This window comes from Drosophila mojavensis, unplaced genomic scaffold, assembly GCF_018153725.1.
Source record: "Drosophila mojavensis isolate 15081-1352.22 unplaced genomic scaffold, ASM1815372v1 contig_16, whole genome shotgun sequence".
Classification (NCBI taxonomy): Eukaryota; Metazoa; Arthropoda; class Insecta; order Diptera; family Drosophilidae; genus Drosophila; species Drosophila mojavensis.
The window spans coordinates 4,052,436-4,614,798 of NW_025318693.1; the positions used below are offsets into that span (position 1 = coordinate 4,052,436).

Consider the following 562,363-nt stretch of genomic DNA (forward strand, 5'->3'; position numbering starts at 1 on the left):
AAAAGGAAATTTAAGTCTCTGATGATTTCATATGTTGAGTGCAAAGACCATTTGCACTCGAATTTTGCTGTTCACTGGGACCTGAGGAACTCCACTTCGCTGCCATCGCAAAATTACTATTCCATTCTTACGCTATACGTGCAGACGACTTTCCATTGGCAGTGCGGAAATTTACCTGTATATGCTCTATAATAGGCAGTCCCACATCTAATAAAAAGAAAACTGATTGAGGTTTGATTTAAGGAAAAGAAAATAAAATAATAAAAAACATATAAAGCAAAGCGTATAACGCATATTTACTCTCATTGTGTTGATGTGCTTATACTCTTACCAAAATGTCTGCTTGGTAACGCTAGGATGCTGCAAGTCGAGGTATACGTATACTGAAATAAGAAATTTCATTGAGCATCAGTCGGACAGACATATATCGATTCGAGGGCGGTTTTATAGATATTCGACCTAATATACAAAACATAACAAATTTGTAAATATTTTTCTTTACTTCTCGAAATAGTATTCTTTTAGCTCTATGTATTTCAAACCTTACTCAACTCCCTTTGCAAGCGAATCAACTTTGGGTATGAAAGTATTGCAGCTTCGTATATGAAGATTCGAAATAATGAAAAGAATTACAGCCTATAGAATTCATAGCATGAACAGTAAATAAAGGCAGCTGACGTAAGTGTGCATTTAAGTGCACATGCATGTACATACATACATATACGAATGAGTTTTGCTGCAGGCGGCAATAAGCAGCTTACGATGCCATTGTGGCTAAAGATAACCATACTATAAAAGTACAAAGAAATATGTGGGCTTATGGGGTAATGAGCAGCAATTAAAGAGCATTTGCCCATATCTTAAAGGTACGAAATAGATTAGTTGTTCAAATGAAGTTGAATGAAAGCAGACTCGATTTAACACAACTTTGCTTTATAAAGTTGAGTTAGAATTAGCTTTGTTCCAGCTGCCCTTGAATGTGATATGAAAACTTTCCGTAAGTCATATTTATCTGAAAGACCCTTGAAAATATGAGCCAGTCGACCAATTTGGTCAGTTTTTGGTAAGAAATTTATGAGGCGAGTTTATGTACATTGGCTACTATTCTGCTCTTTGTCTTATGGGAGATACCAAATTTTATAGCCTATGTAACGAAGCTATAAATTTAAAAGCGCCACATTTTATTAAGCGAATTTTTTTGGTTTTGCGTTGCTTTAGCTGAGTTGACGTTTTTAAAATTTAAGTGTTTTTTCTCTTGCGGCAAAATGAATGAAGATGTTCCTTAATATTCTTCCTTTGCTTTTCGTAGCTTCAATCCCGATTCCTGGAGTCGATATCTGTTCGATTGACATTTGAGCATTGATATTTGATTAGCTGTGACCAGTCATGACTTGTCGGAATGTCAGTCGAGTGGCTGATATTCCGCTTGAAATAAGAAAGTAGATATACCCAACATATCTTATAATCGACTCTTATAATAATTAAAGTGGAATTTATAATGTCTGCCACGTCCTGGCTATGACGCTGCATCTTGGACAACTAGCCACGTGCTCATAAATAATAATAGCTCATTCGCCTTCCATGTAACTGCGTTCACATAACTAGAGCATCGTACAAGGAATTTAAGGATTAAGCAAATTAATTGAAACTAAGCTGTTGAGTTAACTTTGAAAACTCTTTTGAATGTTTGGGCTTAAGCTTAAAACTTATTTTATAATTTTACTTTACAATTTAATTTAATAATGCTTGGTATATTATTATTCCTATATGTTCATTTATCTATCTATCCGTCCGTAATTCACACGAAGCGAGAAATCTGCGAAAAGTTATTCAATAAATAAGTTTCCATGTGCTATTTGTAAAATAGGCATGAAATTAAAATTTGCTCTTTGGAGCGTGCCTTTACAAAAACGATCTATTATTTTTATATATGTGTATCTTTTTTTTAAATTTTTATTTTAAAAATATGATTCAAATTAACAACACATTTAAATTACATTATATTATTTTCTATTTTCACTTTCATTTCATGAGCGTGACTAATTAATTAAACACCTGCTCTATCAACAAATGTATATAATACAATACAAATATTAAAGGAATATTAAATACAATATTAACTGAAGCATACCTCATGTCACATGAATGATTTCCAAATTCGATCGATGAAATTAAATTTTAATACCTCTTCTTCATAAATTATTGTTGAATGCAGTTTAAATACTATTTATTATTGTTCTTCTGGTTATTGTAAGATTTTTCACATTTACTGCTGCCATGGTCAGGTTCATGGAAATTTCACATTTTAACATGAATATGCTAACAAAAAAGCATTGCATTATATGGAATTGGAAATGCAAATGCAAGCGCTTACCGCTTTTACTGGGCAGAGGCTACTGTAAGCACTGCAGCAGCTCCTTATTATCCGGTTCAGCGAAAATGCGCTTAACACTTAAGCTTACATAACCAAACATACACACACATACACACACACACACATAGAGATCCGTAATAAGCAGCTGATTTTAATAACCTTTTATGACGTATATGACAGAGTTCATTGTTACTTCTACGAATTGAGTAAAATACAGTAAATTAAAATCCGTGCAGAGATATTCAGGTAAGCCAAAGGTTATGCTTGTGTGTGTGTGTGGGAGGAAGTGTGCATCTGAGCGTGTTTGTGTGGGGAGTATAAAAATAAACAGTGACATTTTGCTTTGCTCCATTGTTGTATTCTGCAGGTGTGCTCCCGTTGTCAAGCCGTAATGTAATTTCAAATTTTGGAGAATTCATTTGTGCTCTATTCAGAGAACTTGGAGACATACAGTGAGCTCGTGCCGCTGCTATCCTTATGCAAATGTGGAAGTAGGCGCCTGTGGAGGCCAACGTGAATACAAATGCGAATGTGGCTGCCGAACAGAACATTAATAACAAAACATTAAAATGTATTTACCCCGAGTACTGAGAGTTGGGAATGACAAAAAATAAAGAATACGGTTTGGCTGCATACGTAATATGCTGCATGCATGATCCCAACAATAATTTAGCTGATAGCAGCAGTCCTTTGACATCCCTTTGTATCTGCTGCTGCTATTGTTGTTTTTGTTGTTATTGTTGTTCCTATTTGTTGCCATAGCTGCTGACACTGCGCGTTAAATTAAAAGCCAATATGCGACAGAAAAATCCGCCAACGTAGCAGACTCCTGCAGAGGTTTCATGTGACTGTAAACTCGGAGAAAGAAGGCACACACCCACACACACACACACACACAACAACAACATTTTTGTATCGCAACAATGTGTAACATGCCTGGGTTAGCATGAACTGAAGCAGCAGAAGCAGCAGGAGGGACAGCAGCAGCAGGAGGGGCAGCAGTAGCAGGAGCAGGAGACGTACTACGATTACCATTTCCCACTTGATACGCCAAACAGAGTATTCTTCCTTTGTCGTCCGGCCAAGTGTATGCTATGCTAAAGTTCCCACGGGCTTTTGCCCCTTGTTTACCTATGTATATGTGCCTCCAACATACAGTTATTCCCCCTGCTGATGCTAGTTCAAAGTTCAAAGAAGCTCGCTATCTACACCGGCATAGCTGCTATTGGTGCGACTATCTATGTTTATATATACATATCTAATATTATCTTATTATCAATACATTATGCTGGTATTGTGCGACACTAGTTGCATTGCGATATAAATAAACGTGTCCCTTGTGAGCGCCCGTGCTGCTCCTAGCCAGGGCTATCCAGCTGTCTACGTGTGGCTGAGTTATATTTGCATGTGTATTAAGGTCAGACGTGAGACAATCGAACGTGAATCACATTTACGCGAGCTGTTGAAGCAATATGAATAAACTGAAGGCAAATAAATCTTCTATTTGATTGATCATGCGTGCCTGAAGACACATGAGATGCTGTAATATTTTAGACGTAATCATTCTATATTCTTGACTCAAACACTATTTATAATAAATAAATATAATTAATGTGCTCAAGTGGCATACTTATGCTCTTCTTGATATATTCAATTATGCAATGTTGCTCTAATTTAAATTGAGCGTTACATAATCATTGTGTATATGTTTGTTTGCAAATGGAATAAGTTCAATGCTCTCGATTGCCATTCGTGAATAAATTACTCTGATTACTTACTCTGCACACGTCGCCAAGCCCAATTAGCGCTTTCCATGTAGCGTCAGGTAATTTTCAACACAAAGCGAAAGAGCCTTGAGCACTGTTTCTGTTGGCATAGTTGCAGCCCCAGCAGCCTGCCTGGCAGTCTGAAATTTATGGCCAGGCGTGAGTCAAAGCCAGCGCCAATATGTAGTTGGAGGCATCGCTTGCTGCCTTGCATACCCTAGGGCTTAGCACGATGGGGGCGGGGTTGTTACACACATACATATATTACAAGTAACTTACAGCGTTGAAAATTTTAAAATAATATTATCAATAATACAAAATTAAATAGTTATTTTTTATTGAATTGCGAAGAGTTCCAAGTTTTATATATAGCTGAATTTTATATTTAAATAATTTTATATTTAAAAAATATTATTTTGAGTAAATTCTAAACTTTACTTACTGTATCAGTCATAAATATAATTTTAATTTGTTTTTTATTTTATATGTAACACTTTATTTTTAAATACTTTTTCAACAAGTGTTGTGTTTTACATTTTTTTTATTAAATATAATTTATTTTTGTACTTTAATTCTATCAATTTATTTTATCAAACAATTTCAAGCAGAGTATATGTAGCGCTGCAACAAAATATTTGCTGGGTTTTCAATGCAAAACAAAATTTGAGTAAAATTCTGTAATAGCAGCAGCTGCCTAATACCTTAATGTGCTCTGTGTCATATGCTGCTTTCACGGCGGGATTAATTATAGCTTGCGCCGGCTTCAAAGCGACCTTTAAGACAATGCCACACAATAGACGCTAGCGGTGTTGCATGATTGACAATCGAAGCCACTGCGCTCCATTGTGTGTCAGGCCGTGGAAAGAATGTCAAAGTTGTGCTTTTATTGATTTAGAGAAGTCGTGAATCGTCAACTGCCTTCTGTCTTCGCTTGAGAGCACATTAGTGGAATGCCATCAGACATTTGCATGCGCCTGTCAGCGATAACAGCGAACACAGCAAAGAGGCTTATATATGTGACAGACTGTGTGGGTGGGTGTGTGTGTGTGTGTGGGTGTCTGTGCGTATTCATTTTCATAATTGTGCATGCCAGCACAGACTGCCACATGGTGCAGTTTAACAATCACAGAATGAAATCAATTCACATGGGTTCCCTCTTATGTAAATGTCGCCGCGATGACGTCTACAATATTTCCAAATATGGAAGCTGCCTTGAAGCGAATCCGCTTGCACTCGGACTAAGTTGCAGTTTAAGATGACAGATATGGAAGTCTTAATGCAAATAGCTAGAGGCAATGTAGAGTGGCATGGACTTGGTTCAAATTATTGACTGAAGACAGATTGTAAGTGGATTAAATCAAAATACATTTACGTATCTCGACTAATATTTGAAATACGAAGAGACATTAGCTTGGAACTGAATGGAATTTTGAGTGTATTCCATAAAATACAAAATTCTAAGTTGTATAAAACACACATAATTCTCAGTTTAAATTTATGAGGCAGTTATCGAATAGTTATCGACTTTTTTAAGCAAGCTCGATCTAAGCGTGCTGTACAGCGACTTGTAATTAATATATCAAGCACCAGCAGGTTTTTTTTTTACAGCAAAGCTAGCCAAGTCCACACAACAATTTGACATGCGCTTTAATTTGATTTGATTTTGATTTGTTGTGACAACTGAACTTATTAAAGCGCTAATTGCCTTTGAATAGAAATACAATTGGCATAAACAGCCATATTTATTAAAATATGTCTTTGGGCGTGGCACAAATTCTTGGAATGTAATAGCTTTATTAAAACTTAATGAATAAATAAATCAATATTGCATTTCAAATTTAATAAATACTAATTGTGTATTGTTACGGGTTGCGCCAAGAACAGAGCAGAGAGTGTCCGTATGTGTGTGTGTGTACGTGTGTTGTTTCTTGTGAATGCAGAAAAGCAGCGATGAATTATTGGAATATCAGCTTTTCGAAGGACTCAATATTTTAACGGCGTTTCATTAATTCCTTGAATATAGCTATTGTTGACAATGCGTTAGATCAAATAATACAAATGACTCTATATATATATATATATGACAAAAAAAAAAAAAAATTCATTCAATACTTAGGTTGCGTCTGACAATTAAGGAAAAAGCTTTTTCTATTCATTCACCATGCTACAGTTATTTATCATAGAGGAAGAGATTGGGTGATTGTATTTGTGTGTCAGCCATTGAAATGCAGCATTTAACATAGAAATGCTCTCTCTATTCCATATGCCAATGAAACACAATCGAAATACAGTGTGCCAGAATCTAAGGCACATCTGTGGCTAAACACCAGCGTGACATGCCTGGGACGACTCAGGGTCAGATTGCCATTGTGAAAAGCGAACAGTGAGCAGCGAGCAGCGAGAGAGAAGCCCGTTTTGTGTAAATTATTTTCGGCTCAACTTTAAAGCACACGATCCCATACTAATGCATTTGAAGCACAGCTGCCTCGAGGGTAGCTCGTGTCTGCTAGTGTGTGTGTGTGTGTCTGTTTGTGAGTTTGTGTGGGGTAGCATTTACTATCATATTCAGTTCACTCTTGCGACGCTATTAAGGTCAAGTAGCCATATGAACATGAGTTTGTTATTCGTTTTGGGTATCTTTAAGCAGCTCTTTAAAAAAAAAACACTTTTTACTGTATTACCGCTGCAGACACACACACATAGACATTCAGCTGAACAGCCAGCCAGCCAGACAGTTGTCATTAGCATACTTGAGCAATTGCTGGCAACAAAACAGCGTGCATAAAAACACTTAATTGTGCCTGGCCATCAACGTGCTAGCACTTGATGAAGGCTTGCAGCCAGCCCCATTTATGCGCTGCCCATGCAAACACACACACACACACACACACACACACACAACACACATACACAGACATACCCATTCACACATGCATAAATATAAAATAAGCAAAGCCTGGCACCCACAAGGACACGTACGAGTCGCTTTAAATGTTTCATGGCTCTGCTTAGCAGCCGCAATGGCGAGCTAAACAATGGCCAAGAATTTGCACTAGAGCCGCGTTTAAATTGCAAATTAAATCTTGAAATATGCATGTGGCATGGTCGAGTGGTCAAGCGCTTTAGTCGGGCACAGAATTTTCAATTAATGAAGTTTTTGCACTCGATTGGTTGGCACTGTGGCAAACTTAATGTAGAATGAGTCAAAATTGTTGCCAACTCATTTGAGTTTATTGATTTGCAGTATGTGAATTGAAGTGAAACACTTGCATATACTGAAAAATTCAGAACGCTCAATGAAGCAAACGACTTTTGTATAGTCCGCAACAAACAGTTTCATTTACATAAATCACTCATACGTCAAGGTGTACGTACTACGTACAGCCAGCCCTAAGCGTAGCGAGTGCTGCAAGCAGCTAGCTGTGGCTGCTCCCTGCCAGCAAACACGCAACAGCATGACATGAACTAAATTATGATTTATGAACGCGCAGAATGCGTGAGGCATGTGGCGTGAGGCGTGCAACATCCGAGAATCCCAACTAAATAAGCCAGCAGCTGCTGCCTTTGCAGTTGACTCGCACTGAGGCTGGATTTGAAAGTGAGCAGATGCTGCTCAGCTGCAGCTTGACTACAGTTGATAAGCATCAACAGCAAATCCTCTCCCCTTAACAGGCTTATCAAAATGATGTCATATACGTAGCTAAGCCCCGATCGAACTATTACAGATGCTGTAAATCGATTATTAATATACATTTTCGGGCTATAGGGATACAGCATTCATTTTTATTCACCAATAACAATTAATATAATAGGTCATTTGTGTATCTCACTCGCAGGGCAGCAGCCGGGCTCTGACCCTGTTAACCGACACGTCCTCTGCAGAATTTACAGCTCGCCTCTAATTCGTTGTTCGTTTTCTTTTTTAAGCTGCCGTGAAGGCACGTGACCGGAGCATGGCAGCCGGCGCTAACAGAACCCTACAGGCAAAAAAAAAAAAAAAAAAAAAAAAAAAAAAACAAGCAAAATGCTTGTATATTTACTCAGTTTTTAATATGCTCCAATGCCCATTAAAGAATTTACAGAAAGCTTATCAAAGACAACAATTTGCAGAGCACATTTGAAGTTTATTTCTGTAAAATATGTTGAATTTCTCGATTTGTGTTGGCATCAGCTTTAGTCACATAGGCTGGCAAAACTGGACGGATAGACTAAAGATTAAAAGGAAACTCGGTTCACTTTGTAAATGGCCTATAATGATTGTTTAGAATGCGAGGTAATTTCTGTCTATTTATAGGGTATCTCTTGGCGTGGCACTCTTTTGCAATCCGGAACGTATTCTCATTTTGAGCAGGAGTTGGGGAAAAGTTGTAAGCGACTGCCCGGCGAGGTTAAACCCTGTGTTTGCCGTTGGTCTTGATTCGGGTCGTATAGTGTGCAGTTGGCGCTAGGCCAGAATTATTTTAATGCGAAAACTTTAATGAGTATGTAAATATTTATTGTTGTGCAATTTGTGAGTTGCACGTGTTATGTGGGGCAGGCAACAGGAACGGCTTTTGTGTGCGAGTTGTGTTAGCATTTAATGAAGCCTGCCCGGCCGGGCAATTTGCGTATTTGCCCATTTGCTATTTGCCAATTTGGGCAAGTGTTAATTGTTGACATATAAGTTTGTTTAATGTTTCTGAGTCCACAGCAATTTCAAGATGAAATTTACATGTCAATTGCAAATGGCTCGTACGGCTGATAGCGGGCAGTGCAAGGGCGAACACAAGTTTAAGCAAATGAGAAATGCTACATTTAACAGCCACAAAAGTGCCGTACAGCCGACGAGCATAAAGGACGACAGTTTCGGATTTTGCTTTAGTTGGAATTACAATAAAATGAAGGCTCGCACGCCAGCAACTGTTGGCCAAAGATAAACAACCGGCCGCAAAGAGACCGACAGGCAACTTTCGGCAAAAACAACAAAAGCCACAATCATCAAACAATGGCCAACGGACTGGACAATGGTCAGATGCCGACTTGAACTTGTTGTAGTAACTTATTGTTTAGCACTATCTCACGTTTTGGCCCAGGTAAATATTCGAATTTCTCATGGCCAATACAAAGGACGGCAACCACACACACACACACACACATACACCCACACATCGTCTATTCTGGTCTGTTCGACATTCAATTGCCAACGTTAACGTGCACAGTGTGTGGTAAGCAGTTTGTAATTGAGTGAACCGACACAACTTGTATTCAAGTTGAGTGCCACAGAGCCGAGGCAAGAACATGGCAGCTGCATTTGAATGGCCGCAGTTCAATTTCGATAGAGCAAGGGCTGCTACAAAAGCTTCACAAGTACACTGGGCAACCAGCTGGTTCTAAGTGGTCTCAGAATCTCGATGTTGGCAACAGTTAAATTTGTTTTACCTCTTTTCAGTAGGTGCAACATGTAAACATGCAAACATGTGCGTCTAGATGGCTATCACGATGGGAAAGCATTTATTACCAAGCAGCCAGCTCTTTTCATACCCAGACTGAAGTCATTTTCATACTTACGCATTATCTATTGTGCGTGGTCTCTGGTCTGGCAACAACTTAAGCAATAATTGCTACATGCAAAAGTGAAACTGCAAAAGTCCTTACCGCAGAGAGCTTCATTTGAGCCCATTTAGTTAGCCCCGTTTACACACTCACTTGCCACAACTAGCACTGACAAGCACTTTAAAACTTTTCCGGAAACTGCATAAGCTGACAAACAAGCTATAGTCTGACGCTATTTATGTGCTCTTAGCACTGCATATTCAAAGTTTTCTTTTGGGCTTTTAAGATCTCAATCGAGCTAATGAAAATGAGTTTTAAACGAGCAATAAGTTTAATAATCTGGACCAGGGACCGCAAATAAGAGTTATGAATAAAAAAAAAATTGAAGCTGAAAAGAAGCCCTAAGAGGACAGGGGAAAACACACATAAAAAATCTATTTTAATAATTACAAATATTTCTTTTTTTTTTAATTACTCAAAAAATAATTCTTATTTTTTAATTTTTTGCTATAAAAGTTGTAATCGTTATGGTCCCTGATCTAAATACTCGACAACGAAAAAAATGTGTTTCTGTTCAAGTTATTTCTTAATTTTTTTTCTTAAACCAAAAACAAACAGTTTATATTATTTTAAAACTGAAATTGGCTAACATATAGTTCTACATAATTATAAATTATCTTTTAAAATATTTAGTTTTGTTTATTATTAACTGCAGTTTATAGCTTTATAATTATTATTATTTATCTTATGCTGTGTTATTGCAGTTGCCATTCAAAATAAATTTCTTGGTGAAATATTCCCAATGCCAAAAGGCAGACCACTTTTATTCGTCAAATCGAACTTGACTTTGCAGCTCTGCAGTAATTTTCAAACATTTAATACTATTTACATATAAATGAAAGTGTCCAAATTCGTGGCAATCCTGCTGCGAAAAAACTCTATTAATTTGTTCTGAAATGCGCATTTGGGGAAACCCCCAGTTTACGCTACGAGCTCTATGTCACATTTTTGGTCAGCTAATGGCTTTTGTCAACATGTTATTTAAATACACACGCGTTTTAATACTCATTTGCCAAGCAAAGAGGTTATATTGGTTTAATATTCGTTTGGCCTGTTCTCCGGATGAATATAAAGAAGAGAAATGAATATAGTCATCCCATTATGGCATGACAAAGCTACTTCAGCTTAACCTCTATGTTTTGTAGGTAACTATCATGTTTATCCACTATATAAATTGTTTCTTTAATAAATCTGGCTGGATTCGTAACATGGACCAACTTAATTTTTCCTTATTTTTGCATGCAACATTTGCAGGCCAGCAAATCACATGCATCTACAGATTTACAACTGGCAATTGTGATACACATATCTTGTAATGTGTATGTCCAGATGGAATTTAGCGACGCTCATTGGAAATGGTCCCCAATTACAAATTATGACTGGCGTGACAGTTAGCAAATGCGAAGGCTTTGCCGAATGAGACACGCACCTGTGGGCGGTTATCAAACTCGGTTTATACATACGTGTGCAAAAAGTTGATTACCTGGCGAATGGAATGCAATGAAAGTTTCATCCAAAGTCATAAAACAAAGCGCGAAGCGCTGGAAATCTCGACGCCGCAGCGAATTTCATAATTTATTTGACCCCCAGTTATAAAAGCGCAAAGGGGCATACTTAAACATATTTATAAACTGTGGGCGCACAAAGTTTAACCATGGCATCATAATCGCCAGCTCCATGTCACCAGGCGTAATACGTAATAAAGCTATAGCTCCTTGTGACTTATATGGCACTTGATGCGACTTCTCGCGGTATTACTTTTAGCGCTTAAAGCGTGGCCTCTGCATTTTGGGGAGGGCCGTAACAGGACTGTAAACACAATAAATGTAATTAATATTCGCTAGCACAGAAGAATGCGGCACCCGAAGGACGCACAATTTTCGGAATTGAATGAAAGAAGAAAGTGGGTGAAACAGAAAAGGTTTAAGGGGCATACTCGACTGACAGATACTGTTTATATGCTCATAAAACGAACGAACTGATGTTAATATTTGTAACTAATATTGTTTATTTATTTAATATTCATTTATTAAATAAATATGAGAATTACAGTTTAAAATAAACACAACAATATATATTAAAAGATATCATTAAAAATCCGCTATGAGTAATTTAATATTTTTGAGTATAAAATTCAGTATAACAATAATATTTGTATTGATTTTGCATCACATGATTTCAATTTAATTTTTCGGCACCACACAACAATTATGTTTCGAACATCCTGTGTGGTCCTTGCATAACGCATACATGATTTACATGACATTTGTTTGTGACTTATTGATGCCAACAGAAGTCCAATTACTGTTTATTTTGTAAAATTGCCTGTGCAGCAATATTGGGCCGCAAAATGCATTTGGCCTAACTGATAATAGTCGAAAATTGCCAGCTTTTATTACTGCAAAAATGATTGAATTGTCAATTTAGTTGGAAATTAGGTTGATTCTGTGTGGGCATCAAGCAAGTAATTAGAGATGGACAGACTCGGCTAGGCATTTTCAATTTAATTGTTTCATGAGAGGAGCCTAATTTAATTTGCATTTGATTTTCTGATTGTCCTTTGTGCATGGAATTTGACAATGTTGTGTGGGCTTTAATCAGCAACTCAAATCTAATGAATCACAGTTGCACTCATACCTTTCGCCTAGAGTCACAATTTCAGGGAATTATTCAACCCTCCCATTTCCTCTGGTCCTGACGAAAAATAACTTGAAATTAAAATATGTTGAAGCTTTAAGAATGTACAATGAATAAAAGAGTCGCACTTTAGAGAAATTTAAATCATCAGATATTCATACACAAGCTTATTTATTGCATAATGTGAAGTAAATCTAAATATCAGTTGAATATTTATTCAATTAGATTTGCAGCTTACAATTTAGTTAAGCTCTAGATATAAAAATCAATTTTATTGTCTTTTCATTCCAATTTGTGCTCGATACTCTGCTCACTAAGGCAATGCTAATAGTTACACAGTCAAATCGAACTGTCGATGTAAGCCCGCTGTTATCAGAGTATCAGCTGAAAAGCAAAGAAATAAAAGGAATTGAACGCAAAATGTTCGGCTTTTGGCAACTGCCAGCGAAGGGCAACTGCAAATTTGTCAAGAGAACAAGAAAAAACGCTGGAAAAATGAAGAAAAAAAAAGGAGACAGTGACACAAAAAAGCTGGCTGTGATATGTATAATATATGTACAGATCCACGAGCGCACTCATACATATGTACATGCGCTGATGCCACGGCAACGGTAACTGCCAGCTACCTGTGCTCCACGCTTTTATGCACAAATTACCTGTCACTTGCGCTTATGCATGCGTGTTGTAGTGCAGCGTAAGTGTGTGTGTGTGTGTGTAAGTGGTGTGGTGGTGCACTCTACTGCCCATGCTAGGAAAAGTTTTGAAGGCGCAAAGTGGCAACTCCTACAGAGTCCTACACAGACATGCACATTTTTACCACACGTACAACGACGTAAGAGTGGGAGCTGGCATGTAAGTATGTATGTATGTAAGTCTGGGCAGGTAGCTGGCAGTCGTGCCACAAATCTGCACGAGCTGCGCAGCCAGGTTGGGTCAAGTGAAAATTAATGGCCCACATATGCTGTACCGTGCGCTATTGTGAACTGTCTGCCCGAGCATACAGCATACATACATACATATATGCATCAGTTTAACAGTTCAGATACTCAACTGTTGAACTGTGCGTGCGAGCACTTAATTAACCCACAATCATTAGATTATGAAGGGCACGACTAAGGGCTAAGCAACATCAACTGAAATTCACACAGTTATTTGCCAATTAAGTGGCAAAAATGGCCGAGCATTTGCCTGGTGAATTGAGCTGCCATCAGTCAGCACTCGGTCTTGAATGAGTCTTCTGCAGAGCGCAACCGATGATAAGTTGACCACAATAACTGTTTCTGCTGGCATGGCGTGCCACTTGCCAGGTAGGAATATTCATTAATTAGCTTGTTTCGTTTCGTTATTGTAATGAGAAAAGTTGCCCTTTAAACTAGAGTGAATGAATTGCTGGAGGCGAGCCAGAACTATCTGCTTGATTTTGGTTTTTAATATGAATAATCAAATAGATTTTCAGTAACTTATTAATAAAGCAGAATATTGAGCACATCAAAAAGTTTAAGTTTTTAATATTCCATCTTCACTCATCTGCTTTTTTTATCTTTATATTTTGTCATGTCCCGCAGCTATTGAACTGATGCATTGGAAGGATCTTCAACCCCTATTGGAAAATATGAATTGTAATCGAATTTTGCTTGAAAATAATGAAGAGGCAGAAAGGAGTTGGCCTCTGGGCACACGCTGAGTGTATAAAAGTTGCAACTTTGCATTCAATGCAGTTACACTTAATACGTATATGTATATAATTCAATTAAAAAGTTCACAATGTAAACGAGGGGAACTGTCACAGCAGAATGTCCACACAATTTAATTAAACGTTGCTTATACGCCATGTAGGCAGCATAAGGAAAAAATTCTATTCATGGCACAAAGCCCTGCATAGAACAATTTGCATGTTAATTAAAGTGCATCAAAGTTTGACACATTGCAACAATAAAATATTGTCGAGAATGCCTCAACTTTTCAGCTGTTGCCTGCCGCAGCAGGAGCCACGCCCAGTGCCGCCAGCTGGCGACCACACAATAAATAAACGTATATGAATATTAATGATGGCCCCGACGTGCTTCGGAAAGTGTGTCCCAAATTACATGACCACAACAACTTTGTTTGGCCGACTCTATTTATAAAAATATATGTGCTTTTATGTGCGCCCCAATCGAATCAGGAAATATGACTAAACAAAGCCTTTAGTTATGCCAACAGAAATCTCCCTTGTTCAATTAGTTTATTTTTGTCCTCGCTCTCTTTGAATATATTTCATTTATATCTATGATATATGTGAAAAGTAAAAGGGGGGTTTCCCCAGTCATTTAGGGAAAAGCAAAGCTTAAGAAATTGTTTTTGAAAAAAATCAATGATGGCGTCAAACTTTTTGTAGCAAGCCAAATGAGAATTGTCGACGAATTTTTTCCTCTGACCAATTTCGTTTTTGTCCTTGCAATTGGCATAATGAAATCTTGCTGGAGTGCAGCGGCAGCAAAAATATGTGCAGCCATTGGAAGAAGGCCAAGAATTTGCATTACCCATTGCAAATGTCGAGCTTGGGGTGTCTCAGATTTATTGCGGGGCAACCTGTAAAGGATATTATAAAATGTATTATATACATATACATATATATTGTATAATAATCAGCAGGTGTTTGATCTGGCTCTGTTTGTGTCTGCATTTATTCGTATATATAAGCAATAGCTGAAGAAATGTGATTTTTAGGGTATCTTCCAGTCGGGCAGACGCAACATAACTGCTCGTACTCACATTTCATACCATTTTAGTGGGTAATGACTGCTTTAATTGGACTTTTAAATAATCGAGTTTTGGGTAATGCCGCACGCTACCCGACATTAAATAATAAAATACAAATTAAATAATACACATTAAATAATATAATACAAATTCTATGTAAAACAACATGACTTTATTAAGACGGAAAGTAATGCACAGAAAAATAATGGAAAATAAAAAAACAAGGCATTGCCAAAAGCTTGATGAGTAATTAAAAACTTGTATTGAAATTGTAAATCAGAACCAAAGTACGTCAGTTACTGTCAACTGAGTGAGTGCTCTGAAATGATTTAATAGCAAGGAATAAAAGCATAAGCGTGCAATTGCAGTCAGCCAAATGGCAGGGAAAAGGTTATAGCTAAGTTGTTACCATGGCACTAGGATCTCTACTTGTGGAATGTCTTCTGGCATATAGCAATTTGAGCATGAATTATTTGTGTGCATTCGACTGTCAGTTGGAAAACACATCAGTGACCCGTAGTCAAATGGGATTATAAAATATACGCGCAAACTTTTGCCAAATGGGTAAAAAAGAAATTTATTTTTCTGTGTGGAAAACGGATGCAAATAACGGTAATATTCTAGGTAATAAAACTGTGACATAAAAAAAAAATATGTGAGAGTCTTAAGGAAATTTGATACGTTTAGAGAGAGATGTGACTTGCATACTAAATGGCTTTCAAGCTAAATCTACAATCTTGGTAAATTGCACTTAATTAATTAATACGATACAGGAAGCAATTATAAATGTTCCTCAGTCAAAGTACTGAACGAGCTGTCATCAATGTCAAGGACATTGCTCGGCCCTCGAGAAACACCACATTCTCTTATGATCAGCCGCTTTGATGCCATTTACAGATACCAAAGAGCTGAGCGTATCAATAAAAAAGCAAAGGTTGGCATAAAAAACAAGAGTAAGCGTGAGATTCGGCTATAGTTAACAGCGTGATACCCTATCGGAATACATATGTATATGGCCAATACATAATTTAAAATTTTAAAAATAAATTTTTGCTTCAATTTAAAACGTTGAAATACAAAATGAAATACTAATATTAGTTACTTTGAATTAAAAATGTATTTATTTATTTTTATTTAAATGACACGCAGTTCTATGCCCATAACGGATATAGAGTATACCAAATGTCATGGATAGATAGATAAAAAAGCAAAGCGAGACACATAGAAAACTTTACTTCATATATGTATGTATTATAGCTTGATACAGATGGCAAATTATAACCGTCTGCCAATTCGACAGGCATATCAATTGAATTTCGTAGTCGGCATCGCCTACATTATATTTATTTACTGTGGCTGTCGTTCGCCTTGTGGACATTGAACTTTCACACTTGCCATAACGCCAGACAAACTGGCTGACCCAGGAGTGCGTGTGACGCCAAAATAGGGATAGGCCTGCAAATTGTCGGTATTGTCATTGAGGGGAGTACGATTTGGTTTGCCCAAGCAGTTTGCTGATTGTGGTGCTTGCGCCTACGAAATTGACACAAATGATAGCCCTGAAGAATGTGCTGATTGTCTGCTAATTGAATGGCAAGTATCTTGAGTAGTTATTGTTATGATTTCCGCAGGCATAAACAACTATTTGTGCCCAATCAAATGTCGACGGCTGACTTCTGCGTTAATCAATGATACTTGTCAAGCACGTGCTGCTTAAAATGATTAACTGACTAACGATGGATAATTTATAATGGAAATTGTATCAGCATCATAAATAAATCATTGTTTATGTAAAATTTTAGGGGACACTTATGATGGGTGTATAAGATTTTGATTAGCAAATCAATTTGGCTTAAAAAATTGTCGACAGATTGCAATGGAATTGAAGTCTCTTTGTTCTATGATATCTTGAATAAAATTTTAAAACTATTATATGCGAATAGATGAATTACAGTTTTTAGCTTTAGTTTTGGTTTTGCCTTTAAGTTTTTCGGTTGAATATATATATATATATATATATATATATATAAATTTAGTTAAAATAAATATATAATTTAAATACAAATTGACAGCTAAACCGTTTATCTTTTATTTTACTTATAGTATAGAAATCAAATTTCTAACTAATTTTATATTATCTTTTATATGCCAACATAGCTTATTAATCATACTTTCGGCAAATAGACTTCCTAGTAGTAAAATACTTTGAAGAGAGTTGTTGGCCAAGTCAGCGACTTTTGGCTCTCTTAAATACTGGTTTTCAGTGTTGAAGCTGGGAAATTTCCGACGACTTGTTATTTTTACTACTTTGGAAAATGTACTGCAAGCGATTTAGTTTTATGTCAAGTGTAATCAGTTTCCTCTAATTTTTAAAGAAGAACTAAAACTTTAATTGCTTAAAAAGAGCAATATGGAAAATTAAATGGAATTTAAACTTATGCACTACGTGATTTCCAAGGAGGAAAACTGCGAGGGCAACAAGTTGGTGAGTTATTTGTCGCCTGTCTAATGGGTCGGCTCTCTACAGTCGCTTGCAAATTGCAACGAGTAAAACAAATTCCGTCACGCAGCAGAGCGAAAACTTCAGGAATGACTCGCAAAAGGCGGCGCATGATTCAGTCAAGCCAAAATGTTGGCTTAACTCTCGTCAGCCGTGAGGGAGCATGAATTTGCATTTTTTAGAAAAATAAAAGTGAGTATAAAAATGCTTTTCACTTGTTTGCAAAATAAATGGAAACAAATTGTATTTTTATTTTTTTTATTTTTATTATTATTCCCTTTAAATAAAAGCAAATATAATAATCCATGGTTTTACCAAATTTAATAAATACATTTAACTTAGTTAAATTATGTTGCTTTTTTGTTCTTCTGCCAATTGTCAGCTCAAATTTATTGCTGCTAAAGACTTTACTTATTTAAATTTGTCGCACTTACGTTGATGTGAGAGTGGAACATTAAGGATTGTTGAATTGATGCTGCTGTTATATGTAGTAAATTATTGTGGCCAATGGGACGTGTCGGCATTCAGCTGAAAGTTTTGCACTTGCACCCCTTTACAATAGCCACGCACAACGTGGCGAATGCGCAATTTACGTATACGACATGTTGTTGTCCATGGTTTAGTCTAGAGCAGAAGCTGGACGTGCGCCACGCCATTGTCGGCTGGCCACTTCACACTTATTTCCGGCCTAATAATGGCCAACGTCAACTGTTTCGGACGCTCATAAAAATTCCACATTGCTGATTTTAATATATTCTTAATGGCGGCCATAAAACGAAATGAATGCAACAGCCAAAGCAGACACAATATGAAAGAGTGCGACATGTGGTGCAAGGGCAGTAAATAAGAATTAAATACAGGCCGCACGATGTAAATTAAAATGCAAAGTTTAAATAATTTAGAGTTGATTGAACAGCTGATGCAGTCGAAAGTAATTTTCCAATTTTCTTCAATCTAATGCATTTCCATTAACTTTGAGCAAGGCTGAATTTGAACAGTCAATTAAACAACTAAATTTTTCAGTCAATTAGAGCTTTCTGGGCCGCAAGTAGATAACGAAAATTCTCATTAGCGAAATTTTTGGCATGCACCGTATAAGCATAAGTTTCATTAGAAAACTTTGCCAATCAGAGAGTCGAAAAACTGAAATCAGGAAATACACCTGCTCAAAGCGAGTGGCAGACATTGAGACTTTTTTTTATACAAATCCTTAAAGTGAGCCCGGAATGAATAAGCATTGAGCATCGAAACTTTGTGTATATATATAATATCTATATATGCATATACATATATATACCCACAAAAAGTTACCGTGTTTGGTTTTAAGCCCACAGCATGCTGTTCAAAATGAGTTATGTGCCTGGCATGCAAAGACAATATCAGTGGATATGGGCTAAAGGAAGCTGGCCCAAACTTTGGGACTGGAACAGGATGTGAGAGCGACTGGCTCAATAAGTAGAATCAGGTTCGATTCTCAGCTGTTGCAAGCTTAGCCAACTTTGAGGCTCTAAGCTCTTTCTTTCGGCCAAGGCCCACATATTGCGTGAATCAGGCCATTTAATTGGGCTCGGTTTCTGGCGGCTGTGCAAGCAGAGGTGGTAAACAAATTTCAATTTATTTAAGCGATATCTGCGCCACACCTGTAACCATAGCCACAAAGCAGGAGAACTGCGCTGAACTGCAGGAGCAGTAGCCATTGATCGAATGAAATTTAATCAAGCAGATGGCTGCGATTTTTTCCGCATTGTTTTAAAAGGTATGGCAAAAAAAATTGTGGTCAATCAATGGTGGAAAATTAAGTAGATTCTTAAGCATTTTCAGCCCAGCTGAATAAGTTGCAAACTTTGAGGTCGGTGGTTAACCCGATGCCCTTTAACAACAGCATCCGATTTTTAAAAGGGTTCGTAAAACGTTCCTTTATATAAATTTGGTTTCTCTGCTTTATTGCGTGCCATGCACACAATGTGGGCGGCCACAGCCACGCCCCAGAGAAGAAGTTGTCATATATGTTTGGCAAAATATTTTGCTTGACCTGTGTAAACTTTGTGGGCATTCCTAGGGCTACCGAAAGGTCAGCCAGCTGCTAAAAGGCTTCGTGTCAGAAAGTTAAGCAATAAAATTTACACTGGACAAACGAAAATACAAATTAAGTGAAGTCAAATAAAGGTTTACGGCGCTTACAGAGCTTTGCTCAATACAAATTGTTGACGTAGCTAAGACAGAAAGAGGATTTTCTATTCAAATTTTTTAAATACTGAACATATTGAAAATGGAAAAATTAGGTTATACTGCTTCGGTTAAAATGTAGGTAAGGTGGCGTGGCAGACCCCATAAAGTATATATTCTGGGTTAGTATGACGAGCTGGAACGATTTGTCTGTCAGTCCGTATGTATGAACGCGTCGATCTCTGAGACTTTATTAACTAGAGAATTGTTTTGTGGAAGCTGTAATGCTATCGCTGAAAACCTTTATCAAAAACGATATATTTAATTATAGCAGATATCACAAATATCACATTCTGACAGTCTCCTATAGATGTCCATCCAATGCTTCGACAAATACAGAGAACCTCGTAGTCGAGCAGTCTCGCCTAGAAGACTTTTATTTGCTTGATTTTAAAAGGCGTTGCAAATCGAATATTTCAAATATGTTTACGAGGAAAATTTAATGTGATGAACTGAAACAATGTTAAAGATAAGAGTTGAATATTGGGCAGGTGCTGTGAGGATTATAAAGCCGTGATATTGCTCTGTTTCGATTGTGCACTAAAGGTATGAGTTTTTATGGAGTAAAACGTGAAGATTGGTGGAATGCAATGTGCAGTGAGTGCAGTCTGCTGCCGTTACGCTCACAGACAGTATGTAATTGGATTGAGATAATATGATTCATATACACATCAATTGTAAATATGAAACCCGTATAAAGCAATAAGAAGTCGTTTTTATTATAATTTAAGCAATGGAAAATAACTAGATTACTTACACCATAAATCTGTTATAGTGTGAGTGAAATATAATTTATTTTGTATTATATGCATGTTATATACATACATAAAGTGTATGCCTTCCTAGGAATTATGCACGTTTTAACAGAACTGTACTTTTATGGATGATAAACTTGAAAGGGCGCTGAATCCGCTAAAGCTCTATAAGCTGCCATAAAACGCTGAGCAAGGACACGTTTCTATTGTGAACTAAAAGTTGAACTGTCGCCCCATTTTAAGCTCAAGAGCTTATACAACTTGAAAGCTTCCGCATTTAATATTTTTCCTTGTTCTCAACCACCAGAAACAGTTCAAATATAAGCAACGAATTTATGACATATTATTAATCATAGTTTACGGTCTTAAATTTTGTCACTATTTCAAATTAATTTTTTTATTAATTGTAAAATCGGGACGACTCACTATTGCTCAAGTAATTAGGTAAACGAGTATGGAAGAAATGATATCGAATAGAGTTTGAATAGTCCTAAGCGACAGGAAGGTTAGTTTAAAAGTATAAATATATGATTTACAGCTCTGAATATGCAGGACTTTATCAAAATCAAGTGCTAAACTAAATCCCCAAATATACTAATGGATATCTGTGCATTACCTTTCTTATGTCAGTGCTCAATTTCCATATGAAAAGCTCACGATTTTAATGGCTGACAATGCTCTATTATTACAATAGTCTAGTACTTATATATGTGCTTAACTATCGAAACAATAAATTACCTAATCCTTTGCAAACAAATCTGGGCATAAACAAGGCTTGTCAATACATAAACAAACCAGAACAACAACAACAACAACAAGAATAGCAATGAGGCCAGCCGGCAAATAGCCCAATAACAAAAATCAGCTGTTTGCTTGTCGCTCTCCGAAAGCTCGTCTCGTTTACTTCAAAAGCTGCCGCGCATCCCAACTTAACAAGCGGGTCAACGTTGCGTATGCGTTACATTTCACTTTCGTTGCGAACAGAGCCGACCGTAGGCACGAGGACGCGGAGATGAACGAGGATTGGGGGCAGGAAGGACGATTGGCGGCCGCATGTAAAGCGCTGCCTTTTCAATTTCAATTTCAGTTCCCGTGACAACCTCGACGCGTTCAGTTCTGTGCCAATCGGTGAAAAAATACAGCCACAACGTGCGCAAGTCGCGTGCGGACTTCTGCTAAGGTACTTCTTGTGTTTGTTGTTGGTATCGTTCTCCTACTGGGCGGCCCAGATAAGTACGCAACGCGGCTTCTGCAAGAAACGGTCCAAGTCAACTGCTCGATGTTAAGTGGCAGCCGCAGCCACAACTTAAAGTTTCCCAGCATGTACGTGTGTGTGTGTGCCAGTGTATGAGTGTGTGACTGGGTGAGAGAGTTTATATGTCTGCAGCTTGCGTGTTATTGACTAAGCTTAAGGCTTCAACACTGCACAGCCGAGCAAGCGTAAGATTTTTATGAATGAATTCAAGGCGAAGTCTGTGGCCATTGTGGGATGTGGTCCGAAAGCCAATGGCGTGTCTGGAATATCGATATTGATTCCTCGGTCCGTTTCCGCTCGCATCGACAACGCCGCGGACATCAAGCTCATTGGCATCAGCTGGTGTTTGCCTTAATGAGCCATAATTGCCGCCAAAGAATCCGACGCGCCCCCATCAGCAGCTCAAATGGAGCCTGTGATATTAATGATGACACAAATTCAATTAAATATATTGTTTCTAGGCATAATGAACTATTATAGGAAAGTGAAAAAAAGTATTTTCTTATCCTTATGCTAATGAAACTTCTTTCATCTTTTCACTTGATTTGGGCTCCTTCACAGTTCAAACTTCCCAGAAATTATTTATGCTACCAAGATTTGACATTTTGTCATTTTTCCTACGACATTTTTTGCATTGTTGCTTTGTTCAGCGAAAAATAAATGAAACACCACTAGAAATTTTGTAGTCGGGTGTGCTCGACTAGGAGACACCCTGAACCCCAACTGCTGCAAACATTCCACTTTCACTTCATTGACAAAAATATATATAATCACGCACGTCAGTGGGCGTAAACTTTCTTTCCTTTCTCTCTCATATTATGTTAGTCAAATTTTCAGATCATAACTATGAAAACTCTGAAATTCAATGAAATGAAAACTAAACCATTTTTTGCATGCTTGACAACTTCTTAGATGTCAAATATGTATGACACTTAATAGCAGCAATTTCAATCTGGACTTTGAATTTAATCGACTTGATGTAAGTGACATACTTTTCACAAAGCCTGCTCACCCCATCTCGAACGGGCTCAGGGTATACAAAATTGAGTTTGCAAAGAATGCCACATTCTTAAAATATCTCTGGAGTAAGCCCTTTACTTGACATCTTTAGGATAATATACTTACGAAGTATTTATTACTTAGGTTTCAGTCAGGCTTCACAGCTTTGTCAGCTTTAAAGCATCGTCAGATTGATCTAAGGAAATTGTTACATTACACTGTAAAGAAACCTATACTCATATAGATGGCTGCTGGCTGCCTTGGATTGGCTCCATATATGTAAAAATTGGTATTTAGAGTAAAATTCACAATTTATGCCATTGATCAACAAAAGTAAACAACAACATTCATCAATTGTTGATTATGTTGAAATTTATACAAATGCGAAAATACTATTATTCATTTTATGGAAATGTCGAGTTTGCTAGCTCTTTAGGGCTTAACTGCTAAATTATGCAGAAAAACAGCAGCAAATGCAAAATATTATATATTTATTGCAATTGTAGCAAATGTAATTGGTCCTTTACAAAAATTGCAGCTCATTGGTGATATGAATATCGAATAATGGCAAGAGATTATTATTCACTAATTCAGTTATGCATAGTAAAAGAAGAGAGACAGAGAGAGAGAGAGAGAGAGAAAGAGAGAGAAAAAAAGAGGGAGAAAGAGAGAGTCATTATGAATTCCATTTAAGAATTTGTTGTGGATAAACAAAGGTAGATTTAGCCAACATTGCAACATGTTAAATATCATACATTTCATATAAAGAGCAACTTCTATTGAGATTTTGTTTGCCTGCCTATCATGGAAAACAAAAACCGCAGATATATTACAGATATTAGAGTAGGTAATAGAAGTCAAAGCTTAGAAGAGGCTAAAGCAAAGCCACACATAATCTCAGGCTACAAAAGTGTTGACAATCTAGATGGGAACACGACATGAGTTCCTACCAGCCCAGCAGAGGCCCGCAGCAGAGGCATTAACAAGAATGACATACCTCTGGGCGGTGTTGGGGGGTAGCGCGGGGGCATAGGTTCTGTTGATATGGCTGTCGTGTCGCTGGCAGTGCTGCCGTCGCCATGGCTGCCATTAAAGGCGACACACGCCAGCCAACTGACGCCTGCTTACATTAAGGAATTCCGTTACCAGCATCGCGTATACGCGCCGTGAGCAGACGCCGGGGCGCATCTTAATTGCCGAAATATTTGTGCCGCTGTCGATGTTTAAAATTTTTACAGGCCTATTTCGCAAATTGCAGCGCGCCGTGGAACGCAACGTGCGGGCATTAGGGACTGAAACTCAAACCGTGCCGAACCGAACTGAACCGAACCGAAAATCAAGTAGAGTACCGTTCAAATCATCGCTTCAGCTCAGCTTTCATAGCCAACACGTGTTGGCCTCGCATTAGAAAGCTCATTGCGAAGGGCACTTGACACGAACCGTAAGTCAAACGGTCAAAAGGCCACAGCAAAACGCTTTAATTGCGTCTGGCTAAAGGGATTTACTGCTTACCCTCAAAGGGCTCCGTTTTTGTGCGTTCGAGTAAGCGGTTTAAGTGAATTGTGCGTGTATCACAAGTCGGGCCAGAGACATCACCCAATCGAGCTTTGTGCCAGCAGCGGACTCAGTCGACTGTCTAGCCGACAGACCGAATAGCAAATCACACCTAAAGCAGCGGGCAACTGACCTCCATCTGTGCAGCAATCAACACTATTCCCACTCCACCGTGACAACTCTGGTAAGAGCGCTACACACATACGTTACGTGGCCTCTTGAGCCACAATTTATTCGTTTTCTGCGTACTTCATAAACATTTCGTGAATATGATTTTAAAATTAAAAATTTATGTTAAAAGCATTTAGCATAAAAATATGTATATATATAGAAAATAATAGTAGTAGCCCAAATACAACTCTTGGATTACTTAATACTTATTCACAGCATGGTCTTAAATTAAAGTTATTTTTGCCATTCCCGTTTGCTGCTTTAACCTTTGACTATTTCGACTCAACAACGTTCAAAACCATATCGAAACAAGCATGAGTAGCCTGAGAGTGCACAAATACCCAGAGAGTTCCCAACGAGCTCAGAATGTTTATGCGAATATTTCAGCTTTGCTTTCACAGACACACACACACACACACACACGCAAATATGCACTGGCACTCGTGCCACTTGCTGCACCCACTCTACGGCATTGATTAGCCACAATACTGCAGCAATTGCGTTCTGCAATAATCGCCAGGTATTTATTGTGGAATTTCTATGAAAATTTCGAAATATTTATTGAAAATATTTGCTTATAAATGCCAGAAAGCCATATAAACGGTTGAGCTTTAAATTGGATTTAATAATCCAAAATTAAGCAAATAAATAAATACAAAAATTTAGTCGCTTAAGTCAACTGCGCCAAATTTCCAAATTTTCCAAATTTAAACACTATTATTAACTATAGCTATTTGACAACTCTATCAAGTCAAATGGATAGAAGGAATATTGTATTATATTAATCTACTTGACTGATGCTGCGCACTTGGGAGCGCCTGAATAATACCGTCAATTTAAATATGAAAACACACACATACACACACGCACACGCTCTTTGATTGGACGTTGAAACTTATAAATTGCAAGAATGCTGACACCTGGCGCTGTCATTCCTGTTAGCCAAAGACGTCGCACTTGTTATGACAATCGTGTGCCACCCACACCATTCAACCTCGCACACACAGTGCTCCAAACAGAATCCACTTGATGAGCAAAATAAAACCCAGAGCGCAGAAAAATGAAAGACACGCGCGAGATGGAGACAGAAAGTCACACGAAAGTCGTGCTGACAAATTTCTGAACAAATAACAAATGTGAGTGATCACCCCGACCCCCCGCCAAAAGCCAAGCTCTATATATAAGTCGAATATGTATGTATATACATTGTGAGCGCCTCTGATGAACTTGAACAGCGAAGACCAACACCTACAGACATTTTGTCAACACGCTGTGCGGCGAGCTGCTAAGAATGAGATGGGATAGGAATATATCTGATTTGCATGCTATTTGATACTTAGCATCGGAACTTCCTAGCCTGTCGCCTACGGTGGGCCAGCATTTTAATTAGCTGATGTTCGTAAATTCGAAGCAAATAAATAATCCGACTAGACAGAATGGGTGCGACAACAGCGATATGAAATATGCGTGCATATGCTAACTTTACCTGACTGAAATTTACTAGTTTATTATTCGAGATTCATAAATATATTTGTAATAATAGAAGTGAGATATTTATCCATTACAGCCATAAAATGGATTATTGAGCTGCTTCTCTGGTTATTTAAAAGTTCAGCTTTTATCTATTACGATAATCGATTGCAGCCAAACGGTACCTAAAGCCACTTTAAACCCATAGGTCTTTGGAGGAGTGCCAAGAATTATCTGGCAAAACTTATAAATTAAGTTGTTTCTTTCAACTCTTCAACTCCAATATTTCTAAGTTATCTCTTGGCCTGGCTTTCAGGCCACCATCTCAGCCGCAGTGAATTTAAACAGAACTATGTTTCAGCTGCTTTACGAAACTTTTGCCTTACATACATATATTCCGCTTGGGCTTTTCAACTTGTCACATACAGAGCATAAATCTAACACACACACAGATACAGAGACACACACACACACACACACACACACACACACTATTACGCGGCAATCAGCATGCGACAGCAACAAACTTTTGTTCTATATTTTTTTATTTGCACTTTGGAGTTGAGGCCACAACTAGTTGGCTGCCACGAGGGGCAGGCGGTCAACAAGGCAAGTGAAACATTTGTTTTCGCTGCCGTTTACAACTTCCGGCTCGACTTTAAGCGTTCTCCGTGGCAGTTTTGCATAGTGCCGCCCCAAAGTATGCAACAAAATGCAGAGCTTTAATAAAACACACAGCGGGTAATCCACCGAGGGGCCCTCACAGCTGCCTCAATTTCAGTTTCGACACGGCAAATAAAGTTTGTCGTAGCTCGGGGATATGCTGGCTGGAATGGAAGCGTCAGGGCTTGTAGTCATTAAACTTGAAGATGAGATGTACATGCGTGCATGCCATACAAACGGCAAACCAAACGCCATTGTGATCAGCACAATTCCTCTTCGATTTCCTTTGTCTGTGTCACTGAAAGTGGGCTCCATTTACCTCGCCCGCCCATGCGGCACGAATGGGCTGAAATGTTAATCGAATCACTCATCGGGCAACAGAGAGCCCTACAAACAACAATATGCCAATTCTTTGGCCATTGTTCTAAACTGCAATTGTGCTAAGTGTGATGGATATAGCATAATATGGATACTCAAATAATGCCAAATTGGCAGCAGCTGCTGATTAAATTTTCTTTTCTACTTGGCAGCAAAATAAATATTTGTCATTTACTATTTATCCTAAATCAATTTCACGTTCAAAAAAACACATTGTTTTGTTTCATTTGAAGCAAATATTCAATATTTCGTCAAATTATTTAACATTTATTGCTGAAGTTTTTCTTTTAGCATGGAATATGTTGAAATTCACAATATTTTTCAATGCTGCTATCATCATTGGCAAACGTCTGTCAGCTAGTTTTTTGTTTATATGGACTAGAAACACTCGCTCATAGAATTATTGGGAGAAATATTGGTGGCTGGTCTCTTGAGGGATTTTGCAATAACTCAAATGTAACAATTTTTTGACAAATATTATGTACGAATTGCAACATAGTATGCGCGCCCATATAACTAAAAAAAATAAATAAATAAAAACTAAAAGTGTTCACAGGGTATAAACAAGCTTAATAACCACAGCAAGGCAGTGAGAGTCATAATATTCAAATTGATATACTCTTTTCACTTTTTGTGTGAGTGTAAAAAAACAAAAGCTTAACTTTTTTATGACGCCGAAAATTGTTGTTTGTTTTAAATATTTATTTATTATTTACGCTTGCCATAAATGCATCAATTTTGTGTCAAAAACATTTTATTGTTTTCTTTTGTTAAAACTGAGACCGATTTTTTTATCACGCCCCATATAAGAAATGTAATCAAGCGAGGGAAATAAATTGAAATTAAATTTAACAGCGAGAAACCCAGCAAGTTATGCATAAAGGATATTTTTATATGTACATACATTACACATTAAAGAGATGGTTCCGTACATTAGATTCATGTTAAGCACTGAAAAATAAAGCATGAAAAATAAAAGTTTCCTGAATCAACTTAATAGTTATTGTTGAAGCTTATTAAAAGAAAACAAGCACAGATTAAAAGTCGAAAAATAAAATTCTTAGCAAAAGTCTAAGAAGTTGTTTAATTCCTAACAAAATCAATATCAGATTTTTTATTAAAAATCATAATTTTGTAATTTGGATTTAAAAATTGTGTAAATTAATTATGCTAAGGCTTGTTTACACCTACTGCTACCCAATAGCTTGGTCTAATTGAATGACCAGCACTGTGCTGTTTGTTTACTTCTGGCACACATTGACGCTATCCCACGTGCACACAATGTGACATACACACACACACACACACACACACATACTTCATCGCTCTCAATCTGCTTTAATGCCACATTAAGGCAACTGAATGGAATCGAATACGAAAAAGGCGCAAGCACAGCCTCCCACAGGCACACACACGCACTCTCACACACATGCACAACCTATATGAATACCAGCGCGGGGCGAATGCGTAAACAGCGCGTCGCGTTCATTGACGAGGGAATGCGGTGCGAGCAACGAAAGCCGAACGGAAGCAGAGCAAAATTTTAAAAATAAAATGACGCTGTAAATAGACAAAAGAAAAACACGAAGAGAAATGCCAGGGCTGAGCTAAAAGCACCAGATGACAGGGCACGCAATACAAACACAAACACACACACACACACGCACAAAAACAAAACAAAGGAAAATGAAGAAACAAAATAAAGTGATATGAAATAAAGTAAAAAGAACAACGGAAAACTTGCTGCGCATTTTGAGCAGAGCTTTGCTTGGGTGAGCAAACAAAGTGGGAAATGTTCGGCTGTGTGTGGGTTATTTTTACCGTATTTATGTCTTTTTGAATGTGCCAGTTGCTTTTCATTTCATTTTTACTGCTATTCGCGTGTGCTTGCTGTGTGCTAATTTATCTTGTCGTGTATGATTTAATGGTCCGCCACGCCCGTAGATGCGTATGCACCCCATCCCCCCCCTCCCCTGGCTGAACAATTGTCTGGCTCCATATATTTATGAAGTCACTAACGGGCAGCTACTCTCGATGCACTTCCTTGCGGCAACAAATTATCTCAGCGAAAATTGCAGCACCAGCAACGGCGGCTACAGCATCATCATTTATGCAACGCCCCCTACCCCCCGTCACCCCCTCCCCGAGGGAATTCCAACCGAAGGCCGCCAGCGAGCAACCCAACAATTTTGCAAATTAAAGCAAATTTGTTTTACCAAGTGATAAACGATGCTATTCATTGCATTTGAAATGCACTTACCGATTGCATATGAATTACAAATATCCTCGAAAGCGAAATACTTGAATCAATTACGTTTCTAAACAGACAAATTGGTTCAAGTGAGTCAGTCAGCTCTAATGAAAACAAATCAATTTCAAATTTGTTTACAAATATTTACTTAGCTTTGCATTAAATATTTAATCTTGGCCAAAGTTTATTATTAATTCATTTCAAATTTTGTTTTTTTATTGAGTCCATAGAACTGCATTTTGAAATAAACATGGGATATCTCTTGAATGAGAACTATCGTCTAAAAATAGCTCTAATAATCTATATGTTATTAATGAGATCAGATATATGGAAACACAAAGAAAATTATTAACTTGTTTGTTTTTTAGTTTAACAGAAATATATTTCGAATTTCATTTCTATACTTTGTTGTTTGTCAAAACAGATAAGCAAATAAACATGGTCAGATCGAATCATACATTTCTTATATATATCTATAAAATCACATTTCGAATGAGTTGAGTGCAAGCGCGAAACATTATTTATCTGTTTAAATTGTTTATTATGAAGAGCAAGCAATAAATAAAAATTGTCTATGTTAAACAGTAAATAATAAATTTCATATAATGGCAAATAAAATTCAATGAATTAAATTATACTTAATATTAAATATTAGCAGCTAGGAAACAAATTTAAAATATTTGTAATTAAGCTCCCCAATCAATCAATTCAAATATACGTTTTTAATAGACATACATTTGAAAATTCATATACATTTAATATAGACCTTGCTCTAGCCTCGTGGATATTTTGATAATTTAATTCTTAAAATATACTTAAATACGCCGGTGGCGTATACGTAATGTGCTTCATAATTGCCGCTGACGATTTCGCTTGTTGGCAACTGCAAATATTTAAATTAACTCTCATTTAATTTGCATTTTAAAAAGTCTTCCAAATCGTTCGAGCAGATTAATGCTGTTTATTAAATTTGATGATGTGTGTTTGACTGTGCAAAAGTAGACTTAAAGCTGCCAGAATATCAAATATTTAGATGCCAACATTGCTCAACAGATATAAACAAATTAAATATGTGTTAAATAAATGTCTGACATTGTTTTTAAATATATCAGAAATTAATTTTTAATACATATTGTGATTGCCTTAAAATTTAATTGGTTGCAATAATTTTATGTTTCCTTCAATAAAATTTATTTATACTATATATCTATGTATCCATATATTCAATTTGATTGTCTTTTATTGCAAGTGTACTTCAGTTCCAGCAGTTTAAGTTCTCATTCGTCTCCTATAAAATAGTTTTTATTTATTTATTTATTTATTAACAAGTTACAATTAATATAAAATTAACTCTAACTTAAGACTAAGCAGTGGCAGCAGGCGCCTTCGGCTGGATGGTGTAGTTTTTAATTACTCTAAAGTATACCAAAATAATTGTCATCCTTTTGCTTCTCTGCTGAAAGTTCGTTGTAACTCTCAATGATGAACCTTAATAAATTGAAAGTGAAACTCACCTGTAAAAAAAATATTAGCAATTAACGCAGATTGCTATCTGCAAACATTTTTCTATCAGCGCGAAGTGAATGAGTCTTCCACGATAAAGAGCCGCTGCAATTAGAGACATTCAGAGAAATTAAACTCAGCCAAGGAGCAAATTAATGAGGACAAGTCACTGCAGAGCCAGAGCCGTGATTTATGTGGTTTGCGGCCAGGCGAGCAGTGTGGTGGAGTGAGGTGCGGGGGCCATCGCAGCGGGCTGCATTCGTGAGGCATGGAAACTGTTGATGGCTGGCCGTGGGAATAGCAAGGCGACTATCATTATACTTCTCGATGGTGGTCACTAATTTGTGTCACGGTTTTGTGACCGGGTGTCTCTGTGGCCACGGCAGCCGACTCGACGGGCGTCTCATTAGTCGCTTCTAATTAGCGAATGCCCTCGCTCACAAAATAATCTAACGCTGCAAATTCAAACACATTCTACTAATGCAACATCTTTTTCTTAAGTCTGCAAAGAAATGTGTTTTTAAAATGAAAGAAAGTTATGTCAGAAAGCTCTAACTCAGACTGCTCGACTATGAGATAACCTGAACACTGATTTTCTAACTTAACCCCAATTCCAAATATCAAAATATAACAGACTTACAGAAAGCACTGTATTTTCAGGTCCAATTAGCCACGCTCCCAGCGGGTGAGAACACTTAATTTTTCATCAAATACTCATTTCACTTCGTACACAAGAACAAGAAGAATAATAAAAATTGTATAATACTGTTGGCGAAACCTGAACAGAGCAAGGCTGAAGTCCAAATCAAGACGAGCTAAATCGGGACACAATTTTCCAACAATTACAAGCCGTTGCAAGGCGGAAGGAGGCAAACGGCGAAATCGCCCAATGAATGAAAAACGCAGAAGGAGAAGCAGAATAACGGAAGGAATTTGGGAAAGTCTGTAAATATGGCAGCGCAAGCTGCGTTTTGCCTTATACCCAGCAGCTAGTCGGAAAAATGGTTATTGTTAGGCTTTATAACTTGACATCACATACAACAGAAGCTGCTGATGGCTTTTCATTTATTATGGAATACAATGAATCCATTTCTTAATTTCTTTAGTATCGACTAGCTCAAGTGAAAGCTATAATTTTTATACGAAATGCAATTTCACATAGAAAATATTAGGACACAAAAGTGTAGTTAGGGTAGCCGTTAGTCAACCACTCGCAGCGATGGCTGCATTTGCTTGAATTGATTTTTATGGAAAAAGAAAATTCGTAAGCTTGAGAGATTTGTGTATGCCGGGATACACAGAGGAAGCTGGCAGATTGCTCAGAGAGAACAAACCGTGTTGAAGGCAAAAGGGTTAAGTGGAAGCCGTTGGTGAGGCGATTTGCTGAGTTGCTGTGACAAGGCCAAAACACTTTGGTAGTCAGATAGTTTTCCAAGTGAGGTATTGAGATGAAAGGCGAATGAAAAGCGATCAGAATTGAAAATCGCAAAGCTATATTTGATTATAATGCGTAAGTTGTTTCGTCATGTCTAATTCAAGTGCATTAAACAAAAAGTCTTAAGTTTAGCGTTTGCCTTAATGTTCTCTCTTTGGCTGTAATTAGCGTTCCTCATCTAGCCCGCTTAGATGGCTACATTTAAAGGGCACAAATTGTATGCCCACATAATGTTTATCAGAGTCACGCAAGCAGGTTCAGTGAACTCATTATAATGCTCGGTAAACCGCAAAACTCGGCGCTCGGCGAACGTGAAATTTTAACGGGTGACATCTCATGACATACGACCGAGAAGGCTTTAACCACATACGGACTAATTCGATGTGCCGTCAAAAAGCCATAAACTTGTCACACACTTTGCAATCTACAAATGCTCTCCCACTCTCCTCTTTCCCATTGGCTAGCTGCCATCACGTAGAGCGCGGAGTTGAGCTAGAGTACGGAGCTCGCTAAGGCAGCGGCTCAAGATCTTGGCCAAGACTAACAGTCCACTTGGCCAGCAGCCATCTTGTTAAGCACTCAATTTCCTGGCAATGCGTGTATGTGAATAATTAAAATCGCGTGTAGTTTGTCAATGCTCGAATTAATTCGTTTAGCTCATTAGCACGAACTGACGGACTGACACCTGGACAAAAACACGCGCTGCCTAGATCGAGGCAAACTGTTAATTGGGCGTGCATAATACAAGTTTTCGCACAAAATTTACAACCGGTCGGCAGCCAATGGCCAACGGGCAGAAGGATTATTTCCGCCTTCCACGATGCGCGTTTCGCGCGGCGTAATCCTTTTCAATTTGAATGTAAATGAGTTAACTCAACGGCCACACAGGTGCGAATGTGGCAATTTGTGTGGGCCAAAGACACGTGCCACCGCAGCAGCAGCAGCGATACACTAACATATGCCACTCCTGCGGCAGGACTCTGTGAGTCTGACAGTGTTGCCAGTTAAGCTCGTTTCAGACTAGATCTAGCCAATTTGAAAGAGGTCTACTCTATTTATAATACATTGAAAATGAGTATGGAATGGAATAGCCAGAAATTGAGGCAGATTATGCACAACTTCTAGTCCTTAAGAGAACTATAGAAAAAGAGACTGCTGTCTAAGCCATATACAATTTCTAAACATTAGTGTACATTAGCTATTCAGCATATCAGCATTTAGCCTAATTATTAGTATTCTTAAGCTTAATGAGATTATCCCATTTAACTATGCGTGCTTGTTCGTCTATATAACTGCTCGTATGTTGTCTGTATATCTGACGATCTGAAAGGTCTCTCAATCTGAAGAAAAAGAGACTGCTGTCTAAGCCATATACAATTTCTAAACATTAGTGTACATTAGCTATTCAGCATATCAGCATTTAGCCTAATTATTAGTATTCTTAAGCTTAATGAGATTATCCCATTTAACTATGCGTGCTTGTTCGTCTATATAACTGCTCGTATGTTGTCTGTATATCTGACGATCTGAAAGGTCTCTCAATCTGTCTCTCCACCTGCCTGTCTAATAAGAGCAATTGGCGAAGAAGAACTACAGAAGATCATTTAAGTTGTCTATGTATATGCAGCAGTATTCATTTGGTATTTATATTTGAGTAAAATGAATCTCGAGTGCTTGAAGCAGCAGAGAGTGTTCCCATTGGTCACTTAGAGGTCGACTGCAACGAACCCTACCTGACGTCGGGCTCAACTTGGCCATCCTATATAAAAGGGCAGCAGCTGCAGAATTTCTTCAGTCACCCAGACCTGGTGGGGGTCAGTCGTACAGTGCAGTAAAGTGAAGTGAAGTGTGTAAAAATTTTTAATGATCGTTCAGCTAAGCATTAAAGGCTTAGAGCAACTACTTATCGAAAATACTTAGCAGAAATACTGAGAAGGCAAGATAAATACTTAGAGGAAATACTAAGACAGATCATTGCAAATGATTTATTAAATATATTTGCTAGTTTCGTATGATTTCTCCCCTTCTTCAGCTAGCCAACTATTCCAGTGTTTACATGTTAGCCGGCTTTATACTACTTTCATTCACAATCCAACGTATTTCGGATCTCGAAGGTGCCAGCACTGCTGTCAGCTACCCTGCCTGCTGAGCCATGCATACAAATGCATGCATGCACATCAGCTTAAAGGACTTTTAACTCATGGCAGCCATATATGCGGCATATGCAACCTATAGACTTGTTTCTGTATTTTTTTATTTACAGTGCAAAGTCAAATATGAATGACAAATGATAAATGATCAATATACGGATTACTCTTGTTAAATTTTAACCGTAATAAATTTCAAATCTACATTTTAATTCACTTATAAATTAAAGTTTTGGCTTCTTTTTTTTTTATTCGATGTATCATTGGAAAATCACATATTGTTTATTCCCGCATTTATAAGCATATAATCTGTAAAGCTACTTACCAGTAATAATTAGTGACATAACATTTAAACATCCTTTAGTCTTTAGCTCAGCATTTATGCACAACTTAAAAAAATCAGTGGCAGCGTTAAGTAATCAGACTGAAAATCATTTGCACAGATAATTTTGTTTTTTAATTGGCCATATTAAGGCTATTAGCGTGTATTTTTGTGTTTATGTACATAGAGAATCTCTGCATGTGTGTGTTTATCTCTGTACAAACAGTTTTAGTTCTGTTTGTGCAGCAACTTTTTGCATGAGTTTTACGCATAGTTTCAATTAGAAAAAAAAAAAAACAGTGGCAGCCGCAGAGCCAACACATTTTCTGCTTTTGGCTGGGAATCGTTGCATAGCGGCAGCTTCAAATGATATTTGTTCATTTTGCAGTTCGGGTTGGTAATGCGGCAGAGATAAACAACGGAAATTGTGTCAGCTTAGAAACTAGAAATTGGACAACAATTTCAACTAGGAATAATGCTTAGCCCATGCGAGTTTCGTATTAAAGTCTTGCCATAATTTAATCAATATTAAGTATGAGTATGAAATATGCAAAAGTTTTAACTTCAACAAAATAAAGTTAATTAACACTCTCGAAAATGTATATATTTTTTTGTTATATATGTATATTTTATTTTCACATAATCATTTTGGCCTGGTTATTTTTTATATTTAAGAAAATTGGCAAATACAACCGTAAATAGCAAGCTGTATACTTCACCCCATAATCCGCCTGGTGCCCAAAACTGGGACATGCCGACAATATGGCAACGGACTAGGGCCGAAATAGAATTAGTTGACAGCCAGAATGTCCCCAAGCCGAGCTGAGTTGGTGAAGTGTCTCAGCTGAAGCTGTAGCTGCGGCTGTAGCTCAACTGGAAATTCAATTAACCCAATTGGTGGACTTGAACGACGTCTCCGGTTAGAGCTACCACTCGTCCGCCGTCGCACCTCCCCCAAAAATATGCTCCTCATTATTATGAAAGCCCAGGGAGGGCAACGGCAGCAGCGCGCAAGGTCAAAGCGTATTAAATGGGCTTAGGATAGGCAGAGCCCCAAAAAAAAAGGGTTCTGCTGACCTACCAAAGCTGAGTAAAACAAATTCCTGCAATGCAATAAAAATCGCAGCACAAAACGAGACGAACAAAAAATCAAGTCAAAAAGGGAAAAAAAAATTCACTAGATAATTAAATTTCTGTATATATGTGAGTAGCAACACAAATGCGAGACTATTTGTAAGTTGGCAACCACTGAAATATTATGGAGAATGTTTATGCTGACCCCAAGCAAGCCGCAGAGCCTAAACTGCCCTGGTCAAATTTATGGACGGACTTTGCTCTACAAATTTGTCTGCATACATTTACTAAAGGGAACTCATATCGTATAGTTTTTGTGCTTACTACGGCCGAGCTATGTGTGTGTGTGTGTATTTGTGGTTGTTGTATTATAGAGGTTGTCAGCACATGAGTGTTATATTAGAAGAGTATATACAGATGATACCCAAAACATAAATGTTGATACCCAATGGATAAATCTTGATTTTCATATCTGTTCTCATAGCAAACTAGCCCAAACTTCGATTGGGAATTTGCTACAAATGTCTAACAAAAAGTACTAGGCGATTTTCTCAATTAAAAATATAATAAAAAATATATCATCATTATTTATCAATGGACAGTTCAATTTTAATCTGTTTAATAGCTATAAAAAATAAAAATATATTAATAAATAAAATTAATATTAGATATGATTTTTAAGCCGAATCTACATATGTATATACAACCTAAACTAGTCTTCATAATCTAAAAACTGTGTAAGCCATACCCAAATACATACATAAGCATACATAAGCAAGCAATAGATGCTTTATGCTTAACATGATTGTATGCATATTTCAATAAACATTTCAATAGAAACCAAAGTATCTCCATGCTTTTCTATATAAGCAAACTATTTAACGAGCATACTCTTCTATCTACGCCTATCTTATCCAGTACCCTTACCCTTACCCTTACAATACGATTGTTACATGGAGTGCGTGTACTCTTTTTCAACTGCTATTCATACTTCCTTCAGTCCCCTCTGTCAACTCTAACTACATTGCTCCTCAAGTCAAGTATTTAATATATTTACTCCTTGTCAATGCTAAATATTTCTATTCCCAGAGTCCGCTCGTATTCCATCATTGTGGAATGAGCACTACCTTATTCGCTTTAAAGGACATTAAAGTAAGTAGATTTAGCTTTTACAGTCCAGTTAATCTGATAGCTCTGTTCCCCGAAGCGCGATGTGATATACCCAAATACCAGGCCAAATCACTTGGATTTGTAATGGAAACAAATTGTAAGCCGTGCTAGGCCTCAGGCTTAACATCTGATGGTTGAAATTAGACATCTGTAGGCTATTTCGCCCACGCCACGATGACACTTAATTAATATTTATAACACATACTTCAACATATGTATCTGCACGACATAACACAATTAATGTAATTGGCTGACACAGTGCGCAAATAGTCGTAAATCATTTATCATCACAATCTTTGCTAGAGTGCTGCCAATACATATATTATCATACACACACACTTTTATGTGTGTGTGTGTGTGTGAAGGAGGGGGGGTTGAAGCTATATCGATCTAGATGGAGAGAAGTGAAAGTGGCTCTCGACAAACGAATTTTCTGAGATTTTTGCTTTATTACCCTTACACAACTTAAGTGCTGAACGAATCGTTGGACGCTCAAACGTCTCCAAGTGGGGTAAGCGATACAGCTCCGAGCGCTCAAGCTCAGGTAAAGAAGGCTTTGAGCTCAGCGTAAATCAAATAAAATGCGAATAAAAATGTTAAGTGGAAAGCGCTCAGAATTTTCGTTTGCTCGAATATGTAAATTGCTTTTAGCTCTGATTCTTGCTTCGCATAAAACCTGTGCCCAACGCCGATTTTAATGCAGGTGTATTAGTACATATACGTACGTACTTATAAATAAATATATTATGTACTATATATTTATATATGCGTGCACTTGTATGTATGTATGTATATACCAGCAGAAAGTTCTATACCCGCAAGTGTTTTTCATTAAAATGTCTGAGATTCTCCTTCAAGCAGCGGACAGAATTCATAAACATTTCTATATGCATAAATGTACATACTTACATATATTTATGCATGTATATGTATATGTATGTATTTATATATATATACACTGTTTGGTATAGAAAATATGACATTATGCGCAGATTTTTTACTCGAGTATTTTTCTGCTAGCCGCTGGTTGAGTCTCATCTCTGCTGTTTCTCTTTCTCTGTGTCTCACTCTGTTTCTCTCGCTCTCACTTTCTCGCTCCTACGCTCTACCCCTGCCTATTTAGCTGGTTTGCCCTCTAGTTCTTTAAATCTCTCTCTCTCTCTCTCTCTCTCTTTCTGTCCCTCGCTCCCTCGTTCCCTCTCTCCCATTATATTTTTTTTATTTTCTATATTTTTGGCAGAATTTTAATGATGAATGGGCCTGAAAGTGCGGCTGTTTGTGTGTATATATACATATATGTATGTATATGCTCTTATTTGTGTGTGTGGGTGATGTTTGCAAGTGCTTCAACAAAAATCTGCATAAATTTGCGCAAATATTGTAATGTAAATTATTTTTAAAAATTTTCCATCAGTGCTTTGGGAAATTTAATTACTTAGCATTGCGGCAAGGAAATAAATTTCAGTTAAAGCTGTTACAGCAGAAATTGCTTTATAAATAATGTCACATAATTCTTAATGCTTTGTGGCTTTAGCAGCATTGAGCCCTCTCTTGTAATTTCATAATACCAAAAAATCAAAAATAAAATAAATAATAATAATAAAATAATATAATAATAATAATAATAAAGTAAAATAATAAATACTCGCAAAAGATGCCTATGTATTTATTAATTGTAGCTCAGAGTTTGTTTTTAATTTGGATTGGAGCATGTCTGCTCATAAGATTATAATGTTAGCTATTTGCTTACATTATATACTTTATGAGGTAAACAAAATATGCCTTTTCAAAGGATGAAAATGGCTTCTCTCTTCTTCGAGTTCTGATTGAAAGCAAGGTCAACAGAAAAGTCATTATAGTCAATTGACATTTAAGGCAATCAAATAGCTTAAGCGCAATCACAAAATCGAATTACTCGAAGGCCAATAACAACAATAAGTAACTCAACTGGCAGCAACATCAACAACAGTAGCAACACAACTTAAACAACTACAATAACGACACAAAACTTTTTGAATACAATTACAACAATCAACGGCACATCGGCAACAAAATCAAAGATAACTAGAAAATCAGTTTAGTCTGTATGTACGTACGAATATGAGTACTCTTATGTAGAATGGAAAACTTTCATGCATGCGAGTGTGAGTGTGTGTGTAATCTATGTGTTCATACATATGTACGGAAATTGCACCAACAAATTCAAGTTCATATTGAGTCTTTGCTTTGCTTCCCTCTAATTTGTGCACAAACAAAAAGACGAGGACGATGTTTTCACTCAAAGCCCAAACACACACACACACACACACACACACACACACACACACACACACACACACACACACACACACACACACACACACGCACACACTCGCAAAAAAGCACTCACACACACATAGAGTAAGACATCAACATAACATGGCCAACAGCTGGAACGGTAATAAACAACAAGCAGTTAAGGCAACAACAACAGCAGCAACAGCAACAACAACAAACAAGTGAACCATTGAAAATCCTTCGCTTTGCGTGTGTTGCGCAAGAGATTTTTGTCGCCAAGTGTAGGCGGAGCAGGCGTGATGGAAAAAAGAGTAACACAAAAAGAAAACACAAAGAACGAGCGAAACTTTGTGCGATGCTGCAAGCACTGCACACAAGCACACACCCCAACACTCACACACACATTTACACACATATACTGGGGCTTCTGTTGGTTATCGAGAAAAAGCAAATCACGCGGCGTATACTTATTGCAGCCCACTGTGTCAAGCGTCTGGGTGCCTGGCTGTTGCTGTAAAACATTTTGGGTTTCCTTTATATAATTTTTGCATGCGCAACAAAAGGCACATGCAATCAAAACAATATCACTGCAGTCCACACAATGTGGACCTTTGAGTATGCTTATAGTATATAAAGGCAAAAATCAATTCTATTTTATTGAACAAATACAAGTTTATATTGTTATTAATGTTAACCTTTTCCACTTTACATAAGACTCTGTTTAATTTATTCTGTTTTCAATAGATTGGCCTCTAACAATTTTCTATTCCCCAGCGGAAAATAACTATTTTTTTTGTTCATAACTTTTAACTAGAATTTGTTTAGGCAAAGGCAATTCGAAGTCGAATTGCCAGGAGTTCATTATTCAGCTTTCCATAAATTACAATCTAGCTTGCTGTCGTTGGTGTAGGAAACCTCTGCAAACTCAAACCCAATCCAAATTCCTTGCCGAACCACAGTCAACAAACGAATGCGGGCAACGACAGTGGCTTTATCCAAATACACAAAGTTTGCTCTTGCCACAATTTAAATTGAAATTAGTAAAGGAAGCAGCACAGCAGCTCCCACGTAACTCAACTCCGAGCAGGAGAGCAGCCGTCCAGCTCTTCCATTCGAGATTCGAAAAGCTCGCATAAAGAGCTGCAAATAAAAGCAGAATTAGTTGTTTATTTGCCAATCTTGATAAATACTTCAGGTGCAGCATTTTCTAACGAATTTATTTACATTTACGTCTTAGCTGCCACGCCTTAAGCTGACCTTAGGGATCAAGTTGGCAAATGCTTTAAGTTGAGCTCAATTAGCACGCAGCTGCTTAGCAACCTGTTCCCGTTCCCTTGCCCATGAAAACAACATAAAACAATTTATGCAACAGCATCCAGCGCTGAATAACACAGGTTGAATCATTTGTCTGGGGTAACTAGAGCAACCGCGTAATTGAGTTAATACACCTGCTGCCAATGCCTGCAAATTTCAATAGCGAAATAAGAAGAAGAACTAAAAGTGCTCTAGTTGGGGTGGCTCAGCTAGGAGATACCCTGAACCAAGCAAATCCCTGACTTTTGTGGTTCACAGGATCGATGTCTTAATACATGGCTAGAGCGACTCATCTTGAATATATACATATATAAACTCTATGGGCCTCCCATGCCCTCCTATGCCTGGCATTTACATTGTGATTCTGAAATAGACTTGAGAATGAAATTAACAAAATTATAAATTCATATACATATATGATATAAATAACCCAAAAAAAAAATAATAATAATAATAATAATGTAAATATGGAAATGAAAGACAAATACATTATTTAGCATTTCAGATATAAAATTTGGTTACACTATTTGGCCTATTACACTATTTCATATGTAATAGGCCCTAACATACGGAATTTGCCTAGCTGCAAGCCGCAAGCTTAGACATGTGTGTGTTATTTAGGTTGATAAACTATCAGAAGGGCCTTCAAGATGTTGGACTGAAAGTTAAAGTGCTTACGAAAACCACTCATATTCTTGAGGCATTCAGAGCATATGGTAAATAAAACACACACACGCACAGAGACTCTCGCTCTTGGCAGCTCGGAGAGACACCTAACAGGCACTTGATAAGTGTGGCTATGAGTGGCAGATGCTTTCCCGGCACCGGTCACCACTTACCGCACATTGTTAGTTGTAAAGATGCCGCCGAGCTGAGAGAGCCGAGCCGGGTATGCGAGGCCTCAATCCATATGTATGCGTATTAAAGATGCTCCAGATAGACCAGCAAACACTCACACGCTCGCTAACTGCCATTTGCTGTGTGTGCGTGTGTGTGTGTGTGTGTGTCAATATGTATGTAAATAAGCGGGAGAACAAGTGGTTATAAATTTTCAAGGAAGCTGCCTTTTGCCAACAATATTATGTATACGCCATCGAGGCCGAAAGCCGTCGAGCAAGAGTAAATCCTCACGCATATCTTACTCTTTGTATGGATACAAGCAAGTATTTACTGGAGTCTGTCTGTGTGTGGGTGTGTAGATGTGGGTGGTTGTTTGAGTTGATGTAGGTGCGCCTTACTAATAATGCCCTTAAGAAAGGACACTCTACGCAAACGCACAAATATCAAGAAACATAGAAACATAGAGGCAGCAGCAAAAAATTGAGTTAAATAAAATAAATGAAAGCGAATATGACGGCTTAACTACATAAGAGGAAGGGACGAACGAGATGAGCGTCTACCAAAGGCCGATGAGGTGTGCATAAGTATATGTGAGTGTGGAGCGAGCGGGCTCAAAATATATATACATATATATGTATGTATAACAAGTACACTAAAAATGCTAGAGGCCAGCCCAGTTAACCGCATCGCACCCTACATCACCTATCAAGCAGCTTTCTGTGTATTTGTGTTTTCTTTTTATTATTATTTTTCGCTTTTATTGCTCGCATCCTTGAATGTTTTTAATATGTTTATTTATATCAGCGTGCTAGGACGCGCCGTCAATGTTGTTTATCGCTCCTGTTCCTGCTGCTGCTCGTTTTCCTTTTCCTTGGCGCAATGCAGTCCGCTAGTTACGCGCTTATTATGTTGCTCATAAAATCACATAAAATTAAAAGCTATTTTGCTCTTGAAAACGCTTTTACGTTTCCATTTTGACTAGATGCTCAGGACTACAGTAAACGCCCTTTGGCCTTTGCCCTTTGCCCATGGCATCACATTCCCAGTCATTAAAATGGTGGCTGTATTTAAAAGGGCTTAAGGGTTAGCACTCACTCTATAAGCAGCTTGTCCGTCCAGCTACGTCGGAAATATCGCGACTCTGCTGTAAACAGAATTTGCAATCAGCTTTGGTTTCATTCTCAGAATTAAAGCCAATTCAGGCTGCTTACATTCTCTATCTGTTTACCCTAAAAAATAATACAATTTGTTAATGAAAGCTCGCCAACTCAATTGACCAATGTGGTAGACTTAGTTTCACATTTGAAGCATTTTTAAATTAATTGCGAATCATAAAATCTGCTCAACTCCAACAATTAACAATCCTATTTAGACAGCAAGTTTACATACATATCGCTTAACCTTTGAACAGTTAACCCCACTGCGCCGGAAGACAAAATTTACAAAGCGTCTATAATCAGGGAAATGCTCAATGTGCCACAATGAGCCTTGGGCGGTTGTGGATTATTTATTTAGGCCATTTTTAGGCAATCCAAAGCAGCGATCAATCATTTCCGGGCAATCGAATGAGGATGGCTATGGCTGGCATTGCGAATTGAGGGCATCGGGCGACAGATTGTAGACGATAGGAGGACCAAATTTAATATCATAATGAAAGTTTAGATTGGCGCCATTGCTGATGAATTGAAATATTGCCGCACGAATGCGTTTCGCAGGTAATCAAGCATGAAGTAGGCAGAAGAAAACTGAAGAAGGTCGGGCTGGTGGCAGCTGCAGATCTATGAATAGGCAAAAAACCTGTCTGAACTTTGCGCTTAAAGTTCAAGGTAGTGGGCGTGGCGGTTGTAAAACTATATCAGCAAAATGTAAATGACTTGGATGTATCCTAAAAATGGAGTCGGTCTAGGTCAAAAAGGAAATTTATTCATATTGTCAGACACGTTAAACGTGTCACCTTTCTCTATATTTGCGGACAATGCCTCAAATTTCGTTATACGATTTTTTGTTGAATAGGATTTTGCAGAAACTTTGCATGATTGTTACTAAAAGTAGAATACCCTACGACTCTTGATTGGTGCAGAGCATTGAAATGCAAAGCAATCGAAGCGCAACGAATATAAATAAAGTCAAAGAGTTCACGGAAAAGTACACGCATGCCCCTTCCTCCACCCACCCACACTCGGGTAACAACAACAAAATTATATACAAAATGTTTATTTAGGCCCAATCAATTTTATGGCAATCCGGTTTTTATAGCAACAAAAGAAGGCACGAACCGGAACTGCCAGCCACCAACGCCTCGCGGCCCGAATTCGCGCCACAAATTATGCAGAGCATCGCGTTTCTGTGAAAATTCGCATCTGGGTGTGTGTGTGCGTGGTTTGTGTGTGCATGTGCTTAACTGTTTCCTATGCGAATGTGCGTGGGTGACTGCTTAAACGTGCATGAAAACGCTGCCAGTCAAGTGAAACAAAAACAAGCAAAGTCCTCTGCGGGAGAGCAAGGGAGTGCATGAGAGAGAGAGTGTGTGTGCAGCTCGATTCTATCAGAATTTTTAACTAATTTAAAATTTTAATTTAATTAATTTGTGTGCGGCTTGCTTAATGAAATTATGTATTTGTGCCTGCGCCCTTCAAAGAACTTTAGCAATCCTATTAAACAGCCCATCGACAGACAATGCCGAATCGAATGCTTAAATACCCTTCAATTGCAAAGAACTTCATCCAAACCAACTATCGATTGTGTGAATTAAACTTGAGTTGCTTGCATTTGACAGTTGCATGAAATCTTCGTACAGTATATAAGCTCATTTCATTTTCATTGATTTCCCAGTTTATATAAAGACAACTGCAAATTGCATTTCATTTACTGAATCCGACGTTTTTTCGCGTTTTTTCAGGCAGCTTCAATTTGGAAATCAATGGATTGCAATTATGAGCAAGCTAAGTGAAGCCCGAGAAAAGTTCATTAGCAGCAGCTACAATAACAACAACAACAGCAGCAACAACAGCAGCAGCAACAGCCTCGACATCGACGACAGCCACAATAATCAACAACATCATCGGCAGCAAAATGTAAACGGCTAAAGGAGGACTCGACAGCTGGGTCCGTGAGCTCTGCAGTAGCAAAGTTAAAGACACCATAATAGTGAATACAACAAAAAGTACAGCGAAAACTACAACTACAACAACAACAACAAGAAAAAACAACCACTGCAACAAACAAAATACACAACATAAATGAAGTTAACAATCTGTCAAATTGCTAAATTATTTCTGCTGTTGACAGCCTTCTTCTTTCTTAATTCCCATCACGCCTCCTCCGCCTCAACCACCTTGAATAACACCTCTGGCGCCACCAGCAGCAACGTCCTTTCATCAGGCCAAAATCTTGCCCCACCGACCACAGCGCCAGCTGGCAATGTGCCCAAGACATTGGCAAATGCGACTGCAACAACTGCGGTTACGTCCACGGCAACGGCAACGACAGCGACAGCGACAGCAACAACAACAGCGACAGCAACAGCGACAGCAACAGCGACAACCACTGCGACAACAGCAAGAGCGACAGCGAGGCGGACAACATCAGCAACAACACTTAGCAGCAATTCAATTTTGAGAACCTCAACAGCATCAGCAACAGCAACAACAACACAACAGCAACAACAACAACAACAAAGCAATGTGCATGAATTGGTACGTCAAGCACGTCAACAGCAAGATACCGCAAAACAACAGCAACTGCAACATCCACGAGAGCAACAACAACAACAACTGCAACAACTACAACAACGCCAACGTCGCCAACATCAAAAACAACAAACAACAACGGCTGCAGCTGTCGCAGCTCAGCGTGTAGCCGTTTTAATACCTTCGTCACTGCACATTGATATGATGCAAGTGCAACAGGGCTTCGAGCATTTCGTTGAGTTTTTTCAAGTACATTTATCTAACGCCAGCGTCGATTTTATACAAGATGTCGGTGAGTAAACAACCGCAGCTAGCAAAATCAACGCTAACACCAACAATCACACACACACACACTCGCAATGCGATTTTTTTTAGCCATTTCGATTTCTGTTCTTCTCGTTCCTTTTTTCTGTTTTTGTTTTCCCGTTTGTCGTTGACCCGTAAAATATTTGAAAACAAGTAACAAAGCTCTAATCGAAACTGCTCGACTGCGTGATCTCCAGAACCCTTCGAGGAACTGATATCCGAGCTGTGCTCGATAACTACTCCCATTTATGTGTTATCAGTTAAAAATATTATCGAAAACCATTTATAAAATTTATCTATATATTCAACATCTTTAGAGCTAAAGTCGCCAAATTTCAAATATTGATTCATATGTTTTTTATATGCGATTTATTCTTGAAATATCAGTTCCTCAGAGGATTCTGGGAATCTTATAGTCGAGCAGTCTCGACTAGAGCTTTCTTAATTGTTTTTCTTATTGCACTACGCATTAATATCATTTTATTGTGAGCTGTCATTTTCCTTGTGCACATTTAATTGAATAGTAAAAATGCTTAATGTACTTAGAGTAGAGTGCTCGCTAATCAAAGGCAACTTTGTTATGATAAATGTCAAGAGGTTTCCATTTTTTCTGCAGCTATCTCGTTGCAACTCAGTTAAAAGGACATCTTCTGAGATTCATCCGCGACAAGCATGTCGAGGACCCTCTGCTGTTTCCTGCATAGGAATGGCTCTTATCATTGTAAAGTATTGTCCTCAATGAACACTCAATTTGCATGCATTATGCGCAGACTTTGCTAGGCACTCGGCTATGACTGACTGGGTAATACTCGTTCGATTTGCCACGATTTTAAGAGATGTTACACTTTTGCATAAGAAAAAGTAAGCAGAGTCTGACTGAGGCCATATATGCCCCCATTGGTTTGTGAGCGAGTATAAATGTGAATCTTGTCATGGTATTTAAACTAATTAAAGCGCAACGAGTGCAAGTTTCCGGCCACGTCTTGTGCCTCATGCCTTTGGCGTTTACGATTCATCAAGAAGTAGTACAGTAAAGAAGCTGTTTTTTCTCTCTCTCTCTCTCTCTCTCTCTCTCTATCGCTTTCTCTATGTTTTCCTATGTGCTTACTACTTTAATTGCGTTGCCTTCGACTTAAGGCGCGCATGTCATGCCAAAGGACTGGTATCCTGCACCCGCACCGCCCTCTGCCATATGCCCATCGATGTCATAAATATTTCTGTCCGGCAACTGACAACTTACAATTTCCGCTTGAAATCTTTATAGCTGCATTTGACTTATGAGAATTTTTATACTCCAAGCTCATAGAAAACGAATAAAAAGCGATTTCATTTTTTCTGCAAATGCCTATAACAGGCGAATGTCAGCTTTGAGTCTGCAATAAATTGAAATAGTTGAATTTCTTCAGCGATGGCTTGTTGTTGACACATATAATAGAAATTTTTAATTGAATTTCATTGAACTTCTAAGATTTGTAATGGTTTTTCACTAATACTCTAACATTTTAGGCATGTGCCAGATTTTCGAATTCTCCAAAAGAATTTTGAATCCATAATAAATCAAGTTCACTGCAATTTAATTGAGATAAAAATATTTTAAAAGTTTATTTTACAATTTTCTCCCCCTTAAAATGCAGCCTGAGAAAGAGTATCGATACAATTGTTCTTTTTTATATTATTATTGATTTCTTTTAAAGCTACTTTTAAGCAGATCAAATAAGAAATAAGCAGCTTCCGGCCATTGTCCAAAGTTGCGAGCCAATAAATCACGTAGTTAATAATGCTTTATAGAAAAAAAGTTGGAATTTTCCTTGGACGTATATGGAACTTATGAGTTTGGGAAGACCAAACATGTATTTATGTATACATATATATTTCTTTTCCATACAATCATACCAACTGTAGTTTGGAAAATGTATGAAACAAGTAATGTGTAGGAATTTAATTGAATTTAATGGCTCATAGAATAGCTGCAATAAAAAAGTAACTGAATGAATTCCTAATATAATAATAATCAAATATTTCTTTTGAGGCAAAAGAAAATGAATTTTAAACTGTAGCTAATGGATACTTCATAGCTACTAAATGCGTCGTAAGCATGAAAACTTTTTAGTTCGACAAATTGAATACTTAAGCGCATTTATGTGTGTCATAATGATAAATTCTGCTAATGAATTATCACAAATCGCGATAAGCTGCGGCTTACTCAGCCGAGAGGCGAGCCAAGTCCAAGTTGTTTAGTTTTACTTGCAGACCCAGTGCCTCAGTTGGTCTGCCAAAGTTTTTGCCCAAGTCTCCGCTAGCCTCTCACTTCATCTGGCGATTTGTTTTTATTTTTGCAATTTTCATTCTCTTCGTTAGTTTAAAAGTAAACGTGGTGGAATACACATGAGCGAGAGGAACTCACAGACTGGCTGATGGAAAACTTGCACATTGGCCACTTATTTGGCGCCAAAGTTTTGCCAATTACAGCAAAAGTTTAGATTTGATTTATTTAATGTAAACTAAGCAACGCTAGTTTAGGAGAGCCTGATGACCTGACCTTAAAATTGTAGCAATTCAATTTGAAAAGGTAAATTAATTAAAGCCAAACAAAAGCACAAGAAAGAAATTCAATTTATAAACCAAGCTCGTAACTATGTCTCTTTTTATCGTTTATCTGAGGGCACTTGTCCACATGCAAAATAAATTCTATTTTCCGTAATTTCTTTCCACATTGTGCCAGGTTTTATGCTGCAAAATATTGAAATTGATTTTAGTTGCATATGTTGCAGTAAGTTCTCCCACTATTCTCTCTCTCTCTCTCTCTCTCTGTCTCTCTCTCTTGCATCTACTTCAATTTACGACCCGGCCACATGAGCATAGCTGGACTAAAACCTATTGTCGTGTATTTCCCTGGTCTGGCCTGGCTTGGCCAACAGAATTCATAGTTTATACCCACGCGACTTGGCCAGGATTCTCAGCATTTGCGGTTGCCCAGAAGGCCGGACGAATGTATAAATTGTATTTCCATGGATTGCCTTTTGTGCAGCAAAAACGACAAATTAAAAGGTGGCCACGTTGCCAGGGGAATAATAATAAAGTCAACTTGCCCGACTTGCACATCTGTGCTTAAATTTGCTAACCATGCAGCCTCCTCAACTGCCCTAGACTACATGAATTTCTGCTTTTTATTACAAAAGAAATATTTGCGTACCAAAGTAAATAAAAATAATGACTTGTGCTGAGAATTGGCACAATAAAGCAAAACAGGCCTTCTAAAGGCATAATTATGCGGCCTCACATAATCAAAATTGAAATTTTACATTTATAAAATATTCAAAATAATAAATATAAAATTTAATGAACAAAAATCGTATATTAAACTTAATTTGTATTTATTATTTACTATAAAATATTCAAAATAATAATTATGAAATTTAACGAACAAACAAATCGTATATTAAATTTTATTTGTATTTATTATTAATTTTTTCTTATATAAATTTACTCAACATGTCATCAAAATATTTAGGTTTTTTATAAAGTTTTAATAATATGTTCCATAATTATATATAATTAAATTTTAAAAATAAAATTAATAATATGTATGCGTGACTAAAATTTTGATATTTAACAGTTACACTCATTTTATATTCCCGAATTGTTTTGAGTGAAAATAAAATGATTATTTTGAAAGGCCATTTATACTGAAACATCTAGTATCATTATTATAAAGGACCCTTATATATGCGTAGCTTTCAAATACATGCAGTTTATGGAGCTATGTAACATCATGTAAATTATGACAGTTACGACAACTCACATCAGTTGCGAGCTGGAGAGAATCAGACGCACTCAAACGGAGCTGCAGTTAGACTGTGCAGAATGCTTTCAGTTGACTCGCTTCATCATCCGCTACTTTAACTACACTTCTTAAGCACACACACACAGGAATACACACACACATACAGAGAGAGAATACACGCAGACGACTTAAATATGCAACCATTTTTATATGCTACATAAAATGTTTCTTTCTTTCCTTTCTTTTACTTTTTGCTTTGGCGCTGATGGCGTTGCTGACGCGTAGATTTAAGTGGCTTCATTAAATTACTGGAGCTACCCAAATACACGAGCGTTGTAAAGACTTTAAATGCGGGCATTAATATAGACACCGATGTGGACCTCGATGGCAATGGCGATGGCGATGGCGCTGACCCAACAAAGCAGCCAAGTCAGCAGCGTACCCAAATGAAACAGTTGTCAGCAGACACTTTATCAGCGCCCACAGGGCGGCCAAAGGAACAACAGCAGAAACATCAAAAACAGCAACAAAATGATAAAGCTCAGAAGGAAAAGGAGAGGGAGGAGCAGCAGCAGCAACAGCACTCGGATACCAGCAGCTTGGCCCACTGTCACCAGCTGGCGGAGCAACTGGCTTACGATTACAATAAGAGCGCTCTCTTCTGGCCCTGTCCTCAGATGAAAGTATGTATACAAACTTTTCTATCTTTGTTTCTATTGTTCAATTAATAATAGTTACCAGTGTGGAATAAAGGCAGTTCTTAAGTAGGTGAGGAAGTGAGGTTTCTTATCCCATTCTGCTCCAAAAACTACACTATAAATATTTATAAAATTAATTAGCAAAGTGACTGTAAAAGTTTATTAACGAAAAATCGTTTTTGTATACCCTGAACACATTGGAAATGGGAAATCAGGGTATAATGGTTTTGTTGAAATATATGATATAACACTAGGGACATGAATTTTGTTTTCAAGAGTTCGTATATATAACAGGGATATCGAGTTTATCTCCAAAATAACTCTTCTCGTTAGTTTTGTATTGATTAAAATCATTATCGAAAATTAATTTTATCTCCAATATCTTTAAAGCTAGAGTCGCCAAATTTTATGTGGAAATTCGTATATATGTATTTTATAGAATTTCGATTATTATTATAATTCACCCCCACCCCTATATCTACCCCCTCAACCCCTTATAATCAGAATCTGAAAGTTAAGTTCCCATACTAAGGCGACACTGTAGCCTATGCGTGTTTATGCGTGCGTGCCTCTATGTGTCTGTATGTGTGTATATCTTGTGTAAGCAGAAAGACGCAAAGAATTATTAAAATATCAGTTGCTCGAAGGGTTCAGGGGATCTCGTAGTCGAGCAGTCTCGACTACAGCTTTCTTACTTGTTTATGTTATGTAATTTTAAAGATATGAACTGCAATAAATTCATACCTAGTTTAAATGAACTCCAAAATTGCAAGAGATCTATAGCTGTCTATGAATTCTTTCAGACTGATTTGCCACAGTAATGCTTCACTAAAAAGCATTTGAATCTTAATTAACGCTCTTATAATTATATTTACATTAAGCATGATAAGTGGTCTGGCTCTCCAATGCAAGCATTGAGTGATTCGCATTCAAATGCGCCATTTTTCATGGAATTCAAGGCTAAACCATTCCAAACGTTCACAATTCCCCCTAAGTAAGTTTTGGTGTACAGCAATTTCTGCTTCCAGCTGGGCGCATTTGAGGCGTGGGTTCATTTAACACAAATTGCAGTCATAGCTGCAGCGAAAATCAACCTGAACGCAAATGCTTAACCAACTAACCATCAGGCATCTGGATGCTGAAGTTTTACATTTTTCTGAGCAGGTCCTCCAGAAGCATCAGCTCAGTGAAGTTGAAACTGAAAGGCGGCCCCAGGCGCAGCTGAATACATAATGGAAATAGCAAAGAGACTAAAGTTGAGGCTGCAACTAAGTGGCCAGAACAAGTGGGAGTCTAACCCCAAATATGTTGCAGCAAAATACTTGATAAAAGTCGGAATTAGTCTTTGTAGCAACTCTAAGAGAATTTGCCGTTGCCGTTGTTGTTTTCTTTTTCAACTACCACTATTTGCACTTCATTTAAAGTGCATGACATAGTTGGCAAATTGCAGTACGTAATTTTTAAGCATTTAATGGTTACCATTCCCTCTGGCCAACGGCCATAAATAGCTATATAACCAAAATATCCTTGCGGCAAGTGTGAATGCAAAATAGAGTATATAAGTTCAAGCAATCATTTAGATTTAGATTTATATTATCGGGGCCAGCCCCGATAGCTGTAGAGTATCTTACAATTTGCCTGTTAAGCTTTAGCCTCTTGCTAACTTCATACTTAATGAGCACAAGTTTGAAAGATTGACTGCCAAGAGATTGCAAAGTTGCTGAAATGTCTGGAAAATTATTAATGAAAAATTAAAGTTTGCGAAATGCGATGACAAATTAGGACAGAGCTTCTGACAAGTACGACAGTGCTTAATCTGAGCAATGGATTTTAAATGAGCTGTGTGAACGTGAAGAGAGAAATGCATCCGAGCGCTGCAGCTTAGACAAAAGCCAAAAAGTTGCCAGATAAATAGCATCTGGGAGAGCCAAGCCAAACAAAGCAGACAGACAAAAGAGCCTGGCGATGGCAAAAGCTGAATTGCATATCATTTCCATGCAAATCACCCAATGAGACAGTCAAGCTGAGATAAATGGGTCTGCGTATGGAAATGGAAATGAACTCGGACATGCAGATGTGAAAATGGAGATGGAGACGTGGATGGTGATGTTAATGGATCTGCAATGTGCTCCCATCGCATCGAGCAACAATATTTCACAATGTTAAATCATCATAATTTCAGATTCTTTTGAATGCCAATGGCCGTTAGTCGCCCGTGCATTTAAATCACTCAGTTTACAGAATGACAGGAAAGCACAGCTGAGCCCAATGCTGCACTGTATGCCACCGAAATGAGAATCTGCGGAAAATGCACATATTTCAGATGGCTTCACGGTGTGGCACGTGCCTCTACCTCTGCCTCTCTGTCCCTGCCTCTGCTTTGTTGTTGCCTACAGCTACACGTTTGTTGATCGCTGTTGGCTTTGAGTTTTCTTTTCATTTTTTTTTTCTTTGCCTTTTTTGTTGAGTTAACATAAAAGCTGCACAATCATAAACAAAAACCTTGCTTAGCCTGGCAGCTGTCTGCTTTTTATGGGCTGCGTTTGGCGTCAGTTGTTGAGTTCCGTCCAGTTTATGGAAATGCTGTACACAGGAGCAAATGAAGGACAACGAGTAGAGTTATTAAAAAATATGCAAATGCACATTAAATGCAGCCCCAACACACACATCAAAGTAAGCAAGTCTATAAACACTGTGCGAGCTATTTAGAAATTGTCTGTTGTTTCCTACTAATGAAATGCCTAAGCTGGAGCTTATTAGCTTTAAAATAATGTTCAAGCTAAAAATAATAAGATTAAGTTGAACAATGCAACTTAATCTACTGGAATACTAAAGAGAGAGAGAGAGAGAGAGAGAGAGAGAAAGAGAGAGAGAGAAAGAGAGAGAGAGACAGAGAGTGGCTTGAAGTTTTCTTTTCCCATGCAGTTCCTCAACTCTGATCTGTTTTCTGTTTATATCTTTGATTATATTTGCTCACATCTTCTGTATATTGGCGAAAATCAACAAAAATGAACTATGTAAGCACGTTCAGCAGAATTTAAGCTGGCCTAAGCCTAATGGCCCACATTTTCAGCCAGAGAACTTTTTGTGTATTGTGCCAGAATGGCACATTTTGACTACTCTGCATAAAAACTAAGTCACCTTTTAAATATTTCATTTTTTTTCTAGGAATTGCCACAAAATGTAATGATAGCATCTTTGAATAAGGAATTAAATAAACTTATTTATATAGAATACATTTTGCTGACTAACAACATAGTCTATACTTCTTCTATTTAAAGCTCAGGTGCAAGTAAAAAATATATAGAGATATTTAATAGATAAATTTCAATTAAATAAGACTTTAAAAGTCCGCTCTATCTGGCGGAGACTTCACTATAAATCAGTTTAACGGCAAATAAAAGTAAACTGCACTAAAATAAGCGCACGACTGTGTAGCTATTTAAGTGCTTGCAACGCCCACACATGGGCGAACATTAAACCACAAGCACAACTGCGTTAGCTGAGCTTCTTTTTTTTGCAGAGCAGCGAGCTCAATGTCCAAGCTTCGATGCGGTCCAGTCGACTGGGCGGTGGACTGGCGAAATGGTGTTACGAATAGAAGAGTTTTTTAATTGGCAATACAAAACGCTTGTTGTTAACACTAATGTTGCAAGCCAAGTTCACATGGCGCTCAAAAGTATGCAACGAGCATGGGACAAGAGCGGAGCTGGACTGAAATGATTAAATAAAAATGTTGCAGACTAGATAATAGATTCAGCTTTTCACGAAACAAAAACATTTCAGCATTTCTCCCATTCAGCATGCGATGTAGATATAATATGCTCTTTGTGTACGTTACGAACGAACATGTCCATTAAATCAACAGTATTGAGCAACAAAGTAACAAAGCGTGCAATTAACTGTGATTCTAATGCCCTGGCCAATAGTTATGCAGCGCGTGTCCAATGGCGCACGCCTACAACTACAACGGGAAAAGCAAACAGCAGGGCCCGTGAGCTTCGACCGCGCCCTAAATCAGCGACACGAATAAAATTACATTTTGGCGTTCAGCTCGAATGGGCGGGTTGCAAAACTCGCAAAATGTTGAATTCGCCTTGGGATTGGAAATGAATTCTCCGACAAAGGTTTTTGCATGCATTGAATACTTTAAAGGCAGCATGCGCTTAAAGCGACATTGCGCATACGCCCTGCATGCCAACTGCGCACAGCTCAGGCACTGCCGTAGATAGGTAACTAAAATGGCGCAAAAACCAATTTGCAGACATCCAATTTGCATTCTTCATTGTGTCTCAGTGTTATCGGAATTTCGTATATCTTTTTTTTTTTTTTTTTTCAAAATTACCCATTGAAGTGTCTACAGCAAGTGAAAATTGTTAAGACTACAATGGACTGGGCTGAGGAATATGCTCAACAGAGCAACAGAAATGCAAATTTATTAAGTAGCATATACTATATAACCAGGAATATATTGGAGCTCTTCTTCTTCGTTTTCTTCCTTTTGCAGCTGAAAAAGTTAATATTCAGATTCATATGATATATAGTATAGATACGATATCAATATATGTATTTTAATAAAAACATAATATTTATGTATAATTTTTGGAGTGTACACTGCCTTGAAATGTTCCTTTGTGTAAAATGATATATGAATATGGGATGAAATGATTTTTGAGATTTACCCGAGGTTAATTAGAACTACAAATAGTATTTAAAAATATATAATTTATAATATACATATTTAACTTAATTACATTTGCTCTGCAAACATTTAGCATAAAAATAATATAAAATAAAAAGTAAATTTGTAATTACGTGCATCAGTTTTTATTAACAATTTCAGAAATTCATATCGCAAGCATTTTATGCATTTTTGCACAACTCATAATTGCGCTTGATTGAAATACTCTGTAATGTTTAACTTTTCCATTGTGCAGCTGGGCAAATAAAACAATAATCGCATTTACACAGAGCTCACACTCAATTTATGCAGAATTGTGGACCAAATACAAATAAAATGGGAAAATGGGAAACCCGCATCAAATACATTTTAGTTTTAATTTGGTATTCATTGAATTGGAAGCATCAGGCCAACTAACATCAACTCCAGCTTTACTTTACCACATATGTATGTTTCATATGTTTCATGCAGTTTACTGCATACGCAATATGACGGAAAAAGTTTTGTGGCTTTTTATACTCTTCACCAAAATTCTGTGAATGGATGGAAGGAATGGAATATATTTAAAAGTGAAAAGTTTCTTATTGAAAAAAGAAGTTAATTTATAATAATATAATCTACTGCATATTATGCTATGGACAGCTATTGAAATATACAAAATAATCTTTAAACTAGATCAGTCGTTAAAAAATAATCAAATATTAAATAACTCCTATAGTTTAATTTAAAAAAAAAAAAACCATTTAAATTTCACCTCACTTTGACTCTGTTTGAGTCTTTCAATGCAAGAATATATGGGGTATCACATAGTTGGGTGCACATTTGATGGTCTGTCAGTCACTTAATAGTTGTCGATGTTGGTTTAAAGCGCTCGCATTACTTAATACGGCAAAATGCATTCGATCCCATTAAATGGGATATACATATGTGGGCGTCATTTGAATTCAGTCTGCAAGCAACTGCACTATGCATATCGTCACTTAATCCCACTGAGCACATGCAAACAACTTAATGAAGATTAATGCATTTCACAGTGCAAGCCCCTGAGACAAGTCGAATCACAATAAGATTGTCATTTCCGAATGCACATTTGAATACGTTTGAATGCACCCAAGAGCCAAGTAACATCAACAGCAGCATGCGTCCTATGCGTCCTTCACTCAGTCCGTCAGTCTGTCCGTCTGTCTGTCTGTCTATCTGTCTGTCTGTCTGTCAGTTAGTCCGTCAGTCAGTCAATAAGTCAGTTAGTCAGATTGTAGGCCAGTCAGCCAGTAGAATAGATGCATTGCCATAAAGTGTGGCCATGTATGTGTGAATCGCTCATCTGAGCCGGTCATAGCCGGCATTTCGCCTTCACTCAATCAGTTTGACAAGTGACAATCGCATCGGAAACTCTGAGCTCTCTCTCTGATAACAATGATTCCATTCATTCATTCATTCATTCATTTATTCATTTAATCATTCAACGGCTGTCATTGTTTAGTGAGCTGTGCAACTGCAACAGAGCATAATGTTTACACGCATAACAAACTATAAAATATATCTAATATAATATGATTTATATATTATTATATATTTAGCAGCTTTTATGGGTTTTCATTAATTTAAAAATGAATTGACCTATTAGATACTCTCAAAGTTAATTACCGTTTGTATTTAATCAAGTGTGGCCTTAATAAGCTAAGCCTCAGGCCTCATGTAAATTTTAATTTTAGCTGGAAAAATGCAATTCAATTATCCACAATGCATTTACCGTGTTCATCTCCTGCATATTGCGTGGTTTTTCATTTTGCATGGGCAAACACACATTAGGTACAGCAATGCGGACCTCAAAATATCTAAACGATAAATGTTAGACAATGCTATATAATGGATGATGCAATATTTTTATATTTTCAATTTATATAAGATTTACTTTAAGAATGCTATAGGAAATACCGTATTCATACCATATGTAAGCCAAATTCTTTGTATTATGCCTTACAAATATGGAATTGTTCTTGTCTTCAATCATATCATTTATTAAATCTTGGATAATCTTCAAATGTGCGCTATCTTCAAATGTGTTGAGAGCAGCTTACAGTCGCCTCGCTTGTCGCTTGCTGAGTTGAGTCTGTTGTTGTTGTTTTTGCTTAGTCTCGTTTCAGTTTCATCCTGATTGATTGCTGTTTACGCGCCTTGGCCACGCCCTTCCCTTCCCGCTCTCCGGTACCCAGCGACTGGTTTTTAATTGCAACAGTCTTTTGCGCTGGCATTTTGTAATTCGATTTCACGTTGCTCGCACGCATTCAAATATCGTTGCCGGCCTTATTTTGGCCAATGTCAGGTGGCAGGCAGGCAGCCACCGGGCTCCAATCTCGATTTATTGCAGCAGACATAGCCCAAAACAACATCAGGCTACCCATGGCATTTTAATGAAAATTGCTTCGCTATGAAATACCAGCGCCTATGTGCAGTTGCATAAGCCAGCGTTGGCCGCAGTAGAGAGTGGAATGTGTTTCAATTAGATTAAAAGTAGTACTAGGATACTATTGAAACTTAATTTAATCACTGTTGCAGCTAGTGCTTGTAATGTGCTTGAAATGTTATATGAGTCGTCAAGTATTTTAAATTATTTGCTTTTTTGTTGTTATTTTTCTTTTCACTTTATATTTTATACGCAATATAAATCGTTTTCTCTTGAAAAGTGTGAAGTCAAAAAATTGTGAATACAATTGAAATCTATTTATCTATATATCTCTATCTGTGGAAAATAACAGATTTCTCTAGAAATGTATTATAAAAGAATTTCACAATACATTTTAATTTCAATGAACATAATTTTAAGCGTAATTCAAATAGATATTAATTAACATATATTTCAATTCAAAATATTTCCTTTTCCTGTTCCATTAAATTTGTTCCATTGTTCATTGTTACATTATTTTATTTAAGAAGAGAATTAATTTTTTTTTTTTTTTTTTCACATTTACACATTTTATATTTCAAAATAAATTCTTTTTATAGCTATACACAAATTAATCCTATTTATTGAGCTTTTTGAAATTTGCTGTCATATTCGATTTTTCTTAGATAATCCTGAACTGCTGGCGCATTAGCAGCATCGATCTTTATCAATATTCTTAATCTTCTTAAACTTTTGCTTTCACTTTGGATTCGATGGGGCTACTTGAGCAGTTGATGTTAACCGTGACGCACCAGACACAAACACAATTAAGTGCACTCGTGCGAGCAATGTCCTTTGTCGTTGTGTGGCGTGTGTGTGAGTGTGTGTGCGTGTGTGTACATGTGTGGGTATGTGTGTGCAATAAGTACACTTGCAACGCAGCTGCTTGAATGCCACAATATCGCATATTATCGTTCTCCCACTCTTGGGTTCGCCATCTCCTTTGCTTTGTCGCGTCAAACGCCAGAAAGAAAGAAAAACACATTACGTATACGCAATGCTTTCCAGTAAATGGAATGGTACAGCAAATGGAGCTTTGTTTTGCCAGCAGCAGCTCAACGCTGAAATTGGCTTGTTTATTATGACGCTACGATAAGTTCTTGGGTCATTGCACCCCCCCACCGTCACGCCCATGCGCCAAGGGGTAAACGTTTACCGCAGCTAGCCAAGGCGACTTTAATATTGTTTTCAACAATTTGTTCACACATGTGTAGGTGGAGAGTACAAAATCTCGTTAAGCTTCGCTAGCTTGCAAACTCTCCTTTCACATGTGTTTATTGACTCCGGACTTAAAGCAAATATTTTTACTTTTCTTTGCTTCTAAAAGGTTGAACAGTCTTGCTAATCAATTTAATGTTAATCGATCCACTCGTTATTCTCAATAATTTATCTACTTTAAGAAAGGAATTTAAGAGATATGAATATGAGTAGATTGTATTGGCCCTAACTAAAATAGACAATAATAACAGTTGTAGCTAAAATTTTGAGGCAAATATTTCAAAACTACCTGCTGTGACAGTTCACAAAGTTTCAATGGGCTTTATTTTAATTATGTGTGACAGCGAAAAATACAAATTAAGGCAATTCGGGACTCAACGAAAAGTTGGTGTACAAAATTATATTCATTTGTTGTTTTGGATTAAATGAATGCACAATTAAATATACATTTTATTAAATTATACGTAATTACACGTATATAAATTGTATATTCAAATGAAGAGCAATACATAATCGATGTTTGCTCATTAAAATTAATTTATTAATTATGTAAATATATTATTACAGATTCTCACAAATAAAATAATTTCCGCTTACTACATATTTGCAATAACGAAACTACGTTAGTTAAATATTCGATAATTTAAATAAGGTAGTTAATTAACAATTAGCTAGTTGGTATTAAGATTCCCAACAATAGAATTCATTTGACGCTTGGTAATTCAAATTGTTTTTCGTTGACAAATCCACTTAAGTGTATTTTAAGTGCAAATTGTTGTTCCAGTAATTTAATAGCTGCATTGAATATTCATTAATTGTGATATATGGCACATGAGACGGCGAATGTGAGAATATTTAAAGCGCCTCTGACGGACGCAGCAGCAACCGTGCGTATACGTAATATTTTACTTATTTTTCTCGTGTTTGGAGGCGACAGGCGCATCCTGTGGGAAACAAAAAAAGCAGACAAATGTTTAATTTCATGGAATTTAATTGCTTTCGGTTTTTTTTCGGTTTGCCCTGCAATTGACTTATCGGTCCCTTTAACCAAGGTCTAATCAAATATGCCAATCACGTGAGTCGATCCGAATGAAAATGAAATTGTTCTTAATTTGCGTGACACGCATCGAAAACCAATTCAGGACCACAAATCGGCACACAAACACTTCCACTGACACTGACACTCACCCACACACAAACACCCACAGACACATCAGATCAGACTGTAGATATGTATGTACGGCAGGTGTAAATAAGTCGGCAGCTTGTTAGCCAAGCAGAGCTATCTTTCTGTGGGTGGCATGCATATTTAATGCACCGCCTGCAATAGCCCGGTTGACACACATTTATGTGCACAGCATGTGTTTGGCAAAGTGAAACTGTTTAACAGCTGCCTTACGAGTCTGCATAAGCCATGATATGCTCACACCTCTTTGCGGACAACCCAATACAAATGACCCATTAATTGTGTCATCAAACAATTATACAACGAACGGATATCTACAGTTAGCATACAGCCACAGCTTAATAGCCAACTAGTTAGTCAAGTATAAGAATCAAGCTTAATTATTACTTATTTATTTATTATCATATAAAAATTAAAATTAGTATTTCGATTATTTCTTATTATTATGTATTATTATATTTTATTATTATTATTAAAAATTACTTAAAAATGTAATTTATTTATAATATATGCATACAATATTTTCTTTTAAATATTCTCAAAACATAACATTAATTAATCAAATGTAAATTCAGTATAATTAATAAAATAATTACAAGTTATCTTAGCCTTGAGTTATATATTATTTCGTAGAAAATTCACAGATGCCAAGCATATCATACGACCTCAGACCAAAAAGCTGATCACTGTAAAGGACAGTGACACCTTGAATTCCAGGCAAACCTTCCGGTAATAATAAGCCGAGAAAGCAATCAGTTATATAAGTTTTCGCTTCTGGCGCAGTGCAGCGTCTTTAGAAATCGTAAGCCAAGGCGCGCAGTTGGCAGCTGACTTATCCTCCTTTTGCCTTATGTTGACTTTACAAGCTGACTCCTCTGACAGCTGCGTGTGGTTGTAGCCAAATGTCAAGCTGTCTAGAATTGCAATTAGCGAGAATAAAAAGGAGCCCGTTTTACTAGAATTTTATATTGACATAAAACATTTTTCACATTTCCAGCCAAAGGCTGTTCATCGTCAGCTATACGAGAAACCAGCTATTTGAAGGAATACCCATCCAATTAGCTGCACTTACCAACAAGACCTCTGGGAATGCACGAAAATACTCTACAATGTTCACAACAATAATCATAAATTCAATGATCCTTTTTGTAGCCCTTTTTTGACCTTTTAGCCATGTTAACAAATGAGTAGCCCAAATGGGCACTCACTTAAATGTTCCCCAATTATTTATAAGGAGCTGGAAAAAATAATGGGAAAAACTTAATCAGCGAACTAGTCCAAGGCAGGTTAGCGTTTATGCGGGATGATCTTAAATTTTTGTGATTTTTTTTTAAATTGAAGTATGTAAATACTAGATAAAACAGATTGAGTCTTAATATAGGCAGAAAATCTGTAAATGCAGGAAGATTATTGGTCTGAATATACTGCATACAAACCTAAAATATTTATTTATGTTTTTTAAAACATTTTTTCCGTTAGTTTAGGAACCTATTTTCTATATTTAATATTCACAATTGGATGGAGACCCTTAATAGATTTATAGACATTCAAAATTCATACTAAATAAAAGATGATTACAAGCACATAAACCATTTTTGTATGAAATTGCGCATAAGAACATAATTATGGCCCATTTTAGGTAAGACTTTAATGACATTGAGAGCCTTCTTGAATATATAATAATTTCCTAGGAAACAACAACGTGAGCGCAATGCGCAAATGTTTACACAACTTTTTTCGTTTTGGCATGAAACAGATAGTGTACGAAAAGCCAGAAAGCATACAGTGTTACACAATAGTCGGCCAAAGTAAACAACTCAGGCGACAACTTAAATATATTTTACTTGTCATTCAATATCAGCTTACAGCAGTCAGGACATCGAATAACGGAGCGCCTTTTGCAAAAATGTTGCAGATAATATTGGACTGGACAGCTATGTGGTTTGATGTGTGCATAAATCGTAAATGAGAATTATTAGAGGCCTCAGACAAATATTGGACTGACATTAGGAAAACATTTGGCAAAACACTGAAACACACATCAAACAAACATTTCACCAGTCAAAGCGTTTTCAATTTAAGTCAAGCAAAAGCGGAAAACAGTAATTTACCAAGTGCTTAAGCGAAAGTGAAAACCATTTGGAAATAGCAGCACGTGCGCATTCTATGTGATTTGCATGTGTGTGCATGCATGTATGTGTGTATGTATGGGTGTGATTCAATCTGACAGTCATTTGGTCAGACAACCAGCCGGCAGCCAACTCTGCTGTGTAACTTTATAGCACCTCAGTGTTTGCTGCCACTTTGCCACACAATAAACATAGTTATTTCTCTTATTCTGCATTTCTGGCCAAGCAAATCGGAAAAAAGAGCTGACCAAACTGGGCCGAATGTTAACCGTATTTGTGTGCGGCCTCTACAACTGTCTATGCCAATGCCTTCTCTTACTCTCACTTCCTTTTCTTTCCCTCTCTCTCTCTCTCTCTCTCTCTCTCACCCTCTTTCTATTGTTTAATGTGAGGCAGTGACTGCTGCTGTTGCTGCTGCTGCAGACACATGTTTTGGCCATTTATTTTCAGTTAAATGACAGCAAATTAAGTGTCGGGCACAAGTTTTGCCTTTTATTGTCCTATATTGATAATGATGACTGCATAAAAAGAGTGCGCGCATTAATTTTTATCTGAAAACGACAGCTGCTTGTTATTGGACCTGCCAGAAAATTTCTGAAATATAAAGCATTTCAATATAAAAGTAAAGTGCGGCAGCTCTTAATCAAACATTGCCATTCAAAGCACATAAACTTTTTTTCATTGATAATCATCAAGACTTATGTATTTCCTAAAATAAATATAAAAGGGAAAGGAAACTTTAAAATTCACAAACAAAAAGAGTTTTTATGCATATATTATCAATTTTTTATATAAATATGTATATTGATTACATTTTTTACGTTGTGTGTTTCACGTTTTGAAAGTTTCATGAAGACAGTCTACAAAAGAAGGTATTCAACAAATTAATTCACATGTGTGCATAAAAGAAGGGTGCAGTGTATTTCCTAATTGAACAATCTCAACTTGAGCCTTCTTACTTGTTATACCTATCTCTAGCAAAAGCTTTCACATGTCATATTTTTATTAAGGTCAAGTAAAATGTGATGGTAAAATACATTATTTTATTATTTGTTATTACTTTAAGTCCACTTAATTTGATTAGTCATGTTTATCTGTTAATTAAGTTAATCAATCGACTGCTTCTTCAATTGACAATTAAATATTTGTAGCAAATATATAATAATTGAATAATGAGCCACAATCTGAACTCATTTTATAGCTTTGTAATTAAACCAATGATGTCAAAATTAATTTGATTGAGCTGGCAATACGAATTACGTTTGCTTTTCAGTAAATGCCGAGGGAGATGTTTGAAGCAGTTGAAGAAGATATGTTTGCAAAGTTTTGAATGTTGTGCTCAAGGGATTCAATCACATTCGTATAAATATGTTAAGACCCCTATCTAAATTATGAGCATTGCTTGGCTGTGCAGTAAGGACACTCCCCAAATGGAGGACATGCACAAAATGTTGCTTAAGAATAGGGATGAGCCAAGGCAGGGACCAGGACAAGGGCAAGGACAAGGGCAAGCCAGGTTAGGGCGCGGGCCAACAATCTTGGGAGGCATACAAATGTCAAATATTTGCTGAGCTGTGATTAATGTTGATTCTGCGCTCAGTGCTGGTTCTTTGCATGGGATTTTGGCCGCTTAGCACCGCCTAATGGGCCCATTCACCTGTAACAGCCAGGAAGAAAAGCAACGACTGCGGAAATTCATTTTCTGTACACAAAAAAAAAAAGTAACGAAAAAGAAAAAAAAATTGGTGAAAAAGATCTGCAAAAGGAAAAAATTGAATGCTTCGCATGAATTTGATTTGGCTTGCCCTTTGTATGGCAATTAATTAAATTGATTGAATGTTTAACAATTTATCCAGCAATAAAACAAGGTGCCAGCCGGACACGAGCTGCAAACAATAAGGCCAAAGTACATCCCCTAGATGCCCCAACGGCTCAAGTGCACTTAGCTGCCAGCAAAGTGGTCAAACTGAGCAAGTAAATAGCCAAGTTGCCATGCCTGGTCACGTTGTGTCAATAGACATCCGAAATGCACTTTGATGCCAAGCCTTGCAGCTGTTGCCGCAATTTGCAGACCATTTTTTTATTGAGCTCTCGCACAAGCCCCTCAAGCTGTGCTGCATATTGATGATTGCTAGGGTGAGCTGTGAGTGCTCAAATGATATTTATTTATTGCACGTATCAAGCATAATCAAATACATGAACAACAAAAAATCGATATGAAATTTGCCTCAAAATTTACTTTAAACTTATGCTGCCCGCTCAGTTCAGTTTCAGGAATTGCTAATTAAACTTATACAACTTTAGCTTAAGCAATAAGATATGCAAAACAGAAAAATAAGCAAATAAATTAAAAGTTATAATAACCAAAGTTATAAGACACTTTTCAGCTGAAGCAGTTCAAGTTGGCAATTGTAATTTTCTTTTCAACTACATCGAAGTTTAAACGACGAAGAAGTAGTATAAAAAAGCCAAGCGACAAATTTATAAATATTTAATAATATAAATAAATAAATATTTAATAATAAATATTTATGTATTTAATATAAAATATTTAATATTTAATTTAAAAATAATAAAAATATATTTAATAATAAAAAGAATCTTCTGTTTTGTGTGATGTTATTTTACAAAATAGCCAATTTAGGCAATCGAAATAAAATTTAAAATTAAATATATTACTTACGCTGGTTCACTATGAACAGAATATAAACTCTTAAAAAAAAAATTCCCAAACGATAGAAGGTCAGCAAATTTCTCATCCCTATAAAAATTGTTGCTCAATTCAGTTAAGTATACGCATAGTTGCACAATATGAAAGAGTAATCGCATTCATTGTTTTGTGCTCTTTGTTTATGTGCCAAAATATAATAATAAAAATAAACAAAAAATGCGAAAAATAAAATGGCAAATCATTGCCTAATCAGATCAGCCAGTGGCTCAGTTGATTGCTTCCGTTGTTCCTGGTGCCGAGTTTAAAATTCAATTTTGTAGAAAATTGTGTGTTTCACAATTCAACGTTTTTCAATTTATTTCATCGGCAAACATAAAAAAAAATAAAGAGAACGTGGGGAAGCCAACATAGGGGACCATTTAGCCAGTCGAGTAGCCAAGCCAACCAGCACAGGCAGCTCGGCCAGTTGTCCAGGGCGCAAACTCAAATCAACTCCAAGCAAAATGTGAGAAACAGCCAAAAATACAAAATACAACAACAAATACAAAAACAAAAACAAAAAGGTCAAAAAGGTACCAAACAACTTTAAGCTACGTGCAGGCTCTTGGCCAGCTCCTACTACCATCTGCCCTCATCACGGCCAATACAAAATCGAATATTTTGTCCCTTTCCATTCAATGGCAATAGACGGGGACCTTTTTATGCCTGACTGCGATGATATTTTCGGGTGTGAGGGTTCATTATTGATTGAACTTTGTTGTGCCTCATATGCTTCAAGTATACAAACACACACAAGCACACACACACACATTCATAAATACACATTCGGTTTAATGGTTTGATTAAACCTGATTGAATTGTCTATAGTAATGTGAACAATTTGGCTGTCTGACAAGGCTCGTAAATAACTCTGATCAGACATCAAATAAAGCAGGCAATGGTTAACTGATTAAGTTGGCTAAAAATATAGAAATAAGATTTATTTATACCATATGACAGCGGAATAATTGTTAGATTAATAAGTCTGAAATTTGAATTAGGTTTTTTTTTTTTTTCAATTAAATATTCATATTGGCCGTCCAGCTATTAAGAGTTAGCTAATTATATACTTAGCTCATTTCATTTCCACCAAACCAGACAAAAGCAGAAGAGAAATTTAATCTAGTGTAAGATAAGCAGATAGATGGAGAATGAGATAGCCTGTCAATGACAATGAGTATATACACTTATACCTATATACATAGATATATTTCTTTTCTAGGGTAGGTAATGCTAAAGTGTTTATTTCTTTCTTTTTTTAACATTTTCATATCTTTCCTTACAGATCTCGAGCAATTTTCTGCCATCATTTGAGGCCATTTCCTTGGCTGTGCGAAGCATTGCCAGCAAGTTGAATTGGATGCACGTTGACATCTACGTGGGCGGTAAGTAAACGTTTATTTCCCGATTAAAAGCCAGATAGTTTTAATGATTCGCAGCATCGCAATGTCAGCATTTAATTTGCATGAATCTGAATTCATTTCTTAACGCCCGTCCACATACAATTTACAATCAAATGAAAATTGAAATTGAAATGGAAATTGCAAGTAAAAATTGTGTGCAAACGATTTTGAGTGTATTTATTGAAAGTTTTTACAGACTTTCTTGGCTGTCTGAAAGCAGTTGAAATGCAAAAAATATTTTACTCGGTGTGTGATAGTAGGTGAATAATTATTTAATGAAAGCTGGCAGCTTTAGCCCAGCAAATTAAAAGCTTACATAAGAAAAATAAAATTATTGTATACAAAATATTTATCTACACTAAATTTAAATATAATTTAAATTAAATGGAAAGTTACAGAAACATTTTTATAAAATAGTTTTCATAGACTATCAAGCGTTTCGTTCTTAAAGAATTTTCATATATTTTATATATAGAGAGAAATGCCCACCTTCCGCATTTACTGACCGAGAATTCAAGGATACTAAGCCCGGTTATTATCTCGGCTGGCTACACGGCAGCCAAGGCTGCCCGTATTATGTTAAATATGCGCATGCCATGCACAGCCGTTGCAATGGGTCTCCGATGGACGGCTCACCTAACTCCGAATTATGGTCTAATTATTAAGACAGAATGCGGACAACGGGGAGAGCGCAGCTGACGCAGCTTGTAGCCAAGTCATAGTACACGTGTGCGTATACGCAATGCAATTAGTGGCGACATTATTATGATTAATGCCCAGCTTTGTATCCTGTGGCCCACCAAGCACTTGTGTGTGAGCGTGTGCATGGTCGCAAATGTTGACTGTTGGGTAGTGAAACACAGACGGCTATTATATTGTTACGCTGCTGCATTTGAAATTTAATTAGGTGGCAAAGACTGAGCTCGTGACCAACTGCAGCACCAACAGCAGCAGCAGCATCAGCAGCAGCAGCAGCAGCAGCAGTGGGCAAGGCCAAGGGCTCGTTGCATTGTCTGAGAAGCATCAGATGCTTAATTAATTGAAAACAGGAAAGCCAGCTGCTGCCCCAAGGCACTAATTAAAATTAAAGATCAAGATAAACATGCCAAAGCTCAAACAAACTATATACACATATATATATCTATACATAAGCAGAGATGCACAATTTGTGACTTAATTAATTAATTAGCCAGCAGCTCGAATCGACTCGTAAAATACAATTTTTATTGAGCAAAATCAAACAAATATTGAGAACCAAGCGGCATTTGTGGGTATAGCAGACGAGTTGAAGACGTCATACGTTGTCGCCCACTGAGTCCTGCTCTCTCTCTCTGTGCTTAACATAGGTTGTTGACCCCAACAAACAGTGGAAATTGTGTGACAGCAGTTGAGAAATTGTATGAAAACAAAGTTGTAAAATAAAATATCAACGGCGAGTGGCAGCGACAGCGGCAGCAGCAGCGGCTAGTGCCAAGTAGCACAAATAAACCCAAAATGTGCTCACGGCAATAAAAATAACCAAAGGGAATGCCAGGAAAAATGCAAATTTGCTAGCCAAGCAGGCGAGCAAAAGCAGTGTCCAACAGCGAGACATCAGAGATATATATGATATGTATATCTTTATATATATATATATATATATAATACATGAGCTGTGCATAAAATATGAGTGCCTGGTGTAGCTGACATCCCATTGCCAGCTAATAAAATCAGTCAGGCAGCAGCCAAAGCAGCTACAATCAGGCAAAAAGTGGAATTCTGTTATCAGTTATCAGTGTTAGTTTCTTTAGAGTGAATATATAATATATATAGTATTTTTATCATATATAGTATTTTTATTAACAATATACATATGTATATAAGGGCAGCAATACCAGGACAGAGACTTTGTGAAAGCAAATGAGAAATAAATTTACTTTTGTGAAAATAAAAATAAAAATATCATATTATTAGTAAGGTTTGATTCTTGGCTTTACACTATAAGTGATCCCTATATTTATACGTTTTTAAGCTAACTAACTTGGCTTGATATAGAAATACTCATATTTATTTATTCTCATATCTGTTACATTTCAATGAAAACTTCTCCAGCATAACAAATGTGACTTAAATGCATATTTTTATTTTGCCATTTTTATGTATGCCAAAGAGAAAAAGTTAAGAATTTTGATTACTTGCTGTTTCACAAATATTGTTTTTAGCCACAATTTACATATAATAATACGCATATATTACAACTTTAAGGAAAACATGCACATCAACGTGTCTCTCAACTTAACTCGCAAAACATATTGATGACTTCTTTAACGAACCTCTTTACGTGATTCTGTCAGATGTGAACAGAGCGAAGCACGCACAGCTGTGAAATTAGGCAGCTCTATAGAAGGGAAGCCCTTATGGCCGTTTAGTTGGGTAAACGGAGGCCACACCTACATATCGCTGATTTATACTCACGAATACACCCACATCTAGACGCCCGCACACTCACACACACACACGCACACACACGCACGCACATAAAGAAACTGTTTGTAATAGCAATTCCTTGGGGAATGTTCGTGCGTATTTGGTCAAACATTTTTATGAATAATGAGGCAACATCGTTGCCCATAAATAGACCATAAACGAGACCAAGTCTATAGACTTTGAGCGAGACGTGTGTATGTATATATCTCTCAAGATTTTGCTGTCAGTCTGGCACTGATATTAATCGCGGCTGTTGAACAATTAACAATGACTGCTGGGGCTCAGACTCCTCAATTTGGGCTTACGAAAATCATGTTGAGCTCCTTTTTATGACAGCATAATTAGGTCGAGTTGCTGCCCGATTGCTTGTCATGGCCAAAAGCACATTTTATTTATGATTTGTTTTACGCTAAGTGACAGCTAATGGACTTGGGACCATAAAAGGTGGCCAAGTGCTTGCGATACCAGGGAAGCCATATGCCAGAGTTGATTGCCTCAGTTATGAGCTGATTGGTTTGACATTGAATTTGACTTTGGGGCTGACTTTGAATCACTGACTTTTGATAACATTTGGCTGTCAAGCCATCAATATTCAAATTCCGACAGTCTTAAAATTCAGTCACTTCCGCCCATCACGCTTTTGGTATTCAGCAATTTGCATCGCATATTCAAAGTATAAAATGACAAGTATGACAACATCTTGCAACTCAATCAATCGAGCTGTGAGTTTGATACTATTCCGCAATAGATTCTCTCGCATGCATTATGTAAATTCCAACACAATATGGCGAAGGATGCAATTTCAACTTTAATTGCATTTTCACGGACTCGGAAAACTTTTCCCTTACAATATCGACGACGGGCAACTGCTTCGCCCAAGAACTATTTACATATTTAAGTGGAAAAGGATGTTGCAAGTTCTGTCACCCACTACAAACACACACACACACACACACACACAGACATACAGATACATTTAATCAACTTAATAATCACTTGCATAATTAACTTGAAGCTCGCATGCGGCGTGTCGCCCATTGATAAGAGCCAGGCCCCATAAAGTAGCTAGTTAGTGCATAGTTGAATTAATGAATGAGAAGGCTTCAGCCCAGTGTGGCTTGTGATAAGCACTTGACTAAACAAAAGTATTTGCTAATTTCCCTCTACAGTCACTCTGCTCGGGGCTATCAGCGAGATGTGTGCCATTTATTGCCACAAATAATTAGATTAGAATTGAATTCAATTCATACCATTTTATGACCTCATAAAGGCAGTAAAACTCATCTGCTCAAACACTTTGTGGATGTATTAAGCAATTAGTGCTCGCTAACAAAACTCTAGGGTATTCCCCAAGTTGGGCTCTCTTTGCAATGCCTTGCTCGAGTATGTAGCATATCTTTCGGCGCAGGCCTTCGTGGCGAGCATTTGCGGCGAATTAAATGAATTATAATCTTCACTTCAACTCTCTCGCTTGCGAGTGTGTGCATAAATATTTAATTTAAAATGAAACTTTTACATATTATTGCTGGCATTCCTTTAAGCTCACGTTTAAGGCGCTTATCACAACACAGCAATGAAAATGACAATGAAACCAAACCGAATTGACACTCTACATGCTTTCGTACTTACTATTGCTATTTTACGACAAACTATTTATGTCATACACTCAAGCACAAAGTAAGCTGGGTAACGGAAAACTATACTTAAAGCGTTTTTAAGGATTATCTGACATATAAACTGAAATTGTGCACTGTAATTAACTCTATCTATATTATTTATTGATCGAAAACTATAGCATCAATTATTAGCGTCAATTGAAGTTATCTTTGATTAAACTTTAAGGCTTCACCCTTGTTTTATTAGTCTATTAGCCACAGTTTGTAGTCGAATGGCAATAAATGGTTTAATTTTAGTGCTCGCCCATAAAGTGAGATGAGTTTTGTACAATGTCCGCTTTGTGGTGTGTCTGTCTTTTCGTCTATCTATATATCTATCCGCAGCAATTCAATGCAAGCTAGACACCGTATATAAGATTTCTGAAATATTCTAAGCATTCTACCCAACTCAAATGATCAAATCAACTAAAACCTTCTGATAATTTATTTGTACATTAGAGATTAATATAAAGTAACAACTGACTAGAAAACTAGGCACTGGCAACTGCCGATTTAACTAAACTACATATGATCAATCTTTCAAGCACAATGAGCCACAATAAATGTGTAATTTGGAATTTGTTGAGAATTTGCATTCTTTAATGCTGCCAGCATATGCCGCACATAGCTTACCGCACATCCTTTGTGGCTGCTTGTGTTACTTACCTCAGCTAACACACACATAAACACATTCCCGCATCGCAATGTTGCCAAGGCCAAGGAACGGCGTATTCTATGGCCATCGCGACTGTAAGCATACATACACACATTGTAGAAGAGCTGAGAGCGCATACTTAGCGCCAACTGTCTGCACTTTGCATATGCTTACAGCATGCCCTGTGCACACACACTGAGATAGAGAGAGAGAGAGAGAGATAGATAGAGCGAGTGGTATTATATTATGTGTGTGTGTGCACACATATGTATTTGCATTTGTGCTTTTTCATTTTATGCATTTAAATATTCATGGGCTGCTTAAAATTTAAATTACCGCTGCTGTGTGAGTTAGTTAGGATCAACATCACTAACGTGTGTGTCTGTGTGTGTGTGTGTGAGTGTGAGTTGGCCAACCAAATGCACAAACATTTCATGGAAATGCCTTTTCGGGTTTTGGCCCTGTTCCCTCGCGCTTTTGTACGTTTGTTATTTAGTCTGCGGATTTGGTCAACCAAGTGATGTTGTTTACAATCAGCTCGCGAAAAACAAAAAAAAATGGAAAACAAAATGGAAAACGGAATGAAACAAAAAACATTCCATTGAAAAGTCTTTACCCTAAAATCGAGTGGTAGAAACGGTTATACTAATCTGCCGCGCACATCAAATTTGAAGCGAACGCGCAATAAGTCCGACGTGCTGGGCTATTGCTTGCGTTCGCATAAAAAAGGGGCTTTGCTTGGTCAAATGAACTAAATTCCCTGCCAAAAACAGGAAAAAATTTTCTTTTCTATTTGCATTTTACATTTTTTTTTTTTTTTGCATAGCAGCATAAAATAAATGGGCAGGCAGGTAAATAAATTGGAATGACCACCTGGCCAGTGCTGAAAGTGTAGCACATTGTAAGTGACGAAGGGCACATCTATATACACCAATACACGCACAGAGAATGAGAAAAAGAGAGACAGATAGATAGCGAAAAAATGCAATCAGTGCACATGTCACACGCGGCGTATGCGTTATGGTATTTGCATGAAAATACATTAAGATTCAGTGAGTGTACTTGTGCATGTTTATTGGCTGCAGCACAAATAAATAAGTATGCAAATAGACTTTCATTGCATTTTAGTTACCAACAATCAAAGAACAGAAAGAATAAGAGAAGTTATATAAGAATAATATAAAATTCTAGTTTTAATCAATCATTCATTAAAAGTCAAAGATCTAACTACACTAAAGCCGATGGTTATTGATTTTATTATAAACTTCGAATTCAATTAAAAATGTATGCTCGTAGAGCTGCGTAGTACTAGAACTTTTATAGCTAAGACCGCAGAACAGAAAAACAATTTAGCTTATTGAATTATTAATATGAAAATGGGGAATGTAGTATTCCTCTTTTATATATGTATATATTTTAATAAAGGCTGTAAGGGCTATTCCTGTTCTTGAATTGTAAGCTATCAATACATGTGAGTGGTTGAAAACACACATACTGAAACAATCTTTACATTGAAATTGATACGTTCTGCCAGTGTTAAGTGATTTTTGAATAAATATTTAATATTTTGATCCTATTTTTATTAAAAATTAAATTAGAAATCAGCGAAGAACTAAAATGAGACATAAGAAAATAAAATAAATAATTGAGAATTTATTTAATTTAGAAATGGAATTACCATTCATAGTAGTTGCTATAGCTTATCAATCCTAACCCTATTGGGTGCATTTAGTTTGTACACATAACGGTAACTTAATTTGCATGAAGGCGCAACTACAAAACTTGAGTATGGCCCAAAATGGGCTGGCATAAGTTATGGCATGTGCAAAACGCATGTATCCGAAAATGTGAGCTGTTTGTTGACAGTAAAGCGGCGCTCTGCAGTTGCGTAATGACACAATTTTGCACTTGGGCAAACATACGCTTGCCAATATTTGGGCAGGGCTGGGGAGCTACACTGAGTCGCAGCAGCAGCAGCAGCAGGCGCAGCAGGCGCATCAACAACAACAGGAGCTACAGCAAGTTTGCTACTCGCAACTATGGCAAGAGCAGATGTGTGGCATCTGGCTAAAAGTTGTGCAGCTTTTCATCTCGCATCTGAGTTAATTAGTGTGTCAGTTGCATTGCTAATTGAGTTAAGGGTAACGGTGGCAGCTGAAACAGCAGCAGCAGCAGCGGCAAGTGCCAAATACTTTTTGTAAAGAGAAACAGCCTGAGGAACTAACTCGTATGCCACACAACAGCAAAAATAAAAAAACAAAAAATGAGTAGAATGCAGAAGAGCAACAGAAACCAAAACACAAACAACGAAAGCAGTTTGCGTTGAAGCCGTGAATGCTATAAATATTTGATGCACCTACCCTCAGGGGGTAGGAAAAATATCGAAAGGCAGAGGGACTTAATTCAATTTTTTTCTTTCTTTGCGTACACACAGCAATTGCGTTAAATGGTCTCGGCAACATGACGTATGGGTAATATTGTATTAGCGCTGACTTTTCGCCAGCTCATTGGCAATTAATGTTTAACCATAAAACGCCTGAGCGAATTGCGCTGGTCTCCTTTGCCGCTGCTCATTAATTATGCACCTTTTGTAACCAAGCAATTATGCCATTAAGCATGACAATGCCAGACGAAAAAGACTTCACAATTGCTGGATGAGTCAAATTATGTATAGAGGGCTTACTAAAATACAATTATATAGACTTTTGATAGAGTATGTATAAAGTGTTGGGGTTAAGTATAGGCAGGTGACTTCAATAGTTAATAAAGTCGAACGAGCATTGAAGTTGAGGCTTTCGATCAAAATTTGTGCATGATATTTATTCATTTAGATAGGGGAGCAAAATTTGCATACACAATTTCTGAATGCAACCCAGCGCATGGGGGTTGCCCAATCTACATCTATGTATGTATATCTAATCCAATTTCAGTCAAAATTTTCCAAATGTAAATTCGATTTCTAACAAAATCTAGTTGCCTCTGTGAACTCCGAATGGACTCCATATGAGAATAGCATACAGACGACAAAAATTGACAAACTGATTGTCCTGCGTAGTGATTTATTTCTATTTGTTAAAATTTCATCAAAATGCAGAATCATGGCAGAGGGGATGAACACTTTCAGTTTATGGAACGCACAGACCGCAAGAGTCTACACACGCAAATTGGTCTGCTAGTGGCCAAGGCACAGCAGACGGCGCAGGAGGAGTTGCAGGAGCGCAGCCAGCGCTTGAAGAATATGCTCGACAACGAGGACAAGCAGTATGAGCAGGAGTTTGCCAGCAAGGTCAAGAACCGCCTGGACGACGAGATACGCAACCGCCAGGAGCGACTGAACGAGATCAAGGCGGCAAGAGACAAACGCCACAAGGAATTCTGCGATGCCAAACGTATGCAGCAGGTCATGCTGAATTGCTATGAGCTGCGCGAGGCACTGCGCCAGAAGGATCGCGAGGATACCAGAATCTGCCTGGAGGAGCAGATGCAAGAGAACCTGCGCATGAAGCGCCGCGAATGCGAAAGGGAGAACTATTGGCTGCAACTCGAGAAACGCCGTTGGGAGGAGTACGATCGAGTGGAAGAGTATGAGAGACGCACGCGCGAACAGCTGAAGAGCCAGATAACCAAGGTGCTGGAAGTACAACTGGAGGAGCATGAGGAAAAACGACAGAAGGAGCTCGCAGAGAAACGCCAGGACACCATCAATGCGGACAAGCTGATTGAGGAGCTGCGCCTGGAGGACTTCGACTACAAGCACCGGGAATTGGACAAAAACAAGGAGAAGTATCGCAACGAACTGCTTGAGGAAATACGACGCCGCAAATGCGAAAAGATCGCTCAATGGGAGGCCGAGAAGGCCGAGCACGAGGAGTTCATACGCGAGACGCAACGCCTCGAGGCAGAGGCCAAGGAGCGCATCTGCCGCACGAAGCGCGAATTGGCGCGCGCCACTCACGAATACATTGCATATGTGCGACGCATGCGCAACCTCGAGCTGGGCATTGAGAAGATGATGAACGATCGCACCGACGATCTCTTCCATGTGGACTATTGCTGCAAGAACAACGTGGCGGAGCGAACACGCGCCAAGCGCGAGGAAACCGCACGCTGTCACGCGTATCTCAAGAAGCAGATCTGCGAGGAAATTGAGCGCAAAATGCGCCTGGAAGCTGAGGTGCATGAGAATAAAATGCCCGAAAATCGTTTCGTCCATCCGCCCGTCACAAGGACCATGATACGCTGCCAGCAACGACAGAGGTGCCTCGATTTAAATGCCCAAATTAAGGAGATGAAGCGCATTCAGGCCGAGGAGGAGCGGGCCTTCGAGCAGAAGCTATTGAAAGCCGTCGACGATCCCGAGGTGTGCATTCAGCTAGCTGCACAGTTCCTGCAGGAGCCCACAGACTATCTGCCCGCGCATCCCAATTGGAAAATACACGCCTGTCCCAAAAACAAATACGTTGCCAAGGCGCCCATGAGTCAGCAGCAAATGGATGAGCTGATTGCGAAGACCGGCATAGATAGCTGCCCCTTCCCAAAGGCAGCTCGCAACGACTGCGGCCTGATGGCTCAGGTGTGTGACCGTGCAACGCCAGCAGCGAAGAAACCCGAAGCAGGAGCCGAGCCCGAGGCCGGAGGTGGAGACACTCAGCCGAAGACTCAAAGAGATGCATTCAAGAGCTGCAAATGTGATGTTAAATGAGACATGCCATGAACAAATTTCGTTTTCGTGCCAGCTCAGATAAATACCACAAGTTAAGCGTTCAGTGTTTAGTTCAAGAGAGAATCCCAATAAATTAAGCTGTGCCAAGTTCGAGTGCTCGAATTGTTTTGGCAATAAAAAACTATTTTCTCGTCTACTTCAGAGCTTTAAAAGTTGCTGTGGTGCTTCAGCTTCATTCGCTTGTTTCTCGCTGCCCCGGGTACCTGTCCATCCACTAAGCAGTTGCCTTAGCATCTTCTGCACAAGAAAACTTGTTTTCCTCTTTTCTTTTCCTAGAACTTGTCTGCGCAGCTATTTGCACCTAGGCAGGCCATTTGCGCTTACAGCAACTGCTTTTACTTAGCCATGAAATTAATCTGCCTTGTTGGGCCCATCATTCTCTGTTAAAACTGTTCAACAACAACAACAAAAACAGCATTAATACAATGCCCAGTTGACCTTAGATATTGGGCCATTATCCAGCAAAAGCCTCGCTGCTGGCCTCCCAGCCCTCGGCAACAACATGTCACTGCTTGTCAATAAAATGAGCAGCAACAATGTGCTGGGGCCATTTTCTTTTCCTCTGACACCTGACAATGACAACACTATTACTGACTTGACTTTCACCTTTCCAAATTGGGCACCCAAAGGCGACAAAGGCAATTGTTGCCACACAATTTCTATGAAAGCTTCCCTCTTCCTAGGTAATCAAGCACTGAATCATGGCCATAAGTAGCAACACTGATGAGCAATTGAAGATATACTAATTAGGCTCATAAATTCCCAATAAACCGTAATGTAAGGGACGTAACATCTAGGTATTCTAATGTGTTTAGTAATAATTGATTGATACAGCTGGCAAAGGGATGTCTCAAATTGCACTGAGCCAAAATCTAGTCAAGAGTGGCGTTATCTTAATCCTAGTCGTCAATTCGGCATTCACGCTGGGTATGAGTAGCCTTTTCTCAGGGTGAAGAAACAAGTCAGACACTTCGTCAAGTATAAAGTGGAGTCTGACTGATGAGAAATAGAATACAATTCAGAACTACAAAAACTCAGTTAGAAGATGAATAAATCTGCTTAGTAAGATTGTGAAACATTTTCAACTGCAAGCTTCCATTTAAAGAGTTGTAGAAGAATTTGCATGAGAGGCAATGAATGTGAGCGCAGTGAGAATGGTATCTAGGGAAGGTATTCCTAGCTTAGAAGATAATTTTGTTCTGAAATAAGTTGAATAGCAAGCTGGTAATTATATAGTGTAATTATAGTTTAGTTAAGCCGAAGGCCTCTGTGCATTACTATATAATTTAGTTATAGTTTCACATTATCTCAAACTTCTAAATAAATACATAAATAATTTAGTTTTGTGAGCGGAGCTTAACATTCATTAATTTGTAAAATAAATAACAAACTGAAGTTGCTCGAACTTAAACGCAGAAACTATAATAATAAAGATTATCTACAACTTGCGAACTCCCTAATTTAATGCCTTTAATAATTTAATTTAGTATCAATGCAAATTATAGCTATAGTCGAATAAAAATAATATAATAATTATACAAGTAATAACAAATAATAGTAATAATAATAATTATACATATAATAAAAGAACAACACTTCAAAAATATATAAAATGAGATTCAGAATCCAAAATATTGAACTTTCTTTTCAAAATTGATTAGGAATATACCTGCCCAAATTAGAATTATATTTGCTGCTCAGATAGTGATAAAAATAATATTTAGTAAATAAAATTCAATATGAAGCCATTCGCCTCTATTGAGATTGACATAGAATATTATATTGCTATACAATATTACTATATTGCACATTGCATCGTCTCAAAACAGTTTGCTTAATGCTCGCTTAGCAGCTTCGACTTAAAATTGCCAACACCTAATATAGCACGAAACGAATGAGCGTGTGCTGGCAGTTGGAATCAAGTGGCAGCAACATCGAAATTGGCTGCAACGTGCAGCAAAATACAATTTTGTTTTCAGCGAGAGATGGTGAGGCAACCGCAAAGACTGTCACAGCTGTTGAGCTACCTTGCTGCCCCTCCTCCCAGCCTCTATATTACGCCCTCTTTGACGTTATCTCATGGTCTCTCTCTCTCTCTCTCTCTATCTGTCTACTTGCAGACGACAATTGGGGCCTACCATTGGCCATTGCGGCCAACTTACATATACCTTATCGCATTGAAATTGGCGACACAGTACGTGACCTGCATGAACAGGATAAGCCTGGCCAAGGTATGTATATTGCGTATGTAGCAGCAGCCGATGCCAATGCCAAAGCCGATGCCAATTAAAATGGCTAGTTGAACAGATCGACAACGAAAATCTGCATTTACACTTTCTCCATCTCCTTCTCCTTTCGCTCCCTGCATCTCTGCTTCTCTTTGGCCGCACATTTAATGCGTGAGCTTAGCAATTATTATTACGGCCCCTCTGAACGATGATAGCACGCTGCGCTGGCTACGCAGGGGCAAGTGGACTGACCGGGATCAACAGACGAGAGTATTGCTCATCGATATGGTAGCCAGCTCATTGAATGTCGAGCATCGACTCTACAAATATTTGGCACGCATCAATGCGGCCACTCGCAATGGTAATGGTAATGGCCATAACAGCAGCAACAGCAATGCCAACAACAACAGCAATAGCATCAGCAATGGCAATGACAGTGTCAGTTCCAGTGGAATTGACAATGGGAATAGTAGCAGCATGCCAAAGCTGCCTGGGTCTGGGCTGGTGACCAGCAATCTGTTGGTGCTGACTCTGCTAAGCGATAAGCATCGGCACTATTTGAATGCGGCCGGTATTGGCATGGCGATGGTGCATAATTTTCGTACTCCAGCGTCCGAGCTCTTGTTGAGTGATGCGGAGGCGACCATGGAGGCGCTGGCTCATCAAAATGCCAGTCTCAACAGACTGCGTCCCTTTATGAATCTGTTCTCGCTCTACGATCTGCTGCTGTCGCACATTACCACTGGCAATGCGACGGCTGGCAAACCGAAATACGATTTTCTGGTTCTGGACATTGTTGTGGATGCTGCACTTGGCTCGTACAAATGGCGTCCTCTGCTCATACTTGAGGGTGACAAGGCACTGGGACAATCGGGCAGCTATATAACGCACTCCATTCAGCCGGGCTACGATGAATGGCTCCTGGTCAGCAACGCTCAGATTTGGCACTGTGGCGCCATCTGTTGGACAATTGCGGCAATATGTATTGGCTTGCTAATCATCATTGTGGCGGCCAGCGTTGCTGCCGGCATAGCCGTGAGGTAAGTAAATCACAAACGCCTTCGCCTAATACTAACACATCAAATATTTCCTTAGGCGAGGAATAAATCTAAGTCGAGTGCTTTTTTCTGTTTGATTCAGAAGCGTAGAAGCACCTCGGGCTATGCTTTCAACTTTTAAACACACAAAGTAAGCTGAAGCTTGAATTTGCTTCAAGGTTTTGCTGAGAAGGTTCTCTAGTTTCTTACTATTTGTGCAGTCAGCAATGTTTAACAAATCACAGAAGCCAAGGATTAAAGAATATCTTTGTGTAGCTCAAATTGGTAAACTGAAATCTCTTTGGAATGAATATTCCTAATTTATAATATATGAAAATTCAAATTTCAAAAATCATAACCTTTTTCTGATATATCAGATATTGGCAGCAAGACTTAGCACATCGAATATCTTTAAGGGGAAATACTGATTATTCGTAAATAAAATTTTTCTGAATTAACAAAATATCGAATTCAACTCAGTTTATTAAAGATCCAAAAAATGGCTTTAAGACAAGTCAGCCTCATTATTATTATACAATCAAAAACTCATATGAGGCCTTAATTATTCAAATTGAATTAAATTTAAGCCTTAGATTAATGTGAATTAATGTCGTTAACTTTGATGTGAGCTCTGTAAATGTTGCTTCTTTTTAATCAGCTTATGGCCGGATAATTCGCATTTATGCTTTAATTAAATTCAAAGAGCTTTTATGCTTATATGAGAGATAAATGAGCACAAAAAAAAAAATTTAAAAAAAAAATTAAAATTAAAGAAAATATAATACATATATAATTTTCACCTTTTAATATTTAAATTTAATTCTTAAATAAGATACAAATAAAAAGAAGGACTCACATTATACAACATTATGTAGCTTCAACTGTTTTCGTTTTCTTTAAATAATATTTTAATTTATTTTATGAGCTTCTGGGAGTACAACAAAAGATTGGCATAATCAATTAGGGCACCTAAGAGGTCCGTTTTAGATTTGAAAGCTTCGCCCACGCCATTGGGGTTGGGCGTAAAATATTTGGCGCGTGGCAATTTCCATTTTAATTTGCATCATTAGGATTCTTTGCCGTTGCTCGCGCCTCTCCCCCTCCTTCCCCCCCTCTTCCTCACCCTCTGTTTGAAGTCGTTAATTGCCTGATGCCATTGCATTGAAGTTCTCGGTTTTTGTAAAATGTTAGTTTGGTTTTTGCATAGCATATAATTAGATAGCTTTTAATTTTATTAAGTGCGGCGCACTCACTGAACAAAGTCGTATTTTAGGCATGCGCCAAATGAATAAATTTATTATGAATTTGTTTCGCATTTCATTTCAATTAGTGCTCATAGAAACTGATTTCATGTTCTGAATATCAACGGGCATTTCCGGCACTTGAATTAAATTGCTAAATTGTCTCCTATTTGCCAATTTAATATATTAATTACTTATCACACGAATAAACTCTAAGAATTTAAGGAATTCAAATAACTGCGTGCTTGAATAAGCCAAAATAGCATCAACATTGTTTTGGCCAAAAATAAATTTACGGAAAATCAATTCACAAGCCACAAATAAATTACTTCTAAAGCACAACAGGCAAAGTTATATGTATATATATATGTATGTATATATACAGCTAAATATACAAACCTAAACACTCGCCTCGTCCATTAGGAGAAGCATTAAATTAATTACAATCATTACATTACATTCATCAATGCGTTGCACACTAAACTTGACACAAACACACAAATAAATTGATTTATATAAAAAATTCAGGCAGAAATACGAGTGTGTCAAGTGTGGTTTGACAAATCATTTATTCTTTGACTTATCAGCAACACTTCCCACGAGAGCGGCAATTATATCGGCTACAATTTTATTTTAAAGGTGGGGAGCCTTTAAAGCTGGTTACGCTACATGTCCGAAATTAAAGCCACAACACAGCAATGAAACCAATTTTTTTTATTTATTTATTTATTTTATTATTTATTTTTTTTTTGCCACTACTTGAAATGCAACTCATGAAGTTTTAATTAGCGTGTGCCAAGCAAAACAGGCCTGACAGCAAACAGAAAACGGCCAGGACAAACAAAAACAGGCAATTCAGTGTGAACGACTAGTAGATGCCCTGGAGTGTGTATTGAAAACGCAATAAAAACTTTTTATATCTACTCAAGCTTGAGGGTTTATTTAATATAAAAGTTTAATATTTCTGATCTGGCTGCACTCTAGTAGCGATTTCTTAAATATGATATAGATATTTATTATGATTATTATATAATATTATATTATTATTACATTATATTAAAATATAAGTATTTTTTATATATTTTATATATATTTATTTTTTTATTTTATGACTATTTATATTGATTATTATAAACAATAATGTAAGCCCAGACCACTACAGTTACTATTATCAAAAAATAATTCTTATCAAAACAAAAGTATTTTCTATTATTATTATAATTTTTTTTTTTTTTTATCTTTACCTAAAAACCCACATGACTTTTATAGTTTTCACTTTTTTTAATGCAATAACTCTTTCAAGCTTTCATGCAAAAATGCGCCCAAATCTGTTTAGCAAATCAATAAATTGATAGCACTTACCCGCTTAATCTTTCGGCAACGCCCAAACAGGCTCTGCGAATATGTATTGCCTATGGCATTAGTGAATAGGGTATAGAAAATGATGCACACGCGCAAACTGTTTTTATGCTGAACGATCCGGTTGATTATCAGCCTGGTTAACGCAGAGATAAAAGTTTTCTGTGGTTAAGCCGTAAGCTGTGCCGTAAATAGAAAAACTTTAATGGCTTTGGGGTTGGCTACTTAACAGCCGTTACACGTGTGCCCAAAGACTTTCGACTAGGTTCAGTTAATGCCTCTTAATGCGCATAATACACTTAACCTTACACAACTTGGCCAACTTCTGGCTTAACAATTGTTCCATGAATTTGCAATTTTGCAACAGTGGGCGTGAACTGTCTGCCCCCTCCAGCCAGCCAGGCGGGTGTTCTATTGTATTGTCAACTAACTGCTGCAGGTAACCGCAGGACCCAACAGGAGCCAACGGCCAAGGGCCAATGCCTGACTAAGCTAATAAATACACATTTCACTGTGGATAACACTAACAAACAACAACAAAACTGCAAGTATGAGCTAAGCAGTGCTACGTTCCTATACCCTAAACTTGGATAACAGCTATTTAAATTTGCATATATATTTACATTCTTAAGTATACTCTTATACTAATTAACTTGATTATTTTCTATAGAGAAATTCGAAGAATAAATTGGGAATTTGAATGCCATTCAAATGATAGAGCTATGCAAATGGAATGCATTTAAGAAAAAATATATTATATTTTACATATTTTTAAACTCTTTTGTCTTGCCTAACATTTATGACTGCACTCTAGAATATCCATAGATATTCTGTCTGCATTACTGGTTTCACATAATTATTACACCCTTTATTGCCAACTGTGCAGGGTATGCAAATAGGGGCAGAGCCACCAACCAACAATGAATTTGATTGATTTCATGCTACGATTAATTAAGCTCAGTTTGAAGTAGTTGCAAGCTTTTGTTGCAGTTCCGATAAAACTGCTGCAGGTCATTTTGAGGTGATGGAGAAAAGTAGAAGTAAATGATGAGGAAAGCGTACTAATTTAATTGAGAAATATGGAAAATAAATTAAAAACGAGAAAAGAATTGCACAGTTAACTATATAAATATATAAATGCATATTCTTCAATATCTATACATTTATAAATTTATAATTATTTATTTATTTATTTACTATTTTTCATAACGAATTCCACCATCCAGAAACTACTTTCTGCGCAAAAGACTGTCGAAGGGACCCAACAAGATTGTGCTCTCGGCCAGTGACTTTGTGTTTCCTGTGGACTCGCGTCGGGTAAGGGAACGTTTCTGTATTTGTATTTGAAGCACATATATAATTCAAGCATTTGCAGGTGGACGAGGGCATTGAGGCCATGCTCTGCTGCTGGCTACAGCAGCTGCAGGAATTTGGGGGTCCCGAGGTGGATAAGCCAGATTTGCTGAAGGGTTCGATTGGATCGCTTAAGAATCTGGGCTTTGTGATTCCCGGGGCGACTGCGGGGGGCAACAGTGGTGCGCTAGCTGGAGCTGGTGGCACCGCCACTGGTGGAACGGTTAACGGCAAGAGTGGCACTTCGGCTTCGGGCAGCCTGGCTCGCCATAAGCCAGCCCATCTGGACATGCGCGCTCGCTACAATGGCGATCTGGTGCAGCTCAAGGAGATACCCTTGAATGGCTCGGCCGAGCTGCGATCCAAGGCCATGGATCTACTAGTGATGGCGCATGGGCTGCGACACGAGAATATAAATCCGCTGATTGGCTGGCTGTCGGATCCGAGTCGCACGGCTATGGTCTTCGATTATTGCTCGCGCGGCTCGCTGCAGGATGTGCTTATCATGGATGAGATTAAGCTGGACTGGTCTTTCCGCCTAAGTCTGTTGACTGATCTGGTGCGCGGTATGCGCTACCTACACGCCTCTCCGCTGCGCATTCATGGCGCACTGACCTCCCGAAACTGTGTGGTCGACGCCCGATGGGTTCTCAAGATTACCGACTATGGCCTGAATTCCTTCTACGAAATGCAGGGCCTGGCTCAAGTGCCACGCAGCAACAAGGAGCTGCTGTGGACGGCGCCAGAGCTGCTGCGCACAATGAAAACACAGCCACAGCAACAACACCATCATCATCATCATCATCAGCATGGACGCGTGCAGATGGGCACACAGATGGGCGATGTCTACTCCTTCGGCATCATCATGCAGGAGGTGGTGGTGCGGGGTGAACCCTATTGCATGCTCTCCCTGTCGCCAGATGAGATTATAGCCAAGCTTAAGAAGCCACCGCCCCTAATCAGACCCTCAGTATCCAAGGGAGCGGCACCACCGGAGGCCATCAACATAATGCGACAGTGTTGGGCCGAACAACCAGACATGAGACCCGATTTTAACTCGTAAGTATTGCCAGGGATTTTAACTATCAAACATATTGTTTATGTGAGTTCAATAAACGAGATAATTTAGTTGTAAAAAACAATTAGTAAACCATTACATAAATTATATTGAGCATTAAATGTAATGCCTTTCTATTTTTAAATAAGAAAGTACTCTCGGGGACTTGCTGAGACTGAATCTAAAATTTGAGATATTTCAGCTCGGTGAACCTCTATGTGTAGTTTCAGAATGAAGATATGATAAAATCACCCATAACTATTTTTACCATGCATTCCTTGCACTTTGCTGGGAACAGTCAGCAATATATTCTTGATCAGTTTAGGATAAGAAGATGTCTTAGCTATAACCTGAAACAATTGTTTTTCTCTGCAGCGTTTACGAGCGCTTCAAAATGCTCAATCACGGGCGCAAAGTCAATTTTGTGGACACAATGTTTCAAATGCTGGAGAAATACTCGAACAATCTGGAGGAATTGATACGAGAGCGGACCGATCAGCTGGATATTGAGAGAAAGAAAACTGAGCAGCTGCTGAATCGGATGTTGCCAAGGTAATACTGACCAAAGAATCTTATCCAGAATTTACAGTATTGTCTTCTTCTTTACAGCTCTGTTGCTGAGAAGCTTAAAATGGGCTTGGCCGTTGATCCGGAGGAATTCTCGGATGTCACAATTTATTTCAGCGACATTGTTGGCTTCACAACGATCGCTGCTCACTGCAGTCCAGTGCAGGTGGTAGACCTGCTCAATGATCTCTACACCATATTCGATGCCACCATCAATGCTTACAATGTATACAAGGTGAGTTTTATAGAAATGCTGAAATTGAGATCGTATATATCATTCAGTCCCACTTTCAGGTGGAGACCATTGGAGATGCTTATATGGTCGTCAGTGGGCTGCCTGTGAAGATACCCGATCACGCCGAGCAGATAGCCACCATGGCACTGGATCTGCTCCACCAGAGCGGACGCTTCAATGTGAAGCATCTGCCGGGCGTGCCGCTCCAGCTTCGCATCGGCCTGCACACGGGTCCATGCTGTGCGGGCGTTGTGGGTCTAACAATGCCGCGATATTGCCTATTTGGCGATACGGTGAATACAGCCTCCCGAATGGAATCTACAGGTAATACCCAAAGCATTTACAATTTTACTGGACAGATGGAATTATATTATTGCTAACACAGGGTCCTCTTGGCGCATTCACATGTCGCAAGAGACTCGCGATCGCTTGGAGGCACGCGGCGGATACTCGATAGAGCCTCGCGGCCTAATTGATATCAAGGGCAAAGGCATGATGAACACATTTTGGCTGCTGGGCAAGAAAGGTTTTGAGAAGCCATTGCCGGTGCCACCACCCATTGGGTAAGTCGTCCCTAGGTACATATAAAGATGAAAATATTTTATAAAATCAATCAAATCAATTTATATCTATGTAGATAGATCTTAAGTAAACTTTTTTTGATTTCAAGATCTCACAACTATTGAAATCACTTTTTCTTTTAATACAATAAACAAAAAAAATCTTACAAAATTTTATATTCTAATGATACTTGAACTATGCAAAATAATTGATTAATTATGCACAATAATTTATTTAAATAAATTGCCAAACCTCAGGGAGTCGCATGGGTAGGTGAACTTTATTTATTATTTTATTTACTCTGCTCATTTTAGATAACATAAATCATATATTTCGATCACAGATTGGACGAATCACTAATACGCAACTCGATTACGCAGAAGGCGCAGGCGAACAAATCGAGAACCAGCACGAATCCGTCGTCGTCGCAGAGCTCGTCGCTGGCTGGTGAAACAGTCGAGGTGAAGGTGGAGATAACGCCACCCTCCAACACGGACTTGGGCTCCAGTGTGTTGCCCAACTCCTATTCGCTGGACTCGACCTCAACGAACACCATTAGCCCCAATACGACGCTGTGTCCGGAGTTTCCCAATAAGACGCCCAGCAGCACAAGTCCGCAGTCGCGCAAGTTGTCGGAGCTGACGCCGGATAGTCTGCTGAATCCCAACAGCTTTAATCGTTTGCCCAGTTCTACGGGCGGCTCTAGCTCTCGGTTATACAAGAAGATTGAGGAAATGATGGATCTCAGCTCACCGTATAATCATTACAAGTGTCTCAGTCCCAGCGAGAGCAACCTGACCCAGTTCTATGATGGCAAATATATGTACGGGAATTCAGGTAGCAGCAGTGCGGCGGGAAACAATGGGCCTGGCAGTGGGGGCTGCTCCGTTAGCGGCAGCACCTCCAAGTTTGACAGCAAGCCCGGCTCCAGCCGCCTGCTGCGTCGTCAGTTCAGTCTGGACCGGGACGATCAGCAGTCCAAAGTGGAGCAGCAGCACCAGCACTCCCTGCAGGCAAGCAATTATGCGGCCCTGATGAATGCCAGCAAGAACTCCATGCTCGATATACCGATGCTGCACGACACATCCCGCAGTCCCAAAGGCACTTTGACGCGTGCACACAAACAAAACTCGGCATCCATAGCACAGGACTTGGAGAAGATCGAGGAGATACCGCTGTCGCCGGCCTCCTCCCAGCATCACAGCAGCCTAGATAGCAATCTGAATCGTAGTCCACCCTCTACGCTGGAGGCTCAACCACCCCCGGCGAAAGCTATGCCCGCCTCTGGTGCCCCGCTCAGTCCACCGTTGTCCTCAGCGCCGACCTCGCCGGCGCCGTCGCGCACTCTCAACGGCCTTGATGCGCATAGACGATCGAACAAGAATAACAACAACAACAGCAGCAGCATCAGAAGCGAGAGCGCCGACAGCCCCAATCCGGCGCGGGAGAGCAACATTCCCAGCCCCGAAATAGTTCTGAATGTGGAGCAGCTGCTCAGCAGATAGGACACGATTTAGGCAAATGAGCCGGAGTAACTTAAAAAGCTTTATATCTGAGGTCGTCATCGAGTAAGAGAATATCCGAGAATTTTTAGCGTTGTGATGTGCAAAGTGAAGTACCTCAAAGCATGCAAACTTGGTTCCAGCTGCGAAATGAAAGTACAACTTAGTTGATGATTAGTAATGTCCAACGATCGAATGAATCTATTCGAGCCGGCTTTTCACACTAGTCAGCGTCAATCTTAGCCAATTAACGAGATACTCCCGTCTAGCTTTATTTTCGAATGGTTCGCACAGTGGACTAAAAGTAAAAGGTAGCCTTAACTAGGATTTTACCCAAATTGATACGTGAATTTCAATTTGAATTGAACTGGAATTAAAATGATTAGAAAACAAAGAATATTATTACAACTTAGTGAGATCTGCTATGCCCCCATTTGTATGTGCTTAGTATGTTAAGAGGAATGGGATGATGCCCACGATTAAGTGTTAATCCATTTTTATAAAAACCTAATCAAAATTACAATTAACTGCATGCAACTTCAGAACTGACCACACCTTAATGATCGTAATCTAGATACTATGTATATCTGAGCTAAATTGTTGGGCTGATTCATGCATACATCATACATGTGTTTTCAATTCGAAATGAAGTTCCTTTCATGTATAAATACATATTCTACTATGTAAATACCGTTAATACTGTTTAGCCATTTAAGAATCATTTTGATGGCAAAACCAAATATCAAATAAGTATTATAACTATACGTGAATTTAGTTTTCTAAAGACAATCGTTATTAATTTTATAATAAAAACAAAACAAACAAAAAAAAAATACGAAGACAAAAATTCAGAAGAAACGCAAAATTTTGACAAGTGCAAAATTTTATACCCTTGTAGAAGAAAATCAAGAGCTTTTGCTGATAATTTCCCATATAGAAATAAGCCCCCATTCATCCGGTACTTTGTGTAAAATTGTAGGATATACAAATCCGATGTTGAGGTAACTTTTCTATTGGAACACTAAAACTGAAACATGAAATTAGATAAGAAATATACGAATTATAATTATCAATTGGAGGTATCTGTAAATCGGAATCCAAAACTAAAATAATATCTACAAGGGTATAAACAAAAAATAATAATAACTCTAACAATGCGGAAAGGGTACGCGAAATATATATGGATCCATAAGTTGATCGTATTATATGTATAAGAAATTTGTAGCAGCTATATATGGTAGACTAGTCGGATTGTAAACTACTCCTCCTATGTGTCAAGTATTAATTACCATAAATAAATATCTATATTGAGCAAATGAAGTTTATAAATAAAAAAAAAAAGAAATAAAAATATCAGTTATTGAATGTAAGTCCATAGCTAATTCTACCAGAATATAATTCAACTCGAAATCAAACCCACTAATGCAAACCACTTTTATAAAATATATAGGCTCTAAGATAAAACAAATAAACTATGCGAATTTTATTGTGAATATTTTATTGATTTATTTCTGTTTATAAACCACTTCGTGAATTTTCCATTGAATCCATTTCATATTAACAAAATAAACCCATTGTCAATTATGTCAACGCTTCACAAAGACATTATTAATTTTTCAGCTGATTTAATTCGATTTTCATGTTTTACCCTTTAATTCCATTTCCATTGACTTCGGAATGTTTATTACGTTTGAATCAAGCGAATAATTTTGCGGCTGTGCGCGTTTCATTATTGTTATTAATTATTAAATACTTACCTTTAAAGATGACATAACTATTTATAAACGGTGTAAATCCAAAATAAAATTATATATTAATAAATGGAACGATGATATTGTTTAATTATATTTATGGGAATCCGGATATAAAGCATAAGCCATTTGTCATATGCGAAATCCTAAGTAACTCTATTTCAATCATGTCTTGAGTATCAACTAAATCTACACTTTTTAACGAGCTTACGAAGGTCACTAATATTTGGGTAATTAACATTCCTCATCTAAAGATTCCTTGTTGCATCTTAATACAGATATTAATGTAAGTTTCTGGATAAAAATGAACAGCTGGTTATCATCTATGAAATATCGACCAAAATGTTGAACACATTGAACAAGATTTAAAGCTTAGGTAAGCTAAGTTTATACAAATTTATGATGTTTGATAGAAGTGTTAGTTATACAAACCGAATATAGAGCATGGAGTTCATTGGAACCACAAAACAAGATAATAATGGCCTGGAAAATGTATGGAAAAGTAACATTGTTTTAGGTCCGCGAAAACAATCCTCAATTGATAAAGTATGTTGCTAAGCTGTCCAACGAATATATGATTTTAAGTCGCAGGCTATTCTATATCTGTAGCATCTTAGCAAAAAGATCCTTGCATGACATTGCAGACATATATCCTATACTGCATATTTAAATTATATATATAGCCCTACAAACAAACAAATTTCAACGCCAAAGGAAATTATTATTATGAGCCAACAATTCTGAAAGCGTTTACTAAATTGACATGACAGCTTCACACTTTGCTTAAGTTGTAGGTGTTTATTGGAAGTGATTTCTCTTTTAGCGGTATGGTTTGCATTTTTTTTTTTTTTTTTTTTTTTTTAATTATTTGTTTTGTTTGTGTTTCTTAGTGCGTGGCAGCTCAAGGAGCGGCCTGCTCGTCTTCCATATAGTACCTAAATAAATGCTATTCCTCCTCTTCTTTCTCTTTACGATGTGATTTCTTTTTATCGTTTCGACTGGACGAACCGGAACTTGTGGAGCTGCTTTGTTTGCTGCTGCGCTCGCTGCGATCTTTTTCACGTGATTTGGATTTCCGACGACTGGATTTGTCGCGTGATCGTGAGCGTCCGTCACGTCTTGAGCTTTCTTTTTCCTTGTCCTTGTCCTTATCCTTATCCTTGTCCTTCTCTTTGTCTTTGTCCTTGTCCTTTTCCTTGTCTTTATCCTTATCACGTGAGCGCGCCTTTTCACGATTGCTTCGCTCCCTATCGCGCTCCTTATGCTCACGCTCCTTACGCTTCTCCTCCTTGAGTATGTGCAAATAATCCTCAAAGTACTCCTCGCGATATGCCGAATCCAGTGCCCGGTAACGTGGATCAGCTTCGAATTTTTTCTTAATATCATACCAACGCGTATGACGCTCGATATCGTGCCGCTCACGTAACATGTCCAGAAAATCTTTGCGTAGCTAAAAATAGATAAACACAATTGATTAATACAAGAACAGATAATATCTAACAAATGGATAGTATAGGAGTTAAATGTGTTTTATTTTTTTCAATAGTTAATCAAATCTTACCTGTTCTTTCTTTAGCTGCTTGTCCTTTTCGCGCCGTCGCCTATCACGGTCATCCTCGTAGCCATCCGATCTACGATCTGATGACGATGGCATATTGGTGGTGCTGCCGTTGCCGCCATTCCCTCCCATAGGCATCCTCTGGGAGCCCATGTCTGCAAATAAAGGTGCAATTATAAAATGGGATACGAGGAACGCATCATTGTGAGCACTTACTCAGGTTGGGCGGCATGCGCATTATGCCAGGCGGCGGACCCATACCTGAATTGAGAAGATATGGAAATATATAATTCTTGCATTGAGCTTATGTAGATAAAAGTGCAACGCTTACCCATGTGTGGCATTCGCATGTTGGGTGGCATCATGCCGGGCGGCGCATGCTGTCCTCGTAGCTGTGGTGGCGGTCCGCTCATCTGGGGTGGTGGTACATTCATTTGTGGCGGCATACCCGCTGGCCCGCCCAGTTGGGGCGGCTGCTGTTGCTGCTGAGAGGGATGGTGAGCGGGGCCAGGCGTTAGCTCCTTAATGCCAGTGGGCACCCAGCCGGCATTATCGTTGCCCCACTGTGATTCCTGAGTGGGCTCATAGCCATAGTCGAACGGTTCCGGCTCATGGAAGAAGGGCTCATCGGAAGCACCCGGTGGGGGGAAATTTGGTGCCATCGGTCCTAGACCGCCGCGGGAATACTCACGACATTCTGCCGTCATCACCTGTATCGCATTCTCCTTGACGCCTCCTGTGGTGGATATGGGACGCGGCGGGCGCGCCATCATTCCCATGCCTGGGCGCGGCTGATGCTGCATTATGGGCGGCATGCCTGGCGGCGGCATTTGCATTGGTCCATCACCAAGCGCCACCATGGGCTGGTGATGATGCATGGGTCCGCCCATGCCCATTGGAACGTTCATATTGGCCGTGCTGCCACCTTCCGCCATGGCCATCGACGTGGCACTCTGATTCACATTTTGAGTAAGACTGGCCAGGCCCACGCCGCTCTCGGCCACACGAAACCGTTTCTGGCGCTCACAATACGCACGCCATGTTTCCTCGTTGAAACCATAATTAAAGTAATCGGTAATATCAGCACCGGGTTTACGCCAGGGCTTCTCCTCCAGTGAGTCAATGCTAAACTCATGGACGGCCACGCCGTTAATGGTTCCAGCGCCCTCGAAATCCTCGATGCTAAACTTGCCGGCCTGCGCTGTGGGCTTGGCTTTGTCCGCCGCTGTGGCGCCTGCCAGCAAATTTGGTCGCTGTTTGATATTGTAGGTGCTGGGCGCCGACTTGATGTCGCCAATAACAACATTGATATCATCATCTGAGTCGTCATCGTCATCATCATCGGAGCCAGAGCCATTGCGCTCTTTTCGCGATGCTGGTCCAGATGCACCAGCCGTCAACTCCGTCATATCAGTGTCTTCCCCTTGCGAGCCGGCATCGTCCAAGCTGCTGCTGCTAGGTTCTGCTGCTCGCGCATTGCTAGCCATTGTGTCCGGCAACGCTTCTTCATCTTCTTCCATTTCCTTGGCGGGATCCTCGAAATCGGCATATTCGAGTAGTTCCTCCTTGGGAAAGGCGGGCAATGGGCAACCAGATCCTGGCTTCTCGCCGGTCACTGCGGCAAGTGCCTCGTGCTCCGCAGCCAATGCATCGCTGCCATTTGATACTTCGTTGGTCGTTGAGTCTGTATTCGATGTGCCATACAACCAGCTATCCTCATTAGTGTCATCTGCCATGTTTGTGTTAGGTTTTGAGCGTGGCCACGAGTTTATTTAATTAATAAATGCACCGAAAGCCGAACGCTTAACTCAGGTAAACACTGTTTGATAAACTACAACCACTTATTCAGCATTAAATCGTTTTGCATATTTCGGTCACACTGGCACAGTAAAAACTGGCTGTGTTTCATTTCTCAACGTTGCGCTGTAGAATTAATGAGAATGGAACACATACGAAGCAGCTGTTAATGCCGCGCATAATTTAAAGTAACTAATTTAAGTAATTTCTTTATTAAAAAAATTGTTTTCTTATTAATTTAAGATGAATTGTGAATTCATTATATTTGTATTTTTGCTTCTAATATGGCAATAATTAATAATATAATAGTTATATTTTAGAGTTTAAAGTGTTTTCAATATATCACGAACAACGTTACGGAACATACAAGAGAGGGCACAGTCGTATCGCTGTAGACTTAGTTGACGTAATCCAAGCAGCAGCTGACCAAAGCGCAGCCAGTGGGATCTATGCAGAGTGTAGCGAGCCAAGGAGCAAAGTGCACCATTCGAGTACGTCTCTAAGATCAGCGCATAGTCAGCATTTAAAGCCAATTCTAGAAAGAATATGATTAGGATAAACGGTGGATACTTCTTAGTCTGTAAATCTCGAACACACCTTTACGGCACAAAATTAAAGTTTCCAGAAAGTTTAGCTCCATGAGATCGGCTCGTAATTGTTGGGCCTCCGATAGCATAAACTTGAGCTGCATATCACCACAGCTCTCGATCATGGCACTGATATCCAAGGACCAGTGCGAGGCACGCAATATGAAGCACTCGCTCCAGACCACCTGCAGAATAGCATCCTGCTGGGCGCGTGCCACCAGTCGAAACTGTTCGTTGAGCTTTGCTTGGCGTAGACATGTGACCAGTATCTGGGCGAGAATCTGAAAGTGTACCGTCGGAGCAGGTGGCGACGGCGGCGCTGGAGGCGTCTGAGCCAATAGACGTTGACTGCTCTGCGCCTGTTGACTTCGTGGACCACGCTCCTCCTGCACGGCCGCAATATTCATGCCCACGGCAAGGCAACGCTGAAAGCGGCACGAGGGACACCAGTTACGACGCGCCTTGTCCACTACACAGTTACCCTTAACGGCAATGCAGGCATAGTGACTGCCTTTCCTTACGCTGCGCTTGAAGAAGCAGGAACAGCCGTCGCAGCACGAGACTCCATAATGCTTGCCAGAGCTCTGATCGCCGCACACTTGGCAGGCATTATATAGCGTTACAAGGGACATGGACAAGGCAGCTACTGCGAGTCGACTATGGCAGGTTGGCCATGTTATTGGCAGTTTTATATGGCTGGATATAGTTGGGCGAGCACAAATGATATGCAAATCAAAGACACTTCACTCGAACATGATTCGAGGATTTTTTTTATTTATATTAAGAGACTGCACAGGATAAGCTGGAAGTTCGCATGAAAGGGGGGCGTAACATGTCAAAAGTGACAATCATTGCCACGGACTAACACGGGCGCGTTAACAATTTGTAAACAATTATTGTTGTGCTCTATGATTGGTCAGAAGTGTCATCCAAAGTGCTTTCAACTGACGTTTTGTGTAAATAGACGGACGAGTCCAAAGTCCAAGCCATAACAATTAGGGGTTGTGAACGAATTCGAATTAAAGAAGCAGAGAGTGGGTGATGATCGTATTAAAACATATTAGTCTAACAATTTTTAGTACTTTAATTTACTTATTTCACCCATTTTTCATTATTTATAAAATTATCAAAATACATGAATTATTATTATTATAATTTATAACATCATTGAATTCGTAATTAAATATGTACAATTTTATTTAGTGTAAGACTTTATTGATATATAGTAGACATTTTACCCTGTATCTCTCTCTGCAATTCTCTTAACAATTAAAAAAAAAAAAAAATAGAAGTGCAATGCAATATTTTTTTATTATAATGAAAGTTCAAATTATCAGTTATTATATTATACTTATCGATTGTTGTATGCAATCGATAAAAAAAATTCTTTTAACAGAGCTTCTACAGTTTATGTTAAGTCCGCATACCAGCTGTTTGAACTTGTTTACTTGCGTAGCAAAGCTAATTGGCAACTATTACATTTTAACCATTTACATCACAAGAAGTTTTTCATATTGAATTAAGTTATATTAAAACAAGTATCAGCTATTCTCAAATGTCTTATTTGTTGTTGTTAGCACTATAAAGTATATTAAGGGTTGCTCTTGTATGTTATAAAAGCGTATTTGTATGGGGTATTTTGTCGCCAACTGGTTCCGGTCACACTATTTACATGTGTCATGTTTTTTGTATTTATTACAAGAAACGTTTTTAAAATAAAATGTAAGCTTTTATATTACAAATAAGCGTGAAAGTCGCGCGCATTCAAGTTAAACATATACACGGTCATAAATCACTGCGAGTGCATATAGAATTGTTCGGTCTGGTTTTGCATCGCTTGCAGCCGCTGCGGTATTCTTTGCAGTCGGCCATTTAAATCAAGAAACTACAACTATAAGTGAAAACGAGAAAAAACGCGTCGCGACCTGCTATATAAACGCCCAGCAAATGTGCAATGAAGTGTTGAAGTGAGCTTGAAGACACACAAAAAGAAAAATATATATACATATATATAAGGAGGTACCTGCGTACAATTACAAATAGAGGCCCCAAGCGCTGCACGTTTGGAAAGTGACGTCGCGACGTCGCATACAGGGTGTTGTAATACACAAACCTGTGAGTTTTTGTTATTGCTTTAAGTTTCATTCATTAAAACTGCAAGCGTTGCATCAAATTCCAATATGTGCCGAGCAGCGAACAACATGCAGCTGTTTGGCAACACCTAAACAGGCGCTCACACACACACACACAAACACATGCACACATATGGATTGATTTTTCCAACATTACAATTGCTTCTGTATATGTGCGTGTGTGTCAGGAAAGCTGCTCCAATGTTTTTTTTGGTTTGGATTATATGCGATTAACTGCAGTCGCTGCTGCTGTTCCATTTCTATTTTGGTGTAAAAATAAACTGCATTCATAATGTATGCACCTCTAAAAAAAAAATGTCAACAAGCCTATATACAGGGTGCCGCCAGCACCATCTCCATCTTCCCCAACAACCCCCCACCCCTAATGCACGTGTTGTGAGAAGCGCCAGCAATGCAAACAACTAAAATAACAACGAGAACAAGCAAAACGTGCTAAAGCGCAGCAAATAAAACGACATTTACATGCATGCATTCAAACATTGAAACATACATACAATGCACACATACGTACATATGTATTTATATTTCTATGTAGAAAGACATTTGTATGTAATAATTATATTACTAGACTGGCCACACTTTGCAGTCAATTTAGCATTAAACGGTTAGCGGCCTCTGCGTTAACGGCATATGCCCATAAATATATTTGCTTAGCCCGGCCATGTAAAAGGTAAAACGGAAAACAAACCGCCAACTGGCGACTGAATGGAAGGGGACACAAATGGAAATAGTAGAAGACACATTTCCGTCCGGTAGCGAACAAACCAAAATAGACAACGCACAGTGCTTCCGACTTGTTATCAACCGAACACAAATTAATGTTCATTATTTCAATTTTAAATTCTATTTAGTTTTATAATAATTTATGATTCAGATACAATATATTGTTTTTTTAAGTTAAAATTGCATTACCTATATAAACATTATAATTAGTGAAATTTTTATTTCATTAATAAAACAGCACTATAAACTCCAGCCATCCCTCGCAATGTAGCCAATAATAGCTTAATTAAAGTTCTGTTCGCTTGCTCCACTGTGCATCACTTACGTAGTCGTCTTTGCTGTTGCCATACGCGCCTGTAGATATATGTATGTATGTATGCGTATGTGTTTGTGCTTGTGGCTTCTCTCAGCACTTGGTGGCATGGTACTCAATGCACTTGCAGTTGCTTTTGCTGTTGCTGTTGCCGTTGCTGTTATTTCTTTTTTTTTTATTGCAACATGCACCTAAGTATGTATGTCTGTGTTTGGGCCACTTGACCAGGCGCAGGGAGAATGGGTCGTCTGCCATTCTAAACACTAATCTGAATGCCGCAAGTGTTGCCGAGTTTCCTGTGGCGCTGCCGCTCATTAGGGTATAATTTGCATTAGCTGCAACGCAGCAAAAACCCATCGCCAGACACATACAAGGCCTCGTTCAAGTATGGATAGGTCTATGTGTTTATGTACATATAAATATAACTTATTGATTTTACTTGAACTTCAACTAACTAAAAAATACACCTAACTTTCGAAAAAAAAAAAACCCCGTCTGAAGATACCTTATGTGCAATCTTAAGTGCAAAGTTGATGACATTTGCCTATTGTCTAACGTAGAGCCGTATCGGATATGAGTATTTTCATTCATATACCCTCGTTTCCCATTCAAGAGAGGGCATTAAAGTTCGAAGCACAAGAAAAACACATAAAAGTTAACCCAGTTCTTGGCGCCCACTCACTGCACTCAAGAGGTGTTTGGAGTAGCCGAAACTGTGGGGAAGAAACGAAAACCAATTTTTACCTATCGTCTATGTTCGTCATCAGTGAGCACTTGATATTGGGCAGACAGCCAACAAACATACAAATAGACATATAACAAAAACCAAAAAAAGCAACAAAAACAAAAAAGAAAAATGTTTGCTTATAATTTTCACACCCAGTGCCACATAATGCATGGTTGTTATTGTAGTATTTGCTGTTGCTGCTGCCTGCATTGACTTTTGACGCTTGACGTTGATAAATGAATCATAAAAGCAGCGCAGTCAACGCCACCGGCAAAACGCACAGACATGGAAATAGAGGAAAAATTAAATGAGAGAGAGAGGGATAAAGAAAGAGAGCTTATACGCTCTGTGGTATATGTTTTGTTGCTAGTTTGCTTTGCTAATTATTTATTTATTAACCTCTCTTAAATATTTAAAATTCAGTTGTTGTTTTATTAACGTGTTAATCGATAACAGCTGTGACTCTTGTTATCGCATATTTTGAGTGCAAGTTCGTGTCCAATGTTTCTCCCATGCTGGCGCCCACGATCTTTGGCGCTCTCTCTCTCTCTCTCGCACCCACACACACACTTAAATTCTATGTTTCAGAATTGTAGTTGTAGTTTTCTGCTGTTGCTGCCGCCGCTGCTGCTGCTGGCACTGCTGCCGGGCAGTGGCAGTGACACTCAAAGTGAGTCCGAGCCGCGCAACTGCCAGAGTCAGTTCGTATGTTGGCCCATATTGATATTAATTGTTGTTGTAGTTGTTGTTGTTGCAGCAAATATATAATATACATATATATATATATGTATATGTAAATGTATATATAAATATATTGTGTGGGTGCTCTAACCGCTTTAAAAACAAAAACAATTTTTTTTGTGTGTGCCAAAATGAAAAAAAAAAAAAATGTTTTTTTAATTAAGAACACACAATTTTTAAAGTGATTTTGCAGATAATCATAAAAAGAAGACACAAAAAATTGAATCGAAATAAGTGGAATGTACTGAAACAAGTCGTCATCTATATAATCTTACAATCATACATATATAAATATTCTTATATACGTATGCATATATATTTATATGATATTTAATACACATATTTAGCTAGATTTTTGCCGTGTGTTTTTTTATGGTAAAGCCAAAATAGTATGACGCGACTGCAAAAATAAAGTTGATTTATACATACATACATATGTATAGTATAAGAAACAAAAAAAATATATATAAACGAAGAACTAAAGAAGCAGTAAAAAGTCAAGTTAGATAAGAATTGTTGTAGATAAAGGCCTTGTCCCTGCCCTTGCTCTGACGCATGCTCCAATGACTGAAAAGTATTTGCTGCTACCAGCGATTGCATTTAAGCATTGCCTATCGATTATAATTAATATTAATGTTACTATTATTTTGTTGCAGCTGTTTTGCTATAGCTTGAAACGGAACCCAGGTGTTTGTTTGTTAGCCAGCAGAACGAGCAGTAGAACAGATGTCTAGCGAAGAGGATAAACCACCGGCGCCGCCAGTCCGTCTAACCAGTAATCGTGGCGGCGGCGTTGGCATCGAACGTGTTCCCATTCCCGGCAGTGGAACTGGCGGCATTGGTGGCGTCGGCGATGCGCCTCCAGTTGATATGCGGCCATTGCCAAAAGGTAAGTTAGTTCAGAATGTGGATGCCATTGGTGCGGTCAACAATATATTATTCTTTGCTTTCACTTAAAGAGCCCGACGATGCGGACCGCAAAAAAAAGACACTGAAAAACAAGATAAAAGGCTCCAAGCCGTCGCACATGGATTCCAAACCAAATATCTCGTATCCCACTAACTTCGAGCACACAGTCCACGTGGGCTTCGATGCAGTCACCGGCGAATTTACGGTAAGGCCGTCTACAGCTTCAGCGATTATTCATTTTAAATATTAAAATACTTTCTTGTGGCTTGCATTTTGGCTTCGCAATTATTTTGTTTTCTAGCCAAAGCGATGCGATCCAATCAATTGCCAATAACTTTTGTGTTTTGCCAGTTCCATATGAACACAAATATTTTTAAACACACACTGAAACACATCATATAAATGAAAATAAAATAAACTGAAATCAACCAAGACGATTGAAAATTACCTCAAATTTGGCTTATTCATCTGAATAGTGCACATAGTGGTTTATTAATTATGACTATCTACTGTGTCTACCTTGTAGGATGAAACTATTAGTGTATGAGTACTCAATCTATATTAATCTATTCGATTCTCGTATGAGTGTGTAAAATATTTCAAAGGAGTTTTTCACTCTTGTCAGACTCTTTTCTCATGATCGTTTTGTGATTTCCTTGATATTTCTAAATTCTCAATCAATAATCATTAGGCATTGCTGTTCAAGTTATGTTTACATTAAAAAGAAATAGAAGAATCATTTCGAACAGCTTTGCTTTACTATCGACCTTGCCTCGTTATCCAGAGAAACAGTTTCAATCATTCATATGCGTATGATTTTGTGCATTCATTTTGCTGTTAACCCTTTTTAAATACTCAATTATACACATTATGTTTCTCTCTTTTGTGAGATATGCTCTATACCAATTTTGAATTATTCATTATTATTTCAAGCTGCCAATGAAAGTAAGTAAATATATCGTTCAGGCAACGGAACTTGCCTTCATCAGTTTTCTTAGCGAAATTCCAATCATCTGTTGTTTGTGTCTCCCCATATGTTTGTTTTGAGATCGGCTCTTCCATAGTTCTCATTTAATTACGATTCTTACTGTAAACATGTTCTCTACACTACACTACACCAAATCCAAATACCACACTAAACTTTTACCGATGGCTGAGCTTAATTATTGTAGTATAAATATTTTTAGTCGCCGGCTTCCTATTAATCCCAGACTTCATTGGACAAATATATATATATAATCCAGCTTTCCCCTGCTGCTCTCTCTCTCTTTCTCTCTCTATCTGTGTATGTGCCCATCCTAGCTGGGCCCTTTTTTATTATTCTTATGAAATATATATACTAATCGAAGTTTCTGCATATTACAGGGTATGCCGGAGGCATGGGCGCGACTCCTGATGAACTCCAACATCAGCAAACAGGAGCAGAAAAAGAATCCGCAAGCAGTGCTCGATGTGCTCAAATGGTTCGACAACACAACCAAACAGAGGCCAAGTTCAAAGTACATGACAAATGCTATAACAACGCATTCAGGCAAGTGTTTATAGAGGCTTAAAGAGCATACAATTTTCTAATGACAATTATTTTCCCTTTATACACTGAATTTAGGATCTTCGCTGAGCCGCGTAAGCAGCAGTAGTCCCAGCAGCACGCCAACAGACTCGGAGCTGCATGGCTCGAACAGTGGCGGCAATTTAATTGGCGTGCAGCTGGGTAGCATGACACTGGGTCCCAATGCCAACAATGTGTCTGCAGCGGGTCAATTGGTAAGCAATCACTACCAACAGCAACAGCAGCACTTGCTGCAGCAGCAACAATTGCAGAACCATCAGCAGCAGCACCAGCAACAACACCAGCAGCTACACCAGCATCAGCATCACATTGGCCTAAGTCAATCGCATTCGTATAACTTTACTGGGCACACAGCCTCTACATCCACTTCGCAACATTCATCTGCCAATGAGAACGATATGTACGTTGATATGGGTGTCGCGCCGCAGCAACCACCACCACCGCCTGTGGCTTCTCGGCCGGAGCGCACGAAGTCAATCTATACGCGACCCATCGAGGAACTGCAGCCGGCGCCGTTGCCAGCGGCACCAGCAACGACACCCACAACGCCACTACAAAACCACAAAGCAACTACGGCCACGGTGGCTGCATCGCCCCTCATGCTTAACAATGCCACAACGACGCTGGACAAGAACAAGAACAATGCAAGTGAGTAGCTCGACAAGCGGAATCCTTAGCTGGCTGTTAAATTCAAAGTTTATCAAGCCCTTGCAGTGTCTTAAAATTCGTTACTAACCCGTCTAAAATGGTAGCCTATAAACAATTTCTAAATCGTACCACATTTATTCTGGCATCATTCATACTTAAAAACTGTCCGAAATATCCAAATGTTGTATAACATCTCCATATCGATAGCAAAATATGATAAACTCGGCTGGCAGCTGTTAAATCCTTGGCATTTATTTTATGTTCCATTTAGTTTCAAATGCTTTAATGTGCAGCTTCTGATTTACTGCAAGGGTAACAAGCTGCTTCGATGCAGTTCGAAGATGGTTTCAGTTCTCATGTTGTTGTTTTATTTGAAGTAATCAATGCATTGATGCGTAATGTGTACTGTTTAATGCTAATGTTATTGTCATTTTGTATCGCCTCTTCTGTGTTCTGTTCTGTTCTGTTTTGTTCTGTTTTGACTCTGCTTTGAATTGCTGCTTAACAACCAAACAACTGCAACATCAGCAACAATTGCAACTGCGACGGCAGCGAGCAGCTCCACAGCGGCAACAGTAGCAGCAGAAGCTACACCTACAACAACAACAACAACAACAGCTATAGCAACAGCAGCAGCAACAACAACAACAGATACAGAAGGCATTGAGGCATCAGCAGCAACAACAACAGTTGCTAATGCTCAAATTTTGTCTGTTTCGGCAAACGCTACTAATTGTCCTCCCACTACCACAATAAATGCAGCTGCTAGCAGAGAGGAGCAGCAGCTTATTGAGTGTATTGCTGCTGCAACAGCAGCAGCAGTAACAACCGAAGCTACAGCTACAGCAACAACGACTAATCACCACTCTTCTGCTTCCTCCTTTTCATCACTACCCTCGTTTCATGATGATGCGACGCCGCCGCTTACCGCCAACGCCTTGCCCTCAATACATTGTCCTACACCAACGTCTTCCACACGCAATTCTGGCGCTGTCACCACGACCATACCAACTATTACGATGGTAACACCTGCAACACCTGCCACAGACCTGTACCACGATCCGACGGCCAACAATTTGAATGCTTCGTCTTTGGCAGCTACACCTGCCGCGGGCACTCAAATTGCGGTGCCGCAGCAGGCAGCGGCTGCTACCACGACGACGACTACGACGAGAGCCGCTAACGCCAAGAAGAAGAAAATGTCTGACGAAGAAATACTTGAAAAGCTGCGCACCATTGTCTCTGTGGGCGATCCCAATCGCAAGTACACCAAGATGGAGAAAATTGGCCAAGGTGCATCAGGCACGGTGTACACGGCCATTGAGTCCTCAACGGGCATGGAGGTGGCAATCAAACAGATGAATTTGTCGCAGCAGCCCAAGAAGGAGCTGATTATCAATGAGATTTTAGTAATGCGAGAGAACAAACATCCGAATGTTGTCAACTACTTGGATAGTTATCTGGTATCGGAGGAGCTCTGGGTGGTTATGGAGTATTTGCCTGGCGGCTCCCTCACCGACGTTGTTACCGAGACCTGCATGGATGAGGGCCAAATTGCGGCCGTTTGCCGTGAGGTGTTGCAGGCGCTTGAGTTTCTGCACGCCAATCAGGTAATTCATCGCGATATTAAAAGTGATAACATACTGCTTGGCCTGGATGGTTCCGTCAAGCTGACTGATTTCGGTTTCTGTGCGCAAATCTCGCCGGAACAATCTAAACGCACAACTATGGTTGGCACACCCTATTGGATGGCCCCCGAAGTGGTTACACGCAAGCAGTATGGACCAAAGGTATTGTGTAGCACAATGGTTTAATCGCCAATTAAATACAATAATATATGATTAATATTGCAGGTCGATCTATGGTCGCTAGGCATCATGGCTATTGAAATGGTCGAGGGTGAGCCACCGTATCTGAACGAGAATCCTCTAAAAGCCTTGTACCTCATTGCCACCAATGGCAAGCCGGAGATTAAGGAAAAAGACAAACTAACGGCTGCATTTCAAGATTTTCTAGATCAGTGTCTAGAAGTGGAAGTGGAGCGGCGCGCCAGCGCCATGGATCTGCTAAAGGTTTGACTACCTGACTGATCAATGAGATATGTATATTGAAAATACTAAATCAATTTCAATTTACAGCATCCCTTCCTAAAATTGGCGCGTCCATTGGCTAGTTTGACGCCTCTGATCATGGCCGCCAAGGAAGCGACCAAGGGCAACTGATTGACAACCAAAAAACAGCAACTTATTTAACCATTACTAATGAATTACTGTTACAACAAGCAACAGCAGCAGCGAGAACAACAACAATAGCAACAATTCATGCGTATGATGAACAGATGATAAATTATAAGTGTTTATGATTATTATGATTATTTATATAAACGTATTTATATACAAACACATATATACTTATTATACATATTATTAACTACTCGTAACAAACAAAAATCAATGAGTAATTACAGCACACGTGTAGCCAAGTATGCGTAGTTGAATTCACACGACACTTTGGGTTTCCAGTCTACTGCTGAATTTAACGAACAATTTTATGAAAATTTCGATGATTTTCCAATGAAGAATAAGTTTTGCTAATGATTTGTTATACCAAATTATCGGGCATTTAAAATGCCCTAGAATTTATATTTTAATAATTGGACAAAAATTCATTCAACAAATTATATAAAATTATATTTTATAATTAATTGGCATTTGCATTTAAAATTCATATAAACTATATAATATTGTAATACTTTTTTATTGTATAAAAAAAGAAGAAAATCATTATGAATTCTATATTAGTTTTTCAATAATTTTCTATAAGAAACAACTGAGTAAAAGCAAACACACTTACGAAATTCTTGCGCAAAACGCTGTAACACTAATTTTAAACACTTAAGAGTATTATTTAACTGTTTCGTTTAAAAATTTTAGCTGCATTCAGTCAAAGTTTCAATTAGTTTTCGTAAACTGCTTTATTTAATAAAAACCTAAATATATATTTTTTATACATATGCGCTTGAAGCATATTTTTATTTTCAGGCCTGTTTTTTTTTATGTTTTCCGCTTATATACATGAATTGTTTTTATATATTATTTATACGTTTTCATTTTTAGAAAGGATTTGTCTATGTTGTTACCAAAGATCTTACCATGCTTTGTCCCTCGCTCACCCACAGCAATAACCTTCGTTTTTGTACCATGTCTCTATAAATATGAAATTGTAAATCCAAATGGCAAATTGTAATTGTAAAGTAGTTTCCCATGATATTAGAAGAACCTATATTTTTCAAATACATGACAACACTGCAACATGGTTTATCATGATAACAGATTGTAGCAATTTATTGAATTATGATAGACTTAGCAAATAATAAACGATCCAACAAATTTGAGAGAAACACTCTCAGCTGTTCAAAAAATTGGGTATAGCAACTAAATATAACTAGCAATTAAATAGCGTGTAACCATGAGAAAAAAACAGTTACTTTGTGCCTAACCAATAAATAAAATAGAAAACAAAATGAAACATAACAACAGTACATACATAAGAGCAAACAGCAATTAGTAAGATAAATACTAGTAATTACTATAGTAGATTAACATAGCACGTAGCGTAGGACAGACAACTTAATTACCAGCCACAACTGTAGTTCAGCAACAAAAATGTTATACTTGCTAATTCAGTTCCGAAACTAATCAGCGATAGGCACTGAAATATTGTAACTTCGTTCTGATGCAAGAACTGAAATTTGATTTGAGTTGAATTATTGATTTTGTAATATCAGGATTTTTAATATCTAGTTTACTGCATACCCTCTATACAGAATCATATTAATCGACATCCGTTATTTTCTATTTTATTTGACAACGTTAATTTATATTCATATTTTCATTCTATTTAATTAGCACTCGAAAATAAGAAAGCAAAATTCATTTAAAACGCAATATGTGCTGCATCGGCCTGATTTATTTATTTATTCAAATTCCAACGAAATAATTTCGCCTACATAAAATTCATCTAGTTCAAGGTCGAATGCATGTTTTGAAAATAAAGATCTGTTAGGTATGATATATACATAACTATGCGGATAAGTTGGTTGAAATCTTCGTTAACAGCTCAATAACACCAATAATCACATTCAGTCTATGTGAATAACATTTTGTAAAACTCATACGAAGCGCATTATTTCCGCTATTAGTTCCTAATAGGCACACATACATCTATATTAATATAAATGTGTGTGTGTGTATTGACATTAAATTAAATTCTATGTTTAAAATTGAACGCCAAATAACATGGCGACGACGTTGAAAACGAATATAAATTATGATTATTGTATTTTGTAGTACCTAGAAAACTAATACAAAAATGCAGAACGAATCTGTATAATACAATAATGGTAGCGATGAATTGGAAAACAAGTACATTCGTACGTATATATATAGAAATAGAATTATGAAATTGAAAAAGAAAATCTAATAAATGGTATATATATATACATATATATATGTAAATGAGAACCTCAAATCTAATATAACGTATGATCAATAAAACAAATATATATATACATAGATATGAGTATAAAATTTACAATTTGAGTTGTTTTCAGTTTGCATTTATTATAAAGTACAATCTTGCATGCACTTGAAAGGTTTAAAATATGGGTTTAGGTGCTACATTATTTCACTGCTTAACATAAATGGGGTTTGAGTTCTTTATTATGAATAGTATGTTCGTGGCATTACTTATTTCGACGTGTGGACTCTGAAGCTGTTGGTGGCGGTGGAGGTCCACGTTTGTTCATTTCCTCCAAGAAAGCTGCAAGAATACTACTGCGCTCTTCTTCCAAGTGATCCAACACCAAGTAGCTAAATGAATGGTTTTTGTGATCAATTAATTGATTAAATATGAACCAGTCAAAAGCTTACCGCTTATCGTTTTTGAGAATGTCCTGGATTTCTTTGAGGTGATTGGGATTCTCCTTGATGAGATCGCTGCTCTTGTGTGTAATAAATTTACACTCCTGCAATAGCTCGCGGAAGGCTGTCTTGGCCTGCATGGTTTTATCCTTAATATAATCACGAAACTCGCGCTCGCCTTTATCTGAACTGTATTTCAGATAGCGCGGATCGTCCTTGATTTGCTTCTTAATTTCTTTCCATGTGCTAGTCAATTGAAGTGAGCTAATCTCATCGAGCATTTCGCGGAATTTTTCGCGTTTCTTTTTCATCAGATTGTCAATATGCTCGTTGAAGATTCTGCGCGATAGACAATAATTGAAATAAAATATGCTAATTTAATAACTTGTTCCACGTAGGCTCACCGTTCACGATCATCACGATCAAGTGTCTCGATTAATTCCCAGCGATGATCTTTACGTAGCTGACGCTTCACTTCTTTCCAAGTGAAATCGGGTGTGCGCACCAGATCAGTTAAGAGTGCCGTGAAGTGGCCAATGCACTCGTCACGCTTATGATGCTCCCTCTCCTTATCACGATCGCGCAGATGACCAGCTAGTGTGCGATGTACCTCCTTTTCGCGCTCCCTGATGCTCTGCTCCGCTCGCAACTTACGTTCCCGCTCCTTTAGTTTCTGCTCTGCTTCGGTTTCACGCTGGCGTGCCAATTCGCTATCCTCGCTGCCGGCACGCTCCTCCTGCTCCGAATCATGCTCACCCTCCTCCTAAAAATAAGTTTTATATCATTTTTGCAAATGTAATGTTATTAAATTTATATTACCGGAGTATCCTGCGTCTTGCGATCTTTGCCCTTTTCGTCCCTGTCTCGTGATGATTTGCGATCACGGTCCTTTGAACGGCTGCGGTCCCTGCGACTGTCTTTTCTACTCTTGTCTTTGTCCTTATCCTTGTCCCGACGGTCTGATTTCCGTTCCCGTTGGCGCTCCCTATCGCGCTGTTCCCGTAGCTCGCGATCCCTGCGCTTCTCCTCCTTCATTATGTGCAGGTATTCCTCAAAATACTCCTCTCGGTACATGGACTCCACTGCCCGATACCGCGAATCCGATTCAAACTTCTTCTTGATGTCATACCAACGCGTATGGCGTTCAATGTCATGACGCTCCCGCAGCATGTCCATAAAGTCTTTGCGTATCTAAAGATTTAAAATGGAATTTAACATGACAGCCATGCGGAAGAGAAAAGAAATCGGTTGAAAAAATAAATTAGTTATGCTTCTGGAACTTATGCGAATTCCATTTAAACTAAGACTTAGGGCGCTACCTTAACTTGCCTTAGTAACTAGATAATCTTATAACTTATAAACATAGTTACACGCTTTGCTTTCACTGAAAAAGAATGTTTGGATTAGCTTTGTATTAGACCTAGCTGAAAGAAAAGATAATCAAGTTCTGACCACAAGTCTGGTAGAAAAATACAGTACTCAAGCAGGTCCAAGTCGGGAAACAGACTCAATCGGACCAATCAAACAAGGCAACGAAAATAAACAAAATTGATGTATGAGTTAAGACAATTGGACAATGTAAATATTTTCCAGCATATAATTTGTTTCTGTATAGTGAAAAATATAAAGGAGACCTTTTTGTTTGAGTACAATGCAATTTCTTGACAAGATTGTGGTCGGGCCAAGAGAGGCGCTTCAGCTGGGCCGAAGTGAACGGGTCATAAAACTAAAGTAAACATACCAAATACATAAGCTATAATAAATTAAAGTGTGTCTGAGTGTAAGACAGAGTCTTTCAACGTGCTGAGCCGTTGCCAGAAACCTGTGAGAGCAATGTGAGAAAGGTAGAGAGTGAGAACGGGATGGTCTCTATAGTCAGTTCTTACGTTGCTCTGCACAGGCTTGGATCGGGTGGATTGGTTCTCCTGTTGTGGACGCTGCCAGTTACAAGTTTTGATAAAACAAAAAGAAATATTGGTTTAATTAAATTATGTTATTATTCATACTGTTTGCTCAGCCTCGAAGCCACCTGTACGCGATTTGTTGTTGTTGTTCGCCGTTCTGTAATGGTAGTTGTTGTTGTCGTTGCTGTTCAGTGATGAGTGGCTGCTTCCGCTTCCATTAGCTCAAACATTGATCTTCCAACATCAACATCTCATATTTTATGAACAAATAACGGCAAATAACATCATCATCATCATCATCACCATCATTGATCATCGATAATCATCATCATCATTGGCACAACATCATTCCTAGACGACACGTGCGACGCAGGGCGGGGCGGGAAGTGGAAATCACACCAACGATTATCAGGTAATTTTCAATTTTTGCATACCTTTTGATTTTTAGTGACTGTTTTATATTTTTGTATGGTTTTTGTTTATTCCAAATTTGTTTCTTATTTGCAGAAAAACAAATTTTTTTTGTAATTTTTTTTTGTTTTTGTTTTTAGTTTGAACTCACCACACAGACAGATTAGGCAAGCGTGTGCGTGGTGAACTTGAGCTATCAACTTTGGCCTGGAACTGGCACCATGAAGACAACGAGATGAGGACGACAACGATGACGACAGGATCAACGGCAGTGTGTGAATTTGGTGTTTGCATTTGGTGGGTGCTTTTGTGCTGTAATCTGTTAGCTCTTATCTAAAAATTTGATCGTACCGAACACACAATGCGCAACATGAAATTGCAACCGAACCGGTCAGGGGCAATCGTTCAGATCATGTTTCATGTTGTATTAATTAACAAAAATCAATAATATTATGTAAATATGTTGTATACAAATAATATGGTAAGTCAATAACATATATAAGAATAGATATGCATATATGAATATTAATACGTAAGTGGACAGCGAGTCACACGACGCCAACACATACCTGCTCTTTCCTCAGCTGTTTATCCTCTTTCTCACGGCGACGCACCTCGACGATATACTCATTGAACAAGCTCTCGCGCTCTCGCACCTTCTCTATTGCACGATATCGTTCCTCCTTGGCATTCCGCTGACTAAACTCCGAAAACGATGACCTACACAAGATAGTCGATGTTTTTTTTATTAGTATTGAAACAAATATACGATTTTATTGCCGTACTACTTACTTGCCATGCAGCTTGCATTCCTCCATTAGTTTACGGAAATCGTCGCGTTTCTGTCGCATCTTATTGCGTTTCTCCTTGCGCTCCTCCTCGGCCCGATCCTTCACATACTTTTCAAATACCTGTTTGCGTTCCTTCGATGTCAGCAGCAAATACCGCGGATCGAACACAATCTTGTGCAGTTCTTTCTCCCAGGTGCTGAATGCGGACACATCCTTTTCGCGCAGCATCTCCTTGAACTGAGTGACACGCGTCTCCAGGGGCACCAATGCGCGCTCCTTAGCCGCACGCTGTTCAGCCTCGAGCACAGCATCCTCATTTTTTTTGGTCTTTGTAACTGCAAATTCAAAGATAGTTTAAATTATTTATTTATTTATAGTTTAAAATATTTCGTAATACTTACACGTTCGCACACGTTTTGTGGGTACCTCCTCCACACTAGACTCTGATTCGGTGCGAATTTTGATGACCTCATCATCATCATCATCATCCGGTTCTACACGGTGTACCTGTTGGTGCTGCTGTGTTTGCTGTTGTCCTTGGCTCAGCTTCTCCAGAGCCGAAATATTCTCGGTAGGTTTCTTATCGGCTTCAGCTGATTTCTCTTCAGCAGATTTTAATTGCTCGGGTCGTTCATTTACCGCCTTGTCGACATCTTCGCGATTCATCAAGTCTTCGGGTCTATCCCAAACGGAAGTGCGGGTCGATGGATTATAGAAGAAGACACGCGCGTCGCCGGTCCAAACAACACACCATGGTGTGCCCGCAATGGGAGTGCTGGTCACCGGGCGGGATTTGTCCGTTTGCTTTGCAGTAGCAGCCGCAGCGGCGAGCTTTTTTTGCTCTTCGTCTTTCTTGCGTTTCTCCTCGGCCGCCTTCTTAGCCTCTTTCTCCAGCACTGCCGCTTGAGTAACTTTGCTATTTTCACTATTAGCCTTCATGGCTGCTGCAGCGGCGGCAAATGCCATTTGCGGATCAAATCCTGGTGCTGCACCCGGTGGCATATGCATTAACGGGTTGGGTAGCAAATGAGGCGGCATACCAGCCGGAGGTCCAACTGGAGTCTGTGGAGCTGCACCCGAATGAGCTGCCATGCGAGCCGCTTCCATATCGCGAAGCGCCTGCGGTTTCTCCCACACACTTTCGCCGCGTGCTGCGTGATAATAGTAGGGCCGACCATCAGGCGCACGATGCTCAGACCATTCGGCTGCTCGTGCAATTACTGCCGGGTCAATGACGCCCGGCTTTATGATCAGATTTTTAGCAGGCTTGTCCTGCGACGCTGTGGGTGGTGCATGCTGCATATGCTGCTGCTGCCACGGCGGCACGCCCCAGGGCCCAGCTGGTGCAGCACCGGGGAAACCATAAGCAGGCGGAGGCATACAAAACGGCGATGGCTGACCAAATCCAGGAGGCGGCTGCATGCCGGGTGGCTGCTGAAACATTGGTGGCGGTTGCTGTCTCACATTCGGAGGAGGCTGGCTAAGCAACGGTGCCGCAGCATTCGGCGGTGGCTGGTTCAACAGATGCGGCGGTGGTTGAGAAGTTAAATGTGGATGGCTGGGCACAGCAGCTGCACCAGTTGATATATCAGCATGATCTGTTAGACTCTTTTCGGGTTTGGCAACGGCATTTGACTGTCGTTTGGCCAACTCCTCGACCTCAGTTTGTGTCATAATCTTTATATTTAGACCTTCCGGTCGAGTCCAAGTTGTCTCGCGAGTTACCGCATGATAATAATATGAACGGCCGTCGTCGGCTTTAGTTTCTACCCAAATTTCTGTGGCCTGGGCCACCCCATTGACACCCGACGGTAATTGACTGTTAGCTATATGCGGGACTGCCTGCTGCTGTTGTTGTTGCTGCTGCTGCTGCAGCAGTTGCTGCTGCATTTGCGTGTGCTCACCCATTGGACGGCCGCTGAATGCATTGAATGGCTTGCTCCTATAATCATTCAAAATGATACACAATTATAACGTGACAATACTGAATAGATGCTAAATGTTAAACACTTACCATTGCACTTCACTGGCTTTTGCTTTTTCATTAGCAATTGCCACCCCGTTTATGCCGTCTTGACTACCAATACCGCCGCCAGCAGGTTTCCCATTTATGGCTGGAGAAGTTTTTAATTGGGAGTCTTGCGGACTTGGACTAGCTCTATCTGCATCCATGCTTTCATCCAAACTGGTTTCCATTGCACAATTGTCACACAATAAAGTTTATTCAATTAGCATCTACAAGAGTAAAGAAAATTTTTTCCACAAACTTTTTTTTTGCCGCTATCGATAGGTATAGACCGTTGTCATCGATTCTAGATGGCATCGATTTCAAGCAAAACATTTTGTTGCCCCTAAAAAATACTGAAAATACTATATTGCTAAAACTGCTGCAAGCAATATACATACATAACCGAACATTTTCAAATAAACTATAAGGATGCTATGCACCACTTTTATTGATAAGGCTTTTATTCCAATTCACAGTATGAATAAAGTTTATTGGTGCTCTTTTTTCCGCTATTGAAACTAGAGACTTGTAATTTCAGACTTACTCGCAGACTTGATGGTATCTAAGTCTTCTACAATATTCAAATTTTTTGAATACGAGTTCGAGGGGTGTATTGAATATACATATACTTTGGACCAAAGCCAAATAAACAAAAATAATATATTGTTGATTGAAATATAGGAAATATTGTCTTTATGTATTTAATTATCGTTTCGTTCATCGAGTGCTTAACAAATCTGACAAGAGTCTATATTTCGCAGCTTTAGATCTATAACATTAATATGTGAAAGATAGAGAATCCTTCGATTTGAATCTACTTATTAATAAAAATAATACTAATTTTTATTTATTTTAGTTTTCTATATACTTATGATTAGATGTCCTCTTCTAATTCTAATTCAGTTAATCAGACATTGAATAGCAATGTTAATACATATGCATTTATAGCTTACAGAATCGACATGTTCTCGTAAACTATAGTGAAACGAATCAATAAATAACAAATTAAGCTTAAAATCGAAATTTCATGGATTACTTGAAATTGCAAATAGAAAAACTGATTCAGATACCAACGAAATGAGATCAAATGGAAAAATGTCTTTGTCCAGTGCAATCGTGTGTTTGTGCTGCATAATTTTGACAGCGCAAGCTGCCAAAAAGAATTACTGTAAGCCAGATCTGTGCCATGGCGTTCAACATGTAGCGTGCCTGACGAAACCGCAAGTGAGTAACTGATAATTTAATGTCAGGTATCATAAAATATACATGCAATTTGCTTCGATATGATATAATCGCAGAAACTTTTCAAAGATGAATGTAATTCCGATGCTGAAATTATTAAGCTAAACAAACAAGATAAGGCTTACATAATAAAATCCATAAATAAGATTCGCAATCATGTGGCGAACGGTAGCGTAGAAGGTTTTAACAGCGCTTGCAATATGACGACGGTCAAGTGGGATGCCGAGCTAGCATATATTGCAAAGATGAATGTTCGCGTATGCTCACATCACCGTGATGCCTGCCGCAATACGGACAAACATAAAAATGTTGGACAGACCACGGCTTATGGAGGAGTCAAGGGTAAAAACCGTACCCCAAAGGAATTCATCAAACGACATTTTAAAGCTTGGTTTGCACAGTGGAAATTGGCGACGATGAAAGACATTCTGAGATATGATAGTAAAGAAGAGTAAGAGACTTAAGATGTTTAAATGCGATTCGAAATTGATATTGAAATGTTATTTGTTACAGTATTCCACCACACAACTTTTTACAAATCGTACATGACAAAGTGCAAAAAATTGGCTGCGCCAGTCTGAAACAGTCCAAGAATGGATGGATTCAAAACTTTTTCACCTGTAATTATGATGAGGCGCCAATTAAAGGGCAGGCAGTTTACAAAACTGGTCACCCAGGAGCACAATGCGTTTCAGGCAGAGATCAACACTTTAAATCTCTTTGTAATGTGGTTGATAAAAATGCTGTAGATATGGTTGAGCCTGAAGCTCCTAACAATCAGACCCAGAAACCACAGGTTGACGCTGAAAATAAGCCTGCCAATCACACCCAGAAACCACAGGTTGACGCTCAAAATAAGCCTGCCAATCACACCCAGAAACCACAGGTTGACGCTCAAAATAAGCCTGCCAATCACACCCAGATACCACCGATTGACGCTCAAAATAAACCTGACAATCAGACCCAGAACCCACAGGTTGACGCTCCAAATAAGCCTGACAACCAGACCCAGATACCACCGATTGACGCTCAAAATAAACCTGACAACCAGACCCAGATACCACCGATTGACGCTCAAAATAAACCTGACAGTCAGACCCAGAACCCACAGGCTGACGCTCAAAATAAACTTGACAATCAGGCGCCAAAAATACTAAGTCGAACTATTGTGTCAACGAATGGTGCTATAGAGATAATTAAGCTAAACCCTGGTATAACACCAGTTGAAAACGTTGAACGAAATTTGAAAATTCAAAGAGCCATAGAAAAAGAAGCCAAAGAATGGCGGAAAAGGTTCGCCCGATTTTTGGCCGAGATTGAAAATACTGAGAAAAAAACCAACATTCGGAAAATTCAGATCTTCACCTGGAACCATCAAGTGGATATTTCCTTTAAAAGACCCGAGGAGGACGAATAACACATGAGACCAAGAGGACTCACAGTTGCAAATAGTCCTGGGCTAAATAAATTGTGAATACATATATTATACAATAAAGAATTATTGTTATCATATCGATGTCTTTTTATTAATAATGGTTTTGTAGTCTTTGTTGTAAGAAGTGTACAACCCGTATTTATTATTGTTAACTGTGATTTTGGTAATTGATAGCCAACGCAACACTAATAGATCTCCCTTTGCATTTTCTTCCATATGGTATTGACGCGTAATCGTCCCTCTCGCAAATGTTTGAGCAATGCATCTACTGACAAATCGTCTGTAGAATTTTGGCCCATATTCGACTTGCAAAGCTTTGCATGACGCTCGAAACGCCAAAGTGTTTTGAACGTCTTATTACAATATTTACAAGCGCGTTCTTCATCCGGAGCGTTTATGCGGTGATTGGGTTCAGGACTTTCGCGCTGCTGGACTGTTCGTGGCGGTATCGTCCATTTGGGCTCCGGCTTAATAAGCAATTGGGTTTTGTTCTTTCGATGCAGCTCGTCCTGGTGGTTGTATCGTATGTGATTGTACATCTTGGACATGCTTGTCTTGGTCCGATCACATAAGCTGCACTTCAAATACGAACGATATGGTAAATGCTTAAAACAATGCTTTTGCAGGTAGGAGCGCTTGGTAGTTGGCATCACCTCGTCACATTGTAGGCAAATACTTTGTCGATCCTTGATCTTGAAGCTATTCTCAATAAAATGCTCAAAGTTATGCTTTTTAAAGACGTGAGAACGCCAGTCATCCATTGATTCACTTTCCTTGCCACACTTTGGACACAAATACGAGATGAGCTTGGCAAGTCCATTGGTAGGGACATCTACGTCTCCTTCCGGTCCGGGTGTTTGTGATAAACGTCGACGTTTGGAGGGTGGTGTCCTTTCTGGGTCTGTATCTGGTTCTGGCTTCATTTTCTTCTTTAGCTTATCCACTTCATCCTCGCCAAGTGCATCTATTTCAATGATCACTACTTCCTTATTTTGCTGTGGATGTGCATCAGTTGACTTTACCGCACTAACAGTGTCCTCCAGTCTCTCCTCGAAAAATTCTTGGCACAGTGCATCCAAATCTACTTCGCATTCATCCTTTTGCTTTTCCTTACGCACAATGTCATCGTAGGCATTTAGGCACCGATCTAACGCCTGTTCACTGTCATTAGGTTTGACTTTTCCTGCAGATACTGCTGAAGATGTTGATGCATCCTGATCTTCAGCCTGCAGATCAATGTCCATTAGCGCCTTTTGCAATAAATCATTGCGTTTGCGTGGCTGCTTCGTAGTTTTACTCGTTGAGGAATTTTTATCATCCTGGTTTCGCTTCGATTGCCTTAACTTAGCCTCGTATTTCTCAATCTCCTTCAGATGTGTAGACAATAGGTGTTCGTTCAATGCCCGACGCCGTGTGTAAGCCAGGCGACAGTGAACGCATCGGTATGTTTCTCGATGATCCAGATGCATAAAGTAATGATACTGCAGCAGTGCAATTGTTTTGTGGGCATTTTCCACCCACTTGAAACAAAGCTGGCATTCGTGGAAATTCTCGTCGATTTGAATGAAATTAAAATCCGAATACGTCTTCTTGAGATATTCGTGTTTCTGTTTAAGAGAATACTTGTGTATTAATAATAATAATAATGCTTTCATTTTTGCTGGTCAACACATACCGTGTTCAAATGCTGTCGCCATTCAGCTTGTGTTCGGAACGCCTTCCCACATTCTGGGCATATATAGACCATGTGGGCTTCCAGGCGAGCATTTAGTTTGCTTTGCTCATCAGTCAGTACGCTGTTTCGTGACATTTTAAGTTTGAACTAAATCCAAACAAGCCTGGAATCAAAACTTCATTGAGATAGAGATGAAACTATCGCATGTAACACAAACGTTATATTGTGAATATAAAAATCATCGATATATTCATGTGCTCAAGGAATCATATACGATATTTTAAAACAAAAATATCATTCAGTCGCTACTTGTGCTTCTATTCAGTCAGTAACAAAATATAAAATTTTAATAAAAAAATTTTTTTTTTCCATTTTAAAAATGTCGAATTCTGCAAAATCTACAGTAAGTAGAGCGTTTATTAATTTTTCATAATGGAGCCAATATTATCCGAATTCCAGTCAAGCACCAGTAGTGCCAGTACCACGTCCGCAACTGCAGTAGCGTCCACTTCGGCATCGGGCAGCGGAAACGTGCAGGAGTTTAAGATTCGCGTACCCAAGATGCGCAAGAAGCATCATGTTATGCGTTTCAATGCCACACTCAATGTGGACTTCGCGCAATGGCGAAACGTTAAGCTAGAGCGCGAGAACAACATGAAAGAGTTTAGAGGTATCGACGAGGAGCAACCGAAATTCGGCGCTGGCTCTGAGTACAATCGAGACCAGCGTGAGGAAGCACGTCGCAAGAAATTTGGCATTATTGCTCGTAAATATAGACCAGAGGCTCAGCCGTGGATTCTTAAAGTTGGCGGAAAAACGGGAAAAAAATTTAAGGGTATTCGTGAGGGTGGAGTTGGTGAAAATGCTGCCTTTTATGTGTTTACACACGCTCCCGATGGTGCCATTGAAGCCTATCCCCTCAATGAATGGTACAATTTCCAGCCCATACAGCGCTATAAGTCGCTCTCCGCGGAGGAGGCCGAACAAGAATTTGGACGGCGCAAAAAGGTGATGAATTATTTCTCTCTTATGTTGCGCAAGCGCTTACGAGGCGACGAAGAGGAGGAACAAGATCCCGAAGAAGTCAAATTGTTGAAAGCGGCCACCAAAAAGTCAAAGGAGCTAAAAATAACCGATATGGACGAATGGATTGATTCGGAGGATGAGTCCGATTCTGAAGATGAGGAGGAGAAAAAGAAGAAAGAGCAGGAGGATAGCGACGATGGTAGTGGAAAGAAGGGAAAGGGAAAAAAAGGCTTGGATAAGAAGAAGAAGAAACGCGATTTGGACGATGAGGCCTTTGAGGAGTCCGATGATGGAGACGAAGAGGGACGCGAAATGGACTATGATACAAGTTCCAGTGAAGAGTAAGTTTTTATTTAGCATTTCTTTATAACTTTCTATAATGAAATCGTTTATAGTGAACCTGATCCAGAGTCCAAGCTTGTAAAGGATATGAAAGGCGTGGCCGAAGAAGATGCACTCCGAAAGTTGCTCACTTCGGATGAGGAGGAAGACGAGGAAAAGAAATCAGATGAGTCAGATAAAGAGGAGGGTGATGAGAAAAAGAAAAAAGACAAATCTAAAGATGAAATAACCAAGGAGAAGAAGAAAAAGAAACAATCAAAAGATGAAAAGAAATCTAAATCTCCTGGTAGCGACTCATCATCCGACCTCAGCTCAGACAGCACAGATTCCGAAGACGACCTCAGCAACGGGCCTCTGAAAAAGAAACCATCATCGAACAAAGATAAAGATAAAGACAAGGATAAGGATAAGGAAATGGCTCTCAAGGCAATCGCCAGTGGCAGTAATGCAAATAAATCACGTTCGGCAACGCCTACTCAGCTAAACGATCCCAACAAACGCAAAATGAACAGCCTGCCTAGTGATCTCACAGGATCGGACACCAGTAACAGTCCTAGCAGCACTCCAGCAAAACGTCCCAAAAATGAGTTGACTAACTCTTTACCTTCATCATTCGCAGGTGTTGTGAACAACAAAGTGGAGTGAGTATATACTGTTGGAAAATAAATAAGATTTGTTTTGCTAACTTACGATTTATTTTTGCAGAGATTATGGTATTACCGAGGAAGCTGTTCGTCGATATCTTAAGCGTAAGCCATTGACAGCTACTGAGCTGTTAACTAAATTCAAGAACAAGAAAACAGGCGTCTCCAGCGATCGTTTGGTCGAGACCATGACCAAGATTCTAAAGAAAATCAATCCTGTCAAACATACCATACAAGGAAAAATGTATCTATGGATAAAATAATTTTGCCATATATCTCTCCATATTGAAATATTTTTCATTGTCATGTTTGAAAACGGGCCTATTAAATATTCATTAAAAAATTTGTTTATATTCTACATTCTAATTACATCACAAAATGCTCAAGACTTTAAAATATGAGCCGTTTAAAATATCAATATCAAATGTAGCATGTGATAATTCTTTCTTTATCATTAAATGATTATTTAAAACATACAAAATTGCTTGAAACGTCATAGAATCATTTAAATTTATCCAGTGAAGATTGTGAAAATTGTCCCTTTGCTTTTTTAAATTTAATTTGTTCATAAAGGAAATAATGAAATATTAGTTTGGTTACACGGGAAGTCCATATAAATAAAAAAGTATCGATGCATCGATAGTTAGTTCAAGGAAAACATCGATACTACAATGGTCACATTGGCCAGTCTGAGCCCTGCGCTGAGTTCTAAACCACATTACATCTTAAATAATCAAAGTTAAGGGCATATAAAATGTATAATCAGCTAAATCCCAAGAATCCCCGTCCCATCTGATAATTCCAACAGTTAGTGGTGCGTGTGTAGTGTAATAAAAACCGAATTAACTGCAACGCAATTGTAATGGCGACGAGAAGTCCGAAGAAAAACGAATGCCAATGAGCGAGTGCTAAAAAAAACAGTATAGTGGACCTGCAAACAGTTGCTGCCAAGCTCAATAGAATTATTAAAATAAACAATATAATAAAGTGAGTAGCAGCAATGCAAATTGTATCGATTGGTAAACTTCAGCACCACCAGCTGCTGTCTTAGATAAATTAATTCGCAAACACACACCCAAACACAAACATTCACGCACACACCCATGCGCTTAGTGTCGTCTAAAAGCATAACAAAAGCATACGCAGTTCAAATCAAGCTTATTTATAAATCAATTTGAATTTATTTCAATTATGAATTAGTATTTCTGCGCTGTCCTGCTTTTATCACCTGTTGGAGCGCACTATGTATTTGTCTTTATTTACTGTTGTAAACACCTTGACGCTAGAGTTATGCGTGTGTAAAGTTCAAGGCAGAAAGTATATGTATAACTAGGTGGGTGGTGCTGAAACCAACCTGCGCGTACCTCCTAGCGCTCGCGTGGAGTTGTGTGTGTGTGTGCATGGGAGTAATTTGTATTCGGATAAGCTGAATTTGAAGAGCAATCGAAAGGGAGAAATGTCTATTAAGTGCGGCAGAAAGCATTAGTCATTATTTTTTAGTAGTGTTTGCTTACTTACACAGTGATAAGAGCATCGCATTAGAGAACGGCTAGTACATATGTATGTATGTAATACATACTATGTATACATACATATATATAAATCGACACATCCGGACCAGCAACTTCAATTCGAAACTAAAAGGTGGCCGCTTTTGCGTACACACACTCACGCTCACACATTTGTCAGATGGCTTTGTGTTTATTTATTTATTTATATTAGAATTATATTTCTCTGTTTGCGGATGCAATGAAAACAAAGTCAGGTCCTCATTAATGTCACATTTGTATTGGTTCGATGTATTGAGCACGATGTGTTAATTACATATGACGTTCTTTATTTTTTAATTATGTGTTTAATACAAAAAATAGTGGCATTTTTACGCTAGTCTTACTTGTATGCCAAAAGTATTATCGTATCGGACTATAGCTCATGGCTATTTTCCACGTTCCGTACCACAGGCCATGTGAATTTACGAAAACTGCATTTATACTATTTAATTTTCTACGAATGATATCGTCTGGGTGTACGATGATTCAGTCCGTTTAATTTTACCGGCGAAATTGAAAGCTTTTCACTAGTTTATTTAACCTGCCGCCAATATTTGCAATGCATTTCATTTGAGCTCTGACTTATGTAAACATTATTGAAGCTTGCAACAATATGTCAATTGATACAAATTAGACTCAATCATAACAACCAACGTTCGATTTCAAGTGGGGGTTTTATTGCATTAAAGTTTAATTGTTACATAAAGCGTTGTTCCAATTAAATATTGAATTTCGAAACTATCGGTAAAATATGCCAGCACTAAGGTTCACTCAACAAACATCGAACAGCTGATTGTGTTGACGGGACCAAAGGAAAGAATCACAGAAGAAGAAAAAACAACAAAAAACAAATGACACAAACACTCGCATGCACGCACACATATATTCAAATACACATATACTTATTGAAAACCGTTTATCTTATCAGCAGGCGATGGCGGTGCTCTGGCCGGTGCACTGTTTGTTTGAATATTGAGTTGTACTTGTTTTTAATGGATTTTCATTAATGCACTTGTTTTGCAGGCCACCAAAAACACACGATCAATCACACATCCGCACAGATGAGACATGCGAATAGTGCAAATGATAATAATCATAAGCAGCAGCAGCGGACGCAGCAACAAGAAACTAAAACAATAGTAGTGAAACAACAGTTAAACAACTGCAAGCAACAACAGTTTTTTCAGCTCGTGTGCGATTAGTACTAAACAGCAGCAAGAGCAGCAGCAGCGGCACGAGCAGCAACAGCAGCAGTAGCGTCTGCGGTAGCAGCGGCATACACATCAGCATGGCTAGGAAACATTGTCTCTCATTGGAGCTGGCATTGCTGGGTCTTTGTTTAATATGCCATCCGGCGGCCATTGATGCCCATGTCCTCGTTTACAGACGCACTACCTCACAGGCAAGTCAAGTTGACTACAGTGCTGCTTAATTTACTAATAACACCCTTGTTTCCATGCAGCTGATTGAGGAGTTCAACGATTTGCCAGCTTCATTCGGACCCCCTATTGTGGACAATAATCTTCGGGTATTTGTGGTGCCACATGATCCCAAAGATCCGTATGGTTGTAATAATTTAAGCAATCCACCGCGCTACAGCTATCCAAACGGCGCAAAGTTTGTGGCGATCCTCTCGCGGTAAGCTTTTTTGAACTTGTAGGCAGTTCAAGGTATATTTAATGATATTTTTGTATGCTTACACAGAGGAGGTAACTGCACATTTGAACGAAAGGTTCGCGTAGCTCAGGAGGCAACGTATTCCGCTGTAATTATCTACAACAATGAAGGCGATGAACTGGGTATGACAAGTTATATGAATAACACTCGTGATTCATTGATGAGTGAATTTGTGCATCAGATATTTCTTGTAATTTTCTTTTGATTTTCACCTTTTATTCTATTTATTTGTTTACAATACAATTTTATATAAAAAAAAAAAAAAAAAAAAAAAGCAGGCCATTAATAAGTCAAGAGTTTCCCTTAAGTGCAAATGCCTAACATAATTTTACAATTTTTGTTTTTTAATCTAATTTTAGAACAAATGACCGCCAACAACAAATCAGGCATAAATATACCCTCCGTTTTTGTGGGCATCACGACCGGCAAAACATTATTGTCTTTCTTTACACCAGAAGTGGTGCTGATTATCAACGATGAGCTGCCCTTTAATATCAACACACAACTGATATTGCCGTTTTCCATACTGATTGCATTATGTTTTCTTATTTTGGTATGTAATTAACTTAGTGTTAAATGAGCTATTGCTTAAACCCATGTTATCATTTATATATAGATTGTCTACATGATATATAAATGCATACGGGAGCAGCGCCGTTTGCGTCGACATAGGCTACCCAAGAGCACGCTTAGAAAGATACCAGTGCTGCGATATACAAAGAATAATACCACCATTAAGTACGAAACCTGCGTTATTTGCCTCGAAGACTTTGTTGAGGACGACAAGCTACGCGTGCTGCCCTGCTCGCATCGTAAGTGACTCCAACCAACAGCAGGCTGTAAAACATAATTATAATTAATATTATTATAATATTCTAGCTTATCACAGCCACTGTATTGATCCTTGGCTAACTGAGAACCGTCGCGTCTGCCCCATATGTAAACGGAAGGTTTTTACGAAGGGAGAAACACGTGCGAGTCGGAATCGACAGCCTTCCTTAGATAGCGATGACGATACCACACCGTTGTTGCAGCAGCAACCGCAGTCAGTATCTGCTGCAGGCTCGGCGGCCGGTGGCAGTAACAGCGCCAGCATCAATTCTGCATCATTGGCAGAAGGCACCACAAGACATGGGACATTTAGACGTGGCGATGCAGAACGCACTCTCAACGCCGCACAGGAGAATCAAAGCTCTGACGATGAGAATGGTATGTGTTGCCCATTTTTATTTTCGGATTAAAAGCTGAAAGCTGAAATCTAAATACTCTACTATGTAGTTATGAGCTAAGTTAAATGAGTAAATTAATATAGTTTTTTTTATTATGTTTTTTTATTTATACTTATTTAGTAATCTCAAATTATATGCAATATTGCAAATCTTTGTATTTGAAATTTTTAGGCTTCGACAAATCATATTCTATAAGCTCTGAGAACTCGAAGCATTTGATTTATTTAATTAGAATGTCGTGTCAAATTAATTAATTAATAATTTGCTATCTGTCTCTTACCTTTTAATATCGTACACAGCGCTACTGGATTCCACACCTCAGACTAGTGTATCGTCATCTTTTCAACGACGCGTCAATCCTTTCGATCGGGCAATAAATTTGCCACCACATTTGGCAAATCAACTGAATCAGCCAAGGCCCTCACTTTGGTCGCGCCTTAACTTTAGGTAAGTTTTTCTAAAGTTTGCTATTAGGCGAATATTTACTTTTATACCGTGTTTGCAGCTCCCTATTTCGCCGTGACTCCACAGGTATTAGTGTTGCAGCGCCGCCTTATCTCGATCATGTTGAGGCCGGTACAAGTGAGGTAGCTATTCGGGGTACAACAGAGGCAGCCCAAATTACCGGTATCTCCAATCCTACATCGAACAACATACTGAATCCGAATTTAAGCGGCTCTTTCAAAGATGATGACGATATGCCACCGCATCGTTCAATTTACGAACCTATTGCAATCAGTGCGCCCACAACAGAGCAAGGTGTCTCTACTGGTGCGGCCGCCGTTGCTGACTCGGCGTTTCTACAGACGCCCACGCAGGGCGGCATTGGAGTTGCTGCGCTACCCCATAGCGGCACAGATCGCCAATTTCTAATATGAATAGAGGCGAACAAGAAAGTATAGTAATTTTCTAGGACATAGTTCACACCAAGCAGGCAAATCGACTAAAAGAAATCCCATTTGTGGGAGTAGTAAAGTAGAAGTCGCTTGTAAGTGGCGAAGTTGTGGCTGCCAGCTGCTTTGTTTTAAACAATTAACAAGTGTTTACCCTTTATACACATACTATGTAATTGTAATTGTATTTGTAATCATCATTGTCATGAATCATGGATCATGGATGATTATGGTTTGCATCGCAGTACACATTACACTCACACATACACACATATACAACAAACAAACATAAATATGCGTATACAAATTGTGATTTATTTTATATACCTTATATATTATTAACATTATTGGCTTGTATAACTAAAGTCGAAACAAAACAAAACTAAAATGAAAAGGAAAATACCATTTACCTTCGTATAAGATTGAAATTGTTTACCTGATTCTGATTACGTATTTAAATTTTGTTTGTTTTAACCACTCAACACTCCAAGAAAAATCAAGTCAGAAAACAAAAAAATAATCAAACATGTGTAATTAAACCTATTAATAGCCACTAGTTTTAATGTGCACGTGAAAGTTGTTTTCAGGCCAGGAACTCAAAGCTTTCATCAATCAAAAGCAATCGATTCATTGATTTTGTATGATGTTACCGTATATTTAACTAATTTTAAGTTTTGCTTTGTAATATATATTCAAATTCTCCAAATTCGATTTTTATAAAAATGGCCATACGAATAATGAAAAAAAAGTGTTAAGAACTACGTACTTTGTAGAATTGAAAGTTTCGAAATCATAAGCTTTAAGGTAAGTGCTAGTTTGTGATTATTTTCTTAAAAATAATAAATATAAAAGAATCAACATTAACTGATGAAAACTGTTCACAACTATGAATATAAATATTGTAAAACGGAATCAATTAAATATAAAGACATTATAACAATTGTGTTTCAACGTGTAATCTACAGTTAATTTACAATAAACTAAACGTAATTGATATAAACCAAATGAATAAATGGGTATCGTTAGTAGATCTTAATTTGAAAGCTTAACAATGGGGGACTTGATTAAGAGTTATAATATATTTTATTTATAGCCAACTATTGTGATTTTTAATGATGCTATTGTATTTCAATTACCATTTCAGCTTTAATGCAGAGTCAGAATTATGAGAAATAATGTCCTGTCTACCAGAACAAGCAACAATTAAACAAAGTATTTACAGTTCTACTTTCGCTTATATTTTTAGTCCCTGCCTGAAAGTATGCAACACTCATGTGAACAGACAAAAGCTGAATACTACAACTGACCAACAAATAGATTTCACATAATTCGGTCCCTTAAATAGCGAGGCTGTGGGCAACATCTAAAATCAACAATGTGTAAATTCAAGGCCCATACTATGTAACTTTAATAATTTGTTTTAAGAGCATTTTCTTTAAAGAGTTTAGCCAAAAAATTTCTTATGATTAATACTAACAGCTTTTTTTTAATAGGATTTAGAAAAAACTCGCCAGAATACTCTTATTAATAACGCTAACGACTAAAGACTTCGGCAGGTGTTTCAATCTGTGTTACTTAATTATAATTTTCGCCTGGGAACTACAGCAGCTGTTGAAAGGGCAAGTATACTTGGACTTTATTATTTTTTCTATATTCATACCATCTGGTAAGTAATAGACATGTGGGAAACTCTGTTGAATTATAAAGTCCACATAAATAATTGAGCGAAATATGGCGGGCATGGGCTGTAAAATATAATTAAAAGCAATTAAAGTAAAAAATATACAAATAAATTGGTTTTGTACAAATACAAATGGTTTTAATGTATACGATAACTATAAACAGATATATATATATATATATAGTATTTAGATATACATATTTATTTATAGTATTGAGTAATGCACATAATCTTGTCAGCATTGCAGTTATTAGACTAAGCCATTAGCAGAGTTTTTAAATCGAATTTCGCTAAGTGTATACATTATGTTTTATTTATGTGTGTATGAATGTGTAGATGTGTGCGATATAGTTTTTCACTTGTTTGTACAACTCGTATGCAATTATGCATGTGTATACACATATATTCTTATATATATATATATATATATATATATATATATATATATATATATATATATATATATATATATATATATATATGAAAATGTATATGTGATTCGGTAATGTGATGCGTGTGTTGTCTTGACACTAATTAAATTTTAAACTATTACGTTTTGTGTATTTATAAGTTATATACAAAATATGTACTTTTTAACTTAATACTATTAACATTAAGAAACTAATAGTCGAACATGGAGTCACCGCCGTCTCACTTCACCACCAGCGACTGTTTGAGATACCGCACAAGGCCAGAGCCTATATCCTGCACATCCGGCCATTGGCGTATCACAAAGATTATAAAGCAAATCGTTAAAAATGTGGTCAGCACGCGAAGCCTATAAATACAAAGCAATTGAAAAATTACTAAAGGCTCATTATATATGTATATATATACATTTGCGTATGTAGACCGTGTACTTACCTCGTTTTGAGAAACGGCATAATAATGCCAGCAGCGGTTGCCACCAACAGCAGCACCACTTGCAATATTGTTAAGACCACATTGATGAGTTTCACAACCAGGGCGCGAGCGTTCGAATTGTCAATGCCCTCGACGGTGACATATTGCTGCTGAGACATATGCTCCATTTTCGATATCTATTGGCAATGGATGACATTTTATTGTTTAACATTTTAACAAGCACTTAGGCCAAAGCCAAGTAACAACTTACCCTTGTTTGACAATTCTCGAGCACTTCGTTGACGTCACGTAGTCTTTCATCGCTTTGGTATTGTACTTTCTCTTCCATGTCAGCAATTGTTTGTTTCAGATTCTCGATTTCATTCTGCAAATGAAGGCATTAATTGATATTGTTTCAAGCATTGTAATTACACAATCAATGAAACGCACCTGATGCAATTCCGTCAAGTCATTGATTTGCTCCTCCAGTCCCTCAGCACGGAAGCGTTCACTTTCGAGAGTGGCTGTCAAATTGTTGAACTCCTTTTGGCTAGTCTGAAATTGATAGATTTGATAGTTGGGATTAAATTGGATATACATATTTGTATATTATACTATATTAGTACTTACCTCAAGTCGATCGACTCGCTCTTTAAGCTTCTCGATCTCCGCTTTGCGCTCGGACAATTCAGTGAGCAGGGACTTGAGCACAATGTGGTACTGGCTGGCGCCCGACTGACTCTTGCCAGATCTGTATTCATGTAATGATTTATAGGTATAGTAACGATGCAGTTTGATTTGGCCATAACCATGGCACTTACCCCGCTGGTATGCTTTCGCTGGTTACACTGCTGCACTCACTGCCGTTGTCGCTGTTGAATTTGCCGGTGCCGCTGCCAGTGCCTGCGTTGTTGTTGTTCATGTTGTTGCCGCCGCCGGAGCCCGTCGAGGTGCCAGGGCCGGGTTGATGCAGCAATCGCTCATTGGCCGCTGTCAGAGCGTCCGCATTTGCCGCCTGAATGGCTTGAAGCTCGGCGTCAGCAATCTGATTTATATTGTCCGCACTGCCGAATTTGTTCTTAATGAGATGCGCAAATTCGCGCGGCTTCGACATCACCGAACCGGAGAAGCCCGTAATTCCGTCACGTATATTGCCACCCACATTGCGTAGTCCCTGGCCGACGTCGCGGAGCACCTCGCGTGGTTGCCGGTGCTGGCTCTTGGTTTGAAATTGATGATTCTGCAGATCCTTGGCTCGCTTGGTATAATTGTCCAGTTTTTTTTGCAGCTGCGATATGCTGTGTGCGCTTTTCTGATTCTTCTTCTCGAACACCGCCTGCAATCGGACAACGTCTATAGAATTCGCCACAAACATTGAGTTTCTTTCTTGATTTTTACCTTGATGCGTTGCAATTGCTGTTTATCGGCGCTGGCTGCGAGTTTCAGATACTCGTTCACATTATCTACAAGGATTAGTATTAAAGATTTCAGATATAATTGTCAGTTCCTGAATACGTGATTTAATATTGATGATATAATATTAATGTGGAATGCATCGAATTTTACATTCTCTGAGAAGCCTTATATATTGTATTTAAATTACACTATTAAGTAGTTTGAAATCTCTTTGTCTATGTAAATTGTGTATATTAGTGGGAATCAATAGAATTCCCCTTTTTCAGGATTACTATTTAGTTAGGTTAACACTCCCAATAAGTATGCTATGAAATCGAGTTTGCAGACATTTCAAAGGAATCGTACTCACCATCCCGGGCTGTTTGCTCCTGCCTGATGGATTCCTTGGTGCACTGTATTTTCGTATTCAGACGATCTATGGCCTGCACACTGGAACTGCGCTCATGGCGTCGATGGTGCAGCTTCTTGCTGCTATCGAATTCATCCGATGCCATAGACGCATAGTAGTCCTCATTGCCGGACAGTCGTGAGTCCTCTAGGCCACTGCCGGTGCCGGCGCTGCCACCGCCGCCGCCGTGGCTGAGACTGATGCCAAAGTCTGTCATATCGCCTACCATGCCGCTGTAGGCCAGGAGACCGCCTTGATCGGAGCCATGTGTGCGTCGCTGGCGCTCACGGCTGTGTCGCCGGTGTGTGGGGCTGTGGCTGCGAAAACCGCGCACTGCCACGCCCCCGCTGCTACCCAGGCTGCCGGTCACCGTGTTGCCGCCGCTGTAGACAGCCGCCTGTGCAGCTGCCACTGTGCTGGACGAGGCCGACGAATTGCTGTTGGCTGCCGTCGGTGTGGCCAACGCTCCCGCTCCTCCTCCCCCCGCTGCTGCTGCTGCTGCCGATGGCGTCGTCGTCGTCGTCGCTGTTGCAATTGCAACCGTTGGTGTTGTGGCTGCTGTTCCCGACGACGCTGCTGTCGCTGAGTCGCTGGTGCGCTCCCTGGACACTGTCGAGTTGTTGCGCATAGAAAGTCAGTATGGTACGTATATATGTAGTTTATGGCTTTGGCTCGACTCAAACTTCAATTGTCGAATGGATGAAGGCGAGGCACAGGTGCAGTCGCAGCAAACGATAACATCAAACACAGTGATAAAGCAATAACAAAAACCAAGTCTCAAAATACCACAAAGAAAAAATGTTCAATTTGCTGCTGTTGTTGTTGCTGTTGTTGTGCTTGGTGCTGTTATTGTTGTTGTAAAATATAATTAAAAGCAATTAAAGTAAAAAATATACAAATAAATTGGTTTTGTACAAATACAAATGGTTTTAATGTATACGATAACTATAAACAGATATATATATATATATATAGTATTTAGATATACATATTTATTTATAGTATTGAGTAATGCACATAATCTTGTCAGCATTGCAGTTATTAGACTAAGCCATTAGCAGAGTTTTTAAATCGAATTTCGCTAAGTGTATACATTATGTTTTATTTATGTGTGTATGAATGTGTAGATGTGTGCGATATAGTTTTTCACTTGTTTGTACAACTCGTATGCAATTATGCATGTGTATACACATATATTCTTATATATATATATATATATATATATATATATATATGAAAATGTATATGTGATTCGGTAATGTGATGCGTGTGTTGTCTTGACACTAATTAAATTTTAAACTATTACGTTTTGTGTATTTATAAGTTATATACAAAATATGTACTTTTTAACTTAATACTATTAACATTAAGAAACTAATAGTCGAACATGGAGTCACCGCCGTCTCACTTCACCACCAGCGACTGTTTGAGATACCGCACAAGGCCAGAGCCTATATCCTGCACATCCGGCCATTGGCGTATCACAAAGATTATAAAGCAAATCGTTAAAAATGTGGTCAGCACGCGAAGCCTATAAATACAAAGCAATTGAAAAATTACTAAAGGCTCATTATATATGTATATATATACATTTGCGTATGTAGACCGTGTACTTACCTCGTTTTGAGAAACGGCATAATAATGCCAGCAGCGGTTGCCACCAACAGCAGCACCACTTGCAATATTGTTAAGACCACATTGATGAGTTTCACAACCAGGGCGCGAGCGTTCGAATTGTCAATGCCCTCGACGGTGACATATTGCTGCTGAGACATATGCTCCATTTTCGATATCTATTGGCAATGGATGACATTTTATTGTTTAACATTTTAACAAGCACTTAGGCCAAAGCCAAGTAACAACTTACCCTTGTTTGACAATTCTCGAGCACTTCGTTGACGTCACGTAGTCTTTCATCGCTTTGGTATTGTACTTTCTCTTCCATGTCAGCAATTGTTTGTTTCAGATTCTCGATTTCATTCTGCAAATGAAGGCATTAATTGATATTGTTTCAAGCATTGTAATTACACAATCAATGAAACGCACCTGATGCAATTCCGTCAAGTCATTGATTTGCTCCTCCAGTCCCTCAGCACGGAAGCGTTCACTTTCGAGAGTGGCTGTCAAATTGTTGAACTCCTTTTGGCTAGTCTGAAATTGATAGATTTGATAGTTGGGATTAAATTGGATATACATATTTGTATATTATACTATATTAGTACTTACCTCAAGTCGATCGACTCGCTCTTTAAGCTTCTCGATCTCCGCTTTGCGCTCGGACAATTCAGTGAGCAGGGACTTGAGCACAATGTGGTACTGGCTGGCGCCCGACTGACTCTTGCCAGATCTGTATTCATGTAATGATTTATAGGTATAGTAACGATGCAGTTTGATTTGGCCATAACCATGGCACTTACCCCGCTGGTATGCTTTCGCTGGTTACACTGCTGCACTCACTGCCGTTGTCGCTGTTGAATTTGCCGGTGCCGCTGCCAGTGCCTGCGTTGTTGTTGTTCATGTTGTTGCCGCCGCCGGAGCCCGTCGAGGTGCCAGGGCCGGGTTGATGCAGCAATCGCTCATTGGCCGCTGTCAGAGCGTCCGCATTTGCCGCCTGAATGGCTTGAAGCTCGGCGTCAGCAATCTGATTTATATTGTCCGCACTGCCGAATTTGTTCTTAATGAGATGCGCAAATTCGCGCGGCTTCGACATCACCGAACCGGAGAAGCCCGTAATTCCGTCACGTATATTGCCACCCACATTGCGTAGTCCCTGGCCGACGTCGCGGAGCACCTCGCGTGGTTGCCGGTGCTGGCTCTTGGTTTGAAATTGATGATTCTGCAGATCCTTGGCTCGCTTGGTATAATTGTCCAGTTTTTTTTGCAGCTGCGATATGCTGTGTGCGCTTTTCTGATTCTTCTTCTCGAACACCGCCTGCAATCGGACAACGTCTATAGAATTCGCCACAAACATTGAGTTTCTTTCTTGATTTTTACCTTGATGCGTTGCAATTGCTGTTTATCGGCGCTGGCTGCGAGTTTCAGATACTCGTTCACATTATCTACAAGGATTAGTATTAAAGATTTCAGATATAATTGTCAGTTCCTGAATACGTGATTTAATATTGATGATATAATATTAATGTGGAATGCATCGAATTTTACATTCTCTGAGAAGCCTTATATATTGTATTTAAATTACACTATTAAGTAGTTTGAAATCTCTTTGTCTATGTAAATTGTGTATATTAGTGGGAATCAATAGAATTCCCCTTTTTCAGGATTACTATTTAGTTAGGTTAACACTCCCAATAAGTATGCTATGAAATCGAGTTTGCAGACATTTCAAAGGAATCGTACTCACCATCCCGGGCTGTTTGCTCCTGCCTGATGGATTCCTTGGTGCACTGTATTTTCGTATTCAGACGATCTATGGCCTGCACACTGGAACTGCGCTCATGGCGTCGATGGTGCAGCTTCTTGCTGCTATCGAATTCATCCGATGCCATAGACGCATAGTAGTCCTCATTGCCGGACAGTCGTGAGTCCTCTAGGCCACTGCCGGTGCCGGCGCTGCCACCGCCGCCGCCGTGGCTGAGACTGATGCCAAAGTCTGTCATATCGCCTACCATGCCGCTGTAGGCCAGGAGACCGCCTTGATCGGAGCCATGTGTGCGTCGCTGGCGCTCACGGCTGTGTCGCCGGTGTGTGGGGCTGTGGCTGCGAAAACCGCGCACTGCCACGCCCCCGCTGCTACCCAGGCTGCCGGTCACCGTGTTGCCGCCGCTGTAGACAGCCGCCTGTGCAGCTGCCACTGTGCTGGACGAGGCCGACGAATTGCTGTTGGCTGCCGTCGGTGTGGCCAACGCTCCCGCTCCTCCCTCCCCCCGCTGCTGCTGCTGCTGCCGATGGCGTCGTCGTCGTCGTCGCTGTTGCAATTGCAACCGTTGGTGTTGTGGCTGCTGTTCCCGACGACGCTGCTGTCGCTGAGTCGCTGGTGCGCTCCCTGGACACTGTCGAGTTGTTGCGCATAGAAAGTCAGTATGGTACGTATATATGTAGTTTATGGCTTTGGCTCGACTCAAACTTCAATTGTCGAATGGATGAAGGCGAGGCACAGGTGCAGTCGCAGCAAACGATAACATCAAACACAGTGATAAAGCAATAACAAAAACCAAGTCTCAAAATACCACAAAGAAAAAATGTTCAATTTGCTGCTGTTGTTGTTGCTGTTGTTGTGCTTGGTGCTGTTATTGTTGTTGCGGCTGCGCTTGTAAGCGTATGTGTGCATATGTGTATGTTAATGACAGCCTTACAGACAGCTGTGCGTCAAAAGAGACAGTGAGAGAAAGCACGAGAGACAGAGAGACAGAGAGAGAGAGAAAGACGAACAGTTAAAAAGCAGCAGCAGAAAGTGTTAGCGATTTAATAGCGTTTAAAATCGCGTCTGCGTTGCTGTGAATAGAAAAATGTTGAAAATGCGAGAAATGTGTGAGTGAATACGTATACATGTATGTATGAATGTATGAATGTAGGTATGTATGAATGTTTATGTTTAGTGTTGTGGTACTACAGTTATGTGAGTAATAATAGAAAATACTATTTAATACCATAAAAACTTAATTTTCATTTTATTTAAATCTTGAGATACAAGATGAAAAATAATTATTATATCCATCATATTGGGAATGAGAGAAAACCCTATTTAATATATATTTTAAATATGATTGTTTTTGTTTTATATATACATATTTATATATTTGAGGAATTTATTTTACCATAGTTTCTATTATTTTTCACATACTGTAAGACATATAAGTACGAGTGCTGATTGAAATATATATATATATATATATATATATATATATATATATATATATTTTGTTGTTGCTATTTTTGTACCTTTTTGTATTATATATATATATAAATATGTTTATATATATGTATGTGGGTCTACGTTTGTATGTATATAAGTGCGGTCAACGGTTACAAAGCTGTTTAAAGACACAAAAGAAATAAAAGAGAAACGAGAACAAAAGGATAATCAACACACACAAGTTAAATGCATACAAATAACGATAAGCAAGAACACAAAAGTCACATATAATAAATATATTTTCAACAGCAATAATCAAAATAAACAAATACACATTTATATACATATATATGTATGTATGCAATATAAATGTGCATGTCAACACACAGAGAGCTAATGAAACGCTTAAAAGCGCACAGCACATATTTGCAATTGTGAGCCTTTAAGCCATTTGTGTGCAAATGCTGGGCCACAAAATATCTCTAAAGCATTGCAAAGCAAGAAACGGACGAAAGCAGTAAATAAAGATGAGTCTGAAACAAAGCAGCTTAAGACAATCTCTAATATTCTCGAAATTCAATTTTCTAAAGAAATTCCTATTTGAGTCCATGATTTTGTGACATATAAAAAAGTATTTAGTTGACCATATTCTATATTTTGATTAGAGCTTACAAATGTGTGAAAGGTAAATTAAAAGAAAAAAAAACGTCACTAAAACATGTAAGTTTTTTTTAAATAATATTTTTAGTTGGCCAACATAAAATATACAAGTCCAAAGTCAGAAATTATTCAGAAAAATTATTATTTTTTGCTCACTCATTTTTAAGGATTGTAAAAGCTGCTTTGAAAAGTTTTTAACTATAGAATAATTAAGAATTTAGGAATATCGCATATGATCAGATAAATTTCATAAATCAAATATGAGCAGCCGCGAAAAATTACTATCAACATTTATAAAATAAATTTTAAATGAAATTAAATTTATTTAATTCGGAATTCTTCTACAAATAGCATGTTTGTGAACTAATTTTTAGTTTAATGAAGCGTAGTAAATCTTTAAAGGTTTATTGGCTTTTGCCTAGCGACCAAACCTCTCAACTTAATTATCAGCAACGGAAGTGCTAAGTGAATAAGCTGCAGAGATTCGCTATCATTCACAGACCGAGCCGGAGCTGATAACAGTGTTGATGAGCGTGTCGCATAAAACCAATTATGGGCCAAGTGATTAAGCTATTAGGGCTTGAGCACGACTAACAGGAGTGAGCTTTTGGTGTCTGCTTGCCAAAGATTGGGATGATTATAATTATAATTCGAATTACTTTGCTCACTGCTTCTGGTGGTCGAGGGCGAACGGCTGGCCCGTAAATTGGAGCTGGAACCGCGAGACGAACGCAACGGTTGCAACGGCTGCAGCATTAAATGATCCCGACTCACTGGCGGCAACGAATCCATATTTGCATATTGCTTGCCAAAGATCTCAACAAGTTGCCTTCAATGGCCTGCAAATACACAAACAAACAAAAATAATACGATTATTATTGTGATTAATATTAAATATTGTCATTGAATAAGAGATTGCGTCCAATGCTAGCGCACACAAACAATCGCGAGGCGCGAGTCCAAAGTCAAAAGGTGAATCAACTTCGGCTGCTGATAATCCCATAATCGCAATCGCTGAAAACTGGACCAAATACTCGCCCAGTTGCCAATTTCATATGCCAGTGGGCATTTCATAATATTTCATAGGGAAATAATTCAAGAAATTTTCAAATTCTTCACATATTTGGTCGAGTTTTCAGCGTTTGCCGGCAGATTGAAAACACATGCCAAGGGTATAGCGAGGGTGGTTAATATTGTTTACTGGAATTTATATATTATTTATTGAATGAAAAAGCTGATTCACTTGTTTGATAAATAAAATATTGTTTAAATAATAAGTTTTTTTGGAAACTCATAAATCAAATAAATGAGGAAAATTATTATTGAAAGGTCGAAAAAAATGGTATATTTATGAACTAACTTTGTAATAACTTCATTATTAATTTTATTAATTTATGTTTAAAATAGCTTTTTAAATATTTGCTGTAAATGTATATGCACTTATTATAATTTTTCAAATCATTTTGAAATAACTAGGGACTTCTTTTTTAGTATTTCTTATAGAAATCACAACACATATTTCCATGACATAATAAAATTCTTATGAAATTTAGAAATTTTTTTTTGGTTTATTAATCTCTGCCAAATGAATTAATGAATCTGATAAAGAATAATCAATTCCATTCAAATTCCATTCAAAGTTTGATTCAACCCACTGTACGTGGTACAGCGAGACCTTTGTACTGTATACATATCAAATATAAAGCATATTATAGATTTTGTTTATAAAGAGACTGAGTAAGGTGGCTCGATCAATACCAAATACCAAACACCAAATACCGATTGGCTGACGTTAGGGGACGCTCGACGTTCGATGTTCTATAAATACAATCGATACTGCCGGCACACAGTGCATGTGTACTCATGCACCTGATAAGGATGGGTATTGGTATTGGCTTCTCCAGAGTGTGACACCATATCTATATGTGCTTGCTCTCGACTTCAGGCAAGACGCATTTAGATCGAGACGGGAATACACAACTCAAGTGCCGTGCATTGTATTCCGATGACAGCGCTGCGATGATGGCATACAAAGATAACAATTGTTTATAATTCACTATAAATATTTATATAGCAACGTTCCAGCTTTTCTTCTTTTCCTGTCTCTATATAAAACAGATTATATACATTGCGATGCATGTGCTATAGTTCTCAAAAGTAGCAGGGCCCACTCCATTTCCACCTTCCATAAAAGGGTGCTCAATTTTCATTTTAAATGAAGCTGAACATGTGGTTTTTGCAAAGCTAGAACAACCTTTCCGAGTGCTCCAAGGTTGAAGCTTTATTAATAATTTAGAATTTGTTCTGACTGCTTGCTCACTAACCATATTTACACTTTCGAGCTAATACTGGGCAAACTAATCTCTTCAAATATTTAACAGTAATTCATACAAATGCAATATTTTCCCTCTCTCTTTTTATCGTTTAGTTGTTACAAGTTCATTAGTTCAATCCCTCTTGACATCCGACTTGAACGATAGCTAACAGAGGACATTATTTATTGTCAATTATAAAAATATAAATTCTTAAAATCCCTCTTGAGTAATTATGGTGTTCTACACTGATACGTTGGACTGCGTCATAGATGTGATTAAAATCGGATTGGTTTTATCTTTATTGTTATGTTATCATTATAACCCGAATTCTTAGGTTTATGAGAAAGTGCGGGGGCTTTTTTTGAGCCGACCATGACTTTCAATATAGAAATTGATATAATTCATGATGGGGTAATCTTGGACTAATATCAAGAAATCTCGTATAAAACTCATTCGATGGGAGTGGTTTCACAAATAACTAAACCAATCTGCAGATGAAATAGTGATGTAACTGATTAATTATGTCAGTCTTCTTTATACATAATGCAATTAAATAGATAGCTTTACTTTATATTTTCAAATTAGAAAATAGCTTTTATAATTATATAACAAATTTCAGTATAAGTAAAATAAATACTTGTTTAAGCACACAAGTAATTTAAAGGAAATTGCATTAATGCTTGATATACTTTTAATATAAACAACTAAAACGTAATTGAAAATATAAACAAATGTTAGTAAAGAAAGCAGCACCTGTTATATATGTATATCTATATCTATATATATCTATATCTATATATATCTATATCTATATATACCTATATCTATATATACATATATATGCATTTGAAGCTTAATTTCTTGGAAATCATTTCCACAATGCTTCAATGACTTTTGGGTTAATTTCCCATTTTCATAAAGCGCTTTGACTTAACACAAATTTCTTCAACTGCGCTTTCAACCCAAATGCTCATCCAGCTGCAGGAGAAACTCTTTCTGCCTGCCTTTCAGCCTATTAAGCCAACTCTCTCAGTTACCACATTTTATCATTGATGTGCAGTTGTTGTTGTGTGCCCCTCGCTTCACCTGTGGTCGCTTGAAAACGTTAATCATCGCGTTTTGTAACAATTTTTTTTTTTATTATTTTTATTATTTTATTTTTTTTTTTTTTGCTTTGCCATTTTGCACCTCTCACCTCAGTTGCTTTCTTCGTAATTGTTTTCTTTTTTAAGAAGCAATAAAAAAATAAATGAAAGAAACAACATATTTACAATATCGACAATACGTCTTAAATAACAGTCAATGTATGACTATATATAAATTTTTTTTCTAGAATTTGAAAGAAACAATTTATATGTAAAGAAGGAAATATATATGCATGTATAAAGATCCGACATAAAGCTGTTGCACACTTGCTGATAAAGTTACAAAAGAAAGAAATGTAAACAACAAGAGACGTATATTGAAATCATTTACAAACAAAAACAAAAAACGTGTTCAATCGTGTCTAGGGTTATTGCACTCGGAGACGTCGCCACGAGCGCCGAGGCAGCAGATAGGGTCCGCTGAGGTGTACTATCACGGGCCAATTAGACTTGGTCGCATGATGAGCAGCGTCTCGTCAGCATTTCGAGCGCTACAAATCGATTCAGCTATCAGTCAAAAGCAACGACAACTTCCGCATGACTGGCGGGAAAATTTCTATTTATCAAAGAACTAGTTAGAGATGATAATTGTCTAAGTACACATATTGTGTGTACATAATATATCTACACATATGTATATATATATATATATATATATAATATATGTATGTGTGCTTGTTGATTTGCATTTATTAGATACATCTATGCGCCACAGCGTCACAGCCATTTGCTAATGAGCATCTTCGTCTTGGGTAGCTCGTTGGCCAACCGAGACTTGTTGCCCGCATCAGGTTAGAAGTCTATAAATGTGTATACGTACGTACAGTACATATTATAAGTATGCGTACTCTCAACTGACTATACCACACCACACCACAGCACACCACCCACCGCACCGCACCACAATCTGGTGTGGCCGGCCGCAACAACTATTTGTGAAGGTCACGGCGCGGCTGGCGTCGCCGTGACTATGGCCGGTTTATAAATATATAAAGAACCGCAGTTGCTTCTAAGTAATACATAAAAGATCTAACATTAGAAATACAATGCGGCAATGCGCCGTACACATCAACGACATCAACGAGCGTCAGTCTTATGGTCTGACCTTAGAGCTTACTTTCTAAGGCTGGCATCCTTGACGCCTTCCTTCTGTTCTTGAACAATCAACCGTTTTATGTATAGGCGATAAGTTAGCTGCTTTTCATAAGCTCACTTAGTGAAATCAAGCACACAATTTAGGTCTAATTAATTTGATTATCGGTTTAGTTTGAAGCTTGGCAACACGAGTTGCAAGATGCTCGTTAACGAAGTTTTCTTTTATATAATGTGATTAGACACGTCAGGTTGTTTCAAGTTGATATCAAATGTTCGCCATTAATTAAAGCACTTTGATTATGTAAAACATAATCACAGTTCGCACCGCTGTTGGCCTACAAAAATAACAGCAAAATCAGTTAACAGTTAGCTAGGTCAGTCCTAAAGCCAACCATTGAACTTGCCTGGCACGTACCGGCGCTGCTTGGCCAGCAGATTTGCCCAACAGACTTTAATACATAACTCGATGTTGTTTATGCAAAAATTGTTCAAGCTGCATTTGTTGTTGTCGGTGTTGCCTCAACTTGTACTATTAAATTGCATTATGTGATGTTTACTGTTTGTTGGAGTCGTTTAAAATAAAAACAAATATCAAAGCGACAGGGAAATAATACATATATAGACGTGTTTAAACTTTTATTTCAGAGAAGTGGAAGTGGGAGAACATGAAAGAGAGGCAAAGAGAATAGTTAGAGAGATACAAATATAGAGGAGCAGTTGAAGGCACAGCGAAAATGAGAGAGAGAGAGAGAGAGAGAAAGTGAGAGAGAAAGTGAAAGTAAGAAAGAGAGGGAGAGAGTGTGAGAGAGAGAGAAGATGAGTAAAATAAATATAGAGAGGGTGAGCAAAAGAAAGAGGGAATGATATAGAGAAAGAGAACCAGAGTAAGAAAGAGGGAGAGAATGAATTAGTAAAATACAAAAGTTATAAGGAGAGAGAGGATGAGAGAAAAAGAGACGGAGACGGCGAGAGAGAGAGAGAGAAAGAGTTTGGATGAAAGAGACAAAAGCAGATACGGAGAGGAAATCAAAAGGAAATAGCGAGTGATTGACAAAGTAGAGACGAGAGACAAACATGTGCCTCTTTTATTTATTATACTCTATTCCAGTCGGTATTATAATATCACTCACATTTCAAAAACTAATAACATTATTGAGTATTACTTTTTGCATTATCTAAATTATAGCAAAAACAAAAACTGATTGATATATCATTAAATATTAATAACAGTAAATAATAAACTTCTGCTGCTGCTATATAATCGAGTGTCTGATCTTAATTAACTGGAATTATTTCGGTTTAATCCATTAGGTCAGCACATCGTGATAATTAACATTTCCAATTTCAGCTAATTACACACCTCAATTCGAGGCGGACAGCTGTAGCTTAGGTGATATTTTTTCGCTGGTATGAAACGGGTATGTGATTCACTTAGTATGGGCACTACACAAGCAAGTGCCGCAATTTTATTGTTACTGATTTAGATAAGAACTTAAAACTGTTATAATTGAGTAACTGAAATAGTGTAATTTTGTTGTTGTTTAGCACCTTGGGCTTTTGCATGAGTTTGTTATCGTATCTGAATGAAATGTTTGCCTTTACTTTTATTTCAGTTATACAATATTCCACTTTCTTTCTGTTTGATGAGCTTGCAATTGCTTTTTAATTACAACGATTCTTATCAGTGTCGCATGTCACAGACGGAACGGACAAATAATTAGATTTAGATATTATCTTTTGTATTTATTTTTTCACAATTTGGAATTTTGTTATCTGAACAGTGGCTAAATTAAATTAAATGCGGCACAATTTTTAAAGCTGTTAAAAAAAATGTGTTAACTGATATGCACCTTAATATTAATTCTATACTTAAGATAGCCTACACTAAGCCAGAAATGACGTAGGCACCGCCACGCTGCTTGACTCAGCATGATAGAGAAAAGTTATAGAGTAACTTGTCTGGCAGATAAGTGGATTCCGTGATTAGTCTCTGATTTCTAAAAATGTAATAAAAAGTATAGAGAGAAATAATAAACAAATGGAAGCGCAATGAATTTGCGTTTTCCAAGCAAGTCATTAGGGACAGGTAAAAAAAGTTTCTGTGTGTTCAACTGGCGAAATCTTGGCTAACGGAAATATATTAACAGGTAAAATAAATGATGAGCATCAGAAAGTATTTTGCATTTGGGCTTTAGGTAAAGCGAGACAAATAGATATGAGCTATAGATACAGAGCCATAAAATATGGATAGCTGCGTTCAAGGACTAAATATTATACATATTTGTTGTTTATTGCATTTTTTACCTAAACACACATATCAGCCTGCCTTAAGTCGAATCAATTCAGAAATATCGTAACAAATTGTAAATAAGATTAAAATATATTATTTACAAACTGAAGTTGAGTTCTGATATCAATATTTGTATCCCTTTACTTCAACAATTTGCTACGAAAATTTCTCGGTAATAAAATGATTTATTGATATTCCATATATACAAACATCTGGACAACACCTGGCCTTATTGATTATTTTAGTTTCTTATCTGTTAAGCAATGAGCACCTTATAATCAGGTGCAGATGAGTAAGGTGTATTTCCCTATGCACAGCAACAAATCATAAATACCTTTATGATTGCCCAACTAATTGAGCCCATGCGAATCTGTGACTGATTACACACACACACGCACACACACACCGATAATAAGTTTAAATCATCAGAATGAACTGCATGACGAATAATTTGGTCAGGCTGCTACGTGATATCGTACTTTGTTTGCTACATTATGATTCAGAGTCCCGAGCTCCGTATTTGGATACAGTATTTTTATTTTTTACATTGATTTGGTGTTTTTCGTTTTTTGTTTCGTACCATTGATAATAAAGCAAAAAAAAAAAAAAGAACAATAACAAATACTTCCTGTAAATAGCTGCAATGCAATCAGTAGAAACAATTGTCAATATGTCTCGCAAGCATTTCGGATCCCCTTTCAGTGGTTCTATTGTCTAGAAAATTGCATTAAGTAATGCCCACACAGTCTCGACTGTGGCCACGACGTCTGACCGCCCAGACAATTATCTTAACAAAGGCGGAACTAAAGGGTATCCGCTGTTGCATATTTCATGACATATAAAGTCCATGCGAACATATATGGTATATACATTCTTAATCAACTGCAGCCAATGTAAAGCCTTGGTTGGGGCCAGCACGTAATTGAGTCCAGGTCAATTTACTTCAATTTGTCAATAAACAATTTAAGTTTACTATAATATAAATAACTTATATTTAAGCATATTTAATGCTGAATTTATTGCAGTGCTTGTCCCGCTCGAATAAAAGTGTTAGATATTGACAATAAAAAATGTTGTTTATCAAAAATTTCTTTATCTCCAGCCCATTAATCTAGTTTGCGGATTGATCTCTTTTCCATCTTCTCGATATATGCAAAATTCGTATTGTCATTTAGATAAGCGAATACATATGAAAAACATTTGTAGTTTGGTTATTATCTTAACAAAAAAAAAAAAAAAAAAAATAAAAAAAAATAATAATAACTAGAAAGCTTTGTATCTTCAAATCCGGACCAGTTCGGCAATTATCTCTCTGACAGTTATTCAATACATGAGCTTTGCTGCCAACCGGTTCGCCCAGTTGGTCTATTAGCGCAATTGGTTTGAGCCACATTTTTAGTAAAAAAAAAAAGAAAAAAGAATAAAATGCCAACTGCTGTTGTTCTGCCGGATGATGCTGCAGTTTCTCAGTTTCTTCAGTTGGCCATTGGCTTTTGGCCATTGGTCGTATAACCGATGTCACGTTTTCGATGTTTATGAGTGGGGGCCATTGGCCACTGGTCAAACCATGCGGCCATGCGGGTGTTTTGCTAGTCATCTACTTGGCGATAAATCAGTGTCATAAGCTCGTTTAGGTACGTGCTCTCCTCTAAACCTTGACCTCAGGTAGAAAAGCTCTATTATATACATCTCGAAAAATACGTGAGTATGTCGATAACTGCTCTATGAGCAAAACAGTTGGGCGAGATGCAAGCTGCTCGAATAGAAACACCTACAGAGTACCTAGCTATATGAGCTGAAGACCACAAATGGTCAAGCTCTTTTGAGTGTAGGCATTTGTGTGGGCCGCAGCTCAAATATGGCTAAAAACGAACTTACATATTATAATAGAAACTTCAGTGGATAAGAGAAATTAAACCATGAATTTTGTAATAGAATTGATAATTTTACTTTTTTAAATATATATTTATTACATACAAAAACAATTTGTTTCATTATACTTTTTTTTTTTAATTTAAGATCCAATTGAGAAATGGGGAATATTAAATAGATTATATACAAACTTGAATAGGCAAAGTTAATTTAGACAATTGGAATAATTGGATTCTAGTAAAACCTAATCCATTAACATTATTATTATTATTATTATTATTATTTGCTATCATATATCTAAAACATCAAATTTACCAGATCGTATCCAGCTAGACTCTTCTTTTTGCTGATCTGATTTATTTTATGTTTTTCATGTTCTTAATGAAATTTAATACACTTAGCAAGGTAAACACCAAATGCAGCACATCAAAGCCCATAAAAAAAAGCCTTTTGCCTTTATCTGTTTGTTTAAATATTGCAAATATTTATATATGCATATTTAATAAACAATCAAAGTCGTTTGTAAACAAATCACAAAATTGTTTACCCAGCAGCGTTGCTGAACATTTTCCATTCTATTCTTGGTATTCTCTCTCTCTCTCTCTCTCGCTCTCTATCTATCTTTCTTAGCTTTTACCCTACCTACTATGGCAATTAGGTCCGATTCATTTGGCACGTGGCCTCCAATTGCCCATTACTTAGCGTTTATGGCTAATTGTTTTGCAAGCATGCCGAACCGAATGTAAACAATTGCTGGCGATTTAAAGCAAGCCCAATGACAATTCGAGACGCCATTTATGCCCCACTTCAAAGTCAGCCCAAAAATTGCGGGAACGTGAAGTCGATTCCATTATTCGCTTTGCCTCGTTGCAACACTTAAAGAGCTAAAAGCACACACACACACACACACACACACACAGAAATTACACAATTCTCAATGTTTTCAGATTAAGTGAATTATGCAGACAGCGAAATTGCCAACGCCCTTAACGGACCGAGCTGAGGATGGGCTGCATTGCATCATCACATGTCGGATCATATAATTGACATTTGACAGGCGGGTCAATAACTTTTCGAAACACTTTCTGTGTCACGACATTTGTCAACTGAGACGCTAAACAACAACAACAACAACAACAATTACGAATTAAATTTCAAAGTGAACTTTAAGCTCTATTTTGGTCGAGGCTTGGACTTTGCGCGATGATTCATATTGGGTTGACACATATGCAAATTGAGCCCGAGCTAGAACAGTCCTCCATTTATTTTTCCACAGATTATATTCCATATATTCTACGTTTTTTCTGTACCTTTAATTTGATTTATCAATGATTCTTCTTTTAATTTAAAATTATTATTTACATATTTATTATTATTTATTTATTTATTTATCGTAGATAAATTTGATATCCAAGTGAATCACTTTAGCTTATCAAATTCGAAATAAATAACATAATTCAAACAAATTTAGTTTTGATCAAATTCAGGCACTCATCGCAAATTCCCGGAAATAACAACATAGCGATAATATAATTTGATTTTGGAATAATTATATTTCTCTGAAGAGATGACTAACTAAAATTTAAATATATATTGTCACGAAATTGAAACATAATTTTATTTATATAATTATTTTGAGCAAGCATTCATATGCTTTTCCACGAATTTCCCCATTCGCTGTCATCGTATTTATATTAATATATATGTATACAGGCAAAGTAAATACATTTACAAATTAAAAGGCGTATTCAAAGTACAAAGATCAGAATGCTAAACACTCTTACATCGAATGCTCAATGAGTGACGCCGCTGCCCTGTTGTCTGACCAATATGTAAATATGCATACATACATAAGTAAAACTAAATAAAACACAAAGAGAAAAAAACAATAATAACAACAAAAACAGACAGTTTCAGCTACTTTGACAACTTCGTGCAGGGAATACAAACAAAAACAAATACCAAATACAGAGAAACCGGAAAAGCAAAAATAACAACAAAGCAAATTAATCGCAAAACTTCACACGAGTCAAAATATATCTGTATATATACATATATACTATATTTGTGTGCATAAAACATATATGGTTATTATGCTGTTCAGCTTGCTATAAAGAAACGTAAACTCGGAAAAAATCAATGCGATATGCGGGGCCCCAAATGCCACTTCAGACCTGCCTCCCATATATGTATGTATATGGGGAGAGGCCCTGAAACTGAAACGGGTTTGCGAACTTTGGACCCCAACTGCGATGCTGCTGCCTGTGTGATGAATCATCTGCACAAGACCCATAATAAATAATGCTTATCTTTTGTTTGAGTTCTCTGTCTAAAATTCGTGTAACTGTAAAATGAATTTTCAAGGGTGTAAATTAATCTAATAGCAATTTATATTTATTTTTAGTACTTTCTTTTAAATTTAAAGTATTGTTTCATAACTTAGGCAAAGCCATTCAGTAGACTATTTAATTGTGTTAACTATTAAGTTTTTCTTTTTTATTAGTTCTTTTTTTTATCACTATTTCTCAGCTTTTATGCACGTGTTTGACATTTGAAATGTTTTATGCGTATTATTATAAATCATTGATTGATAGCCTGACAGAGTGCCGCCTGTGCCGCCCCCCCGAGGCATTGCGAATGGGTGAAAGTGAACACAGTTGATGTTACCTTTTTATTTATACCCTTAACCGATTCAAAGTGGGTATAATGGTTTTCTCAAAGTTTATGTAACAGGCGTGGCGTTTGATAAACGTAACTTAAATGCTGTTTATAATTATAATGTATAATTATAATTGTGAACACATTCACATTCCCATTTGTTATGTATTAAAGAAACGTTTAATGTAGTGGAATATCAATTGTTTTAGGGCTCAGGAATCTTCTAGTCGAGCAGAGAGAGAGAGAGCACTCATACTTGCTATGACAGTTGCTGTTGTCATTTTCGTTAGTAAAATTATCATTATTTTTGTTGTTTTTGTGGTTATTTTTGCTTTTGTATATTTTAAACAATTTTTACAATTTTTTTTTTTTTTTCAAAATTTGTGCAATTTATTTGAGTGCATAAATAAGCAGCGGAAGTTGTTTAAGTTGAGCGAGGCAAGCGGCAACTTTTTAGTGCTATTATTATTGTTATTGTTGTTGTTGTTGCGGTTGTCACTCAAAAGGTCAAAGTCAGATTTGGTCATCCAAACGCCGCTTTCATAATTGGCACTATTTCTCCTTGTTGCTGTGTGACAATTTTATGTGTTGATGATTGGATGACTCACATAGAGAAGAGCAATTGAGATGTTCAGAACAAAATATAAACATATGTATGTGTATATGTATATGTGAGCTATAGTGAGCAGTTACTACACCTCTTGGAGTTCAATTCGAGTCATTCAAATGCCTCAAGGAAAGTAGATTTTAAGCAGCTTATTGCGATTGAGCTGTACAGAAATGCCCGAAGAAATGCCGAAAGAGATTAAAGCCAATAAGCCGATTGATCGAAGGGTAATAAAGCATTAGATTTGTGATGGGCTTTTTATTATTTTATATAAAATTTTATTCAATCTGTCAATTTAAACAATAAAATTTATCAGTATTAATCAATCATGAAAGTGGTTAACTATGTCGATCCAAATTATATTCACTAACAAATTGTAGATTGAAAAGAAAATACGGGCTTTTATATGGTCTTATATCATAGACCCGCATATTGCAAGAATTCTAATTGAATTCATTATATATTTTTCAAAATTTATTCAAATGATTAATGACGTTAGAAAAGTAAAAATTGTTTACTCAATTCTATTCTATTCTATAAAAGAGAAGAAAATATAAAACAAAGTTCAGAGTTTCGTTGCATGCTAAGCGTAACCGATATTATTATTTTATTATTATTATAATTATTATAAAAAATTCACTCGCTCGCAATATAAACCGTATCGTAATATCATGCAATATACAATATAATTCAGAGCATTAAAGCCAAACAAAGCACCAAATAACACGCAAATATTTGCATATCTAATTAACTTAATTTAATTTGTGTTGCTCTCTCTAGCTCTCTCGTTCTCTCTTTCTCTCTCACTTTATATTTGCCAAAAATGCAAAACCCAGAGATTTTGTTCTTGAACTTTACGAACTATTTAATTGCTTTTGTCGTTGGCCTTTGAAACTCGTATTGGTTTGCTTGTTATTAATGTTGGTGTTGCTTGTTAGTTCGGTGCTGTTTTTGATTCTGTTTGTGTTTTTAGTTTTTATTGCGCACATATTGGCCATGTTAGCCCCAAACAGCGTTGTTGGGCGTGTGCCCAAAAAGAAGGAAAGAAAGGGCCAATTGTACACCTGCTGCCGCAACTCCCGAAATTGAGAAACAACAACAAAATATGCGACTTGGCAACAGGGCAACGGCGCACCCAAAAATAATTTCGCCTTTTTTTTTTATGTAGCATTTTAATGTTTGTTTATATTAATATGTTTTTTATTATATTTTTAATTATATATACAAATACATACATACATGTATATATATTTTCGTATGCATATAGTGTCTTCACTCTGTTTTAATTATTTTCTTTATTATGATTCTAATCAATAATATTTAACTAATATATGTGTATGTATGTCTATATGTATATATTATATATATATATATATTATTATTAGGTGGTAACAGCTAGTCGAGCACATTTAGTAGAATATGCACAATCATTTTAAGCATAATCTGCTTTTGTTTTCTTTTTTGTAAGTTTGTTGCTAGGTTGAATCCACGTGCATTTCTTTTATGTACCCATTGATAAGCTTTACAGATTAGATTTGTAAGGGAAAAGCATGTATGTATGTATATGCTTTTCCCATACGAATCTAATCTATCTAAAACACTCTTCATATGGTCAATGGCAAATGGTTATCAATTCCCATGAACACTTTTCTAAAATTGTTATAAGAATCCACAAAATATTTAAAGTAATACATAAATAGTATAAAAATATATATTAATTTTTAAATAATATATAAATATATACTATTCTTCGTGCATTGTATGTGGCTGCTTGATTAATTTAGTTGATTTATTTAAATTTCCTGACGTCACGTATTGCACGACTGTGACGCTGCAAATCTTGGCTAGCTACAATATATTTATGTATGTCTGTATACATATGTACACATATGTACACACATATGGATATGGATATATACCTTTGTCTGTATCTATGTATTTGGCCAGCTCTTAGCAACGAAATTATTCAAATCGAATAAATGTCAGATGAACGCATATATAACATATAACATAACATATTTCGTTTAATAAAATACATTTGACAAACATATTCACATACGAATAATCGTTTATGCTAGCCAAGAGTAGAGAGAGCGAGCGAGTGAGAGAGTCAAAAATAGAGAAAGAGAGCATCATAAATAATTTCATCAACAAAAAATCTACGGGATTAGTTGAAGAGGGAAGATGAGCAGAGTATATGTATGTATGTATGAACATAAATACATAAAGATATATACATACAAACATACATACATATATAAATTAAATAAAATACAACAAATTGCTATGCTCAGACATTGAGCAGAAATAGCAGCAGGAGCACCAACAGCGACAGCAACAACTATACAAAACAGTAAATAATTCTCTTTACTTGCGTTTTATTTATTTATTTTTTTTTTTAAATTTAATTCAATTGCAGACATAACCTGCGATTGTTGCTGCTGCTGATGCTGATGTTACTGTTGTACATATAACGGTGCCTGTCTCCTATCAAAACAACAACAAGAACAACAACTACAATAACAACAACCATAAAGAAAGACAAGATGGAGAGCAGGCAAACAGCTTCCACATATGCCTGCACTATTTACTCTCACATGGAGAGCGGGAAGTGCAGCTAATTGAATTGAGAGTCACTCAACGAAGCGCTGATTGTCAAAACTGAGAGCGCAGCCTGTTACAGTTATCCATTGTGATGAATTAAATTTAACTTGTTATTAACTGTAATTGAGAATCATTCTATGCACTATGAGGAAGGCAATGAAGACTGACTGACTGACGGACAAAGAGTGAGAAATAGAAGGAATGCAGAAATCAGTCAACAATAAAAATGCACTGTATACAATACACTAACACACACACATGCACTTGAATGAGAGCGTGTAAGTACAAGGTACAAAACTTGTTTAGCTGTGTGCATGACGTTGTGAGTGTGTGTATGTAGGTGTGGCCACACGAAATAAGCGACTATAAACAATATTCGGCACGCACTCACCTTAGAGTCCGTTTGGGTCTCGATTTTAGTGTTGATTTGACTTGGGCTGCATTCAATTTTTTTTGTGACGCCCTTTTTTGTTTGGCACATGAACAGCAAACACTCACTGACACACACACACATACAGAAAGAGAACAATATTATTCATATGCATATGTATATACGCACGGATATATGTATTTCTATCTATATACATATATATTGCCTACACTTGATTATTAATATTGCCACTATTCGAAAATTTTCACTGCTATTCGATTTTCATTTGCTGAACTTTTTTGGCCGTTTTCTTTACGCGTTGACTGGCGCTGCTCCGTGCGCATCACAAAATCTGCCGCAAAATCCACATTGCAAGCGAGCAATCAAATTTGAATGTTTATTTCGTCTTCACTGCACGATAGTTTTGAACATTTTCTTTGTAATTATTAGGTGCACTTTAACTGTATACCAAAATTAGTTATGCATTTTAATAATGCGGTCCGTAACATAACTCTTCTCACCGCTCGAAATCAACACACACTAATTGCTATGGCAAGCTATCGATGATGTCGAATTCATTATCGATGTACAACCCTGTCAGTGCGATGATGATAAGTGCTGAAAAGTTCCTAAAGCATGCACGCAAGGGCTAAATGATATAAAACACAGGTTACTGAAATTCAAAATTGTTGAAAAAATTCCAACAAAGATTAATAATTGTTAAATATAAAAACTCTGTATACTTTGTTGGTATTATATTTTATATTGTTTCAAGAATTACGTGTTTTGCAAGTACAGTAACAAATTAGTATTTATTGGGGCATATTTAGTCTCTAGGACGGTTTCCAAGTATGGTCGCACTGCAAGCGTATCTCTTTTTCATATTTTCTTTTGTGTATTGTTTCTCGCTCTCGCTTGAACGGTATGGACGTGTACTGCCGCTGCGCGTGTGTGTTTTAACTTGGCTTAAGGAAAAAATACTTAATTATACAATACACATGTATTTTGTTCTATCATATGCAACAAATTATATCCAGTATACAAATGCAGTGGGTTTGACATACATACACAGCGTACGGCATGGCAGGCAAATGCTATACTAAGCAAAATACATAATTTAAATTACGTGAGTGTTTGTATGCGGTGCACGCGATAGAGCGAGCCAGCAAATCAGTGCCCAACATAGCCGCGTAGCCGTGTGAAAGAGAAGCAGAGCATCTAAATTGCTTGTGCTTCTTGTAAATGTGACGACGAAAATGGCTTAAAGAAAAAGTAAAATATTCGGAGTCGGCACGCGCGTGTGTGTGCTGTCTTTGTGTGTGTGTGTTTATGTGTTTTTGAATGTGTAGTGTATGCCTTTGTTTGCTTCGAGTTAAAAATGAAATTTATTATCAATTGAAGTATATATAATATTCAAAATATTTGATAAAAGAAAATCTGATCAACCATATGCAGCAAGAATAAAATAAGAGGCTGTATCGTCTGTTGTTCAATAAGTGCAAAGAAAATAAGAAGAAGCGCATGCCGCTCTCGTCGTTGTGTACGTGAGTGCGATCATTGTGAATGTGTGTGTATGCGTGTGCATGCATATGTGCGGGTATATGTATACAAACGCAGCAACAGCAGCTGAAAAGTGTATTATCGCAAAAAATATCTAAAACAAATAAAAAAAATCCCTTAAAAAATGCAAAATTATTTAATATTGCATATTTTTTGCAGCGCTTGCTAAATATTAATCACATAACAACGAAGTAAATATAAATAAAGTGCAAAAGTGTGGGTAACAAATACCAAAACAAACTAAGGTTTCGCCAAATGGTATTTTTGTCTTCCTCACCAACTCGGCTCGGTTGAGCCCGCCTAAAATGTCACATAACAGTAACAACGAATGGAATAAGTACTAAAGACTTTGATCAAGTATAAAAAAAATACTGAAAGACGGCGCGAGAGAGAGAGCGGATAGCAGCAGAAATAGGCAGTTAACGGTGATCGAGCGAGGGCGGAGAAAAATGTGAGTACCACCACCCAATGGAGAGCGTATAAACGGTCTCTTTTTTCTATTACATACATCTGCATATGTATGCGTATGTTATTGTGTTTCTTTTTGTATGCGACGTATCAGTAGCGATTCTTATATTTTTTGTTCATTGCCTATGCATTGCGACTTTGTAAGTTTGTGGTCGCGCCTTCTTTCCGTTTACCATGGAGCGGAAAAGTTCTTAATTTTCTTTTCTCTTCGATGTGGTTATTACTGATAGAGAGCAACAGCTGTTAATGAGCGGAAGTGGAATAGACCTTTGCTGCTGTAACTGCTTAGAAATTGATTTATTCTCTATAAATTTTGAAAGATTTTTATAAAACGATAAATATATATACATATATGTATATGTAAGATTTAAACAACAAAACATTGTGTTACGCTGTCAATCAAACGAAAAATCCAATTAAAGCTCAAAACAAAACAAGCAGCGAACTCTGAAAGACATGCACAACAAGAAAAAATAAATAAATAAAATAACTGTGCCAACTACTTGGATTTGATCACGGTACACACACATATACATACATATATACGTGCCAATTGGGCATTCTATGTATGTATATACATATGTATGTATGATGCTTGCCCGTTTGCATTCGCTTGTCAATTAAACTGCACTTCCAATTCATAGTTATTGTTGCTATTCGTTTCTATGATTTTTTCTCTTCGACAAGCCCCACACAACAGCCGCCGCCGTTGCCTTTGACTGCGGCTTAAAAGCCTTCAGTTTAATCATTTCTCTTTCCGTTTTGGTGGTCTCTGCTTTGTTGCTGCGGCTGCACAATTTCATGCCGAAAGGAAAACCCATAAAAAAAAAGCGTACAAAGCACAAAACGAAACTCCAAAGAAGCAGGCAAACAAAAAAATACAAAATTAAATACGAATAACAACAAAAGAGAAAGAGAAGAAAAAAACGTGGCAGCTAAACAAAAATAAGTTGCTCTGTTTTCTTCTCGCTGCTGTTGTTGTTTTTGTCGATGCAGCAGCGTTGGATACACACGAAAAACAGACAACGGCCTCAGTCGTCGTCAGCGGCGGCAGCAGCAGCAACTTTACTTGCGTTCGCTGCCTCAATTCTGACTCCTTCTCTTTGTGTGTTTCATGCGATTGTGTATGTGTGCATGTGGGTGTGTGTTTGTGTGATTGTGCTTGCAGCAATCGCTGTCTATGTGTTGTTTGTTGTCTGTTGTCTATTATATTGCGTTGTTTTTGTGCTGTTGCGGTCTCTGTGCGCTTCACTGCATTTACTGCAGCAACAACAAAAAAAGCAAGAAAGCTTTAGACTTCAGTTACATACATATGTAGCTAATCTATGTATGTGTTTAATGTACCGTTTGTTTGTTGATACCCTGTAAATTGAGATCAGCTAGATACTGTTTAATTTTTATTTTTAAATTACCAAAGATCGTTAAAAATAAATATAAATAATTTAGATAAGATTAAAAAAAAAAACCTAAAACAATGTTTTATTTTTAGATTTGAGTTTTGTATAATAAAAATATATTTATATATAATATAAATTATATTTTATTTCGTTAAATAAAATAGCTGTTTCTTCATTCCTATAAATATTTTTAAAACCTCTTCGATTTACAGTTTTAAAAGAATTCATGTATCTCATTGTTAACACGCTTAAAATGGTGCCATGTGCGAACGTCTCTTGTTTCTTTTGAGATAATATCTGCACATTAGAGCATTGTATCTATAGGATACAAAAATATCTTTGCTCTATATGTATCTGTGAGGCATTTTGGAGGTCTGGCCCGAACACAAATGCAAGCAACAATGCCATAATATATATGTGTATATGTATGTATATGCACCCAATATATATATACATGTACATATATGCAATGAAAATAGAAACCACAAAGTAAAAGACCAAAAACAACGAAAATCTTACAGAAATAAAATCGGAATGGTGGAACGGGAGGTCAGATCTCAGCCTGCTGCAAATTGTTGACTGTTTAGAATTGAAAGTTAAATTTAGATGCGATGCAGAAAACGAAAAACAGAACAAAAGTAGAGGGGAAAACAATGGCAACAAAAACAACAATCACAGCAATGCCATTAAAAAGGCAAAGCTCACAGATTCCTATATGTATTTGTGTGTGTCTGTGAATCTATATGTTTATGTATATATGGATGCATATATGTGTGTCTTGTGGCTATAGCTCGCAGCAGCTACTTTTAATTTTATTTCATTTTCTATGTACGACGCGAGTGTCTTTCTATGTATGTATGAATGAATATAAGTGTGTTTGCGTTTGTCTCTTTTTTGTTAATTGTTTGTATTGCTTCTTTTTTTTTGACAGTTGAATGAACTCACAGCAAAAGCAGCTGTTAAAAAAAAATAAAGACGCGATAGGCAAACCAGCATATACATAAGTAAATAATAACGGTGTTAAAGTTAAACAGCTTGAAAGTTATTCAAGAGTGAGTTAGTGAATGAATCAGAAAGATAGATGGAGATAGGCTAACGAAGAAGAAGAGAAACAACAAAACAACAAATAGGTAAAATTAGTTGCTTTCAAATAAGTGCAGTTATACAGTTAAACAAAATTGCTGATTGTAGAAGAGGTAAATATTGTGAGGGTTCCTTACTGTCGGATACTTGGTATTTTTAGAGAATTACAAATAAGATTTATATTAAATACTGAGTAAACTTATATGCTTTGGGCAGTAATACAAAAATACCAAAATAAATATTAAATTATGTTATGGTTAGAGTATTTTAAAATCATTCTTCTAAAACAGTATTTAATACTGAATTAATACAGTTGTAGCCGGTGGCATGCGCTTCAATTGATATGAAATACTTTTGACCTAGTTCTCTCTTTCCCTTTTCTCTGCTACTCTACTTTATTGCCATATTTGTTATTTAAGTTCTCTTTAATAGGCTTCTTTTACGATAATCTCTGCTGATTTCATTTTATACTGCTGTCAATTACTGTCTATGCTCTGCTTTAATCGCACGCAAATTGAACGCGTTTTTTCTCAGCTTTAAGTCGTTTGATATTTTTCGGTCGTTTCTCACGTTCGCCATTTGACAGTTGGCAATGGATGAATAGCATCTGATATATCACACCTGCCAAAACGGGCTCTCAATTTGAGACTTTTGCAAATGTTGCGCTCCAGTTTTTCACGTTAAAAACCACTTTTCATTTTGGGCTTTGCTGCTTTTTCTACTTTGGCAGCAGCTGCGACGCTAAGCAAAGGAAATCATATACCTCAAGAGAGCGAGAGAGAGGGATGGATAGAGAGAGAGAGAGGGGATAGAGAGAGATAGAGAGAGGACATGTGCTTGAAAGAGAGCCAAGACAAACTGGCGACGCTGTCAGTCAGGCAGCAGTTTTTGGGAAATAGCGGCGCGCTGTTAGGATCTTGACTGAAACAAACTGTAAAAAAAACAAAAGTGAAAAAGGAAAAACTAATAAAGTTGCCTTTTGCTGTTTCGTTTTCGGTGTTTGCCTTTGCCACGATTTTCCGTTGCAAATTTATACTCTGTATCAGAAAAGGGTTTGCTCAGCAAATATTGGCTATGAACACATACATACATATATATATTTATGTATTTATATGTTCTCATACAAATTCAGCAAGATTTAATGAAACAAGCACTTAATGCTTGGACTAGTAGCTCTGCATAGGGTTCAGAGTATCTTTTAGTCAAGCGTTCCCGACTTGAGCTGTCTAATTTTATTTATGAACTAATCTGAACATATAAACAATCTATTTAATGTATTAAATCAAACATTGACTTAGTATCTCATTATTTCTAGAGTCACCTCACTAATTTTCATCCCTGTTCACATGAATTTAATGGGGGGTCTTCGCTTAAGTAAGTTCTCTTATCATTTGACTTGCTGTCAAACTACGTTTTCTGTGGAACTTTTTGGCGTACTTTGTGGAAAGTATGAAGGAAAAAATAAATAATGTATAGAAATTTCTTTGTTGAGCCCGCATAAAAGCTAAAGTCAAGTCAAAAGGTATCCAATGGATACACACAACTAGCTGCCATATGAGATACGGATACTGGGTAAAGTTGGCAGGCTACTTAGCTTGGCCCAGTCAACCGTTATAACTAGCGTTAGAGCTGCCCAAGTGTGTGTGTGTATCTTTGAAATACTGTATGTATATACAACATGCATGCATAAAATGCCGTAAACATAAACACCATCTAAATAGGCGACATGCTGGCCCCCCTCTCCACCCTCCCCTCTGTATAGCTCCCTTATCATTACTCGTAACAGCTTAAATGCTTTTTACATGGCAACAGAACAGAAAATCGATGACAATTTACCATGCGTCTGTCACTGTTCATAGCTGTATATGTGATGTGTGCGTGTGTGTGTGAGTCTGTGTGGGTATTTTATACGCTTCCATACATACATACTTACTTCATGCATTATGTATTTGATGTACATGCGCAAAATTCCCACATCCCATAGAGTGCAGATGGAAAAGACTTTGGCAGAGACTGTATTATTATTTTTCTTTTTTTGTTCTTTTTTTTTTTGTTCCTTCTCGTAGACAAAACAAAACAACGATTTGAAAAAAAGGACGGCAAACAAGAAAAACAGAGTGGAAGAGGAGGAGCAGAAGCTTAGCCACCCACAAGGTTTGCTGTGCTGCCTACGCTGAGTCTCTTTTTCGCCAAGCGCGCGCTCTCTCTCTCGCTCATGCTCTCTGTTTTCTTTTTTCTTGCCTCCCACTCAACACTCTCGCTCTCTGCCCCTGCCTCTGCCCGACGTTGCTGCTGCTGCTGCATTATTTTCATTTTCAACTTTTTATTCTGCTTCTTGACTAATGCTGCTGGCAGCCCGCCTCCTGTTCCTCCGGCACACAGGCGACCTCATTCGCTGAGGAATGGCGTCGCTTCCACACTGACTCTTCTTCTTCTTCTTCTGGGGCTGCTGCTGCTTCTGCTTCTTCCATAGCCACGCTTAGCAGCCCGTGTCGCTTAAGGCCGCAGCTGGCAACGCACATTTTGATAACATTTGTGATAAAAATAATGCGGCAACAACGCACCAAACAGCACGAGGCACAAGCCAGGCGCAGGGCGGGGCGGGGTGGGGCAGGGCTGGGGAAGGAGAACGTGCCAGGTCAGTGGGTGGAATGGAGCAGACAAGACGCTGGCCCAGGCTTTTGTCTGCGTATATATGTTTGTGTGTGTGCGCTGTAACTAGTTTTTTTTGCGTTCGTTTTTACTTTGGCATTCTTGGCTTTTGCAGCGTTGCCAATTTTCACTTCGGCTAAGCTGTTTGAAAGCTAGGCAACTCAGGCTATTGCCCTCTCTTTCTCTATGTCACTCTATTGCTCTTGCAAACAACGTCAATAATTTCATTCATTCAGCCTGAAGATGAACACATTCGAAGCTCCAACCCCGCCCACTTTGCCGCATCTCTTTCGTCTTGAAAAGCTTTTTGCCTTAATTTAAGTTAAGGCATCAACTTTAATTCTATTTGATAATCACAAAAGTTTCGGCTCTGTTTATCTAATTGGAATTGTAATTGTGTCAACTAAATTGTGTTTGGCTAACGAGTCACTTGTGAAATTTACCGTTTAGTTTGACACTTGACACAGATGCTGAGAAACTTTATGAATTGATAAAGATTTTTGCTTAAAGCGTAAATATGTGAGCGAAATGTTTTATATATAATGAAATTGCTGATAAAATGTAAATTTTAAAGATAATTCTTTCAATTTGGAAGACTGCTTAATTTATAAGTTATGAATCTGTCATTTTTATTTTTATTTTATACATATTTTATTTACATACATATGTATATGTTTACATGTATATATGGAAATCGCTGTGAATATGTGGTAGTACTAACCGTCAGGTACTTAACATACTGTTAATAACAGTCTTTAAATTTATAGTTTTATAACCAGCAGCAGAAAACACAAATCCATATTGAAAAGGAAATAAACAGTTAAAACTTGACTTAAAGAAAGAAAATGGGTGTATAATAATTTGGCTTCACATTTTATCTATTTTCTTGTCAACTAAAATATTTTACTGTATTTAAATTACATATTCATTGTTAAAAATTAAATTTTATTATACAATTGTTCCATGGTATCATATTCATAACATAATTTCCAAATTTGCCCTAAGTAAAATCAGTTTAAAGGCCAAAGCTCTAACGGCTTGTTTATTGAATTAAGTTAAAGACTCCGTCACAGCATTTAAATGAGCTACAAAGCAATCCGGCCACGCCCCAATGGGGTGTCGCATTACCAATGCGCCCGGTTCGCTTTGAAGCTAAAGCAAACTTTTCACAATTCACATTAAATTAATGCGCTCCAGCAAGGCAAAAAATCATGCAGCCACAACTACAGCAGCTACAACAAGAACAACAACAATAACAATGTTTGCAACAAACACGAAAAGGACCCCAAGCGCAATTGCACAGAGGAGCCGGCGACGCCCCAGTCGAGTTTCGGTTCGAGTTTCGTCCTTGCTGTTAAATTGAAGTGCAGACGCCATTTCTATTACTCCGCACATTAAATTATACCACGCGCTGTTGCCAAACGCGATATCCAGCCAATATGTCCAGTCGCCCGCTCAACCCCCAAGGCCCAGAAGCCAACCTTTCGAACCGAAAATAAAATCATGACTCGCACAAAGGGCAACTACGAGAAGAAGCCAGAGCTGCGCCCAAAACGAGGCGCGGCAGCCAAGGCACATAACGGAGCCCGCTGCCCTTATATATATATTTATATAAACAGATATATACACATATATATATATTTGTCTATATATGTATATACGTGTATGTATATATATTAAAGACGATTTCTCCAGTTAGAACATTTTTCGCCAGGCACCGCCCCAAAAGTTTCTGCAAGTAGCACATTTTAGGACCACCAGGGGGAGGTAGGTGCCTGATTATTTTTCATGCTTTCCCATTTCATTTTACTGCCTGGCACACACACAAACATACACAAAACACACACACAGTAAAACTTTCACAATACGCCTCTCTGCCTATAGAGGGTTGCTGCTTTTGAGCGATGTCATCGTCTCCACCCGCTCCGGTACAAAAAAGAAGGAAAATAAAGCGAAAAGAAGGAGCAGCAGCAGCAGCCGCCGCCTCACGTGCGCCTGAAGTTGACGCTCGCTCGTTGTTGTTATTGCTGCCTGCTCACAGTGGCTTGCTTACTACTTGCTCACTCTCTCTCTCTCTCTCTGTCTCTCCCACATCAAATGGCTGCCTGCCGCCCAACACATTGTCTGCCCTTGATTTTATCGATTTTCGCTCTCGCCGCATGCGGCGCTTTTTGCTCTCTGCCTGTTTTTTTCGTCTTCTCTCTCTCTCTCTCTTCCATAGCAAAATGGCACTCACATAAAAGCGCGCGCTCTTGTGTTTTATGCTAAGCTCTACTAGTTGTGTGTGTGTGTGTTGGCTCCATTGTTGTATATGGCATATACATACATATATATATGTATATGTATGTATATGCACGTATTCCGGCCGGTCGTTCGTACATAATGTGCTTTGGGTTTTGCACATGTTTTTTATGTGCTGGCTGCTGTCGCCGAGGCTGCGTTGTTATTTCTGGCATTTAACCTAACGACCACCCAACCACCCACCACTCACTTAAATTGCTTGTGGGTGTGTGTGTATATGTATATTTACAGTTTGCGTGTGGCGCGCTTTAATCTTTTGCCGACCAATTTTCATACAATTTAAATTTCGCCGTTATGTGAACATGAACCAGTCTGACTCTTATTTCATGTCCCTTGCGTCAATTTTTGTTGCATTTAAGCTTTCAATTTTTAACACAACTCTCGGCTCGATTCGACTCGTCTCGCTTTAACTGACCCGAACTCACCCACCCCTGTAACACCCCTGCAACACCACCCTGTTTTGTTGATGTTGTGCGAGGTCGTCTTTTGGAATTTTCAATTAAAGCTAAGTTCTCTGCTCGACCACAATTTGCTGTATTTCGAATGAACGAGGTAAATTACTAAATTCTTTGAAGTGTTTGCAAATAATTGGAGCATCAATTATTTACACTAGCCATAATTAATGATTTGCCTTGGTTATTTGGGCTTTGAGTCTTCGAGTATAAACTAAGCAATTTCCCACTTATACATTCTGCTTAAAGGATCCATCCAATTGCAGTAAGTTCTAAAGGAATAAATGAGCAAACGCAAATTATTTGAATTGGAAAATAGGTAATTTAGGCATTAAATGGTGATTGGGGAATAATGGGTTTGTAATACTGGATATAGCTAATGGAAAACTAAGTAAATAGCACGAATAAATTAAATAAGACTGAGAGGCCGGAATTCCATTCCCATATTTACATACATAAATTTAATCAGCTGTGATTATAAATAGTTGTAAACTAAATATAAAAATAATATTAAGCCTAGTCATATATTGCTATAAATTTAGATATTGAAATAGAGGTAAGTTAAGTTTGTTTTGCCAAATATTTCATGCTCAATAGGTCTACGGATTTACTATTATTCAAATTTAGTATTATTTTTCTCATATCCCAACTAATTCTATTTCTAGAAACACAAAATTTCCAATATTTTTCTTATTTTTTTGTTGTTTACAATTCATTTCGAATTTAAAAGTGATATTGTACTGCTTTACATCCGAAAATTTATGTTTATTTCAATGATTTGCATAGTGCATCATTACTATTTTAAGCCCTCAGTTACTGCAAGAAATTTTGCCAATTGTTTATTTTCTCTGCTTTTACTTCAATCTATATCCATATAATTCAAAGAACTTTTCTTAATCAATTCAAGAAATTCGATCAGATACTAGATAAGCCGAAGTGTCCAGAGCAATTATAAATGCAACGCGAAAGGGGAAGTTAACTGCAGCCAGAGGGGGGAACCATTAACACCGTTAAGTTGTAAACAAGCAACTCGATGAGCAAGAAGCAGGAGTTACTTGCAGTTCGTGGTTAACCCGTGACTCTGTGCTGCGTTTTTTTGCTTTATGGCATTTCGGGGTGTGGCTGGGGCAGCCTTGTCTCGTGCGAAAAACAAAATGAAGAGTAATAAACAGTCGTCGCGTGCTCAGACGTCATGAATTTAACAGCCGACAATGCCTGGCAGCCCGAGAAGTGGCCGTAAATCCGCCCTATTTAAGGGGAAGCAAAGAGCGATGGGAAAGGGCAGCGACCTTCCGCTCTCCACTCTCCTCACTCATGCGAGATGCAAGCATAGCTAAAATGTCCTTAAACTTTTAGCACTCAGTTTAGCAATACAAATAACGTTTTTTTGTGTGTTTTATTACTGTGTTGTTCACTATTCGTCTCTCTGTGGCGCTCGCTTCATTCATTTATTCATTCAATTCACATTCTGCGCTGCTGACAAGCCCTTTTTTCGCGCAGCGACTTTTATTTATGCGATAAAAATAAAGCGATAATAAATGGTGGGCAACAAGCGCCAAGTTATTGCACTCGTTCTCTCTCTCACTCTCTCTCCCCTCGTGCGCTCTGCAACAGCTGTTTGGCTCTGGCTTAAGAAAGTTGCACCGAAAGTTCAATTGCCTCGCTCTGGCCTCGACATGGACTGCGCTGCCCACATTTGCATTATTTATGTACATCTTAGCAGTAAGTGACGGGGACTGCGACTGCGACATCGGCGTTTTTTTTTCAGCTTGCTTCATTTCCATTTTTCATGTGTTGTTGCGTAATTTCCGTTGCTAAAAGTTTTAAAGCAACTGTAAAATCGTAACCTAGAGGGCGAGAACGAGAGCCAGAGAGAGAAAGAGAGAGATCGGGATAAGTAGATACATATGTATATATACAAGTGACACTGGGAGAGTGGTAAATGTGTCTTGTTATAGGTCAGGTCCACTAGAAAATGGCCATACCTCATATAAAATGTTAAGGAAAATAGTACATAGTTTTAAACTTATTAATTGTTATGAAAAAATATATAAAATATAAATTTGAAAGTTAAAGTAATTTAAAGAAAATCAGGGGTTTTCCAATTACTAGTATAAATGGTCAATTTTGAGAAATACATATGAAGCTTATCTTATCTTTAGTTAAACAAAATTAATACAAAGGCTTCGATTGTTTTTGATTTTGTTAATACTTTAAAAATGATATATACTCTATTATGACTGCAATTAATTGGCGCAGCCTATAATAAACCCTATTGTAAATCATAAGAAATACAATTCCCGTTTTAAAAATTATTCAAGTGAGTCAAGCTTGACTCAACCTTACTCTATCATTAGGTAGATGCAAGCGTTAATTACTAACTTTCCCAGTACAACAACAACAATATAATTTACAAGTAATTTTTCATTGTAGTCAACAAAAGTTTCCCATTGCACAGTTTTCTATTTGTTAATATACTATAAATAGATTTTTCTTAAATCCCAATATTTAATAGAAACTCATTTGGAATTTTCTAAAATTCGCATAAATAAATAAAATCTATATAGTACTTCCTAACTCGATAACAGTAAAAGGCGAATTTTTACATTTACATTTTAAATGTATTCAATGCATTATAGAGAGCCATACGCAGATATAATGAACAAAACGAACTAAATTTTTAAGGGATCCCGCAAAATAATTTTTAGATTTTTCGTTATTGATAAATATTGTTAATTATATTAAGAATTCCCAAGAAGTGCAATATATTTAATAACTCTCACTTCCGTAAAAGATAATAAAAATTGCACTTGGAACCCAATTAATCTATTATCAGTAAATAAGCAATTCAATATAATTGCGATAAAAATTAAAAAAAAAAAAAAAAAAAAAAAACAAAAACAAAAACTAAAATATTGCTACAAAGAATCATTCGTTTTGTTATTTGTTTATGTTTAAGACATCTGTATTTATGGGAATACGAATAATTGAATCAATTCTGCCGCATACAGCCGTTGGAAAACTATAGGAACCGCAACAACAAATATTAATATCGTGGCACACTCACACACACACACACACACGCAGATAAATAGGTACACTTGTGTGCGTGTATAAATAAAATCTGTGCCAAATAAACTTTGCATGTTTATAGCGAATTTCTGCAATGCCATTTTGTTGACAGTTTTGTTGTTGTTGCGTTTTATGTCTCATTTACGTACGGGCTGACCTGCTTTTAACGGACCTCTGCATGATTCATAAAGCGGTACCAAGTTCAGGTGAAAAGAAATTAGCAAATAAAATGGCAATAAAATGCATTAATATGCATATATATGTATGTGTATATGTATTATGTATGTATGTATGCCTATTTGCATGCGTGCCAGCTGCATTAAGTGGAATTCTAAGAAACGAGAAATGCCAAAAGCAAGAGAACCAAGTGACAAGTGAAAAAGCAACAGTTGTTTTTGTTGTTGTGTTTGTGAGCTGTTGTTGGTTTATAAATACACCGGCTTGCAACGGTAAATTGTAAGTGACGATTACAACATACATATGTATATACATACACACACACACATCCACACACATGCTCGCTTGCTCATGTATACGCAAATAGATGGCAATGTGATTATGAAGGCGTGCAAGCGAGACAGCAATGAAGGAAGCGAAAATGGTAGCTTTGCACTTTAATTGAAATGCTCTGGCCAGCAAAAGACAAACAAATAAAAGAAAACCAAACAAGAGAAACACAAGCAATAACAAATTCAAGTAGAGCGACTGTGGGTATGTGTGTGTGTGTGTATGTTTGTCTGCCAGACAGGTTGCGTTATTTGAAAGTTCCGAAGAGCGGGCAAAGTGTGGAAGAGAAAGAGAGAGAGAGCGCGTGAGCGAGAGCGAGAAAAGTCGAAACTCGAAATTATTAAATTGCAGACGGTTACCCGCGTATATATTAATGTGTATGTGTTTAAGTGTGCGTGGCTGTGTTGTTGTGTGTATGTGTGTGTGTGTGTTAGACAGAGCGGGAGTATGTGGAAAGTGAGCGAAAGAGTCACGCACACCAGCAAACGAGGGAACAACAGACAAAAGCTAAAAACGTCTGGCTGAGTCCGCGCGCGCAGTCGTCGAACGAGTTGAAGTGGAGTTGCTGGGGGAAAAAAAAGACCACAAAATGAAGAAGAAGAGCGTCATACAAAAACGTGAGCGCAAGTATCTCTATGTGTGCAGAGGTGTGTCTGTATGTATGTATGTATGTTTATTTGTGTGTGTGATAAAGGTCGTTGGCCATGCGGCAACGTTGAAGCAAAAACAACAACACGTTGGCAGAGAATAAACGCGACGGCGACGTATTTAGCCTAAGGGCATAAAATGTGTTGCAGGTTTCTGTTGGCCAACAACGCTGGTCTTATTGTAGACTCCGGCTACAAGTTTATTTAAACACACCAACACATATACACTGGGATTTATATATTTCTGTGTATATGTCTATACTTATGTATCTATACATAATACAAGCACATGTGTCTATATATAGGCGTCCTCAGCAGTTTTTAGTTGCATTTAAAAAGGCTGAAACACGTTTTGTGCACAGCCCGCGTCAAATAAATAGACAAAACGAACAAAGTTGAGGGCAAATGTGGGCGGTTGTGCATGCATGTGGGCTCTCTCTGTGCGAGTGAATGTGAGTGTGAGTGCTGATGCTGTTTTGTTGCTTTTGTTGTCTTTAAGGCCGTTATCATGCACCGCCTGCTGTCAGTCAATGCAACAACTTTAGTGGGCTTTAATATTTACAAAGTGACAGCGAGTCAACGAGTTCAGCTTAACACCTACGAGCCCAATAAATTTACATCAAATTAAAGTGCTGAAACCTTTTAAGGTGCCTAAATGGATATGCAGATATTAAATGAAATGTATTTCAGTTCTATAAAACTTCAGATTGAAAGTGTTTAATGGAGGGAATGCATTTAAGAACATTTAAGCTGAAATGAAACCCTAGAGTATAACAGATTGGTAAATGAGAATTGCACAAACATGCTTTTAAGAGACCTCATAATTATTTCTATTTTATCTTCGCTCCACACACAGTTGTACATATAGATATGTCTGTATATAAATATATATCTACAAACATTCATACATATATTTTACATAGCATCAATTTACTCCCATTAAAATGTTTTTCAACAATCAATTCCGATCTTTACAATTACCGAAACACACACTACATACAAATATGCGCCTATAACAAATTTCAAGGTTGTTTTTCAGTTCAATCAGTCAGTAAATAAAAAAGTGTGTATATACATTCACATATACGAGATAGTACACCTGGAGTAAAAGCACTAGGAATTCAGGTATCATAATAGATGCATATTTTATATTACTTGAGTGCATCATCTATTATAACATCATATTCTATTAATACCAAGATCCAATTAGTGAGAACTACCAAGAGTCTAATAAAACAAATTTATTATGTGGATGTTTTGGCATAGAAACTTGTTTGGAGCTTTTCTGTCTTTAAAGATGATATCATGCTAAATTTAAAAAAAAAATGAAAAAATACTTTAAGTAATTAACTTAATTTTTTTTAGTTTAGCAGTTTCAGCTTCAAGTCTAAAATCGCATTATAAAAAAAGCTAAATTTGTTGTAAAATAATTAAATATTTGATAATTTAAAAATTTGACCTTTCGCTTGAGCCAATACGCATCATTTTTGTAATATATGATCGTACAATCGTGCTAATACATACATAAAAAATAACATTATTAAATACAAATGTGTTCATACAAAAGTATTTTTTGAAAAACCTTCTAGTTGTTGTTTTATTGCATAACTAAATAATAATCTAATACCCCTGAGATGATAACTACAGCTAGAACTAGTTGTAGTGTACACACACACACACACACACACAACATGTGTGTATCGTCACTTCCTTATTTAACGTGACACTTTAAGAAATTGCATTGAAATTGAGAAGACAGCGTTTATTGCATACTCGTTCTCTTTCGCTCGCTGCCTCTCTCTCTCTCTCTCTGGCTTGCCAATCTAAGTGAAAATGAACACCTGCGCGTTGTTGTTGTTCGGGCGGTTTGCTTCCTTTTCTCTCTCTCTCTCTCTCTCTCTCTCTCTCTCTTTATATTTTGTTTGTTGTGGCGTACGTGCTTGTGCACTTCACTCAGTCAATGCAGTTATGCAGCTATTACGTCGTCTATGCTATTCACACAATCCCACTCTCACATACACACACACACACACAGACACACACTTATAGATACGCACTGGCGAACACCTGTCAAATGCATACGCTTGCACAGTAGAGCGTCAATCGCTCTAATGCCTTTCAGCCATCTCGCTTGCACAGAGGGGCCTTCATTAGTAGCAATGGCAGCAACAGCAGCAGCAGCAGCTGCTGCTTATGTTTCATTTTCACATTGTTCCCGTTCGTCTGCCGCTTCTTCTAATGTTGCTGTGTCACGTTCTTCATATAAAAATGTTTGAAATTCTGATTGGATATTATTAACATAGTACGCACATACATACCTACATATGTCGATGTGTATGCGTGTGTGCTTATATGTATGCATTGTTTGTTGTCTGCAGCGTTGCCAACTGTCTACAATTAGTGGCCTGTGCGTCGTTGCCATATTTCACGGGCTTACTCACGCAATAGCTTCAATTGAAACAGGTTTTAAGCTGAGAGTGCGAGTGAGATGGAGCAGCGATCATGATCCATGATCGTCATGATATCTCTGCTTTTTTTTTTTTTTTGTCTTTCGTATTTTACGTTTTGGCTTTTATTGTGTTTCACTTGTTGTTGTCTCTGGAAGCGGCTTGAAATTCTTTGTTAAATATGTTCACTGACCTTTGTCGAAATTTCCAGTTCTTATTTGTATTGGTTTTTTTTTTTTTTTTTTAAATATACTATATACATTTGTTTCTTTTGAGTGTCGTGTTTATTTTTGCTTAATAATTCACCATGAAAGCAACTGTGAATAAGAAAAAAACGTGTGCGGCACGCAAATGACCTTCAACTTGATTTTTAATTAAGTTCAGTTCAATGAACTTAAATTGGAACTGTCAACGACTCGTCCCAGAAACTTTCATGTGTGCGTGTCTACGCGTGTGTGCGTGTGTGTGTGCTTCAATTTCATATTTCCATTTTTATATCGTTCTTTTAATATACAAAATTTGTTGCTTTTGCTTTTACACAATGGTTTTTACCATAAAAAATAAATATAAAATTTCAATTCGTTGTGCTGCATTTGATGAGGGCATCTATTTTTAGCATTTCAATATGTATTTATATACACATATGTATATGCATATGTTTTATTTATGATGACTCGACGTGATATTCATTTTAATTGGTAAAATTGAAAGAAAAACAGTTGTGGGTTAGTGCAATGCAACGTTGTCACATTTCACTGAACTACAGATATTGATTTTGTATTACCTTAAAGCTTTTCGTTTTTATTTTCCATACTAAAAAAGTTATTATATAAGATTCTCTAACATTGATTTTAATGACTATAAGCAGCTATAAACAGAATTGGAAAAGGACAAATTTAAAAACCTAATTTAAAAAAAAAAAAAAAAAAAAAAAGATTATCTTAAATAGCTTGTTTAGATAGGTCTTCATTTATGAACATTAAATATTTAATGGGTGCACCCGGGTGTCTAAATTTGACTGGTAATAGTAATAGTAATAATAATAGTTCGAACCATTCTAACTATGCTCTCGTGGGTGGATCGTAACAAAGTTAGATAAGCCCCGGACTACTAATGACGGATTTCCTAATCTCATTTTAGATTAAGATGAGTATGTGGGTATTCAATATTCAGTTAATTGCTTTCGCATTTAAAGTAAATTCTATTTCCAACAGATCTATAATATCGAACTGAAATATTGTAACATTTCTACTACATAAACTATTGCAATAGGGCCAAGTCATATTTCTACGTGAGTCTAGCGCATTTCTTAGTATGTAGCGCTCTAAAACTTTTACCGCCACCGCAAAGTATATGCATTTTGACATATAGCCTGGCGACGTTGCCACATTTCATCTCTTATCAACCTTTCCCATGACTTAAAGCTTTCGTTGTTGGATTTTCTTTATCTATAATAACTCATCTCGGCTACGCAGCTTCCAGCTGATGTGTGAACGAGCGTCTCTACCAGCCATAATTTATGCAATTTAATCGCCTTTCTCAACCTACTGTGCTTATACTTTTTTTTATATATCTCAAGTTTCGTACTTTATCGCTGTTCACTGCACATAAATTTTAGTGAGTTTTTTTTTTTTCCTTTTACTCTTTCTTTTCCATCTCGCACAGACAACAAATTTTTTCAATTTACATTTTAACCATATTTTATCCGCCCTCTTTGCTCGTCACTCTGGTATTCCAGCAACGTATCCAACGACTTTTGTTGTTGCCAACAGTTTCAAGTGCGCGACGGCACGCCCCTCCCCATCTGCCGCCCACTCGGCCAACTGGCTGGCGTCCAACAGCGTTAGACAGATTTTTATTACCAGCTACCATTGCCACTTACCCGGAAATGCTTGTCGCACCCTTGCCACCCAAATGAGCACACACACACACACACATAAATATATATAGCTCACACACACACAGAGCCAAGCAAACTCTGGCAACCCTCTTGGGCTAAGCTGAATTTCGCCTTCATGGGTGTTATTATTATTCAGGTTTTTACGTCCATTCGCCCGCCCACCGCCTGGCAACCCTTGTGGCAGGTTCTTTTCATACACACCAAAAATTGTTGCATGTCAAGTCACCCGCACAGCCCACCCCACCATACCCTGTCATATTGTGCATAGTTTTTCTCATATCAATTTCAAAAGCAAATAGTTTGGCCAACCCTGGTAGGGCGCACAAAAAGCAGAAATCCTTTGCCAGGAAGGATGTTTCAATTTCTATTTTGTTTTATTCTTCTCTTCCTGTTTTTATCGGTCTTTTGTGCTCTATGTAACGTGTCGCAGTGTGTGTATGTGTGTGTGCAAATGACATAAACCTCCCCAATTCCCCAGCTCTTCAAGGGCTCACGCTTCTGCTTAGAAAACCAAATACAGCTGTGAAAATTGGCAACGTCGCACATTGCTGCCAGCTATTCTATTGGATTCGGGATTTTGTCTTTGTTATCGTTGCTAGCCTTTTGATTCGCTGTTCTTCCAGCTAGCTCTCATTCCCTACCTACTCAGTAAATTAGAAGGACTTGTTATTTATTTAAGGCTCTTTGCGATTTCTTTTAACTAAGCTCCGAATTGTACTGAGCATTTGTTGTTGTTGTTGTTGTTTTTATTCGTGTTCTTATTCATTGTTCATTGCTCATTGTTGTGCTGGCCATGTTTCTGATATGTTTTCTCAAATACATTCGGCAAGCTGATTGTGTTTATTGTCTGGTCGCGTTACGTGACTATTGGAAACGTGCTAAAGCGAATTCTACAGTGAACTCTGAATAAATATTACCAGACAATGCTATAATAATGTTGCGAACGGAGCAAGCTAAGTAGTAGATGATTTGTTTGGTAATAATATAGAGTTGGAGAAAAGAGAATTGAATCTAAAATGTAAAAAAAATAGTCATAGAAGAATAATAATAGAATAATTATAAAGTAAAATAAAAAAAAAAAAAAAAGTATTAAATTATTAATTAATATCAAAGAATATATTTCCAAATGAAAGTAATTATTATGATTTATGTAGTCTAACAAAATTGTATGGAATACAAAATAGAATTTATGGAATAAATAATAAATAAATAGCATTTAGAAAACTATAAACTTACATCAAACGTATTCACTAATGGCTAAAAATCTTTCCTAATTTAAAAGGTAATTATTTTTTTACTTTTCACTTTTTTCACATTGTTGCTACTCTTCGATATTCAAGAGGAATTGAAAGCCGCAAGCGTTGCTTTTTTACTTATTGACCTATTTTCCATGTTCTTAACACGTTTTATTCAATGCATTGGCTGGCGGCGCTGTTGCCACATTTCACAGGCAAAGCTTTAAAGTGGCGAACATTTTAAAGAGCTTGGCAAGTGTGCTTCTATGCTTGTAAGTATGTATGTACATATATGGATGTGTGCATGTGCATCTTATGTATGTGTGTATGTGCTGTGCTGGAAAGTAAATATGCTTTATGTACATACAATTATGCAAATTTACATAAACATAACCTACTAACTAAGCACGCTATTGAAACAAACGCAGCCCCGTTAACAGTAATCGTCCCGCTCTACCTCTGTGCCGCTCTCCCTCTCTCTCTCTCGCTCTCTCTCTCTCTCACTCGCACGCTCTTCAAACACACCCACACGCGCACTCACATAGAGCAAAAATAGTTGACCTCATTTTTTAGGATTGTGCACAATTTTACTGCAACTTTTTTTCCACATTCACTAGGGCGCCGCCTGGCGGGCGTTTGTTGTCGCTTCCAGTGCGCTTTGCTTTCTCTCCTCCTCCATCTTCTCTTTTCTCCTTCGCTCATTGGTCTATTTGCTGCCTGCACATTCGAGCTGCGCTCATTTTGCATGCATGCATTTGGCAACTCTGTCGCTGTTCCGCTGACGTTGCTGGCGATGGCTTCAAGGCGGGAAAGTGAGAGAAGGTGGGCTGTGCTGTGAGTGGATAGTTATGGGGGCGGCAGGGGGGATTCGGTAGGGTCAGGGGACGTTGTGTCCTACATTTTGGGCTTTGTTTTGTTTTGAGCCTTCATAAAATGCAGGCAGGTGGCGTTGAAAGCGTTTGCATTGCTTTTCAAAAAGCCGTCATTGAGGGAATGTACTTTCTCAGATAGTTGCTGTTGCTGCTGCTGTTGTTGTTGTTGTCGTTGTCGTTGTCGTTTCTGTTGCCACATTTCATTCACAATAACAAACAGAGGATTTTTTCCATTTGACTGCTCTCTGTTGCTTTTCATATTTATTCCACGTCCTTGTGCTAAAAACAACAGCGACGACAACGCCGAGCATGCAGAAAAAGAGGTTGAAAATGCTGCAGAAATCGATAAAGCAATTAATGCAAAAAGTGGCTGGCAACCCAACCCCCACAGCAGAGGCGGAGGCAGAGCACAGCTCAGCACATCTGCAACCCTACGGACAAAAATAAACACACATACACACCCACCCACAAGAGCACAACCCAACCCAACCCAACGCAACCTAAACCCAGTCCACACCGAGCGCGCGTTTTGTATTCCTTTTATTTCTTTTTTCCTTCGTCTTTTTTCTTCCACCCACTGCTCTCTGCACTGCTCTGTTTGTTTGTATATGTATATATTCTTTTTTTGCTCTGTCGTGTTTATTACTTGTTGTTTTTGCTGCAGCAACCCTCGTTTGTCGACAGCGACGCTCGTTGCGTTGCCAGGCAGGCGGAATTTCGTTGGGTGGGCCACGCGCCGACTATGCGAGAGAAAAGGAAAGCAATACCACGGGAGACGCTAAAGCGCGCACTTTACTTTAATGAAAATTTACTGTGTGTGTGTGTGCGTATATGTATGTGTGTTTGGGGCGACTTTAATGTGTTTAATTTCATATACTTTTTCACTTAACATTGTGCCTAACAAGTGATATTACAGTGAAGTTATATGGGAAACATGGACATAAATGAATGTAAATTGAGAGAGCCAGTTTATTAAAAATCATAAAAAATACATAAAACATACATATATTATTATCTATATATAGTAATACATATATATACATATAAGTATGTGTGTGCTGATACCAAGAAATGTGGGCTTTTTGAATTTTAAAGCTATATCTAACCATAAAAATAATGAGATTTTTGATATTTAGCTTATTAGCTTATATTAAAATACATTTGATTTTCAAATTTGCATTTTTAAGTAGAAAAAAAAAGTAGCGCAAATACAATATATTTCAATTAAAATTTTGTTTGGATAAGTAATTAAACAAGTTTTTAAATTAAACTAAATTACTTTTCAAATAAATAATACTTTTAAAAGCAAATGGAACAAATGTGAAAAATTCGTACTCACAAACGAAATCTTAACTTTAAAAATAAAATAATAATTGGCCAACTGTATTGCGTATTTGATTTAGTACACATAATATAACTGATATTTTGCTTTTCTATTTTATAAATATTTATTAACTCCTCTGCTTCATCGAAAATGTGCAAAGCATATGGAAAACTTTCATCTGCCATAAATTGCAATTTTGTGAAATAATCTTCTCGTCTCACAGCATATGAAAGGATTTTGTGAAATTTTCTCTAGCTGTAATCCCTTTTTTGCTTTCGTCCTATTCGCTCTGGTCTTAGTCGCCTGGCATCTAACAATATTGATTAACTTTTTGCTGGATTTTAACAGCAAAATCCCTGCCAACATTCATCCAATGAAATCTGTCAGAACTGTTCAAACTATAAGCAGACATAAGACCCCTCCTCGCATTTTCTCGCATTGTTTTTGTCGCAAATGACAACAAACATTTTCCGAGATCCGACATAAAAGCCAATATTAAAAAAGTTTGCCTTTGGTGTTTTGGGCACAATTTACTGATACGGAATGCACTCTCTCTCTCTCTTTCTGTGTGGTCAAGAGCCATAAACAAAATTGGCTCACCTGGCCAAAAACTTGACGAAAGTTCTTGCAGAAATTCTAATAAATGCATAGCCAATATCTCTTACCAAATATGGGTTTGTTTAAATGAAAACATAGAAAATGCTGAAAATGCACATTTACATAATCTGAAACAGAATTTATAATTTATCTATGAATTTGAAGTAAACTCGAAAAAGTTTATAGTGCAAGCAGAAATAGAAATAAAAATCTTATTTGAAGCTGAGATCTGCTTGACAGGGATACTCTATTACACACTTACATACGTGTGTATATATTTAGGTATACATATGCATTTATATAGTCTCTAAGACTTGGCTCCTCCTCAAGTGAGCCTATCCATAAGCACACACACACACACGTGTACTCTGTCAACATTTTATGCCTTTTGCTTAGCAAGTTTTCAACAACTTTTTGCATATTTCGAGCCACCCAGGCACCCAGCCTAACAACGCGCCACCCACATGCCACGCCACATTATTGTATACATATTTTATAAGTTTGGCTGGGCCCAGTTGTGCCTCCGTTAGAAGAGCCCTCTGGCATTAGTTTAGTTATTTCTCTTCATCATCATCATCATCATCATCATCATTATTCTCATCATCATTATCATTTGTCCAACATTTTGCTATTCCTTTTTGACTTTGCTCGTTTTTGTTCGCATTTTCCACATTTTTCCCACGTTCGCTTAATGTATATATGTGTGTCTGTGTATGTGTATGAGTGAGGGGTTGGAGCTCTTGTGGAATCTCAACCCTCAAAGTAAATAAAATCTGTTTAAAGCAAGCAGCAAGTCTTTTGCCTTAAATAACGCTCAAGAGCTGTTCCATTCCATTCGTTCCACTTCATTCCTTTCCACTCTTGCACTTTAATAACGCATTTCAAGTCGTTGCCTTAGGCCACTGCTTAAAGCTGTTTGTGTTTCTTATTATTTACCAAGCTGCAGACATGGAGCTTCTTAAGGTCTCTCAACATTCTTTGAGCTATATTTAAGTATGCAAAACTTTGTACTTCTGTCGCCAGTGCATTGTGGGCATGCCAACTGTTTATATACCATTAAAAGGTCTTTACTGTGCAATTTTTCTAAAAGTGTTTTCATAGCAGAATACTGAAGAAAATAAACTTGATTGTGGAAAAGTTTGTGAACTTCGAAAAAGAGATTTTTATAAATATTCTAGATATTTGGTTTATATGTATCATCTATAGATAAAAGAATATTTGGAAAAACTAATGTGGACTGACTATTCAAAAAAAAAAAAAAAAAAAAAAAAAATATATATATATATATATATATATATATATAAATAAATAAATAAAATAAAAAAAAAATATAAAAAAAATATTTAAGGCCATCAAGAATGCAAATCCAAAATCTAAATAAAAAAAAAAAATAAATAAATAAATAAAATAATTAAACAAATAAATAAAATAGTCAGGTGGATCGTTTTCTTTTCTTGAATATATATTATTATCTATATATTATAAATCAATATAATTTAATAATATTATATTAATATAATATTAAAATGTTTTATTTGTCAGAGCGAAGAGATCAACTTAACTGAAAATCAACAAACCTTAACTTTAATAGCAAATTTGCACATGTTTATCTTCAGCTACAATTTTCATTGAGTACACCCTTAAATAGAAATGAAAGAGAAATAAATACATGCATTAACAACAGCATAGGCACATAAATACATGGCTCTGGATACATATGTACATATATAATTACAATGTAATCTTCGCTCGGCCAAGTCTGCTGTCATTTATTGCACATGTTGTTGGCCTAAAATTTTGCTGTCAAAGCTTGGCCAAAATGGTTTTGGCCGTCCGTCTGTTGGCCACGTGCCCCGTTATACAACTTGTTGCCTGCTGTGCCTATGTTTAACCGTCCTGCAGTCACTTGATAAGTTCCCCTTTGTGCAGCATGCAACGTGCACCGTGCACCGTGCAACGGCAAGCGGCAGCTGTTTTTGGGGTAACTGAAACCGCAAGCCTAAAGCACAACTGGAATCCTTCGGCAACCAGAAATTATAGGTACACAAGCTGCATTAATGGCGCAGCATATGAACTAGAATATGCGAAAATGGTCGACTAGCTGATTCTCTATAATAGTTAAAATTCGATCAGATTTAGTTAATACATTTATATGTCATATATATTTATCATATTATTGTAATATTGATATCCATTGATCAGATTAAACAGACCAGTAAAATGAAACTGCAATATGTAGAGTAGGTCAACCACGCTTTAAAAGAAACTGTTGCACGTCTTATATAACTTATTTACAAGTCCTATGTGCAGGGTATATTACGTAGAAATTACCCTGTATGGCACGTACCAAACTCGACTGCTACTGCACTTTACGCTCTTAAATATACAAACATATGTATAAATATCTTCTACCCTCACACACTTGTTATTGTTCTCTCTCTTTCTTTCTCTCTCTCTCTCTTTCTTTCTTGCGATCAGCGGCGCAGGTGTTTGACTTGTTGCAAGCTGTTCGAAATTAAATAAAAAAAATAATAAATACAACTTCCAATTGTGGTTGGCAGACATATGTTTTAGTTTTTGTTATATTTATTTATTTTTATTTTTCTTGTATATATTTGAATCTATGTACGTATACATATCTAAAGCTTTCAAGCGTAACTAGGTCAAATTCTTATCTTATCAGAGTTTTTGTTTGTTGAGCGATTCTGATTAGAGTCCGCCTCAAACATTTGACGGCCTTAAATTCTCACTGCTTTATAGAGGAAGTGTAACAGTTTAATATGGAACAAGCCAAGCAAATCTGTATAGCAATTTCAGATAGCTAAGAAAGCAAGACTATTATACCCTGATTTTCCATTTTTTATATTTTAAATAAATTATAAATATATATATTCTCTTTAAAATCTCTTATCTGTAAGAAATAATCAATGCTCTTGCTCATTGGTTCATTATTCAGAAAATGCGTTAAGTCTGAGCACACAGACAACACACACATATGCACGTATGTGTGCATGTTTATGCGCCCATTATTGATTATCAATATTGAGCGCATGACCTCAATGATAACACGGAATGCCACATAGTTGCAACAATAACAAGAAAACAATGTGACTGAAGCTTTACACAATTTTCTTCTTAATGCCAGGAATATATACATGCACACATGCACTCTCACAATCACATGCATATACATAAATGCATACATTAAATTATATTTATATATTTTTGCAAAACACGAAAATAAATCAAATCTTTGGAAAGCTCAGTTTGCAGCTGTTTTTTTGTTTTTTGTTTTTTTTTTTTACTTCTTAATAATTCCATGCATATTTTTACAAACATTTCATGGGAATTCCTTAATAAAAAGAAAACAGAAAAAGGCAATTGTTTCATTAGCAAGAATTCATTTTCTATTGTTGTTGTAAATATTTTGTTCTCTTCTCCTAAGGCAAGTATTTATTTACGGAATGTTTGACCCCAAAAGGAAAGACCTTGCGCGAATAACCTAAACAGAAATACGTATAGTTAAAGTATTTATTTTATTTTTTTTTTGTGTGTAACAATTAGAAGCAGAACAACAATTAGAGCCGACAAGAAGAAACAACAGCAATAAAAGTCAAACAAATTAACGCGAAATCAAAGCGTAAACTAATTTAACCTTCAGTCATGCTATCACAACAAACACGTGACCATGAATATATTGTTGTATATACATATATATATATACAACATATGTATGTGTGTGGGCATGTATGTATGCAAATGTGTGTAGAACTAAATAATAAAATGAAAATTATATTCGTAGCCAACGATGAAATAATGTAATTACGGTCGACCAACAAGTGGGCAGCGTGTGTTATATAGGTCCTAAGTGGGCGTGCGAACACAAAAACTGTTTGTTGTAACGGCATTTAATAGACATTTCAGCTGACAGATGCAAACTTACACACACACACACACGCATCACAATTTATGCATTATTTGTTCGCTTGCCTTGTGGCAACAGACAGTTTTGCTGTATCTAATTATATATTTGTCACAATGACCTTGACCCACAGCGGCTAAAAATGAGCAATCAGAATGGCCAATCATATTAATAAAAGTTGCTCATAAAAATAGCAAAACAGCAAGGAGAGTTGGAGAGAGAGAGAGAGAGCGCGAAATAGAGAGAGAAATGGGCGCAAGCATCTGAAATTTTAATTCCGTTTAGTTTTAGTTGATTTTTTGCTCGCATTTTATATGCGATTTATTTTTATTGTTGTTTCAGTTGCGATATCAACAAACAGAACACAACACAGACACAGACTGCGTGGCAGGCAAAAGTCGTAAAACAAAAACAGGGCAAGAGCCGACAGCAACAGCAACAGCAACAATAACAACAGCTGCAAGAAGAAGAAGGGGAAAATAAGTTGCTCGCGTGGGCGTTGGCAGCGCTGCTCGCATGTGTCAGCCACCCAGACATATTGCATGCAAAAGTACTCTCCCCGTAGAGTTATCAAGCAGAGCGGTTGGGTGAGGGGTGGGGCGGTTGTTGTTCTGAGCGAGTGTAATAGTATGGAATGGCATGGACTGTGAGAGCTTTTTAAGTTGATTAAAAGCGCGGCAAAGTTCCTGCGCTCTGTAATTGTGTCAACTAGCGTGCGTGTATGGGTGTGTGAGTATATGAGTGTGTGTGTGCGAATGAGTAGGCATGGAATTGAAATGTGTGTCACGCCTTCACAGTCATGCCCAACAATTAAGAAAGTTTGTTCAACTGCATTAAACTAGATAGATACCCTGACTATATAGTGTAAATAACTTAATGTAATGGGCAAGAAAAGGTTGTTTATTTAAATGTTGATCGATGTACACATTGACCCTGAATATATAGTACAAATAACTGATAACCAATAGAAAAAGAGATTATTTATTTAGACTTTGATCGATATACACGGATACCCTTGCTTAGTATAAATAACTAATATTTCGAATTCCTAGCTTGGTAACTGAAAAAGTAAAAGGAAAACATTTAATTGAGTTATTTTTCTTTATAATTTATTTACTTTTTTATTTACAAAGTTATTGTGATTATCTACAAAAATTATAAAATTTAATATGGTCATAAAAAGGTACTATTCTAGCACACACTGATAACACAGACTTGAATATATATATAGCTAATATATGTCCTATTGGCCATATTTGTAAATGATTATGTGCCCAACATTCGACATCTATTCAATGCCAGCCCATGCTTAAAGTGATTTAATACAGACAGCAGTAAATGCTGAAACAAAATATATGAGAATTTGATTATGACTAATTTATATAATTATACAAAGATTTGCTTTGACAAGAGCATGCGAAGCATACAAATTTCTGTTAATGAACTAGAGCTGCTATGTCATTGCTAATTATGGTTGGAATTAGACTTACATTCTGCTGCCAGCCAAACTAAAGCTGAAATGTAACTAATCAAAGGAAATTTCGACAGTTTCTAGTTGCATTTGAACAGGCTTAAAATCGGTTGCACCTGAGTGGAATTATACATGATTATAGTTATGCTGCACAGAGACATGTAATTCTTTCTGAGCCATTAGGTTTTCCAATCGCATTATTATCAAAATAATTGAGCAAACGAACTACAAGAAATAAATTGTTATTATTGATTAAATTAATGCAGTTAAATAGCTATTGTGTCTGACCCGGCGGATGCCAAAGTGGCTATGCCATTAAGCTCAAGTAACGGGCATACGCACACACACACACACACATATATACACGCACACACACACACACTGCAGACATGTCTGGAGAGACAAGGGTCTCTGGCCACAGTGAGGTTAACCGCCCGGACAGGATAAGTGGTAGGATCGATACAGGGGACGGGCAAATACAGCGCAGTTGTTGTCTGTTGGCGAGCTGTCGTACCACCATATACAGATACAGATACAGATACAGATACAGATACAGATACAGATACAGATACAGCTATAGCTATAGCTACATCTACTGATGGAGAGGCATTCGCACGGAATTCGCATACAGATGCAAAACAAACGGCACACGTGGATGCATAGCAAATATTGTATATACATAGCGGAATTTATGTATATGTATATCTGCATAAACGTGTATGCTTCATGTGTGTGTGTGTCTGTGTGTGCGTCTGTGTGTGTGTTTATCAGAATAGTTGCCAGACAGGATTGGTGTGGGTTTCAGCATAGTCTATCCATATACGTATATAAATTTTTTTTTTTTTTTGTGGATATATGCAAATATGTGTACACTTTAATATGGCGCTAGAGCGGCTAAATGTTTGAACGTCCAGGCGAGGTGCTTTAAAAATGTTGCCAATGCCCAAAAGCTTTAATTAAGCCCCATTTTCATTCCCCAAATGGAAACGGCTTTGGGGTTGTTATTGATTTTCTGAAGCATTCGCCCAGCATTCCCTCCTCTAGAGGCGGGAATTAAAATAACTTTGGCTGTTGTCGACATTTCTGGCTATGCTAATGAAGTCCCATTGTCGTCCTGGGGGACACGCCCACACGCCCACTCACGAAGCAGCAAATGCGTACGGAAATAAAATTTTATGCAAGAGAAAAAAAAGGAAAAAAAAAAGAATAAAATTGAAGAAGATTTTGGAACGTGCGTTGATTTATAAATGAGCATTAGAAATACAAAGAATTGCTAAATAACTAACATTAAGTCTGGACAAGAAAAGCTTTTAGGGAGCTGCATGAGAAAAATGTGGCAAAAATTTGGGCATCAAATTCACATTTGCTTCATTCACTTCAGCCTTGTATTCAAAGGAATTAAATATTTATTTGTATATGAATTTATGAATATATATATATGAATATATATTTAAAATAAACCCATAGACTTTTACAATTTGTCTTCCGCTCAACTGAAAATAAGTGCCGAGACATTTTATCCATTATAATGGAGGTTGAATTAAAAATATATCTTAAACTAAATTTGAATGTATATAATATTATTGAATATTTGATTCTATAATTTAAACTAAGTATATGAAATTATAAGTGTTGTTCTGATTAGTTTATTTGACTCTACAAAACTCTGGTAATGCATAGGCTATGAATATACTGATTAAACCGCTGATATTTACTAACTGATTAAATTAGTTATATAGTTTTAAATTTATAGTGTTAAATAACTTAGTGCGTTACTTCGTTTCACACATTAATGCGCACTCATTTAATAATAATTATAAATAATTACGTATTCCTTCATCAAAAACCGCTTCTACTTTAAACTAACATTAGCAAAAAGCACGCTCATTATCAGTATCTCACAATTTCGTTTTTAACATCTTAATTTATAATTTAAGCCCATTGAAAATGGTGAAATCTGCGTTATAAACATTTTGTGTTGATTGTTTTATTTTTAAAGCATTTTCCAGCCTTATTTATTTATGTTCTACCATTTCTCTGTTTCTTCTCTTTCTTCTTGCAGACCCAAAACAAACAAACAAACAAACAGAAATATAATAAATATTTTGTAAAGAAACTTATCTGACTTCTACACATACATACGACGTTTTGCAACACTGAACGACGTGCGCGCATCATGCGTAACGTTCATAGGCAGAGCGCGCGTTCCGAGCAACGCAATGAAATGAAATGCAATTGCTGGAATGCAAGTCGATGAAAGGAAACTAATGCAAGAGCAAGAGAAACAGCAACAGCAACAACAAAAACAAAAACAACCACAACAAAAACAACACTAGCTTCGACATATGATAGTCGAAAATGTTGTCACACATTGAGGAAAATGCATCGTTTTCTTAACATACAGCAAAATATTAAATTACGCAACTATCATCAGTTACTTTTGTATTTTGTTGCTGTTCCATTGGCTGCCACTGCTGCTGGAGGAAGACGACGACGTCGAGGAGGCAGAGAAGACGGAGCGAGACAAATTTGTGGGTGGGAGCGGCAGCAGCAGCAGCAGCAGCAGCAGAAGCAGCAGAGATTGTAGCAGCCATAACGTAACGGCCGTAACGTAACATAGCGTCACGCACACAGAATCAAGTAGAGGATAGTTTCTTCTTCTTCTTTTTGTTTTGTTTTTAATTTAGCCCAATATAGACGTTAACATAATTAACCCAACGCTGCCACTGTTCCTAAGACGACAAAGAAACAAACAAACAACCAATCTATCATCGTCATCGTAATTGTAACGCAAACCCTTAAGTTAAACAAACCGAAACGTAACGTAACGTAACGCGTAACGCCTCAACACTGCTCCTCTGCCAACGTTATTGATCATCATCATAATTATCATTAGCATCGACATCAGCATCCACATCAACATCAACATCAAAATCAGCATCAGCATCAGCATCAATATATTCATTATGCATATATAGCACATGATATATGAACGCTCATGCTCATTATACAACAACACTGCAAGCAACTCAAATAATTTGATCAGCAATATATACAATATACAACATACATCTATAACAATAACAACAATTAGAAGACCAATTGCGAAGCATAAAACAACAACGTGACGTTGTTTTGGTGTTTCGAATCCCATTGACCTTTTGCCGCACAGCTGGCAAGGGAAAAATATGGCAACACCTCAAGTCAAAGACTTGGTGTTGCGCTCGCCAGCTGGCTCCTCCGATACCATCACATTTGCCTGGCCACTGCAGGTGGGACATGGACAGGATAAGCATGACAATGGCATCGACATTATCGATACAATTAAATTCGTATGCGATGAGCTGCCATCCATTTCATCCGCATTCGAGGAGATCAACCTCAATCACATTGACACTGCCTGCTATAAGACTATGACAAATCTTGTCGATCGCTTCAACAAAGCTGTCGACAGTATTGTTGCATTGGTAAGTACATTCAGTTACCCCACATTTCCTTATGCAGATAGCTATGATATTTGTCCCTACATACATACTATAAAGAAATATGAAGAGAGTTTCGTAAACGTAAAGCAAAAAATAAAAAAACATTTTTTCTATTTAAAAAATTTAAAAAAAAAAAATCAAAATTAAAATAAATATAAATATATATTAACATCAATTTCGAATACAATTTCTAAGTACCTCTCATTTTCGAGCTACGACAGTATTTTAGATCATTAAAACAGCTTCCATTAGAGAACCCCTACGTTATCAGCCCATGAAATATAAACTAATTATTTGCTCTGATATTTACAGGAAAAAGGAACTTCACTGCCCGCCGAGCGTTTGAATAAATTCGCTCACCCTAGCCTTTTAAGACACATACTGCAATTAGTTTACAATGCTGCCGTGCTCGATCCGGACAAGCTTAATCAGTACGAGCCCTTTTCGCCGGAGGTCTATGGCGAGACATCGTACGAGCTGGTACAGCAAATGCTCAAGCATGTCACCGTTAGCAAGGAGGACACGTTCATTGATCTCGGTTCCGGTGTGGGACAGGTGGTACTACAAATGGCCGGATCGTTTCCGCTTAAAACATGCATTGGTATCGAGAAGGCGGATACGCCCGCTCGCTATGCCGAACGCATGGATCAGATATTCCGCCAGTATATGGGATGGTTTGGCAAACGCTACTGCGAGTACAAACTGATCAAGGGCGATTTTCTGGTCGATGAGCATCGCGAGAAAATCACCTCCTCTACATTGGTGTTTGTCAATAACTTTGCCTTCGGTCCGACCGTGGATCATCAGCTAAAGGAGCGATTTGCCGATTTGCGAGATGGCGCTCGAGTTGTTTCATCCAAATCGTTCTGCCCACTCAACTTTCGGATCACAGATCGGTGAGTCGTTATATTCAAATGTATTATTTTCCAATTTAATTGAAAACGATTTCATCTTGATTACAGAAACCTTTCTGATATTGGCACCATTATGCATGTGAGCGAAATACCGCCGCTGAAGGGCTCCGTCTCGTGGACCTGCAAGCCGGTTTCATATTATTTACATGTGATCGATCGCACCATTTTGGAGCGGTATTTTCAGCGCCTGAAAACCAAGGGCGGTGATCACGAGCATGTGGGTAAGTAACAGGAAGCTGGGAGCCTAATGGAGAAGCAGGCGATACTATATATACATATATACAGCACACGTTCACTCAGTCACAAATCAATCTCGAATCTCAGTCATGATCAAATCAGTCAGTCAGTCAGTCATCAATCAGAAGATCATCATTTCCAGTCATTTATGATCAGTCATTATCGATAAGTATCTTAAGCTCAACAGATCTATATTCGATATATATCTAAGTACATGTTCTGATAGGGCTAAGAATGCATAATTAAAGGTATATGAAAGGCTACAGGCAAAAGAGTATTGAGTTTAAGGAACTTTGAAATTATTAATAGTCTAAGATTGCATGTGCTTTGGTTATTAGGTAATTAATATGGTATATGAATATAAAAAATAGAACAAAATTTTATGATGGTTTACTCTTTAAGTAAATGTTTAATATTTCATAGTGCTGATAATTTAGATGTGATATTAATTATTTAAATGAAGATTTTATTTATCAGCCTTTTAAAAGGGATTCAAAATAATTTATTTGAATATATTTATTTAATTAAATTAAATACAAAAATCATTTATTTAAAAAAATAAAAATACAAAAAAATTTAATAAATTATTTGATAAGGTTTTCTGTTTCAAGTTTGAGTTTATATATTTTACAAACCTGTGGATCAATCTACGGAAAGCATTTATAGGAGATTACAAGAATTTTTCATTTTATAAATAAAAAGAATTGCAAATTCAGTGCCAAACGTTTCTAATTGAAAAATCTGGATTTCAATCTCTTTCAGGTACCGTTCGCACCACACGAGATCGCGCCAAACGTGAGGCTAACACTGGCCACAACAATAATCACAATAACAACAACCAGCACAATAACAATAGCCAGCAGCGGGAGCAACGGGAACAGCAGCGCGAGCGAGAGAGGGAGATCTTTAACGGTCCAGCTCAGCAGCGGCATCAGTCGCAGTCGCCGGCGAATGTTAGCGGCTCCAACGGTAACGGCAACGGCAACGGCAGTGGACAGCACGCCTCCAAGACGCGCCAACAGCTGGCAAGTGCACAGCAGCAACAGCAGCAACAAGGTCAGCAACAGCAGACGCATCAGCAACAGATGCAGCAACGCAATCTGAATATGGATAGCAGCACGGAAAGCGATGCGGATGGGGAGGTGAACAATGGAAATTGCGGAAACACCACCACAGCGACCAACACCACGTCCGCTTCGAATGGGCCAATGACGCGCAAAGTGTGGTCGGATTGGTGCAGCTCTAAGGGCAAGAGTTCCCAGTCAGATGACGAGGAGAACAACAATAGCAACAGCAACAACAGCAACAGCAATAGCAATAGCCACCAGGGACGTGCACCACGCGCCGTCACCACGCTGAAGAAGCGCAAGAAGCTAACACGCAAGGCGGCCATTGCCAGCAAATCGGCAGCGGCTGCGCAGCGGGAAGCTGAGGAGGCGGCCGCAGTCGCTGCTGTTGCTGCATCCGCCACGTCCGCTTCGGCCAGCAAGGACTCCAGCAGCAAGGAGGATCAGCCGCGCGCAGCCAGTGCCGGTCCCGGGCGCAAGGGCCGCATGAAGAAGGGACAACGCGGTCGCAAGTGCTTGAAGATCGCCGGCCTGGATGTGCTGCACAAGCAGACGGTGCTGAGCACCTCGTTGGATGCGATGACAAAGAAGCTGCCCGCCGCACCGGGCACAGTTGACCAGCAGCTGACGTCGCTGCTCACTGGCGACATGTCGCATCGTGAACTGGACATTCCTGCGGCGCCACAGGATACGCCATACGCGCTGCAGATACTGCTCGATGTGTTCCGCTCTCAGTATATGGCGATCATTGAGCAGATGCGCTCGAGCACATATGTGCCGCAGGTGCAGAAGCAAATTGCCCAGGAACAGGAGCGGATGTCGCGCTTGAAGAATCGAGCCAGCCAGCTGGACAAGCAGATCAAGGTGCTGATCGATGACAGCGTGACGCTGCTCAAGGTGCGCATGAATGAGCTGGGCATAAACGTGAACTCGCCCAACGATCTGATAGCGCAGGCCAAGGAGATTGTCGGACGGCACAAGGATCTGCAGCATGCGGTCAGCAAGATGCGCAACGAGGTCACCGTCTATGAGAGCGAACAGAAATTGCTGCTGAGCAAGCATCTGAAGCATCTGCCCGAATATCAGAAACTGTGCACCGTTACCACCAATGGCGGCAACAGCAAGATCAAGCTCGAAGTGCCCCAGGAGCTGTCCGAAACGGCGGCCCAGGAACTGGTGCTGAAGGAAATCGCCAACACGCTGAGCCAGCGCAAAAAGCTCGTTGCACAGGTCTCCACCATCGAACAGGAGACTAGCTCGCTGCAAAAGTCAGCCGAAGAGCGCAGCACGGCGGCGGCATTGCTGGCCCAGGGCACCAATATCAGCCTGGCCAGTGGCGCCCCCACCGTGCCAACAAATGCTGCAACGCCGGCGGCGCAAACGAATTGCACCAAGGTGGCAAGCGGGAAGGCGTCACGTCGCAGCCGCGAGCATCGGGCACGCTCGCAGGAGTGGCCCGAGGTGCCGGAGGTGGGTAAGATACAGGAGAGCAATCCCGAGGTGTTGGCCCAAAAGATACTCGAGACCTGTCGCCAGGTGGAGGCGGGCAAATTCCAGCCGCCGCCAGCTGCAGTCAGCGCCAGCAGTGCCAGCAGCACCGCCAACCCCATTAGCTATGTGAATGGCAAGCCCAAAGCGGAGCCGAAGACCTCGCCTGCTCTGTACAAGGACAGCACCCTGATGCCGGCGCCCAAGCAGCAGTCCCAGGCGCCACAGCAGACGCAGCAGCAAGCCGTGCTGTTGCCCAAGTGCGAGCTGCCTGGACTGGGGCGCAAGCAGGAGTCGCCGAAGGTGGCCAATTTCGAGGACAGGCTGAAGAGCATCATCACATCAGCGCTCAACGAGGATCAGGAGCAGCGCAGCAAAGCGATGCCCATCATTGAGGCGCCGCCAGCGCCGCTGCAGTCGCCCGCGTCGAAGCGCAGCAAGCAAATGGGCCAAGCTTCCAGCGCCAACAATTTGCACAATATTATCACAGTCTCGACGCAAGGTCTGATGCACCTGAATGCGAACACGACGATATCGCCGATAACTCCACCTTTGCCGGGACCGCGGGCAGCAGCTGCTGCGTCCACGGCGCCGCCGCCGCCTGCCAATTTGCCCTATGGCAGCGCCTACATGAGCAGCAAGCCGCAGCAGCAACATCACCAGCAGCAACATCACCAGCAGCAACAGCACCAGCACCAGCAGCAGCATCAGCAATTGCAGCAGCTGTCGAGCAAATATGGGCAAACGGTTTTGCTCAAGGAGTCCAAGTACTCGCCGGCAAGACCAGGTGCATCAGCACCGCCGCCGCCACCACCACCGCCGCCGTCATCGTCAGCGGCATCGTCGGCGCATATGGCAACGCTCTACGCTAGCCACGGCGTCTCGACCGCAGCGCCGCCCACGTCCGCCGATCTGGGCTTTCATCGACGACGTGCCTCGGTTAGCGCCAACAGCTACGAGCACTTTATGGCGCAGCAGCAGCAGCAACAGCAACATGCGCTTATGCTGGCGCATGTGGCACAGCAGCGACTGCAGCAGCAGCAACAGCAGCAGCAACAGCAGCAGCAACAACAACAGCAGCAACACTTGCAGCAGCAGCAGCAACATCAACATCAACTCGCACATCATGCACAACTGGGTCACCTACATCATCACCATCAGGGACCGGGCACCTCAGCAGAGTTCAAGGCGCCAGCCGAGAATCTGCTGCAGCGTTCAGGTAGTCGTGAGCAACTGGCAGAGCAGCAGCAACAACAACAGCAACAACAGCTGCAGCAGCAACACCAACAGTCGCAGCAGCACAACCAGGAGCTATTGCCACGGGCGAGTTCCGCAAACTCGGACTATGCTGGCTATCGTGTGGAACGGCTAACCGTTCGACCCCCGAGCCGACCTAGCTCCAACAGCTCGCAACCGGACTACACGCAGGTGTCGCCAGCGAAGATGGCTCTGCGTCGGCATCTCTCGCAGGAAAAACTCAGCCAGCCGCCGCAGGCGTTGCCCACACCACCGCCCATGGCACTGGCGCCTCCAGTGACATCGGGGAAGACCATCGGGGATCTGGTCACTGGCGAAATTGAGCGAACACTGGAGATCTCACATCAGAGCATCATCAATGCGGCGGTCAACATGAGCACTGGCAACGGCAGCAACAGCAGCGCTGCTCACTTCATGGAGCGCGCTTTCCTTGCCGAGCGCACCAACGAACGGCTGCTCATCAATCTGAATGCCCAACGGCCGGAGCGTGTGCACGTTCGACCCCTCAACGAAGATGCGCCAGAGCCGCAGCCGGCCAACTACAGCCAGGCGGCATCCAGTAGCAGCAGCAACCTGGCCACCCTGGCGCACGTTGCCTACGCCCACAAGCCTCAGCCGGGAGCAAGGAGCGCCTCGACAGGACGCACGGGACGCGATTATCAGTCGGTAGCATTGCCGCGAGCCGAAATGATGGGCTGTATTGAGGCTTACTTTCACGAGGAGCAGCAGCAGCATCAACAGCAGCAGCATCAACAGCAGCAGCATCAACAGCAGCAACATCAGCAGCAGCAACAGCATCAGAAGTCCAAAGGAACAGTCGGCGGTGCCAGCACGTTGCGCGCACCACGCCTAAACGGTGCTAACCCACCTTTAGAAGGTAAGTGGGAACTGGAACTGGAAATACCCTAACTTAACTTATCGCTGAGCAAAGCTCGACATGCAAATAAGGAAATATTTGAAAATTTGTATGCTGTTGTAGTTCTTGAATTATTCAATAATGAAAGTGGAATGAGATGTTGAATTGTATGAGAACATATATTTTAAACGAATCCTAAGTCTATATATATTTATCAAGAGATGAACTGAGTCAAGTTTTCAGAGAAGCATTTAAAAGAACTTGAATAAGATTTTACCAAATTATATTATGAACTTAAACTAAATCAATAATGGAAATTCAATTAATCATTTTATTAACAACATAATTAATGATGGCAAGCTGAATTCCGATAAGATTTGCATAGAAAAGGTGAAGACAGCTGTTGTCTGAGAGAGAGAAAGCTGACGATCTCATTGAAGGCAAATTCGTGATGGTGCTGAACGTTATCATAATTAACGTTTCAAACAAATACAGAGTGAATTTTATACTTCTCATTATATTCGAATATGTAAACATTGAAAAATAATACAAAATACCCATTATTTATGTACAAATCTAAAGCTTTAGAAAGAAGACTCCAAATGATGTCATCCATATGTATCAGAAGTACTCTAACTACCTAGATTATACATAGTGCAACGATGATGAATCGATGAATTGATGAGCAGATTTTCGCATTACATTGTTTGATCCTTAAGCACATATTCATTGTGGCGGCATCTTAGTTAGTTGGATATAGAGTGATTCGACTCTTAGAGCGAATCTGTTTCTGAGATGGCGCCACAATATGAAAACTTTGTTTTATTCGCATTGCTAATAATCGTTGTAAATTGTTTACAGGACTGGCCGCCTCGCTGCAGGATCATGTGCGAGCACGCAAATACAAGGAGGAGAACGAGGAGCGACAACGGCGAGCTGCTGCAGCAACTTCATCCGCATTGGAATTGGCGCCGCATTTCGCGCATCAGGCGCCGCCCGCTCATAGCTATCATCATCATCCAGCTGCCGGCGCTATCAATGGCACCCCACACAAAGTGGAGCGTAAGCTATATTAAGCCATGCATCTCTTATTCAACAGTTAATTAATATTCTCTTTTTTTATTTATAGTGGGCGTAAAGAGAAGCTCGCCCTTGGCCTCACATCAGCAGCCCTCGCGACCTGCCAAATTGGCGCATTTCGAACAGCAGCCGCCTGCCCATGCCCATCAACATCTGTATGTGAATAGCAACGGTGGGTCAGCGCTGCCGCCGCCTGCGCATGATGCCACCACGCCGTCTCCGACGCCGTCGTCTTCATCGTCGTCGTGTGGCAGACGCAGCAAGCTGCTTGTGGAGCCGCCGCTGCTGATGAGTCCCGAGATTAATTCACTCATGGGCGATGAGCGGCCGCTGCAGCTATCGACGAACCATCAGCAGCTGCACCACCACCAGCAGAAGCCACATCAGCATGCCCAGCAGCAGTTGCGTGCCTTGCATCAGACCAGTCACAGCATCACGCCCACCATTGTGGGCGGCCAGCGCTCCAATGCCGGTGATGACGGTAAGCCATTTGTATACCAAGACCAAGACATAGCCACATCATCACACACACGCGAATTACATGCACCACACGCACCACCAGCACATGTACAATACCATCAATTGCACCACTATCAAACCCGACTCGCCACCCAAGTGGTGGCACAAGATCTTACCATTACGAGCAGACGGTCAAACGTCTCCGTTTCGTCAAAGGATGACGACTCTGACACTGACAGCGTCTCATCCTCGAGCTCCACTGCCAGCTCAAGCACCACTAGTTAAATTCAATTCCATCGCTTGATCCACACGCATATTTTATACATTTTACACATTTTATACAATTTATACATATTGCATTTTTTTAATTAATATAATTATTTGTAAATATATAAACAAAAACCAAAATACTTTCGGTCATGCTTCAAGATTTTAAGTTGAAATGATTTTATTTTATCCATGTTGTGTGTTGTCCGTAGTTTGCTCTGTTTCCCTCTCACAATCCTCAATATTTTAACATTTTTTGCACTTTTATTTTGTAGTTTGACCTTTTAATTCCTACCTGCATCTAAATTTAATGCTTTCCCTTAACTAACATGCAAATAATAAATCAAATAGTCGACATATATTGCTTAACGGATAACGGAAATCATATAAGCGTATTTTGATCTGAAGTCAAAAGTAAAATATAAAAAAATATAAAGAGAAATGCGCGTTCATAAACAAGTTGCATTCCCTAACAAGAAACAAGATCTTCCAAAAGATCCTAGAATAATATAAATAATATTATATTCTGAAGAAATCATATAAACGATTTATTGTATTATCGCTGTTAAATTTTGAATAAAATAATCATGCTGTTTTAGATCAACTAATAATAAAACAAATATGTTGTTTACAATAAATGAGAAAATATTAAAAATTGATAGACTTAGCAAAAAGGAAGTCAAATACATTTTTAAAAGATTTTAAACGTATATATATACATATATATATATATATTTTGGTTTATATATAAATATGTAAAGATACTATACGCGCTTATCACAAATGCAACAGTTGATAGTCTCCGATCCATTGACACGATGCTGTCATTGTAAACAAGTTATTAACACTCTTACAACACTTACATAAAATATAATCAAATAATAAACATAAACGAACAAATGCTGTAAACATGCAACATTCAACGCTAATTCTCATTCAGTTATTCGCGTCATGCCAAATATATCATTAAATTCATAAAAAGCAACAAAATTAATTTACACATGAGACACGCATACATACATACACAAACAGCTCTTTGTAAAAAAGAAACATACATAATTCAACTTGAAGTAATTTTTGTTACCTGGATATTAACAATCTCTTCTGGAATGTTATTTTTGCATAATTAATTTTCAAATAATTACTAAAAAAAAAAATATTTATCGAACAATGGACAAAATTTATTAAAATAAAAACAACATAAACAACTAAGCGCCCCGTTACTTATCCAAAACTCGTCTTTATATCCCTTCTATTATGCTCTACTCCCATACAGTTACCGATTCGGCAACGCATCGTTCTATAACTAATTACGATCCCAGACGTCGACTTCGCACACCGACTTCGACTATGTCTGGTGCCACGAAACAAACAGCTACCAATTTTAATGGATTTGTTGTGGCCGATAGTAGTAGTAACAGTAATAATAACAACCATTGAATACCTCCAAATTTGCAAAAAGCCAAAAACCCCAAAAGTACATGAAAAAAAAAATACTGAAGACTAATTAAAAAAAAAATAATAATAAAATCAAGACGAACAATCCCTACAAAATGCCAAAACGTAAAACGTATTGTGTTGTTGTTGCGAAGCAGAGTACAAAATAAAAACACAGCTTATATACTTATAAAAAAAAAAAAAAGAAAAAACTATAAAAAGACAAACCATAATTTATTTTACGTTCAATAATTTAATCTAACCGAATTAAAAACAAATTTATCTAGTATAATTTGTTATATACACATATATAAAATTAAAACATGAGCATGAGGTAAGTTCTGTTGTGCCTAATTGGTTAATTACTCTCATTAATTTTTTTAGTTTATTAATTTCATTAAATTTTTTATTTTTGATTTGATTTGATTTATGATTTTCCTTATCTTTTGTAACGCTCTAATCTTAATATTCATACAACCGCACACACACACGCACAGGCCGCAAGCCCAACTCCATATGCAGACATCATTTTGCATTGATTTGAGCCAACTTTATGAAATGTTCAGGGCTTAGCTACTCGTCGCTTAATCGTTATCGTTAATCGTCATCTCCAATGTTATCGATTTCACACAGTCTAGCACTCACCCACACCCAATATACCAACACACACACACACACACATACACACACCACGAAGAGCAGCAGCATAAAGAGCAGCCGGCAGTTCCGGCACCTGCAGCTGTTGCTCCCTTCACTCAATCGACTTTATAGTGTGCATTATATCTAATCTATCTCTTATGTTTTTCCATGACAGACGATGTCATTGCGGCCGACGAGGAATCCCATTGGCAGCATCGCGTCAGCTCCGGCTTTGACCGGCTGGTGGCCTTTGCCAGCACCGAGCTGGACAAGACGCGCCGTTCCATTGACGGCGACACGGTGCCCGCTTCGATCAGTTGCAACACCTCGCCCGACTCGGGCATCACGCACAGCAGCAGCAATTCGGACGCAGTGCGCACCTTTTTGTCCACCTCGTCGAGCTCATCACAGCTAGAGTTGCCCATCAACAACAGCAGCAGCGGCAGCAGCAGCAGCACCAACAGCAGCCTCTACGCTAGCCAGGTGCACAATCTGAGCCATCATCCGTATCAGCATGGTCACCAGCCGCTGCAGCAGCCAATGCAACAGCAGTTGCAGCAACAACAGCAGCCGCAGCAACAGCAGCCACAGCAACAACATCAACAGCAGCAACACTTGGCAGACCACTTGAGCGACAGCAGCATGAAGTCGACTGCATCCTCATCCTTGCACGCAAGCAGCTCATTGAAGACCATTTCGCCGGTAGATCCGAGCGCAATCGAGTCGCCGCCACTCTCCGACGTTGGTCTGCCACGTACACCCAGTCCCAGTGCGGCAAGCGTGGCCACGCCCCCACCTGTGCATGCACCGTCGCTGGTCAACGATCTGCGCATACCGCTTAAATACCAGCGCAAGTTCAAGGGAGGATCCGAGAAGCACTACAAGAAAAAGTTCTGCGAGCGGAACTGGGAGTATGACTGCGACGAGCTGCTGGCTTACTCCAACTCCAGTGCGCCGCCCACGGCCGCCGATGCGGCAGGCAATGGACCGCCGACTGCACTGGACGCATCCGGCATGGTGGCAGCAACGCCGCCAGCTGTGCTGAGCAAATCGGGCAAATCGCCAAAAGAGAAATCATCGCCCCATCATGGCGCCAATGCAAATGCCAATGTTAATGTTAATGCAAATGCCAGCTATCATCACCATCACAAGTCCTCAAAGTTTCGGCCTAAGGGCAAGGACTGGGACTGGTCGCTCGACAGTCGCAGCAACACGGGCGAGCCGACGGCGAATGCCACCACGTCGAGTAATTAATTAATGTAAATTAATTTAGTTAAATTGCTGAACAGAGTGACGAGTATAGTAGGAAGAAAATGGGCAATAGTAGAGAGATTTTCCACTGGGAAAATCAATCGATCCGCGGCCACATGCGCAACAAATGAAAATAATGAATAATTGTCTATTTTGCTTTATGCTTAATTTTATTTTTGTCAAAATCATGTTTTAATCGATTCGAATCGAGCTAATTTAGATTTGTAATCTGTAACTAAATGAATTGTGTTTGTAGTTAACTTATTGTATAGCAGCGCTTTTTGCCTTGTTTCATTTTCTATTATGTGTGTATATTTGATTTTCACTGATTGTAATTAGATTAGTGTAGCATATTTTTAACTGAACTTGTGTGTTAGCTCTTAAGGCACCAAACGACCGCAACAACAGACCCCAACAATTACTGATCAACAATGTTACTGACTTCATTATCACCAACCTTATACTTATTACCATTATTACGATTATGATTATTAGACCTAAACAAATTTTATCTTATTTTGTATTGTTTAATAGATTTATTTGTGTTTGTTTTAAGTTGTGTGTTTTGTCCTTTACATTGGATTTCTGTGTGTTTTTTTATGATTTTTAAATAAATTTTTAAACTAATTACAAACTAATCTGTGGACGTCTTTCTTTTAATCTCCATCTTATGTGACACATATAGAAGTTGTTCCGTTCAGTTGAGTTCAGTTCAAAATTTTCGTTTTGGGACCAACAAATTCTGAAAATTCGATCCGTTCGTGTTCGCAAGTCGTCAGCGTCGCTTCCAAAATCGTATTACAAATTAGATATATGCAACTACCAATCATTAAATATTCAAACTGCAGTGAAAGCTTCTAATAAAATAGAGCTTAAAATGCAAATCACGGGACAGATGCACATTGAATATTTTGTTGTTGCATTTAATAATTAATTTTCAGTGCGCTTAGCAAAAACATTTACACGAATATATATAAAATATACATAAATAAAAGTTTTTTAAGTGAACACAGGGGAGGGCGGGTCTGCATCCGCCTTGCTCAAAATAAACAAGACGATACTTTACTATATTCTAAAATAATAATGGAACGAACGCAACTGATGTAGCGTAACAATCGCAATAGCAATATTCAGGCAGCAGGATAACAACAAGAACAACAACAACACCAACAACAAGTAACCTTATTAATTAAAGAATTTTCCACCTCAGCGAAATAACAACAATTTTATATATATTATATACATACATAATTAGCATAGCATTAGCAGCATATACAACACATATATATTGTATAATTATATGTATATTTATGCATACATATGGCATATATGTATGTATGTATGTGTGGCCATACCGTTACGCAGTTTCATTGGGAGATCTGAAAGTCAAAAGGGAAACAGCGAACGGCATCGGTTCGATAATAAATTGAAAAAACACGCAAGTCAAATATCAGGAAACAAATTGAAGAGTAAACAAGCAGAATAACATAATTTACAAGCATTTAACAAATAATAATAATAATAATAATAATAAATATTTAGTAACAAACATATATAAAATATATACGTAAACCATATTTAACAAATAGTTTTAAGGGCAACAGCAACTGCAAAACATTAATTATAATAAACAAATAAATAAATATAAAATAATTAGCAATTTAATTGAATTTTCAAAATGTGCTATTAGCGTAGTGTACAAGTGGCATTAATAAAGGAGAACAAGTATGGAGATAATGGCGCATAAATGATTTTTATACGTATACATATTTTACTTATATTTATTGTCATATACAAAGTCGAAGGGCTAATAAAAACAAAAAACAAACCAAACATAAAACTAATTGCACACAACAATAATTTTATAAACTATTAATGGTAGCCCCGACAACATGGAAAAGAACAGTTGTAGCAAATGGAATATTATTTGGCGCTATTTAATTGTAATGTAAAATGCATATAAAACTATATAGTTAAATTTACATAAAAAAATTAACATACAAGTATTATACTGAAAAGTAAGCAAACGCAACTAATTAATAACAACAAGAAATGAATGAAAATATTTAAAAATAATCAAGCACACAAGCATATTAAATTTAACGGTATTATTATGTATATTATTATATTAAAAAAACAAACAAATATTTATTGCATATTAATATTATTATTTTAAACTTAACAGTTTAATAAAAGAAAAAATAATAACAAAATTACAAAAGTTCTCGTCTTTTTAATGAATATAAATATTATCTACACATGAGATATGAATCGAAGAAATATTTTGAATTTCAATTAATATCTGGGTTAAATAATTTACTTCACTTAAAAATAAAGTAGATCTGCGAAAAATATGAAAATTAAGTTATTATAAAAAAAATGCCTATAAAATTCAAGTATTTTAAAATTTAACACAATTAATACGCAGATATTAGCGCACAAGTTGGGACTCCTAATTAGAAAAATAAAAATGAATTCATTTATTTGAATTCTCTGTCCGGAAAAATTTATTTGTCCACAGAGCTATCAGAAAAACCTTACATCAGTTTTGTAAAACAAAAGAGAATTAGATCAATCATAGGAAACATATCAAAGATGAAGAAAATGGGCAGGGCAGTCACATATGACACATTTGATCCAGCTTCCAGTCTTTACTTACATTTGTAGCGATTCATTATGTCAAGTTCATTAATTCTCTGAAATTTCTGGTTATTGAAATAAACTACAACGCGAGCAATTTCATATATTCATTTATCATTAATTGAAACATTTTTATTAATACTAGTTTGCGACCCAATTTCCAATTCCCAATTCCAACCTCAAGTGAAAGAAATCACAATTATTTGCTTGTTCCATAGGTCTTTTATTGACTTTATTTGTTTTGTTCTTTGTATTATTTTTTTCTGCATTCTATTTCAAATATTTTATAAAAAGTACAATTTGGTTCGTTTATATTTTTGTTATCTATATGTAACTATTGTATGTAAGTATGTATAATCGTTGTCGGTTTGTTTATCAAAGTGTTCCCGGTGAAAGACTTATAAATGTATATGCACTCGTACTCATATTGCTTACGGGCTATTTCTATTTATGTTAAAGCGGTAGCAGTTGGGATAGGGGACCTGCATATCCAGTTTCTTAGCTTCGATTGTTTTAATCTGATGCACACAGATATATGTGCGAGATATTGATTTAGTTTAGAATTAAGCTGACTGTGCTAACGGTTGTATTCATGGGAATTTGTATACATATGCTGAATGGATCATTTTTGCTGACTATTTTTATTCTTGGCTGAATCTGAGGTCTTTGACAAATTCATTGTTTTCCTAGCTCTACCTGCATTTTGTAAATGAGTGTATATTTTCATATATGTATATATATATGTACTTATGTATATATATATGTGTATATGTATACGCTGCTTACTTTCCTCTTTATTTGTGTATATAATTTATATGCAAGAATATAATTCTTTTACAATAAAGCCTGAGGCACATTTATGACAAATTGTAAAATTTTTTTGTTATCTTTAATTTTTACAATTGAAATTTAAAGAAAGCATTTCTCATTGGATGTGTGTATTTAAAATTTTTACTTTGTTTTACAAACAAACTAACGTTAATATTTAGCAGAGTAAAGAATTTGTGATATATATAAGTGAAATCTTAAAGTTAAACTTTGTTCAAAGCCGTAGAAACCCAAAGAATAGATGAATAAACATACGAATTAGGAATTGGATTGGTTTTAGTAACACTAAATTTATAGATAATAGACCGGGAATTACATATAAAATTAAATCTATCGAATTAGCTATAATAGGAGTCACTGCTCACATTATGCATTATCATTCCAAACAAAACACTTTCAATAACAAACAAACACTTAATGCTAGTCAACGACCACTTAAAATGGTCTAGCGATAGGGTAGAAAATATAACAATTTAATTGAATAGAAAATAGAAATTACATAGTACTTAATACATAGACTGTTAATAAAATCGAAAGAAGGTCGACCAATTTAAGACGTATGCTTAAGCTAGCAACGTTTTCTGATTAGACAGTTTAAATTATAAATTGATTTGATAACAAATACACCACGTTACGTTACGTAATTTCAGACACACACTTAGATATTGAAAATTGATAATTATTGTTGAACGCTTATCGTTGGTTCGGGCCCTCAACTTTTGGTAGCTTAGAACTATTTATTCTGTATGTTCAGTTTCAGCTCTTCTCGGAATAGGTAAACCACCTCAGCCCCTGATAGGGGCATTTAAAATGTTACAATCTTTTATCAGCTATGTGTATATAAATATTCTTCTTTAAAACCGCTGCACGTCGAATTCATTCAGACTTTAAGTTCGTTTCATTTGTAAGGTTCTCTACTCTAGTACTTTTGTATCTTTAATCGTTTATGTTTACAGTTTTGCTTCTAAATCAAGGGTCATTGGATCATCTAAAAATAAAGTAATCAACTGTGGAAAATTGTCAACATTTATCAGCTGAGTTCCATTTTATAACAATAATATGCCTGATATACAGCAGAGACATATATTATTATAGATACTACATACACAAACAAACAAGTGTATATGCACGCACATACAGATAACAATGGCCTGAGGGATACTTGGTTCAGGAGGGTTCCAATGACATACAAAAACAAATACGTTGACATTCCAATTTACACAAATTGCTTATTGGATATACGTGAAACCAATTGGAGCTTAGCTTAATAAATTTCTTTGTGTTTTTGTGGTCGTCCGCTAGCGAATTGCGAAGAGAAAGCTCATGTTAGGGCACATTAAATATGATACAATTACTTAAGATAAACACAACAGAATTACGTTAAACACAATACAGACTATGTTATGTTCTTCTATCCGAATTGTGATTCGAAATTTCTGGTGCCAGAGAAAATTCGTGAGTGGGAGTGAGAGACACTTACAGCTTATCCACATGCTGTAGCAAACAGGCCATAACCAGCTCCTCTGGCTGCGTCTCGCTCGCAATCTCCGTCTGTGATTGAGCTTTCTCTTCGGGCAAATTCTACAAGCTGTCGAGTATATCGACGGCGCCAATTATGGCCTCAACATCGCTGTTATTGGGTGCCCCGTCGTCAATCAGCGTATCGTTGCTGAGCGCCAAGACGACATCTGTGGCGCTATTAAAAGCTGTCACAGCTGGCGACGACAGACTGTCAATGGTATTGCCGTTGATCAAGAAGTCGCGATGCAGCTCGACAGGGCTATAGCGGAAACAAGGCGTCGTTATGGGCGTTGTTGGCATCGATTTGGAAATATCCAAAGGATTGCGTGCACTGTACGACTGTCCACCATATCCCACATTGTTGGCGCCCCAATTAAAGGCTGGTGAGATGTTGAAAAAGCCACTGGCCGTATTGGCGTTTCCATTGGCGGTGCTCAGGCCACTGTTGCAGTTCTGCAACTGCGACTGCTGATGCGGCAGCGGTGTGGAGGGTACAGAGCGAGACACTATTCCGCCTGCACTGCCGGCACTGCTGTAGCCGCTCGAAGACCCGGCCGACGAGCTGCATGTGGTTGTTGTTTGTATGCCGTTAAACTTGTTATTGAAGCTTGGTGAAATAAGCGCACCGACATCCACATCATCGTAGAGCAGACCTGCCGACACATCCACATCGCCGCCGCCTAGCTTCAATGTGCCGACCGACTGCTGGCTGTTGCTGTTTTCCGAGAAGAGCGCATCTTTTACTACGCTAGTGGTGACGGCCTGGTTCAGCAAGCGGTTGTAGCCCGTCGAGGGAGAGTGGTTACTGCTGCGTTGCAGCTGAGACAACGGCACCGATTGCGATCGTTGCGTTTCGTTTAGCTCCATATTTGCGCCGCTTAGCGCCAGACTTGTTTCCAAATCCATTGAATTTTGATTAACCAGCAGTTCCACATTGCTGTTGTTATCGTTGACGTTATTCTCGTTGAACTGGTTGCTATTGCTGCTCCCAGTGCCGCTCATAAACGACCAATTGACGCCCATGCACTGCTGTAGCAACGAGGGACTGGGCGGCGCCGAGGCAGAACTGCTGCTGGGATAGCTGTAAACGTAACTGCGTCTACGTCTATGCGCACCAATCATGGGATCCCCATTGCCGTTGTTATTGTCAAAGTCAAGCGATTGCTGTTTGGTCAACAGGCTGGAACGCTGACGCATGCACGATAGGCCCGGACTGGCGAAGCAGTTCTGCGTGGTCGATTTACCAGTTGTTGCAACTGCTGCTGTTGCTGTTGCAGCTGAAGGTGTTGCTGCTAGTGCTTGGCTTGATGCAGCATCTGCTGGAACTTTGCTGTTGCTGTTGCTGTTATTACTGCTATTGATGTTTGGTGAAATGGGCAAAAAAATGCAGTTCTTGTTGTTGCCGTTGCTGGACGCGTTGCTTAGACTAATTTTGCGTTTATTGCTGTTGCTGATCGTTTGCAGCTGTTGCTGTTGTTGTTGCTGCTGCTGGTGTTGTTGTTGATGCTTTCGTGACATTAGTGCCAGAGACGCTGAGGCAGAACCCACAACATTTGCTGCTGCCGCTGTTGTTGCTGCTGTCGTTGGCAAGGGCATTAATCGACGCATCTGCGACTGTTGTTGCTGCTGATGTAATTGTTGTTGCGTCGTCTTCACTGTTGTCGTCGCCGTTGCCGTTGCCAATCTGGCTGTTGCTGTTGCCATTGCATTTGTTACTGCAGTAGCTGAGGCAGCCTGTGGATTTCTGTTTTGTTCTGCTTGAGCATCTAAGGAATTCAGTTGTTTTTCCTCAGCGTCTCCCATCTGAAAATATTGAAGCAGCTCAGTATCTGGCCCTTCAGAGTTCTCCTCCTCATCCTCGCCGGGCAGAAAGTAGTCGTCAAGCTCATGCTTGTCCATATTGCATATACTAATTACGCGTTCACGTGGCAAACCGAGGTTCTCAGCCAACCCAGTATCCTCTGCAGCAGCGGCTAGAGCTGCTGCATTCTCTGCAATCAAGCGTTTGGCCCGCAGCGACATCATATTCCGCGACGCAACCTTCGGTACGGTAGTGTTCGTATCAAGACTGCTTGACGGGCTGACAGAGCTGGGATGATTCATTTGCGCTGGTGGACCCATTGAGAGCACCGCCACATTAGCGGGCGCGCTTTCAGCAGATGGCTGTGCGAGAGGCGGCGGTGTTGCGGCCGTTGTAGTTATTACTGGAGGCACAAGTAAGGTGCTACTGCCGGTGCTGGTGCCAGTTGCACTGGCGCTGCTGGGCGAGTTGGCCCAAAAGCCTTTGGTCTGCTGTGCTTTTAGCACTTTTTTGCAAAATATATTGGTGGTGTTATATTCCTCTGCCTCGTCCTTTATCACCAGTGCACTGGGTGATAATGGCTGCGGTACTGTTCCAGCAGTTTGCAGCTCCAATAGCTTAGGAGTTAGATTTCGGACTGCATTACTGCGCGGCTCTGTGGCCAAATTCATCGGCAAAACCTGCAGCTGCTGCTGCTGCGGCGGCTGCTGAAGCGGTTGGGAAGTCACAAAACCACTGGGTGAGTCTATAATCTCCTGCTTGATCTTTAGTAACTGCTCTGTTTTGTGTTCTTCGATGACTGCTTCCTGGCTACTGCCTGCATCTTGAGCGCCACTCAGTTGATTGCAACTCGACTCCGACGATGTTGAACCTTTGCGTTTCTTTTTACGTCGCTTCTTCAGCGGTCCCATGTCCTGTTGATGCGATGTTCATAAGAAATTGTATTATTTATATATTAATAGTGATATAAACTTACTGCAAGCGATCGCTTCTCTTTGGGCTCTCTGGGTGTGTACTTTTTGGGTGCCAATGCCGCATTAATTGTTGCATTGTTGTTCTTGATTCGTGTGGCCAATTCTGTAACGCTTTCCAGCTTGGTGTTAAGCAGTTTTTCTGCCCAGCTGCGCACCACATCCCAGTTGCACTCGTTTTCTGTTTTGGAGCCATGTGTATCCGCAATGACATTCGGTGTTTGCATATTCTGTGCGGGAGTGGCCTCCGTTGTATGAGCGTCATCGAGAGGCTCATCCTTGCATAGCTGCGGCAGCTGTGGCGGCGTCAATTTCGTAGTCTTCCGCATAGCTGCGTAGCAGTAGCGCGAATTGCCACGCGTGCCTAGACGCCGTGGTCGAACGCCAGGGAACACCTGCTTCATGACCTTACCAAAGTCCGCAGTTGACAGCGGCTTGATGCTCAGGCGTTCACAATAGGCGCTGAAAAGTCAGATATATTTCACGAAATCTTAGTATCAAACAATTCCGTCTTGCTAAGAGACAGCCATCTAAATGTAAACCTTAGGTAACTTACATATAATCATTGTAAACGTCCTGTTTTGGAATGGAGACCTGAGCATCATGTTCCAGATGTGAGCGCACCCAATTGATGGTGTGATTAATTTCGGATCGGGTGCCCAGTGGGTTCTGCGGCTGTCTTAGTGGGTCCGTATCAGCACTTTCGCCGGGCAGGCGCAAATATAAGAACAGTTTTTCAATAGGCTTCAGCGCTGCCACACTTTCCAGAATTTGAGCGATCTGTACTTTTGCAGTATGACTAAATGGAATGGATAATTAATAAGTATTACAGCTAGTGTTCAGTTACAGCCACTCACTCCAAGCTAGCTTCGATGACCTGTTGGACGCGTCGCATGCGTTCGTCGTCGCTGGTTAGGGAATTCATTACATTTTCCGCAATTGTGGAATTGATGGCGCCACTGGGGGCAGCCGGCGGCGTAGGTACTGAGCCAACTTCACTGGGATGTGTATGAGGATGATGTTGTGGAGGTGGTGGATGCTTTGGAATAGCTGCAGCTGTATGCGTTCCTGATGCCGAGGAAGCATTCATGGCATGCATAATCTTGCCCAACTCCAATTGCTGAGCGCTGTTAAAGGCATTGACAAACGCAAGACCAGCATTGCCAGCGGCCGCTGCAAAGGGATTGGGTGTCAGCACAGATGTGGTATTACTGACGGCTGGTCCTGGCGCATTCACACTTGGAAATGCAGGCGGCACGAAGCCCCCGCTGGGAACAGGTACATTTGTAGGTGTGGGTGACACCTGGGACTGGGCGAGTGCCAGAGATGGTGGCACAATCGGTGCAATGGTTAGTGGCGATGACTTAGCCGCTTGCAAATGAATGGATGGAGCCTGGAACCGTCCAGACGTATAGGTCGGAATGTCCGGCACTGGAACAGTCACACCACAGATTCCATATGGGCTTGTGGCAACCGTTGCTTCGTATATTGTATTGGAATTAGGATTGGTTTGTTGGTGCTTCTGCAGCGATGTGGATGCAGTTGTGACCCCTGCTGAAGCTGCCGTTGCCGCCGCCGCTGCTGCTGCCGATTTCGCCGTCCACTGCGCTCCACTAATTTGGCCATGCTTCTCGGACATGGTAGCTGGTGGGCTGGCTCTCAAAACACTAACCCGCGAGCCACCAGCCAGAAGCAACCACTCTGCGTTACTTCTGGACGCACTTTGACTTTTTAACGTTATTTGTTTGTTATTGTTTTTCCCGATTCTAACAAATTTGAATTGGTCTAAGGACTTACGCACTAAATGATTGATGACGCGTGCTTTAGGAGATGAAGATTGCGAAGTCGATAACTGGCGCAACGAACATTTTGGCGACGACGGAAGACACGGATGTTAACAACGCAAGATAATAAACCATTTTGCCAACTGCATGGGCAAGCCAAGTCTAAGGCGAGCGTACGCCTTGAGCGCCAGATACAGTAAATTCTACGATTGTTCAAATTCCAATACACAAACTAAATTCTAATAAGATTACAAAATATGTTGGAATAATCCATTTTTCGCGGAGATAAGAGCTCCGTTCCTTCTGCGTCTCGAAAAATATACACAGTATGTGGCCAGATACTGCAACAGTTGATGGTGCCGATAAATACCCCATGATTTAATTTGTAAACACCGTGTTGTATTTCGATAGATTTTCAATTTATTAAAAAATATAGTAGTTCAATAATTATCAATTAAGTAAAGTTAAACACTATTTTGATTTATGTCCCAATCATAGATTAAATTTTTGTATATTATTACTGAAATTTTTTAGATACATATGTACATGTATTATTAATTTATTGGTATTTTTAAATTTTAGTAGTTTTGCTGCGTACCATTCGTGAGAATTAAATGCGTAAATGAGTATTTTATAACATATATTCTAAAAGCTATAAATATTTGCATATAAATTTGTTTAGTTGTGAACTTTTTGCTGTAAACCAAAAAAAAATATTGTTTTTTTTTTTTTATTTTATTGCTGCAAAATTGTTTTGTTATCTAATTTGAACAACTCCAGTGCTATCGATAACGATTGTGCAACTGTAATCGCTACTCAGAAAAAATGGCGATTCCTTAAGACGGCCGACGCTTTACCTTTACACAACACAGACAAAATTTTAACACTAAAATACTGTTCTATACCGCAATTAAACAAAAGATGCGCGCTGAACTTGGTCCAAACACTTGTCGTGTGTGCTTAGAGCCCAGCCAGCGATTACAGCGGATTGATGAATCCCGCGAGGAGGGTGAGGAGACCCCAAATGAAATGCTTATTCAGCTCTTGGGCATTTCTTTTAGTAAGGTGCGTATTACTTGTTTTAAAATAAGATGCGCACAAAAACAGTCTATTTACTTTTCATTTTCTCCGCTTATAGCTGAATGGCAAGGATCAAATTCCTGATGGTATTTGCAAACCATGCAAGGTGGAGCTCAATATGGCATTCCAGTTTCGTGAGAAGGCTTTGCGCAAGCAAGCTGAAATTGAAGACTATTGTCGCGAACTGGGCCTCTTAGATGAAGCCGATGATTACCTTGTAAAGGAGGAGTTTGGTTCACAGCATCACCAACAAGAAGATGAAATGAATGAATTTGTGATGAATGATGCACAAAGTTCGGGTCATGCCGATGTTGAGGATCATGTACAGAGCGATGAATTTTTGGAAGTCGATGGCTCCCACGAGCAACAAGAAGTCATAACGGATGATATTGAGTACTTGGAGGACAACTATACAATAGAAATGAATCCTGAGCATAATGATGTCGTCCTTGAGACGAAATATGATAACACGGTAACTCAAGGTGACATCAAACTAAGGCGTGGTCGAACACGCTTCGGCATGAATATAGTAAAGTCCGAGCAAGGGGAATTACAGCATCAATATGGTCTGGAGGCTGGAGTCGTTGACATTAAACCTAGACGTGGACGGCCACGGCCTGGCCTTAACTCGCTCCGAACATCGGATGGAAACGAGAAAGGTGGCTATGTTTGTGATGTATGTGGGAATTTCTATGAGAAGCGGGGACGCATGATGGAACATCGTCGGCGCCACGATGCTGTTTGCCAATATCAGTGCGAGTAAGTATCAAAAAGTATACAAAACATGTTAAACTTCTGTTTTAATATAATTTGCATGCTTGCAGACTCTGTGAAGCCAAGTTCCAGGTCCGCGAACAGCTGCGCAAGCACATGTATTCCCACACAGGAAGCAAGCCCTATAAGTGTAGTTTCTGCAGTCGTCAATTCTTCTACGAGAGCGTGCTGAAATCGCATGAAAAGTATGTACCTACAGGCGATCTTATCAAAAATGATTAACTATACCCAATTTATTAATCTGACAGTGTGCATCGCGGCATCAAGCCATATGTGTGCAAGGTATGCGACAAGGCTTTCGCATACGCTCACTCTTTGACTAAGCACGAGCTTATACACTCCGACATCAAATTGTATCGATGCGACTACTGCCAAAAGGATTTCCGCCTGCTACATCACATGCGCCAACACGAGGAGACCAAATGTCATCAGAACGCAGTTATGCTCGCCGAGACATTGAAGTACGATCGCGAGGAGCAGGACGTTGAGCTATTGGCTGTAGATGAACTCAAGGATGTCAAGCTGCGATTATCACAGCCACATATGCTCTCTTAGGCACATTTTCTTTACCACCATTGGACACCACAGCATATAAAAAGGTCGTTCCGTGTTATATTTTTAAGTAGGTTCTAAATTTCAATTCACATTTAATTGATGATGATTTAATAAAGTAAATGTGTTATAAATGTAAATTATTTGATGTTGTAAATATACATCTTTGAGAAGAGTCAACAGAGAAATAAGCCTTTATAAATTTTGTCTATTGAAAACAATTATACATTAGAGGGGATCATCAATATATTTCATAATTATATATGTTTGACTATAATAAAAGAATATAATTAGTATGTCCAGATAGAAAGTGTTTATATATAGCACAATATAAATTAATGTAATATTTTAGTCTTTTACATCTGTAAATTTGAATTTCAGAGGTATATTGGGAACATTTATTAGAACACTCTTGAATGCATTTTCCGTGGGGTAATTAAACTCAATATTGAAGTTGCGAATAAGTCGAGCGATTCCCAATTCTAACTCCATTTCGACAATACGCTTTCCAATGCACATGCGTGGGCCAAACCCAAAGGGCAAGTAAATAAATGGGCTGCTCGCTTTAAGCGCGTGTGGGCACTCCCCACTTGAAGCTTCTTCTTTGCTCGGTCGCAGCCATCGCTCGGGCAAGAATTCTTTGCCTCTGGGATAGTGCTCATCATCGGTGAGCAAGCCAGTGGACATCATTATGAACGCTGTTTTGCTGGGCACCTGGTATCCATTTAGCACAATGTCCGATTTGATCACACGAGAATTGCCCAATGTTAAGGGATAAAGGCGCAACGCTTCCTTGATAACGGCCTCTTCATAGAGGCTTCTGTGAATTCGGAATCCTTGTTTGGTAACATTTGACGAATTTCCTCACGCAATTTCGCTTGCTTCTCCGGATTTTTAGCCAGACACAGAAGAACACCTGTAAACACGGTTGTTGTCTGGAAATGACAAATGTGAAGATATCTCAAGCTTTTATTACTTTAACGACTTCTTCGTACCGTATCTACACCTGCTATCAGCATGTCCACAGCCATAACTGTAGCTATCTGTTGGTTAGTTTTCAAAAGCTTCTCGAGTACGCTTTTTTCGTGGTCCGGTTTGTTGGAGGGCTCGCGTTCTAGTCGCTCGATAGCTTCGCTTACATAGCCTAGTGTTATATCTTGGATTTCGCCTAGGACTTTGATAAGCTTCTTGAATTTGGGCGTGGCAATGTAACGCCAAATCGTTGGTTTTAATTCAAGTTCACCCGATAGTTCAAAGAACATATTGAGTGCGTCAAAAAGCTTCTTTGCCTGGGGATTGCTACGATTGGCATTTATCAATCCCAACTGCTTGTCCAGAGCCACCACCGAAACGGATTCAAGAGTCCATCGATTGACCTCCTCTTCAAAATTTTCGGGAACTTCAAGAGTGGTGCTGTCGCGAATTTCTCTTATTCTAATTGAGTGCAATAAAGCGGTTAGAAATAACTTTTACAATGTCAAATTTGTTGGATTCATTTACCGCTGAATGAACTCTTTGTTAACTGCTGACATTTTTTGATAGTACATACGAATAGTTTTCGGTTGCATCATTACTGGATTAACACTAAATCGGAACTTCGCCCAGTCCTCACCTTGACTGTAAAACGCATGAGTTTGTTTATATTCCTTCGCATTTCCATATCTTAGAAAATGGGAATTTTAGCTTACGTTGTTAATATTCCTGGGGTATCCTTGTAAAATTCCTTTTGCGTCACTGTTCGAAAATGGTGCAATACGTGACTCCCTGGACGCTCCGGCCAGGGTCCTTCGACTCGTAGGATCTGTTCAAAGTGTAGCGGATCGTTCGATACAAGAAAATCATATGGTCCCACACTGGGCAATATGAAGAGAGGACCATGCTGACGACGCAAGTCAAGCATAATATCTGGAAACTGTTTTTTATAGTATTTTCCGCCGGGCAACAAATGGCGCACGAAGTAAAACATGGAAACCTTGGGTATCTCATTGAATGGCCGCGCCTGGTCCCATCCAGTAGGCTTCCCTATGTTTGTCTCATTTTCCGCTACGTTTAATACATTACTCACTGCATATGTTCGTTGGCGCTGAATGCAATATCAATTATAATGATAAGGTAAATTACAAATGTATGTGATTAAATCGCAATTCATGCTGAAATTAAAATAACCTGTTCTAATGGTAAGGCCCGTATTAGCTGCTGTAGCTTGACTCTCTGCCCCAACATTTTACACTCACGATCAATTCAGAACTGAGCAACAAGTTTGCTTACTTCGGATTTTATATTCTTGCTCAAAAGCTTTTTCAATTTGTACATTAACGAAAGCACACAATATTAGCACAACTAACGATGATATGAAAGCTTTCAGCTGAGTCTAATTAATATCTCTGTGCGATATACGATATATGTATGTACATATATATATACAGCTTTTTAAAAAGATTTTTTTATGAGTACTGTAGGAATACTCACAGAATGTTTAGATAATTAAAATTGGTCTACATTGCTTCTGACTGATATTTGGAAAATATATTGGTAAAGATTATTAAAAGATTATTGTGTATTTTAAATTTTGGAGCAGTAAAACAAATCGCAATCGATGTTCAATTACATTACTATATAAATTATCAGATCATTGATTAGAATATACATATTAAAAATATACATAATTATTTTATAGACTTTCGAGTTTATTTATTTGAATATTGATAGGTATACAATATCGTATCGAATGTATATTTAAAACAAACACCAATGTTTTCCTTTACAAACCGATATTAGACTTTCAAAAGTTTTGAACGGTTATTACGTATAAGTATGTAATTTATGTCAGTATAAATAGTCGCATAGAATAACTTAGAAGTACAAGTATACTACAATTAATTCAAGTTTCACTGTAGACAACGTTTTTACAAGTTAGTTTCCATGCGTTGTTCGATTTGGCACGCTTGGCAAAATGGGGTTTACATATGTATGTATATGGTTAATGTCGTATCGTTTAAATCGTTTTAAGAATAGCTCATACTAAGTATTCGATAAATACCAAATCGATCATATGTATGAAGTTCAACGTATCGAATATGTCTCTTTGGGACATTAAAGTCCAACATATCAAAGTATACCTAAACTACAACTCAGAGGACTACGAGCCTATGACAATCTGGGATAATAAATATAAGGCTATGATAAGTCGGCGTTGTTCGTTGTTCATTGGGACGCCTGTTGCTGATAGCTGCATACAATTTTGGCCGCGTCGTTCATCATTTTAGCCGTTGAGCGCACAAGGAACATCAGATGACACTCATCGTAGACGGTCAGCTCGACGCGCGTGCGCACTAGGCCGTGCAGCACTGTAGCTCGCTCCAGGTCCAACCAGCGCTGCAGCGCGAGTTCACGTTCCTTTGTCGTGCCGGAGAGCGCCACATCAGAGGGTCCCCAGAGCACAAACTCAAGCACTGCTTTGGCCTTGGACAGAGATTCAGCGCGCTCTTGTTGCAAAATATCGGCCAGAATGGGCGTAATCTTCGTGGTGGGCAGCATCTCGGTCAACGCGCTGTGAGCGCACTTGCATAGCGTACCCATCGGCTCGTCGTCGTCGTTGTTATTGCTGTAATAGTAGTAGAGGTTATAGTTGAGTTCGTAAATGACCAGATTTTCGTACCCTTGTAAGACACAGAGTCGCGCCTGCGCATCCTTGTTATCCATGTCCTTGGAGAGTACCACATTCGACAGGCTTAATGGGGTCTCCTCAATGGCCTTCGCCTGCAGATTCTTCATGCCGTTGACCAGCTGCAGCATTATGAATGCCACCTCACGCGTCATGACATCATCGAAGGCGGGCATTGCATGAGGCGTGGCTGTGATCTCCTCACCATCGTTGGCCTCCGTGTTGCCAGGCGACGTCGACTCCTCATTCAATGTGCTGAGGTTCTGCACGGATACCACATTTCGTAGCGCATTGCCACCAGTTGCATCCTTCAGGCTATTCAGATTTGGTATGGAGCCTCGGAAGTTAAAGTTGCTCTTGTCCAGCACTTGGGACTTGCCCTTCAGTATGGATCCGATTGATTGCAGCGTCTCCAGCTGAAGCCTGGGCAGCACCGATATTGTGGCCTGTAGCAGTGTCACCTCCGTTGTGGGCATCAGTGGCAGCTGGTAACTGGGAACCAGGTCGCAGAATTCGGTTATGGGATTGAGCACATCGCAAACGCCTCCCGTCAGCTGGCTCAGCTCGCCCCCAACGCCCCCCAGCTGATTACAGTCGGCCGACAGGGCCAAGGTCACGGGCGATGTGGTCCACAGTGCCGCATGGAAGGCTTTCTTGCCCACGACAAATGCCTGAGCGCCCTCAATAATGGTAAAGTCCTCGTAGCGCAAGTTAATGGCATTGGCCAGCGGCCGCAATGAAGCTGGCACAACAGGCGTTTGTTGAAGCTGTTGAGGCATTAAATTTATAAATATACATTGTTTTGGGTCGGTTTGGTGTGCAGCTGGGACTCACCTGATCGAGCACCTGAGCAAGTGCCTCATGATTGGCCACTACAACCGCTGTGTAGTTGTCTTCGATGTTCTTGTGCACGACACTGCGTCCCTTGCGCATGCGCAAACGATTCGTGGCCTTGTTGCGGTTCTTGTTGCCCTAAATGGGATCGAAATTGGTATCTTAGGATGTTCTCTCAAATATTTAAGTTGTTCTCGCTCACCGTTGGCATGCCCCAGACGCTGTCGTTGATGTCCGTAGCCACATCTCCCCCAGCCTCGCTGCCGTAGTAGCTGTACGGTGCGTAGATGTCGAGGTCACCTACTTCGCTGCCCGCATATGAAGCCGAGATGACGCGTGGAATGTTGGCTACAAAACAAGACAGTTCAGATAGGATTAGCCCACAGACTTATGTATAGTATTCAACTTACCTAAGCTGCTGTTCATGCCGTAGTTGCGTACGGGACCGTACTCGCTCCGCGTATAGCTAGCTATGGAGGCCGTATCCGAGTAGATATTGTTGCGTCCGGCAGATCGGCCATTGAGTCGCTGCCCGGCAATAGCGGATAGATCTAGGTTACTGCTGCGAATGGGCGGCAGTGGAGGCGTGGGTGTCGCTGTCGTAGCCGGAGCTGCCGTTGTCGAGCTGCTGTTGCCATTGCCCATTTTGACAAATTCGTACATGTTCTCATAGTCGCGTTTGTCCTTCAGGTAGCTATCGATGGTGCTGTTGATCTTGCGTACCGAATCCTTCAGGCTGCTGCGCTGGGCACTGTCCGTGGCATCGGCTGCGCCTTGGGCGCGCTGCTCAAAGATCTCAAGCTTGCTGGATATGGACATTTTGGTCTCGGCCTTCTTCGGCTGTCGCTCGAATGTGCTCGTGCGGCTGTTGACAGTGGGTGGTGTTCCAGTTGTGGCTGAGCTGGCCGGCGGCTTGCCCACCTCGAAAGGATTCGTGTTGCACACCTTGGACTGTTCGGCCGTTACATTCTCACCGTTTGACGAGCAAATGGAGATAGTATCGGTAAGTATGCCCCGCTTACGGACCAGCTCTAGCTGTGCCTCACGCTCCCGCATGCTCGCCGTGCGCTCCGGCTTGCGTGGCGCTATCGAGGAGCGGATCTCGCCTGCATATACATCAGAGCATACGAAATAAGAGAGGCACGAATTTGTTAGTGCTTATCTAGATAATGTTTGCATTTTTGCATGCCAGTGAATTTCCTATGCGAATCTATAGATCTAATCTATACGAAACATTTGCTGGCCAAGTTTCATGGCCACAACAATGCCAAATGACTGCAACAGCTGGCCATGTTTTTTTTTTGCTTGTTTGTTGGTTTTGTTTTTTCTGTATTACCTGCGACACTAATTGTGATTTTGACCCAAATTCATGCCAAATTACAATTCGCATAATGGTGCCTAGTGGCCAAGATCTCTGGCAAATGGCTTTTCCGCAGACAACAGTGCTGAGCTGATGAGCTGTGCGCTGGCCCCTTCACCAGTTGCCACCTGCCACCTGCCACCTGCCGGCCGCAACAGGTGTAACAAGTTCTCGCCACATTTGGCCTGACCACAAAATGACAGGCAAGAAATGGGTCTCAGATTCTAAATCTTTCACTGCCAGCGATTCTCGTCTCACCAGTTTTCCGGTGGCCTGCTCTTAGATGACTAGGCTAGGCACTCACATGTGGTTACCTCATTGGCTTTGGGCTTTGGTTTGTTTTCATTTCGATTTTTGTTGCTGTTGCTATTGCTGTTCTGCTTGTTCATCTGTTAAACTACACATATTTTACTTTTCAGCTTTGGCTGGCTCACTTAACCTACTTTAATCTGGCTACCTGCCCGACTTATGGCTATATGAAGCGACGACGGCTTCTGCGGATCGCCATCGCCCGTGAGCCATGACCCCGTTATATTGATTGAAATGCGTAACTCGTTTTGCTTTGGTTCTACTTTCGAGTTATGATATTTTCTTTGTGGCTACGACTTGGCCAACTGGCACATTTGACGCACAAGAGGCCCTTTGGAGCCACATTCTGAAGGTCGCATGACTTTATGCCATGGCATTTGGGCGCTGTCAGGGAACGTGATCTGTTTGCGCTTTCTTTTGGAATCGCAATTGGATCACGATCGCAATCACGCTCGTAGAAAGAGCGAGATACACCCACGCTAGCACTTCACTGATTGATTATTTATGGAATTCGGTCGTCCCAGTTACCCACTTAGGCCATCTATTTTCAAACTCACCCAAATTGGCATAGACATTGTCCGCTTTAGATTTGATGGAGCCGCCGGCATTGGGATTGCCGCTGATTTTTGCCGAATCCACGCTGCTCGAGCTGAGCGTGGCAGTTAGTTCCGTCTTCTGCTTGCGACGCAGCTCAGCGCTTTTGGGCGGCGGTGGGCGTGCCGGCTTATTGGCCTCGTGACTGCGCTGCCCCTCGCTGGCGCGCAGCGGCGGTGCTGGCGGCTTGGCGGTGACTACGGCTACCGTCTGCGCGGAGACAGCATCGTTGGTCTTCGTGATGTCCTTGACAACCTCAACGGCCGTGGGATTGATGTCAATGGGATGTATGATGACCAGACGTGGCTTGCCCACAACACTGCCATCGTCGCCCGTGCAGATCTCGGTGTAGACGCTGCCCTCCTTCTTGGTCAGCGGCTCACTGGACTTGCCCCCGTTGCTGCCCATGCGCAGGAACTTCTTGATCGAGAACTTGGATTTCTGTTTCTGTGGCGGCGATGCGTTCGGCGACTTCGAAGATTTGCTGCTCGCATCTGTCAGGCCAGCCGCCGCCAGGCACTCCTCGGACATGGACAGATGCCGCTGATTGCGCGGCGTTGGCTCCGGCGTCAAAGGCTGCTTCAGGTTCAGCACAGAGGTGGACGATTGCAACTGTAGCTGCTTTGTTGCATTGGCACGTTGCATCACGAAATTGTTGAGACTGCGGAACTTGGGATTAATGACTGCTCGCTCCCGCTTGTCCTTTTCACGTATGACCGGTGTAGCGGCTGCCACAGGCGGCTTTCTGGTGTACATATTACTGCTGCTGCCCGATGCTATTGTTGCGGTTGCTGTTGCTGCTGCTGTTGCAGTTGTTGCTCTAGTTGCTGTGGGTGTTCCGGCAACACTTTCAGTTGCTGCTGTTGTTGGTGTTGGCGATTTCTCCGTGCTAGTCGGAGTATCCGCTGGCTTGGCAGCAGGCGACTCCGCAGTTATTGCCTGCTCGAATTCAACTACCAAACTGTAATCGCGCTCCGGCGTAGTCGGTGCACTCGTTTTCGGCTCTGGTGGCGGATTGGGAGCTTTGCCTTTTTTAAGTTTGGCATCATCTTTGGCTGACTCAGCCGCTGCTGCTGAGGCTGAAGCAGCTAATAGCAAATTTTCGCTTGATTTGGAAATGGCCGTTTGGAGCTGGCTGATGAATTGTTGCTCGGCGTTGCTGGGCTGTCGCTTGCTCATAAAGGTTTTCAACGGTGAGTTGTTGTTGACATTGTCATTGCTGTTGTTGTTGCTGCTGCTGATGTAGCTGTTGCTGTTGCTGTTGCTGTTGTTGTTGCCGGCATTGACGAGCGGCTTAGCGGGCAGCTCCGGCTTCTTAAGGCCGTGCAAAAATGAGGGGCGCGCGTCGATTTTCATTGGCGGCGGCGGCGACTTGGGCAGCGCTGGCAGCTGCTGTGGCATCGCCTCTGACGCTGACTCCTGCTTCTTCTCCTGCTGATTCTGCTCCAGCTTGTTGTCCGGATCGGCACTGCCATCGGGCTCGCCATGCAGCTCGCGGCTCTTGACTGCCGCCTGGTTGCCAGACTGATCGCCAATCTGTATGTCCTCGTAGTCCGAGTTGTTGGTGCTGGCGCTGAGCTTCTTCTCCACCAGCGAGCGTTGCTCGATGCTGCCCTTGACTGCGCCGCTGGGCAGATTCTTGTAGTCGCTGCCAATGCTAATACCGATGCCCGAGTCGGACTCGCTGCGTATCATGTTGTAGGTATTCTCCTCATCGGAGCTGCCGTCAAAGCTGCTGCCCGTGGAGTCCAGAGCGTCGTCCGAGCTGCATTTGGTGACAATCAGTCCGTCTGAGGTTATTTTGCTGGTCATGAAGTTGCCCTCGTGCAGATTGTAGCTGGCGGCACGTGTCTTCGAGCTGAGCAGCATGTCCGTTATGTACTGGGAGCTCGAGTAGTGCGTGCTCTTCGACTCCGCCTGGGCGCTGGCCACGCCCACCTTTTCACTGTACTTGCCATCGGGCAAGTTCTCGTAGCTCAGCTGCGTCTCGACCACATCGTAATAAGCGGACACACCGTTCTCCGAGTCCGAGCAGTTGCTGTCCGTGTCGGAGTATTTGTGGCACACATTCACCTTTGGCTTGGTGTGATCCTTGGTTATGGGCGCATTACGCGCAATGGTTTTTTTAAGGTCGAGAAATGGCTTTGGCGAGTCGGTGAGTGAGCTCAGCTCGAATTTGATTTTGCTGCTGCTATTGCTGCTGCTGCTGCTGCTTGCAACTGTTGTTGTTGTTGTTGTGACTGTGGCTGCTGCCGCCGAGTTGATTTCGTTTTGTTTTTGCTTCTGCTTCTGCTGCAGCGTCTCGGAGATTTCGTCCAGCAGAGACTTCTCCATCGCTCGCTCAATTGGCGGACTGTCCTTGCCATCGCGCGCCGATGCACCTGCCCCTGCGCCTGCGGTTGGCTTCACAAGCGTGGGCGTCAGTGTTGTGGTCACTTTCTTGTTGGCCGTGCTGGTGATGGTGCTCTTGATTGTTGTGCTCGTTGCTGCTGTTACAGGCTTGGCTGTCACTGTGCTGCTGCATGTGGTTGCAGTTGATGCTGTTGTTGTTGTTGCCTTCGACATTTCCGTTGACTTGGACGGCGCTGCCTTGGCGCCAGCTGACTTTAGCGGCTGCCCAAAGGGCATCACATTGATCGTCAACGTTTGCTTCTTGCCCTCCTTGTCCACCTGGGGCGCGCCCAGCTTGAGGGCAGCGAATGATTTCTTGATGTTGTCCTGCGCATCGCCCAGCAGATTGCCATTGTTCATATTGAAGTCTGTGTTGGCGCGTGTAATGCGCTTCAGTTCGATGGCTTCCTCGTCGTCAGTCTCCGTGATGGCCATGTCATCGTGCTCGTTGCCCAGATTCATAAAGTCATGATCATCATCGTCGTCATCGTCCTCCGACCACTCGCCGCCATAGCCGATGATCTCGTGCAGCTGCTTGGGAAAGCAAACCTTGCTTGACTTGGAGCTGCTGCTCGACTTGCTGAAACTGCTGCTGCTGTTGCTGTTGCTGCTGCTGCTGCTAGCTGTGGTGAGGCGCACGCCAAACGCCTTCTTGATGATGCTCTTGGCTGGCGTTTTGTGCTTGTTCGGGTAATCAGTCTTTGTGTGGCTTTCTGACTTGAGAGCGCTCAGCTTAGTGCCCTGCTGTGCGGCAGCTGCGGCTGCAGCGGCTGCTTTGTGTTCATCCTTTGACTTGAAACAGTTCGAGCACAAATCCTTTTTCCACGCATTTTGCGTGAAGTGCGAGCAAATCGAGGAGGACATTTTGTGTTTTGTTGCTGCCTGTTGCTGTTGTGATTGTTGCTGTTGCTGTTTTGCCGTTGCCGTTGCTGCTGTCCAACTTATTCCACCATATTCTGCAATTGCAAAGAAAATAAAGTCAAATGAGTATTGCTTTGCATTGTTGTTATTGTCATTACAGTGCTGCTCCGTGTTATTAGCGCATCAACTTAAAGACTGATAAAAACTTTCATTGCGACGCCGATTGCGCAAGCCCTGCCAGCAACTGTTGCTGCTACTCAAGTTGCTGTTGCACTGGCCGGGCCAACAATCAACTTTCACTACATAAGTGCAGCTTCTGCATCATGATTCAAAATTATTGAATGTAAATATAAGAGCGCTAACAGCAACATTTCGCAGTAGTCCAGCTGGGCAATTCGCATTAGTCGCCTTCGACTACCCAGGCAGCCGAAACCAATTGACCAAGTGGCCATGCGGCTGGCTATTCAATGTCTTCACCAAGCAGGCAGCCAAGCATTCATTTACCATCGCGACTATCAATCAATCTTCATCTTGATAATGAAATTATTGAAATGATTGTTGTTGTTTTCGACATATTTGTTGTTGCTGCTGTTGCTGTTGTTGGTGTTGGGGTTGTCGTTGCTGCTGCTGCATTGGGGATTCACTGAGCATGTTTTTTGCTCACACTCTTTGTCACATGGCCATCGACAATGCTGTGTTTGCTTTGCTCTCTCGCCACTTGGACAGTGTCTCCAATTGCTGTTGGGTAATCAGTTGTTGCTGCTAGTTAGTTTGTTGCTGTTTGCGCTTCAACTTGCCGTCTCTATGACTTTCTAAAATTGCCCAGAGAAGTGACAGTCTCTATGTGTGTGCATTAAATGACATTAACATAAAAACTGCGGAATACTAAACCTGCCCAAAAAGCGTAAAAACTTTGAAAATTTCTAAACAAAATGTCTAGTATCGTGTATACTTATAGATAAACGTGGCAGGAAGGCAAACCAGTTTCCTTAACAGAAATAGCTATATTAATTATTTTTTGTATTTCCTCAAGAATTTAATTCATTGAAACGGAAAAATTGTGAACAAGAAAATTGGTCTTTGCATTGGCAAATATAAGATAATCGTTCATATATTTGGCAATTATATTTTGAGGTCATTTGGATATATTTGTCATACATTGTTTCATTCTAGTGACGAAATACCTCGAGCAGGTATTAGTAACCAAATCCGACGTTCTCAGAATGCTTCTGTTACAGTTAGGATTGCTCACACAGCCATCAGAACAAAGAATCTGAACAATGCAGCATTTATGTCTTTAAGCCATTAGCCCCGTTTAGGGCCAGCTAAGATTGCAGGTGAGTTTGTACATCAATTTGGCCAGCAGCAGTCTAATTGGGAAAGTGTTGCTGCTGACAACAGCGACAACACCCTAGACAACAATAACAACAACAACTCAAAAGCTGCCGCCAGACAAAGCGGCCCAAAAAAGCTTCACAACAAAAATGACAACAGGCCAGCGTTCAGTTCATGGAGTTTGTTTCTTGGGCACATTTATCAACGCCAACACGAACGAAAGTTGACCCATTGTTAAACGGTTGCCGTTGTGCAGCTTCTGCGGCTGTTGTTGATGCTACGCTTGATTTTTGCATTTGCAGCAGCAGCAGCCACTGCTACTGTTATTTTTTGGGTCAGCGTTTTGGTTAAGCGTTAATATGCATAAATCTTGGCTTTGTGCAATCCGTTCGCAAATACCATTGCTATCAGCTGGCCGCTGTGGGAGGGCGAGGGGAGGTGGATTCAGCGCGCAGCTAATTGCATAACTGTGACGCTGCCAACAGTTGCTGCCGTGTTTTTGCTTTGCATATCGCATTTGTTTGCCGCTGCTACACATAAATTTGCCCGAGTTGCTGTTTGCTTTTGTTTTTTTTTGTTTGTTTGTTTGTTAATTGCTGGCATTTTTTCTTTCACTCATTTGCATTCGGTTGCGGCATCGATACTCGATTTGTTTATGGCCACAGACGAGGCTGCAATTGTGCGCCAATTCTCAGCCAGGTGCTAACCAAGTGGAGGCTGCAGTAGGTCTATAGCAGCAAAGGGTTCGCAAGTGCCTCGCCGGCTGACCAAATTTGAGCAAAACTGACACACATGGCGCAGCAGAAAAGTTGCAACAAATTGTTGTGCTATTTGACCATAAAAATGGGCAGCAACAAGACAACTTGAAACGAAGACCGCCAACATCCGACCACAACAACATGTTGCGGCGGCCAAACAACAACTTGCAGCTGGTTTTCAAGTTTAGCCATCGCACTCTCGCCACCTGGAATGCGAGAGATGAGATGAGCCCAGGGAAACAGAGATATCTATAGAGATGTGGCTGTTGCTGTTGCTGCAGATAAATGTAACACAAATAAATCTGCATAAATTTCATGCTCCGAACTTGCGGATCTAGCCAGCCCAATCAGGACGGGTGTCAGCTCGTTAGCCATAAAGTTGAATTCGACTGGCGCAAAACTCGGTCAGCTGGGTTCCGCGCCATTTAATTGATGCCCGAGAATTTGCTTTGCCAAATGCTATATATACATATGTATATATCTGTGTATATGTAAGAGAGTACATGCAGGTATTTTTGTATTTTTAGCAGTTCCAGGCATTAAACCCGTTCCGTGCCGCCAGGCCATTTCAATATTTCGCATTCGACTCTTTGTATTTGCCTTTATCTGATCGTTGGCATACAAAACTTTTGGTGCCGCTTACAGGCTACGAAACAGTTAACTGACCGTCGCCTCGTCTGCGACTTCCAATTGGGGCCAACAGGTTTAGCCAACAGCAGCAGCACCAGCACCAGCAGCAGCATCAACAGCAGCAGCAGCAGCAGCAGAAGCAGAAAGTTCTCTTCTCGCCCGATTCGGTATTTTCTCTTGTCTGTTGCACTTGGCCAATTGCCGCTAGGAGGCTAATCTCTGGACTCTTAACGCATTTTACACACCAAAAATATGCGAAGAATGTGTGGAGATCGTTATACATATGTATACCTATCCAAATATATATATATACATATGTGTGTGTATAACAACAACAAACACGTTTTGTGGTGCAAAGAAGAACGAAACAGAAGCCATAAATGCTGGATGCGCTGCAGTGAGTCTGTTGATTGAATCACACAGCTGAGGCTGTAATCGAATCAAACGCTCCATTAGCGATCCAGAAACGGGGCTGCACTCAATTAGTGTTCACCATTCGAGTCAAAAGTCAGAGCCATAGATCAAGCTGCAACCTCACCCAATTCACAGATCTACAAATTACCACAAGAAGATTCCCCCGAAGCCAAAAATCGAAAACGCGAGATGAGCGCAGATATTTAAATAAAACTTTGATCTGAGATGGGAGAGATGTGCGTGTTGTTTGTTCCACATTTACACGTGAGATTTATGCGTGGCCGCGTCGACAGCTGCCGTTTGTTCTGCTGCCCATTCTCCAATTTACATTCTCCATTTCCCATTCGCTTTGCTGTTTATTTATATGTTTATCGTTATGTAAATATATGTATATACTTATATACACCTGCGCTCTGCATGCCAAAGTTCTGCCTCTGGAATTATGCAGAGCAGCATGAGGGGCGAGCATATAAAATTTATTTTGATTCACCTCATTATGCATAGAAAATATACAGAGTCTTTGACTCGGGGCAAGCACTTGAAGTTTCTGGGCGATGACTGATTCAATATTTGTGCAAAAGCATTTGAAAAAAAAAAAAGAAATAATAATAATAAAACAAAAAATACTAAAACCGAACAAATTCCTGAGCTTAAAGTGTTTGTTTCGGGTTGGGCCGCCTGCCTCAGCGGATGTTGTGGGCGCTGCCTTAAATGTCAACGTCTCGGAGTTGGCCATAAAAGGCAGCTGGCAATTAGAGGCGAAACAAAGTCGTCTCGAGCCAAGGAAATGAAACTGGCTCTCGACTACTCCACTTAGAAATATTCTCTCATGAATAAAGCCGTTTCAGTATAATGTCATATATTTAAATTTGAGCTCGATTAGGCCGCATTCAAATCACCGTTTCGACAAAGTGCAAAGATTGTCGATCTCCATTTTGGGCATTAATTAGTTAAATGCAAGTAGATTAGTATATACAGATTCAATATATATAAGATTTTGTATGCCTTTTGTATCAAAGTTGAAATTGAAGCTTCGATTGAGTGATTCATGCCACTTCAATTCACACTAAATCAGTTCTAAATAAGTTAATTAATTTTTAGAATATTTAAAGCAGATAAAGTTAATTAAATGATTATTAACAAAAAAAAATTCTTTTGATTCGCGCTTCGTGTTAAATATAATTTATGAATTTTCACCTGAATGGATAATTGGAAATTGAAGTTGTTATCGAGCAAGAGGTAATTGCACTGACCAAGCAGCTGGTTAGCTAGAAACTGGATCCCTGCCTAAGCTAAGAGTTGAGGCCTGGCTCGCACCAAAGGCCAATGCCAATGGCACAGCCAAACGAGACACAGCGGGCGTTATATGGCATAAACATTAATTAACATAAGCCATTTAATTTCCTAGCTGAGATACTCGCCAGCAGGTAGTGAAGTTTATACAATTAAACACAAGCCAAAGGTGTCATTAGCCAAATGGTACTCGTTCCTCGAACTGGCCATTAGAAAACTCGAACTGGTCGGATGTTGGGGCAGGCGGAGGGATTTTGTCAACAGGTAACTCAACAAACTTGTGAGACCACAATAGCAATAACAATAACAATACCCACAACAGCAACAACAACAACAACTTGGACAACAATTTAAGTGTAAAGAAGTCTGTTTATCAAGTTTTGTGGAGAGAAATGTATTTCGAGTGAAAGAAACCAACTACCTGTTTAATGGAGCTGTTTGCAAATAGTATCTATCAAGATTCACGTTATAGATTGAGTTGCCAGAAACCTTTTTAATGACAATCAAAATTAACAAAGTTCAAGACTGAGGGAATCCTTGATATATAGTTCTCAGTTTGCGCATCAGAAGTTAGCTAATTGGCTTATGTAGTCTATTTATATATTCAAGCATTAGAAAATGTATCCATGTGAGGCTATAATTAATCGGGACATTTATGGTTCTTAGATAATATCACCAAGTTGAGAATATGGCATATAATTAAAAATAATTTGTTTAGAATTTTTGTGACTTGTATGCATATGTACGGAATGCTTGCATGTTTATGTATTTGCGTAAATTAGTTTTGTGCATGGAACAACACCCAGTCGGTACTCTTTTAATGTGCTCAATGAAACAGCCGGAGTATTAAAATATTTCAAGGTTAAGTTCCCATGTCGCTGCCATGGCCAGATTGGCGGCGTCTTCGTCTTCGTTTTCATTTGCGTGACGCACTGGTTAAGGCGACGCCAACGTGGCGACTGCTTTGGGGTGCAGCTGTTGTGGCAGCAGCAGCAGCAGCAGTTCTAAGGCTGAAGCAGCAACAAAAGACTGCAAATTAATAAATGAAAACGCATTCATTCATGCAACCGAATGGCGTCTGGTGTCAGAACGAGTTCAGCTTCCTCAGCCAGTTGCCACTTTCTGTGTTGCACATGTGTTGCCGCAACATGTAGCTTCATTAAAATTGCCCTCCCTCAATAAATAAGACGAGTAAAAGTGCTTTCTCAATGATTTGGCGACGAGGAAATACTCTAAGAGAGTAACGGTTGCTATTAATATTTATTTAAATTTTAGTAAATACATCAAATAGATATATTGGTAATTAAATACTTACAATTAGAATTTAGTTTGTAAAAAAAAAAAAATAAAACTCAATTTTTTAGTTTATAAAGCAGATGAACTTTGCATCCGCTGCTTGATTGCTTTAAACTGCAACTTACAGGGTATTTTAAAGAGAAGCGCGATCTGTGTCACTTGCTCGACGCAGGCATCGCATTTCAACTGCGTGTTTCGTTTCCCACAGGCAACGCACACACACACAGAAGATGAGGATCGTAACTTCAATTTATGGCCACACACAGACACCAACTGTTTGGTTGGCCGGTCAAGTTTTTGGGCGAGACTTTTCAGTTTTTGCTTGATACCAAATTATGTGCAGTAAAAAATGTTTATGATGCGTAGAATATGTTGCTGCTTGAGCTGGGTCACAGAAAAACCAGCTGTGGCAGGCCACAAGCAGGCCACACGAAAACTAAAAAGGAAATAAAAGTATTCAAACCTGTTGCGTGGGATATTTTGTAAAGATATGCAAGATATTGGAGTGTCCACAGACTCCGTTTTGTAACGTGCAACAAATTTGCATGCACCATTTGCTGGTTGTCAAGCTGCCTGACTGCCTGACTGTCCGCCTGGCAGCCTGTCGTAGACAATACAGTTGCAATTGGGGTTGCAATCATGACTCATGGCCAGCCTGGAGTCGAGTAGTTTTGCGGTTTCTTCAGCAGCCGGCGGTGGCACACATTTCTGTCAGTTGCATTAAGGCTCAGAGAGCCAGGTCCGAATTGTGGTTTTGTTTAGCCAGAGAGCTGGAAGCTCTGGGGCGCCTACCGGAGGCATTAAGCCATTGTGCATAGTTCACAGTGTCAGAAATGGTTTGCTTTGTGCTCAGCTGGCAGCTATTTTAAAGCCTTGCAACCGGTTCACATTCAAATCTTGACTAGGTAGAACCCATAAATAATGAACACCCAACAGTTTGCAAAACAGAAAAAAAAAAACTAAAAGTAACAAACAACTAAATAAACTAAAAGCTGAGCAACAATAGCAGCCAAGCAACGACTAAGTGTGACTCAGTGCACTCTTCGCTTTTGAAGATTTATGAAGCTTCTCTACGGCCTTAAATTCTTGTATACAATAAACATTTAAGACAACTAGCCGACAGTCAAAAAAAGCTAAACTTATGCTCCGCTGTCAGCCGTCTGTGTGAGGCGCAAATAAAACTAAAAGTCTCTAATAAACAATGAAAAAAAAAAAAAAAAAAAAAATTAAAAAAAAAAAAAAAAAAAATTAAAAAAATAAAAACATCTTCCCAACTTTGCTAGTTTTGAGATAAATATACCTGCAAAAATACGGAGCCTAACCGAAATCAGTATTCCTCTCATTAAGCTCGAATATATCTGGTATTCAAGTTCCAATTTATTTGACTTGTGCTTTATGTTGTATAGAATCGATAATGGCTTTAAATTTGGTTGTACAGTGAAAGTATGTAATTTTGTACAAATAAATGTTTGTGTAAGACAAGAACTAGATTCATCAAGTCAAGCTGGGCACATGACTAGGTCACAAAATGCCACAAAAGAACAATTTGCTAATTGCGGCCAAAATAACAGCCAAAGCATTGGTGCTAAATATGTTTGACTGCATTAAGTATGCAGTAGATATATATACATATATATGTATATAGTAGTTGTATGCGATGTGCCATGTAATTGTATGTCAGAGTTGAACAATTATTTGCATTGCATTTGCAGTTTGGCAGCCCGAAAAAGCATTGCAATTTGCAGATAGATTGCGAGAGACAACAAGCAAACTATAATCGAAGGCTGCAATTGACATTTGGGCAGAACAAATATAAATCTGTGCTTATTGGCAACTGCTGGTCGATGCTTCAACATGTTTTCGTTTTTAATTAAATTCACTGGCAGCAAATCCATATGGATATCATTTCTGTTGCTAAACTGTGCCACAGCACAATTTAATAACAATTAATTACAAACTTTGTTTCTGCGTTAGTCTGCAATTATAAGCTTACAACAGACGCAGCTGTAGCAACGATATTGTATTTAGCACAGGTTTCGCAAAATAAGCACATTAAATATTACGTATACGCCGCGTGCACAAGGACAAACGCTCTCGCGCACAATGAGCGTGCAGTTGGTCTGCACTCATTGTTGGCGCTGCTGACAATGCCATAAAAGAAAGCCAGTAAGCCGCTGCCAGGCGGGCCAAGTTCAAAGTTCAACGAAAGACGCGATAGCAAACAAAAGCAGCCATTATGGTCCGTGGACTGTGGAAGAAGCTCGTTGACAGCCAGCGGGCTTGGCCGGGAGCTATTTGAATGCCGTCAGCAATTGCAGGGAAAATACAAAACAACAACTGAAGGAAAATGCAAGTTTTGGGCAATGAACCTGCAGGCAGCTGCAGCAGCAGCAGCAACAAACTTTTGCATTAAATAATCATAAATAACTTTGTTGTGCGGTAATCGCATAGTTGCAAGTTGCTGATGTTGCTGTTGCCCATCGACCCGCCGGCAACTTGCACTTTTCTTTTGTTTTTTATTCCTTTTTTTTCGCTTTTCAGAGCTTTGTAGAAAGTGCATAACGCATTAGGCCGGCTGCATATGTGGGGGTGAGTGGAATCGTTGCCAGCTGCTTGGCTGCGCTTAATTGAACTAACTCGCAACTGGCGAAGAGTCTGTCTGGCAGGCAAGCCAGTCAAGTAGAAACTCACGAGCCTGACAGCTGACGTCGCGACTTTGGTCGTGAGAAATGAAATCAATTGAGTTGCCAGCGTCTAGCGTCTGGCGTCTAACGTCTGGCGGCTGGTGTTGCCGTTAAACAAACTCGAAGTGCAGTTCGGTGTGGCATAATTAATCAGTGCAACATTTGAAAGTCAAAGTTGGCGCGGTCAACGATTGAGTTGCTGTTTGTAAAATACAGAAAAGAAAAAATGAAACACGCCTAGGACAGCGGCTGGGCTGCGACTACTTGACATTTAATTGGCATTAATTACCTGTATTTGTACTTTGCGGCCAACTGGCAACTTTCACTATCGCCTACGCCACAAATGGCGAACGCAGCGAAAGAGAGCGAGAGATAGAGAGAGCGAGCTAGTGAAACCTCAATTGACAGTTTCAATTAAAGCAGTAGCAGCAGCAATATTGCTTATCGCTTGTTTATCTAGCTAACGGCCACTGGAAACACCCGCCAGCAACAGTTGCATCCTGACAGTGCGCTGTCGCAACCGTTGCATTGGGTGCGCGCACGCGCGTTTTTGCTGCGTTTTTTATCGCGTCGCTTTTCACACGCACTGCAAAATGCTTTATTGCTGTTTCGGTTGCTGTTTTTTCTTCTTTTCTTTCTTTCTTTTTTTTTTCGTAATACTTTTTGTGCAATTTGCCTTAATGTACATTTAATGCTGACAACAACAATGGCTGGGCCTCTGCTGTCAGTTTATGGCATAAACTGTGAGTGACATTTTTCTTCATTAAATTAAACACATTGTCAACAGCTCTTGTTTGGCAGATGCTGCTGCTGCTGATGTTGCTGTTGCTGCTGCTGTTGCTGCTGCTGCTGTTGAGAATTTGCCCTTGTGCCAGCGAATGCAATTTTGCAGCTTGTCACAGGGAATGCAGCCCAGATAGTTTGAGTAGGAGCAGCGCTTGCATGTCTGACTGGCATCAAGTCATTTGAATAGCCGCCACTTTGACCATTTAGCACTTAATAATTTGCTGCCCACCAAAAACCAACAGCGGCATTAATTAATAGCCAGTTCCGCCGACACATGAGCGCCGCCACAAATTGGTTCTAGCCACTGGCAGCAATATATTGTTATGGTGCCACGTGTGTTGCATGTGGAATGAGGTGCGACAGAGCATAGATGAACTCACATGTATATACATACATATATATATATTTGAGGGGACTCTTGAAAAACTCCAAATATATTTTTACAAATATTTTTTACAGACAACAGAAATTCAAGTTTCGTGGGGCCAAGTAGCAGCAGCAGCAAGAAGAAGAAGAAAATCGGATAACGAGATAAATTTGTCTTGCTTTGTTTGACTTGGAGTGTAATTTTGTTAGAAATGGAAAGTTTTTATTGTTGTTGTCATTTATTTCAAAGCAAATCTCTCAGACTAAACGTTTCGATGCAGCTGCCTTTTGCTTTTGTTGCTCGCTCTTTGTTTTTTTCTTTCTTCTTTTTCTAACTGAAAATCTATTCAATTGTCTGCCGACGTAAGTGCTTGTTTGTGTTCACATTTGTAATGTGAGTGGGAGAAAGAAATGCCAAAATATTAAAACAATTATAAAATGGTAGGCGTTTCATTCAAACATTTTTTTTATGTTTTTATAAAAGCAAGGAAAGGAGGCGGCTTGGATTTTAAATAATTGAACTAACAATTAAAATTCTTTATAAGAGGTATGTTATGTAAAGATTTTAATTATTAAATCTTAACTGCCAGAAACAAGCATATATGCTTAAAGTCGTTTCTTATGTAATATAGAAAGAAAACATTTAAAATCGATTATAAATATTTCAAAATCTGTCAACAATCTTAGAGTTCATCGTGCTAAGCATTGTAAATTGAAATCAAAATTAAAGTTAATGTCTGGCTGGCTCTGTAGTTCATGGGCTAATGGGCCGCTCACATTGTTTAATGTGGGGCCAATTATGCTGGTGTTTAATTAAATATGCTGCTAACGATGTTGCCGCTGCTGAAAGACATCGGCAATTGGCAAGTTGTGTTATTGTAGGGTTTGCATGCCATTTGCAGTCGATGGCAATTGTAATTGTGGTTGGCAGTGCTTCCCGGTGTTGCGACATGGGGCTCCCAGGCACCACAACGCCCCCTCCTTTCACTTCTTACCTGGCAGCGGCACAACACATTGTTAGTGGCAGTCGCCTCGGATTACAAGTGTTTTACATGAAGGCGTCTGGCAGGTCTTCAATTGGACTTGCAATTGCCATTGCAGTTGCTGTTGCTGCAGTCGTTGCCGTTGCCGTTGCATTTGCAGTGGCAATTGCAGTTTGCCTTCAATTACATACATACATATATATATATATATATGTATGCACAATTACTTTGAGTCTAGCTACAGAGAACCATGGGTGTTGGAGGCGTGTCTGGCGGCCAAGTTGCATGCCAAGATTCATTTCTTGCTTACGCATTTCCAAGCATTCTCTGGGAATACTGTGAACTAAGCAGCCCAATGGAAAAGTGTTTGTCTCACCTGCTTGGCTTGTGTTCCTGGCACGTTTGCAGCTCGTCTAGGTTGATTCGTTTCGTTTGCCTGCAAAGATGAAGCAATGCATAATAAACATTAATTTGATGATTGTCAAAAACAATTACAACTACAGCTACACTCGGCACAGTTCAATACCCTTGGGGCACATGCAATTTTTGGCCAGCGCACATTGCATGAAATCGAATTACCAAATGTTAAAACCGTTTGTCCGTCCACCCGCCCGCAACTTAACGGCGCCAAGGCTGGCCCATTGGCTCGGCTGGCCAAATACAAGCAATGACCCGAATTCGATGCACGTTGCGCTCGTGTTTCGTGCCTCCTATTGGCAATACCCGTCCTGGCATGCAACCAGCTGTTTCTTACGGCTCGAGTCTGCGTCTCAGCCACCTCAACTCAAGTCATGCCCAGCACATGCATATATACATACGTATATATGTATATATATACAGATATATACATTTTGGCATTTGGGCACATTTAATCGACACCTGAGAGTATCAGTGTCGTCGTCACAGCGAGCTGTAATCGAGCCGCCTGAGCTGAACATTTTTTATTGTCATACTCTCGAGTTGTTGACCAAGTTGCAGCCAGTTTATGCACTTGAACACTTGGCTTGGTGCGGACAAAAAGTAGAAGCTTTTATCAAGGCTAACATGCCAAGCCACAAGTGGTTTTTGCTTTTACCACTTTTAATAGTTGGCCATGGCGCACACTCGTTCTAGTGACCCGTCGAACCAACTACTCCGCTTCAAGTGCTTGTTTAAATCTAATTCTTATTGGTTTGCCAGCCAGTAATTAATTGTCATAAACAGAATAAATCAATTTTGCAATCCCACAAATTTGCATGAAGTTCTAGAGAATAAATGTAATTAACATAATCAATAAATTGAATTCGAACTTGAATGTTTATATCTAAAATTTCCATTTATTATCTCTATAAAATCTATAAATCTATAATTGGCAAGCTAAAGAAAATATGCTTAAACTTCCTAGTTAATTTAATAGAAATCAAACTCCAACTCAGTTTTTAAACGTATATTATATTCTGTTTATGATAAATTGTTGTATATTTATTATACATTCTGCAATGTTGCAATACATGATTTAATATTGAGAGAGATTTTAATATAAATTAAATAAATTATATATATGATTTAAAAGTCGAAAATTATACAAAATTCTCTGAATGATAAAGCTATGAGAGTGCCGTCATTAAATTGATCTATTCATTTAATTGGCTTAATTTGAATTTTCTTAAAAATTAAATGAATTATTTTCGATATTATATTAATAATAATACTAGTTTCTAATTCTAAATTAAAAAAAATAATAGTTTTAATTTATGTTACTTTGATAAATTGGCAACTTCCACTAAAAATAATCCATTTCAGCTTTAATCCGCCTTAAGGTCATAATTAAAATTTAATCATAGACAGCAGTGGTTTGCAGCGCTTTGCATTGCTCAGTCAAATTGTTGGGTGGCTGCGCCTGGTGGTGCTGCTAACGGCTGTTTAATGAACAGACATTCCATTTAGCACTTGAACCGCGGCTGGATCTGTTCATTAGCAAGTCGAGCGACAGCACGAGCAGTGGGCTGTTGCTTAAGCGTGCCGAGAGATACGGTAAGAACTGGATTTGGATTCGGAATCGAAATCAGTCATATATATTTAATTAATTGTTTGACATTCTCTCCTTCTCTCTCTCTCTCTCTCTCTCTCTCTCTCTCGTTCTCACTCGAGTGCAGTTAATGGCCCTGGGCTTTATAGTTGGTAAACTTTGAAATTGTTACGCTACGATGTGTATCAGTCGGGCATGGGTATGATACCTAGAATTAGATTCCGAAATAGGGCAGTTTAACGCCAAACGTTGGTTTCTATCGACGACAAAAGCAAGAGCTCCAAATTGTCTGTAGTCGCATATTCAGGAAGTTACTTTGGCTACCTTTTGTGGATTCAACAGAATTTCAAGAGCTCCAAATGAAGTACGTGAACCAGCCCACAGTTGCTGTTGTGAAAGAGGGTGTGTGTGTGGGGGGGGGGAGGCCGTTGGGGCAAGATGATAAAGCAAACAGTGAAGGTCATTACCGGAAAAACGGGTTTCTGTTGTCTGCACCACCGAAGTGAGTAAGCATTTAGCATTAAAATACCGTTGGGATTATGGCACTGAATATGCATGGGCGTTCGCCATAATGGCCAACGCTTAACGCTGTCAGTTGCCAGTTGCCGGTTGCCAGTTGCCAGTTGCCAGTTACTAGTTGCCTCTTGCTAGTTACTAGTTGTTGTTCCAGTTGCCCCCATCAAAAAAGGCAGCAGCAGCAACAGCAGCCGCAGCAGCAACAACAACAACAACTGCATCTGCATAAATTATGCGCCCAGAGACATTTGCAAATTGTCATTCGACAGAGAATCTACGACACGACGACGCAAATGATGTTGATGTTGATGATGATGATGATGATAATGATGATGATGGGGATGACATGGCAATTGAAGCCGTGTTTCAAGCCCACGCCAAGCCAACGCCTCAATGCTGTTAGCTGCTCGGTACGGAATATTGTGACCGCTGACACTTAACTGCATTTTGTAAAAGGCTAACGCCGGCTACTTGCATAAAGACGACATTACGACATTATGTGGCGTCGCAATCTTTAAGCTTAAACGAGAAGTGATAAACTAACTGAATTGATATAAGCTTCCAAATAATAATTAATGTATAATTAAAGCTATTCTCGTAATACAAAAAACTTGCATTCAAAGTTTATTGAACAATCCTGTTTGAAACCGGAATTTCAAATAGAATTTTTTGTAAACCATTCAGATCTGGGATTATCTGCAGAACGAGCACGTAGCAGAAGCTATTATCTGTACAAAATTTAAGCTGGTGATCGATTGTTTATCAAATGTGAATTTTAATTGATTTAAGTTGATTGATTGTACGAGCTTTTATTCATATTCTTATTATTTTTTGTAAATTCTCATAAACTCATGTATAATACGGAAAATTTATTCATAAAAGTCATATATGTACCAATAAATCTAGATCTATTCCAAGACAGCTTAGTTTAGAGATGACATTCATGTCTTTAAGCTGCACCCAATTATTAGCATAAGAATCAGACAGTTTATATGGACTTAAATAATCTGTAATATAGTTGCATCACGAATTATTAATCCTCGCTAGAAACGTGCTTCACCTGATATAATTTTGGAGCTCGAGTCAGCTCAAAAGAATTCTCGGACTTCTCGCTACTTAAGAGCTAATATATTTTCCATAATTTCGGGCTCTTAGCCACACAGATTTGTTTATGGCTCCTGCTAAATGTAACTGTAAGTGGCATCAATGGGTCGAGAGCTAGTCGCAAACCGGTTAGGCACTTCTTACCAAGAAGCAGCATGAAATGTCAGCTCTTATGATTGGTTATTTATGCGCAGTCAATGGCACAATCTCCCAAAAACCAAACGATGTTAATGTTGAGTGTTGGCTGTTGCCAGCCGTTGACTGTTGACTGTTGGCGGTGCCGTTCTTTTCTAACCGTTAACGGGGCAATGCAACAGCATTTGAAATGCAGACAGATGAGTCTTTGGACACGCTGCAACTTTCTACAAAAACGAGTTGAGTGGCATCATTTGCTTTTTACAGCATGGCTACGCCCAACAGTCCAGCTTGGTGTCCGCGCACAAGTCGCCCCACAATTGAATGCTTCAATGGAGCAGAAAACATTGGGTAGCAAAAACGTCGCGGCAACTTGCAACTTGCAACTTGCAACTTACGACTTACGACTTGCTCGTCCCGTATGTCAGTTGCTGCTGATTTGCTGCAAATGTCACTGCAAATGAAGCTCAAGTTAATTTGCTTAAGCACTGCCTCGCCCGGCTGTCTGCGGGCCATGACCATTTCCACTTGAGCGTAACGCAATGCATGCTAATTTATGCATTAATTTCGGTTGATAACCAACAAAAGCGTCAGGATTTGGCGAAAGAGCACGACTTAATTGTGCGCGCAGCTGAAGCAAATTGCAATTTAGCCAGACAATTAATTTGTCAAAACTAAACCGGCTCGTCGTGGAGGCTGCGGACTGTGTGATCAGTGCCAGTGCCAGTGCCAGTGCCAGCGGCAGTTGCACCACCGCAGCTGCTGCTCCGAGATAACCATAGACTACTCGGTGGCAGGTGTCGCAACTTTCACCTTGACCGGTTGCCAAATTGGAGTCAAGCATCCGCAGCCTCGACGTCGTCACAACTCTATGCCAAATAATAATCACTTAGCTAAATCTGACGCATTTAATTAGATAACTTCGCTTCGAGAGCCGGACTGGTGATGTATTCAGCTCAGTTTGAGCTTCAACACAAAGAACTTCCCTTCACAAATGTGAGCTAAATGCGAATCATTTGCTTATTTGCATTTCAAAGCTGGCCAAATTGAACAAAGACAACTGCAAAAGGCATTGAAAATCTTTGCCTTTTGGTACCTAATTAGCGGGAACGCATTGTGAGCATGATAAATATTCAAAGATACGGCAATATAAATGAGAAAATCGAAATGCGAGATACGAAACACGAAATGTGATCACAGCATGAAAGTTGGAAGCCGAACGAACATGTTGTTGACTAAACAAATATCCATTATTGATCGAAAGTTGAACGAACTGCGTAAAGATTGTAAATTGGCAGCCCTGTAGCTAATAATTATGGCTGCGTATAAGAAGCAGCAAATTGATGGAGTGCTTCTAGGCCAGAAACAAAATAATTAAATGAACATACAAATTTCCTACAATACGATTTTCAAGCTAGCATATTCTGCAAAGCTAGCTTAAGATTTTAGCTTAGTCTACTTCTTTTATATTGTAAATAATTCGGACTGTATACCGTTGTATGCTCAAGAAATCTTTACCCTATAAAATTAGTAGTTTTATATTCTTGATCTTTGATCAACCTCCTTTCAGCCTTTTACTATGCAAACTTTTCATTTTGATGCAAACTAGATTAATTTTAAGCGTATTATATTCGGATTGCTTACATATTAAGAACCGTATCATTCAGTCACATAACTGCCATTAAACAGAGGATTTTAAAGAGAATGTAGATATTATGGTTACGTTTCCCAACATATCGCTCTCAATATAGGACAACGTTATGATATGGCATTTAGGAATGACACATTTGATTAATGGTTGCAGTAACCTTTTCACTCAAATATTCGTATTCACTTGTAAATGAGATCGTGGAAACTGTTTAAAGTTAACTGCTTAGGATTCACACACTTATGCAATGCAGGTAAACGCAAAGTGTTTTTAGCAAATGCTTTTGTTTAGCTAAACCGCTATTAAGATGCCGCTGTGAGCAGCAAGTCACAAACATTGCAAAAATGTAATAAAAGACTTCGAGATGACTGAGAAGAGATGTGCATATAATTGTGACGCTCACTGTGCGCGGCAATGGCATAGTTAGCACGGCTCACTGTATGTGACTGAATACATATGTAGATAGCTCGAGGTAGATACAAGCTAGAGGCTGGTTGCCCCAGCACCTCCAACTTAATTAAACGCCCATGCATTGAAGAGGGAGAGAAAAAAAGCAAAAGTAGCGGATTTTTCAGTTTCATTGGCAGCCAGGCATGACGATTAAGTTTGGGGGTAGGGCAACGGGAACGGAATCGACCCAGCTGCCAGCGATGCACAAGAAACTGGGCTTGAATTGGGGCCATGGGCCATGTGGCATGTGGCATACCAATGCAGAAAATAATCATAACTCTAAATTAATTAAAAGCTTGGGCTTATATTGTACATGGCATCGAAATATTTTTCTCGCTTTCTGCCATCTCTGAATTGAGTTGTGGCTTTGTTGTCGCTGCCACACACTAAACATAAATCAAATGACGGTGAAAACCGTTAAACATGTGGCAAACGAATCATATGAGTTTGTCCCCTTCCCCCCATGGTGCAGCCACCCGCCTAATCAATGCATTTTTGTTGAGTGAAAATGTTTATATGCAGACGCCTGCATGGAAATTAATTTTCATTTTCTTGTCTCTGAGTTGTGGCAGAATTTACGGCGGGTAAGGGAGTTCCTCTTCGACTTCCTCATTTATGGACTTTGCCAGAGAGCTGCTTGAGGCTCACATGCAGCAGTTTTACATATATAATTAGACCTATATCATTATGTAGCCATGCATCTGATTCCCTCTATGTGCGTGCACCCCTTGTGGCTATTATTAGCTGCGCTTCCCGACTCCCTCGGCCCCTCATTGCTCATTGGGCTCCCTTAAGTGTTCAGTTCCGCTCGTTGTCTGTGCGACACATGCGGATGCTGATTGCGTATCAAAAAGTGCATTCGTTAGAGCTGCTGCAATAGGCGGCAATTGCATAATAGGAGCAAGAGTCTAACTAGCTGGAAAATGATGTCACCTTGTCAGCCAAATGATGATGCAATTTTCTAGACGGAAGAGTTCACCTAATTGTAATAGACAGCATCCTACAGGCTATAAGAGGGAGAAACGTGAGTGACAATAAAGAAATATATATTTAAATGAGACTTGCTAAATTGACAAACGTAGCTGGATGCTGTTTTATATATTTCTTATGTGAGAAATTAATTTGTTATTCTAGATAAATTTCCTGACAATTTACATAAGGAAATTAAGCTTGAGTGGAGTCAATACATATGTATGCATATTTCTTCTCATTTGAATAAATACTTTAAATACACAAACAAAATTGAGGCAGATTTCGTTATTTGCACATAATAATTGCACAGTTAAACCGTTGTTTCTCGAAGCTTTTTACAAAATGATGCGCTCAATTGTCTAAGCAATTCACATTGCATTCACTGTGCTATAGGCCAATGATATTGGCTACGCTTTCATTGCAATTTAGCTAATTTGAATAGCAAACTCCCTCGCTCAAGTCAATGGGCTTTGGCTTTGACTTTGCATTGATGACATAAGTTTGTACATAATGTACATCAACGTTCATTGCCATTGCTTTCACCTCAAGTGCACAGACATTGTTAAGGCTGTTGTCGATATTGTTGTTATTGTTGTTGTTATTGTAGCTGTAGAGGAGGCTCGCCTAACATTAGCCCCTTGTGCATTTAACATTGAATTAACAGTGCTCACGTCTTCAGCACATCATTGACCACGCATTCATCTGCGACCTTAGCCTTCGCATAAGCAGCAAAATGAAACTAGAGTCTCAGATAATCGACGAGGGAATACCCCATATAAAGCCATCGCTGTCTTTGCACTTATACGAAATACATTACATCCCAAGATTGATGACCGTTTCTCTTTTTATAAAATGATCGATTGTGATCGATTTTCAAATGAGAAATTTCCACAAAATCATAATACCCTTTATTCCTCAAACATAGGGTATACAAATCGCCCAAGGCACATGCAAACGACGCACATTATTATAATATTATTAGAAATTACCCGGAGGCAGCATAAAGCAAATTCAGTTGTTATTTGCTTTGCAGCTACGGCTGAGGCTGAGGCTGCGGCAGAGGCTAATGGCAACGATGTTTTACATATTTATGGCCCGTTTCTGCGGCTTCGACTTTTATATGCGGCTGGCTTTACAGTAGCCCGATATATATTTGATTGTAAATTTGTAGCTATACAGCTTAAGCTATGCGCCTTTTGACCTCGTCATATTGCAAAATATGCCGTTGAATCTATTCAGTTTTTGCAGCAGGCGGTAAATTTATTGTTGAATTTGTTTTGGCTGCCTTTCGATGGCTATACAGAGTCTAGCGGTACAAACCGGTCAAGAGCGCGATAAAAAACATTTATGGCGATATCGCTTAGCTGCAGAGCAGCAGCAAAAAGGCATCGCTAAGGCTAAGCTGAAGATGAAGTCAAGCAAAAAGTTTGAGCTGAACTTTGGGGCCATTGGCTGCACAGTGCAGGCATTAGACTGGTGTTGGTGTATATGTAATGCATTTATGTACACATATACACATGTGCTATATGTAAATAGACTGAAAAACAAAAATAATAATAATAATAATTGCACATATGACCTTTGTTTTAGCTGAAGCCAAAGCCTTCCCCTTGAATGTTGCTGCATTGTTTATTTGCTTGCATGTCTGGCAATATGAAAATATTTTGATTGTCTGGCCTTTGTCAGTGGGAAAGAGCTTGAGCGCGAGCTAGACACATGGCACGCATGCAACACTGTGCGCATAAACAACGAATCAATCAAGCGACGCCACCGACGCCATCTTCGGTCCGTGCGCATGCCCAGAGGCGCCAAGCTGAGTGCAGTTCTTCTATAAGTGGCTAATTATGTTAGATGGCCCTGCGGCTGGCCATTAGAGGGCAAACGCATTTAATTGTAATAAACGCTGAAAACGCAGGCATTATAAAATTATTATAATATGTAGTGCAGAAGCTACCAGATGAGAGTATCCCATCGATGACGATGCAGATGCTGTTGGCGATGCCGATGCCGATGCCCATGCAGATGCAGTTGAGCTTGTGTTACTCGCAAGCAATTGAAAACATTCAAGTGCTAGCTGATCTGCATAAGTGAACGCCACGTAATAGATACGCAGCAAGCCAGATGGGATGTATCTGCATCTATGCACATGTATGTATATTCAAAAGTATCTGCAAGAACGCAAACGTCGATGGCCGTTACGGGGTCGTTCATCTTGATGGGAGCGTGGAAGCGTTTTGATGACTGACTGCCTGTAATGCGGAAAGCGCGTAGCACGCAAAAAATACGCCGATATATATGTACTTATGTGTACACATTTGTGTGTGTATAAAATATGCAAGTATCTACAAGATACTCTGGTGCGTTAGGCAGCTGCAAAAGCTGTGTCAAGTCGCACTCGCACACGCTCACAATGACAGCCATAGGATTTTTTTTTTTTTGGCTCGGCATAATTTGCTCAGTATTCTCCATTGGAGCTCGCCAGCCAGTCTGCGATCTGTGTGTGCTCATGACAGATATAATAATGAGCAGGAAGTTTCAGAAAATGCCAAAATCGGCTTATAGCATTAGGCGTCAGTGTTATGTGACACACAGACAGACAGACAGACGGACACACTGACTGGTAAACAACGAAGCCTAAATTGAAACTTAGCCGAGATGATTTGGTGATAATTAAAAGCGAAAACTGTTACAAGGCTTTATTTGTCGGGTTGCATAAGCAGGCTGCATCTGTATCAATTACACATTCCCACTAATTGCAGCAAATAAGTTTCGATCATAGTCAGTTTGGTTATTTAATCAAATTAAAAACTTTTTCAACGGCTGCCAATCAAATGTGAACCAAAAGATATTGAAAGCATATCATTCAATTGAATCGGGCTGCAAGCGGAAGTTGAAGTTTAAATTCATATTTTTCATTATATTCATATTCGCTTGAGATGAGGTTTTCCAATAGCTCAAAAACTGCGGAAGTCTGTTCAAATTTGGTTGCCCAGTAGCAGTGGGCAGGCGGGCAGGCGGGCAGAGGTGGGCTGGGCAAACGGGTTTTCAATATTTAATTGCACAAAATTGTAATTGCGCTTAATTGTTGCGCAAACAAGCCGGCTACGCTGACTCAATGCGTGGAGATTTTTGTATAAACATTTATACATATATATATATATGTGAATATGTATATATGCATGTCTATGTTTTTCTTATAATTGGCTCTGGCAAGTTGTGAGAAAAACCAATACTCAATCTTAATCTCACGTGGGCATTGGAACGTGGTGCTGGTCATGTCACGCAATCGCTCACGATATGTAAGCCTCTGAGTGAGGCTCTGACTCAGCGGAAAATGCAAGGGTTACAGCTGTAGATGGAGTGCGAGTGGAAGTGTCTGTATTTTTAAGACTGTCCACAAGATTTTCTTTAACTTTTTACTTCATCTTATAAGTAATACGAAATTCTTGTTTGCTGAAAGTTTCACTTGTGTGGGATATCTATATAATAATCTTTGGCAAATGTAAGCACACTTATCAGATTTCATTTTATTCGGACATGAAGAAGAAATATTTGGAGAGTGTATATTATTAAGAGTTGTGAGTCTTCTATCTAGTTTACTAGAACCACATTTGATGCAACTGACATGCTTAAATCTGTATTAAAATGCGTCTTTTATCTTATTTTAAGTCACTTTTATTTCCAGGCAGGCGTGGGGAGAGCAGCGTTGCAGCGCACGATTCAAACAGGTTGCACAATCGCAGAGAGACTGTTTGCCCGTGGCCAGGCTCTGCTACTACAGCTACGTATGCAAGCAATTGTGAAATGCATTTAGGCTCTTAGCACCCACACACAGTCACGTCACGAACAATGCACATATTGCAGCGCTGCACTCTAAACTACTTTCAAAATGATTTCACTTGCAGCAGCCAGAGAGGGCGCAACACACCTTAAAATTGCCCGCCCAACCTGAGCGGGCCAAGACGCAGCCAACTATTGCAATTTGTAGAACGCGCTGAGAGTGTATTTAAGCTGTCGACAGGATGAAAAAATTGTGGTAAAATATTTAGAATTATCTGAGGCAAATTTGGAAAGCGGCGCCAAGGCTAGCTCTATGCTGCGTGCTGCACGTGCTGCACAAGTCACATGAATCACGCGATCGATTCGAAAGGGGCCACTAAATCATGGACGGACAGAGTTGAAATTGCTGGCAATCTGGCTAAAAAACAAAAGCTTAGGCGAAAGGAGCGTGACTATGAAGGATTTACACATGGCTATAAATCGTCTATATATTGCGAGGGGCAACATTGCCCTGCAACATTGGAACAGCAACAACAACAGCAGAGCTGAAACTGCTGCAACAACAGCAACAGCATATGCCGGCAATCGGAGTTGTTTTTCTTATTGATTAGTCGATTTTATTTACGTTGTCCGAGCTGTACGGTCGCATTGCTCTTTTGTCGGCTTGCAAAATCGTGGCTTGTAATTATTGGCCATTATTATTGGGTCTAGCCATTCACCAATAGCCGGAACTGTAGCATCGACGCTGTTTGCACGGCGCTGTCTGGCCAGCTAACTAGGAAACCGGCAGCAACGTTGTTCACGCTTCAATGAGTTAATAATCGATGCGGCTTTGTTGGCTGCTGGTTGTTTCGTCAATTATGCGAATGAAATTGCAACAAGTGCAAAAATGAATTCAATTAGAAACCGGAGAGGCCACAGCCTGTTCCCAGACACTTGAGCAATACCCAGGCAATTCTGCCTCGATGCAAATGACAGCTGCTTTGCTTTTACACTGAATGGCTAATCAAAGAAAAAACAATTCTAGTGAAAATCAACGGAACTATGAAAGAGAATGTTACCAATACGGCGAGAGAGACAGAGATACACAGAGTGAGAGAGACGTAAACCTGTTGTACCTTTAGTCACCAAAATTGCGACGAAAATTATAATGAGCAAGTGAGTAGGTGAAATGTTCGGATGTGTGAAGCGGCGATGAAATCACGCCGAGAGTCGCCAACCGCAATTCAAGGTTGCTGGTATTCGTAAAGCCAAGACCCAAAAAATAAACTTAGCACCGCTAAGTTGTCAATATGTTAGCCAGGCTCAAAGTCATTTCACAATTAGCCAACGTCAACAATAAATAATATAAAGCCACACGAAAGTCAATGGATAAAACTATACTATTCAAAAGTTGTTCGACTAGAAGATACCCTGCGCAAAACATAATCGATAGCACTGCAATTATTTGGTTATATTCACTCGCAAGCTTTGTTAAGAAGTTGCGAGAGCAATGAGAATTTCGAGTAGGTAGATAGTACAATAAGTTTATCTTTTACATTTACTTTTTCCATTACCAATCCAAGCTATCTGGCCCATTCGGTTGGCACTTGCAGGGTACCAAAATTGAAAGTGATTTCTTAGGGCCAGTCATGCAAGACGACGGCGATAAAAAGAAAACATGCAGCTTAAAGATACAAACATTTTGTTGCTTGCCGAAGTGCAGGCAATAAACTTTACGTAAGCGACCAGTAGATGCGCCTGACAGTGTTTCGCCATGGAGCCGCGGTCCTAAATTGACAGCTCATATTTTTAATGTTTTTTTGGACAAAATTATGACAATTTGCTGCCGCTGTCAGTTTTGTCAAATGCGTATCTATCGACACAATTCGTTGACCCACATGTGGCTGGGTCGACAACTGCTCGGACGGACAGAGTCATTAGGCAGTCATTACAGCGAGCCAAGAGAACTGAGAAATTGAACCCGAGAGACGTTCAATACGATGTGAGTTCGTAATGCCGCTGATCGTCAGGCATTTCAGTCGAGGCTCGAAGCGGTTTTACTGTTCTTTTTGATTGATATGCTAAGAAGTGGCTTTCAGATTGTATCTCAATATATGTATGTATCTAAATCTGTAAATGTATCTGTATGCTGCCTCAACCTCATTTACAGTTGTGCGCCGGCTTTGTCTGGTTGCTAGCCTTTCTCAATAGGCATTCATTGTATTGTCCGCAGCGGCTTTTCTTCCGCTTTTAACGGTTCATAATTGAAATTGTAATTCAATTTATATTGCCTGGCTGCTTTGTTTGCAACACTTTGCTACACTTTTTCAATTATATTCAATGCACATTGGAAAATGTCTGCTCGGCTCGAAAGTGTTGCCGCGAGTGAAAGATGCAATCACAGCTTTAGCTCCAGATACATCGGCATCTGCATCTGTAGCTGCAGTTCACTCTCGCGTTCGCCTAAGTAACTGCGCGAATAAATTCGATTTGATTGTGTTTGTTTTCTCTTGTATTTGTTTGCTGTTTAATATTAAATTTCATGCACTTACACCAACTGCACAAATAAATGGGAAAAGGCACTGGAAGCAACTGAAACTGTTTTACAATGGCGTCTCTTGCAATTAAGAACGCTTTCATTTTTCACTTTTCTTCTTATACCGCCTGGCATTTTCTCATTCATGCCGAAAATCGTAAAACTTTTACTGAATATAATTGAATTAAAATTAACACACCTACAGCACAGCCAAAGATACAAATACAAATACACATCCAAGATCTGTGCACGCAGATCTTGAAGAGCATCTCGAGTGTAGCTGGTAATGGCTACGTATATAAAATGTTATAATATTATTTATTGACTGCAAACGCAAGTTAAGGTGAAATTGTTCACTCGCATGGTTTAAAAATATATACATAAAAATTTATACATATATAGATGAATGTATATATGTAGTTATTGAAAAGACCCCTATTTCCCCATTCCTAATGGAAGTACATGAAGTGTGTGAGCTATTTTCAAAAATAGAATTAAATATGCCAGCAGACAGCTTGAAGAGTTTTAAGAAAACTGAATCAATGCAATTGAGAATTTTTCCATCGGTCGCATTAAGTGCCTGAGCTGAAGCTGAAGTGATAAGCCCCCAGAGACAATCGCAGCCATATTAATAATGGGGGTCGTCGGGCTGCTGCTCGTAAGAGTTTTCCCTCAACTATTTACAATTTCATATTGATTTGTATGCAGTGCCCCATTTCTTTTGTGTAGCGTGGCTTGAGATGGGCAGAAGGGGGCAGGAGGATGGTGGGAGTGTTTCCATTATCAATAGATGCATAATTAAGTGCAGGCCCCCACTTTGACCCCGACTCGAAAGCTGAGGGTTAGGCTGATGTAACCGAAGCGACCAACAGCTATGCCACACCGGTTGCTGCACGCGTTTTGCATGCGTTTATAAACGCTTACGCAACAGTCGTCAGTCGCCCGTCGTAAGGTGTGGTTCGTAGAAAGTGTCGCCACATTTGTGGCATAAATTAACTAATTTTATGCCAACTCTTCAAAGTCATGTGGGCCAACGAGCAGTTTAGCTCGAATTATTTATTGATGTTGATATACAAAAACAAAGAGCAGCAATTGCAATTTTCACCTTTCGTTCTCCACCTTTCAATCAAGTGAGAAGCTTAAGGTCTTTTGATTAATATGTAGTCAGCGCTTGCTGATTTTTTTTTTCCGTTGTTTGTTTTTGGCAATTGATTGTTATGCGTTTTTAATGCCACTTTGCTTTAAAAAAAAAAAAAAAACTCGAAAAGGTGTATATTATATAAGCCCAGTATATGCATATATGTATATATATTAAATATAAATCACGTGTTTGCATGCGCACTTTAAAATTTTGCTGCGTTTTGGAATTTTGCCTTTTGTTTGAATTTATAACGTTAACGTTACTTTTGTTTTTTGTTTTTGCTAAAAGTATACATACATATATGTATATAAAAAACTAAGAAACAAAACTTTCTCCCTCGCTTGTCGTGCCAAACTTGACGCACAAAAAGCAACAAGAAAAACAAATACGAAAAAATGTAAAAATATATATGTATATGTGAAGAAATGTACAACAAGCAGATGATTTACAGCATAAATAATGAAATGGTCATTGGGGGCTTTGAGTTATTTGCCAAAGAGTCAGCGAGACAACACGTCCATAATAAATAATAATAAAAAAAAAAAAAAACGCACACACACAAAAATAACAAGTGTGAGACAGGAAACCGAACATTATTGAGAAAGAAATTATCATATATGAAAACGAATTCGCATTGATTCGCAATTATTTAACGCTGATAAGCGTTGTCCGATTTATATATAGATATATGTATGTTATCTGCTTGCCTAATGAGTTAGGCATATTGAATTAATTGAAAATCAAAGTATAGTTTTTTGAAGCTGAATTACTTTGCTGTCCTAATTAGTCTGCCCAAAAACGCGTTTAAAGTTTCATTAACATTAAACGTAATTTTATGTGCAAATATATATTTAAAAATCTATTCTTCAAATCAAATGTATTCGGTAAAATCATTTACACTTAACGAATTGCATTTCTCACGTTGCGTTGGTTTTTGCTATTAGGTTAAACCAAAAACGCGCGCGTTTTCTGCGCGTCTTCAAGTAAACACACAAACAATTTGTGAAGTCAGCTCATGTGTATTATAGACAGGAGTTGCATTTACGAGCATTGGCTTATGTAAACGACAAAGCCAGACAATGTAAATATTTAATAAACAATGAAAAACTTAAAGTGCGTGATTTGAAAATGTTTAAAGTCGCAACACAAAAAGAAGAAACGAAAAGTGAAAAGTTGTGGCGTTTTTATGGTGCATAATTATTTCGGGCCGAGCTGACTTGAAATTTGACTTCGTAACTCTTAGAGTACGACTCTTTTGCTACCACCTATCCACCCACTCTGCGCCCCTTTAGCGTAATCACAGCCAAAATATCTCAGTTAGTAAATTTGGTATATCAAAGAAAAGAGTTCGTGTCAAATTGTAGTTTTTCGTATCATTGGCGAACTTTTTGTTGTATTTGCTTGTTTGTTGCAACTTAAACATATGTTTTTGTTTTTAACCTTTTAAAATATTAATAATACATACTTACTGTATATACATGTTTGTCTGAATCTTATAAATATCGCTAAAGAAATTTAAATGTAAATTTATAGCTATTTCTTTTTGCTTTTTGGTGTTTTGCTTTTGTTTTTTTCCTCGCATAAACACGTTTTGTGAAAGCGTCTGCTATTTAAATACATATTGCATTTGTGGTTTGCTCGCTCGCAAATAGTTAATATATATATACATATATGGCATATTGTTGTTGTTGGTATTGCGGTTGAAGTATCCATCAATGATGATCAAACCGATGATTGGCCAGATGCATCGAGATCTTTCGCACAAAAGGCGAACGCATAGAAAAACTCGTTTATGTAGCAAAATTTTTGCTATACGCTTTAACATTTTCCATGGAGTTTGACAATTTCTTTTCCTTTTGGAAAAAAAAAACTTTCAATGGCATTCTTCACCTTAAACTAAATGTTGTTGCTCCCGAAGCAACTGCCACTATCATGTTTTCATTCATAAGCATTTGTAATGGGATCTACATCGCTTGAATGGCTGTCACATGCTGAGCGACCGCAACTGTCAAAGGTCAAGCATTTAAAGGTAACTGCCACACCTGACTTATAACAAGAAAAGTTGCCCGATATTAGTGAAATTTTTGGAGAGTTCAAAAAACTCATTATAAAAGTTATTTTTATGATTGAATTTTTATCAATAAAGAAATACCATTTTATTTATATGAAATTTATTATTTTCTACAAATAGTTTTAAAAACACAAAAGGCTTAAAAAAGGTTTCTACCAGATTTTTATATATTTGTATTTCTTAATGTTGATTTTATTTGTGAAAGTAATTAATAATGATCGGTTTGATTGATATGCATTTACGCCAATGCTGATATATTTTCTTAAGCTCGCTGATCCCCAAAGCTTTTCTAATCTTAAGCACGAATTACAAGAAAATGCTTTTATGCCCATGGAAAATTTATCATTTATCATTTTAAAAAAATAATATATGAATAATCTTTTTAGACATAATTTCAACTTACCCGCTGGGTATTTATGCAAACTGGCAGAAAAATATTTAACCAAAAGTGCAAAAAATCCAAAAATTTTACAGCGTCAGCGTTGAGAGCACAAAAATGCGCCCGGCAGGTAAATAAAGTGTATCCAAGAAATTCTAGACGCGTTGTATTTGTGTGTATGTATGTATGAGCCCGTGTAAATGTGCTTTTGTTTTAGCTGAAATGTGAAACCGGCAGACGAAGCACGTTGAAAGTGCCTACAAATATTGTTGGCAGCAGAGTTTGATTATGAAATTTCAGTCAAGACCTTTTCCAGACTTCATGAACTTTGTGCCAATGTTGGTCAACAGGTTGCTGTTGCTGTTGGAGTTGTTGGTGTAGTTGGATTGCACGCGTTAACTCGTTTTAAGGCACTGGATGTGTAAATCCAAAGGCTCCGCTCGATACCCTGCAAGTGCTATAGCTGTCTGTCTGTTTGTGTATTTTGTTGTGCTTATTGTTCTTCTTGCTGCGGTTTTGAATGACTCACGGACGTTGGTGGGGAGTGTGTAGAGTCCCGTATTGATATCGATATCGGTATTGATTTCAATGCGTTCAAAGTCAACTTTTTCTTGCTAAAGCTCTTGTTTCCTTTGTTTTTATTCAGTGGCCGGTTTTAGTTTGCTCAGAACTTGTCGTGGATGTTATGTGAAAATGTGTAAAAAAAATTAAAGTAAACAAATTCGTTTGTAGATATCACTGGCACATTCTTCTTCTTTTACTCGAAAACTTATATTATTTGCTTGTTAATTTGATTCGGATTTGTTGTTGTTGTTGATTTTTCTCGATTTTATATTTGTTTTTGTTTTTTGTCGTTTAGAAAGTGGGTTAAATTAAACAGCGCGTCTTGGCTACGCTTTATGCAAATTATTTCTCATACGCATGCACAGGTCTCGCGTTTTTTTTGAACTTGTTAGATCCGTGATTTATTTCGAATTTTTGCAAATATCAACTTCATTCAACTTTGTAATCTTCGTGTTGCTTTATCTCTATCTCTTTCTTTTTCTTTCACTTCGTTAGCTCCTTTCAGTTCGCAACTTTCTTACATACAACTTGATATTCCGCTTGAGACGTTTGCACTTCTTCGCGTTTCACTCGTAACTGAATGAAAACCAAACGATCTGCCTGAGTGCGACCTGAGACACGATTAAGTTGCAGCAGCAGCTTCGCATAGGTAAGCGAGACGAGCACGAAACTAACTTCACCAACGAAACAACAGCACAAAGAGCAAGACAAGGTAAGCTTGCAGCTTTTTTAACGGTTTTCTTTTGTAAAACACGCTCTCCGTAGCGATTACTACAGTTTTACGTCAGCTACGAAAGAGAATGAGAGACGACGAACAATCAGAACAGCTCGCTTTGTTGCCGAACGATCATTGGGGCTGCATTCAATTTAAAACCAGTGTGACCATGAGTTGCTTGTGAATAAATACTCATTATTTGGATCGTTAAATATTTACACATTATTTCTTAACGGAAAACTGTTATTTGAATTATTTAAACTAATTAAATGATAAATAATTAATTGATAATATTAATAATTCATATTTGATTTTTAATATCTACTATATATTAATAATAAAATCAAACTAATGGTTTAGCCAAATTACAAGTTTTTTTTTTTTTTTTTTATTACAATATTATGATTTCATTATCAATTTTCTACTTATAATTCGAATATTGCTTAAATAAATTACTTCTCAAACGTAATTTCTCAGCTGTAACTGCACGCTTAAAAATAAGTATACTGTGTTGCTTTTTTAAATTTTCAAATATATATAAGCGTCGAGCGACGGCCGGGTTGCATGCCGCGGGTAAACATCGATATGTGTAAAATGGCGTTGTTCAGACTTACCATAAAACAGACCAAATTAATCTGACATTTGTTATCGATAAGTAGTGAGCAGCTATACAAAACGAACTAGTTCAATGCTACTTTTGGGGAAACAAAGCTGTTTGAAGGAATTACACAGCAGCTGACAAGCAAATAACAAATATAATGAGATATGAATTTGAGTTCTCTATTTGTATTAAAAAAATGTAAATCTGTTTAAGCAGCATCCCAGCCAAAGTGAGTATGGAAATACAAAATTGGCGCGCGTAATATAATGAAAGTATAAACCTGATTTTCTCTTTGTCAGTTTATTTTTTTCTTTCTTCGTTTCTATAAAAACACAATTCAAAATGACAGAAGTTAATGAAATTGTGATTGTTCTTAAATGGAGTGGTAAGGAGTACCCCATATCCGATCTGACCGACCAGGACACCGTTGAAATGCTGCGCCACGAAATCTTTCGGAAAACGCAGGTGCGTCCGGAGCGCCAGAAGCTATTGAATCTCAAGCATAAAGGTAATACAAGAACCTGAAATGCAAATTGCACACAATAATTATTTGCCTTGTAGGGAAGCCGGCTGCAGACAACATTAAGCTGTGTGCCTTAGAGCTCAAACCGAATTTCAAGCTAATGATGGTGGGGTCCACAGAGGCGGACATTGAGGACGCCTGTAGCCTGCCCGATGATATCGGCGAGGTGATTGACGACTTCGATGATGCCGAAGAGCGTGATGATTCCGTGGAGAACTCTGCAGTGTACCTAGCCAAAGTGCAGCGGCGCGTGCGGGATTATAAAATCACAGAGTTGTCGCCGCCACGCGAAGGCAAAAATTTGCTGGTCCTGGACATAGACTACACACTGTTCGATCATCGATCTCCAGCAGAGCAGGGCACGGAACTGATGCGTCCGTATTTGCACGAGTTTCTAACCTCGGCATATGAGAACTACGATATAGTTATTTGGTCAGCCACCAGCATGCGCTGGATCGAAGAGAAAATGAAGCTGCTCGGCGTCACTAGCAATGAGAGTTATAAGATAATGTTCTACCTCGACTCGAATGCCATGATCTCTGTGCATGTGCCGGAACGCGGCGTAGTGGATGTGAAGCCTTTGGGCGTCATATGGGGCCTGTACAAGCAGTACAGTCCCAAGAACACGATCATGTTCGATGATATACGCCGGAATTTCATGATGAACCCCAGGTCGGGACTCAAAATACGTCCATTTCGACAGGCTCACCTAAACCGCTCCAAAGACAGGGAGCTATTGAAACTGTCCAATTATCTGCGCCAGATTGCCTTGTACTGTAAAGATTTCAACTCCCTCAATCATCGTAAGTGGGAGCACTACGATCCCAAGAAAAATTCTTAATGCTTGTTTTTGGCATATTAGGTATAACTTTCGCTTAATTTTACTCAATTAAAGTATTTTAAAACTCAATTCGACAATCTAGAGTGTGTATCCGCCCTGATCCGCCCAGTGTACGCGTCTGGCCTCTAGGTACTCCTCGTGCAGTCGCCGACGCTCTTCCTCTAGCTTGGCCAGCCGCCGGTAACGCTGCAGCACCATGCCGCAGCCGAAGAGCAACGCCACCTGGCAGATCAGCCAGAGAATGAAGAGCGCGATCAGCAGGCTCTGGTTGATGCAGATGTTGTCCAGGTGCAGCTGATCATCAATGCCAGCTATGAGCAGTACTCCGCGCTCTCCATACAGATAGCTATTGCTGTTGGTCTGATCCGGTCCGTGGACACGCAGATTATAGTTGAGTGGCAGCTCCACCTGTGCCGTTATATTTGCCTTTGACGCAGTCGCCGTATTGTTCAATTCGTCGGGGAGCATGTCCATAACTGTTGATATATATACGGGATTCTGTACCCTGAGCTGCTCCAGCTGACGCTCTGGCCGCTCCAGCTGGCGTTTGCGTCGCTGCCAGAGGCCGCCGGAGAGAGTGACGCAATTGGTGGGCGCACAGCGCTCCACGCAGAAGCGAATCTTCACATCGAAGCTAACGTTGGCTGTGCCGGAAAACTTGAAGGCATGAAACCGGGCACGCAGCATGTTCTTCGACTGTGTGCGCACACGCTCCAGAGCCGGAAAGACGCTGGCATCTGTGGGACAGCCGCGCTCGTCTATGAGCAGCACATAGTTCTGGTTGTCCAGCGACTTGGCCACCAGCGATGTGGCCTGGAAGTCTGGCAGAGGCGCCAGCTGCAGCTCGAGATGCTCGCCCAGCTGCTCCTTGCTGTATTCGGCTACAATCTGGAGCTCCAAGTTCTGGCCAATTTGTACGTCGCTTATTTCGTGCTGCTGCGAGAGATCCACTATTTGGAGTGTGATCTGCGGATGCGGGTGGGGACCCGTGTTGCTGTTGTAGTGCACCACGCCCTCCTGTGGAAACATGCTGTGGGAGATTCGTATTAGTGTTCAAGTTGTCACATCAGGGATTTACATACTGCTCTGCATATTCCAGCGAGGACTCCAGCGCAATGGCACTGGGCACCTGCTCCGAGGCATCTGCATTGCTATCCCGCACCATCTGACCAATTGCGTGCGTGGCGTTGTTCAGGATGCAGCCGACCTTGATGAGTCGATCGCCCTGGGTTTGCACATTCGCATTGTTCTGTATGACGACCAATGCGGATATGAAGGTTCTGCAAGGGATGAGGCTGGAGTTTGTGTTTAGCTGGATATCAATGTGGCTTACCTGTGGTAGGAGTGGGTCATCTCGTAGGCGCGCAGAATGCCGCAGCGATTCTCCTTGGCCTCGCTGCCGATATCGAGGCGGAGCATCAAGCTCTCGTTGCCTGTGCCGCTCGCCTGGCAGTCCTTGGAGTGCATGCTGGCATACATGCGACCCGTGAACCAGTCCTTCGGCTTGTAGCGAACGTTCATCTCATCGCGTGTGCAAAACACCTGCACTGTGTGCCACGGAGAGACAGGTAATAATGAAAGGTGTTTTTAGAGCAATTTCCATTGAAGTGAAGCTCACCATCTAGGCATTTGACGCGTCGCATGTAAACGGAGTTGTCGCGCAGCTTAAGGCTACGCGGGCCCAGGGATACGATGTCCTCGGAGTGCAGCAGGCACTCGGAGCGGGTGAGCTGATTGAGATAGTAGAAGGATATGCCCTGGCAGTGGAACTTGGACTCATGTGTACAAAGCGCCTGACACTGTAATACCAAAAAGGTCATCAATCAATCAGCCAATCGATTCGAATCATGGGGCGCGTCAGCTCAAGCGCTACAAACGGGGCGCACCTCTTTTTGGGTTAGGCCCAAATATTTGGATTCCGCGTAGATGAAACTGCTGTTGGCATACAGCTCATAGGAGCAGTTGTCGTTCTCAATCGCTCGCTCGTAGCACTGGTTTTCCATGTACTCCTCGTCATAGGGCGCCGCCCGGAAGGCATCCGGCTGTATGGACTTGTCCTTGTCACTCAGCGTGCAGCGACCCAGAGTGACGTGGGGCCGTGACGAGTGCTCCTCGCTGCGAAACCTGTGGGCGGACAGAGGACAGAGCCAACGGCACATTGAGAAGCGTTACAGCTGATGAGCTCTAAATGTATGAGGTGATGATTTATGACTTCACACAGTGATATCATAATCCAATGGAAACGCTTTCGCATTAAAAATGCATAACAATGGCAATTAATTTAGGCAGAAACAGCTACAAACTGTCAATTACCGCTCACGATTGTTCCGATACGATGGGGCGAACGAGGCGGAGAGGCATTTGAATTGCGTTTCAAAGAAACATCTTTCGGCGCACTCACGGCGCGTGACCAGCGTGGAAATGGTCTTTTTGCCATGGAACACCAGACTGTTCCCTGGAATTTTGGTGAGCGACCAGAGGCGACCTTTGCATGCCTCGGGCACTGCAACAAAAGAGAATGAGAATAGAGACCATCAGGGTGGGCGGCGAGCACGCCCAGCCCGAGCCCGAACAGCAACAATACGAACCCCGCAGGCAAGTCTTTTCGTAGAACATGGCCTCGCCATCGGCCACCAAGGGCAGGTCATGCCCGATGGGCAAGTAGCGTGAGCTGCGCTCAAAGTACGAGTAGCCGTAGCACTCGTCGGTGTCCAGCAGATGCACATAGGCAATGCAGTCGGGATCCTCGTTGCAGCTGCGCCAGCACAGCTGGCTGGCGGGCTGCTCGTCGGGCACACGCTCGCCCAGTCCATAGTCGCCGCTGCGTCGATCCCGATCTTTGAAATTGCTGGCAGTCGGTGGGGCGTAAATCAAATTCCGTTCGCTGAGGTATTCAAGGGGCGGACGGAATCCGACAATCTTTTGCAACTGCAGCTGATGCAGCGGACACTTGAGCAGCAGCGCATCTACAATACAATGGAAGAGTGGAATATCAGCTTCGATCTATTTGCGATGAGCCACAAATGCTGCGCATGACTGGGACCCAAACATTCCACAAATTGCACATTACCTGAGCAATACCTGTATAGAATTTGGCATATCAATTACGCAAAAACCAACTGCGGTTGCGATCGTGACTCAAAATTTGCAGCCTACAATCGATACTTAATATTTTTATGATCATCGGTGCGAATAATTTGAGCTACCTATGCATAACTGAGCAATTAGGCATGCACTTCGCAAAAAAAAAAAAATAATAATATTAATAATAATAAATAAATATAAATAAATAAAAAAAAATCATATATAAAACTGCTTGTTAACTAAATAATGAACTCTTAACCTGTGAACGAAATGGTGACTTAACTAAAATATAATCTTTTGTATCATATGCTAAAATAAGCTTAATTTTTCCTACTAATTCGACTTAATTATAATTCAAAGATATATAAATAAATTCATTATATAAATGCGCTTTATATATTTCCATATTTATTTTATTATTCAATCAAAAAGTTTGGCTTTGAATTTTTTCCCTTTTCCCCTTATCTTGATTTTCAGGAAATATTTAAAATGTATTTTTATTCAACAATTAAATCATCTATTTACATCTCTAGTCAATTGTTTATGTAAGCGGACGAACAATAGTTAAACTTGAGTATATCTTACATTCAGAGTTGGGGAGCATCAGAATCGCTCTCAGGCAAAACTGAAAAACCGCACAGCTCTTCGCCTCTCGCTCTCACTCACTCTCAAGCGCTGCCTCTCTTTCTGGCACCCTCTTGTAAATTGATAGCTGCTCTTTTGGTTTTCAGCTCAAACACAATCAGCGTCTGAGTTAAATATGCAATGCAAATTCCAAGTGCAAAAATATTTTAATTGACGCATCACGTCAGCACCTGGCCAGAGCAGTTGATAAAAAATATCTTAATATATGTAAAATAATAATAATATATGAGTACATTTGACTAGACTTTAACTATTTTAAGCTATAAATTTAGTTGGGGATTTTTATGCAGTTAATTTATACAATTTCTATTTAATTCTGTAATTCGGAATTCGATTTATTTCATATTCCGGTTTAAGAATATTTATTTTTTTTAAAAGAAATATTTTTGTATATATGTAATTAATATGCTTTTATTAATTTTTCATTTATTTTTACTAATTTACGCAAGTTTTGTTATTGAAATAAATATGTACGCTTATTGTTATATGGCTTATAAAATATAACAATTTTTATATGCCCCACTTGGAAATGCTCTTTGCCAAGGCAGTAAGGCAACTTTTAATCTAAACTTCATTGGGGACCTGACTACTCTGAACAGAAATCCTTAAAACCCTTCTTAAAACCCGCTAAAACACATTTTTTTCTAAACTAAAATTAATTAAAAACTTATCTGGGAAAACAGAATCCCACTAAAAATAAAATGTTGAGTAAATTGGTTTGTATGACAATTTTGTTTAGGATTAAAAGTTCTGTAAATTTGCCTAAATTTGTATTAATATAAAACTTTAAATACTTGAGCCTAATTATCGTACTCTACTAACCAAAACGAATTGGCCTATTTAACATTAAGCTATTCATATGTAGGTATATAGGGTACTGACTTTTAAGCCTGCTCATGAATATTATTGATGATTAGGGATAGGGCAGGCACAAAGGTGTCCATAAGCATGTTCAAATGTTGAGCTTACCACTTGTGTATTGTTGCAGCATCAATGATAATATTATTTTCAATAGCAATTTGCATGGCCATTGCGATTCACTATCTGGCTTAGGCATTGTTTTTGTTGCTGTTGTTGTTGTGTTGTGTTTTGTTGTGTTTTGTTTGCTGCTGTTATTGCATTGCCAATTATTATTGATGGGGCGAGCAGTTTGAGTTTTTGAATTATTCCGAAATTGATCTGCGGCCACAATACAGAATGTAGTCCGGGCTTTTTGCCAATTGGCCCAGCTATCAATTCATGGTAATGTTTTACACTATTTAACACTTTCGATTTTGTTTATTCGCACGTTACAGCGGCCCAGAGGCCATATGCAAATTAAATAGGAGTCGGACACTTTGCCCTGAATCTATCAATTAGCCGAATTATGGCCGGATTGCACGAGCTATGTTTTAATATATATACATATAAATATATTTTATCATGCAAAATAAATACAATTTTTATTTATAATATTGCCCTTTGCAGTGCATTTTTTTTTTCAAACTTCCATTAGCCAAATGCACTTTGTATTAGTATTATCTTGTTGTTGTTGTGCACGTCTGACGAGCGCGACTTTCGACTTGCAAATAGCAAAGGCTGACGGTGAGGCTGCGACTGCGACTGCGACTGAAGCCGAGTCGAGTGCTTCCCAGCCAGGTAGATCTAACGCACACACACACGCACACACAGATGCCTGAGTGTGTGTATGTGCAAGTGATATGAATGCTTCGATCGAGCGTCGACGTCGCGGCTAACCGAGCGTATGAGAAATGTCATGTCAACGTCGACTGCTGCTGATTAGATCGCTGCTCCGCCGTATCCGAAGCGAGTCGTCGAGCCGAATTGCTCGCCGGCTCTCGCTGACAATGTGCAATAAACAAAACAATTTAACGCACACGCCGCAGCGCAGGGCGTGGCCCAGTGCGTAGCTCGCTGTACAGGTAGTGCTGCCTGGCTACCTGGCTGCCAATGTATCTACAAATACATCTACATCTACATATCAATGTATGTACATACATATCTATGTCTCTAGCCAGCGCATCTAGCCATGCATGTCGTTTACTTTTTGTGTATCTTTTGAGTGTTTGCGCAGTTGGGTTCCAGCATCGTTGACATTGTTGTTGCTGTTGTTGTTGTAATTGCTTTGTTGTTGTATTCAATGGCACTTTTAACAGTTCAGTGGTTTTGCCGTTGACAACAATTGTTTGTTGTTGCCCAATGATAAATGCTTGATTCACATTTGTAGCAACGATATTGCTGTTGATTAGCTTTGTTACTGAAACAACATAAATGCATTCATCACACACACACACAAACGCACATGATTCTACACAGCGTATACGCAATTATTTCCACAATTTGCTTACTACTTTTCAATTAGTCATTCGACAGCTACGCAATTAGAGGCGCCCTTTGCATAATTATTTCAAGCTTGTGGGGCCCATGACAGCGTCGTGTGCGTGACCTTTTGCGGTTTTCACTTGAATTTTACTTATTGGCAAGTTGGTCAAGGTCACCGTCAGCCATCAGCCATCAGCCATCGGCTGCCCAGATGTCTTGCTTGAGCGACGATGTGCCCACATAGCATAGGTACATACATACATACATACATATGTGTAAATGCTGTAAGGGCGGACATTATTATTATTTCTGTGTAATAAATGCGAATGTATGTAAGTCTGCTCTGCTCCACTCTGGCTCACAAACATGCAATTGCTCAATTTGGCATGCATATTATGTGCATGTATGTACCTGTTCGAATGCATGTGTATTGAGTCTTACAGAGTAAAGAAATTGAACGTAGCATTTAAGCTGATTACTTTTAAGAGAGGAAAAGTATTTCTTTGACGTTCTTGAGAACTTTAAACTTTGAGTAAAATCTGACAAGAGGGAATATATACTACGCTACACATTAAGTGTGTAGATTGTTTATAAATTTCCTAATTATTATTTCATAATTTTGAAAAGCCTTTTTTGCAAATGCAAAAAGTGAAAGCCGAAAAACCTGTTTAAGGAAATTAGCTAAATTAACTGGAAAATGCGTTGTACAAAAATATATATTCCATTAACTTAATTAGCTAGAAAATGCATTAAACTCTATGCAATATATATATATATATATATATATATATATATATATATATATATATATATATATATGTTGCTTTGTATATATTAGATATATATATATATATATAAAAAAAAAATAAATAAATAAAAAAAAAAAAATAAATAAAAAAAGAAAAAAGAATGAAGAACTCTAACTTTTTAATAAGCTGATAAAGTTATACTTTTCTTTCTCTAACTATTTAACAAGCTGATGAAGTTATTCTATTCTATGGAGAGCTCTAACTAAATAATAAGCTGATCAAATTATTCTTTTCTACTTTGTTAGTTAGCTATTATTAATGCTTACCTTGACTCCTGAGCTCTTTGCCATATGCTTTCGCTCGGCTTGATTGTCGCCCTGCGTATACGTAATTATTCATAAGCATTGCACTCTGCATGCAAAGGCACTATAAATTATTATTGCATGCAAACAACGGAAAAACAAGTGTATATATGTATTTATTTATTTATGTATATATGCTTGTAGATATGTCTTCAAATGTATATATTTGTGTGCGTGTGTTATGGAAATATAGGTCGTCATAACTTTCCATAATCGCAGGTCGAGATGACGCCATGTTTAAAACGCCAAGCCAGCACAATAACTAGCGAAAATGCAACAGCAACGGCAACAGGAACAACAGCAATGTGAAACTGCAAAATGTGACTTTAAAATTTATGTGGTGTTGCTGCACCACTGTTGCCTTTAAAAAACAAAAGGCCGCGACCGGTCGCAAGTTTATTTGTAGCAATGCCCGCCCCACAAAGCTTCGCATTTCACCTTGAACTATAAAATTAGTAGTGTGCGCGTGTGTGTGTGTGCGTGCGCGTGTCTGTGTTTGACTCTGTGACTTCTACCAGCAACAGAAGTGACGTATGAATGACGCATACAAAAATAAATGTTGCACAACCGACAGCACACATTTGTAGTTGTGTGAGAGCTTATATAAGAAACATACATTTACCTCAGATATACTACGGTAATTACAACCATTACAAATTACAGCCAACTCGCTATTATGCGTCCACATTAACAGTTATCAGCTGATATGTAAATGTGTAAAGGTAGGAATTAAAGGATACCAAACCAAAAGTTACTTTTCTATACAATGTGAGAGAGAGAGAGAGATAGAGAGGGCGAAAGAGAGGAAGAGAGACAGGGAGAGAGACGAAGAGAGAGGGAGACAGAGAAAGGAAGGAAAGAAAGAGGTGGGAAAGGGAGAGGAGAGCGAGAGAGAGAGAGAAGGAGACAGAGAAAGGTGGGAAAGGTAGAAGGTGAAAAGAGAGCGAGAGAGAGAGAGAGAGAGAGAGAGAGATGTCGCGATCTAGAGCGATGCAGGCATCACAATTTGTTGTACATATACAATACAATTTTATTCTGTGTTTGTATGAATCAATTGATGAATTAAGTAAATTATTAAATTACACATTTCATAGTTTAGAGATTTGCTTATTATTTTATACAAAACAAATTGAAAATAAAGAAAAAAAATAAATAAATTTTATTAAACAACCAAAAGCCTTATAGAAACAATTAATAGCACTTAAAATTAGAAATCTACTTATTGTATGTATTATTGTATTCTAATTATGTAAAATATTTTATGTAAATTATTTTATAAGGATAACACTGTACCAAAAATTAAGTATGCGAGGTTGACAGACATTTCGTGCCCCTACATAAATTAATTATGCGAATCCTTGCGCAATTTTGTCAAATAAGACTCTAAGTTCCTTTGTCTTTTTATAAAAGTCAAGCTCTACGGCTTGATTTTAGGCACTTTGCATTAATAAGCACCCAAAGCAGTTAGTCGGGCAATCAGTTTGGGTATGCTTAAATATGTAAGCACACGGATATGTGTATGCGCAATAAATACATACATGAACAATTAACCTACGTCGCACACTTCACAAAACTTTGCCTAATTAAAAATGCCAAAAAGTCAGGCAAAGTGTGCTGGCGTTGCTCTTAAGTGGGGTCAGACAGCAGGCAACAATGACACCAATGACACCCACACTGTTGCACTCACACACACGCACATGGCTATGTGACATGTCAGACAGGCCAACAGTCAGTCAGGCCGGCAACCAGGCCATAAAGCACCGTCCAAAGTTGCGCTTGAATGCCTCAACGATGGCAACAGCTGAAGGCACACACACACACACACACACGCACTCATACATAGACATAAGAAACAGCAACAGCAGTAGCAACAGCATTAGCAAAAAACAATAGCAACAGCAACAGTCTCACCCAGGCGTTGCAAGCAACTTGTCACATTGTTTGAATCACTGAATTATGCAAATAGATATGCACACACACAAGATACTCGCTCTCTCTCTCTCTCTCTCTCTCTGCATGTTTACCCTGTCACTAACAAAAACAGCAAAGGCAATTTGCCAAAAGTCTTTGCTATTTAACACCACACAAAAATAATCAGAAAACATTCAGTTCGTGTGACTAAGCGACTAACTAAAAGTTGCACATGTCCGAGCACACAGACTGCATATGTATGTGTGTGTGTGTGTGTGTGTGTGTGTGTGTGTGTGTGTGTGTGTGTGTGCGTATGTGTCTGACATTTGTTTTATACTCACCCACCGTTTGTTCTTGCTGTTGTTGTTGGCAACTTCCGGTTTGTACAGCACGCCGAAGTTGCTGTCGGTTGCACCCTTGACAATACTAATACAAACAACAGCAATAGCATTAGCCACGCCCACTGCAGCCGAGCCGCCCACTGCTAGCAGCAACGAGCGTGTGAACTTTCAATGAAACAAGTCGACTTTAAAGCAGCAGCTCGACCGCCGCTAACTGAAATTTATTTAAATCTCTGCAATAATTGTTCTGAGCGCCTGTTGCAGCTGTCTTGCGGTCTTCTGGTAGCTGCTTTTCGTATATCTACCCTATAACAAGTTCAATTGTATATACTACTCCAGCTAGATAAAACAGTCAAAGCAGAAAGAAAACCCAGAGTTGGCATTAGAATATTCCAAATTCTTGGTGAGGTATATGGAATGACTTGGTTTATAGAATTTAACAGCTGAGCAATGGGTATCAAGTAGTCGAGCATTAGCCATTTTAGCAAAATCTGCTTCAATTCTTTCTTCTTCTTTTTTGTTGTTTTTTTTTTGCCTTGGGCGCGCATAAAATTAGTGGCGGAAATTTATTATTCTTGAAGCTGGCTTTAATGCCAGAAGTTAGCGCAGTTTGTTTATGCTTGCTGCGCCCGCAGCGAATCGAAGACTTCAGACAAAAGTTCACAATTAATTAGAGACTTGGTCAGTTTAAATGTGAATTTTAAACTATTCAAAAACTCTGCTTAGCTGTGTCAATCCATCAATATGCCGAACAGAGAATACAAAGCAAGTTAATGAGTAAATCTAGACGCTTAGCTGAACAAGTAAATAGACAAGATTTGGGCGTATATTGAAATTGCATTAAATTATATTTATTGGTTTCATCGTTTTGTATATATGTATATATATATATAAATAAAACAGACATATTTCTTGATTGATTTGAATTTCGCTTATTATTTAACGCTTGCAATGTTATTATTATAAGGAAATAAATAAGAAACAAATGTGCTGAAGAAATTTGTTGAAATGCATCACTGCGTATTTGTTTTTATTTTTATTGAATTGATAATATGATTTAAATAATTTCGTACTATTTATTGCATAAATTCTTTTTGTAGCAACATTATAAGCCGGAAAATGTATTGAACGAATTTAAAGTGAAATTAATTGAATTAATTGAATTAATTGATTGAATTAAGTTGATAACATTTAGCAGTTGCTCATTTCTTATTGTTGTTGTTGGATATAATTTACTTTTGGCTCACTAGAATTAATGCAATTCGCTTAATACACACGTACATAAATACATACATAAATACAATCGTGATCGTAGTATATAGTCAGTTTATAGAGGCGTCAATTTCTATTTTAAATGCAGCCAAAAACACAATTTCTACACGTTTTCTCAAATTTATATAATATATATTTAATATATATATATACTTTTTTTATTATTAATTATTTTTTTTTTATTAGTTTTGTGTTATAAATTTTTGCTATAATATAAAGTTATTTAAATCCAATGTTTATTTTCGTAACTCTTTGCTCTACTTTTACGCTTTGCTTTTTGCTATTATGTGGCAAGCCTTGTCTTTTACGCTGCCAAAGACATAAACGAAAAGTAAATAAACATTTATAATAGAAAAGCAACAATTCAAATCGGTATTTAATTAAATTGTAAATGAATGCACTACTTTAATTAATGCCTGTGGAATCTGATTTGCTGCCAGTTAATTGAGTATGTTGCTGCCACTTATATACTTACATACATTTAAACATATTCTTTAATTATTCATTAATATACATATATATGGTTTACATACATATAAATGTATATATATATATAAATTTGCACGCATGCATAAGCATTTTTTTTTATCTCTTATGGTTTTATCGTATATTAGTTTAATATGATTTATGTGGAAATTTGTAGATCTCATTGCGGTGTGCCTGGTTGCAAGTTAAGTGTATTCAGTAAAATGTTATTTCAAATTCTTCTTCATTTCTCTATTGGCATTCCATTGCCCAAATGCAAAATGTTGCTTAATGTTCCATTTAGATTTGTCTGTCTGTATTGTGTGTCTGTGTGTGTGTGTGTTTTCATCTGACAATCGCTAAATGAGAGTCAGACATTGCTGTATAACTATTCTTTCAAAGCATTCCCTACATTACTTCCCAGATATGGCCAGGATTCTCTATAGATGCCAACACTTGTCCAGGCTAGCGTCTGCTCTATACCCTTCTTATGCCTGCTCCTCAGGCCTCTCTCTCTCTCTATTCGAATTAAGCTTGGTACATATGTATGCATGTGTTGTGTTGGTGTGTCTACAAGTGCTACAAGGGGCATGTTCGGGGCTCGTCAAATGATATCGTGCGCAGCATTTATCGATTGCAGCTAGCATGTAAAAAAAGCAACGGAACTTTTTAATACTTCTATGTTCATTTCATATATATATTTTTTTTAGCTATGTGCACTGAACTGCTTTTGGAAATTTCCAGATTCTTCACATATATTTTTGCCTTCTTTTAACTTTCTTTTTTTTTTTTTTAAACCTATCACATAAATGTATGTTTGTTTATTGGGCGGAATTTTTAGCGTGTGTTTTTTTTTTTATTTTATTCGTATTTTCTTTTTCTTTTTTTTCTTGGCTTTGTGATAGGACAGAAGAAAACGCAGAGAGGACAATGAAAGTGTTCAATGTATACATAAATCTCTTTAAAAGCTAAAAGACGGATTCGCGTGCTATAACAGAAGCTATGGTATTCAATTACCGCAAAACTTTGCCTAACCGAGTTAGTGTGAGTGTGTGTATGTGTGTGTGTTGGGGCTGTATGTGTGTAAGTGTTTGCTGTGCCATTTAGCTAGCTGTGTGTTGGGTAACCTTATACGTATAAGCTAATTATAGCATCTCTATAATGCCAATTTTGCGTGCAATGCGCCCAGAACTATGCCACAATTTCCCCGACCAGTGAGCAAATCAAACGATGACACTGGAGCTCAGTTGTTTCAAAACTTTCATTTGTTTTGGTGTCTTGGTGTATGTTTACTTATTTTGGGTATTTGTTTTTGCCATTCAAACATTTGTCTTGCGAGTGTTGAATTTGCTGCTAAGTATACGCTGCTATAAGTATTTGTAGTTCTATTTGAAAACTCTTACTTGGCTACTGCACATTTATGTATTGTTTTTCTTTTTACTTTTTCTTATTTGTTTTTTTTTGGTTTACGCGTTCAACATTTGCGTTTCAATTTTGGTTTTTGTTATTTGCTTTTTCTTTTATTATAATTTTGGTTTTTATTTGTAGTCATTATAATAATTTTAATTTTTTTTTTTTTTCAAGTTTACGCAGTAATGCTCGCTGATTGGATTCGACGACTCGGGGCAGTTATTGCCCATGGACATCAATACTACATATAAGCCAATACGTTGCCTGGCCGCGGCGCTTAGAAGACCAGCATTTGATCGGCGCTGCCCTCCACGCTGTCCTCGTCGTCGGCGCCCTCGTCCTCGTCATCGGATGTTAGCGAGGCGGCGTTATTTACCACGGACTCTGTGCAAATGGAAAGTAAAATTCGATTTCTGCTCTGCCAAAATGTATGCCCGGCATGGCCATGGCCCCAAATTAGTTTGTTCACTGAATGTGCGGCGGGGCTGTTTGCCTGCCTGCCTGCCAGCCTGCAGTAATAAACATAAACATAAATCTTAAAAGAATATTACAATGGGTCTCAGCAGATTGAGCACTAATCTGGCTTAGTTCGGCGTGCATATTGAATGTGATTTGTGGCACTCTCTCATAACCAATTGGAATTTGTTTAGTATGCCAATCGCACATGCAGCAAACAAACCTCCGACAGTTGCTACACGCATGTGGCACGCATGGCGTATGAGTGACAAAGAAAGCTAAGCTTAATTATGTTGCATATAGATTGGTCGCTAGATATGTATATATATGTTGCAAAAATATTTCCAGTTTAAGCGTAAGCTATTAGCGACGGGACCAAACTTGTCACAGAATAAAATGAGCTTAGCAGGATAAAACATTTCGCTTTGTCAGTTTACAGCTGCCGCCTTGCTGATATGCCACATGTGTCCTTGTATCTGCAGAGATGACAATCTATAGCACACAAATATTTTATCAGTGTTATATAAATTAAATACTTGTACTTGTACGATAAATGATATATCCTTTTGTCAATATTGAGTGAAATAAATTACTCATTATTTCATTCCCCTTATCTAGTCATTATTATAAGTCATACAGGCATCTGGCTACTCTATATCTTTTGACTGAGGTAATACGCCGCACAGGCTCAAGGCGGCCATTTAATATTATATTCAAGCCAGTGCCTTAACCTATAAGTTTGTCTAAATCCCTAGTTTCTAAATAAATAACTAAATGAATATTTCACCAGATTAATTGTGACAGCTCTCAAAATAATTCATAAAATATTTATAGAAATCTCTCATAAATTTAAAAAAATACATAGATTCTACTGTTACTGATATAAGTAGTCACTAATATACTATATTCTCCCAGAGCAATTGCCTTTAGATTTCATCACTGACATTTAAAACAAGCAGATATTATTACTCTTACAATTACTATAATCAATAGTCACAACAATTGAATCATTGTCGCAAGTATAATAGATGCCTGGTTAATGAGTAGTCATAGTTTCGTATTCTGTAATACAATTTATATACTGCTATTAAATCAGTTCACCAAAACTCTTACTGTTATGTGAAGGTAACAGTTACAGTTACAGCTATCACTGTGAATACATTTTAAACCCATTTTCCATTTGAAGTAGGCATAAAATTAATTCAAATGTGAAGGCTAATGGGGAAATGTTCACAAATTGAAGCGTGGTCAACACACATGCATATATTGGGCCTAGATACGTATCCATAGATATATATACATATATGCATATGCACATATGTGTGCAATGCCACAATGTAGCGTGTCAAGTGTTTGTTGATGCATACTCACCGCAATTGGGCTTGCCACGTGTACGGGTGTTGGCGAACTCGACGCCGTGCTTGTCCACACACCAACAGACGCCGACCGAGTTGTGGCACTGAGTGGGCTTGTAGAATCCTTGGACGTCGCAGTCAGGTGCGTAGGCGCCTAATTAGGTTGCAGCAACAGTAACAGCAACAGCAACAACAACAGCGAGTAGAAGAACAATAAAAATGCGCAATTTTAGTAAGCCTTTATAATTGTCAGAGGCAAATGGGAAAGCGGCGCAAGCGAAATTCTTTGTATTTTATTGTAATAATTTGTTTTGTTTTGCTTGGTTTTTGTGTGTTTCGTACTTTTTGGGCTTGTAGGAATACGAAGAAAAGAACAGAACAGAACAGAACAGATGAGAACAGAACAGATGAGAACAGAGCAGAAGAGAACAGAAAATAAAATGAAGGGAAATTATACAGTTAAAGTTTATAATGGGCCAGCAACAACACTGGCGCTAGGCAAAAGGTAAAAGTTTCGTGTTGTTAGAAGTGTTTAATTTGCTGGCTTAAAAGTTGCGTTTGGCCAAAAGGTAAAAGATAAACGAGAGCGGCAAAGCGAGAGCGCACGGAGAACAATTACAAAAAGAGGTGTCCTTTTTAACTGTTGCTGTGGCTACTTATGCGTGTGTGCGTGTGGTATTGAGTTGTCTGTGTGTGTGTGTGTGTGTGTATGTATTACATTCAGGCGCTTAATTATACATAGCTTAAAATAGGTTAAACGTAGAGTAAAAAGTGTTTGAGAAGCGGCATAAACATAACAAAGCGCACACAGCGAGAGGCAAAAGAGAATCGTAAACAGTTAGAGAGTGGGAGAAAGTTTCGAGTGTGGGATGGGGCCAGAAACGGATAAGGTAACACCCAGATAACTGTTCTAGCTACCCGCTCTTCGAGATTTGTGTTCAACATTTGTTGTAGTGTTTGCGTTTGCATTTTACGGCGATTTCATAATAAAAACCAAATGAAAACTCATCCCCGAAATGCCGAAGACTGAATGCCCTGGCAGACAATTTAAATGAATGGCAAGCCTGATAAAAATATATATTTAGGATATATTTATGACACTGAGATTGCAATGAAGTTATTTTAAGGCTATTGTTTCTATTATCGGACATGTAGACTGAAATATTCGAGCTTTGGCTCTGCAAGGGCATTTGCATGGAACTGAATTTAATAACTGAACACAACACACACTCAACTCAATCAAGAATATATATAGAGAGAAAAAGATTAGTGTTATGTTAGCTATAGAAATGTCCACCTGTACCTATCTCACCTGCAAAGTCGCCGGCAATTCTTCGTCGCACCGCGGCACAGGGGCGATCGGTCTTCTCGAAGCAGCGGCACCATTCGCGTGTGTTAATCGAGCTATCCTGATCCAGGTCGCAGGTGTCGATGAATGGCTTGATGCAGCGCTCGTTCTGATCGTGCTCCAGATCGTACAGCTCCTGCAGCGACAGCAACCCATCGTTGTTCAGATCCAGGTGCCCAAACATCCACTTGGCCTCGGTCTTGCATGCAGGTGGGAAATGCGCCTTCGACTTTTGGCTGTGCTGGCGACGCTTCTTGCTGTCGGCCATGATCACCGAGAACCAGTCCAGCAGACGATTGCCAATGGCAGTCAGCTGCTGTGGCTTGCACTCGGCCGACTTCAGGGGATAGCCTAGCAGAGGGAAAGTTCCCAAATTTATTCATGTATTTCATATTATTTCCATTTATTTCACTTACCATTTGGATTGTTTTTGTTGAACTTTTGTGGCTGCTTTTCAATGACTTCATTCTCATTGTAGACACGCATCTTGTGCTTATCCTCCTGGTATTTGGCATCCTGTAAGAGTGAAAAGCACTCGAGATATATCACCTGTGCCCCTACAAATCTATTGCACACGCATGCCAAGTGCTGGGTGGCACAGGTATGAGGGGGGTAATGGATGGATGGATGCTCTTACCTTCTTGTAAGCCGTGTACTTGAGGTACTTGTAGTGCTTGTTGTCATACTTGATCTCTTCGGGCGTGAACGTGTACTGCGCATTGATATGATTAAAGTGACGATTGTTGTCCTCCTTATCCTGTCGATTCGATTACGTATGTAATGCGTATTCAATTGTGTTTGGCTTGACTTACATTCATGATGGTATTGAAGTCGTTGTTGTTGCTGCCCATAACATTCCCGCTGCTCATCATGATGTTGTTGTTATTGCTGTCCTTGTAGGCCTGCTGCTGTTGCTGTTGCTGTTGCTGCTGCTGTTGCTGCTGCTGGTCCAGGCTGATCTTTTTGCTGTATTTATTGTAGCCACCACGTTCGCCAAGCCGCTGCAGTCTCTTGCCATCGGTGTTTTCTGCAAAACGAGGGAAATTGTTGAAATGGCAAAATGGCCGCCATAAAATCGCTTGGCATGGAAAACTTTTCATATCCTGGCGTTGGCCACTGAGGCGTCATTTCTATTTAATGCATGTTCTTGTTATTCCCGCGCCCCCAAGCAAACAACAAAAATAAAATATGAAAAAAAGAGAAAAAAAACCGACAAGAGTTGCAATGCGCTTTCATCTGTGTAAATTTAAAATTAATGTGCTTGATGTTGTTGTTATTTATGCTGCTGCAGCTACAGCTGGCTGAATCACCAAGTGCCCTGCTCACCCACCCACTTGACTGCTCACTGAATGCCTTAGAACAATAAAGCTGCTTGTTGAGCGGATTATTAAAAATTCAACAATTGATTAAACTCGGCTTCAGGCAATTTAAGGCCGTAAGAACTCGGAGCTTTGCTGCACCCTCTGGCCCACTGCAGTTGTGATTGCAATTTTGAGTGCATCCGGCCTGACGTCGAAGCCAAAACAACATGCGGCTAGGAATTGGCTCGATGCATGCTTGGCATTTGTTTGGCTCCGACTTGTTGTTGGACATTTGCCAGGCTCGAACTCATCATGCGCTTGGGCTGTGGCTCTGGTCAAATAATAAAAGTGTCCCCATTTGCGGTTAACTTACCCTTGCAAGGACAGAATCCCTTGCAGCCGATCCGTATGGCTGTCGAGTGTATGCAATTGTGATAATCCAATCTGCATAGTGATGAGTAGGTCCTGTTGTCGGCGCCGCAAAGGAACATTGGCTTGGCCACGGGACACGGCTTGCAATTGCTGTCGGGAATAGAGTTAGAGAAGAGACTGTCAGTAAAGAAATCAGCACAACAAACTCAGCGGAGCGAGATAAAGGCCACGAACAACAAATAGATGACATGCAAAATTAATTTTTTATGCAAATTACGTCTGGCAGGTGAAACCTGCAGCTGCCTATGGGCCCGTTAGCCGTCGCCTCACATCTTCTTTAAATATTTATTTAATATGCAACGCACGCGCTCCCAGGCAAACAGGCAAACAGGCTGGCATTGCTGTCAGAGATCAAAAGCACTTATAGCTAGCTGCCTGGGCTGGAACCCCTTTCCAGCCATCAGCAGGCATCTTTTTCCTTATTTACGTTTTATTTTGTATTTTTATAATTTGTGCAAATATTTGAGCTGTCGGGAAACGCGACGCGGATTTCGACATTTTTCCCAAAGCTTGTAAATTGAAAGAAATGTAAGATAATTGGACTTAAAGCTTGTGTTCTTTCCCTTCTCTAACCGAATTTTATATATTTATTGCAGCTCCTAAAATATATCAAATATTCACGTACTCAGCAAACGTTGTTAGATTATAAAATTGAAATTATTGTAAGCTGGTGTTAATTATAATAAACAAGATTCATTTATAATATTCACACCTTGTTTTACACGCAACTCTGCTTCTTTTTGTAATTTACATTTAATAATTTACGACGTACACGCATAATTGCGCCTTTTAAATACATAACCAAAAAATACATAAATAATAAATTCAATTAATTGTTGCATCCGCTGATGCCGACGTATACGTAATTTATTTTAAATAAAAAAAAAAATTTGTTTCTGGATTGCTGTTCAATGATTTTTATTGGTTGACTCAGGATAAGCAGCAAATGGAGTGTGTATTTTTCAAGTCCTTTGCATAATATTAATTTTTTTCACTCGAATGTTTTTTAATTGTTTTACAGAATGTGCGAATTGAGCGTGTGAATTGACTCCCAGGGAAATTTGATAAGAAATCAGTTTCAATTCCCAAGACGAGGAAAATTGAGGTGAATTTGTTGAAGGAATCAGAATTGGCAGAGAAAAAGAAAATTATTTAACTCTGATGATACAGATTCTCAATCAAACTGAAGTGTGAACTATGCAGCATGAAATTCGATTCCACAAAAAATAAAATTTGTATTTATGCAACACACTGCAAGTGAAGTGGAGGAGTAGAAATAAATATAGAATAAAAGCAAGTTCAAAATTGCTGAGAGCATCTGAAATGCCAAATTATTGCAGCCAACATTTGCATTGCTTTTGCAGTTGTCCAATATCGCAGCTAAGCCAAGGCAAACATATCATTGGCTAAAAAATCATATTCTTGATGTGTATGAATGTGATATAGTTGGCATAGATAAAGAGAGAGAGAGAGAGAGAGAGAGAGAGAGAGAGAGAGAGAGAGAGAGAGAGAGAGTGATAAGAAGAGCGAGAGCAAGCTATCAATTCAATTAAAAAAGGGGTTTCAGCTATTTTCCATTTTTCTCGTGTTCCACTCAAAGATGTATCTGCTATTTAAATTTTACCTGAACTGAGAGCTACAATTGCGGCATGGGCCGACGACACATTTGTTGGCAAGTTTGGGTCAATAGCTGTTGCGGTTACTTTGGCTGTTGCCTGCTGCCTGCTGTGAAAATTTGTGAATTTTTACTCAAATATTTGCTTTCAATTTTGAACCACACCGGCACACACACAGCCAGGTGAAACGAGGTGGTGTGGCTGCACCAACTGTTGGAGCTGCCTTTGAGCCACTGATGCTGACAGCTTCATAAGCATAGAGCAAAAAGCAGCTCAGTGGTTTCAAATAGCTGCCATCGGCAGCCGCATAGCCGGGTTGAAGCTGAGGCTGAGGCTGAGGCTGAGGCTGAGGCTGTGCTATGCTGAGGTAAGAGGACAACTATGTGAACACCGCCCCAGTGCAGGGTTTATGGTTTTGCCAGCTAAAAGCCGCAGCACGGACCATATTGTTACAAGAAACAATGCACGACTATATGAGTTATGAGCGTTGGAATGTGTGAGTGTGTGCGTATGGGTGAGTGTGTGTGTGCGTGTGCCTTACACTGGTTTGCAGTCTATGGCAAGTGCCCCGCAAATCTGTGCCCCTATCAACCGCAGCAAGTGGGCCATAGGCGAGGCAAATCTTTTGTTTGCGCCGTGCCGGATTGAAGAGCTAGCACGGAATAGCAGATAAATTGAGCGCGCGAACTATTGATTTTGTTAGCTCAATGTTTCCTGGGCACAGCAACACACACGTTTACATCACAGACCCCCCCTTAACAGCCCTCACAGTCACATTCTCATTCTCATTCTAGCTACATCTCTCTCTTTCTCTCTCTCTCTCTCACGCGCTCTGTAGGGTTTTCCAAGTGGCATACAAAGTCTACGCCATTGACATAGATACCCGTCTGTTGTGCACAAAAGCGAAATTCTTGTGAAAGCAAATTGAAAAGAAAATGCGAAAAATATGTCAAAAGCCATTTTTTAATATCGGAAGGCGTGGCAAGACTCTCGATTTGCCGATAGATAGATTGATTACGCGGCCATTAACAGGCACAATAGAGGCAAAGTGGCACAAGGCAAAACGTAAACAAGAATTCAAATACACAAAATGATTAAGAAAATTAAAAATGTAATTTAATTGCATAGTTCTGTTTTATGTTAAATATTACAATAAGATCAAACATACATTATTATTATGACATTTTATTATTTGCGACTGGAAATATATCTGATGTTCCAATTTTCAATTTGCTTAATTAGCATTGAATATTTTACGGATATTGAATATTGAACAACTGGAGTCGTTAACGAACTCTCTGCTCGTTTGTCCATATAAGTGGCTGAGCGTTTGACATTTAGAATGGTTAATATAAACTTTGTATACTCTCGCTTGACAAATTGAAAATTCTTTTATATACGAGCAAAATTATTATTGGAATAAAGTAAATACTATGCAATACTATTTAATCTCCTGGTTCTTTACACATATTGGGATTTTATACTACTGACCCATAACAGTGCATAACAATTTCAGGAACTACTTCATTTGCAGGGTTGTTGATATTCGCGGAAACCTATCTGACAGTCCTATATCTTTTGAGGTGGCCATTTGATCATCATATTCAAAATCAGATGTCAATAAATCTACTTAAGGCAAAGAAAATGATTATTATCGTTAATATACAAAAAAAAAAAAAAAAAAAAAAAAAAAGGATTTTCTTTTATTAAAAAAAAAAAATAAAAATACCTAGGTCGAATATGGGCAGCCTAGCAGGGCTGCCAGCTAGGTGCCTCCGTCGCATATGTATAGCCCTATACTTTCTAATTTATCATTAATTATCTGCTCGGCATGTCTGCTGAATCTTTATAAATTAAATCTTACACAAAATGAATTTTTAGTGCTCTTAGTTGTTAGGCTACTGTGCCAACATTTAAGGACACTTTAACTAATTTGAAGAAAAATGTAAAGATTTTACGAGTAACAGAGCCTGAGATGCCACAATGTATTCACGAAAATTAATTTTCCACTCAACAAACTGCTATCAGCAGATAAAGAAAACTTTCCGCTATGCCCGGCTAAACGGGCACCTGCTGATGCCGCTGCTCCCCAAGGAGCCGGGGAAGCCAAGGGAAGCTTGAAATTAAATTTAAAGCAAAAAGCAAACGGATAAACAAGCCGAAGCCAAGAATAAACAAACGCAAACTTGGGGCCATGATTTTTACTAGCAAACAGGCTAAGAAAAACAATTTTGCCACGGCCCACGCCACGAGCCGGGATATGCTAGCTGATAATCTTAACACGGGTTCCTTAAAAGCCTTTGGCGTGCGGCAGCTGTGTAAATATGTTTTCTTAATAATGACAACTGCTATCGATTATTTATAGTGCAGCTCCTCTATGGGCTGCATATCAATTGGATGAAAAGTGTCGAGCAGCAAACATTCTGTTTCCGACACCCAAAAGACATTCCAGCGGATATTGATGTTTAGAAAATGGTGTACAACTTTCCGGCCCAGTTGGGCACGTCAACACGTCGGAAATAGGCCAGCTCGCTGTGATAGTTATGGCCAACAATCGCTAGCAATTGAGCCTTGGCCCAGCAGCGTTGACTTTGACTTCATTCCTGGCTGTCGCACCTGAGGCCCGCCTCACTCTCCACGCTCCGGCGGAAATTCTTTCCATTTGCTCGCGTGCGAACTCACAATTTGGGTTAGGGTCAGGTCAGAGCGATAATGTTGTACAAGTCAAAGGAAACGACTAGGGCGACTGCGACAAAGGGTAAAAGGCCGTAAAGCTGTCGTTTCAGGCGATTCCGCTGAAAGTCCTACAACAGCAGCAGACATAAACAAATATCAGCAGTGCGGACGCAGCACAATGCGAACGGATAAGTACGGCAAGGGCCGAACGGAATGAAATGCGTGCTAAAAATTGTACTTTTCTGTCGAATTTGTATACACCATAAAACAATTTGTTATTAGCGTGCCGGTCATGCAAATCACAAATTCGTAGAGCTCAGCCTTGGCAGGGAGCCACGCCCCGCTCACCTAAGATGTGCAACCCTTTTTCTTAGTTTTCTTACGGCCAGCACCCGCAAAGTGAATGTGAATTTGTTAAATGAATTGTCAGAATTCCATTGATATGGAATGCCCCAGGGAAAAGGATTGAGCCTAGCCAAGTGCTCGACTACTTACTCCAACTCCTCGTCGTCGTCCTGCTGGACGGCTGCTGGTTTCGGGAGCAGCTGCTGCTTATCGCTGGCGGCAATGTTGTTCTCGTAGAAGACGTCGTCCTCCTTGGACTCATCATCGTCGCCTAGGCTCAGGCTTTTATCTTCATCGTCGTTGTTGTCCTCATTGCCCTGGTTGTTTGCTGGGATGTTGTTGTTGTTCTTATTGTTGTTGTTGTTGCTGTTGCTGTTGTTGTCGCCGTCGCTACTGTTATCCTCATCGTCGTTGTTGATGTCCTCGACATCCTGGCTATCGTTATCCTGCTGATTGACACGCCGCTTGGCTTCATCCTCCAAATATTTGGCCTTAGTGATTATCTCATCGCTGGAAGAACAAGCAGAGGGTTAAGCAATTCCCATTTTGCACCACAGTCGCAAATAATCAAGTTTTAATTTAATTAGTTTATCAAGTTTTGTGAACAACACAAATTAGAAAACACGCCTACGGCTGCTCACCGATTCTTGTGCAGCTCCTTCTTCGACACGCAGACAGCACTGAACTCGTCCTCCAGCAGGCAAATCTCGCGTTTCTTACAGTTGAGCGGGCGGCAAAGGTCACCTGAGAGAGACATTTCATTTGAATTATGAAAAACAAAAGAAAAGAAAAGAAAACAAAATGAAATTGTTGCCATAAGTTTGCTGTCTCCTTTATGGATGGGCTGGAGGGCTACTCACTTGATGGATCATGTATCCAGCGCTTGCGATCTCCCAGGTTTTTATTGTTCTGCGAGTTTTTGTTTATCTAAGGGCGGGAGTGAGAACGAAATGGAATGTTTGATTAATTCACGTTGTGGGGGAAATATGTTATGCCTTAATTTCTTTATTTAAATGCAAAAAATGCAAAGCTTCCATTCATGTCAGTTGCCAGACGCATATCACAACACAAACACAAACACACACACACACACACACACACACACGAGATATATGCACGACTGACGGCATACTGTATGTAAAGCGAAAGCGTATCGTATACGTAATATACAAATGAGAGCAGCAGCAGCTGCTATCCCAGCTGCCAGGCGCCTCTACAAACATTGCTACACACTGCAAAATGATTTTGACGGGCTTATTGTTTCAAAGGTTTTTAGCATTGAAAAATTCAATAATGAAATGAATCAATTAAGCAGGAATATAAAAAAAAAAAACATTTGCATTTTGAGCAGTGAAGACAAGAATAAGAATCGAATAAAAGCTTCGTGTTTGTAAGTGTATTTATTTTTCTGTTGAATCAAGTCAATTAGCAATTGATTCGGATTTGATTTTCCTATAATCTTGATGATAAGTCATATTTTCTTATATTTGGCTTATATTGCAATAGATTTAAAGGTTAAGGAAAATCAATATAGATTTAGTTTAGCACATCATGAACATCATGAAATTATTTATTTATTTATGAACAGAATCATATAGAGCTTAGGCTATGAATTGATGATACATACTATATAGTATATCGTATAAATATTATAATATAATATCTAATATTGTAATAAACCTCTTATACATATGAACTGCATATTATTTTCGCACTCCAATTGCAAAGAGATCTATGAAAATGTAGTTTTATTTTATTTTATTTTATTTTTTTTTTATAGAATCACGCAAGAATCCGCCCTCGACTCCGATTCCAACTCCGACTCCATATCTCCATACCTCCATTGCATATTCGTGGCAAAATCTTATTAGGGGCAATGGTGCGTATGAGCAATACTCAATTTGACTCTGAAATATGGTCGAGCAAACAGCAGCTGCAATAATATTACCCTCCGACTGGCACTTGCTCTAAGCCCATAAAACAACCAAAGCAACCAAAGCGTTCCCTGTCGCTGTTGTGACTCCCATGCGACAGCATTGCTGTGACTTGACAGCAGAGCACGACACCCGAAAGCCCGTACTGGAGGATCCACTGCAATGGCCGCTTTAAGCGGACAGTTGCTAAATTGGCAAGTTAACTAGGTAGCTGCCAGCCGGAGTCGAGCAGGTCAAGCGTTGACCCCGTTCATGCTCAATACACACGGCCAATTCGCAAGTGCAAAATGGCAATTGCGCTTTTTACAATTGCCACACATCTACATGCACATGCACATACACATACAAATGCACATGCACATACCCATGCACATCTACTGTCGTCCATCGACGTCTACGCTGGCTGCTGTAATGCAATAAAGTCGTCCGGGGCGTGGACTCTGGCAATTTGCATGCGTTAAAATGCAATTTGTGCGCGTTTCCTGGCCGCGGTTTGCTGTGCCACACCCCTCTGAGAATCGCGCCTTTGTCCGTCCGCCGTAGTCGTGTGATATTTAAAGCGCACTCCGCCCGCTGTGCCGGCCAGCATTGTGCGGGGCCAAGCGTCCATTTAGCTCTGCGGGTGTCGACGTTGATTGGGTCGGTCAGCAATCTGCTGCAATGCGCTTTTGTTGGCTTTAATTGCGCTTCGTTTGCGGCGGCCAGCAGCCGATTGGCCTTATTGTGGCTGAAAGATGATGCTGAAGCGTAATCAACTCCGGCAGCTACTTAAATAGGCCGTAAGTCCCGCCATCATGCCGAGAGTTGGCTCTTTAACTGGGTCACAGCTGCTGCAGGCGCTCTGCTCCTGCGCCCGCTCCTGCCCGTGCCCCTGCACCTCCTGCAGCAGCCGGCAAGGGCCTTGCTTAGGGCCCAAAATACGCTCTCGCGTTATGCAAGCAAATCCTGAGCGCAAACAGCGGTGCCACAGCAGGAAATGGTGTCGCAGTCGAATGTACTTTAGTTGCACGCTCTGCCGCCAGCATCCACGTTGCATCCACGCCGCATCCACGCTGCATCCAGAGCCGGCAGTTTAACCTCTTTGCCAGATTTTTGACTGTTTAAGTGGCTGGGCTTATTAAAGTCCATTTAATTACTGCGCTCGGCTGGCGCCTCGTCGCCTCTGACTCTGTGCAACTTGACCTTAATTCGGGCTGGCTCTGCTGCCGCTTCTCTCGGCAGATGCTGCCAAATGCCCAGCACGTTTCTGTTAAAAGCGAATGTAACAAAAATATAAAAATAAAGAAAGAAAAAAAAAAATATATATATATATATGGCCAGAAAAACAAAAAATTTTGTACACGTCATTTTGTTGCAGCTGCAGCAGCGCCACGCCCACAGTCATGCGCCCACCGGCAGCCACACTGTGGCAATCTGTCAAGCTTTAAATTGAATTTACGACTTTGTTTTCGTAGCGGGTTTATTTCTTATTCTTTTTACTTATTTCCTCAACGCTTTGCGCTGCTTCGCAAATTCTTTATTGTTTTCCTTATGCAGCAGCCAAGGATAACAAACGATTCCAGGCGGCTTTAGCGGGTCTGCTACTCTTTGCGGGACTGCACTGCAGCCGCACTGCGACTGCCGCGCCATTTCGACTGTCAGTTTTGGTTGCATTATGCAAATGCAATTTTTATTTAGTTATATGCAGTTGCTGCTGATTTCCTTGGCTTGTCCCATGCGATTCTACATTTTATTGAGAAATGCTTTTTAGATACCAGATTTGCAGTAAGAAAGATTTCGTGATATGTACTTTTGATCAGTAGATGAAACAGAATCAGTGCTATATACTGATTCACTATGAAAAACATGGAGAGTTCTTGATTAAAAGTCTAAATTGCACAATTTACGTTGCATTATAATAAATTTCTATATATGTATATATGAAAAGTTTCCATCTAATATTTATTTATTTTTCGGGTCTCAGTTAAATAAGAATCGTTAAAACTTTTTGAAGACTAATAAAGTTATTGTTTCATAAAAATTAACTTGTGAATAGAAATAATTTTATTTTGTTTTATTTTTTTTTATTTTTTTATTTTAACAGTTTTTTTTTTTGCATTAAGCTTCACAAATTTCAAGGTAATAAAAGGCTTAAAATTAAAAAGTTGTTAAACAAATTATAGTATTATAGCTGAAATCCAAAACTTTAACAATTTCTTAATTCGTATAAAATAATCTTATTAGAACTGAAATTTCTATTTCCATTCCAATTATATATATAGATTTTTTTGTATTCATCTATAACCCTATCTATACTTTTTGACAAAACTATGCAAATAGGAATGTGAGCGAAGCAGAGCTGACACCGTTCTAGCTTTTGACAGTTCACTCCTGTGCTGTCGAATATATTTGCCAAGCTTGTAAAACGCTTATAAGATATTCACAATTTTCTCACTAATTGGAACAACATGGACAGTATAGAAAGCTCTTGTTTTGTGCACGAACTATTAGAGAACGGTGAGTTGAGTTCTATATCAATTCGGGATTATGTCGATGTTCAAATGCACATTGAACGGAAACTAGTCCTCTTACAAACACTCAAAAGAACAAAAAATTCATTATGCAAACGCTCGTGTTTAATTAATGTTTGTATGAACGTATACGTGTGTGTGTGTGTGTGTGTGTGTGTAGCTTTTATGAGGTGTCCCATATTGCAAATGGTTTGTGTAATGCATTGCCAACCAACAGAATTTATAATTAATGGGTCGCATCACTGGAATGTCGTATGCACATGTTTTCGTGGATGCTTTAAATGCTACAATAAATATTGCAAAAAATTATAAGCATATTAGCTGAAGAAGCACTGGGCAATCAAATGTGAATAAATTGTGAAATATTTTACATTGGCTCAATAGCTTTGGCCATCAGCAAATCATCAAAGATGAATTTTTAGCTACAAGCTTTCATTTTTTTTTAAATTTATATTTTATTTGCAATCTGTTTTAGCTGCAAACATAAAAGATTTTTAATTTGATATAATTCTTATCCCTCAATCGAAAGTCACTCATTGATATCGAATTCTATAGAATTTAAATGAATGTAGTTTATTATGCAACTGAGATAGAGCTGCATTTGCATTTGCAATCATTCATAGTTGAGTTTACAGCTTACATTTGTCAGCATTCCGCTTTACCATTGAGCATCGCTGGGTTTATCGATTTCAAATTATATTTCGCAAATAATTTCGATTCGTCTCGCAATTAACTTGTGATGTGACGCAGCCAACAGCTCTGTCCGCTTTAGCAAACCTCTATGATACAGCTTATAGTGGGAGGTGGGCTAAAAGAATATGCGAAATAATAAATACGCTTTGGCGTTGAAAATGTTGTAAATTATGCTGCGGCCGCTGTCTGAATGCCAATGATGCGGCCCGGAGATGCAATATTTTCGCTTTGTTGGCTGCCCTGCTGCGGCATCAATAAACTGGGCATCGTTCAGAATGATGATGCGGAGCATATTAAATGCCTCAAATATTGAGGTCTGCATCTGTGTGCATAGCATTTGAAAATATTGCGGCTGTGGCTAGCGTGAATCGCATGAGTTGTGGCAATTAGGACAAAGTGTATCTGTTTCCAGTGGGAGGATTATCAATGCCGACCCACTCACTGGCTGACTGACTGGCTGACTGATTGACTGGCTGACTCACTGAACTGAAGTTTTGGTCCATAAATTATGCATTGCGCTTTAAAAAGTACATTAGGCATGACAGGCATGGCTGGACCTCAAATCAGCCAGCTGTGCATGTATAGAATGGGATGCTGATGCACTCGGATTATTATCTATCTATGTGTGGGCCAGCGGCTATTTTGTGGCCTTTATAATGGCTCGGATGGGCCGCATGAATTGCGCAATTTCGTGCACACAGCTGGTAAATCAATTTCAATCGCAGCCAAGGCAGACTGCTCTAAGCGGGATGTCCTGGCTACCACACTTCCTGCCCGGATGCGCAGCAGGACGCTGGGCCAACGTGCAAATCCATCAACATAAGTAACATTTGAGTTTACGTTGCGCCGAGAGAGCTAAACTTTTCACAGCGCCAACGCCAAGAGTGCCAAGAGAGGAGAGCGAATGCATTTGAGTTGGGGAATTTGAATTTGAATTTGAATCTGGCGTCCAGGAAATTGCATTCTTCAGGCGCCGTCTGGCGCTGGAGTCATAATGCCAAATGTCGCCGGATGTCAAACAGGATGCCAAAGGGCTTGGGCTAGTTTGATAACAAACTAAGACCATGTCAGAGGTTAATGCCCGCCAGCGAAGCATACTCTTCAGCGCATCAGCGCAATGCATGGAAGGAGCAAAATCAGAACTGTGTCAATACATGGTTTCTGACACCGCGCAACGTTGCATGCATAAATGATGTAATAATCACAATTTAATTGTTAATTCAATTAGTGCAATGTTCACAAGTCAAATGGGACAGGCTACATATAAATTTTACTGATCAAAATGGAAAGGGAAAGACAGAGAGAGAGAGAGAGAGAGAGAGGGAGGGAGAGAGAGAGAGAGAGAGAGAGAGAAATAAACAATGCAAAATTACAGAAAGTGCAGCTTAAATATTTACTTTTGTAGCCATAAAAACATGACGTGTCCTGCGGCAGAAATAAACATGCCACGTGGCAAGTGGCAGCATGGCAAATAGGCCAGCTGCAACTCCAATATACCCGTTGGGGGCGTGCCGCTGGCACGTTATGTTTATGTATCGTAAATGCAGTTTCCGACAGAGCACATCGAGCACACAGACGTGCAGTGTCAGAGCAGGTGGCAGAGCAATCGCACTGCAGTCATAAAACATTTTCGAAGCAGCAGCCGCAACAGAGCGACAGCAAATTGCAACAAATTGCAACAGGGCAACAAAGGTAAACCAAAAGCGGCGCTAAAAAGAAATACAGCCCAGGCCCAAATGTGTTCACAAAATACGGTTACTACATTCCATTTCACATTTCCACATTGGCAGCACACACCACATTTTTGATATTTATAAACATGCTCAAACATGCAGAAACATGAAAAACGCCGATTCGGTTAGCGCCATGCCTGGGCCATGTTGGCCGATCTGATTGCGTTGTTTTATGCCATGCATGCACTGGCATCGGGGAATCGTTGCCCTGTGGCCAGCACAGATTAGGTCTAGTTTATGGCAGCTAAGCCGTGCACATGCTGCTCGGGAGTTGGGAAAGGATGCCAAATGCCAGAGGGTGCCATGTGAAACAAAAAGATTTAATCAAGCTTAAATCTGCCATCCATTTATATCTCTCTCTCTATGTATCTAACTCTCTCTCACTCTCTCTTTCTCTCTCTCTCCCTCGCTTGCTCTCTCTCTCTCTCTTTCTCACACACACGATTTCTATTGTAGCCATATGTTCTTACTGTTCTAAGCATAATTAAATTAGAGCTGTAACTTAAAATACACACATGAAAAAAATATTTTTATTAAATTAATTATAATAATAAATAATTGGAAATAAATAAAAACAAAAAATATAAAATCAAAAATTAAATTAATATTTAATAAATATATATAAAAAAAAATATATATATAAAATCAAGAATTAAATTAATATTTAATAAATATATAAAATAAAATATAGTTAAATTAATTAAATATCGTAAACAGAATAGATTTAACAAGTGAATGCAATGTAAAGAGTAACCCAAGTCGACTACGACTGTCTGGAAGGCATTTAAGCAAACATTGTCTGTGCCACGCCCATTTAATTTAATGGCATTGCTGTGAGCAAACGAGCTGGTCGAAATTGAACAGATGCTTATTAAGCTTATTCCGGAATTCGATTCACAAAAGGCACACGGACGGAGCCAGCTATCGACACACCCAAATCTAAGGAGCTTGAATGCGTTGCATTAAAAGCCTTAGTAGGTTGCGCCGTAGCATGCAACGGACAATGAGCAATGAGCAATGAGCAATGAGCAGAATGAAGGAGATAAAGAGCATGTGGCTTGCTAAGCGGTCTTGCCCCTAAATAATTGCAAACCAGCCACGCCCACGCTCACGCAATGGCGTGCATCTATGGCGATTGAATAGTTCAATCAATTAGTTAATTGCAGAGCTGACCCAAAGTCTGTTCGAGCGAATCCTCCGGCAGCTCAAATCGTGCCACTTAGCAGCAATCGGCAATTAGTGGGGCGATACCGGCAATCCATTAAGCAACAGAGCGGTTGCCATGGCAAACCAAAGACCTGTAAATGGCACCGCCGTTGACTTTTTACTATTTGGTGTGGCATTGAGTGGGGCACGTCCAAGCAGCACATTTAAAACTAGTTGCTCGGCGGTAAAAGTAAAGCGCTGGACTAAGCTGGCAGAGTAAGAGGGAGAGCGAGAGAGAGAGAGAGGGAGAGAGAGAGCGCGCGGAGTAGGGAAACCTTTGCAAGGAAGTAGACAAACAAAAAATTTGTCGCGCCACACAGAAAACTCAAATGAAGCAACAGAAAATATGAAGTTTTTCCTAGCTTCAGAACTCACTCTCTCCCACACACACTTCCACACACACACACAGAAACAAAGTCATTTATACATACACACGTATATGTATTTAAGGGTGTGTGCGAAAGCAAGCAAAAACTTTGCAAATTGCAGCTCATCGTTCTTTTGCCACGAGGCGGGACTGTGAGACGGGGGCCTCGTAATGGAAAATAAAAGCGAGGCAAAAATCATGCTTGTTTTTTTATTAGAAGCCATTCAAAGCCTGGCAGCCATGACAGTCAAGCAAAAATGGCGGCAACAACCGGAAGTCGGCTGTTGGTTGTTGGCTGTTGGATGTCGCTTGTCGGTTGTCGGTCGACGGTTGTCAGTGGTGCTGGGCCGCCGCCCCTTGTCGCACGCCCCTTATCGCCGCTGTCGTTGGCTGATGAGAAATGACAGGCAATAACGCTGCCAGCTATACTCCATCTGCATTTATCATAACTTTAGTCCTTTATTTGCCTTGATGGCAACACTGCCACAGGTCGCATTTGTTGTGTTGATTCTGTTCCTGTGCGTTGGCAGTGGGTTGGCTGTGGGTAGACCCACTGCGAATGCTTTGTTAGGGACGTCGCGTCTTTTGCATAGCGTTGCTTTGGTTTCGCATTTACAAATGCCCCCGACTCCTGCTCGTGTCAGTCAAGAGTCTCTGCTTATGCCACCTGAGGATTATCGCTCAGCTTGTTGCTACACTTGAGCCGAAACGCCTGGGCCAGATAATATTAACCACACACATTTCCAATGGGTTTAAATTTAAAAGTGTATTTAATTTTTACTAGACGAGAGCAGAACACAAATTCAACCGGAGACTCTGGGAATACAGCAATGAACTAAGTTATTTATTTGTGCTGCCCGATGTATTTCTGTATAAATTTAGACTGGAAATAGATTCTTTGCGATGCCAGTTCGCATCAAGTATACGCTATTCGATTTATTTTTATATTCTCTCGCTTCGATATTGCATTTACATATTATATATATGTCTATAATGATTTGTATAAATAAATCATCAACTTTAATCGAGTGCAAATATTTCAATATATTTGATTATATATGACCACGTAAAATGCACTAAAATATTGTCAAACCTGCATTGATTAGCAGAATGAATACATTTATTATCAAATAGATACAAAATTAAACAAAAGTCACTTGAATTGGCATAAGCGTTATTGAATATATATAAGCTCATTTAATTTAATTTTGCTGGCCAACAAGGATGCGCTTTAATCAATCCGCATGGCAAATTAATTCGATTCGGCTTCATTAATAATTAACAATTGTTTACTTTCAAAAAAAAAAAAAAAAAAAAAAGAAAAGCAAATAATGAAGATAATGTGACAAATGAAAACCAATTATAATGCTTTTCACTTCGCTCAAATGACATTTCAATGTGCATAATAATTGAATACTATTTGAATTAATTAGCAGCACTGCAGGGCACACAAGTGAACGTAATTAAGGGCTTCAATGGATACATTAAGTATTTATTAGAGGTTAGCTAAGCTCATATGGCTTATGTAGCTGCAACTCCATTAATTTCGCTCTGTGATTTCAATTGAAGTAAATGCTACGAATTTTTGATTAGGAATGCCGAAAATTTTAATAAAAAATAAGTATACATAAATGCTTTATATATATATAATTCAGTGCTATATTTACTCGACACAAACTATGAAAAAAAAAAAATAAATAAATAAAAATAGTTTATTTTTAGAATTTAAAAAAGAAATGTATACAAAACAGTTTAATTTTTTTAAAGCTTATTTTGATGAGGAATAAATTGAGAGAATTTTGTTAAATTATATATATTATAAATTATTTATTTATTTGTCAATTTTCTGCATATATTGTATATATATATATATATATATATATATATATATATATATATATATGTAAGTCTATGCAAAAGTCAGCTGCAATTAAGGTAACAATTGACTAAATATATATAAATTGGCTTTTAAGTGATTAAATATATCTGCAGCACTTAACAAAATGCACTTTAGCATATTTAGGCATTTATTTCATGATACTAGCAATCAGAGTATTAGATTTCGTTTGCAGTATATGCATTTTAAATCTTATTTTCTATGCACATCCGAGATGCTTCAGATGGGCAAATAGACTGCAATACAATTAAAATTGATTAGTGGCAATAAGTTGAGCATACGAAATTTAATATTCTAGGCAAAGCGAGCGAGTGAAAGGATACGTGCCCAGCCGTATTATGAAAATGCTCGCCTTAGAGTGTGTCCTCGGTCTATTTGCTTTATGTGGGGAAGGTATTGTCAAACAGCAGATAATGGAAAAAAAGCGAATGACGAAGAGCTTAAAATGCCTGCCACAGATGTTGAACAATGCCTACACGTAGTAAGAGCTTTCGATGGCAAGCATTAAGAGCTAAATGCTGATAAAGCGTATGGAAATGTACATTTGAAAAAAAAAAAGAGAATATATATTTCAATTGCAATGGATTATGAAGGTAAACATATATACATATATATTATTAATATTCACGGCTTCAGACTTGAATTTGTGTCAATATCCGTGGAGCTGACTGGATAATTGTAACAGCACACAGCAAATATGCATGTAGAATTATCTAGCGACGATTACATCAAATAAATATATACGTGTATGTATGTATGTGTGTGCATAGCTGTAGGTACTCGACTTGTTGTTGATATCTGTTTGTGTTTGTATTTGATATGTAGACATGTGTTGCTGACATGGTTCCTGTTCTTGGTGGCACAGTGGCTGCCATTAAAATCCTTGCAACATTGTTAATGAACTTTTAATGACTTTTTGCGATGGCACACAAATATATGTACATATATATGTAAGCCCAGGAGATACATACATCATGAACAAACAAAACTAAACTGAAGTCTACCAGCTGTACAAATCTCGGCGTTTCAGTTTTGTTTCGTGCAACTTTTGTGTACAGCAATTTGCGCCCATTGAAATAAGCGTGAAATCTGACACACACACGCACACGCACACCCATACACTTGTACATTAATAAACAAACAAGAGTAAACACACACATACGCACTCACACAAGTGCACTGTCAGTTGGCAGCTGGCAAGCCTGTTTGGGAGTAACTGAGCACGCCAGCAACATCAACAGCTCTCCTATCAGCATCTGCATCAGCAACAGCATCAACAATAACAACAACAACAACAACTTGTTTACATGCCACACGTTCGGACTAGATGGGCATACGTAGCAAAGTATGTGTGGGCGTGCGTGTGTTTGTGTGTGTGTGCATCGCAAATTAGGAATTCAAGTGGAAAGTAGAATATAAATTTCGCACTAAGCCAAAGCTTTAGCTGCCTGCCAAATCCTGCAACTGACGCAGCATTGAACAAGATTTGTTGCAATGACACTAAGGGCTACGAAAAGGCGAGACATACCCTATGCATACCCTATGTTAATGCAACTGTAAACAAATACTTCTGATAAGCCACGATCACACTAAAAACAAACTAACAATAGAGCCCTCTTTATTCGCTCTTAGACCTCAATTCAAAGCTGATAAGCAGTGAAAACCTCAGCGACAAGATAATATCATAGGCCAATCGTCGCCTGGGCATATTTAAACGCGGGACGCACGCCAACGGCCACAGTCGCTGACGATCGCTGCCAGTGTTGAGAAGGTACTTAACGAAGCTCTTGACAGCTGATCGCTGGCCTGAGGAGCCAGCTGTTTGTCTGTCTATAAAATTGTACACTTTTAGACTCGCCTTACATTCCATAATCTATATGTAAAGTTAAATCTATTAATGCACGCACATTGTAGCAACGGAATCTGATCAAGATGAGCAAGACTGAGTGGGAGAGCAACGAGGAAATTAATATTTTCCGCGAATATCTGCGCATTCCAACGGTGCATCCAAATGTTGATTACAGTAAGTTCTCTGAGATTGTGGACTGAACTAATAGTAGTTCATATCTAAATTCATAAATACACGCTTATCAAGCAAGTCGTTTGAGCAATTCATCCCATAAAGATTAACTGTCGTCTGTGTTTTATAGCCGCCTGTGTGGAGTTCTTAAAACGTCAGGCAGCCAGCCTGGGCCTGCCCGTGGACGTCGTCTATCCCGTGAACGAAGCCAACCCCGTTGTGGTAATGAAATGGCTGGGCAAGCAGCCGGAACTACCCTCAATAATTCTGAACTCGCACACGGATGTCGTGCCCGTCTTCCCTGATAAGTGGACCCACGGGCCATTCAGTGCCGATCTGGATGACGAAGGTCGCATCTTTGCCCGCGGCTCGCAAGACATGAAGTGCGTTGGAACTCAATATCTGGGTGCCGTTCGCGCCCTCAAGGCGAGTGGCTTCCAGCCGAAGCGCACTGTCTATCTCACCTATGTGCCCGACGAAGAGGTCGGAGGTCATTTGGGCATGCGCCAGCTGGTGAACAGCGACTACTTCAAGAAGCTTAATGTCGGCTTCAGCTTCGACGAGGGCATTTCCAGTGAGGATGAAACATACGCCGTGTATTATGCCGAGCGAACCTTGTGGCGTAAGTTTATGGACCATTTCCCAAGAAGACACTCATTAAAAATATATCATTTCAGATCTTAAGTTTAAGATCAGCGGAACTGCTGGTCACGGCTCTCTGCTGCTGCCGAACACCGCTGGCCAGAAGCTCAACTACATTGTGAACAAGCTGATGGACTTCCGCGAGTCGCAGGTGAAACGACTTGAAGAAGACCCCAACATTGACATTGGAGATGTCACCACCGTTAACCTAACCCAACTGGGCGGTGGTGTCCAAAGCAATGTGGTGCCGCCGTTGCTGGAAGTGGTCTTTGATATTCGAATCGCCATCACTGTGGACATCGTTGAGTTTGAGAAGCAAATTCGCGATTGGTGCGAAGAGGCCGGAGGCGGCATTGAACTGGATTTCGAGATGAAATGTCCCTTTGTCCAGCCCACCAAGATAGATGAGTCGAATTTATATTGGGTGGCTTTTAAGAGAGCCTTAGACGAGCTGTGAGTATGTCGTTCAATTCAATGGAACTATGTAACAGGGTTTTTGCTTCCGCAGTGGCTTGAAGACTCGCTACCGTGTCTTTCCGGGCGCCACCGACAGCCGCTACATTCGCCATGTTGGCATTCCGGCTCTGGGCTTCTCGCCAATCAACAAGACTCCCTTGCTGCTGCATGATCACGATGAGTTCTTGCGTGCGGACACCTATCTGAACGGCATCGAGGTTTACAAAAAGCTCATACCAGCTGTGGCCAATGTCTGAATGAAAACCATATACGGCATTCTAATATTTCATTCCAATTATATGTGCCCAAATTAATAACACAATAAAACTGCAGAGTCGAATCACAATTTAATGAAATGAATCACGCCAATAATTACTGCAAATATATGTATATGCAACATGAAACGTGTGAATAATTACTGTAAATATATATACAGCATAAGCGCGAACTGGAACTGCGCAAATGTCATTCATTTTGCATTATCCAGGAAAATTCGCATTCCCTTCTTGTTTCTTTCATGAATGATTCATCAAATTAATTAATTTTCCATTGAGCTCTGTACGTGACCTACTGCAATACGATATGCGAATGAATATTTTATACTTGTATACTTTTTAACGTCTGTCTGTCTTGCCTTTTGTCTCCTGCTTCAGTTTGTCGCTTGAAGAGATTTTAAATTTGAAACAGAAAATAATTTTATACGTCGTTTTATTTAGTGTCACGTAGTTTTGGAGCTATCTAAATTGGCCCGTATGATAAGCTATATATGTATATTCTCGTCTTGGTCTTCTTTAGAGATTATAATTACTTATACATCATTTTCTAAAACCTCTAATATTAGATAAACATTTTTTAGTATTTGGGATTCGGCATCTACAGATGAAATAAACAAATATTAATGTTGTTATTGACAATGATGATGGTGTTAGATTAAATGGAAGAGGTAGCTAAATAATTATTGAATATATGAGATTTATCGTGTTTAATCTTGAATATTGTGGGTATTTATATTTGTAACAATCATTACGTAACTTGTAATAATAATAACATAAAAACTTTATACGGGGAATAAACTGACAGTCAGTTTAATGTAAATTGGGTTCTAGTTCTATTAACCCACACTGAACTGTATGCATAATCCCAAAACATATCCCGATTTGCTATTTTCAATGGGTTAAGGGTATAATAAAACTATTTTTGATAAAAATAAAACCACAAAATGAAAGATAAGTTAAACCACAGTGCTTAGGACTCGGCAGTTAAGTGAAACTTGTGTCTGCAAAACAACAAACTGTGACGAATGGAAATGGGTATTTAAAAGAGAAGTGAAGTGCGTATATTGAAATATATTTAAACTAGCCGCGCCAGACATCGAAAGTCCAATTTTTTCGCAATGAGTCGAGCTGAATGGGAAAACAATGAAGAAATTCAAATCTTCCGTGAATATTTGCGCATTCCATCGGTGCATCCAAATGTGGATTACAGTAAATATCAGAGCCGATAAAAATAAGAACCTTGATGAAATTGGATCTTTCTCGGGTTTACAGCTGCCTGTGTGGAGTTCTTGAAACGTCAAGCAGCGAGCCTGGAGCTGCCTATAGAGGTTGTGTCGGTCGGATTGAATCCGGTTGTTGTTATAAAGTGGCTAGGCAAACAGTCTGAGCTGCCTTCCATTGTCCTAAACTCGCACATGGATGTGGTTCCGGTGTTCCCTGACAAGTGGACGCACGAGCCGTTCAATGCCGAAATGGATGACGAAGGTCGCATTTATGCTCGAGGCGCTCAGGATATGAAGAGTGTTGCAACGCAATATCTTGCGGCTGTTCGGTCCCTGAAAGCCAGCGGCTATCAGCCCAAGCGCACTGTTTACCTCACCTTCGTGCCTGATGAAGAGGCTGGCATTACCCCGGGAATGGCCAACCTGGTCAAGACGGATTACTTCAAGAGACTCAATGTTGGATTTAGTTTGGACGAGGGCATTGCCAGCGAGGACGAAACGTATTCTGTGTTTTATGCAGAGCGAACTATATGGCGTAGGTACATGCAGCTTATATTGAGATCCTCATTGAGATTCTTGAATTCCTGCAGACCTAAGGCTTAAGATCAGTGGAACTTCTGGTCACGATTCGCTGCTTCTAAACAAAACCGCCGGTCAGAAGTTCAGCTACATTTTGGTCAAAATTATGGAATTCCGTGATTTGGAGGTGAGAAGACTTGAGCAAAACTCCAAAGTAGACATTGGAGACGTTACCACCATGAACCTAACCCAACTGGGCGGCGGTGTCCAAAGCAATGTGGTGCCGCCGCTGCTGGAAGTGGTCTTTGATATTCGAATCGCCATAACAGTGGACACTGATGAGCTCGAGAAGAAAATTCGGGACTGGTGCGAGGAGGCGGGAGGCGGCATTGAGTTGGTGTTCGAATCGAAGGAACCCTTTGTACCGCCCACTAAAATCGATGCATCGAATCCCTACTGGCTGGCGTTCAAGCAAGCCCTAGACGAACTGTAAGTAAGGAGGAAGCGATTCGCTCGAGTGCTCAACTTTTTCTTTTTTTTTTTTAAATTCGATGTAGAGGTGTGAAGACCAGGCAACGCGTGTTTCCTGGCGGCACCGACAGCCGCTTCCTGCGACAAGCTGGCATCTCGGCTTTGGGATTCTCGCCAATCAATAACACGCCCATCCTACTGCACGACCACAACGAATACTTGCGAGCTGACACCTACCTGCGTGGCATTGAGATTTACAAGAAGCTAATTGCAGCTGTGGCCAATGCCTAGCGCATTTTACTTACTCTTAATTAATGTTGATTTCAATAGTTTGATCGATCTGCTATTCAACAATAAACATACTTGAGGTTAAATGACAAGTAAAACTTCTGATAATGGGCTAATTTTCAATCACAGCAAACTTGCTGATAAGAGGCAAATCACTCAAATTTATTATAATGGGAAATGTAGCTGATAATAAAAAGCAGGCCATATCTATATACATACATATATATTTATTAATAACAGAACTTTGCTTTATCGTGGTCTGCGTTTAACCGGTAGCTGTCGTCAGACACTGAGCACTTTCCGCTGAAACATGTTGACCAATTGGTAAAATGAGTAAATTGGAATTACTTGGAAGTCGAAAGGTGAATTCGCATTACGCAACAGATTTTAGATTAGTTGGTAATTTAATTTAGCAATACCGAATTACAGGAAATCCAGGAATCCACTGACTCAGCCAGGCATCTGGATTCTTAGAATCCCATCCAAGTGTAATTTAATCGACGGGCCATAGAAGGTCGTTGTATATATATATTATATATAATAATATAGTATATATAACCTACAATAATAATAATAATTAACAAGCTAAGGATTTTGTTTTACTGTTTCTCTTCAACCAAACCGCTTGACAGCCATCAGTTTCAGACTGTAAAGCCAAGCAACCTTGATCTTGATATAAACTAGGGTAATAGATAGAGGGGTGATGCATTATAATTGAATTGTTTTCATAACAAAGCCCGCAAACATAATTAGTTTTGATAAAAAGAAGAAATACAATGCAACTGCTGATAACGAGTTAAGCCGCAAATTTCGTCAACAATTAGATAAGAAGTAACCGCATTTTCAATAGCAATACTCTTCCCGATACCGGGTATAAAAGGAAGAAGGAAACAAATTTTGATTTAAATCAAACCTCAGCTCGACGAACGTACCTTTTATTATTGTGCAAAGCGAATAAATGAGTGCGGCTCAGTGGGCAAATAATGAAGAGATCAAAATCTTCCGTGAATATCTGCGCATTAAATCGGTGCATCCGGATGTGGATTACAGTGAGTTACACAGGCCAAAGCGTCTTTTATGTGTGCATTATGCAATGGCAAATGAGTTCTTGGTAAACCAAAGTCAACTATATATCAACTATTATCATTGTGCAAAATATTGTAAAGGGTGTGAGATATTATGATTTTATGATGGCTTCGTACCTCTGGTCTTCAAACTTTTCACTGTTTGTTGCTATATGTCCTGGTTCCTCTCACACTGCTCACATATCTATACAATATTTGAGGTGCAGCAAAAAGCTTTGATGCTTTTTTACTAGCCGCACGCTCTTCAAGCCCAGGCTGAGAGATAACCAACCAGGCTTAACTAGCTCCGATAAAAATAACTTAAATAGACACGCTGATAAGAGCTTGCAAAAGGTATTTGTGATGCGTGATAAGAAATAACGCGTTTGTATTCTATATTCGCGCATTTCAATCAGAACGTCTCAATTAATTAATTTACAACAAGTTATTTATCTAGTTTCTAAAAGGCTAAACAAAGTCGACATTCTGCCAATACTTGATGTCTTAATCAATTGGCTTCAAATGTGTCAATATGTAGTTAAGGCAATCCATTGTATTATCTGTCGTATTTCTTAAGCACCACTTCAACTAATTAGCTAATGGGAGGTGTAGTTTTTTTTTATCATTTTAAGAGTGGTTAATAAATTGCTTTCAATTTGTCGAGCGCTCTCACTATATACGACCCACTGTTAGACCTCAGACTGCAAATAAAACACCCCGATAACAGGCTCATTTGCAACCAGACTAATCACACTGATAAGCAGCATATCAGTCAAGTTTATGAAATAAAGATTGAGCGTCCATAAAACCGATAACGCATGACAGCCCATTAGCAGCAAATGTACTTGCTCTGTGTAGATCAAAGTGGATGTGGAGACCTCAAGAGACTATTAAGAGCGAACATCATTTTCTTCAGCCAACAGTTAGTCCCTAACTTGAGCCGCAGCAACTAGCTCTGTGATACCGATCCATACGATAAAGTGAAAATGAGCAAAGCTGAGTGGGAAAACAATGAGGAAATCAAAATCTTTCGTGAATATTTGCGAATTCCTTCCATTCACCCAAACGTAGACTACAGTGAGTGTGTAGGATATCTATCACCTAGGGTAGATATATACCTTAAAGCTGTATAGTGCTACCCACTTATATACATCTGAAACTTCGTCATGTAACTTAGTTATACTCGATTAACTGATTCTATTCAATAGCCGGATGCGTGGAGTTTATTAAGCGTCAGGCAGCCAGCCTTGATCTCCCAGTGGATGTGGTGTACCCAGTGAACGATGCCAATCCCGTGGTTATTGTGAAGTGGTTGGGTACCCAGCCAGAGCTGCCGTCAATCATACTGAACTCGCATATGGATGTGGTGCCGGTGTTCCCCGAGCATTGGACGCATGATCCTTTCAGCGCCGATCTGGACGACGAGGGTCGCATCTACGCCCGTGGCACGCAGGACACTAAGGGTATTGGCACTCAATATCTGGGTGCGATTCGGGCACTCAAAGCGCAGGGCTACCAGCCGAAGCGATCGATCTATGTAACCTTTGTGCCCGATGAGGAGCTCGGTGGAATTCTCGGCATGCAAGGATTCGTTAAAGGACAATACTTCAAAGCCCTCAACGTGGGTTTCTGCTTGGATGAAGGCTGCTCCAACATAGACGACTCCTACTTTATATTCTATGCAGAGCGAACAGCGTGGCGTAAGTAAAACTACCCGCGGGATAAACCAATATTTGACCAACAATTTAATTACAGAGATTAGATTTAAGGTGAGTGGCACGACAGGCCATGGCTCCCAGCTGCTGCCGAACACGGCCGCCGAGAAGCTGCACTATGTTGTGACTAAGCTGCTGGAATACCGAACAAGCCAGATGGAAAGGATTAAGGACCTGCCCAATAAATTTTCCGGCGAGGTGACCTCCGTTAATCTCACCATATTGAGCGGAGGCGTGCAAAACAATGTTCTGCCTCCACTGCTAGAGGCGGTGTTTGATATTCGCATTGCCATCGACGTGGATCTAGTTGCCTTTGAGCAACAGATACGCGACTGGTGCGCCGAGGCAGGCAGCGGCATCGAGATTGAATTTGAGCGAAAAGATGAATTCTCGCCAGCCACGAAGCTTGACGCCTCGAATCCATTCTGGACAGCCTTTCAGAACTCGCTGAACAAACAGTTAGTATGCCCCATATATGCAAGCTGGCACACTAATTTACATATTTTCCACAGAAACCTTAAGTGCACGCCCATTGTGTGCCCTGGATGCACAGACAGTCGCTTCTTGCGGCCCTTGGGGGTCTCGGCTTTGGGATTTTCGCCGATGAAAAACATGCCCATCCTACCGCATGCGCACGATGAATACACGCGTGCCGACATCTATCTGCATGGCATTGAAGTCTACACGAAGATCATTCCAGCTATTGCCAGTGTCTGAGCTATAAAAAAATGTCTTAAATTTGTGTCTGTTGCTCAATAAATAAAAAATAAATATAATAATAAATAAATAAAATATAAAATATGCTATAAGACTATATTTATATTTTCAGCAGCTATTGTCCGTGCCAAAGCCATAATTAAACAAGTGTTAAATGTATGTTCATTGCTGAATCAATAAAATATAAGCATAAACAAACAAATCAATCAAAAGTCGTAATATATTGAAAAGAAAATATGAATTAAGACAACATGCAGATCGACTTTTTCAATTTTCCAACTGATGAAAATAGCCATAAATAAATAATATATAACAGGCGCTATAAAGCCATAGAGATTTCTATCTATATTCCTTTCATATGGCGCAAGCCATTGAAATGCGGGCTCAGAAATGCCACGCCCATTGAATTTTGTTAACCGTTGCCTATTTTAAAAGTATAAATTTCACACATTCTCGACAGGAAGTGAGTAAATGATTTATTTAATTTTAATAAATGGCATAGACAAATATGTTCTATGAGACATGGCCAATTTTATCGCCTCGAACAATTACAAAAAAAAAGTGTCGGGCAAAGGTTATTCGAAAAATCCACATGTAGCTGATAACAATTGGTGACTTAGTTGTAAATATGATAAAAACAGACATTTTGTTAATGAAAAAGCTTTATAATGGATGGCAGCATTACGTATATAAGCGTTGGGTCGATAAGACTGCCAAACAGTCGTCGGCCAGCACTGAAACCGTTCAGTGCTCTTATTTTGTGGTGCCAGCATCCCCAAGCATCTGAAGTATTTATAGTGAAAACGTGTATATACATACTATATCATCCATTGATTGTTTATAATTGGCAAACAAAAGTCTTAACGAATATCTCAACAAAATGAGCAAAGCCGAGTGGGAAAACAATGAAGAAATTAAAATATTTCGCGAATACCTGCGCATACCCACGGTTCACCCAAATATAGATTACAGTAAGTTTGTAAGATTGCGCTGATCTGCGATAAGCCGATTTATCAGAGCGGCGGCAGTATGCAAGTGCTTCAAGGGAGATTACATTAAACCGAACAATTTACAGGCGATTGTGTGGCGTTCCTGAAACGCCAGGCAGCCAGCCTGGATCTGCCGGTGGATGTGGTTTATCCTGCGAACGAGGCCAATCCCGTGGTGGTAATGAAATGGGAGGGCACTGAGCCTGAGCTGCCTTCCATCATTCTGAACTCGCATACGGATGTTGTGCCCGTCTTTCTGGAAAAGTGGACTCATGATCCATTCAGTGCGGATATCGATGACGAAGGTCGGATTTACGCGCGAGGCTCGCAGGACATGAAGTGTGTTGGCACTCAATATCTGGCCGCCATTCGCGCACTGAAGGCCTCCGGCTATAAGCCAAAGCGAACCTTCTACTTGACCTATGTGCCCGATGAAGAGGCTGGCGGATTCTTCGGTATGCGCGAATTTATTAATGGGGATTACTTCAAGTCGCTCAATGTGGGTCTCAGCTTAGACGAGGGCTCCTCCACATTGGATGACTCCTATTACGTCTACTATGCAGAGCGCACCGGATGGCGTAAGTATATCTGTTGCACAATTCCGCGGAATATACCACTCAGTGTTTTCTACAGAAATTAGATTCAAGATCAGCGGAACAGCCGGCCATGGCTCCATATTGTTGCCCAACACCGCCGGCGAGAAGCTCAACTATATTGTGGACAAGATGATGGGCTTCCGCGCGTCCCAGGTCCAGGCACTCAAGAACGATAAGAGTCGTTTCTACGGCGATGTGACCACTGTGAATCTAACAATCGTGCAAGGTGGCGTGCAACGCAATGTGGTGCCTGCCCTGATCGAGGTGGTGTTCGATCTGCGCATTGCCATCGATGTGGATCTAGTTGCCTTGGAGAAGCAGATACGCGACTGGTGCGACGAGGCTGGCGGCGGCATTGAGATCATATTCGAGCAGAAGGACGAGTTTGTGCCACCCACCAAGGTCGATGACTCGAATCCGTTCTGGACAGCATTCGAGGGCGCCTTGAAGGAATTGTAAGTATTTGTCAGTGCTCAAGTTGCGGCCCTCCCTCACGTTTCTCGCACCCCACAGCGACGTCAAATACCACACCTACGTCTGTCCCGGCAACACCGACAGCCGTTTTCTGCGTGCCATTGGCATTCCGGCTATTGGGTTCTCCCCCATCAGAAACACACCCATTTTGCTCCATGATCACGATGAGTATCTAGGGGCGGACACATATTTGGAAGGCATCAAAGTTTATACAAAGCTCATAGCAGCTGTTGGTAATGTGTAAGGCAAGCTATTATATATATTTATACGTTTATTTACAATAAAAAAGAAAAGATTTCAAACAAACAAAAGCTTGTTCATATTGATGAAAATACTTTATGAAATTTGGCACACAAAAACAAATACTCAACAATTTCGGGCTAAATAAATTTGAGTAATACATATAAAAAAAAAAAAAAAAAAGAATTTTTAGATTCATGTTCGTTCGATTATTGAATATTATTTTTTCTGTTGAGTCATTCGGTAATTATGGTGTGTTCATTTCAGGTGCTCTTATCAGTTTATCAATTGATATACATATACCGAAATAAAAGAACCATAAAGCTATGTATATATTTGGACAAACACACATGATTGCAGCAACAACTGGGCTACCGTTCGATATTCGCCCAAAGAATGAAATATGACGCATACGCCGCGTTGTGCACACTGGAATGTAGACAACGATTTGACACCAGATTCTGTGCGGAACTCACCTAGCCACTGTTTTATGGACATTTTGTCCATGAGCCAGCGGGATAACAGTTAAAGCAGCCGCCGCATGGGCTCGGGCCAAAAGAAGGCAAAAATCAAGCAACAACAACAACAAAAACTTGAAGAAGAAAAGTCGCATGTCACTGACAGGAAATTGTCAACTGAGTTCAGAAACGTTTGGAATGTCTGGCATGCGACTCTGCAAGGACATAAATTATGCTGTTGCCCTGAGGGAATAATGGACGTAAGCCCCTGCCTCAGCCCCTACCCATCGAAATACATAGACATACGCACACATTCCGCTGATGACATTGTCCAGGAGCGGCAAATGCGCCGCATGCCTGCCGATTAGACACGTTAATGCATGTGTCAGCCTATGAAATATGCATTGATACTGTCATGGCAACTGCTCGGCCGCTCGGCCGCTCCGCCGCTCCGTCGCTCGGCCCTGCAGTTGCCAGTTCGCGGCACACAATTATGACAATTTATGCGGCAAATGTGACAGTGGGCCATGGGTCGGCATTCAATCCAACGGCCAGGTGTGGCCCGCACTGCAAATGTATTCCACGCAATTAGCATTGACCATTACCGAGCGAGAGTCGTAAGTTTGGCCTAATGACTGCAGCGCCCTTGCAGCCCTTTAACGTGCTCGTTACCGTTGCCAAACTTAATGCATATCATTTTTACTTTTAATGAGCTGGCAGCAGTTGCTGTCCCCAAGCTCGCCCACGCCACCTGCATTTTTCTTGCATCGCCGCCAAGTGCACTTAATGCTGCAAGTTTTTACTTTTTCTTTTAAATTTTTTTGTCGTTGTTATTGTGTGTGTGTGTGTGTGCGTGTGTGTGGCCAAGTTTGCTGCAGTCGCCCACCTGGCCAGGACCAACTTGAAATTAAGTTTTTCCCTATACATTTTTATTTTTTTGGTATTTCTTGTGCGCCTCGTTTTGCATATTTAATTTTCTATAGCTTCCTGCTGGCAGCGACGCGACGTGTGTGAGTGAAAACTTTGGCGAGCTTTACATTTCAATTTGAATTTCTTTATGCCACATTTTTGGCGCACTCTTTAAATTGCGAGTGCATGATCCTGCACTCCCATTCCCCACACCCCCTCGCGCATTGCGGAATAAACTTTTTATTGTACCACTCACACTAATTAGTGCAAGCAAAAAGTTTTTACACTTTAAAGGAAGCCCCAAAAAAATTAAATAAAATAAAATAAAATAATAATAAAGAAAAGGAAAAGTTCCCATAGCTTAGTCAGGCATTTACATTTGCCAGCCATGAAAATTTTACAGCGTTCTCGAAATTTATGATGTATTTAAATTAATTCAACAATCAAAATTAAAAGCGAAACATGCTGTAATTAAATTCAATTTACTCGCAACTGCTGTGGCCAAGCCATCCAACTGCGAGTCGAGCAGTGTCTTTGGGGCCGACGTTATAGCCGCGCAATTAAAATCTAAGATTAAACGAGCTTCGGCACGGCCCCATAGCTAAATCGCTGCGTGCCACTGTTTGTCTGGGACAACAAAGTGGTTTTATGTGACGACCAGGCCATTGAAGCGTCGTTGCATGTAATTGAAATACCCACTTACCTAAAGTCTATGCTCCCGCACAGTGGGTGAAAGGCAACAAAAACGTTGAACAGTTTAAAGCACTCAAACTTTTCAAATTACAAAGTTCCACAAAAAATTGATTATGGCGATGTCAAGATTTAGATAAAAACTTTATGAAATAATAGTTGAAAATATAAAATAAATTTAAAAATAAATATAAAAAGCTAACCCTCGAATGCTTTTTAATGATCTAAAATGAGCAGACTATTTATTTTACATATGAATATAGTAATATATATTTTATGAGTTCATCTATTAATATTCTTTCTGATATTGAAATAAAATTAATCAATTTTTATACACTCAGAAGAAAGATCTCAATTGAATTGAATTTAGGCTTTCTTTACAAAAAGTTAATTCAATTAGTCATCAGAAATTACACACAAATAAAACTTTATTTTCTTTCTAGAGCACGAATTCCGTTTCTAATTGCTGTTCTTTTTTTTTTTACTTTTTGTTTAATATATAAAACATATTTATTTATTTGAAAGCGACAGCGCTTCTGTTTGCACTGACAGAAATTTTGACTCAACTAAATATTTGCTTCAATATATTTGTATTATTATTTTTTCTAGTTAAAATTTGATTGCCTTAAAATTAAATTAAAATTTCAATGAATTATACTTTTTTTTTTTAATATTTTCTTCTTGTTATTTTTACTTTAAGTAACAATATGCTTTCAAGTATATATTTTAAATTTGATATAGAAATAAAAATATACATTTACATAGTATATTGTACATATTTATCAGCCTCCCTTGCCGCTCATTGTGCAGCACAGACAACGATTATAAACGCCCTTGGCTGTTTAGTTAGTAAAGAGCTGAGCTGGGGTGATATTAAACGTAAGAAATAAGAAATAGCAACATCTAAAAAGTGACATTAAAGCAGAGCCACACACATACAGACACACGTCACGCACACAGAGCTACTCATATTCTCTCTGTGGAAAAATAGAGTCAATTGAAGAGCGAGTGCATGTATGTGTGTGCGTGTTCGTGTGTGGTAAATAATTTATTTTGTCATTAAGATAAACTCTAAGACATACACACACACACATACATATATACTCGTGCAACGTTCGCTTACAGACACACACACACAGAGATTTGCTTTTAACCCATGGTGAGCCACATAAACGGCGCAGCTAGAGCCACCAAAACGGGAAAAAGACAAACTAATTAACTTGTTTAGCACCAGGGTGCACAATTTCTCTGCTTTTAGCGTTGCTACCGCTAAACTAATGAGCGTTCTTGTGTGTGCTGATGTGTGCATGTGTGTGTGTGTGTGTGTGTGTGTGTACGCGGGTGGTATTAAGAGTGTCTAAATAGTCTGGTAAGTCGGCTTTGCCGGAGCCCTTTCTTTAAAGCTGCGCCTCTTTCAGCCCCTTTGTAGACACAGCGAACGGGCTATAGTTTCTGCCTCTCCCATTGAAGACGCAGTCGCAGCTGCAGCTGCGTAACAAACTTTATTGCATACGCTGAGGCGAAAAGGAAAAGCGTGCCGGAAATGGAAATGCCGTCATAGTTACCAAAAAGGCGCACACAAAACGAGGGGAAAATGCCAAATGTAAACTTTTAATAGGTAGTCGCGTGTGTCGCAATCCACACCAAAAACCCACAGACCCACCAACCCACCGACCCACCAACCCACCGTCCGCACCGTTCAGTCCAACGTTCTGCATCAACGCGTCGCGACTTGCCGTCGTCTGCATGGCCCAGCAATTGCAATTTCATTTCCGTTCGTTGGCATTTATTTGCCCTTTTGCTTGCTTTATTTCAATATACGTAAAATATATATATATGAGCAGATAAATACATATATGTGTATATACATACATATATACATTGTGCTTCTTCCTTCATGCCTTTAACTTTTTTGGTGTAATAAGAAATTTAGACATTTCCCTGCATATGCAATGCCATCTTTGTGTGTGTGTGTGAGTGTAGCCGTTGTTCTTCGATAGTTGAGAAAGTGAGGAAAAAACTCTTGTTGCTGCAGCTGGGCACAAAGCCATCGCCGGAGCTTAAAACTGAGAGAATCTGAGAGTTTAATTGAAACGGAGTAGGTAAGCTAAGACCTCGGCAAGTAAAGTGAAGAAAGGGATGTCAGCAACTGAATGCAAAAGCAAAAGCAAAGTCAAATGAAAGTCACATCCGGCTAATATTCGGTTATTAGAGTCTGTATGAACAGGACTTGGTTCATAGGGCTGCCACTTGAAGCTTCTCTCGCATATTGCAAGTTTAATGGCTAATTGCTGCTTGAGAAACTTGAAAATCAATACGTACCGCCTCTTGAAAAATTCTTGAGCAGATTCTCAGCTGCCCGTTATCATTATGTGGCTGCGCGTGTGAATGGAAATCATTTTTGTTTGAACTCCTCGGCAGTCGGCGACTCATCGAGAAAAAGTTTGCGAGCTGCGACGGCTCTAGAGTTGCGAAAGTTTACGGCGCCCAAGAAACTTTCGTTGACAATTTGTCAGGGGATTTTTGACTATTTCTCAAGTAGTGAGCGCTGCTAAGTTGGCAGGCGACAATTTCACTGCGTTTGATAACTGTCAGCGACGAAAGCTTCAGTTGCAGACCAACTCTTAGTTTTTCTAGCACATAATATCCGAAAGAATCTCAATTTTATATATATAAAAGAATTTTTTTTTCCCTCCAGCCCAACTAATTGCACAGTTTGTATGCAACGTATTGTGGCTGAGTGCAATTTTCGTTCTCCACACTCGGCGTGCCCGCATAAAGGATTATAAGTTTCGGTTCGGTTTTAGTTTTAGTTGCTTTTCGCTCCGAGTTTCTAGTGCTCCATTGTGTTTTGCCTTTATGTTGTAAATTATTATCATTCACCGTGTGTGGTGAGGCTTACAGTGGGCACAGCCGCCTTCCGCCCAATCACTTTTCAGCTGGCGCTATCTTTTTCTCTCGTAAGTTTATAGCTTTGCTCCATTTCGCTCCAACTAGGCATTTGCGCTTGCATCAAGCTGGCAACTGCTATTATCTGCCGTCCATTTACAGCATGCTGCTTCATTCTAGCTAGTGTGAGTGTATGTGTGTGGGTGTGTGTGTGTGTGGATGTGGGTGAGTTATCGCACACATGCAATAAACTCACAGCGAGAGCAGCGAGTGTTATAATTTATTTATGGTAATGCGTACACCAACCGTGAAAGAGAAAGAGAGGGAGAACGCGAACGAGGAACGAGCACGAAGGAGACTTGGCAAAAGAGAGAGATATACCAATGACTCGACTGTAAAAAAGTTTTATGTGCCGCAGCAGCTCCTGACTGCCTGATCCTGTGAAGATGCCTTCCTGCCATTGCAACAATGTCGTTACGGGCACACAACGCTCATGCCGAATCCCTATATCCGGCTTTTAATTTTTCGTGACACCTCCCCACTGTAGCTGCCCACCTGTCACGCTCAACGTAAAATATTTAATGAACTTTTTACAACTTCTGGCTTATATGTCAGTGCAGCAATCCATATACATACATACAGCTTACTTCTGTTTCGAGCTGTTCTTTCGGCTTTGGTCTGATGGACTTGTTTGTGCCTGCAGTGAACATATTTGCTGCAGTTTACATAAATTACACATCTGTCTGATTTCATTTGCGCTTTCATTTTCATATTGCTTATTACTTTCAAAGCAAACAGCCATCAGGCATTTAATATTGGAATCCCCCATACCGCATATATCGTCATCAAATATTCCACGCGGCGTATGCGTAATGTGTGTGCCTCCGATTGTATATTAAAATGAATACAAAGTACGCCAGCCAAGGCCTCGGGCCAAACAGGCTGCCGAAAGCAGCGCACAAGCAGACTTATAAACATATATAAAAGAATATATATAAACATACAAATATTTGTGCTTCTGCACTAAGTAAGTCTCATGACGCATATAAACTTTGAGGGAGAGAGCCAAAGGAACGAATTTGTCACAATTCGAAGTGGAAGTTTTTGCCCAAGACTCGAGCGCCAGAGACAAGCAATTAATATGCATAATCTGTAGCATTTCATGAGTTTGTCAATGCCGTTTAGAAATCAAAGCCAGGCCTTGGCCAAATTGCTGTCAACAAATGGTCTCAGTGCGGCTCATAAATAACTACAGCCTTGACAGCCTCCGATAGAAGCGAAGCCACGCCTGACATGTGCCCGACTGCCATAAACCATAATGCTTTAGACAGTTACGACTATGCTGAATAATTAATTGATGGCCCTGGCCCCAGCCCTAGCGATGAAATTGTCTTCGATTTGTGCAGGATGCGCATCGGGTTTCGGCTGTGGGCCAGTTAAAGGCCCATTATGTCAAAGGATGGCCAACTCGATCGCAGTTATTAATTAAAACTTTACACAGCTGGCACCGAGCACAACTTGACAGCCTGACACGTTATGGCACGTCGAGGAAACTTAAATACAGCTCTAGGACACACGGCTTATCTTACGTAATCAGTTAAGTGCCACACATATGAAGCCAACTAACTATATATACATATCAGGGTGAACGTACGTACATATATATATTAAATTCTCAAAATATATACATATATATATATTTATTATAGCCCAGGAATGAGGAGGAGTGCACTTAGGCGGCTGCCTCGTTGGTGCCTGGCGCCTGCTATTGCCACACAACAATATGAGAGTGAAAAATGAGTTTGCTCAAGTTTTGCGCTGGGTGGCCAACAGGCATATGTGTGCGTGTGTATGCGTGCGTGTGTGTGTTAGCAAGAGTTTTGACATGCGGCGCACAGTCAGCTCCTCCCTGAGTGGAAAAAACGTTTTAGTTTCGTCTTTGATGCCATCGAAGTTGCGTTAGCGTTGCAAACTAATTTATCTTATTGAGCACAGAACGTCCCTTGACTGCAAATAGAAGCATAGCGCGCCATGATTCTGACAGCACCAAATAGTTGCAGATGGATCTCAAGCCAGATAGTGTACACAGTCATGTGTGACAGATTGAACTAATGCTGGCATTCAGAGCCACTCCAGCAGCTGCAGCATCTCTGCAAAGTGGGGGCCCCAATAAATCGAAACTAAATTGTAAATAATGCCAGAGAGCTCGTACGCATTCCTTGCATGCCCTTGCAGCTGGTACTATTCATTAATTATGTATAAGATGTCAATTAGAAATTTGTACAAGCTTTGATGACTTGCATTTTAGTTAAATGGAAAATAATCGAGTAGGAGTGCTTAAATCGTTTAAGACATACCCTGTCTTGATATTTTGATTATTAATACTTTTTTTTTTTATTATTTGTATATTTTATTTTACGAGCTTTTAGCTATCATAAGCTAGTATTTAATTCATTTATATATGCAAACAAAACAAAAAAAAATTTGTGTAAGCGAATATAAATATCTAAAATCCGAAAAATTCAAAATCTATTGAAAAAAAGATAAACTCGTACGGCGTATAGTATAGACGACTATACATTAAAAATGTCTCTAGTTTATATACGTAGTCATCGCTGCAATTTTACAAAGGGACGGATGGAGGGGCGGACAGGAAGTCATGTTTAGATCAGCTAACGAGCTGACGGGCCTCATCAAGACTATTGCCCGTTACATGCATAAACACAACCAAATAATACCCTCTAATGTCATTTTAAATAAGTCCAGGCTATACAAATATTGTATAGATCTTATGCATTATTTTGGTCACTTAAAAATATATGTAGGCTTTTCAATTTTTAATATAAGGATAATCGGAAAATTCTGACTTATTCATAGGATCCTCTTATACGGCTCTCAAATGCAAGTGAGGCCAAAATTTCTATCAAAAGCTACCTATATTAAAAATTTCATATTCTTGCAGCAAATTTCATGTTGTGTGAGCACATCTTAGCCTCGTGCCGAGACAGGCCACGATTTTTATTGTATCCTGCATAAGCAAGTGTATTTAATCTTTGGCAAAGAGATAAACAACTTTTTTAGTTTCTAGTTTGCGTTGCAGTGCCTCTTGATTTTTTCATAAACAGATTTGGACGCAATTTCTTTTTTTGGCAAAGAGAGCAAGCAATTTGGAAGGCATGCAAACAGAGTCTTGCACACAGTCAGGATTGGGCAATTTGCTAATGTAGCTGTGTACGTGAAGCTTATGACTCCATATACGGCGGGAGATGAAACTATGTTTGCGACTGAGAAAGACAGCCGGAGAAGGAGAGAGGGAAAGTGGGAGAGAGGAGAGAGACTAAAGAAACAATTGAGCAAGCGAACCACTATGACCTCTGCCCATCAAATATGTAATATAACAATGCACAATGGGCATGTGGGCGTGGCAGAGTATATGAACAGTAAGTAAACTTTGCACGGACTTATAAGTTGCCGGGAAAAGAAATTGTTGTGTCTAGCTGAGTCATATTTCCATCAGACCCCGGGGCCAGGACTCATGAGAAAATGTTCGTGGGAAAATTGCAAGTTTCGGCGATATGCAGCTGTGAGTTCCCTGACTGACTATTCTTCTTCTTCTTCTTCTGCTTCGACTTTGTTGTTTTTTGTTTGGCAACCACATTCACATTCGCTGCAGATATGCAAATTCAGTCAAGGGATTGGCGAACTGTCATGCAAATGAACCTGCTGCCATATTCGACTGGAGCTCAACCGGTCCCACAACGGCATCACAGGCACTCCACGAAGCCAACTGGAGGTGTTAACGAGAAGGATTTGGCATAGGTCAACTGTGCGCAAAAGAAATCGTATATTTTCAGAGACCCTATTAAATTACATCCTGTTGCCTATTTAACGTTCTACTCAAAGTTCTCGGCAGCGTGTTCGCAATTTATTCAACAGTTTGAGGGAGCATAAAACTTTATTGCATAACTTGCACAAAATATGTTTTTTATATGCTCGTAAAAAGAGAATCTACATCATAGCTGGCCATCAGAAGGTGCACAGAGAGCCTGTGGCTGAATCTGGGGTACATGGTCAACTGCAAGCAAAGCCGTAATTTACACACATTTTAATTTAGTTTTTGCCATATTTATATATCGTGAGTGCTTCTGAGTGTGGCTGTGTGTGTGTGTGCCAGCTGTGTGCACATCTAAGTGGGGCTTACCCAAAATTATGCATATCAACTTTATTGCTCGCACATATCCCTATGAACATATAGATTTACATACGAGTAAGTGCATGAGCACACACACAGCCACACGCCCACACACACAGACACAGACACAGCACTTATACATTTAAGGAAAGTTTTGCATATTTTACGCACTGATTGGATACAGGATGACTGTTGTCTCGGCAGCCTCTTGCCTGCCCTGGGCCATCATCCACTTGGTATTCTTATCAAGCCCTGCATTAAGTACTGAATGGGTATACTTATCTTGCGATATGTGCTTACATAGCGATGCTTAAGGGATCTACCTCAATAAATAATGTTATAGATTACATAAGAAACTTGATTAAACAAATATTAAACTATATTAAGTTGCAATCGCATAAGTTCATTAAGTGACGAAAACTTTGAAAAGTTTCTTCAGGCATGACTTAATAATTAAAGTTACAAATTGTTATGCTAAGGCCTATGAAAGAGAGTTACAATTCAAATATACATAGTTAGCTGTTTTCTTAATAGATTTCTTACCTTTATGCATCAGGTATTAATAGTGACTATAAATGTATTTATTTTAAAGCTATTAAAGGAGACATATTTTTTGTATAGATCTATTCGATATATTTATAAAGAAAGAGCTAGGTCAAAACTAGATAAAAGAATTAAATATTTGGTGGATTTTTCGTAAACATCCATTTAATATAATATAATTATTAAAGGAGCACTATGCTATAATTTCATGTTGAAATTCTTACAAGCAAGAGATTTACATTTAGACATAAATGGCTGACTCTTAACAGATTTTCAGTTCAAAAATGCTCATACTGAGCTCAGCATAAATTTATATCTAATATAAGCCTTATCTCTCAGCCATTCATAGGGTATCCCGCTGTCATATTCGAGCTACCCTCGTTCGCATTTTATTTGATGCTGCAGCCCCATTTTGTGAGTTTTGCTTGCGAAGTGCACAATGCAAAGATTTATTTTGTGCTGACAAACAGCGCGTCGCTTGTTGGTAATCGATGGCAATGAGCATTGGCATTTCATACGCTTCAACAGAGGCGGCAGGAGCAAGAAGAAGATGGAGATGGATGCGACGACTTCCACATGGCATTTGCCATGCTGTTTGTCTGTCTGATTATGGCAAGGAGCACACCAAGATGCACAGACACAGGCGCTCCCCCGATTGCCAGGACTTGACTAAACTCAAGTAATAAATAAGCATATCAGTTGGGCGATCTGGCAAATCAAGCGTATTCTATGCCGAACAGTGAAGCTAATTTGTTATCATTTGCACGATATGAATAGAGTGTAATAAATGCACGATGTGCAAAATGAGTTACAAATGCCGAATGGTAATATATGTACAGATTTAAATGCGTGTCAGCATTTTCTGCTGCATACCTCGAGGCTGCACAAAGAAATCTTAGCTGCTTGTATTGGCTTATGGCTATATAAGTCGATTATAAGTTAAGGAAAACCATAAAAGTTGACAGAATCAAACAAAGTTTCCACACACGAACTGCTGATTATGCCTTCAAATTGGCAATTTAAGGTTCGAGACTCGCTCTTTAAGTAGTCAATTATATCAATTATTTCGCCCCTTCTGTTCGACATCGGAATGCAAATTTTTCACACCCGCCTCAGACCCGTGGTGTCTGTGTTTTGTAAGAGCAACAACAACATTCATATATAACTTTTCAATTATATTCAATTCCCTCGGCTCCTTGGGAAAGTGGAAACAATTTGGTAACAGTAACTTTTCAAATAATTTATGCCATTTCTAAATACTTGCAAACACAAAGTTCCAAAACAAACAATCAAATTCATTGGAAAAACGTTGCAGCATTGCTGAAATTATACGACTCGCCATAAACGAAGAGAAAAAGATATAACAGAAACCCATAAAAATGAAATGAATGCTGCCGAACGCAATTTAGAAGGCAATGCATCGAGTGTTTAGGGAAATCTATAATTTTATAGCTTTTAAATAATATTAAAAATCAATAGCAGTGAAGACAAATGATATTTATTTCTTGATCCATAAAATATTAAAATTATTAATAAAATCTATTTGACCTATATATCTTATATATATTTATATATACCTACATTATTAAATATATATATCTAAATTCATCTGAACTTTAGTTTCTATTCTGAAACACATAAAATTACACTTGGTTCTTTAATATCTAGATTATCTTATCTATTAGTTATTAATTAATCATCACAGTTATGTTAATAACACTACTCTTAAGAGAGTGGATGATATTATTATGTTCAGTTCATGCTGATCTGCTGCTATTGATTTTGATCACTTAGCTATAATTTCGTAGGCATGTGGAGTATTTTAAGATTTCATCTGAACAATTTGGCGTCGTTATTTATGTGTGCTACACATGCAGACACACACTCACACACACATACATATACATACACACACCCACTGTCAGTCTTTTCAACTGTTTAAAATTCTAAGATTGTACATTCTCCTCGAATGTCCTTTAGGTTAGATTTCTTTTTTTTTTCTGTTTGTAACTTTGGCTCGGCAATATATTTACTTCAAGGCTCCACTCGACATGAGCTGGTGTGTGTGGGTGTGTATGTGTATGTGTATGTGCGTGGGGAAGCAGCGAAAGAAGAGCTCAAAGGCAGAGGCTCAAGCACACATTCGCATCGGCCTAATAGCACTCACACGCACACACACAGACACACACCCAAAAAAAAAAAAAGAAAAAGGAAAAAAAAATTGTGAGGGACGAAGCAATGACCACGCATAAAACATGTGAAAAGAGAGCATGATGGCAAAGAGGAAACCAAAAGAAATAAAATGAAATGCCAAACAAACCCAAAAGGAAATCAACAAAATACAACAACATCGAGAAACGAAACAACAAAACGAAATAGCAAAATGTCGGCGCATAGGGCTAATAGCTGCAAAAACAATGCAAATAGCAATAACGACGACGACGCAGCGTCTGTGACTAACAGTAAACGACGCTGGACAGACGGAGTAGCAGTAGCAGGACTGCGAAGTTCATAGAGAGGAGGAAGAGTAAGAAGGGGGGATCCATGTATGTTTCTCTATGTAGACAAATTCAAATCTGCTTAGTATTTACTACATAGTTTACGCTTACGCGCTGCCAGCGACTCGAAGCCGCCAATGCTGTTGATATTGATTTTTACTGTTTCTTTTATTGTTGCTGTATTTTTTGTCCATCTCTCTAGCACTGTCTAACTTGCTGCTGCTGTTGGGGTGCTATGAGTGGGAAGAGTAGCAGAAGTCGCGGTCAATGGCTGGCTGTCAGGCTACCTGTGAGAAAACAACAACAACAACAACAAACACACACACAAGAAATGCAGCAACTACAAATCGGATTTGCGTGAGTAATTGGCAAGACAAGCGTTTGGGCCTAGAGCGTATTGGCAACACGCAGCAGGAAGAAATGACTTTGCCAAGTAGCTTTCGATTTGTGTGCCTGTGTGAGTGTGTGTGTGCATGCGTAAGCCTGTGTTTGTAGTTGTTCCTGTTATTGTTGCTGGTTTTTAGAGTGAAACCTCAGTAGCGTTGGCAAAGGTGACAAAATGACAGCAGAGAGATAGAGAGAGAGAGAGAGGGGAAAGAGAAAGAGAAAAGAGAGAGAAAGAGAAAGAGAGTGCAGTCTGCACTATGAAACTGACTGAATAATACACGTTCGATCGACGAATGAACAGCTTAAGAGATAATCTGCCTAGCTTAATAACAGATATCGATTCTGGACTTATTGCGGTTCGGTCTTTCGATGACCTTATTGTGTGAAACTAAGTTTATTAATGACTCTAGCCTAGAAGCCATATATGTTCCAAGTGCGACTGAATATACATTCTCTGTGGATATCAAGTTTCAAGCCTCTAATGTCAATTTGCTTTCTTTTAAACACTTACAAACTCAATCTACCCTCTTTATAGGGCTGAGTATTACAACTTGGCGACCAAAAGCAAAGAAAAATTTGTCTAAAAGCCCAAATGCGTTATATGTGCCAAAATCAACCCACAATCACACACACACACACACACACACACACACACACACACACACACACACAGTGATACGCATGTGTATAGAGAAGTGAGCTGGCAGGAAGCAGCTTAGTTGTTTTAACTAAGTGACAGCCAGACACGCTGACAGTCAGTTGGGATATACAGCTGGGATTATTTGGGACTTACCTCATCGATAAACTCGAAATCGCCGCCAGTTTCGCCAACATACTTCTTCTTCTTGGCATCGGCGCTGCCAAGCAGACAGGATGACATCAACACTAGGATCAGGCAAACGCTGGCAATGAGCGGCAAACGCGAACGCTTCATGGCGACGGCAAATACAATGGCAACGGTAGCAATGATAAGGGAACCTTCAGTTAGGAGATGAGCGACGCTAGCGGAAGCGGCTCAAATGCGTGGCGAATTGTTCACGATTTCCGTGGGCAATGTTAATTGCTAGTCCAATCGAATGCGAGAATTTGAATAGCTCACACACGCACACACCTACAGTGAAACAAACAGCGAAACACACATACACGCGCGCACACGCCTGTAAGTGTAGTTCTTGGACTTGGACGATGGATGCACTGCAGCAGACACACGGAACGTGATAGAACTGTATGCGACGCGACCAAAACGTAAACTGAGCGCAAATTAATTTGCATTGCTCTGTCCGAACGGCATTGGAATTTTGCGGCAGCCGAGTAGAAAGCGCAATGCGCGACAGAAGAGCGGCTCCAGGACATCTAAGAGAGCGGAACTGAGACTGTCACATGACATAGGGTTGCCACCCAAGTTAAAAACTTAAATGATGTTGCATGGCTGCAAATAATCAAATTTTTTTAAATTATTGCTAATACTTTAATGCTATAATATCGAATCCTTACCAAATTTATAGCATGTATATTTAATTTTTTTCGGTTCAGCTCAATAATATAATTTCAGTGTACGCCAGTGCGTATGCGCAATGTGCAACCCCTGCGACGCATCGCATGCTCTCACGCCACATTCGATTTGCTGGGGCAAACAACAACCGCCAAGCGCTTCCAAAAGACAACCACTACTATGCGCCACCACCAGCCGAGCCACTGCAAGGCAGAGAGCATTGTGTGGGGCCGAGCAGCATTCAAAATCGATTTTATTTTCCGTCTAGCTTGCTGTTGACTCTTGTCGCTTCGGCCATGCTCTTAACTGCGTCGCGGCAATTTTTGGCCATTGGGTCGTGAACCTGCCAGCAGCGACAAAGTCGCGTTCACATCCCAAATGGACCACTGTGGTTGTTGTTGCGCCGCTTGTGTCGCAGTCGTTGGCTGTTGATTTTTATGTATCGGCACTTGGCACCGCATCGATGACGCCGTCACCATGATTATAGCCAGCGCTTTTGGCCGGGAAACCCCGAAACCATTTAACGCGTCAGCACCTCGCAGGCTGCCCAAGAGGCAGCTTCCAAGTCGCCGCACTTGCCCAAGTCGCCATGCCTCGGCCACGTAGGCCCCCAGGCTCTGACAGTTTTAAATTAATAGCCCCGCACACACAGTCACATAGGCCGCGTTGCGTTGTGTGTGCAGGGCCTAGGAGTTTCTGCCTGGGTTTGTGTGTGCGTGCTTGGATGTTTAGCAGCTATAGCCTCCACGTCCAACTCCCCATTCGGTAATGGCATCACTGACTTCTGCTCTGATAGTGCTCTGGCCAAGCCCCTTGTGCTACGGGTCACAGCACAAGTGTTTGTGCATAGGTAATTATTGATGCTTAGAGAATTGCTTTTGTTAATCTGTTCCACATGGTGTCTGATTCTGTTTCTGTGTCTGTTAAATCTTTACATTTTATTTGATATTCAAATGATTTTCAATCAACAAGTCCATCTTATACTAAATATAGTTATTGTTGCTGTCGCATTCAATCAATCGATCAATCAATTAACTTTATTAAATGGCCTGCTAAAAAAAGTTGCGCTCAATAACTAACGCACTTTGGTGCTATAAAATTGATTCATAATATTGTTGTTCTTGCTGTTAGCCATGGCTGTAAGGTTGTATATAAACATATTTTTGATTTTTAACACATAGAATATGATTTCATTCAGTTTCTATGCCAGCTTGTGTGCAGATTAATATTATTTTTGGTTAGTTACAAGTCTTAAACGCTTTCTAAAGTGGAAATGCCTGCTAATGATTGTTAGTTACATCTGGAAACGGAAACACAAAAAATGTAAAAAAAAGTAAATGAAAACAACTGCGGCTGGACAGCGGCTGATTTGTTCACTGGGGCGCCAACGGTTTACTAAATTATGCGTAATTGTGCCTAAATGCTATTTGAAAATTTATCATAAGGAATACTATTTGCTTGGCTGCTGTCGCATTTTTGGCCGCATTAACGTTATGGCTGTAAAAAAAATTTATGCAGTTGGAGATTCCGTTAGCATGCATTACAAATGCACCTTTAGAGATTCCATGCGCGAGACAATGCGACGACGTAGCTCTGCGTATCTGAAATAAGAGAGCGACATATATTATAGTTGAAATATAAAACTGTAATTTCGTTAGTAAAACTAAATTTTATAATACTTAAAGCACTCATGCCCAACCGACCCACCCCACAGATCTATTATTGACAATGATTCAGCTCAATTCATTTGTGTAGGTCGAAGTAAAAATATTAAGGGCGCGTGTCTTTCAGGAAACTCAAGAAATATGCGGAAATTGACTTGGTAAACTTTACCATACGAATAAATAACCCCGCTACTATGTAAGTAAAATAACCATTTGACATTTGCCTACCTCTCTTTCACTTTGACTATCTCACGCGCCAATTCCTGATCATAGCGATCCAGTATAGCACGGCATTCCGGCAGCGATAGATTTAAAAATTGAGCAACTTCATTACTGAAAACAGAGTAAAGAATTTATAAATTGATCAGCGACTTGTTTAATGGGTCGCTAACCTGATCTCATCAGTTTTGCGTGCATCCACAAGAAATAGACGAGCCACATCCTCATGCGGTCCCAGCGTAATGCGAGTGATCAATGGATATTCATTGTCCTTCAGGCGCTTTTGTTCGCCGTTGTCACGCACGATGAAAAGCGAGAAATTCTCCGCGGCGCTATCCACCTTATACTTCTCCAGCACCAAATTGATGACCTCCTGAGTGGTGACCAGCGAAGTGACCCATACGGACATTTGGGAGCCGTATGGGGGCGTGAAAAACGATGTCTCCCGATTGTAAAAATGCCCATTGATTGAACACCGACGTTTCAGCTTCGTGCGCGAGCTGCAAATATTAGTTCCATTATACAAATGTGCGGCATAAATCCAAGACTTGACTAACCGTCGATTGCCACTGCGACGTTTGATGGCAGCAGCGCCAGTGCGCGGGGGTCTTCTCAAGACAACGCCATCCTCATTCACGTGCAAGCCCGCCTCATTAGTTCCAATGCCATCCGCGGCACTTTCTCTGCCCTCAGTGGCCGTGTAGAGCTCATCCGTTTGAGTCAGCTCGTCGCCAGCTACAGCACCGCTTAACACCTAAACAAATGAGATAAGCATTATTTAAATAACGATAAATAACGATAAACTAAAATAAACTTAAGTGCCTGCTATCTATTGTTTTATTCGTACCCCACTTTGCCTTTTATTGCTTAATATGTACGCACACATGGAAACAGCGTAAGATAAGAATCGCTGTAAGACGCTTCTACAATTGCAATACATTGCAATCTAGGCATAAATTTTGCTAGTCAACTGCTCAAGGAACTTGCGACTTGGAGAGCCTAAATTAAATATTTAAACAAATTATATCGCCTATGAAGACTTGAAGCGATACAATTGGATAAACAAATCGTTTTTATAGGCCTTATCTTCTCATTCATCTCATCTTCCCACATCTTAAGTGTGTCTACTAAATTAAGTTAAATATATTACCGATGATGCATCGGCACGACTCGATTCATTTTCAATTGCACCTTCTTTGGGATAGCAATTCATTTGGATTTGTATATAACGTTGAGGCACATCACTGCGTCGCACTGTCGCCAAACGATGTGGGCGCAGCGTTGTATCATCATCATCGTCACTGTCGGAATATACAAAGCAGCTGGGACCAGACTTGGAGCGATTGATGCCCTTTTCGAAAAGCTGACGACCGTGCTCATAGGACTTATGGTGCTCACGGCTGGGCGCTATAGACGCAAAGGCAGAGCCACTCTTCTGCAATGCGTACTGACGCTGCGATGAGCGAGGAGAGTCAACGCTGCTGCGCAAATGCATTGTGTCGTTTATAAGTGTGGGATCAATGGAGCGGAGCGCGTGCTCGCAATTGAAACTCTTGCTCATAGCCGAATTCTCGCCGTAGAGCTTCAGGGAGTCGTGTATCCGAGAGGGATCGATAGGCTGATTGCGTTTCAGTGTGCCGTCATTTGGCTCCTGAAACGAGTTGGCACCATTCACATAATCCTGATGAACGCTTCGCTTAAAATCCTCATAGTCCATAGGCTTCAGCGTTGCATCATCCGACGTCTTGTAGTCATCCAGCGTGGTGTTGCTAGTGCTTACAGTGCTTGTGTTCTGGGTATTGGTATTTGTCGTTAAAGAGCCTGTGGCAGTCATAAAGTTATCTGAGCTGCTGCTCGTTGTGGTGTTTGTGGTTGTTGTAGGAGATGAGGCAGTATTGATTTGATTGTTTTGCGTATTTGTCGAAGTTGTGCTGGAGGAGCACGTCTTACTGGGCGAGCTTTCGCTGGACGATTGTGACGATGAAGACGGCAGCTTGACGGGCATCGTTTCATAGACCTTGTCCTTCTCACTTTGACGTCGTTCCACTTGCAGCAAGTCATCAATATCATCCCAGTCCAGTTTCTCCAGGTTGTCCAACTTGGAGGGCAACGTGCTGGATACGCAGCTGGTGCTGGCCGTAATAGCGTCCGTGGCGCTGCCGATTAACGTGCTCGAGGAATCAGTATTTGTTACATCCTCGTCATCATTGTTGGAGCTCGACTGTCCGTTTACAACCTGTTCACTGCCCGGCGTTGTATTTGCGGAGGCATCTTCCGGTGTTGTCGGCAGCTCCGATATCTCATTCAAACTACATGAATCAAAAGTCATGCTCTCCGACAATGAAATGTCCGTGGAGAGTGGATCAACCTCACTAGCGGTAGTCGTGGGAGGTGCCACCGATTCGCTGCCTTCGTTTTCCTTGTCCGAGCAACTTTCCTGCTTGACAACAAGGGTCAATAAATTAATGGGAAACCCATGTCAAGTATATAAACTTACATCTTGTGCCTTGGATGCGCGGCAGGAGTTGCGTTTGCGCACTACAAATGTACGCTGATCATCGTCCTCCTTGAGATGAATAACGCCCTGGACGCCCCAAAACACACGCAGTGGCCCCTCCAAGATCAACCGATTGTTCACTTCACGGCTGCGTATCTCAAGGCTTTTATTATCATAAAATTGATTGTAAACCTGCAAGTTGTTAACAATTTCAATTCAAACTTGTACCACTAATTTTATACAAATAAATGCATCATACCTTCAGCTTGGACTCCAAATGGTCGCGGGGCAGCGCGGGTCCATTAGCCTGAGCGGCGACTGGTTTCTGCGCGCCTTTTACACCGTAGCTCTTGTGTGACTCAACGCGCGTGCCGTGACCAAAAAGCTGCGGTCCGAACAGCGCTCCATAGCAGGGCACATGACAATAAGGCACTCCTTTATGCTATTACAATAAAAGCATACGATTAATGGCGTACTGCAGCAAATGCTTAGCTGATTAAATACCTCTGCATGCTGGCCGGGATTAAGGCGCTTGCCGCACTCTTCGCAGCGCAAACATTCCGGATGCCAATCATAGCCCAGTGATTGTTTACGTTCCGCTGTGTTGGATCGAAATATGTAATTTGAATGCTTATTATTTAAACAAATGGCATGCACATCACGACTGTTATAATCTGTTCATGTATGAGCGTGCGGGTGTAAGTGGGTGTGAGCGAGTGTATGCCCGTTTGTGTATGTGTGTGTACATATAGGAACACATGCATGTGTGGGTGTTTAAATTACCAAAGTAAACGGGTTTGCCGCACTTGTGGCACTTCCACATTCCGCTGTGCTGCGCCAATTGGTCACTTGGTCGGTCGGTCGGTCGGTCGATTGGTCCAGGTCAACGTTTCCTGGCGGGGGCGTGCTCAGCGCGTTGTGACGTCAGGAAGATTTATGCAGGTTGCTTGATGTGAACAAGGAACGCAAACACGTAGAACAAGAACACAAGACAAAGGGTAAACAAATGTGAAAAGCACACAACGACGACTGCGGCGATTAACGACGACGACGACGACTTTTAACGACTCAGCGATTTACTTTCATAGTTTCATTCAAGAAATTAGCAGCTGGCGCTTTTAAATTATTGGCGAACTGTTTGTGCATTGATAATAACAAAGTTTTTATAGAAAAATTATATTACACTAAAACAGCACCAGGCGAAAGAAGCAGAAGAACCAAAGGCAGTGCTAGTGCTGCGCAGCGTTCAATAGCCACTCAACTGTTTTGCAACACTATGCATGCGTTTCGGCCAAATTTAGCACATTATGAAGCGCAAGTAGAAAGTGAGACAACGACGACGAAGACGTCGACGTTGTTGTGTGCGTCGCTTAGTGGCAAATTTTTGTTAATTACCTTAACGTTCATTTAATTACTAGCTCCTCTACCAAGTGTGGCAGCTGTTTTAAAAAAATGTGCGCGTGTCATTGCAACTCAGCCACCCACATTTAAGCATTGCTTTGCTCAAATCAAGGGGATCAATTTCAGCCGTAGCAGCAGCAGCAGAAGCAACAGCTGAAAGAAGCGAAATATTTCGCTGCGCGATTTGTGTAAATAGCCAACGGTGCAAATACTGCAGTAGCGTGCGCGTGTGTGAGTACGTGTGTGTGTCTAGCAATGCGCGCCACAATTGAGTTTGAGGAATGCCTAAAGGATTCGCCAAGATTCAGGTACATATTGAGCCATCGCGATAACTCACCTTCGGTCACATAACAAAGCACCAAGCCACACTTACCACCACCCAAACCCCCGCTCAAAACACAGTGCGCATTATGCGCATTCTATTTCCGCACTTGGCATTTGGTATTTGCATTTGGGCTCCCAGACAGTGGGTTGGCTATATATTTTGTGTAGCGTGACTGGTTCCGCTTGGATATCGTGCTATCAACAGCTTTCGTTCGAAGCGCCCCCTCCCCCTTCCCTAACAACGGCTCTAATATAGCTGACGCTTAATCATCATCGAGAAAACTTTGCACTTCGCTTCAACATCGTCAGAGTTTCGGAATGTATCATTCGTTCACCGTATGATGGGAAGCATACGTACGCACATGCATGTGCGTGTGTATGTGTGTGTGTTTGTTCATTTGTTTGTTGTTAATTATTGTGTCAATCGATCGGACGCCTTTCGGCACTCATTGATAAGATTTCCCCCAATTGCCAGCCCATCTCAGTTTCCAGTAATCTCGCCCAGAGCCAAAGCTTTCGCTCGATTGCCACAGACTTTTTTTAATTGCCAGCCCAAGCTTAGCTTATTCGATAGCTTTCACATGAACCAAAACGACTCAACAGGTTACAGACAAACAAAAAGAAATTACAACTATTGCAAACTAAGGAGATGGAAAGAGACTTTGCCATCTTTTGCCTTCGTATGCAATTCTGGCTTAAAGCCATTTAAAATTACTTTTTTAATTAAACGCACATGCGGCACTTCAATATAGTGGCATAAATTAAAAAAGTCAACATAAATAAACAGCCAGCAGCGACTACGCCGCAGCTGTCATTGCCAGCAGGCCCGTAAACCTCTTCCCCATCACCTACACCCCCCGCCCTGTGCACAAAGTGGACAAAGTTAATCGTTTGCGACAGAGACCGGGTCGTTGTTTGCATCCACTAAACAATAACAAGATTTCTACTAACGTCTGCAATTCTGTTCTTGGCCCAGACAATTCATATCGAAGGAGGAGGCGGACATCGAACACTTGGAGCAGAAGCTCGAGAAAATTATCAAGCTATGCAATGTGGCTGTCGACTCGGGCAAGGAGTATGTCAAGAACCAGAGGTAAACTGCGCACTTTTCACTCTTACTCTCTAGTTTTATCTTCATTTTAATTTTACGTATTCTTTTTATTACTCAGCGCCTTTGCCATGTCCCTGTGGGATCTGCAGCAGCATTTTCTCGACAATAAAAATGCGCACAATGCGCTGGGCAAGCTGATTCATTGCTTTCAGGTGCGTCGCCCATTGCAGGTAATTACGCGAAAGACTTTTATATTTATCTGGTGGCGTTTTTTTTTTTTGCTGTATATTTTGACAGGAAATGAATAAGTTTCACACGATACTGTTAGATCAGGCAAGTCGAACGGTGTTGAAAAATCTCAATGTGTTTGTCAAGGACGACATTAACCAGGTCAAGGACTACAAAGGCCACTTCTTGAAAGTCTCGGAGGGCTATGATAATGCGCTCATTAAAAACGCACAGGTGCGTCCAGTGCAGTGCCCTCTATGTGTCCATCTTAAGAAGTAACTCTTCTTCTCCATCCCCAGGCGAGCAAAAATCGACCACAGGAAGTCCAGGAGGCAGCCAACATACTCTCCGCCTCCAAGTCTTGCTTTCAGCACACGGCTCTGGACTATGTGAACTATATAACGCTGGTGCAGGCTCGCAAGGTGCCTTCCATACTTTCGACGGTGAGTGTTAAAAGTCTAGTCCATAAATTCAATGATATATGTATAAGCAACCAAGAGGTTGCTTCTGAGGTAAAATAAACCCAACTTTTACAATTTAAAATAGAATTAAAATGATTTCATAGGACTTATAAGTACTCAAAATGTGTTTTATATACATACACATACATATGTTTGTGTAGTTTTTGATTGAGCTGACAAATCAGACAGATTGATTTCATAAACTACGCTATTCTTAGCAGTAGTTCAAAGAATAATGAGGCTTAAATTGTAAATTATTCAGATTGAGGAAATCAGCAAAAAGCACACAAAGTAAGGCCTACCTATAGTAAATACTTAAGATTATTGAGATTATTATTTGGCGAAACATTATTTGATACTTATTTGATATCTACGGCTCTTATCGACATTTGGTAAGGCGATATGTTTACTGTGAATGAAATGGCATTGTCTTCAACAACAAAAATCAACAACAATTGTACTTATGACGTCATGTTCGCGATATACCTCAAATGGATATATATAGTCTGTTATTTTTTATTTTTAATTTTTTTATTATTTATTTTGCTCTATATCGCTGGCTCATTGATCAGCGTTGAGTCAGTTGGCACCCGGCAGCAGTTTTAGTCGGTTGTGAAGTGCCCTCGTTGAAGGTTCGCTTAACGTCTCCAATATGGGGCAGCATGTGTATTCATTCTATTCATAAATAAGCGCAATTGTCGAACGTGTTTTTTACTGATCGTCGTATATTCTCTTTGACAGTTGCTGGACTATTATCAGGCGTGCGTGACCTACTACCATCAGGGCTTCGATTTGTGCAACGACTTTGACGAGTTCTTCAAGAATATCAGCGAGGATTTGAACGCGCTCCGCGGCGACTATCAGCAGCTGGAGAAGGTCATGCAGAATCGACACATGAGCGTGAATCGGTATTGCGATTCGAATACGAACAGCTCCTCGCACAATGTCGAGGGTTATCTGTTTAAGAAGAAATCGAAGGGCTTCAAGACCTGGTGTAGACGCTGGTTCTACCTCAGCGACAATCAGCTGGTCTATAGGTGCGTGCAATATCAATATGCTCCAGCCTTGCTCATTTCTTTTGATTTTTCCCATTCGTTTTGCTTGCCGGTTGAATCGTCTTCATTTGTTTGCCATTTTGTACTCGTAATCTCATTTCCCTTGTTCTGTTGTTGTTGTGCTTGTGATTGTGATTTGTTGTGCTGTACGCTGAAGTGATTTGGATTCGCATTCCAGAAAACGCAGCAACGAGGACTCGTTTTCGGTCATGGAGGAGGATCTGCGCATCTGTACCGTGCGGCCGGTCAATGAAGGTGATCGCCGCTTCTGCTTCGAGGTCATCTCGCCAACCAAGTGAGTACAGCTGCACCCAGGGTTTGTTATATAATAACCATGATTTTCACACAGATCTCACACACTCCAAGCGGACTCCGCGGACATGCTCTCGTTGTGGATCTCGGCTCTGCAGCATAGTATTGGCGCGGCCATCCAGCATGCGTCCACGCATCACTCACGCCCGCAGTCGACGAGTGCCCAGAACGCGTTGCCTGCGAAGCGAAGAATGTAAGTGTGAAGTAATCTAAGTATTGATAACAGTTCTATAATGAGTCATGCTTAGACACTGGGAGGAGTTTCTCAAAATACCGGGAAATGCACAGTGCTGTGACTGTCGCGGCTCGAATCCGCGCTGGGCATCCATCAACTTGGGCATAACACTCTGCATCGAGTGCTCCGGAGTGCATCGCAGCCTGGGCGTGCATTATAGCAAGGTGCGCTCCCTGACCCTAGACGCCTGGGAAACGGAGAATGTCAAGGTGATGATGGAACTGGGCAACGAGGTCGTCAATCGTATCTATGAGGCGCGCATCCCCGAAGACTGTGAGCTAAGGAAGCCCACGGAGCAATGTGAGATTGGAGTGCGCGAGGCCTGGATCAAGGCAAAGTACGTAGAGCGGCGTTTTGTGTGCGGCATGCCGAAACCACAGGATCTAATGGCTAGTGAAACTGCCGAGGTGCTAAGCATAGAAAGCGGCGAAGCAGCCGACGATGGCGGTGTCGAAGCTGGAAGAAGCATTGGTGGAGGAGTTACTGGTAAGCGGGCGACTCTCTCCCTGGGTGGCACACGCAAGTGGACGGTGAAGAAGTTGCGGCGGCGACGCCAGCAGAAGCCGTTGACCAAGACATTTAGCGATGATCCGAGCATATACAACACAGCAAAAACTGGAGACGAACTGGACGATGATGATGACGAGTCAATAAACATTCCATCAATGTCGTTAAGCATATCGCGGGATGATTTGTTAGTAATTGGCGATGATTTGGCATTGGACAGGTACGAAACTCCCGGCATTTTGGGCAGCGACCAGGAGAGCACTGAAGGCGAGTCCGACACAGAGATGCCAGAGGAAATACCCTTCACTCAATTGGATGCCAATCTGCTGCTCTATAAAGCAGCCGCCGTGCATAATCTTCCCGTGATGTGTATGGCCTTCGCTTTGGGCGCGTCCAAGCACTGGAAGAATGCAGAGGATCGACAGCGCTCCTTTTTGCACCAGGCTGTGCTGTCTGGCTCTGTGATGGCCTGCGAGTATCTGCTGCTTAATGGAGCTGCCATTGATGCAGTCGACGAGATGGGCTACAGCGCTCTGCATATATCCACGGCCAAAGGACACATTGCGCAGGTGTATTTACTGCTGAAGCACAAGGCCGCCTACGATCTGGCCTCCAGTGATGGCAAGAAGGCACTGGATATCGCCGTTGAACAGAAGAATGCGGACATCGTGACGCTGTAAGTTGAGAATTCATTGTGCCGCATTTGGATGTCCTGCTAATATAATTTATTTCGTTTCAGTCTGCGCCTGACTCGCCTAAATGACGAAATCGGTCTGAACGACGAGTATAACGGCGAGGATGAAACGTACAAGGATGTGATGAAGGACTTCTCTAACTTTGCTGCCAGTCAGCCGCGCATGCTGCGCCAGCGCAACGATTCGAATACCCTAGAATCACAGCGCAGCTCTCTAACCAACTCTGACTAGCAGTGGCAGTAGGCCAGCTTGGCCCAGCCGACGACTTACCCGTCGCGCAGTAGATATTCCAATGCTTAGTTGCCCATAACGTATTTAGCTTGTTGCCAACTCCTGCTATGCTAAACTGTAAAACGTTCTTCATATTTGTGTGCTGGCATTTTCTCGGGCACCGCCAACTCGAAACGGATTTAATAAGCAATCTCATTTAAAGGCGCTCTCGACTCTGATCTGATTCATTGCATTGCATGGCATGTGAGTTGCGTATTGGTTTGATGCTTTGTTGACGTTAAATTTATTAGCTTAGGTCGATAGTTAAGTGCACGTCGCGTGTAATCCGTATTTATATAAATGTTTATTGTTTACAAATGTTTAATTATATATACATATATAAATATAACTATATATATTTATATATGTACACGCATTTGCGAATTGTACATGTATATTATGTGTATTATATTAAACGATATTATTATTGTATTATACTAAATCTATGTAGCTAGCTATCTTATCCAATTATTACGTAACACATTGAAGCTGTTAGCAAATGTTTAAAATTTGTAATTGTTAATAATAAGAATTGGCGTGTTACGTGCTAAACATTTATTTTTCGCATACATTTCTTCCACTGTTCCAAACCAAGAAAGATGCAGAAAATGTGCTTGCTTAGTGCCAAACTTAAAATTGAGCACTTGGAAAATTTCGAATAAAATTGAGTAAAATGTTTAAAATCTACACACAGAAAATACTTTCAATTATGCTAATGGGATTGTCGGGATAAAAACTTAAGTAATTAAGAGAGTGCTCAAATACAATTAGAACATTATTCAAATTCCGTTTCATTTCCATTGCCGTCCGTTGCGCAATCGCCGCCCGTGTCCTTGACCTTGTGGACGTTCTGGATGTGTCGCTGCACGGCGCTGCGATCGTTGAACTGACGTCCGCACTCCTTGCATGCAAACGTGACGCCAGCGTGCGCGACCAGGTGGCGACTCAGGCCCGAGACATGATTGAAGCTGCGCTTGCACAGATGGCACTTGTGCTGGCGCTCCCCTTCCAGGTGCATGCGGTTGATGTGCTGCTGCAGATTGGTCTTCTGGGCGAAGCAGGTCTCGCAGTGGGGGCATTGATGCCGCTTCTCGCCCGTGTGGGTGTCCATGTGACGCTTAAGCACCTCGCGCTGCGAAAACGACAACTCGCACTCCTCGCATTTGTATGGCTTTAGTCCGGTGTGAATGATCATGTGACGCTTTAGCGAACTGGCGCAGGACAGCTGCAGTTGGCAGACGGGACACTTGAGTGCGCCACCTGTGCCGTTCTTCAGCGTCTTGATGTGCGTGCTCAGGTGGCGCGACAATGTCTTCTCCGTGGCAAACGAAATGGGGCACAGCTGGCACTGGAACGTTTTCAGCGTATCGCTGACGCGGCCCACAGTTGGCTTCGAGCTGCGTGGCGCCCGCTTCACCACTAAGTCACGTTTTGATCTTGTAGGCGGCGTCGTGACATCACTGCTTACCTTTTCATTCGACTGTTAGAGAAATGATTTCGGTTATCTTCAATTACTGCTAGTTCTCAAATTGGTACTCACCAATATAATGACATTGTCGTTAAACTCATACAACTGCTGATCGTCGCCTCCGCCATCATCGAGATTGAAGACCATTACGTCCCCGATTTCGTCAGACTTGGCGTCCGTAAACTGAATCTCTCCATTGTCCTTAACTGCAAGGGAAAGCAAATGAGCGTTAGTAAAACTTTTAATTGGACTATTAGCAGAGTGCCTACTATTATATGATGTGATATTCTTCTCCTGCTGAAATTCTGCCGAGGAGCTGGGCGTCGAGTTTGTCGTCGAGGCGGCATTTATAATATAGATTTCACCATTTTGGCTTGTCACCACATCTCCAGCACCGACCATCTTTATATCACGAAAATCCTCACTGGCATCTGGGACAGATGCATCCATGTCCGCATCGTCCGTGGGTACTACCTCAACCTTGGATTCGGCTTCAATCATAAACTCAGCACTTTCAGAATCGGATACTTTGGGGCGGCGCTTCTTCTGTTGAAGTGCGGGCGATGAGATGCGGCCACGTTTTCTGGTCACACGCTGATCAATGCTTGTCTGCGATGCGGGCAGAGATATGGGGGCTGGTATTGGTGTTGATTCCACAGTCGATTCATCGTTCTTTGGCTTCAAGTCGACTGGCAGCTCGCCCAATGTTTCCCAGAGACCGGCTTTCTTCTCAGCCAAGAAGACCTCAAGCTCACCCAGCAGCTTGACGAGCTGCTCCTTGCGGCTCTCCTCTTGCACTTCGTCACGCAGCTGCTGACGCACATCATTTCGCACCTCGTCCGCCAGTTGCTTGCGCATTTCATTGCAGAAGTCTTCGCGCGCGGAATCAAGGCGACTTTCAAAATCCTTTTCCATTTCCAGCTTTACCTTTTCCTGCCATTTTTGAGAGTTTTTCTCGTACCGCATTTCCAGTTTTTCGATAAATGCCATCGACTCTTCGAACTCCAGCTCATCTTCATCGGATTCGTTATCCACTGATTTGGCAAAGACGCGACTCTTTTTACCCATACTGACCAAGCGGATGTGCTTGCGGAGCTTCTTATCAGCCGCTTGGCTGCGTTGCCGGAAGAGAAACGACTTCTCCAACTGGTAGCGGCAATCTCCGCAGATCTTTTTCGGCAATCCGTCGGTTGATTTTGCCTCCAATGAGAGACACGCCATTAAGCGCATCGGAATTGAAGGCTGTGTGTCGTCTTCCGCAAATATTGTGTGCGGATCCTTAAGCTCTTTTAGGCAAAGGCGGCACCACGTCTCTAAATCTGGATAACATTCCTCTGAATTCGACATTACTAAAATCCTAATTACTATTTCGCATTGCACGCAACAACAGACGCTAAAATTATAAGGCCAGTAAAACGAGTTACCCAACACTGTCAGCTACACATGCGGCTGTGGCAACCCAAAAAATTAACATGCTTGAAAATGTTAACATTGGCGCGTAGTAGTTTATTTTTCAAATACTACTGTTATGCTTGAATGTTTTAATTGGGTAATAAAGTTATTAAAAATAACCCTTACTATTGACACTGCTTTTCATAAATTACTGTTTTAGAAGATTTTTAGCCTGCATTTCTGAAATTTAAATTGTAGCATTTGTTAGCAAAAAAATTATCCAGTGCTGTAAGCGAAAAATAACAGTGTTTTAAATTCATTGGACTTTTTATATATTTTTTTATTTTATTAAAAAAAAAAAAAAAAATTACATATATAATTTAATATATATCGTAAAATATTGATAGTTATATAATAATAGTTTTCTATTTAGTATTTTTCTTCGTATTAAGCGATCCTCTTAGGCGACATCGAAGACAATTTCGAATTTTTTCATTCTCCGTGCCATGTATTTGGCAAATGCGATCCCTCAATTGTATGCGAGACAGCTGTTTTTCTTTATGGCGCACTCGGGGAGTTTTCACAGGAGATACTAGATCTTTCGTAGATAGGAAATTGGCGGTGTTTCCATACTCTCGCAGGTGACTGTACTGAGAGTTTCCCATATTGATTTCAACCATTGGAAGAACTTTTGATGATGTCGGTATTAGTTCCATAGCGGAAGCACTGCTGCCAGAAGTTGGTTGATGTATTGGACTTGGAACAGTTTCTGAAATAGTTTATTTATGTTAGTGGAATCGTTTTAAGTGATCATCGTTCTTACCAATAACTTCCACTAAGCTCTCTGTACTATTATTCAAATTATTAACGGACTCTGCGTTGGTCATCAGCTCGGAGCTAGAGCCAATTTGGTCCGTGATAGTAGATGCGCTCTCCATCTCAGCAGCGTCCATGTCTGACAAAAAGCAGTCTGAGTCAAATGCCTGGGAACGAGCTACACTGTTACGCTTGTGGACAAACCAAGTTTCAATCTCATAAAACAGATCGTCCAACACTTTTAGCTGACATTTCTTTTTGACGTCCGCGATTATGAGGTTCTCCACTTCATTACGGACTTGCTGCTCGATCTCCTCTCTCACTTGTTGCTTGCACACAACAACTAAGTCACTCTTGTGGGTGTCTATTTCACGTCGAATCATCTGAGCTGCCTCTCTGCGCCAACGGGCGTTGCTTTCAGAGCAAGCTGTTGGCGTACAGTTGGCTACATCTTTTAGCAAGAGTACATCCGACTTGTCACCATCTAATAAGTTACTTTCATGGTCAAAACTCCGGCCAAGGCGTGTCAGCTGACGTAGACGGCGATCAGCCGCATGACAACGTTTGCGAAAATAATGAAACTCTTCCAAATGCAGCCGGCAGACTTGGCAAATGAGTTGCGGAAGTTTGTCGTTGGGATCAATTTCTAGACCTGTGCAGGAAAGGATTTTCACGGCCACTTGGCCATTGCTGATAGCGAAGTTGGCATCTTTCCGTAGACACAGTCGGCAAACAGTTGACATCCTTCTTAATATTATTTTTAATTATGAGTATTAAAAATAATATAGAAAGACAAAACTGCAAAAGGACGCCTTGTTACAGTGTGACCAAAATCGATATTTGCAAAATATACCAGCAACTTCAGCTTTACAAAACAAATACTAAAAGTTGACAAAAGCCATTTGGCAAATTAAAATACTGAAATAAAGCAGTATTTTAAAAATTCATTTTTAAATTTATTTTTTTTACATTTATATTTGTGCGAAAAATTGCAGAGCTTTAAAAATCCAATATACTCAGCCTCTTTTGATATTATTAACGTATCTAAGCATTTCAAATTAGTAACATGAAGTGAAAAAGGGAGAAAGGTACATTTTAGAGAGTAAATCTCCTTAAGGAAAAAAATATAGTTCAACCAATCTATATGAGAATCCCATGCGATACATCCCCTCATTTCTATTACATTTTTCAAAGAATTAATTAATAATCAATGAATTTCCATATGTCTATTCACAGGGCTTCTGTATTAGTTGTAGCTATGAAATTCAGAGAATACTTCTAAAGGCTTTCCCATTGTAGAATCATCACCAAGATACATATGTAAGTCCCTATCGAGTATTGCGCAGTCGATTCCACTCAAATAAAAACACATTGTCAGTTATGAAACAATTTTGTTATAATTCATTAAATATTAAGTATAAATATGAAGTTAACTATCAAGTATTATATACACAATTACAATAAGATATTCAGTCACTATAATGCTTCTATATACACAAAACGATATACATACATAAATATATATGCATTTATATTATCATTTCCCAAAAATTTGAACTCACTTCCGCATCTTCAATAAATATATGCATTAATATCTTTTTAAAAATATACAACAGTCGTGATGATCGTCGCTTTAAGAATTGGTTTGGGGCCTCAGGATCTCTGCCAAAGGATTGCCTACTTACAGCTAGGTGTTCGTTTACAAAAGGTCAAAGATAATTTTAATAAATAGTATTGATCAGCATTAATCATAATTAACATTGAAATACAATCATTTTTTCTTCGTATAGGCGTATAGTACATACATAACTACAAAATATATTACAATAAATTTGACGTCTACGTCGGCATGTGGAACTGCAAATATGTTTCAAGTATGTGTGATGTGTGTGTGTGTGTGTGTGTGTGTGGGTGGGTGTGGATCGCCTAATCGTGACGCCAGCTCTGTGGCAGCACATAGTCCTTCACCTTGTACAAGGCATTGGCATACCAGTGTATTCCGTTCTGCTGCTGCGCCGTGGCGTCCTTTGGCGTTGGCTTGTCCTGCGCCGAGCGCAGCTGACCCTTGGCTGGCATCCAGGACTGTAGCGTGGACCACAGTCGCATGGGCGCCAGGCCCCAGTGCGCCAGCGATTGGCTGCTGATGACGGCGTAGCAGGAGGCGGCCACCGAGTTAACCACAATGGTGCCCTCGCGCGTGAGGGGCGCCACAACGCCGCGACTCTGCACACTGTCCACCCGGAGCACGCGCTGTGGACGCAGCTCGCCCGTGGCATCGTGCACCAGCACCTGGCTCAGCTCCTCCACGCGATCCGCGAAGACAAACTCGAGCGTCTGTCGCTCCGCCTGCCACACGGCTATCAAATGCGCGGGCGTCACGGTGAGTACGGCGCCGCCATCCGTGTGCAGTTGCACAAAGTTCTGCACCTGCTCCAGATTGCGATCCATAAAGAGTATAACCTCGCTGTACACCGGCTGGCCCTTCGTGTCCATGCTCAGCACTCGATCACCGATGGCGAGCTCGCTCAGCGCCTTCTCTGCGCCGCTCTCCAGCAACGCTGTGCTCTCGGGCGTGAAGCAGCCATGTACATGTGATATCGAAGGCGACGAATCTGAAGAGAGAGAGAGAGAGAGAGAGGGAAAAAAGGTATTAGTCAGCCGTTGACAGGAGTGAGAAAGAGGAGGGGAAACGCGGCCAGGTAATGGCATTAGTGAGCCTAATCTAATTTGGCGTTAATAATACTTGCCCTGCCAACCGTCCAATTGCCAAAAACCCTACAAGTCAAAAAGGTTTTCACAGTTAGGACGCAAGGCGAACCGTAATCGCAAACCCGTAACCCGTAGCCCGTAACCCGGCCCAGTGCAGGCAGCCAAAACAATGGCAACTGCCTTTTGCGGCTTTCAAACAAAAACCGCCGCCAACTGCACGAAGAACGCACAAAATGCGATCTGCCAACTGATAGCCAAGCATATCAATAACATGCACAATAGCAGCAGCCACAACAACAACAACAACAATAACTGAGGCAACAGCAGCAGCAGCGGCAGTGGCAGGCGAGGATGTTTTTGTTTCGAGTTTAACAAAATTGTGATCTTGTTATTTTTTGCTTAAAGATTAGCCCTGGGATCAGCTCAACGAGCCTGAGCTCGAGCTCGAGCCAAAGCAGCTTAGCCACAGCCACAGACACAGTGCACCAAGTGCCAAAGGATGCTCAGGTAGAGGCTCTGGCAGGATCTGAGCGCAACCTGTGCACAAATTCAATTACCAAACATGTTGCAACCCAGCGACGATCAACAGCAGCCGCATTAATCATCATCATTAATAGCTATTGGATTACAAGGCAGGAGCAATTGGGCCACCCAGCTGAAGAAAAAACTGAAAATGTCGGCCATTTTGCTTGACAGCAGCGGCAGCAGCAGCAGCAGCAGCAGTTAGAACTTTCTTTTCCGCATCTCGTGCACATATTTCACACCCGAAGCGCCGCTCGTTCTCCGCCAGTTGCTTGTAAAATTCAAATTAAAAAAATAAGAGAGAGAGAAAGAGAGAGGGAAAAAACATTCCAGACCCACAAAGTGACCACTAACCGTGCGCTTTATTATAATGAGTGGTAATAAAAGTGGCATTGTTGCTGCGGTTGCCGCTCAACGAAATTCCAATGAAAATGCACCTAACATTTCCATTGATATTGATGCGTTTGGTAAACACACGCTCACACACGGAGATAGAGAGAGAGAGAGAGAGAGAGAGAGGCGCACGAACACTCACTTGGCCGAGACAAGAGTGTAAAAACAATAAAAAGCGGATTAAATACAAGACAGCGGTCTATAAAGCGCTCCATAATCGATGCTCAGACGGGAGCAGCCGCTGCCAACGGTAACCCTAGACAAAAACAAACCAAAGGGAAGTAACTGAGTAACAAGCTTAACCAGCAAGAAAAATTTGGTGTGAAACCTACAAAAAAACGAAAGAAGAAACAAAATAAATGTATGCGAGTGTGTGTGTGTGTGTGGGTATCCACAGCACATGAGAGCAACAGCGAACTGGCGAGAAAAATCTCAGGCAGACGACGATGACGACGGCGACGGCGGCGGCGAGTGGAAAGTGAAGAACTTGAAGGGTCATAAATTAATAAACCATTAAAGTGGTTAAAATTATCGTTATTTTATCTTTGTTGTGAAGACTAAACTGATAAATTTTTACAAAACAGAGGACAGCCGCACACAGTGACACTGAGAGGAAGAGAATGAGAGAGAGAGAGAGAGAGAGAGAGGGGGAGAGGGAGAGGGAGAGGGAGAGAGACTGCCTGGCATGTTGGGTTATGCGACTAGTTGTGGTGACTGATCGCTTGGACAGCATTAACATGAACATGCACACACCGAGCATCGAGCATCGAGCAGGGAGCAGCGAGCAGAGAGCAGAGAGCACAAGAGGCAAACACGACAACAACACGCTTTGGGGCTTTAATGCGCGCGCGCGACCGCTCGCGACACACAACAACAACAACAATAACAACAACAAAAAAAGAGTGAAAAAAAATTAGTGTCGACAAAAAGGTTTACAGCCATTACTCTTCGTTGCTGCCGCTGCTGCTGCCGCTGCTGCTGCTGTTTGGGCCACATACAAAAGACTTAGGCAACGAACTGGCCGCGCACCACTGACAACGCTGTGCCAAAACTGTCATAAGCGTGTGGTTTATGTGCGTCGGCCTATCAGCAATCAATCGCTCGGTTATTTATTAATAGCGGCTAGGCCATTGCATACCAAAGTTGTCAGCGTCGTGGCGCAACACATGGCATTGTTCCCTGCCGCCATTTGACACTGCAGCAGGACCACACACAGACACAGACACACGCACGCACACGCACACGCACACAGAGGCATTCACACGCTGCAGTTGCATCCTTGCATTGGCCACTTGTTTAGCATTTGTCGGCTTATTGTTTGACCTTTTGATTTTGTTGCTGTCGGGGCCCAACTATTGATAGCCAATGACACCGCAAGGACCTTTTTTTTTTTTTTTTTTTTTTTTGCTCTTGCTTAGGGTGTTCGTGCGGCGGCCTCTTTCATGAGCAATTAGAATCAATGAGTCGAGCAGCGCAAGGACACTCGCCACGGCCCTTTTGATGCTGCTGTGGGCCGCAACCAAAGTCAAAATATTGTGATGCCTCCTGCCTCGTGTGTGGCTATTTAGCCCAGCCTTTATGTTTTCTTAAGTCTTCCTCTCTTTTTTTTGTATTTGTGTGGGAAATTCCTGAGTCATCTAGAAATTTTAGTAGCTAGTTGAGAAAATCGGAATCATATTGCAAAAATAAAGCAAAGAACTTGGCTGCTGGCATAACAATTCCAACAGCTTCCTCTTTGGGTCTTGCTCTCTCTCTCTCTCTCACTCTCTGTCTGTCTCTCTCGCTCGCTCAGCAAGAAAACTTAATTGTTTTGGCCTTTTTGGTTGGCTAACTTCGCCTGTGTGCGCTGGCGCATTTTCTCTTGGCTCAGCTCTTCTGGCAGTTTCGTTATGTTTCGGGGAAAACTGGTTGCTTGCCATAATGGCAGCAAGTTATACTACACACACACACTCTCTCACAGACACACACACACTAACTCGCACACACAGTGTTGCTAACTTGTTGGCCGTTTCAGTTTTTCAATTAGGCCCGCGCGCAGGTTTTTAACTCGGCATTTAATTCATCTTGGCCTGGCCTGAGAAACGCTTTGGGTGTCGTATCATCAATTCGTTTAATTTGACAGGCGCAAACCTAAACATGTCAAAACAACAACAACAGCAACAACAAGCCAACAACATGCGGTTAGTCGCTGTTTGTGGACCCGACTCTCAGGCTCTGCTCTGCTGCGACTCCTCTGACTGGACATGGACGGTTTCGGGGCCGGTTTCGACAATGTAGCCGCTGCTTCCCATTTTTTCTCATTTTTTGTCTGTCTTTCTTTCTTTTGTACTGTTGTTGTTGTTGTTGTTGTTGTTTTCTGTTACCACACGCTCGCACTCGAAATGAACAAGGCACGGCTGCAGACTGACAACTGGGCAGAAGACTGAGGAGCTGAGCATCGGGGATTGGGAGTTGGGAACTGGCAACTGGGAACTGGGTAACTGCAGCTTGGCTAATTTGACTGGACTGCAAAATTTGCCAACGCCTGTCAGCTTAGCGATGCTTGTAAGTTGGGAAACATGTGAAATTACGCTTGTTAGTGTCACTTCTGGCTAACAGGCCAGCCAGACAGACAGCCAGCCCATTGCCCATTGCCCATTGCCCATTGCCATTGGCATTTGACATGCAAGCATGTTGGAATCGGTGTATATATAGAGAGAGCATATGCCATGTGTTGAGACTACAATGTATGTATGTATATGCAAGCTTACCTGATTTGACAGAGCAGTAGATGTGCCTCCGGCTGACATAGGACACCCAATCGAAGCCGGCCTCGACGGCCAGGCGGGCCAGCATGCCGTATTTGGATTGATCGCGATCGGAGGTGGCAATGGTGACGGCACGGCCCTCGTAGTGCAGCGACTCCTGGCCATGCTGATGGTCCTCGTCCCAGCTCTCGGTGACCAGCAGACGAACGCCGGGCCATTCGTTCATCACTGAGTAGGCCAGCATATTCAGCTTCTCTCTGCAGCGCTGTGGAGCATAGCAAATGAAGGGGAAATCAATTAAAATATGCATAATTCTGTTAATAGAGCGCGTGTTAAATTAAAACTCGAGCAAGAAACTAAAAAACAATACGCCATATTTAACGCACACGCACACGCACAATGGGCCCAAAGAGCCCAAAGAGAGCGCATGAGTGAGTGAATGAGCGAGCGAGACAGCAACAGCGCATGCTACTGGCAGAGCAACAGATGTGCGTGCGTGTGTGTGTGTGTGTGTATTTATATTGCGCTGGCATTGGAGAGGCGTGGTATTTAGGCATTCATTTCATGGGCTGCCCAAAAGGGCCAGCGTTCATTTTCAGTTTTCAATGTTTTTTTTTTTTTCGATTTTTTGTTGGTTTTCAGATCTTTTTTTTTTTTAATTTTATTTTTGGTGGGAGGCCAAACGAATAACTTAGGCAACGAACTTGGTGGCTTTGGCCGCATCCTTTGAACCTGTTGAAACTCAACCTCAACAAATACATGAGTCTGACTATTTTCAGTTTTGGCTCTTGTTTGCATTTTCCTTTTCCTTTTCTTTTATGTGTGTGCAAAGGCAAAGGCAAAGGCTTAGTTCGATTATTTGCCCATGCACAGTTCAAATAATGACCCACAGCCAGTGCCAGAGCCGTAGACGGAGCCGGAGCCCTGACCCTCGTATGTATAAGTAAATATCAAAGATTAGACATTGTCTGACCTTTTCCCATTCTTTGCCTCTTTCTTTCGGTTACACTTGTCTTGTTTGCCAATGCGGTGGATCGCACTATATATGTATGTATGTATATGCATATAGGCATGTACATATGTAAAATATATGTTTTGTTGTATTTAAGTGTCGGCGCATTTGTGTTTTCTCTCTGTTTCTTTCTGCTTTTAACGCTTGCATACAAAAAAACAGAAAACAAGAAAAAAGGATTCAGCGGCAATGCAAATATTGAAATTTCATAAGACAACAACCAAATTGAGTGCCCAAAAAAGAAAAAAAGTAGAAATAAATAAAAAGGCAAAATATAAGGAAAATGTTGTCATTGCTGTGCGCAATCGCCAGCCACAAAATCAATTATCAACGGGCTCGGGTCTTGGCCGGGCGAGCGTCGAGCGGCCAACGCTGACAGTTAGGCAGGCAGAAGCCGCAGCACAGGATGTGTGTTTGGCTCATTGTGTGCAAACATTTGGCACGCCGTTCTAGCTGGCGTAAAATCAATTTTCAAGATCCTTTTTAACAAGCCACAACATCAGCCTGCCCCAGGTCGTATATATTTTGGGACTTTGTTTTGATTTTGGGTGCGCCGCATTGTTGGCAGTCTATTGAGACTGTTGTTGTTGTTGTTGTTGCTGTTGTTATTCGGTTGTTTGGTTGTTTGGCAATGCCAAGCAAATCGGTTTTTAATTTGTCACACCACAGTTGCTGGCTGTGGCGAATCGGACAGCAGGACAAAGCAGAAACACATTCCAAGAAGAGTTCAATGCTATTTGCATACATATGTAAAGAGAGTGAGAGGGAGAGAGGGCGAGAGAGGTAGATATCTCTGTCTATGCAGCTTTGCTTTATTAAAAGGCTTAACCAGTCGAGTGCTTGGCTGTTGCTGCTGCTGCTGCTGCTGCTGCTGCTGCTTGTTGCTAATGAGCACAAAAGCGTAACGCCAAACAGCAAATAAAAGCACTGCAACAACAACAACAGCAGCAGCAACAACAGAGCTGCATAGTCTTTGTCTTAAGCATGCCAACGATGTTTACCCAACATGCTAATGCATTGGCCTCTTGTTGCTTGATTGAACCGATCCGAACCGGGCCCGATCGCTGCACAAACACGGCCCCAGTCGAAGTGGCAAGAAGAAAATGCCGACGGGTACGTTAAGTAAACATTCGCCGTCGTCGTCGCCGTCGTCGTCGTTGGCGGCGTCGGCGTCGGCATCGGCCCAAAAAGATGGCTAAATAATGTATTTGTATTGTAAGTGGCATAGCTGTTAGACAACAAACTTCAGCCCAGGCAGCCCAGGCAGCCCAGGCAGCGCAAGTGTAAATACGCGAGTGTGAGTGTGTGTGTGTGTGTGCACTTATGCCTTGGCCAAAAACCAAAAGGCCGAAAGAAAAGCTGCCGCATTAATTAGACATTAAACAAGGTGTGAACTTTGCCAGCTACAGCCACGCCCCAAACCTGAGCTGATTTGTTTACACTTGGCTTGCATTGGAAATACAATTTTGTTTTTGTTTTCGTTCTTTCTTAGGAGTTTTCGGTGTTGATTATATTTTTTTCTCTCTCTCTCTCTCTTTCTCTTTATTTTTTTGTTTTCGTCTACTGTCAGCTTTCAACGCCAATGCTGGATGCCCACGGTACGTTAGGGTCCGCTGATGCGTTTTTAATTGCCGCCTGGCTGCAGGTTTTATTGATTTAAATCGTCTGCCAGCTGCCAATTTGACGCGCTTAATGGCTCGCATTTAGGCGGCGCGAGAAGCGAAAAGCGAGAAGCGAGAAGCGCCAAGCGCCAAGCGCCAAATTGCTGGCTCCATTATTGGGCTGCTCATCATCATTAGGCCAAGTGATGTGGAGCCATGTAAATTGCAATTAAATGCAATCTCGCCCAGCTTCAATTCGAGCTTTGTTTGTTTTTGCAACAATGACTGCAGCAGCAGTAGTTGCAGCAGCAGCAGTTGCAGTTGCAGTTGGAGTCGAAGTTGCAGTTGTTTCAGTCTCCGATTACAATGGCTAATGATTAGGAAACGACACAATTTAACGACATAATTCAAGAGCGCATCAAGTTACGAGCCACAGCCAAATCACAGCCACAGCCCCAGCGCGTAGTCACCCTCGTTTATTTTTTCGCTTCACTTCTGCACTCTTTTTTTTTTTTTTTTTTTGGGGTATGTAAGGGGATATGGCATATCCTTTCTTGATTCGTCGATTGGCATCGCTGGCATCGAGGAAGCGAAAACTTACAACTGAGGAAGCGCAGCCGAAGGCGACCCATACAGGATATGAGCAGGGACAACGACACCCACTCGTACACACGCACACACATATATGTGTCAGCAGTGAGCAGTGAGCAGTGCGCAGAGAGCAGAGAGGCAGCGGCTGAGGCAACCACTTGAGCGTGCGCCTTAGCCTAGCTCGTGGCTGTGTGGCAGCGCCTGGATGTGCCACTTAGGGGCAACTTAAGTTGCTTTTGTCAAATCAATCAGCGCCCAGCACGGTGAGCTCGGCCTGCGTGTGGCCCACTCGACGCAACCAGATTTCCTCACTTAATTGGCGAAAAGAGCGACACAGCTTCTGATTGATTCAAGTGCCGGCAATGGCTGCGCGGCTGCTCGGCTTCTCGGCTGTCAGGATCAGGGCCAGAACCAGACTCATTGACGACCATAAAAGTGTTAGTCGCGTTAAAAGCCTTTTTGTTTATTTGTGTTGCAAATCTATTCACAGCTCCGCATTTTGTATATTTCTCTTGCTCTTCCATTAGAAAATTGAAATTTTTGTTTATCAGGCAGGCTGTGAAGGCATTCGTAGCCGCCTTTGATTGTTTATGCTGTGTGCAGCGCAATTATTACAGCGCAATTTTTATTCACACTCCCCCTCGCTCGCACTCTCTCTCTCTCTCTGTCTCCCTCACTCACCCTCTGCTGCTGGCTCAGTTTTGTTTTTTAATTAAGCGCATGACAAACTCACACAGCGCTCAAAAAGCCAAATGAAACTTGGGCTACGTCGCTGGCCTGAGTCATTTATTTATTTGATTATTCCTCTCTACCTATCTCAGTCTACCTCTCTCTCTCTACCTCTCTCTCTCTCTCTCTCTCTCTGGCTTGTTTACATATACACTATCTGACGCAGTGTTTGAGTTTATCAATATTCGCTGAGAATTCTCAGTTGGCCAGTTGCTCTTTGATCGCTCAAAGTGTCGCCTGTTTGTTATTGTTATTGTTTCAATATAAATTGATACTCATTAAAAATATGCAGCAACCGGCAGACAGGGAGACGGACGGTCTGCCTGCCTGCCTGGTTGGCTTTTTGGCATTGGCATATTGAATTAATGCCAGCGCTTCTGTCTGAGCTCCTTCAGGCTGCCTGCGATAGCATCTCGTTTGGCCCAGTCTCTACACTCTCTTGCCAAGGGCCACATAACTCGGTCATGTGGCATGGCGGTTGACATCGTCGGCGCAATAAACAATAAGATAATAAGCCATAAACTAAAGATAATAAGACCCACTAAATGCACACGAAATATATCTTAATAAAAACTGATTTTTAGTTGACAATTTGACTTATATATATTTATTTATATATATATAAATATATCTATTTTATAGTTGGCAATTGCCAATATTTGCTGTCTGATACATATGAGCAGGGTATTTAATATTCGTTTTATTTGCTTTTATTTACTATTAATTGTGCTTAATTTAGTTTCGCAACGCGCCAAGGGATCTCTAATAGGTATTTGCGGTTGTCGCAATGCATTCTCTAGCTAAATAAATGGCTACGTTTACAACTATTCGTCAACGTCAATTGCTACACTAAATAGTCAGCGACTAAGTTGGCCGTTAGCTAGTTAGTCTGACTAGCTGACTGGCAGAGATTTTCATTGCCTGCTGCCTAATGCCCATAAATCTGTTGTCAAATAAATGTCCATAAAAAGGCGTCATTTTATTGTTATTAATTAAACGCTATTAATTTGCAGAAATCGTAAATTAAATCTGTGCCTCGCCCCACGTCTCTCTCGCTACCACATTAAATGCCCACACATACACACATACACACACACACACACATGTGCAGACAGAGAGTCATTTGGACAGGTAAGCTTCCCGAACCCGAACCCACGGCGCAGCTTATATGATAAGCGCCATAATCCCTGATGTGTGATTAACTTTGATGATGAGTTATGAGCCGCACATTGGCACTGATGTGATGCCGTGTTACTGTGCCGTGCCGTACCCCAATGCCCAAAGCCCCTCCTCCCCCCATTGGCCAGCTCTCGACTTCGAAATCGAAGCAGAGTCGTCCTACCCCAAGACGTAGCCAGATGACTTGCAGGAATCTGCTCCGAGGAGAGCCCGCAGCATGTGAAATGTGAGTCAGTCGCGTCGCCGTAATGTGATAGCCGCGACGCGGCCAAGAGATGCTAAGAGATGCCAAGAGATGCTATGCTATCCCGATCCCAATTCGAATTGCGATCGCCTTCCTCCACTCGTGCAGTCCATAAAACTCTTTTATGCAAATAAAGCAAAAACTCGCTGCGAAGGCATTTGGGGCCAACAAATCCTTGAGGTTTGCGCTTGAGTGCGCTCGTAAAAGTATCAAATTGATTAATAATAATATAAAAGCTTGAAAAGCCAAACAAATAAACTATAAAAGCAGAAAACCAAATGGCAAATGGGTTTGTTTATGACTGTGTGTGTGAGTGACTGTGTGTGTGTGTGTGTGTGTGTATGAGTGTGCCTCTCCATGTGTGTGTGTGGGATTTTCGGCAACGATTTGTCCACTTTGCTTGACTGATGTTTGTTTGATATGTTTGATTACTTTGTTGCCACGAAATATTCCCACGAATTGATGGCAAATATTTTGCTTATCGCAGCATTTGACGTGATTTGATTTGAGCTGTACGAAAATCGGCAGTAGTGAGTGAGAGTGAGAGAGAGAGAGAGAGTGAGAGACTCTGAAACTGAAACTCTGACATCATCTAACTGGCTGTTGTGACCCTGTCTAAATGCGTTTGTCTCCCGTCTCTGGCATAATAGGATCAATTTTTGAGTCATAATGAATGTCAGTGTTCTATTAATAATGCCTTCAGCTGTGGGTTATCTTTGATTTGATGCTTAATGCCTGATGCTTCAGGCTCTGTCTCTATGGTTCTGGTCTGCCGCTGCCGCTGCCGCTGCCGCATGCATGTCAATAATCATATCAGATTACCATTGGCTTTGCCCCATTGTTGCTACAATTTATGAAATTTTAGAAGTTATGCTGCGGCTTTTTGACGCATTCTTTGTCTGGCTGCGATTGCTGCGGTTTTCTGGCTGGCCCCACAGGCGCTGCCTGCTTGCCTCCTCTTACGGTTCAGGGCGCAACTTTGTCTAATCTGAAGGTAGGCCCCAAGCTGAAGTAGTGATGGATGCCTAGCGGGCGCAGGTTAGCAGCAACAACAACTGAAACAATGACTGCCATAAGCTATACAATTTTATGATGCGACAGTCTCAGTTTGTGGTGCAATTGCAGTTGCTTCTGCAGTTGCTTCTGCAGTTGCTTCTGCAGTTGCAGTTGTTGCTATTCTCGTATTCTCGTATCTGTTTTATTTTTAGCACTTTACGCCAATATTCATTAATCTGTTTATGTAAACTGCTGCAACGCCCACACGATGAGCACAGAGTGAAAAGAAAACACAATTTTCGCTGCCTTTTTGGCGCTTTAATAGCCAAAACGAATTGCTTCACGCACAGCAGCGAGTCAACAGTTTCCACAGTTGCACATAAAACGCAATTTAGTTGCGCTGCCTGGCTCAGGGGCACTGTGTCACCGTGCCACCAAATGGCAGCGACTGGCAACAGAATCAATGTCACAACGGTAGCAGCAGCAGCAGCAGCAGCAGCAGCAGCAACGGCAACAGCAACAGTTGTAAATGTCTACTGTGACAATAACTGCGAGAGTTTTTATGTTCGGCATGTCCTTGGTGCATAGGGTCCTTGCTGTCAGCAGGCTGTTGGCCTTGAAGCTTCACTGTCCTTGACATGGCCATTGCTGCTGCTGCTGCTGTGTTAACTGCTTTTCAGTTCTTGCAACACTTGAAATTGCTTTACAAATCCAAGGCTGCTCTCGCAATTGCTGCAAATCAATTTCGATAGCTGCCTCCAGGCGCGTGTCAGACATGAATTGCAGTCATAAAACTAAGACAAATCGCCGCCGCCCACTGCCAGCTGTTTTGCACTGAATATTTTCGTGCTTATGCTTTGGATTCAAATCATATTTTACACCTGCCATTAATCGATAATGATTATGATCCATACGCACAGCCCGCCATAGATATCAAGTGCTTCCCAGAATCGAGCACATCGTAAACATTATGCGCTCATATAACACCATTCGCATGCATAATCAATAGTTAGTTTCAATTGAATTTATTACACTTGCTACTGCCCGGGATCTGGCTGAGTAATAATTCCGACACAAATAATTGCAAGTCAGCCTCGGCCTTATCGATACAGGGCGAACTGCGACTAATCACTGAGACTTACACAACTTTATATGTATATTTTGTTTTTACAGCTTTAATTTATCTACAAATCTTTGATTTGACTTGTTCTGCTTGGTTTTTTTTTTTTTTGCCTTATATTTGATGTAGTCATTAATAAACTTTTTAATAGAGTTCGCCAAATTATGGCCAATTTTGTGTTGGATTTATAAAAGATTTGGTTATATTCCATTTGAAACGGTTTAAATTAAAGGTTTCTTAATAATATATTTCATTGTGAAAAAATCCAACTCCAAATGAATTGAAATATATGATATTTAAAATGATATTTAATATAAATTTTAGCTCAATGAGTTCATTAATTTTACTATTATAATTATTATTATTATTATTTTTTATTTATTTAATTTGCTTTATTTTATTTTTTTTTTATTAACTATGAGCAAACGTTTCTCACAATAGAATTTACTTGAAAGAAAATTGATAAATGAGAATATTTTTATTTCATAGCATTTCAAACGAATCAAGCAAGATAATCTTTTTTTTTTTTTTTTTTAAGAAAGTCAGTATAGCAGAATATATTGAAATACATATTGGTATATTTAACAAATATAAACAAACATCATATAATAAATTTAAATTATATATTTCCAGAAGTCAAGTTAGAATATATGAGTATATAAAGATTCATAGACCGAATCATAGACATAAATAGTTCAGCTAAAGCAAATGCGAGCATGTTAATAAACGTGCCTAACTGTGCAGCCCTGGCCATAATACAGACTACATTTATATTTATTTAGAAACAACTGAATTTTAACGAGCTTAAAATGCAATTAGAAAAGTGTGCCTCTGGCATATGTAAGTCGCATATGCTAGACAGTTATTCCGCAGACTTAAGTCATATTTTAGTTAATCACAGCGCTAAATTCGATTTCGCGTAGCTGTTTACAAAGCGTAGCTGCTATCGCATTCATTTAGCACTTGTTTCCCTGTGTCACACTTTGACCGACCCGCCAGCCCCCACGCCTAGTCATTGTCGCGTTTTTCCCCACTTTCGCTACGAGTCGAGATAAGATAAATTGGTGCTGCTGCTGCTGCTGCTGCTCTGCTGCTACAAGTATTGGCAATGGCTTAACACGCATTTGTGTCAAAGATATACGCCACTTGGCAAATATGTGCATACACATGTCAGCAGGTGTGTGGCTGCTTGCCGCTTGGAGCACTGATGCACTCGATAGGCCACTGGGGCTGGAAGGCCTTATCGTCGTTGCGATAAGCGGCAAATGCTCGCGTGCCGCTGGCGCTGCCGGTGGGCGGAATCGGCGCGGGGTTGGGGCGTTGCTTGGGTGTAAACATATTGAACATTGTTCATTTGATGCCATTTCTTGTTTATGGCAAAATCGAATGCGTTATATAAACTAATGGCAATACACACACACACACACACACATACACATTTGATCGAAAGGTTGTTGAACGCAATCGCTAATGCTCAGCGGCTTAGCGTTTATCTGGTGCGTATTGAAAACTCACCTCATTTCATAATTTATTGAGTGCATGATATATACATATATAGGAATATATTATAAGGATTATATTTGGAGCTTCCTGTTTTTGCAAAAATTTTGCAATAGACGATAAGGCGCATAATTAATAAACAATAATAGCCAATTTATTTATAATGTTTCACGCCTGCTTTTATGGCACGTACTTAGCCAAAGGCAAAACTGTTGAGCACCCGCCATAAAATGTTAACTATGTGTAACCACTTCACACACACACACACACACACTGGCATGTTATCAATGGAACACGATTTTGATAATTGTTATAGATATAGCGGGGCATTCACACACCCCGATTAGCACGCACAAATTGGCAATTCATTTGGTGGCGTTTATTTATAGCCAGAACTGAATGAGGTTAGATCAATGAAGTTGTCTTGGTCACTTACCTTGGACATTACGCGATCGGCGCCGGTGCCCTCCTCATCTCGGAACAGTATATCCTTATTGTAGTTGAGCACTAGATTCTTAAATTTTGGCGAATCCCGATGAATGACGCCCTCGAGGGGGCCGGAGGCGCCGTTATGATATTCGGATAAATTTGGCACAGTTTGCTTCAACACCAACGGATAGAGGTTACGCTCGCGGCGCCGTCCCAGGCCCCGGCCTGGACCGCAGCTATGCGCGTGCCGAAAGTTCAGCGCCAGCAGCAATAGCAACAGCAAGGCCATAAAGCAGCTACCACGCGGCGTATGCGCAATGTGCCGGAGCTTTCGTGCATGTGCATCGACAGGCGCTGATTTGTTGTTGACATCGAGCGACGCCTGTCCGTCCGGACTACTGGGCTCAAGGCTGTGGCGTTTGGCATCCAGGGACAGGCAGGTGGCACTGGCACAGGACCAGAGCGCCGAGACAGCTTGATTGTTATCCATACTGTGTGTACTTAAGTTAAGATTTTCGATAAAAAGCGTAGTTCTTTTGTTAAAACTTATTTATTAATTTATTTTCGTTTGTTTTCTTTTTTGGTTATTTAGCACTGCACTTTGACACTGATTTACATGGAAGCAGTTGAGTGTAGCGGCACTATCGCAGTCGATCGAGCGACTGGAGCTGACAGTCAACAGCTTTTGCCTTAACGGCTTAGTTCGATTCCTTCTTGATTTTGGCTAAACAGTTTTTTTTTTTTTGTTCGGTCACAAGCAAAGAAACAAAAACATTTTTATCGCCGCGAATTATTTGCTTTTATATATATAATGAATAATATATGTTAACAATTTTCCAACACAATTTCAATTTAAATTTAAATGTGAATTAAAAGAATTTCCAATTTTCAAGTTCAACTGCGGCGCTTGTCAAATTGAGCAACGTTTCTCTTGCAGCTACGGAGAACGACAACCGCTGCGCTCGCACTGTGATTGACAAATGACATATCCGAGCGCACGAAGCTGGCGGCCGAGCGAGTACCGAGTACACCAAGTACCGAGGGTGCTTTTGCAGAACCCTAGGCAACGCAGTCGCTGCCGACGCGCGTCGTCGCGGTCGGCGTCAACGTTGCTGGCAATACCGAAACATGCTCGTGCACACACACGAACACACACTCGCTTATGCATGCTACTCGCACGCATACCAAGCCAGACGTTCACTCGTCGTGTCGTTGTGTGCGTCTGCTGCTCATTGGGCCTGAGCCCGACGATCATTTGGAGTTCATTTTTATGCTGGCTCGCTGTGCCGGCAGCGTGAGCGAGATAACTAGCGTATCGCGTGCGCCTCTCTCACGCACACACGTGCAGTCGGGCCTGGTCTTATGTACTTATGCTTTGGGCAACAGATGTTGGATGACGGTTCATTATAGCCATGGCTCTGGCCATGTCTATGTATGTATGTGTTGCCAATTGGATGCGCCTGTGTGTGTGTGCGTGTGTACTACTGCTGCAATTTCTCTTAACACTTGCACTATTGACTCGAAATCGACTCTTGCGGCTTGTTAACTGCCGCCTGCCGCCTGCCGCCTGCCCTTCTCTCATGCCTTCTGCTTCTGCTTCTGTGGTCGTTTTTGCTTTGCTTTGCTTTTCTTTTTATTTGTGTGTCTGTTTTTTTTTGCGCATTGTTCACCTTTTGCCTTTCTTCATTTTTGGCTTCGCTTTATTGCTTGTAAATTAATAATGTTCCGGTTTTTTGTGTATTGTGCGCTTCAGTTTCGCTCGTCTTTGCCATTGCCTTCTACTGCTGCTGCTGCTTCTTCCTCGGCTTGTATACAACACTTTACACACATACACATCTATACACGTATATATGTATACGCACACAGCTACACTCAGTCTCATTTGCCGCTGCCGCCAACGCTGCTCACTTTGTCATTACACCATTTTGCTTCTTTTGCCCCCGCCATTCGCGTCTGACTCAATGGCCTCTCCGCCGCCCCGGCTCTCCATCTGTGAGCAGGAACTTCCGTTGGCGCTGAGAAAACTGTGGAATAATCTAGTTAAAGACCACCAGAGGCTAGCCAGGTGCTGGCCATATTCAACTATGGGTTTTCGAATGTTTCCTATGGGTTTTAGCTTATAGCTGTGAAGATCTTATCTTATCTTAAGTTTTGAACAACACCTCTTAATATTTTATATCAAACGCGCAGTCCCATCATCGAGAGTGAAGTGGCTCAATGTCTATGCCTTTGTGTAAAGTACAGATTTGATATATCGACTGTCCACAGGATGTGCGGCATAATGGGGCTTATCGATATCGATCGACAAATGTGCAAACAAATACATTTCCTGTCATTCACTTGCAAAATCGCAAATTATTTGCCAAAGTGTTAAGTTCTGCTGATATCGACCATAAATACAGTTATATACATGTTAGATAAATGTAATCGCACGATAACGCCACGAGCTAAACAACAATTCGCAATATCGCAAAAGAATAACAAAAAATAATGCCACGCTTCCAATTTGTCATTAGTAAATTGAAATTCAAAGTCTACCCAGATGCAGGTGAGGCAACAAAGATGACAAATATATGGACTCATGGCAATGGCCATGGAAGTAGCGAAGGGGGTGTGTGTGGGGTGTCTGTTTAAAATGCATTCCCTGATCGATAGCTTTTGATATATTAGTTGAATTTTCTTTGGTTTGCTTGATTTTAGTTAATTTTGTTATGCTTCATTTGACAAAAAGCTAGATCTGACGGGAAATAAACTGAAAAGGCATCAGTAAAGGCTGTCAGAAATCAGACTATTAATTAACCCAATTATGTATACACGAGCTGTGCCAGCAATTCAATACGAATCAGTCCCCTATACTGCCAGCCTCGCTACGCCCGTGCCTTATAGAGAAGCTCTGATGCTGAAATTTCGAGTTGTTTTCGCTTAATTTTAGCAAAGTGTCAGCCATCCAACACCTTGCGCTCAACTTTGCCCTTCAGTTCGTCAAGCTGTGCGTATGCGTGTGTGTGTGTGTGTTAATGTATCACCCCCGCATTGTCAACAGTGTTGACACTGGCACTTGTAAAGCGCGAACACGCTTGCGCTGTTTGCCTTTCAAATTGACACTCGGTATGCGATCAGAGTGCGATTTTAGCAGAGATAATGCCGATGCAGAAGTTGCCTTCTATCGAGTTGGCCGATGGGGGATTACCCATGGTCTTTTGGACTTTGTCTTAGCAGGAGTAGCTGGCACCTGTGACAGCAGTTACGATGTAACTGTTAACAGTCTCTTGGCTGCTCAGTCTGTGTGTGTGTGTGTGTGGGTGTGTATGTGTGTGTGTTTGTATGGCAAGCGCGCATAATGCAAATGCAAAGCGTAGCATAATTTCAATATAAAGTGAAATAAAAAAGAATTCAATTCAGTTGGCGGCAAAGATATAAGCAAAAGCAAAACGCCATCAACAAGATACACGGAACCAAATTAAAGATGAAGAAGCTGAGCCAGCGGCTACAGCGGAGGCAGAGTCAGAGGCGACGGAGGCGGAGGCGGTGGTAGCAGCAGTGCCGCTCTCCAGACCAAAGAAGCTGAGCCAGCAGCAGCCAACAGAGGCCAGTGGAGCGTTTATACATATATACATACACACACACATACACCCAGCTCCTCTCGCGCGCTCGCTCTCTCTCACTCTCTTGCTCTTACAGCATGTGTGCGTGTGTGTGTGTTGTCTATGTGCCTGCCACATAAATTTCTGGCTTGTCTGTGTGCGTCGGCTCATTATGTGCGCTGGTGTGCGTGCTTCGTTGAGTCTCTATATGTATATAAATGTAGGTGTGTGTGTGTGTACTGTGGGGCGGAGCTGCTTTAGGCGCTCATTTGTGAATGAACACGCCGTGAACCAGCGCCGCAGCGGTTGCCCAGACGAGGCAACGATCGCTACGATCGCTGGATGCCAAAAACTTAATGAGCATGAATAAATGGCAGCAACTGCGTCTTCTGAGACGGTGTCTGAGCCAAGTAACTGAGATGAACGCCGAGATGAGAGCTAAGCGCAGTTAATAATGTTGATCAGTGTGGAGATCGCGTTTTTGCGATCGTTAATACATATTTACAAAACAATGCATACGCGAGAGAAAGAGAGAGACAAAGACAAAGAGAGATAAAAAGCTAGAGATTAGTTTGTAATTAGATTTTGGGCATAGCTGTTATGTTAATATTAATGGACAGCTTTTAATGTAAGTTATAAATCGAAATTGACTTTTAATGTTGCTTTGTTGCAATGCTGTTCGGGCCAGGCCAAGAGCCGCACTTGGCGGCAAACATCCAAGCTGGTGCAGCCGAAGATGCTGCGTCTAAATTCCAATAGAAAACCGGAAATGCTTAGGCCATTCGTCGCCGTCGTCGACGTCGTCGTCGTTGTGCATTGTTGCGATTGGAAAGAGGTTGAGGCAGCGCCACAGTCAGAGCCAGAGACAGAGCCACAGTCAGAGCAAGAGGCAAAGACGCCAGCAGCCAAGCCATGGAACGCCATTTTCTGCTGTTGCTGCTGCTGCTGCTGTTGCTGCTGCTGTTGCTGTTGCTGCGTTAGCATCCAACGGCGTTGTCTGCTTTTAATTTCTTTTAATGGAAGTTGTTAACATGGCTGCTGGCTGCCTCTCCCTCTCCTTCTCCCACTGCCTTCGCGTCTCTGCGGCTCTCTGGCTGTGCGCTGCACAGCTTCCCATGCCCTTAGCCATACCCATAACCCATACCAATACCCAAGCCCATTCCCACCAACGCCATGGCCTGGCTGGAGTTGGTGCTGCAGAGGAGCTATGGCTTTTGATTTGCTCTTTTTTGGTTTGGGTGCTTCGATCATAAAACTTCGATATGAAACTTGTATTTCTGATGCCCATTGAAAGTGCAGGGCAACATGATTATGAGAAAAAACTTGCCAGACTCCACAATATAGGAGCTGCGGCGGATCATATAATACGAGTATCGGCTGAAATGTTAATTTGTTAATAAAGAGCTTTGTTCTCATTGTTATTGTTGATTTGTGTCTTGACTGAGCCAACTTGTTATTGCTGCAAATTATTATATTTAATTGAGACGATTTTTGATTTCCTCCATCGACATCATCTTTTATGAAAGAGATTTTGCATATTTTGTTTAGTATTTAAAATATTGCTGTTTAACCTTTCAAACTTGTTAGAGAGTTTGCATAATTATTGTTTTTGTTCACTTTATTAATCTTATTATATGAAAAATCAATAATTAATTGATTTCGCTACAGCTTAAATCTATAAAAATTATTGTTATTATTATACCCTATAAGCTATAGATAAGATCATTTGGCTTCATTCATAAGCCACTTTGCAACCACAATAAATAGATATATGTATATTATTAAAAAATTTATAATTTCCGTTTTTTGAAGAAAATTTAAAAATTATAAATAATAAATCTTTATGGTTCGAAATATTTAATTTTAATTTTAATTTTTAATTTTTTTATTATTATTTTTTTTTTTTTAGAAATATCAATATAATAAGAACATTTATAATGGTATAAAACTATGTTTTATTGCCACATTTTGTAAATGTAAAAATTGTATTTATTTTTATTTGTAAGATATAAATTTTTTTTTTTTAATAAATTACCTTCTTATAAAAAATACATTAAATATTGTTTCATATTTTTCTTAAAAAGAATTATCTTTTTACTTATTTTTTTTTAATTTTCTAGTTTTATTTATATTTAGTTTATAATTTTTTAAATATTTATATAAATTTGTATAACTAATTATTAGTCTTTATTTTATGATTTTATTGTAACTAAAACCAAAACTGAATTGAGGAAACTAAAAAAAAAAACATCAAAACATTTGTTATCTATCTGAATGGCCAGCTAATTTATAAAGAGGGCATATCGTTTTCGTTGTGCTCAATCAAATGTTTATGAGGCTGCTGCGTATGATTTGGATTTGCATTTCTGTTGTTTGGGGTATATTAATTTTGATATGGTCTATACGTTATACGCTTACGTTATTTGCTTATAACGTTTATCGCTACATAATTATTAGTTGATGGCCAGCACACATACCGGTTTGCCATGACGTCGATATTGGGCTCATAAACGAATATCTAATTCATACTAAATAATATTTATAGTGTTAATGATCAATAATGTCAATGTGGGCGCACGTGCGTTTAAGAAGCTAAGTGAAAAAACCCCGAAAGGTTTGATGCTGTGGCGACATATTGGAATTGACTGCAGGTTTGCCGAAGGTAACCATAACAACAACAGCAACAACAACAACAGCGAGAACAGCAGCGGCAACAGTAACAAATACCGAATTCGTATCAGTTCCGAGAAGCGGCCACTCAATCATGCTGCGACTGCTGTTGTGACTGCTGCCGCTGTCTGTGATCGGTGACTGGCAATTGGTAACTGGCAGCAACAGCAGCAGCAGAGGCAGCAGCGGCAGCAGCAGCAGCAGCGGCGTCATAGCGTGCGACAAATGCCACTAACGGTTTAAGGTCTCTAATGGATGTTGACATTTACGGCTACCAGGGAGGAGCGGACTCGTAGGCTGTTTAATTCACATAAATCTGAGTAAACGGCCATTGGGGAATTGTCTCACAGAGCTAGAGATGAAATTAGGCAAATGGCAGCGACCGCAGCTTTCCAAGGAATTTGCTACCAGTAGGTGACAACAAAGCGGCCACTGAATGCCTGGCCCCTGGCTTGGCCCAAGGAGTTGTTGCCAAGGGGCTGGCGATCGGTCGGCAGGGGCCGTGTGGGCATGTAACCTACCAACTCGAAACATAAACATTTACAACAAGGGTCGCAGACACGGACGGACATACACACACACACACACACGCAGTCGCAGTCGCACATCCAGATCTCAGGCCGTGCGCATTCTCAATGTGCTGCGTATGTGTACAAACATTTGTCAACTGCGCGCCTTTTGATCCTGGCCGGCACAAGAGAGCGAGTGCAAAACAGAGAGCGACAGAGAGAGAGAGAGAGAGAGGGACATAGAGACAGACAAGACAGCGAGAGATAAGAGAGAGAGAGGGCGAGAGAGAGTCAAGAAGTCGTAAGCGGCATAGTTATCATTATGCTCTGAGCCCTATTGTGCTATCAGCTGGCAGCAATCGATGCGGTTAAACAGCAGCTTCGACTTAACGGCCCATGGAGAGAGATCAACTGGAGCGCATGGAGTGCAGGCAGAGCAGTGCGACAAATCCCACATGTGGCGCGTATTTGGCAAACTGTTCGCCCGGACTGACCACAAAAATGCTTCGACATTTGCCGTCTGCCTCGAAACGCCCACACAGCGCCACACACCTTTGCGCGTGCAAAGGTAGCTAATCAACCATACTCAGAGCGAAACAACAACAAAGTTAAGTAATATTTGTTCATTTTATACAAAGTTGCTTTTTTTTCAATTTTACAATAGAAATTATTTTTTATTAGTATATATTTATTTGTTCATAATCTTAAATATTATTTATAGTTTTCTTTAATGATACTTTATTATCCAATTAATTGCTAAGCTGTAAATTGTTGTAAAATCATTTTTTTTTTTAACTGCGAAGTTAGCTTTAAATAGAAAACGTGAATAGCACAGGCTTGCCATATATATTTAGCGAATTTTTTGTTTGATAATCGTGTGGTGCGAGTTATGCTTGAAGTATATTAAGAACGAGGGCAGTTTGAAAAATTGGTGACCTATATAAATGTAGACAAAATTTATTATTATTTATTTAGTTTGTATTCTCGTAGTAAGATTTAAAAGAAAACAAATTTTGCCTTTTATTAAAGTTTGGAAAATATATTTCAAAAATATTTAAAATATAAATTGTTATTTATATATATTATTATTTTTGAGTTGAGCTGCAATTTGTTGCCTGGTAATATCTCATTATTACATTGAATAAATTACATTACTAGTTGCCCATATTAATTAAATTTTTATGTCAGCTTACGAAATTTGCACTTCATTGTTAGCTAATTTTGAAGGGAATGTCAAGGCCAGGAATTAAATGTCTATTTCCAGGCACACATATTGCAAGTCAGCCACTTACTTAGTTTAGTCACTGTGTATTCTTTAGCTGCTCACACTCACTAAAATAAACAATAATCTATTTCACAACTGCCCTTTAAATAAATAATTAAGCTCTGATTAAACAGAATTTGCACATCTCAATGTTGCCAAGTGTGTGTCAAATATTATTGACTATACTTTGATCTTTCAGCAGAATCGGTTTTAACAATCAAATCATATTTGCTTATCGGGGGTGTTAATTAGGTTTATGCATATAATGCCTTGGGATTTTTATTTACACATTAATGCTGTGGGATTTCGCACAGTCTTAACGACTGTGGCACGAGCTCGTAGTATGGCTATAATTATATTTTTGGTATATCCAGCAATGAATCTAATCAAGTTTTCATTAGCCTCTATTTACATTGTAACTGCTCACAAAATTTTATTGAATGTTAATTAAAATTGCGTAAATAGTAATTTTACAAATTTCCCAATTTCAAAATATTTCCCAATATAAAATTGCATGATTAGAGAAATCACATTTTAAGTTCTGCGATGCCCTGTGCATTGAGAAGAGAATGGAGAAGGAGTAGAAGAAGCAGGGGAAATCAACGCCAGTGAAGCCAAGTGGCAGCACTTACTTAAAATATTAAACAGCGATGAGCCTCTGTTGCCCTTTCAAGCATCCCTCTCCAGTTCCATATTCATCTTCAGACTCATCCACAGCGCCTCCTCCTGCCGCGCCCTGGCCATGCGCACTGATGCGCTCTCAAGTGCTGACGGCGACCGATGGCAAACAGGCGAGTATTTAAATGTGTATCATGGCGTGCCGAGCCGCGGCGGCGACGAAGCGCATGCGTTGATGGACTTGAATTATATGTGACTTAAGCTTCGCGCTGCTGCATCCAACATCGACACTGGCATTGGCAGCAGCAGCAGTGGCAGCAGCAGCGGCAGCGGCAGCGGCTGCGGCTGCGGCATCCTCGGCAGCCAGTGCCATAAAAATTAAAAGTCATTATGGCCTGGAAAAGCATTTAAGCCGCGGTGGCATGGAGACCGTGGCACATTCCCACAGTCGCAGGCAGGTCGACTCGAGTGTCGCTGGGCTGTCAGAAAGTGCCATGAGACGGCAGCCACATGCGTCCACTTGGAGTGGGTTAATATTTGTTTGCATTATCATTTTGAATTGACAGCAAAGTGGCGCTTGTTGCTGTTGTTCTTGTTGTTGTTGTTGTTGTTGTCGACCCAACGGGCGGGCGGACGGGCGGTCGTTCGTTCATTCGTTCGTTCTCGGTCGGTCAGTCAGCGCAGAGCTCAAGTTGTTTGTTGTCTGCGCACCGATTATGGAAAGTTGATGACCGGCAACGTAGCACCCATCATAGCCAGCCAGCCAGCCATCAGCCAGCACCTACACAGAGCTCCACAGAGCTCCACACCCAGACGGAGGAGTTAGAAAATTGCCATTTTTCTGAAGTTTTCAATTTCGAAATGCCATTGCGCTGTCGCTTTTGTTGTTTTAGTTATGTGCCGCTCGTGGCGCGTTAGCCACAAAAACCACAAACGGAATGCTGGCTCGATCCAGCCAACGGGAGCGGGGCGGGGCAGGGCGGCCACACTTCGTTAAGTTGAAGCCAAAGCTAAAGTCAAAGTCAACGTCAACGTCAACGCCTGTGCCAGTTAAATAGATATTTTTTTTGTAGCTTAGTCTTGTTGTTGTTGTTGTTTTTTGGGTTTGTTTCGTTCTTGTCTTTCGCTTTGATCTGCGATGCTTCTGGCAGGGCCCCGAGGCGGCTGCTGCAACGTGGAGCAAATTGAAAATTGATTTCGCCTTGCCCGGGCAGAGTCCAGCATCCAGCAGCCAGCAGGCAGCGGGCAACAGGCGAGGAGCGAGCAAAGACAAAGTTAGCACGGCAAGTTCGTTGCCTAAGTCTTTCGTTTCGATGACTCAAAGTGCGCGCCATGAAATTCCCACATAAATTGCGCGCATTGTCAAATTAAAAATGCCTAATGAGCTGTTGCTCGCCGGCTCGGCCAAGCCAAGCAGCCAAGCAGACAGCAATGCAAAAGAGCAGAAAAATGCATTAGAAGCAAGCAGGCAGCGAAGAGCTCAGTTCTCGGCTTATGGTTATTGTTTTTGCTTTTGTTATTGTTGTTGTTGTTGTTGTTTCTTCTTACGTATCCCCATGGCCAGCACACAAGCCAAGCAGCATCCAACAACAGGCAACAGCCAACAGCGGCGGCAAAACGTATCGTGTTACAAATCACGGCGGGATGTGCGGGCGGGCGGGCGTTCGTGCGGTCTGTCGTTCGTCGGACAACAACAACAACAAAACAAGTTTCGAGTGGAAATGCGTGTAGCGTGCAGCGTGCGAAACACGGCCGAACATGAACATGGAAGCCTGATGCTAAAGCTCAAGCTGAAGCTGATGCTGATGCTGTTGCTGATGCTCTTGTCGCAAATGTTGGGTCTAAAAATAGTTGGCGGCGGGGATCGGGGAGCGACTGGGGCTGCAGCCGTTTAGCCCAACATGAAAAATGGCAACACTTTTGCGCTCATAAAAACTATTTATACGCCAGTCGGGCAGTACGCAAACGATTGTGGCCCAAATGGATCGGGCAACTAATATGCCCGAATGAATGCATGGCAAGGCGCATGCGCATGCGCGTGAGATCTCCACGCAAGATCATCAGTCGACAGGCAGCGGGCAGCAGGACCCAAAGCGACGTCCACACACAGCCGCAGCCACAGCCAGAATCAGAGTCAGAGACAGAGGCGCAGGCACAGTCCAGTTTGAGTCCGGGACCACACAAATACAGGCACGCGTTCGCTGACAGAATAAAAATTGTTGCGCTTGTGTTTAACGCGCGAACGCGGCGATATCGCAGCAACGGCAGCAACAGCAGCAGCAGGAGCAGGCAGCAGTAGGAGCAGGAGCAGGCAGCAGGCAGCAGGCAGCAGCAGCGGCAGCGGCAGTTGAAGCCTACCTTGTTTCCAAACTGGCTCCCTGGACCAAGTCTCTGGCGCATAGAGAGTGAGCAAAAACGAGAGAGAGGAAGCGAGCGAGAGGGCTCAGGTTAAAGTGGCAGCCAGGCACCGTTGTCAGTTGGCAGCGAATGCGTTGGCGGGGGTAACGGTGCGGCGATGCGGGGCATTGTCGGCTTGCTTAGCTATCACTGAACGATTATCGTGCATTTTAAAATTCTTACGAGTTTCTGCCGTTGTTGTTCAGCCTTTGCCTTTTTATATTGCCCTTTTCACTCGGCCTCTGTATGTGTATGTGTGTGTGTGTGTTGGTGTGTTGCTATTGGTGTTGCTGTTGTTGGGCAGATTGAAATCACGCATGGGAACCACAAGCGCCTTGGCTTTTGTCTGCTCGTCGTCGTCGTCTCCGTTTGCCGTGTTTCACGTCTGCAAACGGCAGAGCCTCCGCTCTCTGCACAATAAAACGCGCACACAGATCCTTTAAACACACTTTTATTAATCAGTATATCTATATATTTATATACATATATAATCATTCATATATATATGTGTATCTTCATGTATGTTCATATGCTTATAGTGTATTTATCAATTTGTTAATTGCATAGTATACATACATAAGTAGTACTCGTGGGCCAACAGAAGAGCGGAGTCTTATTTGCCTGCCTGCCTGTTGGCTCAAAACAATTTGTTATTTGTTACATATTTGCAGATAGTTAACTAAATTACTACACAAGTTGGTTGTCAATAATGGATATTGTGAATACACGTACAATTGTTTTCATATTCAATCAGTTAATTGGTTAATTAGTTCATATTACACAATTGATTTGGTTTACCTCGAAATGCAGTCGAGTCTATTGTTTGACGTAGAAATACGTTTAAATATAAACATTGATTTGCTCTCCACAACTCTCTCTCCCTCTCTCTATTCATATATATTAATATGTGTGTGTATATGTATTAAGAATATTCTTTAGTTAATAACTCTGCTTAACTACAACATGTGCCTGTGCGGGCAACAGAAGAACGTAACTGCGATCGGAAATGGGTTTTAGTGTGCTTAGATAACGTTGTTATTCACACAAAAAAAAAAAAAAAAAAAAAAAAAAATAAAAAATGATTATAAACTTTTAGTTGAGCGATTTACGTTAATTGTCCGTTGGAACGGAAATGCCTTCAAGTTTAGGTAAGTCCTAAAAAAAAATGATGTATGATTCGGCATACTTTTTGCTTAGCCTGGACACGAACCATAACGAGCACTCGTTCCCCGAATGAATAGAGTATATTAGTTACTGCTTTAATTGTTATCAATCAAAAGTTCTGTGTCAATTTTAATTAGTTTGTACGAGAGAGTTATTCAACTGCAACTGCAACATAAATATATTCAGAGATATTCTATAAATTTCTTATATAAATTATATAGCCTATGTAAAAAGGTTCACTTATGTAGAGCTGTCTAAATTGTATCAATAGTTCAGCATTCTTGTATTGTGTAAAAATTGCTAGTAAATGGTATTTTTGTTGTTAAGAGTTTATTAGTTGACACATTTCATATTAAATAATATAATCAATTGCTTGTTTCCATTTGTTACTTTGTATTGTGGGCTGTTTTACAATTCCTATTGCTATATATATATAAATATATAGTTGATTTCATTTGATCATAATATGACAGTACTTTTCAGTTGCAAGGTTAACTGTTAATTCTTTATCGGTGTTCAATGTTTTCTCGGTTTGTTGTTTTCAAATTCATTTTTCCTTCCCTCTCTATCTGTCTGTCTCTCAATAGAGTTTAAACCTTTAGTTACAGTTTCATTTAAATAATTTGTTATGTGTATTAACTATGAAACAACTAGTAGCAAACATTTCATTATTACACTAATTCTACATAATTGCATTTTAGAATCTTGACTTTTTCACTTTGTCTGTTGATTATTAATTATTTAATTTTTTATTTTTTTATAGAACCCTAAGTCTAACTAGAAGTACATTTGATATTTTAGACATTTATTTTTGTTGTTTTTCCAGTTAAATTTTATAATTTTTTATCAACTCGTTTTGTTTTTTTTTCTTTCTTTTTTTTTTTTTTTTTGCCTGGCGAATGCTCAATGTAGATGTGTTTGTGTGTGTGTGTGTGTTCGTGTGTTTTATTATTGTTTCTAAATGGAGCTGGAGCTTTATTTATTTTGTTTATTTATATTGTTGTACATCAAGTTCAGTTTAGTTGGTAACAATTCATTAGCTGCTGCTGCTGGCGAGAGCTTTCATAAATGTATATTCATATATTTTTGTTCATTCATAAGTTTTTTTTTTTTATATATTTTTTTTTTTGGTTTTTTTTAATATTTTTGTTTTTTAATATATTTCTGGATCACATATTCAAGTAGTTTCAAAATCACATAAAGATCACTCTTACAGTAGCGTATACAAAATATACATACATTTCCCATACATTGCGTGTATATGTCTCAGTTAATTAGTTATTTGATTTGTATTGTTGAGTTGTCATGAAAAGATTCAGATGTGTGAGTTGTTAATTGCTTGGCTAGTAAGTAATGCGATGTTTGTGCTTCTTCAGAAGATTTGTGTTTATTGCTATAAATACGTTGTGCCCAAATAGTCAGAGTTAGGGGGTTTATTTCAAAGAAGCTTCAAGTTGAAGCAATCATTCGAGTTAAACACTCAACAGCTCCATTATAAAACCAATTTGTAATTATGTTTTTCTTTGTGGTTCCTGCATGTCTTCAAATGTTCTAACAATTGTCTTTCCCGTTTTGTATTCATATTTGATGTGTTTTGTTTTTGTATTTGTTTTGGATTTACTTTTGCTTATGTAGCGCAGTAATAATTTTAAAGCATTTAATTGCAACACACACAATAACATGCACATTTAATTATTGTTTAGTTAATTAATTTTTGGCTACTACATACACACAAAAGCCTTTGCGCTGCTTAGCTAGTTCGCTACAAAATATAAATTTATTATTTTATATATATATATATATATTCCACATGTGTATATAACTGTATTCATCTTGATTATCTTTTGAGTGTTTATGTTTGTATTACTAATTTCAATAAATGCCTAAGTTTCTGCATGTGAAATTCATACTTAGATAGATAGGTCCAGTTTTATGCCCTAAGTGATCAACTTGTTTTCCATTAGTTAAATACCTAATAATACGTTAGAGTTCATTATATTAAATATATATGCTCAACTTTGTCATAAGCTACATTATTACATTAACTTTTTGTATTCGCGAAAAATATGCTGAAGACGGGTTTAGATTAGATTCGGTTAACATTTATCATAGACTGAATTCGCTGTCTGGAGTTACATTTATTGTTATATCTTTAGCATCACACACTTCATTTTCTTTTGTTTTGTAAATATTTTGTATTTAATATTCTTGTACAGTAAATATTGGCCATCAATATATATTTTAGACTTTGACAAATTGTTTTTCATTTGATTTTTGACCTGCCTTTCAATGGAAGCTTTTCATTCAATTTAAAAGTGAAAACAAAAATATATTGAATACAAATTACCAAAAAAAAAAAAAAAAAAAAAAAAAGAAAACGTACTTAAAGCACTAACAAAATCACATAGTAACCTAGTAGAGTATAAAATTGAAATACACCAAATACAAATTATTAAAAAATGTTAATGTGTTCGTTTTAATTATTAATTATTATCTATAGATAATTTGATGCAGAAACTGTTTTTATATTTGTTGCTGGCTAAACACCAGAAATAAAGGAGTTTTGTTTTGTTTTTTTTTTTCTTCTTTTTCACATAGCAGTATAATGTGGCCTGACAAACTGATCAAATGTCAAAGATAGATTTAATACTATCGTGGATGTTTCTACAATTATCATTATTTTGTGCGTCCTTGCAAAATTTGGTTTGAATTTTGTCATTCAAATATCATTGATGAAAGACGCTAAAATTCGAACCTTGCCTAGAGATCTCTTAATTACGACATTTTCAATTTGTTTACATTTCATTTGAACATATCTAAAAAAAATTACAAATATAAGTTGTTAGACAATTGGTTTATAAAAATCACTGGTGGTTCTTCATTTGTTGTTAGTTAATCGTTTCTTTCTTTTAAATTTAAGCGGCGTCAAAAAACTTTTACGTCACATATTATATGAGCGTTTGTTTACATGTATATCATATAGAAGTAAATGGTTTTATTTTCTTAATTAACTGGTCAATAGTGTTTAGAAAATTTCGAATACAGATATAAAAGTGGAAATGCTTTCCTTACAAAATAAAATGTCATGGACTAAATGAAAATTAGAAATTTGTTTATATACACGTTGCATATATAAACAAGACGACTAAACAAACACAAAACTAAAAATGGTAAACAAACCAAATGTTTAAAAAAATTATGTATATATAAAACATGAATTAAAGAAGTTTTCAGTAGCGGTATTTCGACGATTAGTAAACTTCAAATGCATAGCAGCTTGCTAAACGAATTACATATTTTGTGCCTAGTAATTGCTAATATCCAAGATAATTAATTTGCATATAGATAAATATAAATAATATGTAAGCATATGTGTAAGCTCTGCCTTTGCTAGTCAATCAACGTTCTGCTTACGATTAAAGTATTCTGTTTCCCTCGCCCATTGGCACTGAGACCAGATTTTACACCAATTGGACACGGCAGCTATTCACTTATAGTCCTGGAACGGTTGAAACAAATTCTATGTGTGCGTTGTGATTACCCGCACCTGACAATAGGGGCACTCGGTAACAGAGCCAGCGCACGTATTGCAAATGGACAGATGATTGCAGGGCTCCAGCGTAACGGTGCGATTGTTTTCCTCACATTTCATGCATTTCTTGGCATTCTCCAAGTATAATACTTTGTCTACCTCCTCCAAATCCGTTCGCAGTTTCGACTAAAAATTGTTCATTGTTGTTGTAAGTATTGTTGTTGTCGAGTATTTGTAATTTCACGCAAGCAACTTACCTGCAATTGCTTAAGCTTTTGTATAGATAGGTCTCGCAGTTCGCCAGGCAAATTGAGTTGCCTCTGCACTAGATCGTGGCGGTCCTTCCACTCCAATGCATCCTGTTTGGCTTTGTCGCGATGCATTTCGGCTATCTGCAGCTTGCACATGAGCTCCTCGAGACGTCCGGATAACTTTTGGATTTGCGCATTCTTTGTAAGTAACTCGTTGGTCATGCGACCCAAATCAGTATTATTTTGCGACTGCAGAGATTGCAAACTGAATGCATTCTTTGCCGTATTCAACGTGTTCTCAAACAAATTGTTGCCCACGGAGCTGCTGTTGATGTCATCCCTTATGGTATTCAATTCTGATATTCTAACTGATGGACTTATAGATAATCCGTCGCCAAATCCAGGTGATATGATGCGCGATGGAAAAAATAGGCTATTGCTATCATTTTGCGTGGCGGCCGAAAGGGAATTGCTTAGCTTATTGGGTGCGCCATACACATTGAAAAGATTGGCATGATTTGTTGGGCTATAGGTGAGCGAGCTGCTGGGAATGTTGACGGCAAAGCCACCTGAATTGAAGTCTATATTGCGGAGAGTGTATAAGTGAAATTAGCATGGTGCAGACTTGTTAACTTGTCGACAGTGACTCACCGTTAATAGAGTTACTTAGTGTTGTATTAGGAATGTTAATTGGCGCCGAGGAACGTGTTAATAAACTATTGTTAACCACACTTGCCGATAGCGAGTTCTCGCGTGGATCGTCCAATGTACAGGCTGCTTGGAATAGTTTTCAGAAAGAAAATGCGTTAGTTTAATTTCAGTTAGTGTAAATGGTATTTGAATTATTTTTTTTTTTTCGATGTTTTACTTTTTTATTTTATTCTTATGCGCTGTCAATTTGTCCACAACCATTGTTGAAAACAATGCAAAAATCAATGTAAAGTATATATTACTCACGATGGCTGTCCAGTGGTAGTGATATATTTAAGATTTTGCTGGAATTAGTTGTATTTTCCAAAGCATCTACCAACATTTTGTTGGTTGTATTATTACCATCAATATTTAATAACTACGAAATAGAGAATCAAACAAAGAGAAACGAAGAAACAAAATGAGAGCGGGACATATTTCTCAATGACTGGCGATTAGATGCTGTTAGCTGGGATTAGCTGATGATCGAGTGGAGTGGGGTTAGAGTGTTAGCAAAATGCTGGACGCACACACATATGTATATACACAACAAAATAAATGTATTGGTAGATCAATCACACTGATTTCTGATTTGCTTTGATTTGATAATACGTACATTATTGCTCAGCTGGAGCAGTCCTGTCGACAGCTTGCCATTAGACACCTCATCCTGCACTTTCAAACCGGACAAGCCATTGGAAATGAGTTCACTCAAAGCAATTTCTTGATCACGCATCTTCTGCTCGTTGACCAGATAAGCTTGAGGTGGGGGAATATGGATTCAAGCAGCAAAGCGCATTCGATTGTTGCATTGATTGCATTTAATTTTGGGGGTTTTACACAAATGTGATCAATGTGTGAAAGTGAGTAAAAGACAAGTAAACAATTAAACAATATCAACCAAAATACGTATGTAGGTAACATATGAACCTAATCTATATAGACTAGACTAATATACACTAGTACACTAACCGCCCGCTATGGTTGTGGAAAACAGCGTCTTAACTCTACAGAACCTTATCTATATAATAATTCGGTCAATGTCTGCACTACTTACGTTCCACGTGCGCAAAAGCACAGAAGACACTGCGCGGACAGTAGCCAGCCTGTTGTACATCGTTGCATTTTGTGGACTTGTAGATTTCCGGATGAAATTGCTGTTCGGTGCGAGTGTGACAGTATTGGCAATTGTCACCGGCCTCACAGTTGCCCGGCTCGCCCCATTCCTCTCCGTGCTTGACATTGGGGCATGGAGTTGATCTGCGAAGGCAATGGGAAATGGTAATAAAAGTGTTTAGCTACGATTAGCGACGCAGACTCACCTGTATTTGTACTTTCTGGGCGAGCGACGTTTATCCTTGCTGTTGTGGTACTGTGGACAGGCATAGCCTTGCCGACATAGGCGAGGTGGACGCTTGCACTGCTCGGTTTTGTAGTTGGCCAGCACAAAGTTGGTGTCTTGCCATTTGGGATCCTCGTTCATAAGATTCCGTTCCTTATCGAGCGCGTTTTGTGCATTGGTGCCGTCTAACGTTATATCCGAATTTTGCAGTGTCTCCAGCTCTTTGATATCATATACTGGAGGACGCTGATCTTGCATGCCATGTGCAAAAGCGCAGTGCACACCATTTTTCACACAGTATCCACGGCTGTCTGTGTCGTGGACGCACATGCATGTCTTGTAGTAGCGTAAATGATACCTACGCTCTGTGTCGCCGGCTGTGCGGTGTAGGAATGGGCATCTGTGCGAAAAATAATGGAGGGAGAATCGTTAAGTGACGCACAGAAAGACTGAGCCGCAGGCTAAAAATAGCGACGCAGCCGTTCATCCCCAACGAACAGTTATAGTAGCAATTGGGTGAATCAGCACCCACCTACATACATGCACACACACACACCCACACACACACATGTATATTCACAATACAAGTCAGGGTCAGGATTGTTGTTTCTGTTATTGCAGAAAATGAAATTGCGTATTATTTTACTATTACTCGCTCTCTCTTGCTTTGTGCTCAACGTTCGTTGCTCAAAGCTTTGCGGGAAAGCTCTGCCCAATATAACTGTACATTTGAAGCTACCAGTACTGCTTTTACTATATACTATGATGCCGCCGCCGGGGGAAAACCAAAATAAACTGAAGGAAAAACGCGCAAAAGCAAAACGCAATAAAAACAATGACGCACACACTTGTAGCAGCTATAACTGTCGCTGCGCACTTGAGAGTGTGTGCGAGAGCAACAACCCTCAGTCGAGGCACTTGCCGATTAGAATTTCCGAGCTCGAGCTATATCGCCTAAATCACTTTCACTTTTGCATTCTATGGGCGGCCGTTAGCATTGACCTCTGCTTAGGGTGTTATTAGATTACGCACAAACACACACAGACACTGGCAGACATTGAAATAGCGGCTATTTAATTTCACTTTTAGCTAGTCGATGATACGCTGATTCCCCTCCACACTCCAATGAAAAGTTTTTGTTTGTAAACACGAAGCCAAGAGATACACACACATTGCAAAGAAAATTGAGCGCAAAGAGGAAATGAAAAAATACTACGTCGTTGATTGTTCGCGTTGGCGTCTCCACAGTTCACCCAGCCAGACATCACACTCTGAGCAGCGTTAATACTCACTCATCGCCCTCAGGACAGATTCCAGTTGTTTCATCATATTTGGTGCAGTAATTATCAGCGCTGTAGTTAAATGTGCCATCGCGTTTACGCACGGGCCGCCGACGACGCTGATTTTGAAAATGCCAATTAAAGCAAACGAAAGGGCGATGCTGGTTACATTTGTGCTGCAGGAACGATTGACACTGTTCCACGCGGAATTCCTTCAGGTAGCTGTGGAAGCAAAAGGTTGTGGTTAGTGAAAAATATACAAATTTCACCTTGAATCATGTTTATTTACGTATAATGACTGGTTTTTTCTTGGTTTGAAGATAGCAATAGCTTGCTCGCATCGTTCGCCATCTTGAACTGAAGCACTATGTCAGTGAGACCGCATGCCAATAAGCGGCTAAATGCCTATTTCGAAGAGTACTCATCGCTGTTATCGATAAATAACCAACGATGACTTTGCACGTGTAGTCGGAATGTATAAGAGTTTTGTTTAATTTATTTATAAGTTTGCTCCAACCGCTTCGTTGGCCAGGCGGGTCCTGTATAACAATGGCTGCAGCAATACCCAAAGGCGAGAAAAAATCTAAAAGCCACAATGACTGTCTTTCCTATCTGCAGGTAGGTTGCTCTGCCGGTTTAAATAACTTATTTTTGTGTATCGACTGCGTTTTACCCCCACCCACAGTCCCTGGGCGACGGCCTGCCCAAGGAGGTGGCCGACCAGCTCGCGGCCCAAATTTTCGAGGAGGCCAACCAATCGGAGTCACTTAGCATTAATCAGGCTGCGCTTAACGTCAGTTTCCGCGTCTATTATCACATCGTCCACAAATATGAGCTCGAGGACGAGCATTTCGCTAATCTCCCCGAGCGTCTTTCGTATGATCAGCCGCAGGCGTTTCTCATGCTGCAGGCAGTTCTGCTGACTAACCATTGGTCGCGACTGGATGCCCAGCTGATTGAGGCCAAGTGCATGGATGCCATCATTGCGGCACTGCAGCATAATAACAGCAGTCTGGTGCATATATTGAAGGCCACTAATTTGCTGGTGAAGAAGTTTACGAAGCTACAGCTGCTGAGGCTGCAGCTGGAGCATTTCTACCACTGCCTGCAGCGTCAGAGTCAGGTTGGCTCGCGGGAGGAAACGTTGACGCTGTTCAACCACTGCTGCAAACAGCAAAGGCGCGCCTTTGCCTACTTTCGCCTCATCGTGGAGTTCTGGCCATGGACGAATCGCAACAAATACTACCTACTGAGCGGCATACTCAACTCCCATGGGCTGCCACAGCTGCTGGCAGCAAGTGGACACAACGAGTCAGAGTTCTTTGCTGGCCTGCGTTTGAGTCTGAGCTACAAGGGACTGCGTGCGGCCAGCCAGTATCCAGTGAAGAGCCTGAGCAGCCAGCGGTCGGCAGCTCTGCTCGATCTAGCTGTGGAGCTGCTGGTCAATGGCAACATAGCGGAGATTCAAAACTTTCACTCGCAGTGGTTTCTGCGCATACAGCAACGAGATGCTCTCTTTCAGCTGCTGCAGGGAAAGCCAGAGATTGTGGAGTTTCTGGCCAGCTCGGAGTCGGCTCGGACGGCCAGCGAGCAGCAGCGTCTCATACTCATATTCAGCATGTTCGCCAAGGAGATCTATGTGGCATCCAAGCTGCATTTCTTCAAGATCAGCACAGAATTATTGACCAATTGCAGCGTCTTTGAGACGGAGGCGCAGTTGTTGATCTTTAAGTTCCTGGTGGAGAATCTCGCCAATTTCGCTGTAGAGGATTGCCTGGATTTCTTCTACAGTTTCATGAAGCGTCATCGGGGCGTGGAGAGCTCCGAATTCCGCAACACAATGCTGGGCAAGATGCCGAACATTATCAACCACACGGCCAAGCACTTCAGTAGGGCCTTAAGAGCGGATGGAGGCGCTGGCAGCGATGCACTGGCCAACGACATTAAGCGCTTCTTCCGGCAGCTACAGGAGCTGCTGGAGCAGGACATCCTCTCCGATGTATATCAGCCCAAGATATTCGCCCTGAAAATGCTCGAAATCCTGCACAAATCCCTATACAGCACGCGCGTCATCAAGAATGCCAAGATGTGCAGCACCCAGCAGAACCAGCAGCTGGGCGCCTTCCTGCTGGATCATGGCGTCTTTCAGCCCAAATCCGTTGCACAGCTGCTGTTCAAGTCCCTTAACGATCCGCAGGGCTTCGACGATGCTCTGGAACTGACCGTTTCGCTTCTGCTCGAACTGGGCGATGTGGACAGCGTGCAGTGTAACGAGCGTTGCCTGACGCTCTGCCTCAGCTCCGATGTGGATGAGTGCTCCCTGGTCTCGCTCTACGCGCAGCTGCTGGTTCGCAGCGGTGCTGATCCACAGCTGACCCATAGCCTCTACGACCAATGTCTACAGCAATTGACGCACAAATTCGATGCATTCCAGTTAGATCCGCTGAAGACCACAAAAACTGACGGCGGGCATCTCTTTGGCCACATCTGTGTTCTGGACGAGCTGGTCAGCGGTGGTCGGAATAGTCTGGAAGCAGATGTAGCAGAGCTCTTGCCACTGCTCGAGCGGATTCTGAATGTCATTCTGAAGTTTCTTAATTTGGGCAATGCGAGGCAGGCGAAGACGGAGGCATCAGCCGCCAGTTTCCAGGACATGGACGAGAGCTTGCAGCTGCTGGTCAGTGAGAGCGCCTACGTGGTCGACGAGGATGACGAGGCGTGTCGCAAGTATTTGCTCATGAGCTTCTGGCTGACATTGAAGGTGGGTATCTGTAGAATCGTCCTCTAGAATTCTCCTAAATATATCACCTTCATTGCAGGCAAGCTGTGACTTGGCCACCAGCCTGGCTTGTGCGCTGCTTCGCTCTGCTCCGGCTGGCATGCTCGACTGTGAGGCACTGCAGCGCTGCTTGGACATCAATGTGGCCGTGTTGACACGGTGCCGGCACAAGGGCGCCATCGAGGCAGCTGGCCTGAGCATTGGCAGGCTGACGCGCGCCATTACCAGCACTGTTGCTAGCGGGGATCGGGCATTCGAGCTGCTGCACGATTGTCTCGAGCGAGAGCTGCTCTCCGAGTGCCGCCAGGTGAGCACTACGCGACGCGGTGCCGGCTTCTCCATAATGTTCCTGCACGTGGTCAAAAACGATGATCCGCGCCAGCGCTCACTGCTGCATCGGGCCGTGCAGCGCATACTGGAGCGGCTCAATGGCAGCTCCAGCGACGAAGCAGCCGGCAGCAGCAACCACGACCGCTGGGAGGCATTGGCGCTGCATTATCTGTGCGTGCTGGTGCGGGACACGGAACTGCGGCCGGCCATGTGCAAGTACTACAATGAGATCATGCTGGTGGCCATTGAACACATCGACCACACCGAGTGGACCATTTCAAACGCTGCGCTGCAGCTCTTCGGGGCGTCACTTGGCAAACTGCTGGGCCAGCGGCAGGCGACAGAGTTCGACACGAAGCTGGAATGGGAGCCTAGCGAAATGAACTACGAGGAGCTGGCTTGCCAGCTGCCCAAGGCCTGCGAGCACATGCTGAGCTGCTGCAGTGGCACTAAGGCCACATCCTCCATTATACTGTTCCTGGGCTTTCTGTCCAAGGTGGAGCATCTGTGCACCACTGGCCAGCCGCAGCAGTCCACGCAGTTGCTGCAGCGCTTCCGGCGGCTCAGCTGGCGTTTGCTGCGCCACAGGTGCGAACAGGTGCGTCAACTGGCGGCCACATGCTTTGTGCGCGCCCACGAGTTCCGTTGCGATCTTCCGGCCGTGCTCTTGGCCAGTGCCAAGAAAGCGTCGCAGCTCAAGGACGACAACTTCTACGAGGCTTTGCTGTTCACCATGCAAGCGGGCGTGCTCAAGCTGCAGCACGAGGCGCGTCATGTCTGGACGGCGGAAAGGATGCAGCGCTACCAGCTACAGCTGCTGACGGCGCTAGCAGTGGACGAGCAAGTGGCTCGCTTCAAGGCGTACACATTGAATGTGCTGCTCCAGTTGCTGACTCTGCTGAAGGCCACGGAGCAGATGGCGATTGTGCGCCAGCTGCTGGACGCGCGCGGCAGGCACGCCCTAAGCTAAGTATATATAGGCAATTCGCGTATCTAATTGTAGCATTTATCTAATCTTTAAGCTTAAGCCAAAAAGTCAATGTTAGCCTCTATATATCGCACGCTTTTACAACTAAATGACGCATTTACTAATTGAAAGCATTTACCAAAAACAGAAACAAGACCGAAGAAAAATAACAACAAATGGGGATTCAACTGAAACCCTCCCCAGATTCCTGATCCATTGCCTGCTGCTGCTTCTCTTGCGTCTCCTGCGCCATCTGCTGCAGCGTCCGGCTGAGAATGTTGCGCAAAATGTGCGGCTTGCAATGCTCCTCCAGCCAGGGTATGACGCCGCTGGTCAGCTGCTTGAAGTTATCCATCGGTATGTTCTGGAATGTCTCAAACATTTCGTCCAGTATTGCCTGAAACTGTGAAACACGAGTCAGTGAGCGATTGTCACGGGGTTATTTCTAGTGCGACTATTTCGCTCGCATTTTGCTGACCACTTGAAATTTGGCCTCGTCTGTGAGACGCGCCTCTTCGGGCCCCGGATTGGCCTGCTGATGTTGCAACATGGTCTCGTAGCCATTCTGTATGATACGCAGCGCCGTCACCTCCTTCTGCAGAGCGGCGCTCTCCTCCTCCTGTCTGATTTTCTGCTGATTCAGATAGCCAATGTACTCGATGGACTTCTGCAGTATCAGCGCTTTGCTCAGCTTGTAGCCAGACGAGTCGTTTGGCTGGCAGCGCGGCACCAGCTCCTGCAGACTGTCGTAGCCCTTTTTGATCGCATCCCGACGCTTCTGCTCCGCCTGAGTGTGAGCCGAGCGTCTGCGCTCCTTGTAGCTCAGCGAAGAGTTCGAATTCGAATTTGTGGCTCCCATGTGTCGTGCATCGCCGCTGTCGTCATCGTCATCTGTGTGCGCGGGAAGAGACGGAGGCAAGTGTAATAAAATGCTGGGCGCTGATAATGGATACCAGAAATAACAACGGCAGCGGAAACTCAATGCCACCATCATTATTATCAGCTGATCGTCACGCTCGTAGCGAACACAAACAAAAACAAACAATCAGTAAATAGGAAGACGCTGGCTGCTTACCAGAGTTGTGCGCCGAAGAGTTGGGTGTATGGGTGCTGCCCGCGCTGCTGCAGCGAGAGTAGTGCTTGCCTCCCAGATCTTGATCTTGCTCCATGCTGCAGGCTTCCTCTTTACTGATCAGATTGTCGCTCATTATCAACTGCGTCGTCCACAAAAACAAGAGCACTCAATTTACTGTGTGGTTCAGCAATGAGAACTAGTTCACATTGTGGAGGGCGTTCGATAATCGATTATTTAGTATATATTTTTGCAAGCGAAAATATACTGTAAATGAATTTGTATTGCTTGTACAGTAATTTTAAAAACAAGTTATAAATAAAGCATTGATAATAAATCCATTAAACAATAATTAATTTTTCTCGAAATGATAATTTTCAATTATCATAATTTTGTTAGTCATGCACATATCTAATAGGCGGCTTAAGTATTGTTTGCTTTGCAGCCCTGCTTTAACTACACCGGTGCGATGACTTTTGCGTTTTCGTCTTGAACTTTGCCGTCGTGTCGATTTTGGTTTTTTTTCTTGGCCTGTGCTGCCATTTAATATAAATTACTTTGTTTAGTTAGTTGAAAGGGCTAGTTGTTTTATATACATACCTAATCATGGGACTGTTGCGGTCAATACGTCTGAGAATTATGAATTTCATGATTTTCTTTCTATTTATTATTTTGTTCCCGGGTCTGCCCCCGCGCACAACTTTCCCCTATAAAGATTTCATGTAAGTTACTGCTCGCCTAATTTATATGTATATTTAATAACACATTCTTCCGCAGTGTTGCCCCACCCAAAGAACTGAAGGGCGCCCTCGAGTCCAACTTTCACTTGGAGGGAGCTGAGCGTTTGCTGGAGGGCCGCATCTATGGCCCGGAGTGCCTGATCGTGCGCAACAATGAGATCTACACTGGCCTACATGGTGGTGAGATCATCAAGCTGACATCCAACCATGTGACGCATGTAGCCAAATTCGGCGAGCCTTGTGGTAAGTACTCTGACATTGTATTAAGGATATTCGCTAAGATCTATAATCCTCTGGTAGCCGAAATATTTGAGGAGGCCAAGTGTGGTCGCCCGCTGGGCTTGGCATTTGATACCCAAGGCAATAATCTGATCGTCGCCGATGCCTACTATGGACTTTGGCTAGTTGATCTAACCACAAACAAGAAGAAACTGTTGGTGTCGCCGACTCAGGAGCTGCCTGGCAAGAGCATCAATCGCCGAGCCAGGGTCTTCAATTCAGTGACCGTTAGCAAGGAGGGTGAGATCTACTGGACCGATTCTTCTTCAGACTTCACCATTCAAGATATTATGTTTACCTCATTGGCTAATCCATCTGGACGGTGAGTTCATTTAATAATTTAATCAAACGGCTCCCGCTCAAACCGGTTTCTGTTTGAGCTAGTGCTCATCTCACCCTTCGCCTTTGTCTAATGATTTCTCTTTATAGTCTATTCAAATACAATCGGGCCAAGAACGTGAGCGAAGTGCTGCTTGACGAACTGTTCTTTGCCAACGGTGTGGCGTTGAGCCCGAATGAAGACTTCATTGTGGTGTCTGAGACGGGAGCAATGCGTCTGACAAAGTATTACCTGAAGGGCCCCAAGAAAGGTCAGAGTGAAGTCTTTGTTGAGGGTCTGCCTGGCTTGCCCGATAATTTGACTCCCGACGCCGACGGCATTTGGGTGCCCATTGTGTCCAGCGCTGACAGCGAGCATCCTCCCAGCTTCTCGCTCTTCTCGCGCTTCCCCACCATCCGTTTGTTCCTGGCCCGCATGCTTGCGCTCTTCGAGCTGCCCTTCCGATACATCAACAGTGTGTACCCGAATAAGTTCTCGCAGCGTTTTGTGCACTTTGTTGGCCACGGCGAAATGGCCATGCTCTTGGCACCCAAGCGCACCACTGTGGTTCGTGTGGACTGGAATGGCAATATTGTGGGCTCGCTGCACGGATTTGATAAGTCTGTTGTGGGTGTTTCACATGTGCTCGAGTTCCAGGATCATCTGTATCTGGGTTCACCTTTCAATCACTATTTGGCCCGTGTCAAGTCCCCCAAGGCGGCCAAGCAGCCCACCGTCAAGGTGCGTAATGTGCGCGTCGAGGGCGGTCTAGAGGCGTCTGTTGGAGCTCCGCCGACAACGGCCAAGCCCAAGCCAAAGGCAGCACCAAAGACAACCACGAGCACAACAACGACAACTACCACGACGCCAAAGCCCCAAACTACGACAACCAGAAAACCCACGACGACGACGCCAACGACCACAACAACAACAACAACAACAACTACGACAACTGCCAAGCCAAAGACCACTACAGCCAAACCAGCCACCACAACAACAACAACAACGCCCAAGCCGGCAACAAAGAAAGAAACAAGTTCCACAACAAAAACAACAACGGCTAGCAGCACACCCAAGCCAGAGACAACAAAGCGCTCAGTGCCAAAGAAACCGGCGCCTGTGGAGGAGCAGATTCCCGTAGACACCAAGCCACCGAAGAAGGAGAAGCTCAAGGTGATCAACAAGGAAGGCTCCCATGTGGAGCTCTAAAGGGCAGCAGAGCCTCGACATGTAATTCCCTTTCATTTCCTAGCCGAAAACCCAACAACAATACGTTGATGTCGTTCGCCCGGAAACACTCAGCCCTCGGGCGATTAATTATTTAGTTTCAAACTAGTTAGTTCAATTACAACTAGCTGCAAGCGTTAACTGAATGAAAACAGAATTAGGGCAGCTATTTATATGTCGCACAACCTGCATATAATTGAGTTTTTGCTATTTTATATTTCGATTCCCATTCCCAATAACGACAACATTCCCTTTTTGTGTGAATCATTTGCATTCCAGTTAATGAGATGACGGAAATAATAAATTATGCTCACAAATAATTATAAACAATGCTCGAAATTGTCAAGCAATTGAAAAAGACATTTGATCTAAAATATATATACATATATATTCGTATATATATATATATAGAGGAAATATAAAAATACCTTTTGATTTTGTACTGATATTCTCATTTGTGTGTATTTTTTGCACTTATAAAGTAAAATGTTTTTTAAAAACAATACGAGACTTAAATGTTATATTAAATATAAGAGTTATGTTCTATGTATAAATAATGAGAGTGTGTGAGCTGGCGAACGAATTGTGGGCCCATTGCCTAGGACTGTGGCCGACTTGGCGGCTCCTTGGGATCCGTCCATCTCCATTCCGTGTAGTGCACACAGCGGCCGAGCTCCTCCGAGTACAGCTGTGACTTGGGGCAGCGTAGGAAGCGAGCACGCGTGCCCTGCTTATCGCACATCCAGTAGGCGGTGGGATCCCAGAAGTTTCGGAACATGCGGTTCACCTCGTCCAGCCCCTGGCAGCCCGGCTCTCCATTGTGCTCGTAGTATTTGTACTTCTGGATGGGCAAGTGAGCAGTGGCCATATTTCTGCGAACAAATATGTGAAACGGAAGTGTTACAATTTTTTCTACATGTCACGCTGCATATAATGCGTTAAGTATATGCTTTAAATATTTAGATGCCTGGGCGCATTAAATTTAGACACTTTGTGCTTACCTCTTGGGATTCGTATAGTCGCTCAGCTTCCGTTGGCAAACAGATGTTTAATGTATATATGTATATATATTTATTTTTTTGCGGATTTCTCTCCTGCCTTGCGAGACGTTTACCGTTTCACAATTATTGCGATTCTGATTTGTCATACCGAATAATTCCTCATTTAAATACTTTTTCATATGAGCGACAGGCGCGGAGCGGAACGGAGCGGGGCCGGAATGTGTTAGTAATGTCTGGCTGGCAGGGGCCGAGCGTCTTGCCGAAGCATCGCGTCGCTTCGCTTCGCGTCCAAACGTTTATCTATAAAGCTAACAAGAACACAAAAACAATTTGCTCGCAATTTCGCTCCTCGCACCCGGCGCGATCATAAACGATCGACGACTGGCGAGGCGGATGGATTGGTCATACGTTCGCTTGGACTGTGTCACGTGTTGCCTCCGTGTTCGGGGAATACGCCAAAGCGAGAGTTTGTGCACTGACATAATATGCGCTGAGTTTGGCGAAACACAAGACTGCGATCAGCTGGAGCATACTCGACTCGCTGATACCCTGCAGAAACTAATGTGAGCTACATATATATGTGGAAATAGCCAAAGTTGAGCTATTGAAATATTTCTTAACTAGTTGAATACTGATATGCATAGATACATAAGCATACTCGACTTGGTAATACCCTGCAAGTGAGATTAAATCGCTGAAATATGTTTCAATACTTTGTATATTGATATAATATGCACATAATTGGGAACTCAGCTCAGCGATATTCTGTATAGTGTTCAAATATAACAAATGAGCAAAAGATAAAAGTTTGTAATGTTTTTCAATTGCGTAGTCAATTCAAATATCTTATCTAGAATAATTAGCAGTGTAAGACAGCAATTCTGTCTGACAGATAAATTTCTAGTTCACTTTTACTACGTTTTTTAGCTCATGTCTTTAAAGGTAATTTACAAATGGGCATAATTATCACGCAAAGCATTTTTATTCATTTAAATTAACGAAAACGATGAGTTGTGTATTATTTACTTACAATGTTTTTACTAGATATGAAATACGAAGATATCTTTATAGATCATCTATATATATGGTCATATTTTATATGCCACTGTGTATGTCATTGAGCTTTTAACGAATACAGGGTATTATAAATTTTTCCACTTGGCAACGAGCTGTGCTGCCGCCAGCCTTATAGAAATAGATTTCAGTTCTTTTCCAGTGTCCAAAGGGTATTATGATTGCATGCGTTTCTTGTTTTGAAACTCAACTTAATATAAGTCTAACATCTTATGTAATAAATCGGACGCATGGCAGACATTTAAGCTATGTACGTCATCTTTGTGGAACGTCAGCAACTTGATTAAGCTGGTGCAGAGATCACGCCCGAAACTTATGCGTCGAGCCCCCTTATTTGATTCCGTCCGGTAACTTTCCCCGCGAGCTGCTTTGACGCAGGCCGCCTTCAATTCAGCAAGTGAATTATCGGTTGAAGCGACTGAGGCGAGTCTACACGTGATCGACAAGTGGGGGTCGCTGCGCCTAAGAATTAAGTCTGCCGATTGTGAAAACACACACACCTAGTTACCGTAGATTACAATTTTGTATGGGCCGTTCACGTGGGCAGCAGCTGCTATAATTTTTTTTCGAGCACACGAGGCGTATGTGTAATAATTGTCTCAGCAGTTATGCATGGAAGTTCACTGATTAGCGAATTCAGGCGAAGCTAGCATATGCTATTTATTGTTTACTCTCAACAATGTGAGAAATTTGATTAGAAAAATAAAAACGAAAAAAAAGCTTAAGCAAATTTTTGGGCAAAAAATAAAACGAAATTTTATTTGACTTTTGCGTATATTGTTTACGTTGCTCGAAGCATCGCTAGACTTGTTGACTTGTGTTTCAGTTTGTTTATGTTTATGCTTTATGTTTCTAATTTCCAAACTCGGACTTAAAATGTACTTTGCACTCGCTTGAAACTCTGGAAACCAAATCCATGTTTCTAAAGGTATTACAACTTTCACTTAGGTATAAATATTTAAAGACACACTCCTCCGTCTGCTTGTCTTTCTGTTGCTATGCTAAGTGGGCTATATTTAAATATAAGTTTTCGTAGTTGTAGTAAACCGGAACAGACTAGTTTATCACATAGCCAACACGTGAATATTTAATTGAAAATTCAAAACTTGAATGCAAACTTTTAACTAAACATATTAAAGCCAACTAAAATAAACTTAAAGATAACTAAACTAAACTTTTCTGACTGCAAATTTAACTGAAAATATATTAAGTTACAAGCTTAAGGCCCTAGTTGCTGCGCTTCATTTTTAACTTAGTTTTAATTGTATATTAACAATAATCAATAAGTAAATAAATACAAATATTGAGCTACAGATCCTACACAGCTCTATATATGCGCATGGATTGCCAAATAACAGGATCAAAATAAGTTTATAAGTGCATGCAATCTTCGGTGTGTCAAAAAAAAAACTTTCCATCTGTTGTGCTGCATTGCTTAAAGCGGAATTTTACAGACTTAATATTAGTTGAGGTGAGTTAGGAATGCGAATATTAATTTCGAAAATTTGTATGTATATATGCACCTGCGGTAAAAAATTTGTAATAGTAATAGTAACTGTATTAAGAAAAATAGTAGTATGTAGTAGTACTAGTAGTAAGAAAAATAGTAGTACGTAGTAGTAATAGTACTAAGAAAAATAGTAATATGTAGTAGTAGTACTAGTAGTAAGAAAAATAGTAGCAGTTGTAGTAGTAGTAGTAGTAGTAGTAGTAGTAGTGTAGTAGTAGTAGTAGTAGTAGTAGTAGTAGTAGTAGTAGTAGTAGTAGTAGTAGTAGTAGTAGTAGTAGTAATATTAATAGTAGTAGTAGTAGCAATATTAATAGTAGTAGTAGTAGCAATATTAGTAGTAGTAGTAGTAGTAATATTAATAGTAGTAGTAGTAGCAATATTAATAGTAGTAGTAGTAGCAATATTAATAGTAGTAGTAGTGGTGGTAGTAGTAGTAGTAGTAGTACTTGTAGTAGTAATATTAATAGTAGTAGTAGTAGTAGTATTAATAGTAGCGGTAGTAGTAGTAGTTATAATAGTACATAGTAGTAGTAGTATTAATAGTAGTGGTAGTAGTAGTAGTTATAACAGTACATAGTAGTAGTGGTATTAATAGTAGTGGTAGTAGTAGTAGTTATAATAGTACATAGTAGTAATAGTTGTAGTGAAGATTAACATATATTGCTAATATTTTAGATGCCTATTTTGAGTTTCTTAGTCTCTAAATTTTGATTCAACATTTAGTACTTAGTGTTTATTACCGCAGCTGTATTACATATACATACATATAAATATATAAATAAAAATATATATTTAATGAATCAGCTCAGACGAAATCAACACAAAAGCTCTCGCTGTCGCTGTCGCTGTCGTCTCGTTGTGGTTGTAGCTGTAGGTGGAGTGGATGACGAGAATGACGAGGCTAACAATGGGTGGTTCAATAATGCTTTATGGCTGCAACAAAAGGGCGACTCCTGCTAAGATCCACTTGGCTGGACGGTCGCGTGTTTTCAGATTGAGCGTCCATACGTAGGTGTTGCCACGCGACCTGCAACAGATTGGATGCAGGCAGATAGATGTCGATGGCAATAGCTGAGGGAACAATGCGCGTCGCCTCGCCTCTCACCTGGTCTTGTACAGCGGACACTCATAGACGCGCTGCAGCTCTTGTTTCTCCTGGACAATGGACTTGATGTAGATGACGGGCATGGCACAGAGCAGCTCCTTGGGGTGCAGGGCCACAATAGAGTTTAGCTGGCAGTCCCAGCTGGCGCCATCCAAATAGAGCTCGTGCACAAAGGCGCCCTCTATGGGGGGCAATCTGAAATCAAGCGAGGTTAATAAGGACATGGATATGCTTTCGACTGTGGCTCATCAGGCTAGTTACGTGACGTCGTCCTTTTGCTTTTTGGTGACGTCGCAGCTGATCAGCATGCGGTCCAGGGGCAGATCATGCTTGCGCGCGCTCTCCTGCATGATGGCCGTGAGGAAGCTCTGGGGATTGAAGAGCCCGCCCAGCCAGATCACGCAGGGCAGCTTGAAGTCGTTCAGCCAGCCGGCCAGCTCCTTGATGCGATGCAGCAGGTCAGCGAACCAGCCCTGCAGGCCCAGCATGCTGGGGTAGGCCAGCTGTGCCCAGGCCGTCGGCACGTGATCATAGAAGATCGCATAGTCCAGCCGTTCCATCTCCTGCGTGATGGTCAGCTCCCCCTTCAGCCCCAGCATCAGCTCACGCAGCGAGCGCTTGATTTCGCGGATGAGCGCATTCATGCGCTCGCACTCCTGCAGGGCGACCACCACAAAGGGCGTCTTGCGCTCCACGCGGTTGAGCAGGGCCTGCAGATTGAACTCGTCCTGCAGCTTGTCGAGGAAGTCGTCGATCATGATCTTAACCAGCTCCTCGCGCGGCGCGCCACAATGCGAGCTGAGCTCTGACTCGCGCGGCTGCAGCTCAAAGATGGTGCGTAGCAGCTGCTCCGAGGCGCTGGTGAGGAATCCGATTTCGGCATTGGGATGCAGGCCATAGAGCAGCGGTGACTCATCGGGCAGCATTTCGGTGATGTAGTCGTGGTAGCCCTCGAATTCCAAATTTGGCGGCGATGGGAAGCCGGGGCAGAGCTCAAAGTCGCCATCGATGAGATCCTGCTGCAACAGCTCCTCCAAGAACGTCTGGCAGAGCCGTCTGTCCCAGTCGTCCGTTATGTGGCCGCCGTACATGATCTCGCCGAAAAGGTAGCGTAGATCCTCCCACGGAATGCGACTGCTGCCCTCCAGGTAGTTGTGCAGCACGCTGGCCGAGATGGTCAGGTCGCCGATGTTGAAGGGATACACCTTGTTCCAGCCCTGGGGCCCGAACTTGCGGCGCTCGCCGGCCACCGCATGGAAGTAGCAGAGGGCAAAGAGTATTGACTTGAACTCCGCCTCCTGGGTGCACGTTTCCAGCGTCTCCTGCGTGAAGTTGTCCCAGGCCTTGTGCAGGTTGGCGGCCATGCCCGCGGGCGGCTCATTCACCACCTTGAGGGAGGACTCCAGAATGCCCTGGGGTATGACATGGTATTGCGGATCCGGAGCTGGCTCGGCGCTAATGAACAAGCGAAAATTCGAATCCCCCTGAGATTCGGACTGCAGCACAATGCGCTCGATTAGCTTCTCCAGGGTGGGCAACCAGTTCACCACCAGATGAATGTTTTGGAGTATGACCCATTGTTGGCCGGAGGCCAGTGCCTGCTCCATGGCTGCCTCGGCCAGCAGCTCCTGCCCCTGGCCCAAGGAAATATTCACCAGAGTTCCGGCATCCGCATGGAAGCCCTGCTGCTGCCCATGGCGCTCCACATCGCGTATGGGATCCACGCCCGGCGACAGTATAAAGAAGGCGGGCGTGGCAGCGTTCAGCTCCTTGAAGATGGCCCCAAACGGCGGCGTCTGCACCTCGGCATAGGCTCGTCCCATCGTCTGCTCCACAAACTGGGCCATGGCATAGGTCATGCGATCGGGCCGCAGGGCTCTGATAATGCACAGCTTCTGCAATGGGGTGCGATGCTTCCACTCGCCCGGGAACTGTTCCCGCTCGGGCGTATCGCTGGCCACGAATTTCCGCCAGCGCTTGGTGTAGTTCTCCATGTCCTTGTCGATGCCATAGAAGTGCTCGACGAGCGCCAGCGACTTGATGCCGCCCCAGGCACTGCGCCCCACAAAGTCCAACGGCGAAAGCGCGTTGGGGTCGTGCGGATAGCGCAGCAGAAAGTCGGTCTCATCCTTGGCCACCTGCTCGGCGGCGATCATGATGCGCAGCGTCAGGTGCGAGCTGAACGTCAACTTGTCCGCCTCGAAGAGGCCGCGCAGCGTATAGCGGTACGTCTGCAGCGTGATCGAGTCGACCAAGTGGAGCACGCGCTTCTCATAGCTCTTGGATGCTGGCGCCACGGCTATGGCCTGCCGGAAGACGTTCATGAACGACTTCAAGGAGAACTTGTATATGGGATTGATGCGATTCAGATCCGTCAGCACAAAGTACAAAATGGCCGCCCGCTTGGCGGCAGCGCGGTAAATGTTTCGGGTCTCGTCGATCTGGAGCGTGGTTAGGTGAGCCTCTCGCACCTTGGACTCGATTTCGTCCACTGTACGCTTGGTGTTCTCCAAGTTGAGCACCAGCGCGTGGTCCTCGAGCACGTTCTCGCCGGCGGAGGCCAGCCTGGCCAGCAGCTCGTCCTCGAGCGCCTTCAGCGAGATTTTAAACATATTTTGCTGAATCGTCACCTCGGTCTTCATCTGCTCGAGATCTGGGCGCTCAATCTTTACCACTTCCGCCAGCAGCTGCTCCTCCAGTCCGTCCGGTGTCACCGTGAAGTTAATCAGCGTCGTTTGTGCCTGCATTTCCGGCTTGTAGTGCGGATTGGCGAGCTTCGTGTGCAATATGAGACGGAAATTCGGATTGAACTCCATTTCCCGTTCGCCAATGCGCAGATATCGACCCTTTTTGATTAGCGCGCGGCTCAGCAGCGGCTCGAGTACAGTGTCCATGGACTCCTCAATTTGCTCGATGAGCACTGTGTCGCCGCGCGAGATGGACTTCTCCAGTGCCTCCAGAAAGCCACGCTGCGTCATACGCAGCACCACCAGGGCGGCTCCAAAGCGGCTCTTGATCCACTTGATGCCCTGACTGCATGCAGGGGAATTGAATGAACCAAAGTGTTACTCACAGTGTTAATGCCCCTCACTTATTAAATATTGATAAGCCCGTAGTCAACTGTCGCCGGGCTCGCTCAATTACGGCGTAAGCCCGAGCTGACGATGATACTCACAGCTGGGGATCAATCATCAGTGGCCAGCGCGTTGAGTGCTGCAGTATTGTTGCATTCTCTGTGGACATGCCGTCCATGGGCAATCCCTCATTATTCCAGGTGGCAATTTGTGCGTCGTCCGACAGCAGCGCCAGTGGGTCGACGCCCTGCGTGTGCGGTATCTGGGGCTATTTCCATGCCATACATACAACAAGTGCAAACAGTTAAGTAACTGTGCCTCTGAGGTATCAGCTTCAAGTACTCACGTCCATCTTGCAAAAGCTCGGCAGCCACATCTTGTGCTGCAGCTCCTCGCGATAGCGACGTGTAAAGCAGCCCACGTACGACAGGAACGAGGAAATTAACAATATATCCCCAGGTAGAGTGCCAATCTTTGCCTGCAAGCTTTTCAATAGAATGGTTAAGAATAGATGAAAGCATGAGAACGGAAGCATAGACCGGAAGTCAATGGCAGGTCGAAAATGTAATACACTGAAAGAGAAACTGTGGAGGACTTCAAACTGCTTCATTTATGCCATGAAATATTTCTCATTTGACTGAAGCTTTATGATGCTGTCGACTCCTTTGGGCTGGAGTTTTTGAATTGATAGAAAAATATAGCTAATATTCTGATAGGAGTTTTTTTTAGGTAGGAGCAAAATTTAGGTAATATTTTAATAGCATTGAGTAGGATTGGTTAAAAATAGTTAGCTAATATTGTGATAGGTTTATAGGAAGGAGTTTTTGAGTTGATATAGTTGAGATATTGCAGTATAACAATTTCATTTCAATATCTAAATTTTATAATTAATTTAATTTTAATTTTAACCTAACTTAATTTTAATTCTAAATTTGATTTGGGAATTCAGTTGAACTCTGATAATCAAATATATATAAAATAAAATATACATATTTTTTTATTTTTTATTTTTTTTTTATTATTGTTATTATTATTATTTTTTTAATGGATGCAATGATGTCCATTTATATGCCTTTCTCGATTTCGTGACAAAATTGAAATGCCCCTCGACAAGTGTATAATAAAATAGAAAAGCATCGAAAACAGAAACGTGAGAGCTGGCTGGCTGGCTGTCTGACCTGGTAAACGGGAAGCATTAATCTGTCCCTTAGCGACTTTAAAGTGCGCTTCAAGTATAAATAACAAGTGCAGCTGAAGGAAGCTGAAGGCTGCCCGTCGAGCGTTGCTTGCATTTGAATAAACGGGAAATTGCAAAACTAATAATGATGCAAAGGGTCTCTTCTACGAGGGCAGAACAATGAGTATGCATAGCGATTAGCTAGAATGCTTGAATTGAAATTATCAATGGAATAAAAATGAATTTCGACACAATAAGAAAATTGTCAGCTTAATAATTCGAAATATTTTAATTAATATTAATAGTTCATTAAAGTGGGAAAATACATTCAAATTTATAACTCTATCAGGCCAAGTTTATTATTAGCCCCCGCAGGCACTCGCTGCGCCTTGGCTGCGACTTTAGCAACTTTAGCGTAAGATTAACAAGAGGAACGACAACAATGGTATCGGCAGCATCAGCAGCATTGGTAGCATCATCAGCATAATCTGCATGCTCCATGTTGTTGCTGTCGTGTAGCCTTAAAAATTATTATTTGAAATTGCTGCATGCCAAACATTATTGATATATTTAAGCCGGAGCATAAATGACGGGCTCTGCAGCAGGCGACATAAAGGCGGCATAAAGGAGTTGCAAGTTTTGCACTCAGCACAAGATGATGGCTTTAAGGCTTAAGTGATTTATGCTCTTGTTCCAAAAACAAACACACACACACACTCACACATATAAAGACAGATGTGTGCGTTTCAAATGGTGCTTGGTAATTGAATAACGCAGAGACTATGCAATTGCAAGGCATAAATGTCCAACATGACTAGCACCTGCCCCGAAATACACGCATACATATGTATATATGTACATACATATATTGTATTGTTAAATTAAAATAATTGTTTTGAAAGAAATATTCTGTTCAGAATTTGATAAAATACCTGTCAAGTGGCATAAGTGCATTCTCATTCAAAACGCAAAATATATTTCAAAAGCAGCTTCGCAGCGCCAGCAGCAATAGCAGCAGCAGCAGCAGCAGCAGCAGCAGCAGCAGCAGCAACAACAACAACAACAGCAACAGCAACACCAAAGCTAACGGCAATACAGAGCCAAGAGCATTTACACATATAGATTTCTCTCTCCCTTTCCCTCTCTCTCTCTCTCTTTCTGTAGTTGCATTTGTATGCACTTACAATGAAGAATATTTAATGCCATAGTCAAATAGAAATTTATATGCAAGTCATAACGGTACATAGACAGACACGCACACACACACACACGCACACACAGATGCCACAACCGCACAACATTTTGCAGTTTTTACATTGCTCTTCCTCCGCTGCTGTTGAGCGCAAATTATATTTTCATAAATATTTGAAAGTTCTCTCGGAGCAAGAAGGTTTTCAGTTTTGACATTCGAGCATGGGATCCCCTGCTACATATCTGGTGTTAGCTGTTGCTGCTGTTTCTTTGCCAGTCTATTGTACGCACACTCATAGCTCACAGCGAGCACTCACACACACACACACACACAGACAGACGAGCCGAGCAAACATTTTAATATTTTTCACACATATGTAGAGATGCATTCATGAATTCGCCCTCTGGCGATTCAGGTGCTGCCGTTGTCGAATTGTGCGGCCGATTGAATGCCCATGTGTATGTGTGTGTGTGTGAAATTTTGCAGTTATTCAGATGCAAAAAAAAATGTACTGATAGAGGGAGTGTGAGTGTGTGTGTGTGTGTGTAGTCACTGCCTGCTGTCTGTGGATACTCCTTTGGCTACCACGCGCACTCAATTGAATTTCATGGCAAATATTGATCTCGTAAACTAGTCTGTGCCCGTGGGCAGCCGAAGGTGTTGAGAGCACATTTTGTGCATTACTATTTACCATCAATGCGAACAAGCACATGTATGGAAAGCCAAACATAAATTTCCACACCAAATTAATATTCATGTTGCACGTACTCTAACAACTATTTTACTTGTATGAAAAATAGAATGTTTTATCAAACTTCAAATTAGTTGACATTTTTATGACATATTAATTGTTTGTATTATAGTCTTTGACAGGGTCTGAGTATTTCACCTGAGTATTTCCTCCAAGTATTTCTTTTAAGTATTTCCTCCAAGTATTTCTTCTATTTCTTTTAAGTATTTATTCTAAGTATTTCCGCAAAGGGTTTCCTCTTAGGATTTTAAAAAATATTTCCTCCAAGTATTTCCTCCAAGCATTTCTTCTAAATATTTCCTCTAATTATTTCTTCTAAGTATTTCCTCAAAAGTTTTTTTCTAAGTATTTTCTTGAAGTATTTCCTCCGCGTACTTCCTCCAAGCTTTTCCTCTAAGTCTTTAATGCTTAGCTGAACGGTCACTCAATTCACTGCACTTCACTTTATTGCACTATACGACTGACCCCCACCATTCCTGGGCTACTGAAGACAGCTGCTCTTTATATAGGGCACCCTTCACTCAAAGCCTAAGTCGCTCTCAAATGTTGAGCCCGACGTCAGGTACAGGTCGTTGCAGTCGAGCCTTATGTGACCAATGGGAGCACTCTCTGCTGCTGCAAGCCCTCTAGCTTCGATTTACTTAAATATAAATACGAAATGAATTCTGCTGCATACATATAGAGAACTTAAATGATCTTCTGACAGAGAGACACCCGAAGAGGCAGACTGTGAGATAGACAGAGAGGCATATACAGTGAAACTAGTGAGATTATCTCATTTTGCTGCTCAGTTATATACATATATGCTTAACATGGCTAAATATTGCAAATTTAACATAAATAACTAATGTCTATGTATATATAGCAGTTTCTTCTGTTCTATACTTTCCTGAAGGAAAATTATGGAAATCAAAACTTCAAAACTGTCTCTCGGAAATTTCTTCAAGCAGCCCAGCCCATTATGAATGGATGATTCGAATTTGTGTCTTCAGGATAGTTATTATAGCTGCTTATCAGCCTTTTTCTTGCTAAAGTTCTCTCAGGCCGGATCAGAATTCAGTTTGCCTCTAGGTCAGTAAGGATGTTTGTTGCAGGGCCAGCTCTGGTTTATTGCATGTGTGCAGTGCTTTAAATGCTTTTTGGGTTGTTTCTCATTACCGGGGGCAAGTGCTGAGTGCAAGTGCAAAGCTCAGAAGAGTCGACGCTGACGCAGTTTATTTACTGTCGGCAGAACAAACGGCGGGCAGTTCATTGGCTGCGACAGTGCGCAATTTGTTCAATTGGTAGCTGGGGGCGGCGAGTGATGGGGGGCGGTTGCGAGCAGGCAGATGGAAAGTGGAAAGTGGAGAATGGCGATTGGGGAATGGCACTTGCAGTGGGCCAAATGAGCGCAAGTAAATACAATTTACGGCCTTTTGTTGTTGCGGTGGGCCGCAAGTGTGCGAAATGCTGGCACAGTTCGTTCAACTGAGCCTCCACGGGGGGATGCGAGGGACGCGGGAAAGCAATTAAAGCGATTGCGGACACACACAAAATGTAAATTAAATTTAATAATTGATGGCGCATAAATGGGCGAGCACCGTCCACAGGCCACGCTCACCTCTGCACAGACTCGCGCCAGCGGACATTCTCGTTGGCCAGTCCATTGACCAGCCTGTGGGCCAGATCGATGGTAAAGGACGTCTTGTCCGCCTCCCGTTGGCACTTTTGCTTTTCGGCGACAGCGTGCTCGAACTCCGCCTGAATGTCGGCCAGCTTGTCTTCCAAGTTGTTGATTTTCGTCTTGAGGTACTGCAGTCGTTCGCGCGCCTCGAGCAGCTCCTGCTGTGCATCCTGCAGGGCCTGCTGCTTGGGGCCAACGATGAGAAAGACCTGATGATAGCGATGCAGATTGATGACCCACGCACAGAGCCCAGCAGCTGCCACAGACTTTTGCACAACTTTGTCTGGATTAAACTCGGGATCCTACGAAAGAAAAACGATTTCCAATGTCAGTGAGATGCGAATTTGCAGCTCCCATCTCTGCCCTTTTACCTTTAGGTATTCCTGCAGGGTCTCGATTATATTCGGATGTATATTGTCCTTGTTGTAGTTGAGCAGGTCGCTGAGAAACTGATCCACACGGACCATCATCAGCTTGGCTGCCTTCCAGCTGCGATCGCGCGGTATCTTGCCATTCGTGGCCAGCAGCACCATGACAGCAGCACAGACGTTGATCACGCCCTTGGGCGGCGATCCGAAGGACTTGAGCTCGGTCAGGTTGTTCTTGTTCAGAGTGTTGAGCGCCGCCTGTGCGGCCACTAGAGCTGGCTCAGCCTGTCGCAGATCCTGCTCACAGAGCTTGGTCTTGATGGAGACATCCTCCTCGATGATGCGAACGCGTTTCTCCTCCTCTGAGGCTATGAAGCGTTCACGTTTCACCTTCTCGCTCTCGGCGCTGACAATGACGATCAGCTTGTCGGCCGCAGCATTCTTGGCCGCCAGCTGAACTTCTTGTATGGCCAGTTGGTGCTGCAAGAAAACTTCTTTCTAAGTCAAACGAAAAACTCTGGGAAACTTTAAAAGTTTGGTGGCCAACGAAACGAAATTAATTAAAGCTCTGGCACGCTGGCCCAATATTGACACGGGGAAACTTTATCGCACAAATTGTAGAAGGCACTTGAATAAGCACATGTGCACTTCCTCCGCTCCACATAGGAATGCTTTTATTCCTTGCTCTGAAAACTGAAGCTGACGTCTGTTCGTCGTTACAATTGAATTTCATTTAATTCAATTTGTTTAAATAACATTATGGATGCGTTTTTTGTTCGTCTGAGTGAGCAGTTTTTGTTTGGCGCTCGAAAGTATGCTACAAAATAAATGCGATTGACGCGGCGCCATTGCAAGCCATCGACAGCCATTGGCAGCGTAACCGGAAACGGCTCCTGCAATGCAAAGGGTATCGTCATCGACACTTCACCGGCTCTCCACTCCGCCTAGACATCACTGTGGCCCACTTTGCCACGGGCTATGCACAGCAGATTTGCTGTAACAACAATTCAATTAAGCGTACTAATTGAATGACAGACTCGACACGAAGCGACGCGACGCGACGCGATGGTTCGAATATCGCAGAGACAATGGCAAAAAAAAAAAAATAAAAAAAAAACGAATCTCAACTGCCGCCATGTGTGCGTACGTCCATGTCCACTACATGGCCTGTGCGCCTTGATAAAAAATCTGAGCGGGTCAGATGGTATCGTCAATCCGGTAGTTCAATTAATACTCAGAAATGTTTTTAATAAAAACTTAATTTAATAACTCTACAATTTTTATGCCCGCAATTTTATTTATAAAATTGTTGCGCTTAAGCCAATTTATTTTAAATTGGTATATTTTTTGAGAAATGCAATAAAGAATTAAAAAAAAAAAAAAAAAAAAATAAATAAATAAATAAATAAATGAAGTGCCATTTTTTTGGTTTTATTATTATAAATATGTTTAAAATATTTAAATATTAAGTAAGAAATGCAATAAGTAATAAGAAAATAATGTAGCATTTTTTTTATTTACCCTACTCGAATAGCTGATTAAAGTTATCACCGACCGATTTTGATGAATTAAAATGCTACTCGTATAGGTCTTAAATTTGCAGGTCGTTAAATTGATTCAACTCTTCTTTTATTACATTATTATTTACGCTCACCTTCAGGGTGTCCACTTGACGGGCGCATTCGGCCAGCTTGGCCATGCCGCTCTGCAGCCGGCCGATGCGCTCGGCGAACTCGCCGTTTTTGTCGACCAACAGTTTGCGGTAGAGGAAAATGTATTCGAGAAAGGTTTTCGGTGTGGTGTAGTTGTAGCGTTTTTCATTCTGCAGATAAATTTTCGATATCTGATTCACAGTACCGTGGACGTAGGCCATAAAGCAGGCGATGGGCGGCACGAGTTCGGGCTGCAAATGAATGGGGGTCAGTTGACTTCTCGGGCTATCGAGCTACAGCTGTGTGTGTGTGAGTGCATGAGTGTGTGTGTATGTGTTGTGGCACCTTCTGTTGTCATTTTGACAGTTTAAAGTTGTAAATTGTAAACGGCGTCGGACAGCCGCGTGTAATAATAAAGTCAGCGTATCGCACACACCTCCAATATGTCACCGATTTCGGTGAGAAACTTTTGGGACACCGATTCCAGTGCACTGCGGGGCCACTCGTGAAACCAGTTGATGGCCGTACGGCTAATTATGGCCGGAAACTTTCTGGCACGTATGCGCAGCGTTTGCCCCACCGGGGAGAAGCAGAGCACGATTTTGAGCAGGCGTCGCACCTTCTCCACAAAATAACGCCAGCAATTCTCCTTGGTGTCCAAGGTGCCGCTCTGCTTCACCTCGTTGCGTATGCCATTGACGATCGTATCCAACTGATCGTCATTGAAGAGCTCGGGTATTTCGCCGGAGGCCAGCAGATCGTTGATCAGCATCAGTATCGACTCATCGGGCAGCTGAGCATCGGAGATGAGAAAAACCGACGCCACATTCTTGAGTCCCACCTTCATGTACAGCGCTGCAATCTCGTCCCGCATGTCGAGCAGCCCAAAGCCGCGTTTGATTTGCACTTGCGACACGCTCAGCGAGGAGATGAATGCGGCCAGGCGTGCCAGCGTCTGCTTGCCAGAGCCGCCAACACCAATCAGCAGAGCATTGCCACGTGGACTCTCCAGGATGCGATTGATGCTGGGAAGGAAAAGCATAGTTAAAGTATAAGATTATAAAAGTTGAGATATATAATATAAGTGATGTGATATCAATAAATCGAGCTAGCCTTCAGCTTACCGACATATGTGTATCATGGCATCCTCGAATAGCACCAAGTTCATGTAGCCCACAATTTCGTTGTAGCTGGCCTGCGCCTCCAGCAGCAGCTGGTAGAGCGAGTCCCAGCTCTTGAGCGGCATGTACTTCTGGTCCACCAGCGACTGGGCAAAGTGGCTGTAGATCAGTGGCTCCGCAAACACAAAGTCCTCGTCAAAGTCCTCGAAATCCTTCTTGAATATGTCCCGAATGGAGGACTTGAACGACTTGATGTCGTACTGATCGACCAGGCGATCGTGGTAGACGCGAAACGCCTCATGCACGTAGAGGCGCATCAGCTCGGCGGGCTTGCTGCAGACTGTGCCGCTGTAGCTGCTGGCCGCACCACCTGCGGAGATCGGGGCACCCACGCTGTGCATCACGCCCTGGTAGATGTTGGTCAGGTCGCGCAGATTGAAGATGTAGTGGAACTTAATGGCCGTGGGCAGGAAGGCGTACTCGACGCGGCGATGCAGCGCGATGCCCACCTGCACAAGGAGATTGCCTATGGAGCGGATCTCCTTGTTGAAGCCCAGCGCCGGCTGCTCCAGATGGCTGTTCAGGATGCTGCTGTAAATGTGGTGCAGCGTCTGCTCGCTGGGCTGAGCCACCGAGAACACACAAAAGTGGCGCTGCAGCCGCGGGTCGATGGTGAAGGAGCCGGCAGTCGGATTCATGCAAGCCGCGAACTGGCAATGCCGTATGTCCTTCAGCTGAAGCCTCTGGCGATCGTACCTAGGCATGGCACCGACAATAGTCTCAGCTGCTGTTAAATCAAAGGAATCGTGCTGAGCCACCACTCACCACTGCCTGTAGTCCATGAACTGGCGCATTATGGTGTGCGGCTGCACGGTGCCATAGGCGTCCACCTCGGGCATGTTCAGGTCGTTGACGAAGTAGATCAGTCGGCGCTTCGGCCCGCTCGGCGCAAAGCAGCGCCCCGACTTTTTCTCCAGCGGGCGGTCCAGCATCTTTTGGAACATCTCCGATGAGGTGTAGAAGTTAAAGTGTGTCGCCTGCACTGTGGTCAGCAATGGTGTCGACGAGGACAGCTTCCGACGCACGCCAACGCCAACGCCAACGCCAACAGGATTGGCTGCAACGGCCGGCGTCTGTTGCTGACTGCCGCTGACAGCTGTCACGGCAATCTCAAGCAGCTCCTGTGCGCTGGCATATTTGCTGAAGAGCTCACGGAAGATGGCACCCTTGCCGCAGCCGGAGCTGCCCACCAGCATGCAGGCCAGATTGCGGTCGATAAGCAGCTTGAGGAAGTAGCCCAGACGTGTGGTCTCTGCAGTTGAAATGAGCACGTTCTGTGTGTGATTATATGTGTGCGAGTGTATGTGTGTGTGCGTGTGTGTGTGTGTGAGTGTGTAACCAAAAGCTTTGTTCGCATGATTAGTTCATTTCCAACTAGGTCAAGCACGCACCTGCAACGGCTGCTCGGCATCGATTTGACACTCGAGCTGCTCCTGAGCGGCCAGCTCTGACCAGCGCTGGAACTTCAGTGTTTGCACATTAAGCTGATAGTCAAATATGGTGCCCTGACTGGGCAGCTTGACATCCTTGAACTCGCCCGTCCACCACTTGTGAAACTCGCGCTGCCAGTCCACAATCGTGTCCTGATGCAGTGCCGAGCCGAAGCTCCAAAGCGTAACATACACAAAGATGGTTTCTAACGCCAGCTCGACGGACTCATGCGATAGCTCGCCCTGGTGTTGGCTGTGTGCATTGACACCCAAATGCTTGTCGCCCCCGTGTGCAGCGTCATCCTCAACTGGGTCGCTGTCCAGCAAGCACTCGAGCAGGTGACACGTCATTTGAATCATGGCCATGTTCGTGATGGGCGTAATGCGACGAAAGTCCCGCTGCCTCTGCATCAGGCTGGGAAAGTATTTTTCGAAGAGCGTCGTCAGTATGCCCCGCTCGATCATATTCGCACGCGTTTCCAGCCAGGACGAGACAAAGCTAAAATTTAATACATACCATGTAAGAAGACGCCAGTTGGTAAGTCTGACTAGGAGATACTCTGAACTCTGAATGAACTGAGATTACCAATATTCACGGCTTAGAAAAAGTGTCGCGCTCTTGTCACAACTTCACAATCGAGTAGCCTCTACCAACACCGTTAATACACTGCTATTGTAATTACAAGACCGAAACTGCATCATTACGAGAATATCATCTTGCGAATCTTAGCCAAAGTAGCTAGAGTACTTGCAGCTGTAGTAGCTCTTACAATATGATGTTTAGAATATATAGGAAGAGGTATGGCTCTGTTGCCATATTTATTGCTAATTCATCAAACTTTAATAACTCAATATCTTTAGTATTTCAGCTGCGATTTTAATTAAATTTTTATAATTTTATAATCTATTAAATATCTCTAAACTTTAGAAAAATAAAAAACTCTTTCACTTATAGGTTATAGATTTAATAGACTTTCAATTTGAAGTGATTAGTAAAATTCGGAATAGAACACAATTCAAAACTATATAAATACATAATAATAATAAATCATAATAATAAAAATATATTCTAAATTTTTTGAGTCTAGTTTTTAACTTGCATAATATAGAAATTCATAACAAAAATAAAATATTTGTCTTTTCTTTTTTTTTTTTTTTTTTTTTTTTTTTAACGCAAATCCCAATGGGCAGAAGTAACAGATAAGAAGCTTGCAAAGGAGTTACTGGAGTGCCTCGTATGGCTTAATAAAACATAACAGATGAAGGATAACAGCTGTTAATTGTTAAAATTAAAGCTACAGATTTTCATATAAATATATAAGTATTTGGCAAGTCTTTAGCTCGTATAGACTTTAAGGTCGACGCATTCTGACATGCGAATTGACGGACGGACAGTGCTTGACGGCCTTTCGTACTGAGTCAGAAAGCATCATGGTATCTGCCACGCCTCCTTTCGCCTGCTACATACATTTAAAAAAATTCGTACTTTGCTATATTCAAAGGGTTCAGGGAATAAAAATCCAAGTAAAATCAATTAGAACTTACGGTGACCAGCCCAAGTCTTGCGGATTGATATACAAGATGCCTGCCCTGGAGACTGTGGCCGGTGTGGCCGCCTTGAGGTGGCCCACCTCGAACAGCAGTCGCATCTCGCGTCTCAGCGAAATGCGCTCGTTGCTGGCCAGCGTCAGGATCTTGTTGTCGTCCATCAGCGTGTTGAGGCTTTCGATCCACATTGGATCAATGTCGCCGTCGAGCACTATCCACTTGGGGTTACCCGGTGGCATATTGGCCTGCTCGCGCATTATTGAGGAGAAGAGGCCGTCCTTCCACTCGCGCGTGGTAGGATTCACGATGCCGAACAGCTCGTCGTTGGACAGCGCCTTGGGATTGAGGACATGGCAGACTGGCTTCAGTTTCTGTATGCGATACGTTTCGCGCAGAGTTTGCCAAATTTTGGTTTTGCCGGTGCCAGCATCGCCCACAATGAACACCGAGTGGCGCACATCGAGCAGCTCCTGCAGCTGCACCACCTTCATGAGGAAGCCCTCCTCGGGCTGCAGCTTGATTTCATTGACCGCACGGCGAATGGTCTTCTCGAACTCGAACACGCGCTTGCGCGGCACATCGAGGGCTGGGAAGAGGTCGCCTATCAGGCCCATAAATATGGACACATCCTCGGTAACTATCTTGGGTATGTTGAAGTCACGCAGGGCGCGCATTAGCACCTGATCCTCTGGCCGGCTGTGGTCATCGCGCTTTAATGTGCCGGCCACAACCAGCACCGATTTGATGGCGCGCAGTCCCCAGTCGTAGTGATCCTGCTTGGACAGCAGCTCCTTGCACAGCGTGTACAGTGTGATAAATTTGCGTGCCAGCAGACGTGCATCCTGGAAGCCCTCGGCCATTAACATAATCTCACAAATCAAAGCAAAGTCCGGCACAATCATGGCGCATGGGCGAAACAATGTTTTCAGGTTTTCCGGCAGCTCGGTACGGCCAGCGTAGCCGGGATTCATGGTGATAAAAATGCCAACCGACGGCTCCAGCGAGATGCGCTCGCCCATAAAGATAAATTGGGTTTTATGCATCTGTAAACAGTAGCATGAGGAACAGCAGCAGCAACAGCAACAGCAACAGCAGAGAGAGGCAACATCCAGCGTCGTCCGTTTCCAGGAGCCAAGCGAAATGTAATCAATGTGCAGCATTGCAAAGAAGTGGAAGGTAAAATCAATTTGCGAAAGCTTCACGTATCCCAGACATTGCGGTCGCACCCTTATCGCCTCCTGTATAGTCTTCACTTGAACGGCCACCACGGAGAGCACCTCCACGCAGATGCGATTGAACTCGTCAAAGCAGCCCCATGCGCCGGTCTGGGCCAGACCTTTGTAAATGTTGCCGCAAGATTTGTAGTCCATTTGCTCCGAACAGTTGAAGACATAAACCATTACGCCCAGTGCACGGCCCAGGTCTTTCGTTGTTTCCGTTTTGCCCGTGCCCGCCGGTCCAGCTGGCGCTCCTCCCATCACCAGATGCAGCGACTATATGTGTGTGTGCGTGTGTGTATGTGTGTGTGTGTGGGTATGCAAAGGTATGCAAATTGCAAACGGAATTTATTCTCCACTAACGAGTTGTTTAATTTAAATACTGGCCAAATTGGCATAAAATCAACACCAAATGGCAACAAATTAAAGCAGCAACTTCTCTCCGCACCAGGCACATGCACTAATTGGACTTTTACTTGCTTTCAAGTAACATAATAAGAGCTTAACTATGTGCATACAATACTTACATGTATGCAATACATAAGGAATTTTCGTTAAAGAAATTGTAATAAGGAAATATGTATTTGAGATATATATTCTAACCAGGGACCGCAAATAAGTGTTACGCATTTAAAAAAATTGAGGCTCAAAAGTATTCCCAAAAAGAGAGAGGAAAACACACATAAGGATATTTTTTTATGGCGAGTTCAAAAAAAAGATAAACTTTTATTGGTTATTTTTTATAAAAAAATTAAATTAATTATTAAAAATAATTTTTTTTTAATTTATCAAAAAATAATAATTATTTTTTAATTTTTTCCTATAAAAGTTATAATCGTTACGGTCCCTGATTCTAACATAAATACATATATATGTATATATTTATATGTTATATATATATTAGTTACATGTTTATATATTTTTATTTGTATATTTTTTTTTAGATATATGTTTATACTTTATATAATAAATTATTATATAATTGTTTTATATTTATATATATTTTTTATATACAAATGTTTATTTATATACTTATAGTATATGGTATATAATAATATTATATATTTTATATTATAAATTTTTTTTTATATTTATTTATATACTTATATGCATTTATAGTTTTTAAGCCGTATTAATTAATGTCAAAATAAAATTCTTGAGCTTCTAGAATAGCAGTCATAAATCAAGTTTAATGGACGTCGTCTTAGTCGGACACGAATTAATTCTATTTCTTTTATTTCTATTTTAGTAACTTCCAGATTTAGTTTATGCATTTATTTATTTAGTTCATTCATTTAGTGTTTTTACATATATACATTCGCATATAAATATATATGTATATATAGTTGCTCATGCGATATCTAATTAGTTTCCGGGATTTGCTAAGCAACGCTTTTACCATCACAGACAAATGACTCGCAGTCAGCTAGTTTGAAGCCTTGAAGTTCTGCTACTATAAGCTCATTACTTCTGCCTTTATGATTTGTAGCTTAAATTGAAATAAATACGAATTATTATTTCCATGTAGCTTAATTATATGACATTTTTCTCTAAAAGCGTTTATGAATTCGCTTGAATTATTTTGTTAAAGCTCTCACTATGTGAGCCAGAGTTTAAGCTGAATCAAATAATTTTTTTAGTACCAGATATTGTTGTTAAAACTTTTTAATTTTTCTAACTTCTAATTCAGTTATATTTGTCATGTAAAATGCCCTAATTTTAGCAGTACCAGCTATTATTATTAAAGTTTGTCTATCATCTATTTCTCAATTATTTAAATTTATTATTAAATTTATACATACATGAAACATATCCCCTGCTATTCCTCTCTTACCAAATTGTTTCATATTTGTTTATTAAAACACTTCTTTAATTAGTCAAAGCAACAAATTTCATTGGAATTTTCGTAATTAAGTGCAGTGGGGTATGGTGCTCACTGTACTAAAATTATACAGCAGAAATAGGTAATGTACATGCAGATAATAAGTGGTAATATGTATGTGCTTAACGCAAGCAATATATTGTATAATATTTGTATATATGTACATATACATATGTACAACTTAACTAACATGTAAATCAAATTCCTAGATAAATTAATTGAGATGTAGGGAAACTAAAAGGCAAAGTTCTTCTGGGAATATTGCGAATCGCATGATTTCTCATTCATCAATGGAGAATGGGATAAACACAAATGATAGAAAATTTGAATTAAATTATTCCTGGATGCAATTCATTATTTTGAGACTTAGAGTAGCTTTAAGACTTGCTCTATACAATTTCAAAGGGCTAACCATTTGCAGATTTCCAGAATCATTGACAATAAATGGATATTAATTTTACATATGAATGAGTCTCAGTTTTCAAGAGAAAGAGACTTTCAAAATGGAACAGCACATAATTTGAAAGCAATATGGAATGTGCATATTGAAATCAAAATCATTAATAGAAATGGAAATTTTGCTGAGCTTTCGATGTTCATCGTGTGGCTTAAGGTTAACTCAGACTAATTTAAGACCTTATATAAAAAGGAACCTTTTTTCAATTGAGTTGGCAAAACTCATGTTAGCCGAAAGAAGACTCTGTCCAAGTTAGAATGGCTGTCCTACTGGAGGATACTAAATGTTTGTATGTGTGTGGTTAGTTTAGATTAATTGGGAAGCTGTTAACCTGCTAGAGTCTGCATTAACGACTGACCACAAGCTCATTACACTTTCAGAGTCTCTTAAAGCTTTAGCTCTGTTGGAGTCTATAGTGAGAGACTCCCTATCTCAGAGTCTATATAAGAGACTCAATACATGCTAAGAGAAAGCCTTCCATAGTCATTGACTTAGTCGTGCGTGATATGAGAATCAATTCCTTCATAAAACCTTCTTATGGGCAATTATATATGAGATTTACTATTGTCAATTTGTTTTTGCGTATATAATAAATATATAAATTATAATAATTCCCAATTTTCAATGCAATACTAATTTATCATTATAACACCTTCAATTGCACACACATGAACAATCATGTTTGGCAATTTTTTCGGTCGAGCGAACTCCAAATTTGAAAGCCATGTTATTTTAACACCTTCAATATTGCAAACAAAAACAATCAAACTTTTGTAATGAATCTCAATAAGGCGATAATTTGTTTGTTTTTTGTGGAGTCTCACCTGTGTCAGCGTGATGTAGCATCGATCCGTTAGAGGCGTTATCACCAGCCGCGAGGTGTTGCCCAAGTACTCATAGGCATAGCGGAATTCGGCATCGCAGATGTTGGCAAAGCAATCCTCGTCGGCGCCGCTGGTGCTGACTGTGGTCGCCGAGGTGGCGCAGCCGCTGGAGCTGCCCGACTGATCGTCGTCCCAGCGATGTCGGAGCTGGCTCTGCCACTGGAAGGCCAACGAGTTGTCTACTCGCGTGGCAATGATCTTGGCAATGACGTCACGCGAGTGCACGTCGATGGTGCAGATGGTCATAATCTTCTGTCGGTCGCCGGCAGAGAGTTCGCCCAATAGCAAATTGATTAGGGCATTCAGCTGGGCTATCTGCCGCTTGTGCAGCTCCTTCATGGCACCCTCGTAGCCCTCCTCCATGCTGGCGAACGAGCGATTCACGTCCGCCGTCCAATTGATCTGGCTGCAGCAGAGCGCCACCTGCGCCGGCCAATCGTAGAGCCACAAGTCGCGCGACTTCTCCCAGAACGCGCCCAGAGCGCGTCGGAAGAGCTCATGGAGCGTGCTGCGCATCTGTTGGATGACAGCGTTCAGCCAGAGCTCCACCCGGCCGCAGCAGTCAATGTACGCCGATTGCTCCCGCAGCTGGTTGCTCACGAAGGCGACATACTCGTCGTTCTCTTTGGAGTGCATGCCCACGGCGTGCGTGGTGTTCGTCTCGTATTGCAGGCGCAGTATGGAGTCGAAGAGCTTGATGAGATGACGATCGATGACCTGCGGGTTGTTGCCGTTGGAGAGTATGTCCAGCAGATCGGCGGATGATATGAAGTAGAAGCGTGGAAAGGCCAAGCGCTTCGTCTCCAAATAGTCGTTCAGCGCCTTCTCGCAAACCGACAGACGCTTCTGCAGCTCCAGCAACTGCTGCAGCACATCCTCGTGCCCCAGCACCACGTCCATCACCACCCGCACGGCTGTAACGCGTGCCAGCAGATTGGTGAAGTCCTCGTCGATGCGCTCAAAGTTGGCCGCGTCCACGGGCAGCTGGGAGCGAATGTCCGCTGAGCCAATGAAGATGCACTCCAGATAGATCCACTTCCGCTGCACCTCAAACCAGTTGACAATGAGGTTGTCAATGCCGCTCAGCACACGCTGCCAGTAGCTCAGCTTGTCCAGCAGGTACTCGATGTGCTTTGAGGTGGAAATATTCTGCAGCTGCATTTGATTATCGTCGAGCGTTTCGATCAGCTCCTCGGAGACCTTAAGCAGTTGCACCGTTGGTCGCGAGCGATGCACTTCCAATTCGAACTCCAGATGCGCCCATGTGGCCTTAATGTCGTCCAGCACCTTGGTGACCGTCATCTCTTTGATGGCACGATCCACAGTGTTCTTAATGTCCTCCTCGTGCTGATGCAGCTGCAGGCTCAGCAGCTGTGCCAGAGTTGTTGACGCATTGCACTTGTATGAAAGCTGTTGGGATTGCATTGACAATTATAATGTTCAAATGGCTCTCTCTCTCTTTTTCTCTCTGTCTGTCTCTGTCTCTGGTCTTGAGCTGCCATGAATACAATTAGGTTGCATGTCAATTAATATACGAACCATTGCTCGTTATTAATTTTAAGCAATTTCGCTCCTAGCTGCAAATGTGCATGATATTGACTTTCAAAATAATTCAAGCTGCCTGTTTCGTCAAGCAGCTGCTGCTAATAATTACTCCTGCTCCTGTTAATAAGCCAGAGTGCTCGAGTAGCAGATGCCCTCACATATATAGATATATATACTGTTTCAGTTAATTTGACATAGTAACTGCATTGTTATGAGGGGTTTGGCCCCAAAGGTCTGGCCGTGTGGATATATGATATTTTATGTACTACTCATACGCATATCAAGCTCGGTTTTAGAGCAAACCCATTTTCAATCTGATTGTCAAATTATTAAATTAATGCACTCGACTTGCCTGCCAATCAGCTTACCAAAGCCATAAGGCGCTCAGGAGCAACATAATCACCCCTGGCAACATAGAAGTCTATGAGCGCAAATAAGCTCGGATTTGCAGCGTAAATGCAACAAGTTCAATTCATGAGCTTATTAATATGGCATAATGAACAATGAAACTCTATGGCATGCAGAGGAGCAATTTTCAAAAACTGTTTAATTGCATATTCCGAGAATTTATAGATTTTCACATACCAATTCATCCATATCGTGCAGTCCATTCAGCTGTAATAGACATCGAGTTGAGTTGGTTAAATGTGAGCACATTTTATAGCTAAAAATCATAATTTAAATTATCAAATATGTCCCTCTGGTTTTCTGTGCTTCAAATCTCCTGTTAATTATAAATTTTGCGAATTATAATTATTTATTTGAAAAGTGCGTCGGAGAATAAAAATCCGTATTTTATTTATTTATTTTATTAGTTTTTCCTTTTTTATTTAATGTGGCGCAGCTAATTAAACGCAATCTAATTGAATTAAAATATGTGCGTTATATAAATTTGCATTACATACAAATGTGCCAGAACAACCAATATGAATTACATAAATATTTTGACAACATATCAAAGAATCTATTTGATTCCGCGCATGAAATATGGAATGCACAAATTGCTAAGCGTTCCGAACTAACCAATTGTACTTATGTAAATAAATAGCCAATAATTATGTAATAAACAATGGATGAGGTACAACGAAATTATGAAAACATTAATTTAATGAAATTATAATAATACGAACATAAATTTTTAATAGGTTTTTGGAATAAATTCGATTTATTTTTAGCAATTCGAAGCTCTGTATAAAAATTAATAATAATAATTAAATTGGCCTGAAATGAATTGTAATAGTAAATAATATGATTTTGATTGCAGTGCAGCGGAAGGGCAAGCTTAAGCGTATCTCACTCAACGAGGAACGCCCTGGGTGGATTATGGCAACTGTAATCCATGCTGCAGGTAATGCGATTGCCAAATACTCACACGTGAAACTGCAGCGGGATGCAATTGGCAAGGCGCTGTGTAAAATGGTGCTTTGTGGATCAATCAGTTGGAATTGCAGTGATGCAATGATGAGACTGGGATTGGAGGTGTGGGGTGTGGGGGGTGGTGGGGTGGTGCTGCAGCTGCTGCTATTGACTTTCAGCATTGCTGGCTGTGATTTCTCGCTTCGCTTACCTTTGACAACTGCATCAGCTCTAGCCAATGGCGCTCGGTAATTGCTGGATTTTGGAGCTCGGTGACCGCGCGCAGCGAGGCAACCAGTTCGCGCAACACGCCCACAATATAAACATAGGGGGCCCAGTCCCTGATGCACTTGTCAAGTGTGCGTAAATCGCGCGTGAACTTCTTGCACTCGTGCTCCACGTCGTCCGTGTCGATGTGTAGCCAAGGTGTTGCATGCCAGTCAACAATGCAGGATTCGATGACGCGCACAAAGTCCCACAATTGCTGCGGGCGGCACGAAATCTGTCAGCCACATGAAAGCGCCCAAATACAGTCAGCATCCTGCTTACCTTTACGCGCCGCAACTCCGTCCGGCAGTGCTCCAGCGTGGCCGTGTCGGGCTCGGCTATATCGAGCAGCCGGGCCCAGCGTGCGTACCGCCGCTGCTGGCTGCCAAAGCGATGGAGACGCACGTAAACCTGGTCGCAGGCATCGTAAATTTGTGGACAGGGCACACAGAAGAACTGGGGAATGTGTAAGGCAGACACTAATACTGGAGCCAAAGCAAACTGGAGTGGGGGTAGGGGGAGCTCTGCTTACCGGCATGCGCTGGAACTGTTTGGCAAAATGCTGCACGTGGCACGTATGCAGGCCAATGAGTGCCGTTACGCGCTGCTGTTGGTAGTAGCGTGTGTCCTGGAGAGCCTCGTGTTTGGCCAGAGCTTGTTGCTTCAGCTGCTGCCACTGCATCGGCAGCTGCTCAATGTTGCGCACCAGCTGCGGCTCGAACTCCACGTTGTAGGTCTTTAAGAGCGCCACGATGTCCTTAAGCGGTTTAAACACATTGTCCGCGTACGGCTCCCGCTCCCGTATCTCCGCCATGACGGACAGCACTCGGAGCAGCGCCTTAAAGTCCTGTCGCCCGATGTGCAGCTGCAGTGTCTCGTGGCTGAGCGCAATGAAACCGTTTAGCTCCTGTTAAAGCCAATTAACTTTTCGACAGCATACTTTTTCGGGCCATTACTCCAGCTAGCTCACCTGCAGCGTCTTCTGTACGTAGCGCAGCAGCCATTGCTTGTGCAGGTGCGACCACTTGCAGGCCAGGTTGAGCAGGCCGTGCTTGAGCGGCCTCACATCGAGGGCCAGCCAGCCGTTCAGGCAGTGCCCATCCTCGCATTGGTCAATCGCATCGTGCAGCTCGTTGTAGCGCTCGATCTGCAGATGAGATTCAGCAAAGATGCTTGGGGCGTTGACAACTTCATTTGCCTGGACTAAACCGAAATTTATTCAAGCTAATTTAGCACATATGTGTGCGTATGTGTATGCGTGTGTGTGTGTGTGTGTGAGTGGGTGGCCAAAAGCCCAATTCGTGTGCCATTTACTCGTTTATTCCGACTACGTTCAGCCGTAGCGTTTATTAAGCGCACCAGCTGCGCCCGAGGCGACTCCCAATTGCCGCTCATAAATAAAATGCCGGTCAGTGATTTCGACTGCCCTTAGCTTGTTAGGGTAATATACTACGAACGTCTGCTTTATGCAAACGGCCAACGTCTGTTAACTGTATTTGAATTCAAATTTAGAGTGAGCGAGACAATGCTCTAATTGAATATCCTGCATTGTCTATGCTGAACACATGTATTGCATACGTATATGTATTTGAAATTCTGATTCAGCTTCTTCATTAAGGCAGATTTGGCTGGAACTATTAAATCATCCAATGATAGGATAGTATATTAATATTTGCCGAAATGTATTTTTTTTTTTTAATTTATGACTGGAACTTTAAAATATTGTATTATCAGTTATTAGATAATACAATAAATTGATATAATTATTTAAATTTATTTTTAATTACTGCTAATTATTAAAAATGATATTATCCAATCAATAAACTGATTTGAATATATTTTGCGAAAGCTTTGAAATCATTTTCTGTTTTTAGATAATATAATAAACTGATAAATTTATTAAAGGGTATTTTAAAATTTTATATTGATTACTTTATTATTATTTCTTTGAGAGCAAATGCATTGAAAATATTCAATCGTTTAAAGAATTGAGATTTAAATATATTTATATATGACATAATTTTTTTTTTTATATATTGTGATTATAAAGAAAAAATAAAATTACTTCATTGTTAACAAGTTATTATAAATGTCATATTTTTTTATTTTCTTATTGATTCATTTAATATATATATTTTTTATATAATTTTTTATATATGTCTTTTATTACTTCAATGAAATTTCAGTTTATTAATTGTCATATACAAAATCTGTTTGTTTGAGACAACGATCGGGTGAACAAATTCAAATTAAGAGCAATTATTTAAACAAAAAGTAAGAGTTATAAAATGTAAGCAAAAAATAATTTATCTTTATTAAAATTGGAAATCATTTGGGCATATATTTCTGTTGTAGTTGTTGTAGCTTTGGCAAATGAAGGACAATCGAGATTCGTTTTGATAGAAATATCATACATACATAGATATACATATGTATAAATTTTGGTAAATTTCGGGCATTTTATTGTGGCACTCAATTTACAGCCTCACGCCGTATCTATACATGTGCATTTCGACCATGATTTGTTGTTGTGTTCAGCCCTTTTTGTTGTGCTTGCTGCGGCGTCTTTATGTTATTTATTGCATACTTTTTGGGGCGTTTGATAATTGTTTAAAGAAAATATTACGCATACGCAAGCGATTTGCCTGCTGTATTCACAGCAGTGAATCGTTCTGCTATTTGGCATAAGTCACAGGCGCCATGTGGTTAAGCATTTTTGGCTCTGTCCAGATTTGGGCAAGGCAAGGCCAGCAAGATGGCTCGATGGCTCGATGGCCGATTCAGCCACACATTTGACCCTAAATGGTCAACATTTATCAAGCGTTATTGGTCTCAGGGGTTACACAACGTAAATTGTGTGGTTGCCAATTGAGTGACCCGGCGAGCCACTCGGTCACTTGTGCCTCCATCTGTCTGCTGGCTCTCCCTCCCTCTCCCCCTCTCTCCACCTCTCTCACGATAGCTTTGCGGCAACTCGACAGCTGTCCGTGTGTCCGTGTGCGTGGGCACATCAGTGTGGCGCGCTTGGCAAGCTGCTGCTGCCTCGTGCTTCGGGCACTCACATTTGATATTTTTCTTTTCGTTTTTGTGTTTCAGTTTCTTACCTCCTTTTTGAACGTCTCCATGATGGCATAGCCACTGCCGCTGATGTGGGTCGTCTGCTCGCGGGCGGCCTGCATGCAGGAAGCCAGTACGTCGCCGCTCTGCTGGGTCCAAAGGAACGCATAGGCGTGGAATTTGGCAGCATAATTCAGCGCCGCCTGCACCGTTTCACTCAAGGCGTCGCGAATGCTGGCGCAAAGCATTTCCAACTCATCGGCTGCAGCTGCGAATGTAGTTCATAAGCAAACGCCAGGAATGCCGCACGCCCGGCCTGCCAAGGCATGGCGTGGCATGGCGGCACCTTCTGCAATGCGACTGCTGGTGCATGGTAAACTGTGCGGCATCAACTCACCCTCGCTCTCAGCGTCATCCTCCACGTCGTCGTCGTCGTCGTCGTCGTCAGACAGCGAGTTGTCAGACACAATTCTTGGCATGCAGTCGCATGTCTGTTTTATATCCAGCAACAGCTGCTCGACAATTTGTTGAAAATTATTTTCCACACTTGCATCAAAGCCAGGCGAAAAACGTATTTCCGTTTCCGTCAGCTCCAATTTCACTTCGAAAAGCGGTGCATCGTTTGTTGCTGTTGTTCCGATTGCTATGGCTGTTGCTGTTGTTGTTGTTGTTGTGGCTGATGTTGTTTTGCTTGTGGTTGTTGTTGGTATTATTGTCGATGTCGCTTGTGGCGCTGTGATTTGTTGTAGCACCAACCTAGCCATGCTCGGCAAGGCCATACTTGAAGTTGGGGGCGCTATCGAAGTTGCCTTAGCTGCACCCGTTGTAGTTGTTGCTGTTGTTGCTTTTGTTGTAGCTCTTGCCGTTCCTGTCATTTCCTTGTGCAAATACTCTAAACTGAATTACACGGCGTATGAGTAATGCGAAAATTAAATTTAGTGCTGAGTTTGTTCTGTGCTTATTTCGATTGCGTTTTCTGATGACGCTGCTGCTGTTGCTGCTGTTGCTGCTGCTGCTGCCACTGAGGACTCAGCTTGCAATCACGAAGTGCCGTTAAGTGAAACATGCAATTGACGCATGAATGCCCTGCCACCAGCAAAAATGTAGTTGTTCTTCTCGAACTTGCTATTGTTGTTGCTGTTGTTACGGTTGCTGCTGTACTCGTTGATATATGTATGCATGTATGTGTGTGCTGGCTGCGGTCGGTGCTGGTGAAGGTGTCTGCCAGTCTTGCGGTTGGCTGTGCTCAAATGCGGGTGGGTTATAAATTCGTGTTCATTTACTTGATTAGTTCTGATGAGACATGAAAGGCGCGCTGGCAGCTTGCCAGTATGTAATGAATACATACAAACACGTACATATATATATGTATATATGTATATATACTAGTTGTTGCTCGTTCGGTGGGCTGGTGTGCTGGCAGGCCACTGTGATTGCATGACTGGGCGTGACAATGGTTAAGTGAGTTGTTTTACTTATCATGTTGCAGGTGCTACCTGAAAAGTCTGATGAAAGCGATAGTTATGATGATGAGCATGATATGATGATAGCTAGTAAATGATCTATCGTTGAAGTTGAAGTATTGTACTTTGACAGTTTTTAGGACTATTTAAAACAAGGCAAGGTTTATTTTGATTAAAGGTGATTAAAGGTGCATGACATGTAAACGAAGTTTTTTTTTCCTTTTCTTAGCAGGCATATAAATATATTTTGCAATATAAATATCTCCTGATTCTAATTATTCATATATTTCGAAAATTTCAGTCAAAATATATATATAGATTTTTTTCACTTGCTATTTATTATTTATTTATTTTAATTTTTTTTTTTTTAATTATATTTATTCAAAAATATATATTTATTTTTTAAACTTTTTAAAAATATATATTTTTTATTTTTTTGTGTTCTACTTTAGAAATATTCTTGAATGAGAATGTTTGGGTGTGAATGAGGCAGGAATAAGAGTTTTTATAAGTAAAAAATCAGATAGGTTGAAAGAGGAAAGATAAACTGGATAAGACTCTATTAATTGAAGCGGGTAAGGTTTATTTTAATTAGATTTATTTAAAGCTTAAGAGAAATTCTCTTTGCACTCATAGAAATAATTTGCAATATTCTTTAGTCCTGTTTTCTATTATGATATATGCATTTCTAAAAGATTATATATTTTTAAAATAATAATATTAACTTAAATAGGTGTTTTCTGGAATGGAGTTATCGGAGGTGCAGAATCTTGCTTTAAATACACTACATGAATCATTTATTTTTCTAGGAAAATTTTGAGTAAATCTCATGAAAAAGTGAAAGCTTGAAAATAATTTAAGTGGAAAAAGAATAAGAAAAGCAAGCTACAAACTGAAATTGTGATAAACTGCTGGAGAATGGAATAATTTAAGCAACTGGCGGAGTCAAACCTGATCCTCATAGCCTCTTTTACTTCACGGCGAATCAACTCATCAACGGTGGCCAAATATTTGTTGAACTGTCGTCGCTGCTCAACCGGAAATTCGTGCAGAAACTGTCAACATCAAGGTACACAGCAGCTACAATAATAATAATATTGTTGACACAACAAGGCGGGCTCACCTCCTGGACGGTGAGGTCGCGGGAATAGAGCTGAAGCTGCTGCCGTTCGTAGTTGAAGAACAAACAAAAGTTGGCAATCAACAAGCGATTTAGCAGCATCTTCGTCTCATCGCATTGCAGCTGACGGAGCCGCACTCGCTCTTGCTGATGGCGCAGATCCAGCAGATTGCGTCCGTATAGATTACGCTGATGCAGTGGCTCGCAGGTCCAGCGGCGCATGCTGCCCAGTATGGCATCCAGGTTGCCATGGGACTCGTGCAGGCGAGCATGCAGATCGCGTGACTTCTCAAAGATGCTCTCGATGAGTGGCTCGTCTGGGGGAGCAGCTCTTGATGTTGAGTGATGTTTGCATAAGCTTAACCCACTTACCGTAATTGCGCCAGGTTAGCTGGGCACAGGCGGTGGCCACTTGCTCATCAATGGCCGCCAGCTCGGCGGCAATTAGCTGCAGCTCGGCTGCGGCGCACTGCCCGCCACGGATGCCATTGTAGAACTCATCAATCTTGATGAGTCTTATGCGACGATGCCAGTAGGCGTCGCGCTGCTCGTAAAGCGAGAGCAGTGCCTCGGGCATCGGAAATAGTTTGCTCGAAACTCTGCCAGCTGCCTGAAGGGCGAGCAAATATTTTGTCTCCTTGAGCAGCGTAAAGAGCGCCCGAGCGAAGTTCAGCTGCAGCGGCTGACCTGCGGCCGATTGAAACAGCACGTGCTCATCGAGACCCTCGGCAATTATCTTGTCAATGTCCTCCAGCCAGGCCTGCCAAATCTTTTGCTGCAGGTTGCACAGCTTCGTGGTGAGAATGTTGCGACGCGAGACCAATGCATCCCATTTGAAAGGCAGCGTTACTAGCTCCGATTTCAGCATTAGCCTGGAAGGAGAATCATATTCAATTAAATTATAGAGTAAATAAGATGTAGAGATGATGGCATAATTGAATTATTCAAATCTGATCGCTTCAGCAGGCGACAGCATGAAGAGCTATGCTGATTAGCAGAGCTGCAGAAGTACATACACGCATACATATTTATATATGTACTGGTATATTTACATATATATATATATATGTAAATATACCCAATATACCCAAGAGAACAGCTGCCTTACAGCTGGACCATTATAATCTATCCCAGTTCGCTGTCTGTAGTGGGCGATCAAAGTGACTACTTTGTTATAAATTATCCGAAGAGTTCACTCTCCGCACTCAACTGCCGCAATCAAGGCGTGGCATTCGCCTCAAACCCGACTCCTTGGCTTTCAATTGCTCTCTCTTGAAGGAATATTTTTTTCCAAAATATAATTGTCAATTACTACTGTCTGGAAACTGTTTCTGGAAATTTGATTTTCTGATCTGACATTACATCTTATCTAAATGCTGACTTTAGTTAACATGTGTTGCCATAAATATGCATATATAAATATCTATTATCCAAGTACATGCAATACATATACTATACTACTTACAGCGTCTGGATGAGATCGATTAGATCCTTTGCGCCGAGGTCATCGCAGCGATGCAAGTGCTGCTCCAGCCACATGATGGCGCCAGCTATGGGAGGAAAATTGCCTGCCACGGGAACCGCTTTGAGTCCGTGACACTGATAGTTGAAAAGGACGTCAGCCACACTCAGCTCGAGCTGCTGCAGCTCGTCGTTGTAGATGCTGAGCATGTGTGGAAGCAGGTGAATTAGCTCTGATTGAACGGTGCACCGCTGCAGCAGACAGCCGAACATCAGGGTCAGCTTAAGCAGGTGCACCCAGCTGTAGCACTGCTCGAAGGCCTGCAGCAGCACGGTGGCCAGCTTCTGCTCCAGTTGCTGCATGCGCTGGAAGAAGAGGCGCTGCTCGCGCTTGAAGCACTTCCACTTGTGGGCGACGGGCGCAGCCAGGTCGATGTCTACATTGGTCCATTGCTCGAAGAGCAGCTTGAATTCGCTGTAGATCTAAGGTGATAATAGGTGTGTTAATAGCGCAATTTAGATGAAATTCATGGCAGGAAACTTACTTCTCTGATGCGCGCTGTTAGCAGCTTGCCGCGCAGTCCTCCAATTTCGAGCTTCTCCAGCTGCTGGAACTGCACGGCTGCCTCAAAGACGTGACGCAGTTCCGATAGTTGTAGCAGGAAGCCATCAAGTGTTTGGCCAAACACTTGCTCGCTGGAGAAGCGCCACAGTTGATGCTGGTCGTCGGCCGGCGGGGAGGCGGAGCCGGCAGCTGCAGCTGCCGTCGAAGAGCTGGGCAAAGCTGGCAACAGCACTTGGCTGCTGGCATAGCGCTCTTTGTACTCGAGCATGCGCTGCCTGAGCAGCCATATATGGTCAGAAGTGTTGTTGAGTGGATGTGTTTGGCACTTACTTGAAAAACTCCAGCACCTCGCCCGTTTTGATGATGCGCTGCAGCCCCTCGTCGGCGTCGCCCTGAAAGAGCAGCGGGAACTCCAAGTCCTCGGCGGCGCGATGCACCAGCATGTTGCAAACACAGCTGAGCAGCACGCTCATCCTTTGGGTGCTGCGGTAGAACCGCGCATTGCTCCACAGCAGGTGCAGCACGTGGACCAGCGGCGCAATCAGCTCCTGGGCATTGCTGAACTGCACCGAGTTGAAGGCGGCCGTGTGACGCTGAAAGGGCTGCAGCCAGAGCGAGACGTCCTGCGCCTCCAGCCAGGCGGTCACCAGCTGGCGGAACGCCTTGGCGTACGGCTCGTAGTAGACGGACTCGATGCGCTCCAGAATGTGGGCCAGGGCCTTGTGCATGGGCTCGCGCAGTTGCTCATAAATGTTCTGTAAGTTGAGCTTGCGGTTCGCCCAGAACGTAATCTCCTGAGCCGGCAATGTGACCACATATAAGTGCTTGCTGGGCGAGCTGGAGGTGGCGGTGCTCATGGTTAGGCCAACGGCCTCGGAGCGCTCCATGACAATGTCGTGCATTTGCGTTGTCCAATTGATGAACATCTCCTCCAATAGAGTGCGAAATTTCGTATCCAAGGCTGGCCTTAGATTGCTATTGGTATATAAGGATAATTAAAATTTGCTCTATTTCATTTTTTTTTTAGGTTTTTCAATTTCAATTAAAGTTTTGCAACAATCGAATGCAACTTTTTCATTGAATGGGGCAAAAGAAAAATAATTATTGACCCAATTTTCAGGCATTTGCACTTGGCCATGCAACGATTTGCCAGATTTCTCTCTCTCTCTCTCTCTCCCTCTATCTTCTCTCTCTTTCTGCCTCTTGCTGTTTTGCGCATTTTCCTGATTTCATTTAGTTGCTTCTGTTTTGGCTCTGCTGTCTAAAATATTGCATATAAAATTGACCCAAATTTATTTGATTTAATGCCCGATTTCCATGATGGTATTTTCTGCTCTCAGTAGTCCTTTTAATAGCCAATGCCCATTAAAGAATGCATATAATGAAACTGTGCAGTTAGTTGTAACGGCAGCTATGAGACTGTGCAGCATGCGAACAAATCTCATTTGGCATTTGAGCTAATTTATTGATAACTCGGCCAAATATTGCTAACTTGTTGTCTGACGACTTGCAAATTGTTATGGCCAAATAATTGTCAGTTGATGTTAAATATTCTTTGCATTTGCAAAGCTCTTTATACCCGATTATTGTCGTAGAATAAACTGGCTTTTATATGTGAGCAAATGCTAATAAGAAAATCATAATATCAATTTTCTTTTTGTCTACTCAAAACCCCTTAATCTCTATTTTTGCCTACAACTTGAGAGTTTGAAATATTTCTCTATTGCAATTTATATGCCTCTATAAATTTATGTAAATTGAATTAACAAAGAGCGGGCTTAGTACTCGACTTGGAATGGAATTTAATTTAAATATATTTAATGCTCATACTTTATGAAACTGTTTATTGTGAGATATCCTGCATAACTTAAGAGCCGACTATACCAAAGCTCATTTATATGAATTTCTAGTCTAATTTAATATTCATTTATAGATATTATAGATATCTCTGCGATATGTCTGCCTTAAAATTTCCTATTCACATATTTTATATGGAATTTCCTCAAACAGGGTATTTGTTAAGCGCATACTCTCATACACATACTCATACTGTCTCTCTCTCTCTCTCTTTCTCTCTCCTCAGACTATATTTGTGCAGCAATTTGTGTCTCACTTGGATGGGTTGCTATTTGATGCTGATTAATTTAAATGGTTTTGCAGTTAGGAATTCTTTGCAGCATTGGCTTTGATAGAGCTTCGGTAAATTCGTTTGCAATTAGTCGTATTGGGTTTTAATTAAAGGATGAAGTAAAAGCAATCAAGACTCCGTTGCTTTGAGACGCTTAGTTGTTGGCCAAATTGAAAATTTCTTGCCAACTTGAGATATTTAACAAGTTATTGAAAATACATAATAAATTGACGCAAAATCATGCGATAAAGTTGTTAGCTTTCCCAGTTCGATTTATATGATTACTTTCTCGTTGGACTTCTCTATTTCTCTCTCCCTCTCTCCCGCTGCCAACAAGCGTTCCTTGCCAGCAGCGATGACGCAGCAGCCGATGCGGGCAAAGGACGAAATACATAGCCCTTGAGACAATGGCCATTGAGTGTGACCAAAGTTGGAGCACAGCTCCTACTTACCCCCGGTTCACGTGGGCAGACACATCCTCGACGACTGTTGGCGCAACTAATAACGATAAAATTGTGCGATTGTTGGTCTTGCCCTTAATCTGTGGGGGATAACAATAAAGTATAAATAGCGCTTATAGACACATGAAAACTTTGCCCAATTAAGCCAAATACATGGGGACAAAGGCGAGCGTTTGCCTGCTGGCGACCCCATGCGCCTCGCTGCACTCAATTAGATTAATATGGCGAGATAAGAGACTTGGATTTGGAGGACCCACCTCGGTCAGTGTGTTGCGCACTTCCTTGACGCGCGCCTGCAGATCCTTGCGCACGGGCACCGGCCAGCCGCCCTCGGCCCCCTCCAGCAGCGGCTGCAGCACTTCGTCGAACAGCAGCGACATCGTCTCGATTTTGCTGTGCACCGGAAAGTCGCCGTAGACCACGGAGCTCTGGAAGTTGTCCGCTGTCAGCGGCACGCCCACATTGTGGCGTATGAAGTAGGCGCACTTGCCGCGCGGCACTCCATCCAAGGTGGTGAAGCTGGACGAAGCGGGCGGCAGCGGCACCACCAATGCGCCAGCAGCCGTTGCCGCCGCCACCACCGCAGCCGTGGCAGTGGTGTCCGTCGCCATCGTCGCCGTTGCCGTCGCAGCGGCTGACCGCGTGCCGGTGCTCGGCAGCGCATATCCCACATACAGGTCGCTGATGCAGCCCCTGGGCACCAGCTCGCCACCGGGACTGAGCGTCATCACCAGCACTCGCGTCCGTCCGTGCAGCCAGTCCATGACAATGTGCTGCATTGGCAACCGGACTCAGCTTAGTGTGCAGAGTGCAATGTGTGAAGCTGAGGAGGACTCACCCGCAGCTCATCGCGCAGCATCATTTTGGCCCACTTGTCCGGCTTTAGACGCATCGTGGTCGTCGTGTAGGCGGCCACGCGATCCAAACGCGCATCGCTGTAGTCCCGTTGGCCGCCCGACAGGCCAAAGCCAGCGGGCGTGAGCTCCTCATCGCTGCTCGCCAGAGTCGCAGCATCGGATGCAGCAGATGCAGCCATGCCGAGCGAAACAACAAAAAAGAAATGCAAACGAATCAATTGATGGCACACATCAACAGCTCGGCTCGACGATTGCCGTTGAAATGATGCGGACCCGCAGGCACTCGCAGGACCTCTAATGCCTGGTCCGCGCCAGTTGCTGTGGCTGGCCGGGGCGGGGCTGGGCTGGGCTGGCACCACACACTGCACACTGCGCCGTATATCGATCAAACTTCAAATCCAAATTAAGAGAAATACTTTAAAGTGTGTGCTTTGTTTTAACGCTCCAGTTTCTAATGCAATGGGCAAAGTTTAATGCCAGGCCCTCGGCTGGCACCGCCCAGTGGCACCGGCTTTAATTGCTCGCCCGAGTTTGCGAACTAAGCGAAATGTAATTTCCGTTTTGCAGCTGGTATTTGTTCGCTGTGCGGCCATAACTCAACATCAGCATTAACATCAAAATCCACATCAAAATCAGAGTAGCGTTGCGATTGACAAGCTGCTAGGTGGCTCGCTCTGGCTCTCGCTCAAAGTCCATAAATCTGGCCAGCTCTGCGCCAGCTATGGCAATGGCTTTATATGCAAATTACGTGCTGGCAATGAAAATTTCTGCTGGCCAAGTGCTATTCGTTGAGTCATCGGGGCGTATGCGTAATATTTGATGTTTAAGCTAAAGTGCCACAAGAAATGCTCTTGTAATGCTTCAAATGCCAGCAATGGCTATTCTATATAAAGGCAGTCATACACACACACACACACACACACACACACACCGACATTTGGCACATTAAGTGCTGCATTATTGCTGTTGTCAGCAGCAAACAGTGCAGCAGCAGCAGGAGCAGGAGCCGACGGAGGCAAGGCAACGCGATGCAAGTGCATTTAATGTTTCGCATACACAAAGTCAAATTCACGCTAGCTGAATCACGCCCACTCAGCACCCAGCGCTGCTATGCCTTTTGCCAGCGCTGCTGAGCCTTCCGCTTGGCCACGCTCCAAAGCCAAGCGCACGGAATGAGTGACGGAGTGACTGACTGACATGTGTCAAGTAACAGCAGCAGCAGCAACAGCAACAGCAGCAGCAACAGCAGCAGCAACATCAACAACAACAGCAGCAGCAGTGAGTGCTGCCAGCATGCTTAAAATGCTACGCAATTACCGCAAGTACACAAAGAAGAAAAAAAAGTTATATTTTGCTGTTCAGTGTTCAGCTACAAGATGCCCTACAATGCATCTATGCGCTTTGTTCTGCATTGATATAATGCTGGCAAAGCTCTCTAACGAAAATTGAATCGAAGCTAACTTTTAAATAACTGCTTAGACTACTTGATGCCTGTTCTATTTTTGACTTGGCAAAGCCAACGCGAAAAGTGACTGCAGTTTATTTAATTGCAGCTGCATATCCTAAGCATGGACTTAAGTTAAATTGACCGCTTTTATCTGCATCTGTATAGCTGTAGAATGGCATGTTTTGAGAGAGAATCTTTTTGAATATGCAAGTCAAGCTTTGGTGACATTAAACTTAGGAGCTTTGTTCCTAATATTTAGGCAAATAAGTTTGGGACCCAAATTCTAACCCAGGTATAAGAGGCGAACCCCTGAAAGAGCAATTTTAAATATTTTAAGCCTTTGGATTGAGGCTAATAATTATTGAAGAATTTGGAAAAATTTGGGAATATTTCCAGATTAATTTTCAAGAATATATTTATATATTTATATATTGAATATTTCCAGATGAATTTTCAAAAATATATTTATATATTTTATGCATATATATATTGACGTATATATTTATAAGCTTACTTAAAACTTATTTTAAATATTGTTACAGTGAGCTACCATCGCACATTTTCGTCAATTAGTTATCAACCCCCAGCAGAGGTGTTAATATGTTTGCCTATAGGGTATAAATAGTTTGTGCATAATTATGTTGGCCCTGTTTACCATATACACACACACACATGCACATATATATATATATGGTTATATATACATAACTTTGATGCTCCAACTCCACTTTTAAATATCAGCGTCACATCAAAAATAAGCGCATGGCAACCCGTTGCTTGGCTGGATTCGCAGCTCGACTGTGAGGAACCCTCGGGATAAATGCATTGCCCTCATTTTTAGTGGCAGACACAACTGTTGCGGTCTTTGTGGCGGGCCAGAGAAAATAACTGCTAATGAATTTGCTGAGTAAATACTGATGGATTGGAGGTAAATTAAACTGCTTTCAGTCCACTGATTATATCAATAAGATATGTATTTATATAGGATAAATATATATAGGTATATGTATATATTTGCACTCGCATATCTATATCTGAAACGGATTATGTTATGCAAGTATGTGCACCGATTTTCATTCATGTGATTTTCACTGATTTTCATTCTTCTGCTGCCGATGACAAAGGTCGGCGAGTGCTGCTATTTGTCCTCTTCGAAGTTAATGTCCGAGTGAGAGTGGTTCCACAATGACTGCAAAATATGTGCATAAATAGTGCTGTGGTCCGAGTGAAAACCTAAAAGAAAAGCTGCCCAGACAGCATGAGCCAAGCGGGCAGTAAAAGCCACAAGTCGTAAGAAAAATAAAAGCCAAATTGATTTTAAAAGCAGTTGCTTGATGGCTCGGACTCACTTCAAATTAAGTAAATCGCAGAAAGCGGGAAAGAATGAAAAAGTAAAAGAAGGAAAAACGCGCACGTCGGAGTGCGGTCCGCGCTGAGCCATGAAAAATGAAACTGGAAAATGCTTTTATAATATTTTCTTCTGCCGTAGCTGTCGCATTGGCTATATATTTTTAATACTCTGTAAATGCTTAGGTGTTAAAAAAAAAAGTTAAAAAAAAAAGCCTTATAAACATGGCCTCAGTTATCATGGAATTAAAGAACTGATTATCTATTTGGTATTCCCTATAGGTTACCTAAAAATATTTAAGTATCGCTTAGATATTAATATCTTACTTACTGTGCTATGCCCAATTATACTCCATAGAGCATTTTGTAGACGAGCATTGCCAAGTGGAATTTCGTTACTAGTTTCATTTTTTTGAATTTATGCCAAGCCAATTCACGCCCTGCCGCGAAATCCAATGCGGCAGTCGACCTCCAGAATCCATGGCAGTGCTCGCTGCCTTGCTGCTGATGAGTTTCATTATGTGAGAACAAATCATCACATGCCAACGGCAGCGCCAGCGCCAGCGTCAGCGTCAGCGTCAGCTGAATGAAGCGATGATGCAGGACCGCGACTCTGCCAGCCAGCCCGCCAGACTGCACGGCGTCGGGCTCGTTTAAAAGCCATTTCGTGCATTTGTTAAGGATGCTCGACTTTCTACATGTGTGTGTATATGTGTATGTGCGTGTATGTGTGTGTGCGGCTGTTTGTGAGCAGAAATTCAACACTATTTCATTCGAACAAAAGCCATTTGGACAAGATTATGAGAGCCCTGGGAATATCTATTCAAAGCGGCCACAGTGCGTATTAGTAATGCGACAGAGCACTCAATAAGACGAAATACAAGTTAGTCCTGACGTATACAGGATACACTCACAGAGCCATTTTCAATTAGCTTTCCATTAAATAAATTACCTTTTTATTGCTAGCGAAATGTAAGCAGCGCTTGATATTTAAAGTGAAACAATTTTCAAAATTAATCAATATAAATACTGCACTGGCTGGCTACAGCATACCGACAGCGCTGGAGGGTCCAGCGCAAAAAGGGTATAAAAGGAAGACAAAGCGTTGAAAACGTCAACAAATCGATCAGTGAACAGTTTTCCATTAAAACGCCTCCCAGCAAAAGCAAAAAAAAAAAAAAAAAAAAAAAAAAAAAACAAAAAACAAAAAAGAAAGAAAAGCGTCGCCATTGCCAGTGTAAACAACATTGGCAACCGAACGAACGGTTGTTAGTGCGGCTGCTAACCAGCAGCTGTCGAATGTTGAAACAAAACCAGTCAGCGGCTCTCATCCTAGTGGAGAATATCTGTCTTGGTGGTTGTGTGTGCTGTGTGGTGTATGCTGTGTGCTGGGTGCTGGGTGCTGTGTATGCAGCCTAACGACATCATTCAATAAACAATTCACAATTGATTGACAAACGGACAGGCGGCCTTGTCATTGGGATTCCCTGCTGGCGATTGACCAGGAGCATAGAAGGTCCCGACAACGACAGCTTTGCGGAAGGATGTTAGTTCGAGTGGATGAGGAAGTCGAAAGGCAATGCTGACAGCAAGCTCAACAAGAATGCACCCACTAAAAAAAAGGAGTGCAAAAAAACCAAATGCCTAAAAATACCAAGAGAAAAGAAAACAACAACACAGGCGTCTGGCAGAAGTGCAAACAATAAAAGCAAATTTCTGAGCGGACTTCCGCTTGTGATTAGGCAACGGCCCAGTCTCTGAGAGGTGGTTACACTTCGATTTGACTGCTCTGCGAATAGAACGGGATTTGAAGTAAAAAAGTGAATAACTTCAGTTCCAGACTAAGGCAGTTTTTGGTATATAGAGAGATTAGAGAGAGAGAGTAGCTTGTGGTCGATAAGATAGGTGAGATGCTCAAATGGATTGTTAAATATTTAGAGATCTTTAAGCAGAGTACAACAAAAAAGAAGAAGCAGTTCTCAGATATTTCAATCATATAAGAAATATTTATTGATTTATGGCTGATATATGAAGGAACCCAACTCAAAATATAAATATAAATATAAATATAAATATAAATATAAATATAAATATAAATATAAATATAAATATAAATATAAATATAAATATAAATATAAATATAAATATAAATATAAATATAAATATAAATATAAATATAAATATAAATATAAATATAAATATAAATATAAATATAAATATAAATATAAATATAAATATAAATATAAATATAAATATAAATATAAATATAAATATAAATATAAATATAAATATAAATATAAATATAAATATAAATATAAATATAAATATAAATATAAATATAAATATAAATATAAATATAAATATAAATATAAATATAAATATAAATATAAATATAAATATAAATATAAATATAAATATAAATATAAATATAAATATAAATATAAATATAAATATAAATATAAATATAAATATAAATATAAATATAAATATAAATATAAATATAAATATAAATATAAATATAAATATAAATATAAATATAAATATAAATATAAATATAAATATAAATATAAATATAAATATAAATATAAATATAAATATAAATATAAATATAAATATAAATATAAATATAAATATAAATATAAATATAAATATAAATATAAATATAAATATAAATATAAATATAAATATAAATATAAATATAAATATAAATATAAATATAAATATAAATATAAATATAAATATAAATATAAATATAAATATAAATATAAATGTAAATGTAAATGTAAATATAAATATAAATAAATAAATAAATAAATATATATAAATAAATAAATATATATATAAATATGTAAGTAACATCTGTTTGTGTTGCGCTCGAGTGTTTTAGGCTCGTAATTTAAAATCAGAGTAAGCACGAACGAAATTAATTGCTAGGTGGCTGTAGCTGCCATTGCGAGGCCAAAACCAGAGATTTACCACCTCGAACAGTGCAGCAAATCAGGCGAGAGAGATAGAGCGAGTGAGAGTGACTGAGGAAGAGAGGTGAGGAGCAACCCCTTAATTAAAACGCCTGCTCATTAATTGCGCACGTGATGTTGGCCGCTCATTAACTGGGTTCACGTTGAGCGGGACATAGTTTGGTATTAGGCAACGTTTGGCCAAAGTTTTGGCGGCCAATAAAAAAAAAAAAAATGTAAGAAGAAAATACACAAAATAGGAATGAGGGTCAGCGCAACATTATGTAAGGCAAATCCTTTTGGCAATTAGATACTTGCAACCAATAAGAGCAAAGTGGCACAAGCACAAGCGTGGCTGGCGTAGCACCGTTGCTGGCGACACCCCCACAAATAGCTCCAGCGCCACCAGTATCGTCGTGGTCGACATCGCATTTCGTAGTGCAAATATCCCATTACTCGGATGAAACTTTTAATTAAAAAGTTACCAATGACAAACGGAAGGGGCGTGGCGGGTAGGGGGGAGGGGCCGTCTGCGGCGAGCTGAAACTTTGGTGTGCCCTGAGAAATGCTCTACGACCATATCGCAGTCTTAATATTTTGTTGGGGGCCAGTGGAGCGAGTTGTCTCAGTCTGGCACGCACGTAATTGAGACAAACTTTGAGACAGTAAAACACTCGTGCAATGCCTCAGGACGGGTCTGATGGTGCTGCTCCTGCTGCTGCTGCTGCTGCTGCTGTTCCTCCTGCTGCCTCTGTTACTGGATGCCAATGAGAAAATTACGACATTTAAACCCGGAGGTTAAATGCACGTGAAATATTAAGTTTAGTTGCATGAGAGCACACTAAATCTTCTCCTTGTGAGCCATTTGTTTGTCGTCGTTCCTTGCCCCGCCCACGCGCACGCCCTCTGCATTGCGGACATAACGCTGAGCGGCTAATTATGGCCAGATGGAGCTAAGCCCTTGCTGCAGCAGCATTGTGGAACGCTAAGCTTCGGCTTGCACAACATCTTGGCTTTGATAAATTTGCGTGCCAACAGGCCTGCCTCCCCCCACCCCCCACTCTCTCACTCTCTCTTACCCACTAAGCATTGACCATAGCATTAATCGGCCAAGGGTCAGGGGCTCATTTTCGAATATGTTGGTTAGACTACCGTGTAAAGTGGTTTCAGAATGGCTACAGGGCTTTAAGCCAAGATCTCATTTGGCCCAAAGTCTGGCCATACAATGAAATTGGCCATAGTCAGCTCTACGAGGCATTGTAGGAGGGAAGTGCTGCGATTGAAATAGCAACGAAAACCGGATTTTCTGTGCCTGCGGCAATCGGCCTGCTGGCGGCTTATTATGCTGCCAATGGCAACGGTAAACGTTGCGATTTTGCAAAATAATCAGAAAATGCTCTCAACATTTTACGTAAAATCAAAATGAAAATGAAAATGTACGGAAAGTGCACTGCAGCAGCACATCAGCTGTGCGCACATCAGGGGGGCGGGGTGGTGGAGTGGTGGAGTGGGGCATTATGCGTAGCCTGGCGGCGCGTTGGCCTGGTCAAGCAGCTGAAGCGAGACGATTGAAACGTTCCGGCAGCGGAAATGCTGTGGTTGCCATGTTGCTGCTTTGTTGCGTTATCTAATTACAAAGGAATTGTGCGGCAGTGTCGCACAATTTTTGGTCTGCCACCATTGTTTGGAGTCGGTTCCACAGTATCAGCAAAAATATTATTTTGTTCATTTAGCAGAGTTCGGGTGTACTTTCGATGCTCTACGACTGCCTCAAATGTGCATGGAGATTCAAAATGATTTTCAATAAACGGTTTATTGTGAAAGAAATATTTGTTTGTTTGAATAAATTGGTTAAATGTAAGTAGACTTAAATGCATAAATTAAATTATATAAATTTAATTAAAAAAAAAAGTTTTTTTTGAAAATAAAAAAAAAAAAAAAAAAAAAAAAAATAAAAATAAGAAATACATACATACATATATGTAATATATAATAATAATTTCACCAAATTTAATTTTTATTTAAGGAACTGTTGTAGCTATGTAGATAATAGACTTGGGACATTTTAGCTATATATAAAGTAATAAATAAACTTAGGTGGAATAAAGTAATAAATTACGCTCACCAAACATTTGCTTGATTGATATAGAAAATTTAGATTAATTAACATTACATAAATAAAACTAAATTTAAAAAAATAAAATATAATTAAAAAAAAAAAAAATAAATAACAAAAAATCTAAATAAATAAATCAAATAAATAACAAATAATAATTAATGTAAACCCAATTTATTTTTAAATAATAACATTTCATCTAGTTATTAGTTGAATTGTAGATAATTGTGAAATTATGAAAACTGTTTTAACTGAATTATAAGCTCATAAATTAAAAAAAAAAAAAAAAAAATGGCTAGCATGTTTTACATACTTTTTTTTCATATTATTATTTTATAATTAGATAGTTTTTTAAAATACATGGGGGTAATTTTCTGTGAATTGCACACGCTTTTGTGCAATAGTAAAATTAGTTTTTCCTGTTGCACTATTCGCGAGCTCCCATGTTGACATATTCCGAAAAATTAGTGTGGCCATCCGAACGTTGTATATGAATGTGTTTACCTATAAGCTTGCTTCCCAGCAGAGCGGCTGACCCGCAGATATTTACCCATTGCCTGGCACATATGCGCTAAATACACTTGTGTCTAATAAGTTTTAGCCAAATGCCCAGCGAGGCGAGTTTGGAAACGGGCAAAATGCACAAACACAAACACACACACACACACACACACACACACACACAAAATACATATGAATGACCGGTGGCTGGATAAACAAATGAAGGGCCATCCACTGGAGGCCACAGCTGCGGATACGGCATATTTGTGGGTGCATAGCGTAAAATTGTCAAACTTACGATGGCATCCCGAAAGTCAGTTGGTATAGTTATATCGTTTGTCCGTTTTTTGCCTGCTGCCTGCTGCCATCAGAGCCGGTCTCCGGACTCCTGCCTCCGGTCACCGGTCTCCGGTCCCTGTGGACGTTTGCCCCCCGCTCGAGTTTAAACTGACAAAATATTTGGCTGTTCGTTAACTTCAAAATCAAACTCACTTGTTTGGCCATGAGGTAAAAATACAAAAATATCATTTAATAACCGACAAGCATTTTGCTTTGCCTACAACATGCATAGAGTGCGGAAATGCCTGACTCATAGATATTCTAAATGACCAGTCGATGTACATATATGGATAAACTGTGTTGCTATTCCTATAAAAATCACTTTTCAAATATTTGCAATGTTTATTTTCCTTACAATGAATGCATAAGTGAATGTAAATTCAGTTCGGTTTTTCTATAATAGATAGAAAATATTCAAAAGCTGACGTATTTCGATTTGAGTATTGAAAGTTTTCTAGAGCAGACTTATATACATATACATATATACATACATCTAGTGTATAAAGCGCACAAGAGGCATATGTTGGACTTTCAGTTAAATTAAGTTCACCATCAGCGTATTCTAGTTGATTGCTCTGAGGACTCAGAAACAGATTCCGCCTAACCTATATAACACCCAGCATTCATAAATAATTTTTTATTTATTTATTTTTTTTATATATATGCATTGCATTTAGGGTATATAAATATTCGCATCTGTTAAATAAAATTGAGTTGGGCTAACAAATCGTGAGGCAAGTTTACTGTTACTATGGAAAATAAAACCAGGGAATTGTAAAGTGAACCATGAATAGAGGCAAAATAATTTGTAAGTAATTTTCAAAAGATTCAACATCAAAGATCAGCTCAAATTAAAGAGTTTGCGCTGTCGAAAGGACTGATAGGCTTATATCGAAAATCAAATAAAGTTCCTCAGAGAGCACTTGAATGCATGTCTTTAATGAGAAGAAATGGGTATACTCACTCGTATTATTCAATGATTTCTCTTTCGATTTGAATGTACTGCTTATCGAGCTGCTTCCAAAAATCACTTGAAAAGTATCGCAAAGGCAACTGAGATTGCCGTCAACAAGGCCAGATAATTGCCAATCATACTGCCAATAAAATGAATACGTGCCATGCTATGCCCTGTATTTAATCGAGCTATGCCTTGCAATTCGATCGAACAATTTTATCATAGTATTATAATATGTGTGGAAAACCGTTGCTGTCGAGCCTCAATTTTATGCAAACGAGCAGAGGAAATTATGAAGCCGATTTTAGAGCGAGAACACAAAGGCCAATTATGTAAATTTAGTGAGCGGCAGTTTATTCAAAGTGACAATACTGAAACACTTTAAAATGATGTTATATGTATACAGTAGAATATGTTATACAGTAGAAATGTTGTATATTTATTTTTATGAAAATATTTGCTCATCACAAATTTCAAACGGATAATTTTGATACAGCTCAAGAGTTTATGATGTCGGTCAGGCCATTTAATAGGTAAACTCGTTATCTGCAATTTATTATACACCGAATGACTTGGTGTGTTTGGGCATATTGCGTTTAAGTAGGCTCCAGTTGATGCTGGTGGGTGCCGTTGTGCTGCGCAGCTTCTTCGCTTTGAGCGTCTTGGTGGGCACCTTGGAGCGCATGACGCGCAGGTTTTGGTACTGGCTGGCGCTGCGGACCACCTTGTTGAGTTGTTTGCTCAGCTTCGGTGATTTGACCGGTTTCGACTTGAATTTACTCTTGAGAACCATCTTGCCGTGGCTCGTGTGACTTTTTGCACCCGCAGAAGTCTTGGTCTTTGACTTTGGCAATGCCTTGCCCGACTTCGATGATTTGATCGATTTCTTGGACTTTTGCGATTTGATTGGCTTCAGAGATTTTGTAGATTTCTGTGCACTTAGATGGGCGCCGCCCTCAGAGCGACCGGACTTCTCTTCCTTGGGCGGGGGCTTCCTGACTGAGTATTTTGGCGATGGTGGCACCTGTGTGGAAAATACGCGTGCAGCCTGCACAATCGAGTCGAAGTTTCCAAAGACTTGCATTATGTTTCGATTCACATACTGTAGATACTTGAGGGACGATTGGCACAAGCTGCACTTCGGATTCTTATCGCAATTGTTGCGTATAAGACTTTCCAGGTACAAAAAGTTCTTGGCCATATTTTCACAATGTGGACACTTATTCATGACGGTGCGATCGTAATTATTCTCCTTGAGATTCGCGATGTGTTCCTTATAAGCAGGTTTATTATCTAAATTGATTTTTGAGTTCTGAGGCACTATGTACGAGTTTTCGGGTTTTTTTTTACCCAAGCCGAACATTTTTCTTAGAACAGAAATTTGGTTACCCTTTATAGGTATAAAATAAAAATTGACTGGTTAGCTTATATTATAAAACTAAATTTATTTCATAGCCTACCTGAGCCATTTTGATCCAACTCCTTCAATGTCAGCTGTCTAAGTGTGTGAATGTATATTCATTTTGTGAACAAAATACAACAAAAGCTGACATTAATCTCAGCGCCTGCTGCATTGCATTCATTTATATTGGATTTCTGATACGAGTATTGTTGGCAATATTAAATGGATTTAGCTTGAGCTTGAGCATTGCAAAAATTTACGTTTAAGCATGTACATAAATTTTAATATTTCCTATTTAGTTCAGCTATTACTATAATTTAACGATCATCTGAACATGCTGAGTAAATGAATCGTTTGCAACTACAACAAAGGCGCGTCTCAGGGTCTAAGAAACTGTTGCATAGCTAGCCCAAAATATTTCGCTTTTGACAGGAACAGCAGCTCTAGGAAATTTTTGCAGATAGAACTTTTGCATAGCCAATCTTTAAATTAAAAAAAAAAAAAAAAAAAAAAAAAATAATAATAATAAATTGGCTTAACTTAAATATTATATGTGTTCGATATTATGACGTTGTGTTAGTGGTGATTGTCTGTTGAAATATTAGATTGATGCTAACAGTACTATCAAGTCACAAAAGGCAATCGGCTGTTGTTCGTTTTGTGCATAGTTATAAGTGCGAAGCGTGAATAATATTAACGTTACGACATATACATATTAGGGGCTGCATGGCCGCACTCATAACATAGCAAAGTAGAGTCCATTCGAAATGAGACTGAATGAGTGAGGGGCATAAAACATGTTGAGTGCGTTGGAGTTCGCATGGACTCAAGGGCTTATAACTCACTGCATTCAGTAAAAAGAATGAGAATAAATAAGACCCAGAGTGGCATACAACATTTAACTGAAGCATACAGGCGTCGAATCACTCAAGTTTTTGCATGTATCTTCGTATCAACACATCGCATTTGCTCGGCTCGGCTCGGCTCGGCTCGTTTGAGGCTCGAGCAGTGAAAAAATCTCTCTGCGAGTCCAATTCTTTCACGGTCAATATAATATTGTGTCTCTGAGTCACATACGTGATTTGGCCTCGGTGCCACTCGACTCAATATACGCATTGTTAATTCGAGTACGCTTTTTTATCCTTCTAAAATATACATATATAATTGGAATATACATACGTATTCATGAGCATGTATTTTGAACTATGCAATATGTGTTTATGTTCTCCTTTTCTCTCTCTCTGCCCATTTGTCTCACATATAAATCCAACATAATTTTCAATCATGCATATTTAATTCGCTCACTTTTTGCATTAAACTATACACATTTAATTCACTCATTCATCAGTTATTTGATTTTGTATAAAAAACAAGGCACAAGTCGGCTTATTATTAATAATAATTCAAATTAAGTGATGAATGGCCAACAAATGTCCAATTACATGCAAAAATATGTTTTCTCTGCAGTTGTGCTTGCTTTATTATACTCATTCACGAAAGTGAATCAGTATATTGGTTTTGTGCAATGTCCGTCTTGCTGTCCGTCCGTCTGTCCGTCTGTCCGTCCGTCCGTCTGTCCGTCTGTCCGTCTGTCCGTATGAACGCAATCTATTTCGGCGCTATTGAAGCTAGAGACTTGAAATTTGGAACACATACTCGTGTATATCTCCCATTTATAAAGTGTAAAAATTTTCCCGATCCGCCCACTAGGGGCGTGGCAAATCGGAAAATGCATTTTCCGATATACCAGAAATCATGTTTGTTGAAGAGCTAGAAAGCTGAAATTTGGTATGTAGGTCCGCGTTGACCACCCAAGATCACGAGCTATGGCGGATATATCTACGCCCATTGGGGGCGTGGCAAATCGGATAAAACTGTATCTCCTAAAGTTGTAAACCTAGAATGCTGAAATTTTGCACGTCAGCTAATGGTATGATTCTATAAAGTCTGAAGATAAATTATAAGTCTACGCTTATTAGGGGCGTGGCAAATCGGACCTGAAGATATAGTGATTTTTTAAATTCTCCTATATTTTGGACACTATTGATGGCAGAGACCTCAAATTTGGTATATATACTCGGACTGATCACCCAAGACCAAAAAGTTTTGTCGGATATATGTCCGCCCACAGGGGGCGTGGCAAACCGCAAAAGTTTATATCTCCTAAAGTATAATAGCTAGAAGCTTCAAATTTGGATAGTTGAGTTACTGGTAGCCTCCTCTATCGATTCCCCAAAAATAATTTTTACGCCTCTTTAGGGGCGTGGCATATCGAAAAATACCCTGTAATTTTCACATTTTTTGAGGGTAAGCATTCAAACTTTGCAGTTAGGGTACCGTTATCTCTTTCTAAAAACTGACCAAAAATGAGGTGTCTACGCCCAGTTGGGGCGTGGCAAATCGGAAAAACCTGTATATTCTACAGTATTAGAGCGAAACTTAACTACTAAATTGTTGATGGGATGTGAATGAGTATTCCGCAGTCGGTAACGCCCGACTGCAACGTTCTTACTTGTTTTATATTTATTTTGTCAGCAAGTTTCTTTGATGCAAATGAGTCTTAGTTCAGTCAGAGAAGGGAATTGTCCTCATTTAATTTCAAAGGCACAACTGTAAAAATATATGTATGTATATAAATAAATATACTGGCCATAGTTTAGGTCACCCGGGTTTGGCTCTGGGTCTGGCTTGTTTAATTTCAATTTCCTTGGGCACAATTAGCGGTAATCAGTTTGCAGTTTCGGGCACTGCGTTTGATGTTGTCCACGCTTTCATTCCGATTTTTGTTCACCCAACCATTTTGTACATTTAAATGTATATGTATATATAGGGAGAAGGTATACAAATATATGTACATTAAATTTGGGTCAGTTGTTTGCGATGCGTGCGGTAATTTATTTAATTTAAAGATAACATCAGGCAGTTTCAGGTAGTTGGGTAGTCAGGTGGCTTTCTTTTGGCTACGTCAACAAACGCCGCCCTTGAGATGGCCAAAATGTTGACCTTGGGCAATGATTGCCAAAATTATGTTAATGGCTGTCGCAAATCGGCAATTAAAAGCCTTTCATTAAAATAGCTTTATTAAATAGCCATCAACTGCGCGATTTTTGCCTTCGGCTGAATAAGGCCAAGGTCTTAAGGCCAACGAGTCATTAGTATCTATAAAACGCATTATTTTTATGGAGTCAGTTAGGTTAGGAGCAAAGATTATCATTTTATCTGTAAGGTCATCTTTATTGTGGGCCTGTAATAAGGCAAGAAGTCATATCACGAAGGTCATCTATCCATAAGCAAATTAAATATTTATATCTTTAACTGATTTCTAGTCAACAAATGCTTAAACTTAATTAGCTGTGAATTATTTTTATTTATTTTTTTCTCTCCTTTTTCTACACATTTTCTTGCTTTATATAAGATTTTTTTGTTTGTGAATGAATGCCTGACCCTAAAAATAAATACAGTTCCAATTTTAATAAAAAACAAGTAAGAAAACTCTAGTCGAGAGTGCTCGACTAGATACTACCCTGAACCCAACATATAAAAATGCCCATTTAGTATGGCTGAAATTTAAATTTCGATGTATTTAAAAATATAAATAAAATACCAAACTCATTTAATAAAATATAAAAATATTTTGAAACAATTAAAAAAGTTAACATCAGTTGCACCGATCGGGATTTGAACCACAATTTCTCGATCATGCGTCATGCAACTAACACACTAGGCCACTTCACTCCTCCTAGTGGCGCTGGCAAAACTTAAATAGATTCACTGGTGCAGCGCCATCTATCAAAACTAAACGAAACTAACTGCTGATGTGATTCTAAGAATCTGCTAGAATAACCAAACTATTAAAAACGCACATAAAGTATAGTTAAAATTTCAATTTAGGTGTATTTAAAAATATAAATTAAATAGAAAACTCATTTATGAAAATATAAAAATATTTTAAAACAATTAAAAAAATTAACATCAGTTGCATCGATCGGGATTCGAACCGCGACTTCTCGATCAAGCGTCATGCAGCTAACACACTAGGCCACCCCACTCCTGCTAGTGGCGCTGGCAAAACTCAAATAGATTCACTGCTGCTGCGCCATCTACCAAAATTAAACGAAACTAACAGCTGATGTGATTCAACGAATGTTTCTAGAAGAAGTTTGAATGTATGTGTGCACACGCATACGATGCTGTTGTAGCTGCTGCACGTGCGTTTCTTAATTGGCCAAATATTTGATTATTTTTTTATTAATTTTTGACTGAACGGAATTAAATGAAACTTTCAGCATATGATCTACATATTATATTGAATATTTGAGAAATTTAAAAAAAAGAAAAATCATTCACAATTAGCAATAGTGGCATCTGATTTGAACTTGAATGTTTTTACTCGATAAAAACATAACGAGATGATTTATCGAATTTTAAAAGCAAACTCGACATCCGCGCTGTATATACGGTCATTTTAAAAAAAAATTCAAGTCTCTAGCTCTTATATCTTCGGAAATCGACGCGTTCAAACATACGGACAGACGGACAGACGGACAGACGGACAGACGGACAGACAGACAGACGGACAGGGCCAAATCGACTCAGCTCGTCGCCCTGATCAAGAATATATATACTTTGTGGGGTCTGCCACGCCTCCTTCTGCCTGTTACATACATTTCAACAAAACCATTATACCCTGATTTCCCATTTTCAATGGGTTCAGGGTATAAAAAAACCACAGAAGCAAATAAAATTTTTGTTCAGTTGAGATTTGATAAATCATAATATTTAGCTTGTGTGCTATAAATATAAATGTTATAAACAAGACTTAAAAAAAAGTTATACAAAACTTTGCATAATTTTGCAAACAAACTTTTGGCCGAAAAAAGTAAATAAATCCAAAATAAAAATAGAAATACTTTTAACGTTCAGATGAAATGCGTAATAACTAGCTTCAATTGGAATTTAATGTGTTTTAGATGTTTAATAAAATTAAATTTATGAGCAAACTTGCTGTTGACACGGCGTATGAATATTTCAAGTTATTGCTAGAATAAAATGAAAAGAAAGTATTAGCATTTGTTTGCTCTCACATTTGGCTTCCTTGATGCACTCGACTCAGATCAATAAAACAAGGACTTGCAGCACGCCTCCAGCCATAGGCGTTGCCCACACACAAGTTCGATTTAAAAATATCTTAGAAATGTCAAGGAGAAGTGCAAAGTGACGATAAACAGAGCCGTTCTCCGGATCCACACATAAAAGCTTGCTTCGATGGCCATAAACTTGATTGTCCATAAATGTATGGGGCGTATACGTAATGTAAGGCATTGCATTAAGCCAATGCAGTGTGCAGCTCGTTTGTCTGTGTATGTGTGTGTGTGTGTGTGGGCGTGGGCGTGTGTGTGTGTATGTCTGAGTGTCGTAAATTACCAGCGTAATGAATTTATTAAAAGTTCGTTTTGTTAACATGAAGAACGAGCTGAGCTGAGGCTGCTTCGCTTCAGTCAGCTGTTGTTGTCTTGGGCTTGGCTTAGTTGCATGTTGGCCAAGTTTAGCCAAATAGACTTCAATTATTTGTGGCTGGCATGCGACAACTGAAATGTGAGTGCTAATGGATTTGTGCCAAGTTCTCGTCGTTAGCCGCGACGCTCACTGATTTATTCGTGGTCAAAATGAGGGCGTCGCCAACATTGTTGCTGCTTGGGCCAATGCGTTTGACTTTGGCAAATGCCGCACATTGGCACAGTTATGCCAAGACGTTTTTTAACGACGCTCTGACCCACAAAGGTGGCCACCCATGAGCAGCACCCTCTTTGCCGTAACAACTTCCTGTGACGCCGACGTCGACGTCAGCAGCGCCAACACCCAACGGCTGCACTCTGCATACAAACACAACTGTAAGTCATACGATGCCCGATTTGCATGCTATTGTTGTTTTGGTCGCTGTCGCCGTCGACGTCGAATGGCGCTGACGTAGAAGTTGACGTTGACGTTGACGCTGGCTTTGACGTCGCGCCCTCATCCCAGCCCCATTCCGCTTTAGTGTATTTATTTTGTTTGCTCTTCGTGCCTTACGTGTTTATGGTCTGCCAACTGGCGCTTGTAGACGAAAGTGAAACTGTGTGTGCCACGGGCTCCACTTCCATTTCACTATCGAGTGGGCGGCACGGAGTTTAACCTGTTCGGCATTTCAATATCAACAGCCGCATGCATAATTTCTTCGGCCGAGCCTATGTAAATTTGCTCGGAAGTGTTGCTGCTCAATGTATGTGTGTGTGTGTGTGTGTGTGTGTGTGTGTGAGTGCTCCAGTTTTAGGCGCGACTGAAAGCAGGTCAACTTCATTTTTCGCGCTGACCGGACCGAGCCGTAACAGCCACACAGCTGCTACAATGGCAATATCAGCTGCCCCCTGATATGCGAGTGCCGCAAATACAAATTAGCACAGCAAAAACAACAGCAACAGCAGCAACACTATGAGAAACCAGCAACAACTCGGCCATAAGTTCCTTTGCAACGATGCCAAGCCCTTGGGCTAAGAATCTCACACACATACACACAAGCAGGCAGGCACACCTATTTGCATTGGCTTTCGACTGGTTTGGATTCGCGTTTTCTTTTTTTTTTTGGTTTTTACTGCCTTTGATTTTTTATTGTTATTATTTTGAAGTTGACGTCGCTGCCGGCGTCAGACGGCTATCGCCATCGTCTTCTGCGGCATAAAGTTCAAGCTGAAAGTGTTTTGTGGTCAGTTTGGATTTGAAGTTGGCAGGCAACGCGACGTCGTGATGCCTCAAAGCCCCTGAGCGCAGTGTTTCTGTGTGTGTATGTGCGTGTGTGTGTGTGGTTGCAGCCATTCAGCCGTGGGCAAACAATTGCCAGCTCAGCTCAATTCAGGTAATCAGCTTCGTCCAGCTGCGCTGCAGGTAACTAGATTTCCAGTGGACAGCATCGGCATCGGCATCGGCATCAATTTGCCGTTGCAACAATTAATTGTATGCAACACTTGAGGCAACTCGGCCACAATTAGAGCCCGCTGTGACACCACAACTGAGCCAGCTCGAAGCAGAGGCTTAACTGCGTGTAAGTTCGACCATTGACTGATTTAGCTCAGAAAGTAGAGAATAGAATAGAGTTGATCAACTCTGCTGTGACTCTCTAAGTGGGTTCATCAGCTCGCCTTCGAAATTTATTTTACGTGTAGAAGAGCATTATGATAGATGGTCACAAGACTCTGACCCACATAGAGAAACGTTCCTGCAGGTAATAAATCATCAAGTACATTTTGCATATTTAATTCGTTCATATTAAATTGGATTGCGAGTGCTTGAATAATGTTGCAGGATCGGTGGCAAAATGAATTTTGTAATGCGAGAGGAGGCCACCATATGATTAATTGGCTTTGCATTAGAATAACAAAGATGATAAATTCAAATTAAGAATTATTTGTGAATTTCAAATGGTATTGCTGTGAGGCCTAATGGAAGCGTTAGATATTTCTATGGCATTAAACTGAATTTATTAGTTTGTTGTTTGTGGATTTTCTATATTGAAAATATGTAGTAATATTTTCTGTTTTTTTTTTTTTTTTTTTTTTTTTTTTTCAGGTCACAACTCTTATATTCTTCAGAGTAACAAGCCAACAGGCATATCCATAGGTAAGTTTTTCTTGTCGTCCAAGGTCAAGAACAAAGGCGTTTCTCTTTAAATAAATATAATATAAGTACGGAAGCACTATGATTCAATGAGCGTTGGTGAAATGAACTTTATTGAGAGATTATATATTTCTATGTATTTTTAATTTTTTATGTGAATAGTTTTTTTTTGGTCCATTTTCATTTAGGCTATGGGGTAAATGATCTACACTTTCATACATGCTTTGCACGTTTATATATATTTGAATTTAGTTTTAATTTTAAATATCAAGTTGTCAGCTTTAAATATATAGGTAACGATTATTAATAGTGACTCAGGTCAACAAAACTTTGACCAACCTAATTTAAAGAAAGAAAATTTAAATCCGAGTTTTTAAAATGCATTTGTAGCAAACAAGGTCTATTGAGAAGGCAGAAATATAAGTAGACAGAAGATAGATGTGTGGATACTAAATCTTGTTGACTTGTGGAACGGTTATAATATTTATTGAAAATTTAATAAACTAGATTTATTTTTGAGGTATTTCTAATACAAGAGTTGGAAGAGATACACTAAATCACTTATAAGTAAAAGCAAATATCTCTATCATAAAAAGACATCGCTGTTTATTAATGAGTTACATTTCACTCGATTACAAAATTCTTGTACTTTGAATTTATTTGGTAAGGGTATTTTGTAAAAATTATGAGAGGCACTGAATTCTACGGTTTTATTTAAAAAAAAAAAAAAAAAAGCATAATAATAATTCCACCTTCAGCTATAAGGCAACAGACATTCTGTAGAGCAGGAGTATCTGGCGAGCTGGCCTTAAACTTTTGCAGCTTGTTTGATAAAGTATGTAGTACCCACATAACTGGCCAGCGGCCGAAAGACTTCGGAAAGCGCTTTACGAATTTTATGCTAATAAAATTTATTGCGCACAAAACTTTTACTTACATATACTTATGCGGCATACTTATGCTGGATGCTGCAATTTTTCATTGCCTTCCTTCTGCTCGGCTCTGAGCACAATAAAAAGCAAACGGTAAACAATTTAATATTTTGCTTCCGTTGCTGCTGCCCCCATAAGTAGGCAATAGTATTTGCAAATTTGCCCATCAGCATTGCCGGAAGTTTGGCGTGTGTGCCTGTGTGTGTGTGTGTGTGTGCATAAAGTGTTGGTGTATGTGTGAGCGTTAATGCAATTAAAGCCGTTTCGATAAGCGTAGATGGGCCGCATAAAATCTAAAGCAATCTTATTATCATGCATAAATGCAGCACATAGGTGTGTGTGCGTGTGTCTAATTTTGGTATTGCTGACACTTTTGCGCAATAGCCAGCCACGCGTTTTAGCTAAAAGCCTTTCAATGCTCTTAACTATTTCTGATGGCGTTACGCACTATAAACTTGATACACATTGAGTGGCAGCTTTAGTCAAGTGGTTCCCTCTCTCTCTTTCTGTGTGTATGTGTGTGAAATGAATATTTCGAAACGCTTTCAGGCACCCAATTTGGCAGTGCACCTTAAAGTTAATGAGACAAAGCCGCCCCACCCTGGGGGGCCATCGTCTGTGGCTGTCTTTGGTGGCGCAGCTCTACGGGAAATTTAATCAAATTAATATTAATCTGCAGTAGCTGCGCGTTTGGCGGTTGCCTCGGGCGACAGCGCTAATTAATTATGCAGTCAGCCAATGACAGGGGCGGTGGTAAAACTTCAACGGGGTATAAAATGCAAAAGGGGCGACTACCGATGGCCGTTTAGGTCAGCGAGTTCGATTGGGCCATTAAATGGTTGCAGCGATTAAGTGAAATCAACACTCGGCATGCAATTGACTTGGGAATTGCAATCAGCACCTTATCAATGTATGTAGATGCACACATATGTGTGTGTGAGGAAAATATAATTAATTATATGCGCGAGTATGCGTGTGTGTGTGTGTGAGAGAGAGAGAGCTCGGATAATTAATCTTTAAGCTGCACTCTGCGCTGAGCTGATTCAATTAAGTTGAATCATCTTAGCGGCTGACTGCAGCCGAGCGAAGCGAACTGCAAGATGCAAGATGCAAGATGGAATGGCATCGAATTAATATTTCGGCAACAGCTGACAGAAATTGTTCAGCTAATGAGCTTTATAATGGCTGCGGTTGTCCCAATTACAGCCCAAGTTGCTTAATCAGGCTCTGATATAGATGTGAAGCCGGCTGTCAGATGTGCATGAAATAATAATAATATGCAATAAGCTGCTGCGGCTCGCAGGCCACAAACTTTGCATCGAATTAACATTGGAGCTGGAATTGCTGCCAAATTAGCAACTAATTGAAACAGTTATGGGGCATATCAAACGATCTGATGCTTGCCAAAAAGGAGTTTCAGGCAGGGATAGGGAGAGAGAGAGAGAGAGAGAGAGAGAGAGAGAGAGAGAGAGCTACTTATCTCTGTGAGGGAGAGATGGAGAGTGTCAGAGACAGGCAGCTTACCAAGTTCCACTGGAGTCAAAAAGTGGAGAGGCATGTGCCTGTCAGGTTGCTCTTAAGCACCTATGTGCCCCACCTCCCCTCGGCACCCTAGCAAACTGTCATCACGCTGCTTATGAGTCAACGTCTGACAAGTTGACGGGCCACACTGCCTGAGTGGCCTGGGCAGGGGTTAGGGCATGTGCGGGGCGAGCAAACAAACAAACAAACGCAACACACCAAGAATTTACCTTAGCTCCATGCGTATGCAGTGCCCCATAGCCAGGGCTTTGGCGATGCGGGTGGCTTGTGGCCTGTAAATGGAGCAACTGGATAGCTGTGGCCACAACATGTTGCAGCCAGTAGACCAGCAGCAGCAGCAGCAGCAGCAGCAGCAGCAGCAACAACAACTGCAACAAGTACGAGTGCCTACTTCAAACAACTGCCAGGCTCAGTCGCATAAATGCATAAGCCATGGCACGCATATGCGGCATAGTCCATCCAGCCGATGGGGCTAAGGGTGGGCGGGTATGTGGGCGTATGCCACATTCCGCAGTCCACATACAACAGAAAGCAGCCAACATGGCATACACACACACACACACACACACACACACACACACACACACACACACACACAGATGACTCCTCAGCTTTGACGGCAGTCACTCCTCAAAAAGCCATTTTAATTAAAAGAACTGCGAGCTGCTTTCAGCTTGCTGCTTGCTGCACAGCCCCCTCCTGCCACGCCCAACAAAATTTTAGCTCGCTGCTGTTTCGATTCGTGCGGCAGTGCAGCTGCTGCCAAAGTTGCCCCAGCGGCCCACAAAGTGTGCAGTTTATTTCTGGTGCACTTAACCGACTGGACGCCTTAGCCAGGCTTACTAGAATTGTTGTTGCTTTAGTTGTTGTTGTTGTTGCTGCTGTTGCTCGAGCTGCTGTTGCTCTTGACATGCCGCAGCTAGAAACTTTTCGGCATTCTGTGGGAGCAAATGTGTCGGCCCAGCTAACACATCCTGACACAAGTCAAGGAATTTATGAGCTGTAACGGCTACAAATGTTGGCCAGTCTATGTGCGTGTGTGTGTGTGTGGGTGTGACTAGCTTTTGGTTTAATTGAAATTTAAACGCTTAGTTCCAGTGTCAGCTGTTAAGACTTTTTCTTTTGGCATTTTAAGCACTCCGTGAAGCTGACAGCTTGCGATTTTCCATTTCATTCAAGCAATGCAAATTGCAAAATGCGAGCACTCGCCCACACACACACACACACTACACATAGTATACATCCTGGCCTCATGATTACACCCAACGAAAACCAATAAAAATCACAATGTTTAACCCAATTAAGCTACCGAACAGAGTTGGCTTCATTCTCGACAACGTTGATGTGTGCTGTCAGGCACGCAAAGGGCTAGCAAAATGCCAAAGAGCTGAAACGCATGAGCTACTGCATGTGTGTGTGTGTGTGTGTCTGGGCTGTGGCTTAGATGTGCTAGTGTGCGCGTGTTTGGCTAGCCACTAGGCTCAGTGGCTACCTCATCGTCATGACAACTTGGGTGGCCAACACAATAACACGGAGCATGCACCGAACACACACCCCCATATACACACACACACACATATACAGTCCCTCACACACACATTGCTGCAATGGCAGGCAGTTGTGCGATAGATTCCAACAGTGCTTGGCCAGCTCCGACGCCAACGTCAACGCCATGTGTAAAAATACTAAAAACAACGCAATTTCTTTAACTTTTATTTTATTAACGAATTTTGTGACAATGTGAACAAAATGCCCGCACAAAGTGCGTTGGTCAGTGGTAAAAAAAAAATATAATAAAAAATTAGAGTCTGCAAGTGAGAGCTGAAACTGTGTGTGTTTTTTTTTTTTTTTTTTATATTCATTTATTGACAAAATAAAAATTGCAAGTTGTGTGGTGGCTAGGATAGCGCGCGGTGCTTGCGGGACGGCCGTAAAGCATTGCTTCGCAAGCACTATGCGCTACCTTAGCCTGGGACAGCTCGTCTTCTCAGTCGCTCGACTCTGCGGAGCTCCATCATCACTGTGGCCGCGAAGGTGCTTGTTAGTTCCCAAGCTTCTTCCGATTCCAGCATGGCGTTGACTAAGTTGTCCGCTCTGATGGAGCGGCCCACTGCCTCTTCCAGACGACGCCTCTCCTCCAGGATGAAACTGTGTGTGTGTGTGTGTGTGTGTGTGGAGAGCTGACAAACTCGTCCCAGCGGCAAAAACTCAAACGGACCGCAGAAAGGAAAAACAAGAGAGAAGAAAAAAAAAAAAATGCCTGAACATATAAAAAAAAACGAGCAACTCGTTTTGACGCGAAAATGTCAACAATTTGTGTTATAAATGCAGTCAAAGGTAAACAGCGGATGGCCAGGACGATGTAACCAAACTCTGGAATCCTTTTGGGCAAGCGCTGAATACACACGGAGCAGCGCAGGAGCGCAGAAGCGCAGGGGCGCAGGAGTGGAGCATGCCTTTGACAACAGCCGTTCTAGATGCATTAAATTTTCATTAGTTGCAGCATAATTAGCCAGGCGAATGCCTTTGCCAAACTCGGAGTCAAAGTCAGAGTCAGAGTCAAAGTTGGAGGCTGGCCGCAACAAGGATTTCACGAGCTGTTGCCGATGCCGGAGCGGAGACAAACGATGCAGACAAATAGCAAACAAGCTGGACAGACAAAACAGTTTACTTACTCCTACACCTGCTGTGTGTGTGTGTGTGTGTGTGTGTTTGCCACATGCCCCCTTAGGGTTTCGCACTCGTTGCAAAAGTGGCTTTTTGAGTGGTTTTTCAATGAAGTGTTAAGTGGGGAAAATGCCAGGCTGCTCAGTCGCCCTCTACCTGCGTATATGTGTGCACGTGTGTGTGTGTGTGCCCCAACCACTCCAGCAGCTGCCTGTATATATGTGCGTGTGTGAGTATTTAGTTGTCGCTGCCTATTTGTCTCTTTCCGGCCCCTCAGCAAATAGGTCTGCGGTCTGTGCACACCTTTTGCTAGCGCCCTTGCTTAGCACTCGGTTATTGCTGTGTGTGCATGTGTGTGTGTGTGTGTTTGTTGTTCGTGGTGCGCTGCTCTCCATATTGCTGCCATTGTTTGATGGTGGTTATAAAGCTGACAGCTGTCAGTTGGCAGTAAATTTGCTAAAATGTTTATTTGCCAAGCGGATGAGTTTGCGTTTAACTGCATGCACAGTCCTCTACACACAAACATAAACACACACACACATAGACACAGAGAGAGATAGAGGAATGCTTACAACAGCATAGACACACAAACTTGAATAGTTTGGTCGCTGGCCACACAATCACTGACATGTGTAATACACACACACGCACACAGAGACACTTTCACACACACACACACGCATACACATATACACTTATAGAAAATGTATACATTTAAATGGACAGAAAGCCAACTCCTGAGGCACAATTTAGTTTACCAACGTGGGCCACATTTAATCACTTATAAACAGTCGCCGTTCTAGTAGTGGCAGCAACAGCAGCAACAGCCGCAGCAGCAGCAGCAATAGCCACAACAATAATTATAATGAGGGCAGCATTGCGTGCATGACAAATGTTTTGGTACTTAATAATAGAATAATTATAGCCACACTATAAAATGGCTTAACGATTATGACAAACATATAACAGCTTAGAAATGGAGTGAGAGAGAGAGAGAGAGAGAGAGAGTGAGAGAATGTGGTAGTGAGAGCGAGAAGGGGAGTGCGATAGGTCTACTTGGTGATATGGACTTAAATTAATTAATTTAATGCAACCTCTGTGTATTCTGCATGCAGCTTCTAACTATGTGGCGGACCAGAGTGCTTAAGTTGCCCCAATTGAGGGACAGGAAACGTGCTTTATCCCAATAGTATGTAGATCTTAGAGCATATTCACATTCATTCTCTTATTGAGAACATATACAAAAAATTATTATTTATTATTAATCTAGAACAGAACGACGAGCAGAGTTAGTCTAGTCGTATCCGTCTCTCAGTCTGTTCGTCTGTATTAGTACAGCTAATTTCGATCTCCATGCAGATGCCTACACACAGTCGCATAGCGAGCAGATTGTCTTTTTATGTGTGTGTGTGTGTGTATTTATGTTGTTTGAGCTGCCTTAAGGTGTGTTGCTCTGCTCATAGCTTCGAAGAGCGACAGCTTCTATTTAGCATTCTAATATACATAGGGGAGAAATTGAGCGTGGGTGTAACTTGAGCATAAAATGTTTTATTTATGCCTTTTCGTTGGGATGATCGCCTATTCCGCAATGCTCCCCACTTGATGACGTCAGCATCAGGCTTGAAGCTCCCACCAGGAATCTTCCTTTTTTCTTTTCCTATATATATTAGAGCCTTTACCCTATTCCTTTTTGAACAGTAGATCGTCCAGCTGATCCTCTCTTTCCCAGTTTGATCCTTTCATTGCCCATTTACGGTCATCCGCTTACGTCGAAACTCTCGGCCATTTAAGTCATTCACTGAAATCTTAATGCCAGCTAATGAGGCTGCAACTGTTTGCTGTCTCAAGCCGTTAAATTGTTTTCACTATTTGCTGGATGGAAATTTTATGGGCTTACGCTGCGGCGCGAGAAAGCCATTTTTTGTATACTTTTTACTTTTTCGCACATTCACGGGAGTGAGATGAGTATATTGGCTTGCTGCAATGCTCGTCTTGCAGCCATTTGGGCGTTATATAAAAACTAGATACAAATTTGTAACATATAGTCGTGCTTATTTACCCGATCTGCCCACTGGGGGCGTGGCAAGTTGGTGAGTTAAGCTGACAACATTTGGCTTGCGGCTGTGTATTCCGCAGTCGGTAACGCCCGACTGCAGCACTCTTGGTTTTTATTAATTTATTAAAAACGAAGGCGTGTCGAAGACGCCAGCGATGCGAACGACGATGCCAACGATGCTCAGCACCTCGTAAACCTTGGCGAAATCATCATCAAGTGGCGACGTCGCTGCAGTGTTTGCTGTCATCGTTGCCTACAAATGAAATGTAAATCTTCTGCGGCCCGCACAAAAAGCGGCCGCAAAGCAACAAACGTACCAGCTGCAGCCCAGGCTGACTGAGGCAGAAGCTGGGGCTGGGGCTGGGGCTGGGCCTGGGATTGGGGCTGGGGCAGAGGCAGATGGCAGAGGCAACATCGATAAAAGCCGCAGTCGGGCGATTTACGTGCTCTCAAATTTAATGCGATGCGTGGCAATCGCCGTTCCATTGCCACAATGCGATGCCATCAACGCAGCTATCTGCATGCGCGCTCTCGTATTTATTTAATTCCATTTCGGTTTTCAATCAACCGATAGGTTTGCGCAGTTCTCGCCATTTATCGCTTTATAAAAGGCAAAAAGTAGCAGCTGCTGTCGCTGTCGCTGTTGTTGTTGCAGCTGCTTTTTCTTTTGCCTTTCATTATCGTCATCATAATCATTATCATCATGGGCTAAGAACCTTTTTCATGCTGCTTTCCGCATTGTCATAATTTATACATGATGATTGCCAAAAATAAACAAAATTCTTGAAATTCTCTCTATACTGTCTAGTCGTTATATCGAAAACTATTTTGCCGCGCGATTTAACAACGAACTTTACTTTGATATCACCAGCGTGCATGTGTGCGTGTGCATGTGTGTGGGTGTGTGTAAGTTTGTATGAAGTTTGAGGAACATTTTAAATCAAATGTAAGCGTATTGAATTTTTCATAGCACACTTTTGTGCGCTTCGACGCTGCGCTGATCAAGGGCTGGCAGATAGCTGGATTGGCGGGGTGGGGGTGGGTGCTGGGTGTTGGGGGATACAAGTTGGCTGCTGTCGTTGTCTATTTGACAGTTAGCAAAGCGTCATCTAATTCCCCAGTCAGCCAGCCAAGCTGCATATGTGTGCTCGTGTGTGTGTGTGTGTGTACGTGTGTGTGAGTGCTTTGATAAAAACTGAAATTAATTATTGAAAAGGCTGCTGATGTGCGTCGCGTTCCGTCGCGTTCCGTCGCGTCGATTCGCGCTCGTTTCACCGCATGTCGTAGGCTGTTGAAAATTTAAAAGGCGTTCGAGCGAAAGCAGTTGGCACATTAGAGTACATACCCACACACACACACACACACACAGCAGACACACACATGTAACACAACTTCCGTTTACGCTTGAAAGCTCCGAACGTATTTACTTTGCATGAGCAAAACTGTCACCATTAACCGCAGCCAGCCGAAGAGTGGAGAGCCAGGAGTGAAGAGTGAAGGGTGAAGAGCGAAGAGGACCCGCATGTGGCAAGGGCTTCCGCGCAAACAAATTAGCGTTTAATTATACATAGGCAGCAAATCCAAATAGAACTGTAAGTCGGCGAACTGGAATTATAATTAAAGGTGTGTGAGTGTGTGTGCGCGTGTGTGCGTGTGCGTTCCATTAAACTCTGACTATGTGTTGAGAGCTCGTAAAATGAACGCATCGAATCGCATTGCCCGCAAGCTCAAAGGAAAGCAGCTCGGTCACAATGCAAACGGAAGCCAAGTCCGTGGCGCCACCGGCCAAGCCGCCGCGCCTGAAGCCCAACAATGCCGAAACGCACGTCAAGAAACAACTGCAATTCCAAAGTCCGTTGCCGGGACGGTCACGTGCAGCGGCAGCCACTGATGCTGCCTCGACAATGGCAGCGAAGGCGACAAAGCCGAGGCGAACTCCAGCCAAGTCGAAGATGCCCCCGGACGGCAGCAAGCGGGATGCGGAGGCGGCAGCGGATGCGAGCACGGACACCGCTGCGGATGCGACTACGGCAATAAGAAGTCGTCTCGCCGAGGGCTGCACCACTCTAATGTATGCGTGTCTGCGGGGCGACATTGTGCAGGTGCTCGCCCAGATGCGCACCAAGGTAGGTGCAACAACTGCAGCAGCTGCGGCTAACCCACAATTCTTGCAGCCAAAAGTTTCAGCGTTTAGCCACATGTGTGGAGCATAAGCGGGAGTAATGGACCAACATGGCCTCTCACTCACTCACAACAGCAACAAACACATGGCAAGCTCAAGCTTTGTAATGGTCGCAAGCCAAACAAAAAAATAAGGGTAAATAAAAATAACGAAAAGAAATAGTTCAAAAAGTACGCGCGCTTGCAAAAGCTTTGAAAAGGTACAGCGAACCTTTTTCAGTGCTTGCAGCGCTGCATTGAGAGCTTTCGGTGGGTGCCGAAAAGTTGTCGCGCACGCGCAACAGCTGATCTTGTCGCGCTGTGCGAATTCTGCAGCGACAAATATTAGTGCAGCCAACTTTAGGGGCAATAAAACCTGTAAGCTTTTATCTACCCAAAGCTATATAAGCCGAAAAAGTGCAAAATTGAGCCCTTTTTCTAGAACTCCACGTTGCGACTTTACACTAAATCCATATATATATATGTATATAATATATATACATATATGGTGAGGAACTCGTGCGCTGCAATAATTAATAAAGGTACGAAGATTGGTATATTGTGGCATATTAGCTAAATAAAGCAACTTTTTTCTCTAGCGCAGCAACAAAATTTTCTTGACGCCCGTGTCAAATTTGGGCACGGCAATATAGAAAAGCCTGCCCTAGACACGGGCTCTGTTTTAATTTTTTTGGCCCATCAAGATCGATCGCAGCAACTTTATCGAAAGGCTGGAGGAACTTCAACAGCAGGCGGGGGAAACACAAACGTGAATCGTGGCTCATAAATTGCATAGTGACAATTAAACCTATAAAACTTTTAACCCCAAAAACTCTAAGCCGCGAAAATCTAAAAGTGGAAAAAAAAAAAAACTACACACAGTCAAGAACAAAAACTCTAGTTCTACCATAATCAACTAAACGAAAAAAAAAAAAGAACAAAAACCACACTTCAATTACATATGTGACGTACACTGTAAAAATTTTGCTACTAGCAACTAAAATAGTTCACCAAATTAAAAGAAGAAAAATGTAAAATTAAAACCCACGACTTAAAACTAGCATGAAAATAGAAAAAATAATACGATGACGTAAAAAAAAAAAAAAAAAAAAAAAAAAACATCAATAACATAATAATGAAATAATAAACTTTATCATATATATGCATATATATATATATATATAGATACATATATGCACATATAAAAGTAGAACAATAAAAAAAAAAAAAAAAAAAAAAAAACATGAAGTAAAAGAAATAATAAAAGAAATTATATATAAATGTAGAAAAAAAAAAAAAAATAAATAAATAAAAGAAAAAATTATTTTTGTTTAAAAAAAAAAAATAAATAAATAAAAAATCGAAAAAGTAAGAAAGAAAAAATAATAATAATTTGAATAGATATAAATATAAAAAGAAGTATAAAAATGTAAAGGTAAAAAAAAAAAAAAAAACAACAAAAACTGTGTGTTTGTCCGCCCCTATATTCTTTTTGTAACCTCAACGCCACGCTACAGCTACCACGAGGAAAGGCCTTTCATCGCTGGAGTGAAAAAATCTAAAGATCATGTAAGTGCTGGAAGATACCCTGTACTCCCACTCCCCCCAACCCCAAACCATTATATTTTTTTACATGAATTAATATATAAAAAAAAAAAAAAAAAAAAACAAGTAATAATATAATGTTTGGAAATAATTGCATGCAAGAATGAAGCAAAGCATATTTTTTTTTTTAAATTAAAATAATTTGTTTTGCAACCACATTTTTAAATAAAATTATTAAGACCATTTTTCTTTATATTTATATCTATTTGTTTGCCAAGTGAATTAAACTAAATGATTTCACCTAAATTATGAAAAAAAAAGAGGTAAAATAAACAGAGAAATAAATAAATAAATAAATAAAGTAGATAAATAAACCAAATTTAATAAGTTAAATCTATATAAATATATATCTATATATAAATATATATAAAAAAAAAATAATAATAATAATAATAATCATATTAAATAAAATGAACAATTAAATAAATTAATGAAATAAATAAAACAAACTTAGCATGAAATGAGAAAAAAAAAAAATGAGAATATAAATATGAAATAAATAAATAACAAATAAATAGGATTGAATAGCAAGAAAGATTTACGATAGAAAATAGAACAATTTAAAGAATAGCATAAAAAAAAAAAAAAAAAAAAAAAAAAAAAAAAAAAAACAAAAAACTAATAATAATGTAAAATAATAATGTAGAATAATAACAACATTGTTTGTATAAGAAAAATAATCGATTGTAATCTTAGTATCCCAATGTCTAGATATTATTTAAATGAATGGAAATGAATATTATGAATAATAGGAATGAAACCAAGAACAATATGAGTCATTAATCTGGAAGAAGGGTTGAAATAATGGGGTAGGCTAGTTAGTGTTGGAGCTTCTTTGGGGTTTTTCTGGTAAAATTGTTTGTGAAAAACCATGGTTGGGTGGGTAAAGAGCGCGTGTGCCGAATGCCATCTATGGCCACGCTTAGTTGTGTCGGTGTTCTTGATGTAAATTTGTGCCCGTTCTTCCCCTAATTCCTCAGTATAATTTGTTTTTTTTTCGTGGAGTATAGCTCCACCTCGAGTTTAAGGGATCTTACAAATTAAAATTTATGAACTCTGATCGCAAGGCAGAAAAGAACCCCCCCACACTCCCGACGAGCGACGGCACAAGAAGGTCCCGCTTATCTGTCTTGCGACCGAAAAACAAAGCCAAGTCAGTGCTTTGTAGAGAGAGTCTCTCTGCTGAATGAACACTTTTGTTTACATAAATTTTTGGCGCCCAACGTGGGGCATGAAAGTATGCAGCTTTATAGGCATCACGCTTTCAGAGTCCCATTTTTAATGTTCAAATAATCAACACGGTCTTTTCTCTAATCGCAGAAAAAGAGTTGGCTGTTTGAAACACCCATTTTGGTGATGGTTGAAAACTCAGTGTCCAGAGTGCTGAAATAGATTGGACTTGCTTGGTCGGCCTATCGCAACTGTGACAGATGAGTCAAATCAATTCTTAATAGGGACTACGAAGCTGAAAGATTCGAGCTGAATCTCAGACCGAGAAACCCGAATAAGATAAATTCAACTTATAATAACACCTGTATCACCAAGTTTGCTCGTTTGTTTTCGTATAGTTGTTATTTCATCTAGATATTATTTTAATTGTGTTTTGTAAAATTATCAGATACGATTCCAGAATATTGTATATTGGGCCCAGCTCGGATATCAATACTGATTGTTCTCTGGTAGTTGTTGCAGGGCCAAATGAGATGAATCTGGGTGCAATATAAACTCATACCCGTCTGGCCAGTAGATGTTGTTATGACAGAAGTTGCTAAATGTTGAGAGTGTTGTCTGGAACTTGTGTATATGCTGCATTGGCGTATCCTTGCCGAACACTCACACTTTAGTTAGCTTTTGCATAGCAATACTCTATAACCAGCTTTAGTAGCAATAGCCCAAAATCCATTATTTCCCCTAATTGTATAATATAGCAAGAACAGCACACAACAGCACAAAACCTAGCTACCTTCCCCATTATATCAACCCAAACTTGTTACATTCATTAGCAAATCAAAAATATTTAGATACAAAATGCCTATTTCAAGAAGTCCTCAAGATATGCGCACAGTAGAGAAAACTGTTAGTTTGTGTAGTCTTTGTAGCCAAGGGATGAGCAATACCCAGCAATGTTATTGTACCCCTTGTAAGCACAATTTTCACAAGTTATGTCTAGAACAGTGGCTGGAAAATAAGCAAGAATGTCCGGAATGTCAGTCCACATTGGACCCAAGGTCAATTAAGCTGGTTATTGGTAACTGTTCACCTGACCCGAAACCAGCTTCAACATCAGCAATTCCAGGTAGTTCGCGTATGGTAACGCGTAATTTAGCCAAAGCATTAGGTGAAGTTCCGCCTGAGTCTCTAGAGCATCCCCAAGAGCGATCGCTCGAAGGCAGTGAGGTAATTATATCCGGTTTAGATGCAAGCCATAATTCTGACCGAAACGTAGTTCCTCCTCCAAGAGGCATTAGTACCCGCCGACGAGGCCGACCCAATCGAGCCGGCCATACTCGTCAAGAATCGGCAGGCGTTGATTATAATATAATTCAGCAAATGATCGAGCAGTCAGTCACTCGTGTGATGTCGGCGCTCCGTATTGATTCACGGCCCAGCTCAAGCGAGCAGCTGCCGTCTATTCCGACTCCTATGGCATACTCGCCAGGAGGTTCGTCTGTCCAAAGCAGAAGAACAGCTGACATTATGCAGAAATGGAATCTCCATTTTGATGGGTCATCTGAAGGACTAGGAGTGGAAGAATTTATTTATCGTGTGAGAGTCCTTACTGACGAAACTCTCGATAGTGATTTTATGGGGCTTTGCAAACATTTGCACATTCTTTTCTCTGGGAAAGCTAGAGATTGGTTCTGGAGGCACCATAAACAGGTAGATAGAATTGTATGGAATGATTTTTGTGCAGCACTTCGACAGCAATATAAAGATTATCGCTCAGAATTTATGAGTAAAGAGTTAGTGAGAGCTTGAAAGCAAAAGGTCGGTGAATCTTTTGTCGCTTTTCACGATTCGGCGGCTGCATTAATTGATAAATTTGGCCTCAAAATAGGCGAAGAAGAATTATTAGAAATTCTGCAAAATAACCTGTTGCCTGAGATGCGGCACAAGTTACTGTACCAATCTATCAGTTCAGTTGGCCATTTGCGTAGGTTAGTGCAAATGAGCGAAAATTTAACAAATGACCTTAGAAGTCAATCAGCCAATCTCTCTCGACCGAAAACTGTTGCGTTTCGTCGTCAAATCAATGAAATCGAGAATACTGGTCTCGGAATTCAGGTTGAAGAAGAGACAGATTCAGCAGAGTTAGAAATTGCAGCGATGCAAAAAGCCCATTCCAACTTGACATGCTGGAACTGTGAAGAAAAGGGACATGTCTGGGAAAATTGCCTGAGGGATCGTAGAGTCTTTTGTTATGGTTGTGGCACACCACAGGTATACAAGCCACAATGTAAAATTTGTATCCGTAGGTTAGCGGAAAACCAGCAGAAGGGGACATCCCCCAAAAATCGGATGCCCCCGAATTAATAGACCCAATCAGCAACAATCTCGCGTCATCATTACAATCTTCAAATGAAATTGATGCACGGGTGCTTGATCTCCGTTTTCTCCCATACAAGGACAAGCTATCTAAATATCTTGAAATACGAAGAAGAATTTTTAATGAACCAAATTCGGTTACGAGTAAGCGTAGTGCAAGGTTGAGAAACTATTATAATGAAATAAAAAGTAGTCGTAGATTAGTAATCTCAAACATATTTAGCAATCAAAAAGATATGCGCAGTTATGCGAAAGTATCTTTTTTGAATTTTCAAGAATCAGGCTTACTAGATACTGGCGCAAATATCAGTTGCATTGGCGCTACTCTAGCGAAAAATGACTTTTCAAAGAGTCCTTGTTTCAAGTCGCTCAAATCTTTTGTAAAAACTGCAGGTGGTGAAAATCAAGCAGTCATAGGAGTTTTGAGTGTTGTCATGCAATATAAAACAATATCAAAGCCCATGAAACTGTACGTTATCCCAAACATTAAACAGAATTTAATTCTCGGCCATGACTTTTGGAAAACATTTGCCCTTGCTCCAGATATTATCAGTGCTGTAGAAGCAGACCTCGATGTTGTTGGCGATGATGTTGAAGGTAAATATCCACTAACAAGCCTTCAGTTACAACAGCTCAATGCAGTTAAGCAGTTGTTTCCCAATGCTGCAGAAAAGTTAGGTCGCACTTCACTTATCAAACATCACATTGACGTGGGAGAAGCAATGCCAGTAAAGCAACGTTTTTATCCTGTTAGTCCTGCAATCGAGCAGTTGCTATATAAAGAAATCGATCGGATGATTAGCCTAGGTGTGATAGAGCCCTCAACCAGTGCATGGAGTTCCCCTATGAGATTAGTTGTAAAACCAAACAAAGTTCGTCTTTGCTTAGATGCCCGAAAGCTTAACGCGGTGACCAGAAAGGACGCATATCCATTGCCTAGTATAGATGGAATCTTTTCGAGATTACCAAAAGCTAACATTATCTCCAAACTTGATTTAAAAGACGCCTATTGGCAAATAGAACTGACGGACGACTCAAAGCCACTGACAGCTTTCACAGTACCAGGTAGACCACTATATCAATTCAAGGTTATGCCGTTTGGTCTGTGCAATGCGCCATCAACGATGTGTAGGCTAATAGATGAAATCATTCCCCCTGATTTACGTAATTGTGTCTTTGGATATTTAGATGATTTATGCATTGTATCTGAAGATTTCAATTCTCACATCTCCGTGCTAGTACGAATTGCAGAGCAATTCCGGAAAGCCAATGTCACCTTAAATATTGAGAAAAGTCATTTTGCAGTCACAAAAGTTAACTATCTTGGGTACGTAATTGACAGGACAGGCATATGCACAGACCCTGATAAAATCTCTTGCATACAAAACTGGCCACCTCCGAAAAACTTAAAGCAAGTGAGAGGCTTTTTAGGTGTATGTGGGTGGTATCGCCGTTTTATAAAAAACTTTTCAGACCTAGCCTGTCCCATAACGGAAGTCTTATCTTCTAAAAAGAAGTTTAACTGGACTCCAGAAGCCCAAACTGCTATGGAAAAACTAAAAGCTGTGTTAACTACGTCTCCAGTTTTGCAAAATCCAAAGTTTGATCAGAAATTCTTTTTGCATTGTGACGCTAGTGATTTTGGAATTGGGGCAGTGTTAGTACAACTTTCTGAAGATAATGAAGAAAAACCCGTAGCATTTATGTCTAAAAAACTCAGTCGATCTCAGCGTAACTATAGTGTTACAGAGCGTGAATGTCTTGCAGTTATTCTAGCTATAGAAAAGTTTCGTTGCTATTTAGAGCTTCAAGAATTCGAAGTCATTACTGACCACTCCAGCCTCTTGTGGCTGATGAGACAACAGAACGTTTCTGGACGATTAGCTAGATGGATTTTTCGTTTGCAACAGTATAAATTCACTATGTCGCACCGTAAGGGCAAAGATCACATTGTGCCCGACGCTTTATCGCGATTGCACGATTGCAATGAAATAGCTTCGTTAGACATGAGTCCCATCATAAATTTAGAATCAGACGCATTTCAGTCTGACGATTACAATCAATTGAAATCTAATCTAGAGCAAAATAGTTCACGTTTTCCCGATCTCAAAATTGTGGATCATAAAATCTATATCCGGACTGAACACTCGACCGGAGATGAAGTTCAAGATAAGTTTTTGTGGAAACTATGGGTGCCAGAGCCACTTAAAGGCGAGGTATTAAAGCAAGCCCATGATAGTGTGACGTCAGCACATTCAGGTATACAAAAAACAATCGAGAAATTGCGAAGAAATCTTTTTTGGCCTGGGTTAGCAAAGGATGTTCGCGATTATATTAAAAATTGTTCGGTATGCAAACAATCCAAAGCCCCGAATTATACTCTCCGTCCTCCAATGGGAGCTCAAAGTCCGACTTATCGACCTTTTCAGAGGCTGTATATAGATTTATTAGGGCCATATCCCAGGAGCAAAAGTGGACATGTAGGACTATTAATAGTATTGGACCATTTCAGTAAATTTCATTGGCTTTGGCCTTTAAAAAAATTGACGTCATCTGTTATTCAAGAGTTTCTATTAAAGCATATATTCCACAGTTTCGGCGTTCCAGAGACCATAGTAAGCGATAATGGAAAACAGTTCAAATCTAATGAGTTTAATGCTTTTCTAACGGAACTGGGAATACGTCATATATATACAGCTTTATACTCCCCTCAGAGCAATGCTGCTGAGCGAGTTAATCGCTCTTTATTAGCTGCTATTCGGTCGTATCTCGAAAGTGACCAGACTTATTGGGATCAACATATTTCTAGTATCTCATGCGCCTTACGATCAGCTTTGCATCAATCCATAGGATGCTCCCCTTATAGAGCTTTATTTGGGTTAGATATGATAACTCATGGTTCAGACTACAAGTTGATAAAGCAATTAACATTGCTTGAAGAACCATTAGTACCACTATCTCGATCAGATAACTTATCCCTAATTCGTAAAGATATACAGGCCAACATAAAACAAGCTTATGAACGAAATGTTAAACAGTATAATTTGCGTTCTAAGCCTGTTACATTTAGGGAAGGGCAGGAAGTGTATCGCCGAAATTTTTCACTTAGCAAATTCGCTCACAATTATAATGCGAAATTAGCACCCCAATTTTTGAAATGTAGAGTGAAAAAGAAACTAGGAAATTGCTTTTATCTTTTAGAGAATTTGCAAGGTCAAGAGATAGGTACCTTTCATGCCAAAGACATTAAGCAATAGACATCCGAACATATTCCCGCTAATATTCCGTCTAACGGTGGTATATTATCGGGTGGTGTAATGGTCGCAAGCCAAACAAAAAAATAAGGGTAAATAAAAATAACGAAAGAAATAGTTCAAAAAGTACGCGCGCTTGCAAAAGCTTTGAAAAGGTACAGCGAACCTTTTTCAGTGCTTGCAGCGCTGCATTGAGAGCTTTCGGTGGGTGCCGAAAAGTTGTCGCGCACGCGCAACAGCTGATCTTGTCGCGCTGTGCGAATTCTGCAGCGACAAATATTAGTGCAGCCAACTTTAGGGGCAATAAAACCTGTAAGCTTTTATCTACCCAAAGCTATATAAGCCGAAAAAGTGCAAAATTGAGCCCTTTTTCTAGAACTCCACGTTGCGACTTTACACTAAATCCATATATATATATGTATATAATATATATACATATATGGTGAGGAACTCGTGCGCTGCAATAATTAATAAAGGTACGAAGATTGGTATATTGTGGCATATTAGCTAAATAAAGCAACTTTTTTCTCTAGCGCAGCAACAAATTTTTCTTGACGCCCGTGTCAAATTTGGGCACGGCAATATAGAAAAGCCTGCCCTAGACACGGGCTCTGTTTTAATTTTTTTGGCCCATCAAGATCGATCGCAGCAACTTTATCGAAAGGCTGGAGGAACTTCAACAGCAGGCGGGGGAAACACAAACGTGAATCGTGGCTCATAAATTGCATAGTGACAATTAAACCTATAAAACTTTTAACCCCAAAAACTCTAAGCCGCGAAAATCTAAAAGTGGAAAAAAAAAAAACTACACACAGTCAAGAACAAAAACTCTAGTTCTACCATAATCAACTAAACGAAAAAAAAAAAAAGAACAAAAACCACACTTCAATTACATATGTGACGTACACTGTAAAAATTTTGCTACTAGCAACTAAAATAGTTCACCAAATTAAAAGAAGAAAAATGTAAAATTAAAACCCACGACTTAAAACTAGCATGAAAATAGAAAAAATAATACGATGACGTAAAAAAAAAAAAAAAAAAAAAAAAAAAAACATCAATAACATAATAATGAAATAATAAACTTTATCATATATATGCATATATATATATATATATAGATACATATATGCACATATAAAAGTAGAACAATATCAAAAAAAAAAAAAAAAAAAAAAAAACATGAAGTAAAAGAAATAATAAAAGAAATTATATATAAATGTAGAACAAAAAAAAAAAAAAATAAATAAAAAAGAAAAAATTATTTTTGTTTAAAAAAAAAAAAATAAATAAATAAAAAATCGAAAAAGTAAGAAAGAAAAAATAATAATAATTTGAATAGATATAAATATAAAAAGAAGTATAAAAATGTAAAGGTAAAAAAAAAAAAAACAACAAAAACTGTGTGTTTGTCCGCCCCTATATTCTTTTTGTAACCTCAACGCCACGCTACAGCTACCACGAGGAAAGGCCTTTCATCGCTGGAGTGAAAAAATCTAAAGATCATGTAAGTGCTGGAAGATACCCTGTACTCCCACTCCCCCAACCCCAAACCATTATATTTTTTTTACATGAATTAATATATACAAAAAAAAAAAAAAAAAAAACAAGTAATAATATAATGTTTGGAAATAATTGCATGCAAGAATGAAGCAAAGCATATTTTTTTTTAAATTAAAATAATTTGTTTTGCAACCACATTTTTAAATAAAATTATTAAGACCATTTTTCTTTATATTTATATCTATTTGTTTGCCAAGTGAATTAAACTAAATGATTTCACCTAAATTATGAAAAAAAAAGAGGTAAAATAAACAGAGAAATAAATAAATAAATAAATAAAGTAGATAAATAAACCAAATTTAATAAGTTAAATCTATATAAATATATATCTATATATAAATATATATAAAAAAAAAAATAATAATAATAATAATAATCATATTAAATAAAATGAACAATTAAATAAATTAATGAAATAAATAAAACAAACTTAGCATGAAATGAGAAAAAAAAAATGAGAATATAAATATGAAATAAATAAATAACAAATAAATAGGATTGAATAGCAAGAAAGATTTACGATAGAAAATAGAACAATTTAAAGAATAGCATAAAAAAAAAAAAAAAAAAAAAAAAAAAAAAAAAAAAAACAAAAAACTAATAATAATGTAAAATAATAATGTAGAATAATAACAACATTGTTTGTATAAGAAAAATAATCGATTGTAATCTTAGTATCCCAATGTCTAGATATTATTTAAATGAATGGAAATGAATATTATGAATAATAGGAATGAAACCAAGAACAATATGAGTCATTAATCTGGAAGAAGGGTTGAAATAATGGGGTAGGCTAGTTAGTGTTGGAGCTTCTTTGGGGTTTTTCTGGTAAAATTGTTTGTGAAAAACCATGGTTGGGTGGGTAAAGAGCGCGTGTGCCGAATGCCATCTATGGCCACGCTTAGTTGTGTCGGTGTTCTTGATGTAAATTTGTGCCCGTTCTTCCCCTAATTCCTCAGTATAATTTGTTTTTTTTTTTCGTGGAGTATAGCTCCACCTCGAGTTTAAGGGATCTTACAAATTAAAATTTATGAACTCTGATCGCAAGGCAGAAAAGAACCCCCCCACACTCCCGACGAGCGACGGCACAAGAAGGTCCCGCTTATCTGTCTTGCGACCGAAAAACAAAGCCAAGTCAGTGCTTTGTAGAGAGAGTCTCTCTGCTGAATGAACATTTTTGTTTACAGCTTGAAGACGCTTGCCTTTGGCCTCGTAATTGATATTGACAGCGAATCTGATGCGAATTGCTCACCAAAAACTCCGAAGGCTGATGCCTGACGTCAGTCCACTCAGTTATGTAATTGCTAAATGACGCCCAGCCTTGGTCTACCGAGCAACTCAACTGGTTTATTTGCCTGTGAAATATAGCAAATGTTGGCAATTATGACTTTTTTCTTCTTCTTTTTGCTTGCTTGGCCGGGACAGAGTTCGCATTTTATATGCGTCATAAACAACAGAGTCCCATTGCGCCTGATTTCTAATTACAACCAAGAAAACAATAAAATCGTTTTCAAAGTTCAATGGGGCCGAAAGCCAAAATTAATAATTGGATTTGCTCTAATTTAAATTTTATGCATCTTAGATATTTCCGTTTCAGTACAATGCCTATCATAGCAAAAAGTTGTTGTAATTTTAGGAATTACGAATATATATGTCTGTAGCAATGCTTGGCTCATAAAGACCATCAAACGATAAGCCTATTAAAATTGAGTTTTAATTCTCTATCGGATTAGTATGAAAATAAATTTAATTTCTCTTCAAGTTCATTTGGAATACTGAAAACTTTACTGAAGACTTTTGCAAAGCTGGAAAACCCGTGTATCATTTAATTAAGATTTATGCCACTCAAATTATTCCTTCTGATTGGATTGCCAAAGAAAATTTTAAAATTGATTTCCAGCATGCTGTAATGTTATAATGTTAATGTTATTAAATAATGTTAAAGAAAACAATTGTGAAGGCTAATACTTGTTCATGGTACAACTTGAAGTTGAATGTTTCCTTGGAAAATCTCAAGAGCGAGCCTGTAGAGCGCAGGTCTTAAAAAAAAAAATTAAATTAATTTATATATATATTAATATTTATAGATATAATATGTGTATAAAGGAAAATTTTTAAAAATGTAGTAAATGTAATTATAGTTTATTTGTAAAATAATTTATTTTTATTATTAATATTTTTTTTTTTTTATTTAATTTTTTTTTATTTATAAACTGAATTTACTTATGTCGTTATGACAATTTTATTAACTATTTAATATATAATACATTTAAAAAAATTTTTTTTGTATCATTGATATGTGTGCGTATCATAGATATTTATAAATTTTTTTAAATTATGCTTTTTATTTTTTTTTCATAATATAATATATTTATTAAATTTTTTTTTTTTTTTTTTTTTTTATCCTATACTTAAACCTATGTATGCATGTAATATTATTGTGAGATAAGCTTATTACAGTCGTGAATTTTCGGCTGTGAATCCTGTGCCTGGAAGGCAAGCTCCCATTGGGTCCTAAGTTGATAAGGTTGCGTAACCCATTAAAACTGTTCCAGCCTGTCGATAAGTCGCTCTGCTCGCTGAGTTCTCTTTAAAGCTGAATTCAGGTTCTTGTTTATTGAATAATTTAAATGGTTCTTGTTTATTTATATTTATTTGTTTTTTTTTTTTTTTTTTTTGTTATTGTCTCTTTTTTACGAGTTTTTTGTGAATATCTCAATTAAGATAATGTCTAATTCTGAATTTACATGTAAGTCTGACGGCGTTAATAAATGAATGAATGTCTCTAATTTGTCTTGTCTGCAGTTTTAGTGTCACTCGCTTTTATGTGCAATTGTTGAAGCGGGCGAAAGGATTTTTATAACCCTGTGCAACAGGCAGAAGGCTTATTATGTATACGACTTGTTACATGGAAATTCTCTCGATATATCGATTACTTATATAGGATAGAATGGTTCGTAAGCTCCTTTGGTTCAATTGCTTGCAGCTTTTGAGCTGGCTAGCGTGGGTTATCAATATTGCTGTTTAACATGGCGTATGCGTAATAAAACCTATTGTCTACTTTCAAATAGGGCTTATACTTGGCCTCGCAAATGTATTTGCTGGAGCCTTGGAGCACATCCTGGCTGGCCGGCCTCTCGGCTGCTCGAGAGCACTCCGCAACTTGCATAGGCTTGGTTTACTTCTCTGCCATTGTTTTGCTTAAACTTTTCATTGATGTTGGTTTTTACAGGCCCCTCCCACTACCACTCCCCCTCCCCCTGGCTTGTTGTCTTCGTTGTCGTTTTTATTGTGTACCGTTGCTTTTGTTGTTGCCAAAGTTGGTGCTGTTGTTGCTGCTTTTACCAATTAAGTCTTAATTTCTTAGAAAATAAAACTTTTTGGCTTCGGGCATTGTTTGGCACGCCGCCAGCATATTCTCTTACCTTCGCCCTCAACGGATCAATTGTGCCACCTCTGCGCCTTCGCCAGGATATTTGCTCTGTTCCTCTTGCTCGTTGCCTTTAAAGCCACAATTCTTGAAGCTGCAACTTTTCAGCCATGTTCTGTCCACTATTGGTTAGCATGGCCCAAAGAAGCAGTAGAAGGAGAAGAAGAAGCAGCAGCAGATGTCTGGCGCTCATAAGATAGCTGCAGGTGTAAATTATTTATTTTCATTTCAGATTTACAGCAGCCGCTCAACCACTGTGCCAGCTTTCACTCTCCACTCAAGCCCCTTTCAGCCAACTGGCGCTCGACCGCGCTTACAAGCTCTAAGCAAAACTTTTTGCTTAAAAAGTCAGCTGCAGAAGTTGATTTTCGTTCGGAGAGCAACGTTGCCCAAGCATTCAAGAACCCAAACGCCCAACAGTCAACTTTTGTTTGCTGCAAATGATGTTAACAGCGCTAGTCAGCATATAGTCCAAATACAAACATGCAGCTGGGCATGCTTAGCTTCTTTCAGTGGGCGTGCTCGACCTACAGGAGTCGGCCGATGAGCCACCCGCCTCCTGGCACATTCACTTTGATATTAATTTTTATGTAGCTGCCTTCAGCACGGCCCAGTCACAGTGCGCTCTGCAGGTTGTTTGCTCGCATTCCAGGGTATTCGGCACTTGCACCTGTTCAAGCTGACGGCGCGTGGGTGGCTCGGGCTGTCTGCCATCCGGGGAGAGTTGGCGTTGAAAATTGATTTTGTATTTATATTTCAGCGCACTTGTTTAATGCTTGGGTAATGTTTAATATTTAATACCGCCAGCTACGAGCTACATGTGCAAACGTTGTTTAACTCGTGAATGAAGTTTAGCAAAATATGAAATGGCAAGAACGTTTTTCCACTTAATTGCATATTTATGTTGGCCAAGTACACGATTTCTGATTCGCAACACGAATGCTTAACTTGTTAGGCTCCTCTTGCTGCAGAAATGCTTTAAGTTTTAATTATTTTCAATTGTGTTTCAATATTTCGGCGTTCCATTAGCGTCGATTGCCTGACCTTGTGCCAGTTATCGGCCATTTGCCATTTTTTAATTACACTTCTCCATTCTCCAGCTTCAGCTCGCTGCACTTTGTTTTACTTTGTTTTTGTAGGCGCTCCATCAATGCGCAAATTATTATTAATTTGAAGGCGCTCTGTCTGCACCTTGCAGCGTTCCATCTCACTCTCTCTATCTCTCTCTCTCTCTCTCTCTCTCTCTCTCTCTTTGACTATGTTCTGTCTGTCTTTCTGTCCGGCTGTGTTGGCCTTCGCTTGGTAATTTTAATTGCAATTTTTGCTTTTCGCTATCTTTCTTTCACTCTTCCTCTCCTTCTGTCTATCTGTCGCTTTCTCTTACTCCTACTCTTTTACGCCCTCTCATTTGGCCACTCCTTTTGGCCACGTTTGTAACAGTTTGTTGAAATTTCATTAAAAACGACGTCGAAAAGTTTGCTTTTACCCAGTTTCCGTTGGCATTTTTCGAGACGAATCAGCGCCCATCTGCCACTGCATTCGCTTTTGGCTTCCCATTCAATTTGATTGTGGAGCTACGTTTGCCCAATGAATCGTTCGTTTGACTTGCCAGCGACGCGCACATTCAAATTATTTTACAATATCTATTTAGTTTTAGTCGCAGTCGCAGTCGCAGTCGCAGTCACTTGAATTCTTAATTAATCGTTAGCTGCTCCCATCTGCTTGCCAAAGGTAATTCCGAATTCAGATGATATTGACAGCCAACCTGGCCCAAATGGCGTTCCATCGAGGGGGGTGTGGAGGTGTGCCCGATTCTCTTGTACAACTGAATGTTTTGTGTTCGACTTAATTGCAAGCTATTTGAGCATTTCTTGTAATTACCGACGAACCGCACCCAGCGGAAGGCTTGCAGGATGTGAGATGACTTCATAAGCAAACCTGCTCGCTCGCTGGCTGGTGGCTGGGTTGTTGCTTTAATTGAAAATAGATTAGGCGGCATTTTGATGTTGCTTCTGTGTCAGTTCCTGTTGCTGTTGCTGTTGCTGGCATTTCAATTGGGCCAGCTGGCCACGCAAATTCACCTCAATTCAAAATTTATTGCCGCGTTTCGACTGTTTTGCATGTCGGACTGTAATTAATTACCTCTACTTTTTGTGGGCCAACAAATGTCCAAATAAAAGTCAGCGCCAATGAGTTAAATGAATGGTGCAGAGCATCTGACTGCGTGGTCAAATGTGACGTTTTGAGTCATCGTCTAAAAACAAACAAGTAAGAAGACTCTAGTCGAGACTGCTCGACTAGGAGATACCCTGAACCCTCCAAGCTGTTATTCTAATCATTCTGGACTTCTTTTATGCACACATACATACACATGCACTTATAAGCACGCGCTCTGCTAACTGCGCAGTAAGCAGTGACAGCGCTTGGGCTGAGCTGCAGTGTGGGCAATATTATGAGAATTTATTTGTCGAATAATTTCTTTTGTAGACATACGATCTTAATAAAACTTTCAGAGCGTAATCATGTGGTGTATACATTCCAAAGCACAAGTCTCTAGTACTTGAAATGCGTTTTTTACAAATTGGGGGCGAAGAGGGCGTGGTATCCAAAATCTGTAAATTACGAAATCTTTGTATCCATTAACTTTATATACAACGCAAATTTTAAGTCTCCAGGTCTAAAAGTGTTCAAAGGCTGAAAAAACCAAGTCGATTTTTCGATTATTCTCGATAAAAAAGTTATCGGACGAGTTATCGAAAAAATATGATAAACTTGTACTGCCTATGGTATACACGAGTATGCATGCCAAATTTCAGCTCTCTAGCTCTTATATCTTCTGAGATCCTTTTGCTCATACGGACGGACAGACGGACAGGGCTATATCGACTCAGCTTGTCGTCCCGATCAAGAATTTATATACTTTGTGGGGTCTGCGATGATTCCTTCTGCCTGTTACATACTTTTCACAAAACCATTATACCCTGATTTCCCATTTTCAATGGGTTCAGGGTATAAAACAATAAAAAATACACAGACACACACACGCACACATAGCCAGACTAAAGTTGGCCGAAATGAGCGGCGAGCTGATTGTGCAAAAATGAAAAAAGAAAAAACCGCCACAAACTTTGCCCCACAAGCCAAATTTGATACGTATGCGCTGACCATATGGGTTGGCCTACTCGGCTGCTGGCCCGGCTGGCCAATTAATTAGAAACTGGCTGAAACAGCTGACCAGATCATGATGGGCAGCTCTAACCAAAGGATAACTGTCGCAATGACTGGCAAACTTTGAAATGGCAAATTAATTACTGAAATCGTAGAAATTTGTCTTGCTTGGATCGGCGGCCAGCCGTCTCCCAGCTACCTTCTCCCAGCGCCCTTCTCCCGCCACCTGCCGCCTGTGCGTTACTGTTGTTTGGCTTTGGAAATGACTTCCGAAGCGGTCGCCCAATTTCCAACTGCCAGTTGCCAAGTTGCAGTCGAAGTTAAAGTTGTTGTTATTGTGGCAACTAAACTGAAGCCGGACTGGATGCGACTCGCACTCTGCCTCCCTCTCTCTCTCTCTATCTCTCTCTATCTCTCTCTATCCCAGTCTGCTGCTGTCTGGCATATGTAGGAAATCCGCATATGAATTTGCCTCCTGCTTCGCCTTTGATCAGGGATATATGCTCGGCAGGCTAATCACATGTGAGCCAACTGAAACTTTTGCCAAAGTCCAACAATATTTGCTCAAAGTGCATAATGACATGAAAAGTTGACATAAATGAGCAGTGCTTGTTACTAATTTTAATGCGCATCGCACACAGCTTCGGCCAGCTGGCCAGGCCCACACGCCCCCCTCCTCGCCGCCCGGAAAGTTTCTGTTGCGGAAATTACTTCGGAAGCTGGAGCCAGGACAGGGGATGCATCATTTTTAATTGAGCTCAGCTAGTGCAAAGTTTGCAAAATATTTTGTAAACTTAATTTGATTTAGAGAAAACTTGAGCCATGACTTACAACTTGGCCAATGAATTATGCAGACGACAGTTCAGCTCGCATGCTAAATCCGAATCGGCCAAGCTCTCGGCTCCAGCCAGCAGCAGCGTCAGCTGCGGCCATCCTAAAGTATTCATAAGACTTGTCTTACGCTCACTCCCTCCGTATACATAGGTTAGGTTATATACAGCAAAAAGGGGGACTAGACCGTGCAGCATACGCATATTGGATTTTCCTCCGCTTGAGTTTCTTTTACGCTCCTGACTGACTTCCGGTCGCATGCAGCATCGACTTGGCTTACATAATAAATATTCATTACGAAATAAATAGATGAATATTATTATTATGATAAACTTACAAGTCCATTGCTTTTTATACAGATACTCGAATGAGTTGGAGTAGTTTATTAAATGCAGAGAATTATAGACGAGGCAACTAAATTGTGAATGACTGTGGGAGTTTTCAACTAGTTTTTCACGTCCGTCAAACAAAAGAAATTTGAGCTGAGCTCTTTGTTTTTTTTTTATGCGAGATAAATCGACCTAGTTTGCTTCACTCTTTATTGGTTATTTAAAAGCAATTAAAGCATCGAAGTCAACAAAATTTCCTCGCTCATATTTGGCAAACAGTTTAACCACCTGGAGATTGAATGGCGGATGCCGGGCGGCGGTCGAGAAAGTTTGTAGATCAAACTGAAAGTTTGCCGTTCTTGTTAATCCGTTGCACGGCATTCAAACTATGCAAAAGTTGAACTACAGCGAACGGTGCTACACACTGTGCGGCATAATAATAATAATCCGTGCGGCAAGCGTTAAGTCGCGGGCTCGGGGTTGGCTGCTGCCAGCAAAGTAGCTGTAAATAATTGCCAAAACTACTTAAGAATGCTGTGCAGCGAATCGTTTCCCGCTGCCTGCTGTCGCACAGTCTTAGGGTGGGTTGGTGGAGGAGGGGAGCTGGCGTGGGCAGGGAGGGGAAATGGCTCTAAGACAGCCGCAACAAAGGCAAAGCTATTCAAGCAACGTTAACTGCAATGCATGCAAGCCATTGTTGTTGCAGCTACCAATGTGGCACTAATTAGAAGTATAAAAGGTGCTACAACAACAGTTTAAGAGCTGTCTCTGCCAAGCACCCACACCCACACACACACACACACACACGCACACGCACACATACACTTAACTGTTGCCTAACAACCAGGCAATGCCCTCTTCGCCTCCGCAATCTCCGCAATCTCTGCCTTTGTCTGCTAAGCATGTAAATTATAGTTACTGCTGCTGTTGGCCAAAGTCTGGCTGCTTGAGACGAGTCCACGCCCACATGCCTTCACTGTTGCTTAGCATCAAGCCAGCCAAAGTACATGTGTATGTGTGTGTGCGTGCGTGTGTGTGTACTTAGTTTCAGCTGTAGCTACCTGCTACCTGCGCATTTTGTTGCTTGCATTAATTAAAACTCAGTCCGTAAGTAGCTGACTGGGAGGCTGCCTATATTGTTAGCTGCTTGGCTGGGCCTAGGCTGGCGCTTGGGCTGGGCCTGGCCTGGTTGTATGTGATTAACATATGAATTACGCATTGTGCGCATAAATTTGCCATTGAGTGAGCCCCGCTGTGATGCTGCTGGTCACTTGACATCTTAAGCAGGCCACACGGCCCAAAATGGCGACCTTAAGGCGCTTGCAAAGTGCTTCCGGCATGTCTGTGCCTGTGACTGTGACTGCGGCTGCGACTGCGGCTGTGGTTTGGATTTGTTTTGGTTTGTTTTCGCATTTCCTACAGGAAAATACGATGTGGTCTTCCTGAACTGAACTCGGCTGAACTGAACTGAGTTGGGCTGGCCGGTCTCTGGCCCTGTCCTGGCCTTTTAATGTCCCATTCTGTTGTCGCGTCACACATAATTATGGCGGATGTGCTGCCCAACGAAGCGTTAAGTCGAATTCTCGGTTCATGTTCACTTGGATACAGGCAGCCAGGCAGGCAGGCAGGCACAGGGCTCTGCCTAGGCAGACGGAGGCGCCCGCATGCCATTTGTGCCCATTCTGTGCCGTGGCATTCAGACCATGTATGGTATTTTATTTTTTATGCATTATCATGTCACTGTGCACACCACACCACACCACCCACTCATCCCCACTCCACTCGCATCCACCTCGTGGCATTGGCTTTACTGCTGCTGCGGCTGCTGTGTCTTCTTTCATTATTATTTATGCTTTATTTATATGTGTGTCTATGTGTACGCACTTCCTGCGTGTAAACAATAAAATGTATGGGTACAGCATGTCGTCTCTGTGTGCGTCAGAGCCAAATATAAATTCAGAGGCCTACGCCTCCGGTGGCCCGTTTGCTACTCCTTCTGGACACTCCTTTTCATTGTTATGCTAATGGATTACGATATATGAATAATAAGAGTGGCCCAGGCCAGCGCAAAGCCAGTCCCACCTCTCCAGCTCCAGCTAGGCCAGCTAGGTCCACAATTCACAATGAAAAGTTTTCAGTTTCGTTTTCTCTGAATCATTTGCCGATCTCGAATTTCGAATTTGGAGGAGCTATAAAATGTTTGAGCTTTGATGGCTGCCATTGTCCAACAGTTCGAGATCAGATCAGCCTTTTCTTTTTATGACCCTTTCGAGTTATCTGAAAGTTGGGCTGACCTTGTTCATATAATTAAGCAAATATTTGTATTCATTCATTTCGTACTCATCATTCGTATCAGAAGAAGCAAGAATATTACGATAATATCCCAGACTTACTTTTTTCTATTATTGCTGCTTTTGTGGCTCTCCCTTTTGAGCGGCGGGAATGTGTTTTATTTGTTTTTAAAACTATTAAAATAGCATAAACAAGCACAAGGCTGCACTGACCAAAGCTCCACCCTGAACGGCCAACTGGCAATGTCGAAGTTTTATCTTGGCTCCGTTCAGTTCAGTGGGGCAAACTGGACTGTGGGTGGGTGGGTGATACCAGATGCTGCTTCAGCTCCGGCTTCTGCTGTTGCTATTGGAGCGAGCGAGCGCATTGTTGTTGGACGTATTTGATTATCGCATTTCATTTTGTGTTGGGCAAACGTAGAAAGTTAAATGCAAATTCGCTTGACACCAACGGCAGCAGTTGTGGTGCTGGGATTGGGCCAGTGGCACCGCCAACAATCACACCAACCATCATCGTAATAATAACAAAGGCAAAACAGCAAAACGAGAACTTTATTTGATGCTGCGTTAAGCCAAGTCTCTCCTCCTCCTGCTCCTCCTGCTCCTGCTCCTCCTCCTCCTTTCACATCCGTAGGACCCAGCTGTGACCCTTGGCTGCGTCTTTGTACCGCATCACTCGCTCGTTGTCAAAGTTTTTAGGTATCATTTCAGTTTATTTGAATTATTCATAATCCGGCTGGCAGCGGAGCTTCGCTATAAGAAACACCGAAGAAGCGCCAGATATGGGCAGAGCACACAGTAAAAGGGACACCCAGATAACGGAAGTAGCATCAAATAAACCTCATTGTAAATACTTTTTGTGCCAATTGCAATGTAAATTTACGATTTCCATTCTAAACACAGACACACACACATACACACACACACACAAAGAAGGAAAACAAAAGAACCAACAACATCGTCAAAACAATTTTGATTCAATCAACAAAAATATTATCGAACAACACAAAACAAAACCACAGCAACCACAACCAGACGGAAAGCCAGCGCTGGGATGATGATTTTAGATTTTTTTTTTCGGTTACTGTTTGTTAGACAGCTGCACGCTTATCCAGGGCAGACATAAAATAATTTGTTCGCAAATGCTTAAAGGCCCATTTTAGATTCTAAAAGCCATATGTGAGCTTTAAGCAATTTGTTAAAGTTCCAGCCTGCCAATGCTGGAGTTAGTCTAATCAACAGGCGCTGAGTACTTTATATGGATGATGGAGGTTGGGAATATATGTGTATTATTTATATTGATGATAGAGAATGGGAACATATGCATATCATTTATATTCATTTATATAAGTAATATATATATTTTCACATTCTCGATCATCCATATAAAGTAAGCTTAGAGTATTAGTTCTGTTCTGGGCGTTTCTAGTACTCTATTACTTATAGAGCTATAGGTCTAAAACTGCGTACGTTCGCTATGGACGGAATTTACGAAAGCTTCGAATAAAAAAACAAATATAAAAACAAATTTCACAATCTTAAAAATCCTTTTTTTTTCGTAGTATATTTACCAACTGAGGTGACCCCATTTAGATGTTGCATATCGATAAGCTTAAGTTTCATAAAAGCGTATGCTCTTTCATAAGTCCACTCTTGCAGTGGAATGAGACAGACTAAAACATTATTATTACATTTTCTTCTTTTTTTTTGCCTTGATCAAATGCTATTCCATATATATTAACAGATCAATTGGATGCCGTTAGGGTTAATATAAAATGAAAAATTAATATAAAATCAAAATTGACTCCTGGGGCCTTCAGCTTACCAATAGGTAATACTTCTTTCTATTCGCATTAGTATTAGTATTGGCAAATTTCCCTCGTGATTGTAGTGATATATAAATAAAAACAATTTCAATGTTTGCTTTAAAAATCCAATGAACGTAAATAAAAAATTATATACGCGAATTAAATTTGTTGTTTTAAAGCAATACTATAAATTGTAAATTGATTTATCCAGCCAGCAATTTTTTATTTGTTTTGCCTTCCGACAAGCGGCTTGCAGGCTTAAGCATTATTAAAATATTTATTTAAATGGAACACATTGCGGATAAACAGCTTTTATTATGTAACATTATGTAACCTCTTTCAAGCTGATTCGCCGCGACACCTAACCCAAGTCATGTCAGATAATGATTTTCCGGCACACTTTCCCACGCTGAATTCAATTGAGCCGGCAATCTAAGGCCAATATCCTAATGCTATTGTTAAATTCATAACCACCACGTGACTGCTGACTACACGGGCATTCTTGTCTTTGCCTGCCATTGGGAACACGCAAGTTTCAAACGGCTTCACTTGGCCTGGTCTTGTTTGGCTTTTCTTTCCGCCCGAGTTCTTATCTCAGCTTTTTTTCGGCAGCTATCGAACTATTCTGTAGTTGACTCAGTTAAATATGCAATAAATTGAACTACAACGACGCGTCGTCGGCATTTGCTGTCCAAAATTGCTGCAAAGGACACACTCTCTCTCTCTCTCTCTCTCTCTCGCTCACTCTCTCTCAGTGCTGTCGACAGTCACGCGATGTCTTGCGCCAGATAAAAATAGCGAGCGAGACGTGCCTAAAATGTTATTGCCCAAATTGAATGTTGGTTAGAAAAGCAACACATTCAATCATTCTGTCTGCCTGCCAAGATAAACAGAAGCCAAATCGAGCATTGTAAATCCAAACTTTTCGACTACGCTGAAATTAGCCAAACTATTGGAGAATGAAGTTTTGCCAGCCAAACGAATATTTAACATACTCTATTAAAATGTTATTTAAATCAGATATTGACCATATTATTATAATATTTTACATTCAATTAATCGGTCTGAAGTTATTTAATATTTAATATTTATAGAAATTATTGCCATTGCAATTCGTATATATTTTTGTGTTAAAATTCACAGCTTTTATAAGAGTTTGTTGTTTGGGTATTACATGTATATGTATGTGCATAATTTTGTATCACTCTATTATTCATTTTATTTTTATTTTTTTTTTTTAAATTGAAAATGTGAACGCTGCGTTATCTATGGCTAAAGTAAATACTTTATAATAAATGTATATATCTACATATGTATATGTATGTATATAGACTTATATTTATATGCATAATCGTTACCTATTTATGTACATATATACAAATTCTTTATTCATATATTTTATACACTTTTATGATAGGAACTGCTTAGTATATGCTATATATAATGTTGAAGTAAGAGGAAAAAAGAGAAAAATTGGATAAAAATTAAATTATGAACGTTAAAGCTTAAATTAATACTAATAATAAAACAATTTAATGAAAATGTTTTAAATTTTTTGTCTCTTGATATAGGCCACAGTATTTAAATTAAATTAAATTACTTTAATTTAAGAGCAGAATTTTAGATTTGTAAAACTCTATTTTTTTTTCTCTTTTTATTTTATTGTTTATTTATGTAACTTTAGATTTATATACCTCAATTATTGTACATATTAAAAATTTTGTTTTCTTTATTTATTTTATTATCAATGTAACTTTAGCATTACATACCTCAATTATTGTAAATACTATAAAATATTTTTACTTTATTTATTTTATTGTTTATTTATGTAATTTTACTATACTAACCGTTTAATTATTAGTTTCCAAAATATTAAATTGAAAATTATTATATTTATATGACAGTCAAAACTTAATAAACTTAAATTAAAATTGTTGGCTTTTGCAAAATAGAGTACAGAGATTGCCTTTTATGCCCGGCTCCTTTGTGTGGGTTCACGTGTAAATTGGCGCTGAGCCGATGATTTAGCAATATTTTCACTTGAGGAGTTTTGGGTTTGCGTGTGACGGCTTTTACTGCTGCTGTCGCTGCTCCAACTGCTGCTGCTGCCGCTGCTGCTGCTGCCGCTGCTGCTGCTACTGCTGCTGCTGTTAAAGTTGCTGTCGTCGCAATGCGAACTTTGAGTCGATGGCGAGTAAAGTTTTCGCACAGCTCTCGAAGGCGGCGACAGTATTTTTTGTGCACTTGACATGTTTTGACACGCGGAAAAGGCGGTGCGCTGCTTGGCAGGAGTCGTTAAAATGTTCGCCAGTCCATTGGAGTTCGATGTCGTGCTGCGCGCCAAAATGGCCAATGTGAATTTGGTAATTGCACTTGGCGGCACTCAGGGGTCATCGCATTACACCTCTCGGGAGAGGCGAGTGCCACCTCGTGGGCGCGTCACGTGCAACGGTAATCCACCACGTTGCCAGGCGCAACCGAGCGACCGAGCAACCGAGCAACCCAGGCGGCACTTGCACTTTCCACGGGACGCAACTTGCAGCTGGGCAAGGCGGGTTTCTGTGTGTTTCTCTTTGTTTATTATTGTTGCCGTTGGTTGTGGCCATTGTTGCTTTAGTTACTAACAAGCAGCGACCGCACACGGGTCGCAGATGAAAAAGTAATTTTTAATTATTGATAGCGTCGCACAATTTGCACGTGATTAACGCGAAAATATGTTCAATTATCAATTTTAAATTGCCAATGCATTGTAAAATAAAATGTTTAATTACACTCCGGCACCAGCGACAGCAATAACAAACGGCAGCAGCAACAACAACAACAACAGCAGCAGCATTGCCACACTCGAATAAATATTAACATAAATAAATTACAAAAAATAAAGGAAAATAAAAAACAAAAATGAATTCGAGGCAAATGCAAGCAAAACATTTGAATGCAATTATAGTTTTGAGCTCGTGTTTAAACTCTGAATTGGCATCAGCCAGCAAAATACCGTAGAGTAAATGAGATTGGGCATACACGACTTGACGTGCGAAAGAAATCAAATGTAGGCAAAGCCTGGAATATACTCGATCTAGTCCGTCTCAGAGCTAAACACACTCGGTATATATCGTATATCGGCAATTTTTTCTGCTGAATATTTCCCCGTTATAGGAACGTAGGGTATGCCAGAGTTCCCTCTATTTAGCTAGGACAGTCATATACGATCAGGGATACTCTGCCGGTGGCAAGCATTTGTGCCGCGTGCAAATGACATTTTAATTAGTTTATTAATCGCTTTGGCGTCGCCGTTGTAGCGCGTGTGCAGGGGCGTGGCTTTAAGCCATAATTAATTTTCTTTTTTTCGGCGTCGCCTTTGAGTGTGGCGATAAATAAATGCAAAATTGAATCGCGAATGAATGAATGAGTGCATGAATTATGCATTCATGGCACAAGTGAATACAAGTGAATACAAGTAAATAACTCGAATGTCTGTGTTGCGTTTCCTTCCAGCCCCAACTGCTGCGGCAACGCGACCGTAGCAACCGCAACGCGCTGCATTATTGTGCCGCGCAGGATCTGGAGCAGACGCGCGACCTCGTGGCGGCCGCAAGCATTGCGATTGCAGCTCCCGAGCTGCTGGAGTCGGCCGATGAGGATGGCTTCACGCCGCTTCACTTGGCTGTTATTCAGGGCAACTTGGCGATGGTCAATTTGCTGCTAGCGAACAAAGCCGATGTGAATGCGGTGGACAATGAAGGCCACTCGGTGGTGCACTGGGCCACGGGTAAGATTCCAGTCCACAGTTGCGGCGCAACTATTTCCAACTGCTGCCGCTGCCATAACAAACTCACTTTGCCCTTGCAGTGTGCGGCGAAATCGAGGCACTGCGCGCTGTTCTGGCGGCCGGGGCCAGCGTGGCCAAGCCCGACGTCAATGGCGGCACGCCCCTGCACTATGCCGCCCAGATGTGCGGCGCCAGCTACGACAACAAGCAGCAGTCCAATTCCAGCAAGCTGGCCCTCGAGATTCTTGGCATACTGCTGGCCCATCCGCAGGCCAGCGTCGACGTCCAGGACAAGGACGGACGCCAGCCGCTGCTGTGGGCCGCCTCGGCGGGCTCGGCCAAGGCGGTCATAGCCCTGGTGAAGGCAGGCGCGCGCGTCGAGAGCGCCGACAAGTGGGTTGAAAAATCAAATGAAATGAAGTGAAATTAAATGAAATGTTTTCACCTAACTGAGATTTACTTTGCTTGCAGGGACGGGCTGACCGCGCTGCACTGCGCCGGCTCGCGCGGCCACACGGAGTGCATCGACACGCTGATCAGCCTGTGCGGCGCGCCCACAGATCTGATTGACTCCAATGGCTGCACGGCGCTGCATTATGCCGTCACGCTGGGCCATGCGGATGCCACGGCACGGCTGCTGGACCTCGAGGCCGATCCCAATCGGCAGGATCGCAAGGGCCGCACGCCAGCCCACTGCGGCTGCTCCAAGGGCCAGTTCGAGACGCTGAAGCTGCTGAAGGAGCGCGGCGCCAATCTCTGGCTGCGCAACGCCAAGGGCGACCTGCCGCTGCACGAGGCGGCCGCCTCGGGGCGCCGCGAGCTGCTCGAGTGGCTGCTCTCCCAGCGACCCAAACAGGTGAACACCACCAGCAACGACGGACGCAGCCTGCTCCACACGGCTGCCGCCAACGACTACACGGACATGTGCAAGCTCCTGCTGGACTACGGCGGGGATGTGAACGCGCTCTATCGCAATTCCCGGGGCCTGGTGCTGACGCCGCTGGACTGTGCGCTGCAGCGCGGCCATCGCTCCACGGCCAAGTTTCTGCAGTCGCACGGCGGCCAGCCGTCCAACAAGCTGCGGCTGGCAGCACGGCGCGGCAATCCCTTCCACGACGGCAACGCCGCGGATCTTGTGCGTCCGCTGAAGTACATGGAGAAGGAGGAGCTGCATGACTTGCGCAACTCCAAGAAGTATGTGGTCTATCTGAAGCGCACCGATTCGGATGGCGGCGGTGCTGCGGGAGTGGATGAGGAGGAGGAGTGCAGCTGCACGGAGCAGTCCTACCGCAAGGAGCAGCGGCTGGAGCACATCTGCCGGCGCCACAAGCGACGCCAGCTGCGACGGCGCACCAACAGCTGTGGCGAGAGCCCGCACGAGCGCTGCGGCGACATCTGCCGCTCCAAGAGCAACATTGAGATACGGCGGCGCAAGTCCAGGGAGCGCTACGCCAGCACCAGCGATGGCGACAACGACGAGGATGACGAGGACTCCTGCGAGAACTGTTGCTACCACAAGCGCCAGAAGCAGCGAGTGGTGCAGCGCAAGCGCTCCACGCCCTCGCACAGATCCAAGGAGCTGCCTGGCAGCAAGCACGACGCCAACGGCTCGCCGAGCAAGATTGAGCACATAGTGTCCGTATCCCAGGAGCAGGTGGACAGCACCAGTGCAGCACAAGCCGCTGAGGCAGACAGCAGTCAGATGCAGCCGGCCACACCGACGGCCACCAAGGAGGGCACCTTCATCAAGTCGCCTCCGCAGAGCGCCAAGAGCGAGAAGGCAGCGGCTGTGGAGCCGGACAGCTTGAAGGTGGCAGAGAGTCATGCCATGGAGCTGACGGATGAGGAGCCTGAGGCCGCGAAGTCGGTGACCACCCAAGTGGATGTGCACCACGATGCCGAGCAGCAACTGTCCAAGTCGCTGGACGAGCCACCAGCAGAGCCGTCAGCAGAGTCGCCAGCAGAGCCAGCGACTGCAGCCGACAGTGGAGCAGATGTGAAGAAGCAACTGAGCGAGGAGGACACCAAGCTGGTGTCCACTGAGGTCGAGCAGATGATCAAGATAGCTGCCACGGCACTGAGCAGCGAGTCGAAGAGCTCCACCGAAGATGCATCAGTGAAGGGTCAGCAGGAAGCCACCGAGGGGTCAGCGGGGTCAACGAACAATGAACCTGCGGAAAATAAAAGCTCTAGCGTTGATTTGGAGAAAGCAGAGACCGTTCCCTCAAAGCCTTCCGAAACACCCACTGCCAGCACAGCAGCACCTCCGCCTCCGCCTCCGCCTCCTGCTGAGTCGGCAGCCGAGCAGCCGCAGTCGGATACACCTGAGCCGCCCTCAAAGACCGCAGCAGCGGCGGAAGCTGGCAGCAAACTGGAGCAGATGGCGGCTGAGCCGAAAAGTGAGACAAAGCCCTCGTTGCCCCCAGGCACGCCTACCCAACCACAAGCTGAGCCCGCAAATCCACAGCCCAAGCCACCAGTCACGCAGCAGCAGCAGCAGCAGCAGCAGCAGCAGCAGCAGCAGCAGCAACAGCAGCAGCAGCAACAACAACAACAGAAACAGCAACAGCAACAACAACAACAACAACAACAACAACAACAACATGATGAACAGCAACCACAACGTGAGCAGGAATCTAGACGCTCCTTTACGCTGCTGCCCTCGGATTCGGCTGATGATGAGCCAGCGGCAGCTGCTGCATCCGCCTCCGATGAGCCCGTGCGCAAGTCCAGTTTTCAGGTGCTGAAGAGCGATGAATCCGCTGGCGATTTGGAGGAGTCGCCGCGTCCAGCTGAGCTCAGCTTTAGCGGCGGCAATCAAGTCTTTCAGGTGGTGCACGACGGCACCGCCAGCTCCAAGCTGCCCAGCGCATCGGAGCTGGACAAGGCCGACTACGAGTACGAGGAGTTTGACGATGGCGCAGACGACGACGATGCAGACGACATTGATCCGGGGCACGACAGTGCTCTGCGTCGGTTTTTGAGCAGTGGCCGCCATGGCGTGGGCGGCGAGATGGGCGTCACCAGTGACGCCACAGCAGCCGCCGAGGGCTACGATGGGCTGGCGAACGGGCGCAAGCGGCGGCTCAAGAAACGCGTACGCAGCGGCGCGAAGACGCGCAGCAACTGGAAGCACTCGCAGGAGTCGCACGAGAGTCACGCGTCGCTGGCCACCGCTGCAGCCAGCAAGGATCAGGACTCGGGCTTTGAGCCCAGTCCGCGAGCGGAGCGCACAAAGATACCCACGCCGCGCACCGCCCACACGGCCATGCCCCGCCGCCCCATCTATGCCACCCTGGACGGGCGCTCGTGCAGCAGCCGGCTGGAGAACCGCAAGCCCGGGGACAAGGGGGCCTGCGACATGGGCGCCGTCACACGCTCCATTCAGCGCAACATCCGCAGGTGAGTCGCCGGCGCCGATTTCGAGCAACTGATTCGTCACCATTTAAATGGCCAGTGGCCAAGATTCATTCACTTAAATTAATCACCAGGCCGTGGATGCCCAGCGCTGGCTGCTGCCTTTTTGGTAGCCGTAGATTTATTTACTTGATGCCTGATTTTAATCAACTTGAATGTGCCGCTGCCGAGACTAGCGCACCATGCAGTCCAGTCTCTCTCTCTCCCTCTCCCACTCACTCTCTCTCTCTCTCGCACTCACTCTCTCGACTGGTTGGCAGATTCGCATTACATCACGCACGCGCCTCTGGGCAGCCGCAGCCGCCGTGCGTCCATTTAATGTAATCAAAGTGGCTGGCGATTCAGTCAACGCAGCCTCAGACTCGACTCGTGGCTGGGGCGCCTTAAAGTTAATTTAGTTGGGCACTTAATAGCCTTGGCAACATTTCTCATTTTTTAACGTAGCCGGCCAGTCGTCGCCATTGTTGTCCGGGCGAACAAATAAATTGCCCAGCTTCCGGTTGCCATAAAGAGCAAAAAGCTCACGCTTTAAAGTTATCATAATGCGGTTAACGGCAATAAACGCGGCATTAATGTCCATGCGCCATGTACACGGGTATTAACGATGACCCCATGACCACGATAGATTAAACAGTAATTGTAACAAGTGCTGCTCATTATCACGCCGACACACACACACACACACACACACACACACACACATGCATTTTATTGTCAAGTGGAGCTATTCGCGCTCATTGTTTGCGGTGAGTTTTTGCATGCAGTTTATAATTAAATCTAGTTTGATTAACTTTCTCGATCACATTACAATTTAAATAATTGATTATGGCAATGGAGTCAGGGGGCAGGCGAGGCAGCGTAGGCCAGGGCGTTCTGCAAAATGAAAAATGTATTTGAAAGCGCGCCTCGGCTGCTTTGGCCATTGATTAGGGGGAATGCCCCAGGCGAGTTGCTACAGAATGTTTGCAGAGCTCAGCTTTGAAGTCAAATAGAAACATTAAATCCCACCAATTATTTTCAGCAATAATCCGAGCACTAAGCTGCGTTGAAGGGCAAGGTAGTTGAACTCACTAATGATAGGTATATACTACGATTATCTATATAGAATACATATTATATAGTTGAACTCACTAATTAAAACTGAGGTATATACTATGGCTAAATTATATACATATACAATAGCTATAATATATTTTACGGTTATATGTATGATATACATATATCTATATATTTACTAATCTGCCCAATGGGCTGGGATATTTTCTCTACGTATATTCATGAATTTATTTATTATATTCTTGTTATTATTATTATTATTATTATTATTATTATTATTTTTATTATTATTATTATTATTATTATTTTTATTATTATTATTATTATTATTATTATTATTATTATTATTATTTATATTATTATTATTATTATATAACTAATTTGCAGCCTTAAGGCTTTCATTTTAATTATTTTACATATATAATTTATATTTAATTTGTTCAAATTTTAAATATATTTTTGTTCAATTTTTTCTATTCTACATATATTTTTCTTCATTTTTCACATATATTTTTATTTTTATTATATTTTTTTTTTCTAGGGTATTAAATAGTTGGTTACCTTGGGGCGCATCTAACTTGTTTGTTACTGTTGATTTATTTTAATTTATACGAACGGCTGAAAATCTCACTCGCCCCAGGCTCTTGTCATTAGCTGAAATGCTCATTTCCGGCAAAGAGTTGCGCATTTTAATTAGGTGGCAACGCCAATGAGCCCATCGACCCACCGAGCCACCGTTGAAATATAGGCGGACAACGCCCACCTGCGGCGAACTCTTTGTTTATACAAAATATGAAAATAGAACTGGGCCTGCAGTGGCCTGGATCTGGGCCTCATCCTGGGCCTGGGCCTCGTCCTGAGCCGGGGCGAAGGCGGCGTCTTCATTTACAAGACGCTAATGCTAATTGTAAGTGGAATTAGCGCAGATTAGCGGGTGAATTTTTAAGGCGCTAACAGGCACAAACAGCGCCAGGCACTCGGAATTTGTCTCAATCGCTGCTGTTGGCGACCTTGTTCTGGAAATCCTAATAGCGAAAGGATTAACATGTCGATGCGTACTTGGCTACACGTAATTAACTTGAGACCTGTGGCTTTCCCACGACAGTATTGCCGTTTCCACTGCGGTTTCGTTTCTCTTTCAATTCCATTCATTTCGCTTCAGCTGAGGCAGTTACACATATTTCGTTTTGCTCATGCAAAAGTCTATTGTGACTTTAATTGTGATTTGGGCATTTGCATAGGCCGCCAGGGCAGCATTGAGAAACTTAATTAAATTGAAGTAATCACTCTCTTATTAATTTCCATAATCTGCCACCGCGCCGCGCTGTTGCCTATGAATACATTTCCAGGCACTCGGCGGCACAAGTGTAAAAGAAAACGCATTTCATAAATATATAATATTTTCCACTTGACTTGTGAAAATATTTACGCGGTTCGCTTGTACGGTTTGCATAAGCCGAACTGAAAGTAACTTTTTCGTTTGCGTATGATGATTGGTGGGGGGAGGAGCTGGAGCTGGAGCAGGCGGAGGCGAATGCAAATATTACGCCGCGTATACGCAATGTTCGGCAAGTCAAACAAGAGTCAGATTCGTCTTGCTTACCACGAATAACGAAATTTTTAACAAGTCGGCAGTGTGAGTCAATTAATTCTTGTAAAATACATAAAAAACAAAATCCAACAAAATCCACTCGGGGAGCATCAGCAAAAAAAAAAAAAAAAAAAAAAAAAAAAAAAAAAAAAGTAGAAAAACGAAAAAAAGAAATGGAATAGAAGCAAATCCAAAGCACCCAGTAGAATACTCTGGGCTAGCTGGCAGGATTCGGCTCGGACTGGCGGACAGTTTTGCTAGCGGCGATGCTAACGCCATGAGAAGTGTGTAAATAGAGAATTTTATTTATGTCAGTTGTGTGTTTGTTGTTGTTTTATTTTTTATTTGTTGCTTTTGAGCTTTTTATTTTGCGTTACTTTTTTTTTTTTTTTGTATACTGTGAACTTTATTTCGTGTTTTTCGTTTTGGCTCCGAAGAGATTAAAATTTTATCTGACGCATAAATTAAACAAATAACTTGCCAGCAGAGCGTACAAACATATATCGGTGTATGTGTGTGTGTGTGTGTGTGTTTGTTTGCCTGTAAGTGTGTGTGTGTTTTGCTACTCAGCCTGTGTGCGTGTCCCAACAGCACAGGTGAGATTTGGGATTTATAATGTGCGCTCACGTAATTGACATTGTTAAATATTTGGATTACGTTTTACCTACACTTGGTCGAACTTTCACTTTCACTTCTTTTTCTCTCTCTCCTTCTCTTTTTTTTAATGTATATATTTTTTTGCAAACATTTTATATTTACTTTTGCCATGAGTCTCTGTTTATCCTTGTGCACGATGCGTTAGAGTTTAGCAAATTAAATTATTTTCGATTACGGCAGAAAATATGTTGAGCAGCCACAAAAGTGTCTAAAAATGTTAATTGTGAATATTTTGGTTTCTGTTTGTAACTAACTTTTTAATAGAAATTTAAATCTATTATTTATATACATGTTCTATTAAAGTATTCAGATTAGCTTTAATATTCCATGTAAATTCATTTAACGTTTTTTTTGGGCCATTTTCAATTAGTAACCGAGCCAAAGAGTTTCAATTTCCGCGCATCGAGTGCGCCACATTTTGAGGCAGTGTAGGGCATCGCGTCCGCTCCAAAAGTTTCCCCTCTGGGAAAGCGCGTAGCTCTTCAGGCGGCGCACTTCAAAGTTTTGAGCGGCAGCCTAAAAAACTTAGGCCCCGATGAAAAATGAGGCGAGAAACTTTGCCGTTTTGCCTTTTTCCAGAAACCAAATCCGCCGACGAAGGAGCTTTCGCAGAGCTCTGCGGCGCTTATTTGGGCAACTGCCCCATAGACTGGGGCCATGAATGGATTCCCACCAATTTGGTGGCAAAAACTCAGTTTCCTTTGGTCAAATACACTATGCGTCAAGCTGCGCATATGTCAGCTCACAAATGGCAAGTGAAGATTTGCACTTTTGTTTGCCTTTGTTTTGTTTTGGGTTTCATTTTCATTTTCATTTTTGTATTCTCTACTTTTCTTTTTTTGTCGCTTCTGCATACGAAATTGCCGGTGGGCACAAATTTACTGTTATTGTTGCTGTTGCTCTTGCTGTTGCTGTGTTGCCAGTGCAGTTCGTGGAGCGCTTAATTTCTTTGGATTTGGTTGTCAGTGCCGCTGTCAACAGTCGGCAGCAGCCCATGCAGCGCTCGCTCCAGCTCGTGCCAGGTCCCCGTGGGCCGTGCTTTCACTCCATCCACTTTGATGGCAGCGCGCACTTTTTGCTTGTCACATTTGTGTCACAAACAGGATGCCGCTGGCGGTGCGGGTGGTGCGAGTGGTGCGGGCGGTGCGGGTGGTGTGGCTGTGACAGTCAGTCGGTCACTGAAATATGTAGCACACAAAAGCAGCGCAGCGCACAAGAAAATGCAATGAAAGTTGTGCTAAGCGAACGTAAAACGGAAACGGAAATCAGCAGCAGCAGCAGCAGCAGCAGCAGCGGCAGCGACAGCAACACTGAAACCAACAGCAAAAAATACAAAAAAATATGCCAAGGACACTAAAAAGAATAAAATGGCAGCGAGCGTTGTGAGGCACAAATAGTTTAGCAAAGGAAACTCGAGCAGGGCATCGAGGCACAGCTGAGTGCAGCTAAAGCGAGGCGTAAAATTGAAAAGCGCTGCGGCAAACAAGCAGCATTGACTCGCACCACTCGACGGCCGCAGACGAAGATGAAGACGAGCACGAAGATGAAGATGAAGCGGCTAAATGAATGCCTGCTGAATGGCCAAGTAGCTGTGGCTTTCACTCCGACTGTTTTGGGCTGGGCTCTGCGGGCAGATCAAGTGCTGACGGCACGGCGATTTCATCATTGCCGCTCGCAATGCGCTGCCTGAAGGGGCAATTTGTTACGCAGCTCTGGCTTGCCAATGACCACTTTGGCTTAGAGCTGGCTGGAGGCAACCTACCCCACCCACCTGCCCCAAACTGAGCACTTTCAACCCGTTTGCTTCTTTTCTCTTCTGTTGTTGCCAAGCCCGAAATTGTTTCGCATAATTTTGTAGTGCGAGCAAGTGGCGAACAGTGTCAAGCGGCAACTGCATAAATTGCCAGCCAATTCGCGCCGCCCGCTCGCCCTGGCCCGTGCGACTCAATGCATAAACAAGCGCTGCGCTGAGGGCACTCGACAAATTTGCTCAGTTTTTGGGCAAATGCATTTGTCGGGGCTCGCTGCCAAAAGCGCTTGATTTGCAAAGTTTCAAGTGCGCCCACAGGCGGAGGAGCATTTCGAGATCTTTAAACACGGCCAGCCAGGCAGAGGGCTAAGGGAGGAACCACTGCTTCATTTACCGGGAATTTACTTAGTTTTAATAAAATTTGTCAATAACTTTTTATGCCACGGCTGCTGCTGGCTTTTCTTCGTTTTATGCGCTCGCCCCCTCTCCCTCTCTCGCTCACTCACTCACTCACTCTCTATCTCTCTCAATTATTAATAGAATTTTTCTTTCTGCTTACGCACTTTAGTATTGCTGAAATTGTAATAACACGCTGCCCTTTTATTGCGTTCGCGGATTGTGCGCACTGCGCCGTCCTGCTGGGGGTTTGGGGCTTGGGGCTCGGAGCTGTGGAGCTGTGTCAGGCACAGGCAGAGGCGGCACAGCAGGCGCGGCCTTTGTTCGCCGGGCGAAATATCAAAATGACAATTTACGTACATTTGCAAACATTTACTTTATGAGCTGTGCTCGCTGACAAAGTCCGGAATGAGAATCGGAGGGGAGGCAGTGGGGCAGCGGGGCTGATAGAATCAGGACAATGCTGCGCTTTTGTGGGCTTCTAGTTGCCATAGCGCCATATTTCAATGCTGGCACACTTCACTTCTATTTGCAGATACTACATGGAGCGCAAGATCTTCCAGCATCTGCTGGAGCTCAAGTCGCTGCAAATACGCTCCAACAAGCTGAACGAGGTGGTGCTGGTGAAGCGTGCCGTTGACGACTATCACAAGTCGTGCGTGCTGCTGGGCGGCGAAACTGGGACAAGGCTGAGGCGTTACAATTTCAGCGAATATACGTTCAAGAATTTCGAGCTCTTCCTCTACGAGACGCTCAAGGGACTGCAAAAGCCGGGCACCAACAACTTCCAGAACATCAATGAGGTGTACGAGGAGGTAAGTGGCTCAGCATATAGAGCTGATATAGACATATATCTAACGAATCGTCGTTACCCTTGCAGGCGGAGCGTCGTCTGAGCCCCGACTACAATGCTTACGAGAAGGCGCTGCACTGCACCACCAAGACGCATCGCTGCCTGCATGCCGCCCACGCCTACACGGGCATACCCTGCGCCGCCTACAGTAAGTCAAAGCGGAGGGAGCTGAAGGCGCAGCCGGGCTCTGGTCCGTAAACATTTCTCAAAGAGCGTGAAAAATGACACCAGTCCAAGAGACAGACGAACAGTCAAACAGCCGGACAGCCGGACAGCCGGATGGCCGGACGGACGCAGAGTCAGCTGGTCTTCCGGTCAGTCGCATCACTTGGCAACGAGCTGTTACAGTTTTTGCCACTTGGCTGCTGCTGCCCTTTGAGTGGGTCAAGCGGATGGCCAGCACTCGAACGCCAACCTAGGCACGGGCCCCGCTCGTGGATGCCAAATGCGCCGGGCTATAAAATAAATCCTAATTACGAGCAGTTTATTCATTTGGCCGGGCTGCCAAGCGCCAAGCGGCAAGCGAATTAAAATTCTGCCCCTCGGCTTGCCCCCGCTCTTCCCGGCCAACTTTCCCTTTTTTTTTTATATATATATAATAACTTCTATGCGATGGACGCCGAGGCTGACTCGGGCCAAAGGATGCGTCCGGCTTATGCCAAATTAAAAACGCATTCATTTCGCAGCTGCCTCGAGCGAACTGCTCCGCTCGCTGTTTATGTGTATACAGTTATTTTAACGCCCTGTAAGCGCCTGAGACTCAGTTAGCGGCAATCCTCTCTAATCCGCACAAATGGGATTTGAGCAACGGAGAACAACTTCATGGCAATTGACATTTCTCTAGCACTCCAGCTGAAATGCTGAATGTTTGCGCGTTTGGCTTCATTTTCTTATTACACTTTTTCCATCGAATGCAATTTCGCAGAGTGTCCTTGCAGCAGCTTGGCTGACACCTGACACACACATCCGCCCTCAGGCGCCGAACCGTGAAGGCCAACACGGAATGCAGTCAGGCTAGCTAGCTGGCTGGCTGTCCAGTTGGCGCTGGCAGCTGCAATTCATTTCGAGGGCGCTCATAAAAATGGCATCCACTTAATTAGGCTGATCGCAGCAGATCATTAATCTAAAGCTTTACTCCACTAACTCTGCTCTCTCTCTCTCTCTCTCTCTCTCTCTCTCTCTCTCTCTTTATCTGTCTGGCAGTTCCAATGATGAATCACCACACGATGCCCAAGTTTGGCTTTGGACAGTACAAAAAGGCCGGCAACGTTAGCAGTTTTTATTTGCCAAAAATTCTGACCAGTGGCCGCGGCTCGAGCGGACGCGCCGCTGCCGGCATGGACGTGGGCGTCGGCGTCGATGTCGGCTTCGGCGGCAGCGGCAAATGCAGCCACAAAGTTGCTCTCGAGCTGTCACACGGCAAGAGCAAGCAGCTAATTTCACTGCCAGCAAACAAGTTGGACAGCAATAAACGCTACTATGTGACGTTCACAGTTAAGGATTCTCCCGGGCAGTTTGCCACTAGCGAGGCGCATAAACCGAACCACCACTACAACCAACAACAACAGGAACAGCAGCAGCAGCAGCAGCAGCAACAGAAATAACAGCAATCAGGCTGCGCTGCCAGCTACCCGAATGCCATGTAGCATGCGGCGTATACGTAATGTGACAGAGCCTCAGCCGCGAGCGCTGCCATCTGTGGTCTGACGTTATATTACCCATACGCAGTGTGAGCTCCGCTGCAACACGCATCAAACATCAGAATCAGCATCAGCATCAGCAACAGCAGCAGCAGCAGCAGCAGCAGCAGCAACAGCAGCAGCAGCGGCGCTGCGCCAAATGCATTAAAACAATGCGACATTTCTGCTGTCCGCTTTTTACTCTCTTTTTTTCAGTTTTTCTTTATATATTGTTTTTTTTCCCCCCCGTTCAGTGAGACCGCCCGTCGTCCAACTCTTTTTTTATGTTGGCTTTTTGTTTGTGCCTTTTGTTGCTGTTGTTGTTGTTGTTGTTGCCTTTGGGTTTGTTTGCGTCCTGCGCTCGTCCTTCCTGCGTTGTTTTTGCTGCTTTGCTGCACTTTAAGATGGCCAACTGCTGATAATGGATGATGGCGCGGCGCTGCGCTGCACTGTGCTGTGCTGTGCTGTGCTGTTCGGCGCTCCGCTGCGACTGTCAGTTGGCGTTGTCACGCCAGCAGCGTTCGCGGCAACAGCAGCTTGAATTACTTATACAGTCAACTCCCAGACACCCCCAGTTCGCTGCCAGCACCCCTACCGCCCCTACCGCCCCTACCGCCCCTCCACTGTGTTCTGTTTTGTTTGCTATACGGCTGCTGTTGCGCTTTTATTTCAGTTTTTCATTATCATCGCTTTTTTTAGACGCCGCTGCTATTGCTATTGCTGTGTACGCTGCTAATGCCACAGATAAGCGTTGTTATTAACGCTCGGCTTACCAGCACGACGCAGCAGCAGCAGCAGCAGAAGCAGCGAACATGAGGAGTCGACACACACACACACACAGAGAGTCCTGGCTCGCCTCGCTTCAGTTCGTCTGGATGCTGCTCCTCGCGTTGCTTGAAAGCGACAGCAGCGCTGAATGAATAAATGTAAAATATGTACCGTGCATTTCTTTCGCATTTCAGCATTTTTTCTTTATTTTCTCTTTTTTCGAATTTTATTTACTTGTCTGCTTGCGCGTCCCATTCAAACTGTTTGCCTTCGCAATACCCTAACCCTCGGCCACAGTAGAGTTGAGCTTATTGCCTAGTTAAGGACAGAGCTGACAGCTGCAGTAGATTAAGCTAGGGATAGGATCGTCACTTGAAATGAGTTCGAGTTGCGCTCGAACAACATCGGATGTTACATGCGCCTGGTGCAGGTATTTTCAAGTCGTTCATCGCAGACTGGCGCTTCTGCATCCATTTTGCATCGAGCATGCATTGTAAATGGATAATAATTGCATTCAGCATAAAAAGTTCGGATTTGCAAATTGTGTTAGGCAACAAACAGTCAACCAAAAAGAAAGCAAAACTAAATATATTCGCTTGACAACAAAATATACATAAATATAAAATAAAATACAAAAAAAAAAAAAACATATATATATATACATATATACAATAAAAAGCTGATGAAAAATAAAGAAGAAGCGACCTTGTCGCCTTCAAGAGTTTACAACTATATTTAAGGCAGCTGTTGCAAATAAAGGTTGAAAATGTCTAAATTAAAGTATTTTTGATTACACACAAACACACATACACAATAACACTGCCACAAAACGCGCACAGAGAGAGAGAGTGAGACACAATAAGCGACCGCCAAAACAATTTTGCCTGTCATGTCCTTGGCATAGATTTGTGGAGCAGCTCGTCGCTTGAGCTGATTGCTCCCTTAGCAAGCACCTGGCAGAACATGACAGCTCCGCTTCAGTCAGCCGCCGACTGAGTGGCAGCCCGGCAGAGTCGGAAAACAAAAAACGAGTCGACTGTTACAGGATGTTCGGCATATCTGCAGGCGCTGCAGGCCTCGACGGCGTTTGATGCGACCCGCTCTTGGTGCCTTGGCATCTGGCCCACCTGGCACACACAGCCAGAGCAGACATTGATGTGGCGCTGATTGGAATTGTGATTGTTATGGCTGGCATTTGTGTGAAGCAGCGTGTGGTGTGAGCCGACTCTTTTAAAGGTTTTGTCAACACGAGAACTCAATTATCGCAGCTCTGCAATGGATGCGGCCTGTTGGACCAGTCAGTCCCCAGCTGCCGATGCTCACCAGGCTAAACCGACTGTTATGGCCTCCCTTTGTGCTGCAGCTAGCCGGCATTTAGTCGGGGCATTAATATCTCAGCAGCTATGCTCCGGCTAAGCGGGCCTTTGTGTATGCTAAATGCTTCAAGATCAGGCCAGTGAAATCCTCGTCCCGTTTGTCCATCAGCTTTGCAGACAAGCGCGGCCTGTCACCGAGGGGCATGCGAGCAGCTGGTCAGCGAATCGCCCACAAAACCAACTCCAGTTCGCGCTCGCAATGAGGACATTTCGATTTACGAACTTACGCGAAAATCCCTGGGTTTATCTGGCATTAGTTTGTTCTCTCTCTCCCTCTCTCTCTCTCTCTCTCTTTCTCTCTCCCTCTTGCTCGCTGGGACTTAACAAATAATTCGTGCATCTGCGTTCGGAACATTCCCAAAATGTGAAACGTGAACCACAAAAGTTAAATGAGAAAATCTGGCCCCGAAAATTATGTATTTATAAATTATGTATAGTAGCATATTATTATTTATTAACTGAAATAAAAGTCTGGATAATAATGGATTGTTTCGTTAATTTTTTTATTTTTTATTTTGATGCCATATTTTGTGTATTTCGCTGGGCTGCATTGCCAATTGTTACGCTTAATCCAGTTAAGCAAATTAATATTATATACTATATATAATGTGTTTTCATTCCGAATTTGTTTAAGCTTATTGGAAATGTAAAAAATATAGTACACAAACTCTGTAAATTGGAAGAAAATATAACAAATTTTATTTTATTTTAATGAAATAAAAAAAAAAAATAAATAAAATTAAATATAATAATTATAAAACCTTAAATGTGTTTTATAATTACATAAATATTCAAGGTATAATTTATTTAAAATATAATAGTTCTGAAAGAAGAATAAACGAAATTTAAATTAGTCTTTACCTTTTTAAGATGGATTCATAAAGTGATTCACCGCATCAAAAATACATACCTTGGTAACATATATTATATCATATAATATCATATCCTATATCCTATGTAAAATGTAATACATTTAGCTTCTAGCCTCATTTCACATCAATTTTTCATTTAGCTCACATCAGTCTACACTCACATCTTTTATCATTATCATTATCATTATTAATTTTAGTCATTAAGGAGGTTTTCATGTTTCTCATCGAAATGAAATCCAACACTAAACAGTAAAAACTAACTCGCTTTCGTGTCAATTCTTGTTTGCTTGCGGTTCTATTGAGCTTGTTGTTTATTTTCAGCTCACACTCACTTCTGGCTGTAATCAACCATATATTTCTATATTTACTGAATAGTATCCTGCATCCAATAGCCATTGTGTACTGTTACTTAATTGCTTCTGAAGTATTTGTATTAATGCTTTTGGATAACCCATTGAGCTGGCACCGAGCTAAAAAGTTGTGTCTGAAAGCAAAATACGCAATGCAATTTAGCAAACTGGTACTAAATGGTATGAACTGCAGTTGGAAAGTTCGCTGGGCGAGTTGGCCTCCAGTTACATTGACTCCGTCGCTGGGAATGTGCGGCCAAGTGTTTTAATCTCGAGAGCAAGCCAAGCTGCAAGCAAGCCATTCAAGTGAAGCTGCGCCGGCCAAGTTGCCGTGTAAATTAATGAAGGCCGACTAAGCTGACCGAGCGCCTTTGTGCTGTTTCGATTACTTGCCGCCGGCCGGGGCAGGAGGTGGGCGGGGCTGGGAATGGCTGCACTTGGGAGTCAAGTTAATGGGAGCAAGTGCTAAAGTTTCTGCAAGTCCAGCGGCGCGGCAGCTTAAAAGGATTTTCGGTGTATTAATATCACTTAGCCAGCTGACTGCTCGACATCAATTGGAAGTTTGATGTTGCTCTGAAACGGGTTAATTGTAATTGATTTGCAATCTTTTGTTTTTAAATTCAGTTTATTAAGTATTCATTTATATTATTAACACACTCAGTAGTTTCGGCTTAATTGTAAAATATTTTTACCATTCACCATTTAATTTAAGTTTGTATTTTCTGTAGAACTAACCTCGTCTTAAAAATAATCAGTTTAGTTTTGCAATATCTTCAGAGAAAGACAGAGAGAGCTTAGGGTAGGTAGGTGAGAGCGAGCCATAAGAGACAGTCGCCGAATTGTCGCATTGTAAGTGCAAGTGCTTGGATTCCCTCTGAGTGCACTCGACTTGCCACGCCTCGACTCCTGCTCTCGTCTCGCTTCACTTTTGATCTATGTGGTATAATTTTAATTCGTTTTATTACGCATACGCAGTGTATATTTTGCTAGGCTGCTATTTGGTTTTGCATATTTGATATTCACATTCACATCCACATTCAAACACATAGATATATGTATGTATGTCTGTCTGTTCGCATGAATTCTGCTGTATTTAAATTTTATGTATTTTTAGTCGATTACTTTGGTTATTTATAACATTTACATACAATGAATTAATTTGTATTATTGTAGCCGTTGCTATTTATCTGCCAACGGTAGTTGTTGCTAAATTTTGCTCCTGTTGCTCGTATTGTTGCTGTTGTTGTTGTTGTTGTTGTTGATGTTGCTGTTGCTGTTATTATTTGAGTTAAATTTGTGGCTGCGTTGGCTTGTAAGTCTGTAATTTATTTAACATTTATTCATTATGCACTCGAAGTTTTCGCTCACTTTATTTTCGGCCTTTGTTATGGTAATAGAATATTCATGAATGTACATAAATACATTCATATATATATATTTATATACATAGTTATATAGTTAACAGCAGCCCCTATTTATAGAAAGCTCGTGCCACTGTACAATAAATTCAGCCGGTTTGACATTCCCATTGAGGCCTCTCAGGAATCGAGTTTGAAAGAATTTCCCTGCTCTGCTGCCGGGCTAACTGACTGACGTTTAACAATTCTGATATTGATTCTGTTGCTATAAATTCATGTTCTGGCTCTCGAAACACGAGTGCATAACGTCCATGAGTGGCTAATAAATTCAAAGTGTTTGCAAATGTGAGCAACTCTGGGCTCTCGAGATCGGCTACTCGAATATTTCCCTATAAACATTTCGTTTCGACCTTAGCATACGTTGAGTACTTTACTTAGTTACATTGCTAGCTGCTTACTTAATTTTGATGAGATTTGATTTAGCGTTTGGCTCTCGTCTGCTTCTCGTTCTGCTCCTCCTTCGAGTTTAATTACAATTTGAATACTTGAATTACACACAGACACACAGTTGGCCCAAGCGACTCGGCCTGGCCTTAAAACTAGTTTAATAACTGATTTATTTATTACAATTACATTTAGAATTTAACAGTTAAATGCGATTTGATTCATGATTCTCCTTATCTATGTACAGTTGTTGCCACCTACTGAACTCGCTCGCTATTCTAGTATTTATCTTTGTATAAAAATGTGAGTGTGTGTGTGTGTGTATGTGTTTGAGTATTTAATAATATTTACAATATTCAAGTTTTGATTTCAGTTACAACATTGCAATGTATTTATAGAGTGGCAAAGCCGATTTGGTTTCCTTTTGTTTTCTGTTTTTTTTTTTTTTTTAATTCTTATTTCTTTTTATTTTGGTTTTTATTTGTGTTTGATTTTTGCTTTTGCATTTTGTCCGACACTTATACAAAATGAAGGGCTTATCCCATGTGTATGATAGACAGACACACACATGTAAATATAGATTTATAATTAAGCATGCGTGTGCTTTTACCTTTGACATTAATATATTTAAATTTAGGCTAAAAATTTACAGCTAGGTAAAATGAGATGGCCATCAATAATATTTTGGCTAATGTACGACGTCGCGACGTCTCGTTTATCTTCGCGCGGTGCAGCATGAGACGGACTGGGCGTTTGGGGCTATGGGCGTGGCTATGTAGTATGCGCTGCGGTTAGGTATTATTACATTTTACAATTACTTCAGCGTGGGATCCAGAGTCGTAAATTCCAATTCGCCTCGCGGCAATATCAGATCTGGGTCTGCAATATACACTTTGGTTGGTTGGCATAAAACAAAATCAACAGCAATGGCAATGGCGAATGGGTGTGTGCGTGTATGTGTGAGTGTGATAAAATTATAAATGAATAATGCGCAAGTGTTAGTGTGAGTGAGAGAGAGAGAGAGAGAGAGAGAGAGAGAGAGAGTCAAATGGTTGCGAGTGAAAAGAGAAACAAAAGTACAAATTGTGTTTACCGATTAGTTTAGCTTGTTTCATTGTCTCTTGTATTATTATTAAAATTATTATTATTATTATTGCTTGGTTTTATTTTCAGTTTGGCTGAAATTTACAGCACTTGCAAAATGACATCATTTAACAGTTGCAAATTGTTTTGGCAGCAAATGAAAAATATATAAAAAGAACAAAGATATCGTAACTATTAGCAAATATCAAAAGCGTGACCAACTGTGCGCCGATAAGAGCAACAACCAAGCAAAAAAGCAAAACAAAAACAATAACAACAACGACAACAACAGCAACAACAACGACAACAGCAGGACTAGCATCAGCGGCAGGAGCAGCAGGAGCAGCGGCATATAAATATTAATATTCCCCCAAACATCGGCACTGAGACCAGCTGGCTCGTAAATATAAAATAATTCAACAATTTCTTAATTTTTATCGCACATTTATGTCCGATTTCATTTTATTGTGCTGCCCGCCCATGCCGCCTGCACATTAAGTTAGTTTGAGTTCGAGTTTGAGTTTGAGTTTGAGTTTGGGTCAAGTGAAACTGAAGCGCCATCTAGCGCTGACTGCCGACAACGTTGTTTACGATTTTGCAGTTTGTTATTTGAGGCTCGCAGTGTCACAGCGCCCTGTGTTATATTTTATTATTATCGCCTTTTATGTCACATTTGTGCGGCGTCTTTGAGTCATAAAGACGCACAAACTAAAGCAGCACTCAAATGGCGTCACACTTTGTATATATGTGTATGTGTATGCGTGTGTGTGTGTGTTGGTGTGTGTGCGTGTCTGTGGCCTTTCACGTTTACTTTCACGCCATGCCTGGCAGCATTAAAAATGTCAAAAGTTGCAAAAATGTTGCCAGCCCTGGGTCTCAAAGGCAAATAGAGCAAGCGGAGCGGAAGTGCGGCGACAAATGAATGAGCGTTGACATTGAAGTGGCGGCGCAGAGTAACCCTGTGTGGGTGTGCGTGCGAGTGTGTGTGTGTGCGTGTGCCAGCGTAGGCCGCATCAACAATGTTGCCAAAGCAAATTGTGTGGCAGTTCGTGTGGCTGGCCCACAGACATCAAAGTTGATGCCCAAACGCCCAAGGCATCCAAAGCAGCCATCGCTGCTTTTTACAGCATGCTTTAAGGCGCCTTAAAGCGAGCAGCGACAAATGATGACTCTTAGTCGTCTTGAGCAAGCATCCATTTCGCTGGCTGCCACTGCGGGCCCAGACTCAACATTGTCTAATTAGACGAGTGCCAGTGAAGTGTACAAGAACTCAAAAACAAGCCAGCCCCCACACACACACACACATGTATATATATATACTCAAATATGCCTCTCAATCTTGCTCCCTCTGTCTATCAGTCTGACTTTGTGTGTATGCGTGTGTGTGTGTGTGTGTGTGTGTGTGTGGCAGCTGGCGCAGAAAGCAAAGGCTCAAGGACAGCTACACAAATGCTACCCAGTTGGCGGAGCGACTCATGACAAACAAAACAAAGGTCCACACAGCGACAGAAGCTACAACAACAACAACAACAACGAGCGTAAGACAAAAAGTCGAGCAAAATGAATGTTGCAGCATGAAACGAAACAAATGTGCAAAAAAAAAAAAAAAAGAAAAAATAAAAACATACGCAAAAACAAACACTTAAGTGTAAGTATGTATATAAATACATATACTATATACACTATACCCCATCAACACACACACACACACACGTACACACTGATACAGCTGTGTATGTCAGCTGAAAAAGTCAAACGTATTTGCCTGAGCTCGAAGTTCGCTGTAAATGAAAAAAACACACGCTTAACTCACACAAGCAGCAGGAGTAGCAGCAGAGGCAGCAGAGGCAACAGCAGCAGCAGCAGCAGCAGCAACAGTCTCCGCAGCAGCACCAGCAGAGGCAGCAGCATCTCAGCTGGCCCACCTTTCATTCAATTTGCGACGTGGGCGCCACCTAGCGGGACCGTATGCAATTAAAAATGTTGGCTAATGACAACAGCAGCAGTCGCTGAATGCTGACAGCCATGGGGGCTGTGTACCACACACACACACACACACACGCACAGATAAGAGTAGCTCACTTCTTTCACTTGAATTAGTGCGCTCTAAGTGCTATCTTTGAGTCTGAGTCTCAGTCATGCACTATGCGCCCTCGGAGTACATAAGTGCATAGAAGAAGTTTGGCAGAAATGCGAGCGGGCTGACACGTAAAGGCAGGCTAAAAGCTCGTATAACGAAAAGCCTCTTGGAATTACAGGTAACAGGTAAGAGAGGGCAGCACTGGTAAAAAGATCACCGAGAAGTTAATATCAATAGCCTTAAGTTTAGAGGCAACATTTCAACAGAAATATAACCAAAAATCCCAAATGAATATATCGGTGAGTAAGATCACTTTCATCCAATCAGATATTCTTTTTGTCTTATTTTTTACATATGTTTGATATCATCTCTTTGCTGTCGTCTCTTTCATTTTATGTCAACCTTTTTCATGTGCCCACAAACTGCCAATCTAAAGCCATTGAAAGCGGAATTAAAAATGCTTTGAGTTTTTAATTGCGTCATACGCAGTATTTTTTTTTTTTTTAGCTTTAGGGTATTTTTAACATGACCCAACTTTAAACAGTTTCAGTATTTTTTTGCATTTTTATACCCTGAACCCATTGAAAATGGGAAATCAGGGTATAATGGTTTTGTGAAAAGTATGTAACAGGCAGAAGGAATCATCGCAGACCCCATAAAGTATATATATTCTTGATCAGGACGACGAGCTGAGTCGATATAGCCCTGTCCGTCTGTCCGTCCGTCCGTCCGTCCGTCCGTCCGTCCGTCCGTATGAGCAAAAGGATCTCAGAAGTTATAAGAGCTAGAGAGCTGAAATTTGGCATGCATACTCGTGTATACCATAGGCAGTACGAGTTTGCTTTATTTTTTCGATAACTCATCCGATAACTTTTTTATCGAGAATAATCGAAAAATCGACATTGTTTTTTCAGCCTAATTTAAACACTTTTCAGCCAGGAGACTTCAAATTTGCGTTGTATATAGAGTTAATAGACACAAAGATTTTGCAATTTACAGATTTTGGATACCACGTCCCCTTCGCCCCCTTGTGCTTTGGAATGTACACACATTTCAACTATATGAACACATTCTGAAAGTCTCATAAAGATACTCTTACTACAAGAGAAATTATTCAACTAATAAATTCTCATAATATTGCCCACACTACAGTGCAGCCCAAGCGCAGCCGCTGCTTACTGCGCAGTTAGCAGAGCGCGTGCTTATAAGTGCATGTGTATGTATGTGTGCATAGAAGAAGTGCAGAATGATTAGAATATCAGCTTGGAGGGTTCAGGGTATCTCCCAGTCGAGCAGTCTCGACTGGAGCCTTCTTACTTGTTTTTTTTTGTTTTTGCCCAGGTTTTGCACACTTCAGCCTGACTTTGGCACTTGTTAGTGTCTTGTAAGCAGGAACAAGTCAACTTGTTTTATGTCTGCGTCAGAGTGCGACGCGGGGGCGAGGGTGACGGGCTGTACAAATACGCTTGCAGCAGCGTTACGGGCGCTACGCTTGACAGTCAAATGTGAGAGGCCGCGTGGCATGTCGCAGCTGGCTGCCTGGGGCGCCTATAAATTAAAAGTTGTCGGGCCTGCGAACCATCAAAATTCATGAAAAGCGAACATAATAAAGAGAAAGCTGAAAAAGCAGCAAATTAAATCGTTGACAAAATCAAATGTAGCTAATTTGTGAGTTTTGCACGAGCCAGGAGAACAGCGCCAAAGGGCGGCCGGATTAAATTAAAAATAATATCACGTATACGTCACATCTGCCCATTAAATAATATTTGCATTTGCCGTGTTGACATACTGCCATGTTATGTGTATGCGTGTGTGTGTGTGTGCGTGTGTGTGTGTGTGTGTGCATACACGCGCATTTGTGCCTTTTAATTTAGTGCTTTTGCAATACATAATTGAAATTTATGCAATTCAAAAGTAAAAACAAAGTATACTAGAGCTCGCAAAATATACAGAACGAGCAACAAATTCTGCTGCACTCTCCGAGCGTGCAATATACGAGCACTAGATATGAGCAAGTATTTGCATATAACTTTGCAAGTTGTCTATGTATCTCTGTCTGTGTGTGTGAGTGTGCTCGTATTGCTGCAACATGTCCAAAGGGCTTTGTCGACGCACACACGCACTCACAGAGCTACCAATACACAGCGACTACATAGCTGCGTCGATAAAGCACAGGCACAGTGGAAAGGAGCACTAAAAAAATGGCAAAAATAGGAAACAGTCGCTTCGTATTCCAGTTTTAACAAAATCTTACATCTTGTTACATAAAAAGAATATATAAAATATAAATATATATAAATGAAGCTCTCAGCTTTCTCTCGCATCAACTCCTAGGACTTGAGTGTAGCTCTTGAATATTTTGTAAAGCATTTTTAGAAACTGAATCTGTATTAATATGATATGTACATTTAAGCCCTTATTAGCTGTGAGCACAATAATGCCAAACATTTCGATATTCGATTACTGGCATGCTGCCAGCATTGTCCTTGGCGAGCGAAATCTACTCAAAGAAGAGCTAATCGGCTCTACAGTTAGTCCTGCAGTTGCCTGCTGCGTTTGCCCTTTTTAGAAACAATATTTAAGACGCAAGTGCGCCATTGTCCTGTCACTTGTTGTGTGGCTGATTCCTTTATTCCTGTTGTTGTCATTTGCATTGGCCTCCGACCAGCTATGAGATGACTTGACTCTCGAAAGCCATTCTGGGCGAGCTCTTCTCTTGCATTTTGCCTATTGCCTTTGCCCAAGCCTTAACTGCTGGTAAAGTATCTATTATAGAGCCTGGTTACCGTTGAGCAGGAGCATTGAACTGCAATCACGTTTAACCAGAGTAAAGGGCTAAAAGACTCTTCATTTCTGAGTCGTAACTGCTGCAGCAATTACGACTCCTTCTGGGCAGCAGGAATACCAACACCCATTGCCAAAATTCCCTCAATTAAAAGAAATTTGTGGCTTTGTAGCACAATTTACACAATAAAGAGAAAATGTCAGGGACAGAGTCATCCACAAAAGACACAGACGAATTGAAAACATGACACCACAAGAGCTGCAACACGACTGCCAAATACCCTGTAATGAGTGCGAATTAAAATTCGATTGCAAAATAAGTCGTTTCAAGTGCTCTGAATGATTTAATTTTGAGTGATGTAATAATTCAATCTATGCTGAGCTGTTTATGAATTTTATTCATATGATTCGAATCCCCCTTTCTCTACAGTGAATAGAGTATGCAAAAGTGAAGTTGTAGTGGAATTGAGTGTGAAGTGTGACAAAAAGATTGTGAAATCAAGTAGTTTTTGTGCTTTCATTTGAATTCTGATACTCAAAAGTGTATTTGAGAAGACTTTTGCTCGACTTAAGTCTTGATGAATCGTCGTGTGCAGATGGTGCAGAGTGGAGCACCGCATGACTAAGACCCAGCTAAAGCTCAATCTGTTGCTCCTGTTGCAGTTATTAAGTGTGTGTGTGTGTGTCGGTGTCTGTGTGTTGTAAAATCGTTTTTGTTTCTCTGCAATGGTTCTTGCCTTTCAGGTTTTGTGCACAGATTTTGTTGTATTAAATTCAGTTTGCATACATTCAGGCGGCCAGGCGGCTGCATCGGCAGCCGTTGCACATAGCTTTGCGGCAGTCGGTTGGGGCATGGCCACGACCACGTCCGACATTGTGGCCGAGTGGGTGAGCGGGGCAACGGCTCGGTGGTAGCGGCTAGTCGGCTGGCTGGCAGTAACAAGCAAAGGTAGCAGCACGTCGCCTAGGATGGGTTAGCGGTAACAGTGTTTGAATGCATCGTTAGTGGTGACACAGTTAACGGGGAAGTGGGGGTTGTTGGGGGCTGTAGCAGTACAATAGTAAAAGGTTGGTGAAAATTGCAATTTTACGAAAGAATCTGTGTGCACTACATTGCTTTAAGTATTACTCAAGGTATTTAAACCCTCAACTCTAAAACTCAACTATGTTATTTGGTGATGAGCTAAAAACAGCCAACAGGAGAGGTACATAGTAAAGGAGAGAGAGAGAGAGAGAGAGAGACAGAGGGAGAGTGAAAGTGAGAGCAAAAGGGGGTAGAGTTAGTTTGAATGCACTTCTCTGCAGAGCGAAAATTTGAAGAGAGCTATTTCTAAATACAGTCGGGGCCCCACACCAGCTACAATGCAAGTACATACTGCAAGTGCTGCTCTACAGAGTTAAACATGTTAAATGATTCACTTCAAATGAGAACGTTAAATGGCTGCGATGTGCACTAATTAAAAGATATATTATATTATAAGCTACTTAGCGAATCGAAAAATGCCCAATTAGATCATTTTCAAAATATATATTATAAATGATTTGCAACATATTATAATTGAACTGCATATGAATGAATTGGTGAGTGCATGTGTGTGTGTGTGTGTGTGTGTGCAATATGGAAGTGGAATAAGTGCGCAATATTAACCACAAATAACATACACAAACGCGGCGTCCATTTCAGTCAATTAACAACTAATTAAATCTAAACTCACATGCACTTGAAGCTATTTGAAATTAATTTGGTAAAATATGGGAAAATAAAATCGTATCGCGTGATAGATGGACTCATTGATGAACCGAATCATCAGTCGCATTGGCATTTTATTAATTCGATTTCTCATCCATTGCTGATATTTGGCTAATAAACATAAACATAGGTCATAGTGTTACTCGATAAAATTACATATTAATACGTATTCGCATTGGCAATGCGAGTGCATGAATATCTAAAAAGTATTTACAGTATTCAGTATTCAGAGTTCGAAACAGTTTAATTCAATTGCAGCAATCAATCAATTAAAGCTATGCATAGAACTAATTTACGGAGTGCGATTCCAAACAGAACTCAAGAGGTAAAGAGCAAACCAAGTGGATGCAAAAGAGCGCTAATTACGAGATACATAGATTAAATCATAATTGTAGAAGGAGTCGGACTAGATTACTAGATTACTGCTATGGCTACTGGCTACAGTTTGTTGAGTATAGATTTTGGAATAGTACCGTTTAGACTGGGCTGCGCGTACTGGATGAAGCTCTCGGAGATGTAGTGGTGTGGCCCGCCGACGCCCACGATTCCGCCGCCGACGCCGCTGCCGCCACTGGGGGCGCTCATGGCTCCAGCACCGTGGCACAGGTGCGAGCTGGCAGGTGTGATGCGGGCGCGTATCTCTGCTGCCCGACCGCCGCCCTCCTCCAGCTCGTTCAGCTCGTCCTCCTCAATGTACATGGAGGGCACATCGTTGCGCGCCGGCCTGTGGGGAAAAGAGAAAAGAAAAACAAGTTGCAGAAATCTATTAATACACTTTTTACAAACACATTTGCCCAGAGAGCTATGCCCGACAACAACTTTCGAATAGCTCCCAGGACGACGCGTCGTCCACTTGTTTTCGGTGCACTGCGACAAGTTTGTTTCAAACCGAAGCAGCTCAACCTAAGCGACAGGTCAACAAAAACAACAACAAAAACAACAACAACAACTACCTAGGGGCAGGTCACATGGGATCAAATGCTGTTACTTTTCCAGCCGTGTCATATTTTCACGTTGCACGTGGCGTATACGCAATATCGCATTGGCTGATTACGCGCAATTTGCTGGACCCAATTTCAATCTGGTTTTCTCCTTGATTAGCCCTAACTCATTTTGCACCACGCTTGGCGCATGTGATAATTAAATCCGACGACCGCTTATCAGTTGAAACTGGATGCGCACACCATCAAGCTGCAGACGCGCGGGTGTGAGAGTGTGCGTCTGAGTGTGAGAGTGTGAGTATGCGGCGATGTGTCTAAATATTTGCACTATGACTTGACACAAGAGACAAATCGCTAAAATTTATGCTGTAGCGCACATGAGAGCTATGTTTGGGGGGTCAAGGGTTAATACACCTGCACCTAGTGAAAGGGTCGAAGGGTCAATACACCTGCACGCATAGCTTGCAAATTACTGTTACTTGCTTGATTCTATACGCTTTGCTCGCGTAACAAATAGAAGAATCAGATTCTGTCGCTCTCGCTCTTTTTGCTTCATCCAGTTCAAGAACGAACTGGAAGGAACGAGAATGAAAAGACTCAATTGGTTGCTCTCTGAGCTTTTGCTCGAAATCTCAGTAAAAATTATTTTTTGCAGATATCGAGCACCGGTCCGCAGTTATTTGCGAGCTATGTCTATATGTCATTGAAGCTGTAAACCATTTGATCTATTCATGTACAGTAGTCACTCTGATATAAAGGAAATGAGAGTCTGCTATTATATTCTATTATTCCGACTCACTATTTGAGTATGTAAAGCGTGTATTAAATGACCCGCATGCGGTGCGCTTTTATGTGATAAAGCAAAGAGAGAGAGAGGCAGAGACACATAGAGAGAGAGAGAGACAGAAAGAGGGAGAGAGAGAGAGAGAGTGAAAGAGAGAGAGGCCAATCAAGTTTTTGAAAGTTTCATAATTAATAATCTCTCTCGACTCTGCTTTGATTCTATTGCCTGTACCCAAGACTCGGGTGGCACGTCTTACGGTGGTGCTCGCTCAATAATCAGGCACCTGATACGATTAAGTGACAGTACAAATATGGCACGATGGCCAATAGCCGGATGAGGCCAAAAAGTATTCTCGGCTAACTGAACGGGTGCTCGGCTTAGGCGTGGCACACCCACTCACCCACCCAGTTTGAGTGGCAATGAGAGTTTGTCTTTCATTAGAAGAGACACAGTCTCACAGACCTGGGCCGCAGCTGACAGTTGACAGAGTTTGTGAGAGAGAGAGAGAGAGAGACCGAGGGCAGGCAGGTTAAGCAGCTGCTTAATTATCTTCTCTCTGCCGTGCGACCCTTTCAAAGTTAACGCTGATTTCTTATCTTAAATGAAACTTAGTTGATGGTGCGACAGTGTCAGGGCTGGCGGCTTCCTCTTCCGGACAGGACACCGACGCACACACACACAGACACAGAGAAACTGGTGTGGGCTAGTGTCGTTCAATTCGATTCTTTTCTCTTGGTCTTTTGTGGTCCGTAGTCAGGTGCAGGTTTAATTAATTTAATTACAGTCTAAGCATAATTTAGTGGGCAGCTGCGTGCTCTTTGTTTAGCCCGGCCCGACGAATGGCTTCGGGTCTATGGCTGCGGGCTAATCGATTCAGCCATTGCCGTGCGAAATGTTTAATGAGCCTGATGCGAAGCCCCTGCCAATTGTGCCCATGGCCGTTGGCCCGGACCGAGTTTAAAGACTCAAGACTTGAACCCGTGGCAGCTGTGCAGCTTAATATGCACTCGTCTCTTGCAATTGACGTGATTCTTAATTGTGTGTAATCAGCAAAGGGGGCCAGTGAAATATGTTGCAATTATTTATGCAGCGCATACTCCCATTTCAGCACCTACTTCTGCTGCAGCCCACGTGCGCCACATAAATAATGCTGTAATTATTTTCGCACACATAGCCGCAACAGCAGAACAAACAATTTTATTATTAGTTTTTCCATGCGCTCAGCTCATGCAGTAGCTAAGAAGTCGACCGTGAGATAGCCTGTTCGCTCTCGAGATATAAGCAAGCCTTTTCCTCTTATTCATTTTCCTATACAAACAAGATTTGCCTTATTTAGGTACAGGGTAGGGCTTGAATAACAATAATTGATCAAAAAGTAATCGACTCGGAGATATCCTGTTCTTTCGCGAGAGAGATATCCTATTCTTTCTCGAGATACAAACAAACCTTTGTCGCTTTAGCTACAGGGTATGCTGACTTGAATAACAATAATTGAATTGTATTATTAGTTTCTCTCTAGGCTCTTCCCAAAACACAAGAGGACTTGACTATGAAATATCCTATTCTCTCTCACGACAGACCTTGCTCTTTTTAGCTACAGGGTATGCTGACTTCCATAACAATAGTTGAACCTACTTGATAACTGTATTATCAGTTTATCTCTGGGCTCACCCCAAAACACAGACTGGCTCGACTATGAGGTATCCTGTGCTTGCTCTTCTTAGCTACAGGGTATGCTGACTTCCATAACAATACTTGAACCTCATTTATTATTTGATGCACTCTTCGTCTGAGCCATTCCCCCTTTATAGTTCGGCTTTTTACAGGGTATTCGTGGTTAACTTACCGCATGCTCTTGCGCACCTCCTGCGGCTCAGGTGGCCGCGGCCGATGCCGGCAGACAACTACAATGCCGGCCACGATAATTGACGTCACAATGACGGCGCCTATCGCCACGACTGCGGCTAGTATGAGCAGCGTCGACTCCTTCTCTGGGCCGTTGCCGATGCTGGCGCCGGCGCCGACGCCGCTTGGGCCGCCGCCGCTGCTGCCGCTGCCGCCCACATGATGCGTGGTTTCCGCGGGCGTCGGATCCTCCGAGAGTATAGATTCATCTGCAAGTGAGATAAAACACAGCATAAAGTGGACGCAGGTTAGACATCAAATAGTTTTTGCTGGGCCAACCCAGGCCCAGGCATCCGCTGGGCCGGGGTGAACAATGATTTGTTATTTGCTCGAAATTAGTATGATGCTGTGGGAGCGAGACCATGGAGCAGTCTTTGGCACAGCTCCCCATTTTCATTTTCGCTTTCTTTTATTTTCTCGTTTCATTGCTATTTATTTGTTTGTTTTGTTTTATTTTGGCATCGCGTGTGTGTGTGTGTGTGTGTGTGCCTTTTGCTAAACTGATTGCTTTAACTGTTTCTACTTTCCTATATTTGTATTTCTTATTGGGGATGTTTTTGTTTTCTTTGCATTAAGTCGTTCCGCTATCGCTTTTGCTTTTGCTTTCGCTTTCGATTTCGCTTTCGTTCACGTTGCCATAGCAAATTGTGTTGAAAATTGAAATTAGCCCAATTGACCTGGCCCTGTGTGAGGGTCGAGTAGCTACTCGATGGAGCTTTAATTGCTCTCCGCTGCCAAGGGCAACGAAATCATGACGTTGATTGCTCCAGATTGCAAAAGCTTTGCCAATTATTAGCAACATGCGACGGGGCATTGTTTATGTTTATTAGATTTTTAGAGACGGAAATTGCAGGAGCCAACTCTTTGTAAGATGATCCCCAGGCAAGATTTATGCGATTCATTCGTCTTGTCTGCCTGCCCACCTGCCCAGGTGCCCAGGTGGCCAGATGCCCCCCCAGCTGGAGTAAGAGCCGCCGCCTTCACCTCTATCTGCTATGCAACATTTCCGCTCCATTTGCGGGCTTCGAATTGAAGCACTGCCAAGTGGTTGGCCTGCTGCTGGCTTCGGTGGCTCTGGTGGCTGTGGCGGCTCCAGTGGCTCTCGTCTGGCTTTTAAGGCGAGCATTTAGGTGGAAATTGCCTACACCTGCGGCTCAATTGAATTTCGGTTGTTGTGTGGCTGCCATTGATGTTGTTGGCCTTTGCCAACGCTTCTCTTAACAATATTCTTGGCCAATTTCAAGCTTTTTCTTGTACTCTGCAAATGCAGAGAATGTAAGCACAGGTCGCTCGTTTATAGACTCTATAAACATTTCAGCTTGAGCTATGCTATGCTTAAGAGAATAATTTGTAATTTAACCTTAGAAAAAAAAAAAAAAAAAAGAAAAACATATTGTATATTCTAATCTTTTTCAATGGGTATCTAGTGCGTTTGCATATTTTGATTTATTCTCTCTTTCGCCAGTTGCTTAGGTCTGCTTTCATCTGGCTCCGGGGTAAAAGATTTGTTTTCTCTTGGCAGATTTAGCAATTTATTTGCTGTGCAGCCTTCTCGGGTTTTCATTAAATAAAATAAAAAATAAAAAGAAATATACGAATATTTCAGCCCCATGTGTTCGTGTTTCATTTCGGCATAAACTGATTTAAATCAACAGCAGCAAAAATCAGCGTCAGGCGTCGACGGCTTTGCCGTTATTCACACGTGAATATTGTGACTCTAGGGCGGCGCTGTCTGTCTTCGGCCTATCTATTGGCAAGTAACTCACAAACACACACACACACACACTCGCATACACATACGCATGCGGAAGCACAATTTGCAGGCAGTGTGTGAATAATAGAAGCTGCGTGGGCAGACCTTGGCTGGCACACTGTTAAAATTTCGCATAAATTACTCCTATCAGGCTTTCAAGGGATCTGCTTGCAGGCGTAGCCCCGTGGTAATCGCATTTATTGTTTTGGACGACATCAGAGACGCCGAAGTGTGAGGCAGGGGAACTTGGCTTGGCTTGGCTGGCAGGCAGCGCACATTGAATTGAACATTTGCGTATGAGGCACAATTAGTCGCATTAAATCGGTCAATATTATATGTGATTTATGGCCAGCTCGAAATGGAAATGGCAAAAAAAAGAAGAAGAAAAAGAAAAGTGTGGCCGTGCAAACGAAAACGAAAATGAAAATGGTAATGGAAATGCAGATAAAAATAAAAATCAACATGAAAATAATGACAACGTTGTACTCGTTGCTGCCTACGTGCATGTACGCAATGAATGAGTGCGAGTGCGAATGTGAATGCGAATGCGAATGCCTGCGAGAGGCGAACAATAAAAGCAAAGTGTCTACGGCTTCCCGTTAAGCAAAAGGAAAATTGAAGCAATTTCGCTTCGCCCTCTCGCTCGATGGTATGAAATAAACAAGGGCACTGCCAATGACATACACACTCACACACACACACACACACACTTGCACGCACACACACATGTGACCACACACATAGAGGCGCACAGAGTTGTCGTTATGTCGTTAAGAATGGGAAAAATTAAGAGGCTGTAGCGGCACGCCCCTGCGTATACGTAATATGCGTAGCTCGCTAGCCGCATTGATGGAAAATGCTGAAATGCTTTACGCATCGCTGCATAACTCAGTCAGTGGATTAGAAAAGGGCGTCTTCAACAGCAAGCCTACAAGGCAGCTCCACAGCCCCACCGCCCCATCGCCTCGCAGGCAGCCAGGACATAAGGTCCTTTTTTGTTTCTGCTTGTGCTTTTGCCAGTGCCTGTGCACAGTTTTCGCGGCGCCTGATTGAAGATGATTTTGTTGAACTTGCGTTGATTTGAAAATGCACTGAAGCGTTGAATTAGACAGCCACGTCGATTGCTGGTAGCTATCAACTACAAACTACCATCAACCCAACTCGACAAACTTTATTGCCATTGCCAAAAAAAAAAAAAAAAAAAAAGAATGGCCCGCAACTGGCAAAGGCAATTGGTAAATATTTTGGCATACTTTATGTGGGGTTTGTCTTTGTGTTTGGAGTCGTCTTGGTTACTCACCATATGGTCCCAGTTGGGCGGCGACTCGCACACGTTCAATCACCACCGGCGGCTCGCTACGTCCTTTTGCGTTGACGGCGTAAACTAAAAATTGATATTCACGTCCCGGCTCTAAATTATTCAAACGAAATTGTGGACTGTTCTCCTGCATGCGGAAGATGGGTGCAGATGTAGCCTGAAACAAAGTGAATGAGCCAAAAAAAAAACAATGTAAATACATACATGTACATATATGTAGATATAAATATAAACATAAATATATGGATATGTTTATGTTAGATACGCATACATATGTCGCATTATAATATGCTGGCCATATGCCTGGGCTGAGCCAGAGTATGCTATGCGATGCTTGTTTGTTGCCAAGTTTTGGGCCACACACACCCACACACACACACACACACCAGATAAATAATTATTCATGCCTAAAAATGTGCTCAGATTGCGAGACTTGTATGGGGGCAGCAGAGCCACATTGTTCTGACCAGAGCGCTGTCTGAAATTTTAAACTGAATATCCGTTTGCCGTAATGGGACACAATCGAGTGAGCTTCGTTGGTTACGCACAAATTCCCACTCAAGTAAGCGTAAGTAATTTATGTTGTCCTTGCGGCACTTATGCATACCCATACCGAGCCACCGCACCACCGCACCACTGAGTACACAAGCTGCTGCTTCGCCTGCTGTATACCGTTTTTATCTAGCGTGAAACTTTTAAGCTGCAAACGTCCAACGTCGCTTGGTCAGACGTCCTGGTCCATGTCCTGCGCATCATCCGTTGCTCGTCTCGCTCTGCCTCAGCTCCTCGACCTGTCGTTGCTTTGCGCTTGGCTACTTTGCTAATAAACTCACTCGCCCAGCCCTTCAGCAGCATGGCAAGTCAGCTTGCCCAGTTTGCTTGCTGCCCCGCCTCTGCCGACTCTCAACTACCCCTCTGCAGGACCTCTCCGGCTGCTAACTTAAGTTGCTGAAAGCAGCCAAACGAAATGAAATGAAATTTTCATATGATATTCTCTTTTACGAGTGACAGAGATAATTTAATAACTCAGCATGTGTTCGCCGCATTGGCTTATGGATGACGTCTCCTCCATCTCGTTCGTCATCCAGCGTCCTCACAGTTGGTTAAACTGCTCACCCCGGATGGCAACCTATAGCATTAATTATGTTGTCCTTTTTACGCTTGAGCCTAGTGGCTCAACCCGTACGACCGAACCGGACCGGACCGGACCGAACCCGGCCAGCTCCACTCGCCTCGACTCAACTCAACTCATCTCAACTCAAAATCATATTCATTAATAATTCAAGCAGAAAAGTCAGAAAGGACGAGCACACTAATTGACCATATGGATTTCGAGCGAATCAACTCGCCTGCTCGCTAGCCCATCCATGACATAATTTTAATTCAATCAGTCCGGCCTCTCTCGCCGGCACGTGTTGCAAATTTGGCTTCAACTCAATTGGGGACTCACCTGATCGTTGAGCGTGGACAGCTCATTGTCGACCTGGCCATTCGTGTCGCCGAACTGGCCCTTGCCCGTCGCCGACTCGCTGGCGTATAGCAAATCCCCGCCCACCACCTCCAGCATGAAGTATTGGGTGAGTCCGCCGTCGCTGCCGGCCACACAGACCACCTCGAGGACGGTATCGTTGCGCAGTTCGCAGGCCTTTGGCGCCTCTGGTGCATCTGCAGAAGAGAGAGAGAGAGAGCAAAGAGAGAGTGTGAGAGAGCAAGAGGGAGAGAGAGTGTGAGAGTTGATGATAGACGTTGTTCATAATGAACTCGATGGCAGGATAGATTACGGTTGGCATTGGCAACAAATTTGCATTTCGCCATTTTGAGCAAATAACGGCATCATCAGGACACGCCCATACGTCCACACGCCCACAGTTTGCCTTAATAACGTACAAGCTTAATAAGAGCTGTAAGTGGAAATTGAGGCAGACCGCGCGCTCTGATGATTATTTGCTATGAGTTTTGACCGCTGTCTGGCTGCCAGACACACACACACACACACACACACACACACACACACACACACCTGCACAGCAGGTAACCAATTATGTAAGTAGATCCTTAGATGTGCATAATACATCCACTCACACACACACACACACACATGGACGCCCAGTGTCTGACAGCAACACCAATACAAACACCGGCGGCGTCTTGTTTAAATTGCACACACTGTCGGCAGGCAGCCAGACGACTATGGGCGAGTGGAGGGATGGGGGGTGTGGGGTTTGGGGTTTGGGGTGGTAGTGGGTCTGAGATGATAACAATTTCCTTTACTTACTTGCTGGCAGAATGTGAACGAGACATGGCACCGTCTGCCGGCCCACCGCATTGCTGGCCCAGCAAGCCAGTGTTATTAGCTCGGAGTCGGTTTGCGGCAGATACGTCACAGTGCTGGTCAGTCCATTCGATTGTATCCGGGAGTTCAGCACCTGAAAGCACAAGAGCATGGATTACAGCTTGACTGCAAACGTAAGCAAAATCATTGAAGCCTGCCAAGGCAGTCGAATAGTCAAGGCAGTCGAGGTAGTCCAGGCAGTCGAGGTAGTCGAGGCAGTGGAGCAGTGGAGCATTCGAGCAGTTGAGTTGGCATAAATATTTCAAGGCAAATAGGTTTTTATTGCAATGCAGTTGGATAAGTCGAATCGAGCCAAGCTGAGTTCTGTGCGGTCCAGGCGGGACTCAACTTGTGGCTCTGCTCACTGGATTTCCGTGCAGATTCTCAAATAACTTTTGATAACTAAATGAATTACTTTATTTATTGTGCACAGCTGTCCCCAAATGCTTCGCATATGCATGTCTTTCGCTCAATTTCTCGCAATCTATTCCCCCTTCTCTCCCTCTCTCTCTCTCTCGCACTCCTTCTCTCTCTATGCTTGCTGCAGTCTAGCACTCCTACTCCTATGCCCTCAGCATTCCCACTGCACAATTTATACATTTTGATTAAATTTTAATTCAGTCACGTACAAAGTTGCTCTGTCTGTCTGCCGCTTGGATTCGGGTCCTTGTGCTCTGTGCGAGTTTTCAGCTCCAGCTACCGAGTATTTAACACAAGTTTTGCTAATAGCTGCCCACCTTCTGCTGGCTCAGCCCTCCACCTGGCGAATCGATAGTTCTTAGCCGAGCTCTATGCGCACTGGGCGCCTCGCAATCACAGTCCCTAGTTTCAATTTATTTGACATGCAATTCGGGAGTTGGCCTAATGGCACTTACCGGCGACACATTGCGCGTATTGTTGTAGGTCCAGCTGAATTTGACCGACTCTGGCGGATCGGCATCCACTTCGCACTTCACCTGTATGGAGTGCATGTTAATGGCGCCAATGGACGTCTGCTCCGAGCCCGGCTTACAGCGCGGCGAGACTGCAAAAGGAAACAGAATCAAAATCATCTCATCAAATCGTGTCGCACAGAAAAGGTCGCTAAGCCGCAGAACATTTCTTGTATAATGCTGCTGCTTAGGGCTCCCTCGGATATGAGAGCAGCCGTGAAAGTAAACAGTCTCCGCCCTGCCGGAGTTTGGCCATCCGGACGCCAAAGTACACAGACAAAAATAAAACATAATAAAAAGTAAAATAAAAAAAAAAAAAAAAAAAAACATTAAGCTGAAGACTAAATCCAAGAGGAAGTCGTGCCAGCTACATAGCCTTGAGCATAGTAATTAACATGTTTCCGTTTCATGAACGTGGGTACTGACTCTCGTTGTTGTTGTCCTCTTTATGTTTAAAAGCGAGTAAATCTCAGTCTCTGTGTGTGTCTCTGTGTGTGTGTGTGTGTGGGTGTGTGTGTGTAGCAGGTATTGAGAAGATGTTGTCGAGTTTACTTTCACTTCAATGTAAAATGAGAACAGATATGCGGAAGCAGCGCTCAAGCCCTCAAGGCAACTCCGTCTGCCACACATATGTACTCCATACAAACATGGATTTCTACATGCATGAAGACGCATCATCTGTGCACTATTCACATCTGCCATATGTGTGTGTGTGTGTGTGTGTGTGTGTGTGATTGTGTGCGTGCGCTGAAAGCCATCTTTGTATGTAAGTCACGGCAAGGCTGATAAGTATTTGAGGCTTTATTACTTGCTGCTGTTATCACAAGCTGCCTGTATTTCAGCGAAATATGTTTAAAACGTCTCGCAACAGGGTCTGCGTCTGTGTACGTGTGTGTGTGTGTGTGTGTGCACAAGTACTTGTTGCTAATGTGTGTGAGTTGAGTTCAAGTTGCCCGCAACTGAAGGCGTTAAACTTTCATAATTCCAAATAAAAAAAACTACTTTAACTGTCGTATAGCTTAATAATAAAAAGCGTATTTCCGACTTGCGAGCACTGAAAAATGACTCAGTTTCCTTTGTAGATTTCCGTCAACTAAGAGGATTATGTTTGTGCGTGTGTGTGTGGCTAAAGAAGATTTATAATGCATATATATACATATATACAAGTTCCATTCAAGCAACTCTTCGTTACACGCATTTAATAATAAGAGAAATCACATAGAATGAGACTTTATCCCTCGCGAGAGGATTCCAATTGGAGTCTTTCAATTCACTCAAGTCCCACTAAAGTTGATTGAATTATTGCCATGTCAACAATATAGAACTACATTTATATTCTTCTCAAAACAGAGGACCATTCCATTTATGATAAATTCTCAATCTGTTGGCACACCTCTGAGCTGTAGCGTGTGAAAGGTGCGCCAAATGAATTCAATTTGCGTGGGATGACAGCGCTTGCTCCATTTGGCTTCATTTGGGGCAACACTTCAGAATTTCGATATACACGAAGGTCCACATTGATCAACTGATTTATACAGTTCAATCGTTTTTATATGCACTGCACATTAATCTTGCGATAAAAAATTGCAGGCAGCAGCAGAGCCAAATCCCCAAAGGCAGTGCGTGAGGTTTATGAAAAAAGTTGCCCGAGCCGTTGCGAGAGTTAAATTTATGGCCGAAACTTTTGTGTGTAAATCAATGGCGGTTATTTAGCCCGATGGCAGCAACAATTCCACAATTGTAAACAAGTACGCACGTATAGCCGACCACAGAGGGCCGATGTATTATTTCTAAGCAATTTCCTCATCCGCTGCGCAAGTTGCCAACTTACAAATATATATAGAAATTTTTGTTGTTGTGGCTATGACCACGAGCTGCAGCAAGTTGATTTTATTTTGCAACTTCCGCTTCCGTTCGACATGTTATTCCATCATATTGTTGGCAGTGTCAGTGGCTGCCATGCTCACACAGTTCCCCTATTTTTTTATCAAGCCTGGCCGCAGCAAAGCTGCTTACTTACACTGCACTTTCAGCGTGAGGCTGGAGCTGCGCGTCTCGCCCTCCGTATTCGTGGCCCCACAGGCGTAAGCGCCTGCACTCTCTCGCTCCAGGTGCGTCAGGTGCATGATTTCCGTGCTCTCGCCAGACATACGCATGCCCTGCAACAGAAGAAAAACACACACACATAATAGAGGTTAGGAATAAAGCGTCAGCAAATCTCTGAATGCAGTTTACAAAATAGGAGATCGTAATACGCAATAATAATAGAAATTAAAATATACTTACATATATATTTTGCCTTAGCTTGTATATGTATTTTTATACCCTGAACCCATTGCAAATGGGAAATCAGGGTATAATGTTTTTGTTAAAAGTATGCAACAAGCAGAAGGCAGCGTGGCAGAGCCCATAAAGTATATATATTCTTGATCAGAGCGACGAGCCGATGTATGAACGCGTGATCTTAGACGTTCTCTACAAAATCGATAACTACTCCCGATATTTTGTTATCGATTAAAGACCTTATTGAAAACTAGCTATTTAATTATATCTCCTGCAGCTTTAGAGCTACAGTCTCCAAACTTCAAATGTACACTTGTATGTACTTTATATAATTTCGATTTTTGTCAAAATTTAACCTCCACCCCCTCACCAACATATTTGCAAAAGGCGTATTTCAAATACTGGAGACTAAAGAGAGATGTTTCAGCAAATGCACACATTGTTATGATCACGATCTACAAGTTTCATGAAGATAGTCCATCGACAAGAAAAGTTATTAAACAATTAGGTTGCCATAGTAAGCTCACACTGCAGTCCATGCGTGTTTAAGCCTGCATGCCTGTGTGTGTGTTTCTTGTGTTAGCAGACAGACGCGAATAATTACTGAAATATCCATTCTTATAAGGGTTCAGGGGATTTCGTAGCCGAGCACTCTCGAATAGAGCCTTCTTACTTGGTTTTTACTTTGTACTTTAACTAACTTCGTCTAGCATTAAACATTATCGTTTGGCTGCCAATCGATATCGAATCTTGCGAGCAGTCGCATATTGAAGTGAATGTATGAATCGCAGCTAATGGAAATGCAATTGAATCCGGAAGAGACCATAGACACCGCAATGACAGCCAAATTCGATTTGATGTCATTAACAAATTCAGCGCATGTCGCGGTCTAAGCGACCGCAAAGTGCTCTCAATAATATTTCGATAACGATTGGAAATCGAATTAAATGGTATTCAAGCATCTCTATTGGCATTATCTAATGCGATGAAATGCATTATACTGTGAAAATCGATTTAAACGCGCAATTAATGCTGCTCCGCCGAGGAGGCTGCTGCCAGCAGCACAATTTACATTTGGCAATCATTTTTCCATTATTTCGGTTGGCATCAATATGCACAGTTAACTCTGTGCAAAAATATGCAAAAATTAACACTTCAATTATAATTGAAATGGCATCAAAGTGCATTGCAATATTCACGCATATCCTGTACATATATGAGTTCATATTGATGCTCAGTGATTTCACATATGATATGTGACTGCATATTAATATAGCATGGATTAATGTGTCTTACATTTATGCTTCATTTTGAAAATATGGAAATTAATCGACATCAAATTTTCTGATGCTGTGAGTTATGGAAAAATTAACATTTTAATTATAATTGAAACAACATCGAAATGCATTTTAATTTTACTGCAAATATTAATTTCATTTTATAATGGGAATTAGTTTCCACTATCCATTTATATATATCAAGCATAATATTTGTGGCTTATTTCGAATATTGGAATATTAATATTATTAAACGAATAAATAATAAATAATAAATAATAAATAATAAATAATAAATAATAAATAGTAAATAAAAAATAATAAATAATAAATAGTAAATAATAAATAAAAAATAATAAATCATAATTAATAAAATATAAATAATAAATAAACCAAAAAAAAGCAAAACTAATAAATAACAAAAAACATTTATTTTAATAAAAATTAATTAATTAATTATTCTCGATAAAAAAGTTATCAGACGAGTTATCGAAAAAATATGATAAACTTGTACTGCGTATGGAACTCACGAGTATGCATGCCAAATTTCAGCTCTCTAGCTCTTATAACTTCTGAGATCGACGCACTCATACGGACGGACGGACAGACGGACAGGGCTATATCGACTCAGCTCGTCGTGCTGATCAAGAATATATATACTTTATGGGGTCTGCGTAATTTCTTCTGCCCGTTACATACTTTTTCACAAAATCATTGTACCCTGATTTCCCATTTTCAATGGGTTCAGGGTATAGAAACAAAAGCTTAAAAATATATCTGCCAATTTCTAGTACTCAAGGTAACTTTCAGCTGATGAGCTGATGCTAATCCGAATTGTATTTTGCAATGTATTTTCAATGAGATTAAGGCCAAGTGCAACAAGCTCTGACAGCGCAACTTAAATAAGAAAATGGCTGACGAAATCTTAAAGTTAACCTGGCATTGAGGCTGCGGGTTCTCTGGAAAGGCAGCAGAAAAGCAAACTGCTGATAAAGTAAATCTAGAGACGACTGCGGATAGCAAACACAGGGGGACAGGGGACAGGGGACTAAGGACTGACAGGCGAAGAAGTGACAAAGTTTGCTTGCTTTTTGCTGCTATTTGGAAGTTTTTCTCTGTTCACATTGGGCGCATCGTTTTTCATAATTTTTGTCGATTTTGGCTTTTTGTTTTCGGCAAATGGCTGTGGAAAAAGGCAAGCCCGAAGGACGAAAGACGAAATGCCTTAAATATTAAAAAGTTTCTTTTTTTTTCCCCACAATGGGCTCGGCCACATAATTTGTTAAATGCCAAGCCGAAACACTCACTCGACAGAGCCAAACAAAATATTGTATAATAATGTGAGTGAAAAAGAAAACATAATTTAATGCTATTGTGTGTGTCGGTGTGTGTGAGCCATGAAAAATGATGATGTGCCATGTGAACAAAACAGTCAAAGGTTGTCAAAACCTTGCCCATTTAGTAATAACAACAACAACAACACAATACTGAACGGGCCGAACAGCCGAACGGCCGAACAATGCCGGTAAATCTTTGTGGCTTTTATGGCTAAATATATACGAATGCCAGCTGAGCTGAGAGAGCTCGTAGATGGGGTGCTTCGTGTGGCCAATCTTGGGCATATTTGTCGCATGATTAATGCTTAAATAATTTTCAATTCAAGCCAACTTCAATCAAAATCCATCATTAGCAATTATTTACACACACACACACACAGAGAGAGAAAGAGGGAGACTTGAGGTAATCTAACAGAAGAACGCACAGCTTGAAAACAGTTTAAGGCCTCGGATGTTGGCCACTTGGTAACCGAATAGGCCACATATTTGGCGCCTGGCATCTTGCGAATGGGAGTTGCCCGCAGCTCTCGAAACAATTTCGGTAAATTAAATGAAACCGCAAAGTGTCTGCTTAAGTTGCCGCAGGAATTTCGACAGGCCGCAAGTGGAAGGAAGGAAGAGCCTACTGTAGCAGCAATTGATAATAAAAATTGCCAAAGTGTTTGCTGCCTAATAGGCGTCAGTGGTCAGGCGGAGTCCTGCCCAGTTGGAGAGGGAGTGTGGAAGCGTAGGAGTTGAAGCAATTGATGAAAATCTGTGGCGTACTTACGTTCTTGAACCAGGAGTAGCTGGTGACAGGTGGCCTGGCATCTGCACGACATTTGAATGTGACGTTCTGGCCCTCGGCTCGGGTAACCATGCGGCTGGGGTCCTCGTTGGCCAAGTGCACCGAGACGGTGGGCGGGTCTGAAACAAAGCAATAGAGGGCAGATAAGTAAGTGCGGGCGTCAAATCGAATGAGCGCTGCAAATGGCCGGATAAAGGTCCAAATAATAAACGCAAATGGCTCATAAGGTGAGCCACCCGGCCGGGCGTAACCAGCATTGCGTAATGTAGTTAGCCCAAGCTGACGCGGCAAGCAGCATCAGCTCCTGCTGCTCCTCCGCATGGTCAGCTGCTGTCCGAGCAGCGAGCGGGGCCTATGGCCCAATGACGAGCACCTTCAGCCAGTCCAGTGTGGTGCACGGCCGCCTGGCCATAAGCCAAATGGGACTATTAGTTACGGTTGTAAAAATCTAATACGCGGCCGAGACTGGCGCCAGGGCTAGCGCTTTGCTTTGCCAGTGGTGCGTGGGGCTCTCCTTGTGCGGTGGGGGTGAAGGGAACTATGGCCTCTGAGCGCAAGACGGCAAAAATTGCTGGCATTTATGGTGAATTATTAAAAATGCGGCACGAAATTAAATCGAAATGAAGTCTGATGTCGCACCGAGAGGTTGTCGAGGCCACATTGAGTGCAGGTAATTTAATTTGCTTTTGTTGCAGGGCAGGAGTAATCTAAAGCGGAAGCCGGAAGCGGATGTTGCAAATATTATGATGGCTAGGCGAAAAATGAGCACCGGAAACATAACAGTGAAAATTTAATCAAGCCAAGTCGAAGGCTGCGCAAAGGCCAACAGCAACAGCAACTAGGAGAGGAGGAACAGCGCCAATGGCAACGACAGCCTTGATGCTGATGCCGATGATGATGATGACGATGATGATGATCAGGCATAATGACGTTAGGGCCGCCTTTGACTGCACTCCATAAGCAGCTTAACGTGCAGCAGGTACAACAGGTGAATGCCGCCAGCCTTGGGCTTAGTTTGAAAAGGAGCTGCAGCAGCTCGATGCGTCTGCAGAGATGCGAACTCTGGAGCTCTAACCAAGTTACGTTGCTCTGGCCCTAATACGCTTCTAATTGGACTTGCCGCGACGGAAAGTGCTTTAGGCTAGGCACCCAACCACACACAAACTCACACTCACACACACACGCACACTGGCAAGGAAAAGAATAGATACATGTCGGAGAGTTCGAAATTCATGCGAAGGGGTCAATGGTCAAGGGAGACGGCAGGGAACTCCAAGCAATCTCTCCGTAATCAGTATACTCACATGCCACCCGTATGATGCGCTTGTCCTCGATGGCGCCGCCGGAGAACCAGGGATTCGATGCACGGCACGTCAGCTCCGCATTGTCGTTCTCCGCTGTTACCTTCAGTGTCAGAATGCTCGTTGTTATGTTGGCATCCTGCGAAATAATTAAACGAGTATTGCTTAGCTATGGGTTTTATTACATTTTTTCATCTTTTTTTTTTCAGTGTTGAATTCAGTTGGCCAGGCAACCAAATTTGTTGGCCGAAAGCCTGAGGCTCGAGTTGCATTTCGGCACAGGCTTGGCAAATAATGAGGCGCATTTTTAGCAGCTTGTGCCGAGCTGCGTGTAGGGTTACCTCAAAGGCACAGCAGGATAATGGCAGCCGCCTGAAACTGCCATGCAGCCCCACCCACCGCACCGCCCACCCACATGAGCACATATTGTGCTCGGTTATCGAACGAATTGGTTATGCACGAGTTGCCTAATGTCAGGCGACGTTTGTCTTTCAACTGGCCCCAACCCACTCTGACACAGGCTCCTGCTCTGGCTGCTGTCTCCATCCATTAGCATGGGCATAATTAGAAAGTGGAAAAGGCATCGGCAGTGCCAAAGCCAGCAAAAGAAAGCAAGCATAACGAAGAGTAAATACTCTAGCAAAATATGATAAATTCACTTTCAAATAAAATAAGAGAAGATCGCATATAGAGAAACCACACAAAATGAACTGAAACTCTGCCCGAAAAGAGTCTCAATTATGATTCCATATCATAACTGCACGGCATAGAGGCTGACCGATAACTCGCATACCCTGCGGCGGGCAGAGTGTGCCACATGGATAACTAATGGATGCCGAAAGCCGAGCTGTCTTTGCGCAGGGCGCTCGCATGTCTTACAAACTGCTGTCCGGCTGCTGGCTGTGGTGGTTACAGTCCGGCTCTGTGGCACTGTGGGTCTGTGCGCCGCAGGCAAATGAAGTCGTGCTGCATGCGAACTGCTGCTGATAAATTTCAGCAGGATGCACAAAAATTACGATGGGCCCTTAACAAATGGCCGGCACCCATCTACATAAATTCAAATAAAAATTCGCACATTAGTCGGGCCAGCCTCCGTCCGTCCGACCGTCCGGCTTGTCGAGTGCAAATTTGTATAGCTCGCTTGAAAGTTTTTGGCAGTGCACTTAATCAAAGAGCTGCTGCAGAGTCCGGGCGGGAGCCGGGTGGCGGGGACCGGGCCAAGGGATAGCCAGCCAGGCGGACGGGCCACTTGAAGTCAACTTGTCTGCAGCTGCAAAACTTTGCCTGGCTCATGCCGCCTTTTAGGGTCACCCAGTGGTCGGCAGGAGCAGGAGCAGGAGCAGGAGCAGGAGCTGCAGTCCTGGCAGTTGCTGCTGCACTTCGGGGGTTATTAAGCGCCGCACAGTTGCTCAAAGTTAGGCGTGTGGGCGTGTTGGCGTGCGTTACTGTTGCTATCAAATGTCAAACATGAACAACAACAAAAACAAAATCGTAAAAGTTCCGCAAATACCTGTTTTGTTTTATTTCGTTGAACCAACTCAGAGCCAGTTGCACTTACCTCTTTGTCGTTGTTGAGAGTCACCTCGGCATTGCGTATGGGCTCGCCGTCCAGCAGCCAGACAATCTTGGCCGCCGGATAGGAGCCCCAGGACTCGCAGCGTATGGCAATCGGATGGCCCGCCGTAAGCAAGTCATTGGGCGTTACGATCTTGACGCGAATGGGCTTCACTGTGAATACAATTGGGGTGAGGCAGTTGATTCGAGTACAAGGAAGTTCCACTTACGGTGCACCTGGACGGTGACATCCTTGGTGACGGGCTGCAGCAGGCGTGTGCCCTGCGCTCGGCACTCAATGCGCGCCCCATAATAGTCCCGCGTCGTGGTGCCAATCAGCAGCTGGTTGACCATAACCGTGGCGCCCTCCTCCACGGACGTGTGGCTGGTGCCGATCAGCTCGTTGCCATCGCGCCACCAGGTGACCTTCGGCGGCGGTCGCCCTGCAGAGAATCAATGGCACATTATGAGTTCCGGCTACGTCAATTTGGCAGCCAGTGACAGCTATTGCCGAGTGCTGCGCCGTACTGCGCCGTGCTGCTGCGGTTGCCCAGCCGCTGTGCGGCACACATGTTCGCGTGGCTCACACACAAATTAACTGCCCGGACAGGTGAGCGGGTGACCGCAGTCAGTCTGACTGGCAGGCTGCACGTGGCTGGGCCTAGCGCGAACTTTGTTTTTTTTATTACATTTTTATTATACGAAGTGAAGCCGTGTAAAAATGTGAACAAATTCAATTCATACATAAATATATTTTCTAAGCTCACAATTTACTTGATAATCAAGCAAAGTTCCGTAGTAATTTAATCATAATATTAAAAACAACGAAAATCGAAATTATATAATACACATAAGTTTACATTTAAAATTTGGAAGTTCTAGCTCTAAAGGTGTAGGAGATATAATTAAATAACTAGCTTTCGATAAGGTTTTTCATCGATAATAAAATATCGGGAGTAGTTATCAATATATAGCCACGCCTCCTTCTGCCTGTTACATACTTTTAACAAAACCATTATACCCTGATTTCCCATTTTCAATGGGTTCAGGGTATAAACAAATGAATAATACTAATTTTTTATTATTATTTAAATCAATTTTAATATATAAAAATAAATAAATAAATAAATAAATAATAAATAAATAAAATGTTCCCTCTCTTTTTGGGTTTTTTGTGCCTCAATTTGTTTGTTTAATAAATCTTAGTTGCAACGCCTGATTAATTGAAGCCGAAGGCAAATTCATGTATAAATAAATTTAATTCATATATAAACTGTTTTCTAAGCTCACATTTTAATTGCTAATAAAGTCTGAGCAAAACTCAGTAGTAATTGATATAATTATTGAACGGTAAATTTATTTTTGCAATTATGGAAAATCAACTTCGACATGCCTGAGGTCAGGCATTGGTATGTCTCAAATTCAAATATTTTAATTAAATTTAGCTGCACATATCAAATTATTCACTTTCATATTACGCATATACATACATATGTACGTATATACATGTTTATGAGCATATTATTGTTTGTTTTTTTTTTTTTTTTTTTTATAGAAAACCTACCGCCTCTCACTTGACAGCAGAGGAACAGCTCGTAACCCTCACGAAATGGCCCAGCCAATTGAGAGATTTCCTTGCCCTGAGCATCAAAGATGCGCGGCTCCTCAGGCGGCACTGCAAAAGGAAGAGAAAGAGAGAGAGAGAGAGAGAGAGAGAGAGAGAGAGAGCGAGACTCAGTGAGCAAAACCATTCATTTCCGACTTGCTTCAGATCAATTCGACTTACCAACGAGCGTCAGATTGTGGCGAAAGTTGCGCGTGGGCGAGTTGAAGAAGTCGATGCGGCAGCGATAGACGCCGCCATCCTCGGGCTTAACGTCCTTAATCTGCAGCCGCGAATCCTTGGGATTATCGCCAATGCTGAAGAAGAGACGCTGACCCAGATCGCTAGCTATGGCCGCATGTGGCGCCAGCTTGACGTTGCCGCCCCGCGAGTCCAGACTGCAAAGCGAATGGTTAAGTGTGAATTTAGTGTGTGGGCGTGGCTGGTAGCAGGCCCCAGGCAGCAGGCAGCGCTGCTGATTATACATCATAAATAAACATATGCAAGCATCTCTTGGCCATTCGTTTGCTCTGGCGCCCAGGTTGTCCTACTGCTACCATAATTTACGGCCATAAAAAATGACGCTCAATTTGCACGTGTGTGTGTTTCGTTACTGTTGCTGCGTGCCACGTTGCGACTTTGGCAGCTTTGCGCAAATTGCAGCAATTTGTTGCTGTTTTAGCAAATTACTCTGTTTATTTCATGTACAACGCCCGGCACTCTTATGGCTGAATTGTTGCCCGGCTACAGCTACAGCTACAGCTACAGCCATAGCCAGAGCTGCAGTTCTTTATGATTATCGACTGACGGTGGCCAGTTGTGCACCTACTATACATGCCGGATAGTTGCCGTTGGGGCACGCAAGTCTCGCGCTAAGAGGCACTTGAAATGCGCGAGCCACATTGAAAATTTATCAACTGAAATTTGCAAAAGCTGGCAGTGGAAGGGCGACTGGGCGGGCGGTAGTGGGGAGCGTGTCAGATGCGTATGTGCGTGAAAATTTGCTACACTTTAGCGATGGCAACTGTAATCGGATGTGCTTTACATTTATTATAACAAAGTGGATTATGACGGCGTGGACGGGCGCATCCTTGTCACACACACACAAAATACACACATACAGACACACACACACACATGCAGACACACACACACACACGCGCGAGTACACAAAACATTTCTTCCGGTATCCTGCGCCAAAATACCGTCACACAACAACAACAACAAAACACACACCATAGCCGGAGCTCAGGCAAAACGCACAGAAAAAAGGACTGAATGGAAGCCAAAAAAAAGAAAAAAAGAAAAAGGATGTGAAAAATGCGCCAAGTGTGATGGCAGCAAAGGATGTTGACGATTACTTCACGTTTTTGATGGATGGCTGTCGCCTGCAGGATGTGCTCCTGCGTACGTGTGTGTAGATGTGTGTGTGTGTGTGTGTGTGTGTGTGTGCAGCACTTGGGCAACATATCCGCTAGTCGGCAACATCTACTCAGCGCCGGCTCAGTCGCGTTTTTTCCAGCGCTCTGTCAACTAAATAGTTTGACCAGGCTCTGGAATTGATTTGCCATGTTCGAGCACTTGCAGCAGCACTCACCTGTATAACGGTATGCCAGTGGTATCCTTGAACCAAAGTAGCAGCTTCACCGAGTCCTGCGGCGTGGGTGGCGTCAGGTCGCAAGGCAGCTCCACGGTCTTGCCGGCAGCGGCCCAAACCAGGCGTGCGGGTACTGCAATGGAAGAAAAGCCAAAGAAAAAGTTGATTTCTATTTGCTTATTTATTTATTTCGTTTTTTCTTTTTTCGTTTTTCGTTTTTCGTTTTTATATTTTCATTCAGCAAAGCATTTAAAGGCGGCCCAGGAGGCGGCAGCCAATTGAAGTTGTCAGGTAGGAAGCTGTGCGCTGGCGTTCGCGCTGATAAAAATATATTTATTTCTTATTTGCACATCCTGCATGATTCGCTTGATTGTTTGTTATTTTAACACAATGCTTCCGCTTTAGTTTGGCGCGAAGCGCGAAACGAGATGCTCAAAGCCAGCACGCGACCCAGCACGTGGGCCACGCCCAGCTACTCGTACGCCCACTACCATGGCCACGCCCATGCCCCTGTTGCGCCCATTGTCTGTTCGACGCTTCCGTTTGCCGGCTGTCCTTGTTGTTGTTGCTGTTGTTGGTTCGAGTTTGTTATTTTCTCTTTTGAAAAAACTTCGAAAAAAGCCTAAAATAATAAATAATATAAAACAAATAAAAGAATACAAATAACAGATATGAAGAGAGAAAATATTTCTCTTTCATGCTACGCTGCTTTACCTCGAATTTCAGGCCCGTGTTCCCTGTACATTCTTGCCTCTCACATTGTTTTCCCTAGCATGGCTTCTGTATTTCATAAATATTTCGCTCGACGTGGGCCCCAGAAACTTTGCGTCTTGATTAACAACAGTCCTCATCTAAAGCAGCGTTTGCGAATTTTTAAACAAATCATATTGGCCTCAACAATCAATAAACTCTTTATTTCCTTAGCACAGCTCACATCACAGTTGAGTTGCTCCAATTTAAGTGCTTAGAGCAGCAACTGCAGGGTAAACAAACAGAAAAATACTGAAAAAAAGTGCGAACAATTTTTGAAGCAATTTTTGGCAATTTTTTTCCGTTTCCATTTTTTTCCCCTGTTGTCGTGGCACTTTGATGTTCAAATGTTTTTCGACAACTTTTTGGCGAAAGTGGAGTGCAAATTTTTATCGCAGCTCCCCGCACACCTGGCGGCGCCACTGGAGAAGATTAGCAAAGCACATGCCGCAGCAACGTGCATAAATTTATGCAGTCTTGTTGAGCGAACGTATTAGGAAATTATTGAAGTAAGTCCACACACACACACACACACACACACACACACATACATGGAGCCGTGCCGGTCATGCTGGCCAAAGCGCACCGCAGCTCAGCGAACACCACAAGCCATTTGTTATATTGCGCTGCATACTTTCCGGCGCACATTCGCTGACAGCTTGAGCAAAATGGCAAACATGGCGGCAGCGCAGCTTCCGCTGCGGCATCGGCAATTTGTCAACGCTTTGGCTTGTGGCAAGCTCCGCAAATGTGCGCTGGCAAGCGGCACAAGGCAACACCTAGTCGTAAATCTATATAAATGCCTTAAGGCCTGCCAAAGCTCGCTCAGCAGGAGCTGGTGGCGGGGGGAGGCGGGCAGCAATTAGATTATATTTGCTTAGCCATTGCGGTTTTGCCTGTTGCAACATCTAATTAGACGCTTTGTGTTGCAATTGCAACAGCAATAGCTTTGAAGTTGCCCAGCAGCAGCAGCGGCGGCAACTCTAGGCTGCCCCCACTGAAAATCTATTTTTAGTTGCCCCACGGCAGCGTTTGCCCAGTTGCTGGCGGCAATCGTCTGGCCGTTTTTAATGATTTATGCATTCATTCAATTCTTTTATTGGCAGCCCAGGGGACGAGGACTTTGATGTCTGTGCCCAAAGAAGAGAAAAGACACAAGAAATAGTTTTCTCTCGAGTCTTGAGCTCTACCTGCCCGCCCCCAATCTCAGTGGCCTCAGTTCCCATAGCTCCCAGCTCACGCTTCCGTTTGATGTTCTGTTTTGACACATAGCATTATTTGCGGCTATTTTGGGCCTCATGTAAATTACTTAGCACATACGAGACCCTTCGATCAGAGATAGGGAGGGAGGAGGAGAGAGAGAGAGAGAGAGAGCGAGAGCTCTCGGGCGGGTGAGCATTTACTCAATTGAAATTTTTACGGCTTGTCAAAGTTATTTGGGCGGCTCATTATTCAGGCATCGGCGCATTTGACAGGCTCTCAACATGGATCAATTAATATCCATCGAATGTGTTGAGTGTGTTCTCCAATTCTAATTAAGGCAATATCACAGGAAATGTTAAACAAAGTCGAGAGATTAGTTCCGAAATAAAGGAAAAATTATGGGGAGGTCTATAAATAAATTACGAAGAAATGCAGCTCGTTGAAAATACTTTGTATGATGAACGATTATAAATAAACATTTTGTTGACTTTATTTCCATTCTAAAAATAGCAAGAAAAAAACATGATGCATATGCTTCGAATGAAGCTAGATAACTTTATTGATATTTATTTAAAATTAACATCAATTAGCTATGTAAACTTTACTATTTGAATTTATTTACTCAGTAAGTGATAGAATTTTTTTTTTTTTTCAATTTAGATTGGACCATAGGGTCATCGGAAAGAGTACAGATTAAATAAAAATAAATATTGTATATGAATATAAATTAAATAATGTAAATAGTCATAAGAATATAAGCAGTATAAAATAAACATACATAAAATACGAAAAAGAAAAGAAACCTTTATAATCAAATGTATTCAAAAAGCATTAAAATTTGTAAAAAAAAAAAAAAAAAAAAAAAAAAGTCTATTAACTATTAATTCCTAATTGCCTAATTATCAAACAAAAAATAAATATTTTATTTATGTACTAAAAAGTTAAATTTTATGATAAACAAAATTGTATTTTTTAGCCAAAATTCATTGCAAAACCTTAAAGTGCTAAATTCCTCATGGTTTTAATGTAGATATTACGCATACGCAGCGTGGTACTTTGCATACATTAAATGAGAGTCGTAAAAGGGCGTAGCAAACATCGTGTGCAACATTTGCGTAGCCCTCAATCTTCGACCCTCGCCCCACGCTGGCACCACGTTGCGGCACAAAAGACATTCCATAAATTATGCAGACAACAGACAACAGACACTACACAGCAGAGCAGAGCAGAGCAGCGCTTGCTGGCAGCTTCGAATTGCTTGAAATCATAATATTTGAAGGGCACAAAAAAGTGAGTAAAATAAAAAGAACAGAACTGAAATTGTTAGTTTAATTGAAAGACAAATGCTATTTTAATTAATTGCAAATATATTTTATTGGATTGCGCGCGGCTGAAGAGTTTAATGAACTCGCGATGAAATGCGAAATGCGAAAAGAGAATAAGAATTGACAATAATAGAAAATCAGCAAACGTGTCGCTAAACAAGCTCGCAACAGCAGCAGCGTGCCAAATGTAGCACGCAATGTAAACAACAATAAAAGGAACTACAACAACAACAACAACTACAACAACAATGTGCTAGAATATATGCCAAACAACAAAAAAACTTGGCAGCTTTTCAATAGCGGCCAAATATCTGTGCCTTGTTTTAGTTTTTCAATTTGATCAAATAGTTTTATTGCACAGCCCAGCACGACTAACACACACACACACACATAAGTACACATTACATACACATCAGAGCAGTCAATTGATTTGGGGTTGGATTCATTTCAAAGTTTATCCTGGCAAGGAGCACGCAATGGAGTGAGCGATCGATGTGGGTTGCGCGGTTGAGGCAAACACAGCCCCACAGTGGTTGCGCTGCGGCTTTTGTTTGCTGCGGTTGCGGTTTTGTCTTTTATGAATATGTGTGCTTGTTGCACATTAAAGATGACACGGCAAAGCAATCCGTAATATCGCCGGAAATAAATACCTTAATATAATACTAACTAATTAGTTGCCCATACCACTGAAAAATATTTTCAAATCGTGAATTCCTATTTGCTAATATAAAATAATATATATATATCGAAGTACTTTCGGTTTATGGCATTATCGAGTCTCTCGTATGTATGCAACTATAATAAACATTTATTAAGCGTGGCTAATTTGACATGCAACGGCTGGAAGCCTTTGTGCGGTGAGGCCTAATACGTGTTGTCTGGTGGGTATTAGGGGCTTAATTTACTGGCTTGTGGCTTTTGGTATGCTTGAAGTTTGATTGAAACATGTGCAAAGCACATAAAAGTCAATTACAGCCATAAAAGAAAGTTAATGAATTAATATTAGCAGAACTTATACTTTCGCTCTGCCTCTGTATATGTTAGATATTTGAGTGTGCTGCTGCTGCTGCTGCTGCTCCTCCTGCTGCTGCTGCTGCTGCTAATGAAAAGTTTATTTAGAGCTCCGGCAACTTTGAACTAAATTAGAGGCAATTGCCAAGATAAATATTTGAGTTTCACTATTCGCAGCTGCCTCGTCTGGCATATGGTGTTGCCGTTTGCCGCAGATGCTGATGGCTGCTGCTGCTGTTGCTGCTGCTGTTGCTGCTGCTGCTGCCTTTTTAAATATTTTATTCAGCTGCCTTTGTCCTGTTACATTTTTTGCCACGTTGCGCCACATTGGGGCAAATTGTTTACATTTAAATTGTACATTATGGCACACACACACACAAACACTCGCTCACACTCAGACACACACGCACATGGCTGAGCACGGCCACAAAATGTTGCAAGTTGAGAGCGAAAGTGGTTGCCATTGCCACGACAAGTAAATGTACAAGCAGCAGCAGCGACAGCATCCATGCCATGCCAAGCCCAGCCACGCCCCTTGCCCCGCCCAGCTCGAGTGTAGTCCAAGTCGTCACTGACCCTAATGTACTTTCTCACACTTCTCGCATGCATTACGGACGACCGAACAGCGCAGCCTTCTGTGGAGCAAACTTTTAAAGTGCTTACACACACACAAACACACACACACGTACACACAGTCACAGACTTACTCGCACAGTGCCTGCTAATATGCATGTATAGGAGTATTTACTTATAATTAGAAATGCCTGCATGTTTTTTCATCTCGACTGCGGTGTTTATGTTGTGTGCATTTCCGTTTGCCATCATGTTATGTAGCAAACAAAGCTAACAACTTTTAACGGACAAGCTGAAAGCGTTGAACTTTTTTTCCACTCTATGCCTATTTTGACCAAAGCTGAACAATTTCGTTTGCCAGCTTGTTTACATATAAATATATATATATATATATATATATATATATATATATATATATATATATGTGTGTGTGTATTTGTATTTATGTATTTATTTCTGGGAATCTTTGCGTAGTCGAGATGTGGAGCAGGGATCGAAATATGAAAGCATTTTGGCCAAATTGCTGTGTCAAAAATATATATTAGCAAAAAGTTGGCGCCACTCCGAGCTCTCAGAATCGGTCGCGCGGGGCGCGCAGTCAAGCAACAAATGTCCACGGCAAGTCAATTAGGCAGCAAATATAATGTATACGCAAATATGCGAGTGTTTTGGCAAGCGGTTTATGACCCACTGCCGGCTGAAGCGCATGCGAAACGCTTTAAAGATTTCTGTTTTAATAAATCTTGCAAGTTGTTGCCGCCGAGAGTTTGTTTCAGATTTTGTTGTTGCTTTTTATTTATTTATTATTTGTTGCTTCTGCTGCTGCTGCTGCTGCTGCTGCTGTTGCTGAGGTCAGTCGCTGTCAGTGAAAGTTTTCAAATTAAATTCAGCGACGCCATTTTCAATTAGAAAACTTCTTTGCAGAAAGTCATTCGCAGGAGTCCGGCCGACAATTCAATGCTAGCCGCAGGAGCTGATAGCAAGGCACGAATAGTGGGTGTGGCAGTAGGTAGTAGGGGGCAGCAGCAGGGACTCGCATTTGTCTCGACTCTAGTGAGTGCGCCTCATCATCGAGCATTCCAACTTTTTATCAGTTTGCTCGCTTCCCTCGGGCGGGACTCGTGTGCTCCTTTGTGCCTTCAATTAAAATGCGTTCGCTGTCATTTTGGACGCCGTATTGCATTCGCTACGTGATTTAATAATAAAATACGAGAAAATATTCCAGTCAGCGCTTTGTTGTCCTTCTTGTTGATGCCATTGTTGGCCGGCCATTACGTGTCTCCTTTAGTTTCCTTTCGCTTTTCCTTCCTTTTTTATCTTTTTTCTTTATATATATATATCTATTTTTTCTTCTTCTTCTTCTTCTCTTTCTTCTTCTTCTTGTCGTGGCTGTGCAACTGTTGCTTGGGCCTGGGCTTGTGTGGCGAGTCCTTGTGTAGGGCGACCTGAGAACCTTTTAGTGGCGCGCATTCAATATTAAATTTTCTATTAAAGGAAGTGCTGATGGGGCAACGAGCCACTTGATGCTCTTAGGCGACTGCGATAAATAAACAGATTACGCATCCGCCCCGTGGCCGTTAATTATGGCCCAAGCTTACCGAGCGAGCTGCGTGCAGAGCTATTATTAATGCAGTCTTTTTGTCGTGGCTGCATTTTAAATTTATGGTGAAATGCATACTCAAATATTTATAATATTTCAATTGCAAATTATTGAAAACCACTTGGTGAGCATAAACATTTTAAATGACCGCAATTACTCGGCACAGGCAGATGATGGCATTTTATTCCATGTTAATTGCAGTACTTTTGGGGATTCAGAAAGAGCAATATGACCTAGCGGTTGCTCTAATAGCGCGTAAATTACTTGATTTAAATTGTTGAAACACACACACACACACACATATGGCTGTACTGCAGGAGGCGCTGCAGGGCGGGGGCGTGGTATTTATGTTGTTTGCGGCATCCACCACGCTCATGGCGATGCGCAAATAAGTAGAAAGTAACTCTCTGTGCGAGCACATGTGGTCATGATTTATGAAAAACTATGCGATTTTAATTTTGACCAAATGCAAATATATATGTATATAAAACAAAAGAGTTGCCCACGGCAACGACATGCAAATACTCTTTAATATGGGGATAATTTGATGTGAATTGTACTTGACCAGGGAACAGAATTCACATATAAATATTCATAGAGCTCAACTCGACATTTTTCAGTTTAGCGTAAGCAATGGAAGAGTCAAAAGTCAAATGCAAAAACTTGATATGCCTGACTGACTGATGGACCAATTATTTATTTTATACTATTTTACATTTATGGAAAGTCAATTAAAATTTATGGCAAAACCAAATTAATCAAGTGCCCAAACTATTATAATGATATAAACAAAAATTTTATGGAAAATTATAAAATATATATAATTTATATAAGTTCAATTCATATATCCCAAAAATGTTTAAATAAAAAAATAAGACCTGAATAAGTCTAATATATAAATTAATATTATATATTTCAAATATAATTAGATATATTTATACAAAAATATACATATATTCACTATATTATATTGTATTTAATATATATGTATTTACTCTTTTTTATTCAATATTTAATTTATTAAAAAAAAAAATAAAATAAAATATTATTAAATTAATACTTAATATATTTCTATATGCAAGGCAAAAGATTTTGTCAAATCACAGAAATTATAAGAATAATCAATTAGAATAAGTTTCTGTAGGTTTCTATGAATATACCAGATGCGTCGTAAAGATATATATCTAAAATGTAACCAAGTATGATAGCCACATGTTCCTAATTTCCCTAACTAAAGTCTGATGCGAGCCCCTACTTCATTTCCCTACGAATTTCCAATTGAGAGTGTCTAAAAGTATTTTAATATAGTTCTAAGTCGCTTACGATTTTAAATGCACATCTTTTAGTTTGCTATTAAAGATACCGAACAAACATATTCCAATTATAACCGAGTCATTTGGCAATATAAAATTAAGGTTTAGAAATTCTAGCCTCACATTTGTCAAACTCAACTGAGAAGTAAGAAGAATCTGATGCTCTGCAAATAGTATGAAAATAGACCGCAATGAAAACAACGCACCACAAATATCGAGGTGCAGAGAGAGAAACAGAGAAAGAGAGAGACAGATAGAAAGAGGAGAGGCTGGTGGTGAGGGTGTGAAGACAAGTGCAACTGGAAAATAGTGAAAATGAGCAAATAAATTAAAAAAGCTGCCAGCAAGGACAGCAAGGGCAACAACGGCAACTGCAACGGCAACGGCATTTAAAAGTAAAATATGGCAACGGCATGCAGCAAAACATTTTTGCAAACGTAGCAGGCAACCACAGCAGTAGCAACAGCAGCAACGGCAGCAGCAGCAGCAACAACAACAACAACAACAACAACAATCGAAACGGCAGCGACAGCTACTGCAACATGCAACACATGCTGTGCAACATGGGCCAGGCTGTGTAGTTGCTGCGACAATTTTGGATGCCAAGCGGCAGGCGGTTGGGTGGTGGGGTGGTTCGCCAGGGCAGCTCTTTGTGCAGGACTCTTTGCTGCATCTGAAACTAGGACAGCGCTGGGCATCATTGTGTTTGGCTGCTGTTAGCTAGGCAGCACTGTGAAACTGGTCGAGACATTGCGCATTATTTACACGCGTGTTTATTATTTTCAATTAAACTGGTCACTGAGCACTTATCATAGATAAACATGACCGCTTGACAGCGACTCTGTCGCTCTCGTGACTCATGGCCCTGGCAGCAGCAGCAGCAGCAGCAGCGACAGCAGCAGCAGCAGCAGCAGCAACAGCAATAGAAAAACATCTGCAGCAGCGGCAGCAGAAGTAACTCACAAATACGAACTAGAAATAGTTTAAAATGATGCTCGCCCAACACCAAGGGGCATTTATTTATAGTTCATCTTCAAGTTGTTGTCGTTAAATTGCGTAAAAATCATTTTTGAATTTGTGCCAGTTTTTTTTTTTTTTTTTTTTTTTTTTTTGTTCGTTCTAGAAACAGCAGCACGTCGCGACGTTCGCCCTGCAGCATCAATAGATGGTACAAACGTATATATAGAGATACATGTAGTATATATACAGAATTATATATGTACACACATATATATTTAGCGCTGCTGCTGCTATTGATTAGAAAATATTCCCGTGAGTCAAGCGCGCTTAAAATATATTTATGTATTTTAAATTCAATTTTATTCGGAATTCCACTCACTTTTATTTGCTATTGATGCTGCACGCTTCAGTCTATTGTTAGTAGAGAGTCCATTGAAATATAGTTGCAAACTATTAACTAAACTAGTTGCGTCCAATGGCAATAGAAATTCAATATAAATGGATTTTGCTATTAGGCAGAAAAAGGCGTGGTTGGCCAACTAAGCAATATCTCTATATATGTTTTTAATCAGAAGCCCCAGAAGCCCCTCTAAGCTGACATAGATTAAATATATTGCAATTCATTTAGTCTTTAGTAAAATTAGCTAATTAGTTTTTCATTACCATGAAAAATGTCTTAAAATTAAACAATAAAGATCGCAGTTCATAAAAAATAATATGCAGCACTTCGAGTGCCACTCATATTTCTATTCCCCTGGTACTTGAAAATAGAATTTATTTCCGATGAAGCTGTCAATATGTGCGTAGGCTTTTCAATTCCAACCAAAGCATGAGGGTGCTTCAGTACAACTTTATCAGAAGAGTTTACTTTGAATTTTTTCATTACAGGGCTGTCCATATTCGACGGATCCATCTGTCAACCCTATATCGTTTTACAGAGACGGGTAAAATACACCGTACAGGCCCAGTGCTGCCATTTGGGAGTTATTATATTCAAAATGTGATGGTAACAGATCTACTTGAATCACATAAAATGTTTATTATTGTCAACATCAAAAATATTTTGTTTTTGTTTGATTAAAATAAAAAAAATAAAAAAATAAAAATAAAATAAAAAATTAAAATTAAAAATTAAAAAAATTAACATATTCTATCGAATATGGGCAGCCATTATTTAATTAATATATTATTAAAAAATAGAAAACAAAAATTTAAATATTATATTTGAAAATATTTTATTGGAGCGCAAACAATTAAATATGAAAGCCAAAGATTTATAAAGAATAAGAAATAATAAAAAATAAACTTTGCAACTCGACCTCTCTTTCTGCATTTGCATTTATTTTCGTCATTTTATACTTAATTTGCGTATTTTTTGTATTTCAATATTTTTATCTTTATCATGCATTTTATTTACATATATGCGACATAAAAGACTTAATTGGCCTGGTTGACCCAGATCGTTCAGAAATAGTTTGGGCATAAAATGAAGAGAAGGAATTCCTTTGAAAAAAAAATAAAAATACCAAAAAATAATTAAAGTCGATGCGATGTCAGGCGTTCGGGGGCAGAGCAGCGACATCGACTTCTACCGGCTGGAAAATCAATTTAATTGCAGGCGACAATTAAATTTACGGCGAATTAACAGCGACACTTCACTGCTTCCGCCAGTTGGTGCTCGGGATAAGCACGCAGGCAGCGAGGCCAGACAAACGTCGCGCTGATTTCTTGTCAAACAATTTTTTAATCAGCGTCGCTTCAGCAGCGCGCTGTCCTCAGCCACGGCCACGGCCATGGAGTCGGCTTTCAGCTGGACGGGGCTACGCCTCTGCTGCAGCGGCGCCTCTGCTCTGCCAGTTTGTGATATTTAATTTCAGCTGGCTGCTGGCTGCTGGCTGCTGGCGCCGCATCATCGCATGCCGCCCATGTTTGGCGCTGTCCGAGCTCAGGGCGCATTGCTCGAATGCCAGCTGGAATGGTGTCTGCTCGTAATTGCCTGCACATTCTGAGCCCGTTTTATTTTGACACTGGCATTTCAGCAGCCGAAATGCGAGTGTTGCGAATGGTGAATGGGGAAGGGGGAGAGGGGGTTGCAGGGTGAGTAACGCCAGCTGCTTAATTTGACAAATTCGCATGACGATGAGTGCGGCTAATTAGGCGCCTTGGCATTGTCTTTTGTCTCTTTTTTGGGGCAAGAGTTTCCAAGAATTTCGAGCCGTTACTCTTTATGGGGCCGACAAGCGCATATGCATAACGATAACGATAACAATGAGACAAGCCAGCGGCAACTGACTAGAGAAGTGCCGCCAGCAAAGTTTGTTTGCGTTGCATAAACAAATAATTAAAAAAAAAAAAAAAAAAAAGAAGAAAATAATGTAACGAGGCTGAACAGCAACTTCTGCTGCAGTTGCAGTGGCAGCTGGAGTTGGAGTTGGAGTTGGAGCTGCAGCTGCGTTTGCCATCAAGCGTATCGACACAGAGGAGAGCTCTAAACGATGGGAACTTGAAAGTTGGCCCATTTTGGGGCCCATCATTATTATTGGCTTGCAATGTGTTGAGCAGATGCTTCGGCTGAAGCTTTTAATTGTTTCTTTCTTTGTTTCGCTCTTTGTTGTTTTGTTTATCAATGTATGCGTCAGCTGTCGCCAACCCCCCACCCAAACAGCGGCCCACCCTTCGCTGACCCTAAATGCTAACTAGAAGCCAGCAGCAGCAAATATTTTCTCCTTCTTTTTTTTTCGCTGCTAATTGATTTATTTACTGTGCGTGCAGGGGTAGCGCAGGGGCAGAAGGTGTGGGTAATAGGCAGCGAGTGTGTTTTCAAAAAAAAAAAAAAAAAAGCTGAAGAAGTAATTTAATGCTAATTTGCCTGTTAATCGAGCTGCTCGCTTACCCTTAATGTTAGCTGTGTGTGTGTGTGTGTGTGTGAGTGTGTGTGTGTGCGTGTGTGAGTGTGTGTGTGAGCACAAATGAAGTGTGAAGTGTTGGCAGCCTTGTTGCTGCTGCTGCTGTTGATATCGTTATTGTTGTTGTTGTTGTTATTGTTGTTGTTATGCATTGATTGCTAATGAGCAGGAACATTTCGATGATTTAATGCGTTGCTCTTTGCCCATATTTAACGTCATGACAGCAAAGTAATCAATAGTTGAAGCAGCTGAAGATTGAGAGACTCTCTCTCTCTCTCTCGCTCTCTCTCTCTCTCTCTCTCTGTTTCTTTCTCTCCCTTTCAGTTGCCAATAAACCAAATCGAGAGTAAGCTCAAGTGGCGCAAAAGACACTAGAGCAGTCCATTGACAATATATCAAGTATACGCTTGTTTATGGCCACGCCCAGGATTCTGGCGGAGTCGCAGCCAGGCGGCGCCTTGGCATCAGCTGCCCAGCTGCTAAAACATTGTCCCAGCCTGCCATAACTCAGAGGCGGCTCATTCAATTTGCCTGCGGGGCGCTCGACACACCTCAGCGAGCGCCCTTTCAGCACCCTTGCATGGCTGCTGCTGCTGCTGCTGGCCTCAAACTATGTGTGTGTGTGTGTGCTCTACTCTTCTCTTTTGGCCATTTTGTAGCTATTTTATTTTATATTTATTTGGAGCTTCTTTTGCCATTTACAGTGCGACATTTGCAACGGTGGGGCACCAGCAGCAGTGCTGCTGCTTCCATGTCTGAGCGACAGAATACGCTTTACGAGTTTATTTATATGGAAAATATGTAAATTTACGACGCCAGCAACAGCAACAACCAACAACAACCAGCAGCAACAACGAACAACATCAGCAAATAGAGTTTGGAGTACGTACATATTTTATGCAGAGCAGTGCATACTTTGGGGCGTGTGTGTTTAGATTTACAAGTGCGATTCGGCAATCGTAGCCGAGTTTAGTTTATGTTGCCGCTGAAACTGACTCGATTTATATTCTCTGCGTTTTGACGCAAACTCAAATGAATTGAAATGAAATAAGCTTGTCTGCACTGGACAATAATTTAAATAATTTTTTAATTAAATGCACAGCTGACAAACCATTCGAATTTATGGTACGCCGACTATCGAATAAATAAATCAAAGCGCAGCTTCAAATGCAGCCAGCGCATTGCTCTCTAATTTATTTACTCCGGCTGATGCCATTTATGGCATTTTATTGCTGCTGCTGCTGCTGCTGCTGCGGCGGCTGCTGCTGCTGCTACTCTACTGCGTTTTCAATTTGCGACAATTTATGGCAACATATTATGCAAATCCAGTGCCTAATCACCCCAGCGCTGAGTATGTAAAGCGATAAAAATGGAAAAATTGCAGCCTTGTAAATTAAAATTTAATAAATATGCAAATTACGCAAATTACTATGCGCCTGCATGCGATGGTCATTTCCGTTTTGGCCCGGCCAACGCCACGCCCACCTTGGGCGAATTTCAATTAACGCTTAGACAATGTTCGTCTCGGCCAAGTCGCTTTGACGCTGACGACAAGCGCCACCTACCGGAAAATATTGTAAAACAAATGATTTGACAGCGGGTGACTGTGAGTGACTGAGGGTGACTGGGTTGACTGGGGGGTGTCTAGGGGGGGACTGGCAGTAAAGTATTCACAAACGAGTTGATTACGTGTCCGAAATAGATTTCATGGAATTTTGTTGCGAATTAGCAGTGAAAGAAAAAGCGAAACAAAAGCCAAAGGGGCAAATGCCGTCCGTCCGCTTGGCATGTTCAAGTGATAAATTCAATTTTCCACTTGAACGGCAAAAACCGCTTCACGCCCACCCATTAGCCACCGCCTCCTCCAGCACCCCTCACACCTCCATCCGGCAATGTGTGACTAATGGCGCTTGCTTGTTGGTGGCATTGGCGGCGGCAATCAAACAGAAATCATAAAGGCGTGTTGCCCCAGCATAAACCTAAACAGGCGCTCCGCCTCGAACAATGGGTCGCCAAGGCCCAGACTGTCCATCTCGGCTCAAAGCGCATGCCGGGCGGCGATAAAAATTACAACACTCATACCAGCTCGATGCCAATTACAACAACAACAACACTAACAACAAAGGCTTCCGAATGGGTGCACTGAAGTGTGACTGCTGCTGCTACTCCTGCTACTCCTGTTACTCCTGCTGCTGCTGCTGCATTGCTGAAGGATATATCGTTGGGCGTGTCCAGCGACCGTTGACGGAATGTGAATCACAACTTCAGCTGGGCTATACACACAGCAACACACACACACATACACATACGTTGGTCACATCTGAGCGCCTCACTTACACTAACACACATGTGCTTATTATACCCTGTAAATAAATGAGCCTACAGGCTATAGCAAGCTTATAAAAGGAAACGTGAGTCAACAAACAGAACTATAATATATTAAATATATTAACTAATTTCATAAATAAGCCTCGGCTGGAGCTCGTCGAATCGAATGAGCCGAATGCTAGAGAACAAACCCATTTATATATCAATATTTCGCTGTGTTGATAAATAAACGCATTGCAGTATACCAGGTAAATAGTGGGAAATATTTCACTCTCAGTGAAGCCTCTGAAGCTGATTTTTAACAAGGGCATTTTCCCTTTTAGTGCCCGTAGAGTCAAATCATTAAAAGGTTTCGAGTGCTGGAGATGCTTCAATGTGCAGGCTTCAATAAACATATTTATTAATGAAGGATTTTTCTGAAACAGATCGACAATTTGATACTTTTTTTTAATATAATCTAAATAACATTTAAGTATACTGCTGAGGGTAGACAAGAAAAATAATCGCAATAAAGTAAACCAAATACATTGCTGATTGCATAGAATACCGTGAAATAGGTTTAAAATCAGCCTAGAGGACTGGACTAATGATGCCAAGATATCAATTTTTACGTAGCTGAGCACAACAAATAATAATAGCAAATATTAAAATAAGAAAAATCAGATATTAATAATTGTATTGCCATTCCATTCTGTTTATACATCTGTCAAATACTCATACTGGTATTCATATTCCTAGTCATTATATCTAGTGATAGCATACAAAATGTTTGCGTGCTATCCGATTCAATTCAAATACCCTGTAAATCGCTGTAATTACGGGCTAAGTAGTTGTAAAGGGCTGTGGCCCATACCCACGCCCACTGCCCACTGCCGAGTGATTTGGTCTGATTCAGACCTTTGACCAGTCGCTTTTAATGCGATTTTGGCATGTGCAGACAGACGAAAAGTGGCCAAATAAAAATGGTCATAAAATTGAATTTTTTATGAGTGCCTTATGCCCGAAAGGGTTAATTTCCAGAAATAACCCCCGTGAAGCGAAGCGAAGCATTAAGCGGAAAAGGCAAAGGCCAAACGCTGTTGACAACAACAAACGATGTTCAACATTGTATATAGTCTGCTTACATACATACATACATATACATATATATATGTATATATATACCTATACAAGCACAAGTGAGGCAGGGACTCGTCTCTCCATTTGTTGATTCACACCTTTTTTGGCACTGGGGTTTTATGCTGACTGCTAAGCAATCGAGCTGTGGGAGCAGGGGGGCGGGCCGTAGGGCATCGCGTTGATTAACGGAAGCATTACTCACAGAGAGCGGGGCTCAATCAAGTGCAAAATGCAAATGTTTCGAGCAGCTGAAAACATCAACACAAAAAGGAAACTGTAGACCATAAAAGCGGGCAGCAGCAGTAAGTGGCAGTAGAGATGTCTTAGCCTCCAGGCAGCCGCCGCCCCCGCCTCTGGCCATCTGCTGATGTGCCTTGGCTTTGGCTTGCTGCATTTATTGCGCTTGTTAAGGCCAACAGCGCAGCGGGCGGTTGGGGCGGGACAAGGCTGCTGCGAGGGGCGCCGCAGCAAGTTAAAAAGTCATAAAATGATATTTATTTCATTTCGCTGCCGCGTAATGCGCACTAACCGGGTGGTGCTGTGCCTTGCGGGTGGCTCAGCCAGCCGCTGAAGCCATCCACAGTTGGAGCAGCTAAAGATGTGCTATAGATTTGCCTTTTATGTGAAATTTATATTTCAACGACCTAAACGGAGAGAAAGAGAGAGGAAACGAGAGGGGGATAACAGCTAGTCGGCGTAATAACAAAGAGTAAATCTACTTGTGTTGGGCGCGCGGGCTCGGGGGCGTGGCAGGACAGTCGCACAACTATTTGCCGCTCGCTTTATAGAGCTTGAAGCTCTTCTGACTTCTGCCCAGGGGCTGCTGCCGGCGCTGTGGAAATGTGAAAATGTGGGAATGTGGAAATGTGGAAATGGCAATGGAAATGCTCTGCTTCAGCCTTGTGGCTTTTTAATGTTTTCTTGTTAAAGTTTATTGAAAAACTTTGGACAGTCACGTTTGAGTAGTCAGCGGGTGCCCTAACTTATAACAGCGCACACACATATGTATATATACATATGTATATACATATATATTTATATATCTCGTATCTGATGCCTGTCCAGAAATGAAACAGCTGCACGAATGCACGCCCCAACGCCCATGAAAGTGGAGCAAAGCGATTTTTTCCGTTTTGTTCGGCTAAAAGAGGAGCAACAGAAAAAAAAAGACATGGAAAACTGACAAATAAAACATTTTTGTGTTGCATTTTATGTGAAAGACGGACGTTGACTGGCCACGAGGGAGGACGAGAGAGAGCGAGAGGGAGAGTACGAGTGAGAGTGAGGAGAGCCCCGCCCATGTTTGTTCATAATTGAAATTTCGCGCTAAACAGGAAGTAGCCGCATTTGCTCTGCATTCCTAGACACTTGTTGTGCCTGGAAGGTTCACTAGGCAGGGCCAAGCGAGCTGGCTGGCCAGGCCGGCGCTGTTCATGAGAGTGCCGCAGCGCTGCTGAATTTATGGGGCAGCTGCAGCTGCAGCTGCGTTGGCCCAAGTGGAGAGCACATGTTGCACAAAGAAAATAATCCAGATCGGTTGCTTTTATTCGCTTGAAATAACTGCGCCTGAGTGCGCACAGTTTCGAGAAACCAAAATAAAGCGAATTTCATTCGCAATATGAGCAGAGAAGACTTTAAACTGAATCTATGCTCCGATAAAAGGCTTTGCCGCTCCGCTGGCTTGGCGCATTATTGATGTACTGTGCGATGATACCTCAACTTTTGTCAATTCCCCGATTTATGCAGCGACCATCATATATGTACATATATATAAATATATATGTATATTGCATTCATATGTATTTGAGCTGCCTGAACACACTTGATCCTCTATTCGCGACATTTTCTTTAGCCATTCTAGCCCATTTATTTCAGCTCAGCGCCGTCGTCGTCGGCTCTGTCGTTGCTGCCACTTTGTATTGGTGTCCCTCTGTCATGTGGGGAGATCTCTGGCTGCAGTGGCATCAGCCTTGCACGTACTTCACGGTGACATGTGCTTCCTCTGTTGTATTTTTATAGCAACTCCCCACAATATTTTTCTCTGTTATTTTCCACATGTGAAATTGAACTTTGCATCTTGGCGCAACGTGCCAGTGCGCTGCTCCGCCTTCCCCACCCCCTCGCGAGCAATGTTGCACTTGACTTGTGGCGCCCCCCCTCCCTCGAACGTACTGCACCCTTCGTCCATGGCTCTTGCTTGTGACGTTGTTTTGACACTGCGAACGCGCGCGCGTGTTTATAAATAAATATTTGGTATATATAAACACACACACACACACACACGCACACACATTTATGCATATACATATGTGTGCGTGAATATGGAAATATGTTTGAGAAATATTTCCACGCTTTTGCCTGCTTCAGCCGTTCGCCGCTGGCTGACAGCGCACATGTGTCGCATTTGGCTGACGGCTGCAGGGGGCGAGGCGGGGCAGAACGGTGTGCGGTGCGGTGCTGCACCCCTTGGTTGTTTTTCCCTTTGAAGTTCATATGAAATTAACAAAAAACCAATTTACAGCACAAATGACGCGCTGATGAGCACAGCGCAGCCACCGTCGACTGCTGTTCGAGGGCGCGAAATGTTTGCATTGCAATTGAACTGTGCGCCGCCTCTGATCTGAGCTGAGCTGAGCTGAACTGAGAGCTGCCACGCCCCCTGGCTGTATTGCGCGTGTTGATTGCCCATCAAAGCAAAGCCGGGCATGGCTTGAGGAGCGCAGCTTGACATTTGCCTACAACAATCGAGTGCGCATAAATCGAATGCTAATGCCAAGAATTTCAACTTCATACATACATAAACCAGTGTGTGTGAGTGTGCGTGTGTGTGCGTGGTGTGTGTGTTTGTGACAGAAAAGACTTGTGAACATAAAAATAGTGACGATTATGATGAAAATATTCATGCGACAAACGGAAGCCGTAGCCAAGTGCCATGGCAATGTCCCATGAGCCAGCGTGCTGCCCCTCTCCACGTGGATGTGTGTGTGTGTGTGAGTCGTTAATGTGGCAACGTTAGGCAGCACATTCGAGTTCCATTTAAACGCGCCACTATCGAGTGGGGCGAACTCTTGAGAGTCTCAAAAGTCAAAAGATGGAAATTGCCCAAGAAACGGTCGGCATTTTAAGCTCTCAAGTGCTTGGCTGCTAATAAGTTAAGAGGAAGCAGCAGACCTGGCAGCAGCAGTCCAAGCAGCAGCAGCAGCACACATAATTAAATTTAATGCCCAATGCGCAGGGCAAACAGTCAGACGTGGGCGTAGCTGGGGGCATGGCAATGTCTATATCGAAAGCATCGAAATTCAATTTACAACAAAATCCCGCGCGCTGCCATAGCCAATGCCAAGCGAAATAGAAAATGCCAGAAAATGTGTCTCGTTTTAGTCCAAATCCTGTCATAAATTGCTGCCAGTCCAGCCGAGCCCTGCCGAGCCCTGCGAGCGGCAACAAAAGACAGACGCCCAGACGGCATCCAAAAGGAAAATATGCTGATGTCGATGTCGAAATATGATTTGTTTTCTTTTTTTTTTTTCGAGTGGCTGACATCCTAGCATAAAAAACGTTGCTCGTTGATAGTCTGGGAAATGAGATATGACCGATGCTGCTGCTGCTGCTGCTGCTGCTGTTGCTGCTGCTGCTGTTGCTGCTGCTTCAAGGTTAGCTGCTCTATAATAATCTGAGCGTAAATTACAACAACCAGTTGATGGCATCGTAAAAAGCACTGGGCACCAAGTTGTAACAACACTTGGACACACACGCACACACACACACTCAGACACATGCTCGACCTCGCAAATTATAAAGTTGTTTGGGCCAAAACTGCTGGCTGGCAAGTTTTCGTTCAAGTTTTCCCTTTCTTTTTTTTTTCTTGTTATTTTTTCTTCTCCTGTTTTTTGTTGTATTCTATTTGGATAAAAGAAGCTGCAGCACGTTTTATGTAACGCACATTGATAAGCATTTTGGCATTTGTCGGTGAATGATTTGCAAGTTTGCACAAACTGCTTGCACAAGGCGCCATTTTGTGCAAACGTGTGCGAATATCTATCGGCATCAGAGAGTGCGGCTGCCCTTTTGGCACAGTTTCCAGCACGGACGACCAAGTGGGTCGACTGGAGACAGTCCCCCAGACCCACAATGAAAGGGGCGCCCTCGAATGTTTCGTCTGCTGGCCAAGCGGATGGCTCGAGCTCGCTGCAGGCACAGCTTTGCATAACTTCAACTTCAATGCGAAAAGTTTGCCTTTCAGCAGTTGGCAGGCGAGTAAATATGATTGCGATAGCCAGCGATCTAACTCAATGACTGGATGAACTCTTTGATTATGATTTGATTTGTTTGTAGCCCTCGAGCGTTGTGCCGAAATCAAAGGGTATTTCGTGGAAGAGCATGTCTAATGAAACATATAATTCAATAGTGTCTACCCAGAATATTTATTGATACTCGAACTAGACTGGGATTTCTGTCGAAGGAAGTAGGCGTGTTTGTGAAGTCGATTCAACTACTTTCTTACGGCTGTATTTATAGGGATGAGAATATTTGAAATTCAGTAATTATTTATTTTTGGAGAAGTTACCCACTTTCCCTCTCTCTCTTCTACCCCCCTCACTCTTTTTCTTTCTCTTCTACCCCCCTCTCTCACACTGTCTCCCTCTCTCTCACTCTCTCTCTCTCATTTTCACTATATGTTTCTCTTTCTATCATTCTTTCTGCCGCTCTCCCTCTCTCTCTCTCTTTCTCTCACTATCTCTTTCTCTTTGTCGCTCTCCGTCTCTCTTTCTCTCACACCATTTTCTTACTTTCCACTTTCTTTATCTTGAGAGACAAAAACAATATCTTTCTCGTACTTCTTTTGCTTAGAAAATGTTTAAGCCCGTCCTCTCAGCCCCCTCATCTGTATTAGGAGAAGAGTTAAACGCCACTATCCTCAAGACCTGCTGCATCGTGTCTACACCTGAACATCTGCCTCATTCATAATGACTCCTTCAATCTTACCCATATTTTTGATCCCCCCAATATATCTGTTCTTTGTTATGTGTCGTATATAGAACTAATCTAGCTTTTAATAAATATATAAATTAATTGACTTCTGTTGCCTAAAAGGCAGCGGTACGTTAAAAAAGAAAAATTAATAAATAACTAGGGATTTCATTTCATTTCATTTCCCGATTATTGACAAAATCTCGCAAGTTGACAAATGGCATTTGGGAAGGTCTTCGCTAAGTCATTGCAGGGTATATGCTGGCTAATCACTGAAATTGAAAAGTGTGTTGGTGAAACGTGTACTTACTGTTCTTTTGAAAATCCTGTGATTCCTCTTCCGCTCGAATCGCCGTCGGCTGCTGTAGCAACAGCAAAAACATCATCGAAACGACAATTGAAACCGTTTTCCCTGTGAACAGCGCCGTTCGCGTTCGTGATTTTCGATGTGTGTTGTGTTCTAGTTGCTGTCGTTGTTGTTGTTGTTGCTCTGGTTGTTTTTGCCAATTGGCGAATGTGGCTATTCCTGAAGTTGTGAATCGCATTTTTGTGGTTCCTGTTGCAGTTGCAGTTGCCATGTCGCTTGCTGCTATTAAAAATTGTATTGTAGTCATCTCGCTGTAGTCGAACCAATGAGCTTTTCGTCATTTATGGCGCGCTCTTCAGTTTCTCCAAAGGGTCAAAGGAACGAAACGAAAAGCGAATAGACCAACAGCTAGGGCAATACATGAGGTTGCCTGGGCGCCAATAGACAAATGCCTCAGTCAGTCTGTGTGGGTGTATGCGTGAGCGCGTTTTGTTTGAGCTGTTGTTGGCTATTTCCGTTTCCGCTTTTGACTTTAATGAAGCGCCAACGCGCCTTTAGTTCGCTATCGTCTTCAACTTGGCCCATAAAAGGCACAATTCAAATGGCATTTAGATGTGAGTCAGCCGCTGCTTGTTTGTCCTCAGCTGCTTTCAAATCGAAAGCGAGTCCTGCTGCCACGGGAATCTTAATGTCCTTTTACATGTTTATTTGCACTTTTATTGCCTTCTTGGCATGGCGGATTGGAGACGTCCCTGAGCCGGCAACTGCAAATAGAAGAGCGAAAGGCAGAAACAAAACATGAGACATGAAACATGAGCTCAACAATAACATCCAAAGGTTCTGCTCTTAAACATAACAAAACCAGGACAACATCTCCCAATTCGGATGGATATACATATATTGTTATGCTACGTTCTTCTTCAAACAATGTTCTAGAGTTTGCATAGCACAAGTATATATATTGTATGTATATATATATATATATGTATATATGTTTATATATATGAGTTGAGTCTTAGGGAGCATTCGGTCAGGCCGAAGCCAACTAGCTGTACTCTCGACTTTTGTCGTTTGCTGCTTTCGGCAAATATGAAGAGTGCTAATAAAATGTTTTACTGACTCGCACACACACAAACACACACACACACACACAAATCAAGCAAATTGAACTCATAAACTTGGCCAAGGGGGTAAGCGACTGCTTTTATTGGCATAGAAACTGCTCTCGATGCTCGCCTGCGAATTGCCTGTTTTTATGAGGCAAACGCATCGCATCGATGAGGTGTGATTAATGGCACATTTCGATGCGAGTCTTGTAATTAAGGCGCGGCGCAAGTCGATTTATTGACGTTGATGCCACAGTCCAGTCCAGCACGGGGCATACCTTGACTCCGGCCCCGCTCGAGCAGGAGCAGCAGCCAAATGTTTCCATTTAATTGCGTGCTTAGCACGAGCGTCGCTCATTAGGCAACGCATCAAAATTGATAAACCAACCCCCAGCAGGGCAACGAGCTGCCTACTGCACCCCACCCCCACAACAGAGGCTCGCCCCCTCTATGCCAACGATGCGTTGCAGCCACGGCCTATTTAACCGGGCGCACACACTGTGGTTGCATTAATTGGGTGAGGCTGGTTGCGACAGCAGTGGTGACAGGCAGCAGAAGAGGTCTGCTGCTCCTGCTACTCCTGCTGCTGCTGCTACTCCTGCTGCTGCTGCTGCTGCGGCTCACCCAAGTCCAGGTCAGCGTAATTATGCAACATTTGGGGTGGACCTTTTTCAGCCACGTTGTTTAATGAGTAGCACACGCATACAACGCATACATCCACACACACATATACATACATTACACTCTGTGATCTGCGTATAAATAAAAGAAGCAAAGTTCATAAATTTTTATGAACTTTGGAGAGGTGCTTTGATTAGAATGATAAGCAAACGCAATGTTGGCCCAACTGTTTTGCCGTTTGCATTTAATTGCAGAGCTGAAATTTGTTACCTTCTCAATGCCTGTTACCTGCAAATAGGTGACCGAAACTTTGCTCATTAGTAAATTTTATGGCGCCAGCTGCAGTCGTGGAAAACATCGCAACATATAACATGAGTAGTTTTCCGCTTGCTGCTCTTGTCAGCTAGTTCGAATATTTAATTACTGATTAATTAACTCGGCGGCATTAGCGCCATTCATTAGGCAGCGCCGTTGGCCAAACTGAACTTGCGGCTGGATTTGTTAATTAAAAAAGTTTCGCCAGCACAGGACAATAAGGTGTTTATCCACCCAACATTCTCGATCCACTTGCCGCCTTCTCTGTCAGTGTGTGTGTGTGGCACAACTTTTGACATTTACTGACAGCGGTGTACATATGCGTTAACAGTCCAGTGTAGTCTGAGCTGGGGTCTCTGGCTTTCTTTTTATAAATAGCCTGGCAAAAGTTTTGACTAAATTTACTATTTGCTCTGCGTCCGGCGTCTTTTTGGTGTCTTATCTATTTATATATTATATATTATGTCGCGACCCAGACCCTGATGCAATTACACATTTGCTGCTTTCGGGCTATTGATTGGCTTTCAGCACAGGTGTCCGACGCAGGGTCCGCCTACAGCGGCAGCTTGTCTGGAACATGAGCTGAGCCATGTCAAATTACCGCAGCCACTCCATCATATTTAATTCAAGCACTGGCAGGTGCAGTCAGGCACCCACACACACACACATACAGTCTGTCTGTGAAGGAGCGTAAATTTATGAGCAAATGCTCAACTTTGCCATAAATGTTCATCATAATGTGACACAATTTCCTCAAGATTTAACGCCGCATCAACTCGGGCGCCGAGCCATCGAATGAGCTTAAGGAATTCGAATGCGAATGGGTATGGTTAGGGGTATGTGTATATGGGTATGGGCTGGGGGTACGGCTATGCGAGTGTCATGGCCACTGTGGCTTACGCCATACCCCATGCCTCCACTCATGCAATTCTCATGGCTCATAAAGTGGCTGGGCGCATAACTCGTTTTACTTTTGCTTCCGCACAGCGGCTGATGGCAGCTGACATAAATTTTAAAATGAAATAAAAATAATAATATTATAAGAAATATACATTTTAGCTGAAGTCGAGGCGTTGACACAGCAACACACACACACACACATACACTCACTCACGCATAGATATTTATTATGTGGATAGACATAGCATTGGTGCTTATCTGGCAATGAGTGGGCGTGGCAGATGGCACTGAGCCCTGACGGGCAATCACAGTTCGTGCGATGACTGTGCCCTAAGATGCTGTCAGGACGCGGCGACAACAAGAGCATAGCACAGATTGCAATTGCCACAGTGTGTGTGTGTGTGTGAGTGAGTGAGTGTGTGTGTGTGTGTGTAATAACATAAGCGTGCGTCTGACAAGCATAAGCACCGCTGCTGTCACTGTCATAGCAGCAGCAGCAGCAGCACCACCACCATCACCAGCATCAGCATCAGCGCCTCCCAGCAATGCGTGTTATTACACCGCGCGGCATACTTTTAGCGCCACTCAAAGTACATTTCACTTTCAGCATGTGTGTGTGAGAGTGTGTGTAAATAAAAGTTGAATTATGACAAAAGGCATGCATCAGGCAGCAGCACCAACAAGAACAACAACAACAACAATAACAATAATAAGAACTATGGCCTGATAATGCGCTCTTCACTGACTTGGCCCGACTTTCAGCGTGTGTTTACGTTTAACTTGTCGTATGCGCAATTTGTGAAATATGCGAGCGCCTTCTCAGCCAACATGAGCAATAACATGCTCCATGTGTGTATGAGTGCGTGTGTGTGTGTGTGTGTACGTGTACGTGTGTACGTGTGTAGTGTGTGAGTAAGCAATTAGTTGCCTTTTCAGCTGAAATAAAAGCAATTCGAATGAGAGTTCTGTGTGGGTCTCCGGCCAAGTCAGAGGCGTAGGCTGAGACGGCGACGGAGACGGAGGCGCCGATAAACAAACAGCAGCTCATTAATATCCTTTATGCGTTTATTACGCCACCCAGCAGCATCTTATGAAAAAAGATTAATAAATGCGCAACGGCGCAACCGGAACAAAAACAATAACAAAATGAGCAACGAGGGGTCGGGGCTGGGAGAAGAAAAAAAAACAGTTTAATTAGTTAAACAATGGCAGAGCTCCTAACGCATGGTCACTCGAATCAATCAGACAATGTTATATTATTAATAGCCACAAAACGTTCCACAAAATCATTTATTAACGCCACTTAATGGCCATAATTCGAGAGCATTCAATGGGCTTACAGCGATTACGTATGCCCATAATATAATAATTTCGCTCAGTTTCCTGCATAAATTGATCAGCTGACATGTTGGCCTGAATTCTCTCGCACCGATTGCAGCTTGAATAAGTAAATATTTTATTTAGGTAATATTTTCTTTTGTTTGCTCTTTTATTGTTTTTCAAATTTAGTGTTTTTGTCACTTTGGCCTATTTTTTTTTTTTTTTTTTTTTTTTTTTTTTTTTTTTTTTGTCAGCTACACGTGAAATCATTTTATTAGACTGCGCTCATTCATTTGCACTTTTTACCCTTTGGCTGCAAATAGGACAAAGCAAACCTATGCAAATGCTTTAAAAAGTTCAGCGTGGATATCTGGTTGCACGAGGAGCAGATTTACATGCATTTCACATCAGCCCTAACAGCATTCAGCTTCGTTATTCATGCAACGGGCTGCTGCAATTTCAAAAATAAAAATGTTTTTGTTGCTGTTTTTTGTTAAGCCCTTAAAAGGTGTTCATTTAAAGTGATAATTAAATTTTTATAAAATTTTATTTCAGTGCATTTGAATGTAAATTGAGCTTTGTATGGCACAATGAAGGGGTGATCGAGCAGATATAATATTATTTGTAAAACATCTTTTTATATTATCAATAATTTCCAGCTGTTGAAATTGTGAAAATAATTTCACATTTATTTATGAATTTCTAAAGGCTCAGAAATATTACATATCATCAATTGAAATTTCAACTGAATTTTCTACCTAAATTATCTAATTATCATTCCATATATGTATATGTAGGTAAATAGATAGATAGATAGATATATGGATAGATTAATAGATAGACAGATTGATATTGATATATCGATAGACCGATCTATCGATAGACCGATATATCGAAAGATCGACTGATTGATAGATGGATAGACAGATAGATGGATAGATAGATTGATGCATAGATGGATATATAAAACGATGGGTAGATGGAAAATAAATAGATAAATAGATAACAAATTAGATGGATAGATAGATAGATATATCGATATGTCGATAGATCGATAGATAGATATATAGATAGATTATAGATAAATATATAGATAGATAGATAGATAGATAGACAGATAGATATATAGATAGAATGATGGAAAGATGGATAATAGAGGGATAGATAGACTGATAGATAGATAAATAATTAGATAGAGGGATAGATAGAAAGGTTGATGGACATAGTTAATGCAACTTAATGTTTCATATCATTTAATACAAAAACAACAAAAGCAATTTGTTGCCTTTCAATTTATAGCCCAACTATTGTTTGTGGATCATCCTTTATTCACACTATACATATATTTTGATTAACGATTATATAATCACTCTCAATTTATAGTAGCTCTTGAGTATACTCTTGCCAAGCTCTAGTTGACGTTTAGGCTAGGTAAATACTAAAAACTGAAATTTAGTATCCCAGCTGCAATTATTTACTTAAGCTGCAGCGAATTGAGACAAAGTTTTGCTTTAGCTTTGATGTAATAAAAGCAATATCTTAACGTCTTGGATATAGTTGCCGAACTTTCTTAACTAGTTCTTAAATTAAATTTGGCCTCGACTTTATGACTGGCCAAAGTTTGTGGCGTGAGCCACACAGTGCAAACTGTGTGAATCTCTTAGTTTGACTTTTGTAGTAAAATGTCAAATACAAACACACTTTGGCCATGGGGCAGGAGCGGCAGGAGCGGCAGGGGCGGCAGGGGGCGTCCGTGAGGGGCAATTGCCAAAACCTGCGGCCTCTGCTGTCATTCACAGTCCGCAACGGATTCAAGCACCCGCACCCGCACACACACTCTGACAGCTTCATATAAATAAAACGGGCGCACAGACAGGAGACGGACGTAGAGCGTAGAAATACAGCTGCTATTGCTCTGTGTCCTGGCGATGCGGTTGCCCAAAATCCACCTTAAATTTGACAACATGCGGCAGTCGCACAGGTGGCGCAGCTGTCTCCGATATTCAGCGAGCACGCCAGAGAACGAAGAGACGGAGAGACGGACTGACGCTGCGGGTGTCAATCTGAGGGCTGTCAAATTATGTATTTAAAGTGGCGGCTGGCTTAAAGTTTTCGCAGCGGCCTCGCTCAACTTTTGTTCAATATTAATGAGGCGGCATTTGTCAGCGATGAAATTTTTGCAATTTAAATTAACATCAGCTGCAATTAAATTAAACGATTTTAATTTACAAAAATATTTGCACGTGGCATGTACGACCCGGAGCGAAATACGGCCCGACTCCGGCCAAAGCCCAAATTTGAATTTAAATTGGAAGTTAGTTTGGCAACAGCCAAGCCCCACCCCCAACACCCACCCCCCACGGGGCAAACGCTTTGAGCGGCGTCTAATCCTTCAATTAATATTCTTCGGCTCCCCGAAACGAGCAAATGTGACCCAAAGTCTTTGGCGTTCCGAAACCCTTTTCGTGGTTGGAATTTTTCCGGTCTCAGCTCGCAATTATTTAACGGTTGCCATTTGAATTTTTCTTTTTTCCTAATAAACTCTCACACTTTGCTGGCGAGCATTTAATTCGTAATTCATCTTTAAAGCCGAACGCTGCCCATCTTTGATGATATTTCCCCCCGCCCCCTTTCGCAGGCTAAATGTTTGCTTAAAGTTCCAGCCCGTCAACTGTTTGGCCCACCGCACTGTAACCTCATTCAATGCAAACAGCAGACAAAGCAAGGCCAGCCACCTGCCCGATGGGCGTATCATTAGAACACATGACCCACTCAAGGCAGCCGTCTCAGCTCAGTCGCAGTCTGCCTCGATGTGCTTGGTGTCAGCTGCTGACTGACTCTGTTTGTATTTCATTATTTATTTTCTTATCAAGACGTCTCCAGCAAAAAGCCCAGCACAGCAAATAATTAATTATGCGCTACCCCCGCCCCGCAGGACGCAGTTCTAGTTGCACACACGGCGTATGAGTATTTGTTATATTTCTTATTTGTTCTCCTCATTTCGCACAACAACATAAACTCTTGCTAAACCACTTTTGACAGCTGGGAATTCTCCCACTCGCCCACACCTGGCGTACGGCCAGCAATGGGAAGTGAATGTATCTTGTTTTCATATTAATTAGAAGCGCAGAAAAAGCGCCAAGCGTTAAAGAAACAAATCGAATGCAAATCGACGAGCCAAAAACTGAAGCGCTTCAAGCCAAACTCGAGCAGCTGCCAGAGAGAGAGAGAGAGAGAGAGAAAGAGAGACAGAGAGGGAAAGAGAGTGAGAGCAAAAAAATAATAACAATTTAATAAAAATATTCATAAATATTGCAAATGACAAAAATGCATTTGTGTGTATGTGTGCGTGCTTTTCCATTTTCCATTTTCCCATTGCGCATTTTCACAATTTCACATTTCAGATTTCGCATTTCGCATTTGGCCACGCGAGTCGAAACAGAAAGTTGATTTTTAATTAGCTGCGCTAAAAATAAATTGCACAAACGTGTCTGGCATTTGGGCGGAGCAGTGCACTGCGGATTCTTGACATATTGCCAACAGCTGCCAATGCTAGAGCAGCGCAAAGGAGCGCGAAGCAGCGGAACAGGCGAAGTGGAAGTGGGAGCAGCAATGGAGCGATGGCTGAGGCGTTGCCACGCGCCATTTCATGGAAGTGCATTTGGGGCATTTGTCAGGCGCCTGCTGCCAGCCAGCCTGCCTGGCCCAGGTCAAGCTGCTGGGCGGCTTGCGGAATTCGAATTGATTCAATTCATGCGCGCTCAGTTAGCGTTATCGGCCACTTAGGCGACTCGGCCAGCCAAAAAGTAAACAATTTAATGTATAAAGTTTTCGGTCGTAATGCAAAACAAGCCATGACTGGCTGCCTGCCACGCCCACACAAAAAAAAAAAAACAACAAAAAAACAAAAAAATGAAAACACACACACATACACAGCATCGAACCCTATGGGGCTGAATAACAAGCCAAAGTTTTTTGGGCAATCATTAAAATTCATTTCCTATCGACAGTCAGCAAAGACACACACACACACACATACACATACGCTTGTTATAGATGACGCAATTTAGTTTGAATATCTATGGCAGCAGCCACAATCTATATAGTCAAAGATATATACATATGTGTGTGTATGTGTGTGTGTGTGTGTGTGTGTGGCAATAGCTACCCATTTTGATGTTTTCGTTACTTTTACTCTGCGTATGTATGTATCTATGTGTGTGTGTGTGTGTGTGTTTTCACAAGTGCCTCGCAGCGATTTGAATGCGGCAATTCCTTTTGAATTGATCCCAAAAGTGACCTTTGATTTTCGATACGATTCCAGTCATTTTCACATGGCCAGGGCCAGAAGTCTCCAGTGACTTTTACTAGTAGCAGCAGCACACACAAACACACCAGCACACACACACACACATAAGCACACTCACTCACACATAGATGTGAGCAGCTTCCATGGGAACAAGAGCCATTTTGTTTGTGTAGTTTAAGTGCCCGCATTAGTGGCGCATATAAATTTTGTCGCTCAACAACAACAACAACTAGAGCAACAACAAGAGCAAGAGTAAGAATAATATCAGCGAAAGGCAACGACAACGACAAAAGCGATGAAACGAAGCGAAAATCAAACTAAAACTTCGCCACATGAAAATCATAATTCAAACGTTGAAATCAGCACACAGATTGGCCCTGTCCGCATATGTGTGTGTGTATGCATATTTAACTATATATGTACGCATGTGTGTGCATGTGTGTGTGTGTGTGTTTGTGCCTTTGATTGTTTAGTGCTTGCTCTGTGTTTGAATACACAATGGAAACTATTGAAAATACGTAAAGCCTCTTTGGTTGCCTGCCTGCCTGCCGGCGTGTCCTTGTGCTGCTTCTGTGATTTCTGTATGCTAGCTGCCTCCAAAGAGCCCGAACCGTACCGCACCGCACCGCACCGCCACGCCCTTTGCTCTGCCCAGCATTTATTCCGGCCCCGTTTACCCCCTTAGCATTGTGCGAGTCGAGCGGCGCGCGTGTACGTTTTGTTTTATTGCCAGGCTGACTCGTTGCCAGGATTTGCTTTTTGCAAACACTTTCCCCTGTAGCGCTGGGTTCAGCTTTGAGGGGCATCGCTTGCTTTGCAGCCCATTGTGTGGGGATAATCGAAGCCATAAATAACAGGCGCGAACGAGTTTTTTTCTTCTGCTTTTATTTGTTTTTTTTTTTTTTTTTTTTTTTGGCTAACAGCAGTAACAACAGCCATCACAAAAGCAGCAACAGCAACAACATCAACAATAAGCCCACGATAACAAAAGTGCCAAAAGTGACAAACACCGGGCCACTGTCAAGCTGTCCACGCTTGCCTCGCCTCACCCCCTCGCCGACCGACTCGTTAGCAAATCCAATTTGTGCGTGTATGTCAACAGTTTCGATGCAGCAGCAGCAGCAGCAGCAGCAGCAGCAGCAGTAAATGCTGCAGTAGCTGATGTAACTGCTGCTGCTACAAACATTTCGCGCACCCGCAAAGCCAAAAGCAACAACAAATCGCACGCGACAAAAATCGCGTGCGTCACTGTGTGACACACTTTCACAATCAGTTTTTGCTGTTGTTGATTTTTTGTTGTTTTTTTTTTTTTTTTTTTTTTTTTTTGTTTTTGTGATTTTTGTTATAATTTTTTTCTTATAAATCAATTAAAAATTTACATTTCATTCACACAATAAATAATTTGCATAATAGCCGCAAACCGCACACTGGCACACGTACCCCAAACAAACGCGTACAGGACACGAAATCCAAGATAAGAACGCGAACGGATTGCACCGACTGATATAATACACTGTGCTCGGGCTATTCCATTATGAACTACAAACTTGACTTCAGGTGTGTCTTAAGTTATTAATTAGCTGTATTCATAGAGGTGATTCGCATTCACAAATATCTTAAATAAGTTGATATAAGGGGCGTGGCAGAGTATTCATTCAGTTCAATCAAAATGCAGACATACTTATGTATATGCTCTTTTTCCTTTTTATCACATTTCTGGGATATACATATATACCTATACAAACAGACGGGCATTACCGACGGCGAATACTCCCTCACGGCCCATTTCCTGATATGCCATGCCCCCAAATTGAGATATATATATATATATTATTCAATAGACAAACGAACGGACAGTGAGACGAACATTACACAAGACTAATACACTCAATTGCATTTAGTGAATGAGTATACAAAATTCTTATATTAAAACAAAAACTGTAAAAAACTATCATTTTCAATTAATTATGGCGGCAGCTTAAAACAATTTGTTATTGTTGCTGTCGGTGGAGAAACAACAAATATTTTCTATACTTTTTGAGGCCATACAAATGTTTGGCTTTAAATGTTTACAGCGCGTTTTAAAGCGAAATACACAGCGCGCGGTTGTGATTTAATTCACTCAATTTGTAGCATTAAAATCAATTCGAATATTTGAAAACTGACTTTCTGTGAAATGTTAATCCCAGCGGAAAAAGTCAATAAAAATGCTGAGATTACTTTTTTCATATCGATAACTAATTTTTAGTTGCTTTTTTAATCTTTCAGTTAATCAATATTTAATTATAATATTTTTTATGACTCTTTTTTATAAAACCAACTTAATATGAATTAATTCAATATTTACGTGTGTTGTAAAATGCCTTTAAGATTTGTTTGGATTCATAATTTTAATTAATGAAGTATTAAAATTTATTATTTTCTTTTATGTTTAATATTTGTTATATAATTAATTTTAGTTTTGTATATATTATATTAAAAACTTAATTATTTATTTTTAATAATTTTCATAATTATTAATAATTAATTATAATTTTTTATAATTTATATTAATAAGTGTATTATTATTATTATTTTGCTTATATCTAATTAAATTTTTACCAGCTATGAATTTTATTTTTATATTATTTATTATGTATTTAATTTTTTAACTAGTGTTTTTTTTTTTAATTTTATTTATTTAAATTTTTTTAAATTATTGTTTTGTTCATTTTAAAATAAAGAATATATAGACTGCCACGCCCCTTTCTGCCTGCCACATTGAACAGAAGCCCACTCAGACCTTCAATTTTCAATGGGTTCAGATTGTAAACAAATTGTTAAAGCTCTTCAGGCAGACACAACTAACATAACAAGCCAATAAAATGCTTAAAAGGAGATTTTTTAAAACACATGATTTTGCTTTTAGAATTTTCTGTTGCTGTCGTGTAGTAGATACAACGCATATTTGTATATAACCTTGCCACACGACGAAGAAACACAAGTCGCTGTCTGAGTGATTTAATTTTAGACCTGCGGCAACAAGAAAATATTCAAGCGTCTGGGCGGCGAATGGGAATGAGATGCATTTGGCTGGAAACAGCTCATGAGATTCGAGTTGAATGTATTAAGAGCAGATGTCGATTATTGAAGTGTATAACAGAGAAGGAGATAAGAAAAGTTTGAGAAATGCAATAAAATAATATTGAAATAAAATAAAATTAGAAGCAAATTGTTGTCTGAGTAAGGCATCAAAAGACTCTCAAATATTTATTTATGCACGAAATTGAATTCGAATGTAAATGCTAATAGAAACACACAAACAATGTCTTCTGTGGGCACAATCACATTTGTGTAAACAATTTATTCGGCATTTATTTGAATCTCAAAACATTTAATAGCCAACACAGAGGCATAATTTTGCGTTTTTGGTTTCACTTACAGATTTGTGTGGAGCACACTTCGAATTGGGCTCAGTCAATGTATAAAATGGATTTCTGGAGCCTGGACTCATGCTGGTCAATGAAACAACTCTCTTGATTCGATTGTTTTTACAACAGTTGCGGTTGCCCGTGCCACAGACAAAGCCGCTGCTGTCCGCAATGACAGTGAGTTATGGCAGTATCTGGTCAGCATCAGGACAACGTAAGCACATGCTTCTCAAGCGGAATATGCATATTCCTTATGAAGTAGCCTTCCTCTAGGCTACTGTTGCAAAAATGTGCCTGACATTTTCAGGAAGAAAAATAGACAAAATGATTTATGTTTCTTTGACTACCTACGCGTTTTGCTTTTTATAAATGTACAACATGGAATCATCAAAAGTGAGTGAGTGAGTGTGAGTGAGTGAGAGAGAGAGGGCTTAGGCTGTAGCAAATTTAATTGTCGCCTGTCTTCGATGCAGTAGGTAAATGTTAATAAATGTCAAAATTCTGCCCGCTCAGCTGACACATTGAGCAGCGAGCTCGCATTTGGCACTGCCCGAAATTCAGATTGTCGTGCCACAATTTCACATAATTTATGAGTTTTCAATTTATCATTTTTCCCATTTCATTTTTGCTGCAGATTGCCTAAAGCTGCAGCCACGATTTGTAATGCGGCCCCAAGTGTCAAATGTTAAATATGAGCTGCTCATTGAGTGAGAGCGTCAATGGGCTGAGTGTGTGGAGGAGTGGATGGAGTGGTGAGGGAGGGAGGGGGGTGTGTGTGCAGTACGTCTTGCATGTGAAGCACACATGTTGAACTGAGCCCTGTGGGAAGCTGATGCGTCTTGCGACTTAAGCTCTACTTAGTACAGGCAAATAACTCGCAAGCCCCCGCACAAAATATTGCTGCCACTTGTCATCGATGGAGAAAGGGGCAGCCGCTCTCCCATCACATCGTTCGCATGTTGTGCGGCTTGTCATTAAAGTCGTAAGCAATGTCATGTGGCTGTCAATTTTACCGAAAAACGTGGCATTTGTGTTACGCCTGTGACAACTGTCAACTGTCTTGAGAGCGCGTTTAGTGCTCGGCGCTTATCGGGCCGTAAAGCCCACTGCTCAGCCAGTCACCTACTTGAAGCACTTGTGCGGCTGCACCTAATTAGAGCCAACCCCTTAAGTCACAGGGCTGCTGAATTCAGAGTCGCCAACTGGAAGTTGGCTATGTCAACGTAAATTTACATTTTTAGGGCGCATTAAAAACCGGCTAACGGACCATGGAATGCGGACGTTCAGCTCGTTCGTTCGTTTGCATAACACGGAATATGAAGCCAGCGCAAAGTGTACAAAGATAAGAAGTTCAGTAGGACTCGCCGCACGGATTAAACGTTCCTAATAGGTTTAGCAAACTACGAGGTAGTATATTAAGGCAGCGGCTAGGAATGTAAAGCCCACAGGATGTGTGCTGTTCAGAGGATTCCTAAAATACAGCTAAGATATGTGACAGTTTGTGTATTTTTCTTTTCTTTTTTTTTTTCATTAGTGTTGTATTAAACTTGAAAGAAAAGGAAAAAGATAAATTTATAATTAAATACTGTATTTATTCCATTTAATATTCCATTTAATATTGGAATTTCATTATTTAAACAGGAGAAGGCGTAAACTACATATTAGTTGAGACGGTCTACTTCTATCGCTGAATCACACATAATATCTCCTATACAGGATTGTCCAAATTCAACGGATCCATCCATATTTGGACTACGGATTCTTGTTATTATTATTAGAATTTTTTTAAATCAACAAAAACACCTAATTTTTTATGTTCACGATAAGAATAATATTATTTTATTCAAGTAGATTTCTTGACCTCAATTTTTGAGTATGATATATCTCAAAAAAACACCCTGAGCCTGTACGGCGTATTGTGCCCGTCTCTGTCAAAAGAAATAGGGTTGCCACATGGGTCTGTTGAATACGGACACGGTATTTTATTCCTATATATAGTTATCATTAATTTAGGTCAGCTATCATTGAAAGCGACTAAGATTAATATCAAAACTTCACTTCGAGGCTTTCCCAGCTTTTTAACTCCCCATCAACAACTAATTTTAATTTTCTACCTACCGACCATTCTAAGCCTGTACACTAAAGTAACCCACACTTTTAACTTTAGAATTATAATACTATTAACACAAAAATGATTTAAATCAAATAAATTTTGAAAATTCATTTATTTGAGCGAAGTTCTGCATTTTGAAAAATTAATGTAAATAAATAAAAAAAAAATATATAAACAAGTAAGAAGACTCCAGTCGAGACTGCTCGACTAGGAGATACCCTGAACCCTCCAAGCTGATATTCTAATCATTCTGGACTTCTTTTATGCACACATACATACACATGCACTTTTAATGCACGCTCTGCTAACTGCGCAGTAGGCAGCTGCTGCGCTTGGGCTGCGCTGCAATGTGGGCAATATTATGGGAATTTATTTGTTGAATAATTTCTTTTGTAGACGTACAATCCTAATGAAACTTTCAGAATGTAATCATAATGTTCAAATGTATGTACATTCTAAAGCACAAGTCTCTAGTATTTGAGATTCCAAATTGGGGGCGAAGGGGGCGTGGTATCCAAAATCTGTAAACGACAAAATCTATGTATCTATTAACTTTATATACAACGCAAATTTGAAGTCTTCAGGTCTAAAAGTGTTCAAACTAGGCTGAAAAAACCAAGTCGATTTTTCGATTATTCTCGATAAAAAGTTATCGGACGAGTTATCGAAAAAATAAAGCAAACTTGTACGGCCTATGGTATACACGAGTATGCATGCCAAATTTCAGCTCTCTAGCTCTTATATCTTCTGAGATCCATTTGCTCATACGGACGGACGGACGGACGGACAGACGGACAGGGCTATATCGACTCAGCTCGTCGTCCTGATCAAGAATATATATACTTTATGGGGTCTGCGATGATTCCTTCTGCCTGTTACATACTTTTCACAAAACCATTATACCCTGATTTCCCATTTTCAATGGGTTCAGGGTATAAAAACTCTCAACAAAGGACTCGAAATATAGCTAAAATATTTACATATATATGTACTCTCCTCTTATATCCACATATATAATCGAAAATTAATTTATTCTGTTTAATGGAAAATGGAAGTGGAAAGAAATCTGCTCGACTTCTTTAAAATCGGAATTTCATACAATACAAACATTGAATTTGCATGCATTAATTTATGTTGAACAAGCGAAATGTAAAGTTTTTAAGTTCTTAATAACAAGCACTGACAAGTCCTTTGTATGCTGCAAATCTGCTCATGTGTGCATATGTATATATGTGATGTGTACATATGTATGCATGCACGTGTGTATGTGTGAGTGTGTTATGCTGTTATACAAAAGACTTGTAACGTTGTTAAAAGAGTTTCGACATTTGTGCAAACTCGTAACAGGCGCATTCGAAATTGGCAGCGGCAGTTAAAAACATTAGCATACTTTTGAGCGCCCACAAAGTTTGTTGCTGAAACAAATTAACCTTGAAGCAGCAGCAGACGAGAGAGAGATAGAGAGAGAGAGAGATGGAGTGTGTGTGTGTGACAGCAGCAGCGATAGACTCTGCTTTAGTCATGTCTTTAAGAGATGTAGATTATTATGCAAATCTGTATCTCTGGCTAGAACAATGGCAGCCTTGAAAGGCTATTTCGAATGCCTTCGGGCTGCTGCTGGTATTGGTATTGCTGCTGCTGCTGCTGTCTGTCTTCTATGGGCTTTACGGGCTGTTACAAAATTTATTAATTTTTAAGGCAACGCGTGACGTCAGCTGATAAGGAACAAGCTCCACAAAATCAATAAGCCGCCATGGCTGCTGCTCCCGCTGCTGCTGTGGTGAGTATTTTGCATGATTAATGAAACCACGTAATTGATTACACGGCCACGCCCCAAGTTCGAAACGTGTCCCATACCCATAAGCAGAAAGAGCGTAGCTTTGCAACCTCAAAGAGTGCGACAAAATAGCTGATTGATGCGTCTGCGACTCGCACAATGACTCTATAAAGACTCACACACACACACACATACGCAGGCTTGGAGATAATCGTTGAGGCACATGTGTGTGACACAGAGAGAGAGAGAGAGAGAGAGAGGACTGAGTGAAGACCTATGCAATGCGCTGATGCTGCTGTCATTGGCTTGCGCTTGGCGCTGTCATCGATGTTGGGCAAAATTACGTTGCATCTGGCAGTCAACTGCAGGCAGCAAGCGACAAACAGCAGGCAAAGGCATGCGGTCGAAGCAGGACTTGGGCTCTGGATGCGGCTCTGGCTCTAGCTACGGCTCTGCTCTGGCTCTGGCTCCGGCTCCAGTTTTGGTTATTTATGCTTATTTTCTATGCACACACGTAGCGACTCATCAGCTATAAAAGCAAATGCCTGAACAAGACAGGCAAAGGCTCTGCAGACAAGAGTCGATGCGGATCAGAGGTAGCGTAGTATGGATGTGGATGTCGGTGTGGGTATGGGTGTGGCTGTGGGCGGCTGTATGTGCTTTGTTGTAGATGCTCATGCAGGCGCACAATCATCAATCAAAATCAAAAGCCAAAGCCAAAGCACTTCTGACATTAATTTATTCAAAAGGGATACAAGCAGTTTGCAAGACAGCAGGAAAGTGCCGTATATACATATGTATGTGTGTACGCGTGTGTGTGTGTGTCGGCCATCTGTGTAGCTCTTCACACACATACATAACGAAATATAACTATTTCAATTTAAAAACAGCAACACACAAAACTCGCCCGAAATTTTCAATAAATATTCGTAGCGAACAGTTCGAAGGCTTCGCAGAGAGCTTTTAATTAATATTTATAAACGATAACCGAGTGAGAACACGCTTTGCATAAATCAAAAGCATTTGAATAATAGATACGAATTATGCATTTAATTAAGATTTGCCACACAGCTCTCGACGTAAAAACAAACAATTTTCTATTCCACATTTTTTTTTTTTTTTTTACATTCACTCTCCGATTCGCCCTCTCCCTCGCTCTCTCTTTATCTCTCTCTAGCGACTTTTTGTTTTCGTCGCTCATCGATAGCTGCGCATTGTTTTCTACGCCACGGCTACAAATTTTGATTTCTTTCGCTTGCATCGCTCACAGAAGGGCAAAAAATAACAGATAAAAAAAAGCAGAGGAATACCCAAACGGCAGACGAATTCAATCTAAATGCAAATGGCTCGCCTTGTACGGCATAGAGGGAAAGCTGATGCTCTAGCTGTAGAAATTGTCGCTGCTGCTGCTGCTGCTGCTGCTGTTAGCATTGATGGCTTGGCAGCAGGAGACGGGCAGCAACTGCAGGTGAAATCGCAACACAGAAAGTCAATTAGGCGACCGGCGCTAATCAGAGTCGCTTGCGGTTTTCGTGACCGGCAATGCGATTGCCCAAGAAGCCAAGGGCTGCTGCCAGGGATGTGTGCGCTCATCAATGGCCAACTCTGCTTGGCCATGTTAATACATGCAACGCAATTCAATTCATTGGAGTATATATAATTTTTTTTTTTTTTTGCTTGGCTTGCGCCTCGATTGCAAAGTTTCCTGCAAATGTTCGATATGTTCAACTCAACACATAGCTGACTGACATATGTGTATGTGTATGTGTGTTTGTGTGTGTGTGCTTGTGCTCAAGTATGCTTAACAATGGGATCAGCTCGTTTATTCATGCTCGCTTCATTTACTGCCCGACATGGTCGCTGTGCAAATTGATAAATTATCGTCGAGTACCCAGACGCCTACGTCCACGTCCTCGCCCAGGCGCACCGCTGTGCGCCCACTTTTGGAACATAAATTGCATGCAATTAGCCAGGCGAAAGCAATTAGCCCCATGCGATAATCATATATTCTTTATTGCAATAATTGAGTTACAAGTCGCTTAACAGACGCTCAGCCAAATGATAAGCATTTACAAGCTCAACATGCTTCCATTCAGGTCAACGTGTTTTAATTGGGATGCTGAAGCAGTCGATGGCGCATGATTCAAACAGCAACAACAACAACAACAACAACAACACGATGTCGCAATTTGTTAATATTTATATTTTCGTCATCTTCTTCTACTTCTACTTCTTCCACTTCTACTTCTTCTTCTCCTTCTTCTACTGTGTAAAGTATATGCAAATACCGTATATCGGAGAAACACTTTGATGGCATTAGAATTACAAATATCATTTGCCAGCAAGCATATCAACTGCCTAGCAATGGCAATGGCAATGCCAATGGTAACCGCATCAACAACACCCAACAGGCCGCAGAGCCAGCAGAAAATTACGAAAGCCTCCCTCTAAGCGAGCTCTCTGCGAGAAATTGATGCAAAATAAATATGTAAAATCGTTCGACTGGCGCGGCTGAAATACATAAATCAGATGAGAAAAGTTAAAATTAAATGCAAACAGTGGCAGGAGACGGCGACGAAATTGAACTTTAAGCTGAACGTGAATGCTTGGAGTGTAGAATGTGACGGCTGTGGGGACTGTGGGGAGAAGGGTGACAAGGAGGGGTGCCATGGGTTGGCAGTGGGTGGCCGAGGGGTGGCAGTCCTGCCTCAAGGTATCCAAGACAGCATCTAGGCGCCGCCAGTCGCCTGCTTCCTTTGCCTGCTCATTAAAGCAAGCAGCAGAACGAAACGTCGATAATTTGCAACAATTTGCATGCTACGTGAGAATGAAGTCGTAGTCGCTGCCGCAGCCGCAGTCGCAGCTGCAGCCGCAGTCGACGCAACGCTGCATCAGTGACAGCTGCACTCGGCAAACACTTGGCCAACATTTTGGCATCAGTTCGGGCTACGTGAGGCAGGCCCAGCTTTTAATTGGAAGTTGAAAGGCAAACACGTTGCGTTTGCGTAAATTACGTTAATTGGCTAATGTGCACAGATTTTCAAATTTCATTTTCGTTTGCATTCGTTGGCCAAATGCATTTATAAATGCATTCATTGCCGTCGCACGTGACCCTCAATCGATTATCAGATGATGATTTGACTTTAAATTGACTTTAACCTTTTAAGCTCTAGCAAACTCGCTTTATTCAACTCTGGCATATTCACAATGAATACTGCCTGCTCATTGTCCTCTAGCTGACAATATATGTGTGTCATTCCGGTATAGAGACAATAAGACTTCAATTATTAATAAATACAAAAATGAAGTACTTAGTTTTCTCTATGATTTGTTAGGGAACTGTTGACCTTCATTATATTTTATTCTCGACTCAAGAGAAAACAAATAAAAGAATTTTACTTAACAAATTGGACTATATTATGCAAGTAAACCCGTTTTGAGTTTTGCAATGGGTCAAGTATTGATAAAATTCATTGAAAATGTTCGGTTACTCAGCTCAGCAAAATTTTTTGTTGAGCTGAAATCAAAATATATCAAAAATATATCTGAAATATTTGAAATAAATTACTGATGTATAACTTTCAACATAAGTAACTTTTTTTTTTTTTTTTTTTTTTTTTTCAAGATACATTTTGTACTTATTTTTTTATTTTTATTGTTTTCATTTGGTTACAATTGTTAAATTACTGGTTTTATGATTTCTCAATTATTTACAAAATATTTGGTTGCATTCCCCTAAATAAAAAAATCACAAAAATCGACTGTTCTTTTCTTTAAATTTTTTTATTTGTGTCTTTTTTGAAATTTAATACAATAAGAGCCAATGGTCAGTTTTCAATGCATGTTCAAATGAAATAATATTTCGTAATATATACATGCATAATATTTTTTTTAAGTCGAACTTTATTGTTCTTATTTAAATGCAGTTTCACATTTTGTTTGCATTTTGTCAACTGTGTACATTCACTTGTTCCCTCTCTCTCTTTCTCTCTCTCTCTCCACCTCCTTGACGCTCAGCCCCTCCTGCTCTACACACACCTGTATATTTTTATTTAGTAGAGCATTTATTGGAGCTTAGCTTCAAAATTTATTATGCATAAAATGACAACAGAAATTCCAATAAAATATATATTGAAAGTTTTATTAGTTAGTTGAGCGCAGATACACAAGCAAGCTGACTTTAACACAAACACACACACACATATGTAGATATACATACATGCATAGGCACCGTTCTATACATACATTATTTGCATTTCCATATAGCCAACATTTTATGTTTATGTTTTTGTGTTGTTGTTGTTGTTGCTTGTGTTGCTTGAAGCATTTTCAGAAAAAAATTCAATTTTTCTGAATTTTAACGAAAAGTTGAGAGTTTTTGTTGCTTAGTTTTCGCCTTCTGTGGCAGGAGCCCAACTATATTTGAGCACAATGACTATTTTTCTTTTTTATTTTTCTTTTTTTGTGCGTGGCTTTTGTTCATATTTTTGGAGCACTGTGTGTGTGTGTGTATGTGTGTGGATGCGTGTGTGTTGTTTTTCTATTTGTTTTAATAGACTACTACACTGCGGACTCCACTGGATAGGACTTGGGACTGGTCTGGGTTGCTGCTAGCTTTGGCAAATATCCTGCGGCACCAGCAGCATTCACATTCATATGAGTTTATCGCGTGGTGAGGGTGCACTGGATTTAGTGATTTGCTCGTTTATATGTATAAGTGCGGTAAATTTGTGTGTGTGTGCTCATGGCTGCCACATATATGTATGTGTGTGTGTGTGTGTGTAGCAAAATTACATATATATATACAAATGGTGATTTCGCTTCTTTTATTTTTGGCTCGCAGGCGCGCCATAAGACGTCGAGCTGAACTTAGCCAAAGACTTTGGTCTTAGCCTCGGTCTGCCGGCTGCCAGCCGCTGGCTTGTGGCTGATGGCTGGTAGCTGGTGGCAATCGGATTGCGGCTGCTCTGAGTCGCTTTTATTCCAGGTAGCCAAAAGTGATCTTAGGGCAATTGTCTGGGCACTGAATCTGTGCGCTGCTCAGCCATCTGGCTTCTGGCTTCTGGCTGCGGCATGTCAGCATTGGTTTATCTCTGATACACATAAAAGAAGTAAGTAACGGCGAAATGAAATTCTCTAAGACAAAGGACGATTATGCAACAACTATCTGCCTTTAGGTTTGTCCAATGAATTTATTCAATTTTTGCTTATTCAGCTTTTATTAGATTCAATTTAATATTACGTTTTATTGGAACTATCTATATCCATGATCTGTTTAAATCAGGAATTTATCAATAAACAAGTCATGCGGCTTAATTCCTCGTAGCTGGGAAATTGAATTCAGTTCAAGAAATTTTTGGCTTAGAGCGCAACAATTAAATGGAAATTTGAAATTTTCGGCATAAATTGCATTAGGTCGTTAGTCAAAAACTAGACTCGGCCATCCAGCTTTCGTTAAAGCTAATAAAAATTCCTGTAGCATTTTTGAAAATACATTTGCATGTATTGAACGCTCCTATCCTAACTACACAAAAATTCAAATTTACTACAAACTATAAAAATATAGCTTTAAGTCTTAGATAAATAAACTGCATATATGTAAATACATACATTTATTTTCCTACAATTTTTTTTATTCAATTTTCAGTTTGAAATACTTTGCAAAAGTATTTATAAAGATTTTTCTTTTTTAACGAAATTAAATTAAATTCTTTTAGATAACTTATGCACGATTGGTCCTTGAGCATTGGCAATTGGCCTTAAATGAAAGCTTAGCCTCTTATTTTGTACAAAATTAACTATTAGAATAATATTATGCCGAAGAAGTTTATATGTATTTACGTTTACTTATCTTCTAGGTGAGCACTTTTAATCAAGTTTTAGTGTTTCATATCGACATCCACTTGTGTAAGGCTGTGAGTTAGTTGGAGGAGGCCCACACACTAAATTGAATGTTTTCATCTATTGTGGCATTGAAGCTACGTTGTGGAATTATCTATTTTGATCTATTCTGAGAATATTGTATGATTATCGAACAAAAATAAGATTGGGATATACTAGTAAACGAGTTCGACTTCAAGTCTCCAGCTTCTGTGGTTTAGAGCACAGAGGACATGAGGACGGACTGTCGATCATGGCTATATACCATATAGTATATGAATAGTAGACTATATATATATATATAGTAGACTCAGCTTATCGCCCTGATCAAGAATATATGTACTTTATGGGGTCTACAATGCCTCTATTATATTTTAATAGCCTATTTTCTATTATTACAGGGTATAAGTGGTAGAGTACTCCAATATATAATACACATTTACATTGTTATTCCAATACATAATACTTAGCTACTGCTTAAACCATCCTAGGCTAACTTGGGCATATCTAACTGCATATAAAACATGTTATTAATACATAGAGTAATCAAGCTGTATAATTGACATTTATTTATGACATTTACCTATAGAATGCAGAAAACTTGTTTATGCAATTCCGATATAAGAGCTGTGAGAGTAAAAAATTAACTTTTTATAATTATAATAAATTATAATTCAAGAGGATTATTATAGAGAAACAATTATGTCACTGCCATTCATACTAGAAACTTTGATTTTCATTTTCATATAAAGCTGATACCAATTTGGTTATCTAACCAAAGCATCAATTTAAATTTTTTTTTTTTTTTTTTTCAATTAGACAACAAATTGCTAAAATGAATAAACCAAAAATGTTTTGTTTTTTTTATTGTTATATTTAGAATTGAAGTTAAACTAAATTAAAGCAGCTTCTTTGCTAAAGACTGAAAGCTCAAATAAATATATAACGAAATATACATACACATATATGTATGTATGTATGCATGCTTGTATAGGTACTTGTTTATCTACCTTTGGCAAACTTACAAAAATTATTGCTGTTCCTTAAAGCAGCCGTCCGAACATAAACTTGAACTTAATTCGCAAGTTTTAGCGTAGAACTTTGCGAAATCCAGAAAGAAAAAGTTTATTTCGTCTGTTCTGGCTCTGGCTCTGGCTCTGGCTCTGGCCTCAGCTCCTTTTTGATGGGCTTATCCGGGTATGAAGCAAAGCGATTTGTACTTTAACTTTTTATCCAAAACACACAGAGAGAAGGTCATAAGAAAAAAAAAAGCACAATAGAAGAAGAATTTGACGAATTTGATGAATTTGTTTTTATTTATTTTTGTGTAGTTCGAGTTGTTTTTGTTGTAATGTTGAAAGATTTGCAGCTGCAGTTTGTAAGCTATGAATGCACTTGCACTCAGCACTCTCTCCCTCTCTCTCTCTCTCTCTCTCTAGTTTTCGTTCTCTTTCACTCTGCTGGCCCACTTATGGCAGACGTTGACAATTGTGATAAATTATGACAGCACGCGAGCGCAGACTTATTTGTGCGGGTGTATAAATGCCAGCGGTGCTTGACTGCGTTCACTGTGTTCGCACATGCACACACTCACGCACACGCACACGCACACACACATATACACATATACGCATGGGAGAGCAGCAGCGAGTTTCATTAATTTGCTTTACTTTTGTTCATCAATTCGTGCTCAGGTTTTGCTTGGCAGCCAATTAATTGCCATGGACATTGGAGGCGTTCATGCGTTGAGGCGTGGCACCCGCCTTACCCAGCCAACTAATGAGCACGAAAGCGAATCTCGATTCCAATTGCTCAATCGAGATCTCTGGATCTCAGCACGCTTCACTGACCGCTTGCTGTCGTTTATTTGCTTAAGGCGATTTTATTTGGTATTTCCTTTCATGTGTTGAATTTTTCATTCACTTTTCATTTTATTTATTTGTATTTCTATTTTGTTTGTTTTCTTTCTCTTTGTGTGGTTGTTGTTTTGCAATTCAATTTTATTTTGCACACTTATACACGCACACGCACACAAGCACAAGCACACGCACACGCAGAAAGCCTTTGCGAGATGAAAATCTTTCCTTTGTGTTGTTGTTGTTGTTGTTGTTTCTGTTAGCAGCAACAATTCTCGTAATCCGCTTTTGGCCTAAATTTCAATTCTTATTTGATTTTTTTTTTCTATTTTATGCTATGCACTGCTCTGTTTGTTGTTGTTGTTGCTGTATTTTGCTCTTTGAGCAAAATTTTTAAGTCTCTTTTTTTGCTTTTGCTTTTGCGTGTTTATTTTAACGCGAAATTACGGCAAATGCTGTTGGCCAAGTTGCCCCGACCCGACCGCTGCCCGGACAACGTCGACTATTCGCACGCACTTTGAACCGGCTTGGCCTAGGGGGTGGGATGCGGTTGTTAGGATAGGCGCACACACACACACACACCCACACACACACAGCATCCGCGACAGCGACAATAATTTCTGTAGTAGCTTACGAGCTATTTACTTTTATTTTGTTTGTTTTCGTTTTGTTTTTATTTTGGCCTTTCGTTTAGCCTTCTGCCTAATTAACGCATAAAATGCGAGTCAAATTTGATTCTTTCACGACTTCTGAGAAACAAGGCTCAGTGTGTCTCAGCTATGTCTTGCTTCATCCACTGGGCCATCAAACGCGTCTGCGAAACCGTCTGAACAATGCGCGCGCTCGTGCGAACGACTGCGAATACGAGAAGCGAATGAGAAACTGAGGCGACGCCGTCGACAGGCGCTGCCAACCGAATGTTCGAGCCGAATGTTCGAACCAAATGCTCGACCGCCGGGCCAAGTTGCAAGCCAAGCCAACAGCTGTGCGGGACGTTAATTTGAAAGTGAAAAATATTTATTAAGCAACAGAAATAAGAAGGAAAACTTTATGGGAATATCAAGTAAATAGATACCAGAAGGTCCAAGTAGTCAGTGGTAAATTTTAGGTAAGATTTTTAATCTATATTAAACTCGAATTACTATCAAATGAATTCATCAATATACCAGACAATTACATACATATACCAACAACAATTATATATATTTTATATACATATTGTTGTTGCCTGAGAGTCGTATGTTGCGCGAAAAACCTCCTCAACTGTTTAACAGTCAAGTTTATTTTAATATGTTATTATCCATTTAAATGAATACATTCTTATTCGGACTTGTGCCCACAATATATTATCGATTGCCTTCTATTTCGGTGACTTTAATCTATAAATATATTGTATTAGCAATTAAATCAAAGTATCAATATTAATGAAGGAACTCTTATGCGAAGATAGGATTAATGCCATAGTAAATAATCGGATGCTGTGCGGTCCAACTGCTTATGTTAAGCGATTGGGACTGTTAACAGCATCGAGCTAAAATGTTGCGCATGCAACATGCGACCGTGTTCGATGTGACTGACTTGCATGGCACGAATGCGAGACGAGTGCTCGGCGTTTCGTCACTCGGTCGGTCAAACCCCCCGCCCACACACACACACACGCCATATGCGACGACACTAACCTTTATTTCTGCTGCTCTCTGTCATCTCGCATGCTCGTGTGCGCCGCATGCTCGCTCGGCTGCTGTGTTGCAGCAACATGCTGCGGCAACATGCAGTCATGGACTTGACCTTTGGCAACAGCCTTTTTACTGTTGTTTTATGCAACCAATTAATAGACAACTCGAGCACGCCCACACACACACACAGAAGAGAGCGAGCGCCTCTGTCTATGTGTGTGTGTGTGATTTATTGCAAGCAGTCATAAATCTGCGCAGAGCATAAACAAAAACATGCATAATTTCCATAAATCTTTGATGGCGTCGTGTTAAAAGTTTTGGCCAGGCCAATTATGCGCCCGAAACTAGGCACTAATTTGACAGCAAGTGGCCGAAAACCCACCTCTCTCTCTGGGTCACTCAACCCAAGTCGGGGCTTGGGGCTTGCTCGCCGCTCGCCGCTCGCCGCTCGCTCCTGGCCATAAGTAAACACAAATTGAGTTATCTGCTGGTCAACAGCATTAATGAAGCGCACACAACAAGCAACGTCAATTATTCGCCTCTTTGTGTGGCGGCTGGGTGGGTGTGGCCGTGTGGCTGGGCTGTCGATGTGCCAGCAAGGACGATTATGACCCAGCTGTGTCACTGCTATAGCCCCAAAGAGCAATGACCTCTCGTTAACTAATCCATTTCCATTTCTATAAATACGTCAAAGTCTTCGCTCGGTTAATTAAGTGAAGCCCAAGACGATTGCACTGGCCAACAGGTTCACAGTTACGCGGAAATCAATGCTAAAATTGATTCCTAGAACAGTGAATGATTTTCTCCGTTAATCCCCTTCAAGCGACCAGAGCCAAATATAGTTATGCAATTATAATTCGATGAACTCTTTCTGAATATCAACTGCTTAGGCAGGTCAGTTAGGGCGTTAGGAATGGGGCCTAATCGGACTTGAGCGGCGCACAGTGGGGCAAAACTCAAAGCATTTATTAATCTGATTAGATGGAGCTGATGTATACTTAATAAACTTGTTCAATGGAAATGGAGGCATTAATAGACACCCCATAGTGTAGTGGTAGAGGACGCCCTGTGAATGTTACACCCTGTGTCCAGTTTGGATATTGTACGTGTATCTTTAAGAGAAATAGATAGAGAAGACATCCTGTAACTGTTGCATCCTGTATTCACATTGAATATAAAACGTGTATTCCTAAGAGAATAAGAGTTAGGTAGAGATGACACCCTGTAACTATTACACCCTGTGTTCATTTTGGGCATTGAAATACATTGCTTAAGTGTGAATTACATACATATACGTATCTCTAGGAAAATCCTTATATTTATTTAAAATGAGGTCATATATACATATCTATGTGAGCCGATTCATATTCTTAATTCAAGATTTGGTCACCTTAGCTGAGAAGTACAACAAATATATCTAGAAAAACTCCTTATATATACAATTTTCATTAGCATTAATGTATAATCAGAGCCTGAAGAGCTGCTCAAATCTATGAACAGCCAACCCAAGTTAAAGTTAAACTCTTAAATGTACATTTATTCGAACTAGAACTCGTCGTTCATTTTCAATCTGTCTGCTGGCTTATCAACATTTCGCAAAACTGAGTTAGTTCTCTGACATGTCAATGCTAACTCCTTGATAGGCACGCCAGCTGGCTGAAATGCTAGTCTTTTGTCTTTATTTTTGCTTGACAGAAAGTTCAACCGGCTGTCAACTTTGACAGCTACACCACAAAGCGACAGCAAATGTCAGAAGTCTTCAGTGCTGCGGTCTCAGCACGCCAGGGCAACATGTTGCTAGACACATGCTGCTTTCGTTAAGTGCTGCCTGCTGAAAATGTGGCCAAGCGAGGCTCGCAACATATTTCGGAATGACTTTGGCAACATGCACGTCGTGCTCTGGCTTAAAGTAATTCAATTTCATTCTGCCAACACGACAAATGGCTAACAAGTGAGTTAACTGTTGCCGGCACCTACTCAGCTGCCGCTTACCTTTCGATGGCAAGCATAATACTTGATTGACAAATCATTGCCCACATTTGTTGCCTTGCCAATTGAGGGCGTGGCAGCTGTCTATTGCTTGCCACTGGCAAGGGATTTCTTATTTCATTTTAATTGCTTTGCAGGCGCAAGTCAAGGCAGCAGCACAAATAAGGAACGCGAGCACGCACACACACACACACACACACACACATACAAACACAGAGACAGTCAACAACTCGTTTGCTTTACGCACTGCGGGCTGCGGTTGTGATTGTGTAAGAGTCTCTGTGTGCTCATTAAAAAAAACGAAGCAGCTACGCAGAAAAGCGACATTTGCATAATTTGCGAGTGTGTGAGAGAGAGCCTAAAAGCATGCAAAACGTGCCACTGACACACAAATGTCAGCAGCAGCAGCAGAAGTCGACAGCAACAGAAGTTGGCAGCAGCAGGAGCAGGAGCAGGAGCAGGAGCAGAGGAACAAAGCAAAGTCGAAAACTTGCAAATTTTAATGCATCACAAGATTTCAACAGCTTCCTTTCTGAGCCCAGCTGGATGCTTCGATGCCACGCCCACACAGTGGAGCTCATTAAATGCCGGCCCCTGGCTGAAAGAGCTGCGCTGCGATTTTGCAGCTCGCAGTTTTGATGGCTGTCGTTAAACGATCGTTTCCTTTTTTATGCACTCGTCAACTCAAGTCAACTCGAATGTGATTGACAGCTGGACACTGAGAGCTCGACTCTGACCCCAGTGAACTCTGCCGGTCGAGGCCAATTTATGAGGGTGTCATTTACAGTTTTGGGCTGGCAATTAAAAAGCCAGTCAGAGAAAGTAATATCTACCTCAAGGGTCGAGATGAAAGCGAAACTGTGTGTGCGCGTGTGTGTGTGTGTGTGTGTGTGTGCGACATCGCGTATTTGTAATGGATTAACACATCTCCCTGGCCGAGGGATGGCAACCCCCATGGGCAGCCTTCTGTTTGTGAGCGGCTTGTCATATAAATCAAACATAATCAACGCCAACTTTCAATAGATGCTCGTTCGACTCTGCAGCTGCCTAGCCTGGAGGGGCTGTGCGCGTCTGGGGACGGGGCGTATAAATCTAAATTACGAACATACTTAACAGCGAGCCCAACTCCCGTCTCCTGCTCTCTGACCGCAGGGGAATTCAATTGCGGTGAGCGGGCGGCCGTTTGGCCCTCGTCTGACTTCAAGATTACAATCTCTCTATTTTTTTCTCAGGCTGCTCGTTTGTTACCGCCCCGCATCTCTCTCTCACCCTCTCTTTAAATGCTGTCTAATGAGCCACGGCAGAGTTGACACCTCAGCCAAAGCTGCAAGCAGAGGGAAGCTCGCTCATTGATTTAATTGCAAGTTATTGATGAGCCGGAAATCGGCTTAAGTTTTGAGGGCTCACACAATTGCAGAGACAGCTCAGTCTGCGGACGGCGCACCACACGATTGAACAATGGGAAAAGTCATTCATAAGAGGACCTAAATAACATGATTTTGACTAATTTTGTGGGACTAAGAGGGATATGGTGGGGGTGAATTATAACTAAAATCGAAATTCTATACAAACCATAAATATCTTATCTGAAATTTTGAGACTCTGGCTCTAAGGATATAGGGGATAAAATTATATAACCAATTTTCTATACGGTTTTTAGTTGATAATAAAATAACGGAAGTAGTTATCAAGTTTCCGAAACAAACTCAATATGCACGATGTATATATGAATTTACCACAATGAATTCAAAGTCGCTAGCTCTTATATCTTCAGAGATCAACGCGTTCCAACTAGCGGACACGCAAATAGAGAGATAGGCCTTAATGAATGGCTTCGGCTCAGCGCTCTGATAAGGAATATGTATACTTTATCGGGTCTGCCACGCCCTCTTCTCTCTCAGAGATCCTGATTTTCCATATTCAATGTGCTTATGGTATAATAAGCATTATGAAAAGTCAACGACTTGCAGATATCCAGTATGAGTAAATTGAACTCTAAAGAATAACCGACTCTATAAAGTCTTGGCAACTTGCGAGTTAAATGGAATTTTCAGCATATATTTGGTGTTGGCATGAATAGTCCACTCCCTTGCCACTCATCTGTTTTTGCCTGTCAACTACACACTTTAATACACCCTTTGTAATCGAATGCATGACCTCAGGCTATGGACTAAAAGAATAAGTCTCCTGTTCGCAGGACGACGTGCCGTTCAGTGCGTGTGGGCGTGAACAACAAAGCAGAGCTGTTGGTGCACACCTCCGGATTTGGTTCTTCGGCAAAAGTGGGCGTTAGGTACACACTATCTCATTTGTGGTCACGTTGACGTGTCAAGAGCGTCTCAACAGCCGAGACCTACAACAACAACACCAACAAACAGCAGGCAGAGCAATGAAGCGAATTCTTATTAGCGAGAAAGTGAGAGCAGAAAACAAAGTAAACGAAACCATGAAACAGATTTACAATATTTAGCTATATAAATAATATATATTATTTGAAGTGGGTAGCGGAAATATTTGCCGTCAATATGAAAATTTTTGTGGGAAATTCAAGAGAGCTGGAAAATTCAAGAGAGCTCTGCGCAAATTTCTTTAGAAAAGTCAATGGTAGAAAAAATGAAATATGAATCATCAAAGAAGAAATTTAATCATATCATTTAAAAACATTTATTTATTAGAGATAAGAATTAATATAGAAAGCATACTGGAGACTTAGGCTTAATCATTTAAATACAAAAATGTATAATCTCAAATGAATGTAGTTCCTTATATTTCCGGGATCCGTTCGAGGCTTGGCCGATCAGATAAGTAACATAAGTAATGTGATTTGGCTTATATTTTGATCAGATTTTTATATAATCGCAATTTTGAAATCTCCATATCATTTTTTTCACTTTCAAGTTGTACTCTACAAGAACTATAAAATAAGGGGTTAACATAAATTCGTTTAAATCAGAGGTGACAAAAAATATCAATAATATATATAGGTACGCCCATAACAAACTCTAATCTTTACTGACATAATTTGATAAAAATTTGAAACATTAGTTACCATTGACCTACTATACATATTATATCATTTCTTTCCCTCAGACAGACATTATAGATATTTTCATATTCATATAGATATATAGATATACTCAGTTTGACTATATTCTTGTTAGGGCATGCACACAGCTGTCTTTGTCGCACATTTTAGCTCGACTGATATTGATTTTCTAAATTGCATTGGGCTCATAATTAGCTCCACGCCCCCAGCAGGAGCCCACAAATGCCTGCCACAGACATTTTACATTTTTGAGTGCTGTTGTTGTTGTTGTTCTCTTTTTTGCACCGCTTGTGCCGCTCTGTTAGTGATTGGCTTGTCCTTGACACGGCCATTCAGATACCCATTGTCAGTTGGCACTTGTGAAGGATGCTGCTGTTATTGCGGCTGATTCACTGTCAGCCACCAATAGCGTCTGAGTGCCTACCTGACTGCTTGTGTTACCTGGCTGACCTGGCTAACAGGTTGACTGGTTGACTGGCTGACTGTTTGGCTGTCGCCTGCTGCGCTCCACTGCTGACAGATTCACACCTTTCCAATGCCAAATGCGAAATGCCGATTGCCATTGTGGACAATTAAAAATATAAAAATAAATATCGAGCCCATTTATTGATCAACTGTTAGCGGGACACGAGCGGGAATAAGCCGCAATTAGCTGCCTAATGCGGTACTAAGCAGCTCGTATCCCCCTTCACTCCCTTCGCCCTGTCTCTGTGACACCAGGTATGGACAGTGCCTCGTGCCCATCCCTGTTGGCCGCTGTCCAGTGCCCATTAGTGCCGCTCAGCAGCTGTCTGGCTGACTTTTGAACTAGGCCCTACCTCACCCCTCCCCCGCTGCAGCCTGCTCTGCCGTGCTCGTGTCGGTGTCCTGCGCCAGCCCTCTGCCTTTATCAAACAAACAACAATGCCGCCGTCGTAGCTCCTCTGACTCGGGCTGTGGTCTCGCCAGTTGCCACACATTTCCAAGTGTTTATTTCAGTCCACTTCAGGACTCTTCACGCCCCAATGTGAGGTGTAAAGTTTGTTTATGGTCAAGTGGCTTGTGTTTCCTTTTTTATATACATACAATGCATAATACATATATATACATGGATGTATATATAAATATGTATTCGTGTATTCTGCCAGCTATAAAAAAGAAGGCGCCTGGACACTCTGTTGACACGACACTAATGACCACTCGGATCTTATCTGGACATGTGAATGGCGCTGAAGTCGCTTGTTACAGTTGCTGCTATTGTTGTTGTTGGCATTGCTGTTGCTGTTGCTGCCACAATCGTTGCCACTTGCTGCTGCCTCACATCCTGCCCATGCACACATTTAGTTTTGCATGCGCTTTTTTCCCATTGCCGTCCGTTTCTCTGAATAAATAAATAAAACAACTTATGCGGAACATATTTATACATGAATTTCATTGTTGCGCTCCGCTCATAATCCATACAAAGAATTCAAATGAAATATAATATTATGCGTAGCAAGCACCAGTACAAAATACACTTAACACTAGCCGTGTCGAATTAGCCAACTCAAATGCAGTTTAATATACCAAAATAGCAATAAAAATAAATTGCAAGAAATGTGAAATAAATAAGCAAAAATTAAAGTTAATATTACAAATTAATAATGTAAAAGAGACTTAAATACTCAATGAAAATATATGAAATTAATTTGCTGCATTTCAATTGAATATTCAATTTAATTACTTGTAGTTTTCAAGGAAAATTGATAAAGTGGAAATTTTTCATTTATATATATTTAATGAAATTCTTTACATATTCAGTTCAGAAAATTCTGAAAGTTCAACCGAAGAAATTAAATATACGCACAATTATTTGCTCGTATCATATGAAATGCTTTTGATATAATGTACATATTTACATTCATTCATTAAATGAGAGCGATGGTAAATATTCAGTGGTCAAAATCATTCATTTAATATTATTCATTTAATATATTGTCAGATTCTGAGAAAAATGTGCTTCTTTTTGATTGAAGCACTTTAGGGCGAATTAAAACCATATAGGGAGGAACAGTTCTAGCTCATGTAATATTTATTTGTTATTTACTAATAGTAACTTACTAACTTCTATATAATATATACATATACTTTTCTTACTCATGAAATGGAAATTGGATAAGCAGAAATCAAAGTACCCAACGGTAATGCTTTTTTCATAAAGGGCATAATAAATGCAAATAAGTTTATTGCAGGCGTGTGGCTCTCGCTCTCTATGCGTGTGAGTGTGTGTGTGTGTGTGTGCGTGTCTGCAACAATATTGGTCTGCTTGCAACTTTATTGTCAGTGCAGGGATGCAATGGAGTGACGGGTTGCTACTTGATGCTGTCCCTATGCTATGCTTGCTTTTAGCTAGCTCAGCATAAGGACAACAAATAGTTGCAACAACAACTGCAACTGCAACAGTTGCAACAACAATTCGCATGATTTGCCAACAAAACATGGCACGCACTTTATTATGGCGCAATGCTTGAGCATTTCCAGCCAGTGGAGTTAATTCGTGCACCACTCTCACTCACACCTGAGCACACGTGCTGCTGCTTCTACTGCTGCTGCTGCTTCTGCTGCAGGTGTATAAGTTGCTCTAGGAGTTGCGTTGAATGTTTCTGTCACTGTCTATTTCACTCTATCAACTATGTATGAACGACTGGGGCTACGCACAACATTCGCGCCACAAGCAATCGAGGACGGCAAATAGCTAGAAAACAGGGCGAAGAGTTACAGCTGTGCAATACTCTATAAAGATTTGAAAAAAAGAAAAAATAAAATAAAATAAAAAATAAATAAAATGAATAATAATAATAAAGTTTATAATTATAATAATAATAATAGTAAATAAAAATCTTTCCTTCTAGAATTCGTACATTATCTAATTGATATAAAATTACATTCTCTATCTCTTAAACATTTCATGGAATATTTATTATACAATTTAAATAATATTTAATATATATATATACATATATGTACAACCTTTTTCTTAAGGACGTGTTATGTACATATTTATATATATGAGTATATTAATAATATTGTAATATATTTATGTTTTATTTTATATTATTTTGATTTATTTTATATTTTTAAATTAATATTTGAATTTATATCCATCTATTATTATTATAAACTATACTAAGTAGATAGATAATAGTTGAATTCTGTGAGAGTCCTATATGCTCGTTACGAAACGGAGAACAGAGTATATAAAGGCGATTGCCTAGCGTGGTATTTCGATTGCTAGCATTTTTGCGTATCTACCTTTTTGGCAGTGGGAGAGAGAAAGAGAGAGAGAGAGAAAGAGAGAGAGAGAGAGAGAAAGAGCGTGCTGAGTGTGTGTGTGCTTATGTACCGATGTGTGCGTTTCGCAATCTTCAATAAAACTGTTTGTGCGCTTTTTTTTTGGTATTTTATTTTTTGTTTTTTTTTTTTTTTTGGCTGCGCTTTTCATTTGTTTAAAACGCAAACTATTGTGCAGGACGGGTTGGGGCGGAGTTCGGTGCGAGCAGAGTGGGTGGCTGGGTGACTGGGTGGCTAGGTAACTGGGTGGCTGAGTGGGTGCGTGTTTGCGAATATTCCCTCAACCTTTTCCAGTCCGCAGTTGCGAACAACTTTGTTGCTCTTTTTAACGCGATTGCCATTGCGCATTGTATTTGTTGGCATTTTTTATGCCTTAACTGAATGTGGGCGCTGTATTGGGATAGGTCATGGGGTTGTGTGTGGGCGGGAAGGTGGGCAAGTCGGTGGATGGAAGGATTGTTGTTCACTCAACTTCAATTGCAAAATACGCGGCAGGGCGGGGCGAGGCGAGGCGGGGTACGGCTCTGTTGCGGGCTTTCATGGCGGCCACTTTATTTTCATAGCCGCCTTTTTCACAGCCGCATAAAATGCAACAACAGCAAATTGGAATGTGTAACCGCAACTCGTAGTTAATTTTATTTATTCAGCAGTTCGCTGGTATTTCCATTCTTTCATTCGAATGTTGTTGTTCTGCTTCTTCTTTTTATTTCTAATTGCTGCTGCTTGAAAGCATAAACTGCCGCCCCTGGGCATGCCAGGGTACGCATTGTCAATATGATTTAGGCGCTGGGACAATAAAATAAATTAGGCAAATGCTGCAGATAAATTAGCAAGGCCCAAAACAATTTAACGACGGCCGCTGCTGTCACAAAATGCAACGGCTCCGCTGGCAGAGCCCAGAACGCTGCTGCGCCAAGGACATGGTCCTTTTCAAATAACTCATAAATGCAGCAGGCCAGCCCAGGGGAGGCAGCAGTCAGCAGCCAGCAGCTGGCCAACGGACCGACATCTGGTGCTGCGTGTATTTACGCCATAAAATTGAATGGAATACAAATGGATTGAGTGTGGCAAGGCGAGGCGAGGTGAGCCCAGCTACAGAACTCCCCCCCTCACCATATGGATCGATACTCAATGCTCAATATTAATTGCCTTTTTTTGTCGACTCTGGCTCTGGTGATAATGCAGTGTTTGTCCATGGATTTGAAGGACATTTGTCCAAATCATGCTGCTTATTGTATTGTATTGTATTGTAATAGCAGGCAAATCAATTACATAAGGCCAAATCATGAATAGACACTAAACGGTAGCAGCAGCAGGATCAGGAGGTGTAGCAGGGGCAGGAGCAGGAGCAGGAGCAGGAGTAGCGGCTGTAGCTGAAGCTGTATGGCATGCAGCAGCCAAGGGAAATCGAAACAGGTGTGTGCCAGCTGAGCAAGGGAGAGCGGGAGTGAGGCTATGAGAGAGAGAGAGAGAGAGAGAGAGAGAAACCATTTGACCATATCGTTACATTCGGCTTGGCTCAGCGTTATTTTAAAACATTTTCACTGCATCGGTTCGTGGAAAGCATCCGTGCGCGGCTGTTCCGGCCGCTCCAGTGCCGGAAATGCAAACGTGGCCGGGCAGTGGGAGAAAAATGCAAAGAAAATTTATTGACAGACATTCCCCCTTAAAGGACTCGCAATGCACATTGTTATCACACCATACGCCCCGCTATTCAGCACACACACACACACACACACACACACGCACAGCTGACGCATATTTTTGCATATACAAAAAACAAAAAATTACTCAGAGAGGCATCTGAAGAATTTGTAATTAAAACATTCTCATATTCATTTCGGACCTGGGCTTTGTGCGGAATAATATTCTAGACGCTGTGCGGCATGAGTTGAGCATGTTTTTGATTTCTTCCTCTTCTCTTGTTGCCTGTACGACAAAGCAATCAATTTAAACGGATTGGCATCGGCAACGACAGGGCGGCATGGCATCTTGAGTTAATTTCGAGTACGGGCTGAGGACGAAAGCCTCTCAACACCTGTTGGCCAAGAGAGAAACTCCAATTGGAATTAACTCGAAAAGCCCGAAGCATCGCATTCATTCTTTATTCAGTTTCTCTTTACTCTGATTATCTCTCTTACATTCTCCCCCGCGTCCCCTGCCACTCACCAATGCGGCGCTCTTTGGGCATTCAATTTTTAATCGATTTGTGCACAAATAAAAAGGCAAAAGCGACCGAATTTTGGCGTCCGCATGGACAGCTGGTTGTCCCATTGCGGCCAGTTGCACAGCTGCGTCGCGACGTTTTATGCCCGAATTACGCTCGATTTATGTTTATCTTCAAATTTACGAACCGTTCCCCCGTTGCCCACCCCTGTCAATTCCACTCGCTGCACAGCAACTGACGTCGAGTCATCGAAGTGACTCCCAATGCTGAAAACTGGGTATACAGGTAAATTTGTATAGATCCGCGCGATTTGCAGGAGAAACTTTTAGATTTTTTATACATTTATAATATATAAAAATAGGTTAGTTAGTAGATAAACTTCCGAGTTGATTTTCCTATACACTCTCCACAAATTTCCAGGGTATTTACATGGATTACCTCCGTGGAGCATTGATAACACTTTTCTAAATCCTGCTTGCCTTTGAATGCCTGCATTGATTTGGCTTAGCAATTTCGGTTTGGTTCGTGGTCATTGGGGTTGGGTTTGGTTTTTTCTGCTGTGGCATGGTTCGAACAATTGTTGGTGCTCTGTTGCGACCTGTCGCTCCTTTTATTGCATTCGCTACGTTCGTTCGTTTATTCAGCCAGAGCAAAGACCACTTTATAGTTCAACCAAATGCGACAGCCCTGGTGCACTGTCAGACTTTACGCTTGCAAATACCAGCAAAATATTTTATTTCCCTTCCTCTTCTATTTGTTTTTCATTCATAGATTTATCAACAGATTTTTTATTTATTTATTTATTTTTTTTTTTGTATCAGAGGTAGAGCATTTCATTTACAAAATAATTGTCAAAGTTGCAGCTGCTAATTGCAGATTTGTATTCTGCTCAGGCAAGCTATAGCTGGGCGTGGTTGATTCCCAGCTTTTAATTGGCATCAAAAGAGATTTCTTTTATTTTTGATGGGATAATGGTTTGTATATATGGTATGTAAATATGTATGTATATATGTATGATATCTATTTGTTTCACTCACTCAATCTCTGTGAACTTATTTACAGTTCTTAAGAAAAAAAAAAAAGGAAAAGTAACTTTCACAAAGAACTTTTAATTAGTTAAAGGACAATGTTAACAGAACTTATTACTTATTAAGTTATATATGTATGACATTAGAAGTTAATGAAATAACAGAAAATTAAAGTATTAGTATTAGTAGCACGAGTAGTAGCAGTAGGAGTACTATAAGAAGTGTTAATAGTAGTAGTAATAGTAGTAAAAGTAGTAGTAGTATAAGTAGTAGTAGTAGTAGTAAAAGAAGTAGCAGTAGTAATAGTAGTAGTAGAAGAAGTAGAAGTAGTAGTATAAGTAGTAGTAGTAGTAAAAGTAGTAGTAGTAGTAGTAAAAGTAGTAGTAGTAGTAGTAAAAGTAGTAGCAGTGGTAATAGTAGTAGTAGTAGTAACAGTAGTAGGAGTAGAAGTAGTAGTAGTAGTAAAAGTAGAAGCAGTAGTAATAGTTGTAGTAGGAGTAAAAGTAGTAGTAGTAGTAGTAGTAGAAGTAGTAGGAGTAGAAGTAGTAGTATAAATAGTAGTAGTAGTAGGAGTAGAAGTAGTAATATAAGTAGTAGTAGTAATATAAGTAGTAGTAGTAGTAAAAGTTGAAGCAGTAGTAATAGTTGTAGTAGGAGTAAAAGTAGTAGGAGTAGTAGTAGTAGAAGTAGTAGGAGTAGTAGTAGTAGAAGTAGTAGTAGTACTACTGGTGGTAGTGATAGTAGTGATAGTAGTACAGCTGTCATCTGCTTGTAAGCAGCTACACCCCGTACTCAGGGAATTTTATGGCCGAGCACAGCTGATGTATTAGGAATTTCATAAAAAACACATCAACCGTTAGGCGAACGCGGCCTAATAGCAGCTAATCAATGGCCCTTTGCATTACAGTCTTAATGAATTGTATGCTAGTTAGCTGAGCCAGCACCTCCTCCACCTCTTGCACCTCCTCCGCCTCCGCCTACCACGCCAATGGACAATTTGAATGCGTTGCACTCACGCACGGCGCGATGCGATGCGGTGCTCTGCCCCTTATTATAATCGTGTTAGTTTTGATGAGATATTTATGGTTGTCTAACATGATAGCCGGCCATTCGGACTTGTATGGGATGGTATCTCGAAAGCTGTCCATGCGGGCACCATTCGCATAATTAAGCTGTAAAAGTAATTGACGCTTAAGTGGGCAACTTTTGAGCATAATTTACAGTCGCTTCAGGGCTGTGGCATCAAGTGGACAGACATTGACTCGCATTGCCACATCATTTTTGCCAATCATTACAGTAAAATCAAATGTCAGAGCGCCAAGCCAAACAGTAGCCGAGCTAAGTTTCTGGCCAACAAAAATAAAACTCAGCTCGTATTATATGGAAAAATTTCGAATGCATTTTATGGACTTTTTACGACTTGAAACTTATGTGGCGGGCGCGACAAGGGCGAAAAATTCGACTCGAATGAAAAGCCACCCAGAATAGATGTAGCCAATGAAGAGCATAACAAACGACATATAAATATGTATCTGTGTATCTACGAGTTTGCTTCAGTTGTCGATTTTATGAGCTCGACAAAGAGCCGGACAAAAGGTTCCTCGAATTGATCTGGGTCTGGGTGGAGGAAGGGGGAACGGGGCGGCCATGCTGGTGGCCGCTACCTTGTTATTGTTGTATCGTCCCAGTTGTTTGAGTTTTGCCAAAACTAATAAAATTAAATTGAATTGCTTAAAAATTGCCAAAAATGAGGCAAAGTGTCAAAGGGGGCCAATGGGCCAATGAGCCAACGGCGCCACAGCAGCCAAATGGTTATGAGTCCGACTCTCTCTCTCTCTCTCTCTCTCTCTCTCTCTCTCTTTCTCTCTCTCTCTCTCTCTCTCTCTGTGAGGCTCTGACCCGATGAAGCCCAGGCCAAGGTGGAGCCCGAGTGGGCTCCCTAGGCCGTTGGCAACGTGTGCGCATTAAGGCATCTTGACTGGAATTGAATATTGAGTCCGGGGTCTTACGCCAATGTAAGAGCAAAATCCCCAAATTCAACGGAAAACCGAAATGTCTAATACACTTAACAAGTTTCGCATTCACAAGAGATGTATAATTTGCATTTAAGTGAATGCTCTTAGAGGAACAATGCTGAAATTTATGATTTTTTGAAGATACAACTATCTATACATAAATAATATATATACATATGTATGTAAGTTCCTCCTCTTGCACTGCATTATATGCGGAAGAATGTAGAGCAGCTGAAACTGATATGTATATTAAAGGCATGGCAGGCGCTTGGGCCTGCTGCTGTCTGGCTCGATTGGGCTGAGCTCGGCGTCGACAAATTGAATCCCGTTGATTGCCAGGAAGGCAGCTGGGACGCGCCAGCGGATCTTTGCTCTGGCCGCAATTTTAATGCAATTAAGTGCAAATCAAAGTCGACGTCGGCGTTGGTATATACATAAATACATCTATATATATATATATGTATATGTATATGAATGTACGTTCTTAATATCCTCACCGTTGATGGCAAACACATCAGCGAGACCATAACGAATTTACAGCCAAATCCAATCAACTGCATGAAAACGATATCATCAAAACTGTTTACTGCACACACGCGGCGTATGATAGATATGAGGGCACATGCAGCATTCGAGTGCAATATGTGTGTGACATTCGACGATATGGGATATGCACTATGCGAAAGTTGTCAAATGCAAATGCAATGGCGAAATTTCCATAATTAGTTGAACGCCTGATGCGATATTTTATGTATGCCACTCATATGGCAGGCAATTTAATATTTGACCACAGCCGTACATATATAAATATATATATTTTAATTTAGTTAGTAACACACAAAAAAAAAGTGTGCAATAAAATGTTGAAAAATTCTAAAACCTTTTGAAAAAAAAATAAAATAAAAATAAATAAATACGTATTTATGCTTCCCTTTATTTATGATTTGCATATATATATTGGCGAACAGTTCAATCAATCAGCATGTCAGTGCGTGGGCGTGGCTGGCGGGCAATCAAGCGGCCGATTCATTTATTATTTTGTCAGCTGTGAAATATTATGAAATTCTCTAAATCAAATAACCGCAGATCACAGCAGCAAGTCGCAGCCCAACAAAACTCAACTCTTTAAATTTGCAACTATGTAAACTTTAAGTGTTTCACTCAGTGGCCATCGCATGGCATGTTATGGTATGGCATGGCATGGCATGGCATGGCACGGATGGGATGCTTGGCGCAAATTAGCATAGCCTAATTGAACACAAATGGCATCCTATTTCCAGTCAGCCAGTGGCACGCCTTTGCCAGCAGCCATGAAACTGATACCCACTCGACTCCGATCGACTTGACAGGACGCGGTGCGACGCGACTGTCGCAGCATCTCTCTCCCACTCGCCCACTCGCTCGCCCTCTCGCTCTCACACTCCTGCTCCTCGGCAAGGGATGCGGCGTCCGTTTGCAATTTATGGGGCCACAGACGACCCGCAGCAGAGTGCAGAGTGTGAGAGAGAGGGAGAGGGATGGAGAGAGAGGGGTAGGTGTTGGCGGGGGCTGGTTGGCCATTGGCGAAGGCTATTGCTGACTTTTGAGTAATCAAATCGAAACCGAATCGTTCACCAAACCCAAATGACTCTCTTTGGTGCGCTTATTATGATATATGGTCAATGGGCACTGAGCAGTACTCAGCTCAGCCCAATTCAACTCAACTCAACTCAGCTCAACTCTGCTCACTTCAGTTCAGCACGGAAGAGGGATTGGATAGTGAAGTAGTCTGCGGTCGCCTGGGAGTCTGAAATTGCCATGCACTGCATGTCAAGCAACTCTTTGCATGGATGGCCCCTTCTGATAGACCTTAAAGAAATATGGAAATGGTTGGGTAGTAATTAAAATGTGACTCGACAAGCATTCAATTCACATCGCAATTCGAAGTTGGATTAGACATACGAAACTCCAGAGAGAAGAGAGATAAAGCCTGTATCACTCGACGATTGACAAGCTGGCCTGCAGCCTTTACTTTTACTTTAACTTTACTTGTTTTTTGTTTTTTATTGCGAAGCCATATGAAAAGTTGGGGGAGAAAAAAAAATTAGTTGGAGTAAAGAAAGTACCACAACTCAGAGCTCACGTTTTTTCTCTGGTACGATGCAAAAATTTTTGATTGCAATTTTGTGTTTCTTTTGCTGCGTAGGTGTAATTCTTTTGCAATTCACCTTGTGCTTCACACAATCTGCCCCACTCACTCTCTCTCTCTCTCTCTCACACACACACAGTCTCTGACGAGATACCCGACTGCCATCACGCATTACCATTGATTAACACACACTCGTCCAATCTAGGGGCTGACGCACGCAAACTTTTTGCACAGATTGAAATACAAAGTTTTTGCCAAGCTGCCGACTCGTCTCGCATTGTTTCCACTTATTTGGTCCTGCAGTCCTGCAGGTCCCCTCTCCCGTCCCTGCCATGATATATACACACACACCCACATACATACATTTATATATTTCATTCGTTTCTTCTTTCTTTCGCACGGAGAGTCTTACATGAAAAATAGATTTGCTCGAAGATGGCTGAAACTTGCGCTCAAAGCAGCTCGAGTGATATATTTTCATAAATCAGCCATAAATATTGAGCGTGTCATTGCCAGTTGCATAAGCCATTTTAAAGGCTCGCCTCAAAGGACGCAAGAGAACTTTATGTGTAGCTCATGAAATACAAATTTAATATACTTGCAGTCCGTTAGATCATGTAGATATACCCCAAAGTGCCGATAAGTAATCTTGTAATGTAAGTACTCACACACCAATCAAGCACAATGTATATGGAGGAAAATCTAGTGTAAACAGAATGAGTTAAATGGAGCGATATAAATTTAATATACTTGCGGTAGAAGTTCAACTCAAGTAGATTTAACTCACAGTGTCGATAAGTAATCTAAGTCTGTAATATGTAAAAGAAAATCTAGTGTAAATAGAGAGACTTTTTCGTCGGTGTATTCATAAGATTGCCATTGGGTATGATATATGATGATATATACATATAATCACTGAAATGCATATATCAAAAAGAAGTAAATTTATTTCTTTATATTATCTCGAAAATTTGAAGGGTAAAAATTTTCGATGGAACTATCGATATAATCGATTATTTTTTCCATTGATGGGAAAACCATGAATAGTTTTAATCCTCGATAGTATCGATAATGTCATCGATGTCTTAAGCAGATCAAGCCAGAACGTATACGGAGTATTGCTGAGCCAATTCTATTTAGCCAAGGCCCTCTAACTAATCTGTTAGTCTGTAAGACAAATGATCAATATAATATATGACTTTAATTTAAACAATATATTTTTGGTTTAAGTTCTAACTTATGAAACTCAGAGACTCATTTTTTATATATAAAGAATATGAGGTGGAAAACTATCGATGGCACTATCGACATGATCGATAGCCACCACTATCGATTCCTCATGCTATCGATGGTGTCACACCATAGTAGGTCGATAGTTTACCGCCTGTAGTATCGAATGCGCTGTTAAATAAATTATTAAGTAGTTTATTTATGTGTAGTGTATTACAAACAAGAAATATCGATTTTTTTTTAAATATGTCACAAAGTCAGAGGACAAGAAATTCGTTGCTTTAACAGTGGGAATTAATATTGGACTAGCAAGCACACATCAAATTTGTGTGATCATCTGAGCGAGTATTCGACTCAGACATTTCTCGCCTACTATCGATGGTCCCCACTATCGATAAATCACCACCTCTATTAGAGATAAAGCTCATTATATGATCAAGGCGTGGAGATTACGAATTCGTTTCTTCTTATTATATTTTAATATTGCATTAAGTTATTGCATTGCCTTATCTTGAATGCTAAGAGATTTTATGAGCTCCATCAGTAAGTCCCTTATTCCAAATATATGTATATTGCTTAAAGATAAACTTCATAAGCCAATTCAGTTCAGTGTAGAGTTTGTTTTTTTATTTAGTTTATGTGTTGAGTCAACTTTTAGCGAAGCTGCGTTTGACAAACGCGCCGAGAAGAAGAAGAGTTGCAGGCGAGGTGCATATATAGGGGCGGGTAGACGTTAGCTGTTGGCTAATTAAAGCCAAATGTGGGCCAGCAGAGCGGCCTTTGCGCAGTCGTCTAAAGTTGTTTTGTTTTGTTTTGTTCAGTTCCGATTTGGTTTTCATATTCTTTTTTTATTCTTTCTGTTTTTTATATTATTTTATTTTGTGCTGCTGTTTGCAAGCAGAGGCTCAACTTTTGAGCTCAACTCCATGGAGTAACATTTTTAATGGACCAAGCATTTTAATTACTTTGCCAGCGCAGTGTGTGTCAGTAGGCGAATGAGTGAGTCTATCAGTGAGTGTGGCAGTGTGTATGTAAAACAGTATCTCTGTGTGTGTGTGTGTATGCTTAAGCTAGTGGAACATAATTACTCGTCTCTAGTGCAACTCCCGGAAGTCAGCGCCAGCCGCAGCATCGCCGGAAAGTATGCTGCAGCGGGTGAGAAACTTGCCATAAAATTATTATATGGCAAGCAGAACATATCAAGCCATATATTTGTTGAATGCACACACAAACAGAGAGAGTGAGATAGAGAAAGAGAGGGGGAGATAGAGATAGATATGTATACACACACAAATACATATATATATTTATGGGAGTGAGCTGCTGCTGAAAAATCAACGCGCCGCATTTAACTTTATTTTTGCCGAGTTTGTTTGGATTTTGTTGCTAATTAATTGCAAAAGAGCTCGAATAGACTTTGTAAATTTAAATTGCATAAGCAAATATATAGTAGTCATGCGACAATTAAGTGAATAAATATGTTGTATTATGAAAAATGTATACGAGAGTATTTTATATAAAGCATATACTATAGAGTATAGTAGTTGTATGCATATATACAGTACATACATACATATGGTACATGAATACATACATATATATAGTACATGTATTCATTTTCATTTTGGGCATAAGAGGCTCTGTAATTTGGCATAGCCTCTTTTATATATTGTGGAACTCATATTTTAGTTTCTGTAGGCATTTCATGCTCATTTTATTTCGCAAAGGGAATAAGTCCAAAAGTTTTTCCGTTTAAGTTCAGCAATGTGAAAAAAGTGGAGCATGTTGTTAATAAACAAAAATGAAGTGTATATGAAAGGCAAAGTAGTTTCCAGCAGCTGAAATGATCTAAGAAGTAAATTTAGGTTATGTATTAAATAAATTAATTTAATACTAACAATTTTGTAATATTTAATATAAAGTTCTTTATACACCATTTGAACACTTGCTCAAGTTGACTTTGTTGGATGATTCTCCATTTCTTTATCGCTAAGAGGCCTATTTGGTGCCCATTAAATGTTATGTGACAAAACTGACTTGTATTATGCAGGGGCGTGGTCATAACTCGAGCATACGCCAATGCGCTGAGCGTGTATCTCAGAGGGATTGGCTAGCTGTTTGCCGATGCCCACTCACGTGTGCGTGTGGGTGTGAGCCACATACTAATATCAGGTACAGGTGGTCCGATTGTACATATGTGGGGTGAGGCCGAAGCGTGAACTGCTCATAAAATATTTGTCAGCGAATGGGGTTGTATTTGGCATAAGTTAGCAGTTAAAGGCCACGCCCACACCCACGCTGCTGTCAAAGGCGGACGGAGGGCAATTAAAGCCAAACTGTGTACATAAGAAGTCGGCAGTTGTTGCCCGCCGGTCATAATGATTCACGGAATCCATTTGAGGCTAAGCTAACATACAAAGCTACAGAAGGCCAAACAGGTTGACAGACAGACAGACAGAAAGACAGACAGACAGACAGACGAGCTGGCAGACAAACAAAAATTCGATTGCCCCGCGGCTGCTTGTGCTATTGCCATTTTATTTACACAGACCGCTTTGACGCTTTTCATTTTGAAAAATTAAAGCGCAGCGAATTGTCAACTGTATGTGTGTGTGTGTGTGGGTGTGAGTGTGAGTTTGAGTCTGGATGAATATGTGTGCTTAACGATTTTTGGGCTACGTAGAGCCCAAGAGTAGGCAGCATGCTCTGCACATGCAGTTCACACACTCACACACGCAGCCGACTTGTTGGCCGTTTGTGCATTGGCACTCATAAAAGTCAAACTATTTTTCAATTTCAAATTGCTGGGCCACAGCCACAAATCTTATTCACAGGCACTGTCAGGGCCGAAGAAAAAAAAAAAATATATATATATATATATATATATATATATATATATATGCTGCGTGCCAGGACAACAGCTACAGACACTCATTCCTCGTCTTATTGCAGATCAAATGGAGCTCAGCACTGGCAAAACGAAATATACAGAAGCAGCCAAGCAACCCATTTGTGGCACATCGTAGGCAGACGAAAGCCGGCCAGCAACATCTACCATAAGAGCAGCAAACGCAAATAACATAAGCTCAAACACAATTGGCTCTGAATTGACGACATTCGAATACCCTATAATTTTGCGAGTGTGCTTATATATTTTCATAATTATTTGTTATAAATAGCTTTTCGACTAGTCTAAGCCGAACGCTAATGAATATAATTGAGTTGAATAAATAAAGTAAAATAAATAAATAAAATGTTAATAGCTATAGAAAACTTTTAATGAATATAAAAAAAAAATGATATGGTATATGTCTCTCTCTCTCTCTCTCTCTCTCTCTCTCTCTCTATATCAATCTGTCTCTCTCTCTCTTTCTCCTTACTCCTAAAAATAGTCCAGCCTTAGCAAATTGTGTGCGTATCAAAGCCTATTTCACAAGAACTGTGTGTTTCATCATAGTTCACGCTGCAAAAACACCTTCAGTCAGTGTATTAGGGAAAAAAGTGCACTGCATGCATTGTGTCTGTCAGATGACCTCAAAGCCAAATCCGCACCAGCATGCACTTTATGTCTGCAGACATCTGGCACTTATTTTGGCCCCAAAAACTTTTTGTGTTTGACACAAAAATATTCATTGCCGGCAGCCCACAACGAGCGGACGGCAGTCAAAGCCAACAACTATTGGCCATTTACTGGTTGCACCACAGTCGCACACTCACACATACAGTTGCAGATATTGCTAGAGTTCGCTCTCTCTCTCTCTCTCTCTCTCTATGGTTGTTTATTTTCCAAAATTTTACTCACGCTCTTTGTTCGGTTTTCAAGCAGGTGGTTAACAGCTTTTCGACCATGTCTGTATTCGTTTCAATTGTTCCAGATACACTGACCAACTCACTGAAACCCATAGAAAATAAGCTGCTTTGAAAAATAAAAACTCTTCAAAGAATACTTCTCCCCAACCGATGTCGCATGTACAGCATTAAGTATTTTTGCAAGATTTTTCATATTCCATGTGGCATTTATGTGCAACTTCTAGGAATACAACGTTTGTGAGCATTTCTTGAAACACCTCAATTTGAAATTTCTACGAAATTCAGACGAACTTGACCTGTAGTTGAGTTTTTTCAATAGAAAAATATAGCTATAAGGAAGCCGCAGGCCGCAGTTGCCACGCTTATCTTTCGTAAATAAATATATAAAGCTTTGTGGATATAAATAAATTACTTTCTCGGTATTCTATATACATATTGTATGTTTGTATGGTTTATATGCGATATGTACATATGTACATAGCATACAACAGGTTTGTCCACATTCGACAGACCCATGATTCCTTAGCTTTAAATCAAAGAAAAACATTATTTTTTGATGTTGATGATGATAATCATTATATTTGATTGAAGTAAATTTGTTAACAACACATTTTGCATATGATATCTCTTAAGTAGCCGCCTTGAGTTTGTACGGCGTATTGTGCGCGTATCTGTCAAAAGGTTGAATCAGGACAACCCTATATACATATTTATAGTGTATTTATTTTTATTTTTATTTTTTTGTCGCACAGTTTGCAATTAAATTAAATATCGCATAAAAACACTCAATGCAAATTGGGTATACAATGTCAGCGATGCAGCTTTAAGCCTGCTGTCATTTAAGTGAGCCCAGACAGACAGCTCGACTGGCTGCCAGACAGTCACAGGTTGGGCTCCACTCACGGCCCACGCGCCTGTTCCCACTGCTCAATTCCGGCGGAGCATAAATATTTACAGGCGTGTTTGTTAAATGAATCATGGTAGAGCTAAAATTCTGCAGTTGCACGTGAAGAAATTTCGAATTTCAATGGTTGCCGTAATAAAATGTTCACTGTCTACAGTTTGAGCAACTAACTAACTTAAATTATTTTGTCAAAATATATTTAGTGCTCTTTGCTTACACTTAATTAATATCAAACGGGAGTTGAATAGGTGAAATTGAATTTATTTGTGTCCATAGGCAAATAACTGTCTAATTAGAAGAGTTTGCGCACAAAATGTTCAATTATGTTCAATATGCAACTCAATTACAAACATTTTCCAATTACATTTTTACAGTACTCTGTTTTTGTTTCATTAAATTTGCAGCCGAAGTTTGCACTTAAAGCATCACATGACAATCGAATATTTGTTCAGTGTGGTTGCCAGCACCACAGTAACACCTGCCAGTGTTCGCAGCACTTTGGGTGGGGCAGGCAGCATGTGAAAATGCAATTAAGCTGTAAATATGGACTTATACATATATATGTATATGTGTATATGTGGGTGTGTGTATATATAGATGGCACTCTGATTATTTGGCAGAATAACAGAAAAAGGGAAAATAGAAAGCGATAAAGAAAAGAATACATTAAAAATTTGGATCATCATAAACGACGCACAGGCAAACAAACTGCAAGTCACAACACAAAAGAGCGAGATAAAGAAACTTGCGAGGCTGAGCTGAGTTGAGAACAAAGTTAGTTAGTGATTCTTGGCAACTTTTGATTGAGAGAGGCAATTATTATAATTGCCATTATGAGGCATAGTTACTAAACGTGGCGCAAACTTTCAATATGAATATTGCATTTACATAATATAGAAATTATATTTTAGTAAGGTGCAGCAGAGCCGTCGGGTCTATCTGGGGTCGTCATTCTTAGCCGTAGCTAAATACTTGTAATGCTAATATTATTGAAACATGATGCCGCTCCTCGCCTCGTTCCGATAGATGTCAATGTCAAGTAAATATACTGCCTATCATTGGCCATGACGTGCCATCGTTACAGCCCACCATTCGCAGCATGCGCTGTCAACATTTTGCTACTCCTGCTCCTGCTGCTGCGGCGATTGTAGCCTTTAGCTGAAGTGACACGTTGCTGCAGAGCAGCCATCAACTTGAGCTGATGCCTCATAAATGAATGTATCTTGGCGTCGGGATGACACGGCTGGAGAACTCTCAGACTCCGTCCGGGCCGTGACTGACTTGGCAACTGTAAACGAGTCATAAATACAAGTACATGCTACAGCATTTATGTACATCTCTCTGTCTG

The 562,363-nt window shown here is 40.7% G+C and overlaps 38 protein-coding genes and 4 long non-coding RNA genes across 62 annotated transcripts; 20 read left to right on the plus strand and 22 right to left on the minus strand.

The window, feature by feature from the left end:
• The first annotated feature begins 21,684 nt into the window (after positions 1-21,684).
• Positions 21,685-44,555, plus strand: LOC26527728. Of its 2 annotated transcripts, none has more exons than XR_001449566.3 (3): positions 21,685-21,772; positions 24,085-24,584; positions 44,315-44,555. It is a non-coding gene; the product is annotated as an uncharacterized LOC26527728 (long non-coding RNA). The 2 variants fall into 2 exon arrangements; XR_001449565.3 differs by having other exon boundaries at positions 24,105-24,584.
• On the plus strand, positions 36,844-37,322 carry LOC116804089. The gene is made up of 2 exons (XR_004364110.2): positions 36,844-36,966; positions 37,022-37,322. It is a non-coding gene; the product is annotated as an uncharacterized LOC116804089 (long non-coding RNA).
• Positions 44,556-44,856: 301 nt separating the features above from the next.
• On the plus strand, positions 44,857-88,130 carry LOC6573483. The gene is made up of 14 exons (XM_044007309.1): positions 44,857-44,876; positions 45,023-45,396; positions 49,480-49,877; positions 65,548-65,647; positions 77,285-77,395; positions 77,574-78,432; positions 82,256-82,346; positions 82,405-83,441; positions 83,815-83,991; positions 84,049-84,241; positions 84,301-84,565; positions 84,627-84,804; positions 85,060-85,071; positions 85,146-88,130. The coding sequence occupies exons 1-14, from the start codon at positions 44,857-44,859 to the stop codon at positions 86,305-86,307; spliced, it is 4,977 nt and encodes a 1,658-aa protein (XP_043863244.1). The 3' UTR covers positions 86,308-88,130.
• Positions 73,425-75,288, plus strand: LOC26528669 (trichohyalin). The gene has a single exon (XM_015166941.3). It carries the CDS (start codon positions 73,530-73,532, stop codon positions 75,141-75,143), a length of 1,614 nt encoding a protein of 537 aa, XP_015022427.1. The 5' UTR covers positions 73,425-73,529; the 3' UTR covers positions 75,144-75,288.
• Positions 88,131-88,773: 643 nt separating the features above from the next.
• On the minus strand, positions 88,774-91,470 carry LOC6573482 (pre-mRNA 3'-end-processing factor FIP1). Its single transcript, XM_001999527.4, has 4 exons — positions 89,945-91,470; positions 89,830-89,874; positions 89,617-89,768; positions 88,774-89,505 (listed from the first exon to the last, which is right to left on the minus strand). Exons 1-4 carry the CDS (start codon positions 91,347-91,349, stop codon positions 89,002-89,004), a joined length of 2,106 nt encoding a protein of 701 aa, XP_001999563.1. The 5' UTR covers positions 91,350-91,470; the 3' UTR covers positions 88,774-89,001.
• Positions 91,471-91,586: 116 nt separating this feature from the next.
• Positions 91,587-93,142, minus strand: LOC6573481 (photoreceptor-specific nuclear receptor). Its single transcript, XM_001999526.3, has 2 exons — positions 92,008-93,142; positions 91,587-91,945 (listed from the first exon to the last, which is right to left on the minus strand). The coding sequence occupies exons 1-2, from the start codon at positions 92,627-92,629 to the stop codon at positions 91,734-91,736; spliced, it is 834 nt and encodes a 277-aa protein (XP_001999562.1). The 5' UTR covers positions 92,630-93,142; the 3' UTR covers positions 91,587-91,733.
• A 480-nt stretch (positions 93,143-93,622) lies between these two features.
• Positions 93,623-102,185, plus strand: LOC6573480 (serine/threonine-protein kinase Pak). Of its 2 annotated transcripts, none has more exons than XM_044007352.1 (8): positions 93,623-93,719; positions 97,311-97,543; positions 97,614-97,768; positions 98,929-99,094; positions 99,170-99,781; positions 100,829-101,571; positions 101,635-101,853; positions 101,920-102,185. In XM_044007352.1, the coding sequence occupies exons 2-8, from the start codon at positions 97,381-97,383 to the stop codon at positions 102,001-102,003; spliced, it is 2,142 nt and encodes a 713-aa protein (XP_043863287.1). In that variant the 5' UTR covers positions 93,623-93,719; positions 97,311-97,380; the 3' UTR covers positions 102,004-102,185. The 2 variants fall into 2 exon arrangements, with proteins under 2 accessions (XP_043863287.1, XP_001999561.1); XM_001999525.4 differs by having other exon boundaries at positions 93,633-94,112.
• A 2,198-nt stretch (positions 102,186-104,383) lies between these two features.
• On the minus strand, positions 104,384-110,104 carry LOC6573478 (transcription elongation regulator 1). Of its 5 annotated transcripts, XM_015166939.3 has the most exons (8): positions 109,824-110,101; positions 108,211-109,751; positions 107,811-108,144; positions 107,588-107,738; positions 105,523-105,894; positions 105,108-105,466; positions 104,713-105,042; positions 104,384-104,652 (listed from the first exon to the last, which is right to left on the minus strand). In XM_015166939.3, the coding sequence occupies exons 1-8, from the start codon at positions 110,003-110,005 to the stop codon at positions 104,526-104,528; spliced, it is 3,396 nt and encodes a 1,131-aa protein (XP_015022425.1). In that variant the 5' UTR covers positions 110,006-110,101; the 3' UTR covers positions 104,384-104,525. The 5 variants fall into 5 exon arrangements, with proteins under 5 accessions (XP_015022425.1, XP_015022423.1, XP_015022422.1 ...); XM_015166937.3 differs by lacking the exons at positions 104,384-104,652; positions 104,713-105,042; positions 105,108-105,466; positions 105,523-105,894 and adding exons at positions 105,980-106,958; positions 107,170-107,351 and having other exon boundaries at positions 109,824-110,104; XM_015166936.3 differs by lacking the exons at positions 104,384-104,652; positions 104,713-105,042; positions 105,108-105,466; positions 105,523-105,894 and adding exons at positions 105,980-107,041; positions 107,170-107,351 and having other exon boundaries at positions 109,824-110,104.
• Positions 110,105-110,888: 784 nt separating this feature from the next.
• On the plus strand, positions 110,889-112,569 carry LOC6573477. The gene is made up of 3 exons (XM_001999522.4): positions 110,889-111,041; positions 111,116-111,510; positions 111,573-112,569. Exons 1-3 carry the CDS (start codon positions 110,895-110,897, stop codon positions 112,474-112,476), a joined length of 1,446 nt encoding a protein of 481 aa, XP_001999558.4. The 5' UTR covers positions 110,889-110,894; the 3' UTR covers positions 112,477-112,569.
• Positions 112,558-114,357, minus strand: LOC6573476. The gene is made up of 2 exons (XM_001999521.4): positions 114,170-114,357; positions 112,558-114,101 (listed from the first exon to the last, which is right to left on the minus strand). Exons 1-2 carry the CDS (start codon positions 114,302-114,304, stop codon positions 112,680-112,682), a joined length of 1,557 nt encoding a protein of 518 aa, XP_001999557.1. The 5' UTR covers positions 114,305-114,357; the 3' UTR covers positions 112,558-112,679.
• Positions 114,358-114,461: 104 nt separating this feature from the next.
• On the plus strand, positions 114,462-116,662 carry LOC6573475 (general transcription factor IIF subunit 1). The gene is made up of 4 exons (XM_001999520.4): positions 114,462-114,572; positions 114,629-115,536; positions 115,591-116,178; positions 116,243-116,662. Exons 1-4 carry the CDS (start codon positions 114,549-114,551, stop codon positions 116,442-116,444), a joined length of 1,722 nt encoding a protein of 573 aa, XP_001999556.1. The 5' UTR covers positions 114,462-114,548; the 3' UTR covers positions 116,445-116,662.
• A 162-nt stretch (positions 116,663-116,824) lies between these two features.
• On the plus strand, positions 116,825-122,524 carry LOC6573474 (E3 ubiquitin-protein ligase RNF13). Its single transcript, XM_001999519.4, has 9 exons — positions 116,825-117,168; positions 118,755-119,133; positions 119,194-119,369; positions 119,436-119,530; positions 119,768-119,961; positions 120,025-120,220; positions 120,288-120,617; positions 120,937-121,084; positions 121,143-122,524. Exons 2-9 carry the CDS (start codon positions 119,020-119,022, stop codon positions 121,513-121,515), a joined length of 1,626 nt encoding a protein of 541 aa, XP_001999555.2. The 5' UTR covers positions 116,825-117,168; positions 118,755-119,019; the 3' UTR covers positions 121,516-122,524.
• A 799-nt stretch (positions 122,525-123,323) lies between these two features.
• LOC122756807 (transmembrane and coiled-coil domains protein 2) lies at positions 123,324-126,694 on the minus strand. Its single transcript, XM_044007354.1, has 8 exons — positions 125,820-126,694; positions 125,453-125,517; positions 124,876-125,390; positions 124,685-124,805; positions 124,505-124,609; positions 124,326-124,439; positions 124,076-124,251; positions 123,324-123,989 (listed from the first exon to the last, which is right to left on the minus strand). Exons 1-8 carry the CDS (start codon positions 126,484-126,486, stop codon positions 123,863-123,865), a joined length of 1,890 nt encoding a protein of 629 aa, XP_043863289.1. The 5' UTR covers positions 126,487-126,694; the 3' UTR covers positions 123,324-123,862.
• A 67-nt stretch (positions 126,695-126,761) lies between these two features.
• Positions 126,762-146,838, minus strand: LOC6573473 (transmembrane and coiled-coil domains protein 2). Its single transcript, XM_001999518.4, is given in 11 exon segments — positions 126,762-127,389; positions 127,476-127,651; positions 127,726-127,839; positions 127,905-128,009; positions 128,085-128,205; positions 128,276-128,790; positions 128,853-128,917; positions 129,220-129,718; positions 129,720-129,868; positions 131,991-132,170; positions 146,309-146,838. Coding segments are annotated over 10 exon segments (2,004 nt in total). The 5' UTR covers positions 132,124-132,170; positions 146,309-146,838; the 3' UTR covers positions 126,762-127,262.
• Positions 146,839-147,183: 345 nt separating this feature from the next.
• Positions 147,184-190,180, plus strand: LOC6573472 (histone-lysine N-methyltransferase, H3 lysine-79 specific). Of its 2 annotated transcripts, XM_032729537.2 has the most exons (9): positions 147,184-147,413; positions 148,007-148,298; positions 176,257-177,661; positions 177,992-178,575; positions 178,642-178,814; positions 179,593-183,519; positions 184,360-184,560; positions 184,628-185,059; positions 186,581-186,825. In XM_032729537.2, exons 3-9 carry the CDS (start codon positions 177,383-177,385, stop codon positions 186,742-186,744), a joined length of 5,760 nt encoding a protein of 1,919 aa, XP_032585428.1. In that variant the 5' UTR covers positions 147,184-147,413; positions 148,007-148,298; positions 176,257-177,382; the 3' UTR covers positions 186,745-186,825. The 2 variants fall into 2 exon arrangements, with proteins under 2 accessions (XP_032585428.1, XP_032585425.1); XM_032729534.2 differs by lacking the exons at positions 147,184-147,413; positions 148,007-148,298; positions 186,581-186,825 and adding an exon at positions 187,556-190,180.
• A 1,920-nt stretch (positions 190,181-192,100) lies between these two features.
• On the minus strand, positions 192,101-198,508 carry LOC6573470 (DNA-binding protein RFX7). Its single transcript, XM_032729548.2, has 4 exons — positions 197,250-198,508; positions 196,949-197,191; positions 196,398-196,854; positions 192,101-196,335 (listed from the first exon to the last, which is right to left on the minus strand). The coding sequence occupies exons 1-4, from the start codon at positions 198,029-198,031 to the stop codon at positions 193,681-193,683; spliced, it is 4,137 nt and encodes a 1,378-aa protein (XP_032585439.1). The 5' UTR covers positions 198,032-198,508; the 3' UTR covers positions 192,101-193,680.
• A 478-nt stretch (positions 198,509-198,986) lies between these two features.
• On the plus strand, positions 198,987-200,770 carry LOC6573469 (zinc finger and SCAN domain-containing protein 31). The gene is made up of 4 exons (XM_001999514.4): positions 198,987-199,241; positions 199,315-200,015; positions 200,081-200,215; positions 200,279-200,770. Exons 1-4 carry the CDS (start codon positions 199,098-199,100, stop codon positions 200,583-200,585), a joined length of 1,287 nt encoding a protein of 428 aa, XP_001999550.1. The 5' UTR covers positions 198,987-199,097; the 3' UTR covers positions 200,586-200,770.
• Positions 200,771-200,884: 114 nt separating this feature from the next.
• Positions 200,885-202,852, minus strand: LOC6573468 (cytochrome P450 CYP12A2-like). Its single transcript, XM_032729595.2, is given in 6 exon segments — positions 200,885-201,397; positions 201,400-201,517; positions 201,578-202,016; positions 202,083-202,199; positions 202,271-202,665; positions 202,749-202,852. Coding segments are annotated over 6 exon segments (1,593 nt in total). The 5' UTR covers positions 202,806-202,852; the 3' UTR covers positions 200,885-200,930.
• A 396-nt stretch (positions 202,853-203,248) lies between these two features.
• LOC6573467 (serine-rich adhesin for platelets) lies at positions 203,249-239,008 on the minus strand. Of its 2 annotated transcripts, none has more exons than XM_015166935.3 (8): positions 237,887-239,008; positions 221,517-221,576; positions 207,307-210,690; positions 205,491-206,186; positions 205,283-205,428; positions 205,081-205,209; positions 204,241-205,013; positions 203,249-204,186 (listed from the first exon to the last, which is right to left on the minus strand). In XM_015166935.3, exons 3-8 carry the CDS (start codon positions 210,596-210,598, stop codon positions 203,787-203,789), a joined length of 5,436 nt encoding a protein of 1,811 aa, XP_015022421.2. In that variant the 5' UTR covers positions 210,599-210,690; positions 221,517-221,576; positions 237,887-239,008; the 3' UTR covers positions 203,249-203,786. The 2 variants fall into 2 exon arrangements, with proteins under 2 accessions (XP_015022421.2, XP_001999548.1); XM_001999512.4 differs by having other exon boundaries at positions 205,081-205,218.
• An 814-nt stretch (positions 239,009-239,822) lies between these two features.
• Positions 239,823-241,175, plus strand: LOC6573466 (ubiquitin-like domain-containing CTD phosphatase 1). The gene is made up of 3 exons (XM_001999511.4): positions 239,823-239,971; positions 240,042-240,250; positions 240,304-241,175. Exons 2-3 carry the CDS (start codon positions 240,085-240,087, stop codon positions 241,104-241,106), a joined length of 969 nt encoding a protein of 322 aa, XP_001999547.1. The 5' UTR covers positions 239,823-239,971; positions 240,042-240,084; the 3' UTR covers positions 241,107-241,175.
• LOC6573465 lies at positions 241,110-246,446 on the minus strand. The gene is made up of 8 exons (XM_001999510.4): positions 245,805-246,446; positions 243,695-244,072; positions 243,420-243,609; positions 242,993-243,230; positions 242,725-242,905; positions 242,440-242,653; positions 242,189-242,386; positions 241,110-242,136 (listed from the first exon to the last, which is right to left on the minus strand). Exons 1-8 carry the CDS (start codon positions 245,890-245,892, stop codon positions 241,185-241,187), a joined length of 2,439 nt encoding a protein of 812 aa, XP_001999546.2. The 5' UTR covers positions 245,893-246,446; the 3' UTR covers positions 241,110-241,184.
• A 5,091-nt stretch (positions 246,447-251,537) lies between these two features.
• LOC6573464 (proteoglycan Cow) lies at positions 251,538-299,038 on the minus strand. Of its 2 annotated transcripts, none has more exons than XM_001999509.4 (11): positions 298,585-299,038; positions 264,057-264,123; positions 263,838-263,940; positions 263,347-263,706; positions 258,501-258,649; positions 257,639-257,853; positions 257,464-257,583; positions 257,243-257,342; positions 256,791-257,177; positions 255,495-255,632; positions 251,538-254,051 (listed from the first exon to the last, which is right to left on the minus strand). In XM_001999509.4, exons 1-11 carry the CDS (start codon positions 298,723-298,725, stop codon positions 253,945-253,947), a joined length of 1,887 nt encoding a protein of 628 aa, XP_001999545.2. In that variant the 5' UTR covers positions 298,726-299,038; the 3' UTR covers positions 251,538-253,944. The 2 variants fall into 2 exon arrangements, with proteins under 2 accessions (XP_001999545.2, XP_015022419.1); XM_015166933.3 differs by having other exon boundaries at positions 256,782-257,177.
• Positions 275,212-277,010, plus strand: LOC6573463 (aminoacylase-1). 2 transcript variants are annotated; one of them, XM_015166934.3, is made up of 5 exons: positions 275,212-275,307; positions 275,451-275,559; positions 275,687-276,178; positions 276,234-276,651; positions 276,707-277,010. In XM_015166934.3, the coding sequence occupies exons 2-5, from the start codon at positions 275,469-275,471 to the stop codon at positions 276,909-276,911; spliced, it is 1,206 nt and encodes a 401-aa protein (XP_015022420.1). In that variant the 5' UTR covers positions 275,212-275,307; positions 275,451-275,468; the 3' UTR covers positions 276,912-277,010. The 2 variants fall into 2 exon arrangements, with proteins under 2 accessions (XP_015022420.1, XP_001999544.1); XM_001999508.4 differs by lacking the exon at positions 275,212-275,307 and having other exon boundaries at positions 275,324-275,559.
• Positions 277,994-279,532, plus strand: LOC6573462 (aminoacylase-1A). Its single transcript, XM_001999507.4, has 4 exons — positions 277,994-278,138; positions 278,202-278,687; positions 278,743-279,160; positions 279,229-279,532. The coding sequence occupies exons 1-4, from the start codon at positions 278,048-278,050 to the stop codon at positions 279,431-279,433; spliced, it is 1,200 nt and encodes a 399-aa protein (XP_001999543.1). The 5' UTR covers positions 277,994-278,047; the 3' UTR covers positions 279,434-279,532.
• On the plus strand, positions 280,359-282,997 carry LOC6573461 (aminoacylase-1). 2 transcript variants are annotated; one of them, XM_032729605.2, is made up of 4 exons: positions 280,359-280,479; positions 281,703-282,194; positions 282,250-282,667; positions 282,722-282,997. In XM_032729605.2, exons 1-4 carry the CDS (start codon positions 280,389-280,391, stop codon positions 282,924-282,926), a joined length of 1,206 nt encoding a protein of 401 aa, XP_032585496.1. In that variant the 5' UTR covers positions 280,359-280,388; the 3' UTR covers positions 282,927-282,997. The 2 variants fall into 2 exon arrangements, with proteins under 2 accessions (XP_032585496.1, XP_001999542.1); XM_001999506.4 differs by lacking the exon at positions 280,359-280,479 and adding an exon at positions 281,390-281,571 and having other exon boundaries at positions 282,722-282,994.
• LOC6573460 (aminoacylase-1B) lies at positions 283,630-285,269 on the plus strand. The gene is made up of 4 exons (XM_001999505.4): positions 283,630-283,897; positions 284,002-284,493; positions 284,549-284,966; positions 285,025-285,269. The coding sequence occupies exons 1-4, from the start codon at positions 283,807-283,809 to the stop codon at positions 285,227-285,229; spliced, it is 1,206 nt and encodes a 401-aa protein (XP_001999541.1). The 5' UTR covers positions 283,630-283,806; the 3' UTR covers positions 285,230-285,269.
• A 1,164-nt stretch (positions 299,039-300,202) lies between the features above and the next one.
• LOC6573458 (serine-rich adhesin for platelets) lies at positions 300,203-304,895 on the minus strand. Its single transcript, XM_001999503.4, has 9 exons — positions 304,447-304,895; positions 304,168-304,262; positions 303,923-304,105; positions 303,664-303,855; positions 302,317-303,603; positions 301,724-301,920; positions 301,340-301,666; positions 301,176-301,280; positions 300,203-300,884 (listed from the first exon to the last, which is right to left on the minus strand). Exons 1-9 carry the CDS (start codon positions 304,484-304,486, stop codon positions 300,824-300,826), a joined length of 2,487 nt encoding a protein of 828 aa, XP_001999539.1. The 5' UTR covers positions 304,487-304,895; the 3' UTR covers positions 300,203-300,823.
• Positions 304,896-304,976: 81 nt separating this feature from the next.
• On the plus strand, positions 304,977-310,564 carry LOC6573457 (arf-GAP with coiled-coil, ANK repeat and PH domain-containing protein 2). Of its 2 annotated transcripts, none has more exons than XM_015166932.3 (10): positions 304,977-305,372; positions 306,365-306,481; positions 306,558-306,651; positions 306,737-306,901; positions 306,967-307,110; positions 307,870-308,165; positions 308,341-308,478; positions 308,533-308,688; positions 308,744-309,913; positions 309,977-310,564. In XM_015166932.3, exons 1-10 carry the CDS (start codon positions 305,320-305,322, stop codon positions 310,161-310,163), a joined length of 2,520 nt encoding a protein of 839 aa, XP_015022418.1. In that variant the 5' UTR covers positions 304,977-305,319; the 3' UTR covers positions 310,164-310,564. The 2 variants fall into 2 exon arrangements, with proteins under 2 accessions (XP_015022418.1, XP_001999538.1); XM_001999502.4 differs by having other exon boundaries at positions 308,362-308,478.
• Positions 310,565-310,742: 178 nt separating this feature from the next.
• On the minus strand, positions 310,743-313,088 carry LOC6573456 (zinc finger and BTB domain-containing protein 18). Its single transcript, XM_001999501.4, has 3 exons — positions 311,940-313,088; positions 311,743-311,876; positions 310,743-311,682 (listed from the first exon to the last, which is right to left on the minus strand). Exons 1-3 carry the CDS (start codon positions 313,015-313,017, stop codon positions 310,978-310,980), a joined length of 1,917 nt encoding a protein of 638 aa, XP_001999537.1. The 5' UTR covers positions 313,018-313,088; the 3' UTR covers positions 310,743-310,977.
• Positions 313,089-313,465: 377 nt separating this feature from the next.
• Positions 313,466-314,720, minus strand: LOC6573455. Its single transcript, XM_001999500.4, has 2 exons — positions 313,886-314,720; positions 313,466-313,831 (listed from the first exon to the last, which is right to left on the minus strand). The coding sequence occupies exons 1-2, from the start codon at positions 314,619-314,621 to the stop codon at positions 313,488-313,490; spliced, it is 1,080 nt and encodes a 359-aa protein (XP_001999536.2). The 5' UTR covers positions 314,622-314,720; the 3' UTR covers positions 313,466-313,487.
• Positions 314,721-315,255: 535 nt separating this feature from the next.
• On the minus strand, positions 315,256-330,431 carry LOC6573454 (protein hedgehog). Its single transcript, XM_001999499.4, has 3 exons — positions 329,658-330,431; positions 320,253-320,514; positions 315,256-316,490 (listed from the first exon to the last, which is right to left on the minus strand). Exons 1-3 carry the CDS (start codon positions 330,138-330,140, stop codon positions 315,805-315,807), a joined length of 1,431 nt encoding a protein of 476 aa, XP_001999535.1. The 5' UTR covers positions 330,141-330,431; the 3' UTR covers positions 315,256-315,804.
• Positions 330,432-345,040: 14,609 nt separating this feature from the next.
• On the minus strand, positions 345,041-349,349 carry LOC6573452 (RING finger protein unkempt). Of its 2 annotated transcripts, XM_015166931.3 has the most exons (9): positions 349,241-349,349; positions 348,964-349,173; positions 347,652-348,071; positions 347,387-347,589; positions 346,946-347,088; positions 346,597-346,708; positions 346,291-346,413; positions 345,646-346,220; positions 345,041-345,574 (listed from the first exon to the last, which is right to left on the minus strand). In XM_015166931.3, the coding sequence occupies exons 1-9, from the start codon at positions 349,300-349,302 to the stop codon at positions 345,377-345,379; spliced, it is 2,046 nt and encodes a 681-aa protein (XP_015022417.1). In that variant the 5' UTR covers positions 349,303-349,349; the 3' UTR covers positions 345,041-345,376. The 2 variants fall into 2 exon arrangements, with proteins under 2 accessions (XP_015022417.1, XP_001999533.1); XM_001999497.4 differs by lacking the exons at positions 346,597-346,708; positions 346,946-347,088.
• Positions 349,350-349,398: 49 nt separating this feature from the next.
• Positions 349,399-353,152, plus strand: LOC6573451. The gene is made up of 3 exons (XM_001999496.4): positions 349,399-349,569; positions 349,637-351,712; positions 351,771-353,152. The coding sequence occupies exons 1-3, from the start codon at positions 349,501-349,503 to the stop codon at positions 353,028-353,030; spliced, it is 3,405 nt and encodes a 1,134-aa protein (XP_001999532.1). The 5' UTR covers positions 349,399-349,500; the 3' UTR covers positions 353,031-353,152.
• On the minus strand, positions 353,125-354,295 carry LOC6573450 (max-like protein X). Its single transcript, XM_001999495.4, has 3 exons — positions 354,103-354,295; positions 353,506-353,918; positions 353,125-353,430 (listed from the first exon to the last, which is right to left on the minus strand). Exons 1-3 carry the CDS (start codon positions 354,233-354,235, stop codon positions 353,212-353,214), a joined length of 765 nt encoding a protein of 254 aa, XP_001999531.1. The 5' UTR covers positions 354,236-354,295; the 3' UTR covers positions 353,125-353,211.
• A 247-nt stretch (positions 354,296-354,542) lies between these two features.
• Positions 354,543-357,112, plus strand: LOC6573449 (adipocyte plasma membrane-associated protein). The gene is made up of 4 exons (XM_001999494.4): positions 354,543-354,821; positions 354,877-355,082; positions 355,140-355,440; positions 355,548-357,112. Exons 1-4 carry the CDS (start codon positions 354,706-354,708, stop codon positions 356,644-356,646), a joined length of 1,722 nt encoding a protein of 573 aa, XP_001999530.1. The 5' UTR covers positions 354,543-354,705; the 3' UTR covers positions 356,647-357,112.
• A 55-nt stretch (positions 357,113-357,167) lies between these two features.
• Positions 357,168-357,795, minus strand: LOC6573448. Its single transcript, XM_001999493.4, has 2 exons — positions 357,666-357,795; positions 357,168-357,536 (listed from the first exon to the last, which is right to left on the minus strand). The coding sequence occupies exon 2, from the start codon at positions 357,530-357,532 to the stop codon at positions 357,263-357,265; it is 270 nt and encodes an 89-aa protein (XP_001999529.1). The 5' UTR covers positions 357,533-357,536; positions 357,666-357,795; the 3' UTR covers positions 357,168-357,262.
• A 3,043-nt stretch (positions 357,796-360,838) lies between these two features.
• LOC6573447 (dynein beta chain, ciliary) lies at positions 360,839-394,289 on the minus strand. The gene is given in 29 exon segments (XM_044007310.1): positions 360,839-361,276; positions 361,355-361,549; positions 361,616-364,387; positions 364,530-364,696; positions 364,775-364,913; positions 369,149-369,513; positions 369,583-370,059; positions 371,234-371,482; positions 371,668-372,256; positions 372,356-373,108; positions 373,178-373,686; positions 373,804-374,341; positions 375,388-376,433; positions 376,617-376,883; positions 379,771-381,240; positions 382,943-383,215; positions 383,281-383,454; positions 383,531-383,905; positions 383,969-384,145; positions 386,103-386,952; positions 388,347-388,573; positions 388,642-388,955; positions 389,011-389,510; positions 390,104-390,582; positions 390,645-390,939; positions 390,995-391,639; positions 393,245-393,333; positions 393,511-394,026; positions 394,092-394,289. Coding segments are annotated over 29 exon segments (14,748 nt in total). The 3' UTR covers positions 360,839-361,176.
• An 8,058-nt stretch (positions 394,290-402,347) lies between these two features.
• LOC122756817 lies at positions 402,348-404,059 on the minus strand. The gene is made up of 3 exons (XR_006356661.1): positions 403,782-404,059; positions 402,777-402,969; positions 402,348-402,725 (listed from the first exon to the last, which is right to left on the minus strand). It is a non-coding gene; the product is annotated as an uncharacterized LOC122756817 (long non-coding RNA).
• A 131-nt stretch (positions 404,060-404,190) lies between these two features.
• On the minus strand, positions 404,191-405,341 carry LOC6573446. The gene is made up of 2 exons (XM_001999491.4): positions 405,233-405,341; positions 404,191-405,162 (listed from the first exon to the last, which is right to left on the minus strand). The coding sequence occupies exons 1-2, from the start codon at positions 405,239-405,241 to the stop codon at positions 404,329-404,331; spliced, it is 843 nt and encodes a 280-aa protein (XP_001999527.2). The 5' UTR covers positions 405,242-405,341; the 3' UTR covers positions 404,191-404,328.
• A 40,962-nt stretch (positions 405,342-446,303) lies between these two features.
• Positions 446,304-460,551, plus strand: LOC6573444 (protein phosphatase 1 regulatory subunit 12A). The gene is made up of 8 exons (XM_044007311.1): positions 446,304-446,366; positions 447,499-447,772; positions 447,853-448,165; positions 448,244-450,251; positions 450,342-451,174; positions 457,175-457,454; positions 457,520-457,640; positions 458,696-460,551. The coding sequence occupies exons 1-8, from the start codon at positions 446,304-446,306 to the stop codon at positions 459,094-459,096; spliced, it is 4,293 nt and encodes a 1,430-aa protein (XP_043863246.1). The 3' UTR covers positions 459,097-460,551.
• Positions 460,552-463,799: 3,248 nt separating this feature from the next.
• LOC6573442 (nephrin) lies at positions 463,800-538,569 on the minus strand. Of its 8 annotated transcripts, none has more exons than XR_006356628.1 (19): positions 536,883-538,569; positions 514,110-514,870; positions 493,741-493,873; positions 492,327-492,541; positions 492,105-492,215; positions 490,771-490,983; positions 490,545-490,714; positions 488,990-489,125; positions 487,668-487,804; positions 484,022-484,160; positions 481,945-482,093; positions 481,013-481,163; positions 480,188-480,402; positions 478,720-478,894; positions 475,608-475,875; positions 472,510-472,760; positions 471,074-471,250; positions 465,433-465,532; positions 464,958-465,218 (listed from the first exon to the last, which is right to left on the minus strand). XR_006356628.1 is itself a non-coding variant. In XM_015166929.3 (18 exons), the coding sequence occupies exons 2-18, from the start codon at positions 514,411-514,413 to the stop codon at positions 465,154-465,156; spliced, it is 3,009 nt and encodes a 1,002-aa protein (XP_015022415.1). In that variant the 5' UTR covers positions 514,414-514,870; positions 536,883-538,569; the 3' UTR covers positions 463,800-465,153. The 8 variants fall into 8 exon arrangements, 5 of the variants coding, with proteins under 5 accessions (XP_015022415.1, XP_001999523.2, XP_015022411.1 ...); XR_006356627.1 differs by having other exon boundaries at positions 465,140-465,230; XM_015166929.3 differs by lacking the exon at positions 465,433-465,532 and having other exon boundaries at positions 463,800-465,218.
• Positions 465,208-465,845, plus strand: LOC122756777. The gene is made up of 2 exons (XR_006356629.1): positions 465,208-465,298; positions 465,513-465,845. It is a non-coding gene; the product is annotated as an uncharacterized LOC122756777 (long non-coding RNA).
• Positions 538,570-562,363: the final 23,794 nt, after the last annotated feature.

Bases quoted from the DNA above. Each gene is read 5' to 3' on its own strand.
- LOC6573483 (XM_044007309.1), top strand. From the start codon at position 44,857: ATGCGACTGCAACAACTGCG. The intron at 49,878-65,547 runs GTATGTATACAA...CTTTCCTTACAG, and splicing joins GGCCCTGTCCTCAGATGAAA to ATCTCGAGCAATTTTCTGCC. The intron at 84,242-84,300 runs GTGAGTTTTATA...TCCCACTTTCAG, and splicing joins ATGCTTACAATGTATACAAG to GTGGAGACCATTGGAGATGC.
- LOC26528669 (XM_015166941.3), top strand. From the start codon at position 73,530: ATGCAGAATCATGGCAGAGGGGATGAACACTTTCAGTTTATGGAACGC.
- LOC6573482 (XM_001999527.4), bottom strand. From the start codon at position 91,349: ATGGCAGATGACACTAATGAGGATAGCTGGTTGTATGGCACATCGAAT. The intron at 89,875-89,944 runs GTAAGCGTTGCA...TTCTCAATTCAG, and splicing joins CATGCGAATGCCACACATGG to GTATGGGTCCGCCGCCTGGC. The intron at 89,506-89,616 runs GTAAGATTTGAT...ATCTATTTTTAG, and splicing joins AGCAGCTAAAGAAAGAACAG to CTACGCAAAGATTTTCTGGA.
- LOC6573481 (XM_001999526.3), bottom strand. From the start codon at position 92,629: ATGTCCCTTGTAACGCTATATAATGCCTGCCAAGTGTGCGGCGATCAG. The intron at 91,946-92,007 runs GTGTGTTCGAGA...TATTCTTTCTAG, and splicing joins TTTAATTTTGTGCCGTAAAG to AATTGGCTTTAAATGCTGAC.
- LOC6573480 (XM_044007352.1), top strand. From the start codon at position 97,381: ATGTCTAGCGAAGAGGATAAACCACCGGCGCCGCCAGTCCGTCTAACC. The intron at 97,544-97,613 runs GTAAGTTAGTTC...TTTCACTTAAAG, and splicing joins TATGCGGCCATTGCCAAAAG to AGCCCGACGATGCGGACCGC. The intron at 97,769-98,928 runs GTAAGGCCGTCT...TGCATATTACAG, and splicing joins CAGTCACCGGCGAATTTACG to GGTATGCCGGAGGCATGGGC.
- LOC6573478 (XM_015166939.3), bottom strand. From the start codon at position 110,005: ATGGAAACCAGTTTGGATGAAAGCATGGATGCAGATAGAGCTAGTCCA. The intron at 108,145-108,210 runs GTAAGTATTACG...TTGAATTTGCAG, and splicing joins CACAAAACGTGTGCGAACGT to TTACAAAGACCAAAAAAAAT. The intron at 107,739-107,810 runs GTAAGTAGTACG...TATCTTGTGTAG, and splicing joins GAATGCAAGCTGCATGGCAA to GTCATCGTTTTCGGAGTTTA.
- LOC6573477 (XM_001999522.4), top strand. From the start codon at position 110,895: ATGAGATCAAATGGAAAAATGTCTTTGTCCAGTGCAATCGTGTGTTTG. The intron at 111,042-111,115 runs GTGAGTAACTGA...ATATAATCGCAG, and splicing joins CGTGCCTGACGAAACCGCAA to AAACTTTTCAAAGATGAATG. The intron at 111,511-111,572 runs GTAAGAGACTTA...TATTTGTTACAG, and splicing joins AGATATGATAGTAAAGAAGA to TATTCCACCACACAACTTTT.
- LOC6573476 (XM_001999521.4), bottom strand. From the start codon at position 114,304: ATGTCACGAAACAGCGTACTGACTGATGAGCAAAGCAAACTAAATGCT. The intron at 114,102-114,169 runs GTATGTGTTGAC...TCTCTTAAACAG, and splicing joins GGCGACAGCATTTGAACACG to AAACACGAATATCTCAAGAA.
- LOC6573475 (XM_001999520.4), top strand. From the start codon at position 114,549: ATGTCGAATTCTGCAAAATCTACA. The intron at 114,573-114,628 runs GTAAGTAGAGCG...TCCGAATTCCAG, and splicing joins CGAATTCTGCAAAATCTACA to TCAAGCACCAGTAGTGCCAG. The intron at 115,537-115,590 runs GTAAGTTTTTAT...AATCGTTTATAG, and splicing joins GATACAAGTTCCAGTGAAGA to TGAACCTGATCCAGAGTCCA.
- LOC6573474 (XM_001999519.4), top strand. From the start codon at position 119,020: ATGGCTAGGAAACATTGTCTCTCATTGGAGCTGGCATTGCTGGGTCTT. The intron at 119,370-119,435 runs GTAAGCTTTTTT...ATGCTTACACAG, and splicing joins TTTGTGGCGATCCTCTCGCG to AGGAGGTAACTGCACATTTG. The intron at 120,618-120,936 runs GTATGTGTTGCC...TATCGTACACAG, and splicing joins AAGCTCTGACGATGAGAATG to CGCTACTGGATTCCACACCT.
- LOC122756807 (XM_044007354.1), bottom strand. From the start codon at position 126,486: ATGCGCAACAACTCGACAGTGTCCAGGGAGCGCACCAGCGACTCAGCG. The intron at 124,806-124,875 runs GTAAGTGCCATG...ACATGAATACAG, and splicing joins AGCGAAAGCATACCAGCGGG to ATCTGGCAAGAGTCAGTCGG. The intron at 124,252-124,325 runs GTAAGTTGTTAC...CATTGCCAATAG, and splicing joins TCGAGAATTGTCAAACAAGG to ATATCGAAAATGGAGCATAT.
- LOC6573472 (XM_032729534.2), top strand. From the start codon at position 177,383: ATGGCAACACCTCAAGTCAAAGACTTGGTGTTGCGCTCGCCAGCTGGC. The intron at 184,561-184,627 runs GTAAGCTATATT...TTTTATTTATAG, and splicing joins CACCCCACACAAAGTGGAGC to TGGGCGTAAAGAGAAGCTCG. The intron at 185,060-187,555 runs GTAAGCCATTTG...TTTCCATGACAG, and splicing joins CTCCAATGCCGGTGATGACG to ACGATGTCATTGCGGCCGAC.
- LOC6573470 (XM_032729548.2), bottom strand. From the start codon at position 198,031: ATGTCCGAGAAGCATGGCCAAATTAGTGGAGCGCAGTGGACGGCGAAA. The intron at 196,855-196,948 runs GTAAGTTACCTA...CTGACTTTTCAG, and splicing joins GACGTTTACAATGATTATAT to CGCCTATTGTGAACGCCTGA. The intron at 196,336-196,397 runs GTAAGTTTATAT...TCGCATCAACAG, and splicing joins AAGAGAAGCGATCGCTTGCA to GACATGGGACCGCTGAAGAA.
- LOC6573469 (XM_001999514.4), top strand. From the start codon at position 199,098: ATGCGCGCTGAACTTGGTCCAAACACTTGTCGTGTGTGCTTAGAGCCC. The intron at 199,242-199,314 runs GTGCGTATTACT...CTCCGCTTATAG, and splicing joins TGGGCATTTCTTTTAGTAAG to CTGAATGGCAAGGATCAAAT. The intron at 200,216-200,278 runs GTATGTACCTAC...TTAATCTGACAG, and splicing joins GTGCTGAAATCGCATGAAAA to TGTGCATCGCGGCATCAAGC.
- LOC6573467 (XM_001999512.4), bottom strand. From the start codon at position 210,598: ATGTCCTCCTCGATTTGCTCGCACTTCACGCAAAATGCGTGGAAAAAG. The intron at 205,014-205,080 runs GTGAGTCCCAGC...ATGCCTCAACAG, and splicing joins TTGCTCAGGTGCTCGATCAG to CTTCAACAAACGCCTGTTGT. The intron at 204,187-204,240 runs GTACGAAAATCT...CTACTATTACAG, and splicing joins CGACTCTGTGTCTTACAAGG to CAATAACAACGACGACGACG.
- LOC6573466 (XM_001999511.4), top strand. From the start codon at position 240,085: ATGACAGAAGTTAATGAAATTGTGATTGTTCTTAAATGGAGTGGTAAG. The intron at 240,251-240,303 runs GTAATACAAGAA...TTTGCCTTGTAG, and splicing joins ATTGAATCTCAAGCATAAAG to GGAAGCCGGCTGCAGACAAC.
- LOC6573465 (XM_001999510.4), bottom strand. From the start codon at position 245,892: ATGCCTAAGCCAGATAGTGAATCGCAATGGCCATGCAAATTGCTATTG. The intron at 244,073-245,804 runs GTAAGCTCAACA...ATTGTATTGTAG, and splicing joins GCTGCAACAATACACAAGTG to ATGCGCTGCTGCTCAAGTGT. The intron at 243,231-243,419 runs GTAATTGACAGT...GTCCGCCCACAG, and splicing joins TATCGGAACAATCGTGAGCG to GTTTCGCAGCGAGGAGCACT.
- LOC6573463 (XM_015166934.3), top strand. From the start codon at position 275,469: ATGAGCAAGACTGAGTGGGAGAGCAACGAGGAAATTAATATTTTCCGC. The intron at 275,560-275,686 runs GTAAGTTCTCTG...TGTGTTTTATAG, and splicing joins GCATCCAAATGTTGATTACA to CCGCCTGTGTGGAGTTCTTA. The intron at 276,179-276,233 runs GTAAGTTTATGG...ATATCATTTCAG, and splicing joins TGCCGAGCGAACCTTGTGGC to ATCTTAAGTTTAAGATCAGC.
- LOC6573462 (XM_001999507.4), top strand. From the start codon at position 278,048: ATGAGTCGAGCTGAATGGGAAAACAATGAAGAAATTCAAATCTTCCGT. The intron at 278,688-278,742 runs GTAGGTACATGC...GAATTCCTGCAG, and splicing joins TGCAGAGCGAACTATATGGC to ACCTAAGGCTTAAGATCAGT. The intron at 279,161-279,228 runs GTAAGTAAGGAG...AATTCGATGTAG, and splicing joins AAGCAAGCCCTAGACGAACT to AGGTGTGAAGACCAGGCAAC.
- LOC6573461 (XM_032729605.2), top strand. From the start codon at position 280,389: ATGAGTGCGGCTCAGTGGGCAAATAATGAAGAGATCAAAATCTTCCGT. The intron at 280,480-281,702 runs GTGAGTTACACA...TCTATTCAATAG, and splicing joins GCATCCGGATGTGGATTACA to CCGGATGCGTGGAGTTTATT. The intron at 282,668-282,721 runs GTTAGTATGCCC...TATTTTCCACAG, and splicing joins CAGAACTCGCTGAACAAACA to AAACCTTAAGTGCACGCCCA.
- LOC6573460 (XM_001999505.4), top strand. From the start codon at position 283,807: ATGAGCAAAGCCGAGTGGGAAAACAATGAAGAAATTAAAATATTTCGC. The intron at 283,898-284,001 runs GTAAGTTTGTAA...AACAATTTACAG, and splicing joins TCACCCAAATATAGATTACA to GCGATTGTGTGGCGTTCCTG. The intron at 284,494-284,548 runs GTAAGTATATCT...TGTTTTCTACAG, and splicing joins TGCAGAGCGCACCGGATGGC to AAATTAGATTCAAGATCAGC.
- LOC6573464 (XM_015166933.3), bottom strand. From the start codon at position 298,725: ATGAAGCGTTCGCGTTTGCCGCTCATTGCCAGCGTTTGCCTGATCCTA. The intron at 257,584-257,638 runs GTAAGTCAAGCC...TCGAATCGACAG, and splicing joins ACTTCAATACCATCATGAAT to GATAAGGAGGACAACAATCG. The intron at 255,633-256,781 runs GTACAGGTGGAC...CAACCTAATTAG, and splicing joins CGACTTTGCAGGTGAGATAG to GCGCCTACGCACCTGACTGC.
- LOC6573458 (XM_001999503.4), bottom strand. From the start codon at position 304,486: ATGTGGAAGTGCCACAAGTGCGGCAAACCCGTTTACTTTG. The intron at 304,263-304,446 runs GTAATTTAAACA...GATCCAACACAG, and splicing joins CGGCAAACCCGTTTACTTTG to CGGAACGTAAACAATCACTG. The intron at 301,921-302,316 runs GTAATATATTTA...TCATTTGTTTAG, and splicing joins GTCGTGCCGATGCATCATCG to GTGTTAAGCGGTGCTGTAGC.
- LOC6573457 (XM_015166932.3), top strand. From the start codon at position 305,320: ATGCGCGCCACAATTGAGTTTGAGGAATGCCTAAAGGATTCGCCAAGA. The intron at 306,652-306,736 runs GTGCGTCGCCCA...ATATTTTGACAG, and splicing joins AGCTGATTCATTGCTTTCAG to GAAATGAATAAGTTTCACAC. The intron at 307,111-307,869 runs GTGAGTGTTAAA...TCTCTTTGACAG, and splicing joins TGCCTTCCATACTTTCGACG to TTGCTGGACTATTATCAGGC.
- LOC6573456 (XM_001999501.4), bottom strand. From the start codon at position 313,017: ATGTCGAATTCAGAGGAATGTTATCCAGATTTAGAGACGTGGTGCCGC. The intron at 311,877-311,939 runs GTAGGCACTCTG...TTTCCCTTGCAG, and splicing joins GAATATCACATCATATAATA to TTAAGGACAATGGAGAGATT. The intron at 311,683-311,742 runs GTGAGTACCAAT...TTTCTCTAACAG, and splicing joins ACGACAATGTCATTATATTG to TCGAATGAAAAGGTAAGCAG.
- LOC6573455 (XM_001999500.4), bottom strand. From the start codon at position 314,621: ATGTCAACTGTTTGCCGACTGTGTCTACGGAAAGATGCCAACTTCGCT. The intron at 313,832-313,885 runs GTAAGAACGATG...AAACTATTTCAG, and splicing joins GAGCTTAGTGGAAGTTATTG to AAACTGTTCCAAGTCCAATA.
- LOC6573454 (XM_001999499.4), bottom strand. From the start codon at position 330,140: ATGGATAACAATCAAGCTGTCTCGGCGCTCTGGTCCTGTGCCAGTGCC. The intron at 320,515-329,657 runs GTAAGTGACCAA...TATGCTCCACAG, and splicing joins CCGATCGCGTAATGTCCAAG to CGCTGCAGAGAGAAGCTGAA. The intron at 316,491-320,252 runs GTAAGCTTGCAT...CTCTCTCTTCAG, and splicing joins CTACTGCTCTGTCAAATCAG to ATTCGTCGCCTTCGATATCA.
- LOC6573452 (XM_015166931.3), bottom strand. From the start codon at position 349,302: ATGGCGAACGATGCGAGCAAGCTATTGCTATCTTCAAACCAAGAAAAA. The intron at 346,709-346,945 runs GTACGTATTATC...TCTATTTCGTAG, and splicing joins TGCTCCAGCTGAGCAATAAT to TTATTAAATATTGATGGTAA. The intron at 346,414-346,596 runs GTGAGTAATATA...TATTCCAAGCAG, and splicing joins ACTACCACTGGACAGCCATC to CCTGTACATTGGACGATCCA.
- LOC6573451 (XM_001999496.4), top strand. From the start codon at position 349,501: ATGGCTGCAGCAATACCCAAAGGCGAGAAAAAATCTAAAAGCCACAAT. The intron at 349,570-349,636 runs GTAGGTTGCTCT...CCCCACCCACAG, and splicing joins ACTGTCTTTCCTATCTGCAG to TCCCTGGGCGACGGCCTGCC. The intron at 351,713-351,770 runs GTGGGTATCTGT...CCTTCATTGCAG, and splicing joins GCTTCTGGCTGACATTGAAG to GCAAGCTGTGACTTGGCCAC.
- LOC6573450 (XM_001999495.4), bottom strand. From the start codon at position 354,235: ATGAGCGACAATCTGATCAGTAAAGAGGAAGCCTGCAGCATGGAGCAA. The intron at 353,919-354,102 runs GTAAGCAGCCAG...CCGCGCACACAG, and splicing joins CTCTTCGGCGCACAACTCTG to ATGACGATGACGACAGCGGC. The intron at 353,431-353,505 runs GTCAGCAAAATG...CGTGTTTCACAG, and splicing joins ACGAGGCCAAATTTCAAGTG to TTTCAGGCAATACTGGACGA.
- LOC6573449 (XM_001999494.4), top strand. From the start codon at position 354,706: ATGGGACTGTTGCGGTCAATACGTCTGAGAATTATGAATTTCATGATT. The intron at 355,083-355,139 runs GTAAGTACTCTG...ATCCTCTGGTAG, and splicing joins CAAATTCGGCGAGCCTTGTG to CCGAAATATTTGAGGAGGCC. The intron at 355,441-355,547 runs GTGAGTTCATTT...TTCTCTTTATAG, and splicing joins TTGGCTAATCCATCTGGACG to TCTATTCAAATACAATCGGG.
- LOC6573448 (XM_001999493.4), bottom strand. From the start codon at position 357,532: ATGGCCACTGCTCACTTGCCCATCCAGAAGTACAAATACTACGAGCAC.
- LOC6573444 (XM_044007311.1), top strand. From the start codon at position 446,304: ATGTTCGCCAGTCCATTGGAGTTCGATGTCGTGCTGCGCGCCAAAATG. The intron at 446,367-447,498 runs GTAATTGCACTT...GTTTCCTTCCAG, and splicing joins AAATGGCCAATGTGAATTTG to CCCCAACTGCTGCGGCAACG. The intron at 451,175-457,174 runs GTGAGTCGCCGG...TTCTATTTGCAG, and splicing joins ATTCAGCGCAACATCCGCAG to ATACTACATGGAGCGCAAGA.
- LOC6573442 (XM_015166929.3), bottom strand. From the start codon at position 514,413: ATGACTACAATACAATTTTTAATAGCAGCAAGCGACATGGCAACTGCA. The intron at 493,874-514,109 runs GTAAGTACACGT...CTTCCATTGCAG, and splicing joins ACAGGATTTTCAAAAGAACA to TACCCGCACGCCTGGTTTGG. The intron at 471,251-472,509 runs GTACTATTCCAA...AACCCATCCTAG, and splicing joins CGCGCAGCCCAGTCTAAACG to GCGACGTGCTGCTACCTTTG.